A 522,251-nucleotide genomic window follows, 5' to 3' on the forward strand; every position below is an offset into this window, starting at 1 on the left:
GTGGGTGGATTGATTTCCTGCCTGTTGGGCCCTGTCCGGGGCCTCCCCCAGATAGGGCCACAGTGTAGCCGGACCCCCCTGTCTCAGTCCCAAGGTCTTACGTTGCTATATTATTGTGCTGGTGGAGTAGGGTCAGTTCTCCTTCTCCACTAAGTTCTCCTTCTCCACTATAAATCCTTGTGGATATGAAGAAGGCATTTTCTGAATTTTCCCAGTCTCCTCCCCTTTTGAACTTAGGAGGGCATGAGGTCCTGGCCCATATCTGCAAAGTACCTGGCTTGTGGGACCCGTTGCTGTCCCTGTCCAGAGTCCTCCTGGTTGTGTTGCAGATCGAGACAATGCCTGATGATTTCAGCTGCTACTGTGCTGACACCTCCCCCTCCCCCGTTTTGTCCCTCTCCTTGTCCATCTGGTCATGCTTCCGACCTGGACTAAGTTTAAATAGACTCTAGACCAGGGGTGGTCAATATTTTTCACTGGGGGGCCACATTGAAAATGCCAGAGAGCATCATGGGCCAGATTACTTTTTTAACCAACATGCCTAAAAAACACACAACATAGTTAACTCTGTTAACTTGCATATTATATTTATGCATATTTATTTTCCATGCAACACCGTTTTCATAATTAAACTTAATTTACTTTAACAATGTTTTTAGTTTTTTTTTGTTAACAACAAAACAACATATGAATTTAGCTAATAGGCTAGTTGATTAGAGCAAAAATCACTTCACACCAGGGTTGGGGTCATTTCCTTTTCAATTCCTGACAATTTGGAAGGTAAACCAAATTCATATCCTGTTTTTTTAGGACCTTACACCTGCCTTTCATGCAGATATACAGTTTTGCACAAAAGTTTGCATACCCTTGGAGAATTGTTAATATACAGCTCTGGAAAAATTAAGAGACCACTGCACCTTTTTCTTTCCTTTCCAAAAAAGTGAGGAACAGAAGCGTTCAATTTACATTTATCTCTTAATTTTAACACTTCTGTTCCTCACTCAAAACCTTCCTTTTCCACTTTTTTGTGAGCAGGAAAAACACAGGTCTTTTATTTCTAATGGGATTCACAATCAACTGTAGGTCATTATAGAATGGAACAATCAAAAAACAAAACATGGCAACAAAGAAAAAAATGACCCCAGTTCAAAAGTCTGCATACCCTTAGTTCTTAATACTGTGTATTGCCCCCTTTAGCGTGCAGTCTTTTGTAATAGTTGAGGCCCCAAATTCTTGTAGGTGGTAGCTGCCCATTCATCTTGGCAAAAATGCCTCCAGGTCATGCAAAATCTTTGGTCGTCTTGCATGAACCGCACATTTGAGATCTCCCCAGAGTGTCTCAATGATATTAAGGTCAGGAGACTGTGATGGCCACTCCAGAACATTTACCTTTTTCTGCTGTAACCACTGGAGGGTCAACTTTGTCATTGTCATGCTGAAAAGTCTAAGACCGTCTGCCAGTATTTTCTGATAACCTGCTGCATTCATCTTGCCATCAATTTTCACAAGATTCCTTTAGAGCTCACCCCCCCCCAAAACATCAGTGAGCCACCACCATGCTTCACAGTGGGGATGGTACTCTGTTCACTATAGGCCTCCAAACATAACGCTTATGGTTGCGACCATAAAGCTCTATAAAGCTCTTTTTCCAGAGCAGCCTGTATTTCTCCTGAGGTTACCTGTGGATTTTTCTTTGTATCCCAAACAATTCTTCTGGCAGTGTTGGCTGAAATCTTTCTTGGCCTACCTGACCTTGGCTTGGTATCAAAAGATCCCAGAATTTTCCACTTCTTAATAAGTGATTGAACAGGCATTTGCAAGGCTTTGGATATTGTTTTATTTCCTTTTCCATCTTTATAAAGTTCCATTACCTTGTTATGCAGGTCTTTATGGCTCAGTATCTACCCTTCTCAGTGCATCCATGTGAGAGCTACCAAACTCATTGACTATTTATACACAGACACCAATTTAAAAAGCCACAGGTGTGGGAAATTCACCTTTAATTCCCATTTTCACCTGTGTGTGTCACCTTGTGTGTTTGTAACAAGGCCAAACATTCAAGGGTATATAAACTTTTGATCAGGACCATTTGGTGATTTCTGTTATCATTAGGATTTAAAAAGGAGCCAAACAACTATGTGATAATAAATGGCTTCATAGGATCACTATCCTTAAATAAGACAGTTTTTTTTGCATGATCAGTCATATTTTCAAAATCAATGCCAACATTTCACAATTTCTGCCAGGGTATGCAAACCTATGAGCAGAACTGTAACTACAGGAACTGCACCTTATTACCTGCTAAAGAAGACATCCTTTCTTTCATTACTGCTCGACCAGCTTTTACAGCTGCTCAGAAGCTCACGACCAAATAAAACTGAACTAATGTTCTGTTGGGGCCTGGACGGTGCGATCAGCAAGCACAGTTGGAGTATTCACTAAACCCACAATAGAGTATTCCTGTTATCATCCATGTAGAAACATTCTAGACCCACAATAGAGTATTCCTGTTATCATCCATGTAGAAACAATCTAGACCCAGATTAGAATATTCCAGTTATTATCAATGTAGAAACACTCTAGACCCACATTAGAGTATCCATGTAGAAATACACTAGACCCACATTAGAGTATCCATGTAGAAACACTCTAGACCCACATTAGAGTATCCATGTAGAAATACACTAGACCCACATTAGAGTATCCATGTAGAAACACTCTAGACCCACATTAGAGTATCCATGTAGAAATACACTAGACCCACATTAGAGTATCCATGTAGAAACACTCTAGACCCACATTAGAGTATCCATGTAGAAATACACTAGACCCACATTAGAGTATCCATGTAGAAATACACTAGACCCACATTAGAGTATCCATGTAGAAATACACTAGACCCACATTAGAGTATTCCTGTTATTATCCATGTAGAAATACACCAGACCCACATTAGAGTATCCATGTAGAAATACACTAAACCCACATTTGAGTATTCCTGTTATTATCCATGTAGAAACATTCTAGACCCACAATAGAGTATTCCTGTTATTATCCATGTAGAAACAATGTAGACCCACATTATAGTATTCCAGTTATTATTAATGTTGAAACACTCTAGACCCACATTAAAGTATTCCTTTTATTATCAATGATTAAACACTCTAAACCCACATTACAGTATTTATTTTATTATTCATGTTGAGACACTAGATGCAAATTAGAGTATTCCCATTTCTATCCATGTAGAGACACTAGATCCAGATTGAAGTATTCCTTTTTCTATCCACATAGAGACATTAGATTGAGATAAGACTATTCTATATTCCTGCTTAAAGAGCAGCTCTGCCTCAAGGTCAGCAATACATTTTATTGTGTTTAGCTACTGCAGGTCCATCTCCATTCATTAGCCCCACAGTGGACAGAAAATCAGTTTTTTTCACAGTTGCCCTCGATTGTGAAATGCACTTCTTTTCAATGTCAGGACTGCTGAATCTCTGCCCTTCTTAAAGGCACAGCAAAATCCTGAATTGTTCAGAAAAAAGATAGGGTATACACGACGACATATTTAATAAACTATCTGGATAACTGTATATGGCTTTAAATGTTGTCTGATTACAATGTTCTGTTTTGGATTGTTTATTATTATATACCGCATATTAAGGTATCACACCTTGGGTGTGAGAAAAGGACTTAAAAATGTCAAATAAGAATTCTTATTACTGTTTTGTTTAGACAAAGAGGTCAGGTAACTCAATCCAGTTGAGTCAGGTTAGGTTAAGGGATTGGGTTAGGTTTACAGAATTTGAAATTCCATGGAGCAGACTTAACAGCGGGCATTTGAATAGGATTTCTTCACCCGTTTTCCATTTTGAATGGAAAACCATCTGGGCCCGGCGGCAGATACATAATCTACACAATGGGAATAAGGAAAATAAATGGTTTGTGCTGTCTTGTTCTGGTTCTGCTGTTTCGGTCATTACCACACCCGTCTGATTTGGGGTCTACAGAAACATTAAAGGTCATTGGTCTTCAGAGGGCAGGACCAGATACACCAGACACAGATGGAAAGGTTACATTCCATGGAGCTTTTTACTGTCTTGCTGGACAACTTCACCTAGACTACAATAGTTAATAACCGTCCTCTCTGGTATGTAGTATATATACACTCACCTAAAGGATTATTAAGAACACCTGTTCAATTTCTCATTAATGCAATTATCTAATCAACCAATCACATGGCAGTTGCTTCAATGCATTTAGGGGTGTGGTCCTGATCAAGACAATCTCCTGAACTCCAAACTGAATGTCAGAATGAGAAAGAAAGGTGATTTAAGCAATTTTGAGCGTGGCATGGTTGTTGGTGCCAGACGGGCGGTCTGAGTATTTCACAATCTGCTCAGTTACTGGGATTTTCACGCACAACCTTTTCTAGGGTTTACAAAGAATGGTGTGAAAAGGGAAAAACCTCCAGTATGTGGCAGTCCTGTGGGCGAAAATGCCTTGTTGATGCTAGAGGTCAGAGGAGAATGGGCCGACTGATTCAAGCTGATAGAAGAGCAACTTTGACTGAAATAGCCACTCGTTACAACTGAGGTATGCAGCAAAGCATTTGTGAAGCCACAACACGCACAACCTTGAGGCGGATGGGCTACAACAGCAGAAGACCCCACCGGGTACCACTCATCTCCACTACAAATAGGAAAAAGAGGCTACAATTTGCACGAGCTCACCAAAATTGGACAGTTGAAGACTGGAAGAATGTTGCCTGGTCTGATGGGTCTCGATTTCTGTTGAGACATTCAGATGGTAGAGTCAGAATTTGGCGTGAACAGAATGAGAACAAATCTCCATCAACTGCAAGATGCTATCCTATCAATATGGGCCAACATTTCTAAAGAATGCTTTCAGCACCTTGTTGAATCAATGCCACGTAGAATTAAGGCATTTGTGAAGGCGAAAGGGGGTCAAACACAGTATTAGTATGGTGTTCCTAATAATCCTTTAGGTGAGTGTATATACATATATATGAATAATTCAGAACAGCGAAGATTCACCAGTGTGTTTCTTAATTTGTTTTTGCATTTCAAATGCCTGTGTGCTTTGCACCTGTGCCACAGTGAAGTTCAAACAGATTTACAGTCCTATAGTAAATACTGCCGTGTTTTTCCTAGAAAGGTTGCAAACAAATACATAAACTACCAGAGCCCGATTTATATCCCAGTGACATTGAATATGGCTTTCCCTGTACATCTCAAGGGGAATTACTGGAGACCTCAGCAAGGAATCTGCCGTGTATTTATCTTCCATCTCCCATCTCTCAGCCTGTGGGAGGCATTGTTCTTATTCTCCACAGCTGGGCTCAGCACAGCTTCAGGCCCCATCACATCAATTATGCACCACAATATTGAGCCTTTAGATTAAACTGAATGGGGAGATATGTATACACGGAAAGAAAAACCGCAAGCACGCAAACCAGCTCCGGCAATAATGAGCTAGAGGGAGGCGATGGGGAAAAAAATATATTGGCATACGTTTAGTTTTTATTTTATTTTAGATTGATTGGAGCAATTAAGTGTGCACAAACAAGGGGAAGGGCTGGGAATCTATTGCTCTTGGGAGAATGACGGGGAGAGAGAGAGAAAGAATGGACCCACCTGTGGAGTTGGCTCAAACCCAGTGGTGCCTCCTGCGTCCAGTGGGCATGTCCTGGCTGGTCATTATCCGCAGCCATCAGAACCAGTCTCAGTCTCTCACTGGGCCAGAGTGGCTACTGTGGATTCCCGAAAAGGCCACACCTATTCATCTACACACGTGCATGTTTGAAACTGGAGTTATGCTGTACCCAGAGACGTTTGAACAGTGAAAGTTGTTGAAATGGTAAACAGAAATTAAGTTGTAAGCGGGTGACAAGAATCCAAAAGCAAATTTTGCCGAATGTGAATGACTTCAAAGAGACCGTTTTTTTATTGAAGAATAGCAAGTCATCACCTAGTTGACCTGCTGAGGTCTCTTAATCATTTTATACTGGCTTGCTTTCTCTCAGGTATGCTTCAGACGATGATTTAAAGGGAACTGTAGAAACTGGCATGTCTACAGACCTCCAGGGCCCAAGTCCGAAAATCCCCTGTTTATAGCAAATCAATCATTGAGTTCTCCATTTAAAAAAATGAAATACAATGAGATTAACATTTACGAAGCAGGGCTTCATTTGTACCGTAGCTCAGGACCCTGGAAAATGTTCCATCTGAATCGTTGCGCGAAACTGGTTTCATGGCAACTTTTGAGAATATGGAGTAATTCTGGGAGAGCTTAGGCAGAAGTTTTGAAAGGCCAACAGGGAATATACTGGCAGAGCGCACAAGGTGAGGTAATGCCTGGTGGGAAAGTACTTTAAATGCTAATTTCGTGTGTGCTGTACCCCCAACCCAAAAGTATCAGACCCACGCTTTCCTCCAACCCTGCTAACTACTTATAAACCAATCTCTTCCCCCATATTTAGCCAAACAGTGTCTCCCATCACTCGGCTCCCTATAGGGTGACCACGGACAAGATGGCTGTCAAAACAGCTAATAGAAATTGTCCTCTGTCGTAAAACAGTAGGGAAAGGGTTGAGAAATGAATTTGGCTTGAATGTGTTTGCCTTTTAGGCAACAACGAGTGGATGAGCGGTCATGCGTGCTTTGACAAGGTGAAGAAGAAAAAAAAAGACAGGCTAAAAGAGTGTTACAAAAACTCCACACACAGCTAATAGTGGAGATTTGTTGACAGGTACATCATGTATTTAGTCAGGTCCGAGCATTTTCATTCCACTGGCACTTCGGTGTTTTTGCCCTAACAAGGGTATTATCCAAAGGTACGGTTCAATGCTTTCCGTCACAAGTGCCTTTTCCTGATAGTAAAATCTCCCGCCTCCCTCGCCCACCTGCCAGTTTGTGCCCATCCTGTTGTTTATTTTACCAGAACCCCTCCTGTGTTGCTCTGATAGGTAATTGCTTTGGCATGTGAAACGTGAATAATTGCCAATTTTCCCCTGCTCCTGCCCACCACTAACGGATTCTCACTGCCTCCTGCGCTCTACACCGTACTATTAATTGGATCTTCTGTTTTCAATTACCTTAATTGGTTGCACTTGTACATTTTACAGTGAGGAGAAAGAGGTGCATTTCCATGTCCTATTTCTCGGGAAAGTAGCAACGATTGTAATGCCACGAGAATTTCTATCACAGAGTCCTCTATTCAAAGTTGAAGGGCTTTTGAACTGCTTAAAATGGAAGCCGATGCGGCTTCCATCCATCCTCAGCACAATGGAGAACAGCCCAATTAAAGGCTGATGGCTCCTTAAGCGGTCACTCCAATGAATCCAAGATGGTGGTCTGTTTGATTCCCACAGAGAAATCAAAATGTGAGCAACTTTCAAACGCAGACCTCCTGAGCCCCCTCATTCCTGCCCCCCCCCCCCCCCCTTGTCACCATCCCCAGCTCCTGCTGTAAGTCAAAAGAGGAAGAGAAAAGGTCTGGCATTGCCTCGGGGCTCACTGTGCTGTAGCCAAGTTTTGCAGTTCCCAGTTTCCAGTCAGTTGATAAGGCAGAGAAACTTGCAACGAAGACGCGTGTCCCATGCATGCCCCTCTTCTGGAGTCTACCTGTGAATCCCCGATGAGCGGATCAGTAGCCTGCCACCTGTCCCCGGCAGCCCAGCCTAGTGTCTCCCCATCAATACTCCTCCAGGTAACAGCATCACTGTCAACAAGAGCGGTGGTAACAACACGGACAGAAAGAAATATACACTCTCTCCACTCTCAGTCTCATACCGTGAGGTCTTAATGTGAAGGCTTGATAGATGGTTTTGATTTGGAGCAGAAAATAGTTTGCCCATTTAAGGGAAGAAAATGTATACAGCCCAAAGCAGGCCGAATGATTTCATATACGTTCAGACCCTACTGCAAGACAGGCCTCCACTCTTAACATCAAGCCTTGGGGCTCTGACAGACATGGCTTCAGTTTTTTTTTTCCTGGTCAGGGAGCTGGAGCCATTTCTCATAGCCGCAGACACTATCATCCTGTTCTTAAACACAGGCCAAACCAACACGGATGGCGTGGACCACAGCTAATTCTGGAAACAGATGTTTTGACCTGGTTTCTGAAGCATTGGCATTTTTGTATTACAATTTTTCTAAAAGTAAATGTTTTATTTTGGTGTACTGATCATGGAATTTGTCTGCACCTTGATGGAAATATGTTGACCATCCCCACACTGAATCTTAATGATCTTTTTGTAGGCTTTTTCTTAATGTAAATGCCAGTGATATTTCGTCAAAGGCAATAAAAGCAGCAACAACATAAAAGGAGCAGCAGCCACTATACTGTAGACAGCTAACCTCTGTAGATAGCTAACCTACGTAGACTGCTAACGTCTACAGATAGGAATCTAGCTATGAAAGCTAAAGAAATTGCAAACGAATGGCAAACAGGTTAGCAACAATACACATAGCATGATGCCATCAACATGACACCTGAAAAAACGAATTGTTTCAACTCTGTCTTCTATTATATTGGGTTCGGAGGAGTTAGTATGCAAAAAATACAAACATTGTAAAAATAAAGAGGAAAACTCTAAGACTGACCAGAAGGGCTTTACAAGATGTCTTGCGGTTTCCTGAATGCTCCAGGTCTATATTCTTACAAGACATGGTTTATTTCATACAATGAAAACAAATTAAAAAAGATACCTCACTACATCCATATCCCAGCTAATAACATGGTTTGAATATTGTTTCCAGTTACTAATTTTCCAACCAAATGTTATGTGTATGTTTTATGTTACCATTATTTAAAGATGCAGTCTGGAACCTTTGCAAATAACTTTTGTATTTTTTTTACAAATTGGAAAATACGAATGAACACTATATAAAAGGAAAATTAATATTATTGTCAAATTACTCTATATAAAACAAAACAAAAATACTGATTTTATGCTCAGTAGATGCACTGAATTATACCAGTCATTGGAGGCGGTGAACTAAAAGGAATGATGGCCAAGGTTTGGCCATTGTGAGATACTGTATCTCCGAGAGCCCAGGTTTTTATTGGAGAACCTCTAAATGCTATAGCAATAGTCCAGGATGGGCAGGATGGTCATATGTTCTACTTCATAATGAAAGAGATGCCTCCTGCTTTTAAAACATTTAAAACATTTTCTGGAGGCTTTCAGCTAATCTTGGTTAACCCAAAATGGTCAGATGTTTGACTAGGTTTAGAAAATAACCCAGAAGGAGGTGGTCCTGTTTTGTTTTGGCAAAATACTAACAAACAAGTGCTGCCACATTGTGGTAGGTGCTTGAATGGATTTATGGGAAGCATTCAGTTTGTTCAGAAACAATATTGCTGTTTCCAATCAGGCCGTCTGTGCTCAATGTTACCGTCTGGTAGCAATTTTTAATTCCTTCCTACCTCACCAAACAGGCCCTGCTGCCACCCAGATGCCCACTGCCAAAGCTGGCTGATGTCATTTCCTGAAAGCTGTTTTTCTTCCCTTTTTCTGTAAAGCCCAAAAGTAGAAGCAGTCCATTAGTTTTTCTGTCTTCCACAACATCAAATCTCTTTCTGAATACATGAAATATGTATCAGAACTCTGAGAAACTGGCCCCTCCTTTTCTGTTTTCAATCTGACACTAACCAAAGTAACAGAGAGAATCCTTCTGCTTTGTTCTGATCCTGTTTCTCAAATGTCTTTATTTTGTCTGTTGTGTTTTGGACGGCTGTCGTTACACAACAGGGAAGGTAGATGCTGAACTTGACATTTCAAAGCAGCACGTAGCCAACCCAGGTAGCTCTTTCAGTTGAAATGGAGAGTGCCTAATTAGAGTGGATGTCAATTACATGGTCGGTTTTTTTCCACCATCACCATTAACCCATGAACCTTAAACCACAGAGTCTAATAACATCAATAAAGAACAGAGCATCGAACAACGTCCAAACAAAGCTTCAGGGCAAGCAGGCCAGAGGGCTGGGAACATTAACTAGTGATAGGCATATAGAGACCAGATATTGCTTTCAAGTTTCAGAACTGCAACCAAATTGTCTCAAACAGCTTCCTTTACTCATCAACTCCCTTTCATAAACACTACACAACAGACAATATCTTATCTCAGTGGGGCAGTTTTCTTTGCAGCAGGCTGTCGTAAAGATGCACAGACAACATTTAGACATGAAAAGAGCACAAATAACAAAAATTTATGAGGAACTTGGAGTTGATGAGGACTGGAATGGAGACATTTTAGACCATTGGGACAAAGCATTGAGTTGAGTATAGAGAACCTTAGGATCTCAGCTGGGTTGGTGTGCAATCCCAAACGTCACCCTGTTCTCTAATGCACATGTTTTTTTTTTTACCAGTGCCCATTTAAAGATAGTGTACTACATAGGGGATATTGGGCCATTTGGGATGCACCTCCTATCTCGGCCTGAGCTCATCTCTGCTCCGTCTGACTCAGCAGACCTCATCGCTTTCCTGCCTAGACCTGCCTTTTTAGTTGAGCCTGACAGGACTAAGACCCACCAGGGCAGACAATCATTTCTTTGCTGGGATACTCTGACAACAATTAGGAGATTAATCCAATATTTAAGAGTGTTAGAAGAGGGATGAACTCATGTGAAATGGAGGTGCTTAGTGAAAGAGGAAATTATTAACGGCAGATAGTGGGTGAATATAATACGTACGCATACATGAGGATTCTCAGATGGGTTATTTCCACTCACACTCAGGACTCAGCACTCTGCGCATGCGTATGCACACACACACACACACACATTTGCCTATCATCCATTAAATGATAACACTAAACAATTATCTTATCATTATTCCTACAGTGCCTGTTCTATCCCCTGATTTGCATAATTAAGTGGAGTGCAGATTAAATGAGTAACCTAATAGCCACTCGTTCATTTTCATCTAATTATATTGTACATGCTTGCGTAGCTGCATACATGGTTCATCAAAACATTGTGTCCTCAAGAGGAACGTTGAGTTTAAGTAAAACCTTACAGTTCATTATTTAAACTGTTCGTTGTTAGCTCTACAACAGCAGCGCTCCATAAATTAGCGGCCTTCCTAATTAACTTAATGTATCTTTACCACACGCTAATTGCTAACCGGGTTGTTTCATTAACTTGTCTGTCTAAACAGAGTTGGTGTCCTCGCGCTACCACAGTGTCAACAGGAGATATCAGCAAAAGTTGGACCATGCTAAATATTCTCTTCCATTTAAAGGCCCAGTGTACTCTTAAACAACATTTCTGATTGTCTTATGACAGAAAAACTGGGGTCAAAATGACCAATTACATTTTGACACATGCCGTTGCAGCATAGGGTTTGAATCTGGCCCTCAACTACACTCTTTTCTCTCTCTTCACCGTTGTCTCTCCACTCTCCAATTAATATACCCACAAAAAAAAGAAATACAACTTCCCCTGAACTTCAAGCAGGCAGCGGAGAAGGTAAATCTTAATGCAACTACTGCTAATGTAACTTAAAAGGTTCACAAATGTTTCTCACAAAATAGAAAAGACATAGATCTTTTTAGTCAAGTTTAATGTACTGTAGAATTTTTTGTGAATAGCGCAAAGAAATTCACCTTCTTCAACTGTTATTCCATGCCAGTCATTTACAGATGAAACAATAAAATGCAACATCTGAGGTAATACTGAACCTGGCCATTTCCTAAAACCACATGCAGGACTGCAAATGGTTCTAGACCTTGAGTTTAGTATCATTCATACCATACGATTCATTCACAGCAGTAGTTTTGTTGACTATATAAATTGTACACTGACAAGACGAAGAATACGTTTGCGATTTCTCATGGTTATGAAAGTTTCAAAGACTGTATTTGTTTCATGTTTCATGATAATTCAGGGTGTGAAAGTTGACCTGTTGCAATGTTGTTGCCAGAAAGCACTCAAGACTAAGTTTACAACTTCCAAGTGTAAAAATATTTATTACAGCCGGTGAAAGAAGGATCTGAGGATTACACACCAAGAAAACCATGAAACTCCTGATGAACTGGAGTGTTAGCAGAGACTGAATGGAAACACTCAGGAAGCAAAATGTCCATAAAGAGGTAATGCAGACACAGCTGGAGTGCCGATATGCACTGGTGCTACCAATAATAAACCCTATGTCTGATTCTCACCTTCCTCATGATCATTCCTCAAGTCTCTGCTCTCTGTCATCCCAAAATAATAAGTCTTTCATATTTTCTTCTTTCTTTATCATTCTCTCTCTGTCTCTCTCTCTCCCTGTTGCTGTTGTCTCCATGTTGTTAAGACAATTCAATTCTTTGGCCAATCTCAGAATTAGATGGGCATATTGAGAGTTTTGGGAGGGCAGATAACCGGGTTCATAATGGCCATTTGGCAGCCACCTGGCCTCTAATGGTGACATATTGAGAAATTACGAGCCCAAAATCGTCCAAGTAATGAACTTTCCAAGCCATGACAAACATGCAGTTGGTGTGGTAAACTGGGGAGTGTGATATTAATTGTTTTATGTGAATGCTTATGTGAGTGTCCCATCCTTGTCTTACTTAGTCACACTAAACAATACCTTAAAATCATTTATTGTCATGCTTTATATACAACTCCAGTGACATTTACATTTTAAGAACTTAGCGGACGCTCTTATCTACAGCAGTTTGCCTACATTATCAACTTCATACATTTAGTGGCTAAAGTACTTTGAGTATGTTTTTACAGGAGGTGGAGGGGATGAAATAACGAGCCAATTTGATACGCTGGGGGTGATGATGATATCAGATCAGAAATGTAGGGATCATTAGTGACTACAGAGTCAGGAGACCCCGTGTAACTACCCATCCAAAAGACGACACCCTACATGGTGCAATGTCCCCTCACTGCCCTGGGCCCTCGGGATTTGATCGTTACACTGGAGGGAATAGTGCCCCCTACTGACACACCAACACCACTTCCAGCACCATCTGGTCTCCCGCAGCCACAATCCCCATCTAATAAAAATGGGTTTCCCCCGTTCAAAAAAGAATAACTGTAAATTATGTGTCACAAGCAATTGTACGGGGAACTCTGCTCAAAACACATTAGAGGGTAATGTGGTCTGATCTATCGACCTACCATTGAATCACTGATATGAAATGCTCTGGGTGCTGTTGGGGTGCCGAAAAGCAGCGTGCCAGAGGTACAGGGACATGTTTTACAGTGAAGTCTAGAGTGTCGTACCACCGCTCAATGGATCTCTGGTTTATATTATCAAGGAGAGCAGCTCAGCTCCATCCACTCCGTCTATTACAGAACCACTGTGTTCATCATCATTATTGTTTTTCTCCCAGGTGGCAATGGAAACATTGAATCTTGTTCCTGGCTCATGTTACAGGGATGAAAAGCCATTGGTTTACAATAATGGCCCTGCTTTTCCGCCCCTAAGAGCTTTCTCAGTCCATTTAATCTATCAGGGTCATTCTTAAATTGTGGGGGTAGCTGTCTGTTAAATTTGGCTTTAAAATGACCGAATATGGCAAATATTATTTTAAATTTATTAAAATTATGTAAGAAAACCTATATAAGCCCTCTATATGGCAAAACATATATTTGTATGCATTGTATAAACTACTGTGGGTGGTAATGTCTAGACTGACATGTTTTGTCAGTTTTAGATTTATCTACAGAATCTATTATTTTGGATGACTGACAGTGAACAAAATTATTAAATCTATTGTTTAAATGTAAAGAAACTATGATTATCTAATTGTTTATTTTTGTTAGCATAATAATTCTGGAATGGTTTCATTACCTCATATTCTTTTGTATTTGTGTACAAAACTTAAAATGTCTCATTGATGTAAATTGGTTTCACTTCTCCTACCAGTGCCACAATGTGATCATGACTGTAAAACATTTAGTCCATATTAGTTCATTTACAAAATCGAAAAATTTACGGAAATCAAAGTAAGATAATTATGCACGCCCATGGAAATCAAATGCCCGTCCAACACGTTTGTTCAAGCTCTGGACCTGACTCCCCCAGCATTTTTCATTTGGTCTGCGTCTGATTAATGTTCTTCTTTGTGATCCGAACAACTCAAACTTAGATTAGTCTGTCCATAACACTTTTTTCCACTCTTCCTTTGTCCAGTTGCCATGTTCATTTGCCCATCTTAATCTTTTCTTTTTATTGGCCAGTTTAAAAAAAATGCTTTTTCTTTGCAACTTTGTCTAGAAGGCTAGCATCCCGGAGTCGCCTCTTCACTGTTGCCATTGAGACTGGTGTTTTGTGGGTCCTATTAATGAAGCTGCCAGTTGAGGACCTGTGAGGCATCTGTTTCTCAAACTAGACACTAATGTATTTGTCCTCTTGCTCAGTTCTGCACGAGGCCTCCCTCTCTTCCTTCTGTTCTGGTTAGAGACAGTTAGAGACTGTTCTGTGAAGGGAGTAGATGTAAGAGATCTTCAGTTTCTTGGCAATTTCTTGCATGGAATAGCCTTCATTTCTCAGAAGAATAGACTGATGAGTTTCACAAGAAAGTTATTTGTTTCTGGAAATTTTGAGCCTGTATTCCACAATTGCTGATGCTCCAGATACTCAACTAGTCTAATGAAGGCCAGTTTTATTGCTTCTTTAATCAGCACAACAGTTTTCAGCTGTGCTACCATAATTGCAAAAGGGTTTTGTAATGATCAACTTGCCTTTTTAAATCATAAATGTGTATTAGCAAACACAATGTGCCTTTGAACACAGGAGTGATGGTCGCTGAAAATGGGCCCCTGTATGGTAGATATTCCATTAAATATCAACTGTTTCCAGAAACAGTAATAATTTCCAGCATTAAAAATGTCTACACTGTATTTCTGATCAACTTGATGTTATTTTAATCGACAAAAATTGTGCTTTTCTTTCAATAACATGGACATTTCTAAGTGACCCCAAACTTTTGAACGGTAGTTTAAATAAAAATACAAGTAATTTCCTCAAATGCCATGCCCCAGTGCCACTGTCATTCTAGAGCGACCCATCAGCCTGTTGCGCTTGCTACGGTAATTCACTGAGCTGAGAAGGACAGAGTTGCCTTCCGTTTGGGCTCTATCTTTTGTTGTTTTTTCTTGCCTGCTACCGGGTTTGCAGCATTTTGCTTGTTTGTTTGTCTGTCTGTCTATTCAATTCCGGCAAATGAACCGTACAGTCACCCATTTAAACTATTCAGCAGACCAAACCCCTGCGACATGTGTGAAAGACCCTCGTGGGTGTCCTGGTGATATCTTGGTCGCGATTGCGGCGGAAGGAGACGTTTTTCTTCAGCCAGCAAACCGTTTCGAACACGGGAGAATAAGTTAGTTTTTTTTTTGCAGCGCTTCTTGTTAATCAAGACCAGAAAAGGAGGATGGGGTGAATCAGACTTCACCAGTCATTATAATTCAGGGCAGTCGATGTCAATTTAGAAAAAAACAAATTGAGGCATAGTAGGCAGGGCAATTTTCCGTTCAACTCTCAATGAACCTCTACTTTTTAACGTGCCTCGATCGCCCGTAGCAGTTACTATATCAGATAGAGCTGTAGAAAAAAAGTGGGGAGCTTCACTACTGGATTAAAGGAAATACTTTAATCTGGAAAACTATACCAAAAACACTACATAATAATCGCATTTGGTGCCGTCCTTGCGATTACCCACTAGACTACAACGTTATAGGGGGAGTGGGGCGCAGTGATCCGAACGCGTTAAAGAAAACAAACACAGAAAGGGTTGAAGTATGAGTGGGCTGAAGGCTGAAGGCTGAAGACGCCACTCTAGTCAGCCACTCGTTCATTACTTAGGCAGTGTAGCCTCCAGCTAGCTGTTGCCCGTCTGCTAACGGCACACGAGTGTGCTGCTCTCAGGCCTGTGATTTAGAGGCCTAATCTAATGGTGTCACTATTGTGGCGGTGGGTCGGGCCCCCGTGCCTATGGGGGGGGGGGGGGGGGGGGGTAATGCAATATGGGAAAGCCTCTGGAATCAGCCAGTAATTAGATTGGCCTGTTCATGATGCACACAGACACCACACACTGACTCATTCCCTGGAACAGGCTGGGTTAACTCTTCCCTGGTCACCAAGCTGTGTACAAGTATTTGTTTAGTGGCTTTGGGGATACAGGTTTTGTGGGGGTTACACAATGTTTGAAGCATATTGCCAATATACCACGGGGCACAACACGCTCTATGCATCGTGGAGTGCCTGGATACAATATTGGCCATATCACAAACCTACAAGATAAGTTATCGCGATTATAAACTCGTTACCAACGCAGTTAGAATATTAAAAAGTGATGTGATTGTATAGCCATTGTATACAGTCTCATAACACGGCTTTCATCTAATCTGCATTCAGGATTCAATCCACCCGGTTGATAATGAATCAAAAGATGTTTCTGGCAAATTGGTTTTAAGATTTTCAGTGATTACTTACTAATGTAAATACGATTCGACAACAAATCGTTGTCAATCAAGCCTTTTGAAATATGCCTAAATAATATTTGGATAAATGCTGAGTTGTATATTGGACATTATTCTCTTTGATAGTATGGATTGAAAAAAAACTGCCAAATGAAACATGTGTGATCCATTCCTTAATGTCAGATTTGGTATATAATCTGAAACTTTCTCAAAGGAAAATAATAAAGCTTTCTTGACATTGGATAATTAAAAAAATATAATAATATTTGGATTTCTGTGAGATAATCATTTATATAACTTCCATCTAAAGAGCATTTGGCCGTGAAAGGTATATTAGTGTCGATTGTAATTCCATTGATGCTCAGCAGGGGGAGCACCATGTCAAAAGACATGGATGAACAGACGACGGGATCCATCAGGTAAACTAAGTCTATGCAGTAGAATAGAGTGATTCTTCTCCATCTGCAAGCTGTTGACATCAGTGAAAGCCAATGCTGTGTGTATCGAAAGATGTTTTATGAATTGACGAAATAACTACAGCCCATCTTTAAGCTGCCATAAATGCTTTAAGTAGCTTAAATGAACGCTAAATGAAAGTTCCAACAGATGGAGTTGATTAGTACGACTTGCCTTTTCTGACCCATGCGAGGGGTAAAAGCCATAAGGACACTGTGAGACTGTTCTCCAACTCACAGTCCAGGACACTGTCTAACAGAAGCACTGTAATTATTGACTCAACTGTGATTTGCAGTTAATCCAGTGGGCCAATGACTCGGTCTCAGACAGAGTGACATTTGTGCGTGCTTGCAAGGACATGTAATATAAAGATTGAAGGGCTTTAGACTGTGCGATGTGATACTAAAATTTTAAAAGTCTGTGTTTTAGTTTTCAGCGACCATGCGCCTCCCATTGAACATTCAGTAGTTTCTGCAACTTAATTCATTTTTATGTTTCACACATAGTTCCGCTTATGAAATGAGGTCAGGGGGATGAAAGCAGGAAAATATCATTGATATAAAGACGACATTTTCGCTCATAACATGAGCGTGGTCGATCTCTGGTGAAAAGGTTTCCCCAATGTTTGCGGTGCCAGCATGCATGTGAGATTTATTCCAGGGCTTTTGGCCTCGACTTGATGACCTTAACACACAGCAACAGGGAGAGAGCTTGGCCTGCATTGTGTTGGAATGTTCAAACGCAGAGGCATGGACTGTGTCACTGACACTCACTAGAACCAAAAGCGGCTTGGTCACACACACACACACACAGGCAGCTTCAGAATAGCACCATAGGGGAGCCATCACCGCGAAACAAGCAGGTCTCCTCTAATGATGGACTCTTTACATATCAGAGACATGTCAAAGCGTCGCCGTGAGACAGAGTCCAGGTGTCTTGATGGTATCACAGCTCCATCTTTCATCAGAGAACTTTTCCGGCATTAGACAGCAATGCCACCGGGCATGGAGCCCTGCAAGCAAACTCTCACTAACTTTGACAAGTCTTGTGTTCCTTACACAACCAAGCCCTTTGTAACTCGCTTTGGTTGTAGCAGTGCGATATATGCATGCGTATCTGTCTCTTTCCACGTGTCTTTGTCTCACCACCTTTCAGTTGAAACTGTACACTGTATCATCAGATCCTCTGCTGTCCAATTCAACAATGACTTTGTTGCAGGCTTTATTAAAAAGGTATGTTCCCTTGTCTCCCTCCTGTATAGGTTTACACTCACAGCGGTTGCTGGCGTGTGCACGGAGAAGAAAAAACAGATGTGGCCTCTTGTCTCGTTCTCCTACCCACAACTCTCTTCAGGGCAGTGTGCCGTACATTTCCAACCAACTGCTGTGGGAAGGGCAGCCCCCCCCCCCCCCCCCATACGTCTTAATAGTGTATGTCAATTGGTTACATCAACATGCTACACTCAATGTGTTTGGAAGAACCGGGCCATAATGATGTGGTGCTGTAGTGTCATCGAGGGCTCGAAGCTTTACACAAAGTGAGACTTTAAGTTGTGTAAATGCATATGGTCACTAAGATAAGACGGACAAAGACAGCAAATGCCAGTGATCATTCAGGCAGGCTAAGAACCGTCTGGGATTGATTTACCGGAGAAGGCCACAGAGACCTCTACTGGCTAGGAGGAGAGGAGATTTAATGTTAATGTGATCAACAGTGTCCTACAGTATTTTGACACATGAACCATGACATATTTGGTTAAAAACCCTTGGCAGGACCCCGTGGTTCCGTTAAACCGGTCTACCTCTACCTGCATGCTCTCAACAGATGGCATTATGGGAACCGTGGTTCTCAACTAGCCCACTGCTCGTGCGGCTTGTAGTTTTCCCGAACAGGCCCGGGGCAAATGCAGGGTGAAGGTCTCCGACAATAATTTACCCAGCCGCTAGCCTCTGAGTGTCGTGTAACCCCTGAATGGATGTAATTAGTGCGGTAAAGCCTTCAGGGCTGGGGAGAAATACGACCTCTAGACCAGATGCTGGCCCGCCTCTGCTTCTGTTGTCCTCTACCTATGGCCCACTGCCGCACTCCGTTGTTCGGTCTCTCCCTTCGTCAAACCATACGGCCTGAGTCAATGTGCATCCTTTCCATTATTAATTTATCCTGAGGACAAATGCAGTGGTTTGTCGAGGCTTGGGAAAACAACTCCCGTCCAAGTCAAATGTTTTCCAGTGAGGCTGATGTGCAATTTATGTGTATATCTATCTATCTATAAAAAATCGATCTAGTGATGTCTTCTGGCACCTTGCTGTAAATAGATGACATTTCTGTTTGCAGGGTTATTTATTCATGCTAGTTTAAGGCGAGTTAATAGAGGTCTCCTAGTGCCCATCAGAACCAAGTGTACATGTTCATAAATGTATCAGGCAACACTTCGATACAGCATTTATGAAGTAATTACTGCCTGCCCTGACTTGCACGGTGAAGATTTTCATTACACAGTAATTCAATTAATTCAATGACCTATTAGCTAGAACTGGCCCATACTCCAAAACTCAGGCATAAGGAGTAGTGGTAGTGCCAGAAGTTGTCTTCCAGTCCACAGGCACACAGATGACAGTATATATCTGCAGTGGTTTGCTCAGAGGATCTTCCTCAGAGCTCTTTAGATACCACAGGATTTCTGTGACCATGGTAATGTACTTTTTGCTGCTGTGACAACACCCTGACACTTTCCCCTGGCTCACTGTAGCAAAAACGAGCGGCCCAAACCAGAAACATTTCACACAGCCTTCGGTCACGAGTGGTCGAAGAGCCCAGCGGCCTATGAATTTATGGATGGAGCCTACTGAAACTTTAATACTTGTGTGCCATTAATCTATGTGCCATTTTTAAAAGTAGGAATTAAAGTTTAATTTGTATTTTTCCTCCCCTCCTCCCTCGTCTCCCCCTTGTTAGCCCTGTTCACCAGCCGCCTACCCATTCTGTTAAATATTCATCAGTGCTGAATCATACACGCTGGGCCAAACGCTTGCGTTCCCTTTTACCCGTCTGCATGAGAGAACCCACCGCACTGACTATGGGAGGAACCGAGGCACCGATAGAAGAAAGACGGAGAGAGACACTGGAGTCATAAGAATCACAAACAGCGACAAGTGAAACACCTCTAATCCATTGCAGAGCACAGCGGTGACATGTATGCCCATATATAGGTGCACACGCACACGCACACACACACACACACACACTTAAACAGACATGGGTGAGCTTAAGTCATTCTGCTAATGACGCACTGACATTTCCACGAGTGGATGACTAATTAACATAACATTTTTCTTTAGCCTCAGAGATTATGAAAAATGTATACAAATATTAGAACGTGACATAACAATGTACACGTTTCATGATTATGTATAATTATAGCAGTTAAACTGCATACAAGGATACACCACTGTTATTAAACTCTTAAGGGACATAAAAGTTTTGGGGCTCCAAATCTGGCCCCTGTCTCCCAGCCCCGCCCCGCCGTGTTGAGCCGTGAATGGGAGAGTGCGGCTTTTAGCCAGCGGGAGCGAGCCATGTGCTGAAGGAGAGAGAGGGGGCGCAGAAGAGAAAACCACGGTGACTCAAAAAAGTGGAAAAATAATGTCAGCTGCATTTGTCTGTATACCACACAAAGGGACGAGGGAAGAGCGACAATAGACATGAAGCGAAATTGGCCTTTCCTCAACAGCAACCGACAACAACGCAGGAATATCAGAGGCAACTTTGCAATTGACGCGGTGTCCCCGTGCAGCCACTTCTGGCTTTGGTAGAGGGGGTGCAAGGAAGGACGCGGTAAGCACGTATCAAGAAAGCAACTTATCCTATATTGATAACTTTTGCCTGAGAAAGAAACCGAGGACAGTAACCACTGACGACATAAAATAATGGATTTGGTTCTAGTCTCGGAGTGTGACTACCGATGAGGAGAGCAGGACATTTCTTCTAAGCCAATGGTGTTTCACGGGCTTGGATTTCTATTGCGCTGCTGCAACATTCAGTTATTTTGAGTTTGTTCGGAGGAAAGGTTTTATTGAAACATTGGGTCTCGCAACACTGACATAAACGTTGCGTGGAATGGACATCGTTATGCGCGCAAATGTTTGGAGTAAAAAGCATCTCGATTTGGAAAGACCATAAGTTGAAGGACGTATAGCTGGATGGGTGGTTGCAAGTTCTATTTACGACCACAAAAGTTTTAGAAAGTATGACATGCTGGAAATGAATGGATTTAAAGCGCATACAACTGTATACTTGGCATCACCGAATATTCTACAATATATAATGAATGTCGCGCAATGTGTTCAAATAAGGCATTTGTCAATTAGTTATTAAAGGATATGGATTTTAATAGTTATTGGAAGAGCTTGCCGTGCAAAAGGGGAGCAACGAGCTGAGTCTCATTGAATAAACAAAATTGATGAACCTTCACCGAACACATTCATCTAATTTAACATAGACACTACTCTATCTGCTTGGACTTATTCACTTATGTTCTCCCGTACGGGAATGCATAGGTTGTACATCTTCAACTGACGACGAAAAATCGATTTAAGAGTACCAGAAATTTGAACGTGAACTGGAACCCACCTCGTGAAAGTTGAAGAGCATCATGCAGATGTGAACATCACTAACACGTTCACCTACATCACCATCAGTAAAAGTTATAGATAACTAAACGACAAATTATACAGGCTTTGTCCGTACTGGACAAGAACTATTTCGCTTTTCAAATGGAGTTGACACTTATGGCTGTTGCCCTCCTATCTTGGGTCGCGGTATGGGCGGACGATAGCAAGATTATATCAGACAGATATGCAGTCTACTGGAACAGCACGAATCCCAGGTAAGAAATTAAAGTGAACAACTTTGAGTGAAGCTAACTTATGTTTTTGGATGGATTATTTGTGAACCCCAATTCAGAACATCTGGACAAATGTAAACTAAGCTCAAAAAAGATCCACAAATAGCCCAGCATATTTATAACCCATAACATCACCGCAATATTGACGTTTCGCGCATAATGTCAATTATTTTAGTAGGTTATGTGGGACGTTCTTCTAAACCTGTGGGCCTAATAATTGTTTTTGCTATTTATCACAGGTCCTAAATGTAACGTATTCCGTGAATTGTCAAAAGTAGAACCATTTGAGGCAGAATTTCACTAATAGCCAAGTCTTTCAGGTTTGTCATTCAAAAAGGTGTCACGTTCTATTCAAATTGTATGTAGTTTTGCATTTGAAAGTATAATACTTCCGGACAGGCCTAGTCAATAGGCATATGTTATTTTGCCCTCCATTTATAAGCATACTCCACTAAGATACGTATCTATTCAAAACTATGTTACAAACCCTATTACATGCGCACAACTTTACCTCCAATGTAGTAAAACATTTTTCTATTTACAACAAGCCATGTTTTTGTCTCAGACTATTCCATACCTATTAGAATATCACAAACTTGTTTCATTTTCCTCCCCAGTTCACTCCAATGCACTATTGATGTTTAAATATTTTGGTCTGGAGCTATAGGAATGATTTTGAACATGAACAATTTCTGTCCAGTTAGTTAATTACAGAGAGAAGGCAAAGATCAATAATAGCATGAAGACATTAAGTAGGACATTCCATGAGTATTGAACTTGAGAAAATGTTTGTGCTGGGCCTTGCAATTTTCTAAGCATTGGAACTAGGCCAGAAGACCTCGAAAAGATGTAATCACACTTAATTACTTGTAAAGTTTAAAGAGCAATTTGCTGTAAAAAACACAAGCTATTCTGATAAGTTCACACTTTCTTGTATTTGGACTATGTTTACAGTCTCAGCTAATTTCGCAAATCTTCTCAGAAACCAGTAGACTTTGTTCAGGCCAAAGTACAGAGATGAAAAAAGAAATACAAGTGAAATATGCCAAATTACTTGGTGAATTCATTACTTCTCATCTTTTTTGTAATGATTAGGAAAAGTAAAACTGAATGGAATATTCTGCAGCACAAACAATGACTGCTTCAAGAGCTCCTTATTTGTTGGAGAAAAACCACAGTTTCTTGGCTAGGCAAAAAGGCCATAATGACTGTTTGAAGTCCAAGTGGAGCTTATTGGATGACACTGAATTTGCTACCTTGTCACATGACAGTGGTCTGTCTTACATACACAAAATGAGCACAGTAATTAAAGAACTGAATCTTCTATGGTATCTGTGTATAAATAAGTTTAAAGTTACAACTACGTCGATAGCCTAGTGGCTTTGGTACTAGGCAGAATAGGACTTGGATCTTGAGTAAGTGGCATATGATAATTTAATATTTATTCATGTTAAATGCTGTTGGAAATAGAAATCTGCCCTTACCTACACCATGCTGTAACCAGAATTAGCCTAAATATTGAAATAAACATTTGTGATTATTAAGTACATTTTTATGTAGTATTGATGTTATAAGCTTTCTTCAATTTGTTTTGGAAAATGTTGTTCTGTTGTTTGAAAACAAATATTGTCATTGTTCAAAATAAGCTGTTTACGCACAACTGAATCTCTTACTTCAACCTTGCATCTTTCCATTGGTTATAACAGTTCATATGTACTGTCGTTTGTTATTATAACAGTTCATACACAATATCCTATGGCTGTTGGTCTTAGGTGTTTTTGCCACAACTAGTGGTGTGGGATGTTAGTGAGTCGAGAAAATCTGGTGCATATTAAGGATTGAGCGGAAAAGGCATGTGGGGCTTTCGAGTTTGCGAGTGGGGGTACAGAAACGCTGGTTTACCGCTCGACATCTTCAAACACAAAACACTGAAATGGCAGTATCATCACTTCCACAGATACACCAAAGGATCATATATTCAATCCAAATAGCATAACAAACCATGTGTGTACAGGCTGGGGTATCACGGCTGTATTACTTTCAGTTTATTTCATATTGACCTCGGGGAAAGTTATTTATTATATCTTAACTGGGCTATACAAAATTATTACAGGCATTCACCAGTTTCTTTCAACTCTAGTTTCACATTGCAGTCCATTTCAGAAGGTGTAATTAAGTTATTTCTCAACCCCCAAACATTTTAAAGTACTTTTTAGTATCGGGGAAACTGATATATGGTTCATAGTTGGTGTATTTTAAAGATTGGAGCAGCATTTGTTTTTCTTAAACATAATTCTTAATCCGTAGTTTTGCGAAACTCTAGATTTTGAGAAGTGCTAAATTAAAATATCTCTACATGGTGTAGATGAAATGAAATGGTGTGAAACTGTTGGGTTTACATAAATAATTCATATTGTCCCCGTGGTCACTGTTTTTGTATGTTCTCTCATACCTGGGATTTGGCATAATTCGGTTTCTCAGTAATTTGTGAGTGAATTGAATAGCTGTTAGCTGTGCCACACGGAAAGCTATTTGACTGATTTATTCTAAGAAATTGTATGATTTCATACTATGGCCCTCCATTCTAATTTAACGCCATGCTTTGCTATTTCATGATATCTGCTTTCCTCATAACGACGCCTCCCTTCTGACCTAGTTGTGCTGAGGTTATTTGGTAGCACTGAGGGGGAATGCTAACAGTAGCTGGTCTGGGAAGACACTCCAAATTATATTATACTCAATGATTGCATTCTTTTTTGTAACCTTTGAAGTCAATGACCAGGGGAACAGGTTTTAAATCATGAAAATATGCTTCAGGGGGATGACCTTGGAGTTAGTGTTTAGTGAAAAAATGTCTGTGCCATGGTCGCTTCCTCTAGGTGGCGTTGCATAGTTTTTGCTCTGCGTAGCAATGTAGTCCGCCATTTTCTCATTAGTTGTAGGACGACCTTCATTTTTGGTGTGTTGAGAGCCGAGACAAAGGAACAACATGGACGATGATTTAAAGCTAGTTACCAATAGCAATTTAAATGTGTGAAATGATTTTATAGCAGATTTTGCTGTCTTTATCAGTGATAGACAGAAAACAATCAAAACAAATCAAAATGGAATCAAAATAAAGGAGCTTTAAACTTATTTTTTTTAATGTACTGTTTTATGTTTATAAATGTTCAGTGATATGGCACGTTATGTTGTACAATACCCCTGAACATTTTCTCTTACTATGTACAGAAATAATACTGATATTTGAATGTAATGTCGCATTTGCAACCATAGATATGTAATTTCCGCTTACTGTTTTAAGCACTCTAGTGACTTAAAATATAATTAAATGGTTTAAACACAATGAAGAGCATTGTTTCTCTAATGGGTGTGGTACTGCACTGTTTTTCTGCACACTGGGACTAGCAAACCAACATAAATCTCTTGCCAGCTTAGCTACCCAGCCGATCAACGTTACATTTTCAATTTAACCTGGACAGCACTTTATGGGTCGCTTGGTCTGTTTGTTTAAAACTCCCCCATATGTGCCCACAATTTCATAATTGGGACAGTTGTTGTGGAACAACTTACATTTTCCCTCTGTACTCTGTAACTGAGAGACCCTCATGGAATTCGGGACATAGTAAAAGTGTACATGTAATCGCCAACTTGATAAAAAAAGTTTTTATTTTCTGGACTGGGAAATTGGCATTTTCAAGGACAGAGCACAAGGCTTAGTATATTTGTTACTTGAGGTATTCGATTAAATTAAAAGATTGTCTGCTGTGTTCACTTGTACGAAACACAGCCTTCCTTTTAGCCAACCTAATGTGAAGCCATGTGGGCCGTCGTCTGAGTTATATAAGGTGGAAGGTCTCTACTCGTAACTATCCCAATAAAGGTTCCTTGTTTTCATTGTCATGAACAAGTTTGGGTCTGAATTTGGAATACTTAATGGTAAGGATTTTAGGAGCAAACTAGTAAAATAATCTATATATTCTTTATATAAAATATATATAATGTAAATATGTACATATGAATGTAGATAAATATATGTATATATAAATGTATAAAATGTAGCGTTGAGGTTTATTACTTCTTTCTCTAGAAAATAAGACCCATCCTTATATAAAAATACAAAAAATGTTTACTTCCAAAACTGCAAATTAGACAAGAATGGAGTAATTATTTCAACACTAAATCGGCCATTAATGGCTTGACACATTGTAACATTAAAGGCTGCTAATATCTCATTAAAGATTAAAGTTTTAATATCTACAAAAGCAATTGATATAAAAGAGAAGTTTACTGATCAGTAATCTAAGTTCAAAGCTTCATTAAATAAAATGACCCGGAGAGTGTATGAGCCTGGTTCCTTTGGGAGGACATCCATTATTTTCCAATGTTAATCAAGGTGATGCTAAATGTCTGATATGGAAGAGTCTGCTATTTTACGGACCTTGTCCACATGTTCAACGCTGACCAAAAACCTTAGCGTTCTTAAGTTCTCTTTTTTAAATTTATTTTCTTGAGGATTTTTTTATGCTTTGTTGGGCAGTGGGGGAATATAGAGGAGAGGGTTTTGGCTGAAAGCGCAGTGGGATGGATTTTGAACCCATGCTTCAGTGGTACGTGTGCCTAACCATTATTGTTTATTTTACTTATCGACACAATCTGTTGCAAAAAACATAAATATTTTGTAAGTGTATTGTTTTCGACATTTCAAAAGTCGTATTTTCTTCCCGAAATGCATTTGATGTGTCAGCAATAACACCTTTTCCATTCTAGAAAAGAGTGTGTTGTGTTTTCTGCTGTTCCATTACTTTTAAGAGACAAGGGTGGGTGAAAAAATTTAGAGTTTCAGATGACTTTGGCGTCCTATTTGTTTAATCTGTCTGTCAACAGCATCTTGTGAACCTCCCTCCCTTTGTCCCCAGCTTTTGAATAGGACTGTACTGGTCACAGTTGTGGCGGACAGTAAACTATGTGGCGGGTTTGTTGGTTCCGCCTGGCCTACGGCAGCCCATCTTGCTGTCGGCATCTCAAATATTGATGAACGACGAGTAATGGCTGCCATTTCACTTATTCATCACGGTTGCTTTTATTTGGAATCAAAAGGTAAATGCCCATTTGTAAGACCTTTTACCATTGTTTGTTTCTGGTATATGGTTTTCTAGTTTTTCCAAACAGTGCTTATCTCTACTTTACCATGGCTTATGCACAGCTCATGCATTTTAATGCCTGACCCACATTCTCTTTGCACATAGGCAGCCTGTCTACCCAGAGAGCTGGAAACTTTGAACTTTGCTAGGTGTTCTGAAACTGTCTCCAGTATCAAAATGTAAAAAAAGGATGGTAACAGCAAAAGCCCTAGTGTTACTGTTATTTATTTTGTGAATAAAACGCCCTTACCATATACTGCAACAGTTACGCATCAACTGTGCTAACTGGTGATGCATTTCTCTGCCTATCTTAGCCAATGGTAGGCCTATGGATCTTTGGCTTTTCACATCTTTGTTGCCATAACAAATCAGTTGTTGGTTTCTTTCATTTAACAGATTTAGGGTATATTGGAACGGTGTTACCTTTCAAAAGCCACTTGGGCTGAAAGAGTACAGTCGATCTGGTGTTCTTCTCTGTTCTCCTGTCCTTGCTTGAGTTCTGGGCCAGCTCTGATGTATTTTGGATTGTCATAGCGTACTGCAATCCTGCCTTTATACGCTCTCCTCACCTCTGTACGAATGCCGTTAATGGGATTTACGTGTGATGTTTATTGATGTATTTCTGTTCCTATATTACTTTACTGCCAAACACAATAAAACCAAACAGCAGTTAATTGCTCAAACATCCTAATGGTTTCTAGCTTGTAAAAACATTGCCCAACAAATTGATAAGTGTAATGGGTTTTCAAAGTTGGACGGCCGCTCGTAAAAGTAACCATGGCGTTTTCCTAATTGATCCACGGTATATGCTCATTGATACACATTTAGCACTGCATAAACCTCTGTCTTTCTCTTCATTACCTCTTTATCAGCCTCTGATTTGGTGTTTACTCTCAGCCATGCATTCATTAAATTGCTGTACTGAGTTTCTCGTTCAGAACTGTAAAAGCCATTTTACATTTTTGAAGTAAACTTCCTTCTTCTGGCAATTTATGGGGTGTTACAAAGTGGTGGATTACATGTGGTGGTTGGAGCACTGTTTTCAAAGTAGGAAACCGCTTTTGTGTCCTTGGTGCCCTGCACACTCTATTTAATCACAGAAAACGTTACCTTAATGGCAAACTTTCATGGTTGAATGTGTAGGGCAACGCCGCTCTGTAATAACAAAGGGCAGAAGAGCATATTGAAAGGCAGACGGTCATGGAGACAGGAAGACTTCCGCAGTACCTGAATTTGCCTGAAAGACCTTTACGACTTCCCTCAAAAAGCTTTTTCCTTAACCATCCATTTCTCGGACCGGACAAAGAGAATAGCTTGGTAATGTTTCTGGACAGGATGTTGATATATCCATAGGGCCATATAGTATACAAGCAAATAATGAAACACTCCATCAGTGAAGTCTTTGGAATTACTTCCAACTGCTGTGTGGCTGTAGCTGGAAATGTGCAATGCAGATTGAAGGCCTCCCTGGCCTTCCCTTTAACACATATTTGCAAGGTTGGATCCTTGAGGCTTTTGCTATGTTATCTTTGCACACTTGGACATTATTTGATATGGGGTTGATTACACTAAAGTGACACAATGAAAACAAATTAAAATTACTTTCCAATCGAAAAAATTTGCACTTGCTGAGTGTGGAAGATTTTAAAGAGGTTTAACCTGTCTCAGAGAAAAGATCTGTTTATGTTCTGGTATGTTAATTGTATTTCTGTGGGAAAAGTATGCAGGAATGTATTGGCACAGATGTGTGCTTTGAATGTAAGTGTTCGTTCTTGGTTGGTGCAGAGATTATAACACTGTAATCATGGTTATGTGACTACGATATCCCTCACTGATTTAACAAAATATCCTGCATATAATTGTCCAACCTTGTGTGTCTGCAAGTTTATTTTAAACCTGACCCAAATGAAGGCCAGAAAGTAATAGAATTTGGATTGACCTACAGCCAACTACTTACTGTTGGATTATTTTTTTAGCTTTACAGTAGATGTTCCAATAGTTTGTACCACTTTGTACCACTACAATAAAAAAAATAGAAGAAGTGATATGTCACTTTTGAAATATCTTTCAAGAGAATATTCTTAGCTTTGGATGATATTGTTGTATAATAAAATGTTCTGACATTGTATTTTTATTTTTACGGCTTAGAATAATTATACAAATGGCATTTCTATTTTGGTCTTCATTGAATAAATGCTTTATTGGTGGGTGAAATATTAAGGATTATTTAACAAATGATTGCACACATAAATGTATTCCTATGTCATTTTTTATATTTTGTCCGCTATTGTGATATTGATTAGGGTTTTATAGAATTGAAAAAATCTATTTGTAATTTGTATTTAAATGTAGCCAAATAAGATTATTTAAAAATGTTTTTATTTTTTGATTAAGAACGAATATTTATCGGCATTTTATATTGTAAATCGTACATTTCGGACATTAGGCACAATTATATTCCCAAATACACAGCCAACAGAAAACAACCTGCACAACCAGGACAACTCATTGTTAGAAATAATTGCTAACCCAAATTATTTCTTAAAATTCAGGCATTAGGCAATGTAATTCACTAATTCAGTTCTTTTAGTTGATTTCGAAGGAGTTGTTCTGGATAATATTGTGTATAGTTATTTTTGTCCTCTTCAAGCATGTAATCTAAGCTTTTTTTAATTATTTTATCATAATTTATTTTCCAATTTATTTTTTATTAATTTATTTTTTATTAACACTTTGTTTCATTTGAGGAAATTGAAAACCTCACCATTGAGGGCAATGTAAGGCACTGTACTACTCTCATTCCCTGTATGTCATTTTGATCAGGTTTCATACACTTTTATAGTAGAGTTATGTACATTTTGCTATAATAATAATTACAAGAAATCTAGCTTTAGTAGTGGGAAAATGAATGTACACAAATAAAAAAAATCATACATATTCTACAAACATACCACAACCATACTTTAGTCAAACTTTGGCCAATATTTGTTTTTGTTCACATTTTCTGACTTGCTTTGACAGTTATTTGACTGTCAGGTGCGGTGTGACCTAATAGTTCTGCTGGCTGTCGACGGCCATTTTGCCTCGTTGGCGCTCACCTGTTTCTTCTCAGCATGGTCCGACCGTGAGACGGGGTGAACGAACGATGGCTTTGGCACACATGGTTCTGCCTTCAAGTGAGAGGGCGGGGATTTGCTATACCACAGTGCACAGTAAGCTTTGACCTTCAAACAACTGGAGATTTGGAGAGAGAGAGAATGGGGAGAGAGAGAAAAATAAAAGCTTGTGAAAATGTGTAGCAATGCTCCCAATTCATCTGGGAGCTTTCTTTCTTGAATAGCACACATGTCAAGCCTGTCGTTTACGTTGACAGAAAAAGTCCTTTTGTCCGGGGTCTTGGGGTTAGGTGTGTGCGTGGGTGGGTGGGGAGTGTGGTGAGGGCGGAACAGACAGAACCAACTCAACTGTCCAGCACAAAGCCTGTTTAGGTGTACTGTGCATTGTTGTTGATGTTGAACGTAGTCGTTGATGCGGTGTAGTCTGACTACCTCTGATCGCCTGAGTAGTATAGATGATGTACAGAGGGTGATAATAATTACCTGTAATTCCGTTTGACAATAACTTTTTTTTAACGACAAGCACAAATTCATTCCACAAAGCCCTTTTTACAAGCGGCAGTTGTCACAAAGTTTTCTGACCGACTAAAATCTGGCTCTCGTAAACGCGCCCCGGGTTTTGTCCTGGCCGCAGTGCTCCGAGTGTGCCCTGCTGTCCTGCAAAGGGCAGTGCAATTTGGTCTTTGGCAGGTTGGGTGTCTGCAACCCTAATTGTTGTCCTTAGCCCCAGAGGCCCTCTCCTCCAAGCGTGATGGTTCCGGCTACATGTTTGTTGATCCAGCAGTGAAAAAAAACAAAAAAGAACAACTTGACGGGATTGGCTTTGAAAGATGCCCTGCTCTTCAACTTGACCCAAGCCTGAAAGTTGCAGCAATAAGACCAAGTCATGGTCATGAATTTTACGCCTGAAAATTGGTGGGGGGGGGGGGGGGGGGGGGGGGTGAAATTTTTTACATTTGGAAACATTTGAGAAAACTTGTATTTTTTTTTGCTTGAAGTTGGTGATTATTATCTTTATTAAAGAACTGGTCATATTAAAATTTTCGCCAACATGATATTATGGATACCACAATGCTGAAACTGCATGTTTGTATTTACCAAGATACACCTTCTGTCATTTACAGTAGAGAAAGAATTCTGTGACCTACTATGAAGGACTAGCCTGCCCCACTGTCTTATTAACTTTGGGACATTATGTTCCCACATCACTGATCATGATTGGACATCATTTCTAAATAAATCCTGTATCACATTCTTAAATGTTTCCCCCTTGATCTTAACCAAATATCATATTAAATATGCTACAAATTATAATGTATGTATTCTTTCAATTGGGCTAGTAAAGCTTTGTGAATATGTCTATACTGTGAGAATGCTTGTGACCAGAGATTTGAAAAACTGGATAAATGAGAGTGGAGAGCTTGAAGCTGCACAAAAGGATAGTTTTTCGCCCAGCTTGGCATTGTGGCCTTTTACAATGCTATTGGAATAGCGTGGTGCTCCGTCTGTGATCTGACGTCAGCTATGGCACATAGGCCTTTGATATCAACCCGAGGTGATTTGATTTCAACAACCGCACGTACTGTACTGGCGCTCTTTGTTGTGCTCTTTCTAACCTTCCGGTGGCAGTGGTAGAAATGGGCCGGCGTGGATCCTTTAATATCTTCAGCACAAAGGCAATCACGTATCGCTTTGGAAAAACTTGACATTTTCCAAGTTTCCTCTGACACTGTAGTCCTGAATTACACACATCGAATAATGGAGGTGACCTGACTGAAGATTGTTAGGAGGCACAGAGAGAGAGAGAAATGTGAGAGAGAGAGAGGGAGGGAGGGAGAAGGAGGGGTGGGGGGGAGAAAAGAAGGAGTGAGAAAAGGGATGAAGAGGAAGAAAGAAGACTGTTTGAAGACGGGGACAGTGGCAGGAACAGGATAAGGAACATGACTAGTGTGACAATGGGAACCGAGAGAGGGCCTCAACAGCGCATGCTCCCAAATCTCTCCATGACTAGGGGCAAGGAGCTCCGAAAGTGGGTTAAAAAGAGCGGCAAGGGAATTGATGCAGTTTTAGGGTTTAGGCATGCTTGTCTGGAATTCGGTTTATCAATTTAGGAGTGTTCAAGCTTAGAAATGAAACATTCCTTTAGAAATGTGCACAAATAACAGGCACAGTGATGAGTTACATGGACAATATTAGAACACTAATATACTGGAGCAATGGCGCTTGTGACTGCGTATGACCATGCTTGTCTTTCATTGTTTCTGCTTGATTGAATCTCTCTGCACAATGAAATCCCAGTTTCAGCACGACACGTGGCACTGGCGTTCTGTGTCAAGCTCATCTTGTCGGAGCATGGCACCTCAATGACAACAGTGTTCTAGGTGCATTGCTGTTGGGGGGGGGGTGGGGGGGGGTGGGGGGGTGGGGGTCGGTATGAAATGAAATCCACTCACTCCTGTAGGACGTTCTGGATAAGTATGTGTGCTAATTTACTTAAATGTACATTTAAAATTGTACTGTCCGCTGATAAACTCTCAGAACCAGTTTGGCCCACAGTGAAAACACTTCACAGTAACATCTTCGACAACATCTATACGCGCCTGGACCCTCATACTCATACCCAGAACTCTGCCACAGTCTCTGCCCCCTGGGTCGGTTGCGGTGGGGAGACACGAATACCTGACAATACCTGGGTGAGATAATAAGTGGTGTGTGAGACGTGTCCGGCGGTAATCCGGGTGTCGGCGGGGCCTCTTCCGCGCGCTTGGACCTCACTCTCGTGTGATGATCGGGGTGAAGTCTCACCTCAGGGCGGTGGCGGAGCCAGCTGAACATCAGGATATGAGGAGATTACTGGGCCTGTGGAGTGAAGTTTAAACAGGATTAGCCATTCCAGCTCAGGTGCTACGCTAATAGGATTAGGGGAGTCTCTTTTCTTGTTCATCCCACCACTAAGCCGAATTACGGGCCCCCGAAAACAAAGGTGTGTTTTTTTTTTTTGGATGGCGCAAGGACACACAGGGGATGGACAGCGCTGTCGAGGGAGGCCATCCCAGAGCCCTCACACGTGTTCTGCTAAGAGTGACCCCCGTATTGAATGTCCGCCAGCACATCCAGGGACTCTGTAGCCGGAGGTCGTCCTTTAATTAGCCTGCGCTTTTCCTCAGAGGACAGAAGCTGCCCCGCTGGAGCAAAGGTGCTGAGGGGGGATTCCATGATGGCTGGAAGGGTTTGCTCTGCATGGCTGAATTAATACTGACGATTAATGCCTCCTTTTCAGTCATTTAACAGGAAAGACGGGCCGCAGAGTTAATGCCGTTGGCCTGAAAGCTTAGAGGTTCACATTCTTTTTACATTCGGACCAAGATATCCAGTGATTATGGTGTGTTTTATTGTATTGTGTTTTGCTGTCACGTTGTGTTTAACCAGGCGAGTGAATTAAGGTTTCATTGTTATTTGCAACGTGGGCCTGGTCAGACATTCCCAATCCTGGATCTGTCTTTTAATCCAGGTCAATAATCCAGGTCAATAATATGGTAAATAATGCCCCCATAGAACTTAGTTGAGATGGTCACCATGACTTCAAGTGGGCTCTATCCATTCAAACAGAACAATTACAATCACTGCTATCAGTCCAATTCCAACAGGGTGATCCCGTATCAATTCCCCCATCACTTTAGATATAATCTCGCTACGGGGCGGTTACTATGATGGGCTGTGAAAAGAGGGGCCGATATCTCCTTTGTGCCAGTTTTGTGGGGGCCCACAGGAGAAACTGAAAGGGATCTCCATCTAATCCTGGGGTTTAGCCTTCAAAAGCCACTTTCCTCTAGAAGGCTTTGAGGTTCTTCACACAATTCTTTGCTCTGTAGCCCTTTCTAATAGGAGGGGTTAAAGTTTGCAGAAATGGGGAGGGCTTGTTCGTTTAGGACGGGAAGAGAGACACTTGGCCGGCGTAGCTGAGTATCTTCTGGAAGATCCTGAGGGGAAGCCCTTGGAGGATAGCGTGTGAAACGGCTGTGTGAGTTTGCGGAGGCATGCTGTTCACCAGATAGATAGAGCTCCTGGACTCTCCGTGATTGGAGGGAAATCCGTGTTCCAAAACCAGGCATACATCTGTCCCTCGAAGCCTGGCGTGCCGGCTTCTCTCTTCGCCTGGCCTTAGTCAGGATCCAGAATGCTGTGCTCATTCAAAGCACATCCGCTCAATGGGAAACCATTTGGCCTGTTTTTCAGTGCCCTTTGCCTTTGTCTCGCTGGCAGGCTTTGTGGTCTGTTTTTTGTAGACATTGATATCAATGTAGAATGCTGAGTTGCCCAAAACCACCTTCGCCACCACATAATGAGCATATTTTATGGCTCTCTGACGAAAATTGCTACACGAGAAAAACGGTACACAAGTAGTTCTGTCTCTTGACTGTTTTGGCGTTTTCCACCCTAAAAGCAGTAAAGAGTTGTCTTGGCTTCGTTCCCAGGGAGGGCCGTGACGACAAGCCTAAACACTCTGAAATACTACCTTGACCACCTTTCCAGAGTGATAGTCCATGTGTTTTAGCTTTGGGCTTCTTAGACAAGCTTTATCACTCCCTGCTTCTTAGCTTAAGGGGTTAAGGTTCCCTGTCAGTCCAGCATTCAACATAAAGCAGAAACCCCATCTGATAGCAATCTGGATGGGACACAAAATGAATTCTCTAGGGTTCAGATTATTGTTGTGTTGACTGGTTTAGAAAGTGCATTGATAAGCAGTGTGCAGTGAAATACTTTAATTTTATTATAATATTTGTCATTGGACAATCATGCAACTGAAAGCAGGGTATATAATTTATTGTTGAATACAGGCCACAATTGTGCCTATGTTCACTTCACAAACCACAGTTCAATCGGCATATGGTCAATGGCCTATTTTATTGTAAGACTGACATGTGTGGCATAGTTTTTCATTTATTGTCATCGCCAATAACTTTGCTTTGAATGTGATCTAACTACAGACTGCAGTTACAACTTGGCCCTAGTTATTTTTCCTGTGCACTGATCTGATGCAGTATATCTTAGCATTGTTATATTGATTATGATATTATTTTTCGATTTTTTTTATTTGACCAACAAACACCTATATTTGCTTCAGTGATAGACATTTAATAATTATTATAAATATTTGAATACCGAGTGCTTCACTGGAGTTAAGTGCGGGCACCTCAAAGGTTTTCCTTCTTGAATTCCTTTACCGCGGAGCTCCTGTACCGAAATATAAACAGCACTGACACCCAGCAGGAATGCCAGCACCTATTACACTAAAGCACTGCACTATTCATTTATTAATAATGCATAAACTACTGCCTTTAAATAATGTATTAATGCCCTATTAATTACATTTTTTTTAGAAAGTGAGAAAGTGTTACTGAATGTTTCCCAGCCGGAAGTGAGCAATCTGTATTGAAAGGGGCAAAACAGCTGGGCGACTTCCTCCACCTCAACCAGTTGACGGGTCGCCCTTTAAGGAGGTTGTGGCTGTCTTCACGATCTCCCCAGATACTTCATTATGACAGAGATCACGTGGCGTCCTTTCTTCCTGGTGTCAGCCAGATGCTCAGGGTTCACTGAGGATGCCAGCGACCAAGAGGGCACTTCTTCAATACCTCCAGAGTTGGCCTCATTAACTCTTGATGCAGCTGGAAGCGCCACGAGCTGCGCCAAACTCCAACCCCCGTTGCCCAGAATCTCCCTCCCATTATCCAGATAGGGTTTTATGGCCAGCGGGTAGTGCACACATTACCGTGACAACTACTTTTTCACCGAGCGCAACTTACATTGACTTTGTTGTATCGTCTCGCTCTGAACTAATCTGTTTGTTTTGCAATGCTGTTTGTCTTTGGCTGCCCTCTTTCCATTCAAAATGGATTTATAAAATGGAGTAATTCGGCCAGATATACAAACAAGCAGCAAATAGCCATGGTCCATTGAAAACTGTAGGGACAGGAAATGTTGAAGGTAATGCGTTGGAATTAGATGAATCTTAAATCTATCCAGGATGTGATTTGAAACATATATGTAGTCCCTTCAGATTACACGTGTATGTCTTGCAGGCCTGTTTAGGTCTGCACATTTTGTCCTTCAGGGCCTATTTGTATCTGTCTAAATACTCTGTAAATCGTAAATCACTATTAAATCCCGCAGATGCTTATTAAGTCTGTCAATCAGATAAATGTTTGACCTCATATTTCTCATGTCACAATAAAAAAATCTGTTCTTAGTCTCTAGAAGCGGAAATGGTTGCTTAAAGCTCCTTGGCTGCCTTCCAGGTGGTGAATCCTGTGTTATGAACTCAGAGAGTCGATGCACTGACCTTTGTCTCTATGTGGGAATCCAGGCAACTCTTTTCATTTGTCTCTATGTAATTTGTCCCAAATTATTTAAATTCTCTAGCAATCAGGGTACTGTGAACAAACATTCGCCCTCATTCACTCCTACACACACTTTAGACAGAATTATGTTGTTTTCTATTTGTGCCATATATAATTAAGTAAAAGCAAAGCATTAAGGTCAATTTCATTATATATATATATTTTTTTACTAATGACTCATTCTTTATGGCTCAGTTTCAGATTGGTAAGTTTGATTTCCTTGGGGGTGGCAGGATGAAAAAGTATCACATCGCTTTGGATTCAAGCATTTTCCCAATCTAAATGACCGCATGAGATACCTTGCAAGTTGATATTTGCGGCCCATCATACTATACATATTATGTGTACTGTATATTTCACTATTGGTGAAACAAGTAGAAATGTGTTATTGTTTTTTGTACTGGAGCCTCTGCTTTCATCTCTTTTTAGCGAGATATTCTATGAATTGCGCGTTTCCATTTTTGTTTTTTCTCGTATCCATCTCGGTCCACAGCCGTCCCTGAACAACCTCTGATTAATGTGTCCCTGTATTCCAGACAGTCATTCAAACCACCTTGTTGCCATGACATTGTGGCAGTTACTCCGGCAACAGGAGTGAAATCCTGTTACAGCGAATCAACTGACACGTTACAGTTCTGCTACTGTAACAGCTACTGCTACTTCCTCGACGCGGACCTCGATGGTCACGTTGCCACCGACCAATCCGGGCGCGTGTTTTTTTTTTCTCTCCCAAAAGAGTCTTACAACTCTTTTTCCCCCGAAAGACAGTTTGCAGTCTGCATAACTGCTCGCCCAAGCGTAGTCCAAATAACCTGTGTTTTGGAATTGCCACTTTGTGTAGGCCGTATGCATTGGAAGTGCCTGGGAGAGAGGGAATTTCATGGGTCATTACAGCTGCTCATAACCACACCCAGTGAAAAAGACTTTGCAAGATGTGGCCTTCGCAAGACCCCATGACATGCCGTCTGAGGGCTTGGGCCAGTTGGAGCCCTTCAGGGGGGCAAAGTGCCCGTTTTAAAAACAAACTGCCTACGTGGCGATATGTGGGACGCTTATGGAGGAACTGGAACGCCTCAGCAGTACTTGTTAAGGGGTGTGGGGGTAAATCATGGGGTTTGAATATTGAGTGTGTGTGTGTGTGTGTGTGTGTGTGGGACAGTGAGAGTAAACCACTATCAGTGTGGTTAATGATCTGTGGGGGAATTCAAAGCCCCTCTCCTCAATGCTCTTTCTCCCCCCTGTATGAAAGATCTGAGATCCAGGATGAATAAGCATAAGCGGGGTGGATCAGCAGGAAGATGGGGCCTAAAGCTCCTGACGACTGGGTCTCTCCATCCACCTCGGGTAGACCCCTCCCTCCCAGGGCCGCGTCATCCGCCGAAGGGCCTGTCTGAATCACGATGTGACCCCCCAAGGGAGGTTGAGACCTTGTCCCAGGTTTTCCCCCTACGATGGGGGGCCGGAGAGGGGAACAGACAGAGAGAGGGAGAAAGCAGAGGTTTTCAGAGATATTCCGATTACTGTTTTAATCTGTTGGTGGAACAGGGCAATTAGGGCATCCTGAGAAGCAGCGGGCCAGTGAACCCTTTATTGCAGAGGCTGTTTCGCACACACTGGGATTAAACCGGCCGAGACGGACTCTGCTGGAAGGGTCTTTTCTGCCACATTAGCTTTAACAAAAAGGATTACTGTAGGAAAACCCGTCTACTTCTTTGCTCCACACACGCATGCACGCACACCCGACCCAATCTTCTCCTCCGTCCCCTTGCCAGCTTTTGGCGGTCGCAATCAACTGGAGTTCCCCATCGTCAGTGAACGGGCCGGGTCAGCCTGTATGGAAAAGCCCCCGGCTCTGGCCCAGACACATCACCCCTGTCATCAGGGTGAGGGGTACTTTGGGCCATGGTGCTGTGTGTGTGTTTGTGTGTGGTGGGACGGTTAAGCTGGCTTTGTTCAAAAGCCGAGCCTTTTTCCCAAGGAAACTGAGGCCTGAGGCTTGTCAGTTCAACCCAGGTCGCTTGGGCAGTCAGCTTGAGAAGACCATAGTGAGTTACTGTACGTCGTGAACTTGGAGATGTGTGTGTGTGTTCGCACGCGGCGTGTGTGCGGGGGTGTGTGTGTGTGTGTGCGCGCGTGTGTGTGTGTGGTGGGGTACCGATAAGAGACTCTGCGTGTGAGCTCTCTAGAGAAGCTCCACAGATGTGTACCCCGCTACATAACCATACTGTGTGAGCCACCATTTGAAATGAGAGTGGTTATAAATGGGTGAAAAACATCAGTAGTCATGTTTATGTCGCACTACAAGGCAAACGATGAAGGATAGGACAAACAGAACGATGGTGATAATTGTGTGATAATTGTGGGTATGTCCTGTTGGTATTCTAGGTCTATGTAATTTATGACATAGATTACACGGTAATTCTTTGACTACATACCCGGATGAATAATCTGTGAGCATGTCTGCATGGCCCTGTGGCGGAAAGAAAAGTAATCTACTTTCACCCCTGGTTTTATCCAGAATTGCAAAAATGTAATACATATAAAAACACTTTGACCAAGTAAAACAGCGTGAGGTTCATTGTTGCGCTACGCCGCGTGTCGTGTCTGACTGAGAGGGCAGGTTATTAGAGGTCTTTGTAAAGTCAGTCCTCTCATAGGCTTGTTGGATCGGCCCTCCGGAGTGTGGGGGGGGGCAGGGCAGCGGGGGCACAGAGCAGAGGCCCTGGCAGGACATAATCCCACCCCCCCCCCAGTCCCCCGCTCTCCTCCGCCGCGCCTGCTGATAGGGTCCGGGGCGAGTCTGTGTGTGCGTGTGTGTTTGGGGAGACGGGGTACTAAAATGTACCCCCCCCCCCCCCCTCGGCACACAACGAGTCATAGGGCTGGCTAGAGGCGATGGGATTACCCCCCAACCGGGTCTGCGTCCTAGCCCAAGGTCAGTGCCCTTCTGGGGTAACAGCCCAGCTGGCCGGCTCCTGGGTCGGCCCGCTCTCACTGGGCCGTTTCCCTCGCTTGGGCGAGCACAGCCCCAACAACAGTCTGCTTGGCTTAGGAGTGAGGAGGCCAGGCTTCAGTCACAGCTTCCCCTAGCCAATCGGACTGTCATTACTTGTCAGTGTCATCTGTCAATGGAACTGACTGCGCTGCATGTATGTGTGGATGGAGGGATGTCTTGGGCTAACCCGGGCCCGGCTTTTGACCGTTGCGTGCACTCGGATAACAGAAGAGGCATGTTTTCCTGATTGGGTTATTAAGATGAAGTCGAGTAGCTGGGAAACCGGTGACCTCTCCTGCAGATCCCGTTTCAAATTCAGACTAAAGTAAGAGATTTTCCCCTCGTAATGAAAAACAAACAAAATAATATATTTTTTTTTATTGCCGTTCCAGGGCCCTGGTTATTTGATCTGCATCTTTTAGATTATATTGAGCACTCTATAGAGTAATGTGCTTAAGAAAAGGACAATTTTTTTTATGTTTTGCACCATTTATTATTGATGACCTGAAATTACTGTTTGTAGGCTTTTCATAAATCATTGAAAACATAAGAATAACAGTATTTCATATCAGGCCGTATCCATGGGGAGCGAGGCTATGTGTCGGTATGTGCTGTTCTCCGGACAGTGACTGGAAGGAAGGAGCGAATGAGACCCCTGTAGTATTTTCCACGTAGATCCTAAAAGGCTCGTTAGGTCATCAGAATGAGCTTAAAGTGTAATATTTCCTTTGTGCTGCCCCCTTTCTTCGACCTGCCCACATTAAGTCGGTTATGGCCCGGCGCCTCGACGGCGTTTGAGTGATTGATGAGTATCGATCGCTGCAAACACACGTGCATCGTACAGTATATTATCCCAACACTAGCACATTCATCACACTCTGCTGAGGGGTGGTTGGGGAAGGAAAAAAGCGTAACGCGATATCAACTCCTTGAGCGCCACCAGCCAACCTCCACCGTGGCTTGCAGGCAGGACTGGCCAGAAGTCGGTGGGGAGTCGGCCTATGTGCAGACCCCCACCGTCTCGGTAACCCGAAGCTGGGACCAAATTCCTCGACACGCATTACCCAGGTAGGAGCGGTGACTCTCAGCCGGCTCTGTGGCCCGCCGCCGCCGTTCCCCCGGCTCTGTCCGGCTATCGGCTGCACCCGCGGGGAGTCTTTATTAGGAACATTTTCACCGAATGAAACCTTAACAGATTGCTTATTGATCGCCACTGGAGCCGAGCGGCGAGGAAGGGGAGGACTGGGGCCTCTTGCCGCGCCCCTCGGCCGCAAGATACGGGCCGCCTCGCGCCACATTCCATCTCTCACAGCCGTGCAATATCCCCAGCCTGATACCCCTTTAGCCCATGTCGCCCGGCGCAGCCACCGAAGTGGCACTCTCATATATCACCAGCCCTGCTGGGGGGTTTTCTCCACGGAACAGTGTGTGTGTGTGTGTGTGTGCGGTGTTTTGGCTTTCCGACATCCTAGCCATGTTATCTAGGTTCTCGTCTGCTGGCTGAGTGCCGGTGGTTCCCAGTGGATGGCTCCTCGTGCACATATGGTTGAAGGGACGTTTTGGAGGCATCCTAGAAAGTTGTTTGCTTCTTCATCCTGGTAGTTTGGCACATGTGAAACACTGGACGTTAACTTTTACCAGATGTCAGTTCAGAGTCAGTCATTTGCTCATCGCTAGCATTTCCACGCAAAATATTGTGGATAGGGACTGTTACAGGGGCTCATTCTGGAAAGCATTGACCAACTTAACTCTGCAGTCCTACAGTTCGATAGAAAGAAAAATAACCATTCCATTTTGGCAGCAGTTTAGCCTCTGGCATTCAGTTGCCTTCATTAAATGCATGTTTGGTTCTGTATACACTGTGTTAACATTCTCAACCGTGGTTCCCTCAAAATAACCATTGATATCATCTGTTTCTGGTTCATTTTACCCTCAGTTTCTCACTATATAGATCCAGCATTTTTCAAGGATCAGATACATGCAACCTCTGACTCGTGATGTGTTTCAAGCACTGCACTTGAAGATTATTTACTTTGATAACATCATTTACTTGAGTCGTATATTGAGGCAATTTTCAATTTATTCAGCTTGACAGGGTACAATAACTCATAGAGGAGCTGTTGGGTTGTTGGAGTGTTTACTATTCAGGCTTGGTTTTTTCTTTTTTTTTTTCGCAGTTAATTGGGCTGTTGTAGTTCTGTTTCTGTCTTACATTTGGTGACAGTGGAGACATTTCTCTGTCTCTCTTTGTATGTCTCTTTCTTTCTTTCTGTCTCTGTTTGTCTGTCTGTATGTCTCTCTCTGTCTTCCTCTGTGTCTCTGCAGATGTACCTTGTTAATAAGATTCCTCTCTTGTGGAACGGTTAATTCATTACCCTCTTCCTAAGGGATGGGAGATTTATTTACCTCCTGGAGAAATCCATCGTTTATTGATGCTTTGATACGTGATGGATTGTTTCATTTCCCCTCCGTGTTATTGATAAGAGACCAGTGCTGGGTGTTTATTTCACAAAGAGATACAATTTGCATCTGCAGCCTAACCCTTTCATCTTCCTACAATAACAGTTTTCAGAGGTTCTTCCAAATATCGAATGAACTGGGACAGTTTTTTTTCGCATTCAGTTTGTGCATGAGTGAATGTGGGGCAGTGTGTAAAATCCCCCAAATATCCAGAAAACAGTTATTGAAAATAGAAATGCACCTCCTCCTTTTACCTAAGAGCTTGAAGGACAAACACAAACACAATTGAGCAAAATTCGCACTACCCTCCCGTGCAGTGCCACTGACAGGGTTAGAACCCTTGGTTGCAATGATGCAGCTTCACTGTGAGGTTGTGTGTTAGACTTCTGAGCCCTTTTATTGTCATCTAAACATACAGTATCTCACAGAAGTGAGTACACCCCTCACATTTATGCAAATATTTGATTATATCTTTAGATGTGACAACACGGAAGAAATTACACTTTGCTACAATGTAAAGTAGTGAGTGTACAGCTTGTATAACAGTGTACATTTGCTGTCCCCTCAAAATAACACAACACACAGCCATTAATGTCTAAACCGCTGGCAACAAAAGTACACCCCTAAGTGAAAATGTCCAAATTGGGCGCAATTAGCCATTTTCCCTCCCCGGTGTGACTGGTTAGTGTTACAAGTCTCAGGTGTGAATGGGGAGCAGGTGTGTTAAATTTGGTGTCATCGCTCTCACACTTCCTCATACTGGTTACTGGAAGTTCAATATGGCACCTCATGGCAAAGAACTGTCTGAGGATCTGAAAAAATTAATTGTTGCTCTACATAAAGATGGCTAAGGCAATAAGAAGATTGCCAAGACCCTGAAACTGAGCTGCAGCACGTTGGCCAAGACCATACAGCGGTTTAATAGGACAGGTTCCTCTCAGAACAGGCCTCGCCTGGGTCGACCAAAGAAGTTGAGTGCACGTGCTTAGCGTCATATCTAGAGGTATGGTGTTGGGAGTGTCAAGGGCTGGGGCTGCATGAGTGCTGCCGGCACTGGGGAGCTACATTTCATTGAGGGAACCATAAATGCCAACATGTACATGATCCCCTCCCTTCGGAGTATTCCAACATGATAACAACCCCAAATACACCTCCAAGTCAACCACTGCCTTGCTAAAGAAGTTGAGGGTAAAGGTGATGGACTGGCCAAGCATGTCTCCAGACCTAAACCCTATTAAGAATCTGTGAGGCATCCTCCAATGGAAGGTGGAGGAGCGCAAGGTCTCTAGCATCCACCAGCCCTGTGATGTCGTCATTGAGGAGTGGAAGAGGACTCTAGGGACAGCCTGTGAAGCTCTGGTGAACTCCATTCCAAAGAGTGTTAAGGCAGTGCTGGGAAATAATGGTGGCCACACAAAATATCGACACTTTGGGCCCAATTTTGACATTTTCACTTAGGGGTGTACTCACTTTTGTTGCCAGCAGTGTAGACAATAATGGCTGTGTTGTGTTATTTTGAGGGGACAGCAAATTTACACTGTTCTACAAGCTGTAAACTCACTACTTTACATTTTAGCAAAGTGTCATTTCTTCCATGTTGTCACATAAAAAGATATAATCAAATATTTACCAAAATGTGAGGGTGTACTCACTTCTGTGAGATACTATGTGTCCGGTGTGATTAATTTTTTAAGGAAAATGCACGGGTTCCTTATGTACAGCATCGATTGCATTTTCACAGAGAAAAGTTTAACCCATCTTTTGTTATGTAAAGGCTTTTCGGAAGTCGAGGCTTTACACAGTAAGGAGACTTCTCACGCCAGAAAAGTATTAACTAAACTGATTTGCACAATGACAGACGATTCCCACAAAATCAAAAAATAAAATGACTCCACGTGGAACAGGAGGATTGTATATTTCCGACAGTCGACAAAAAAATAATAATCACTCCTGTAGTAATCAGCGACGTGGTCAAATCCTGCATCCTCTTTCTCGAAAATAATTTCACACAAAGGAAATTGTCTCCACTCTCCACGGAGTAACAATGTATTTTACCTTGGCTCTCGTCCTTACTCACTTCCTCCCGTCTTGTCGTTTCCCTCAGTGTGTGGAGCTCAGGATTGTAGTAAAGGCAGTGCAATAACTGGAGAGTTAATGGGATTATGCAAATGGGAGCGCTCTTAAAGGGCCCATTTGAAGTGGTTAATGGAGATTATGGAAATGGTCCGCTGGCTGGGGTGCTCGCATTGGAAATGAAAGGCAATGGAAGAGGGCTATGAGGACAAAAATAAATAAATAAGTAAATAACAAAAAAATATTGATTTGACAGACCATCTTGACTGCTGTGGGGACCGCAGAGTTAGAGGGGATGGGGCCGCGATCCTGGCAGGTGAGAAGGTGTGCTCCAGAGGGGGTTGTGTGAGGCATATGGGGGGGGACGGTTCTCTGGATTGGGGCATTGGGGGAGTTTACTGTGTTCATGTGCAGCTCTCTGCCCATCTTCTAGCGCCTTAGCTTTTCCCTCATGTTCGGGAAGTGATTAACATCACGTCGTGTTGGGTTGTTTTTGGAAATAAACTATTTTCAGCTGTTTGAGTTTGATGTATTATTGCCCTTGGAAACAGTAGTGAGTTCAGACAGGACCTACCGGACGAACTAGTGGAAAGTTGAATCACCAAAATGTGACATGTACATGCGTTTGATAACCTTCCCTTGGGCCAAACCTAAACTGCAATGTGGTCAGTATAGGAATCTGTCCAGCAGTTTTTGTAAATATTTAGATATGGGCTTGACAGTGGTGCTGGTGGGAATTTAGACATTCAGTCACAAGCCTGTTTTTAAAAGTTGCCATTTCCATGTTATACCCCTTAGACCACTCTGTGCTGCGGCAAGTTTAATCAGGAAAAACTCTGACCACCTAATAAAAACAATTCAATGATACTACCATGTCCAACAATGTTAGATGGTGGATAGTGATCCCTTGAAGTTAAGTTGTACAGAACTTTCAAACTTGAAATAACATCCGACTGTTCTTGGGCTCTGATTGCCAAAGCAAGCAAGCCGTCTAATGAGGTTTACATTTGGAAAAGTTGACATTGCAGATCCAGCGTTGGCCCGACCTAGTTTGCCACAAACATCGTGCCCTAGGTTCAGTACCAGACGGAGAGTTCATTATGGATGGGAGCCCAGTCTTACCTTTATAGGCTGGTTGATTGCCTATTGGACTGAGCGAGCACAAACCATTAAACAAACTGCTCAGTAAAAAAAAAAAAAACGGCTCATTTAATTACAGAGACTAAACAGTTTTACAGCAGCTGGCAGGACAACCTGGCAGAGGTAGAAAGACAAGATCTTTGGACAAACACAAGCTGGCAGACACCGTTTCTGATGAGGGGGACCCCTTTTGGTTGAAATTCTCTGACTACTATTTCAATGTTTCCAGTGATCTTTCAACTGATCCCAGGTAGGGATCAGGGCAAGGGAAGTATAGGAACCTGGTTGTGGTAAAACTCTACACCTTGATGAAATGTGAAGGCCCTGGGTATGTTGACCTGCTAATCCAGAGGTCATTTATGGGAGTACTTAAACCTCTCACCTCACAGGGAACTGAACTCTTAAACAGAAGACTCGCTGGGCCTAAAAGAAATACAGGAATTTGACTGTGTCACTTCAGAAAATACGACTGTCAAGTGGGGACATTTTCTAACTGTACTTTGCCGTTTTATTTGCACCCCTCCCCCCCCATGTAATTATAAATAAGTACAATTTCATTAATTACATATTCATGTAATTGATAGTTCAACGCATTTTACCTTTGACAGAGTCAGTGGCGATGGCGAGGGACAGTAACTGCCATAAGAGCCGTAGGTGGTATTTGAACTACTGTAGGGGAGCGGGTGTCGTAGACCACTGGATCACCCTCAGCCCAAAACATTTTGACAGCGTCTTTAACACGTTTTTCATACGTGTTTCTCCTGTCTAGATCTGCCTGGTCCCCGGAAGTCCGTCCTAGGTTAACGCCGGGCCGGACCGGGGCGGCCCCGTGGCCATTCTAGGCGCCCAGACACAGTGCACTTCCTTAACTGCGGACATAAATACGGAACAAGGTGTCTGGCACATCGGCGGCGGACACTTAAACCTTAATGACGGATGATCGTACCCGTCCTTCATGTCTGTGATGTAAGCCATAATACCAGAGGGGAGGGAGTGTAAACATTCCGTGACCTTGCTTTACGGCCGCCCACTTGCCCTTTTCCCCGAAGAGCCACCTGGGCTAAGCAGAAAAGTATTTTTATGTTAGGTGCTAACCCAAGGTCAGGGCTCCGGCGGGGGAGGAGATTGGTGAGGGGAGAGGAGCTACATGAGATGCAACACTGCCGAATCCTCGGCGGGGCCAAAGATGGAGATGTGATGAGCGCCAAACGTGGCTGCACAACGGTCCCGCTTGTAACTGTATGGCAAAAAAATGGAACGTGTAAGCTCAGAATCATTTGTTTAATAACCCCCCTGTGATTTGTTTGAATTACAGTGGCATCGTTCTTCCAGAGGTGTTTCATTAGACCGCACTCCCCCGCGCAGATCTGTAACAGTGCTATAAAACAGTAGATAAACTCATTATAAACTATTATCCATGTTGACCATGATGTCGGTTGAAGCAGATTAATTATTCAAATGGATGGATTATTAAAACGTGTGCTGGTGCAGTACTGCGATGATGGAGCTTGTGTGCTGTCATGCAGTCAATGGGCAGGTTTTACACATCTAGCAGTGGCAAGTGTTAACCAGTTAGCTGTGGGTGAGTGGTTTTAAGGTTCCAAATCTGAACAATTTTATATGGAGTCAGCATTTACCTGAACATTTTGATTGTAATTTGAAAAGAATCATGAAAAAGTGTTATTGCTTTTGGCTGTTGCTGCTAATGTCCGAAGTGACTTTTTGTAGCAGGTTAGAAGAATTTTACTTAGCAGTTAAGGACATTTTAATAGCAGCTTATTAGAATTATGTTTAGGCAAATGGTTAGGGTTGCAGGAGCTGAAATAGTTTTTACATCAGTCGGACATCAAAGCGAAATGCTTTTGAACGTCCTGCTTTGATTGGTTTGTATGGAATAAGTAATGATGTACTGTTGTGCTTTGTATCATAGTTCAACGAAGGTCTGTCAAGAAATTAATTACAGTGTCTCTGCAACCCAGGACCATAATGAGTAAAGGAAATGTATTGCTCCGGCCTCATCTGAATGGAAAGATTCAGTCACTTTGGGGGTGTCTTAGACTAGGTTCAGTTACTTGCCAATATGCTGAAGTTTTTAGTTGTTGAATTAGGAGCAGAGCCTGGAGTTGGTCTACTGGCAACCAGAATTCCAGACATGTGATTGGTTATGAGCCGTTCTGAACAGCTAGTAATAATTTATGATGAGGGAGCTGAAGCACCAGGAGGCTGCATCAGGCTTTGGATCAGTCTGCATTTTAAAATATATATATATATGTGTGTGTGTGAGTGTTGGCTGTAGCGGCCCCTATCCACCCATTCTCATTCCAACCCTTGTGCCTAAATGAACACTAATCTGTTTGTAGAGTGTCAACTGGTCGGCCAGAAGAATAGGGCTGCTTAAGACTCAGAGTAGAGCTGTTTTGAAAATTTAGAACAGCCACAGACACCTTGTTCTGTCAGCCTCACTTTAAAGTAAATGCAGACACACAGATACACACTCAAGCAAACACACACACACACACACACACTGGAGAGTTGAAGAGAGGTGAATAAAATTGGCATGGTGGATTTTCCAACAGCAACTCTCCAAATAAAATCCACTTTTCTCGCCTCAAGTCTTCAGTTAAACCGTGCGGAGGACCTGAAAGACAGAAGTGAGAGCTGCTACACTTCTGTGTGTTTTTCAACAGCTGAAGCTCTGAAAGATTGACAGCGCAGATTTTTTCTTCTTCTTTCTGAATAACGAAGCATCCGTCAATGGTAACTGCCTCTTCTGTCAATCTTGTTGGTGAAAATGGTGATGTTGGTATTTAAATAAATAAAACACTCTGAACCCCCCTCCCATAGATTCACACAGTTACGTCCCCCTGGTCCAGCCAATAGAAACAGTCAGTGGGTCTGTCAGAGCTTTTCTGTCTCTTTTCTCTTGAGGCAAGAGATTTACTAGTTCTTCCTTAGTGGGTAGCGAGAAAGAAGGTCCCAATCTGAATCCCCTCCTAAGTCCAAAGGCTGCCTAGGTTTGAATGGAAAGGAGGATGAATGTGGAGCTGGGCATTGAGGTTTAGTGTCTCTGTGTGTTTGCCATCTGCCATATTTCTGAGTTATTAGATATAATATATATATATATATATATATATATATATTTATGTTATTTGAAGTATTCGTTTCTATTATGTGTTAAAACAAGTTTATTATCAAAGGGTTAACAGTTACTTATTAACTTTAAACAGTTAATACTGTTCTGTTTTTCTCTGCATGTTTATTGATCTTTGGCTGAGAGTCTGAAAGGATTCCAAGGCATTTGGCATCAGAAACCTGCTTCATTTGCTGTCTTTTCATCGCAGTGTTGATTGAGTTTCACATAGCCCGTTTCCAAGAGGAGCAGGAGATCACAGGGATCTTCTTGATATTCAATGTCAAGCATCAGTTATCACGACATTCTATAACTGAAACCATACTTTGTGTCAACAGATCGTTGAATTAATGTTTTCCCTGCCACATGAACTGCAGCATACATCTTAGCTGTCAGCATACATCTTAATACTAGCCCCATTACTCAGGAAGATCGTGTCTACAAAAACTGGCAAGAAGAGGATCTAGAAACAGTCCCCTTGGTTGGTGAGGTGGCATTGCCCCATTGGTTGGGCAGATGTTTACCGTTGTCCCAAGCGGTGGGACTCATGGATGGTGTGTCACGCGTGGTCTTCTCTTCTGAATACGCGTTTCAGCGTCAGGTGAGGCGTGTCGATCTTGTTCGCGGACATTGGATATGGCTGCGTCTTCCAGGACTGCGTGCGATTATTTTAAACCCCAACGAAACCGCCGACCGCCCGATCGCTCTTTGAGTCGTAAAGTAAATGGGTTGTCTGAATTCCAAAGGTTGAACTCGGGGAGACAGTTTGGCGTCTCTGTTTTCTACAGTTCTTCAAGATGGTGGCTTTATTTTTTCAACATCTCCTTGCGCCCAGAGTCCCCCGTGCGTTTGAGCCTATGACCCGGGCCTTCCTGGAGAGACGGGCTTCATGAGAAAAGCAGGCTAACCAATGTCAAACAGATGAACTTTTCCCTCAGATTGATGTGGGCCTCTTCGGTTCATCCGGCCCTCCCCCATGTACCCCCCCCCCCCCAACCTGTTGAGATACAGGTTGAAAAGCGTTTCACTTAGAAAACACATCTCTCCCTCCACCCCTTCAACCCAACAACCCCTCCTCTCTGTCTCCATGTTAACAAGTGCTCCCAGGTGGGTGTTGCCATGGCGATTTCCCCCTGACTGCCGTGGCGATGAGCTTAGGGCGGAACGGGGAGCAGGTTTTCTGAAGACAGCTGAAGCCCATTCCATACCCTCTGGTTTTCTCCCCTTTTCACTCTCTCACTCTTTTTCTCTCTCTCTCTCTCTCTCTCTCTCTTGCTCTCTCCATCTTTCCCTCTCTCTCTCTCGCTCTCCTTAGTTTTATACAAGGCCTAGTTCACCAGCTTATAGCTACAGAACACGTTGATTTGTTTCCGAGTGGCTTGAAATTCTGAAATCTGTGCCCTGCTGATAAATGGGCCTTGACTTCATGTGGCGCCTACCAGAAGCTCTCTCCTCCAGGCATTCTGTGGTCTGTTGTTTCAGTGGGATCAGTGACACTCAGTCTCACAGAACACACTTTTATTGGAACGATAAACACGTGACTTTTTTCATCATAGTACAACTGTATTGAATTTTCTTTCTCTCTCTCTCTCTCTCTCTCTCTCTCTTTTATTTATTTTTTTTACTGAATTTCTATCTTATTGTTTCTATAAAATGGCTAACACATATACATTTGAAGCCACAGTCAGCAATTATGTAGATTTTCTACCTTATCAAGGAGAATGGGTTATAGGATTTTCCCCTCACTCAAACAACTACATTGCTGTCCTCAACTGTGTAATTTGCTGCAGATAACTAGTGAGGCCGATAAAAAACAACTCTGAATATTATTCTGTACCGCGTGTGTGCATTTCAGTCTGTGCTCAGCAGACAGTGGCTCAGCGGTATCAAAGTCATCCCCCCTGCGTTCTGGTACCCTGTGGTTAGATAATCGGCTAACACCAATCTACTGTGAAAGTGGGTCTTCCTGCGCTCTCTGAACCTAAGCTATAGTCTCTCTTTCTCCATACCCCCCCCCCCCCCTCCTCCCGCCCCCCCTCGGACAACTGTGTCCAGAGATAGAGGAAGACTGATGGAGGAAGAGGGAGAGGGACCGGAAAAACAGGGACAGTGACAAAGAGAGGGACGGAGAGACTGGGACGGAGTGACAGACAAAGACAGTGTGAAAGATAGAGAGAGAAGCAGAGAGACAGGGACAGAGAGACAGACAGACAGGGACAGAGAGACAGAGTGACTGGGACAGTGAGAAAGACAGACAGGAATAGAAAGACAGTGACCAGGGCCACTGAAACGAAAGTGGTGCTGGAAAGAACGAAGACGATTCTATTCTCTCTATTGTCCAATCAATGGTCACCGTTCCATCACGACCTCAAACAGACGATGACAGAGGGACTACTGGGGTTTCTACTGTAATAGTGTCACCCATTAACATCCTCTCAGTTCGGTGAAGGAGCGAGCCAAAGGCATGGAGCACACAGGCCACCAGAGTACAGATCGTTCCCTCAGATTTGATATTGATTAGACTGAGTTCATATGGATCAGAGCATTATGATTGTGGTTGGTGGTGTGCACAGAGCAATAAACTCACTCTCGCAAAATAAAGACCAGGAACTAGATCTGTAGGTTTATACTCTGAAGACCTGTCCATCACTGAGTTTAAATAGCTTCTCTCATTGTGTAGATATAGCATGTACGGCTCACCATGCAGAATAATGTTACATGCCATAAATGTGTCACAGAGAATTCACGCTGAAACACGTTTGGCATGTTTTGCTTTTAGAGCTGTCAGTTCCTCCTGTGGTGAAGCAGAGGAGAGGACACAACCTCATGCTGCTGCTTGTAAAGTGCTTTTTGGTGCCTTTTTGCTGGATGGTATCATGGGTTTCTTATTGGTGGTTGGTGGATGGTATCATGGGTTTCTTATTGGTGGTTGGTGGATGGTATCATGGGTTTCTTATTGGTGGTTGGTGGATGGTATCATGGGTTTCTTATTGGTGGTTGGTTGATGGTATCATGGGTTTCTTATTGGTGGTTGGTTGATGGTATCATGGGTTTCTTATTGGTGGTTGGTGGATGGTATCATGGGTTTCTTATTGGTGGTTGGTTGATGGTATCATGGGTTTCTTATTGGTGGTTGGTTGATGGTATCATGGGTTTCTTATTGGTGGTTGGTTGATGGTATCATGGGTTTCTTATTGGTGGTTGGTGGATGGTATCATGGGTTTCTTATTGGTGGTTGGTGGATGGTATCATGGGTTTCTTATTGGTGGTTGGTGGATGGTATCATGGGTTTCTTATTGGTGGTTGGTGGATGTTATCATGGGTTTCTTATTGGTGGTTGGTGGATGGTACCATGGGTTTCCAATCCCTACAATTCCTATCTTTCCCCCTTTGGTCATCCATCCATCACCCCTCCATCATCCTTTCATTGCACCACTGTCATCCCTTCGTTGCCTTTCTGGCATACCTCCATCACCCTGCAATCATTTCTCCATCATCCCTCTGTCATCCCTCCATTGCCCCTCTGTCATCCCACCATTGAACTTCCATCATCCCACAGCCATCCCTCCATCATCCCTCCGTCATGTCACGCTCTCAGGGCCTGAGGGGAGAAGCGGAGGGGTGGTGTCTGAGTTGGTAGGCCTGCTGGCCCAGGGAAATGGCTTTTTATTCAATGCATAGATAAGCAGGCCCCCTGTTTGTCCCTCCCCGTCTACCCTTCTATGTTAGCATACTCTGCCCTTCCCCACTCAACAATTCACACAGCTACAAGAAGATACACACACACACACACACACACACACACACACACACACACACACACACACACACACACACACACACACACACACACACACACACACTCCCGAACATACACGCGCACACACACACTGGAGTGAGTGTTGTCCTTGTCTATTATTATTATTTGTCCACCTAATGGATGGCTTTTTGGTGGCTGCCCACCCAGGATCCTTTGAGCTAAATCTGTATTTCCAGTAGTTCTCTGTTGAAAGGCTCTTTTCCTGTGGTGCCCATTACACACCAAACAGAGCACTTCAATCTAACTCTCGATGCATCTTCGAGTCACACAATTCATTTTTATCCTTCTTTTTTTTTTTAAAGGGGATGGTTAGAAATCTTACTCCCCCACACCCTCCTAAATTTCACATCTCACTGTTTCATGTTTGTTTTCTGTCCTGACTTTGATGAAAAAGCATACTCTGTTTCTTTTAGGGATTTACGGTTCTTTTTAAAAATGCATATCATTTCTTTAGGCTTTAATAGAATTTTGCCTATTGTGTCTAGGTGCCATTTCTTACACTCTATTTTAAATGAGTTCCCTTTGAATGTGAGGTAGAGTCTCAAGTATACTAATTGAAAAATCTGGGCTTACCATATGCCAAATTTAATTATGTAGCCTATCATCAGCCTCCAAACGGTTCAGTCTGGTAAGAAGCACGGAAATGATACTGAAGGATCCAGGTGCATGATAATGAAGATGTTTTTTTTTCATTTTTTCTGTAGCTGTATTATGGGCTTTTAACTCTGCTCTTCACATTCACTGAGCTGTGTACGCTTCCACGTAGACATGCTCATAATTACAGTGGGTTGGTAATTATATTTGTCCTATTTCACACCCGTACAAGGTGTATTATGTGCATGTGTAAATTGATCATTTTTTGCATATCCCACTCTCCTTGGGACACAGCCAGGGGATCGATCAGCCATGGAGAAATATGAGTCCCTTGCTCAATGGTAGAGTGACTCAGAGATCTTACATTAAAAATTCTGTCAAAGGAGGCCTCATGCTGTACCAGGCTTTAAGGTACTCAAAGCTCTGCGTTCTGTAGAATGACATCATTGTGAACTGTGATGAAAGATATGCAAGCTCACTAGTTAGTCAGAACAAACAAGTGAACAAGGCACGGATTGTGGACACGGTTTGGTAAATATGGAGGACCGCAAGCCCAGATTACCAACATCCGAAATTCCTAAATTCCATGCCTGGTTTCAGGTAGTGTTCCAATGGCCTGCCTGGTTTCAGGTAGTGTTCCAATGGCCTGCCTGGTTTCAGGTAGTGTTCCAATGGCCTGCCTGGTTTCAGGTAGTGTTCCAATGGCCTGCCTGGTTTCAGGTAGTGTTCCAATGCCCTGCCTGGTTTCAGGTAGTGTTCCAATGCCCTGCCTGGTTTCAGGTAGTGTTCTAATGTCCTGCCTGGTTTCAGGTAGTGTTCTAATGTCCTGCCTGGTTTCAGGTAGTGTTCCAATGTCCTGCCTGGTTTCAGGTAGTGTTCCAATGTCCTGCTTATGGACATCAACCGCAGCAGAATTGTAAAAAACATTTGTTTCGCAACTCACCCTTAACTCCTCCTTCCCAAAGCCTCCGGCCACCTTCTTCTCTCCCGCTGTCTTTTGCTCCCCCTCACACTGTCCCTCTCTTTCCCTCACCCCTTTCTCTCTCTCTCTCTCTCTCTCGCCCCACCTCCAAGCTGTCCCTCCCCACCTTCTCCCAGTGTTTACGTGGTATAATGTGAGGCTCTCAGGCTGCATGCTTTAATTTGGAGAGACAGGGCTCCATGAATAATGCACGTCCTCCTTGGCCGGCTTGCTTTCTGCATTCGCTACCGGGGTTAGTGGCGGTCCGAAGAGTGGGGGGTTTGGAAGCCAGGCTACAAAGGCTAAAGCTAACCAAAAAAAGCCTGGGTGGAGGGAGCAAGGCTGTTTAGCATCGTAGAATAACACCTCTGCAAAGTCTCTGTATCCCTCTGTCTTTTTTTCTCACTCTCTCTTTCTCTCCCCTGCCTTTCTCCTTCTCCTCTTCTTTCTTGCTCGCTGACTCGCTTTCTCTCACTTTCTCTCTTTCTCTCGCCCTCTTTCTTGCTGGCTTTCACATTCTACAGTAAATATTCTATAAATCACTGCTTGCTTTTCTGTCGTTTTATCCTTCCTGTAGCTTCTGTCTACTTCCCATTTCTCTCCTACTCCTTTCTTTGTTAGCAGACAAATTTGCCTCAGATGATCCTGAGCATGGATTTATGCGTCCGCCATACCTGTGTGGTCTATTTCTGAGTCAATTTGGCTGATGTTGTACATAACCTCTACGCTCCAGAATGCTGATAGACTCTCTGCGCCTTTACGCGTACTCAGCTGTGACACCAAGTCTTCCAGTTTTTTGAAATGTTGTGTTCTGGCTGTTGTGGAACCTAAGTACTGTACGGCAGCATCTGTTCATGTGCAACTTCAAGCGTTGTTTATAAACCAAGCAGATCCCAAAACATCCACAGCATTCACAAAACCATTGATAAGGTGTACAAACTGTCTGCCGTTTGTCATTGCTTTCACATTTGTTAAGGTTAGGAAATGAATCATTCACGTATATATACTGCATTTATTTTGCTCCTGGATTATCTATCAATGGCATTTCCTTTTTCATGACAAACTACATTCCTCACTTGAACATTGATAAGGTATTCATAGTATAAATAGCAATCACTCATTGATAAGGTATTCATAGTATAAATAGCAATCACTCACTGATAAGGTATTCATAGTATAAATAGCAATCACTCAGTGATAAGGTATTCATAGTATAAATAGCAATCACTCATTGATAAGGTATTCATAGTATAAATAGCAATCACTCATTGATAAGGTATTCATAGTATAAATAGCAATCACTCATTGATAAGGTATTCATAGTATAAATAGCAATCACTCATTGATAAGGTATTCATAGTATAAATAGCAATCACTCATTGATAAGGTATTTATAGTATAAATAGCAATCACTTCAGATTAGTAGCATGAACATTTTATGTTTTCAATTAATACATTATTTTTAAATGTGGGAGTAATTATTTATGAATTGTTGTCACATTTTATTGGTCTTGTAAATTTCGGATTGTGGTTTTTGTAAATTGTTGATTTTGTATTTCCGATATATATATATATATTTTTTTTTAAATATTATCAACCTTTTACAGAGGAAAAAATTTGTAAACACAATAAATTGTGACCTGGATTCCACGGGATTTGTTGAGAAAATGGTTGCTTGTACATGTGAGCTTAGTTTTTCCAAAAACTATTTTGTGCTTTGAGGTAATCGTAATCAACACATAGAATCTCATACCATCACTCACAAGCCAAAGCAGATCGATACTATATGTTTTTAGCATTTGGGTTTTTACTAGGATCCACTTTAGCAACTGCCTAAAGCAGCAGGTACTACTGGGGTCTGAATACAACATGAAACATTACATAATACAAACCTAAATATACAGGTCAGTTACAAAGACATCACAGCCTACACATGCAGTATATCTTTGTTCATTTTTTCTGCTTTTAATTGCTTAAAAGCAGAAAGTGGGAAACAGAGGAGAGTTTGCAGACATATTAGTAGGCCATTATCAAAGCTGTGCTGTGTTATCTTGGGCCACCCTAGGCCACATTCAATAGAAAAATAAATATAAAATATCCATACAGCTAGTATGTAGTTATTGAATATGTTTTTCACACAACAGATCAACTCATAACTCATGACCAATGTTCACTCAATTGTAGGTCGTTTTCAGACTTAATGTATTGTTTTGCGAAGGCGATATGGAACGTTTCATTTCCAGAGACGTGTGAATATAGTAGTTCATATGATAAAAGGAAAACGAGCAAACCCAGAACGCAGTGCACTCTTGGGGAGCTCCTCCATTTCAAAGTAGAGCAGACGTTTCATTGATGTTTGAATGCAACTTTGAGTCCACACCGCAATGTTTTTTTTATTGTTTAAAGGCTGATTCTTTAAACAAGTACATAGTATGAGTGAGTGGGACTTTGTCGATTTGGCTGCATTTTCCCCATTAGATATAAGGTCATTATTTCTCTGTATTACCAGATAACATTCAAATAGAAACCACACTGGTCTGGGTGGAGAAAAGGAGAGGCAGTGATTTGCTGTCTAAAAATAGAGAGAGATTGTTGAGTTCACCTAGCATGAGAGCCGAGCTGAAACCCCTGTAGACTTGGTAGAGTCGAGGAGTATATCCTTCAGGATAGAAACTCTTCTCCCCGCAGAATGAATAATACAAAAGTCAGTGACGCTGTGTCATTAAAGAACATAGCCTAAGCTCCCATCTGTGTAGTTGGAGCATGACTAGTCTAAGCACGGTGTTAGCTAACAGTGCATGTACATGGGCCTGGTGGATGTACATGGGCCTGGTGGATGTACATGGGCCCGGTGGATGTATATTGGGCATAGTGGATGTTCATGGGCCCGTTGGATGTGCATGGGCCTAGTGGATTTTCATGGGCCCGTTGGATGTACATGGGCCCCCCGGATGTATATTGGGTGCTGTAGATGTACATAGGACCGGTGGATGGACATGGGCCCAGTGGATGTATATTGGGCCTGATGGATGTCCATGGGCCCTGAGGATGTACATGGGCCCGGCGGACGTACATGGGCTTAGACCACTAGATCACCCTCAGTTTTTCACTGTGAAGCACTAATAATGAGTGCAGTGTGCTAGCGTCAGAGCTAAAACGTTCCCACGACACGCATCGTCGTCATCATCAACACTGTGTCCATGAATGCTGTGACCTTAAGGTCAAAGTCAGCTCTGGTGATGATCTTTGGGCCTTGTGACTACAGTAGCGGTCTGACCCAGTAAAGCCTAGCTTCTAGCCCAGTTCACCCCCCAGCCCCCTGCCAGTGATTAGCTGTGCGTTAGCTCCCTCCCTGGAGGAGCAGTCAAAGCCTGGCTCTAATTGTGCCCAATTGCTAGCCATGTCCTCTGGTAAAATAGAAAGAAACGTTGTTTTGGAGTAAAGACCCCAGTTCCTGCAATTACAATTACAGGCGGCTCTGGGACGACAGTGCCAAGGAAAGAGAGAAAAAAAGGCCTTATGTGATTTTACTTCTTGTTTTTTTTCTTCTTCCGTGTTTTAGAAATGACTCACAGCGATGACTTCAAGGGTACCGCAAATAGAGTCCTCCGTCGAATCGACCCCCCCATCCCGCGTTCATTTCCTGATCCCACCACAGCTGGGTGTGTTAGCTTGTGGCGTGGCAGGACTACGTGTGTCTAGGGCAGAGCTTGGCGTTGAGGTGTGTGTGTGTGTGTGTGTCTCGGTTCCCGGGTTCCTGGTGGTCAGGTGGCGGCCTCACGGAGCCAGTGTGGTGGCAGTAATTGCCGTCATCAGGGCCCAGTCACACACAACCTCAGAGGCGCAGCTCCCACCTCCGTGTCCCTCAACTCTATACATTAGACAGTGTGAACCGGGGAGGAGCAGGCAGGCCAGCCGCACACACTGTACTCATTAGTTGTCCTTCCGACACTACCTCCCTCCCCCTCATCTCCTAGGGAATCCTCCCTCACGAGGTTGCGCTTACTGCTACGTTAATTAGCTCCATATTAATCAGCCCCCCCCCCCCCCCCCACACCCTCTCCCTTGATTAAACTGAGTGTTTAAGTAATGGTTTTGATGACCGCTTGATTACCACTGGGTCAGCACACTCACCTGGTACATGTGTCTAATTTGTGTTTTCCTGTGGTGCGGTTTACGCCCTACATGTGTTCCCCTGACAAACACGTCCGCGCTGTGTGCCTGCATCCCCGCCGTCAGGGCTCGCGCTGCGTGTGGCGTGAAGGCCCGCGTACGGGCAACTGCGTTTACCTCTGTCGTCGGCCTGTTTTCATCGCTTGTCTTAGTCGTTGACACGCATCCCGTCTCAGCACAGCGACTCAATAAAGCGCAATGTCGAGGAGAGGGGGCCAGTCGCTTGTTGATTACTGGGCCGTGGACTTTGTGCTTAACAGGTTTCTTGTGTTTCCTTGAATCGATAGCTACAGCATTAAGAAAACTTTTTCAAGGGGCGGTGGAGGACCAAGCCACTTCGCATCGGTTTTTGAGGGTTATGAACCCGGAGCTCGTCGAATCCAAGCGCTCGGGTTCAGGCGGGTCCGTGTCTGAGCCAGGAGGTCACGGCAGCGATTCAGGGTTGTTATTTATGGAAGCGTCCATTGATTCCACCGCCGTTGTCTTCGAGGGGTTTGTGCCTGGCTGAATGGCTCGGCTGTAGGCACGCGGTAAGCACCGGAGGCCTCGCCTAACAAGATGTCAACGGACAAACCCAGTCTGTCAGGGCCCCGGCCATGTTTTTTCACCCTGGGTTTTTAAAGGCTTTCCGCGGCTCTAACAAAACAAAATCAATCGTCTGCCATCGTCACACCCATCAGCGCTGAAAAGAGGTATCGACAGCCCGGCTCCTAGCCGAAGGAAAGTGCTCAAGTCAGCGTGTTGAGAAGTACCAAAATGTGTTATTGAGGGTGTGTGTGTGTGTGTGTGTGTGGTGGGGGGGGTGGGGGGTAGACCAGGAGTTATTTATTTCCAGTAGTTGAGTGCCTGTGGGGTTTCTTTTGGTGCAAATGGGATAACAAGAGGCTTTCTGAGGGAAAAAAACGTCCTGATGAATGTCCTGGCTAGGTTGGACATTAGTGAGCCTTCCGTTGGCACATCAGGTAAGGCCATATGCTCTGTTTACATCACTGGAGACTCATCTCAACATGCTTTATGTAGATTGAGGTGCCACAGTGCTCAACTTACTCTCCGCTCGCCCACCCGTTCAGGCAGGTTTACAGGAGCAAAATACAAAAAAGTGGTACGGTGTGATATGTCAAACCCATGTACACTGAGAAGAGAAGCCAGAAAAGCACTCTAATCCTATTGAAAAGCTCAAATGTGACGTTGATGCGTGAGGTCTATAGGATTACAAGGCTTTAAGAAGCTCCCGTAATCCCTTAAAAGTGAATTCACTAATGACATTAGGACCCTTGCCTTGCAATGGGAAGTGAGTGAAAGAAAGATTGACCAGAGCACAGACCAGCACCTGCACTGGCCGTGGTAGGTGTATTGCGGTGTCTGAGCGGAATACGGAGGCACTTCTATATGCAGTAGGTATGGGCGCTGTGTGGGAGGGAAGGTGGAGAACTCATGAAAAAAAGGAAAAGTATATTGATTTCAGAATCTCAATTACCGTGCTGTGCCATTCCTGCCCCCTCTCTCTCTGTGCCCTTGATAGCACATCCTCCTAAGGGCTCTTCATTACCAAAAGAACACGTTTTTTGGGGGGGGGGGGTCCTATTAATTCAGAAAGCACGTGTTTCAGGCATTGGTACATTGACACAGGGACCCCCCCCCCTCAGCTTATTGCTTTCCCTCCTCAGGCCCGCAGCGCTAACTTGCATGATTTATACGAAAGAGTCTCCGGCAAACAGTCTTCCCTTCGGCCCTGTCGGCCATGACAGTGGGGGACTGGATGTGGGCCGTAATGAACTCGGGGCGATTAGAGACCTCAAACTGTCTCTAACTAGACATCCGCAGCAAGTTTGGGGGTTTGGAGTGCAACTTCCTGGTGCCCTGTCTGTTCTTAGTCTCCTCTTTATTTATCCTTCGTCTCGGACTTTCCTTGGCATTGTTTAGCTCCGCGGCTAAATGCTAACGATAACGCCATGACAAAAGAAAGATACTCTCCCTGTCCTGCTTAAGAAACCTCCTGGTGCCATACTCTCTTCAAGACAAACTAGTAAGTCGTCCGTATACATGGCACTGGTACCTGTTTGTCGTCTACAACCAGGTTCCTTCTCAGCGACCCAGGCATGCTAAGGTTGTTATGCCAACACTGAACCCGAGTAGTGGTTGTTGGATTCTGTGTGGGTTCCGTGGATGTCTCTTTAGATTAAGTCAGGCTGCTGATGTTTTTTTTCCTCAGGAAGCAAATGGCAAGAAAAATGGCCTTCTTTAACCCCCCAGACGATTTTCCAGGCCTGCTAAAGTGCTCTAATAAAAGGGGGCCCCTTTGTCTTGCATACATCTCGCCACACTCTTTATGGCTCCTAGCAGATATGGATGACTTGTTGCAAGGGGCCTTGTTCTGACCACACTTCCCAGCTCTATTTCACCTCATTCCAAAAGACATATACTGTGTTTCGCACTATTTTGCACGGCTATTAACTTGTGGTACTCTCATTGTGTGTTCACAAAGTGTGTGTGCAGATTTTATTTTTTCTTCATATATTCGTTTTGTATTTTTGGACGACAATAGCGGAGGAGACACAGTGTGCGGATGAGGCTGGTGTGCCATTTAACATCATGCTGACGCACTCGAAAAACGGTACAAACGAGACTCTCACATGTGTCCCTCGGTACTTGTTCAGCCTCTCTCATGTTTCCCTCCACTCAATCTCATCAAAGACCAGATCCTGCTCCCATTTCTTATGGACTCCCACAGCCTCTTTACACTGGACACATTATTTTCCCTGGCAACTGACTTTATCATCTGGGGTTGATAGTATCTTAATAAATCATCCCGTGAGGAAAAGTCAGGTCATCTGATAGGGTCTGACACACGCCCTAGTCTTTTGTAACATATTCTCAACCCCCCACCCCCTCCGTGGCACAGTATTACAGGCCATGACATCAGACCAGACTTGAGGCCATCCTCAGTTCCCATTGGTTTGGTTTGGATGCAACAATGTGGCTGTAATAATGACTTCTTCTAATAGAAATGTGTTCAAAACTCGAAATGACCACCTATAAATTCACCGATTGGGTTCACTTCCCCCCTTAATGTTTTTTGATACACTTAAAATATGCTGTTTTGCGGGATGTAATTAATATATACATGTTATGTATTTTTTGTATTTGTAGAATCGTAGTTGGGTAGATTAATCTATGCTTTTGAAAAGCACAGGGATTTCTCTGATCTAGAAAATGTCATAAAACTTCCCCACTGAGAGTGACAAGTGTGTAAGCTGTTTTGACTCTTGATTATAATGACTATGGAGAGAGAAAAAAAGCCCTTCCATCTGACACTTTTTAATCCCTCGCTTGATGGAGCTCAATGCTTTAGCAGGCCAAATGGAGCAGAGCTAGCTAGCTAGAGGTCTGCGTTAAACAAATTACGCCCCGGCCCTCTTTCAGGCTGCTGATTCACTGGGATCTGTCGGAGAAAAGCAGCCTAATGAGGTTCTCTAATCAACAAGGCCCCTTGACGACGAAGAGAACCCTGTGATGAGCCTGAATGGCGGCAAATCCACCAGCATTTCGTCTTCCTGTCTCTTGCTCACCTGCTCCCACTGTTGCTCTTCTCACAGGAGGCCCGGGCCTTCCAGAAAAGGCAGGATGCACATTTCCACTCAAGGAAATGTAACAGGCTGCGCTGAAGAGTTCATTTGCAAGTATCGACAAGTGTAGGAAGTCGGGATTGGCTTTGTCTTCAGCTATTGTAGGTGGGAGGCGGGAGGTTTTGCGTTTTAAATTTGTTTCATTTAATGCTGATGCAAGTATCAAAGCATTGTTTCAGATCCATCCTCGCTGTCTGTCCGGAAAGGTCTGTTACTGTCTGAGACCCCAAATAAACTGACCTAGAGAGAAGACCTTGAGGAGGTACACAGGGGCAATATGAAATATTAATGTCTGAGAACTTTTTTGCGTGTGCGTTGATGCTCGCGTAAGGACAATCAAACTCCTCATCCCTGTTCCCTGATAAAGCCAGACGTGAATCTGAAATGCAAATTATTTCGAGCCTTTGTGTTTCACTGTGAAGGGTAAATTGTTCTGGGCCAAAGACAAAGCGGGAATCTCTAAATTGGAAAGCTAATAAAGTACAGCACTGAGTGCTCCCAGAAAAGTGCTGACAGTGCTTATGGTGGTTGATATCATATTTAATAAAACACTGCCATCTCCATTGATTTCGATGCCTCAAGTGATTAATTGTTTGAAAGCTTCCAGTGATTGATATAGTTTTTTCCTGTTTTGATGAAGCAATATTGCAACTTTAGCTACCAATGGGATAGTGGCTTCCCACAAAAACGCAATCCTTTGTGAATTGTCGACCGGCATATTCGGCCAAGATTTCTACCCTGTCATGACTAAGACAGTTTCTTTTTGCTTCTCAATGAAGGAGGGTTTCCCTTGGAGCAGTGAGTATTGAAGTGAGAGAACGTGGATGAATCTTTCAGGCATCCGGTCACTCAGTGAGCCGACTCCTGGGCCAGAGAACATGGTCCTGAGAGCGACATCTTGTTACACGGATGGGGATTGAGACAACGGATCACCAGCATCAGCACGTATCTATCAAGGGGTTGTAAATTAAGTGCAAGCATGAAATCACACCTCGCCGAGGTTCACCATCCAGCACCATCCCCCACCCCAGAAAACGCTTAATAGGACGTAGTATTTGAAGGTTCACCTGGTATAACAAAAAAAAAAAAAGGAAAAGGGAGATTACGAGCATTCTCTAGCCACTGCAAGACAAACAGTGGTATTGCCAATTTTTTTTTATGTTGGTTGTAAATTACCAAGTGGTAAATGGGAGGTCTTTCTCCAGTGGGCATGTGGGAGGACCCAGAATTCATTGCAGTGAGCTGCACTGCTGGGGTGGCTTCTTCAGGGTCCCATTGAGGGGACTTTAGGGCATGTTGCTGGCAATGAGGTGGGGGTGGGAGGGGTGTTGGTGGTCAACCCTTCACACGGCCAACTGCCACTCAGGAGCTGGCCAAGGTTGCCCAGAGCGACCGGACAAAGCCGGCAGTGATGAGGTCATTGGAGGTTGAAGGGAGAGCAGCAAGGCCTTAGCAGGGTTTTCTCTCCCCGTTGTATATGAAAGGCTGAATGGGGGGGGGGGTGGCAGTGGGGTTGGGTCAGGATTATGGGGAGCTCGTCCTTTGGAAACCTTTTCATTTTTTCCCCCCAATCTGATTAGCCTTTGAGTTGTGTTCAGAAAGAAAAGACGAAAAGAGAGAGAGGGGATGAGGGGCATACACCCTAGCCTGTCTGCTTTTGTACACAGCCTCAATATATCACGGCAAATTAAGCTTTTACATCGTAGAGACGGGATGCTGCGATGAGAATATCCATGTTTCGGGTTACACACAACTTAGCTTCTCAGAAGACAGTAAGAACGAGTGAGAGGGAGAAAGAAATAGTGGAGGGGAGGAGAAAAGAACGAGGTAAGATAGAGTGATACGGTGAGCCTGGACACACAACGCGTTGATTGGTCTGAGTCTCTCCCTTTCACTCTCCCTCCCTCCCTCTCGCTCTCTCTCTCTCTCTCGGTCTCTCCCTGCCAGCTCGTCCTCTCACTATCAAGGTCTGGTTAGGAGCAGATTAGCAGCTCTTCTAGCTGAACCTCAGCTGCAGCGAAAACATGCCACCGTCGCTCTCTTCTCCACTTTGGGCAAACTGAGCAGCGGGCCTGGCCTATGTGAATTCATGATATGGTCATTTGGCCTCCGGTTTGCCCCCACTGTGGAAGACTGTGTCTGGGAGTCTCTGGGTCCTTTTGTTCCTCTGCTGTTCCCCGACAGCCTGCGGTGGGGAATTCATTACAGTCACATGATGCTGATACTGCTGATGCCCGTGCAATGAAATAAAGAAACGTGGTTGCTAGCAAGAGTGAAAAGAAAGGACGTGTGAAATTTTGCACGCATGACAGATAAAAGATGCTCGACAGCTGTGACTCAAGTCCATTGCGGATTGATATTTTACAGGAGTATGTGTGAAAGGCGGGGTTCCTAAGTGATTTCACATAGCCGGGTTACATGAGATGACACTCGAAACTGGTACAGATCTCTGCTATTTCTTGTAATAATATCTCATCTGCAATGCACAGACTGGGGGAAGCTCTCTCTCTCTCTCTCTCTCTCTCTCTCTTTCTCTCTCCGGATACTTCGTTCTAACGTCGTACAATTTGGGTCTGAGACCAAAACATTGACTTATGCGATTGTACAGGTGTGGTCAGTCCTGTACCCTGCTGGCTTTCACATCTGTGTTTGATAGGCAGCCTTGACATAGCGTCCTCGTCAGACGTCATGTCATAACGATTTATTTATTGTTATTAACCAGTACGTCTTGGCCAACAAGTTGTAACGCTAATTTAATTACCCTGATTTATTGAGAATGCTGTTCAGGCAATGCGTCCTATGATAGCTGGTGGAAAAGAGCCAGCCCGTGTGCTGTTTTATAGATTCTGCCCTAATCCACATGGAAAATGGGCTCAATTTGGGCTGAACCAGACATTTATATAGCTCCAGCCCGCCAGTCATTCCTAGACTGGGAAGCACCGACAAATCATCTGCGTTCAATAGCTTCACCGCTCCGCACCCAAAGTGTGGAATACAGCACTCTCACATCAGGCACATTTGCAAGTCATTTTTTGAACTGTCGAAAAATCCGATCTGCTTGGAAGATTTCTTGCCAGATGTATGATCTGATGCTGTGAGGTGTTTTTCGTAGCCTGTTTTATTTTTTTACTGGTTGGCCCTGAGTTGTTGGCTGATTTTTGTGGAATGTGAAACCCTGCTGGTTTCTTAGCTGCTAAGTGGTATAAACGTTCCAAGTATGCCTGGTAAACATCCCCCCATAACTCAGTCCTTTTGTCATCGTCTACCTAGAACCCACATTCCTGTCTCTTTGCTCCTCTTTGGTTTCTCAATGAACAGAAAAAACAAACTCAAGTTTAGTTTTTTTCCTGCTCCTTCATTTTCAGCGTGCAGCCTCTCCTGCTCGGAGAGTCGCACTTGAAGCGCTCAGCCTTCTCCCAGAGAACAATGTGGACCGTCAGAACCAGAGAGGTTCTGTCTGGGGAGATCCTTCTTTGTTCTCACTGGAGACGAGCTCTGTGACCAATTAGTGTTTTATTGGCCAGAAGCAAGACTGAGTGGCTCTCTCTACCACTGTCGTGCGTGGCCTTTTAAGGATTTTCGCGACATACAGCATTCCACCCTATCACTCACTGAACCTACTGTCTACAGGGAAAATACAGGATTTATCCAGAAAACACATGAGACGAACAGACAACAGCCTTTGTTTTAGGACACATTCAGGAAACAACTTCAAAAAACCTATGCCTGGATTTATTACTTCCTAGTTGACAATTATTGTAAATGAATGATAGCTCTCAAGTCAAACAGATACTGTTTTCAACCACAAAAAATGTAATTCATTTAATTAACTTCCAAACCATTTTGCTGTTCATTAGCATAAACATAGAGTCAGTTTAGGGAAGAATAATGTAAATGTATCCTCCTGATCCCTGTCACTCTAACGCAAACACTTTGTTAGCTCTTTGCTCAGCTAATTGGAGAGATGCTATTGGATCCACTGCAGCTCTTTGAACAAGTTCCCTGTGTAGCCACTTAAGATGGTCCCCCAATCTTCATGATTGACATGTCCTTATGTCCGGGAGAACAGCAAGGCCTCTTAGAAACACTTACACTCGTCCAATTATCGATCAGTTCTAAGTAAACAGATGGAGTGATTGAGGAGGAATAGAGAGAGTGATGGAGGGGCAAGACAAAGGAACTGGCAGGTACTTGATGGTTCAGATCGCCTGCTGTATAAAACACAGTGGGGAAAAGGCCAAGCTGAGGGTTTTTTGGTGGTTGTCTCACCTGGCGGTCTTAAGATAATTCTGCTGACTGTAAGTTGCTCTGAATTAGTGCAACTGCTAAATGAAAAATTTTTAGATTTATATGTAGAATAATTGGAGGTTCAAGTAGTGATTGCCTGCTAATAAATATAACATTTTAAATGTTAAAATGTGTTTTCCAGAAGTAACCTTTTCTGAGGTAATTGCCTTGAAATGTCAACTTGTGTTATGTCAGCCTGGTATTAATTCTTCTTCTTTTCTCTTTCTCCCCGCCCCATCCTCTGTATTTGTGAAAAGGTGAGTGAATTTTCTAATTATTCAATTTCTATCAAATTTGTCCAACAGTTCTTTAACTTGGATTTGTTATTTTTGATAAATGAAAAAAACATTAAGAAATGCCATCCTACATCACATTGAATCCCTATCTGGGATAAACTTCTTGGCACAATTCTTCCATGTTCAGAAAGGAATGAGTTGTTCATTTGTCGACAAAAGACCCAACTGGGCCCTAGATTAAGACAGATGCCTTGTATGTGGTAGAACTTGAGTGGCTTCCGCTCCATGGCTTTACCCCTTGGCAGCCCTGGAACGTCCGTGTGTGGAGGGCCCGACATGGGTATAACATTGGACAGCAGCTACTGTAGTGTGGCAGTGGAGAGAGGACTGGACTTAAAGTGGTTTAGGCTGGCTTTGATACAGTTGAGAAGAGGGCCGGACCATTGTCTCCCCCCACAAAATCCGGTCAGACCGCAAACAGTATCGTTTACTTAAACAGACTCTGCTGCACATTTAGACCCATTACTATTTGACTTGTTTCTTAAAAGGAAGAGCTCTGGAATTCCACGGGTGCATAGTAACCTCCCTTCTAACCCATGTGATTGGAATTTTGATTTTGCAGTGTGGATAGGCATGTTTATGCATTGGTTTGAATGTGTGTTGTGTGTCTCTATTGGTTTGTTGTTTTCCCACCATCCAACAGTTTGGATAAATGGCCTGACATCTACAATATCAGTTTTTTATTATTCCTTGTGTGTGTGTGTGTGTGTGTGTGTGTGTGTACATAGAAAACAAATAATACTTTTGTGTATAGTGGTAAGCTCAAAGGCAGAATCCAGCCATGTTCACAAATGGGTTTGATTTCCTATAGTAACGAGAAATATTAGAAAAAAACACTTCCCAATTTGTGGAGAGATTATAATTTCTTTTTCAAATCTTCTAAAGAAAATGAAGATAAATTACCTAGCTGTAGTGTTTTTTCCCCTCTTTGACTTGGAATATCCCTATTAAAAAGAAGTAAAAGAAAAAACAATTGAACAATGTTTTGTTTGATAAATATAGTGGCCTAAAATAATTTCCATCTAAATGCTCCGTGCTTAGAATAGTCCAGGGAAAATACACAATTAATCTTTATTGGAGGCAACTAGTGTCAGAATTAATTGGACTTCAATAAAGTCCCCTATCAGGAACGCCTGAATATAAAAAACCTGTGATAACATAATCGAATGAGGGTCAGGTGTAGAATTGCTTATGGCTGCCTTGGTTTCAGCCTGCATTCCTTATTCACTGTGTCATTTGTTAGGTAATTGCCATTTCCCAATGGCATGACAACTAGCCCTTATATTAATGCAACCCTGATAAAAGCCTGCTCTCCAAAGTAATACCCAGTGATTCAATTAATGTTGATTTAGTCAAAATGTCTGACTGGGAATTGTTGCTCACTACCTCATAAATCTTATTCTGCTGTCAAATTCGAAGCAGCTTTGTTGTCTTACGTGCGCATGGATCACCTCTCCAGCGATACTGAGAGCCTCCAAAAATTTATAAATTGCTATGATAACATGCTGATGGCACTTAGCTCTTCAATGGGGCACTACCACTACTTAAATGATGTTAGAGAAATCCATCCCAGGGAGTTACTAACATGATGCGCTGCCATTTTAGTGTAATGCTTTAGGACGTGGAAGAGCTCAGGTTAGCGGTTTGCACGTCACCCCCCAGGTCTATTGAACGATGAATAGGGGAGAAGTACTCGATCTATCAAAGCAGAGGGGGGGGCACCTGACCGACGTTGTGGAACTTGTTGGGGGGGGGGGGGTTAATGCGTATTGAGTTCGGCACTGGGAAATGGTGAAGAGTCAACAGGTGGTCCACTTTACCAAAGAGCCGCCACCTTTAAACAAGCCCCGTTGCCTCTCAACAGGTAATTACCCTGGTCGGGTTACTCTACAGTCTGGGCGTAGTCCTCTGTTACTGATCACTGAAGCCCCCAGTCTTCATTTTGACATGCGACGAAGGCTCTGGAGATGACCCAGATAAAGCCCTTCTTCAGATTGATCGGTGTTGACCTTTTGACCGCCTCCACGACCCCGCCATGTCAACTCCGGCACCAGCTTCAGCTCTGTGCATCTGTGTCTCGTCAAGGATCAGTCGTCAACTCCACCCCGATTGTCTGGTGGGGAGCGGAAATGCAATCTGAGGGGGGTCATCTCTGGAAGGACCCGGGGTCCAGTTGCCAAGGAGCCTGGCTACTCATCTGGAACGCGCCTCCCCCTTCATTCTCCCATCTCCGGAGAACCTCCCAATTATTACCGGGCCATTGTTAACACCTATCATTAAGGACGTCCAGCTGTTTGGGAATATTCTCCCATTTCACCTTCCCCCTTCCATCTCTCTGTCCTCTTTCCTACCGTACAACCCCTTAGAGGCCCCCCCCCCTCCCCGCCTTCATCTGGCTAACTGTGGAATCACAGGGGCGCCGTGGGACCCATTAAATTAGGGCTGGTTGCAAATGCACTTGTGAGCAAGCGTCTTGGCGACCACTGAGCCGAGGGCGAGTGGATACCTGAGCCTCTACTTCTGGGGCCAGGCCTCGTGTGAATGGGTCATTACAGGCCCTGAGAGCTCCGCTAATATTGTTTTTGCTGCTCCAAGTCATTATGGCTGAGAGCTTTCACATGGATTGATTGGTGAACGGAGAATAAAAACCCCGCAGATGGACAGGCATGGTCACAAAACCAATGTGTGTGAACTCTGTGAACTGGATTTCATTTGTCACAGGGGCACGCTGACTTTTGGTGTTCAGTTGGTTTTAGAGGGGTATGTAATCATCTTTTTTTTTTGTAGCAATCATTCATTTTGAAATAATTCAATTAGGTAGATGGTTGAAAATCTGATTTTCAAGTAGACCAAGCACATAAAAGAATAGATAACATTGAGGCCATAGATGCAGTATATGGTTTAAGCTAGACAGCAAAGTGCCAGAACCCCCTAAACTTTAAATCATACCACAGCTCAATTCACATCGTTAAAACCAAGTTTTTGCCTGTTTTGATGCACATTACAGACCCCTTCTGCCCAGTCAGTTTGCAAGTCTTTATTGATACGTTTTCTTCACGGTCGCGCAGTACAGTGCATTAGCAAAGAACGGGTCATTTGGTCCATAAAGGCTTAGGCAAAGACACGTCTGAGGGCAGAAGAGCAGGTTGTTAACAAGACACACTGGAGCTAAGCTTCCTGAACGGGGAGGGATTGTAGCGGAGCAGTCAACTAGCTCACTGCCTCGAGAAGAGGCTGGAGAGTTTGCGGCGGCAGTGGCTAAAGTCCAATATAGGAGCATCTTCTACTGAGAGGGAGACAGAGGCTGCAGTTAATCTCCCCAATCTCTTTGCTTGTGCCACTGTCTATCGGAAGGATTTGCATGAAATATTAATGAATCATTGGATTAACGTGACTCCCTGTGGGCCGAGGCATGTAATCCTGGTCGTGTTGAGGCACTGATAAGGGCTCTGTCCCCCGCATGCTGTGGCCACAAGACCGGCAAAGAGAGAGCCGTGTGCAGGGCAGGCTGGGACCACGGGAGAAGACCCTCCTCCTCGCCCCTCGACCGTGTGGTCTGGATTGGTCTCACCTGAACCGGGCTGGTTATAGTTGAATGGACTGTCTTACGGTATGTTGTTACAGTAACTTGACTTGAGTAGGTTGAGTCAGTGATGAGTGAAATTGACAAGCTCTCTTTGCTGTGATTATTTGCCATGATAGCCTCCATGAGTGTCCTTGGCTGAATATCAAAACTATAAAAATGTTATTCTCTGTTAATGGTTTCATTTTCCTGAGAATAAAAGGATGTTGACTTTCAAATCAGGAGTTAGTTGTAAATTGGATCTTTTCAAACAACAGAAGACGTCCCAGTTGTCAAATCCGTTCCTTCAATATTTTCCTTTAAAGTCATGTCTGACAACGACATTTGACTGAATCTTTTTCCACGGGCAGAAATGACTGTTTCTTTTGGTATTCTTCTTTCTCAGCTTGCCTGTCTGTAATATCGTTGTCAGTTATTTTTCATTTGCGCATGGTGTGAAGCCCAGAAAAGGGCACTGAGACCCGGTCCGACTCCCCGGGGCCTGGGCACCATCATTCTCCTACACTATGCAAATAGTCTTTGGGAAAATCCTTGGCTTGCTCACAGGGAAGTTGTATTGTTGTCCAGCCTCTTTGATTTGCCTTCCATATCCAACATTGACAGGCCGCCACCTCAGGGGTTACGTGAACAAAGCGAGGGTGTGACCAAGCGGAACAAATCCCGACGCCTGCAGCTCCAAGTTTTTTGTGTGCCTTTTTTTTGCTCCTAAATCATTGTTGTTAAAGTCTGTTTGGAGGGCACCGACCACTACACACATGCTTCCACAACGTGTCAAAATAAATAGTACACTGAAGAAAACTGCTCCTTTTGGGGACTGGTGAGGTGCAATGTAGTAGAGTCAAGACCCATTCCTGTTGGCATGAGCTGCCAAAATGGTGAGGATATAGAATCAATTGGAGAGGTGATGTTGTACATTGCAAAACCTTTTTTACAATAGAATGTTTTGAATTATGTGACTTTACTTTGATAATACTTCGGCACCTTGAAGTGTTTGTAGGTACTTTTAGTAATGCATGGTTTAGTCTGAGGTCGCAGGAACACAGACTGCACGGTAACAGACAAAGTGAAAACAATGCAACTTGAGCAGGTTTCATCAGCGCCGTTTAAACACTTCCATACCGCAAGCTTAAAATGCAATAAAGTTCCCAGCATGTGTTCAACTGTGTATTTCACCGTGAGACTTGAATTACCATCTTTAAAATCCCGACCAGGTTGAATATCTTTCGAACATTGTGTGTGTGTGTGTGTATTGGGGGGGGGGGGGGGAGGATTTGGGCTCTGTGTGAAGTTTCTCTATAATCATTGTGTTGCTGGACAGGGATAGGAACAGGTCACGTCCGACTGGCCCATGTGACTCAAGACGTTGCTGGGATCAGCCAAGGTGAAGGCAACCAGCAGGCACCCGAGCCCAGACCTAAAGTACCTAACACTCCAGAAAGCCCTGAAAAGTGAACCCGCTTGGAATTTCCACAGCGTGTATTTAAGTCTGATAAGATCTCCCCAGACAGGAAAGCGCAGGCAATATTACTGTTTTGAATAAATAGAGATAGCATTTGATTCAGCGTGGAGTCAGCTAAGGAAACGTGGGAAAACATAAGCTAGTGATGTGAAATCGTTAGCATGTACGTGAGTCGAGGGAGGACAATATCATATCATTCCATGACATTGTTCACATAAAACAATGTTTTCTCTGACCTGGGAAAAAGGCTAGTCTACATGCAGGAGAAAGTATGGGAATTTACATGATCGACCCTGGCTGAGCCAAGATCCATTCTTGCATATCAACACCCTGAATGGCTGACAGAGAAAGATATGTCCACCACATGCTTTCAAACGGAGGACCATCAGTAAAATGATCCTGCCTTAATAATAGATTATTGACTATAGTCACGGAAATGCAGGTGAAATCTAGGCACCTCCTGAGACAAAACAGTGTGTCATACATGTTGACTTTCGTTTGTTTCTTACCTGTCTTCTGGTTATCATTTGAAAACTAAAGAAAATCTCACAGAAGAAAGTATAAAAAGCTTTTAGTGATGTTCGAAAGCTCACAGCTGCTTTCCTTTCCGAGTGTGGATTTGCCAAAATAAGAACCACCCTTTCACAGTTTGCATACTTTGTATGTCATACACTGTAGAGGTGTTACAAGCATCGGGTTTCATTCTCTGAAGTGCTACAAATCAATGCCATTGACCCATGACTTTTACTACCCACCAGGCTGAAAGCATAGACGTCCTTTGAGCAGGTACTACTTTCTGAGCACTCACCTGAGACTTGGCGAGAAACCTCACACTTTTGTGTAGCGTTCATTGTCTAAGCTTAGGGTTTTATTACTTTTACTTTGATCGGGTCTATATTGTTTTCCAGGGAGGGCTACAGTTACTGCGTTCAAGAAAACAAAACCAAGATGTTCTTATGGGCGATTAGACTAAACTTGGCACGGCTCAGACCTTATTATCTTGAAGGTTCCTCTCCAGCTCTTGTGCTTGACTTGAAAGGCTTTTCTCCATTAATTGATTAGATGGCTGGAACTTTTGAGGGCTCCAGTTCCCGAACTCTTCCAAGTATGACGGGTGGTGAAAGTGTCTGGCCCACAGGTTGTGTATTTGACTTCATACACCCAGACCAGCTGAGACGGAAGAGAGAGCGGAGGGGCCATGTGGAACCTTTTTAAGTAATTAAATGTCATGACCAATAATAGAAGCCGGCTTCAACTGCCCCCCCCCCCCCCCCCCCCCCCCACACCCACTTTTTTACGGCCAAGTACTTCAGACTTTTTTACTTCTACTGAAACACTTGTCTTCGTCACACGCATGTATCGGCTTGGAGGCCAGGAATCCGCGTCTGTCCGGACGACTCTGGACGAAATGGAGCTGATGTTAATGTACCCTTTTCATACGAGGATTGATTCTCTCTTGACTCCTTTGAAATTACATATGCCGCTTTGGTGTGAAATGTTGAGGCGGGGGGTGAGCCAGCAAAGCACTGAGGACCTTTTACTCCCTACGCCATCAGTTCATAGTCCCGGCCTTTACAAGGGTGGGATGGTTGGATCTTAGAGGGGTTTATGGCCGGTCCCCTCTTTTCAAGCCCCCCTGGCCTATTCACCACCGAAGATGAAAAATAGGACAGAGTGTGAAGTGGATCGTTCCACTTGTTGGCCGGTCATTTATATCCGCAAACATGCTGGGGATACGGTGGGGGGAAGGCAGGTCGGTGAATAGAACTAGCAAGCAAACCCTGGCAATGGCCCTTAAGTTGCTTCAGGCGGAGGGTGGGGTGTGTGTCTGGGGTGGGGGGGTGTTCAGTGACTGGTTGGCTGTGTGTCCTCTCCCCACCAACGTCCCCACCCCGCTCCACACTGGGAGCCTGAAAGGCATTTGTCCTCCAGATAAACCCGGCAGCCCTCCTCTCCTTCCCTCTGACCCTCCATCAGTGGCAAAGGGAGCCCTAACCAGTTGCACTCTGGGCTGCTGGGCTCCCCAATCGATTGGTCACAGGCGCGCCATGGGTTAAACAGCACTGCCAGGCTCTTTCTGTGCCCGGCCCCCATGGCAGATGTCTGGGAATCAGGCACTCGAGCAGAAATGAGACACAGGGAGTAGTCACGGGCAATTTATCAAAGGGTGTTGTCCACAAAGCCTGGATATTTATCTGCATAGCACTGAGGTAACGGAAGGGCAAAGGGTCATAGTGTGATAAAGATGGTTGAAGACGACTTTGACACCTGCCTGTAACTGTGGGACACAAAAGACAACAGGACGTGTTTTGCAGGTATCACACTTTCTGACGGCGAGTTAGTAAGATGTTCTCCCAGGGTCTAACTGGCTGTGATACACTATTATGTCAGTCAACTAAATGTTCAATTGCTGCCATAGAAACATAATTGCTGTGCCAGGCTCTTAACTTAACAGAGTGCCCAAAGGCAGGCTCTAGGAATTTCGAGCTCTAGGGGTTTCCGTCTCTTGTGGTTTCAAGCTCTTGGAGTTTTAGCCTCTAGGAGTTACAAACTCTAGGAGTTTGAGTCAATTGGAGTTTCAGGCTCTAGGAGTTTCAGGCTCTAGGAGTGTGTTATAGATTGGAGGTGGTAAAGCACCCAACAAATGAGGCAAGATGAAGTCAAGGAGGACCTACAAGACCTGGATAGTGACCTTGTAAATGTCGTCCATTTCCCTGTGATAAACCACTGACCGGCTCGGCTCACAGCCTCAAGTTGTGTACACAGGCTTCATGTTCCACACTCATCACGAGAGAGAGGGGAGAACATGAGCACAGATTTGTTCTGCTTATGTTTTCATGGCCACTCTGACAATGGGCATCAAGCTGTCAAGGTTTCATGCAGTTTTCAGACAGTTTTGCAGCTGTTCCCGCAAGTGAAACTCAGGGGAGAAAAAATAAGATTAATGAGAAGAAATTACGTGTATATAATTCCACCGTGCTCGCAGACATAGGCACCTTTTCATGGGACGGTTAATTATGACCTGATTAGATCTGACAAGGGAGAGTGTAAATCAGTCCGTATGCTCACACGTTGGGGCCATACAACGGTGGCTTTGACTGAAATCAGTAATTGGGAAAACCTGGCTGCGGTTAACATGTTGAAACCGAAACACCCCCCTGTGTCCTGCTCCACCTCCCACCCTAACTTCAGCTCACAGACCAGACACCCTGACACTCCCCCTGTACACTCCCCCATTACACTCCCCCATTGCACTCCCCCATTTCTTCGAATCTCCCAAAATCGAGGTTGTCCATGTAATTTCCGTCTAGTTAGCGTCCGGTTTCACAGGAACGGGGCTTACGAAACCTGAAATGGTGTCTTGACGAGGTACAGCTGAGAGGTTGTTGGGATATGAATTACGCACGCACACGCGCACGCACACACACACACACACACACACAAACCTGGTCCTATGTTAGCCACCACAGCTAGAGAAACACGACACATTTGTCAACCACTGAAGCATTTACAGTGTATTCGCCACGTTAACGAAATTCCTACAGTTCCAAAATAATTTATGATTATGAATGTAACCCTGGAATGGAATTGAATAGCTTCTGTGCAGCGTTTGACACGCAGCATCCGTCAGGCTGAAGGAGGACCAAAGCAACCCAAGCTGTTGCTAACCCCGGCCGGCTGCTGTAAAGGAGCGATGACAGCGCATTCATTTCTGGATTTCTCTGGCCTCTGGAGCGGTTGCCATGACACCTGTTTGGGCATCTACAGGGAACCGAGACCTCCCGTTTCACCCCTCCCACCAATGGGGGACCTCCTTCCCTTCCCCAGCAGGTGAGAGTTCATCATTAGCTGGGGGAGTCATTAATTGTCAGGCACGACAAAAGGGCAGGCCCCGGCCCCTCTCAGGACCCCTGTAGCAACCATGGAGGTCCGGACCTTGTAAATCACCAGCACGGCCAGGGTCAACCCTGCCACGCATTTTTCCCTGTTAGCCTACCCAAGCGTGATTCATGCTACGTAGAGTCTCTCAGCAGGCCTTAATGTGTTATAAATTCTCCCCCGGCTCTCAGTCTGTGTGGCTGTGAGTCCACCATGGTCTGATGATGGGATTATTTCGGACGTGAAACGCTGTGTTCTGCTGCAGCCCTGGAAGAGTGGCTTGTCCCCGGAAATGGGGTGGGGGGCTGAAGTATGGGGTGTACAGGGGCAAGCAAACCATACAAGCCTGTGTGTTAATGAAGCCTGAGCCTTTTTCCCCAGCTGCTCAGTAAGGGTGTCCTGAGTTTGGGAAACTGGTCTGACGACAGCAGTGCAGTATCTGTCATCCTGGGCTCAGTCTAGCTGGTCCCTCTCTCAGCTTCTCGTTATCTCTGTGTCACTCTCATACCTGTTCTGCCTCTGGTCTCTGGACACACAGACAGTCTCTCTCTCTCTCAGACACACAGACAGTCTCTCTCTCTCTCTCAGACACACAGACAGTCTCTCTCTCTCTCTCTCTCTCTCTCTCAGATACACAGACAGTCTCTCTCTCTCTCAGACACACAGACAGTCTCTCTCTCTCCCCCAGACAGACAGACAGTCTCTCTGTCTCAGACACACAGACAGTCTCTCTCTCTCTCTCTCTCTCTCTCTCAGACACACAGACAGTCTCTCTCTCTCTCTCTCTCTCTCTCAGACACACAGACAGTCTCTCTCTCTCTCAGACAGACAGACAGTCTCTCTCTCCCAGACAGACAGTGGGTTATGCAGCGGAGGGCAGGGCAGATGGCAGCAGGCAGTGTGTCACAAGGCACTCCAGGAGCCGCTGTTGACAAGAGCCCAGGGAGCGAGGAGCTCTCCACAGGCAGATGGGGCTTTCTCGCTGTGTGTGTGTTTGTGTGTGTGAGAGAGAGAGAGAGAGAGAGAGAGAGAGCAAGACATAGAGTGACACCAGTCTGGGCTTCTATAGGGAGAGAGGGGATTTTTGTGGGGAGAAAAAGGCCCCTCTTGCCAGGTCTCGACAGGCCTCTACTGATCTGGAATGAAAGAGAGGAAATATGTTGGAGCCCTGACAGAAGGCTGGGCAGATACCACACAGCCCCAAACTACCGCACCACCCACACACACACCACACACACACACACACACACCACACAAAACCAAACTACTGCACCACCCACATACACACCACACACACACGCACACACACACACACACACACACCACACAACACCAAACTACTGCACCACACACACACACACACACACATACATACACATACACACACACACCACACAACACCTAACTACTGCACCACACACACACACACACACACACGCCACACAGCACCAAACTACTGCACCACACACACCACACCCACACCACTCACACAACACACCACAGAGCACCAAATTAATACACCACCTACACAGACACATACACCCACAGCAATAAACTATTGCACCACCCACACAAACACACACACACACACACACACACGCACACCACACTACTCCATTATTGCACCACCCACTGGCTCATTAACTAACCTCATTGCCTTTACACAGTAACCCCACACACAGACCGACAGACACACACGCACAAAACACAGAACACACACTGACACAAATACACAGAACATGTGTCGTTGCTATGAGAGCAAGACATTCATCTCCAAACAATTCCTACACATAATGTAATACACATTCCATTTGCCATACATTCCTTCCCCCTGGTGAGTGTCATCTGAATATGCAGTTACACTCCATCGTCCAGTGTTAGCAGATGGCTGCTTACATCACAGAGAGGCATCGGAGGGTCTTCTATAAAGGGCCAAAGCTAATTAAACAACAACAGTACCTAACTAGAAAGACGTCAGCCTCCTTGGACGCTGCCTGTTTGCAGCTCATCTCGTCAGTCCTTGGGAGTGAATAATGTGCTTCGATATCATCAGTCAGGAAATTACACTGTGTCGTTTACTGGATTGGGTGTATGTGTTTTCAACTGTAAACGTGAATGACCTTTGAATGTGACGTGGATACAAACAGTTGTCAAACAAATCAAATGAAAAGCAAACTTCCCGCTCACAGTGCCTATAGTCCACTTCAACTTATATCAGTTATTACTCCTTAATAGGAAGACAACCCCAAGATTGTGCCTGTTACCCAGACTGCAAAACCAAAATAGTGATTGGCCTGACTTGGATGTCAACTGCAACTACATAGAAATTGAGATGTGGGTTATTATGTCTCGTGCATCAGACGGTATTATTTCCCCATTTAACCCTATAACACATTAACCACTGTATTTATAAAAAGTTGAGGGATGCTTGCAGTTGCATTATGCAGATATTCCTCAAAGTTGTACATTTGTTGTATTTACGGGGTCTCCTCTTTTTTTCAGGGGATCTACAGTAATAGTCCCTTGGGTACCCTGTAATTCACAATCTTTATCCCCTTTGAGTTGGTGTGCGTGTGTGTGTGTCTGTCTGTGTGCATGGGTGTTCTTCTATTGGTGTTTATGTGTTTGTTTTGTGTGAATTGTTCTTCTATGTGCAGGTATAGTGTGTGTTATGTAAGTGTGTGTAAGAGAGAGAGAGATAGCTTCCTCTGCTGTGTGATGTGCTGAAGGAGGTTGTATTGATGTGGTTTTTGGGGAGCCCTGGGGAACCCATTGTGTTGGGGCTCCCCTCACGTTCCTGCCTCCACTTTCATATTCTTCTCTCCTTATTCTCCTCTCCTCATCTCGCCCAGGATCCCAGAAAACCAAGAGAAAACTGCACAAACAGAATTCAACCCTGTCATCTGAGCAGCACGTGCGCACATGTGTGTGTGTGTGTCTGTGTGTGTGTGTGTGTGTGTGTGTCTGTCTATACTGTATGTACATTGTAGACTTGAGTGTGTGTACATGCATTCCTCAGGGCATAGCCACCTGTTTCTTTAGCGCCTGCCTTTAGGTGATTTAGTAGCCTGTCCAGTAACTGCTGTGTGGAGGAGAGTAGTGGCAGCCATACTCGGACTAATTCACAACCCACAGAGCTAATCTGAGGGATGGACAGGACAGCCCAAACTGTTCATCAGGCAGAGAGAACCAGGGCCTTGGAGGGATTTTTAAAATCCATTCTGCGCTTAAGAAATGTCCTACATTTTCATTAAGCGTAATGATTAATGAGTGGGTTTGTCAATGTTTTGGCATCATTTGTTGGAGGCGATTATGATTGTTGGGATCCCGTTGTAAAATCTGTCTTTAGAGCGACCTGCCACCCTGGAACGTTCTGGTTGTTTCTGTCGGAGCCATAGTTTAGTCGAACCGTGCCTGACCCGGTGTGACTTGCATATCAACGGCCTGTTCTAGCGGCTGAATGTGCAGTTCGGTCCGAAGACGTAGTTTGTCGAGACAAATTCATTTATTCTACTTCCTGCCATCTGGGGATGTGTTGTTACCCAACGACACATTTCCTCAAAACATTCTAAGGACAGCGGACATGTTGACAACATTCGTAACAAAATGACCAATTCTTCCTTGTCTTATTTAATGCTGCAGTTTGTTAATCGCCAGCCCATCTATTTTAATTAAATGCCTTGCCGTAATTCCAAATCCCAAAAACTCTTTCTTATTCTGATTGTGAAATGAAAGAAAAAGAACTGTCTAAAATAAAAAATGTTGGCCAACTTTAAACTGATTTTGGAAGCACTTAGAGTTTTTAAGTTATGTGTTCATTTACTACAACTGGTACCTGTTTGCCTCTCAGTTTGGTGCTGTTTCTTTTTGCCTTACAGACCGGTCTTGTTTTTGTGATGGTTTCTCCTGGGTGTAGCTGGGGCGCCCTACAATTCCCTCGAAACATTTGCTTCCTGTTTGTGTGAAACACACAGATTGCTTTATCAATCTGGGCCTGGAAGTGCGCTGGCTCCTGGTTGCGCGGCAACAATACTGCACAGACTATGTAGCGGTCTGGAGCAGTCTGGCGTGCAAATATCCCTGTTTCAGATATGCAGCATTTAATGAAGATAAGCGCCCAGAAGGTTTTTGAGCCAGTGTTGGAAGGCTGGCACTGGTTCTGTTACTTCTGGCACTGTGTGAGGAAATGTGTGTCATAAACACAGCTTACAGCAGCACAGTACAGGTTTCCAAGGGTCAAATTGAAGAATAAAGTTCACAGGTTTTTTTTTTATTAGCTGCTCTTGTCAAAACTGTCAAAGTGAAACGAAATGATGAGACATTTGATCTATTCCTTTGATAAACAGTTCCCTCACTAGATGCACATTTCATTTGATACATTACAGCTATGCCGACTTTTTGAGATGGGTAATTGTTGTTTTGGATAATTTCTGATAGTGCACAAGTTGTTCCACTCCATAGAAGAGTAGCTAATCACTGTTTTTACATTTAATGAATTGTTACTTCAAAATAGTTATTGCAATGAAAATGAGGTTACTGTAACAGTAGGCCGTGAAGACTGAGTCAAAACAACTTGTGCTGTTGTGTCAAAACTGATCTACCGCACATACTGTAGAAGAAGTATTCAATAAGAACATCTGAGAAGCCATCTTAGGTGAGTGTAAACATCATCACAAGATACAGATTCTACATATCATTATGATCCTCTTGTTGTTGCAGGAAATGCAAGCTAGTGTTTTCTAGGTTGAGAAGACTTCTGAAGTTCTGAAGTTTTACTTTTAAATTTGATTTAGCCTAAACAAATATATGATTAACCCTTTAAAACATTCTGTTATAATCAACATTCACAATTCACATTTCCCGTTGTGTGAAACTGGTTCCAGTGTTGATATGATACCCATGTAGTGGGATACATTGTAGCCCTTTATACAAATATATGATATTATACGTCTTATATACACGTGTAGCAAGTATAACTGCATGTGAAAACTGTCTTACGTGATTAGATGTGCTCAAGAGAGGTGTGTCTAAAAGCAGGACACGCGTGTTTGTCGAGCGTATTTCACCCATCAGTATTAATGGCGTAGTCGGCCGGGCAAACATGCTCCATTTACACAGTTCCCTATGCCGTGAGCTGCAATTGGATCACAGAGAATTTACCCAACGTGATGTTGCACTCGCTATTGATTTTGATGGGGATGCGTGTTATTTTCATCAGCATCTCATAAGCTATGCAGATTGATTCGATTTGGTTTATTTACCCGCACCCCCTGCCCTCCCTCCCGCACCCCCTGCCCTCCCTCCCCCAGACCCACGGGCCTCCAACCACGAGGAACTAGAGACAACACTAATTATCCTAATGGAGCCCTTTCTGTTATTGTAACTTTGGAAAGCTGCTCTGACGCTAGACCTTCATCCACAGCATGTGTGTTGGCTGGAAGATGTATGGGGGGGTGGGGGGGCAGGAGGAGTTTGCAGAGGCAGTGGGGGGGCGAGGGGGGTTGGTTGTTGGTGACTGGGGACTCAACGATTGCAGCATTTCTGAAACATGTTTCTGTTGACGAGGCTCATGGGAGTGTGAGGCTGGGTGGCGAGCTTGTGTGTGTGTGTGTGTGTGTGTGTGTAGCCCGGGTTGACTGCATGTGGGGTCTTACAGAATGTCTAGTTCTATGACGGTGGTGTGTGTTTACAGAGCGCAGAAGGGTGGCTATAGAATGCGTTTTTTTCAAGGTGAAAACTGGATGAAGGGAGAGTCAGAAAGAGAGAAAGAGAGAAAGCGAGGGAGAGATGAACTGATCTGATCTGAGCCAAGGTGAGTCAGCTGAGACGGTGTTGTGCTTCAGGGCCCACCCCTGGGTTGCAGCTCGTCTCCTGCAGTGTGGAAAGGGGACTTGAGGGGATGGAGACAGGTACCCTGTGTAACGGTAATTGGCCACGGGTGACTAGTTGTGTCACCTCAGATGGGGGCTTGGGAGCTGGAGTGGAGAAGAATTAAAGTAGAACACACTGTGACACACTGAAATAAAGGGGCCTCTACGTCTGAAATACAAAAAGGACATTTCACGCTTGACCTTCTTTTTGCTTCATGCTTTTCCACCTGCGAACAACTTATTGTTGCATGAGCATCTGTCATGGCCCTTCAAGGCGGCATATCAATGGAACATGAAACAGAAATGGGCATCTACGCTATTTCTTTTTCTCCATAACACCTCAGACCTGATTCCCAAATACAGTTTTTGGCACAGACAAGAGTCGCAGAGTTGTATTTAATTAGATGCAAATTGAAATATTTCAGAGAGTACCGGATATAAACTAACGTTCATCGTCACATATTGCAGGGTGTGTGCGCGGCTGCCAGAATAGGGGCTAAGCTTGTGTGTTTGTGGTGCTCAGTTGTTATCACTTTCTAGCCTTCTCTCTTGGCCTTGGCCTGCCTCCAGTTGAAGAGGTCTAAGGCCCTGTGTCTTTTCTTCTTTCTTCTATTGGTTAACACACCGCTCCCCACTGCTTCACTGGTGTTCACTTTCAAAGTTCCATTTGGCTTTTAACACTGAGGCTCTTTAGATATGCTTAAGAATGGCACCAGCTCCAGGAATATTAAAGACTTCTTCTTCTTTTGAAGCCCCCCTTTTCAAGGAAAAACAGGCGCCTCCGACATTCCGCAGGGAAGCTTGAATGAAATATGAATACAAAAAGAGGCATGTTTGCTATTAGGACATTGAATTGAAAATGACTGTCCCACTCCCTTACACTTCACGAGTGTCCTCATATCTAGCACTGACACGCCACCCTTCCCAATGTAGGCCATTGAACCTGAGGGCCAGACCGCAGTATAGCAGCTACATCCTGTCAACGCTGCCGTCAGAGGCTCCTGCGTTCATGCGTTTGGGTCCAAGGCTTTGGTGCCTGTTTGGGCCCTGCGACACTGTGTCAGAGTGCCAAGCTATCTGAGAAAATAAATATTACGGAAAAGGGAAGTTTAGATTTCCTTTCTTTTAGGGAAATTTTCTTTTTTTTCCCTTTTCCTAGTGTTGAGAAATAATTATGCTGGAATTGGGGACTATGTTCATTTGCATATTTCTTAAAAAGGCACATGAGATGCATTCTTTAATGCTGACGTGTTTAATCAAAATCTGGTTGTTTATCTTGCAGGTGAAGATACAAGCTGCTGTAGTGATGAGAAAGGCCTGTTTTTTTTACCTTGTCCATTTGAAATATTTTCATGCTGTACTTTGACATTGGGATAAACATTGACTGAAATGAGACCTGCCTAAGCCAGTCTTGTAAAGCATTGCTGTTTGAGTGTAGTTCCTGGAAAGGTGGTGCGCTGGCCTGTGTAGTTCCTGGAAAGATGGTGCACTGGCCTGTGTAGTTCCTGGAGTGGTGGTGCGCTGGCTTGTGTAGTTCCTGGAAAGGTGGTGCGCTGGCCTGTGTAGTTCCTGGAGATATGGTGCGCTGGCCTGTGTAGTTCCTGGAAAGTTGGTGCGCTGGCCTGTGTAGTTCCTGGAAAGGTGGTGCGCTGGCCTGTGTAGTTCCTGGAAAGGTGGTGCGCTGGCCTGTGTAGTTCCTGGAGATATGGTGCGCTGGCCTGTGTAGTTCCTGGAAAGGTGGTGCGCTGGCCTGTGTAGTTCCTGGAGATATGGTGCACTTTTAGACACCTGCGTTCGCACACACTACCCCATCCCCCTCACACACAGGCACACACACGATTGACAGACACCCCCTTTCCCCCGATCCCATACCCATCCTCTCTAGGCCCCTCCGATCTCATCTCCCCCTCCTCAGTGATCGATCCAGACATGGAGTGCGCTGGGCTGTCAATCAAATGCTCCCGCTAGGTTCTACCTGTCACCCGTTGCTCTCCACCAATAATGCCCGCCTACCAACCGGCCCGCTTGAGTATGCCACAGCAGGCATGGTGGTTTCCAGGAAGCCTCTTATATGACATTTGCGCGCACACACACACAAACACACACACACACATTGCTGTCTGGTAAACATACGGTTTATCAACTTAGTAAAAGGTTTTTTCTCAAATGTATAAGCACACCACATTCAGTGACTGGATAATATTCCTGCATAATTATAAATTAATCATATCAAAGTAAAACATGTTATTTAAAAAGGCTCATATTCAAGATCTTAGTGATCGCTGCAGAGAAACTATGATTCGCTCCGTTGCGTTACGTAAAAATAACTTGCTTTCAACTTCTTTTTTTAGACGAAGGGGCACTTCAATAATAGATTACTCCCAGTCAGAACATAGAATGGGGTCCAGGAAATGTTTCTTATTGGATATTTTTACATTTCAGCCTCCGAAGAGAAATGAATGTATCAAGTGCATGGATTTAGTCAATAATTCAACTCTCAAAGAGAAAGGGAAGGGAAAAAATTCCAACCGATTTGGCAAACAGAGGTAGAGGGAAGTAACGAAAGAGAAAGAAAGGGAAGTGTCGGAGCTGAGAAAAGGAGTGTCTGATTGCTCCCTCCCTTTAACTGGGATAATTAGGTGTCAACAGTGTAAACATGTATGACAGACAGAGATGGGTTCTGACAGCTGCTGAGGGGTATGATGGGAGGGGTGGCCATGCTCTGAAAGTCAGTTGTGACAGCTCTCCATTTCGCTTCCCTCACCTCTCCCCACCCCCCCGCTCCTGTCACCCCCACCCTCCGTCCCGGGCCATCAAACCAGCTCCCCCAATGGCGGGACACGGACTCCTGAGCTGTTCGCTCAGGCCTCTCCGGCAGCTCAGCCGGTGAGCAGTGTGGCAGGACTGTCAGGTATCGGGCAGCTCTCCATCCATACCTGGCCCTCCTCCTCTCTGTCTGTCTCTCCCCGAGTCCCCATGACACTGACAGCTACACCTGCTCGCTCTGATAGCGAGAGCCACTTTGGGCCTGTCACCCCCACTGCTCCTCCTGGATGGGTGTGCCACTCTTGGCTACCCACGACCACGGGGGCTCCACGGCCTCTCGGCCCGCTCCCAGCATTGTCTCCCTCCCTGCCCCGTCAATCCGTCTCGACTGGCGGGACCTGTCTGCCACTCAGAGGCCTGGCTCTGTGCCCTCCCCCTGGGGTGGCCAACCAACCAACCAACCAACCAACCGACCAACCGCCTCTCTCCCGCCCCTCCCGCCCCCCCCACTCCCCCTGGGGTGGCCAACCAACCAACCACCTCCCTCCATCCCGCTCCCCCCTCCCCCTGCTATGCCCAGGGCCTGTCAGTAGTCAGTCTCCGGGTCACCTCCAGTCAGTACAACCTCACTCCTCCGTCTCTCCACCTCTTTCTCCTTTTGCACATGAGCGCCCACCGTCCCCCATGCGGCCGCCACATGGGACCAGCATGCACTGCGTAGCTCAGGGCCCCCGGCTGTCTGCGGTGCCGCGGCGGAGCCGAGCTGAACAGAGAGCCCGGCTGACTGTTGACTTCCCTCCATCCTCGCTCACCTCCAGCTCCATCTATTGTTCACCGCTGCGCAAACTTCTGAGAGACCCCGTCTTCGGTTTCAGCCAAATGGTGTGTTCACAGCCTGTTCTGATTGACAGATGTGTATATTTTAACAGTTGGCTTCCCCCAACCCCCCCCCCCACCCCAACTTGTCAGTCTTTTCCTCCCCCTGCTATTGATTCCCTGGCTGGGTCAGGGCCACTCCTGGGCAGCAGGGGAGGTCCAGCAGGGTTAGTGGAGGTCTTACTGATTGATGCATGGTTGCTCCTCGGGGAGAGAGTGGGGGTTCAAGGCCCCAGGGAAGCCCCCCACCACCCCTGTCTTGTTTATGTTTAGTGCGGGGGCCAAGTCAGACCAGGAAATATGATCCCGCTAACAGACAGAGTAAACCTGTGGTGCTCTGCTAATGTGAAACACAAACTCAGCGCTCGTGTCATGAAGACTTCAAACTGAATTGTGCCCCGTTTTCACTCTGTGGGGCTTCGCACCAAGGAGTACCGACCGTATTGTCTGCAAGCGTCCCAGGCCAACGTGCCTCAGCCCCTTTGGAGTACCGACCGTATTGTCTGCAGGCGTCCCCGGCCAACATGCCTCAGCCCCTTTGGGTGGTTGGCTTTCAATAAATTCCAGTTTTTACACTCAAACATTGCAGTCAACAATAGGACTCAACAATATATCGATGGCCTAAGGACTGTTCCTGAAGGTCATGCTCATGTTAAAGGCCTCCCCAATTTATAAATGAATTAATCCCAGCCAGGAAGATGAATTTATTCAACATCAAGCCCTTTTTTGTTTTCTGGAAGGCCAATGGAAAAAAGCAGACACAATAGAGAGGGACTAAACCTCCCCTTACCGTGGAGTTTAACCTACACAACACAACGTGACACTTTTCCTGAGCGCCACCCGGCCCGGCGACTGAGCGTACTTTGATATGGAGATGAGTGGGGTGTTTCTTCCTTCTTTGACAGCGTGAGTCGGGTGTTTACATAACACAGAGAGAGCGGCAGAGGCCCGCGAGAGAGACGGCGTGCCTGCGATGCCAGGAGAGGGCCGATAGATCTCCTCGTCTGATCCTCGCTTAGCCACCGGCACTGAGAAGGAGAGTGGATGGAGCCGCAACCAGCCCAGGAATACATTACGCACACTGCCAGGCCCCGTTCAAAAGAACCCCATAGCAAATGGGAAGGGAGAGGGTAGGAGGCAGAGAGTTGGGGGGGCGGGGGGGGGGGGGCAGAAGTGGCATGGAGGGTGGGGGGGGGCTGATGCGTTTAGAGAGAAAGAGCAAGCATACGGAAATTGAGGTTGTGGAAAGAGAAATAGAGTATGAAGTGGTAGAAGGACTGAGGGAGGGGTAGAAAGATTCCCACTGATTAACCCCCCAGGCAAGAAGATGACGCAAGCGCTGTCAACGCAGTGCGTCTGAAACACGTTCAGGTTAAAGGGCGGCGGCACTGAAAAGCCAACTTGTCATCCTGAAGACGGCCCGTGTCTGATCGATATGAGCCGGGAACATTTATTACAGTGTCAGAACTTGCGAATGGGTGTAAATAGGATAATTGTGGTCTTTAAGTCAGTGTCCTATAAAACAGAGTCTTGTGAGCCTTGTGAACACGTGTGTCCTGGCGTATGAGCGTTGGGGTTGGATTTTGAAAATGTCAGTTCGGCCCCCCCCCCCCCCCCGGTGTTGAACAGCTGCACGGGGATTAATATCTGTTCTATAGCACCAACCGCGCGACACCTGCCTAGCAGCTCGGACTTGTTTAGGTAAGACGTAATTATATGGAACAATAATAGATTGCCTTTGGGTTTCACATGTGAGGTTTAATATGCTCTATTAGGAGGTGTGGTATAATATCAGTCAATACGGACATTCTGGGTTACCTGATGTGGGCCCAATCACCGTTTTGTAGGATTTATTACAAACTGCATGTTTGGCCATTGATCACGCTGGGCCTCTTCTGCTCTCATGTGCGATCTCTGATAAAACAGAGATTCTGAGTCGTCCGAGGGCAGCCATGTGATTTCAGCGCTACGAGGATCTCAACGGAAACAATGTGTAACTACCAGAGCAGCTCAATGAAACCGAGAAATCCCACACTGTGATAATGGACACCGGCGCTCAATACTCCCACTTCCACCCACAGCAGAAATGGGAAAACAGGATGAATCTGATTTTTCGTGACAGCCTTAGATTGCAAATTTGTATTTAGAAAATCCCTGACAGGCTTCCTGAAGAATGAAAGGAGAAAACAAATGGAGGGGGAGAGGGGCTTCCATTCAGGCTGGTGTGTCAGGTTACTGAAATGAGAGGTGAAGGGAGCCTCAGTCATCCTCAACAGCCTGATTCTCCGGTGTTCCTGTGACAGCTCTACCTAATGAAAAGACAGGAATAAAACAGCCACCTGTAAACACTGCTTAACTCACAATCAATTTCAATTCAGTCTCAAAGAAAATAGGGAAATCATTCACTCTCATTAGACAAACAATTCCTACTAGCAAAACAATGCTTTAATTTTCAACATTGACAATTTTTGTGTTTTTCTCTCTGATGTACTTGTTGCCGGGTAGCGCTAGGAAACATTCTTGCATTTCACCCTTGAAGCACGACGGGAACTTAGCCATGGAACATTTAATGATGGCTAAATTCCCTGTCAGGTTGCAGTAATGTGATTTGAAGAGGATGTTGTAATTCCGGGCTTCCGAGTCGGTTGAGGAGGCGACTGGACATATCCCAGTCTGCCGTGCCAGCGCCGGCCGGGGAGTTAATTGAAGTGATAAACTGCCTGCCATCTGCCACGCTATAGCTTTTCCCTCAGCGAAGCTCTCTGTTCGCCGGCCGCATTGATCCACGCTAATTCCGAGGGAGATATTAGTGCCGTGCTCGCCGGGCGGCGTTAACTGAGGAAAAGGTTACTGTGATATGGCTTCATCCCCATCGCGCTTCTCCCCAGCGCTGATGTCTTTCGGCCAGGGGAAAATTATCTTTTGCATCGCCCCAAGTGCAGTCCGTACCGCGGGTAGGTTTTAGTGCTGGTAGGTTTTAGTGCTGGTAGGTTTTAGTCCTGGTAGGTTTTAGTGCTTGTAGGTTTTAGTGCTTGTAGGTTTTAGTGCTGGTAGGTTTTAGTGCTGCTAGGTTTTAGTGCTGCTAGGTTTTAGTGCTGGTAGGTTTTAGTGCTGGTAGGTTTTAGTGCAGGTAGGTTTTAGTGCAGGTAGGTTTTAGTGCTGGTAGGTTTTAGTGCAGGTAGGTTTTAGTGCTGGTAGGTTTTAGTGCTGATAGGTTTTAGTGCTGGTAGGTTTTAGTGCTGGTAGGTTTTAGTGCTGTGTCACTGGCTTTGAAGCAACCACAAACAAGCCACCCCTGAATTCTGAACTGCTGTGATTGGGGTATTGAACAGAGGGAGATAGGACAGCATGGCTGTGGACAACCTTGATAATGTTGTGGACTCTTACAGGAACTGGGGATGGTTCTCATGTGAATTGCTGCTCCCCAAAGCTGCTTGATAGATGGTCTGCTGTGTATTGCTGGCTCAGCCTTGGCACCCCTAGCTCTGGCTGTACCTTACGCCATTGACTTCCCAGTCCCGAGTGCTCCTCTCCTCTGCCATGTCCCATCCAGACGCCAAGAGGCCCTTTGTCTAAATGAATGCCGGCGGTAGCTGCTGACGGATTGTGGCGGGCCCAGACGGATGAGTCCCTGTCAAGCCTCCTCCCAGTCGTTAGTAATGCGGAGCACATGTAAACGGAGCCAGAGAACTCATCCAGAAAAGCGGCTTGTTTGCTCTTGATCACTGATGTGGCACCCGGTTAAATCTTTGCCATTTACGTCGGCAATAAACACACAGGAATCCTGGGATGAATTACGGGAAGCAGGGAGAAATTAGGATAGGGAGGGAGGCGTTGCTGTAGCCCAGGCTGGAGCTGTGAAGTGGTTCGGAGAACCCCGGTTACCGTCTCCCCCTTTCCCGCCCCTAAGGGCCATTTCTCATTCTTTGTCTCGGCCACAGGTTTTTTGGGCGGTCTTTGGCCGCAGAGCTCTTCTCTAAATCTCATGTTTCTGCTGTGGCAAAAAGAAGCCCCAGGTTTGTTGCTGCCCAGGCCTGCCCACTTCAGCATGACTCTCCTTGGGCCTGAGCTCTGAATACACATGACACCGGTCGGTACCTTGCAGAGAACGTGACCGGACAAAATCCCGTTCTGGGAACAGTTGTTGCCCACCGTTCCACTCCTGTATGCATCTCCCAACCAATTCCCCATTTCTCCATGACCCAAATTCGCCCTGTACATTTTCATAATTTAAACAAAACACATACATTTTTCACTATGCATGCTGACCATTTGTTTTTTAGACATTGAATTATAACTATATATGATTTAAATGAAGCCTATGGCTTATTTTGATTAACAAAATGAAAAGGTGACCCTATAATCACAATTTATTTCAAATAAAGGCTACAGTAAATGTCATAGTCTTTTCCTTTTAAATAAAATGCACACACATTAATTGGTTAGGCTACATTATTAGCTTATTATTCAAAGTTTATACATACCCTGCATATTGTGGATGAGGTCTGCTAGTGGACCTCACTGACAACTTTGTTGCTGCTGACATACACTATAAATACAAATTAATGCATTATTAGCCAAATAATAGGCTACCTTAAATTAGCACCAATATAAGACAAGAAACATAACCTGAACCTGAGTATTAACCAGCTTTTGGTCCTCCTGTTCTGTAAGTCGTCTCCATTACACCAGTGTGTTTCATGAGTTTCTTTATGAGTGTATTTAGTAAACTCAATGGCAGCTTAGTCAAGGAGCTGAGCAGCCCACACGTTTCCTAGAAATGCATGTGGGGCTGAGCCTACTCTGACCATGTGAAGTGAGTGATCCTGGAGCAGTTGTGGAGTGTTCCTGGAGCGGTCCTGGAACAGTCCTGGAGTGGTACTGAGTGACAGCCTTCTGACCCGCTCAGATATCACGCCATGCTCCAGTCAAATTGGACCGTCTCCACTCCTCACTGCGCTCAGCCCACACTCTCTGGTACCTCGCACCAAATAGTTTTAAAATTGTGTTTGATCCTTTGATGTACTTTCTAGAAAGTGAATTAAAATAATCGTCTGTTTTACATTGTTGTTGCTTTCAACTGTATAACGCTATGCATCTGAACCAGTCCAATACTTTGACTGTATTCAATCTGTTGCGATTTTCTTATCAAGTCTCACCAGGACATTGTTAGCGGGAAAACAATGAGTAAAAACGGGACAACTGTATTGTATGTACCCGCGCTGTTCAGCTTGCATATCCAAAGTCTCCCAGTGTTCAAAGCATTCCTGTGCTTTGAGACAGCCGATTTTTACATTACAGGCGCTACCAGGTGCTGCCTACAGAGAGAGCGGCAGTCCTTTGTTTGTCTTCACCAGACGTCCAAGAGGACTGTGAGAGTCTATGGGGGACTTTGGGAGTCTGTTGGGGACTATGGAGGTCTTTAGGGGACTGTGGGGGTCTGTTCAGGTCTGTAGGGGACTGTGGGAGTCTGTGGGGGACTGTAGGGGACTATGGGGGAATGTGGGGGTCTGTAGGGGACTGTGGGGGTCTGTAAGAAACTGTGGGGAGCTGTGGGAGGTCTTTAGGGGACTGTGGGGGTCTGTTCAGGTCTTTAGTGGACTGTGGGGGTCTGTAGGGGACTCTGGGGTTCTGTAGGGGACTGTGGGGGTCTGTTAGGGACTGTGGGGGACTGTGGGGGTCTGTAGGGGACTATAAGGGACATTTGGGAGTCTGTAGGGGACTGTGGGGATCTGTAGGGGACTGTGGGGGGCTGTGGAGGACTGTGGGGGGTTGTGGGGGACTGTGGGCACCAAATGGTGAGACGATTAAGGACCTGACATAATGTTGTAGCTGGGGATCCTGGCCCCCTAGGCCCTTGGGATCTTAATGAAAGGAGGGGATGGATGACACCCTGGGCTTATTGATGGCCCAGTGGGGAGTCTGGAGTGGTGCCTTATGGGATTTGGAGTCTGGAGATGTGATCATTTCTAGAACCCAGTCAGGTAATTGAGGCTCCAGCTGCTCGAAGAGGGTGGTCATTAGCCTTGGTGGAGGTGAGGGGGGGTCAGGCACGGCCCCTGGTAAGAAGGTCCGGGAAAGCCTCTTCATTCAGTCCAACCTCCAGCCTTGTCAGAGCTGCTGGCTCGTTAGAGCAGCCACCGAGACCAATCAATAGACCCATTAACCAAGTGCAGCAAATGAATGGATTTAACTGGGCGTGATTGGTCAGCGCTGGTTCACTTACAGAAACTAAAAACTCTGGCCTACCTCTTTCTCTCTCCATCTCGATTTTTCTCACTCCGCCTGTTTCACTGTATCGGATTCACGCTTATGCTTATCTCTTTGCCATCGTTTTAAAGGAACAGTGTACGGCCATAATTCTTGTTGGCCTCTCCTGCCGTTGCAGAAACGGGAGAAAAACATGGCACGCATTTTTACAGCTCCCTCAGCCACGGTCTCAGTACAACGCTCCCAGCTCCCTCCAACACACCATGTCAGAGTGGCCATGCAGCTCCACACCTGCGGCCTGCTGGCTGACTAGCGCTCTCCCTTTTCTCCCCTGTTAATTAGCTTATTTCACATTAACATGAGCGAGGGGAGGAGGTGGGCGCTAAAGGAAGGGGTGGCGGGCAGAACTCCTCTTTCTTAAAGCGCAGCACTTGCAAACCTCATTAACGCACTTCAAAAGGAAGTATGAAAAATTCATCAGCGAGCAACAGTTTGGGTAAATTAAATAATTTAGTTGCCATGCTCTCCCCCAAGATTCGATTAAGAGCCATATAGCTGAATGAGAGGGGAGAATCACCCGCTTCTACCCCGCCGCCCCCCCTCCGACTCCTCGTATACATATTGTATTTTCCCTCCCGAGCGTGTTTGCGTTGCTGCTTCCTACACGTGTCGGGGGGGAATTTGGTCACACGTGTGACGGCGTGGCAGCCGAGCGCATGTGTCCTCCCCCAACGTTACATAGGAGGTACGGGGGGGGGGGGGGGGGGGGTGGCAGTGCAGGACCTTTTAGGGGTCCACACACATCACGAGCGATGCTCTTACGGACACTTGTGGACCCTCGCCGGTCCCTCTGCCATTGTTCAGGGCCATTAGCAGCACTGACCTCTGGATAAAATAGGTTGCTAACCTGACAGGCCTAATACGCGTACTCACAACTTAGATTTGATAATAATTTTTTTTAAAGCCTCAGCGAATATTATAAAAATTCCTGTTGGAACCGAGAACATCCTCCACCTTTCCAGATTGATATGCAGCTGTTATTCACCCTCATATCAGATAAATAATATTTATTACATCGTGTTTTTGTCGTGGAGATAAAAGCACAAGGCTGGCACGTTGGCTAGAGCATTTTCTAGCATTTCACAATGGCACGTATTCCCTATTTATTACTACTCGCCGAAATACCTTTCTGAGTGGATTGTTGTTCGTTGGTTTACAGTTTGAACAGTTGCTGAGATTATATGTGGTTATCAAAGGCCGCTTTGATCCGTAGACTGTATCTCCAGATCGGATTGCACCCAAACACAGAATCCTTGGCTTTGCAAGGGAATGATATTTCACATATTACACCAGGCAGATCAGCATGTCATCCCTTCATGCACCCATTTTTTTTTTGTCACAACACTGCATTAAGTTCTGGATCTAACCGTGCTGTGAGCTCTGCTTCTACTTTTACTCCACTTCCACTCCATGTCCGAAAGGATCGATTGAACAATGCTGAAGAGTAAGAGAGGGTGCTCAGCCAAAGAGCTTGGTCAACGAAGCTTCGGCTTCAACTGGATTGATTGACAGCTCTCTTAGAATAGACCCCGCAGCACAAGGAGTCTGTTTAGCCCCCTCAGTGACTGATGTTCATTGATGAGTGGAGGCCAGAGTGGAGGCCAGAGTGGAGGCCAGAGTAGAGGCCAGAGTAGAGGCCAGAGTGGAGGCCAGAGTAGAGGCCAGAGTGGAGGCCAGAGTGGAAGAGCATGGTGACCCCTTTACACACTATGTCATTGGTGCCCTGCCTGATCCCTTACATTGTTGCCTGACTTTTAACAAATGAGGCACGGGTGGCGTTGGTGGTAGACTGCACGTTGGGGTGATGTTTGGGGCGGGTCGGTGGGCGCTCGTGGGGTGGTGGAAATGTGTTCCAAAGGGTGCGGTGTGTTGCAGTCGTTGTCGTGACAACAGCGAGTCCTAGAATTCTGTCTCTCTTTTCGCTCTCCTCTCGTGCTCTTCTGTCTCTCTTTTCGCTCTCCTCTCGTGCTCTTCTGTCTCTCTTTTCACTCTCCTCTCGTGCTCTTCTACCTTTCTTTTCACTCTCCTCTCGTGCTCTTCTGTCTCTCTTTTCACTCTTCTCTCGTGCTCTTCTGCCTCCCTTTTAACTATCCTCTCGTGCTCTTCTGTCTCTCTTTTCACTCTCCTCTCGTGCTCTTCTACCTTTCTTTTCACTCTCCTCTCGTGCTCTTCTGCCTCTCTTCACTCTTCTCTCGTGCTCTTCTGCCTCCCTTTTAACTATCCTCTCGTGCTCTTCTTTCTCTCTTTTCACTCTCCTCTCGTGCTCTTCTGCCTCTCTTTTCACTCTCCTGTCATGCTCTTCTTTCTCTCTTTTCGCTCTCCTCTCGTGCTCTTCTGCCTCTCTTTTCACTCTCCTGTCGTGCTCTTCTGCCTCTCTTTTCAATCTCCTGTCATGCTCTTCTTTCTCTCTTTTCGCTCTCCTCTCGTGCTCTTCTGCCTCTCTTTTCACTCTCCTGTCGAGTTCTTCTGCCTCTGTGACAAAAATGGCAAGGGTGTCAGATTCCAAGAAAGGGCCCGCGGGTGACACATTCTCCTCCTCCTTTAACGGAAACAGATTGAAAGAGAAACTTCTCTTCTTCCAACACATGCCCAAAAGGAGAAACCTCCACCAGATACTCGAGCCAGATGTAAATGTGCTATTCGAGCTGCGATACATAGTGGGCGCATTGAGGAGCTGTCATTTGAAAGATAGTAGGGACAAATTTTCGTAAGTGATACCTACACGTTTTACCCACTAGACAATCACAATTGTGTTACTGCATCGCTATCGTCATCGCTACTGTGTCAGTCTTTCTGTTACTACCATGACAATGTGCCATAGCGAAAAACGACAATACCTAGAATCACAACTGATATTTGCACATCCTCATAATGACGTCTTATTTTTCTTCATCTTGTAATCTTCTGCTCTCTCTCTCCTCGTCGACGATTTACTGTCTAACCTGTTGTATTTCCTGCTTCTCCTGGTGTTGACATTTTAGAGAAAAGTTCTGCTGAGCTTCTAATGCAACGCTTGCTGCCACTGGTTCCAGTACAGGTTTCTGTCCGCTCTCTGTAATGTCAACAGGAAAATTGATGGAAGCACGGAAGCCATTTTATTTGTGAACTGCTCCTCATTCAGCAAAATCGTTTCTATTGTTATCGACATACTACAGATGCTGCCGCCATACTGATGGTCAAATCGTGGCCTAATGACTTAAGTCTTAAAATGAACACTCCAAACAATGTTATGATGAAATGTGCAACCTATGAATAAGGGGAAAGAGGGAAGAGATGGGAGAGAAAGAGGCTGACTGCCGTAGCTTCTGAAATATTTAACCCAGACTAATTGGGGAGCATTTCCCATTTCAGGATTCCTCAACCTCAGGGAGAGAAAACCAGACCAGATCAAAGGCTCCTGAGCTTTTCCCTCAGGAGATTGATATGAGAACAAGCGAGGAAAAGAGAGGGAAGGGAGGGTACAGAGCAGGAGAGAGAAAGATAGAGAGTGAGAGAGAGATAGAGGAGTAGAGATAGATACAGAGGGAGGGGGAGAGAGCTGTAGAGAGAGGGAGAGAGGAGGGAGAGACTACAGTAGAGCAAATGGGGGTGGAATGGAAAGATGAGGGGATGATGACAATAATTCTTGAGAGAAAGACAGAGGTGGTGGAGAACGTGTCATGATGCTGTGCCTGTGTGTGTGTGTGTGTGTGTGTGTGTGGGGGTGTGGGTGTGATTGAGAGGGGTGGGGTGGCGGAGAGAGGAGAGAGGAGGGGAACAGAGATGAAAGGAGAGGATGTAACCTATAAGGAGATGGCAGGTTTCTGGGAATCGTGGAGGGGAACTGCTTGATGAGCAAGCACATGTGGCAGCGTGGGGGTGTGTGTGCATCAAGTTTCAATCAAGTTTATTTTACGAAGCCCTCTTTACATCAGCAGTTGTCACAGTGTGCTCGCACAGATACCCAGCCTGGAACCACAAAGAGTAAGTGGTATGTTGAAGCACAGTGGCTTGGAAAAACACCCTGAAAATCCCCATCTCTCATCTTTCCTCCTCAGTCTGCTGTGGTCACACACACAGCTGATTGACCTTTCCCCCACAGTCCAGTGCAAGGGGTCAAAGGTTACATTCGAGTGTTAAGTATGGAAGGTTTTCTCAAACCAGCTGTTCTGTGCTGGAGACATAGAATTACTTGCCATGGTTTGAGGTTCTAACTAAACCAGGTTCTCTTCATTCTATCTGGCTAGAATGTTCTTCTGCAATCCCTGAAAAGGGCCTCTACTGTATCTGGTCGGACGATAGACCCCCCCCCCCCCCCCCCCCCCCCACATAACATTCAGTCTTCTTTGCCATAGTTACCCAGCTCTCCCATTCTCTCCCCCTCTTTTTAATTTCTCCTCCCATGTCTCCCCTGCTATCCCTCTTCATTTCTCTTTGCTTTCTCCTTTGCTCCCTCCCTCTCTATTCAGTGAGTGACAGCTCCAGCTCATTTCATAATCTTGCCCCCCCCGTCCCCTTCTCTACAGCTCCAGTCCAGTCAATTAAAAATCAATACAATGCTCTGATCTGTAATCTCCCTCCTGTGGTCCTTTGATCCATGCATCATTAGAAGCAGGCTGGATCTACCTTTGCCTCCAGACGACACACACAGACACACAGACATAGATGCATATCCACACTGAATACACACACACATATATCCACACTGAATATACACACGCACATATCCACACTGAATACACACACACACACACACACACACATATCCACACTGAATACACGCACACACATATCCACACTGAATACACACACACACATATCCACACTGAATACACACACACACATTTCCACACTGAATACACACACACATATCCACACTAAATACACACACACACATATCCACTGTGAGTACACCTACACACATATCCACACTGAACACACACACACATATCCACACTGAATACACACACAACCCACCTTTCCATCTCTCGTACACTGCTATGCATCATCATTCTAAACAGAGGTCCATTCATTAATTCATCTAATCTCATCTTCAGAGAAATGATCATGCGAAGACGATTCAGAAACACTTTACCTGTCTATCAACCAGTTTCTATTAACCACTTGTATAATGAATTTTGACGTTCTGAATGTGTTCATTTGCCTATATTGCTACAAACTTTTAGTTATGAAGCAAGTATTACGTGTTATCATGACAGTGTTAGAAGGAACTTTAAATGCATTATAAACCTTTTTTAAGGTTTGAACATTTTTAATATCACATATTTTTGACTTAGCAACGTACATGTCGGTTAAGTGATGGCAGTTTTAGCCAGTTAGGACTGGAATTTTAGCCCCTAAAACAATTTTCCCTAGATCCTAGTCCCTAACCTAAATTTTAAACCTAAACTTAATCCCAAGTCGAAAAGAAAATAATTTTTGGGAGGATCGGCAGAAGAGTCTCATTTTCCCAAAATGTTGTCTCTTAAATAGTGCAAAACACTATTCGATCCTCACTGATAGTAATTCAAGTAAACACAAACACCGACACAAACGCACACTGTTGAACTTGATTCAGGTCTTATCCACTGCATGGCTTTGACCCCTCACTGTTTCTATCAGCACTCAGCAATATATAGGATGATATGACTTAAAAGGCCCGGGTGGAAGCAGGTGTCTGTGTGTGTCTGTGTGTGTCTGTGTGTGTCTGTGTGTGTCTGTGTGTGTCTGTGTGTGTCTGTGTGTGTCTGTGTGTGTCTGTGTGTGTGTATCTGTCTAAATATCGGCCCCTAATGTTACGCCTGAACAGGCTCGGTTATGAGTGCAAAGTTGCGGTGCTGATATTCTGGAGTCAGGGCCGTGGTCACAGGCTGACCGCACGTGTCTCTTCCAATGGCAGTTTTAAGTCAAAGGCTAAGCAGTAGGCCAGGTGCTGCTCCGTGTCTTTTTAATCTTTTTAATTTGATTTGTGGGCCCCCCCTGGGCCTTTAACTCAAAATAGTACAAGGACAAAATATCAAATGTTGAAAATTAGGCATTTTATTGTTTCTTGAAAAATATTTGCTCACTTTGAATTTGATGCCAGCATTATGTTTCAAAAATCCTGGGACAGTGGCAACAAAACAGAAACACTTGGGCTCAGAAACTATTTCCCGAAAACCACTGTCTGTGAACACAGTACATCACTGCATCCACAAATGCAAGCTAAAACTCTACCAAACAAAGAAAAAACCATCTATAAACAAGATCCAGAACCACCTCCACCTTCTCTGAGCTCATTTAAGATGGACTGAGGCGACGTGGAAAACTGACCTGTGATCTGACAAATCAATATTGGAAATAATTTTTGGGAATCATAGACATCGCGTCCTCTGGGCTAATCCGCTTTTAATCAGCACACAGTTCAAAAGCCAGCAATCGTGATGGTACTGGAGTGAATTAGTGCACATGGCATGGGTGACTTGCATATCTGTGAAGACACCATTAATGCTGAGCAATATATACAGGTTTTGGAGCAACATATGCTGCCGTCCAGATTACGTCTTTTTTCTGGGAAGGCCTTGCTTATTTCAGCTATGCCAAATCACATTCTGCACATATTACAACAGTATGGCTCTGTAGTAAAAGAGTCCAGGTGCTAAACTGGCCTGCCTGCAGTCCAGACCTGTCACCCATTGAAAACATTTGGCACATTATGAAATTAAAAATACATCCCAGAACTGTTGAGCAGCTGAAATCCTACATGAAGCGAGAATGGGAAAACTAAGCAATCGGGCTCCTCAGTTCCCAAACGCTTACAGCGTATTGTTAAAAGAAATGCTAATGCAACACAGTGGTGAACATGCCACTGTCCCAACTTTTTTTTAAATGTGTTGCTGGCATAGAATTCAAAATGGCCTGCATTTTTCCAGATTCAACATTTGATATGTTGCCTTAGTACTATTTTACGTTGAATATAGGGTTTAAATGATTTGCATTCTGTTTTTCTTTCCATTTTACACAGCATCCCAACTTTTTTGGAAACAGAGTTGTAGTATTTAAAAGGAGTGTGTGTGTGTGTGTGTGTTTCTGGCGTCCTTTGGCTCTTAATGTCTGTCTGTGAGCACTTTGAGCTCAGCGGAACGTGTTGCAAAGTGTGCTGTGCAACCCAGAGGACAAGGCTTCGCCGTCCAGGTGTGTCCAGCCCTGATCAGAACTGATTCCATCTGACAGGTGATGGAAAGAATGACAACCAGGAGAGGAGATGTGTCTAGAATCCCAGACTACAATGGGGGGCCTTGTTTAATCTTTCCTTTTTTGCAGGGACGGTGCCTGAAATGAGGCTAGTGGCTCTCTGCCCCATTTCCCTGGACGAGGTGCCTATTTCCAGATCTATTCTGGGGTCAGGGTTCAGCCGAGAGGGGAAAGAGGAACAAGCGGCCTTGTTTTAGAAATGAGCATGACTTCCTGTCTGTGGTGGCGTGTTGCTCGTCCTTCTAAGCTGGTGCGTGCGTGTGTGTGTAGTGTGTGTTATGGAGAGTGTGTTCGAGAGAGTGAGAGAATGCGTGTTTGTGTGTGTGTGTGTTACAAGAGGGAAGCATCGCCCCAGCAGCCAGAAACAGCACTCTGATTGGATGCCTCTCAATACTCCACCAGTTATTACAGCGCTGACTGGTTTACAGCACCAGAGCAGCCAACGTTTTATCTCCAGGCATATTTTGGTGGTGGAGCGCCACAGAGCTTGCCTGTTTCCTCAAATCATGTGGAACAGCGAGAGGAAGGAGGAGGAGCCGGAGAGGAGATCATTGACGTTAGCAGGTGTAGTCTGGTATAATATTCAGTCAAATCCTGACACACACAATGGCTTAGGAGCTTTGTGATTACCTACATTACCTCCATTACACCGTGATTACCCACATTACACCACGGAGAGTATTTCCGTTTGGATCAGTGAGCAGCACTTGAACACCGTATATCGGATTAAGACACTGTTACATTTTATTTGGTTAGTATATTTATTACAAATATATGTGTGCAGTTCGGTCTAAAATCCTCCTCGTTTGCAGAATACGTTTTCTGTCTCCTTCTCCCCCGTCCTCCTCCGTCCTCCTCTGTTATTTGTGTCTGCTCTGATTGGTCTGTCTCCGCAGGGCAGATTGAGAGATATGTTCTCTTGGAATGGCACTGTGTCCAGAAGGCACCCGGGCCGGCGTGCGAAGGAGGCACTCTGCGCCATGGCCAATTTACCAGCCAGTTGGCCTAATGGGCTACTGGGAGAATGGGGGTAGACAGGGGTATGCGGGTGAACGGCCGGCTTCTAGGAAGCTTCGTTAAGCATTAAATGCAGAGAAAAGTCATGTAGATCTAATCTGAAATGAAGCCCCTCTTTTGCTTCCAGAGATTTCGAATTAATTGGATAGGTGTAAGCAGCAGAGGAGAGCGGTCCCCTTGTACTTCCACAAGGTCATCAGGATTAGAGGTGGATTCCAGGCTTGTCCCTGAAGTCGAAACACTTAGTGCCTTTTCACTAGTGCACATCCACGCTCACTCACTGCCGTTCCCCTGGCGGCGGGTTGCTGTTTGTCTTGCGATCATTACTCCATTTATCTCAATTTGCCACCGCCTTGCCAGATGCACTGGCTCCAGCGGTGGCTACTTAAGGCCACATCAATATTCCTCTGCTGGGGGTCTGAAGGTGAACGCTGGGTGCCTGCGAGTGTACTGCCTCACCTCACGGGTCGGCCTCTGTGGAAGGAAGGATAAGCTCCAGATAAACCTATTGATTCTCTGCGTTGGTAGCCGGGCGTAACACATCAACGTACTGTTTCGTAACACACTGCATGAAGGGTTTGTTATAAACCATTTATAATGCAATTGTGTGTTTATATGTTTATTCGTGTATGTATATGTATTTATATAACTTTGCCCGTGATTGCGGCCCGTTGTTTTGTGAATAATTTGACTGGCTACTCAAATTGAATCTGGTCTAATTAATCGAATCTAATGAAAACGCGACAACCCCTAAAGTATTTATAAAGCAAGAACAGCAAAAACACTAACTAATGGTTAGTGTATGGTTTCTAAATGTTGGAGTAGTAATCGATAAGTGCTTCACACACACTTTATTAATGCAACATAAGTGTTGTATTAGGTACCCATTCAATCTAGTGTTACTGTCCAACAGGGTGGTCCCTACTGACCTGTTGGTTCTCCATCCAGTTCCACTTGTGATGAACCTCATTTAGTTTTTCAGCTAATTAATCATTAGAATCAGGTGTGCAATATTAGGGCTGGAGAGAACCTACAGTGTGATAGATCTCCAGCAACAAGGTTGGGCAGCCCTGCCGTACTTCACAAAACCTTTGTAAATGCAGAAATGAGAAGCCAGGGAAAATAGTGCGGTCTGCGTAAAGCTATGCCGCAAAGAAAGAGGTGCCAGGTTTCCAAACCAGACAGTCAATTTCAATAAAAAAGGTACTAGAAAGGCACACTGGATACTACGAAGTGGTACAGTCTTCAGAAAGCCGTGAAAACAAAAGAACGGATATCTTCGGACGTTCTGCTGAAGAGTTGGAGGTTTTCCCCCGGTAGCAGGTTGGGAGAGTGATTTGCCACGGAGGTTTGAGAGACAATGTGGCAGTGTCTGTTTTAATGAGCTGTGTGGCATAGGCAGGCTGCTCGGGCAGGGAGTCTGGGTAATGAGCGCTGGCCCTGGCACCTGGGCCACCAAGTGACGGCCTGTCTCTGGTGGGTTCCTGTGCCTGCCTGGGCGCTCCACTTCCATGGAGAATGCTGCCAAACCACTGGCTTTGGAGCCCATCTGAGCAGCCTCCAATCTGACCGCCCTGCCGCCCTCTCCCTTTCCTCTCCTCAGGAGACAGGTTCTGTCAGGTGGCGGTGACGCCGAAAAATGTAACAATCCCAAAAGACTACCAGGGAGAGAAGAAAGCAAGCGCTGCTAAGCGGTTGCTGCCCGTTTGATTGCGGCGACGTTCAGTGCCGTCATCTGAGGAGATTTAACTTGGGGTTCTCCGCTGGTCCCCCCCCTTGCACCGTGCTTTATGTTTCCTGGGGGCGGGGCTTGTCCTGCTCCTCCCAGCCGGGCCAAACCTGCCCCACGTGGCGTCATTTGCTCTGTGATAGATTGAGCTGTCCACAGCAGGCCGGCTAGTCGAGCGCCACTCAGACAGAGTGGGCTTGTTCCAGCAGCTGTCTTGATTCAGCATGAAGAGACACTTCATTAGATCCAATCAGCTGGGCAGAAGGAGGGAGGGAGGGAGGGAAGCGTGGAAGTTGACAGAGACACAGTACCTCTACATGTCACCAGCCTGAACAATGCTAATTTAGCTTTTTGCTAATTTTGCTCGAAAATATAGATTTATTTTCCTTATGTCTTCGTGACAGTCCACAGAAAACGTTTCTCCTTGGACTCTCATTTGTCCGCGAATCTCTCTTTTTTTTTTTGTAATTAGCATTGTTGACACCAGTCCAAATGTGACATTTGGGAGACAACAGCGAGCAGCTTGCTTGTCTGAGCTCAGAACGCCTGTCTCCCAGCCATGAGAACTCTGACAGATGGAGTGTTTGGACGCTGTCAGGACAATTAGTGCCCATTTCATCTAGCTGCCGATATTAACTGTAATCCAGTCATAACCTTTATGGCCACCGGGTATTGGGAAGCAAATGTTGACCATGGGTGTTGTTGGACATTACACACACACACACACACACACACACCACCCTTTGCTGCTATGGAATTGAAGTGATATTGGAGGGGAGGGACCAGTAATTATGAGGAGGCATGGCTGGTGCTGAGGAGTGAGCGAGTGGCACGAGGGAATACACGCGACCCTCCTCTCTCCTCCGCCCGCCCTCCATCTTCTCGGTTGTAGATTGGAGGTCAGGGAGCTGTAGCTGGTCCCCGAGCCGGGCATGAATGGCCTCTTTGAGAGGCTTGTTCTGGGCCGGCGAGAGGAGTCTTAGCCGTTGTCATTAACTTGTAGCCGAGGCAGCTGGGGGGGCTGGAGGCCGGCGGGGGCTGGGGCAGTGGGGGCGTGGTCTCCTGGGTTTCTTCAGTGGCTGTTAATAAGAGCTCAGCAGGGAAATGGAGCGCCCCATCGTCCCTGACCTCTGAGCCTGGAGTGCTGCGCCACTGTGCCCTTGTCCTCCTCCGTGATTAACACAGTGGCTAGAGTGCCACGCACACACACACACACACACAAACCAAGACGCGCGCACACACACGCCAAGACAAATATTCTGTTTTTTTGTGGAGCTTGTTTGAATACATCAGATGGACAGTAGCCCACAACATCAATATCTGGATTATTTGGAAATAGAACACATCATCGGTCATTATCGTTCCTCCTGTGTTGATGGGATTACCTGTCTTATCGCAGCAGCTTATATGTAGATCAACACAGCAGTCATATCTGCCTATTAGTCCTAGTTTGAACAACAGCCATTTACAACATGTGAGGATACTTGCACAAATAGACTCATGCACACACACACACACACACACACACACACACACACACCAAACAGACACACACACACACACACACCAAACAGACACACACACACACTGACTCATTCGCTCCATCCCTCCAGCCGTTCAGTGTGGACGTGAATCGATTGGCCAGTCCCAGCTGTCTGTGAGTGGCCCAGACTGTGCCGGGTTTTGGGGGTGGTGACCTGACATTGATCCACTCTCCAGCACCCGTCTGGTTCACTGATGGATTCCATCTCCATCTCCGGCCCCTCCAAGGCCTGTGTGTGTGTCTGGTCGGACTAGATACAGTAGCTGAAGTCAGTGCTGCAGGACAGTTGTGTAAGGCATGTGTAAAAACCATATCAACGAAGTGACTCTGTTAATCTCCGAGCACAATCCTGAAGGTCCTCTTACACACATAGATGGGGATTTATGTAAGCTAGTAAATGTATACAACAAAAAACCTGGGCGCAGTTTGAAGTTTTTTTTACCTTGCCATATTGGGGATTTGATCCAAGAAACCTTTTGGTTACCGGTCAGATGTTCTAATCACTGGGCCACCTGGAGCCCCTGAATGTTGATTCAGTATATTACCGAAGTCAGTCACTGCAACTATATCTAGCACGTGTCAAAGCTCCGTTTGGCAAGATGTTTACTGTAGGTCACCGTGGTATCCAGAGAGATAAAGAAACCATGAGTGGGGGGGGGGGATACAGTGTCTTTCAGCCCTAATTCATAATACCAAATAGGAATAGAAGCAATTTGGTGACTGCCAGTACATCCCACCCCTATTGTTTTGCTGGACAGGTAGTTTGACTGCAGTTTGCCTTGCCCTGCCTCTTTTTCCCTCGCTCTTTTTCTCTTCACCCCCTCTATCGGTTTTTCTTCTTCACGTGTTCTGTCAGAGCTGCTGTTTTAGCCCTCTCCCTCTCCGCCCCTGTCTAAAGCAGGAGTTACTCTTTGATCCCGGCTAACCTTTGATTCTCCCTGGCCTCTCAGCACCATGTTGGGAAAGCAAAACACGTTCTCCGGGACGCCGTCCGTCCAGAGGGACTTGACAGGCCTGGTGTGGCCCCCGGAGTTCGGACCAATCAGATTCCGAGAGGTTGTCAGTTTACATCCTCACAATTGAACATTTCTCTGCTTTCATCTTTTTCCCGATGTCAAAATAGTCAAAATCATAATTGCAGGCACAGTGACCATCTATGGGTTTCCCATTAAGCCAGTGAAATACAGGTGTGATGTGATAAAGTCCCTGGCTGTGAATAAGGCATTGTTTTAGCAGAGCCCCCTTTGTTATTCCCCGCAGACTAAAGTGGGACTGGAGTGAGATGTTTACATAATCATTTTTCAGAGAGATTCCTGCATGGAGCGTGGTAAAAAAAAAAAAAGGCTATCGCTTCTATCCCCTAACATATTTCTCTCCGCGTGCTGTTTTCTTTCTCCTTTGCTGGTGTTGCTTGTATCCCTCCTCCCCCTTTCGTCGGTCAGGCCAGCTCGTTCCTCTTTGATCCAAGCACACCTCTCAGACTCACCGGCTGCCCAACCCGGCTTAAAGAGAGCACAAACACAAACATTGTGAGGAGGGGCCCTGTCCCAATTAAAAATGCATCACCTATTACCCTGACCAATAGCAGGGACAGGCTGACATGGGGAATCTGAATAGGCCCGAAAGAAAGACACACTAATGTCCAGTCACGGAAACCAGAGTCCTGTGAAAGCCCACACAATAGTGTGTATTTTCTTTGAGAGCTCTGTCCTCCTGTCACTGTGCAGAGAGAGACTTCCAGAAGAGATACTCGACAAGAGGTGTGTGTGTGTGTTAAAGTGTGATAGTGTTTCTCTGTGTATGTGCACACTCGCTTGTGTGTCTGTGGATGATGGTGAAGGTCTTTCTGCTCGCCTGTGTTACAGAGAGCCTGGGAAAGCAGGCATTGTAAGGCAGCGGCTTGGGTTACCTGGTGGCCCTATCTGTCAGCCCTGGGGGCCGGGCCGCCCTGGCAGGCACTGTCTACTGCCCCTGTGGGCGACTCACAGACCCACCAAGACCCGGCACTCCGACGGCCACAATAGGATCCGGTTTCCTGGCCCCCACCGGCTGATGCAGTCCGCAGATAACTTTGTCTTCTTGCTTGTATCTTTTATCTCCCATCTGGGAGGCCTGCCTGGGAGCAGCGTGGTGACAACACTGAGGCCATTGTGCCGGGTCTTGTCGTGACACGGCTCCGGTTTCAGGCCGGTCAGTCAGACACCGGGAGCCCCCACCGACCGCGGGTGTGAATCACCGCCAGTGGGCAAACGCGGTGGCGTAACATGATGGTATTGTGCAATGGAGCAGAGGAGAACAGGGCCTCATGGGTAACGCGGCGTGGTGTCAGGTTAGGGGCGGAGGTCAGCAGAGGGCCTGATGATAGGAAGCCTCCTACGCTGGAAGATCTTTGGTGATAGGACCAGTCGATGCGCAGCGCCGCGGCGGGTGACAGTTTAATCTGGATGTCATGTGACTGAGCTTCTCTCGAGCCCCTTCCCAGAGAACTGTTGTACACCCACAGAAACATGAACGCCACGCTTCCTTTACACCCGGCTGCCATCATGTGGCATGGCACGTTAGATAGGAGACGCTAGAGATTTCTGGGTCACTGTCAATACTCTACTAGCACGGTATATCGTCAAAACAAGAATGTTTTTGGGACGGCAAAGAGATGCTTTTCACTGCATTTGATAGCAACAGTATCCCAATTTCCTTCAGGAAAATACTGGCATGCAAAGTATTTCAATTGGTAGGACCGAATGTCCACAGCCTTTGCACTGTACTGAATACAGAACAAAATAACTAGGCATCAACCTATTTACCATCAATCATGTATTGATAGGGTATGAATGGCAATTCATCAAAATGCTATAGTCATAGTGGAAAGTAGAACACCATTTTTTTAACCCACATGGCAAATTGACAAATGACACAGACACATCCCCACTTAGAGGAAATATATATTTAATCAATACCTTGGAGGTGTCGACTGGAAATTGAACCGTAAATCATTGTAAAGCTACCTGTTTGTTCTCTGTCGGTAGTATGTGAGTAAAAAAATGGGTAAGAAACGTGTCCCAGAGCTTTAATCGCCACATTTGGCGGTTCAGAGTGCCTTTTTAGACAACATCCATCCTTGTCCATCATGACAACATCCATCATGTATAATTGTTCTCCCTCACAGGAAGTCAACAAAACCTTGATTTTGTTTTAACATTTTCATAAGGTTCTGGTTGCGGTGGTGCAATGTAGTCTACTGGAGGAATGTATAATTCAGACTAGGTGTTTGTTATTTTATTGAGGTAAGCTAGTGGTGTGTACCGTATTTTGGACCACTGTTTGGTTTTCAGTGTCTCCCTGGTATATGTTTGAGAGTAAATTTTCCCTTATAAGTTAGACTACTTTTATCTGTGAATGCATGTTATAGGGGCATGTAAAAGAATGTTGTCAAATGAAATTGCAGATATTATCAGTCATGACGTTGGTGCTTTGTCTGAAAGGAGGCTCAGGAAAAAGTGGATCCTGAGAAAACGGACCTTCCGTCCCGTTCGAGTGGTGGTCATAAAACATTTGACTAATGACGTGAGCGTCAGCATTGAACCCAGAGAGGCTGCCCTGCAAGCTGAGAGGACTGGGAGCTCCTGGGCTGTTAGCGTCACCCAATCCCTCACCACTGGACTATGCTAGTTCGCTAACCCTATTAGCCTGCACTTTGCTAATGGCGTTAAAAAATACAGCGAGGGCTTACCGAGGGGAAGGTGGGGGCATGATACACTTAACTCCAGAGTGGATGGCATCGTTATCATTTTAATTTAGCTTTGATCCCTCCATTGCCTTTCCCCCTGCCTGACAAAGAGCCTGCAAGAAACTTGATCTGAACAAATAGGAAAACAGCGCTCGTTTGTTTCCCATTCTACACTGTCCATTTTCTTTTAGCTGTGTGCAGACTTTGTGAGTGCTTGCATTTCTGTGTACGTGTTAATTGTATGTCTCTAGTTGGGTTGTCGCCTGAACCAGGTAGGCTTTGCCTTTTATGATCCGTCAGTTGGCGTGACGTCTCTGGCTGATAAGCAAGACAACTTTGTCGATAGAGAGATCCGCTTGACATCAATCTCACCACAGACAGACCCCCTGGAGGACAGGACACCTATGTTTACCTCCTCCTCTCTTTCCATGATAATCAACTTCGTCTGGTAAACTGCCAGGAAATCCCCCTTTTTGTCAGACATAAAAGTGAATGCATGCACATGTTAGATTTAGTGGGGGGTTGATTTGGTTCTGAACCCCCTGTTTGTTTTTTTGTTCTCCATCGTAACGTCACACACTAGAATGTCTTCAGAAGATTGGGAAAATGTTTGGACAATATACAAGGAAAAGAATCTTGGCTTGAATTATTATTAATCAAGACTGCTCTGTCAGTCAAAGTGTGATCTGGGATTGGGATCTAAAGAAATAACCGCCACTTTGCTCAAAACAAGAACTACAGCTGATAGCCAAAACTAATTATGCTAATTGCGGAGCCTGGTTCTTGAACTTAGAGCTATATTTAATGTATGGTATGTTTTAGTACCTTCGCGAATGACATTGATGAATAATATTAGCTAGCATGTTTGGTTAGAAACATCTTGACATGAATACAACACAATAGATACCATCTTGGCCCTATCCAGGTCTAGAAAATGTCAAATATCTGGTTTGCTGTCAAGTTTTTTTTGCTAGCTTAAAGCCTCATAAATCATAACAACACTGGATCTAGTGAAGTCCTTCAATGGGCCGTGCACCAACAGCTGTGATGCTTCATATTTACTTAAGCTTTTGACAGACACCTCATGTTTTTTTCCTAAACAAATGACTCAGAGTGGTCTTGATTACTCTGTGTTTTTTCTTTGTCTTAATAATCTACATCGGAAATGTATACAGTACAAAGTCTCTTGGTTGGTTTACAGCTCCGGAAAAAATTAAGAGACCACTACACATTTTTCTATCCTTTACAAGAAAGTCGAAAAGGAAGGTTTTGAGTAAGGAACAGAAGCGTTCAATTTGCAGTGGTCTCTTAATTTGAACCCTTCTGTTCCTCACTCAAAACCTTCCTTTCCAACTTTTTTGGAAAGGAAAAGGTTCAGTGGCTGCCTATTTTTTTCCGGAGCTGTATGTACGGTAGAATTAAGTCGTTCTAAAATGTAAAACTAGTTTGTGTGTGGAAAGTTGTCCTTTGTGGTTTCTGTGTCCAAACTTCAGAGCACGGATTGGCAGGGATTTAGCTGCAGGCCATTTTCTTCTTGATGAAATGTTCTTTTGGGCCGGAATGTAATTGTTAAGCATTTATCCTGTTCAAATTCACGTAAGACATCCAAACAGATATTGTATTTCACTGGAACTAAATCATCAAATAAAATAATTTTAAACCTTAATTATGTTTGTACACATTTACACATCTTGTTTTTTATTTATTGGTATATTGTTTAATAAGTCCCAATTTAATTAATGAAATAAAAAAATAATTAATCAATTTAGCCTTCAGGCTTCCAGCTGAAAATCCTAGCTATAAAGTATGTATTTTAAAAAAATAAAATAAAAACTGTTAAACCTGACTAGTAAACACCTAAAATATTGTGATCAGCTACTCTTGTGATCAGTTGGTACAGTGATAGAGTCTTAAGCTCTATAACCTTTGACTTCAAGGTTATTGAAACCCCAGCACCTAAACTCATAAACTCAGGAATATCCCATGTCTGGGAAATATCCAATGTCTGGGGCACCTTATAAGAAGTTTTGCTACTTAATCCCTCTTGTCATCTTAAATAGATGACTGATTCCAGGAGATCCGTAAATTGCATAACCACAAAGGAAGGAGCAAACATATGGGCAGAATGCAGTGGACTGAACAGCTATACCATATAAAAATAATATAATAATACCATATAACCATGATATAATACCATTTAACCATAATATAATAATACCATATAACCATGATATAATACCATTAACCATAATATAATAATACCATATAACCATGATATAATACCATTTAACCATAATATAATAATACCATATAACCATGATATAATACCATTTAACCATAATATAATAATACCATATAACCATGATATAATACCATTTAACCATAATATAATAATACCATATAACCATGATAATATTACCATAAACCAGTAATATACTATAATAATACCATATAACCATAATAGAATAATACCGTTTAAGTATAATATATTAATGCCTTATAACCATAGTTTAATAATAGCATATAGCCATAATATAATTCCATTTAATTATATTATAATTATGCCATATAACCATAATATAATAATAAAATGTTACTGTAATATTATAATGCCAAATAACTAACAATATAGTAAGGCCATATAACATGAAATAAATGGCAGACTTGAACATACAAACACACTGTCGCGGTACAACTACTCTGTGAAAACACTGAGAATACAAACGCACCGTCCCGGTACAACAGCTGTGAGAATACAAACGCACCGTCCCGGTACAACCACTCTGAGAATACACCGAGAATACAAACGCACCGTCCTGGTACAACCACTCTGTGAAAACACAGAGAATACAAACGCACCGTCCCGGTACTACAGCTCTGAGAATACACCGATAATACAAACGCACCGTCCCGGTACAACCACTCTGTGAAAACACAGAGAATACAAACGCACCGTCCCGGTACAACAGCTGTGAGAATACAAACACACTGTCCCGGTACAACAGCTGTGAGAATACACTGAGAAAACAAACGCACCGTCCCGGTACAACCACTCTGTGAAAACACAGAGAATACAAACGCACCGTCCCGGTACAACAGCTGTGAGAATACAAACACACTGTCCCGGTACAACAGCTGTGAGAATACACTGAGAAAACAAACGCACCGTCCCGGTACAACCACTCTGTGAAAACACTGAGAATACAAACGCACCGTCCCGGTACAACCACTCTGTGAAAACACTGAGAATACAAACGCACCGTCCCGGTACAACCACTCTGTGAAAACACTGAGAATACAAACGCACCGTCCCGGTACAACAGCTCTGAGAATACACCAAGAATACAAACGCCCTGTCCCGGTACAACCACTCTGTGAAAACACTGAGAATACAAACGCACCGTCCCGGTACAACAGCTGTGAGAATACAAACGCACCGCCTCGGTACAACAGCTGTGAGAATACAAGCACACTATCCCGGTACAACAGCTGTGAGAATACAAACGCACCGTCCCGGTACAACAGCTGTGAGAATACAAATGCACAGCTCTGAGTGTATCCATTCTATTGATTTACTGATTTGTGTAAACAATCAATAACCATTGTTGAGTGTGAGAGTGTGAGTTGTGTTGTGTCAGTTTTATTCTCAGATTAAAATATTTCCATCAAAACCCATCAAAAGTCCATCGTGATTGCGTTATAGGTGTATTTTTTTTTAGGAGTGTTACAAATATTCTATGTTGTTTCATGTATATTGGTTATTGACTAAGTTTGAATATTTTTTTTTTAACTAGCCAGTTTATGTCAACACTGTTTGAACCTTTTCTGAATCTGGTGTTTATGTTTTTTCTTTGGTATTTTCCTCACAATGTTCTTAAGGCCGGCAATTATTTTGGTTGCAGGTTGTGATTTAGGAATCACACTTTGTCAAACCCTTATCATCTGACCTTCAAGGTGGCAATAGTTTGTAAACTTCAATATAATATCCAGGCTTTACAGAAATACTGGTTGGAAGATCCCTGGAGATGGAAGGGAATCAGCAGTGAATGTGAAATTCTTTTAACCAGGATATCTGTGAATTTTGGGAAAAATCATGTAATTTTGCAAACCTTTTCGAAGTTCCTAATGTGGCCAATCAATAATTTCAGGTGACTATGTTAGAGTAAAGTTAGTCTTAAGTGATGTAATTGTTTGAAACACTATATGCCTAAAATAAGTAACATCAGTGGTGGAAACCAGCTATTAAATAAATTGAGGAAATCGGTTCCCAAAAATGTAACAGAGTCAGCACTCAGGAATTTGTTAATTTAAACACTGTCATCGTTAATTCACCATGACATGATTTTCTGTGAGGTTTTTGGGGGTACTTTTAGTCATTTGATGACAATGAAAGTACCAAACTGATCATGTTTACCTTTTTTTAATCTATATTCAATCATTATCAAATGTTCTTAGTCAAGCTTCGCAACCCTATTTGTTATGCTCTAAATTAATTTCACAGGTAATGTATAATTATCTTCAAAATTCTGTTTCTCAGTTGCGGCTTAAAGTTAACATGTGGTCCGTGCAGCTTCAAGTGCAGTCGTCCTGTTGAAGTACTAAACACGGTAATACAGGAGCTTAACCGGCTGTGTTCCAAAAACCAACACTTCCCCTTTCCCGTAGCATTGAAAGACGTAAACCCCACTTTGTGAGCGAACACAAACCTCCCAGTTGAAACCACCATTGTCTTGGTTGAGCAGCGGTGGGGTGAGTTAGTTTCCCTAACAAGCCACAACAGTAGAACCGGTGGACAGAGCGGGTGGCGGCGGTGAATTAGCGGGAGTGTAATTTATCACGCCTCTGCCAATACCCATCCCCTTTGATCTGCACCCCATCTGCGAGGGATGCGCCCAGCGTTTGGGAAGAGCGCTCACTTTCTTTTTCCAATTATTCCCAAGCGGAGGGGGTATTGATGGAACTCTGTGGGCTAAAGAAGAGCAGGCCTCTGTGGTCTTGAAAGGCATGGATTGCATTTGCCATTTAACTGCTACTTAGCCCTAAATCACCTGTGTTTGGCCTGAAGTGATTCACTGGCAGGTGGGAGATGCGGCTTCTTTCTGTGTGTGTGTGTGTGTGTGTGGGGTTGTCAGCCGTCTCTCTCCTAAGGTGTGTGTGTGCTCAAGCATCTCCAATTAGTCTTCATTCCCCCTCCCTCCCTCCCTCGCTCTTCCAACCCCCCTCCCCCCTCCCCCGGTACAGACCACTCCAGGCTTTTCGATTTGCACAAACTGTCACAGATGCGCTCTTGTTTTTCAGTGTTCAGTGTTGTCGTCGCTGTTTCGGGCAGGGTTTGGGGGATGGAGGGGTGGCGGGTTTTTGTGGAGAAGATAAATAGTTTGCCATCGGATGAAGTGTAATTATTCCTCCCTTGTCTGGGGTGTGAAATAAAATAAGAGGGAACCTGGTTTACTCTCAGCAGATGCCAGCAGGTACGCAGAAGGAGTGTTGTCTCATTTAGTGGCCAAGACTCATTGCTTTCACAGTTATCATGGCAGTGGAGGCGGGAGCTCACCGCGCAAGCAGCGCCAGGGGAAAACAGGAAGAAAGGATTGGAGGAAGGACGAGTAAAGGAGCACTAAGATATCTCCCCTGGTGGCAGTGTGTTGTGTTTTAGGTTTCTGTGATAATTAGGTGTTCTCGCGTTCTCCCGCTTCGGTGTGGCTTTCACTTGACGCTCGTGATGCGATTTCATGAGCGCCCTTTTGAACATGCGCCATAACCTGCTGTAAGACGTCATGGCGACTAATGACGGCCGCGCTAATGGCAAACCGTCGTAACACTGTTGTGAGGAACATTAGTTGACAACGTTTAAATATTTGCTATTTCATGTGTTATTAGAGCTGCAGTATGTTGTAGTGAGCTGTCATAGCATGTTATGATTTACCACAGCTTATTATGACGGCCCCTTTTTTATGCCAGTAATTGGTGTAGCTAGTTGGCTAGCTGTTTGGCTAGCTGCATCACAGTCATTTAGGCCTCTGAGCCTCGGGTACCTCCTCTCTGCACTTTATTAGTGATTTTATATTAGTGTTATGCTAGGAGTTTAACCACATCCAATGCCATTTACCAATATGTTACAGGCCCTGTACCTTCTTGCTACATTAGAGTCACAAGCTCCCCATCATCCATCATCATTGATTCCTCAAGTGTCTTATTGTTGACTCCCGATAAATCTGATTGGAATTGTTTTTCACACATCTACAGTATTTCTACTGTATGGAGTTTCTCTCCTGAAATGAGGTTTCACCGTGTGAGTCGGCACTCTTTTAGAACCGACAGAGACATGGAAATGCAATTAGCGCACGAGGCAGTGAGAGAGAGAGAGGGAGAGAGAGAGAGAGAGAGAGAGGGGAGCTGAGAATAGTGCTCCTTCCTCTCCCAGGCCTTATGCAGCAGAGCATCGTGGGTAAACAAGGACACCATGTTAAGAGAGGGCGGATTGAAACACTGTCTCATGGTTAATTCAAGACATGCTGAAGGTGCAGCACAGTGCACATAATTATAGCCCCCACGCACACACATTATAAACAAACACAACCCAAGCACACACACACGCACACACATTACAAACAAACACAACCCAAACACACACACACAGAGGTACACAGAGACGTTATAATCACGCGGCCCAAACACACACACACACACACAACCATAGAGGTACACAGACATGTTATGAACACACAGCCCAAACACACACACTCATACACAGACCAAATACACACACAGAGAGACACACACAGCCTAAACACAAACACCCTGCCCAATCACACACACACACACACAGTACAAACACACACACATATATATATATGTATATATATATATATATATATATATATATATATATATATATATATATATATGCACACACTCTATACACATACACACACCATCTGTATACACTGTACACATTTGTACATATCCCTGCTGGTCCAGCTATAATCTAACAACAGGGAGGGACACATACAGAGATGTAGAGAGAGAGAGAGAAAGATGTAGAGAGAAAGATGTAGAGAGGTTTGTGGAGGTATTTCCATCTTTCCATACACCTCCGCCCCAGTGTCCTCCCCTCCCTGAAAATCATTCCACTCTTGTTTGTTTGTTTTTGTTTTGCCGCGGTGCTTTTCCTCCACGTTGGCCGAACATCAACTGGAGGTTAAGTTTGTGTAAACGCCTCGATAGGAAAATTGCTCCACGCCGAGTTGAAATAACAGGCAGAAATTACAGAGAGATGCCGGGCAAAAATGGAGTGGGCTTGGGGTGGGGGGGGGTTGTGGGGCGGGGGGGGGGGGGGTGGCTGTCTGTGCGTCTGCCCGACACAAAGAACAATAAACATGTTCCACATGCCGGGAGGCGGGCTCCACATGCAGGCCGGAGGACTAACACTTGGAAATGGCTTCCAGACAGAGGACTCGGCCGGCGCACAAAGGACCATTCTCGGCCACCACCCCCAGTGCCCGCCGCTGCACCAGCTCCTGTCCCAAACTCTTTCCCCGCCCACAGCCCCCGTCATCACCTTCCCGCTGACCCCACCTCCAACCACCAAGCTAATTTAGTTGGAAAAACAGGGAGACCACAGCTACGTGACTTGTCTTAGGACACCCTCGACCAGAATCGCTAATGCAAAAGTGCTTGTGTTGGACGGAAAACGAGTGAGCCTGCTGTAGCTAGATCCTGGGTTGGATATAGTTGCTGTGGCGACAGTACTGCCAGATCATATGGAAAGCGCCTCAGAAGTTCAATTAGCTCTAATTATTATTAATAATATCATAGCCGCGCACCAGGGCTCCAACGTAATGATATGACGTGAGGATGAAAAATGGTATTTCAAACAGTTGTGTCAAGTTATTAAGTCCATTTGTTTGTATAAAGTAAACTTGCCTAGGTCATTGGTTAATTGCAGAGTACATTTCTCTGTTTGCTTTAACTTTGTGTCAACAGTGGAGGGGAGACCGACGGAGGTAAAAAAAAAAAAAAAAGAAAAATAAGATAACACCGGTCTTGGCAACTTCCAGACAATGTATCCCCACATTTGCCAACAGCTACACGACAACGGTTGACTTTTTCTGGGTCCTGAAATTCTAGAACAATTGCCACAAAGCAATTCATGGGAGGTTTGAATGTATGAATGGCTATCAGGCTCCACCAGATCTCGTCCAAGATTTGTGTCGCCATTATAGGGCCACGAAATGTGGCTGTGTGGTGATAGTCTGGATACTTCTGCAAAGAACCCCCCCCCCCCCCATTAATGCCCCCGCCCCGCCCCCCCACCCATGTTCCACTCTGAACCTGACTGTGATTTATTCGGCCCGGCCGGTGGTTTGTCTTGTAAATTGTGTTCCGCAGACAAACAAGCAGCTGGAGTTCTCTGTCAGAGGGTCGAGCGGGTGGCGTGAAGAGCACGTTTTCTCTTTTCTTTTTTGCCATCTGGGTTAACTGTTCTGTGGGGGAGGGAGTGATGGATAAGGGAAAGAATGCTGGGAGGCTGAAGGTCGGTTCTGTACCTTACCCTCTCTTTTTTCATTCTTCACACCTTTCATCCCATTGGTCCAGATGGACAGGAAGTTATGTTACGATTGGTCACATTTTATCTTTCACGATTGACGATGCTGTCACCTGTAAAGGATTCTTTCACAAAGTCATGTTGTGGTTTTTAATGGCACTGTAGTGGCTGATAATGTCTTCTGAGGCATTTTGAAAGTCACAATGGCCATCTTTTATGTATTCTGTGCATTATATCCCTTTAACATGAAACAATCACTGTCAAACAATTAATGTATGGAGCCCCAATTTGCATACCACTGGAAGTAATTTTTAAAGAGATGTGATTGAACTATTATCCCTTTAAGGTGTAAAAGGAGTTATATAATTCATTGTACAGAAGAAAGCATTCTAACTCTTCTACATCCCCCTGAAGACTTAAGAACTCAGAATAGTTTTCTAAATGACCCATGCTTTGGGTGTGTATCGTTAGTTTTGACATATTCCCTTTGCAGACACCTTCTTCCTGCTGCCTGGCCTTCAAAAGCAGACAGTGTAGCAATCATGTTACCCATGAAGTCATAGAGCGGCCCATTTTAACCAGACTGTGCAGTACGGCCTGACGAGACAGTAAATCAAATTGGTCTTCAAAAAAACAATGCAAGAAACCCAGGCCACTTTTAAAGACCAGTCCTCCTAAATCACCCAGTTATAAACACTTTATAATACAATTATAAACATTAGTGCTGATAAATTACACTCATGTGGGGGTTTGTTGGTGGTCAGTTGAACCGGGAGCACTGTTAAACTCTCTGGGAGTCCAGGAACTCACCCAATCTTTTTTCTTTTTCTAAGATATATTGATCAATCACCAACACGTGTTTCTGGTCTTAGAGAAATGGTCTGGGCAGTTAAGAAAATGGCCGCCATGATCGGGGATTGCTTCTCTGAGGGATGTTAGAATGTGGTGAGGACTTGTTGGGGTGTAGAAGGGAAGGGCAGGGCACTAGTCCTGGTTTACCACCCCCCCCCCCCCCCCCCACACCTTCTGACAGGAGTTAACAGTAACCAGGATGTGAAATTTGCTGCTGGTGATGCCAGTAGATCGGGGGAGGGGCTTTGGCAGAACCACTAATCACCACATGTAGGTGACAGTTTAGAGAGAGGCCAGCAGAGACAGGCCGAGTGATTGATTGCATGAGCGCAGATAGCTTGCATGCATTACCTCTCCCTTACACGCAACCCCCCCCCCCGGCCTCCTCCCTATTGATATTTGGGACCAGCCCAACGAGGCTGTCACTAACAACGCGTCACAGAGCTCAGTCATGAACGGCGTGCTGCAGCACCGCTACATAAAAACCTCCCTCCATCTGCGTCCGCACTAACGAGGCCGGTGCTGCTGGAATGACGGGAAGCGGGCTGAAGAATGCTTGGCCGTTATTGATTTATCCAGACATAATGCACTACTTGAATCCCTGAGGCTAAATGGAAGCTCGCAAACGGGAAAGAAAATATGCAGAGGCAATAGAGGCATCCATTTAAGGCCCCCAAACGTGTTTCATGGAAAGAGAATTACAGACCAGAGGTTTGATATCAGCAGCGTGGCCATGGGAGGACTTTTGTAGTCCCTTGATGGTTACCGCGTATTTACCCAGCCTCCTCCTGATAGAACGAGGGGAGTAATACGGAAGAGGGACACGTGCGCTTCTCCGATATCCCCCTTAAAAAAGTAAGGCCATGAAATTCGAGGGGGCAAAGAAGGGGAGTGTGACGGTAAGGAGGAGCCCCACACTGTGCCCCTGTTTCAAACATCAGGTCTGAGGCGGCTGACACACACTTACATAAGCTCTGAAAGGCCAGATGTGAAGTTATTCCTCTCGCTGCTCTCGCATCTGAAACGTGGGGGCCGCGGCGACTTATTCCTTATTAAGATCCCCTCTTTGCGTTGCGGAGAGGGGGAGAAGGAGCAGAGAAGGGGGAGTAGAGGGAAAAGACAGGAGGAGTAGGGGGAGAGGAGAGAAGGAGCAGGGATATGAAAGGAAAAGACAGGCGGGGACGACGGGTGAGAAGAGGAGCCAAGAAGTTTGGGTAGTAGAGGGGTGCTGTGGCGGGGCAGGACGGGGTGGGGGGGGGGGGGGGGGCATGCTCCTAAAACGTGGAGTCCCGGTTGTTGGGTGCAACAGGGTACGATGGCCGGAGAAGAAAGGGGCACACCGGGGGGGGGTTGATCTCTGTTCTGGTGCGATAAGCGCCCGGGGGCAGCAGAGGACGGGTGGTAGGGGGAGCGGGGGGGGGGGGGGGGGGGGGGGCAGGCTAGGTGGCAGAAAGGGGTAGCTGCGTTGGGGGGCCGGGGGGGGGGGCACACATTCACACAGCAGCTGGCCTTGGACCCTTCTGAAACTAATTCCACCCCCCCCAGATTAGCTGTCATCTGATGCCATGCCTGCCTCCAACCCCTCACCCTACCCCTCTGCGCCCTCACTTCGCTGTGAGCCAATGAGCTACTGGCGCTCTTCCACCAACACGGCTGGTGTTTGTGCGGTGGTTTATCGCAACAAGGCACAAAATGGCCTCCCTACCCCGACACCCCGGCCACTGTAAAAGGATTATGGGATCTCACTCGTGGAGAGTCTTGTTCATGGTGCAACTGATAAGCACAAGAATGAGTTGAGGGAGACGTGAGGCGTCCAAGAGGGACTATTTGGTGGTGACTCATTTGGGGGTCGATGTGTGACACACCTCCTCTTGAATTGGCTTTAGAGTTTGTTGTAACTAATTGGAAAACACTGTAGTACAGTTCACTCACCAACACCAGACTTTTAAACACACTTAACTGTTAGATGGTAATTGTTTAGACGGGCAACAAAATGCTGATATTTTTACAACATAATTATTATTTTGATGAAATAGCTCTAAAATAAAAGGCTTTTAAGATCCGATGTGATTTTTAAAAGACTAACCAGTAAAGAAAAAAATTTGAATTGTGAATTGTGCTGGATAAAAGCTACCTGTGTGAAAAGAAAAATGTTTGGGATCATCTCAGAGATTAGAATATGGGATTCTGTTAATTATCTATTGGGATGTGGAACAGACGGTTGGATCCAGTCCCGACATCAGGTCTAGGAACCAGTGTGTCAACAGTTACGACGAGTAGCAAAGCGTTTTGGATCTTCTAAGCCAGAACGCACTATGCAACACTTTCACATTATGCTAGCGAGTGGAAAAGATAAAACCTGGGTCCACTGCAGGGAAGAAGTCGTCACAGTAACAGTGGCATCTGAATGGTTGACAGAAGATCCCTGTACTGTGTGAATGTTTGGAATGGGTTTGAGCCAGTCCAAGGACCAATACAATCCTCTTCTGGGCCCTGATTCGAGCTGTTAGATTCTGTCCACTGTTGATCTGATTCATTAACAATGTCATAACACCCGGAAAGTCAGGGGCGAACTTTGTTATTAAAATGAGTCCTAGATGTTGATCTTCTTTAGGTCTTATATGTTCTCCTGATAGCCAAAAGATAACACAGTCTTTTGTGCCATAACATATAGGAGCTGGTCAGTAATCATATGGCCAACCATTGGTCCAATCATATACTTTTATAGTGTGACATGATGTGACAGGATGTGTAGACAGAATGTATAGACAGAATGTATAGACAGAATGTATAGACAGGATGTGTATACAGGATGTATGAACAGGATGTATGGACAGGATGTATAGACAGGATGTATGGACAGGATGTATGGACAGGATGTATGGACAGGATGTATAGACAGGATGTGTAGACAGGATGTATGGACAGGATGTGTAGACAGGATGTATATACAGGATGTATGGACAGGATGTGTGGACAGGATGTATGGACAGGATGTGTGGACAGTATATATAGAAGGATGTGTGGACAGGATGTATGGACAGGATGTATGGACAGGACGTGTGGACAGGATGTATGGACAGGATGTGTGGACAGGATGTATAGAAGGATGTGTGGACAGGATGTGTGGACAGGATTTGTGGACAGGATGTGTAGACAGGATGTATAAACAGGATGAATGGACAGGATGTATGGACGTGATGTATGGACAGGATGTGTAGACAGGATGTATGGACAGGATGTATGGACAGGATGTATGGACAGGATGTGTAGACAGGATGTGTGGACAGGATGTATGGACAGGATGTGTGGACAGGATGTGTGGACAGGATGTGTGGACAGGATGTGTGGACAGGATGTATGGACAGGATGTGTGGACAGGATTTGTGGACAGGATGTATGGACAGGATGTGTAGACAGGATGTATGGACAGGATGTGTGGACAGGATGTATGGACAGGATGTGTAGACAGGATGTATGGGGCCCATCAGTAATGGGCATCACATGTCCTACCTAGTGTCCTTTGATCAGCTATCAATCAGCGCTTCCATGCCTTAAGTGTTAAGCTTTTCATGCCCATGATCTCACAGAGCCGCTGCGTTTCCTCTGACCCCGTGTGAGGGAGTTAACGGCCGTGGCGGTGATGGAGGTGCGGCTCCCTGTAAACTCACATGCAGGGCCACTCTCTGGGATTCACCAGCTCAGGGTCAGATCTGTGCAGGTGTTCAATTTGTATTGAAATCGCCCCCTGAGCTGCAAACTCATTTGTCCAGAGCTGGGCGAGAGCCAGGGCTCTGTGAAAGAGCTTAATGAAGCTGCTCTCACTCTTCAAACCCCTGTCAATCTCCAGCCACTACTCCTCCTTCTCCTTCCCATCCTCCTCACCCAGCTCCTTAGAGACTTCGCACAAATGCCGCGAGGTGTCCACTAGATTCTGCAGCTGCAAAGTCAGATTCCATGGCCACGGAGTTGGATCACGTCCTTAGATTGGAGCTCCTTGGTATTAGCGGAACCATATGATTATGGTCAGGGTTAAAATTACATGTCAACTGGACACATGGTGGAGAATGCCTGGGATTATGGCTGTCGATCTATAAGCTAGTGACCACCGTGTTATGGGTCTGTGTTTAGTTTTTTTTTTAGGCTATTTTGTGGGCAACTGTGCATTCAGGGTCATTCAGCTGGGTCCATCTGAGGCCAGGAAATGGCCTCATCGGCAGGAAATTTAAAGGCGCTATGTCCCACCTCAACCCGCCAGCGACTGCTTCACCGCTTAAGTCCGTATGACGTGTTTAGTGTTCTGTTTACGTGACCCTCAGTGTTAACGGCCTCCGTGTCGCGTGCAGGTTTCACTACGGGGAGTACACAGTGGAGGTGGCCATCAACGACTACCTGGATATTTACTGCCCCCACTACGAGGACCCGCTGCCCCAGGACCGCATGGAGCGCTACATCCTCTTCATGGTCAACTACGATGGCTACACCACCTGCGACCACCGGATGAAGGGCTTCAAGCGCTGGGAGTGCAACCGGCCCCAGAGCCCCAACGGCCCCCTCAAGTTCTCTGAGAAGTTCCAGCTCTTCACTCCCTTCTCGCTGGGCTTCGAGTTTCGGCCGGGCCACGAGTACTACTATATTTGTGAGTGGAAAAGCGCACGCACACACACACACGCACACTAACACATGTCTCTTAAGTTGAGCTTCCATTTGCAAATGTTTGTTCTTTGCCTGTAGTAACTTATTTGGCTGATCATCAAGAGCTTGCCAATTTGTTGTTTAGTCGGTTGAGGCGTGATAGCGTTAGCAGGTTGCGTTAGCAGGAAATGTGCTCCTCGGCACCTGGATAATGAAATGCTTCTTACCTGATTGGTGACATGGCCCAGGAGCACTGATCTAATTGGTTATTAGCTAAATGCTGCATTCATGTCAGGGCCACCAAACTGTCCTTCCTGGTGATGTAGGAGTCATTAGCCAATATATGTACATCTCAGTTAGACCAAATAGGCAGACACTGTTTGATTCACAACAAAAATGCTTGCGCCCACAAGTATGGGCCAAGGCGCCCCAAGACAAAATATAGTAGAAATGATATACTAACCCCCCACTGACCACATTAAACAGATCACAGCCGTGACCTGTGGAAAATATTCAGTGCTGTGAACGTGTCGCTCTTCAGTCAGTGTCGCTCTTCAGTCAGCTGACTTTCCAGTCCCAATGGAAAGTCAGCTGGATCCTATCTGTTTGTTGTTTTAAGGGGGATTGTATCCCATTTGCTGGAAAGCAGAGGAGGAGTGGGATGCAGCCATAACATCACTTGTGGTCTAATTAATAGCCTTTCCTTTGTGGTTCCCTTTGGCTGCCATGTTTGGTCTTGTGCTAGTGCCAGGGCTAGGCACCCGGACCGTAGAGCAGAGCACAGACTGGACGGTATCAACACCCACCCTGGTGCTCAGGGAGATAACCGTTGAGGCCAGGTAGTTATTGCAAGTAATTCAGTATCTGTGTGTAGCAGCTGATGCCAAATGTTTCCTTGCGCTAATTGATTTGACTAAATGCACAGTAGTTACAAGGCCGGGCCAATGTAATTTAGCATATGCGCTGTTACCAATCACAACCTTCAGTGGTCAAACCAGAGGGGAACCCGGGCAAACCGTTTATCTCCGGCATCTGTTTGACTTCTTCATCCGTATGGTTTTTTTTTTGGCGGCCCTGCCGCCCTTCAGCGTGGCACCCTGGCACGCGTCGTCCCAATGTCAATTTGTCAAATGGCAAGCGAGCCATTAGCCGGGTCCTTACCTTCACAGGGTGAGATCAGTGCAGGACCAGTTACCGGCGCTCTCACGCGGAACGCTTCAGATTATGCTGATTGGTGAAATCATATTTAGCGAAGGGAACCTGATTGGGGTAATTGTGTCCTTCTGGCACCGGACCGCGGTCATTAGGATGTTTTCAGGGTGGTGGGGGGGGGGTGTGCAGCGCTGAAAGGCATTAGCAATGCGGCCCGTTGGATACGGCCACTGTGGCATGCCCTTCAGACAGCCCCGACACTTTGGGAAATGGACGCCCCGCGTTTCTGAGGTCGAGGCGCACACGCTGTGCCCCTTCCTGCGCGGCGGGCTTGTCCCCCTCTGCGGTCCATCTCTGGTGCGGCCCGTCCGTGCGCATGACAGGACAGGGGTGGGTTTGCCAGGGTGCGTCTATCCCTGTCCTGCTAATGGACCTCTGAAAGGGGTCCTTTGGCCTGGTGAGACGGCATCCTGCTGTGTGCAGGCAGCAGAAGGGCTCCGGGCGCCGTGCTGGACGCATTAATGAACCCATTTCAGTTTTTTTATTATTCCTTTTTTCATCTTCCTTCACACTGTTTACAGCCCCCGTCTGTCCTTTCCGAAAAAGAGGAAAAACTTTAGGGCAACTGGAGAAAAGGGTAAACGGAATGAGGTTACCTTCAGTAATGCTCGTTATCTGGTCTGTGATGGGCCTTTGTGTTGCCCTCTCTGTGTGGGCCTTTGTGTGGCTAGAGGGACCCCAGTTACCCCAGAGGAGACCACACCTCCCTGTGACACTAAGGAAATTGAACCCCTAAAAAAGGCAGGACCAAGGCAAACGTTACATCTATGAAGCACATGAAAGGAGATCAGGCGTGATCAGTTTATAGCACAGCGGTATGTATATTCAGCGGCTCATCTTTTTTAGCTGTTCACTGCCATCTGTTGTTGGTAATGTCTAACTTCTTCACAAAGGCCAGATATTATTCTTAGTAATGCTATACAGTACTCATTTTCAACTCGCTCTAGAACGTGATGCAACCCAACCTTTACACACTTTGTCATATTTTACTTTGTAATTTCATTTGATATTGTCAATATTTTTTTCATATTTTTACAGACACTTATATTTCGTATATTACCATTTCTTAAGAACAGTGGTTTGGCTTGTGGGACTATGTGTACTGAATGTATTCTGGAATGACTGCAGTCCTGTGCAGAAGTCTTAGGTACCTGAAAGTCTAACTAAAGTCATTTATTTGGATAATAAGTGTTTATGTGTAAAAAAAAATTATAATATATATTATATTCATGTATTTGTATATTATATATATTTAGTTTTTAATTAGAAAACTACCCAAATAAATAAATGGCCATAGTTCGACTTTCAGGTGCCTAAGACTCTTGCACCAGACTGTATACTTCCATCGCAGGGGGACATGTTGTGACAGTATTTCGACAGCATCCCTGTAGACCCGGCCAGGGCTTTGAACTAACTTGTATTACAAGCAGATTTTTTTTCGTGGAGGGGTGTAAACAGGTATCGGTGCTCAATGAGAAATGTTTGAGCAATCAAAGCCAAAACCCTTTGTTTGTCTAGGCCCAATGTTGCACCCCTAAAAATGAAAATCCCCCGTTTTCCTGCTGAGCACCCCTGTCCCCCCAGCTAAATGGGTATGGAGGCTGTCTCCCCAACATATGGTATATATTTCAATGCTTATTATCCTCTGAGTGATGGAAAGGTATTTAGGTTGAGGCGAAAGAACGTTTAAATGCACCCCCCCCCCAACCAGTGGGGTGTCCCTTGCCTTATTATACTCGGCAGGATGTTGTCACTCCTGGAGAGGAGGACTGGAGGGGGGACAGAGGACTGGGGGGGGGACAGGGGACTGGGGGGGGGCAGGGGACTGGAGGGGGGCAGAGGACTGGGGGGGACAGAGGACTGGGGGGGGACAGAGGAATGGGGGGGCAGGGACTTGGAGGGGGACACAGGACTGGAGGGGGCATAGAGGACTGGGGGGGACAGAGGACTGGGGGGGACAGGGGACTGGAGGGGGACAGAGGACTGAGGGGGGACAGAGGACTGGGGGGGGCAGGGGACTGAGGGGGTGCAGAGGACTGGGGGGAGCAGGGGACTGGAGGGGGACAGAGGACTGGGGGGAGCAGGGGACTGGAGGGGGACAGAGGACTGGGGGGCGGGGGCAGAGGACTGGGGGTGGACAGAGGACTGGCTACAAAAAAAAGAAAAGAGTTCAAAGTTAGCATTCAGTGTGCTGCGATTCTCCCGTCCTGAGCTGTTTTTAATGCACTCCGCCCCACAGCTCCGGCATTGTGCGGCCCTTTGTCCCTGGCAGCAGTCGGGCTGGGAAGCAGTTTGCCCCTCTATTCAGCACCCCCTTTCCCCCCCATCCCTTAGAAAATGGTTTGGCTACTACCAATATTGTAGCTGTCAAGGCCCCTGGGGTTTTAGGGCAAAGGGGATCCTTGAGATGTCGGGGTACGGGGAGTTAGCGGGGTGACCGGGGGCTTAGCTTGGTTATCTGTAAACAAAGGGGCACATCCATCACCCCTGACCCCCCCACACACACGCACACACACACACACACACACCAACCCCCAAATCCTGACAGAGAGTCAGTATTGGCATTCACAGAGCCATATCAGACCCTATTCCTCTGAATTTCTCTACACATACAAACAACACAAACACACCGCTTGTGCACTCAAATGCAAAACCAAATATATCCACAAACACACTCCCACCTTACCCCAACTACACACACACACACCGTACCTCAACCAGACACACACACACACACACCCACGTTACCTCAACCAGACACACACACACACACACACACCCACGTTACCTCAACCAAACACACACACACACCTTACCCCAACCAAACACACACACACACCTTACCCCAACCAGACACACACACACACACACACCTTACCCAAACCAGACACACAAACACACACTTTACCCCAATCAGACACACACACACACGTTACCCCAACCTGACACACACACACACACTTTACCCCAACCAGACACACACACACGTTACCCCAACCAGACACACAAACACACACTTTACCCCAATCAGACACACACACACACCTTACCCCAACCAGACACACACACACATCTTACTCCATCCAGACACACATATTCACACACACTTTTCCCCAACCAGACACACATACACACACCTTACCCGAACCAGACACACACACACACCTTACCCCAACAAGACAAACACACACACCTTACCCCAACCAGACACACACACACCTTACCCAAACCACACACACATACACACACCTTACCCCAACAAGACAAACACACACACATTACCCCAACCAGACACACACACACACACACCTTACCCAAACCAGACACACACACACACACATAAAAAGTCTCAAGTTGGTCTCACATGGTTAGAACATGGAGTGTAAGAGAGAGTAATACATGACAGATCCCTTTTTTCAGTTGGTGTCATGTCATTCTCTGTGGACAAAACATTTTCCTATGTTCTCTATTCTGGGCATAGACTACAGAGCCATTTTTGTAAGACCAGTTACCAAAAATGGTATTGCAAAACAGTGGTTACTTGGGTGTCTGATAGCAAAAAAAAAATGAATTTGGGGGTTTCTGAGTTAAAAGAAGACAATTTGTCACAGAGAATTTTGGAAAGTATTTCATTCCATTCTGGAAAGAACGACTAGACTTTTGACTGAAAAATGCTTTTCCAAGGTTAGGAATGCAGAACTATGCCAGAGTCTCTCTCTCTATATTGCTTGCTGTTGTTTTCTCCCAGTGATGCTATTAGCATATCAGAGGTTGCATCAAGTTGCTTGTTGTTTCTCCGCGCTGAGCCATATGGCGTGTGAGTATGCTGAGATACTTGGACCATGAGGTAGTGGAGTTTTGTTCTTAACACCCAGTCACCCAGTCACAGTAACAGCCTGAAAAGTGATTATCAAGTGAAGTTAACATTTCAGCACATGCAGCACCTGGTCGTCACGGTGATCCAAGCCTCAGCTCTTGGGGAAATGTCAGAGGATCAGGGTCACACAAGGAAACAGAGGTCAAAAACCAAAACTTGACTTCTGGCCCCGAAATTCTTCAACCAAAGATGGCCGCTGTTGTGTTGCCCAGGCTATCGCACACAAAATTGCACCATGCCTCTAAACTGGATTGCTTTTGAATGTGTGGATACATTTTTGCGGGGAGACTGAAAGGGTAGTTACATGACCTCCTTATCACATCGATGGAGTCTGGATCCAATGGGTGTGGGGGATATTTGAATTCTAACACTCTAATGGAGCATACTTACCATCTTACCCAGGCAGCATATAATTTGAGCTATTTTCTTTGAGATTTGACAAGAAAACTGCAGCTAAATATGTTATTCATTAACAAACACATGCTTGTGTGTGTGTGTGTGTCTCTCTCTCTCTCTCTCTCTCTTTCTCTTGTTCCAGCGTCTCCACACCCTAACCTTGTTGGGAAACCCTGCTTGAAGTTGAAAGTCTATGTCAAGCCCACAAGTGAGTATTTTCCTCCCTTTCCAGTCTTTAGGGAATGTCAGAGTAAAATTGCTTACACTTCATTTTGGATACACTGGCCTTTGTTCATAATAAAAACCTATTTCTTCTTTTTAACTTTGCCAATAACTTTGCCATGTTAAGAATGGGTGTAGTCAGCAGAAGAGACACTATGAAGAATTTTATAAAGTTACACTGCCCTCCGTCACACCCAGTGCATATTATATTTCTGTAGAGACATCCATATGTATTAATATCTATAAATAAATGTAAATGTGTTAACTTACTATGCAGATGCTTCAAAGTTTCACAAACCACAGTGCAGTTTTTCATTCAATTTTCACAAGACGCGCCCCAGTATTTTGAGAGTGCTCATCCGTTAAATGTATGAACTCTGGTACTAGTTTTTCACAGGAACACTTCACAGATCTCTCATTGTGGATCCATACCGATCCATGGAAGGCAGGACCGAGCTGGAGGAGAACCCGCGGGTCAGAACCTGCTAGGCCCTCTGCTTGTTGATTGATGAGGCCAGGCCTCTGTTCCATCTCTGTCTTTACTCAGCACACTATCATCCACACCAACGCTGCACTGCTTAGAATCCCAGGCCTTTTGAGCTAAACCACTAGGACTCTGGATCACAACACACACACGCGCGTGCGCGCGCACACATGCAGCAGCGGCTGCCTTCAGGACACAGTCTGGTGGAAATAATTCATCTGACAAGGGCCAGATAACAATCCAAACGATGACCTGCAACTGGTCATCGTTCATCAAAGCCGGGTGCCGTGGTGTCCCGCGGGAATCTGTCGCTGCCGGTTTAGCGTGTCACAGGCTGCAGACCCGGGTACAGGAAGTAAACACAGGGTTTGAAAGTTGACTTAACCTCGGACCAGCTTTGGTGCGAGGTGACATTCTCCACTGCTCTTTAAAATGACAACTTGATGTATTGGAGCTCCTTAGGCTGCACTGTAGCGTTATACACGTACAATGTGCTTACGTTACAAAACCATACGGGTCACTGTGGAGGGAACGGGCGCCCTCGGCCTGTGTATATCATCCTGTTGTACTCTAGACATGCTTTTTTCTGTGCGTTTCTTTTTTGGAGTTGTAAAAAAAAAAAAAAAAAGCTTTTTTTACTGTTAAAGGTATCACGGCGAGAGCAGACATGGCCAGTTAAAGTCTGAAGAAAGAGTTTCCCGCCCTCAGATGTGCGTTCTGTTCCGACTCAGAAGGCATTCATTCAGTTCAAGCTATTTGTACAAAGCCTTTGGAGAAAAGGAAAGGAATTAAACCCCCTTCACAGTTCACACTACTGTGTCAATATTTGGAACAGTGTCACTTGCCAAGTAATATCCCTGAGCTCGGGTTTGGGGATTTTCATTTCAAAGTTTAACCCGACTTGTCGCGTCACTCCATTATCTCTGTGTAATTGCGAATAAACATGTTAGAGATTATCAATTTCACCGGGCAATTATATGTCAATTGAAAGTCATACATTTTGTCTATTATACAACCATTGTTGGTTTCCTTCTGTGTCGTGGCTTATTAAGATTGAAACGTTTTTGTTCTCTTTTTCTCTCTGAGCGGTATGGTGCATTTGCATCATTGAGACGTATTGTTTTAGTATGTAATTAAAAAGTAAACGGTGTAGTATCACAGTAAATATGAATTTCACATTAGCTCAACTTGATGATAGACTGTTCGTCACCCTCAAAGATCTATCAGAAAGTGTACTGATTCAGTTTTCCTTCCTAACTTTAACTGACTCTGACGACTGAGCTAAATGAATTGAAAGACATCTTTTCAACGTATTTTTCAGTGTCCTTTGTTCAGTGGGGAGCCACATCTTGTTAAATCAGTGAAAGTAACAATGGCATATTAGGATTACGCTAGCATATCGAAAGTTACCTTCAACACCTTGGCTCCTGTGCAGCCACTAAGAGTAGATCTCTATCAGGACTTCGAACAGCCCTCTAATTTTGGAATACTGGACTAAACAATAGTAGACTCTTTCCATTCTGCCAAAAGACACGGGGGTTAACCCTCATCTCCCAAATAAGATTAGGATTTTACCTTCGCAGGACAGAAGAAAATAAACAGCCACATACAAGAAACTTAGAGACAGGACTTATGGTAATGGTTTGGGCAGAGCCTGGCGTGAGGCCAAACCAGGTTGTTTTGTATAATAAAGGTTTTTAACAGACAGGTCCCCACATTCTCCACCATACTGCAATTGTAAATATGCACATATATATTTCACAGTCTTCAACCCACACAGGATCTGTCTATGGAAATGCAATTCCCAACTTCTAAGCTAATCCACACCGGAATCCACACGTAAATCTTGATTTAACCATGGAATCCAATAAATGCTTCTTTCCTCTAGCTATTCAAATAGAGAAAGAGTGATACGTATTAGTACAGACAAGTTTTTGTATTACGACAGGGATAGAGTTTGTGTGTGTGTGTGTGCAAACCTCCGTCATTGCACCAAATGGCTTTTGGAGGACTGAAGGCCAAGTGAAATTACTCCTAGTCAATAGTTATGTGGCCTTTTGATGGGGATTTGATGGTGATTGTCATTTCCATGGCAATTTCTTGATGAAAACTCAATTTAAGGAAGAATTTCACTGTTTTATAACTTGATATTAGATTTTTCTTTACACTGAAAGTGATAGAAACTATAATCCAAGATTAACTGTAATCCATGATTCATAACAGACTTTAACTATCTTGAGCCATTTCTATCAACCATGCGACCTTACAGACATATTACTGGCTAACTTCAGCTATTTCAGCTTTCAAAAACAATGTACAAGTAAAGTATCATATGAAAAGGGTGCGGAAGGACACAATGAGATGCCCTAATAATCGTTCATGAGCACTGCTTTCACAACTACTGCCAAAACTCCGGGGTGCGCCTTTAAATAAGCTCTCTGGTTTTGGAGTACCTGAGTAAATATTTAAGAGTAGGTTGTTCCATCCAGCCAAAAGAGGGAAACAGATTTTAGTGCTTTATTCTCTGATAAAAATAAACAGCCACATCCCAGAGAGGAATTATGGCGGTGGTTTGGGAAGAGGCTGGCAAGAGCCAATGCCAGGATGTTTTGTATAATAAAGGATTTTAATAGCAAGGGTCCTCGCGCTCTACACCTAAAATGTGAGAGCATGTTTAAATTTTTTTTATTTTTTGAAATAATACCAAAATCAGCTGAAATCAACTTCATATTTGGTTGTAAGTTACACACAGGTGATTTGGCCATCAGACATTAAATATAACATCCTCACATGAATAAATATCCGTGGACCTTTGGCTAACGGTGCAAGTTGAGGAACCATTAAATATTAAGTGTAAAATAATATAATCTCTCCTTTAATTTGATGGTAAACGTCCTGTTATGAATAATGAACTGAACATATAGGAAGTTAAACAAATAGTGATCAGCCACTGGTTGGCATATGGTTGCATAATGGTTTTAATTTCATTAACAGCATTTCAGAGGTAAGGGAGAGTTTTGAAGCTGAGCTTCACTGGGTGCGGTTGATGTGCTGTGATCTTTTTGTTTGTTCATTGTGATCAATGTATACATCAACAAAAGAGTATTTAACATTATCAACTTGATGTCAGGCGCTTCCTAAACCTGAAACGAGGAATTAGGCCAATGAGAAACTGTAATCAGGGAACAGCCATTAGAAACTTCAACTTATTTCAAAACGATCCAATCAAAAATCCAATCAATGCAAGCAATCAATATTTTAGGACACACTCAGCCTCCCGCCTCAACTCACCTCGAGTCAAACACCAAGACTCAAGTCACTTGTCATACCTTAGGTGTTCCGAAAGGTAATCCATGCACCAGTTTAGTCCCCGCCCACCACTTGATCGGCTGTCACTCTGCCGACGTGACTCGTGCATTCAAGGCGATTCTCCTGACGTGGACCTGTCAGGAACATGAAGTGCTCCTCACTCTGCTCTTGTCAACAGTCAAAGTGAGAGGTGTAAACAACACGGCACTTGTGTGCATGACTATTGACAGAACATATCTGGGTCACGAGAAGAACATAACCAAAGGGCATCGATGTATGCTTTGACCGTGTTTGCCTTTCCCAGTGACTTAAACACAGCCCAGATACACCCAGATACACATAGATTTGCATTGCATTAGATTTCTACCTGTTGGAACAATAACCCCTCTTTCTCTCCCACTCATTCTCTCCTCTCTCTCCCCTCTCCCACTCTGCTCTTCTCTCCCCTCTCCCACTCTGCTCTTCTCTCCCCTCTCTCATTTGTCATTCTACACTCAATTCTTAATTTTGCACTTTGTCGCTCTCCCTCTCTCCTCTCCCTCTCTCCTCTCCCTCTCCTCTCCCTCTCTCCTCTCCCACTCCCCTCTCCCTCTCTCTCCTCTCCCTCTCTCCCTCTCCCCTCTCCCTCTCTCTCCTCTCCCTCTCTCCCTCTCTCTCCTCTCCCTCTCTCCCTCTCTCTCCTCTCCCTCTCTCTCTTTCCCAGATGACTCTGTGTATGAGTCCCCGGAGCCCTTCCTGACAGATGACAGCACCGGTGGCTGTTGCCTGACCGTCCCCTGCTTCTCCCTAATATCGGCCATGTTGCTCGCGCTGCTCCTGTCCTCCTCATAGCACCCCGGGCCCAACGGTCTCACCCGCCTGGAACAGCCCCTCTGCCCCCCCAAGCCCGACCCCACTTCCAGTCTGCTGCCTCGGCCCTCCTTGTAATGGAGAAAGAGAGACACCTCCCCCATCCCCTGTGCCACTTGCCCATCCTCTCTTCATACCAGTCAGCCCCACCCACCGTCCCTAGACAGACGCCATCTGGACACTGTAAAGTCATGCTGCCCCGCCTTCCTCCAACCAGAACTCTGCGTCCTCATGACCGCTGGCCTTTGACCCCCACCACACAACTCATGTCCAGGGGGCGGTTGAGGAGAATGGCCCCGCGGGGCCAGGAAGGAGGCCCTTAAAGACCTAAAGAAAACGGCCTCCCAGCTGCTTAGGATCGCTGGGATGCACGAGAAGTGGGGAGGGGAGGTTTGAACGGAACTGGGGACGGACTTCCCTCCCACACACCTGGGTGGCCATTGGTCGACGTGACCGTTGCCATTGACAGCGACGTCTCTTCTCCACTTAGGAACCCTCTCATGTCATCTTCATCTTTGAGTTTCATCTTTGGGTTTCTATTTTAGTACCTGTGCTTTGATTGCGCTACCCTGTATCCCATCTATACATGGTCATTCCGTGTCAGTGTGGTGTTCCCCAGTGCCCCTGCAGTGATAGATCATAGACGATCCTTCTCTATATCTCTCTTTTTCTCTTTCTATCTTTCTCGCACTCTTTGTCTACATGTCTCTGTGTCACCCTGTCTTCATCTATTTTATTTCTCTTTGTCTTGCTTTCTCTTTCTTCTTGTGTCTCTGTCCAGTCTATAACATCCTGGCAATTTCTAGCAGTAGCAATTCAGAGTAGACAAGGATCTTTTCTGTAAATCTGCCAAAGACGCTTGTTTAACTTTTATACCGGGGAACAGGGGGTGGGACGGTGGTGTCGTAGCTTTCCACCACGGTTGTAAGCGGACACAGAGCTCTTTGTAGACCCTCCGAATCATGCCACGGGGGTCCCATCACGGACAGTGCAGTGTAGATTTTTTTTTACAGAGGATCTTTTTGTCATATGAAGAAAAAAAAGAATGTTACGTAAAAACAAACAAATGAACCGTTTCAAATTGCCTTTTTCCACTGGTGCTGAATTCAGAACGAGCCTCCACGTCTCAAGCTGTGGTGCTGAGTAGAATCCTAGATCCTGTGGTGGCGAAGTGTTTTGTGAATTTCAGGTTTTTGCTTTTCATTTCCTTATCCCTCCCGCCTCTCATCGTCCCCCTTCCCCTCTCCAGCATTCTCCGTCTCTCTCATGCTCCGAATGTTAGTTTTTCACCGCGTGACGTTTTTGCCGTTTGACACACGCCCATTGCTAAGTCTGCTCCCTTTTTTGCCTGAGTGCCAGTACTACAGTTATGGACCACTGGGTTATTCTGACGACTGTAGGCCCGGCATTACAAGGGGAATGGACGACGTGTGCTTGCCATCCACTGTGCAACGATAAGGAACCCAGGCCTACATGTGCACTGAAAGGGGACAGCAATGGAGAGAGATGGGCTCCAAAACACTGCAGTGGGATTTCGGAAACTCAGTAGTACTTCTGCTTCACAAAATAGACTTTTCCATTTTGCGAAAAAACAAGTGGGGGACCGAAGTGTATGAGAATAATGTTGTGGTTTTGTGATAGAACACTGCTCTCTACAGTCCTGACCAAGGTTTGATAGAGAGCTGGCCTAGAACATCTGAAGGAACACAGAAATAAACAACATTTAAAAAAAACAGTTAGCTAAATACAACTTTTATATTTTACTTTATTCCATGTTATTTTTTACTTTACTTTTCAAAAAAGCAGCAGAAATTATTCATATGTGATATGAAATTATAATGTAGACCCTTGAATTACTAGAATGATGATGGTACCAGTCTCTGCAGTCAAACAAGTCTAGAGAAGTCAGACGTTTGCTATTGTTGTTGTTGTTTTCCTGCTTGTATCACAATGCATTCTGGTACTTGTAGTCCTGTAATACTTCTTTTTAAAGGTGAAGAACATGGTGTGGTTTTCAAATCAATTCCTTTTTAGTTTTAAAGTGGATAAAAACATGTTTATGAATTCATATGAAATGTTTTGGCAAAGGAAAGCTACGGGGAAAAAAGGAAAAACACAAATAAAGCTTTTTGTCTATAGCCGAAATATCTCTGGTTTACAGTGTGATTTACATGTGTCTATATTGTCGGCTACAATACAGAGTGATTACATCATCCAAGTATTCATAACTGCTGTTTCAATCAAACATGAGCTCTGCCATTGTTTACAGTGTCTTTACCTAAAGTAAATTGCAATCTGATGTTGATAAGCCGTTTTTGTAGTAAAAAAAAAAATGTCTGCATATATTCATTGAAAAAGATTTGCTGTTTTTTTGGTACATTTTGTTAATGGACGCTTGTCAAATTACATGAAACAGCTCATGCATTTAAGAAATGGAACTTGATAGAGAGCTGGGTTGGTTGAATGTGGCCAAATCTTAGGATCAACCCCGAACATTTTGCCAAATGTCATCAAAATGGATTTGCCACTTCTGACAATTCTCTTCCCTGTGATGCATGATAATGGAAAACATTTTTCAGGCTTAAACCTATTTTAATCAAAGAATGGACTTTCCGACCTGTGCCGATTGACATTTAGTGAGTGTTCATAGGGAAGATGATTTAAGAAATGTATCAATCAGTGTTTGATAATTTCGCAACAAATAAAGCTACCGCTGAAAGTGGCCTCTGATTTTGGCTTCAAAACCTGAGCTTTTCACTCAATTCTGTCCATGTCACTTCATCACTGTTTCCCAAAGAGCTGCTCTGACTGTTCTAAGATTGACTCCTCTATCAATAACATGCTACATCTCGTGAAGTCAACTGTCCTGGAAGAATTAGCTAATTTTCCACCTAATACAACTTCCTTCAGATTATATAAATTCTCCATATTCCCTTAAATTATAACAACCATGTGCTACAATATGCTGAAAGTAAAGAGTGTAGATCATGAAAATTTAGCAGAGACTATACCTCATGCCTTGCAACAGTCTCTTCGACAGGACCCATTTCTATTTTTTTAAGAGGGGATGGTTGGGGGGGGGGGGACTGTAATAGTGGTCGTTAGAAAAGATGGAGGAGTCGTGTTCTGGAAATGGGGTTTGATAGCAGTGAATGCTGCAGGTATCTCATGCCGAGGCAGAAAGTGGTAACCCAGGGAGACTAATAAAGGGGAGAGGGGATAATTGAGGGTCCATTGAGATGGAGGCTATCTGCCATTTCTCTTATTTTCTATATTTACCTCCACACATCACCTATCCTCTGTCGGAGATGAAACTAGGTGTCTGGCTGCTATTTGTTTCCTGAACCCTCCAACCAGCTAATGGTGTTGCTAGAAAACTGACCTAACCGGGGCATTGCATTCTACTCACTACTTCCAATTCACCATATCTGCGTTAGCCATCTCAAATGAACCTCGGCATCGCCCCTTCTGCAAATACGTCCAACCAGATGTAGATGTTGTGAATCGGACGGGGTTCCGTGAGAATTCCATTTTAATGGCCATAACATGAATCCTGGTTTTCTTTTTCTTTTCCCACACGGAGGCACACATGTATGGCTCATGCAAAAGTTACAAGCACAAAGTTCATGTTTGTATTAAAGCCCAGTGGGACTGTGGCTCTCAGATGTACCTGTAACTCCTGCAATCAGTAATCAGAGTTGGAGGATATTAACCTAGTTTTTAAGGGCTAATGGAGCAAACTCAAATAATGGAGAAAACCCTCTGCTCTCCCTGGTTGTTGCGGTAATGGAAATGGGCTACAACAACTGTTTCACCCCAGGCCTCATCTGTTTATCATTACAACATTTCCTTCTCATGTTCTCGGCATGTGTGTCCAGCACAGGTACATTGCTAGTTCTACTAAACTGGTTTGTTTGTTGCTTTGCTAACCATTAAAATAATACGAATTGGCACCCTCTAAAGATACCAAAGAGTCTCCCCCCCATTGCCAATTACCAGATGAAGTAGCTTCCTAACTTTATAGCAGCGGGACTCTGAAGTTCATTGGGGAACACTTAATAGGAAAGACAGGCTAATTAGTTATACTTTGCTCCTGGGCTCTTCCTCTTACCTTGTTCTCATCTATCAGCGCTCATCTTAGTTTTTTTTTCTTGGTTCAAGTGTTTCTCCTATGCCCATCTTATAAGAGGGGGGCCCTTGTGAGATGTTGCCACAAAGCACTGCTTGACCTTTTCACAATCAAATGACAGCTGAGGCCCTATCAAGCCCCCAGTGAGCGATTTCAACAGCCCTGCTTTGCCAAGAGATTGCACCCCAGGCATCGCCTAACAAGATAACGCACGACTGGAATCATAGCGCACTCAGAGCCAAATCGTGCCTTGCAATCTTAAGCTGCGAAAACACCAAGCCCCAGAGTTCTCCTCGACGACAGGTCGTGCTTCAGTCGGAGTGAATACTGGGCTGGCCACACACCAACAAGCAGGTGAGGTGACAAAGTTATTTTCATTCAGTTCCTGTTACAAAGTAGCAATTCCCTATATACCAAAAGATATACATTTAAAAATAAAGAAAATGCATTTCAAAATGCAGAGATATTTCCCAGATATCCTACAAGGCATAAAAAATATATGCCCTATATGTTCTGTATACATGCGTTTCAGTTTCTCTGTCCACAGTTGAAGTACATTTCAAATCCAGTTCAGACATTTCTTGTGATCCAGGTCATCTCCCTGTAACATCACATTCAAGTCATTTAGCAGGGGCTCCTATCACAGCCTACATAAGCGGCATGCTCTACTGACCAAGCTCCACATGACCAATGGAATCATCTGGCTAGCAATTTGGTCTGGTTTCCTTCTTCTGCAGTCCTCCTCACATCTACGACTTGGAAAGTCCTAATTCAAAGGATTTTGTGTCAGTGTGCAACTGACATGGGGGGCATGACATGGCAATAATGACACAATGCTCACACAACGCTCAAAATGCTGGCATGAAACGCAGCACTGTATGTACTGCATGGTGCTTTCGAAAGATCTGTTGACCATGTTTAACACGCTGGTGTAGTAAAAGATTGACGACAGGCATGTTTTTTCCTTTGAAGATTCCCAGTCTTTCTCTAAACAAGCCCTCAAACACAACCCTCACTGCGCAGTCCTGTGTACTCGTACCTTTCTTTAACTTCAGGACACGTACCCCATCGGTAAGCAGTAACAATACATTCTGTTTGCAATGTTAATTTCCTTCGTTTAACACATATTTTAGCATAATTAACGGCAGGGAGACAAGCTGCTTCTAATTGATTCTGCATTCGGCCAGCTGATTCTCATTCACTGGAACCTTTTCCCACTCACTCTCTTTTTCTCTCTCTCTCTCTGAAACAGAAGACGGTGAAGGGCTGCCTTTCTTCATTAATGAGCACCATCTGTGTTGAGGCTGAGAGAGGGAGAGCGAAAGGGGAGGAAAAGAGGGGCGGAGGGAAAATGGAACAATGTTTTGTAGGTAAAGCCAAAGAGGAGCAAAAGTATGCTGCAAAAAAATAAAGATTGAAGACCATCATAAAATGTTTCAGACTAGATGCCGTTAAGGACTGTGCATTCTGACTAGTGCCAGCGGTAAAGTCACATCTTCCCCTTCACTATAGGAGAACATTCCCTTGTCCTGACTATCTTTTCCCCCCATAGAATCCCCCGTTTATTTCAGTATCTTTTATGCAAACTGAACCAGTTCATAAGTGCAAGCAGATGTCTCTTCTCCGCGCGGTGAATGAGGGTGCTTCAGGCACGGAAACTCGATCCTTGGCATAGAGCGCAAACAGTGCAAAACTGTCATGTTTTTTCCTTCGTTTCCATCCGAAATGCAGGCAACAGGACAGAGCTGGATCCAGACATACTGTACTCAGCACGAGACTGATACCGCAAATTTACAATAGTCAATATACAGTGCAGTACCGTCAGTTTTTCCCCCCGACCCTCTGCACAGTTTGTAGTTTCCTGAACAGGTGGTCCTTACGGCACTTGAGTCATCAGCATTATTCACACAGAGAGTCAGTGTTTCAGGAGAATGGTAATTTTATCACTGTTAATGAAACAAGAGCAGCTCATTAATCTGTAGGAGGTAAATCAATGTCATGCTGCGCCTCAGGTTAGAGAAAATTACATTGGATGAGTCAGGGCACAGAGGGGTTAATGCACAATGAACGCAGGTTGGATGTCATTTATTAAATAATGTGTTAATTCGGTGCTCTCCATCACAGGCCCACTGTATTTGTTAAACACATTCTACCAGGCATACATTCTCAGGGTATATGAGTGTTTTTTTTATTACTGTTGCCTGAGGCCCGAAACTCAAGTAAAGGTTTTGATTGAACAGCTTCCTCAAGTTTATCGTCCTTTCCTTGTTTGCCGAGTTCTGAGAGGTAATTTACATGAATTAGCGTAATAAGATATAGATTTGATCTTCGGTGTGCCACTTTGTCCGTGTTATAAGGCATGCGGGGTCATGAAGCATGGTGGGAGACGAGAGGTGCAACAGTTCGTGTAGAAAATGAACAGCAGTGGTCTGTTTTCATACAAGGATCAGATTAGATTTAACAAGAGCTAACTGTGAAACGGATAAAACAGGCTTGGACAAACCCTGGCCGGGATCAACAGTCACCATCAAATTGAAAAGGAGTGGAGATCTCATTGAAGATGGTAAAAGACGAGGAAGCCGTCTCATTTACATTTAAATAGATGCACACAGTTGAGACGCAGGGCGGGTAAAATAAATATTTGCATTTGTGGTCGATTTGATTAAAATACCTTGGTGAAGCAGAAGAGGGCCCACCTTTTTTCTTTTGACACAAGCATTTGAACGGCAAATCACGACTTGGAGTGTGTTTTTACGGTCTAGTGTTCCGAAAGCATGTTCAGCTGTTAGATATAAACCCACTGTTTCAGGCAATTACTCATAATGTAAATTAAATTGAAGTCAAGCTTAATCTATCCTGTGATATATGTCAGCAGGATTTGGTTGTGTGTACATAACTAACCTCCCTGCATATAGAATAGATTCACTTATTTTGATTGTTATATGGTTTTGGGGCATCTCTGAGCAATGTTCTAATGACTCCTGGTGTAATTAACTGGTTTTATCTCTCACCATCGCCATTCACGTTGGGCAGAAATGAAGCCGGAATGATACATTGGGTCATATAATGGGCCAGATGAACAGGCATAGCGCAAGATACCCATTAAACCAGATAATTACGTATGTGTAGTCATTAAAACATCGCTCAGGGATGCACAAAAACAATGAAACATTTAAAACAGGGGAACCTTTCCTTACATTAGCATTGTTAATTGCAAAGCTGTGGGTGACCCCTGAAAGCAATACAAACAAAGACCAAATCAAATAGTGAAAATACACGTGTTATTTTGGTAAATAAAAGAAAATTGCTTAGCAGTAGTCCTACTATTTGAATTAATTTAGAACTTGGGTAAAGTACTACAACTAATGCAACTTTTGCAGTGTTGATACTTGATAATTATTTTAATATTGTTCCACCTTCTAGTAAAGTTCGACTTGATGGAAGTAAGAAAGGCGACCATCCATGACTGACATGTCTGCTGTAAAACGACTTACGTTTCAATGTCAAGGCAGCCATTTGCAGTGAGAAAAGCTGTAGCTATTTATTAACAGAACTTTCCTTAGATTTCACGTTACAACTGTTCTTTCATGATTTTGAAATGGGCAAGCTGCTTGTGTTATCGGATGCCGAAGTCACAGGACATAAAATGTATTTTTTATTTTTTTCGCCTCAAAGCCAGCCTCCAGAGTGGTTGCAGTAATTGCCCAAGGTCATGGATAATGACATGTTAATGTGGGGCACACATACCCATTTGGTGGATGGATTTCCTTTTATTCAAATCGGAAATGCCCACTAGATAATGAGATGGTTGCCATAGCATATTGATGTACTCTAATTAGGTAATTATGTCCAATCTTGGTTCAGGCTTTCGGTACTTTCAGAATACATAGTAATTGAAATAAATGACTACCAATTCGTACAGGTTATGTATAAAGTAACATGTTTATGCCTTAGAAAAGCCGTTGTTAGGTAGCTGTAGTTTCCTACTTGGCTTAACACCTTTGTTGTGGTATCTGTGTGCAATTCTATATATAATCTTGTGTATATCAGCAATAGTACCTCAGTGAAACACCCTTATTTTCAAACGTTAAACGCTTCCTACATGGCCTCTAAACAAGGACGCATAATTGTCCTTATCCCCTCTATTTAAGACTCTTGCTCCTATTTTAAAATCCCTGGTTCACGGACAAATTGACTGAGCTGATCTAGCAAAAGCGCCCATGCTGGCATATGCATGTAGCCTCCAAAAAGCCCTGATTGGCAAACTAGGAATCAGGGCACTCAGTCAATTCAGAAAACGGAACCTTTTACAAAAATCTGTTTCTTTACAAAAACCTCATTCAAACCTGTGACATCTATTCCCGCAGAACACTGCTGCTCCTGAACCATGGAGTGTTTCCCCCCCTATTTCTCCTTTCATCAACTGGTCTTGATGGTCAGGACTCTTTTGGCCCCTATTACAGCAGCCCATATTGCCAGCCTGCTCAACATCTCGTTACTACATTTTGAAATTCCCCTAGGCTGGAAAACTGTGGCCGTCATCCCTTTGTTCAAAGGTGGCGACAAACTCGACCAAAACTGTGACAGGCAGATCTATACCCCGCCCTACATTTCGAATGTATCTGAAAGACTAGTTAACAAAAACATAACCCACCATTTTTAGGTCCCACTGAACTGCTGTAAATTCAGGCTTCAGAACAGACCGTGGGTCTACTTCAGCAATACTCGTATAACTGCCATAGACAGCAAGCAGTACTGTGCAGATGTTTTTATTAAACCGGCCAAAGCCTTTGATTCCGTTTACCTCATCCTAATCAACAGACTTGGCAGCCTCGGTTTCTCAGAGAACTGCCTTGCCTGGTTCGAAAACTGCTTTTCCGATCATGTACAGGGCTTGCTGTCTAGATCACTGTTTGTTTCAGTGGATGTCCCTCAGGGTTCGATTCTCGATCTGACCCTATTCTCTGTATGTTGGTCCTGCAGCCCGCGACGTGTTGACCTTCATGCAGATGACACTGCGTCTCATGTACACCAGCCGTATGTAACATGCAACACACTTTCCGTGCCGTTTGTTTCCTCGCACATCTCTGGATATCTGGCTAGGCCACTCACTCGCTTTCCAGACCCCTGTTAACCACATCCGGTCTAAAATCAAATGTAGATTTTTGTTTCGCAACGAAGCCTCCTTCACACAAGCTGCAAAAGATACTGTTGTAAAAAAAATGACAATTTTACCAGTCCTGGACTTTGGCAGTGTAATTTACAGGGTAGCAACCTCAGTACAATATATGTAGTTTATCAGAACGCCATCCGCTTTGTCATTAGCACGCCATAAAATACCATCCACTGGGATCTTTATTCTCTGGTGAACTGGCCCTAGCTGCTTACACAATGGCAGATTCTCTGTTACCTCAGCACGCTCCTGAATGTCTGCCTACCCAATAGAAATTTGGACTCGAGCAGATACTTTATGCCAGTCATTCCTATAGTCAATACTTCCTTTTAGGCAGACATTCAGTTCTCTGCAACAAACTGCAAAAGCTTGACACTCTCATCACTCCTTACTTCTTTTTACAAACAATTGTCTGAGCAGCTATTTGATCACTGTACCTGCTAAGCACCTTATTCCAATCACGAATGTACTTTATCTCTCTGTATATATTCAGACCCCTTTCATTTTCTACATATTCTGTATTTTTATAGACTTAATTTATAATTGATTTAATGTAATTTTTTTTGCCATCAATCTACACACAACACCTCATCATAACAATTAATTGAACATAAAAAAACTGAAATATCTCACATATATCGGTATTCAGACCCCTATATTCACTACTTTGTTGAAGCGCATTTTGCAGTGATAACTGCTCCTGGTCTTCTCTGGTATGTCTCTACCAGCACTGCACATCTGGATTTGGGCAGTTTCTCTTGTTCCTCCTTGTAGATCCTCTCAAGCTCTGTCATTTCCGGGCTTTTAGCTGGGCCACGCAAAGGGCATTAGCAGACTTGTCCCAAAACCACTAGAGCATTGTCTTGGCTGTGTGAGGTCCTATGTGCCCTGGATCAGGATTCTTCAAATACCTCTCTGGCTCTCTTCATCCTTTCCTTAGCAATCTACTAGTCCCTGCCGATACGAAGCGTCCCCATATCCCCGTGATGCTCCAACTACAATGCTTCGCTGTAGGGATGGTGTTAGCCTGGTGATGAGCGGTACTTTGTTCACGCCAGACAAAGCAATTGGCATTCAGGCCTAATAGTTTTTCGGGTGGCATGTCATATGCCTTTTACTGTAGTGGCTTCTATCTAGCCACTCTACCATAAAGGCCTGATTGACGGAGTGCTGCAGAAATGGTTGTCTTTCTGGCCCTGGTCTTCCAACTCTGCAGAGAAACACTGAAGCTCGGTCAAAATGTCCATGGGATTCTTGGTCACCTCCCTGATTAAGGCCCTTCTTGTCCAGTTTCTTAGTTTGGGTTCTGAGTCTTAGTGATTCCAAAGTTGTCATTATTGAATGATTATGCCCATTGTGCTCCCGCTGTGCAACTTTCAATGCTTAAGCATAACCTTCCCCAGGTATATGCCTCCGCAAAATCCTGTCACAGAGAGTTATTTGGACTTCATGGTTTGATTTTTGCTTAGGACTCCAGTCAAGTTCTAGAGAAATCTCGAGGATGATCAAAGGACACAGGATGCATATGAGCACAATTTGCCTCAAATTGAGTGTCATGTCAAAAGGCCTGAATACTTACACAGGATATTTTCCTTTTTGATTAATTGGCACACATTAAGAACCTTGTTTTGGCTTTGTCATTATGGGGTATTGAATGTAGACTGATGGCAAAAAAAAAGTACATTTGATCAATTATAAATGAGAAAGTTTCTCCACAAAATATTGAGGAGAAAGTTAAGGGGTCTGAATACTTTCCTGCTTTCCCTTTAAGTATCACCAACATATGGTGTAATTTATTAGGGTAATTTATTCATTGGACTGTTTTGATTTTTCTCTCATTGTATAAAGTTTCTTTCTAGTACTCTGTGTAACATATTAGGTAGATGTGTCTGAAATCCCCCCAGCTGTAACGGACATGAACTCCCCCACCCGCTAGTTTACTTACTCAGACCTAGACTCTAAACATCTACAGCCGGGAAAGACAACTAGATTCAGCAACGGCCCAGATGTTCTGAAAGGGCAGGGCAGAATGGTTTTACTTGCTTTACATATGTTAGGAACACACACACACACACACACACACACACACACACACACTGCTTGATTATTATTACTAAAAAGGGCTCTTGATTGGACTTCACTTAAAATAACTTGGAATCGTTGGCGTTAACTGAACGCACACACAGCATTCCAGTCCATTATAGTATTCTCAGTACAATCCACACAAAAAGTCCTACAAATAAAGTTGGGAGCTCACTTTTCCAGCAACATTCTCTCCCTGGCCTGAGTGTGTGGACTCAGTGTCTGGATGTGCTCCTACAAGCACTTTGATTGTTTGGCGATAGCAAGGTTTGTGATGAGTAACTATTTACGTAGACTTAGCAACTAACAGAACCTAGGAAGGAAGTTTGAGAGGGACAGAGCAGGCCAGCCTTCTGTTCAGCTTAATGTATTTTAGGTTTTGGTGCAAAAAATTTATTTAAAGACTATTTATCAATCACCAATCAGGTAAATCAAAACAGACATTATGGCTTTGAACCAAACTGATAGATCTACGTTTAAATCACGTTTCCAGTTGCATGTCTTTTATTTTCCATTTGGGACAAATCACAATGTTGTTAAAGAGTTTGATAAGGAAAGACTCAGACAGTGTTGGGTTCTGCCTCTAAATCCTCTACTGCCCTCCTGGGGTTCAGCCTCTAAATCCTCTACTGCCCTCCTGGGGTTCTGCCTCTAAATCCTCAACTGCCCTCCTGGGGTTCTGACTCTAAATCCTCTACTGCCCTCCTGGGGTTCAGCCTCTAAATCCTCTACTGCCCTCCTGGGGTTCAGCCTCTAAATCCTCTACTGCCTTCCTGGGGTTCTGCCTCTAAAGGCTCTACTGCCCTCCTGGGGTTCAGGCTCTAAATCCTCTACTGCCCTCCTGGGGTTCTGCCTCTAAATCCTCTACTGCCCTCCTGGGGTTCAGGCAGTAGCTCATGTTATGGCTGTTCACATTGGGGTTTGGGGGATTGAAATGTGGAAAGAGACTTGCAGGTCGTTGACTGGTCACGGCGGTGGATAATTCTTAGTGACTAGGCCACACTCGGGTAAAAATAGGATCTGACATCTCTGTGATATGTTTAGGGTTTGCTGTAGTTAGCCTAGGCAGACAGTGTGCACCCCTCTATGCTCCTCAATGTTGTGTCACGGGTAACCAGATAAAGTATTAAGTAAACCCAGATAAAATATTCATCAATATCTGTAATAGTGTTTTAAGCCAGATGTGGAGTTAGCCAAGCCACCGCTATGAACAGGAAAACTCCCAGAGGGGTTTGTTGCCTTTTTACAACTCGTTAAATCATTTGGGCCTTCAAATGAAATCACTGATATCTGCAGCGGGAGTGAAAAATGGAGAGACCCCTGAACCCTTCGCCCTGGTCGCTCGTTGCACACTAACATACTTTGTCACAGACTGCTTTGGCATGGCGGCGTCTTTGTGAGGGCGATGTTTGAGTTTGAAGGAGCAGACAGACTCTGTCAGCTGTATAAGTTAGGGCACTAAATGGCATGTGGTATATGTTTGGAAGACTCTAATTGATCACACATAACGATGATGTACTGATGTCCACTCTTTGCCGTCTGATTCCCCTCAGCAACACAACAGGTCTGTGACTTACAGCTCCCGGAGCTGCCTGCTGCTTTGCTAAGGTTTTGTGGCCATCATTTTCAACAGCTGGCAGAAATGGAAATGAACCATTAGCCAGGCCCACATACACGCTCTGCTGTTAAAATCCCTCCATAAAAACTGGAGTCACTTCAGGGCTCCAGGTATCCGGTTGTTGTTGTGCTTGTGTGGCGAGTGAAACCGCTCAACAGAGATTTTGATCTCTCCCAAACTGCGATGTGATAAACAACACGGGGAGGGGGGAGGAACTTGAAGGAATAAATTCACTACCCCGATCAGCACGCAACCCGATATACAATGACCCGTTTCCCCTCCCGCTATACATACTTTCCCTCCAGAAACAATCGGCCCAATGAGGAGGAAATGGAATTAATAATTCATAGGCGACTGGAGAGAGACTGGCTCTTGGAATCAAGTGTTTTGACATTTGTCTCCAGTAATCCTGAGTACCTGGTGATTGAGTGTTTGAAGTGGTGATGAAAACGCCACAGCCGAGAGGAGAGTGGCCTGAGGGTGCTGTGTGGGAATGCCATGTGCTTTACATGATGATGACAACTCCACCCCCCCCTTCTTCTTCCTTGCACTGAATGGAGACCAACTGAATCTCCAGTCACCTCTGGAGAGCAAAGGGGAGCCTGCTATAGCCATTAGTAGTCTGATCTAAACCAGAGGGAGATGTCCTGCCACATATACCTATTTACACATATGCACAAATGCACGCCTACCCGCACATGTACGCCTATTCCTTCACACACACACACTCACTCAAATGCACAAACACACATAGGAATCTCCATCCTTGTAGGGACACAAGTGTATTCCCATTGAAAATGCTCTTTCCCCTAAGCTCAAAACATAACCCTCAGGTTTTCCCTGACATCTTTAAACCCACAAACGGTAAGTCTGAACCTAACCACATGCCCCTAAAGTTCATTCTGATTCACATTCTAACCCTAACCACATCCCCCTAAAGTTCATTCTGATTCACATTCTAACCCTAACCATATGTCCCTAAAGTTAATTCTGACTCAGATTCTAACCCTTACCTCAACTGTAACTTTTACCCTAAACCCAAGTTCAAATAAAATTATAATTTTTCCTTATGTGGACCTGTAAAAGCTGCCCACAGTCTCAAAACACTTGAAGTTAAAATAAATGTATTTTAGCGATGTGAAGTAGATATTTAGCATTTAGATGTCAACCATGTTCTGATTAAGAGAAAATTTGCATGACCCTTGCAAAAAGTGCATTAGGTATCAAGGTTAGGGTTAAGGTTAGGTATTCAGGCTAGGTATTAACTGGGATTGGTTACAGGAAGGAGTGGAAATGTTGTTTAACAGAAACACAATATAAACATGGATTGTGACTCACCAACTGGAGTCAGTGACATAACCGGCCAACAACAAACCTCATTCATCCACTCGGCTGTCTTCCCCCTGCACACACACACACACGCGCGCACGCACAAACTTCAGTCATCTACAAACACACAGACACATTCAACCCTAAACCCAACCCTAACTCCTAAACCTAACCCCTAACACATAGACTTCCCTCTAACTCTGACCACATTCTGAATTCTAACCACAATCCTAAACCATTTTAGTTCCAGGCAAAATCGTCTGTGGTTTGTTGGTCGTGTGGTGACGTTTTGTCATCTTGGCTCTCGCACGGTACTTTGGGTCCTCGCAAGAATGATCACGAAAACAAACGCACAAGCATACCTGTACACGCACACACACACACACCTATCCAATGCTTTACCAGACATGCACAACCCTTGCAAAGGACAACAGTGAAAACCCCATTTGAGTAATTTAAGTTCATTGTGTTGGCTAACTGATGAAAGCTTTCGAGATAAAAGCCTCCCCTCTTTTCCTCTCTCGGCGGCTCTGGCTGATAAGGCCAATGAACAGATAGTGAACAGATGTGATTACGGGCCAATAGCTGACCTTTGTGAAAGACAAACAGTGATACAGGCAGAGATTGGAATGGGTGGGCAGGTCTGCACAGGATAGGAAGCAGGAAGGGCTATTGGACTAGGAGGCCATTGTATTTATTTAATAGGAGTTGTAGGGTGAGAGGATTAGCCAATCAGAGGACAAAGATATGTGGAGTAAACACTCTGGGAAACGTTCTAGAGCAGTAGTTGTATGTCCTCTTGTGCTTAATGGTGTCACCTTGAGGAATGTACTCGGCTCCTTGTTTTAATTATTTAATTTAAGCATGTTGTATGTAAATGTAAAGTATGTCTGACTCTAATTCAAATAGTTTCTTAGCGTTTGGTCTTGTGTTTACCCCTAGTTCTAACATGCTTCTTTTGTCATGATCTTGTCTGGTTCATGTCTATTTATACTTATGAGATTGGATCACAATTAGATCACTGTATCAGTTAATCATTGACACCAACCTAAACAAATATAGAAACAGAATGCAAAGATCTAGAACAAATGTTCTATTTGTTTTATTTCTGTACATTTAATGCAACTGGATAAGCAAAATCCAGGTAGATGACTTCTGAAAATGTTTTACCTTGACTGAAGATTTCAGTCCTTCCCACTGGGTTTGTCCCTCGCAAGCTGATTCACGATCAGATCTGAACCATCAAATAACCGTTGTCCTTTCGCCGTCATCTTCTGGCACGTCGGCTGAATAGGGCTCCATGGAAGGTATGACTAGTTGTCCTCCCTTAATAAAATCGGTAACAAAGGTAACAAGTTTGGTCTGTTTGTTCATTCTTGTGTATCACATGCGATTTCTGTGTCTTACATTTGAGAGATGGCATTTTCAAAATGAAGTCAATTGGCACACACAGAGACCTCAAAAGTCCATGAACACACATAATTGCATGTAGAAATTTTGCTGGTCTCGCCAAGCTGCTGCGTAGCTTAGCGGTCAGAGCAGCTGTTTTGTATCCAACAGGTTGTGAGTTTACAGTCAGGTCAAGACCAAGTGGTTTGTTTCTTAAAATGTGCCTACTCATTCAAAACAACACTGCATACCTCAAAAGGATATAAATGCATTTCCCCAATGAGTCTGATTGAAATTAAATGGTTATTAGGCTACTATGGGGAATTATACCTTACGATCAAATGCAGTGATGTTTTCAGTTAAATTTGTATCTGTAATCCAGCATGCTTTGAAAAAACTTGGGTGAATGACGTGTATATGTATCTGGAAAATCTGCCCGGTAGTTGACTCTGTGACAACTGTCAGCTCTGGGCAAAAATTTGCTAAATTGCCGTCCAAGTGTACAAAACTGGTAGAGACTCATTCAAATAATTCAAATAAACTCCGTATAACTACATTTTGGAGCACGTGAACACTAAGTCTGCAAGCTCTTATCGCTAATATGAAACGGCGAACATGGGGGGGGACAACATGTTTACTGATGCCTTGTTCTGTGATCCCTCGTCTGCTTCACGCCGCCCAAGTATCCCCAGCCCCTGCCGGTTTCAGGTGGAGACCCCGCGCAGGGTAGTAATGAATCACAGATGTGCAGGGCGATTGCCCAACCAAGGGCAAGTCACAACTATAAAGGCGAGCCAATTAATCTTAAGACCTGTCTTCCCTCATTACAATTCCGTCTCTACAGGGACGGATGAAAAGACCAATTACACTTTGAAGTTGTGATTAAACACTGACGAGGGACTTTGGGGGGTGCCTTTTTTTTTTTTTTTTAGTTGGTTTTCCCTCTTCATTCCTTATTTCTTGTCTCTCACTGAAATGTAAATAGTTGTAATTTAACATCAGCTCCTTGAAGTATGTGCATGTTTCTCCGAGCCTGAGGGGTCAGCGTCTTATGTCTTTAACCCAGTTTAGCCTTTTCACCCGAGTTTCCCTTACATGTTGAAGGTTGTTAATTTGAACGCTTCACATGACGTTGTTCCAGGTTCAGACATCGTACACTAACTGCTTGGGATTTGGTGAATTACAAACTGCAGTGACCCTCAAGTATTCACCCCCTTGGAGTTTTCCACTTCCTGATATAAAATGAAGTGAAATCAAAATGTATTGAATGAAGAGGTTTTGCCACTAATCAACACAAAAAATTCCATAATGTTAAAGTAAAAAAGAAAATCAGATGTTTTTTTTCCAAGGATAACACCATACATTGTCATGAGAACACCATCCATACCGTAAAGCAGTGGTTCCCAACTCCGGTCCTCGAGTACCCCCAACAGCACACATTTTTGTTGTAACCCTGGACAAGCACACCCAATTCAACTCAATGAGAGCCTGATAATTATTTGACAAGTTGAATCAGCTGTGCTTGGCTTGGGCTACAATGAAAATGTGTACTGTTGGGGTACTTGAGGACTGTAGTTGGGAACCACTGCCGTAAAGAATAGTGGTGGCAGTGTCATGCTATGGGGATGCTTCCCTTTCTCAGGACCTGGAAAGGGTCAGAAGGTAGAGGGTAACATGGATGCAGCAAAGTTAGTATTTATAAACCCTGGAAAACCCACTGAAGTCTGAGACCTTGGACTTGGGAGATACATTTTAAAGACATACAGCCAAAGCCACATTGGAGTGACTTCAAAAAAAGCTAAATGTCCTTGAGTGTCCCAGTCAAAGCTCCAGGACCTCAATCCAATTGAGAGTTCAGCAGTGGTCCCCATCCAACTTGACAGAGCTTGAGCAATTCAGCAAAGAACGTGCAAAAATTGCTGTCCAACTTTAAAAAGTCGGTAGAGACTTATTCAAATAATTGGAATAAGTCATGGCTGTAACTGCTGCCAAAGGTATCTCTAGCAAATATTTACTAACGAGCGTGAATATTATTTTTAGTGTTTTTATTTGTAATTAATTTAGAAAACAATTTATAAATAAACACTTATTATAGTATTTTCTTGTTCATCAGTGGCAAAAGTCCTTATGAAAACCATTTTAGGACTCGGCTTTACATTGGTCAGAGAAACCAACCCACAGCTATTGACCCTACAACCTGTGCATTGACTCCAGGGCATGGAAGAGTGCAAAAAAAGAGAATTGCAGACCCCTTCCACGCTAGAAAGTGGAGGGCAGGTCAGAAAGTGGAGGGCAGGTTGGCAGTAAAGGTCAATCATGACCCACAACTCCAGACACCTGGAGTATAACATTTGTTAGCATAAAATTGCAAAGAGTTTGGGGACCTCATCATCTAGGGTACATAATATCATTCAAAGATTCAGAGGTTCTGGAGAAATCTCTATGCAAGGGACATACAGAGATTACTGTCTGTGGTCTTTACTAACATCTATTGTCATTTGAAATAGTTTTCCACTGAAGGTGGAAAACTGCCCCTCTTTCAAACTGCAGGCCTGATGATTAAAGTTAACAGGAAGTCATGGGGCCCAGGGATTGGCACATCCCAAAATAGAAAAGGTGTCATTACCTCGTTATTGCATTGGTCAGGACGGAAGGATTCAGGCTGTATGGTAGGTAGCTAGGACCTTGCTAGACGTGTTCAGTGGAGCCCCTACTCTGAAATGGGTCTTAATTTCTCTTTCTGCTTAGTCTGTTGTGTGTCTGTACTCACTGTTTCACGTGTCTGTACTCACTGTGTCGTGTGTCTGTACTCACTGTGTGTCGTCTGTCCGTACTCACTGTGTGTCGTATGTACAGTTCAAAGGTATTGATGATAATACAACTACAGTATATAAAATGTATGCAGAGTAGCGGAAGTGAAGGCTTCATTTTAATCTACAAAATAATGAACGACGAACCTACAAGACAGATGTGATCAACATCAGCCCACATACCAACCACGCGTCAAGGACAAAACCCCACTAAAAGACTTCCTTAATTCAATGTGCTCCGGAGCAAAGCGTGAAGTCACATAATACCAAACGCACAGCGGTTTCAATTCCAACAGAAATGGGAGAAAATGCCACAGATCGATGGATAGATAGAAAGATAGATAGATCAGAAAGTCTTGCAAGGCATTGTCTAACCCACTTCTGAGGTGGCACGCCTCCGAAGACAAGGTCGTTTAACCTTGACGTTTAACTCTAAATATCCAATTTGTGTCCGCCGGCGAGCGCATCAGTGGGGTGTCATAATCCCGTCTAGCGGGAAGATAAATGGAGTGCCGGGGTTGTTGTTCGCCCTGCCAAAAGATTCAGGGGTAAAGGATTGAAATTAAATTCAAATGGCTGTTTGGCTTTGAAGATCTAAATCAGCTGCCCCTCTTTCAAACAGCAGGCCTGATGATTAAAGTTAACAGGATGTCATGGGGCTCGGGGATTGGCACGCCCCAAAATAGGAAAGGTGTTGTTACCTCGTTGTTGCATTGGTCAGGACGGAAGGATTCAGGCTGTATGGCGGGTAGCTAGGACCTTTGAGACGTGTACAGTGGAGCCCCTACTCTGAAAGGGGTGGCGTGTGCACACGACATGACACCTGACTCCAGAATCAGTGTTTCTTGGGTCCCATTAACCACCCCTGTCATGGCTGAACCTGCCGAATGTGTCACTACCGCGGTGAAGACAATCATTGCCACCCTAGCTGCACAAATTACTGGGAAATAGGAAAAGCCAGACTCCCCAAATATGCCATTCTTTAGCACTCTTCGCACTTGAGTGCGTTTCGCCTCGCCATTTCACCCATTTCCCAAATATTGCACACCTCAGGGCCCACCCACAAGCAGACCTTGTGTTTTTTTATTTGTTTAGGATTTCGCAGTCTTATAGAGTCTGTCTTTCACCCAGGAACTTGTAGGAAGTGGGCTTTTTAGAAAACGTTGCACAACTCAAGTGTACAACTACATTTTTGGTCAGTTGACTTGATATTTCCTGAATTAATATGTTAAAGACAAGATTAATAGCACAGTTTTAAGAACTATTGGTTTCTGAGACCAATCCCCAAGTCTTTGAAGACAAGAAACTAATATCCGTGGGTGTGGCTTACACAAAACAAGCACACACTGAAACTGAAGATGTAGGCAAAGGGAGGGAGAGCTAGCCACGCACAGGACCGTAGACACAATCTCACACACATTCACAGAGAGTATAGGCAAATTCTATCATTATTTTCATTTGTTTTTTTCTTCTCTTTCACCGATGTAAAAACTTGACTCTGCTTAAAATCCTATCTTTACTAATCCTAAACCTTACCCTGACCGTGGACTCAATAACCTAACCTTTATGCCTTAACTTAACTTACGCCTAAACATAACCTGCAATGCCTAACCCTAAACCCAAAACCTAACCCTACCCCCAGTAACCATTATTTTAAAGTTATAGCAGTAACAGTGTTACAGCAGCATGGTGCCAGTGAATGGAAAAATGTTGTTCATGTGTTTGTGAGAGAACATAAAACCTAGCGCCTAGCAGAAAGGTAAACAAGATATTTACTGATTTACTGTTTTACATATTCAATGAACATGTACTGAACAAACATTTGTTTTGTAATTGATATTCTGTGTCTGATATTGTTTGTGCAGTCTGATATAAATATTAATTAATCTCCCGCCACACTAGTGTGCTGTTCGCTCAATACTATTTTGTTAGAAATGTTAATAAATAATGATCTGTTTGATATATAAATCATGGTATTGCACATTGTGGAAGATATTCAAAATTAAACAAACATTATGATATTTATTAAGTTGATACAAACTGTCTTCAATTCGTGGATTTAAATCATCTGTTTAGCATGAAATTATTGTAAGCTTTGTTTTGAGTACTTATTTGCTGATTGCCTAAGACTTTTGAGAGATTATGTTTGTGTTAATGTCAAACATTTTAATATTGGACATATGAAATTGTAATCTTTTTTGACATTGTAAGATCTTTTTTTTCTTCTTTCCATTAGCTCTTACTTTGTGATTATGAAATGGTGCTGCATTAAACTTTTCATGAACCATCAGCCATAGTTCAGCTGGCGATACTACTGTACACTACCCCATATTGAACATATTAACCAATTCCAGACAACAATTTTTTATAGTCTGATTTTGGCAAAACGTTATCTTTCTTCAACTAAATTATTGCTAGCTGAATTTGCAAAAACCCTACATTTTGAGGGAGTTTTATATTTGCTTAGTGTTTGTTTAAGAGGAAAGAGAAGGGAATAGAGAGAAATAGAATGTAGAAAGAATAAAGGGGAGAGGGAGAGGGAGAGAGAGAGAGAGGACCTGGCCTCCATATTACATGGCTGTAGTGGAAAACCTCTAATCGAAACCCAGCATGAATCTTTTAGAGGCAGTACTGATACAAAAAAGTAGTGTCAGAAAAATATGTATGATCAAAGCAGGATGCAAATCCAAAAATGAATATTTAAGAACAGATTAATATTTATATTGGCACATTGCTTGCTGAAGGTTTCTTCTCTTTATTGGGGCCATTCCATTAGTCTGTGTGGTTAGGATAAAGGCCGAATATACTTTAATCTTTGCCAAACTTCAGCAGAGAGGTGAAAAACTGAGAAGGGAAATCTAGACTAGAAGGAATGTATAGGTTGGGTTGCCACCATATCTTCTGGATATCTTTTATTTAAAATAAAAAGACTGCATGCAATTCAAAGCATGGTCAATTTGGCAGCATTTAGGCTTGGAATAAATAATAAACAATAGTTTGTCTGCCATTCAACTGATGTGACAGGTGCCAGTGCATTACTGTATGTTAGTAGTGCCTTTTCTCCTGTGCTTCATCACAAACATAAAATGAAAAAACACAAACCTAGAAACACAGAAAAACAAGCCTAGAATGACAAAAAACTAAACTAGAAACAAAACACAAACCTAGAATGACAAAACACAAACCTAGAAACAAAAAAACAAGCCTAGAATGACAAAAAACAAAACTAGAAACAAAACACAAACCTAGAATGACAAAACACAAACATAGAAACAAAACACAAACCTAGAATGACAAAACACAAACCTAAAAACAAAACACATATCAGGAAATAGAAAACACTAACAATAGAATCAAAACAGACACTTAAAAACACAAAATACAAACATAGAAAATCACAATACAAACCTAGAAACAGTAAGGAAGGTATTTTTCCACCAATTAATGGAAAATTACAAATAATCCTTATGACCTGATAGTATTGTGTGCTGCTGTCTGTGTGTAAGTGCATCTTGGGCCTGTGAATGTATTCCTTCAAATACTTTGCAATGATTACAATCTCAAAGGCTCAGAATCTCCAAGGATCAGAATCTCTGTTGAATGACTTCATGTGTTTCTAAGCAAAACGTTAGGCCTGAATTTAATCTAAAAGCAAGTTATTGAAATTGCAGCGTTTAAAGGCAATTTCCAGTTGGACTAACATATGTAGTATTTGTTGGGAATGGTAATCTCTGCCAAAATTGCCTTAAATCCACAATGCCTATAACCTTCTTTAATGTTGAATCATGGCCTTTTGTCTTTTGGTGAAGTCAGTGTTCAGTTTATTTCCCTCAAAACAAACAAGTAAGTAAACACATTATTTGAAAGAGAAGCATTATAATAAATCACATTTTGAAACCACATAGTGGCTGTATTTTTACCTGTTTTCAGATAAATGGTCAGAAAATATCACAAATTTTGTTGGTCATTATAGAATCAGTTGGAAAGTTAGAAGGAAAAACTTAGATGGAAAGTTATAGGATCAGTTATATCAGTCTGGTTTCTGTAATTAGAAAAAACTCAACCTTTAACTTTCCATCTATTTAACCAGTTGTTTTACTACGTTTAATCTTTCCAAGAAAAAATGACAAAAAAAACACAAATGTGGAACTTATATAAAAATTATAAAATAATGATATTCTTATTTTATTTTTGGTCAAACATTCGACAATAATTTTTTTTTTAGTTCACCAGAAATGAAGTAAACAGTGTATCATTTTAACAATAAGAAAACAACAGCACTGACAGTCATTACAGGTTTGTGAAGAGAGGGAGGGTGCAGTTTTTCCAACAGAATTCGGTGCACGTTTCGTTGCATTTCACCTTTCTAAATCTACCATCTACTGTTCTAGTGGCATTCTGAGCATCCATATGGAATCCTGAATCAATGTTCCTACTCACTATCTACTTCTGAGTAACAAAAGAAATCTAAACAAACTGCAATCTCTGATTTAAGGTCAGATTTGATTAACAAATAGCTGTCCCTCTCCATAAGATCGGAGCTCTTATTTGCTGGCCAGTGCCAATGTCCTTATCCCTTTTGGATTGGGGTAATCCAATCAGATAACCTTAGAAAAACTGACCCCGAAATCATAAAGTCTGTCATGAGCCTAAACTGAGGCTTGGATTTATTCAAACCTCTTACGGCAGTGTCTTTATTACAAAATGTCTCCTGTGCCGGAACCCTTCTCCATCTGAACAGTGAAAGCATGCATGAGAGCAAGGCAGCCGTGGACGCAATTGTAGATTTATGCAGAGTACCAAATTCCAGTCTATTAGTTAAATTGAGCATTGGTGAAAGAGCTAATGCATAAACACTGCAATGGAGTTGTTTTATTTCTAGGCCATGCGGAATTGCTTTTTCGAAGGCGTATTCATTTCAAGGTAAAAGCATCCTTACAGTAAATGCAATAAGGCACTGTGGGTGAACAGCAAACTGAACCACGGTTTAGCACTTGCCAGACAGGCTCAACTAAAACACCCATAATTCCTCCCTAATTTTTCTTTTGGATAGTCAAAACAGGCACCGAACCAATGTTCAGCCGCAACTTTATCCTGCCGTATTGCGGGGAGACTACCTTTCAAATGGGGATGGCGTTGCATTCCCCATGCACCCCACGCCACACCAGTCTGCCACTACAGACACAACCTTGAACTCCAGTCAGAATGTTTCCACACTCTGTCCCTCGGGCCACCCCTTTGCTTTTGCTGTGTCCCATCTCTCCCACCACAAGGCCACACGCTGCATTCCTCTCGCTCCCCCGTAGCTCTCCGCCCGTCGCCACGACAACCCCAGGGGGATTTTGTTTGGTTGCCGCCACCCCCTTCGGCTCCTGCCAACTGTTCTGCCGTTTACTTCCATCTCTTTTTAGCACGTTGCTTCCCAACTTTCTTCCCGTCTTTTTCTCTTCCTTCCTCTTCTTCAGTCAGCTTCTTCCACGTCTCAGGGTTTAGTGCTTTGAAATGCATTCCCAGTAAGGGATGTGCAATATAAACAAAGTTTTATGAAGTTTGATTTCGTCTCTACCCTTTTCTCTCCCTTTTTCTCACTACATCCCTCTCTCTCTCTCTCTCTCTCTCTCTCCTGCCTCCACCAGACTGACTGGCTTAAGGTAGTATTTCTTTATTTTTATTAGGTCCCCGACTTGGGCTGCACTTTGATCACCCCACACGGCGTAAAGCGTTCCTGCAGTGTCCAGGTGCTGAGTGAAGCCATTTCCTCAGGGCCCTAATGCGGAGAGAGGTCCCGTGGCCCCCCGTTCCACGCCACACAGTCTGCCTTTGTTGAGGCTGGACACCAACCCACCTCAGCGTTCTGGGTCCCACTTGAGCTCAACGCGCGCCAAGCCCAGCGAGACTGATGTGTGATTGGAATGTCTGGCTGAGACGTACGCCGTACTGTTACACATTCTGGACAGCATGCTGGTAGTTCTGCTTTTTCACAGGAAAGCGACTTCTACACTGTGATAGATGGAGGCCTGGCTGTCACCACATTTGTGTAATTGGGCTCCATGACAGAGGGATGAGCTGAGGCAATGGGCTTCACATTCATAAAGGTTAGGATTTTTATCTGGATTCAATGTCTGCTGCTATAAACGGCTTAGATTTATGGTCCTTGCCTTGGCACACGTAAACCATTCATACTGCATGTGAGGAAAATAACGTGTTTGGATTCCCATAGTAACTGCTTGATGAATTCTACTGTTTTCCTTAGCATCGATTTTCTCTATGGCGAATATAAGGAGGTTACGTAAACATTAGTGGATTTATTATTTCCTGCAATGATTTGGCGTCAGCCGGCATGGCGCAACAGTTAAGATGCTGAGGAGAGTGCAGGAGTCTGGTGTAGCGTTCTGAGACCACTCCGGACCTGTCTCCCTCGTGTCTCCTTCCCACTGTCCTATCAAGAGAACAAATCAAAGCCCCCCCCCCCCCCCCCCCCACACACACACACAAAAACTGATGCCGGAGGGAGAACAGTCACGTGTGTGAAGCAGAGGTCCTGGGCGTGTTTGGGAGGAAGGAGTACTTAACGGGCAGTGTGACGTCCCTGAGACGTGTGCACGTACGCGCAGGTTAAAGCCACAAGCCCACAAGCCTGTGGAATCCATACGGTGCCGACTTGTGGTCACCTCCCGAGCACAAATCTTCGACCCCATTTGACCCAAATATTTCAATTAATACCGCGGAGCATGTTGGTTTCGCTCACTCTCCATTAACACCTCGTCAGGAGAACACACCAGCTGCTGCAGTGAGGAATACCACGCAGCACAGTTCTCAGGGAACACGTCACATGCAATTATCCTAAAGCACATTTGTGATTTAGAAGTGAAGCCTGCACTTTTGCAATATCCCAAGAGAGGGACACATTTTCTGTTTTTTTTGTCTTGTTTTAAATCATAGAGTTACAGGCGAAGCTCAGGAAAGGGGAGCGAGGCGATGAGACGAGGCCATGGCGAGACCAGCTAGCGCCCTACACCCGGCGAAGACTGACCCCGGCAGCCTGCTGATTCCATTAGCTTAGCGACGAGGGCTAGCAAAGAAGGAGAGAGACCCTGGTCTGTTATTACTGCAGCCTGCACCACTGGGGAGCAGACGTTACATGTATTTTACTGTTCCACTGTGGCCTTTAGTTACTGGTTTCTTTTTCAGGGGGGGATAGGTTCTCTCTGGATGTTATCTTTTGATCCCGCTTCTTCTCAATTTTTTCTTTTTTTTCCCGTGTCTTATTTTTCTTCCAGCTGCAAAAGTGTTTATATTACTGCACATGGAGGCCCTTCCCGTGGGTGTTGTAATAGCACTGGATTACAAAGGGAGGAAGAGAGGGTATTAAATAGCCATGGAGAAATAAAATGAGGAGAAAAAACACAACGCTAAAGATAGATGATCATATAGAGTGGGAAAGGTGTTAAGTTTTCCTCTGGGTGTGCCTAATAAAGTTATCCTGGAATATTGGGTTCTTTATCAACCCGTTTTTGCAATTATAATTTTGTTAGCGTATTTTTTTTGTATGGGGCGAGTTAGTAGTATTGTTTCTATACAGTAGGTGTGCAAAACCATACTAAGTTAAGTAGTAAGTAAGTTAATCAGCAGTATATGGAATGGTCTGGGTGTACCCTAAATTAAATAGAGTTGTAGCTAGCTAATGCTTTAATAGATTTCTGATTTGCCAGCTCTAATTCCAGAGTAAAATGAGTTCTGAGACTGAATTTTGTGTTGTTTTTCTGGTGCTTTAAGTTATTCAATGTACGCCTTGGCTACAAGTATAAGACCACATAATTACTTGGATATAAGTTTTAAAAGTGAGATTTTCATTGGCAGTTTAAGGTAAAAGAGTGCCTTCTTGACCTGCGGAATGATTTCCATCCTCCCAAATACAAACCAATTTATTAATGATGGGACTCACCCGTGTTGTAGTTCAACACTGATTCAATCTGTCTGGAATTACATAGGAAGCCCCTCTGGTATGGTAAGAGATTAAGCACTAGGGGTTCAGCATATTCACTTCCAAAAACCACTGCGCACAAGGCTATAAAATCCATAGACAGTTTATTTCAAATCATCTCCTATATGAAATGATTTACTAAACTGGAATTTTCAACATGGAATATTTTTTTTTTTACACAATGTACATTTAAACACACATTCACATCTTTTTTTATTGTATTATTTCCCTTACATTTTTTGAGTTTATGGAAATTCCTGCTAACAAATCATCTCATTTGGACGCATTCCTCTGTGATTTTTTAATATAAAAACTCTGCATGCCGCTGGTGAATTATCTACCTCCGTAGGTGCCCTGCAAATATGACTGGAGCGGGTTGTGCGAGTGAATAACAGATTGTCTCACCCTTGGTGAATATAAGAACCCCAGGCAGGGAAGACATTCCATTAAAGCAGATAGTGAAATGTGTAGGTTCTCTTTGGCTTAGACGTCCTACATTTCTCCTTATCCACCTCCTCCTCCTTTCCTCCTCTTCGTCTTGAATGTTGTTTGCGCTTTGACTGACAGGTGTCATGGCCCTGGTGCTTGAGGTTTCTTCCTGCCATCAATCATCCGTCTGCCTTGCCCCAGGTCCGCGACCTTGTCTCCCAGACCTCCTGTATACATTTACGCTTTCAAAACAAGGAAAGGCCCCTATTAGACTAGCCTTTTATTAGTTTAGCAAATAGGTTTCTTCATTAGTTAAGTAAATGTTTCTGGATAATTTGTGAGACAATGATAAGGGGCTGTTTTGAGCCAGGTGGTATTTCAAAAAAATATTTTAAGATAAGTCTATCTTAAATCTAGATGTATTTGAAGGGAATGTTAAGAAGATTGCTGACTTACTCTTTGGCTGTACTCTCTGCCTGACCTTTTGGATCTTAACTAGTCTTATTGGACCTACATTTTAGATAACAATTACCTCAGAAATATTGTATTCTGAGCTCATATTTAAAAAAAAATCTTATTAGAGCAAAGTACTTCATAGATCATTTAGCCATTTGATATTGAGTTGTAGGACCTAACATTCCCACAGAAATAATGGGAACTTAGTTGAGATTACAGTGCCAGGTGTCAAGTGTCTTTAGTAATATTGGGCATTAATACGGATTCTGTTTCCCAAAAGTGTGAAAAATAGAGGTACTCTTTTATGTTGATGTGTACGACTGTTCGATATTTAAAGAGGTCTTTGTGACTTCTGTCTCTTCTTGTACTTGTACCTCATCAAAAATACTGCAAAATACCGTATTCCGGCAGTGAAATTGTTGATTGGCTTACATTGGCACTCACAAATCGTGCTGCCAGCACAAACACATAGGGAACTATAGGTAAAAGAATGAGATGTCACCCACAAGACAGCAGCCTAAACAGAGTTTGTGTTATTGCCGCTGCACATTCTATTATGGAATACATTTAGGACTACAGGCGGAATTAGTGAGAGATTAACTATAAAAATCTTTAAAAAACAGAAAGGGTCAGACACCAATGTGATGGGACCGGTATGGGAGGCGCAGAGTGGCACAGTGGAGGCTCGATGATTGTGGAGCAGTAGAGCTGGGAATCATTTAAAAGCCACTGCCTTTCCTCCAATGGCCTGGCTGCTTACTTGGAATGCTGAGGAGAGAAAAAGAGAAGCCTAAAGCCAAGCACAACATCAATATTCAGCTCGGATCCCTGTAGGCATGCCAGAAAGCTGGATACCTGTGGTGCAACGGTAACTACCTGTTGAGTGCTATAGTATCCCTAGAGGGACGTGTGTGTGTTCGAGACTGGTCCCTGGTTGCCACTATTTCTTTCCACCTATCCAAAAGAATCCAAACTTTAATGTATCGACACTGGCAGTAGACCAAGCTGTCTCTTTACTGCAAAAGAGGGCATGATCAGTTACGTGTTTACATGAAGGCTAGACATACATTTAAGTTAACCATTTATGATCGTCTAATTCATGTTGAGATTGGAAACACTCATCAGGGCAAACCCGGGGAATTCAAATAACTCAGTGGCAGTAACATTAGCAAGACCCACCCTTTTGGTTTGTTAGAGAGCAGGGGCAGCACTTTTGACTGGAGATTGAAGTTACAGATAACAATGTCAGGCCCACTACTCAACCTCTCTACAATGTCAGGCCCACTACTCAACCTCTCAACAATGTCAGGCCCACTACTCAACCTCTCTACAATGTCTGGCCCACTACTCAACCTCTCTACAATGTCTGGCCCACTACTCAACCTCTCTACAATGTCTGGCCCACTACTCAACCTCTCTACAATGTCAGGCCCACTACTCAACCTCTCTACAATGTCTGACCCACTACTCAACCTCTCTACAATGTCCGGCCCACTACTCAACCTCTCTACAATGTCTGGCCCACTACTCAACCTCTCTACAATGTCAAGCCCACTACTCAACCTCTCTACAATGTCTGGCCCACTACTCAACCTTCCTCCTCAATGTCAACCCACTACACAACCTCTAAAATGTCAGGCCCACTACTCAACCTCTAAAATGTCAGGCCCACTACTCAACCTCTATAAAATGTCAGGCCTACTACTCAACCTCTCTCCATAATGATTACATCCAAAGACCCTGGATTGTGAGTAGAGATTTCCCACTAACTGCTGATGCAGAATTATTTTGTATCCTTTATTACTATTATTGGGTGTAATCTGATCTTAGATCTGTTGCTTGAGGCGACTTCTTCCTCCAGATCCATATATTGCCTACGGGTTAGCGATAGGGAGTTATCTCCTGCGGCCATTGATCCTATAGAGAGGAGGCAGTGGGCTGTGTCATTATGGGAATGCAATGGGCCGCCTCTCCTCATCTCCGCTCCTTTTCATGTCTTCACACCCAGTGAGTGTTCAATCGACTATATTTTTCTGCTGCATTGCTCCTTCTAAAAGAGGAGAGGGCTCTGATGGAGGGAGGAGGGAATGGGAGAAAGGGTTTGTGGGGAAGGCTCCTGACTTTGCTCTCTCTTTCTCTCTGTCTCCATTTTCTCTTTGTCTTCCTAGTAGCTCAATTTCACTTCATCTCTCTGCATCTCCATATTCTGCTCTAGGTCTTCTTGAAAGTCCAATAACTCTATTGATACACTAAGCAATATGGTAAATATAAATATGTATGTTGTTAAAAAGGTAAACAGCAACCCATCCATCCAGTAATACCATAATTATCCAATGCTTTATTCATGTACAGTAAACAATGTTGTACAGTATTCATGTGCGTGCAGCTGTAGTTTGTATTCACATACTTAGCGAATGTGTTGTCATGACTGTCCAATTATTTGACCGACAAAACTGCTTTTGTCCTTAACAAAAAGGTTAATTTACAAAGTGTAAATGAAACGCTCCTTACAAGCACACTTAGCAAAGCCCAAGTACACATAAGGGGTGTGTGTGTGCGTGTGTGTGTTTGCGTGCGTGCTCACTTGACTTTTCTCTCGTCCCAGGGAGTCAGTGGCCAACAAACTCTGATCATCTATAATTCTTGTCAACCTGGTGCCTGTGGCGCTGTGTATTGTAAAGAATAACTCACTCCCTGCCCAGGTGTCAACTGTCAGCCGCCGCGGCCGCGGTGAACAATTACAAGCCGGTGGTCTTCACCATGTTCTGGCCCCCTGTGTCCGTACGCCTTTCCTCCCCATTAACCTGTCAATTAGAACTCACCTGGGAGGAGGAGAGGGGAGAGGAGGGGAGAGGAGGGGGCGGGGGGCGGGGGGCGGGGGGCGGGGGGCGGTCTTTTGGGGCATCGTGTGGAGTGACTGGCAGTGTACTCTGGGTAAGTCTCTCAGTGGAGACCCCCTCCTGGTGCCTCCTGTCTCTCTCCCATCTGGACACTGTCCTTGTCCTCTATCACTCTCCCATCTGGACACTGTCCTTGTCCTCTATCACTCTCCCATCTAGACACTGTCCTTGTCCTCTATCTCTCTCTCCCATCTGGACACTGTCCTTGTCCTCTATCTCTCTCCCATCTGGACACTGTCCTTGTCCTCTATCTCTCTCCCATCTAGACACTGTCCTTGTCCTCTATCTCTCTCCCATCTGGACACTGTCCTTGTCCTCTATCTCTCTCCCATCTGGACACTGTCCTTGTCCTCTATCACTCTCCCATCTGGACACTGTCCTTGTCCTCTATCTCTCTCCCATCTGGACACTGTCCTTTCACTCTCCTCTTACTCCTCTTCCTTTGCACTGTTCTAAAAAGCTTGGACACAGCATGTTGTTCTCCGGAGGGAGAACACTCAGATGTGGGGAGAGGGAGTGGAGGAGGGTTGGAGGAGGAGTGGAGGAGGGTTGGAGGAGGAGTGGAGGAGGGTTGGAGGAGAAGTGGAGGAGTGTTGGAGGAGAAGTGGAGGAGTGTTGGAGGAGAAGTGGAGGAGTGTTGGAGGAGAAGTGGAGGAGTGTTGGAGGAGGAGTGGAGGAGTGTTGGAGGAGGAGTGGAGGAGTGTTGGAGGAGAAGTGGAGGAGTGTTGGAAGGGAGAGATGCGGAGGTGATTGTCGGTTGGGTCGTTTGCACTCATTGATAATCCGGTCTCATTGGCAGGCCAGCGGTCCAACAGTACAAGGCTCCTGCGTGTTTCCCTGCATCACTAATCCCTCAGCATGGCTGGCTGAACTCCTGTCATGTCCCCCTCCCTCACCGCGACGGTAATGCATGTTAGAAAGGCCTTCCACACACACGGACACAAACATACAGGCACACACATTGACACACTCAGTCATGCGCACACACACACACACACGCACACACATATATCCATGCATGACCACACACCCATTCATACAGACATCAATATCTCCGCACACGCTTGAAGGCACAAACACTTCCCATTAAACGCAGTTGTTTTAGGGGGAAAAAATTATGTAAAAAGTTTTTGATGAAGAAAACAATGAATGAAATTTCGATACAACCTGAATTAAATAGCCTCAGTAGTTGTTCACTGTACTTGATTGTGCACACACACAGGTCAATACATTTTCAATTGCAGAGGCAAAAGTACATCCCCACGAAAAACACACACGTCTCCCGGACACACACGTCTCCTTATCCCTGACACACACACTGTAGAAGAGGTGTGATCACGGCTCTGCCCTGGATGTTCACTGAACTAAAGGAACGGGGTCCGTGGCTCTGGTGGGCCCCAGCAAATCTGGAGGTACAGTATCTGCTGCATTATTAATGTAATGTAGACCATGCATTATGCAGGATGGCTGGGCTGGGGAGGCCTAGGGCAACATTCATCCGGGCAGGGGGAGAGGCATGGGAGGCAGGCCGGCAGGAAGGGACAGGAGCAGGGAGGCAGGGAGGCCGGCAGGTGGGGGAGGAGCAGGGAAGCGGGTCGGTAAGTGGGGAGAGGAGCAGGGGAGGCAGTCTGACGGTAGGAGGCAGAGAGGCTGACAGCCAGAGGGAGGAGGCAGTTAGGAGGTTCATGCGGGTAAGTAACACTGTGAACGGGGCAGGAGCCTCACTTTACCTGGCAGGGGAGGAGGAAAATTGAGGACTGGCCATCAGTGATGTGTGTGTGTGTGTGGTCATCGGTGATGTGTGTGTGTGTGTGTGTGTGTGTGTGTGTGAATGTGTGGTCATCAGTGATGTGTGTGTGTGTGTGTGGTCATCGGTGATGTGTGTGTGTGTGTGTGTGTGGATGTGTGGTCATCGGTGATGTGTGTGTGTGTGTGTGTGTGTGTGTGTGTGGGTGTGTGGTCATCAGTGATGTGTGTGTGTGTGTGTGTGTGGTCATCGGTGATGTGTGTGTGTGTATGTGTGTGTGTGTGGGTGTGGTCACCTGTGATGTGTGTGTGTGTGTGTGTGTGTGCGTGTGGTCATCGGTGATGTGTGTGTGTGTGTGTGCGTGTGGTCATCGGTGATGTGTGTGTGTGTGTGTGTGGTCATCGGTGATGTGTGTGTGTGTGTGGTCATCTGTGATGTGTGTGTGTGTGGTCATCTGTGATGTGTGTGTGTGTGTGTGTGTGGGTGTGTGTGTTCATCAGTGATGTGTGTGTGTGTTTGTGTGTAGTCATCGGTGTGTTTTTGTGTGGTCATTGGTGATGTGTGTGTATGGTCATCGGTGGTGTGTGTGTTTGTGGTCATCGGTGTGTGTGTGTGTGTGGTCATCTGTGGTGTGTGTGTGTGTGGTCATCTGTGGTGTGTGTGTGTGTGTGGTCATTGGTGGTGTGTGTGTTTGTGGTCATCGGTGTGTGTGTTTGTGTGGTCATCTGTGGTGTGTGTGTGTGTGTGGTCATCGGTGGTCTGTGTGTGTGTGTGGTCATCGGTGTGTGTGTGTGTGGTCATCGGTGTGTGTGTGTGTGGTCATCAGTGATGTGTGAGTGTGTGTGTGGTCATCAGTGATGTGGGTCTGTGTGTGTGTGTTGTCATCAGTGATGGGTGTGTGTGTGTGTGGTCATCGGTGATGTGTGTGTGTGTGTGTGTGTGGTCATCGGTGTGTGTGTGTGTGTGGTCATCGGTGATGTGTGTGTGTGTGTGGTCATCGGTGATGTGACTGTGTGTGTGTGTGGTCATCAGTGATGTGTGTGTGTGTGGTAATCGGTGATGTGTGTGTATGTGTGTGTGGTCATCGTTGATGTGTGTGTGTGTGGTAATCGGTGATGTGTGTGTATGTGTGTGTGGTCATCGGTGATGTGTGTGTGGGCGTGTGGTCATCGGTGTGTGTGTTCATGTTTGCCTGTTTGCTGTGGCTGCTTTGCAGACAGTGTTAACTACAGCGTTATTGTCAACTGTTATGGGTGGTCATATTTTTAACGCATGACCTGTCTTGAATCAAGGCTACGGTACTTTTTCTGGCAGGGAAAATAGATCCCAGAAGAAAACAATTGCAAATGTTTTTATTTTGCCTTCTCTGGTAACAATTGATTCATTTAATGGACACATGCAGACAAATTACATACTATAAATTACATGTCAGCACCTCTTACATAACAATTGTGAAATAATTCCGACTCTTGGTAACTACTCATTTCTCATTTTGGGCTTCTGGCAAGGTTTCATTATTTGAGCAAATAACCTTTTTATGATTTTTCCATTTTTAATAATGTAGAAGCGAGTCCTCTGGAGGCCATAGTCGTCTGCCACGTATGTCAACATAATCATCTCAAAACGAGGATGCTGAGATCGAGGTCACCAGTGATAGTAAGACGAAACGAAATCATACACACACACACGCACACACACAGGCAGACACATTATTTCCACTTGAAAACAACTGTCTCTGAACTTTGGGTGACCCAATCTCTCTGAGCATATAGAAATCCAACTAAACAGAGCTGTGTCCCCCATGCAGCCCCTCTTCTTCTGCCAATTCTCAGCCCCCCACTCTGGCCTTGAATCACAGTTTCCATGTTGCTTAGGAAAGGCAACTGCAAGGTTGCGTGTCTGAACCCATTTTAGAGATAATTAATTACCCTAATTCTGTTCTTTGAATGTATAACTGTTTCCCTCTCCTATTTTAAAAGCAGGCCAACTGTCTTTATAAGGGGCATAGAATGTCACGTGAACATCTACCCTGAAACAAAATGTCACGTGAACATCTACCCTGAAACAAAATGTCACGTGAACATCTACCCTGAAACAAAATGTCACGTGAACATCTACCCTGAAACAAAATGTCACGTGAACATCTACCCTGAAACAAAATGTCACGTGAACATCTACCCTGAAACAAAATGTCACGTGAACATCTACCCTGAAACAAAATGTCACGTGAACATCTACCCTGAAACAAAATGTCACGTGAACATCTACCCTGAAACAAAATGTCACGTGAACATCTACCCTGAAACAAAATGTCACGTGAACATCTACCCTGAAACAAAATGTCACGTGAACATCCACCCTGAAACAAAATGTCACGTGAACATCTACCCTGAAACAAAATGTCACGTGAACATCTACCCTGAAACAAAATGTCACGTGAACATCTACCCTGAAACAAAATGTCACGTGAACATCTACCCTGAAACAAAATGTCACGTGAACATCTACCCTGAAACAAAATGTCACGTGAACATCTACCCTGAAACAAAATGTCACGTGAACATCTACCCTGAAACAAAATGTCACGTGAACATCTACCCTGAAACAAAATGTCACGTGAACATCTACCCGCAAAAAAAAGTAAAGTATGAAAAAAAAGGGGAAAGAGAGAAATACTTTTTTCCAGTCTGCCCTTAACTCTTCATAGTTAATGCTTGTGTGAAATTGTGAATCCATGCCATTACACGTCTTTGGAATCCATGACAGCGCCTCATGAGAAAACATGGTCAGAGACACTTGTATCCTGGTAATATGCTCACCGCCCCAACACCCTCCCAAAAACAAAGAGAGAGAACAGAGAGCAGAATGCTGCCCTTGTGTCAAGGGAAAGGGGGCACAAGCAAAAAAGATGAAGAAAAATGATTCCAATTCTCCAGCCTTGTCTCCACACAGTCTCCCAGAGGCCTCCAGAACAATTACCTCATCCAACCACACGGCCATATTGCATGGCAGGACAGTGACGGTACACAGCGGCATCGAGCCCCACTCCCATTCGGGGACAAATGTAATAAAAAAGATTATGTCTACAGGGGAAAACAGGCCTGTGCGGTCGATATATCTCGAAGAATGCCCTGTTTCGGTTGACAGAACACATTACAACGAAATACAATTTGGGCCTCGGGAGGCCTTGTGAGAGGATGTGTCCCCCCCCCCCCGTCCCCCCCAAGACAGTCTCTTTCAGAAGCATGAAGAGGGACCAGCCAGGCCTGTGGAGGTGCTAAACCGCTCCAATCCTCCACTGGAGAAGGTTCTGAGAAGGCAAGTACCCTTTTACCAGCCACACGCACACACACACACGCACGCACGCACAACCTTGCAAGCATGTAGATACGCACAAACACCGACATTGTCGTCCACACATTAGCCCTTCTCTGTACTTGTGTAAGGCTGTTGGTGGGCTACACATCGCTGTCACATCTGCTGATAACATGTGTATCCATGTGTCAGGGAAAAGAGCCCGTTGCTGAAATAAATATCTATCATGTTATGACTCCTAGGCGTACCGGCAGCAGATAGAAAAACACTGGATTCTCCAAGGAGAGGTAACAAAATATGCTGTTTGAATCGCCCCCCTTTAATCGGGTTTGCTGTTGTTTTAGCCAGGCTCATAGCCGGGCCGTATTACAATGAGCAGCAAGTTGAACGAGTTACACAAACAAAAGCATAACTTCATGAAGGCCTTCTGGTGCCATGGAGGTCTTTTTTTTTTTTCATGGAGAAAATACATGGTTGGGTGGTGGCAACAGGAGGACAAGGGGATGGACAGGTCTCTGCAGTGTGGGAGCAGAGCTCTCCTCCACGGCTCCACGGTTACTGTTCGAGCCACCAGTTCCTCTCTCTCTCCCTCTCACTCCGCGTTATTTCCTACCGTGCTCTGACCCAGGCCTCTGTAACATGTGAAAGCCACACGAGGAAGCCTGCAAAAAATCAAGGAGGGGAAAGGGAGAAAGACAAAGAGAGAGGTAGAGCGAGTGCGAAAGGGACTCTGAGAGGAAAAGAGAGGGGTGGGTGTGGGCTGGTGTTCATCGAGAGGTAAGGTAAACGCCTGTGTAAGGTAAAGGCCTTGTGTCCCTCGGCAGAGGTGATGGTGTCTTGCCCCCCCCCCTCAGAAGTCCTCTGCTCAGATGTTGTGGAGCAATCCAGGGAAGTAGTGTTCTGCAGTACTGTCAATATATTCGGAGAAAACAAGTGACTTTGCAGATGTGATGCAATAATGTTGCAGTTGCCCCAAATACATAAGTAGCTCGGCCCGATAGCAATTACCCTGCTTTTGGCTGCATAATGACTGTCATAAACACTTTCCCTTTGCTCCAGAAGAGCTTGCATGCTGTGGAGCTACTGGTACACACGCGCGGGCGCGGGCGCGCACACACACACACACACACATACAGACCCTCGTCGTCAATGCTTTCCACGGACCTCCCACAACCATGTTGCTCGCTTTTGTCTTCCATCAAGTCTTTTGTTGCGTCCACTGAAGGACCACTCCTCTGCCTTATGATTTCTCCCTCAGAGTTGAAGTGAATAAGGCCTCTTCAAAGACCCCATGAGGAAATGCATCTTTGCCAATAGAAACTGAACCAAAAACCAACTAAGTCAAACCATTCCATCTGGAGCTGGTACAAATCCCTGCAGTTATCACTGTTGCCAAACACAATTTTGTCCTCTTCAGGCTCCTCCTCTTTAACATGGGTTATGATACTACTTTGGAAATCACAATGGAAATCATTAGACATGACTGAACAGGGAGACAACTCTCTACATGGGTGGTGTAGCGGTGGAGTGTACATTACCTGGTCATAGGGTGTGTAAGGAAACAGATTCGAAAGATCACTCTTAAATTACACAAACTAAGAACCTTTCCTACATGTCTTTTTTCTTAATGCGAAAAGTTTTACTTAATTTTACAGGATAATGTACTGTATGTAAAAAAATTTAAAGGAGCAGTTCTGTTGATCTTCTCTTTTTATATTTCGCAGATTGGCGTCAACTGATTTTAGTTTGTCACAGAAAATTGGTGGTATTTTCTACCTCATATTGCCTATTCTCTACGCTAACAAAAGACTGTCAAATATTTTTTTCACATTACTTCAAAAGCATCCCACTGTGCCTGAATTCAATTCATTATCTACAAAGTTGGCTGCGCTTTGGAGGCTTCACTTCAATTTCATCAATCCCACAATGCCTTGAGGGGGCAACGACAATATAGTCATATTATTCTGTGTACTGGAAACAATGCAGACCTGTCCTTCCTCTTTGAATAATCAAGCTACATTGGAAATGAGTTTGTCTATTGTAAAACCTTCCCTTTGCCTTTTGTGCATCTGGAATAATCAATACCATTGTTAGTGTATTAGGGATGTGGCCTGTTTGCCAATGGGATCCAGGCGCAAAAAGCATACAAAGGATGGAGACATTTTAAAAGGCACCCTAAGAACTCCACTAAATGTGCCGATCAATACAAAGCTGGAAAATCCTGGAGGGGGGAAAAGTGCCAGAGGACTGAGGGAAGAGGAAGGGGGACGTGACCTTACTGTTTCATGGAGGGGGGGGCTCCACTTGATACATCATTTACCCTGGAGCACCCGATGCAAAGTAGGGGGGTGATTATATGATGTTTCCCCCCCCATCGCACTACAAAGAGATGGTCGGAAAGAAGTTCAGAGCCCTGCTTAATGTGGACAAAAAAACATGCTGGGATTTTACTGCTGCCATGGCATCAGGGAGGCCCTGTGCTGTGAACAGGATTAGTTTGGAACAAGTTAGAACTACCATTCTCACCATCTGCAAAATGTAGAAAGTTTGGAATTATTTTCAAATTTTGACCAGGGTACAGTATGACAAAAACCTGCCTCCTGCTATTATGCGAGAATCCCATCCCTTGTTGATCCTGGGTAATATCTCTCTAAGGTACTTTTCTGGGGTACTTTCCATCCAACATCAGGCCAATCAATGTCATTTTCACTCTGCAAATGGTCTCCTAACCCAGCAGGGACTGCATTTTCACAAGCTTTCTTTTTCCTGTCAGCTTAATTTGTTCAAACGAGCTCAAACCAAAAGCCTTGGTGGTGATCTCGGAGCACACTTTCCTCGCTTTACTGTCATTCTGTCTGCCACTCAGTGTGCTAGACAAGACTGCACTTACAGGAAATAAATAATGAATAGACAGCAGACTGAAACTGACTGTAAGGAGGACAGTTTGCCAAGATGGTGAGAAATGTCTCGCAGGACCTGTCCATTATGTCTGGTCAAGTGTCTGTTTGTCTGTCTGTATGGAAGGAAAGGTCAGACGATTGGAAACAAGCAGGTAAAAAGCATGTGCTGATTTATTAGCGCCCACCACTGAAAAACAAAATGTCTGAAAAGGCAATGACTCGGAAATAGAGGTTAATATGATGTAGAAAAATAAAAGGATGAGTTATATTGAAATTGACACATCTGTCACCTTATTGCATAAACATTGCAACAATAAACATGTAGACTCCCACAGTGTATGCACCACTCCCATGGGCTAATCAGTGCAAGCATGTAAATCCTTGATCTCTATGACAAAACCACTGAGTCTGGGATTGGCAGATTCTTAGCTGCAATCTAGGAAGGTGAATATATAAGCCTAAAGTAATAGAAGTTTAACAAAGCAAAAACTAAGGATTTAATTTGAGAATTATTCTTCAATAAAACCTTTGTCATTTATTTTCGAAATCTGTGACAAAATTCCAAATAAAAAATCTTTAACCAAATTCAAAACGGGTGGACAAGTCATCCTCAAACTTCCCGTACCTGCTGTGGAGTTGTTACAACAAGGCAAGGCCATAATCGTGAACTTTTCACAGGGTGCGTTGTTAGCAAGTTTCTTGTTAAATTGTGACCAAAACATGGCAGCTCAAGTTGGTCTTCTGTTATGAGGCCAGTAGTTCATAGGCGAACGAGGGCCGCAGGACGTGGTACCGCGGAACCTTGCATTACCGCCAACAGAGCTGGGAAACGGGCGAAAGGACGCTGTGCAGTGCAGACCCAGCGAGTCCGCTGGCTAACTACTTCCTTCAACACAATGTAAGTCTATGTGGTAACAGTGAAGTGTGAGAAGGCAACTTGAAAGTGACTGGTTTGCTTTCTTCCTACCATTAAAAGAAAGCCAAACTTTCCTTGTAGCTAACCAAACTTGATGCTATCACAGAGGACCATACAGTAGCTATTAAAACAACACTAATCACATTATGGGCAAGGCAAAAGCGTGCTGAACCACAGCCTACCAATTCATTCTCCTACTCTCTTAAAAAATAGATGTGAAGATGAACATGTTTATCCCACACCTGCTAGGCTTTTCATGCTGAACTAGACAGGGTTTTTGTGTGCAACACTGTAGACCAGTGATGTTAAAATCTGGACCCAGAAGCCAGTTCCACTCCATTTTTTCATTGCAACCCACTAATCAGAGTCTTATTTAGACCTGGGACACCAGGTGGGTGACATTAATGATGAGGTAGAACAGAAGGCTAAGTTCCTGATTAGTGAGTTGCAATTGTGGAAAATGTATTTTTCTAATGAACATTTATGCATGGATTAGTCCTTTAGAGTTCCTGTTATTCTGTTTACCTAATGTACTACGAATGACAGTCGCTATCCCTCCTCTGTATCCACAGTAATGAATGGAATGCCGGCTGAGCAAGGCTCTTAGCCGGCATCTATGTGTGGAGGACTAGGCCTTGGGCCTACCAGGAACCACTAGAAGAAGTCTCCCTTTTGGGGGAAGGTCTTAATCGCAGCGGGGGGCTCTTGCTCCTTGTATTGCACAGGTGAGCAGGGCTCTGTTCCCTATTGGGAGGGCGGAGTTCACAGAACAGCCAATAACAAGCCCCAGCTGTCGTGTGTGAGCTTTCATCAAGTTGTCTGGGCAACCAGCTTTCCATGATTGCCTAGTTCTCCTGGATCAATGTCTATGTGCATCCTTGCATTTTCTATGTTACGTTATGCAAGAACCAGTGATGTTATCTGTACAGTTGGGAAGGAATCTAAGTTTCACCCCTTGGCAATGTAACATCAGAAAAAACTGTTATGACTACTCCGTGTCGGTCTCTGTACTTGTGCTCGGTCATGATACTTGTTCCCGTATATACGATTAAATCTGAAATAATCAACTGTTATTCAAACGACTGAGGAGTTTTTTACTTGATTAATTGCGAACGCTCTTCCCATCTTCCACACAGAGGACAAACTGAATGGAACGAGCTTCAAGGGCCAGTTTTGAATAGCACTGCTATAGTCTTCCGACCAAAGTTTGGCGATTGCTGTGCTGAAAGCAAGAAGCATGCACTTTCAGCGCTCGTCGAACTAGAGTGAGATTCAGATGACCTCTCTCCCAGTCATGGGAGAGGCCTGAACCTGCAACTCTAAATGTTTTCCCTTGTAGCGTTATAGCATAGTTATAGTATAGTTATAAATATAATTATGTTATTAGCTAACATTATATATTATATATAACTATGCCACTCTTAGCAGTGTCCCCTAGCATAAACCCCTTTCACTGTGTTGTCAGTGGAGGGTGTGAGTTTCAACTAGCATACCTTGTGTCTGCAGGTCAGACTGAACGTGTGTGGCAGTATAACGCTTTCTATACCATTTAAACAATACTTCACTGTAATCTTCCATCACGTCCTCTCTTGTGTCCATGCTAAGGGAGCTTGGCTACAGTGACAAGGGGCTGAAAACCTCATGATAACATCACACACGGTGGAAACAGGAACGTCAAGGTCTCTGGAGATGGACGTGTAGCCTTGAGACTGTCCATGCTTGACTATAATCTTGTCTGACCTTCGCTGGTTTTCCTATCTCCATGCTCATTGCAATACACACCGTCTCACAACTCAGGAGAATATGGCCTTTTCTCTATCCAATCTGGTTGAATGAGGGATTTTCAGAGATATGTGCAGGTGTGGAATTTGAGTGGTATTTGAGTGCTGTATATACATATAAACCAACACCCAGACATATTTTATTTTGGAATTTACAAATCTGGGACTACTAGGGGCAGAGGTATGGTGTTTCATTCTTTTAGGTTGGGAAGTGTTTTAAATACACAAATCCCAATGATATGTAATAAATATACTGTAATATGCTAATTAGTATTATCTTGGCTGTAGTTTAAATGATGTAACCTACCTAGCCAAGCTACAGTTAATGTTAGCCTTTTCACTAGCTAATATAAACAAACATGTTTAATTGTTCCTGTCAGGGAAAAGAGTATAGTTTTAATGTTTAAGAAATCCTGTGGTATCGTCATGTATAAATGCTAACCTTTATGTGTATGATTTGGTAACAGATGATTGTGGATGTTGATGTCATGGGTTAGCATTGCCATAGTAATGGTATCAAAACAAAATGTGCCAGTTCATCAAGCGATTTGATAACTGCTTAATTATTATTTTGCTATTCATTATTATTTTTGAAATCACTTCTGTGATATGTTTTATTAGATTTTCTTAAGTTAATGTGAATTATGTAAGATACTTGTGAGCTACAAGAGGAGCAGGTGGAGAATGCTTCAGGAGCATTTCAAACATTTATTTTCTTTTAGAAGAAGAAGAAGAATAAAAGCTCCAATATAAATGTATGTACACCTGAGTACACCAGAATGAATTTTTTGGTGCAACACAGGCATCTGCACAAGATTATAGTTGACTTTCATTGCAAAACAAAGACGACTCACCTGCTTGAAATCAAATAATTTCTCTCTACTTCTAGATGGTGCTAAAAATATTGTCTGGCCATTTTAGAATGTTTTTGTTGAATAAGTAAAAATGTTGTAAATTATAAAAATATTTTGGTTTTGTTGAACTGCCATCCAAATAATTAAATATGCGAATTCCCAAAGTTTTTTTATTTTTGTTTTGGATGTTTCTTTGGAAGAATTCGTGTAGAATTTGAACAAGTGCAAGAGTGCCAATACATGTGCCTGTAACTACTGCTAGCTACACACAACCGCATACCACTTTTCGGTTTCCGTTATATCTGTAGCCCACTTTTGTTAACTTTGCCAAAATTATGTTCTTCAGGTACCCTTTATAACATTCACACCATCAATAAAAACATAACATCTATCTATTGTAAACACTATAAGTACCATCAGCAAGTAACAGAATCAGTAAGATTTCGGACTGGCAAATATGGGTAAGAATTTTCGAGAAGGCAGTAGATTAGTAATCTGTCAGAAAAACACATGAAATTGTATTTTTTGTGGTTGAAACCTAGAAATTGTTTTATGTTCTGTGAGACAAACATTTCCTATTGTAATAAACAATATCGATTTGCTCTCATTTGACTTGCTCTCAACTCTGGAGAATACCCAGAGTTGTGTTATTCTGAGAACATTCAAACATCGCCAGCTTCTGCACCACCCCTTCATACAAAGTCAGGCGCCCACACAAAGTCAGTGTATTTTGCATATTTGAGACATATCAGACACGTTGGTGAACATATTACATACACAGCGCGCACCGCAGTATTGCAACTGTTTCCGTACCAGGGCTGGGGGAAAAAATGTCAGGGGAAGTGTCATTAGTGCTGTAATCTGTGGAGAGGTGGTGACCTCTGCCACTCCTCAGAGGCTGGTTCCCCTGGGCAGGACGTTCATTATCCCAGACAACAGGCAGTGTCCCGTAGTCCCTGGTCCTGCAAGGCTGATTATGTTGTCTTCACCTGTACATGACGCCCCTGGGACCCAAACAAAGGACTGAGAGTATGTCTGATATAATCCACCGGCCTTTTCCCCAATCCAGTTATTTTATTCCTTTGTCCTCCATCCTGTACTTGGCTCCTTTTGAGAAAGGTCAACCTGTTTTTTGAGGAGAGGCGGTGAGGAGAAGGAACAAAAGATGGAACGAAGTGCATTTTTTGACGCTCTCCACTCGTGTGTCATTAGGCAAAATATGTTTACATTAGTGAAATTCACTAATAATTGTCTGCATTGAACAAATTCAAAACAAATTAATGGAAGACCTTTTTTAGCTTGTTAGACCTGTTTAAAAAAATATATAATCTGCAAACATCACTATCAGTGGGGAGAAAAAGTATTTGTTACACTGCCGATTTTGCAGGTTTTCCTACTTACAAAGCATGTAGAGGTCTGTAATTTTTATCATAGGTATACTTCAACTGTGAGAAAATCCAGAAAATCACATTGTATGATTTTTAAATAATTAATTTGCATTTTATTGTATGACATAAGTATTTGATCACCTACCAACCAGTAAGAATTCCGGCTTTCACAGACCTGTTATTTTTTCTTTAAGAAGCACTCCTGTTCTCCACTCATTACCTGTATTAACTGCACCTGTTTGAACTTGTTACCTGTATAAAAGACACCTGTCCACACACTCAATGAAACAGACTCCAACCTTTCCACAATGGCCAAGACCAGAGAGCTGTGTAAGGACATCAGGGATAAAATTGTAGACCTGCACAAGGCTGGGATGGGCTACAGGACAATAGGCAAGCAGCTTGGTGAGAAGGCAACAACTGTTGGCGCAATTATTAGAAAATGGAAGAAGTTCAAGATGACGGTCAATCTCCCTCGGTCTGGGGCTCCATGCAAGATCTCACCTCGTGGGGCATCAATGATCATGAGGAAGGTGATGGATCAGCCCAGAACTACATGGCAGGACCTGGTCAATGACCTGAAGAGAGCTGGGACCACAGTCTCAAAGAAAACCATTAGTAACACACTACGCCGTCATGGATTAAAATCCTGCAGCGCACGCAAGGTCCCTCTGCTCAAGTCAACGCATGTCCAGGCCCGTCTGAAGTTTGTCAATGACCATCTGGATGATCCCGTGGAGGAATGGGAGAAGTTGTGGTCTGATGAAACAAAAATAGAGCTTTTTGGTCTAAACTCCACTCGCCGTGTTTGGAGGAAGAAGGATGAGTACAACCCCAAGAACACCATCCCAACCGTGAAGCATGGAGGTGGAAACATCATTCTTTGGGGATGCTTTTCTGCAAAGGGGACAGGACGACTGCATCGTATTGAGGGGAGGATGGATGGGGCCATGTATCGCGAGATCTTGGCCAACAACCTCCTTCCCTCAGTAAAAGCATTGAAGATGGGTCGTGGCTGGGTCTTCCAGCATGACAATGACCCGAAACACACAGCCAGGGCAACTAAGGAGTGGCTCCGTAAAAAGCATCTCAAGGTCCTGGAGTGGCCTAGTCAGTCTCCAGACTTGAACCCAATAGAAAATCTTTGGAGGGGGCTGAAATTCCGTATTGCCCAGCGACAGCCCTGAAACCTGAAGGATTTGGAGAAGGTCTGTATAGAGGAGTGGGCCAAAATCCCTGATGCAATGTGTGCAAACCTGGTCAAGAACTACAGGAAACGTATATGATCTCTGTAATTGCAAACAAAGGTTTCTGTACCAAATATTAAGTTCTGCTTTTCTGATGTATCAAATACTTATGTCATGCAATACAATGCTAATTAATTACTTAAAAATCATACAATATGAATTTCTGGATTTTTGTTTTAGATTCCGTCCCTCACAGTTGAAGAGTACCTATGATAAAAATGTCAGACTTCTACATGCTTTGTAAGTGGGAAAACCTGCAAAGTGTATCAAATACTTGTTCTCCCCACTGTATGTTCATTTGAAGAAGGCAGACATGTTAATGCAGCCATGGTACACTGCCAGTGTTCTGCACACTAACAAAATGACTCATATGAATATCTATCTGATTTACTTTAATACATTACTTTTAATGTTATTGTTATGTTAGTATATTTGTACAAGCCTTAAGTATGGCACATTCTTGAACCATTCCCCATGAGAGTTGAGTTACAGAATCTTTGAAATATGATAGTTGTAAGAAACTAAAACATCTGCAGCTCTCCACTCTTTCTGGATTTTTAAGGAGTCCATGCCAAATACAAATGAAATACAGTTTGTACATAGAAGCATTGCGACTCCATCTGTTACCTGCAAAGCAAGACAACGAAGTTTGGAGTGATTCTCATAAAGAGAAATCCATAACATAGTAGAATCTACTATGGTGTTCAAGTCCCTGGCCTTAGGTGGTTAGCACCTGTTGAATAGCTGGCACCATGACGGAAAGAAGTGTTGTTAATCGGGCTTTGGTCTGTGGGACTACTGGTGTTCTGTAAACACGATATCATCACTCAGTGCTTTACGACTAATGATCCCAGCACATTTGTGTTGCATTTGCCGATAGACATGAAAAATGTATGGATGCTAGATATCAAATAGAAAAGCTGATGAACGACTTCCAGGTGACTACCTATGCATTAATAGTGCCTTTGGAAATAATTCAGACCCCTTTACATTCTCCACATTTAGTTAGATTATGGATTTTATTTATAATTGATTAGATGTTTTTGCCATCAATCTAAAAGATAACACCCCCGTAATGACAGTACATTTTATTGAAAATGAATGAACTGAAATCTCAGGTACATAATTGTTCAGACCCTTTGCCATGACACTCCAAATTGAGCTCAGATGCTTCCTGTGTCCTTTGATCTTCCTTTAGATGTCTCTAAAACCTGACTGGAGTCTAGCTATGCAAATTAAATTGATTGGACATGATTTAGAAAAGATCACCCCTGTCTATATATGGTCCCACACTTCACATCACAATTCATGGCCTTGGTCAGGGCCGTTACCAAGTAACCTATAGCCACTCTAACAGAGCTTCAGAGTTTTCCTGCAGAGATCGGAGAACCTGCCAGAAAGATATGCATCTATGTAGCACTCCATCAATCAGACCTTCAGGGTAGAGTGGTTAGACGGACGTCACTCCTGACCTGAGTAAAAGGCATATGACACAGCGCCTGGAGTTTGCCAAATGGCACTTAAAGGACCCTGAGAGCATGGAAAAAAGACTTTCTGGTCTGATGAGAACAAAATCGATCTATTAGGTCTGAATGCCAATCATCATGCAATCGGGATGCTTCTCAGGGGAAGGGACTGGGAGACTGGTCTGAGTTGAGGGGAGAAGGAACAGAGGAAAATACAAGGAGGCTGCTGAAGTTAACCTTATCCAGAGTCCACAGGACCTCAGACTGGGGCAACGATTCATCTTTCAGCATGACAATGACCTGAGCCACACAGACAATCAGGTTTTAGAGAGAGCTGAAGGATTATCACAGTATCACAGTAAGGACACAGAATGCATCTGAGCTCCATTTGGACTGTCATGACAAAGGGTACATGAGATATTTTTGTTTTTCATATTCAATTAAATTGGACAAATTTTTGCTTGGTCATAATGGCAATTTTTTTTAAACCAGTTATTAATTATTTCTGTAAACAAAACATATTGTGGAGAAAGTATAGGCGCCTGAATGCTTTTCCAGAAGTATTGAATTCCAGTCCAGTGTCACATGTGGTTGTGTGTTCAGCTCCAGACAACATCATTGGAAACTTGATTACATTACCAGAATAATAAGGGGAACGAGCTGCTTGTCCGGCTTGACCCAAGATGATGGACTGCTTCAAACGGTCTTGCATGACTTCAGTTATCCCATATTCAAGTAAGCCTAAGCAGTTTCCATGCCAGCAAGAGGGCAAGGCGGTCACATAAATAAGATACATGAAGGAAAGGAGATCCGATGATGGCAAAAGAAAATATCTGTCATCCTCCGCGACATATCGGATGGAAACTGGCTCTAGGGAAGAGGGGAGGAAAGTAAGGATCCAGGAAAGAAAAGAAAAAAGAAAGGACAAAGAGAGGAGAGCATTCAGTGTGTGCGTGTGTGTGTGTGTGTGTGTGTGTGTGTGTGCATACACTGTACTGTCTGGGTTCCCAAGGTCTAGCGTGCTGAAGCGTTAAGTCCCGGCCTGTGTGTGTTTGGCTTGCTGCGACAGCTCTCACTGCCGTGCCAGGACATTATTAATATTCCGGATCGGCATTGATAGCCCGTCTTTATTAGGTCCTAATGAAGATAAAAATGTGTTGTGTGATTTTTATGCGGAAACTATATAAATGCAAATGCACCGAGCGACTGTTCTCCCCAGCTCGCTCTCTCTTCCTAAACAGCGGGAAAGGCGGCTTTCGTCAGGGCTTCCTGTCGCTAGGAGATTTGTAAACAATTTAGGACCAAAATTGATTTTTTCCCCTCTTCTTCCTTTTCCTAATGGTTTAACTGTATTACACTAGACAGCCACAGTTTAGTGGGACGCTCCAGACAGGAAGTGGATGTTTGTAATATCAACGTTTATCTTCAGATACTATTTAGATAATACACATACCTGTACACTTTTAGGAAAACAGATTTATTTGGCTGTTGTAATAGTAAAGGATCCAAGGCTAATATTCCTGTCATATTTGTATTTGGCAAAATGTCCAATGTTTTTAGAAGGGCAGTAGTCCTCGAATACAGAATTACCACAAATGGTAGATTCAAATGTATCTTATAGATTCTGGGCACTGTGCCATTACAGATGACTGCACACAGCACACCTCGTTTAGATCTTCTTGGAATTATGAGAGTTTCTTGCTCTGGATACCGTGATGTTTGATAATTGCCTAGTGTGGGTACCCCAATCAGCATTGGATGTCAAAACAGTTAATGTAATGAAATCCTATAATTACATCACAGTTGGGTTGTAGATTGGCTGTGATCCAGAATAGTCAATGTCGCGGGGTACATAACCCCAGTGGTTTGAAAAGGGTAATTTGTAAATGTTTTAATGGTTTCTGTGCACGGGATATTATAAGTTCAGTGCAGAACATTCCAGATTTCTATTGGATGCCTTTAAGCCTACAGGATGGCTGGTTCCCTTTACATATGTTGTGTGTCATGTGAGCCATTCATGTGAGAGAGAAATTAAAGCATTTCAAGTCTTCTCATAGGCTGTATGTGAGGTGGTACTGGCATACTAGGCCTTAAATTATATTAGGAATCTCTCTAATACTGTGGCCTATGACCACACAGCAGTCCAAGTGGCTTCCTCTGAAGCATGTACTGCTGCAGCACAGGTTCAAATCCCAGCCAGGGCTCTTTCAGCTACAAAACACTCTTTTACCTATTTCTTGTCCAATAAAGCATGAAATGCCTAAATAAACAAATATTTCCAGAAGAATAGACAGGTGAATGGAGTTATGCCATTTGGAAACAAATTCAGTTAAAGGTGTGTATCATGTTTCTAGGGAAGTGAGATTAGTTTGACACATAATTGGCCTGAAGGAGAGGGAATGTCTTTTGCACGCCAAAAAACATACTCTACTACATCAAGGTATGTATTGAAGGGCAAGTGAGATCTGAAAAATAAATGTAGTCATGTTTTGAATCCTTGTTATTCTGATGGCTGCTACATGGCTTTTAGTGTTACCCCTGTTTCATCAAGCCACTGGATGTCTTTACGTGTTGTTCTTGTCCACAGATATATTGTGTCAAGGTGTCAAAATCTTTCCATAATCTAAAAGACTATAACTCTGGAGTGGCTGAGCTTCCTGCTCTGACCCATGTCCCTGACCTAACTAACTTTACACAACACAGTGGCTTCTGATGTAAAACTGAGGTTGGTTTCATGCTTTTGTCTGTGGTCTGTGGCTTTGGCAATCATTATGTAAAACACATAGCTGCTCTTTTTAGATATGGCTATTGTTAACAGCACTGCACGTTTTTTACAATATAGGAGCCTATTTGTGATTGTCTGATGGATATTGATATTCTGAACTGATATTTACAGTAAAATGTATTACTATTTATGGATACTTTGCTGTTTTTCTTGCTACTGTCTGAACATTTAGTACAACAAACTGTGACATCCTTCATAGAATTACCAGATTCTTTGGAATATTCAGAAAGCATGAATTCACATTTCTACTGGTAAATGTTAATGTTTGTGTTTTTGCTAAGTAACGCCAAAGGGAGCCTACCAGCTACTCATCAACATAACAGCAGTGCTCACAGTACAATTGCCTATAATCGCTAGGCAAACGGGGAAAGGACATGAATTTGCTTGTCAATTGGAAGTTTTGAATGGAAAAGTAATTTCTACTGGTTAATGTATGGTAATGATATTGTTTGTTGGCACAGTAAATAAGTGGGATAGATGCAAACGTGCTTTTTACCCTAGAGATCTGTTGTAGTTACATATAAGTGCATTCCTGTCACCAAGGAAACAAAACATGAAACAGAAATTTTCTGCGTTGGTTTGTAATTTCTACCACACAGAACACCACAAGGGCAAGATCAATGTAGGTGTTTCAACAAGAACTATTGTTTTAAAGTGTATATTTTGTCTTCTAAAAATTACAATATTCTCTGACCGCCATTTCATTACATATGGCAGTGTCTATGTACGTTGGTTATGAATTCCTTCTGGCATTTTATGAACAGGCCAAAAAAAATCGAATTAGCTTGTCCTAGATAGTGTTGAGATCTTGTGTTTTCATGACACAAATGCGTCACGACTTCCATTAGTAATTAGTACATGATGTAGTTGTACAATGGTGAAATGCCCCTTTAAGACAGACTAGTTCAATCCGGTAGCTGAACACCGATGTGGCACACCGACCGACTCCATCAGCGCAGGCTGGTATTCTCAATTCACTCCAAATGGGGCCTGCACTCCTATTATCCAGCAGGTCTCAGGTGTGAGTGTGTTTAATTTCGTTTATCACACTGGCTCTATTTATTCTGCTCCCGTAACTGGAAAATTGATTTCCTCGCTTTGCGTTGGTCATTATTCACCAGCCAACAGACCTAAATGCATGGAAATAAAACATGAAACACTTGTGGTTCTTTAATTAGCCTTCGCTACACTCGCCTTTGCACACAAACTGGCAGAAAAGAAAAAAAAAAACAGTGGGGGGGGTCTTCATGAGTCAGTTGATCGAACCCTATATATAATTCATAAAGCCTTTAACAAAGCATGCTGTATGGCTTTCTGACTTTCAGGGTCATTGTCGCTGCATGTTCAAACAAACCCAGTTCGCCCTGTAATTTTTCACCCCTCAGAACTTTGAACATAGTTGCAGCGGATTCTTTGATCTTTCATGGGAGCTCCGAACTTACGTACAAGGCAATCTATGAGCTTCCCTATAACACTGTAGTTCATACCTATTTAGGATGTACATTTTTACTCATTCAAAAGATTCTATAAATTTTTTACAAAATGTTACTGGCTGTCCCATCATGTGTTAGGAAGCCTCTGTGCCCTGCTTGGTCTACCACACCACTTCATCTAACACAACAGGATTACTGGCGTTTGAAATGCTGTGATAGTTCACAACAAACAAAATATGAACAGATGATGCTTCAGTTCCTTGTTCAGTCCACCTGCAGTGTTATGTGGAGGACCGATATGCCCAGTGGCTGACACCCTGGACCAACTGGTGAATGCTGGGTTTCATTACCTGTTTAGTTTCAGGGCAGTCAATGTAAAGTCAACAATTAACCAGAATATAGCTGGAATAGTGGATCATTTAGTTTATGCAGCACAGATGTGCGTCTTTCTACAGTAGCTCAAACCCACATGGTAAATACTTTATTTAAGCCCACAAATCAAATGTACACATATTTATAAGGCCTCCATGTGCGACTGTAGATGTACAGAAAGCATCTCCTTCTCCAGAAGGCAAGGCTAACACGGAGCAGTACGTTACGTTGGTTGGTCTGTCGTTCAAAGGCCACCTACTGTCAGCCTGTGAACACGGCCCAAACTGCTAAACGGCAGCATCTCAAGCTTGTGCTGATAACCTAGGCTGTTACCAGGAAAGCCCTGCTCCATAGAGTGGTAAAACAACCCTCTTACAGAATGAGCAGCTCCTTGTGACCTCTTCCCCACAGTACAGGACGCCGGGGGGAGAACACATAAACATTAAACCAACATCCCCCATATACAAGAATGCTTGTTAATGTGTTTCGCTGGTTAGGCTACTGGTTACTCAATGGCTACCGGAGTTGGACATTCGCAAAAGTGGGTCACGCTTTGTTGAGTACCAGAGAGTCAGAGTGTAAAGGTGAGAATGTCCTTGTCAATTCTGTTACTCAAACACATGGAATTGGAGACATTCCTTTGTTTCTCCAGCTTAAGGCCTCTGCTTGAGTTTTGTCCGCTGCACAACAGTGACCAGCCAGTCAGGTCACTGATGTTGACTAAAGGGAAATACGGTATTTAACCGTTTGAACCAAATATTTCAGAATTCTTAGATTTTTTTTTCATTTAGGAATAAAGCTGGAAAAAGTCTGATTTCATGTGTTTTCAATTCAGGCTGTAAGGCAACAAAAGGTGAACATTTTGAAAGTGGTTGGTGTTACTCTATACCTGTACCCTATACCTATAACTGTATAAACGGTTTATATTATGTACTGTTTGCATATACCGTATATTTACATGCATATAAGTTGTGGTCATGAACACACCCCTCTCCAGTACCAGTGTCGGGCAATGCTCCAGAGAGAACCACCTGGCCCGGGGCTGCCAAATGGTAACCTTGAAATCAGTACTGGATTCAATACCCAGAGGATCCAGTATAAAAATGTATGCAGCTCATTACTGAAAGTCACTCTCCTTAAGAGCATCAGTTAAAAGTATTAAATGTAGTTCAATCATAGAGTCCACCCTCATTGCCCATCGGCCCGCTGCAGGGACAAGATGTGACACATTTAGCCTTTCTCCAGAAAGGCTCATCAGCTGCTCCCCCTGCCCTTCGTTTAGGTCCTGAATGATTGCAGAGGAAGAAATCATTCAGGCAAGATCATTGCTGACCCCTCCCAACCTGTTCCCCCGCTAATCCCAAAACTAAAATGTTTGTGACCAGCGTTCACCAACACAAGTCAAGTAAAGAACTGTCATCATCACGGTGGGTCAGTCTACAAGCGGAGGAAATCTTTTCAACGTTCGGGACATCCAACCAACCTTTGTTCAAACTTAGCCACGGTCTCAGCACAACAACAGTTTTATAGTCAGTTTCCTTCAGAACCTTTCATGGAATATGCATCATGCACTAGGGCCTTCTCTCTCACCATCCTTTTTCAAAACAAGAATTTTCTGGTCCAAAATGGGGAAGGATTGGTTTGTGAGTAGATTTTGTTTTGTCACATTTGTCATTTTTTGCTGGTTTAATTAAATAACTTCTTCTGTCCAAGCTAAACGTTCTCATCTGCTAGCATCCATACATGTGAGTTCTTTAGATTCCCATTGGTTATGGAAAGCCCTAAATGGGAAGCCATAACTGATGGAAAGCCATAACAGATCAGTAACACTGGATGTTTTTGTCTTTGGAGTGGGTCAGTCCCTCTTATTATGTTTGGTATTTTCAATTTCTTCTGTTAATCAGGATTTTGAGTAATGATAGGAGGGGTAGCAGTGATAGAGAAGCAGTGAGACTCAAGACCCATACTCCCACTAGTGTGTACTAGAGGAAGTGGCTTAAACCGCTTCACCACCCCAAGCCACCTACTTAAAGTTTCTGAGGACATAAATAAACAATTCTTGGAACTTTTATTTGTAGATTGCAGGGTGGTTCCAAGAAGGAACTTTAAGTAGGTGGCTTGAAGAAGGAACATTCTAAGTTATTTGGATTGAATATTTCATTGATACTTTAAGTAACACTAAACACTTTGTTGAACTCTAAGCACAGATGAAAATAAATATCCTAAGGCATAAATCATATTTTTACGCTTCCTGGATGATGACGCCATGACAATTTTTGGGGGGGGGGCGATGCAAAGCTGTTCATTTTAGTTTATTCAAGTAGACGTTTTTTCAAAGGAGGTAAGCAATCATTTAAAAGATCGAGAGAGTTTTGTTGATGCTGACAATTAGCTGTTTGTAATCAAATAACATTCTTTAAATGTTGCCAAAATATTTCTGTGACAGAATGTATTTAAAATACCATAGCACATTTCTCTGAAAGTTACTAAGGATTACAGTGGAAAGGTTTCCTAACATTCTTGGAAATATCAGTGAACATGTAGAAACTTTTTCTTAACATTCTTCTAACTATTTAACAACATTCTTAATGTAAATCACTTTTAGATTGATCCTTGAAATATTTTATTAAACATAAACCTGATTACTTAATGTAACCATGAAATTGAAATAATAATATTACGTTTTTATTTTCTTCAAGTTCCTTACATGAGCTGAGAATGTTTCAAAGTCAATCAACAGTCCTGCACCATTCACCGAATGTAATACAAAACATCTACAGTATAGGACAAGCTTTCACCAAGCTCTGGGAAACATGGTTCTCAGAAAGTTATGCGCTAGCTGGCTGTCTGCTTGGTTTATGCAAGCTGGGCAGGCCCCGGATATTCAGGAAATCTTAACACTTGTTCTTGCCTCCTTACAGATTAAATCGGCTATTCCTCAGTGTAGAACCTACTGTAGCAATGTGACCTAAAATACAACCAGTCACAAATGCTTAATGCAAAGCTTACTTCAAAAGTCTCATCTACTTTGTCCAACTGACCCACTCCACTAAAAATTCTAGCATCCAAACCGTGCACGAGTCAATTCAATGACTGGAAAGAGGCGTTTTTCTCTGGTACCTGTTTTATTACTGACACTTCTAGTTGGACCAACCCTCCACCAGTGAACTACAAATAAAAAATATACTCAAGAACTACAAATATACTCTAGAATACAATATGTAGAAGTAAGTCATGCCAGCCACACACAGTAGAAGTATGACAACAATCATATTGTGGTCAAAACCGGTGAACATTGAAGGAAGTTGAAAATTGAGGTATCAGCCAAATAAAATGGTTGGCAGGTGTCAGGTAATCGAATGATATCAACCTACAAACGAGCAAAACCCTTTTCTCCACAACCCAATGGCATTCACTGTAATATGTCAATTCAGCCAGCAGAGGGCTACAACCTCCAAGTTCAAGGTTTAAATGTATCCCTCTACTGGCCAATGAAAACAATGGGTGTGTGGAAGAAAAACGTCTTGCTCTTTGACTGGCTGGTGAGGAATTGTTATAGGAAATAATCACTGCCATGTGGTAATGTGTAGCATAGTGCAAATGTGCACCAGGTTATCTAATGAGTGGCTACAATGTAGCATTCTATCACAGGTCACTTTTGTCCAGCATTTTCATTGGCTGACCCCAGCATATTCATGCAATGCTTACAAGTGTTTGAATTAGTTGTGAAGGTATTATGCATTCCTTCTGTAGATTTGTAATATCCTCTGACACATTCATATATATTATATATATATATATATATATATATATATATATATATATATATATATATATATATATATATATATATATGAAATACAGTTCACCTAATTATCTGCGTAACACATTTTAGAGGGCAATAATGTCATCTTTACGAAGTGCATTGTGGTCTTGAATTAGCTGTGATATTATTCTAATCTCTCTCTTGCCAGTTATGTCTACTTTTTCATGTGTCAGATCTCTCTTGCCAGGTATGGAAATAAAATATCCCTGGCATTTAAAAACAGAACCACATCATGCTAATTGGAATAAAGAATCTGCCATTTTAAGACCCTTTAAAATGTGTCCTTGAAAGCTAGCCAATGAGAAAATTCTTACTGTCTCTCCCCCCCCCCCCCCCCCCCCCCACACACACACACACACAAACACACAGGCAGGAACCGGAAGTATCATGCAAAAATCAGAGACAATGGCCTTGACACTGTGGTTTGGGCCCAGAGCGCCCCATGTTAGCGGACTGGTTGAGTACTTAATAGGCCGGGCCCCTCATTTCCAATGGAAAAAGAGGGGGAAAATCTAAGATGAGCCATGTTATGTCAAATTAGCAGGCACAATTTCAAGGGTTTGAAAAATGCCGTCATTTGATTCACTGAATCCCAACCAGATGGATAATTGCACCAGATAGTTCCAGTAAGCCTGTGACAGTGAAATCCGGAATGCGCCTCCATAATACACAGAAGTCAATTAGAGGTATCAATATTTTTCAGGCTGGCTTTGCGAAGCAGTGAAATCCTGTTAAGTATAACATATTGGTAAGTGAGGGATGGAGAGTGTGGTGAGGAGATAATGGAGAACATGCCCAGCCCTCCTGCTACTTATGGAACACTTTTAAGGCTTGCCATTCGCTACTAAATCGAAATCTGCCGTCAAACTGTAGGGGAATGAGATTTTCCCAAACATTTTTTTCTGGCAGGAACACGTGTTTTTTGAGGTTCATTGGGATCTTGTGGATGTCTGAATGCTTTGGATTAAGACAGTCTTATGTGTTTAAGTTAATTACCTAATTGTTTAAGATCATGATAGACATAACAAATAAAAGAGGATTGTGGATATTTTCCATGTTTTCATTTGATGCTGTGATGAAGAGGTGTTTTGATGTACAGATCGGAGAGATTAAAATGGTCCATGTTTGTGAATTTTGTTTTTGCAGGAGCCTCAATCAGTGGAATAGCTTGTCCATCAGCTAATGAGTCAGTTGCTGATAAAATATATCATGAATTAATTTGATGTCTTCTTGGTACCACTCTTGGTACCAGTCTACAAACCACACAATACGTTTTCTGAAGCCAAACCATTAAACGTTCGCTTAGTATTTGCTGACATCTAGTGGACATGGTTTATTATTTCCTCCTGGTTCAAATTTAGCATGAGTGAAATTCAGGTGTAATTTTCAAGCTTAATGGAATTTAAGGTTTGTAGATTTCAGATGTAAAGCTACCGTCTAGGATAGCTTTTTTCTGCATCTCATCACTCATTGTGAATACCAAATGTACCCCTTTAAAGGTGTGGACAAACAAAACAGTATGAATATTTATAAAAATCTTTTTGAGGACATAAAGCTATCAGGACTTTTTCTTAAAATTCTCATCACCTTCTGTCACACTTCTCTTTACCATTATCTTCTTGCTCCCACTCTCAGTCCTTCTCTCAGCCTCTCTCTCCCACTTAACATAGATATCCCACTTTATTTGATCTTTCTTTCCTTTCTTACTCATTTCAAACTTTTTTAACTTCCTTCTACATTCTTTTAACTTAGCCCAGCTAAATGTTCATTTGAATGGAAAATCAGATTCTTTGTGTCACAATACCACTTGTCATGAGACATCCGTGCCCCACTTATCCACCATTATTTTGCCTGGTCCAATCAGTGGATCCGGCAGGCAGCGAGTGGATCCGCCCCCCTGTCACTCCAAACAGATGATAACACACAGAAGGAAGGTTTTAGGGAGACTCTATATCTGCACTTGTCTCCAAACCATACAATTTTGTTACTCTCTTTCTTTTCATTTATTTAATAATATATATATTTTTTTCAAAATGCTTAGTTTTGTTTTCATTATCGTTCAGATATAAATGTATGCTATGTCATTGCAATCCTCTTGTCTATACATGCATTTTTAATCATCCTCAATGTTTACTGTGCAGCCTGTTCCACGAAGGGCCCCAAGGGCCCGAACAGGTTTTATTAAAAGGTCTTGAGGACCTTCTCCCAGTGTTTCAAGTAAAAAATATTTAATTTATCCTGCACACTGAAATTCTTATGACATGGCCCCCAACAACTATGTAGAGAGAATTAAGATGAAAAATATATAAGCAAAAATATAGCCAAACAAAAAAAATATATATAAATAACACTATAAACTAGCAGCAATCTGGGTAGTATTATTGAACATTGTAGATATGGCAAGTATGGCGGTAATATGCATAACAATGTAAACTAGCAGCAATTTTAAAAATAGTAGGATGGGGTATATGAACAATATGGTAGAATTATTGAATATTATAGATGCATATGAGTATAATATGCTTATGCAAATTCCTGGGTGTCCACATTTCCGAGGACCTCTCCTGGACCCTCAACATCTTAACCCTCAAAAAGGTGCAGCAGCGCCTGTGCTTTTTGAGGAGGCTGAAGAAGGCCCGCCTATCTTCCCAGAAGGCCCGCCTATCTTCCCAGAAGGCCCGCCTATCTTCCCAGAAGGCCCGCCTATCTTCCCAGAAGGCCCGCCTATCTTCCCTGAAGGCCTGCCTATCTTCCCAGAAGGCCCGCCTATCTTCCCAGAAGGCCTGCCTATCTTCCCAGAAGGCCCACCTATCTTCCCAGAAGGCCCACCTATCTTCCCAGAAGGCCCGCCTATCTTCCCAGAAGGCCCGCCTATCTTCCCAGAAGGCCTGGCTATCTTCCCAGAAGGCCCACCTATCTTCCCAGAAGGCCCGCCTATCTTCCCAGAAGGCCCGCCTATCTTCCCTTGTGATCTTCTACCGTTGCACAATCGAGAGCATTCTAATGAACTGTGCCACAGTGTGGTTTGGCGGATGCTCCGTGGCCGACCGGAAGGCCCTACAACGGGTGATGAAAACTAACCAGCACATCCCAGCCATCGTAGACCTCCAGCACATCACTGGTGCCCAGCTCCCAGCCACTGTAGACCTCCAGCGCAAACAGTGTCTGCGCAGGGCACGCTGCATCATCAGAGACCCTTCACATCCATGCCACAAACTGTTTGCCCTTGTACCATCTGGCAGGTGGTACAGGTTTCTTCACTCCTGCACCAGCAGGCTCAGGAACAGTTTCTTTCCAGTGACTGTAACCCTGCTGAACTCTGTAAAGACCCATCACTAACTATACCCCAGTTCAGTTGCACAGACTACCTTACACCTTCAACTTGCTTGATTGCACAGTCAGAATTGTCATTTGTACTTGCATTTGCCTCAACTATTCATTTCCCACTTGTACATACATTTACTTTATACTTCATCATTCATTATACATCTACACATTACACATGTAACATACACTATACTTAATACTTTAATAATTTCCTGTCCTCTTCTAATTTGCACTTCAGTTTAGATGCTAACTGCATTTCAATGTACTGTACTTGTACTGTTCAATAACAATAAAGTTGAATCTAATCTTAAAAAAAAACAATGATACATGCAAAGGAATATTCTAATGCTCATTGAAGTACCTGAAAGGACATCAGAGCATCTGGAATGTTCCTGTGTAATCAGTATGAAAACTTCTGCTAGCTGGTTGGTGTGCCCCCTGGATTGCCACCTGGCCCTGGTGATTTCCGAGGGTTCACTTTTTAAAGAGCCCTCCTCACATCAGCCGTGGTTAGGGACAGAGTGCAGTCGTCCAAGTCCTCAACAACCCTCATTGAAGGAATTGTGTTGGTCGCCTCAAACCGTGAATAGAAGGTGTTGAGCTCATCAGGGAGCGAGGCGGCAGGACGAGCTTCACTGCTATTCCTCCCTTTGTAGTCTGTGATGTGTCGCAGTCCACACCACATGTGTCTGGGGTCAGAGCTGTGGTAATTAGACTACAACCTATCCCTGTAGACTCTTTTCCCATTTCTGATAGCCTTCCGTAGGTCATATCTGGATCTCTTCAAAGCCTCCAGGTCCCCAGAGGACTGTGCTCTGAGCTTAGCACGGACCTGACCATTAGCCCAGGGCTTTTGGTTGACGAATGTCCTGACATTGACCCACAGGATGACATCATCAATGGTCTTGGAGATGTTTGCTGTGACATGTATTCATCACATATATTCATCACATATATTCATCACACACATTCATCACATATATTCATCAATGTCTCCATATATTCATCAATGATTTGTAAAAAACTCTGTCTCACCCTTTAGTGTTTTATGGTCAGGATGGTGTGTTAGTCTCACCCTTTAGTGTTTTATGGTTCAGGATGATGTGTCAGTCTCACCCTTTAGTGTTTTATGTTCGGGGTGGTGTGTCAGTCTCACCCTTTAGTGTTTTATGTTCAGGGTGGTGTGTCAGTCTCACCCTTTAGTGTTTTATGTTCAGGGTGGTGTGTCAGTCTCACCCTTTAGTGTTTCATGTTCGGGGTGGTGTGTCAGTCTCACCCTTTAGTGTTTTATGTTGGGGACGGTGTATCTATCCACTGACACTCCCTGCCAGGTCCAAGGCTGGTCTCTTCTTCTCCGGCCTTGACAGAGTGTGAGCTCCCTGAACCACACTGTTGTGGTCTCTGTGAACAGTTAACCTTGGAGTCCCCAGGAACAATCAGTGAACAGAGTTAGCCATCCCGTCTTCGTTGCCAAACTGTCGTGGAAATCACTAAATGGGAAAGACACAGAGACTGTAGATTATTTTCACAAGATAAGCTTTATTCAAGATTTATAAACCTGGAGCAGTTAACAACACTCTCAGCAGAGTCAGGTCAAGACCTCTCTGTTGAAGTTTGAGCTCAGGCCTCTATACATTCAGTTCAGTCCACTGTGTCCCCCTCCCATACATGTTGTTGCAAACCTCGGCAACAACATAAGATGTCTACAGCCCTTGAGAAGTTAGCCAAAGCTATATCAATCTGCTGTAGGCACATCCTGTACAAGTGAGCAGAGCCGAAACATACCATGGCCTTACTAAATTACTGGATTATACTTAGAATAAACAATATAATTTCATTGTACTGTGGAATGACAACATTTCTACCACAGTTTCTGCCACAGTCATGTAGCAAACATTGCCATTTAACGTAAATGTTTATGACAACTGTGCTGACAATGTCTTCTGTACTCTGCATCTGTATTATATAAAATACACTTTTTTTCTTTGTGAAGAATTGAGAGAAACCTGTTGATGGTTGCAGACTACAGACGGTTTCTGAGGCCCAGCAACTAGCCGTGGGGGAAAATAGTCAAAAACAACCTATTTCTTACATGTTTAGAGAAATCTTGTCAACAAGAATAATTCAAGACTAAAGCAAGGAATAATTCAAGACAAAGACAAAAGCAAGGTTTTCAAGATGAAGAGACAGTCAGAAAATGTATTCTGAGATGTAAGAGAAAATCTCTGGCCCAGGTCAGATACAAGCTAAAGCTATATAAAAACACTTTTCCTGCTTCTCTTCTTGGGCTACATTTCAAGTTATGTTGAATTACAGTGCCCCCCCCCCCCCCCGCTATGATGTGAACAATTGTAGTATTTGTGTATTTTCTGTACATAATTTAGAGTTGCAAAGTGTGAAGTTAATCGTGGAAATTCTGGAACAAATTAAGGATATTGAGCCGTTAACTATAATTTCCACTTCTATTAATACTGTATGTCATACACTCACCTAAAGGATTATTAGGAACACCTGTTCAATTTCTCATTAATGCAATTATCTAATCAATCAATCACATGGCAGTTGCTTCAATGCATTTAGGGGTGTGGCCCTGGTCAAGACAATCTCCTGAACTCCAAACTGAATGTCAGAATGGGAAAGAAAGGTGATTTAAGCAATTTTGAGCGTGGCATGGTTGTTGGTGCCAGACGGGCCGGTCTGAGTATTTCACAATCTGCTCAGTTACTGGGATTTTCACGCACAACAATTTCTAGGGTTTACAAAGAATGGTGTGAAAAGGGAAAAACATCCAGTATGCGGCAGTCCTGTGGGCAAAAATGCCTTGTTGATGCTAGAGGTCAGAGGAGAATGGGCCGACTGATTCAAGCTGATAGAAGAGCAACTTTGACTGAAATAGCCACTCGTTACAACCGAGGTATGCAGCAAAGCATTTGTGAAGCCACAACACGCACAACCTTGAGGCGGATGGGCTACAACAGCAGAAGACCCCACCGGGTACCACTCATCTCCACTACAAATAGGAAAAAGAGGCTACAATTTGCACGAGCTCACCAAAATTGGACAGTTGAAGACTGGAAGAATGTTGCCTGGTCTGATGAGTCTCGATTTCTGTTGAGACATTCAGATGGTAGAGTCAGAATTTGGTGTAAACAGAATGAGAACATGAATCCATCATGCCTTGTTACCACTGTGCAGTGTAATGGTGGTGTAATGGTGTGGGGGATGTTTTCTTGGCACACTTTAGGCCCCTTAGTGCCTATTGGGCATTGTTTAAATGCCACGGCCTGAATATTGTTTCTGACCATGTCCATCCCTTTATGACCACCATGTACCTATCCTCTGATGGCTACTTCCAGCAGGATAATGCACCATGTGTCATGGTGCGGTGAGCAGCAGCGCCACCGTGCCATAGTTTCTCAGTTTCCATATCTCACGAACACATCCCGGACTGTCACATGTTTCCAATCTTCCACACCAGGTCCCAATCTAGCTAATTTGTATGTATATGTATGTTTCCCCTCTGCTCCCCACATGGTGGCTCATTGTGCTTGTCATGTTTGGATGTTGTGTGTGTTGCCGTTTATTGTAAGTACTTGTACCATTTCTTATAGTCGTTTTTGCTGCTTTAGTCAGCCCTTTGCTTTTGTGTGTTTTGTGCTCCGTGTTTGTTTATTTCTTATAAATTAAAGACTCAACACCGACTACACCTGCCTGCACCTGGTTCCTTGCTCTTGCAACACTGCACTACACCACCTGTTGTGACACCATGTCACAAAGCTCGAATCATTTCATATTGGTTTCTTGAACATGACAATGAGTTTACTGTACTGAAATGGCCCCCACAATCACCAGATCTCAACCCAATAGAGCATCTTTGGGATGTGGTGGAACGGGAGCTTCGTGCCCTGGATGTGTATCCCACAAATTTCCATCAACTGCAAGATGCTATCCTACCAATATGGCCCAACATTTCTAAAGAATTCTTTCAGCACCTTGTTGAATCAATGCCACGTAGAATGAAGGCAGTTGTGAAGGCGAAAGGGGGTCAAACACAGTATTAGTATGGTGTTCTTAATAATTCTTTAGGTGAGTGTATATTATATGTTATATGTGGTGATTTATCAAAACATAATGCAATCATATCAATTTAATCATTGTAACAACTAATGAATCCCAGAACAAATGATACAAGACAACAGTTTCAAAAGGACCGTTTAAAGTGCTATAGTGTTACAGTATATTAGTGTTTTCACATTAAACCCCTTACTGTGCCCTACCATCACAATTGACAAATATCCAAGTTAGATCATTCAAGACATCTACAATCATTGATGCAAAAAAACATACAAATTTTATTGCTTTTGTAAACAGAGGCTTCTTATTCCCTGGACTTTCTGTCCCTGAAGGACACATAGATTACCCCAGAAAATCTGTTGAATTCATGATGTCAATAGCACATTTCCATCCAGACGCTTTTATTATCTGTCATTCAGCAGGTGCTCATGGAGACTTCCTCAAAAAGCTAGACACCTTGATAAGCTCATTTCCTGAGAATGGCTCAATACAAATCATTTATTTCCACTTCTTTCCCCTTTAGTCTTTTATTAAACATGCCCCATGAGAATCCAACCAACAACCTCGCCGTTCCAAGTGTCTAGCCCTTACCAAGACTGGCCCTGGGGCTTTTCAGAATAGGGCTTTTGGATCCAATTCCCAAAAATGAAAATGTCTGTTGTTTTGCAAGCTGAAATTGGCTGGAATTGTGTTAAGAAACGTGAGAGTCAACGTTTTCATACCGCATGCTTTGTTTCAGTTGCGCACGGTTGTACTGTATGTTGCCCCCCCCCATTCCCTCCTCAGCCTGGTCTGATCCCTGAGTGTCTTGTAATCCTCAAATCGCACCTGGGCAACACGCTTGACCTCATCCTTTCCTAAATTTTTTGTCAACAAATGGCAACTGAAAGCCCCCTCCAGGTCATTTAACACTATTTTTTTTCTCCGTTCTCCTTCTCTCGTTCCCTCTCTACCAACCCTATCGACTCAGCTCCAAGCCGGATGGTTATGTAATGTTGCAATCTTCATAAACGTTCCCCTACGCGTCGCTCCCATCTCTCTCATCAGATAAATCCTCCTGCATTTCTTCTTCTGGGTTGTCCTTCTCAACCCCATTCTCCTCCACTTACTATGGCTCTCACTGTCCCCGTTCCTCCTGGCCGGGCTGAGCCCTCCAATCCTGCTCTGTGGCTAATGACTCACTGGTTGCTCACAGAAAAGGGCTTCTGGCATCTGAGCAGAAATGGAGGAAAACAAAATGTGCAGATCGTTATCTTTTCATCAGCTTGCAAAGAGACATTATTCCACTAAAAATGGTGCATTCCTCCTTTCCCCTATCAACACATCTCTGAGTATAAGCTGTGTACCTCCTAAGACTTTACACTGACCAGAGTAACTCCCAAATCTCCCAAAATGTTCTGTTCTCCTCCTATACAATCAATGTCCACTGAACCATTGGATTCTCCTATTTGCCCCCTTAGGTCTTTGCACCACAGGCTCTTACTACAATTGTCCCAGGGCTTGGTTCTAGGCCCTCTCCCCTTCAATCTATACACCAGATTCTGTGGACACTTCATAAACTCATGTGGTTTTCCCTATTATTGCTATGTAGATGCGTTTCACCTCCTTGTCCATTCTGACACCCTGGTGGTGAATGCATTCTGTTTAGATGTCGGCCCATCAACTCAAGCTCAACCACGACAAGATGGAACTGCTCTTTCTCAGCGGCATGGCCTACCTGGAATGACGCGTGATATGCTGAGTCAATCTGTAAATTCTGAAAAATCGGTCCTCTAAATATGCTCATTGCTAAATGCGAGTTGTGCCAAATGTGAATGCAAATGGCCATGTCTGTGTGCACATTTACAAACAGTCTTGAAGATAGATAAGTATTGATCAATCTAAGCTGGATAGTTGAAGATTGAGACATGCTTTCACCAAGAATATCTCACCAAGCCGAGGCCAACCTACAAGCAGTTAGCTGTTACATGCTCATTGAGGTAAAGCATTCCCTAACCATACATACACAATTGAGTCCATAGGGATCAGACCTTTACATAGAGTCACTATAGAGCTCCCCTGCATAGTGCTTTGCCAATTGTGACAACTGGTCGCCGTTGCCATTTAGGTTTGTGAAAAATATTTAAAAGGTTGCATTGAAATGACTGATCTAGCACTACATTTTGCAGAATCTATGAACAAGGTTGCTTTACACAATATTTTTTAGATATAAAGAAATATAAAAATATAAAAAGATATAAATGAAATATCTCATGTACATGATTTCAGTCCCTTTGTCAATAGACTCAGTTGTATCCTACAATCAAAAACTCAGTCACTGATTGTCCTTGAGATGTCTTTAGTACAAGGGGGGGAAGTCCACTGTGGCAAAAGAGTTGAGATATCAACCTGGGCAAGGTTAAAAAGAAATTGCTAAAGCATTCCCAGAAGCACAGCTAGCACAGTGGGCTCCATCACTGTGTCAAGGAAGAAGTTTGAAACTAACCTACAGTGGCATCCGTGCACTCAAACCTGGTTCAGAGTGCACAAGACCCTCAGAACTGTTGCAAAGATTAATCTTTCAGCACAATTACAACACGAAGAACAATACAGCTCTAGAGTGGCTTTAGGACAAGTCTTTGATTATTCTTGAAGGCCCAGTTACAGCCTGAACTAGATCCCGATTAAACATCTGTGGCGATACCTGAATATTGCATCTCACTGACACTCCCCATCCAATTTGACAGAGCTTGAAAGGATCTACATGGAAGAATGAGTGAAACTGCCCAAATCTAGCTTTGCAAACATATCCAAGAAGACATGACACTGTGATCACTGCCAGAGGTGCTTCTACAAAGTTCTGAATAAAAGGTTTACACACGTACATGAATATTTAAATTTTTTATTTAAATAAATTGGTTCACATTTCTAAAACCTGTATTTTTACCTTTCATAATGGGGTATTTTGTGTAATTGATGCAAAAAAAAACAATTCATGAATTATTAATTAAGTCTATGAAACAACAACATCGGGAAGAAAGCGAAGGGGTCAGCAAACATTCCAAAGGCACCATAGGTCAGAACATTCATATGAACAAAAATACAATTTGGCACCATTCTCAGGACTATGAGTGTTACTAACCAATTGTATGTCAGAGCCAACACACGTGGAGAAAAACATGATTGAATTGTCACGTGACGGCATGGCAGGCTGAGATCTAACGCCCTCTACCAAACCTCATTTAGAGCAGGAACAGTTTTCTTGTCATTCCTCTCACCTGAGTTCTTCATCATTGTCACTTTTTAAGTTCCTTCTTGCCTCTTGTGTCTTGTTGGTCATTGATTTGGATTCCGTTCCTGCCTCCTACCTACAATGTTAAATGAATGATTCGCATGCCATAGATATCAAGAACTTACATTTACACTGATGAACACAAGAGCGACGGCGTACTACATAGCATTTGTTATTTAGTCACATAAAATATTGAAATTACCAAAGTGGGATACTGCATTATTTGTGTGGGTCTTGTTTACACATTGACTAGATGTTACTAGATGTAAAAGTTTGCTCCCTGGTAAACATAAACAATTCTAAACTAAAGTTTCCTGGTTACTGAGCCTGAACATGCACCAAAAAGAGGTGAGTTGTTTTGACAATTCTTCAAATTAGTGGTGTATTATATAGGCTAGTTCCCTCGTTTAAATTAAGGTTGTATAGCAGATTCGATGCCATATTGTGGACCAGTGATTCGGAGTTCAGATACATCCACGGGTTTGATTGACTGTTTAACTTCCAATTGTAGCACAGATTGTGTTGCTGTGAATGCAAGGGATTGGAAGAAGTGTTTGTAGGGCGTGGATGTCGCTGACTGAGATTACAGTCCTCCTACACACTCACACACATACGCACACACACGCACACACATTTCCTCCCCCTTCCCATCCACCTCAAACCGAGGATGAAAGGAGGACCACATTAAAATAGCGAGTTTGGTACAAAGCATTACGTCCAGTTGTGAAAAATGCTTTAGCCGCGAGTCGAAAATATATCTGCGAATATTGTGGGAAACAACAAACACACATTGATGGAGTATGATTTATTTTGCACCATCTCCGACCATGGAATGTTCTTTCTCACGGAACTTGGACGCTTTGACTAATATCTTGGACTACTGAAATGTTTCGTTGCATGCTATAGGCTAATGTTTTAATGAGTGATCTGTGGAAGGTGAGATTGCTCCGCAGAAGATCAAAGCATAGACTACTAGGTTTAAGGTTTCGGGCACTCACGCGTCGAGGCCCCATGGAAGATGCGACAAATTCGGATGATGCTATAGTGAACTTAGGGTTTAAGGATAGTTATGCAGCATACGCGGATGATATGTTGTCTGTATATTGAAATAATAGAACAATAATGTATTATATTTCTTACGTGACATATTACATAGTGACAAAGCTTTAGATACAATGCAGACTACATGTTATTCATATCCGCGCTGACAAAACGCTTCCGCGTTGCAACAAAAACATCTGGATTATATTAGATTTTTGACTCAACATAACCGTGAGAGTTGTTAACGGAAGACTGCTAATCCCTACATGGTCTGTTGTGATTTGGCGTGGTGCAGATCAACAACATAATGCTTTATCTTCGTACGTAATCTGAGCGTTACGTTGTGATAAAAATAAAAAAACGACAAGTAGTTGTTACTCGGGTTTACGCTCCACTGGAAACCTGTGTTGTGTGATTGGTCAACATCAACATGCCCACCTCTCGTTCGGGCTCCAGCCCGGTGGAATACTGGGTGGATGGCTCGCGCCGAGATGTCTCTTTGGACGAGTTCTACACCATGGGGCCTGAACTGGGAAGGTAGAGTACTGTACTTTAAAGTGTTTGTCATTATAACCGGCCCAGTGCCATCGATACGTAAACACCATTCAGCAGTGTCACTTGGTTGGTTCTGGTCAAGTCACTTGTAGAAACATCTTGTGAGTGGAAGTTTATCCATTGAGATTCAGTTTGTCGTATTAAATAATGGAGTTAACCGAAGGTTTCATTTTGAAATAACCTGTTTAATTGTGCACCCCACTGTGTCTATGGCAGTAATCGATCATGCTCAATAGCGTTTCCTGCACATTTTGCACCATTTCTGTGCAATTGAATTGCATGCTTCAGTACCTTGGACAGTTCCTCATGCCCTGAATTGTGTAAGACTGACTTCTCTCATATCCTCTTACCTCATAAGAAACCTTCTGACATTTTGCCAAGAAACATTGTGTCAAAACATTATATTCCCTCTGACAGACTAGTAAACAGCCCCCCCCCGTTTGCTATGGAAATGAGCCGTCACGGTAAACGGGGTCAGCCCATGGCTTAACACTGGGAAACAGTGAAACGTGAGTGGATTAGGGCAATATGGAGAGAAAATGTGTTATGGACCACTTTTTAAGGCTTTATATAGAATCACCCACTAGCGCAGACCCCTCCCTTTCATCTATTGCTTGCACCTCTGGCACAAGTACGCCCATACATCACAATCAGTTTTACAATGTCAACTTGTCAATATTTGTCACTTGGACTGGGAGTCAGTGGACTGGTCAGGTCTGAGGGTCTGGGGGACAGATGGAGTGACCGTTGGGGCTACTCCGTGCATTCAGGCCTTTGATGAGGTAATTTACCCGGGAGGCGTAAACAACAGTACTCCACCGTGCCAGAGAGACAGCTGGTTTCCGTAATTCCTGATTCACACTGAAGGGCCGAACTGATTGCAGAACTGAATTAGGCTGGGCTGGTTACACGTCCACCAAAGCCACTGGATGTTATGGAGCTGGGCTGGTAAGGACCGTGTGGAGGGGAAAACGTGTCTGGGATGGTTCTGTACTGTCAGTCAGGCATTGTATTGTTATTGGACGTGGCTTTTTAACAGGAGATTGCCTCCGACTGCTGCTCCAATGCTCCCAAGTCTTCTGTATTTCACCTTATCACCAGATCTGTTAACAACAGTCCCTTTTCTCATCTGTGTGTGGAATGGATAGGCACTATTTTGTCACCAAATTCTATGTGAGAATCACATTCTCACTTTCATAATCCCATGATATGGTTGATATGACAAGTAGGCCATTGTTTGCTATTATTAGCCCGAACAACACCAACAGCATATATTGATGATTCTAACGTTTACTGAATAAATCATAATCTGTAATCCACATTTGATGATGTAGCTGTAGTCGGAAGGTCATCAACAGGCAATTCAACCACAGGTACCTGCTAAAGGCAGAAACACACACACAACCCCCTCCCAGCTTCCCCTGGCTTCCCCACAAGGCCGGGTATGGTCATTAGGGGCCTACTTTACGAGGAAAGGTGTCCTGGTTGCCAAGGAGACCCTACCGCTAGGGGAGTGGAGTAGAAAGGGCTGGGGGAGGAGGAGGCCTGGATTGTATTAGCTGGAGACTCAGGGACTCATCTCCTAAGCAGGCCAGGGCACAAGCAGTGGCCCCATAATGAGGGACACCACTAAGGGGAGGTCCCAGGTAAGATGGCTGGTGGCGGTTCTCAGTCTTCACTGAACCATGATGTCATTACTCATACCTCATTCTTTATTACACTACAGTATGTAATAATTACTCATACCTCATTCTTTATTACACTATGTATTCATTACTCATACTTCATCATTTTTTTACAGTATGTATTAATTTATCATACCTCATTCTTTATTACACTATGTATTCATTACTCATACTTCATTCTTTTTTACAGTATATATTCATTACCCATACCTCATTCTTTATTACAGTATGTATTCATTACTCATTCTTTTTTACACTATGTAATCATTACTCATACCCCATTCTTTATTACACTATGTACTCATTACTCATACTTCATTCTGTATTACAGTATGTAGTCATTACTATTACTTCACTCTTTATTACACTATGTATTCATTAATCATACCTCATACATTATAATTGTATGTGGTCATTACTCATACCTCACTCTTTATTATAGAATGTAGTTATTATTACTATTTCACTCTTTATTAACCTCTGTATTCATAACTCAGACCACACTCATTATTACACCATGTGGTCATCATTATCTCAATCTTCATTACATTTCATTTTTAATCTTATGTCACTCATTACACTGTGTAGTCATCACTCTAAATTCAAACTTTGTTACACTATTTAGTCATCATTATCTCACTCTTTATAACACCATTATATGTTTTTTCATCTTACCCTTCAGTCTTTGGAATAGATTCAAAGCCCCTGACGGCACAAGACGCCGTTGCCAGTCCAGGACCATGGAAAAACTCAAAAAATCTAAAGTTGTTAATGGTTTACTGATTATATATTATATGATTGGTGAATAGCACATATAACAAAATAATGTACACACAATTTGTTGACGTGTGACAATTAACAGCATCATCGTCATGCTGAACTTGAGCCAGAATGTCAACTCGTTGCATTAATTGAGAGACCAAGAAGAACCTGTGAACCCAGATGTTTATGTGCATTGGTCTGTTTCCTAGGGGGGCCACATCAGTGGTGTTTCGTACTGAGGAGAAACAGACACAGAAGCCCTATGCTGCTAAGGTCCTCAAGAAGACTGTAAGTCCTTCCTTCTGACATTTTATTGCCTTGTTTACACTCAGTGGTCAGTTTACCAGGCGCACCCACCTGCTACCGGGTCAGGCCCCTTTGCCTCCATAAGTGCCTAAATTATTTTTGGTCGTGGATTTGTACAAGGTGATGAAAATGTTCCGCAGGGATGTGGGTTCCCAGTGGCTCGGGGCCAAGCGGTGGCTATAGATTGGATGGCGATGCGTTTATACAGCCAATCCATCTCATCCCAGAGATGTTGAGTTGAGGTCTGGGGACCACTTAGGCCAGAGGTCTGGAACCGGTTCCACGGAGGGCCGAGTGTCTGCAGGTTCTCTCTCTCAACTTGTACTTAATTGACTAATTAGGTCATTAATTGGTTCGTTTCTACCCCCACCTGGTTGTTTAGGTCTGAACTGGGAACCAATTTAAAGGAAAACCCAAAAACCTGCAGACACAAGGCCCTCCGTGGAACCGGTTTGAGACCTCTGACTTAGGCCAATAAACAGAACCGGGCCAATGTTGCTTAGGTCACTATTTATGCCCATTCTAACATTTGATCGAACCGCTACTGAATGTTTCGATGTCTGTCTGCTTTGTACACCACACCATGAGCACGGGACTCACTGTCTATAGAGTCAGTCCAGGAACTGGGTGAAGTACCTAATAAACTGGCCAAAGACTTAACACAATCTCTAGCTAGGGAACTAATTCTCACATTTTCCATTTCAGATTGATAAGAAGATTGTGCGGACGGAAATTGGAGTTCTGCTGCGACTTTCCCACCCAAATATTGTAAGAGATCTGTTCAAGAAACTACGGTTAAAGATCATCTAACAACCTTTTCCATAACAATAGGACATCAGTAACATCAGTCTTGCATTATTGTTTTGCCCAACATTTCGCTGTTTTCTCAATCTTAACTTGCCCTCTAATTGGTTGGTTTGGCACTCAGATCCGCCTGAAGGAGATCTTTGAGACAGAGACGGACATAGCCCTTATCTTGGAGCTGGTGACCGGAGGGGAACTCTTTGACAGGTGCTTACACCAAAACATACCACCGTCATGACCCGTCTTAACCCGCTATCCCTGTTGAGATTGATTTCCCTTCGGTTGGGCCAGAGGTAGAATCGGTGGGCTTAATCCCCCAGTTCCATTTCCCCGCTTTGTCATTAGCACCAAAGTATTACACAGGCTTTTCTAAGATGCGGAGTATAACTGGAACGGAACATAAAGAATGTACGGGCCCACAACGGCAACATTAGTAATTTAGTAATCGGAACGCTTGTTAGAGGTCAGGCCCCACCATATTTGTGGAACTCGTCATGAATGTTACTCAGCATCATATTCACTGTTTCTCCGGGGTTGTTCTATTTTGATAGGTAAAATTGCACCGACCCAATCAAGTGATAGCTTTCCCCTTCTGTCACCTTACAGCTTAACTAAAGGTTGACAGCAAGAGATACCTGTTATTGTCTTTCTCGTCTGACCTACGTTAGGTTAAGGAGTGAACCTTTTCACCATGGAACTCTAGCTTCCTGCCTGTTTGACAGTTGTCTTCTTTCACCTGTTTTAAGGATTGTGGAGAGAGGGTACTACAGTGAGAGAGATGCTGCCCATGTCATCAAGCAGATCCTGGAGGCTGTGGCGGTATGAAATGTGTTTGAATGCCTTTATTTAAGAAGCCTTGTGCCTTATTGAACCAAATGTATTGGAAATTGGAATTCATTCTGAGGTGCACAACACAATTCTGTGTAAGGGGGTAGAGAGGGAAGCTGCTTCTGCTGCTGGCTCTGTCTTTAGGGATGGAAAATGCATCTTTGTCAAAATAGAGCTGAGTGAGAATGAGTGTATTTGGCAAAGATTTTTCAGTCGAGACAGGTCTCTTATCCCTGCTTAGGAAAGGAAATACATATACTGTAAAGCTTTCAAGATACACATTTCAGGTTTGCTCTTATTTCTGTGCCACTATTGCTTGTTACTCGAGAATTCTGAAAGTTCACACAAGCATGTCAGAGTTCATATTCTTGGTGGGCAGTCACATTCGTTCCCCTGCAACTTCTGCACCTAACTGTTGGGGAGTGTCACGTGGTGTTTCAGTCAGAATGAACCAAAAATGGGGATTTGATTATTTAACACTGGGAAATGCCAGTAAACAATGTGATAAAGTTTAGGACTAGGCCATGGGTCAATAATTGTAAATCAGAAGATTGGAGTGAGATAATTTATTCTGAAATACAAATGTACTGTAATGCCAGTATAAAGGCAGCTAGCAGCCCGTCTGGTTAGTCACACCATCTTTCTCTGGCTGGTTGATGTGGGTCAGATGTGTCGTCAGCTGAAGGAATTGCAGATGTGTGCGTGAGTGTACGTGCGTGTCTGAGCGACTACGTGTGTATATGTGCGCACACGGCATGTGTGTCTGTTGAGCCACAAGTGTGAAATAATCCTCTCAGAGAGCCATCACAACCCCCCCCACCCCTTAATCTTCTAACCAAGAGACAGCAGGCGGTAGGAATGGGGGCTGCCTGTTACGTAACAGCACCAGCGACTACGTGCCTCCGTGACTACGAATCCAGTCGATGTTGTGCGGCCTGTATGGTTGTCGGTTTCTAAATCACGCTTAACACTGGTGGCCGTGTGCTGGTGTCCATTTAATCCTTGTCAGTTTGCGCCGAGGCCAGTCTGGAGTGAGTGTCGGCTGGTGCACCACGGGTTAATTGGGGTGTGAGCGGCTCAAAGGAGGGGCCGCGCAGTGTGTGAGTGGCGGGCTTTCTTTGTGGGTCGGCCAAATGGCGACAGCACACAGGCGTTCTTCCTGAACTTTCTACTCCTCTTCTCGGTCGGCCTCATCTGAGATCCTTTCATGGTCGTCCTGTGGACATGCCTGGCGTGTCTACTGTCGGTGTGCACTGCACTTCTGACTTCACACGTCAAACCGGCCACTCCGTATAATCTCTACACAAACATGCTCTCTTGTAGTCGTACCGTTTCTTTGCTTCATAGTGTGTGGAGTTCTCTGAAATTACCTGTATTTCTCTGTTTGCCATTTAGCCTCTTTATGTAGGCCCTTCTATGGGCATATGAAGCATAACCAACTGGCGGTGACTCATAAACACCTACGCCAGAGCATTTGAATGACATAAAGCAGCAGTAGATGTCGAGCATTGCCATTGTTCTAAGACATCTATAAATCCATTTACATTTTATACATCTTTTTGTGTTGATGAAAGGGGATTGTTTAATCACATTTTCCCTTACATATTTTGCATAGAATTTGGAAAGGTCATCCTTTCATGATTTATGTGTGAAAGAAGTCATCCCGCTCATCTTCATGTGTGTGTTGTATCTAGGCAGTGTTTTTTGGGGGGGGATTTTGTTAAACAACATCCATCTAGAGCACACCACACAAACTTAATAACACAACTCAACACCACTATGATTCATAGGTGTGCCAGCCCAGCTAGCCATATCAGCTAGCACAACAAGGCCCTGAGCCAGCGCTAATGGCAGCTGATTGTCTGATTTATGACCCCTCTCAGGCAGACAGAGGCGGAGCGTTTCAGGGTAGAACGGTTGAAAAGGTTCTCTGTGGGGGAGGGGAAGGGCATCAATAGCCAGCTTGGTAGGGGACTGAATAGAGTTTTCCATTAGAACTACAGTAATAGCAGTCAGGCCAGGCACTTAGCGCCAATGCTAGCTAGCTAATGGCAGACCCTGGGCTTAACCACAAGCTTTCTCTGAGACGTCGCTGGCTAATTTGCCGGAATGAGTCCCGGCGTTCTCGACTGTGAAGGGAAGTGTAATGACACGACATTGTGGGCCTGCGTGGGCATCATTAGCCACCCTTGTACGCCTCAGCAGGGAGTCGCTGTGGAAACCGGGCAAATATTTTGACTGGGTCATTATAGGTCCCCGCCTAGGGCCTCTCTGGTGTAGATTTATGTTGAGTACAGAGGTTCTGCCCTTAGCACAATAATGAGGCAGATAATGACAGAGACTTTGAAGACCCAGTCTAGTCAAAACGCCTGTTTCAACCAACCACATTGTGGCATAGATAGCAGAGTACAGAGATTTTTTTACCATTTTATGCTATAATGAGCTCCAAGTGTTCTGTAACCAGTAACCATGCATTGAGATCATGAATGGGCTGATCAGGCAAAAACATACGGCCAGGTTACTTCCAAGCACATGTTGCCATATAGGCCTGTTCCATCACGACTACATTAGTCCACCAAAAACCCAGAGCACCACAAGTAGCAAACGTTGACATTACCAAACCTTTACGAACCTTGAATAAATCACCAAATTGCCAGAAATGAAGCAAATCAGAATCAACACTCCAGGGACCAAAATCTTAATAACTGGAAAAAAGAAGTCCGGTAGAGTTTCAAGATTGACAACTGCGACACCACTTCTTTTATACCTCCATGTCGTTTCTGGACCGATATTTCATTTTTCCCGTTGTGCTTCTACGCTAATACGGGTTACATCACAGTAGTCTCTGGTAATCAGTCTGAATTCTCCTGACTCTTTGATGAGGACGGTAAGAGCAGTTGAAGAGCCTCTGAGCCGCAGTGGTCGGCCCCATCAGGTGACTGTCTGTTTTAGATCACGGGCTGCTCATTTACAATTCAATGAATCCTGCCAAGTGCTGCCCTGATTGGGCTGAATCCCTCAGGTCTCATAGTGATTCTCTCCCTAATCTACAATCGCCGCCTCCGTTTGGCATCCTCTCAAAGAGTCAGGGCCCAAACAGATCTGACATCCAGTCCACACGTGCCGTCGACTTCAACTTAAAGGGATTGGTTCTTGCGGTAAATGCTTGCCTTTAGTAAGTGCTCCTCTTAAGAGTTAAGTCTGCTTCCAGCTGTGCATGCTGTTAAATGTATAGCCTTTTAATAATCACCACAATAAAAGCCAGAGTTTCAGGAGCTTTTAAATCCTTAAAACCTTTTTTTTTTTTTTTGGTGTTCGACACCCATTGGCTGTGGTAGCACATTCAGATGCTAGGTATCATTCGGGCTAAAGCAGTACATTCCACATTGATAGGTTGTCCCATCTTACTTGTGATGGATGGGTGAGAAGGCAAGCATTTGACCTAAACTATATTGTATCATGACTCATTCGAAGAGAGGTCATGTTGTATCCTTAAGTATCCAGTATTGATTCAAAGTTCTGTTCGATAATTAAAAAAATATTTATTTACAGTCAATCCAGAGCTTCCTTGGTTAAACAGTAAGCATTGTTGCTGAGCTGAGCTGTACTGCGTGGGACCAGGGAAGGTGATCCTACATACTGCATTAACTTACCAAAAAGCTTTGCGTAGAAACAACAAGATTTTCGAAGATCCACAAAAACTGAAAGCTTAACTCCAATGAGATAATATGGCATATCAAAATGTGTCAAAATGACTAGATTTTAACTGAGGTTGCGTTTGACAGTGCAGTTCTTTCCTTTCAAAACAATTTGAGATATTTTCTTGAATTCTTCTGTCACAGTATTTGCATGAAAATGGGGTGGTGCATCGAGACCTGAAACCAGAAAACCTTCTCTACGCAGACCTCTCCTTGGATGCGCCACTGAAGATCGGTAAATATGTTTTTTAATCTAGTTATTGTCATAGTACAGATGAGAAAAGATGTGTCTTGGCATTAAACAATAATAGTCTCATCTAACTGAAATGACATCTTTTGGGGAGATAAAGAGGAGATGTTTTTGGTGTAACTGAGTTGGAATTTCACAGGGGTGACCTTCGGGGACCATGACAGTTTCAACAGGCCAAAAGATCTCCACACCCAAAACTCTAGTTTTCAAGATGAATTAATCAATTGCTAAAATCTGGGACACCTCTGGGATCTGGGAATTTTGTATAGCTTGCAATGACATTGCTTACATCTATAACTTGTATTATTCAATTATGCTTCATTATTCACAAGTAATGGTCTGGCAACAATCAGTTATGGATCCGCGTCAGGCACTACATGTAACAAGTTATTCATCAGAAAAGGTCAAAATGAAGTGGCCGATTTTACGGTCATATCAATTCTCCTCTTCACCGTCTTAATATGCAGTAATGACGCAAAACCCACTGTCTGATCTTCACAGCCGACTTTGGCCTGTCGAAGATAATAGATGAGCAAGTGACCATGAAGACGGTGTGTGGCACGCCTGGATACTGCGGTGAGTACCCCGACCCAAGTCGCATCGTTTCTAGGATCAGGCTACTCTGGTGGTGGCCCTCTGTGGTGTGTTTATTGACCGGTGCTTCCCAATGAACCCACATGAAAAACGAATTACAGGCCCATGCTGGTGAACGGAAACAAAGACTAGTGTGACTTTAAAGGGCCGATCTCGGGAATGATTAGGAACAATAGATATGCAGTGGATTTACTGGTGATAAACCATTGTTTTGACTTTAACCAAAGGCATGGTACTCCACCCCATCGAAAGTGAATGCTGTGTCATACCGTTTTTAGATAGCACAATTTGCGGGTTTATGAAAATAATTGTTTGTTTAATTGTCAGGGGGAGGTTCAGGTGTCTTAACGGTGCTCATGGACAGCTGCATTGGGTCAAATCTGGTTCTTATTCAGCTAAAACACCCCCCCCTCCGGCCCCTCAATTGTTACCATCTAATAAAGCCATAAAATGTCGGAGAACATTCGTAAAGAAATGAAATAAAACAGTATTAGGCTGAGAGATTGACATAAGGTGAGTGGAGTCTTCACAGACACTGGAGCTGTACTTCTGAATGAGGAAGTGAGTCAAAAAGAATTTTGTGGGAACTTGACAGCTGGCTCTCTTTCTCTCCTCCTCACTTCTGTGCAGCTCCGGAGATCCTCCGAGGCAATGCCTACGGTCCTGAAGTGGACATGTGGTCTGTGGGAGTAATCCTGTACATCTTGTGAGTACGCAGAAAACCCAACACTTTCAAATCTGTCCATAGATCTACATGTACTCACCAGTGGTTGCTGATAAAAAGCCCTCTGTTTGCAGCAAGTGTAATTTGATTTCAGATCTCCACTTTCTTATTTAACGTGTCCTTCGGATTGAATTAGTCTTTCAGGAGCTCTGATTTGAAAAGGTCCAGGATCTGTCTGGAAGGGGTGAGAGTGCCCAGCAAACGTTATAAAGGAAACGGTGTCTCTCCTCAGGCTGTGTGGGTTTGAACCGTTCTTCGATCCGAGGGGGGATCAGTACATGTACAGCCGCATCCTTAACTGCGACTATGAGTTTGTCTCCCCCTGGTGGGATGAGGTCTCTCTCAACGCTAAGGACTTGGTGAGTGCATACGTTTAGATGTTAAACTTCGTTAGCTGGCAGGTTGTAACGGGCTAACTTGATGCTCCGCTAGCTTTCACAGCTTAAACTAGGCACAGTTTAGTGTATCATTGGAGGCTGTTCGACCATTTAACTGTAAGTTGTTCTGAATAAGAGTGTCTGCTCAACGATTAAACTATGTGGCAATCTTTCCTCAACCAACTTCCAAGGTGGCTGGTTGTTGTTTGAATTTCGAAAACGCTTCATTAGTACAGTTAATGTAATTTAGAAGAAGCGCCATTTACAGTAAATGTCATTTAGAAAAAGCTCCATTATTACAGTAAAAGTATTGTAGAAAATCATCCATTATTACTGTAAATTGAAACGAGTCTTCAGACAATGCCTGTCCCAATCTGGTACATTTTCAAACTTCTGTCATTGGTTAAGACAGATGGGTGTCCACCCCAAATATGCTGCATGTTGAATAATACTCATTTGTTCAGATCAGTCTGTTCAGATTGAAGAGATGTTCAGATCAGTCTGTTCAGATTAAAGAGATGTTCAGATCAGTCTGTTCAGATTAAAGAGATGTTCAGATCAGTCTGTTCAGATTAAAGAGATGTTCAGATCAGTCTGTTCAGATCAAAGAGATGTTCAGATCAGTCTGTTCAGGTTAAAGAGATGTTCAGATCAGTCTGTTCAGATTAAAGAGATGTTCAGATCAGTCTGTTCAGATCAAAGAGATGTTCAGATCAGTCTGTTCAGATTAAAGAGATGTTTTGAACTGATGTTGTTGTACACCTGGTGGAGTGTTTATTGGAGTTATTATTGCATTTTCTTTGTAGTTGAAGTAGATATGGATATACCAAATTGGTTGTGATATATTTTTTAAGAAATGTTTTAGCATGTTTTTCAGGGACTTTCAGGGACTATTACATGAGATGCTCAGTCTGATCAGTTCTTTACACAGTAGATTGTGTACATACACAGCCCTAACTGGCCAATAGGATGGTCTGGAACCCACACCCTGTACTCCAGAACAATAACCATGGGTCTGTTATAATCAGATCACATTTCGACATTATGGCTTGGGCAAAAATTTGGATTTTTAGTAGTTTAGGCTCAAATTCTAGGCATAATTTTTTTCAAACAGCCCTTTACAGAGTCCTCCTAGCGTAGTATCATACTGAACACCTCCAGCCGTTCCTCTTCATGCCCATTTTACTTGCTCTGGGCTTGATTAGTTTAACCTTGTAATGTATCCAAAATCCCACTCATGTCCTGTACAATCCTCATCAGAACTGCGTCAAATAATATTTCCATTCATGTCAGTGTTCTTGATCTAGCTTGGAGTTGGCACTGTTGGGGCTGTTCCATTCTGGCTGGTGTACAGGGTGAACGTTGCCATGTTCCTCCCCAGGTCAGGAAGCTGATAGTGCAGGATCCTCACAAACGTCTGACAGTGAAGGAGGCCCTGGAACATCCCTGGGTACTGGGCAAGGCCGCCCGTTTCTCCCACATGGACACCACTCAGAGGAAGCTACAGGAGTTCAACGCCAGGCGCAAGCTCAAGGTGAGCGAGTGCTTGTAGCTATGGATAATGTTATCAACTGCCAACTAAATAGCTTCTAATCATCTAATGACCTCTGTATTGATTACTTGATGAGTGCCGATGATGTGATACATTCTGTACCTCTTTAATAGCGTTCCCTGTATACAGGACTCGTTTCAAATACTACTTCAGCCAGACCCTCAACTCTGAGCCAAAAATGGAGTAATGCTGTCCAGTGGGGGGTTTTCTTGAGGTCAATTTCCTCCGTGTGCTGGGGAGATGTGTAATATGAAGTATCTGGGTTTGTTTTTTTCTTTTCATCCATAACCCTATAAGTCTGAGTTACCCGGAGTGGCAGAAAGTTCCATGTATATTCATGGCTATTCAAGCTGCGTGACTGAGTGGTCTCAAATATAATGCTTTTAGTTGGTCGGGAATATTTAGGACCAGCTTAATGCTAGTCAAATTCAATCAATCCAAATCATTTTATAAAGCCCTTTTTACATTAGAAGTTGTCACAAAATGCTTCTACAGATACCCAGCCTGGAAACCCCATAGAGCCGGCATGGAAGTGCTGCACATCTATTCGTTCATTCTACATACATACGTACAGGCTAGGTTGGAAGGTCAGTGGAAGGTCATTGATAGAAAAGGATCACCATGAGCATCCAAGTCAACTGCTCTTCGGTTGCTCTTTGCGCCCCCACTAAACCGTTTTTGCAGTAGAAAGGCTTCCATTAAAAAAGACCATCTGTGTTGTATCACATCAGTTACTGGTAATCCACGAGAAACGCCACAGGAGGTAAATCCATAACAACAAGGTTTTGTTTTCCGCTGAAGGTTATGGCGAATGCTATCAGAGGTCTGCTGAAGTCTAACAGTACCGAACCTACTATCTTCTCATTATCAGTGTCTTTCAGCCACTTGTTTGTGTCAGAGCTTGCTGAGTGCCCTTCCCCACAGGCATGCAGAAAGTCTGTTGTTGATTGTATATCTGCGAAATAACACTGTTTTTATTCAGTTTGCTGAGCACTAATAGCAGGCTGATTTGTCAGCTGTTTGGATCATATAAAGGGTCACTTGCCGTTTCTGGGTAAAGGATTGTCTTAAAGGCTTCTCTCCAGGTCCTGGGCAGAGACTTTACTTTAGGGCTAACATTAAAAATGTGGCAAATAGGACCAGCAATATCTTTTGCTGCCAACCCCAGTAATTAACCATCCAGGTTTTCAGTTGGAGGTCGTCTTCATTATAGAGGGCTAGCGAACATTTTCCACATCGGTTGTACAAAAGAGCAACCATACAGGGATTGTATATCATTATTTGTTCAGTCACGTGCGAATATGACAGCTCAGCATTGTCGGCATGTCATGCTTCCGTTTGCTAATCTTGTCAACAAAAACTAATGAAAGTGGTGGCGAATATGAACGTTTTTCTTTTTTATGAATGGGCCATCTGCCTCAATGAAGCAGGGAGCTGAGTGAGCATTTTTGCGCAAAATGCAATCTAAGCTACTCCAAAGCTTTTAATATCATTCTTTACATCACTGTTCTTTGTTTTCTAACAGTTATTTTCAGTTACATGGTTTTTGCTCAGTACTTCAGTATCTGTGCTGCCAAACCTAATTGCTCTTCCCTTATAGTAATTCCTTGCGAACATCTTTGTAAATGGACCTGCGTGAAGTTGGCCCACACCCAATGCAAAACTTCTTCGGCAAAATAGGCTCAATCGTTTGTGCTCCGTTTGTGCCGTTAAAATTTTTTGTTTGTGCTGCTATCATTTTATAGATATTAAAGAATATTTTATAGGTCATTCTGAGGTAACTCAGCCCCCCCCCCAATATCCTCCAAAATCAACGAAAATAGTCTTGTTTGTCTTGTTTTAAAATTTTCGTTTGTGCTGCTTTGGTATAAAATGACAGCAGCACAAATGAAAATGTTAACGGCACAAACCAGCACAAACGATTGAGCATATTTTGCCAAGGTTTTGCGTTGGTTGGGGGGCCAACTTCACCCAGGTTATAAATGGTCCTTTTTACATACAACAGACCAACACTTTTTACCCATATACCGCGCATTGGAAACATCTCAGATTGTTTTGTATGATCGCTAATATTCATTTTTGTACCCGGCCCGTGGAACCCTGGTTTCACTTGATATGACTAACACTGTTGTAATGACTGTGTCTATGGGGTGGATAATGATATAAACCATATTTACCCAGAATTTGGCAAGATGTGATCAATACAAAAGGATTGTATTACTTTTATACTGTATGCAAATCCCCAGGTAGGTTTGACGCTTGACAGCTTTAAAACAGCCATTAAACATTTATATCCCATAAAAATGTACTTTCATTCATATACATTCACTTTAATACGTTATTCAAGTGTGCATCAGAGATGGAGAGAATATGTATTATCTGGTGTAATTTGCCAATTTCAAGTACCTTATTTAAAAAAAAAAAAGCCAAATAGGTTAACATGTTTTTTTTTTTGGCCAACTACAGCATGGGGTCAGATCAGCAGGAGTCTTTAATATAGACACGCTAGTTTCAATGTGTAGCTAAACCTATTTTAAAATTCTGCACAGTTGTATATAGCTGAGCAGACCCTCGTTGTTCATGTTATAGACCAATAGGTACAGGGTAATCTAACATTGCTATTGATGTCAGGTTGCATCCAGTTAACGTCGAGGGTTAAGATAATAGTCAGTCTTTCAAAGTGGTAAAGTTACCTTGCATTTATTCGCTTGAGAAGAGCCAGAAACGTCTTATCACTGAATGCTTCATAGCTGAGAGTCAGTATTGCATGCTAGCAGACATGCCCCTCTTTCATTAGACTTTAGGGAGCTTAGCCCAATAAATTCCATGTAAGGGATTAGCTATGTTCATGAAGTGGCAGGTGGTGATAGCGGCAACAAACTGACCAGGACCACCTTTCAGAGCTCCTACTGAAACAAAGATTCACATTCACCACAGCTTCCTTTTGAGAGAGGTTCAGGTTTAAAGATAGTTTTTAAATGGACGGTGTTGGTCAAAAGTCTACATTTTCATTGTGTAAAATGTGTCTGAGCAGCTGTGGCTGTGACTCCATGCTTTCCCATGATGCATGACTGAAGGGGACAAGTGGGTAATAATGTGTTGTATACAGTGTCAAAAGGTACACATCCTACAGGAAATAGAGGAGATTGAAGGAGAGTGATCAACAGAAGGCTACCATTGCTGCACTGCAATTACACACTTCCTAACTAGAGGGAAAAAGGCTCATGGACTAAACTAAAATACATTTGTGTAGTACCCTCATCACTAAGGACCATGTCAGGAAGGTTTTATGACTTTCATTTTATTACCCTGCAAACCAAGACAAAAGAAATAGCCATGTTGTCAGGATGTCCACAGGACTGTGAACGTTCTAAGAACATCTTAAAAACATCCTCAGTGGCATCCCTGGGACCAACTAAGAACAAGGCAACAGTAAACAAGTCAATCCTCCGTGAAAGATGCAGCACCACCACCCCCATGTTTCTCTGACTGCTGACTAACAGCGGTGTAACGTTTCTCTGACTGATGACTAACAGCGGTGTAACGTTTCTCTGACTGTTGACTAACAGCGGTGTAACGTTTCTGACTGCTGACTAGCAGCGTTGTAACGTTTCTCTGACTGCTGACTAACAGCAGTGTAACGTTTTTGACTGCTGACTAACAGCGGTGTAACGTTTCTCTGACTGCTGACTAACAGCGGTGTAACGTTTCTCTGACTGCTGACTAACAGCGGTGTAACGTTTCTCTGACTGCAGGCTATCATGAAGGCTGTGGTGGCCACCAGCCGCATGCACGAGGGTTCCCGGCGACGAACCGACAGCTGCGACATGCCCGGCTCGGAAAAAACCACCTCCAGGCAGGGCAGCATGCAGCAGGATCCTCCCCAGGAGCTGGAGCCCCAGGAGGGTCAGGCCACCCTGGGAATGGACCCCGCCCAGACCCAGGGTGAAGAGGACCCCTGCCCCCCACCCCTGCCACCACGTTGCCCCCGACCCACACCCACCACCCCTCCTCTACTGGCCGGGGCTCCTACCCCCATCTGCCTGCTCACCAGGCCTCCTCTAAGGGGTGTTGACGGGCTGAGACAGATGTCAGTCATCCCCCAGACAGCTGTGGTACGGCCCAGGGTGCCTCAGAAGAGCTGCTCGTCGGTGGACCCTGCTGACTCCAGGCGGGACCCCTCCTCCCCTGTCCGGAGTACCCCGCCAAGCCCCAAGAGCATCAGTAATGGATTCCCCATAGGGGTGGAGTCCGGCAACAAGACGGCCCAGTGTCAGTGAGTGATTGGCAGGTGCTAAGAAGAGGAGTGTGATGACACTCCCCCAGGGGTTCCTACTGTTGTGCTTAGATGGCTGAATCCATTTCTGCCGTAGTAAGTCCGGCTAAGATGAGTTGTAAAGACAGACAAGACAACATGGAATAGAATGTCTAAGCGGGTGAGTGGATCTCATGTCTGTTTCGATCCAGGACAAAAGAACTAACTACACATTCCGCGATAGTCCTCGTTCCCTCTGCTTAACAAGTTTGGAGACCAATTTGCTAATTAACTTTTAACTTAAGGTCTCTACTTTGTTGCCGTCTTGCTTTGACTTCTCTACCTTTCCATTGCTTTTCAAGGCCTCTATGAATGGAACATCATTTTTCTTCAAAGGCCATTTTGAAAAGACAACTTGATTTCATACTTTGTATTTGCTGCACCTTTATACTATTCAATGGTGGGATCTACTGACTTCATATGCAAATAGATGACTACATAGACAGTACATAATCCTCTCCTTCTTGCATAGCATTCAGGTAGCAATGATAGTGGACTTGTGAGCTTATGAATATAGTACAATTATTGTATATATTTTTTGCAATAATTATAATACTAATGCTTGCACTGTATATATGGTTTGCTTAATCTATATAACTCAAAAGCATTCACGTTGCTAATTGTTTACTATCATAAGTCAAAAATGCACTTTTCGTCCTTTGTAATTCATATAGCTGACCAGATAAGCTTTTGAGGCTCAAACTAATTTCCCCTAAAACAGTGATTTACATAGTAATAGGTTGTAAAACCTTATTCTGGGGTAGTTACCCGTCAGATGAAGGAATACATCATATTCCTCTTATCTACACATTCTCTACCTCTCTTTGCACAGGGGCTTCCAACCCGGTAATCAACCCAGCTAACTCTTTTTAACTATAGCATGAGGTGAGGTACAGTATTCTGTGAAGCGGAGTCTTTCTGCAACATTAGAATGATATTGTCAGTGCCAGGTGAAAACCTTTGGGGCGAGCCCTCACTTACATTGGCTAAGGGCTTTTCTTGACAGAACAATAATAATAAAAAAATTCAATGAAAGTGTCTCACATTAAAATGGAGCCAGTTTCAATCTCAAGGGATGACATTCACCTGCTACCATGTATTTTCACTCTGTCATTGCCAAACAACACGCCATGCATTATTCTGACATGATTACATGTATAAACCATTAATTTACACATACTCAATTATGTAAAAAAAAATATATTGATATTTTTGCTTAGAATTACTATAATGCTTTATTTTGGGGGTGGGGGGTGTGTAATTACCGGTTGTGTTTGTATTGAAGTTTCTGTGTTACCAGATGTTCATTCTTAAAATGAATTGTTGCCCGTTTTTTGCTCTATTCTTTTTTTTGAAGATGACATATTTTGGGGAACATTTGATTGTTTTAACATTAGTTGTAAGAGGGAGAGGGTGTTGCGAGTGTACAGCTCTATTCATTTGATGTATAATCATATCACAATAATAAAATGAATCAAATTGTCATGTATGCTACAGAAAAATTTAACACAGCTTCAGATGGTAGTTGCTGTGTGATGACAAAAGGAATAAAACGTTTCTTTTAAGTCCAACATTGGTCTGGGAGTGTTGTATCAGTGCTAAAACCCAAAACTGATCATTTGAGAATATTGTGGTCATATCTGATTTCATGAATGAAATAAAAGAACAACCACAGAACTGTAAATTGGTGGACAGAGAACAGAATTTTATTGATGTACATCAGACGATTACTGTACAGAAAATACAATTAGCGTTCGAGGCTGTCACTGAAAATAATATAGGCATTATGGATGGACAACTCTGTTGGAAAACAGACCAGAACAGGAGTGTTGAAACATAAAATAACGTACGATATTGTGAATCCAAAGTAATTTTTTGCATTGTTGTAGTTCGATTATAATTTGGCCGATGTATTCTCAACACCCAAAAAATAGGAATAAAAAAGAAAGTAGGTTTGTTCTCTGAATAATTTGTGAGTACAAATAAACAATTAAAATAGTGTTTAAAATATTGACGTTTGGTTAGTGCACATACTGCAGAAATACACAGAGGCTTGGACCTCATATACCTGACATGACACTGGCAGAACAACTTTGACATGACATAGTGCCGCGGCTCGACAGGTAGCCCAATTCTTATTCTTATCCTTGTTTTTATTTATTAGCCATGCCTAATAAATCCACGCACTGATCCTGTGACTACCGTTGTGGTTTATTAATGCTGATACCAGCAGCTGAAGTGTGCAGGCCTTCACCTAAGCCTGTCTCTCTCTCGCCAAGCACCTGCAACCAACACGGATGAGTCAGCGCCTTTCAAACAACAACAACAACAACAACAACAACTAAGAGGCAGAATGCATCAATCAGAACAGTTTTTCAGAGCACTTGACATAAAGGTTAGGGAAAGGAAGCCAGGTAAGACAAATGGGACCTGTTCCGGGCCCACGGCTATGACCGTGTCATCTCGCGTCCTCCTTAAAAAACATGTATGTCATCATGGCACGATCCTTTGAAAGTATAACACGGCATATTCAAATGGTTTTCCTCTGGATCTGCTATCCATCTGGGTTTTAAAAACAGTCACTGCTTAGTAAAAAAAAAAAAGAAGGCAGCCATGTGAAGAAACCATTTAAATTAGTACTAGTCAGGGTAGCTCACCTTAACCCTGACTGACACACACACAGGCACGCACATACACACATACATATACACAAACACACGGCCCTGATGGTTCTCGGCTCGTGTTTTGCAGCAATCTTCCTGGCCTCTGGTCCAGAGAAACGTCCCTATCAAACACATGACTGAGGAAACGGAGTTTAGTGACCATGCATTACTATTGGGAACGTTCCCATTCCAGGGTGAACATTATAGCCAGTGTTTCAGAAAGCCCTTCCTGCCTATGTTAAAACAGCATGGCCATTGCCAAACGCCTGGCTAGTTAATATTTTTACAATGTATGCTAAATAATTGGCTGAAATAGTTATTTCGGAATGTTCAAATGTTGCTAACGTCATAACGACCATGTTACCCAATCATAAAAATGACCAGAAGTACGATATCCTATTAGATCATCTAACTGGTTGGCCACATCTTTCATTATGAAATAGGAAGCCATGTCTGCTATATACTCTACTGCCCCAGTTCAGAGATAATGGTTAGGTGAGTGTCAGGCTTTGTAAAGAAATAATAACAATACTAACAATAATAATAATAATAATGTGTTAGGCTGAGTTTCTACAGGAAAGTAGCATCAAATGACTGCAGCCAACAGCAGAGATAAGGAGTTTTTCCGTAAACGGTACCATAACTTTAGAATAACTTCACCTCCTGTCTTTCAGAAAAATTTAGGATTGGAATGAATTGAAGTGAAAAAAGACGACAAATTCAACAGATTGTAAATAGTCTTAAGGAGTGTTTTTTGAATGACCCCTGCTGACCTCCAGTTTGAATTTGACCTGCTAGGTTCAGTTGAATCCATACATTAGTAAGTAAACCATGTAATGGTAATGGGATTTACACATACTTATGTCCTTGTGTTTTCAGCCTGGTTTGCTTAATCATACTGAATACTGCCCTTACTTTAGAATGCAGAGCCCGATGTCTGGTTCAAATTAACCAGCCTATTGCGTAAAAAAACTAAAATGAAAGAGGGGCTTTAACTCGGCCAACATTAGAACTAGACCCAGACTTTACACACTGTGCTTAATTAGATTAATTAAAATCTAGAAAGATGACATTCAAATTCCAAACGGTAAAAAAATTAACAGAGCACTCGTTTTAGAACTGTACAATATATATATATATAAAAAAGAAATCAATAATTAGTTAGGCATACATATCTATAGGTCAACATAGTTTACGGTATATCACTATAAAGAAAAACAAGATTTTGTTCTTAGACTTAGTAATGCAGTATCCCCTTTCTGAAAGCTGTGAATATTAAGCTCATAACGCTTGTAGTAGTTAATTTTTTTTTTAAGCACGGAACACAGAATGTGTTTCCAGGCCGTTTACTAGTAGCCGCTGAATGATCCTTACAAGGGTCATGAACGCAATAGCATTTAGATTGGTTTCAAGTTGTCAGCATATCAGATCACATCCATAAGACGGACTCTCTCACCCAGCAGTAGCAACACAGAACCACTAGGTAGCGATGTTGTGTTACATTTCGTATAAAACACGGCGATGACCCTCTCATTTGAGAGAGAGAACACTCTCTCAGAATAGCTTCAAGCCCCGCCCCCAGGCCAACAGTGTAAATTAATTCCCACCAAAACTTCCACTCAGTCACCAGCCTATGAATGTCCTTCTTATCAAAGCTCTCCAGCGGTACAGAGGGGCGGTTGGCTAGTCCAGTGGTAGGGTGGACAGGCTTAGGGAGGGAAATATGTGCAGAGGGCCGATCGTGCTTCTCTCTCCTCCTCACTTTGCCCATGGAAAGGGAATACTGCATAGTCTCAGGTGTTACCCAGCCAATGATGAGCTCTCATCACACCGAAGCAGACTTTCCTTCACACCTCCTCTCCAGCTGGGCTGGTCTGTGTGTGTGTGTGGGGGGGGGGCTTACGGGGGGCCATCTTTGGGGGACGATGGGGGCTGGGATTGGGAGGTGCTGCCGCCGGAGTTCTTCAAGGAGCCCAGGGTCTTGCTGAACCAGGAGTTTTTGGCTGCTTGGATCTCGTTCATCAGGACGCCCCTTTGGTGCTCCAACTCCTGAGGTTGAATGGCACACAGGAACACATTGTTAGACAGACGACCATGTCGGTCCCTACAGCAGGTATGAACAGTCGGTCAGTCACCATGAGGATTAACATCTACATACAGTGGGGAGAACAAGTATTTGATACACTGCTGATTTTGCAGGTTTTCCCACTTACAAAGCATGTAGAGGTCTGTCATTCTTATCATAGGTACTCTTCAACTGTGAGTGACGGAATCTAAAACTAAAATCCAGACAATCACATTGTACGATTAAGTAATTAATTTGCGTTTTATTGCATGACATAAGTATTTGATACATCAGAAAAGCAGAACTTAATATTTGGTACAGAAACCTTTGCTTTGCAATTACAGAGATCATATGTTTTCTGTAGTTCTTGACCAGGTTTGCACACACTGCAGCAGGGATTTTGGCCCACATCTCCATACAGACCTTCTCCAGATCCTTCAGGTTTCAGGGCTGTCGCTGGGCAATACAGACTTTCAGCTCCCTCCAAAGATTTTCTATTGGGTTCAGGTCTGGAGACTGGCTAGGCCACTCAAGGACCTTGAGATGCTTCTTACGGAGCCACTCCTTTGTTGCCCTGGCTGTGTGTTTCGGGTCGTTGTCATGCTGGAAGACCCAGCCACAACCCATCTTCAATGCTCTTACTGAGGGAAGGAGGTTGTGGGCCAAGATCTCGCGATGCATGGCCCCATCCATCCCTCAATACGGTGCAGTCGTCCTGTCCCCTTTGCAGAAAAGCATCACCAAAGAATGATGTTTCGACCTCCATGCTTCACGGTTGGGATGGTGTTCTTGGGGTTGTACTCATCCTTCTTCTTCCTCCAAACACAGCGTGTGGAGTTTAGACCAAAAAGCTCTATTTTTGTCTCATCAGACCACATGACCTTCTCCCATTCCTCCTCTGGATCATCCAGATGGTCACTGACAAACTTCAGATGGGCCTGGACATGCGCTGGCTTGAGCAGGGGGACCTTGCGTGCGCTGCAGGATTTTAATCCATGACGGCATAGTGTGTTACTAATGGTTTTCTTTGAGACTGTGGTCCCAGCTCTCTTCAGGTCATTGACCAGATCCTGCCATGTAGTTCTGGGCTGATCCCTCACCTTCCTCATGATCACTGATGCCCCACGAGGTGAGATCTTGCATGGAGCCCCAGATCGAGGGAGATTGACCCTCATCCTACAATTTTATCCCTGATGTCCTTTCACAGCTCTCTGGTCTTGGCCATTGTGGAGAGGTTAGAGTCTGTTTGATTGAGTGTGTGGACAGGTGTCTTTTAAACAGGTAACGAGTTCAAACAGGTGCAGTTAATACAGGTAATGAGTGGAGAACAGGAGGGCTTCTTAAAGAAAAACTAACAGGTCTGTGAAAGCCGGAATTCTTACTGGTTGGTAGGTGATCACATACTTATGTCATGCAATAAAATGCTAATTAGTTATTTAAAAATCATACATGAGATGAGATGATGTGATTTTCTGGATTTTGGTTTTAGATTCCGTCACTCACAGTTGAAGTGTACCTATGATAAAAATTACAGACCTCTACATGCTTTGTAAGTAGGAAAACCTGCAAAATTGTTCTCCCCACTGTACAGAAGGCATTTAGCATGTTTATCATACACTCATAGCAGAGAGTGCCTGCATTTTCCTACTGGCCCCTGAGGGAATCAAACTCATAATCCTCCTGTTCTTAGCGGCATGCTCTTACCGACTGACTACACTGTCATAGTACCATAGTTCCCCATGCTACCGCCACCACTGTCCCCATGCTACCGCCGCCACCACCAGCGTCCCCATGCTACCGCCACCACCACCACCGTCCCCATGCTACCGCCGCCGCCGCCACCACCACCGTCCCCATGCTACCGCCACCACCACCGTCCCCATGCTACCGCCGCCACCACCACCGTCCCCATGCTACCGCCGCCACTGCAACCACCACCACCGTCCCCATGCTACCGCCGCCGCCACCACCGTCCCCATGCTACCGCCGCCGCCGCCACCGTCCCCATGCTACCGCTGACACTGCCACCACCACCACCACCGTCCCCATGCTACCGCCGCCGCCACCATCGTCCCCATGCTACCGCCACCACCACCACCGTCCCCATGCTACCGCCGCCGCCACCATCGTCCCCATGCTACCGCCGCCGCCACCATCGTCCCCATGCTACCGCCGCCACCACCATCGTATCTGACCTGGATCTTGCACTTGGCCTCTACCAGTTGTAGTTTGGTCTGAGCCAACTCCAGTTCCAGTTCTCTGAGTTGGATCTTGAAGGAGTCCTTCTCTTCATCCAGCTCACTGTCCCTGTTATCTCTGCTGAGTGCAGGCATCTGGAGAGATCCCTCTATACAGAACACCTCCCGGCAGCGCTCACACGCCATCACCTTACTCTGCATGACGGCGGGAGAGATGTGACACATATACCAGGTTAACACAGTAAACCAAGTGCGCACACACACACACACACACACACACACACTTTTCCATCAGCCTATAACACTGTTGGCTTCTTTGACTAATAAATGGCGGCAGGACACAAGTTCCCCCTTCTACTACGGTGCTGTCCTACCTTGATGATGTCCAGCTCCTCCTTGGTGGCTGCTTGCTGCTTCTCCAGCCTGGTGCTGAGCTGAGAACAGATCTGGAGACAGACACATATCACAACACACTCTTTGGAAAGGTTCAGTGACGGTTTGGACCGACGCCTCGGGATGTATGGGCGCGGCACCCTCGGCATCCCTGACGAGATTACGGAATTCACTGGCAGCTTTGTGTGTCTGTCCGTCGGCGAGACGTGCATCACTTTGACCGACGGGCATGCGTCGCTGATCAAAACACCTTCGGCGGCTATACAATCAATCAATCAAATTTATTTATTAAGCCCTTTTTACAACAGCAGTTGTCACAAAGTGCTTTACAGAGACACCCGGCCTTAAACCCCAAGGAGCAAACAACAGTAGTGTTGAATTTCAGTGGCTAGGAAAAACTCCCTAAGGCAGAATTTTAGGAAGAAACCTAGAGAGGACCCAGGCTCAGAGGGGTGACCAGTCCTCTTCTGGCTGTGCCGGGTGAGATATTAAGAGTCCAATTGGAATAATAAATACATTTTTCTGGGCTAAATCCAGAGTCTATTTGAATTTAGACTAGTTCAGAAGTATGACCAGGTGGACAAGGACAGGGACAGCAACGGGCCCCCCAAACCAGGTAATCCGCAAGACTGACCTCAATTAGCTTGGACTTTTAAAAAATCTATAAGGAAGTTCATACTTAATGGGAAAATCTTGGGCCATTATGAGTCAATGGATTGCATGGGCCTGTGGAGCTCAGTTGGCAGAGAACGGCACGTGACAGAGTTGGGGGTTTGATTTCCACTCGTGAAAATAGATTTTTTAACTCTGAGGTTTTACGGTTTAGTTTTATGGTTGTTTCGTAGAGGTCTAAAAGGTAATAGGTATGGGGCAGAACCATACAACTCAGGCTCCTACCTGCTTATATTCAGCGATGATGGCAGTAGTCTTCTTGATTTCTGACTCAGCTTTTTCCAGCTCCCTTCTGAACACCTCTTTGATCTGGACAGACAAGGCAAGATGCCACCACATGTTAGAACGGTGAAACACTGGCTCTGTGGATTACAACCTCAACACCGCCCCAAACAATGTGAACGGTTACCTGTGCCGTCTCCTCCGCCTGCCTCCTCTTCTCCTCCTCGGTCTCCACAAGGCGCTGTTTGGTGCAGAGCAGCTCCTTGTTCAGGACGTCGGCCTTGTCTTCAGCTTGGTCCAGGTCGGTCCTCAGGGCAATCTTACTGGTCACCAGCTCATGGGCCAGGTCATCGTTCTCCTGCTCCAGACGCATGCTGGCCTCCTGCAGACGACGGTTCTCTCTCTGGAAAACGCACACACACACACACACACACACACACACACACACACACACACACACACACACACACACACACACACACACACACACACACACACACACACACACACACACACACACACACACACACACACACACACACACACACACACACACACACACACACACACACACACACACACACACACACACACACACACACACACACACACACACACACACACACACACACACGATCAGTAACACTGCCGAAGCACAGTATGTGGAGGAACAGCAGCACACAAAAGTAGCCACAGATCACTTGCTGCACACATGCAAGCACAGCAAGCACACACACATTTACACAGTAAGCAGTTATTGTTTTACCCTTCACTTGAAGTGCTGGCCTCTCTCGATGCAGAATAACAAGCAAATCTTTTTGGCCATGTTGTACTGCGTTCTACACTGCTCAAAAAATTTTAGGGAACACTTAAATCACACCGCCTCGATGAACGAAATATATTTAAGATCAAAATATTTACTGTACATTGTGCAATTTGTTGAGAACAAAATGACGAAACAACAGTCAGTGGAAACCAACATCAACCGATTGAGGGCTGGATTCAAACTCACACCAAAAATCTAAGCAAAGTATACAAATTACAAAGTAAAGTTAACAAATGACAGGCTGTTTCAACTTGTTTGAATTTCATCAGGGCAACTCATAATGTGACTCAGTAGTGTGTAGGGCCCCCATGTGCCTGTATGCACTCCTGATCATGTCTGGGCATGCTCCTGATGAGACGGCGGATGGTGTCCTGGGGACTCTCCTCCCAGACCTGGATCAGGGTATCAGTGAGCTCCTGGACAGTCTGTGGCGCTACTTGGTGGTGTCGGATGCACCAATACATAACGTCCCAGAGGTTCTCAATTGGATTCAGGTCTGAAGAACGTTAGGGACAGTCAGTGCATCAATGCCTTCCACATCTAGAAACTGCCTCCACAGTCTGGCCACATGAGGCCGGGCATTGTCCTGCACCAGCAGAAGTTCTGAGAATGAGTCTGAGAATTTGCCTAACAGCAGCCACGGTACCGTTGGCTAGCACGTGGAGATCAGTGCGACCCTCCAAGGAGACGGCTCCCCAGACCATGACTGACCCACCGCCAAACCGGTCATGCCGATGATGTTGCAGGCAGCATAACGTTCACCACGGCGTCTTCAGACCCTTTCACGTCTGTCAGTGTGAACCTGCTCCCATCTGTGAAGAGAATCTGCCAACTCTGGCGTTCTCCAGCAAATGCCAATCGAGCTGCACAGTGCTGGGCTGTGAGCACAGGTCCCGCTAGAGGACGTCGGGCCCTCATGCCTCCCTCATGGAGTCCGTTTCTGAGAGTTTGGTCAGAATCATGTACACCAGTAGGTCATTTTGTAGGGCTCTGGCAGTGCTCCTCCTGTTCCTCCTCACACGAAGGAGATACCGGTCCTGCTGCTGGGTTGATGCCCTTCTATGGCCCTGTCTAGTTCTCCTCGTGTAATGGCTTGTCTCCTGGTATCTCCTCCATGGTGTTGAGACTGTACTGGGAGACACAGCAAACCTTCTTGCAACGGCTCAAATGGATGTCATCCTGGAGGGCATGGACTGCCAGTGCAACCTGAATGGGCTGCAGGTACCGCCGCATGCTACTAGTAGTGACAAGGACACTAGCAAAACACTAAACTAGAGAAGAATCAGTCAGGAAGGATAAGGAGAGACAACAATAGTCTGTGGTCACCACCTGCAAAATCATTCCCTTTTTGGGGGTTGTCTTGCAGTTGCCTCTCCAGTGCACCTGTTGCCACTTTCATTTGCACCAAAACAGCTGTCATTGATTCACAATAGTTTGGGCTTCCTAACTGGACAGATTGGTATCCCTGAAGTTTAATTGACTTGGTGTTATACTGTGATTATTATGTGTTCCCTTATTTATTTTGAGCAGTGTATAAAGGTTCCACATGTGGGATTGGCTCCCCATGTGGAAGACAGGGGAATGACAGTAACAATAAGGTTGTATCTTCCCATTCCAATGTTTAGAAGAACAACAACCATCTGCATACTTTATACATTGAGTCTCTACCAATCTGTGTTACAGAGGTGTGCCAGTGAGTGGTCCAAGATGAGATGGCAGATATTTATGAAATGTATAACAATCCCGAACGTAACACCTTTAAATTTATGACACAATTCACTGGATGCTTTACAGTCAGAATCAAACGGTTTTTAACAAGGACTAGTAACTATAATATGCAAACTGGAACTGAGAAAGACTAATAATGTTGTCCCAATAACCCAGTAACCCAAACCAGTTATTCCAAGAACCAATCTGGCAATTAAGGGTTGATTTCAAACACAGCTTACACATGCTTCAAGTCATTGCTGCACATAAATGTCTTATGACCCAGACGCTCTGATCCAATTGTCTGAGAGGGGTCTCACATGACCATGGTGGGGCTGTTCTGCTTGTCAACCAGACCCAGCTGGGTCACCTGACCCAGCGCCATTCAGTCCTCCGTTCTCTGCCACTGGCGCGGACACACACACACACACACACACACACACACACACACACACAATGCAGTTTGTGTGTGTGACTGGTGTCACATGTTGAGGGTGAGTACATTAACAATTTCACACATCAGTGCCAGACAAGAACGCTGCTCTGTTTACCCCAGAGGTTCCACACACTGCTACGGCCCAGGACCTTATTTAGATTCTTCCTTTAAAATAAAATAATATAATCAACAACCAGTGTTTACTTATCAATTGAAAGGAAGAATTATTTTAAGGCCGCATGATTTGAAATGTATTCGGAAGCGAAGGGAGAGCAAGGAAGATCCTCAGGCAATAAAAAGAGAATTATCACTGATCGTGTTTGTTTTCCTCTGGTCGGATTTATTGCTTGGTCCTGTCCACGGTGTTTTACATATTTCCTTAAAAATACTAAATTAAAAAAGCTGTGTTGGTGTAATTACTACCGCCTTTATCAACTACCCGAGATGTAACCCCAGTTTTAGGAAACAAGCGTTTGGGAAACGGGGGTTTACATACAGAAAACCAGACGGGCAGAAAGCGCAGACAAAAGACAGCTCAGCTACATAAACACAATCTAAGACTGGAGTTTAGACAGGCTTACCTTCTCTCTGACTGTGGTCTGTCAAGAGTCACAACAATGGAGCAGGGAACAAATACTACAGCAACACACACAAAAACACAAAATCCAGCAAGAGAACTGCACTGCCTCCCTTCTCACTTTACTTTCTGTATTCAGTCGCTCTTTCTATGACCTAGACTTTCAGAGAAAGCAGCGCTTTAAATGTGGCAGAGGAGTTGAGTGCTGCCTTGTTAATGTCCAAAAGAGGAAGTCTTTTTGTTTATTTATTTCCCTTGAATGTGGAACATCCAGCTGTAGGGGACCCCTGGGGGGGGTGGGGGCTCTGCGTATCAGTGCTACTTCGTTAACACTAGAACCGCCAATTGGCGTTTGAGTTTTCAATTAAAAACTGCCATTTTGAAAGCTACACCCTCCTCCTTCCATGACTTTCCTAAATAGGCGTATATTACATTGTTCAGTTGTCAGAATTCTAAACTGACAAACAGAAAACTATTTAGAGACTATTCACCTGGTTTTTTTTTTTACCCTGTTTTCCGACTTAATGCGCCAACAGCCCATGCTACTTAGGGTTGGTATCCAAATGGTTTCCAGGCGCTAATCACCCCTCACTGAATGCATGACGTCAATGGATGAATGTGCGATACTCCCAGATGAATGATAACTTAGTCTATTATTGAAACATAATACAAATTATATAGGCTACTTATCACATGGGTTGCTGTTTTTCAATAGGAGATTAATCTTATTGTGTAGGCTAATTCATCAAATGTAAATCACCATTATTTTAGGAGGGAAAGAGAAACTCAAATCGCACATCCTATCTACTCTCTTAAAATGTTCTCTGCTTATTTTACTGAAGCCAAATATATTAGGCTAAATAATTATACACAAAACGAAATTCCAACGATATCTCCTCTTTTTCTACCAACTCCTCTCGGTTTTTCGATAAGTTCTTCATGTCATAGAAAAATCTTATAAGCCAATAATTTGTGTGACTAGAGCTATGCATTGGCGTTGAAATCAAACCGATAGCCCCACTACAACCAGTGGGAGAAACCTGCAAAGACGCGCCGTTCACAGCCTATTCATTTCGGACCTCGTCCGAAATTAATAGACCTTCAATACAAACACATTCTTGTATTTTTCAAATTCATTAACCATTTATAAAAATAAAAAAAAATCTGTATTTCATTTTTTGTTGTTGAATATTCTATATAGTTGATGACGACCCAGTAGATGAACTGATGATCTGGCTGGATGGTGATGCTGCGGTGGACAATGTCCATACTAATAGGGGACGATTCGTATGCTAATGACGCCAAACGGCTTTCGGCTCTGGCAGTTGTAGGGGGTAAAAAAGGTCTGGTGGTTCTAGTGTTAAGGGAGAGGAAAACATTTTAAGACCTACAACTTGTTTTTTACACAGCACAGAAGACTTAAAAAGCCTCCTTTCTCCAAGGTTGTCTCTGTTCTGATAAGGCTATAGGATCTCTTCAGGAAGGGAAGGAAGGAAACGAAAAGGGAGTTAGGTGAGAGAGAGTAGAGGGAGGGGGAGAAAACTAGCTTTCAACATGTTTTCTGTATGAGAAATGGGGGGACTGATTTTAAGTGACTCAGGCTCTTTCTGTTTTAGAAAGCAATCCAAAAAGTATCTTCATAAAATCCACTTTATTGTCTTTTGTGTTAGTTAAGGAACAACAGAAATTTGGTGCTTGAGACATAAATTAAAAACCAGAGTAGCAGGAATGTAAACAAATGTAAGTCTTAAGCACAAAAAATATAATGAAATGTATTGTAAAAAAAAAATAAAAAAGGAATATAAAAACAGTGTCAAAAAAGTATATATAAAAAAAAAAAAAGAAAAGAAAATAAGACACTTACGAACCGGGTCCTAAACTAGCCGTAGATGAACCGAGTTCTAAACTAGCTGCTCTTTGAAATGTTTGTCAGTAATAATAATAATAATGTATTTCACGAAAGTGAGTACACCCCTCACATTTTTGCTAATATTTTATTATATCTTTTCATGTGACAACATAGAGTACACCACTAAATGAAAATGTCAGTGGCATGGCTGTCATCCCAGAAGGAAGCCTCTTCTAAAGATGATGCACAAGAAAGCCCACAAACAGTTTGCTGAAGACTAGAAGACTAAGGACATGGATTACTGGAGCCATGTCATGTAGTCTGATGAGACCAAAATAAACATATTTGGTTCAGATGGTATCAACCGTGTGTGGCGGCAACCAGGTGAGGAGTACAAAGACAAGTGTGTCTTGCCTACAGTCAAGCATGGTGGTGGGAGTGTCATGGTCTGGGGCTGCATGAGTGCTGCCGGCACTGGGGAGCTACAGTTCATTGAGGCAACCATGAATGCCAACATGTACTGTGACATAGTGAAGCAGAACATGATCCCCTCCCTTCGGAGACTGGGCCGCAGGGCAGTATTCCAACATGATAACGACCCCAAACACACCTCCAAGACGATCACTGCCTTGCTAAAGAAGCTGAGTGTAATGGTGATGGACTGGCCAAGCATGTCTCCAGACCTAAACCCTATTGAGCATCTGTGGGGCATCCTCAAATGGAAGGTGGAGGACTGCCAGGTCTCTAACATCTACCAGCTCTGTTAAGTCATCATGGAGTAGTGGAAGAGGACTCCAGTGGCAACCTGTGAAGCTCTGGTGAACTCAGTGCCCAAGAGGGTTAAGGCAATGCTGGAAAATAATGGTGGCCACACAAAATATTGACACTTTGGGCACAATTTGGACATTTTCACTTAGGGGCGTACTCACTTTTGTTGCCAGCGGTTTAGACATTAATGGCTGTGTGTTGTGTTATTTTGAGGGGACAGCAAATTTACACTGTTATACAAGCTGTACACTCACTACTTTACATTGTAGCAAAGTGTAATTTCTTCAGTGTTGTCACATGAAAATATATAATCAAATATTTGCAAAAAATGGAGGGGTGTACTCACTTTTGTGAGATACTGTATGTAGTGGCTGTGGAACACAGCTTTTGCAAATGTCCTACAAAATAATCAGTACAATTTACTGGACTAAACCACTCATATGGAAGAACATCACAACATGTGTCACGAAACAAAGTGTTGAATATGAGGTAAAACATTTCTAACCAATCCAAGTCCCTTGGATAAAGAACTCCAAATTTGCCAAGAACAGTGTGAGGACATGTGAAGGAATGGTGGGAACCACACGTGAAAGGGAGGTTCAAAGCACACGTGAAGGGGAGGTTCAAAGCACACGTGAAGGGGCGGTTCAAAGCACACGTGAAGGGGCGGTTCAAAGCACACGTGAAGGGGCGGTTCAAAGCACACGTGAAGGGGCGGTTCAAAGCACACGTGAAGGGGCGGTTCAAAGCACACGTGAAGGGGCGGTTCAAAGCACACGTGAAGGGGAGGTTCAAAGCACACGTGAAGGGGAGGTTCAAAGCACACGTGAAGGGGAGGTTCAAAGCACACGTGAAGGGGAGGTTCAAAGCACACGTGAAGAACATGTCTGAGGCACACAAAGAAAGGTCTGAGGCACACGTGAAGAAAAGGAAAGCCAATGTTGTGACATTAACCCATGAACACAGTGAAGGTAATCAAGCGTAAGGGCATAGCATATGCAAAGTAAATTTGCATGGTCAAAAATGACATCCAATAATTTTCACAAAACCAATGCCTAGACAACTTCAGTGTCAGTTTTCCATCTCATTAAGCAGTAAAACTGAAACAATCTTACATAGGATAAAGTACACCAAAGTCTGTTCCATTCGCACATTACAATTTCACTCAACACCCTCAGGGGTCACGGTCCCTCAGATGGCAGGGTTTTTCCATTTAGGAAAAAAAGATAAACGCGCAGCTAAAATGCTTTATATTTTAATTTCTGTTCAGCTTCATTCATACTGAGAATGTTTCAACTGCAATTGTGCACCAGGCAAATCAAATCTCTGAATTCAGAAACCTGATCCATAAGCAAAGCACAGAACAATGTCCTGACTGATGGGTACTGTTTTCTGAGTCTAGTTGTTCTCCAGTGCTGTAGCAAATTAAAAATTAATTAGCCAATTGAAATCCAAGGTTTACTTTAATCAAAACATTAGGAAATCCAGCTCATGACAAAATTAAAATAGAGAACAAGAGACTTTGTCTTTGGAAGAAATAGATGCTCTTCCATTGTGCAGCAATGTAGCTTGCTAGCATGTCTGCAAGCCAAACAGCAATGCACTTCTTTTGTCTTCTACTGTAAATGTAGCTACTGTAGTAACAAAAGCTACACGCCTCTTGTCACTCTACTGGGGAAAAAAACCCTACTGCCTAAAAACACTTCTGTTGTGTATGCAGATCTGAAAACACTGACTTCTGAGACATAACGTGACCCCTGTAGAACGGAAAGCTCTGGAGTGTATCTTATCCACGAGTCCAACCACTGAACGCGTACAATCCTCCAATCATTCAATTATCTCTCTAAAAGGCGTCCTTCATCCCCCCACTGAGTTAGACTGTGCCCGGAGCCATGATCAGCGCTGCGTTCTACACAGAAACTGGAGGGAAAGAGCGGGAGAAAGAGGGTGGGACTGGGGTCTTCAGGGAAGGATATCAGTGTTTCCCCATGAAGATGCTTCACAGCTGGTACAGCAAAGACTTCTGAGATGTCCTATGTTTTACAGTCAATTCACCTTGAGGAGTCCCTTGCAAGTAACAGTGGCTATGAAAAACACATAGGAATTAAATACAAAGGAGTCCCCTAACCACTGATACTGGGTCAGATATGTTTTATGTCATCCATCTAACAGACATAGACTTAGACATAGGCACAACTTAGACAGGGGTGGGATATCTAACCCTGGATCAGTGGACAAGACTTAAGCACAATCTGTTTACCTGGTAGCGGTCAATAGGGTCTTCCTGCTGTAACTGGCTCTCTCTCAGGCTCTGGTATTCCTTCTCAAACTTCTTGAGCTTCTTGTTGGGCACCTGGGAGGAGGGAAAAGGGAGGGGAAATGTTGGTATATCTGGCAGTCTGAAGTGTCATGTCAGCTTTCAATTTCAACCACTAGATGGTGATGGTGTCCCAAAATGCTAAATAATTGCGCATGGGCTCTGGCCCCTGTTCAAATACTCCTTCCTGCTGTATGTAATCTCAGATCTGGATGGGTTTAGTTAAGTAGAACATGTTTTTTGTGTACTATCACCGATGCTATTTTGGCTGTTCAGGGACTAATTTAAGAAACAAGAAGGCAAGGATGTATTTTAAGCAATTCATTTATAGTAAAAATAACTGCCATGTTTTTTTTAAACCATGTCCTTATTTTGTAAGTCTTCTCCTAAATATGTCAATTTCAGTATAAGTAAAAATACAGATTTCACAAACAGAATGTGTTTTAGGCAGCTTTAAGATCTTCCAACCGATTCAGTCTATATGTTTTGTATTAGAACTAAAGGTTATTGTCCTGTATCCCTTAAGAAATACAACAAGCTGAGTACAACAACCAAATAAACACCAACATAAATACAGCAATAATCTGCTTAATTTGGTAATTTTGGTTCAAACATGTGGACCCAGATGAAACAATCTTATTTCATCTGCAGTATAAAATAGCACAAAATGGCTGCCCTTTGTGTCCCGGGAGCTGTCACATGATGTCACATCCTCCTGTCACATCCTCCACCTCAAAACAAAAAAGTGTACATGTTCTCACATGCTGGTTTACATATTAGCATGTTAGCCTGTCTTTTCCAGCACAACAAACAAACACAACCCGGGAGGAAAATAAAACAAGACAAAAACGGAAAGCCATAAATGGTAATGCACCCAGAGCATCGTAAACCTGCTTCAAAGTAAGCACTTGAACATATTGTTAGAGCTTTCCCTGTCAGCGTGGTCCGTGTCTGAAGACAAGGCTTCTGTCTACTGTGTTACAAGGACTAGAGTAGCTCAGCCTTCAACGTTGCCATGGCAGCTGCTGCCAGGATACATTTTGCAGGTTTGTCGGAAGTGCAACAAGGCGAGGGGCTTTGTCAACAGATATGGCCACCAGAAGAGAGAAAGGGGGCACAGCTCACCGGGTAACAGGGGTAAGGTGAGAGTTTTGTGAAGATGATAAGTAGCCCAAACAGGGGGGGCGGGGGGGACAGACAAAGAACGGCAAAGAAATGGAGAAATAGAAAGACAGATATTGAGAAGGGTAGATACAGGCAAACCTTTCGCCCTGCAGAGGAAAGGCTGTGCTATCACTGTACGACAGCAGAACCTGAAACGGGACTGCACTGCCGGACAAAAATAAAGATGTAAAGCAATTACATGGACAGGAATTTCCTGAAATTTGAGGCTGTTAACTCAAAGGCTCAAGACCTCATTGAGAGAAATGCTGCCCATCCTTTTGGGGGAAGACAGACATCGCCACAAAAGGAGACAGACACACATGGAGAGAGACAGACACACATGGAGAGAGACAGACACACATGGAGAGAGACAGACACACATGGAGAGAGACAGACACACATGGAGAGAGACAGACACACATGGAGAGAGACAGACACACATGGAGAGAGACAGACACACATGGGGAGAGACAGACACACATGGGGAGAGACAGACACACATGGAGAGAGACAGACACACATGGAGAGAGACAGACACACATGGAGAGAGACAGACACACATGGAGAGAGACAGACACACATGGAGAGAGACAGACACACATGGAGAGAGACAGACACACATGGAGAGAGACAGACACACATGGGGAGAGACAGACACACATGGAGAGAGACAGACACACATGGAGAGAGACAGACACACATGGAGAGAGACAGACACACATGGAGAGAGACAGACACACATGGAGAGAGACAGACACACATGGAGAGAGACAGACACACATGGAGAGAGACAGACACACATGGAGAGAGACAGACACACATGGAGAGAGACAGACCGCGGTGGTTGTCGTGGGTTTAACCTAGTTACTAAGGCTGGAGTTAAGAGTCCCTCAAGGGCTCTCAGTGACGCAGTAAGAGCCAACCGAATGAGAAACCACTGGTTATATCCCCCAAGACGTCAACGCTTCACGTCAGCATGGCAGGACGCCATCACCTCCTGTAGTGGATTGGTTACCATGACACCAAACTGCTAATTCCGCTGACAGCATATTGTTTTCTTTCTTCTCTGCCCTACCTAGCCATGCATGCTGTAGACCTGACCTTTGCCCTTTGGGACCCAGGAGAAGAATAACTCCCTTAGGTTTTTAATTACACCCCGACACACAAGGCAACTCTATTACAATCAGTTCATTGTTGCCTTCCTGTGTTGTTAGTGGGTTTATACCCTAGCAGAGTGTTAGGGACCAGTGTGTTCAAATATGGACTAACATACTGGCCCTAATTTAATATAACGACCCATTAGCTGACGGTTCTGTGTTGCATTCGTCAGGGTCAGGAAATGTTTAGGCTAGTTCCTGTGAGTGCAGTGGGTAAGACACCAGTATTGTTTATTGCCACACTGTCCTTGGTAGAGCACACTGAACAGGAACTCCCCCCCCCTCCCCCCCCGCCGCCAGCACTTCTGTTTCTGACCACGGAACACAAAAGCGTCCATTTGGGGTTTCAGGTGTTATACCCAGAAAGAGAGAGGTGGGAGAGAGCTGAGAGGCGTGAGAGAGATGACAGTTGGAAGAGGAAAGAGATCTGAGAGACAGCAGACAAATCATTGCATGGCCCAACTGTCTCTTGAGGGGAGTGTTTGAAGGTGTGAAGTGACTTGCAAAAATCACTCAAACAACCTAGACTAACAGCTTTCAAACACTCCTACACATTTGCCACGGTATTTACAGATCACATGAAAATCAATATGGAAGCACTTCCCCAACAGAAAAGACATGGTTTCCCCACCACCTCCACACACTCACTTTAACAGTCATCCCTCTCTTTCTCTGTCTTACTCATATCTCATCACAGACAACCTTGGATGGCAGAGAAGCAACCCCTTTTGTATCAACCAAATAAGTAAACATGAGAAACTATATACCCATTGCAAAAATTTTGTTAACACGCTACAAACATACCACAGAAAATACCTTCCCAAATGTAAAGTAATTGTTGAAAGAGGTGAAGTCAAATGTACGAGGAAGCAGATGATATGTAGAAATGTGTCTAATTCAACCTAAGGAAACACTATTACCTATGTATACCTGGGTCCTGGTCCACACTAATGCACTACCAAGGGAATAGGGGGCCATTTGGCAAACCAGACTCAACTGACTTCGGCAGGCTCAGCCACCCAGTGAAAGACTAACCCTATGAACTGCATTGTTCTAACACAGCCGCTCCTTACCAGGACAGAGCTTTGCCCCGATAGGTAAACATCAGTGAGATTACAGTACAATGTTATGCAGGACACTCCTGCTACCCGACAGTCACCCACAGTGTCCAGGTGTCAGGACACACCGTCACACTCACACATTCTTTGCTTGCTTCAGCTCTACGTCGCTGGACCGGGTAAGAAGCAGTTCACCCTAAAGCCCACTTCCTGCGTTGCATCCTGAGCATGTGACAAATAAAACGGTGGTGGTCAACCATCTGACCCCAGGCCATGTGACCTGAGGAGTAGCCATTAACCTGACCCCAGGTCATGTGACCCGAGGGGTAGCAATTAAATACACCCCAGGTCATGTGACATAAGGAGTGACCATTAAACTGATCCCAGGACATGTGACCTGAGTATTAGCCATCAAACTGACCCCAGGCTATGCGACCTGCACATGCAGTGTGTGAGAGAAGCCCAGTGTTCTCTACCAGACCTGACGGGCTGTGGGACTGGAGCCTCCAGTTCAGATGCATAATGTCTCCCTTGCCTGGCTGGAAGAGTTTGAATATTGAAATGACTGCACTTCTCTACAGATTCAAAATGTCGACTTCAGGAAAAAGTGTGTTGTGTTCTGACTTTGAGGACCAATCTTAAATACACAGCACATACACAGACAGATATACAAGACAGCTTGGGGGGGGGGGGATTTTATCCTTTCCACTCAAAGTTTTGAGTGAGGAACAGAAGATTTCAATTCGCAGTGGTCTCTTATTTTAACCCTTCTGTTCCTCACTCAAAACCTTCCTTTTTGACTTTTTTGGAAAGGAAAGAAAAAGGTGCCGTGGTCAATTTTTTTCCCCAGAGCTGTAAATACACACACAAAAACACATTGCCACGCACGCGCACGCACGCACGCACACAACGCTGATACATGCTGGGTGAAGGACTCTAAAGTGAACAACTAATTGAAACAAACTGACAGTTGTAACTTCGTTAGCATCCTGACTTAGATCTGACCGCAGAGACGGAAAACACTACAAAGAGAACCCACCAAGCCACTCAAACAGAGCTACGACGTCAACACAAACTTCAGTGCACCAACGCACAAATCAACACACGCTGGCGCACAATAAAGTCCACACCAACGTCTACAAGCCAGAAGACAGAAAGGGTTTTCCGCTCAGGGAGTAGACCAGCACCATTCCCTGCCGAGGGTCTCAGGCGGTGAGAGGAGAACCTAGCCGAAACAACAAGGAGGACCGAGGAGGTACTTACAGCCACCACAGGTTTAGGAGGCTTGGAATGGGCTACCAGGTCAGCCAGGAAGTCCTCCTCACAGATCTGGTTGATGACATGCGCGTTGTACGCCACACTGATCGAGATCTCTTCCATCATCCTGACACGGAGCAGGAGGACCCACAGGTGGGTCAAGAGCGGAGCGGAGAGGAGGAGAGATAAGGAGAGGTTCGGAGGAAACCTCTCCGTCAGAGAGCACAAGGAGCGACCGGCCTCTCACTTTCCCTCAGGTTTGCCAGCCACGCCCCCTAAGAGAGGGAGGGATGGAGTGAGGGAAAGAGGGAGGGAGCCCGACAGAACAACACACCTGTTTGTCTCCGATGCGGAGGACCCTCTATTGTCTTGAGAGAAGTATAGTGTGTCTTTCGTTCCCCTGGCTTTCTCCAAACTACCAGGCTGCCGTTTCTTCAGCTTCTTTTTCTTCTATTACATGCCCGTCCGTTTGGATGAGATAAGGTTGTGTTAAACTGCCCTGCGTCGCGGCTACGCACACGCGCCAAGCGTGGGTCTCGCGTGTGAGGAAGTGTTGCAAGTGACTCGCCACCACAGTTTGTGCACATCAGAAAAAACAAAGTAAGAAAACATCAGACACAGACTGTCTCCCGGCAGTTGTAATCCAAAACTAGGTTCAGGCTACAGGAAAGCTGAAGCAGAGCTGTTGGTAGCGTTGCCTATAGCCAGACTCTTCAGGACGGTTTACACTAGCTCCGGGCTCCTGGGACTCTTCCTTGCCATCTAGCGGGAGATCTGCCTGGTGAGGAGAGGCACAGTATACAACATCATCCTGCCTTCGTTCACTTCTTTTCTTCCTTTTTCTCAAGGGAGTAGCATCTAAGAAACCCCCAACAACCACTCCCTCTATCTGTGGCTCCCTTGCGCTCTTCCTCTCTCCCTCCCCCTATCGCTTTTCTCTCTCTCTCTCTGTCTCCCTCTCTCTCAACTTGTAACTGGTGAAACTGCTGAGCCTAAAACTTCTCCCAGAGGGATTTTAAATGCAGGCAGAAGAAATTCGATTAATCCATCAAATCAAGCCCCTTCAGTGGCCATCTTGAGCTGGTTTTAAATAGACTCCAAAGTTTCAAGGTCTTGATATGTCTTCGTTTTGACGTCTCAATGTTTCCTCAACTTCGTCCTTTGGTTGTTTAAGGGCTCTTTCCCATCATCCAGGGGGGTGGGGTTGGTGCTCGTTCAAAGCTTAGTTTTTGCTCCCCATCTAGCAGGTGCCAGTAAATTCTTGTACTCCACAAAGCTGCTTAGGAGTCAAGTTGATCCGCTTTACACACCAACAAAAAAAAATGTAAGGATGAAATAAATTCTGCTGTCTAGCTAGTTTCCCTTTATTGGCTCTCATGAACATATTCATGAGGTATATGATGCACAGATTCCATTTGCCGTGAAGTTTCCGTGACGGGGCACAGTTAAAACACGCGCAACCACACACATACGCCTGCAGAATACTCTTTGAGGTCCACAAAAGATGAAGACATGAAAACAGGATTTTTCTTTTTTATATATATATATATTTTTTTTCCCCTGAACTAGGTGCAAAAATAGAGTGTCTAATTCTGGCGAACAGGCGCACCTCTGTCGAAACACCTCAGGCACAGTGTCACTTCAGAGGGAAGTTAAAAGGACACTTGAAATCCCAAGATGAGAGTTCTGCTGTTGAGGCCAGTTCCCACCTGACAGGGACAGTACCCACACACTTTCCTCTCTCTCTCGCCGGACAGGCATTGATCAGGCCGTCGTCAAATGGAGTCCTGTGTGGTGGCGTCCACACAGGAGGTCAGTGGGGACAGCACGATATGGTCCTCAGTGTGTGTGTGTGTGTGTGTGTGTGTGTGGCTGCTAACAGTGGCTGCCAGCAGGGCCAAGGCAGTACGGACGTCCCAGTGGCTCTCCAGTCTAGGCAGTCCCCCACAAAGCACTGCTCAGACCCGTCAGAAGTTCAAGATGCCGTTGTTACAAAGTCTACCTCCCAGGGGACTAGATGGACGCCGCGATCACTACAAGAACATCCCTCAGCCAGCAGTCAGTGTGACCTCTGCCCCCTCTGTCACACTGGTCACCACCACGCGCTGCCCATTCAGACGCCCAGTACACGTCGGTTTGATCAGCCGTCTCCAGCAGCGCTGCAGTGTGTGTCTTCACCGCGGGGTGACTGAAATCTCAGGCAGTCTGGCCCTGTTCTGGTGAAACGGGAACACAATCCTCAAGGGTGTGGGGCACGTGTCCAGGCATGACAGCCACAAACGGAGGATTAGCCAAACACAGTCTCGCTCTCGCTCTTCCCAGTTGATCCAGAGTCCGAAACCCAGCCGGATGAAACATTACTGAGATTCCCAGGCCCCTTAGAAAACAAACAGATGAGGAATGTTCCTCTGTTTCCATCTGCTACTCCTGCTGACTCACTGTGCGGCAGGCAGCCAGTCCATGAATGCACCTGTTCGGCTAACCTTGTCCGCTAGCCAGAACAGCCAGACACGCCCATCCCTCCAGCTCTCTTTCAGTTACTCTCTCATCGCTTCCTCCTCCCCTCATGGTCCTAGAACCCGCCTTTCCCTCCACCTGACAGTGGTTACCATTGTGTGTGTGTGTGTGTGTGTGTGTGTTTGTAAGTTGGACACATTGCGTATTACATCATATCAGTATCAAGTGAGACAGTAATATTACTCAAACATTCAGTAGAAAGCAGGAACTTCGGCAGATCATTTTCCACCAGAAGCTTTTAGAGATAAGCCTGTATGACCCAATAATTGTAGAATATTATATGCAGAGTGGCTACACTCAGGAAGTCCTGTTGTTACAAACACACAGTGGGGGGGGAGGGGGGGTACATCACCAGACAGTCAACAACACCAATGGCAACGCATCGACAACAGAATAGACCCTCTGCCTGGTTGAGCCTGGTTGACCAGCCTTCATGGGGACAATCGGCAATGATGCACTACTTTCACTACCTTGAAAGAATCCCACCCCCCACCACAGAGTCTGCAGAAAAAGACTATGGGTTAACCCAGGTACTGACTGTCTGTCGGCACCTTAAAAGTGTGTGTGTCAGGATCTGTGTATGTCTGTGTGTGTGCGTGCGTAGGTGTGTGTGCGCATCAGTAGGTGTGTGTGTGTGTGTTTGTCACGGTGTGTGTTTGGCAGTATGTGTGTCTGTGTGTATTTCTGTCAGTATGTTTGTATTTGTATGTGTGTCGGTATATACAGTATCTAACAAAAAAGTGAGCACACCCCTCACATTTATGTAAATCTGTGAGTATATACCTTATAACATTAACGAGTCACATGACACCAGGGAGGGAAAATGGCTAATTGGGCCCAATTTGGACATTTTCACTTAGGGGTGTACTCACTTTTGTTGCCAACTGTTTAGACATTAATGGCTGTATGTTGTGTTATTTTGAGGGGACAGCAAATGTACACTGTTATATAAGCTGTACACTCACTACTTAAAATTGTAGCAAAGTGTCTTTTCTTCAGTGTTGTCACATGAACAGATATAATCAAATATTTACAAAAATGTGAGGGGTGTACTCACTTTTGTGAGATACTGTGTGTGTGTGTGTGTGTGTGTGTGTCTTAAGTCATGAGTTTGTGATCCTCCTCTGCCATCTGTGTTCAGACTATCAGCCTCGGCCCACTGGTTCCTTCTGACCTCAGCACATTCTCCAAATACCAAAAAGATCATTCATTTCACCATGTGGGAGGAGGTAAGAGACACATCGATTGCCACACACAGACAAGCTAGCCTGATATCCAGGCTACAAGTCTGTTGCCAGCATATTCCACTCAACAGCAATGACATGCTATACAGGAGATGTGTACAAATCAATCAAAGGAAGTAAGTTAACAAGGGAACATTACTGCCACCTGTTTGTCTCAGATGGCAAACCTGGCAGAGAAAACATCTAGACAATTCCACAACTCGGGAAATTAAAATCCGATTTCACCCAGTCGGAAGCAGACGGCTCCAAACAGTGGTGAGTTTTGGACGAAAGGTTGGTGCAGCGTGTGAAACTGTGGAGAACAAAAGGTTCCTACTTTGATGTTGCAGGCCTGTTCCATGAGCCTGCGAGCGTTCTCTGCAGCCCGGTAACGTTTGGGAAGCTGGACCCGGAAGAACTTCAGCGCTCCCTCAAAGTCAGCCTGGAGCAAGTCCTCCTTGGATGTCTGCCGGGAAAAGACAAAGAAAGAGAAACTCAGTGTATAGAAGTGTATATGGGGCAACCATTCAGCACTGCAAGAAATTGTCCTTTGAACTAGATTTGTAACATTAAGCAATAATTCAGCCATTTGTCTTTTGCATATTCTAACTGAAAATTTATAATTATACTTATTTCAGCCCAAAATTCTGCCAAGTAACTTATCTTATTTCATATCCCCTTAATCACCGAAACAGAAGTAAATCTGGTGTAATTCAGCCAGCTGTATTTTTTCCCTGTATTATAAAGACTACACTTTTTTTGGGGGTGGTTAAAAAGGTAAAGGCTTGAAAAGAGATGCTTTTACCTTTTTTAAGTTTAGTTATGTTACAATGATCAGTTATTACAGAGTAAGAATGGTCCTACCTTATAACCTCCCTCCTCAGAATGAGTTTTTATGACGGCAGACAGAGTTGCACAACTGTGGAAACTTAAACTACCTAGTCTTCCCAAAATCTATGTTGAAAGAATCAAGAGGGCTTTAATAATAAGTGTAGTAATTCCTACACAGTATTTGGTTTAAGGATGTAAATACCCTCCAATTAAGCCTCTTAGTCATTGTTTCATTTCAAATCCAAAGTGCTGGAGTAAAAAACAACCAATCCTCTGTCCCTTTCCAAATACTTCTGGACTGCACTACAAGTGCATTGTAAACATTTCAATTCTCCACAGAACGCAGGTTGAACTTCATGTTGTAATATTCCTATTTCTGCATTTGAGTAATTCAGCAGATACATGTTTCCGGAACTTGCTCAAAGGAATAGATTTTGACATTGTCAGATCAGGGATTTGAGCCAGCGACCTTTCAGTGACCTACTCTTCCCTCCAACCACGGTGCTGCTGTCCAAGCGTTAGACATGTCCTCCACCTGTTCTGGAGATTAATCTCCATGTTGCAACTCGTAACAAACCAGTGTCTCATTGATTTCATCAACAACATGCTGTCTTTTGGTTGGCTTGGAAAATCTGTTGCATTAAGCATGGATAATTCAACTTCGACAAACCACATCTGCTAGTACCACATGTCAACCGAGACCAGAACAGTGTATTAACCGTTACACCGACACCCAACAGCACACAACGCATTGTTACAACCATGATCTTAACTCATTACATCTCAACTAATCAATGGTTTACCATAAAGCTGTTATACCATGTAAGCATTTCAACAGAACCGTCCCGTCACAGTGTATGTTGTTGATCCCCCAGAAACGTGACCTGCACGGGGTACAGTTTACATCCACGGTGCCCCCCTGCCCGCCCCCCTGTCTACCCAGCTCCAGTCTCACCGCCAGCAGCCTGGGGACGAAGAGGCGGTGGCCCATTCCCAGCAGACCCATCACCCTACACACAGGGTCCGGCTCCCCGGACTTCTCCTCGGCCGTACCCCCATCCTCCGCCCCCCAGCTGCCCCTCCGCACGGCCGCCGGCAGCTGGGGGGGCAGGGTATGGACCGGGGGCGGCGGCGGCGGTGTAGTGGGGGAGAGGGAGGGAGAGCACGGGGGAGAGGGGGTGTCCCGGTCCCGGGTCAGGGCGGGGAGGGAGCAGGGTGACTCCAGGGTGCTGTCACAGGTCCCAGCCACCTCGGGGTTGGTTGTTCACGCTTAGGGTCCGGTGATAATGGATCTCACTTGGCCGTTTAGCAGCGGTGACAATAGATGGGAGCTTCCCTCAACAGACTGTTGTCCCCCATTGACATTGTGTGTGGCTGCTAACAGTGGCTGCCAGCAGGGCCAAGGCAGTACGGATGTCCCAGTGGCTCTCCAGTCTAGGCAGTCCCTCACAAAGCACTGCTCAGACCCGTCAGGTGTTCAAGAGGCTGTTGTTACAAAGTGAACTACACAACAAAAAAAAAGTCTGTAAATTGATTTGCAAAAGTGAAGGGGCCCCAGCGGAGTTTGAGCACCACGGAGAATTGGTTTGTTGAGTTCATGGAGTCCATTCAAAAAGCAACACTGTCAAAGGGGGTACACAGCCCCAGACCAGATGACACTATAGCAGCTACATCTCCACTGACCAGTGCATCCAGCATCTTGTAGATACAATGAACGGTCACTGCAGTTTAGCCACAGAAATACCGTGCGGTCACGCTTCTGGAGAAGTACTCATCCTGTTTCACGCCTTTTTTCCCCCTCTCCAAAATTCCAAACGGAGCATGCCGTTGCCTAGCAACAAAACAGTGGCACGTGGCTAGGTGGTTCAAGCAGACGACAGGTGGAGTCTTCCACGTTTTATTCTCTATCCTTCTTCAAAGGGAAACAGAATCCCTTGTTTCACATCCACGCCACTCGGCCCAAAGCTTAGCAAAAATTACAAATCACAGACTGCAATGATGCTTCCATTCTAACAGACCCTGAGCAAATTATGCAGATTTACAGGCCACAACAGATGAATAAAACATTTTGAGAGTCCCTTAGTGTTCATTTGAACAGTTCTCTCTCGGTCATAATACTCTTTGGATGCTACAGGGAGGAAGAGATGGTCAAGTTCCTGCTTATTATCCCTGGGGCCTGAGGCAGAAGCTGCTTCCGTCCAGAACTGTGACGTCTAGCCACTGTGTCTTCTTTCGGTTGAACGGTCCATATGAGGCGGTGACTCAGAGCCAACAGAGAGAACTGACATGGCGGTGGAGATCACATTAGATCAGAGGAGGATGGCTCTGCCACTGATGCATTAGCAGAACGCTGCAAAAAACGCTGCACGCACAAGCCTGAGAGCATCTCTCCTCTTCCAGAAAGGAGCCCTAAAACAGCCAAAGCCCTCGGTCCACAAGAGCTTAGTCCAGTCAGCAAGAGGCAACACACATTCAAACAGGACTCGTTCACCTGAGAGCTTCAGCACACTTCCACACGAGACACAGCCAGAGTAGAAATTCCTTCCAGTAAAAGTGAAGCTTTACTTCCAGAAAGGGGTTTTCTGTGTCCAGCGTTATTGCTTCAAAACCACAGCCACACAGAGAAACCTGTAGCCATGGTTAGGGTCACCGCTAGGCGAGGCAGATGGAGAAAGAAACCACATTGATGCACTCTCTTCCTCTCCCTCTTATAGCACTCGCCAGCTGAAAGGCCTGGGAACAGCTAAACCTGCTGCTCATGTTGCTCAGATACTGGAGGTCTGATTTGGGGCTGGGCGGGAGCAAGGCTGAGCATGCGCACACAGAAAGAGAGAGAGAAAAAAAAGAGAGCACGTGACCAAGGCAGAGAGGTGTTAGAAGATGCGACGGGTGGGGGGGGGGTTGGAGTGGGCTGTGAGAGTGGTCTGCGGGTTGATGCGTTTATGTTAAACTGAGCTGGAAACCTCCTTTTATCTGTACCGCTGCTAATTGCTAACTGCTAACGGAGGCTACTGCCATTCTCTACAAATGGTCTACCAGAGACAGGCAGGCAGGGGAGGGCCGAGGGAAATGGAAGGGGAGAGGTACAGAGGAAGAGGGAAAAGCAGGGAGGGGGAAGCTGGAGCCTCCGGGGAGAATGCCGTCATGTCTGACCAATAGGAGAGAGGCAGTGCAACCCCTTCACCCCCCCCCCCCCCAACTCCCACAAACCCCCACTCCACTTCCACATGCACGTCTGTGTCGGTCCTCTGCCATCACTATATCCTCTGTGTAATATAACATCTATATAACGTGCAAAAACACACAGATTTCCTGGCATGCATGAAAGCACTGCTCACTGGTATCTAGAGGCTTTTCAAAATCTAACAATAGACAGCGACAGCTGTATTGTTAACAAGTTTAGACCCAGTACAGTGTACCAGGACAGTCATGACCATACAAATTACAGTGTACCAGGACACTCATCACCATACAAAGTACAGTGTACCAGGACACTCATCACCATGCAAAGTACAGTGTACCAGGACACTCATCACCATGCAAAGTACAGTGTACCAGGAGAGTCATGACCATGCAAAGTACAATGTACGAGGAGAGTCATGACCATGCAAAGTACAGTGTACCAGGAGAGTCATGACCATACCAAGTACAGTGTACCAGGAGAGTCATGACCATACCAAGTACAGTGTACCAGGAGAGTCATGACCATACCAAGTACAGTGTACCAGGAGAGTCATGACCATACCAAGTACAGTGTACCAGGAGAGTCATGACCATGCAAAGTACAATGTACCAGCAGAGTCATTACCATGCAAAGTACAATGTACCAGCAGAGTCATTACCATGCAAAGTACAATGAACCAGCAGTCCTTTTAAGATAAGCATCTGTCATTAAGTCCTTTTAAAGATACCCAGCCTGAAACCCCAAAGAGCACGCAAAAACTGAGTTGATGCATAGTGGCAAGGGGGAAAAAAAACTAGTATGTCAGGACTAGGAAGAAACCTAGAGAGGAACCAGACACTGTGGGGTGGCCAGTCCTCTTTCGGCTGTGCTGGGTGAATATAAGTGAAGATAACAGTGTTTACAAATTGAGACTGCACTTGAAGGTGGTAAATTATGTTTTTGACTTTGACACAATTGATCACGCCCTACTTTTGGAAATTGGAAACCCATATTTGTCACGTTGTTTCCTGGTTTAGATCCTATCTCTCAGAAATATATCAGTTTGTATGGATGGACTGGACACCCCCTCACAAAAAGGTACTCTGACTCTCGGTGAAAAAATGCTCAACTTTCACTTCTACGCAGACGACACAGCTGTATGAGGAGGATCCATTTTCGGAACATTAAATAAATGTTCAGAACAAACGATAAATGTTAACCTTTTATTTTTAAAAACGGTGCCGAGCTTTCTCCTACAGAATAAAGCTCCATTACTGACCAAAGACACTGTCCCTGTCCACAGCCCGGCTGGCCATCCTGGTATACATGGTTACACAGACACAGCCTGCCTGTATTTACGGACCTGCTGCTAATCACTTGAACATGCATGTGGCCCAAAGAAATCATGTACTCTTATAATCTTCACCCGGCACAGCCAGAAGAGGACTTGGCCACCACTCAGAGTCTAGCTCCTCCCAAGGTTTTGAACATTCTAGAGGGGTTTTCCTGGCCACTGTGCATTAACTTCTGTTGTTTCTTACTCTTTGGAGTTTCTTGGGTATGTGTATGAACACTTTGTGACAAGTGCTGAGGTAAAAAGGGCTATATCAAAATAAACCTGATTGATTGCTATAGGCATTTGTCAGCAATTGTACTCTGAAACACCAAAAGCAATATTTTGATGAATCCTTTCCTTCATTATTATATTAACGTGCCTATTTCTATCCCAACACCTGGGGGAGGGAAATAAAACAAATAAATTGCTACCATCGCAACGGGACCTGATCCTCCTCAATATCATCAATTGTAGTTGTATTATCATTTGTTAAATGAAATAAAAGAATCGATTAGGGCGTAAGTGGAATGCTATGAGAACTCTTTGTTTCTTCTTACTGGCATTTCAGTTAACGGTTCCTTTAGTTTCTTTTTTTTGGGAAGTGTCCCATTAACTACAGAAGCCTCAGAGGTGTGTAGACAACGTTACATATCAGTTCCCATTTTTGATGCTCAGGCTGGTAAAAGGCCTTTGGACAGTAATGACCTATACATATCTATGCTCAGAGTACACATTCATTTCTTTGTCTTTTAGTAAAGAGAATATCTTCAGGTTGCAACCTCTTAAGCAACTCCTGTCATTTCGGGTTATCCATTTGTTAAAAACCCAAATCAACACGTTTTCTCTATGTTCCTTTCTCTTTGATGAGTGAATGAATGCACATTTTGGATGTGCATTAAAATGATGGTGTTTGTAGTCCAGATACCATCATGTCCAACCGGCTAATGCAAATGTTTGCTTCAAACCCAGATGGAAATTACACAGAAATGTTAACCTGTATTATCACCAAACTCAGCCAGGGTATTATAATATAGTCAGCCTGCCCTAATGCCAGCGGTGTAAGAAGCACAAAGTACTTGGCCCTGTTTACCAATTTAGGTTCACCAATATAACACCTAAAAGACCAGGCAAAGGGGGTTCACAACTAATCAATCAAAAATATTTTTGGAAATAAGCACACTCGCTGTTATTCATGGAATGAATTACAGACCTGGAACAAAGACAAGTACTTTGGCTTTTTACTTCTTACACCTCCTCTTAACGCTGACCGCAGGTAACTCCGGACGGCCTCTTAAACACCTCGTGGTATTCATTAGGCCACTCGGTGGGGAATGTCTTAAAACATTCTGAGGCCTAGGGCAGCCGGTCCTACGTCTCTCCCTCCACGGCGCCTCTGAAACATGACTTAGAATTAGTCAGCCCACTCTCCCCTACCTCCACAAATCCACTCGTTTGCTCGTTGCCTGATGACCACAACAACCTAAACGCTCTCCGAAGTCTGTTCAACACCACGGGGGTGGTACTGTCTTACGACCAGCAGAGGGAGACACAGGCAAACCTTTCCTCGGTCTGACGACACGTTACCCCACGGAGCATTACATCATCCTGTCACCCAGCAGTTACTCGGCATTCCTCAACACTGCAGTATGTCCACTGTGAGTGAGGGGACTATGAACAGACAAATACATGTACATGCTGTATTGTGTTTTCGGCGATATAACTCATTTCATATCAAAATAACAATATTGTCACGATCCAAAATTGTTGGTTAACCACGTGGCTTTTTGGTGTAAAGTTAAATGTTTGTGTCTGAATATGTTTGTTATAGACCATTACATTAATAACGAAAATATACACCAATATGTATGTATTTTTGTCATATCGCTCAGCGGCGCTCTAACAAGCTATGCACTACGCGTCAATCTTGGAGGTCTAAAACCTCAATCCATATAACTGTTAACTGTTACCAAAAAGGTTCGGGATTCTAGTTCAGCACTCCTACTGGGCGAATACACGCCCGAGTCTGGCAGAGGCCTCTGTGTTCAGTATGCTTCTCTAAAACCAGAACAGGATTTACCTGAAAATGAAAAGAATGGATTGGAAATCCTGCAGATCAACCAAAGTGAAGAAGGAAACCGTACCTTCAGGAGAGCCAGGGACACATTGAAGATGATGTTCAGCCCCTGGGGGAGACAAGAAGATCTCTGTCACAGGACATAGGGCTTGTTTTGCTTTACACACACACACACAATCACAGGGTAAAACAGCACATGAGAGAAAGAGGCTGCTTGATCCTCCATCTTAGCACCATGTGGAGATCGCCTTGCCCGTAACACAGTGTCATTTAAGGCATGGATCAAGTGTTTCATCTAACCAACTGTCATATCACCTGTTATTAATGGTCATATCAACCACTATGAACTGCCATATCAACTGCTATTAACTGCCATATCAACTGCTATTAACTGCCATATCAACTGCTATTAACTGCTATATCAACTGCTATTAACTGCCATATCAACTGCTACAGTATCAAATATCCTGTAGCTCTGTTAGCACGTGCCAAAAATATATATATCATTAGTGAGGTAGTTCTTAATATTGATTACAATATTGATGTCTAAACTGCATTGGAATTTGGCACAATTGTACTCAGCCTTTTTTAACACAAAGCTATTTCGATGCATATTGTTAGAGGTAATTGTTGATATGGCCCAGCCCGACGCCAGAGTCGTGGGTTTGATTTCCACAGGGGACTAGTCCTTCGGCGGACGACTACTTAGGAAACATTGTGGGAACATCACAGGAACCCCACACTAACGTTGATTCAACACCTGACCCTGAGGATACAAACACACCTGGATCGACATTAACAAGTGACATAACGGCTTTGAGGACAGAGTGAGACGGACAGAGGTCGAGCAGTGTGGGCCATGCTGTAGAGATGGAGGAAGAGAGGAAGAGAGGGATGGAGGAAGAGAGGGATGGAGGAAGAGAGGGATGGAGGAAGAGAGGGATGGAGGAAGAGAGGGATGGAGGAAGAGAGGGATGGAGGAAGAGAGGAAGAGAGGGATGGAGGAAGAGAGGAAGAGAGGGATGGAGGAAGAGAGGAAGAGAGGGGTGGAGGAAGAGAGGAAGAGAGAGATGGAGGAAGAGAGGAAGAGAGGGATGGAGGAAGAGATGAAGAGTGAGATGGAGGAAGAGATGAAGAGTGAGATGGAGGAAGAGATGAAGAGTGAGATGGAGGAAGAGAGGCAGATGGGGAGAGAGACAGGTGAGGCGGCATCATGGACACAGGGTGACAGTAACATGGACCAATGAGGAACAGGTAAGAAAAGATCAGTGAGAGAAAAGATAAACAGGAAAAGTCAATAAGAAAGTAGGGGAGCAGGGTGAGAGAGGGAGAACGATGCACCAAGAGAGACTGAACGGCAGAGACTGGGAGGATGATGAAGAGAGTACAAGAGCCAAGGAGAGTGAGAGAGAGTGGATGCTGAAGTCAGCGCCGCATGGGAACACCCGTCTCCTCCATCGCTCCGACAGCCCGTTCACATGGCAACACTGGGCTAAAAATATCCCCCCAGCTCTATAAATAACCAGAGAAAAGGGCCCCTCCTCTCCCACTCCCCCTCTATCTTTCAAAGGGCTCTAGATGGCGCTGGGGTGTCAAGGACTCAGAAAGAGGGGAAGAGCGTGTGAGGGCGTGTGCGCGCGCGTGCGCACGCATGGAGCGCCTATTAACAAACTTTCTCATGCACCGTGTCAAACTGCAGATGGAGTCAAACCGAGTCATCGTGTGTGAGGTGGTTTTGACGTACTGTAGCAATGCAGAGAAACACAGCGAGGTTCGCGAGGTGTGCCCCCCCCCCCTCCCCTCCCCTCCCCCCACAACGAATGGGAAGACAACACAGGAGCAGAACAGACCAAAGAGAAGGAATGGGCTAAATCAATTTCATAGAGAAAAAGGAGAGAAGTCACAGAAACACAAGAGAGGCCAACAGTAGAAAAGCCACGAATAACAGACCCCGCTTTCCAGATATACTGTACATAAGAGTTACCACATGTTTATCAATAGGATGTAAATAAATGGTACAGATATACAGGACCATCCATAACTATTGGCATCCCAGGTCAATATGAACAAAAAAATTGTTTGTGGTTTTACACCCAATAAATCGTGACGCTAACCTTTGAGTGAAAACTGTTCAAAGAAGAAAAACGTGATCATTTATTCTGAAACAATGCATGGCACAATAACTGGTTATATCTAGGGTTCAGGAATGTTCTGTGTAAGATCAGGATACTAAGGTACACATGCCTGTAGCTAGACAAGCACAGGTATAGATTTACACAGGTATATATACACATTTGCAGGTATAGTTATGCACATCTAAAGTTATATACATTCACACACATATATATATACACACACACACACACACACACACACACACACACACACACACACACACACACAAACATAAGAGAAACAAGAGGCCAGAGGCATTGAAAAGAAAAGTGAAGAGCAGATTCTCATCACTCGGCTCATTGGCTGAGAAACACCAAGGAAACTTTTAATTGTTCTGCCCTGGGGCCAAAAGACAGAGCAAGAGAGGGATGAACGGAAAGGGGTAGAAGATGAAAACAGAATAATAAGATAAAGAAGACAGACGAAGACGACAAAGACCAAGAAGAGAATCAGGGCTTTATATTTGATCCTGGTCCATAGGGGTCAAAGGGCGTGCACTGTGGAGATTAGGGTGTTATGGGGGGGGGGGGGGGGGGGGGGGTGGCACTCTCTTCCACCAGAAGTACCAAGTGTACCTCAGGAGTAGGAAAAGAAGACAACTTGTGTCTGAGAATGCCTGAAGGGCCTTGGTGGACTTGATGGGGACGTCACGTCAGAACGGTGTGCCGGGACGTCACGTCAGAACGGTGTGCTGGGACGTCACGTCAGAACGGTGTGCCGGGACGTCACGTCAGAACGGTGTGCCGGGACGTCACGTCAGAACGGTGTGCCGGGACGTCACGTCAGAACGGTGTGCCGGGACGTCACGTCAGAACGGTGTGTCCGTACTTGTTAGGGTCACATGGCTTGGACTTGAGCTCCTGCAGAGGTCTAGAGTACGCGAGCAGTGAAGAGGTTTCCCTTTGTGTTAGCCCAATGTCATGTGGAACACCTTCAGCGTTTGTGGTGAGGGTTAAGCGCTGCCCTTAGACCGGGGGGGGGGGGGGCCATACTGAATATTTTTCACTGGGGGGCCATACTGAAAATGCTAGAGAGCATCGTGGGCCATATTACTTTTTTAACCAACATGCCTAAAAAACACACAACATAGTTAACTCTGTTAATTAGCATATTATATTTATGCATATTTATTTCCATGCAACACCGTTTTCATAATTGAACTTAATTTACTTAAAAAAAAATTTTTTTTATTATATTCTGTTAACAATTGTCATTATGGCAGGCAAAGGACTAAATATCCCTTTTTAGGGTTATTAATTTCCTGTTAATAGTTTTTTAAATACCCTTCTTTCGTTATCAACTTTTCTAGGGCTCATTTCCAGAGATCGCTAGCCATCAATTGCGTATAGTACAAATGATAACTTCCGCACGTGGATTGGGGTGCAGGTCTCTAAGTATTATAGCAACGCAAATACCTTGTTTCAACTTAAAGGCATTTTAAACAGTATGATATTGCTGTACTAATTACTGGGAGTGCCATGGGACTTTTAATTTGAAAATGAATAAATATGCAACAGTAAATAAAGTAACGTAATCTGCGGACCTTTTATTATTTGAACAGTTGGATGTATCGCAGGCCAGATAGAATTACTCAACGGGCCGGATCCAGCCCTGGGGCATTATCTTGCCCAGGTCGGCCTTAGAGGCAGTACTTCACTTGGGCCAGAACGTCGTTCCAGTACTTCTAATTCCAGGCAATTCCTGGTCCTTTTTTAGGCAAAACACAAATCTGGGATAGGCTACTTTAATGGAACAAGCCTCATAAACACAGACATTTTGATGACATAATCTAATGTGTGATTTGTCAGTTCCCACACTTATTTAATCCCAAGTCAAGCACTGATTAGAGGGTTTAGTTTAGTGGGCACTAATATCAGGTTATGGACCGTGTTGGGGTTAAACGTAGGACAAAGATGAAGTGGATCAGTAGGTATTTTACTTTGGATCCCAATAATGGCAGCCAAAGCAATTCCACTGCAGTATCTCTAAGGTCCAAACAAACTTTAAAACAAAAACAAAATATGTACCATACATATGCACAAAAGAAAATCACACTCTCTTCAATTTAAAGCACAGGTTTTGAAAGGGGTTTCAAATTCCAGAGACTGATATATCCATTGCGAAATGTTGATTTTGTGGTCTATTAAGGCCTAATCATTTCTGTTCGGATTTCAATGTGTGATTGGTGTTGGAAAATGCATTTGCGGCCAAGTACACCCCCTGGAAAGTTCCATCAAATTCAGCCAAAGAGCAGACTGAAAGAAGCTCAAAGTTCATTTAAGAACCCCAGGGTAACATCAAGGAATGTACAGGCTTCTCTTGCCACAATCAATTTCGAAGTGCATGAGTGAACTGTCAGAAATAGACTGCCCAATCTTGGCCTACATGGGAGGACAGACAGAAAGCAAAGTTACAGACCAAAACTACTGGAACAATGTGCTCTGGACATATAAGTCAAAGGTGGAGTTGTTTGGCCAGAATGCAAGACACCATGTTTGGTGAAAACAAAACGAAGCCTTTGAACTGAAGATGATTAGGGGATGCTTGTCTGCCTCAGGGTCTGGCCAACCTGCCATCAATGAATCAATCATAAATTCCATACTGTAACAGATAATTCTTGAGGAGAATGTGAGGCCATTTGTCAAAAAGCTGAAGCTGAACCAAATATGGATCTTGCATTAGGACAATTATCCAAAACACACAAGCAAAGCTACAACAGAATGGCTTAAAAAGGGAAAAGATTATGGTTATGGACTGGATGAGTCAAAGCCATGGTCTTAATCCTATCAAAATGCAGTGGGTGGAGTTGAAGCGGGACATCTATGCAAGAAAGCCCTAGAACATGACACAGTTGAAACATTCTGGAAAGAGCAGGGCAAAAAAAAACTTAAGATAATGGTAGAAGGCATTTCAGCTGATTGGAAAGTAAAATGTTACAGTACCATTTGTTAAATTAGGTTATAGTACCCTTATAAGTCAACAGTGTTGAAGTGTAAAGAAAATTAAAATAAATAAATAACACAATTGAGGGTGTGTACTTTTTCTAACTTAAGTTGTTTCTCTTTTAGGAATTTTGACATGTGTTTCACCCTCATGTTAAGACCCCAGCGTAGCAGGAAGCCATGAAAGGCAATACAATACAATACAATACAATACATATCCTTACGATAGCAATCTAACACATTTAATTAACTTCAATTTACAGTATATGAATCCTTAAGTGCAATAATAGTAACACCCATCTTAGAGAAAAAAATATATATATTTGTATAAAATAAAACAGTGATTTATTTTTATTTTTAAACATAATAGCACACATTATCGGTGTTGCTTAATTGATATAGAGTACATTTCTGCTCATCTTTACGGTGACAATCCTTTGGCAGTAGCTGTATTAATATTTCCCCTAACACAACCACGCAGGCCAGTGAAAATCGCACTCTATTTACATTTCAGGATTATAGTAAAGCTCGGTTGCATGACGACTGCAGTTCTCCAGTCTATCATTTTGGCACCCGACCATACTGTAACTTGCCAGTACCCCAGACGTGTTAAAACTAGAATCCATCAGACGGTTTGATCAATTGTGATGTAAAAAAAGCAGAGCAGCGCATTTAACAGGGACATACCTCTTCCCATCTCAGTGACCATTGAATCCATACATTTTGACTGAGTCACCTCTCAATTCAGGGTGACACCTAGCAGTTTAGTCTCCTCAACGTGATCAGTCTCCACATTATGTAACACTAGATATAGACTAGTTTTAGGTTTGAGTGAGCAATTTGTCCACAATACAACACTAAACATTTCTGATATACTGATATTTAGCACCAGCCTATTGTTATTTATCCATGCTAAAACTGACGTTTTTAAGGTTTCAGGGATGTCCTTTACTGTTTCAGCTGATGTATATAATGCTGAATCCTTACCATTATATAATGCTGTATCATTACCATTATATAATGCTATACCATTACCATTATATAATGCTGTATCTGCACTGTCTTCTTATCAATTTCTTTCAGCGAATCAGTAACCATATTTAATTGCCAAGCACATTGAGTGCCCGGTCCCATAACCATGCTAATAATCAGCTGCTGTACCAAATTCCTGGAAGTTGAAAATATATTGAACATTAATTATTTTCTTACACAATTCTTTCCTTCAGTTTGACAAGAACAGGTTGGTTGGCTGTTTGAACAAGGGCAGGGTATGTTGCTATTTTTGTAGTGGAATAACTTAAGCTACCCTCTAGGTTCAGGGCAAACACTTTACTGTAGGCTACGATTGAAGATATGGAAAATGGGAGCAACAAAACAGTCCACCACAGACCTTAGCGATTAACCATCCAGGTTATTTGGGCTGACTGATAGTTGCAATACTGATTTCCTCACTTAATTTAAAATAGCTAATTTTGTCATTAATTGTTGTAAAAATGTATTGTGAGGATTCTGCCAATTCTCACTCATAACTGCAAGTCAAACTCTCCAGGCTTAGTGTAGATGAGGTTTTTAGAGGTGATGATGTTACAGTAACTAAACTCTCTGTCTTAACCATTAACAGCCAGCATCTCTGACACATCAATATCACTTGGAGGTCACTTAACTAAAACAGTGTTGGTATTAAGGGGTCTTAACACCAGTGTTGAGGTTAGGAGTGAGATTAAGAGGAGTCTTAACACCAGTGTCAGGGATAAGAGCAGTATTAAGCGGGGTGTTAACCCCAGTGTTGGGGCAGCATTCGGGCATGTTCATTTACCTCATACAGCAGCAGGTCAGTGATGTGGAAAACCATGCAGAGCGGGAACTTGGCAGTGAAGAGTGTGAGGAACCATTGGGATGCATACATGTGGGCTTCTAGGTTCAGATCCTGGAAGTGGGACCACAGGTCTGGGAGCTGCTCCTAGAGACAGGAAGTAAGAGGAAAGGCAAGGGTCATTTCAACATCACCATCACATCCAGAAGTAGATCACATACATCACCATCACATCCAGAACTATATCACAAACACACACACAAATACCCATAATACAAGGTGACAAATCAAAGAAAACAACAACAAAGTGTCTCAGTAAGGTGTTGGACCACGAACCGCCAGAACAGCTTCAGTACACCATGGCATAGATTCTAGAAGTCTCTGGAACTCAACCAGAGGGATGGAACACCATTCTTCTAAATGAAATTCCTTCATTTGGTGTTTTGATGATGGTGGTTGACAGCATTGTCCAACACGATGGTCCAAAATCTACCATAGGTGTTCAACTGGGTTGAGAGCTGGTGAGCGTGAAGGCCACAGCATAATGTGCCCTGTGCATGGGGGCATTGTCATCCTCGAAGAGACCCAATAATTTACTCTCATTCAAAGTCAATTAAATCCATTGCTCTTGCCACCTTGATCCAAAATCCAGGTCAAATGGGCCTGCTCAGCATTTTTAAACACACCAGAGTGTGTGATATGCTAATGATATGTTAATTGCTTAATTGTGTCATGCAGTACACTTGTATGGAAGAATCTGCATTCGTTATGTTCCTCCACTCATTTATTCATGTTTTTCCCTTAATTTGTCACCCGTCTGAACATAGTGCATTCGGAGAGTATTCAGATCCCTTTACTTTATTCACATTTTGTTAATGTTACAGCCTCATTTTAAACTTTTTTACCACAACCAATCAACATTATACCACATAATGACAAAGCAAAAACAGGTTTTTAGAAATCCTTTTAAATATTTTTGGAATTTCTTATACATGAAAAATATACATGAGTATAAAGGTTTAACAGTACACTGACCGTGATGTGAGAGTCTGTGCACAAACACAATGCTCACTGGACAATATGTGGATTTACATAGTCCGAACGCCCGCAACAATGACATTGTCTTTGTTTTATTCATGGAGGTGGCGTGTGTACTGTGCAGGCGGAGGGAAGATAATGTATTAAACCACATTAGTTGAAAACTCATTTAAATAATATAAATATCTTTCAATCTAAAAAGTTCTTACATAAAATGTATTTGAAACGAAAAAATTCAAGAGGAGTAGGTTTTATTTTGACTTGCACTGATACGGTAGCTTACTCAGAATTGTATTCTCTTGTAGTCTATAAATTAATTATATAAACTTACCAAGTACAAAAAGGGCATTATAATAGTAGACTAAAAAATTGTTTGTAAATAAATTCAAATGTAAATAATTCGGGACATTTGCTTCCCTTAGGCTACTTTCCAACCATTGTCCTCACTGTCATACAGCTTTGCGCTTAATAATAAATGAGAGACAAGTAAACAATGGTGGAAAAGAAAACCGCTTCCTCGTCTGATATGCAGTTCTTCAGTTCCAGGCCAAATGTACTGTAAGAAGGTGAGCCAGTAGACCTAAAATAAGTCAGGTGCAGAAAATGCAAGATGTCTTTTCAAGAGTTAGATAGGCATAATTATTTTATTTTATATATATATATATATATATACTTAAGCATTATAAAGAATGCATAAAAAGCGTATTCAATTATACACTCCTTTATTATACCTTTATTATAAATGCATCTTTTTCTTGGATATGTAGTTGTTTGAGACACAAACCGCCATGACTCACAGGTGTAGGAGGTGGGATCGTATGTATCTAAGGCTTTATTATCAAAGCCTATGGTCAGGTTTAGGTTTCCTTTAGCAAGCAGTGTAACCTGCCAGTGCAAAAGGTCAATCTTGATTAGAAATTCTCATTATTACACAAAAAAAATACTGTCTACAATGGAATTCTATTGGGTCAATACAGTACATTCATTCATTCGTTGCTTCATTTTCAAAGGGCAGAGTGAAAAGAAAACTCATGCCCAATTAGACATTTTTAGCTCTCCACTCTCACTTCTTTCTACAATCTTCATTGTTCTCTTGTATTCGATTATTTTGGTCTAAATATCACAGTGTATGTTTCTGAACATGACGGATGTGGTCTATGGTAAATGTGAAATAAGGGTTCAGACCATGTTGCCTGGCTCGCTGCACCGTGTTGCACCCTTGTGCGGTGGTGGAACTGGGCAACGTGAATCAAGTTCAACTATAGTACAACGAAGCGTAGATAGACGCTTGTGTCATCGCATCACCCAGCCTCACGCTTCCTCACTCTCTCAATCACACACACACACACACACACACACACACACACGTTTGTACAGCTACCCTCATGGGGACCAGAAAATAGAAATGGCATGCTCCCTTGCCCTAATCTTAACCCTAAACCTAACCCTAACCTCAATAAAGTAACATTTATGCCTAGCCTAATCTTAACCAACAACATCCGGACCTTAAAGAACCCCAATTCTAACTATAAAATAAAAGTCTGACCCTAAACCGGAAATAGACTTCGGTCCCCATGAGTTCAGTAAGACCTAATCCACCCAACCACCCACACCCACGCCCACACTCTAATGATGACAGTTCTTATTTTACACTTTTTAGGTTATGAAGAGGGCTTTGTTGATGTGGGTGGGCTAACCTGAAGCAGCCGTTCCAGCTGGTAGAACTTGCAGTGCAGGTCCTCAAAGTTGTTCTTGTAGAGCTCTCTCAGGCCGTACTCGTACATGATCTTCACCAGCACGCAGAAGGCCTGCTCCTCTGGCATCTGAACGATGGGATGGGGGAACAAACGGGGGACGTTAAGACGGAACAGACAAACGCTGGGATGTGTGAGGAGGAGGCCTGAGAGGCAGGAGGTTGTTTCATTGCATCCTTTGACTCAGAAGCATCAAGGTAAAACATGAACCGGGGGATGTACAGTCAGTAGCTGAGAACATTCTATGTTGATGTCGCAACAAACAAAGACTGCTGCAATTATGACCATGATACGCCCTGAGAAATCTATTATGACTCGGGTATTCCTCAGAGTTCATTTGTCCGCGGAGGTTTTCCCCAAACCCTCTTTGTCTCGCTGGGAAAGAGCTGGAAGACACTTGAGAGAGCGTGGCTGAAAGAGGAGGGATGAGGGGCCAGGAGTGAGGGAAGTGGTGTGAGCAAACAAAAGGTTGGAATATCAATGTGAAAGGCCACAGTTGTGTGTCCCGACTCAGCAGTAAAACAATGCAGAGTATCAAGGTGTGCGTCTCCTAGCTAATGACAGAGACTTTCTGCAAGCTGCAACGTGTGTTTGACGGAGACAGGCAGGTATTTAATCAGGGGACAGTGTGTCCTGGGCGGAACACACTGCCGCGGACAGGAACAGCCATTAATATCCCTGACACCTCCCCGTCTCCTGGATGTCAAAGCCCTTCTCATCCACTACTTGTTTCTCCTCTCTCGGCAGACTTTTCCTCTCTCGCGCCACACCTCCCATCCCTCATCCTCGCTCTCAGACCTTGCCCCACTTTCCATCTTGTTTTCCTGCATTCCCAAGGACACCTCTACCTCCGCATTTAGCTCTTTTCTGTATTATTCTTTCGCTCCCTCTCTCCACCTCTATTTGTGCTCTATCATTCCCCTTCTCCTTTTCAGCTCTATGGTTATACATGCATACACACACAAGGTATATAAGGTACATAAACCAGGAGGGAGTGTCTTTGCACTCTCACCAATCACAGCTCACTAGGGCTCGATGTCAGGATTTACACATCCTCTGGAAGACCTCTCCAAAATGTCATGTCTATGGCCTAGACTTCAGTTGAATCATGTAACCATTGTCTTCTGTAGCATTTTTTGGAGAGGTCTACCATCATAATGAATCTCTGTGGCTCCACGGTTGATGTGTAAATATCACACAGACATTGTGCCGACACTGTATAATTGTTTCGTCTCCACTTACATGCAGGAGCAGAACAGCAGCCAGGAAGGACTGTCCCTGACAGTAGCCAATCTCCTCGTCATAGACTGAATAGGCCTGGAACACAGAATGTGGGGGGAACATGTTAGGAAGCTCATATCACGCGATGAACATGAGACGGTATAGTGCCTGTGTTCCTCTGAACTCAGCCACGGAGGCCTACTGTGCCTGATTAAAACACAGCTGGTGAGCAAGTGCTGCAGCGTTTTAATCGGACTCACGTAATCCTGTACATTATACGGTCTCCACTGTCCAGTGAGCCAGCGTGTCAGTGATTCGGGTGCGAAAGCCTTTTTACAGGGCCAGTGTGCTCAGGTGGTCGCTTGTGGATTCAAGTCCTACCGTTTTAGACCTACTTGCATTGGTCTGTGGCGAGTGTTTTAAGGGGCCACACGATACAGTACAACCAGCTCAGTCGGGCTGGCATTGCTCGTCAGTTGGGAGAGGAGCATTTGCACTCCAACAGGCACAGAAAGCAAATTTTCAGAGGGGATTGTTTGGCCCTCCTGGCTGAAAGCTTTTCAGGACCGTCTTTGTCTGGGCGCCGTTAATCTAGCCGTATCAATCAGGAAATGGAGAGCTTCGCAAAGCCCCCGTTTTCAAAAGGGTAGATTTAACAACAGGTTGGGATGGGGGAGGGGAGAGGAGAGGGCTCCATCTTCTGCACGGGTCTCCATAAAGGCCAGCATGCAGTGAGCAGGCTGGAGGGGAAAAATAAACGACAGTCTGTGGAATCCCTGGGCCTGCAGTTCCCTTCGCCGACACATGGATGACATCTTCTACGAGGTGGTACATGTGCTGCCTGGTGTCTTGCTGCTCCATTTGACCTCACTGGTACCCACTGGCATACGGGCCTGCCGGTCAAAACGGTGACACCCCCCCCCCCCCCCCCCAGCGGTCAGTTCATTAGGTACAGCAAACAGCGAGTGGTGTGGCCGAGGCTTGCCAGGTAAAGCAGGTAAACAGGCGAGGATGGATTTGGTTCAGATGAACGCTTGAATGAGTGAACTGAGCTACTTTAAGCGTCCTTTGATTTTCGGCGCCAGGCGCAACCGTTTCAGTATCTCAAACGGCTGTATCACAACAGTGTCCGGGGTTTATTGGAAAAGGCAAAAATTGCTTGCTGAAAAGAAGAGATCCAAGCTAACAGGCAGGCCACAAACAGTAAAGGCGCAGCAGAACAGCATTTCAAAATACCTATATGGCCAGCCCTTGTCACAAACGGGCTAATGAAACAGGTGAATACATCAGGCCCCACTGCTAAGGTGAGGAGTGGGAAGTCATGGCCAGGTCCAAAAAGCCCTCGTTCAGTTGACTTTAGGTGCCCGCGCGGTCCCAAGGACCCAACAGAATTGAGCGTCCAATCAACAGATAGTGTGTGACGCCATCAAATCAGCTAGGACCAACATCCACATTGAACAGCTCCTTGTAGAATCCATGATCTGAAGAATCCCAGCTGTTCCTGGAGAGAAAGGGGCCTGACCAGGAACTAGACAAGCGTACCTAATAAGTTGGTCACCAAGTGTGTACGATAAGCACTGACGCAAGCTGTTAAATTCCTAACTGGCATTGTCATATGTACCATTGTAGAGTTTCATAACACATTTAACTAAAAGCTTCTGAGTAAAACATTCATTAATGCCAATAAAGAAAATGGTAACTCCTTACACAGAGAACCTGAATATGGACTGGAAATAGCAGATTGGGACAGAACAGAATGGCTGAACAGTAATGTGCTATGCATGACATCAGAGCTCAGGCTAGGATATATATGGGTTTGACAGACAGCCATTCTGTTGTTGAGCAAAACAAACAAGAAAGTGAACCCATCCATCCTGCAAATTAGACAACCTTTGCATGTAAAATGTTTTTGCCTGAGTGAAAAATTGAGGATTATAAAACAAAACTATTGTATTGATGCCACACAAGCAAGCAATACACTGATGAGTCCATATATTACCCCTTAACATTTCTATTTCACAATACTCCTGTCACACACATGATCATTATGTTTTATATACACTTAATTAGCAGACACTGGGAGCCCTAAACACAATGAGTAGTCTACTGTCAAGAAATTCTTCATAATTGCAATGGAAACACACTTGAACGTACTATATTCTACACTCTGTAGAACACTTAAATGATAATCTGTGTCTCGGAATTGCTTTGAGAACCCCTAACACTAGTCTTTTTTGTAAAAAATTTAGCTAATAATGTTGGAAACAGAACAAATAATCAACATATTCCCACCTAACCCAGATCGCTATTCAAGAACAGACCATTATTAAAGAGCAAAGACAACGTCAGTCTTCGCTGTTCTTGTTTGATGGTTAGGATAAAGAGTTGTGTTCCAAATATAAGAACGAAGAAGTGTGCTTTCTCAAGTTCCTCAACATACACAGCTAGGAGAGAAAAAAAAATCACCTGAATCTAAGACTCGAAATGCCACATGAAAAAAAACAAGGTTATTTCAACCTTTATATTTATAAAAGCTAGCTGTGAGCCATATTTCGACTCAACAAAACTATACATCCAAGCAGAATGGGGACATCTATTTTGGAGGAAAAACTAGATTTTCACTATTGTGGGTAAAAGTCTATAAGTAAAATTGCTGTCCGGCGTCACTAGCATTAAACAACAGTCCTCACCTGTGGTAAATTTTCCACATCATCTCAAAACTGTTTCCTTTCAACCACTTAAATGTAGCCCTATCCGTCCCACTTAAATGTAGCCCTATCCGTCCCACTTAAATGTAGCCCTATCCGTCCCACTTAAATGTAGCCCTATCCGTCCCACTTAAATGTAGCCCTATCCGTCCCACTTAAATGTAGCCCTATCCGTCCCACTTAAATGTAGCCCTATCCGTCCCACTTAAATGTAGCCCTATCCGTCCCACTTAAATGTAGCCCTATCCGTCCCACTTAAATGTAGCCCTATCCGTTCCACTTAAATGTAGCCCTATGGAGTACCGACCAGTGGAACGGGTTAAACACATGTATACCGGTTTCCCAGCTAACCGGTTAGGCCTTTTGCCGGTGTAATTGAAAAGCTGTCTGGAGGCTGAGACACGTTTGATGTAGCGCAGCCATCCAGCCCACTCGGCCACGTTGTGACAGATGTACAGGCCTTTATGGGTGAAGGTCCAGGACAGACCAAACCCCTATTAGTCTGTGGGAGCCATTTCATTTGCATAGGGACAGATTAACTGACAGACTCTAGCGTGCGGTGATGATGGTTTGAAAAACAACCACCACGTGGGGGAGATTTGGACCTCATTTTCAACTGCACGGTCGACATGATGCCATCTGAAGATGAATCCACGGCCTGTTAGTCGTTCTGGATAATAAGAGTGTCTGCTGAATTACTAAAATGCAACGTAATCCTAATAAATCAAAACATTTCACAGTGCTAGATTTATGTTGTTGTTGTACACACACATATACACGCTCACAAACACACACACCTACAAGCAGACATAATATACACTAGCCCTAACCTAATTAATCCACAAGGACACCACAGTTATTTCAAATGAATCTGGACGAAACAGCATTATGTAAGAATGAAATGGGAGACAAAAGTACACGCTTCTCTTTTCAGGAAATGGCTGACCCCATCAACAGGCAATCTACATTAATTTGCATACAAATAAGACTGTGCCACCCAACTGACCTACTTAGTGATGTAGAAAATATTAGGGCTTTCTGACCGTCAACCCTCGTTTCACTCCGTAGCTTCTCCACAGTGTCCATCAGTGTTCACTGAAAAGCTACATTTAACAGAAAATGTGTAGCTAGCTTGTTTCCAAACCCTAAAAGCAAGTGACAGATACCTCATCAGGATGTCGATACGTTACTATGACAACTCTGTGTACGCAGCCTTTCGTTTCCTTGCTTATCTGTTTCGTTTGTCTCCATCTCAAGGCCCTTTTACACTACCGACACGCGAACACGCACGCGAACACACACACACAGTCTTACTGTGCATAATCATTTCCATAGTGTTTTCATATCCATTGTTACTATCAGCTTAAGCCGGGAGAGGTATTTATCAAGGGATCTGTTGTGCAGCAGCCTGACCAGTCCTTTCCATTCATTCTCACCTTACAGATCTTGTAGAGGGAGTCCTGACCAGTCCTTTCCATTCATTCTCACCTTACAGATCTTGTAGAGGGAGTCCTGACCATCGCCGTCACTGTCTTTGAAGTAGTCATGAGCGGGGAACGTTCGATGGATGTCCCGGGTGATCACTCCATCCTGGGCAGACTCCTGGAAGAAAACAGAAGGGCTGGAGAAGGCATTTATGGTATATACGGGCAGCATAGGACCTCACAATGGCCCTCATTTATCAAAAGTGTGTACACCAAATTTCCAACGTACACCTGGCGTACACCCAAAACCACAGTGACGTTGAGATTTATCAATATGGACGTTGGCGTACGGCACTCTCAAATCCTACGCCAGCTCAGGAGGTGGTGTACGCACGTTTTGAGTTAGTGCGGAAATGCGCAGAAAAAAAATTCCTAACGCACTGACAAACTAAAAGATATGATATATTATGACCCACTGTAAAAAAAGAAAAAAACATAATTACAAACTTCAGTGTTTATTTTTGTGCAAAATGGACTTCAATGTTTACTTTGACTTTACCAAAGCATTTGATTTATATGTATTCTTTCAGATGCGAGCCTGTGCGCTTTAAATGACGTTTCAGGGTTAGGCCCGGCAGTTGCGCACAGACTGGGTTCAGTAATAAAAGGCTTTTAATGACCAAAATATTAATCAGACTGACAAAATAATAAAAATTACATTCTTCTTTTAAATAATAATAATAATAATAATATTAACGACATTCTTCTAAATAACGATAAACGTCATTAATAATAAATTTCATAAAATAATAAGACGAATATTACGCCAAATCTTACGCCAACATATACGCCCGTTTCTACGCAAGAATGATAAATGAGGGCCAATATGTCATCACTATACTTGGACGCTGATACTGTGTGTTTAGGGTCTTACTGCTTTTTCTTTTTTCTGAATTTTATGTTCCAAACATTGCTCACTGGTATTCAGTCTTATTTTTAAGTACTTTTATTATTTTACAAATTGCAACTTGATGTGAAAGTACCAATATTGCTAAAAATAATATAATCAAACGTAACTATCGAATTGCCTTCCCCTTCATTAGATAGGAGTAGGTATTGGCTGGGATGTCCCGATAAGATATTATCCAGATACGTGGATTACAATATGATAATGTGAATGATATTGTGATGTGTATGATAATATGAGAACTTTTTGTGATTTACTCAGACTCGCAATTCAAAATTGCGATAGTGAGATTCATCTTTCTCACTGATAATCACGCAAAAAACCCATTAAATGATTCAACGTTTTTCTTTAAATCTCTTGTTTGCGCAGATGAACAGTGTTCATTTTAAGACATCTAAGGGTAGCTACTTGAGTTATTCGGAATACTTTGTGGGGTGCAGTTTTGATGCGGTTAATGAACAAGTAACTAAAATTTTCACTAAAGTACCCCAAAAAACACAAAACAAATGAGTATGCTGTGATTTAGCACATCCCTTCTCTATTTCCCGAAAATCTTTCGACCTGAGTCGGGTCAGAATATCACAGGTATGATATTTTCGGTCGTCCCTGTAAATAGGTTACCATGGTAACGTAGGCAACAACAATGGTGTCTGTGGGATATTTTCTTTCTTGCCACTCCAACCTCTAATCTGACCGTACTGCATTAATGTGATGTCTTCACTAACCGTTGAAGTTCAGACTCAAACTAATATTGAAAGACACCAAGCATATGAACTATGGAAATACCCCACAAACACTCACTTTTGGATATTTTCGAGTACAAAAATCCACCTGCCAATGCCAAAATCTACCACAGTTGGGGGGTGGATGGTTTTCATTTTAAGCCCTGTTAATAAAAATAAAATAAAAAATGTCTCAGTTACAATTTTTTTCCACACAACTGTCCTAGTAGTGACCTTCTCATTTCCACAGCACCATCCTTACTAGTGATGTGTAGTTAACGTGTTGATACCCAACTGTTTCAATGTTGTTGTCGGGAAATTACCTAGTTATTTCCATTCTGCAGAATAAAACACTACCAAATCATTAATATAAACCTTGCATGACAACTTTTTCCATTTTCCAAATAGCAACAATGAACACAAGGAAACAAATTTCAACGACATCTAACCTGTTGAAATCAATGAACGAGAGAGATATTTCTCCCCCAGAAGTAGAGAGTGATATTTACTACAGTGGGGAGAACAAGTATTTGATACAGTGCTGATTTTGCAGGTTTTCCCACTTACAAAGCATGCAGAAGTCTGTAATTTTTATCATAGGTACTCTTCAATGGAATAAACAGAATCTAAAACAAAAATCCAGTTAATCACACTGTATGATTTTTAAGTAATTAATTTGCACTTAATTTCATGACATCAGAAAAGCAGAACTAAATATTTGGTACAGAAACCTTTGTTTGCAATTACAGAGATCATATATGTTTCCTGTAAATCTTGACCAGGTTTGCACACACTGCAGCAGGGATTTTGGCCCACTCCTCCATACAGACCTTCTCCAGATCCTTCAGATATCGGAGCTGTCTCTGGGCAATACGGACTTTCAGCTCCCTCCAAAGAATTTCTATTGGGTTCAGGTCTGGAGACTGGCTAGGCCACACCAGGACCTTGAGATGCTTCTTACTGAGCCACTCCTTTGTTGCCCTGGCTGTGTGTTTCGGGTCGTTGGAAGACCCAGCCACGACCCATCTTCAATGCTCTTACTGAGGGAAGGAGGTTGTGGGCCAAGATCTCGCGATACATGGCCCCATCCATCCTCCCCTCAATACGGTGCAGTCGTCCTGTACCCTTTGCAGAAAAGCATCCCCAAAGAATGATGTTTCCACCTCCATGCTTCAAGGTTGGGATGGTGTTCTTGGGGTTGTACTCATCCTTCTTCTTCCTCCAAACATGGCGAGTGGAGTTTAGACCAAAAAGCTCTATTTTTGTCTCATCAGACCACATGACCTTCTCCCATTCCTCCTCTGGATCATCAATGGTCATTGGCAAACTTCAGACGGGCCTGGACATGCGCTGGCTTGAGCAGGGAGACCTTGTGTGCGCTGCAGGATTTTAATCCATGATGGCGTAGTGTATTACTAATGGTTTTCTTTGAGACTGTGGTCCCAGCTCTCTTCAGGTCATTGACCAGGTCCTGCCGTGTAGTTCTGGGCAGATCACTCACCTTGCTCATGATCATTGATGCACCACGAGATGAGATCTTGCATGGAGCCCCAGACCGAGGGAGATTGACCCTCATCCTGAACTTCTTCCATTTTCTAATAATTGCGCCAACAGTTGTTGCTTCTCACCAAGCTGCTTGCCTATTGTCCTGTAGCCCATCCCAGCCTTGTGCAGGTCTACAATTTTATCCCTGATGTCCTTACACAGCTCTCTGGTCTTGGCCATTGTGGAGAGGTTGGAGTCTGTTTGATTGAGTGTGTGGACAGGTGTCTTTTATACAGGTAACGAGTTCAAACAGGTGCAGTTAACAGGTAATGAGTGGAGAACAGGAGGGCTTCTTAAAGAAAAACTAACAGGTCTGTGAGAGACGGAATTCTTACTGGTTGGTAGGTGATCAAACACTTCTGTCATGCAATAAAATGCAAATTAATTATTTAATTTGTGTATCAAATACTTGTTCTCCCCACTGTACATTTCAGAGCATATTCGGGTTAGACACCTGGTGCTGTCCCGTTTCCCTCAGCAGCAACACACCCCCCTCGTCCACCCGTCTGCCCACCCATCCGCCTGCCTGCCCGTCCGCCTTTTCTAATCTGCAGCACACCACCTCCTCTAGGATGACTGGCGGCCTGGCATTCTCACACAACCCACTGTGAGCAGCAGATAAAACTGGCCCAAGCACCATGACGGCTGTGTGTGTGTGTGTGTGTGTGTGTGTGTGTGTGTGTGTGTGTGAGTGAGTGAGTGAGTGAGTGAGTGAGTGAGTGAGTGTGTGTGTGTGTGAGTGTGAGAGAGAGAGAGAGTGGGAGACAGAGAGACACAGTGCTAGAGAATAAAAAGGCGAAAATACACTGTCATTCTTATTTGCCCTCTCACCCACTTGTGTACGACAGAGGAGAGACAAACGTGCAGGCCAGCCTTTGTGAGTTAGAGAGGCGCACAAGTCAAAACAAATGCGGCAGAGTAAATGACACTGTTGTGTGTAATGGAGTTAAAGCGAAGTGGAAGGCCACTGCTGACCGCATGTTCTTTCCTCGACTCAACTGCTTGCTTGCCTGTGCTCGTTTGATCTCTCTTTCACTTCCACTCCCTTACCAGTATGCCCATATTCAATCAAAGCTGATCTTTCAGGATGGAAAAAAATTACTTTTGGACATTTATTTAATGATGATTTCCTCCAGTGGAACACCCAATATTACAGACAAATCATCGGCATGCTTCCCAGGCGACTCCTATTGCTTTCCATTGTGCACCAGGGCTTGTGGAGACGTGCACTACAGGGAATAAAGTGCCATTTGGAACTAACAGCCAATCACAGCAGAGTTGGTTCAAATAAGTCCCCGGTCTGAGATTTGGCTGATTTTTTGCCTCTAAAAGCAGACAGACTGCAGGCCAAGGTTTAAACAGTAGTCATCAGCAGAGCCTCAGTCAGCCATACGCCACCCTGCCCAGGGTCAGACTGGACAGAGAAGCTGGAGTAACACCACAGGACTGGCCACGGGCCATCATTGTGCTTGTGAATAAGACTCCCAGCCGGGGAATAACTTACTGTACCCAACACACACCATTATGCTGACGACCCTTAACAACAGGTTGACAGTAGGACTACAGGACTCTAGCAAAAACTAGAAGACATCACAACAGTGTTGCTCCAAAGTCACACTGGAATAACAAATAGGTGCAGCAGGAGTGTCCAGCTTATGACCGGATTGAGACGCACTGCTGTGATATGGCTTTTGTTTTTCCTCGTTGTGACCCAGCTAATGCTACAGCTAATTGGATGTGCTTAGCGGGTAGCATCCTATACATCTTGCCAATACCCTAAGAACTGCTCAGAGAGATTCATTTGAATAGGCAGGCAACAGAAAGACGGGCGGAATAGACAGTGGCTGTTGCCAACCTGGCACGCCACAAACAGCAGAGTTTTAACAAGGTGTGAAACGAGTAGAGGGAGGGATGACACACAGGTCATTACGGGTCGGAAACTAACGCTTTTAGATTTCTACATTACAGCGAAAGACATGGATATCTGGAATGTGGCTTCGCCTTTGTTGAGCAAGAACATAACATTAGATTATAACGATATCACAGACACTAGCACACGCACACATTTGCTATTTTGCCCGCTCTCTCACCCCCCCCCCCAACTTCATTTATGTAGCCCAATAATTAAACAAAGAGCAGTACCATGGTAACATCAATCTGGGTCCGCAGGAGACTTGTTGACGGGGCCAGTTGTAAAGACTGGGATTAAATTAATGGCGCATGTCACTACTAATTAAAGGGGTTATTAGTCAACTAATGGCAGCGAGTAAGGCCTGGCCTCCACTCAACACTGCCCTCCACTCCACAGACGATGCACGGTGTGTCAGCCCTGTGCCACTAGCTTGTCATCGCGCTGCACTCCAACAAAGCAACAAAGATGAAAGGGAGAGGAGACACAAAGTCTGAGGATGGATTTGTGTGTGTTTATGTGCACATGTGCATATTTGGTATGTGTACACAGTGTAGCGGGTGTGTGCGCGCTCGCGCTCGCTCGAGTGCTCACGTGTGTGCTCTACATTTCAGAAGAGAGGGCTGTTTTTCTTAAGCTGCTTATTGCAGGACTTTATTTCCATCAGCTGATTCAGGCGCCTGGAGCTGGTTTCGGTCCAAGTGATCCAGGGGGTTACTGAATGGGGGAAGCAGGTGGTGGTACCGCTCCAGGCCTGGGCCTCAGGCCAGAGAGACTGGGGAATTGTGTCCCACACGCAGGTTAAAGTAAGGTCAGCCCTGGTGAAAGGTGATGCTGATTCTAACAGTGCGCGAGCAATATGTTATAAGAGAGATAAAGGCCGGAAATGAAGCTTAACTCAAACGTGATTAGGCTGCGTTAAATAAATACGAGTCAAACGCAGCCCTGAGGAGCGCTGGCTCGGGTGTCTGGGAAGAACAGTAATCCGAGCTACGACCCGAACACAGTCACAAGTTAATTATGCAATAACAACGTTCCCCCAGTTATCCTCTCTTTTCGTGTGTACTGAAATGGATCTCATCTGCGGTGCAGCATCGTAAAAGCCCTGGTTCCTGAGAAATAGGCTTCATAAATATGCTGTTGGGGTGAAGTGGAGGGGGTGGGGTCACAAACAACTGCGAAGGGAGAAATAGAAGGAGAAAAGGAGTAGGAGAAGGGGTTGGGGGGCCACATGCAACGCTGTCTATTTCGGCGGAACAGGATGACTAGAGCGGATGTCCCCATTTAAGTCAATGACGGCATCATTTCCTGGGTCTGAGGTTCCAAGACCACTCTATTCATTCCTATTTCTATAGTCTTTTTCCTCTCAATGTGTCACTCATTTCACTGGCCCAGTTGCTGAGGCCAGTTCCATGTTAGACCACATTTTGGTGTTTACTATACGGGTCGCAGGCCATTTTCCTGGCCTGCCTGAGACCCGGTCAACAAGCTGCAGCTGCCTTTTGTCAGATTTCCCCCGGTTAGGAGGGAGTGATGAAACGATGACCTTCGGCCCGTTGGAAGGTTCCAAACTGGCCGGTCGGGGATCAGAGATTTGTATTGCCTCGCTCTCTTCTAGTCACGGTCTGTGTTGCCCATTTCCATTCTCTGGAAAACAGTTACGGTTGTTGCTAAACTAGATTGTAATCCAGCATAGGCATGTAATGAGTATTACTTTACAGAAAACAAGTGTAAATCAGTGCAGACGGGGATGAGTATTACTTTACAGAAAACATGATTTAATCAGTGGAGAAGGGGATGAGTATTGCGTTACAGAAAACCTGATTAAATCAGTGGAGAAGGGGATGAGTATTGCGTTACAGAAAACTTGATTAAATCAGTGGAGAAGGGGATGAGTATTGCGTTACAGAAAACCTGATTAAATCAGTGAAGGGGATGAGTATTACGTTACAGAAAACTTGATTAAATCAGTGGAGAAGGGGATGAGTATTGCGTTACAGGAAACCTGATTAAATCAGTGGAGAAGGGGATGAGTATTACTTTACAGCAAACATGATAACATCTGACTGCGTGGGACCATGTACAGTCAAGCCTGTGTGCAAATAGAGCTGTCAGAACCGTGGTTAAGTAGACGCTCAAACAAGGTTTACGTAATAAGGGCTCTGGACCCCCTGCCGGGAGGCGGCGAAGCCTCCCCGAACCTCTGAGCTGGTGCTGCGGGACACATGCTGTCGGGAGGCTCAGACAGGAGGGTAAGCAGTCAGAGCCCATTAAGCCTGACGTGACAGCCATCCCAATCAGTGTGGCAACACATCCCGGCTGACAAGCGCTGCTAGCCTCCTGGCAGCATCCTGCCATTCAGAGAGGGACCCCGGCAAGCGACGGGTAAGCCAAACAGATAGCGGCGTTGCACTTATGAGATGCGTCCTCTAACTCTGGGCTGACGTGGATGCAGTGAGACGCAGTGAGAGGTCCACAGGGCGCCTGCTGGGAATGCATGCGTCCCGGCTGCCAGACCATGCACCACTTTTAATGCTGGTCAGACAGAACGCTGACGGGAGCAGTAAGGTAGAGCGCTGCGCGCCCAAACAATTTAACACACCAAGTTTGTTTTCGAAAACTTTCCAGAAAGTTCTCAGTAGTGTCTTGCATTCTAATGGCATAGAAACAGAAACATTGCCAGACATCTCCTGGAGCCTGATTGAAGGGTATGGCTGAAGCAGACACAGTATGGCGTCCCACCTCCCCTGGGTGAAGGATCAGCCCAGACACCAGAAGCCCACTCTGCTGCAATGCGACCCAGGACACTGGGAATGCCAACGCGCTCACTGCAAACCCAGAAGGAGAGAGTGCAAGGGGGGTGTGGATGTTGGAGAGCATCGGCTCAGATTGTACAGGCAACATGGCGAGGCAGAAAGCACGTGTGTCAGGGACAGAACCTGGGCATGTCTGTCAGGGAAGGGTCTCCCGGATCAGGCTCTGAGAGGACGGGTTCAAATGGAGACAACCGCATCATCCTGCATCATACAGTCCACAGAGCAACCAAACAAAAGGTGGGTGGGAGGAACGTGGGTGAGGAGAGGAGGAAATAAAGAAAGTACGGAGGAATGAACATGGGAGGGAGAAGAGGAAGGAAGGAGACAGGGAGGGGAGAATCTGGGTTCCTGGTGCCTCTTATGCATTTCAGAGTAGAGGCAGATTAATCTTGTTCATGCATTATGCATACGCAGAGCGGCGTGTGATGGCGCTGACGGCCTGTTATTAAGTGTGGCGCGCGGAGAAAACACATGGCATATCAACAGGCCTCTCGCACGCACGCACGCACGCACGCACAGTCATCTACAGCACTGAGAGTGTGACTTTGCATTGGCCCTTGGCATGGCTGGATGTGGGCTGAGAAGAGGTCATGTTTGCCCCCAGTCAGAACCAACCAGAGGGTAACAGGTAGCATCCCCCGTCAATCTCCCAGACCTCCAACATGCCTCGAATGTCATCCCATGCCACTGTAATATATCGCCCTGATATTCAGACGAAGGCAGTCCGTTAATTAAAAATCCAATCGTTCGGCAACCCTCAACCTTTTGTCTTGGCTAGGAATTCTTCGGGACGGGGTGGGGGGGGGGAAACAACAGCTGGCCACGGTGACAGACAGGAAACAAATCTCTCTCCGTGTTCTCATTGGGCTTCTAATGGCAACAACTGGCGGTACATTCTAATTTCTACGGGACCGTGGGCCCATTAAGGGGGGAGTCTGGCGTGCCTCTCCCCTGTGGGGCAGGATAGGAGTAAGGCCGCCCCGGCAGTACAGGGCACTGGATAAAGTGCCTGCCTCCAGGCACCTGACATTTCGATAGTGGTGTTCATGTGAAGGACATGGCTGGCGTCTGTTCCCCATGAGGGCTCGGGGTGATCTTTCCCCTGGCAAGAACACAGTCTGAGGGCAGGCTAACGGAACGAGGCGGCTAGCACCTCTGGTGAGCTGGAGCTAAACGCACAAGGAAAGATGGGTCAACTGGTGTGTGTGTGTGTCTGTGTGTGTGTGTGTGTGTGAGAATGTGTCCCCACACAAGCAGTTTCACTCTCCTGATGGGGACTTGAAATCACCACAAGCAGAGGCAGAGATTCAGTGTGTGAAATGGCAGCGTGGCACCCATCAGGCCTGAGACGTTTTAAGGGTTATGACGGTACCACATTTCTGGTCCTCAGTTTGAATGCAATTCAGTTTGTTTGTGCGTGTGAATAAATCAGCGCTGAATGTGCTGCTTAACTAGCTCGCTATTTTTAGCAAGCAACGGATTTCAGTTCCTCATAGTATATTCGGTTTCTGACCCTGTTTAATTAAACATGTCAGCTTTTTTTGAATGCATTGAAACCCAGGATAGAAAGCTGATCCAAACGTCAAGCTGAGACCGTATCATGGTCTTTATGCTGGAGCGGAGACCGTATCATGGTCTTTATGCTGGAGCGGAGACCGTATCATGGTCTTTATGCTGGAGCGGAGACCGTATCATGGTCTTTATGCTGGAGCGGAGACCGTATCATGGTCTTTATGCTGGAGCGGAGACCGTATCATGGTCTTTATGCTGGAGCGGAGACCGTATCATGGTCTTTATGCTGGAGCGGAGACCGTATCATGGTCTTTATGCTGGAGCGGAGACCGTATCATGGTCTTTATGCTGGAGCGGAGACCGTATCATGGTCTTTATGCTGGAGCGGAGACCGTATCATGGTCTTTATGCTGGAGCGGAGACCGTATGATGGTCTTTATGCTGGAGCGGAGACCGTATGATGGTCTTTATGCTGGAGCAGAGACCGTATCATGGTCTTTATGCTGGAGCGGAGACCGTATCATGGTCTTTATGCTGGAGCGGAGACCGTATCATGGTCTTTATGCTGGAACTGAGACCGTATGATGGTCTTTATGCTGGAGCGGAGACTGTATCTTGGTCTTTATGATAACACTGAGAGCAGCAGTTTGGCATCATCAGTTTCTCTAATAATTCAATCAGTGTTTTTCCTCAGTACAGGACATGGAATAAACCATTCCTTGTCCAAAGGGCAGCTGTTGACACACTACTGATCATCTTGATTCAAACAGCCATCAGTACAGCCCATACAGTAGCAGTGTCTCCAAGGAATAGCCCCAGGCTTCTTCAGTAGATCCAGACACATCAAACCCCTCATCAAATGTGAGCCATTTAACTCCATTCGCTACACTTCAGATTGCTCTGGGTTCTACTTATAGAGCACAGTAGTTCGACATCCATCAAATCAATGTATACATGAATGACTAACAACAGAGCTACATCCGAGTGGCACAAATAACCACGTTAATTACTCCCTATTTTTACACTTCAAATAAACTCTCAGAAAACCTCTCCCCGTTTCAGAGTGCGGCTCCGCGTTGCCATGGCCACACTACTTCAGTGAAGTCTTGGGATGCGGACGGGCCACATGGAAGACTGAATCCTGAGACCTGTCAGTACTCCCTGTGTCACACCCACACAGCCCTCACACACCATGTTACACAAACACCAGAATCGCCATCATTCGCTAACTACACCTACACATGCTCAGAGCTCTACAGGGGGCACCGGTGCCGCTAGCAAGATACAACTTAGAGGCAGCAAAAAAATTAAAAATAAACGAAACACAAAGTTGATACTTATATTCAAGGAGTGGCGAGCATTTATGATAACGGGATATTAGCAGCGATTAATGTACATTGAGTGTACACAGCATACCGCACCACATCTTCACAGCAGACTGACCGTTCCGGTATGTGCAATGCTACCGTACGTAAATGCAGGGACAGAGCACTGTTGAGTACAGAGTAGTGCAGCTATTTAGGTGGTCACGGTCTCTATGGGACAGATGGCCAGTTGATGACGGCCACAGCATGGGGGGGGGGGTTTGGTCATGACTTGGGTTTGCGTACAACAAAATGTCCACTTTTGGAAACAGTACCCCGTGAAAGAACGTCTTTCACTGCCACTCGCTTGCTTGACTCGGACTACCGTTTTTAATCTGACATCTTCACTAGCAGTTCCAATAAACTCAAACTGACTCTGAAAACCCACCACGCACGTGAACAAAAGTATGTCGATACCTGTGTATCTCGGACATGAGTGTCTAGGGTAAAAGGTTCAGTGGTTCTCGAAACTTTTCGACCCTTTTTCCAAATTAAATAAATCACAACTGGCATTTACTTATACTCAACTTGAGCCACAAAAGGAAGATATTTGCGTCCCAGAAAGCAAGTGAAACACTTGTATACGGCCCTGTGAGGCCACCCACCAGCAGGGCTGAAAAAAAATAAACATTCAACATTCAAAACTAAGATAGAAACACATTTACCACCAACTTTCAATAGTCACATTTCATATTTGTTTTTGCAATCTATAGGAAGTAATGTGGGTTACAAATGAGGGCACAACAATTAATAATCATAAAGCTCTTCAGGTGACAGAGCAGCCTGTGGGAGTAGCAGCCTGTGGGATTCGCAGTCCAAGGGAGTCACAGTCCAGGAAATCCCTGCTGACAATGCCTCCCCACTCCAAGGGCAATGCTGGGCAATTTGCGCCTTAAACTTCATATTACAACCTACAGTGCCTGAAAGTATTAGACTTCTTCACATTTTGTTGGGTTGTACACATACATATATATGGATAGGCAGACGATCAAAAACGCAGTGGCCATTCTAACAGAGCATCAGAGTATCTCAGCAGATATGAGACACAGCCAGAAAGAAAAAACACAATGCAGCACTCAAACATTCAGGCAGAAAGGATGAACAGAGCAAAAAAAAGAGAGGTCCTTGAAGAAAAAACAGATCTGGAGGGCACAGAACTGCACAGGGTGGCTTTGGGAAAAAACTGACTGAGTAGCCCAACTTAAGGCCAGACGTGAACCACATTGAACATCTGTGTGAAGACCTGAACGTCATATTTCACAGATGCTCCCCATCCAATCTGACAGAGCTTGAGAGGAAGTATGCAAGTGCCCAAATCCAGGTGTACAAAGCTGGCAGAGGCATATCCAAGAGTAGAACGTGGACAAATACTCCAGTCTGTATGGTGCTCATTCCTTCAGCTCACCACACAGCTTTGTCATATGATGCAAACAGTAACTGACTTGCATGTAAATTGTGAAAAATACACCAGACAAACCTGGTGGAGGTGCTGCTTTGGGTTAGGAAGTGAAAAAAAGTCCATGAATGTTAGGTATAATTGCACGAAGACTAGCACACAACAACACTCATCCCGTTTTTCAGATAAGTGCGCCAAAACTAGGTCTACCACAAATCAGATTGCTACCAGGAAAGCTATTCTCAAGAACTTCCCACGTGCATTTTAAAATGTCTTTTATTATTCAGCTATTTGTCTTTCATAATAAATACTCTTGGAAAGAATTGAAAATACACAAAGGAGCTCTTTTGTAACACCACACTGCCCACCACAGTCTAGGTTAGAGCTCTACATGTGCTGTTAGATGACCAGTGGCTAGGAAGCCCCATGGGCCATGCAAAGGTCCTGACAAGTAATTCCAGAGATTTTGTCATTTTCACGTTTCCATAGAGTAGAATGCTTGTGAACGACGAAGTAATTAAGGTATTTGAATACAGACTCTAGCAAAGTTGAGTGTGACAGTTCACACGCACATTCTTGTTAGCTTGTTCCCAATAATAGTAACTAACGAGGGCAATGATGATCATAAATGTGTAACATGACTAGCTTATGCATTACTTTTGGCTAGCCAGGTCAATATGACTGTGTAATCGGGAGAGACGGGGAACGGACACCGAGGACGTGTTAAGCGCCCAAGGGGATGTTTTATTAAAGGAAAAATAAGAGTGAGGGAGTAACGAACAAAAGGAAACAAACCGCCGTGAGGGGAGGTGGTGCTGTCTCCGTGGTGACCTCCTGTGGAGGTTTGGGTGGTGTGGCAGACTTGTCAACCTCGCCAAGCTTTCGCCGACTGGTCTTTCTCCGTCCTTGGTGAGGCTAGGTTATCTTTAAGGGTGTAAACTACATGTAGCCTATACATTTTGCCCAAACTGTTTGTTTAGCCAATCTGAGGCGCTGTTTGCACTTGAGTTTGTCTCTCTTCACACTTTCGCTATCAAACAGGTCTATTGAATACGGATGGGCACAGGTCTGTTATTTTTATTTTTTTTGTACAGTACTTTCAAGAACATATCTTCATTATTCTATGTATATTGAGCAGATGGGAAAGAGATGGGTTAAACCCTCTACTTGCCAGTACCTTTAACTCCCAAATCAACTGAAAATTGTTGTAACAGGACAGGGCCGCATAAACAAACAGACATGGCCAACTGACGAAGATAGAAAAGGTGGGTATATAAAAACACACTGATTCACATAAAATAAGACATTTACCTGGGCCCCCCACAAAAAGGATGAGAAAACTACAAAAATTAAGAAATAAGTATTTTTAAAAAACTTAAGTAACAGGCTTTTATGGAAACATTTAAAAATACTCCCAATAGAAGTAGTTGATTCGAGTGGCATCAGCTGAGGACTCTTGATGCGAGGATGTGCAGCATTGATTTAATGTGCGTGAAAGAACACACTTACATGCATTTGCTCACACGCCCAACTACACACGAATGCATAATGAGATGGAAGCTCAGAAGACGTGTTATACTTAGATGATGGTGTAGTAAAGCGTGTTGAGAAAAAACAATGTGTGGAAACTCACATGGACTTGGCCAGCTCCACATCATCTCTGCACAAGCATCAGGCAGTGAAACCTAGCAGCCAAGTTTAACAGATGAAGATCTCCCTCCCTCGCACTCACTCACTTATTCACAAACACACACACACACACACACACACACACACACACACACACACAGTGCCTGCTGTCACATTATTATTGACGCAATTAAACACACTCACACAGACACAAATGCAGGCGCACACACCCACAATCTGCACAGCCAGTGCCTGCGATCATTGTAATATTGACGTAATCACTCACACACATGCACGCACATGCGCGCGCAGACACACACACACACACACACACACACACACACACAATTTCCCTCTCTCCCTCCACCCCCTGAGGAGGCTGCTACCACACTCCTCCAAAGCGGCCACTTGTAGGCTGATTAAACGATGCTGCAGCTCAAAGCAGACTCCTTAGGGAGGTGGCCACTTAAACTTCACTTTCTCTCCCTCTCCATCTCCCTCTCCATCCCCTCACTACCTCCATTCCTTCCCGCGGGCCTTCATAACCTGTTTATTCAGCCTCTTAATTACGTTAGCTGGTTATTCCATGACTTGTGGCTATTTCAGGCCCTGGGACACATGATCCCTTTGGATGGGCTTTTCACAGGAAAACAATGGCCAGAGTGGGATATCGCGGGCCAGGACTAGACAGGGAGAGCCTCATGGGGCAATAGGAACACACGGCTAAAAACAGTCACACACTTTTCTCACAAACATAAAAATCCAGGATGTGGAAAAAGATGGTGAAACCCTTGATTTGGGTTTAATAGGTGGATGTACACTAATGTTGTGTAGAGTACATCTTTCCCCGACACATATGAAAGAGAACATGTAGCATTATCCATATTAAAGAAGATCGTAATTCCAGCCCTCTAGTGTGTACAAGGCGAATAGCAGAAATGCGTTTACTACTCTAGATAGTCCCAGCAGCTGATTAGAGAACAGCTAGCTAGTTTAGCAATCTAGCTTACATTATACAACCTATTTTTATAGGATACCCTGCCCATGGTATAACTATAACAGGGTGAACACAAAACTAAAGTTGTATGTGTGTCCTAGGCTAGTGGCGCGAGACAGAGATAGATGCGTTGATGACCCTTTCTTGGTTCCCATGACAATGCAAAGGGAATAGTTTCCATCTTTTCTGAACTAATCGGACAGAGGCTTTTACAGACATTCTCAAAAGGCCTAATCAACACAATGACATGGCAACGAAACAACAACTTCACAGTGTACCTTATCCTTTCTAAGTCAGCAGACAAATACAAACATCATACTACGCAATACTTCTAAAGCATCTCTTTATGTCATTTTATTTTCTTACTAGTCTTGACCAGGGCCGTCCAACCCTGTTCCTGGAGACGTACTGTCTTGCAGGTTCTCTCTTCAACCCCATTTGTGACTAACCCGGTTAAGCTTTTCGTCCAGGTAATTATTAGAAACAGGTGTGCTAAATTAGAGTTGGAGAGAAACTCTACATGACAGTAGATCGCCAGCAACAGGGTTGGGCAGCCCTGGTCTAGAAAATACTGCGGTATGATTTGTGTTTTTATTTTTCTACTTCTACAAACACTTCCTCCATACATTCAGGCCTTCCGTCATCTCATCTTTCCCCACGTCCCCCTCTTGCCAGCTGAAAAGGTCTCAATGGTGGCTCTAGTAGTCTCATAGCTGACAAATAGCCCAGCGAGAGGCTTGGTAGACCTTGATAATAAACACCCACCTTCACCTCAACGACACCGCAGTATTTATAAACACAAACGAGAGGCAGGGTAGTCACCTCAACAGCCCCATTGTATTTCTAACCACAGTGTACTCATTCTTACAAGAATGGGGGAAAAGAGAGATGTACAGATAAGTGACTGAAACAAAGCTTATTCTCCTTTATGAGTCAATCGATTAGTTAAACACCAATACTATACAACACAAGGCAGTGGATACAAATGCAGCGTGGTTACAAACGCTGAACAAACCGTGTCGACATTCCCCCCCCCCCTCTATCAGAAGAGACCGTCTACTTACAAATACACGTGTTCATTACTATGACAACCTGTGTCGACATTCCCCCCCCCCTCTATCAGAAGAGACAGTCTACTTACAAATACACGTATTCATTACTATGACAACCTGTGTCGACATTCCCACCCCTCTATCAGAAGAGACCGTCTACTTACAAATACACGTGTTCATTACTATGACAACCTGTGTCGACATTCCCCCCCCTCTATCAGAAGAGACCGTCTACTTACAAATACACGTGTTCATTACTATGACAACCTGTGTCGACATTCCCCCCCCCTCTATCAGAAGAGACCGTCTACTTACAAATACACGTGTTCATTACTATGACAACCTGTGTCGACATTCCCCCCCCTCTATCAGAAGAGACAGTCTACTGACAAACACACAGTACTTACAATGACTATGCACTGCATGTGCTCAGTGTTCCAATCTGAAACTCCATTCCTGACATGAACATGTTGCTGAGTTGGATATTCATTAGACTAATGCCGAAAACATCTTTCGTTTTTCAGCCAACAATCCCCTTTAGTGCTACCAATGTGTCCGTCTCCTTCTGCTAATGGCTCTATCTCCATTTGCCAATATCCCGCAAATTTTGGGTGGGACACACCCCGTGGAGGTGTAGAACTGGGTGCGTGTAGGCAGGGTACAGGAGCCAAGCGGCTGAGACTGATCCTGAAGAAGGTATCCATACAGACACACCGCCAGTGGGAGAGGCGCACACATGCACGCACGCACGCACAACAATCAAGTATTCTCATCAGGCAAAAAATATAATGTCCCAGGCTTATCAAAAAAGCAATTCTGAATACTAGACAGATATGAGCATTACAGCCATATCTGTGACATTGCCCTTGGCGTCTTTCCTTATCAAAAGCATAGTGCCCAAAGCCTTATTGCCCAAATAATAACATTGGCCTAAATGGGTTTTCATCAGGGAGGTAACTATACACTAACAAAGCCGGCATTGTGCTTCGGGGGAGGAGAGATTCTCTAAGTGCTTTTTCTATTGTGAGCTTGCATTGCATAAGAGCCCACGGAAAAATACATAAGACGGAATTAGAAATAGTCTCCAACATCTGAAGAGCGGAGAGTTCCCTATGCTAAACTCACCAATATACATTCAACAGCCCACCACTTTTAGAGTATGACCTTACAGGCTGGTGGAAGTTGTTGATGCTGTGGTTGTTTTTACTGCAGGAGTTATGTAGTAGTCCGCGAAGAAGATAAATCCTAACCAACATTTACAGAGGACAATCCCTTCTTTGACCGTTGTCTCCATTTCCTTACTCCTCCAAAATGAGCAGTCAACCTGGCTCCATTTCATTTAGTTGACGGTGACTCAAGCTGTTTCATCAAAGCCTTCGGAGACATTCCTTTGGCGGAGTCCTCAGAAGAAAAACGGAGAAACAGACATCTTTGATCCAGCCGGTATCTCCCCCTGACAACCCGATGTGGGATGTCAACCCAAGGGTTTGTGCCTGCCATGTAAGGTGATGATGGGGGGGTGAAACGTTTTAAAAACAGGTGAAACGTCTCGCAGCTGGGTCCCCCACTAACCCACCCCCGGCTACTATACTGCACCCCCCCCCCCCCCCCCATCCCCCCCACCCCCGGCTACTATACTGCACCCCCCCCCCCCCCCATCCCCCCCACCCCCGGCTACTATACTGCACCCCCCCACCCCCCCACCCCCGCTGACATAACCCTCGCGGGCATCCAGATGGCGCTAGCTGGCAGGGCGGCCGTTCAACCAGCCTGACAGCAGCGAGTGGGCAGCTGCCATTTTGCGTTAGCATCAAAAGACCAGAGGCCAATCGTCTGCCGGCGTCAGTTGTGTTCTGCGGCACCAGGGAGGGCGCACACAGTGTACACAGAACCGGAGGTAAACCAGAACCCCACTATTTGGACCTCTCCCCCCCACCGATCCGCTCAGACCAACTCTGGTAGGAGGATCCCTCATCACATTAAGAGAACGGCCAGGGGTCGGCTACGATGCTACAGCCGTGACCCTGACGGGAGTCGCTACGTCGTCCCTATGCTCCCTCACATCTCACCGCGAGATCCCCCGGCGGGTGGATCACTCGTTTGGTTCAGTATGCCATGACGGAGCCTTCCAATGGGGACTGGGGCTCATTTGGTAGGCATAACGGAGGCCCACTGTCTTCAACGAGGGGAGCTCATCTTTGATTAGGGAGCACCTCAGCCTGGCACAATCCCTCAAAATGGGCGCAGGTGTTCATCCTTGTCGCGCACCAGAACGGTCTGATGGGAAGGTGAGCAGCAGATCCACGGCAACCACAACGATTAATATTAAAGGGGATTTATAATACAGTCGCCATGCAGAGGATTTGGCCATGAATATTCAGCAGCCTGGACTGTAAGCTCCTCCTGGTTCAGAATTCATGCATATGGATGAAAGGCTGGCAGCAAGAACAAATGTTTAACGCTGTAAGCCGGGGATGAGACAAAGGGCAAAGAAAGTTTTTTCAGGGAAATTCTGGTATATGACGATGCGTTAATTTAATACGACAAACCTCGGCTGTTCAACGCCACGGTTATGACGGATTCCAGGTTGGTTTTTAATATGGCGGAAGTAAGGGACGAGGGGAGGGGAAGTCAATGAGAACACAAAAGAACCAAAACGGCAACAGGTTCTGCCAAATCAGGCCTCTAGGACCACAGATGCTGTGGAAAACACATAGCAGTTGACACTATGACCTCATGGTCGGTGATGTAACGGCAGGAAGCAAGAGGCGCGGGCTTACAAAAGGTGTAATCTGTGCCACAACCAAGGCTTAAAAACACCTTCCACGGATAAAAAAACAAAACAATGAACCTTTCCGACAGTTAAGCTCAATTCAGTCCGACAGGACAGATCCTTGCTAAGTAAAAGGGTGTGTATGTGTGTGGGTACAGGGTTTTCCTGAAGGCTGTGTGTGATGGCTATATCAGCCACTAGGCAACAGCTACCCACTAAGCGCTACCGCTGTGAGAGCTAGGAGACGGCAAGCAACAGAGAACAATGACGGGGTTCAAGAGACCAAGTACCTCAGAGACAGCAGACCACTTCTGAGACACAGAGCGAGCGAGCGACACAGAGAGACACAGAGCGAGCGAGCGACACAGAGAGACACAGAGCGAGCGAGCGACACAGAGAGACACAGAGCGAGCGAGCGACACAGAGACACAGAGCGAGCGAGCAACACAGAGACACAGAGCAAGGTGAGCAAGCGAGAGAGACAGAGCAAGCGAGAGAGACAGAGCAAGCGAGAGAGACAGAGCAAGCGAGAGAGACAGAGCAAGCGAGAGAGACAGAGCAAGCGAGAGAGACAGAGGGGGAAGCTGAATGCTTTCAGTAAGAAATAGACAGAAGTCTGGTAGCACATCAAAATGTCTGCCATAGCCCCCTGTATACCCAAAACCAGTCTGAGAAGGAACTGATTTGAAAGGGGAAAAGATCAAAGAGTTACCCAGTGTAGCTATTTAATACCATTTCCCTAAACCATCTGAATTTGTGCAACACACGGCTAATCGAAACGTCCAGTGACAGGGACACAGTAAGCATGAGACATTGGACTAAGATTTAATAGTGGAATGTATGGATTTCAACTAGTAAATCACTCCAGGCCCAAGCTTCCCTGTTGGCAGCAGTGGCAAAGCCATTATGAAGGAGCTGTGAAATAGTAAGCGCCAGTGACACAGTTTGCAATATCTACAATGTTGGGAAAGGGCAAAGTAGCTCCATAGCCTTACCCCTGCCTTTCCTATTAAAAGGTTCATTACAAACGGCCTCCTGAGGGTACAACGCCCTATAGAGGCGGAGCACAATACACATCACGTAAAATCTGTATGAAGCACAATAAAAGGAGAACAAAAGTCGTTTGAAATTATCTTATTAACATTTCTGCAGAAGGCAACCAAACCTTCGCTTAATTACCAACTAAGAGGAATACAGAATTTCACAGCAGCCCCAGCTTTTCACAGCTTATTTGGAGTCCCACTTAAAATGTCTCATTAGCACAGACTTGGTTAAAAGCTGTATCAAGGACAACGGACAGGACTACATTCCCTTCAAAAGTGACGCCAGAATGCGGACGTCCCAAATAGTTACCTCAATAGGCACACACTCTTAAGTTGCACTGTTTGGCATTTGCTAAATTACTCAAATGTAAAAATACAGAGAAGAAATAGTTGTAAGGGCGAATTGGTTCATAGTTTATTCATGAGCGCCAAAAGTCCAAAGACCTCCATGATCAGACAAGCATTTGATGTGCTCATTAGATGAAGGGAAAAAGGTCACGTTGTTTTCCCTCTCCAACTGCACATATCTCATTTCCCCTCCGAGGCTGCAGGCAGTAACCTTTGGAAATTCATCCCCAGAGAGCCTGCCTGTGTGTGCCATGAAAAGACAATGAACATAAGTTTGGAACCTCTAACCCTGGCAATTTGACTGGTAAACCTAGGTACTCTTGCAATGCCTGCCTGATATTGTGATGCAATCATTTCCATGGTAATGTAAAGTGTGTTTGCTTAAGTTAAGCTAACAGAAGAGGCTAGATGCGATGGAAAGTTTGCATTTGGCTCGATCAGAGCGGATTGATTCACACCCTGGGATACTTTAACATTTAATTGTGTTACAAAATGTGACAAATGGATTTCAGTGATTTAATGCACTCAACTTGAGTCAATACATGTTAGTGACAAATTGGGCTCTATTAAAATGTAAGGCTCTATTAGGTATTCATGGCAAGACCGCAATAAAGTGCTGCCATCAAATTTAAAACAGATTAATGCTAAAACTGAAACTTGTCAGGAACATTTACTATACTCTTGGAAAGTAACTCCAGTGACGATATAGACTTGTTTACAAACCCGTTCCAAAAAAGTTGGGACGCTGTGTAAAATGGAAATAAAAACAGAATGCAATGATCTGCAAATCATTTGAACCCTATATTCAATAGAAAATAGAAAGACAACATATCAAATGTTGAAACTGAAAAATGTTGTTCATTGAAAAATGAATGGCCATTTTGAATATGATGCCAAAAATACAACTGGGATAGGGGCGTGTGTTGTGTTGTCTATGAACTATTTTCAATTAAATAATGGCATTAAACGATTTGCGCATCACTGCATTCTGTTTCATTTGCATTTTACACAGCATCCCAACTTTTGTGGAAACAGAGGGGTAATGCAGTAATTTGTAGCATAACGTAACTTGACCATGATTCAGTTCTTCTGGGCTTATAGTTGAATCCACGTTAAAACACAATGTTTGGCTGATCGACCTCACAGACATACTGGGGGACAAAGGAAGGTCACTTAAATATGACGTAAATCCTTGTTTTTGTTTAAATCCACGTAACATATGACATTAGCTTAGCCAAATTTTACTTCTGAACTAACTTCAACGGGTGAATATTTATGCAACAACATTGTTGTGTTTTTATTATATTGGTGTAGCTTAATCATAAACAATACAAAAATATCTCCAATAGCATTCTCTAATGCAACAAAAAGGTTATCTGGAGGCTGAATACTGTAGATAGTATACTAAATGCGCTTAGGTAGTATTTCACTGTATTAAAAGTTATTTTGTTTATGCATCCATCCCAGAAACAGTCCAAGCGAGTCAACCTTTCCATCATTACCTGCCTCCTAATCACTTTAGAAAAGTATAATGCAACCCTGTTTCCAAAGAAGTGGGGACGCCGCATAAAATGGAAATAAAACAATGCAATGAAAATTGTACAAAGACAACATATCAAATGTTGAAACTGAGGAAAAAAAAAAAAATGTGTTTCTTGAAAAGTATATGCCAATTTGAAATTTGATACCAACAACACATTTCATAAAAGTTGGGGCTGAGCCAACAAATGACTTGAGAAGTTGTGTAATGCTAAAAAACTTCACCTGGTGGAATATCACACAACTAATTAGGTCAATTGGCAACAGGTCAGTAACATGATTGGGTATTAAAAGATCTTTCCAGAGAAGATGGGTCTGTCAGAAGTGAGAATGGGGATGGGTTCACCACTCTGAAAGACTGCACGGCAATTAGTGCAACAATTTAAGAATAACGTTTCACACCATAAAATTGCAGAGTTTGAGGATCTCATAATCTATGGTAAGAGATGCAACACAGTTGTAGTGTATACATGCCGCTATCCCAAACTTTCTGAAACATGTTGCTGGCATCAAATTCAAAATGGGCATGTATTTTTACAAAAATAATAACATTTCTCAGATTCAACATTGGATGTTTACTTTGTACTATTTAAAATTAAACATAGGGATAAATGATTTGCACATCATTGCATTCTGTTTTATTTGCATTTTACGCAGCGACAACGTTTTTGGAAACTCTGCCAGTACAACGTTGCTAGAGATGTCAAGAACTCAAGGCAGTGTGCACAAAGGCAGCATTTTAATTTACATTTTAGATCAGTTTTATTGGATTGGCAGCAACAGCAAAACCAAAGCATTTGACAAAATCTCAGAAATAAAAAAATAGATACTGTGTAATTTCTCGACTTGTTCTAATCAAAAACATCTTACACTCCGTATACAGCAGTCTATTTGAATTTAAACGTCATCACAGGTCGAGATTTTGTCATAATATAATTTTTTTTTGTCTGAACACTTATGTACAGCAGGTTAAAACAGATACACACTATACACACTTCTATTAAACAAATAGCATATCCTTTTTGAATTTTTTTAAAATAAATAAATAAATATACTTTGTACTGCATTAATCAAATCTTTAAGATACAACACTAACAAATGCACTTGAAGTCAGTTGTTTTTGACAGCTTTGAATATCTATTCAGAAAGAAATTCAAAGCCAGTTCGGTCATTATAAACACGAGGGAATGGGAACATTTAGTGGCACATGGGATAATTTAAAGAACCTAGGTTACCAGCGAAGCAGTGGCCCAGTGGTAACATACCTAGCTTCATGTGGTTCCACGCCAGAGACCAACGCTCAGTAACAGTCTGGACCAATCACCACCACTGATCCTCTAAATCTGCCTACCTACCGGATTCTCAATACCATTAAATGTATTTTAAAAAAATGTAATGAGCAAGGACAGAGAACATCCACTCGCCGTTAAAAAGAATACACCGTAACCTGGAACTAGTGCACATGAAACCATCAGTACAGGATTCACTGTAAAGCAGTATCTAGATAGAATTTACTCAGCTTGTCAACAATAAAGATTTAGCACGTACCATGTGTTTCTTATACGTTCTTGACCAAAATAAGTATGATTGCTGTCCATGATGGAGACTTGCTTTAGTGAGTAGCCAGAAATACCTGTGAGTAGGTCTAGAGAAACACAGAGTCCACAAAATCAATGTAATTGGGGTAGACTTGGCTTGAATGTAGATTTGTTAAAAGGCGAATATTTGATAGAATTGTGATGTAGTCCTATTGGTTAAAATAATAAAAATGCCTTTCACAAAACCCATGACGGAGAAGCTTTCAGCTTGTAGACATCAATGAACCATTCTGTCAGAATCCTATGATTAGATCTGCCCCCTACAATCCTAATGAAGTTCACCACACTTTGAAATGCGGATGACCTCATTATAAGCTTAAAAAAGGTATGGACAGAAGATGGTACTGTACTAGTGTTTTGGCAAATGCAAGCTAAAATGGATCTTAGGACAAGTCACATTCCAAAATGCAATGCCAATGGCTGCATAAAAACAAAAAGTGCATTGTGTCCTTGCAACCCCATGTAGAAGAAAATATTATAAATTGAGACAAATGTGATATCTTCCTCCCCCCAAAAATATATCTTTCGGCACATTTATGTAACCTGTAATGCAAAGAGGGGAATGACTAAACATGTAAAGCAGCATCCAAACAACATAAACAGTCTAGACAGAGGGTTCAGTTGGCTGTTTTGCTTGTTGTTCACATGGTCAAACAGTCACTGGATGCAGGAACACAACTAAACTATGAATGGCCTCCACCACAAGTATACAGAGGTAACCCATGTCATAAGAGTTTTGGGAATCACCAAAGATGTGTGCTTCTACGGACTTCTGAACATTAACAATAAAAAAGGAATGTACAAGAAAACGAGGAATGACTAAAGATGGGCCGTATCAAACAGGAAAGTATAGATATCCAAAGGCAGCATTGCATTCACTGCACATGCCCACGGCATTGTGTAAAATAACAGTCTGCACTTAGCTTAGGAAATCTGAGAGGACAGCCATCCATAATGACGCTGATCTTTAAGTAGAGAGGAGCAGATTTCTCTGAACACTGATAAGCAGCCAAAGATAGAGAGCTTTCATATAGATATAGAGAGAGCTATAGAGAGATAGCAAGAGAGCGATAGATATCTATATCTATATCTAGATAGATAGATAGCTAGCTATATATCTATAGATAGAGAGCTGAATATATAGATAGATATATAGATAGTGAGAGAGCTATAGAGAGAGAGCTATAGAGAGAGCGAGAATTCAGTAGAGGTCAAAACCAATCACCCCTAATCTACCTCCTAAACAGCTACTGTACATGAGGCATTAACAGAAAGATACAAAATAAAATGTTCAAAATATAGAAATATCTAATAAAACTAAACCAGCGGGGTGTTTTTTTCCCCAAAGACATTGTGTAACTCGGGCAAACGGAGTGCCCCGTTTCTTTGAGAAAGTCATAGAAGGTTCAGTGTCGTGTCTGCTTCCAAATCTTCTGCAAACTCCACAACAGATGTAGTTTGTCCTAACAGGTGAAGGTCACCTGCCATCCGCATGGTAGCGGGCCATCATGTATAATGAGTGAGTGGTCAGCCATATGCACGCACATTCCCTGTGAACTCCACGCGCGCCGATGCGGTCTATTCCCATACAGCTTTTGTGCAGTATTAATATTGACACCCAAATTCCATACAGTCCAGTCAACATCATGGGGAAATCAGATAGAGTTAAAATCTCAAGGTCACCCTTAATAAGATGCTTCTCTAGTTGAAAGAAGCCAACTTTGTCGTAGCACTGATGAAAAACATATTTGCTCAACATCAAAGTCTGAGATAACCATAGGTCAAAAACAAATCTACAAGATGGTGTACAGTTGGTTACCAGCTAAATCCCACTACACATGATATAGACATTAGTTTTTAGTTACCCCCTCACAGAAATCTAATGCTTGCTTATAAATCACAGCTGAGCACTACTGCAGCAAAGTCATTGGTATTCTTCAAACAAACGGTCCGAGCCTAAACCCTCTCTCTTTGGGAACAGCCCTGTCAATTGAATGTTCAGCAACTTTCGCAAAGAGCTGACAAGAGCCTCACAATGCCTCAGATGGAACAGGACTTTGGCCTTTTCCGGGGTTTGGGTTCTCCGAAGTCCCTGTCATCGGCGGCACAGTGGCTGAATGAGCAGAGGGTCTGCGAGAGGCGGCGCATGCCGAGACGGAACACGCTATTGGATAGGCTATAAATGACACAGTTGCAGAAACTGTTGCTGATGGCCAGCCAGGTGGTCACGAAGGACAGGGCAGGGCTGACCAGCACATGGAAACTCTCCAGCAGGAAATAGATGATGTAGGGCAGCCAGAGCATGTAGAAGACGCTGGTGATGCGGAAGAGCACCATGGCGTAGCACCTGTCCGGACCGTGACCCCCAGGGTGCCCCCCGCCGCCGCTGCCGCCGCCGCCCGCCTCCCCAACCTCCATCTCCTGGCTGGGGAAGCGCGCCCGCCTCTCACTTATCTCCCGGTTGTGCTGCTGGCAGATGCGGAAGATGTGAAAGTAAGTGAAGCAGACCACCAGGGCGGCGGGCGCGTACAACAGGCACACCACGAAGCCCGTGAAGACGGCCGATGTGGGCCACGAATGGGCGCACCACTCGAAGATGTCCCCGTGGTAGCCCGGCTTGCCCCAGCCAAAGAATGAGGGCAGGAACACCAGGCAGGAGTAGACCCAGATGAGGGCGATGCAGCCGCGGAGTCGGCAGGGCGTCACCAGCTGGTTGTAGGACAGAGGCTTGGTGATGGCCAAGTAGCGGTCCACGCTGATGCAGGCCAGGCAGGCCATGGAGACGCTCTTGAGCACCGAGATGACGTAGCTGAAGACCTGGCAGGTGACGGGCTCCTGCACGCCGGCCGGGTAGTGCAGGAGGGACAGGGTGGGCACCAGGCAGCTGAGGCCTACCAGCAGGTCGGCGTAGGCCATGGTCTGGATGAAGTAGCTGGTGGTGTAGTGGTGCAGTAGTGGCGCGCAGTGGAACACAAAGATGACCGTCAGGTTCCCGGCAATGATGAGAACCGTGAGCAGCACGATGACCGCCGTCTCCAAGACACAAGCCTCCAGGCCCTCGTTCTGGCCCCAGCCCAGCGGGCACGAGTGGTTGGGGTCCGGGCCCACAAGGCTGCCGTTGGCGGTGGGCACCGGGTCCGTCGGCAGCGCAGAATGGTTCATTGTGGGTCCGGTTTGGTTGGCGCTGCCAGCGACGCAGAGGCGGCCTCTAACTGAAGACCGGTCGGGGCCCTCCCGCAGCCAAAAGAGCTCTCCTCTCTTTCGATCCTTCACGTCGCCTCTCACATAGCTAGTTCTCAATCACATGAACACAGACTGACAGAAATCAATACAGGCCACAGGACAGCGTGACTGCCGGCGCGGCTTTCCTTTTCCGATCAGTCATGCTTAGAGTGTTGGAAGAAGAAGAAAAGAATTCCCCTCAACGAATAGAAACAAGTATTCCAATGCTTAGATAGGGATCTATCCCAGCGGCAGAGATCCCCACTGCTATACCTGACCACATCTCCTGACTCTACTAAGGGACGCCACTGGGGGGTCGAGCGCAGGGGTTGTTGTCCAGACGAGGGCAAAAAATGAACAGAGCTAAGAAGCCAGGAGTAGTGAGTAGGCACGGCGCTTAAGCACAGAACCTACCGCAAGAAGACCGGGGTCATGTGACAACTATTTTGAGACTGTGAATAAGACAAACATTTTATTAAATAATTTACAGCAAAAAAGCCATTCTGACTTTTGAAGAGCTTGTTTAAGATCACAGAGAAAGAACCGCTGGTAAAATCCCAAAGTCACACGAGTAATGACAATACATCCTCATTAGCCAGTGTTAGGCTGCCCTCTAAAGTAAAAAAAAATGTATTAAAAAGAATATAATAAAATGCTGTAACTGCAGGGTAGCAGCAGTCAGTTCTCATTCTTGTAGTTTGCATCCTTTTATTTTGGAGTAATACCATGTCCTGTGGTCTGTGTCTGGACCCACCGTATGCGCTGCTATTGTCCAAATCAAAACACAGACACGCGCTAGAAAAACACAGGGCTCTCGGTGGGTGTTAATGTCATGGCTCTCGTTCCACAGAGCGCTGGGGAATTATGTTTACAATGCTCCGCAGTCAGACAGAGGCCAGGCGAGGTGCAGCAAAACCCCGATCCTGTTAGTTGTGTGCCTGTGTGTGTGTGTGTGTGTGCACGCGCACACACACACACAGCAACAAATCAGGCTTTAGTCTCTGGAGTCCAAATCCACACACTTTCCTGAAACTTTTGTCTTCAAGGTTGTAAAGAAGGTTGATCACGTTAAGACAGTCGGAGTCGACGGGAGTCATCCACTCGACCACATGAAGGGATACTGGAGTCTCTAGAGGCCATCTGAGTGTCTGTGTGTTCTTCAGATTGTTTCTCCTCCCTGTTCAGGACCCAGGCTGGGATGGGTGTCAGATCAATCTGCATTCCTCCTGTTTATCCTACCAACACTCTGAAACCACCAGGGGTAAAAGAGATTCACATCAACACTGCCTCAAAAGTGCCTGTTTCCGTGATTGATATAATTACGTATACAATCCTGGGTCCTTTTAAATGCCCTTTTTGTTCAGGGGAGGCATTGCTGTCTGGCCTTTTGATTATTTCGTCCACTCAGTGTCTGCTCTCTGTAACAAAAACCCAAGCATAACAAAAGAGAATCCACTCCACCAGATCAGAGAAAGAGTATCCCAGTTCAAGTCCTGGTTTCAACACTGCCCTCTGTGCGCATCTCCTCTTATTTCCGTTGCCCAAATCAAAAATAAGTCAACACAATAATGCGGTTTCATTCAGCAGTCCTCGAGTGAAGTACAAAGGAAAAACCAAACGCGACAACCCGAAAAAATAAACAGGAACCTTTAGGAGAGGTGAGGAGAGGACCTGTCCCTCTCCACTGGTGCAGTGGGGAGGAGATGCTGTGACTGGCTTCCACTTCCCTCTGTCTGCCCGTTCCTCTCTCACACTCTCTACCCCCACACTCTCTCTCTCACTCCCTCCCTCCCTTTCCAGTTCCCTCTGAACCACGCTCTACCCCTCCCTCACATACACCCGCTCTCAATGGCTCACTCCACCCCCTCCCTCCTATTTAGGCTGCACCTGAGGTCCTCTTTCAAACCAGCCACAATAGTCAGTCCCTCTATGCCGTAATGTTTCTCCTCCCCATTTTCTCAACCTTTCTTTTTTCCCCCAGAGAGCTAAATTTGGACATGTTTCCTATTCCATAATTACTAGGCTAATCTCTTAGTCCATTTTCTATTAACTAGACCCCTCCCCCCCTTTTGTTTTCCCTGTCCCCAGACCGTAGCTCAAGCCCAGTCCAATGCTCAATGGCCAAGCCCTGCCATGTCTGCCCCTTAGTTACAGTTGCCAGGCATTTCAGTAAGTAAGGATCATCCTTCGCGGACAGGAAAGTGTCGCAAGCAGTGGTTTGGGGAAGGCAGGAGGGCAGTGTCGGAGGTATATGATCCGTATTAGGCCCAACTAACCTCTACAATACAGAAACACCAGGATACACAACCAAGCTAAGCTTTAAAAAGCAACTGCCACTGGCTCAAAAACACTGAGGTTCCCAAGCCGCCACCCCTTGGACAACCAGTGGAAAACAAATTTTTGGAGAGAGAAAGGCAGAGGGAAAAGTAAGGGCGGTAAAAAGAATACCAGTAATTCCCGTTGCCTGTCCCGCCTTCTGATCACAGCCACCAAGGCACTGTATTGGACAGAGCAGGACCAGACTGCTGTCACAGCCACCAAGGCACTGCATTGGACAGAGCAGGACCAGACAGCTGTCACAGCCACCAAGGCACTGCATTGGACAGAGCAGGACCAGACTGCTGTCACAGCCACCAAGGCACTGCATTGGACAGAGCAGGACCAGACTGCTGTCACAGCCACCAAGGCACTGTATTGGACAGAGCAGGACCAGACTGCTGTCACAGCCACCAAGGCACTGTATTGGACAGAGCAGGACCAGACTGCTGTCACAGCCACCAAGGCACTGTATTGGACAGAGCAGGACCAGACTGCTGTCACAGCCACCAAGGCACTGCATTGGACAGAGCAGGACCAGACTGCTGTCACAGCCACCAAGGCACTGCATTGGACAGAGCAGGACCAGACTGCTGTCACAGCCACCAAGGCACTGTATTGGACAGAGCAGGACCAGACAGCTGTCACAGCCACCAAGGCACTGTATTGGACAGAGCAGGACCAGACTGCTGTCACAGCCACCAAGGCACTGTATTGGACAGAGCAGGACCAGACTGCTGTCACAGCCACCAAGGCACTGTATTGGACAGAGCAGGACCAGACTGCTGTCACAGCCACCAAGGCACTGTATTGGACAGAGCAGGTCCAGACTGCTGTCACAGCTGGGTAAAGCAGGTCCAGTAACTACACCAACACTCAGAGAGTACAGAGGAAACAAGTGCATCAGATTTGTATTTACTTTTTTATCCAGTAACAGTATCTTCCCTTTTTCCTTGATGTTCATGTTCTTCAAAACCGTCCCTTTAACCTAAGCATTACTAAAATAACATGTAGTGACCAGTGTCATTGTCTTCATAATATCAGCTCAATGGCCATTTGTTTTAGAAAAGAGCAGGCACGCCAACAAGAAGGGCAAAAGCGAGAATCAGCGGCAGCCGTGCCAAACACAGCTACAGAACTTGAACCCATTGTTTATCTACTCATAGTTGTAAAATAAATACCAGTTTAAGTTTTCATGGCATAAATACACTTTAGAATGGTATTTTGTATAATTAAGCATTTTCAGGCATTTATTTTTCAATGTTGTATTTCCTTGCAAAAATGCTTACTCACACAAGAACTTAAAGGCTAACTTCATTTAAATTAACCCTAGTAACAAGGAACTGAGATACAGAGATCTGATCAATTCATGTACAATAAGTGATGCACTAGGAAAATAAAATTTGCTTGGGCACAGAGGAGAAGGGTCGAAGGTCGACCTAGCACAGATGCTTCACAATAGGACTCATGAGAACAGGAAATTTGATGGTGAAAAAATGCTTTCCACAGAGGAAAAGCACAAGTAAAAGTTAAATATCAAAAGGAAGCAGTGATAACAGAAATGCATGGTACTCCGATCATTTAACTCTCAGTAGAATGTGTGGTGAAAATACACATTAAATGTAGTTCTATTTTATCCACTAAAATAACAGAATACTGTCCACATTCCATTCTAGCTACACAGATAAAAATTCACCTACCTAATCGAGAAGTGTTGAAGGAAAAAGTTATTTCTGATAAGCTCCTAGCCCCTTATTGTATTCTTTATAGTATATGCATTGAGTGAGGGAAAACTCACTGGAATCCCAGTTGTGCATTTGGCTCTTGACTGAGCTTCAGCCTGTCCCGGGGAAACCCAGAGAGCTGTTGGGATATGGCCCACACACTGATAACCGGAGGTGTTGGTGATCTGGCGTGTTTCTGCCTAATCCAAACTGTCATTTCTGTGTCAGCAGCATCACAGAGCACGGCCCGGCTAAATGTTGAGCACATCCCAAAACATTGATATTATGAATTATGAGTTAGCATATCAAAAACACAAACATCCACACTGTATTCCAGATAAACAACCCAAAACACTGATATTAAAGAGCTAGTAAATCAAAAACACAAACATCCACACTTAATAACATAATCCATTTAATTGTGTTATTTGGTCTCAAAGAGCAAAACGAACTCATAAATGAATCAAATCTGTATCTTTTCATGTTATTAATTGTGTTGGGAGTGTAAAGACAAATCATGGTGCGCACAGTTGAATGGAAACTACTGGTCTGGGTAAAAAGGAGTTCAGTAAATCAAGGTGCCAGGTTGCATTAAACTACATGCAGTGGCATATGGGGGCAGCTCACAAACCAAACATACAGGTAGGACTACAATAATGACATGACTGAAACCTGGAACACTTCCAAACATATAGGCAGGACTAAAATAATGACAAAAAAAAAATGGCTGAAACCCAAAACACTACCAAACACAACCAAACATTTAGGTAGGACTAAAATAATGACAGAAAAGGCTGAAACCCAGAAGCCAACTTTGTGTTTTAACAGAAAAGTCCACTAATTAATGTAGTCGAGCAAACAAACGACTAGTAGCTTTAACATGCGTTCCTTTAGTGATCGCCATCTCCTTCCTTCTATAGAGGCATACACTCTGAAATAATTTGTTTTGTGCACGGGAAGAACAAGAATTGTTTATGCTTGCAGGCCAGAACGAATGTCGTTTTGTTTGTGCTTTTCGTACAGCTCGTCTGCATAGACACAGAGCGTACTGGGGGCGCCGTCTACTACGACAGTGCTTTGTGTTTCTCAAATTGGATGCAGAAAATAGCACAAAGAGCTAAATACCCTTAACAACACTGTACCCTGACAAATGATTCGTAACAAAACGTTTTGAATTTAGATTATTTATTTTTTGGCATGGCGGGAAACATTTTGCCATGGCGGGGCGCCACAGTAAACTGAATGTGACGGACTCACTGATCCAAATAATACTTCGTCCACAAAAGGTCAAAGGTCCAGTCACCTCACCCACAAACACAAGTGCTGTAAGAGAGTGCAAGAGTGAAAACGAAATGTTTTTGTTGCACATTCCACTCCAACCAACGCGACGCCCACCCTATGAATCGCTACATGACAGTGTGGTGCCATTTCTGCTGTAGCCGGTATCTGATGGTTCACAGTCATAACAACACATCGCCCTGCACCCTCCGAGCACACTCATCGTTTCTCTGACGTTGTCGGCGAACCCGTCTGTACAACCCGCTAGTCCAGAATAATATCTCATCACCATAGTAACAACAAAATAATACATCAGCTCAAAGAGGCAGCGGAGCCAAGACGGTATCAAAACATGAGACGGTTCTAAATCAACAGAATATGGGCACGGAAGAGCCTCACAAGAAGAACTCAGTCAACCCAAGCATGTTTCCATGGCAGCTCGTCCCGTGTACATTTGTAAAGCATTGTCTGTTGGTTAGCACGCGTGGGCGTCTGATTAATTACTCGCCCAACTCTCCACACTGCTGACGCCACCTTTGATTGCAGACGCTCACTAAATGCCACTGCAAAGCTAGCTGGAGTGTGGGCCAAATACGATGGGCACATACAAACGCATCCGAAGCAGCTTGAGAAAGATCTCTTATCGAAGATTTAATTATATGCTCCATGAAGACGGAAACTGAGTTTATTACAGGCCTGAGTGGAAGAGACAGCATTAGAGGAATCCAGGTGAGAATTAAAAGTAGCACAGCCTCTGAAGGGACGTTTTGGGGATCGAGACAGACAGACACTTCCTGTCATTGATAGTGTTAGTAATCAAAGAATGTGCATTTTTGGAGTCATGAAATCTCTCTCAATCATTATTAAGGGAGAAAACAAAATGTACAGATCTTAGAAGACACTGACATCGAATCTCATAGGGATTTTGATAAACAAAATTTGTACCGCCATCCAACTTTTCTCACTGGCTTTGATTGATCCAGAAGGAGGAAGTCTAATGTGAATTGGCAGCACTACAGTTTAAGTGCCCTTTGGAGGAGGCTCCAAATAGCATTGAATATTTTTTAAGCCACGGGTGACCAGCACACATCTTTGGCAGATCACACAGAGGAAAGTAAAAGGTGGTGAAAATGTCAGGTTTATGCTTCCATCCAGCAAAGCACCGCAATCTGAGAAACAAGTTATGAGCAACTTAGAACTTTATCTCACAGCCAACACCTAGAAAGAGTGTGTGCCTTTAGGCTACGTGTGTGTGTGTGTGTGTGTCCGCCCAGATGTTGAGTAAAATAAAAAAAGGGGGTAAAAGTTTGAGTTGAAGTACCAGGGAACACACATAAAAAACAATCCTGTGCAAAGGAAATGCCTGTTTTAAATGACATTCCTTTATGACTGACAAAGTTAGGAAAATGAATTCTAGCAGAGATCAGAATTATGCATGTCTCCTTACAGCAAACAGAGTACCAGTCAACAGAGGCGTCACCATCAGAAGGCAAAGAGAAATGTGCCGTCATCAATATCATCATCATCATGTAAAGACAGGCTAGTTAAAAGCAAGGCCATTATAACACTGTGCAACACCAAGTTCCCCTGTCCCTCCCCTCCAACGACCCCGCCCCCTGGGCTATTAATAGCACCGGCCAGTCTAGCGTTATCATTTCGTCCAATAGGGAACAGGGCCCACACAAAGAATTATAATGAATGAGCGAGCGCTCACCAGGCGATTCTCCATGTCACATAACCTGCCTTACGTAAGCTAGCGTTGCGGTACATTTAGCGGCTCATCTGGACCGCTGCTATTTCCTGCCTCGGTGAGAGGGCAGCTGGGGCAGGTGGAGCACGTGCGAGAGGGAGAACTTCGACACTGGGTTAAAGACGGGTGGCGCAGAAACATTCACACGACAAGGCAAGAGAAGGCAACAGCCCGCTATAAACACACGTGAAAAGAGAAGCCTGCTTGGTTTTATTTTCTACCCTTCTTCCTGTTTGGTGCCACATGCATGAACGCTAACCTTTTGTTCATGGCTCCATTTTCTCCCGACCTCCCTGTTTTCCCGCCATCGCTCTCCCTCCCTCTCCAATCCCTCCCTTTCAGGCAATTGATTACGGTGTTGTATTTCAAATCCATTCTCCTCCAGGGAGGAATGAGTATTGTATTATATATAAAAGTGAGGGGCTGTTCTCTAGTAAACATCCTGACATGTCCTAAAATAAATAAATATTTTTTTTTTTAACACAATACATTATACTTGGAATTAGATCGGAGGTATTATGTTCATGGCTGCTTCCCAAAAACAGATTTTTCGTTCTGATCTAACAGTCATTGGATAAGGGGTTACTGGATATGAATGGGGCTGTGGGTTAGCCTAGGTTGAGAATGAAGTATTGGTTGATGGAGGTTAGCGGTTAGGCCAGACAAGAGAGGATTCTGCACATTAGTCGTGGCGTTTTAGAGCCAGGAGGTCAGTGGGGTTGATAGGAATAACCGAGCCTCCTTCTGATACATCTCCACAACCACGGGGCCACAAACTGAAATGTGACCAGTAAAGTGAATTAAGTCATATAGTGAATGGATAAGAAGGTAGACACCACAATCAGCTAGCACGTCTTAAGTAAAGCATACCCCGCTACACAGTGGCTAGTGAAAGTCTATGGATCCCTTGTAAAGTATTGACATCTAAAAGCTTTCAAGTAACATGTAAAAAGGGATTTATTTAGATGTTTTCTTGCTACACATTGTGATAACAAATAAAACTATATTGCAGGGTTAGGTTTTCAGATTACAGAGCAGTTTCAGCCCTGATTTACATTTCTTTGAAAATCCAAACATGTTTATCAAAGAGCTTTCACCACAGAGACTGTGTTCAGTTGTGACCAAGCAAACAGTAGTGTCGTTTTACTGTGGGAAAATTCCTGCCATCACCCATACTTGGCATGGGAACCAGCATACCTCCAAGAGCAACACAGACAATTAGCTTCAACACCAACCCTGCTCTCTCAGGGATCAGACTGACCACATTCAATCTACACTGAAATGGCCGGGCCAATTCAACCTACACTGAAATGGCCGGGCCAATTCAACCTACACTCAAATTATCACACAAGTAAATTTTTTGATGTCAAAATGCGCCCAAAGATTATGTATTTTGTGTTAAACTGAAGGCCATTTTTTTAATGGCAGGCATTTTAAGGAGCTAGGAAATGAGGGACAGGGGACACCTACTGTAGAAATGATCCCGTGATGACAGTGGTCGGGTCTTTACAGGGACAGGGGACGCCTACTGTAGAAATGATCCAGTTGTGACAGTGGTCAGGTCTTTACAGGGACAGGGGACGCCTACTGTAGAAATGATCCAGTGATGACAGTGGTCGGGTCTTTACAGGGACAGGGGACGTCTACTGTAGAAATGATCCAGTGGTGACAGTGGTCGGGTCTTTACAGGGACAGGGGACGCCTACTGTAGAAATGATCCAGTGGTGACAGTGGTCGGGTCTTTACAGGGACAGGGGACGTCTACTGTAGAAATGATCCAGTGGTGACAGTGGTCGGGTCTTTACAGGGACAGGGGACGCCTACTGTAGAAATGATCCAGTGATGACAGTGGTCGGGTCTTTACAGGGACAGGGGACGTCTACTGTAGAAATGATCCAGTGGTGACAGTGGTCGGGTCTTTACAGGGACAGGGGACGCCTACTGTAGAAATGATCCAGTGGTGACAGTGGTCGGGTCTTTACAGGGACAGGGGACGCCTACTGTAGAAATGATCCAGTGGTGACAGTGGTCGGGTCTTTACAGGGACAGGGGACGCCTACTGAAGAAATGATCCAGTGGTGACAGTGGTCGGGTCTTTACAGGGACAGGGGACGCCTACTGTAGAAATGATCCAGTTGTGACAGTGGTCAGGTCTTTACAGGGACAGGGGACGCCTACTGTAGAAATGATCCAGTGATGACAGTGGTCGGGTCTTTACAGGGACAGGGGACGTCTACTGTAGAAATGATCCAGTGGTGACAGTGGTCGGGTCTTTATAGGGACAGGGGACGCCTACTGTAGAAATGATCCAGTGATGACAGTGGTCGGGTCTTTATAGGGACAGGGGACGCCTACTGTAGAAATGATCCAGTGGTGACAGTGGTCGGGTCTTTATAGGGACAGGGGACGCCTACTGTAGAAATGATCCAGTGGTGACAGTGGTCGGGTCTTTACAGGGACAGGGGACGCCTACTGTAGTAGCTTTAAGTGAGATTCTCTGCAGATGCATCTGAATCAATATCACACATTCACATGACACCAAGTTGAAGAGTGAGACATTGTTTTTCACACCAACATCTGCCGGGACTGTCTCAATCTCTGCACTCGAAATTACAATTTACAAGATGAAACACAACCTTTTCGAGGGCAGCTTCACAACACCTACACTAGTCAACACAGAGGCAGTAAAGTGGACATAAACATACACATTTAAATAAATGATTGTGTGTGTGTGTGTGTGTGTTTCGCCAGTTACCTTGGTAATGAGGACGCGGTATTTGTCCAGCAGGGCCTGGTCACTCTGGCAGTCGGAGAGAAGCTGCCACACCTCAGCTCTCAGGGCCTCAGGGACCCCAGGCTTCACCAGCCCTGACAGGCCCTTAGGTCGGACAGACAGGTTCCCGTGCCTGAGGCAAAACAGTGGTGGATTTAGGGCAACCTTATTAGATAATGTCCCTTATTAGATAATATCACTGCAAGCCTATGAAAGAAGTCGGTGTGGCAATGAACGCTACATTATTCAATTTCTGTCAACGCGTTAAAAACGTGGTCACTTCAAGTAAATGCGTCGGACGTGATTTGAGTAGTTAAATGGTCATCCAGACCTTTTATTGTAGGGACACTTTTTTAATTTAGTGGGTAACAATGACAAAGCCTGTGAAAAAGACACATGGAGGATAACTACAGCATAGGATGAGAACCTCACAGTTGTCGTACACCACAAAACAGATTCATTCCAGATAAACCCAAATTTAAAACATTATCTGAGACACCGTAAAGGTCCAGTTTTGTACTAGATACAGTAACGGTCATGCCATTGTCTCAGGTCAGAACAGGAAGTTCAACTAATTTTTATTGTGGTCGTGAGGTCATTTTATTATATGCATTTTTTGGTGCAAACGAAACGCCCTGGGGCTTGGTTCCACAGGCCTTCTCGGGTCCTTGCCCCAGCTACACTACGCAGAGGTAACAAAAATACGAACAGGTCAAATGTTTGTCCCATGTTTCAAGACCGGACATCTGCTGAGACCAGACACCCAGACAGCTAATGAACTTGTGATTTTGCACAACAGAAGAATTAGTGCTAAAACTGTCAGGAGTCTCAGGGAAGCCTGTCTAGGTTACTTGTCAGCAGAACCAAAGATGAGCTACCAAAATGAGCAACAGAACTAACACAATCGCATTTTATCAATGTCAAATAGATGTATATCTGTATTTCCAGTTATGTGAAAACCATAGATTAAGCCAAATTAGATTATCACAATTTACCCATTTCCTTAAATGGAAATGACCCGGTGGTGCTAAACTCGGTCACAGAGATCTACTGTCCTGTACATTCTCTCGCCCAACACCAGTAGCGTATAAACTGATTTGGCTTTTAATCCACCAAATTATTAGAATCTGGGGAGTTAAAAATACAGGGCAATAGCTCTCCAGGGACAACGTTGGCCAGTCTTGCCTTACATGAACTGTAACACACTAAAGTCTTTCAAAGGGTGGAACGTTGCATTTCTATTTCTGCTCAGGGTTTATTAATATTGTAATAAGTACCATACAGAATATAAATCATCATGTGATAATTCCAACAATTCATCAGTGTCCATCTGGCCCATAATTAGAGCCACCACACTCCCTGTGATTCTTACCATCTGTTCAGGATTCCACCCCAGGACTCCAGAATCTTCTCAGGACAGTCCTTAGACACATCGCCGGTCCCACTGGAGATCTCACTATCGCTATCTGCAAGACAAGTCTACAGTTAGCCTACAATGGAAGCCTGCTGCGAGTAATTTCTACAGTAGACTAATTTGCTGCCAATTTGTATTTTGCAAGAAGCATGGCGATAATTGAAAGGATATTTTTAGTTATTGATAAGGAGCCAGGGAAGTTGTAAACACAGTGAGGACAGTTCTGCAACCACAATAAAACACTTCAAGTTCTTATGAAGTACAGTGAAAAGGGAAGTACTTCCCCATGAAAGTCATTTTTTCAACATATTACGACAGATGGAAATTCAATCTAAACCACACTCATTGATAAAGGTAACCCAATTTCATAGTTCACAAAAATTACACTTTGAAACTATTTATGCAATTAAAATCAACAGAAAAGCAATAATATGGTACAGAAACATTGTAGTATACCTATACCATAAAGATTTACAATAAGGTGCACCAAACAGGCGCAAATGTGAAGAAATTAACCTGGTATAAAGAACTACCTTGTATAAAGATAATATACTTGGTCTGGTTTGGTTTTAACCATATGAGCGTGTGGTAACATCATGCCAAACCTATTTGAGGCCCCAAGATTATTGATGCCCATGATTCTGGGAGGAGTTACGTTGCCATTTCCAAGTTGAAGTACATTATTTACAAATGGGGAACATTCCAGACCACTAGCAATCTACACAGGACAGGTGGCCCCACTAAATTCAGCGCAAAGCTGACCTAAAGATGCTCAGAAGCCTCCGCTTTCAAAAAAGCATGCCAAGACAACTGATGTTTGCCAGACAACACCAGGGTAACCAAAACTACTCCAACAATGTGCTCTGGTCAGAGAAGTTAAAAAGTGAGCAATTCAGCCGTAAACCCAGACGCAATTTTTGGCAACCGCAAAAACGGCCTTTGAACAGAAGAACATCATACTAAATGTACAAAATGGAGGTAGCAGTATTATGGTTTGGGGCTGCTTTGCTTAAACAAGGGTGCCAATACTTTAAGGTGACTGCAGACAGACTTCCATTTAAGTGTTTCATGGTAAAAAGTGCTGGAAATTATGTGAACCCTACAGGGATGGTTATTATTTGTATGAAGTATTAAAATTTACTCCTTATCTAAGGTAATCTCAATTGGATTAAGGTCAGGACTTTGACTTTGCCAATCCTTTTGGTAGTAGGCAGTGATGGGTTTTTGCCAAACATTACAGTTTTCATTGTGACCAAAAAAGTAGACTTGAGACTCATCTATCCAGAAAATGGACTTCCAAAACCCATTCAGGTTTGTCCAGGTGGTTTCTGACAAATTTAAGGTTATTTTTTGACTGCAGAGTTCTGCAAATCTCCGGGTGTTGTGTTTGGGTTGGCATTTGGCATTTATTTTGATACATTTTGGAAGGGCGTCCCACATCTAGGTTGAGTTGCTGTCATGTAGAATGCTCTCCCTGTCTATATGATCTGCCTCACAGGGGACTGATCGAGTACAAATCGTTTATGTACAGCCTTCCCCAGACTGACACCCTTACTACTTGCTTGATATGCTGATTTGGTCTGAGAACTCCTTGCCTCTCAGCATGGTGTGTTTTACATTCACCTGTATGGGTAACACCAAACTGACCAGGTTTCTTGAGTTCTGTCAAGAAACTCATTGGTAACTGTAAAACTCTTATTATAAGTGTATTATTTGTACTGGAGTGTGGAATTTGGGTCCCATTTGTATAATGTTGTTGTTAGCAAGATACTTCAACCAACTGCAGGTTAGGAGCAAAAATAAAAACATAAAAAAAAAACAAAAGAAAACTGCACTACAGCACCATTGATTTGACTTGTTTTTTTGATGCACCCTCCCACAATGATTACTGTAGAAAATATAAACCTGACACAAGATCATTGTTTAGGTACATCAACCATCCTTTCACTTAGCCAGAGCTGCAGTCTGCTGGGAACTGAGCAGCCTACTGCACCCCTCTCATGGTGGAGAGGCTGGTGGAAGTGATGGGCTGTGATTCCCACTCAAATCTGAGATGAGAGAAGTATCCCTGTACCCATTTAACAAACACCCACACACCCTCACAGCTACCTCACACAGAGTGGCTTTCTAGCCAACAATCAAGTGGTGGTGGGGGGGACACCACAGCCACTAACCGCTAGAACTATATGGTGCTCCAAGTTATCAGCAAGCATTCGGAAATGGCATGCTTTAAAATGGCAGATGATGTCAGACAGATGGTGCTTTTGGGTCATCACGAAACTTGGTCCAGTGTGACAGGGGCCAAGATTAATATATTAGCAAAACAACAAACCGAAACACACAGTCAAGACATGTTGCACTGGCTTCAGGACAAGTCTGTGAATGTCCTTGAGTGTCCCAGGGAAAGTCAGGACTTGATGCCGATTTAACAACTCTGGGGAGACCAGAAGATTGCAGTTCACTGGCGCTTCCCATCCAATCTGACAGAGCTTGAGAGGACCTAAAAGGAAGAATGGGTGGAACTGCCCAAATCCAGAGTGCAAAGCCGGCAGAAGCATGACTAAGAAGACTCAAAAGCTGCGATCGTGGCCAAAAGCACTTCTACAAATAACAGAATGACAGGTCTGAAAAATTAGATGCATGATATTTCAGTAAAAAAAAAATAATAATAATAAAAAATAAAAAAAAATTGCCATATATGTTCATTATGGGGCATTGCGTGTAGTTGTATGGCAAAATGTGGAGGGACTGAACGGGTCTCAATAATTTCCCAAAGGAGCTGTATTTCTGAACAATTCCCAAAATTATAACCAAAGATTTTTATGCCCACGGATCTTCTTTTGCACAATGTCATATTATTTTATAACCTGCGAGCCAAATAGAGCCTACATCCCACAGACTCGATGCAGAGCCTCTCTCCCCCTCCAAATCTCTCCGACAACCATAACAGATCCTACATCTATAGGACTCCGCCAGAGATTGTACCCATCGCTGTATCTCAAGTGGATAAGAACAAGGAACAGCGAAAATATAAAATCAGACTGGGCCGACAGAAAATGTACAGGAGAGATATTCCAGGTCACATTGCTGGGCACTGCAAATTACGAGAACACAAGAAAAGGCATGTGCACGTGCGAGCGGGGAGAATAGCGCAGGCTGGCAGGCAGACAGGCAGACAGCACCATCCTCACACAGTAGGATAGCATTCAGTCCCATCTACAATGGCGACTGACCTCCAGCAAGAACGCCCTGAATGGCTTTCTTTTCACTCCACCCCCACTGACAGCCGGAACGCAGCGGAGCCTTTAGAAATGCCTGAAAATGTACTGTGAATGGCTTCTTTTTTTATTTTACACCGCTCCGGCCTTGGAGAGTGGCTCTCTACCTCCTCGGAGGAGGGGGAAAACACGGTTCAAAACACAGGTGTTGGCGGACCTCTTGCACCAAGGCTTTGAGAGGCAACTATTATTCTTTGTGGAGTTGGAATGGATTGATAGCACTTCAGAAGATGATAGTTAGTCACTGGAATGTAGGAAGAAAAACCCAGAACAACGTGGATAAAGTTTAAGTATGCAATATGTACTGTAGTCATTAGAAGAATGCACGGTCATGTACTTGTAATTGTAAGTGTCCGTGGATAACAGGGCCAGATTAAAAAAAAAATACATAAAACTCCGAATAGCATTCCACTCTTTTGCTCTCAAGGATTCATCAGGTTAAAGGCATCCCCTGTTGACTTGAGACTGTGAATCGGGTAAAAAGCTGTGCATTGCTGTTTACATTGCTGGATCATTGGAATGTGAGATCGGGGCAACTTCTGGGCCCAAATGGTTTTTATTCCTTCTATTTTGCCTCCGTTATTTACAGTTAACCAGGTAGTCTAACACAGACGTGTAAAATATCTAGTGAAATGGTTTTGATGTGTGTATACAGTAATCACATTTCTCATCAAAAACATTTGTAATAAGAGTTTTGTTAGTTAATTTTTTAGTCCTACCATGCATGTGCATCACACTCTAAATTTCAAACTAAAAACCTTACTTAAAAAACTGAAGGAGTAATCATAAAAGTAAGAGTGATCTCCTTTCACTAAAATAACCAGAGACAGGCAGAGAGACAGAAAGGCAGACAGGAAGGCTGGAATGAAGGAAGAACGGTGTTGAGTAAAGCCAGCGGGGACAGAGGGAAGCTGTGTAGTGTTGAGTAAAGCCCCCTGGACAGAAGGAAGATGTGTAGTGTTGGGTAAAGCCCCCTGGACAGAGGGAAGATGTGCAGTGTTGAGTAAAGCCCCCTGGACAGAGGGAAGATGTGTAGTGTTGGGTAAAACCCCCTGGACAGAGGGAAGATGTGTAGTGTTGGGTAAAACCCCCTGGACAGAAGGGGGGTGAGTACCAGGTGGTCCTATGCCACAGCAGCAGTGCCAGTGAGCCAAACCCCCCCCCCTTACCAGGTTGGACTGCACTCTATTGAAACCACTGAGCTCTCCAGAACCCATTCAAAGCCTGGGATTCTCAGTCTCAGCTCCAGTACTGCCTCAGCCCGCTGTCTGACGTGCACACAGACACGCGCACGGACATGCGCGCACACACGCACGCAGAGACACGCACGCAGAGACACGCACGCAGAGACACGCACGCAGAGACACGCACGCAGAGACACGCACGCAGAGACACGCACGCAGAGACACGCACCTTGTGCCTGCCAAGGCCTCTCCCACACAGCGGCTCACACACAAAAACTAAATTAAACATCACAGTTGATTCATGGCCGCCAAATACGGGGGGGGGGGGGGGGGGTTCAGGAAAATGCAAAGTGAGCCAACGCGTTGATAACGTTCAATTCAGGTGCAATATCTGGACAGTGATCTCATTTGAGGTGTTCCCACCACTGAGAAACAATTGCACAAAATATATAAATAAATAAAATGTTCTTCTCCAACAAACTATTTGTGCCGAAGCAATCTCTCTTTTTTTTTTTTCACACACACTTTGACTGCAATCTAAGTAAGCTCCAAGAAGAGTCATTGCTCTTTTAAATTGAACATAGCAAGTATTTGGGGGGGGATTATGAGGGAACGGAACGCATTTTTCAATCAAGCAATATTTAATAAAATGTAATGAAATACTGTTGTCCATGTAACGGAGGTGGATGGAAGCTATCATGATGTCCTTGGAAGGGTTAGGAGTCACAGGGGTGGGGTCAGGAGTCACAGGGGTGGGGTCAGGAGTCACAGGGGTGGGGTCAGGAGTCACAGGGGAGGGGTCAGGAGTCACAGGGGTGGGGTCAACATTTCAACACAACAGAGCAGGGGGGATGGTTATGGAAGACTACACCGACCGGCAGAGACATGGGGGACATGGTGAGGGAACAGAGACAGACAGGGCAAGGGGGAGGGGCTTAGGATAGACACAAAGCCTGAGAAGGGGGCGGGGGGTGCGAGACAAAGAGACGGGTATTGGAGGAGAGGGAGAGTTCCATACCTTCATCGGGCTCCTCCTCCTCAGCTGGGGAGGCCAGTGTCCCACATCCCCCATTACTCCTCTCAGTCTCCCTCTGCAGACTCAGCACCTCCAGCATGGCGTCACCCTGGCCATCTTTTTCAGCACCCTACACACACAGCGAGAGAGAGAGGAGAAAGCGAGAAAGTCACAGACGGCGCCGACATAAGAGACAACGCTAAAATATTTCACAATGAGACTGCAAGTGTAGTGGTCGATAATGAATTACTGCAACAGAACTGACAGGCAGTCCAACGGGCTGGGGGAAAAAAATCTACACGTTTGTTTTGTTTGGAGTGGGAGCGGTTTCAAAGTCTCTGTGGACTCCCTTCACAGGTTCGGAGTCCATCTCTTTGAACAAACAGCGTCTAAAGTTAGCATCACCTTTGCCACTGCCAGAGGGGAGTGCCGGGAAAATAAAATTACACGTTACAGGAGGAAATTAAACTGAGCGGCTGTGAAGAGCGCCAAAGATCCCACCGGCTGTCTTCTGGCTAGAGTGTCTGGTAATAGGGTTCACAGGGAGCCGGTCGCAATCAGAGCAATGAGATACTGGGCTCACTCACCTATGCAAGTCACTCTTAAAGGTTGGCTTCGTCACGTAGCACATTGGGGATTTGTATCGCTGTCCGTTTGATAATGAGCAATACTGAGGTTGTTCTGTCTTCAGTGCTTGACATGAGAGAGTTAGATCCATGCTAACAATTTAGTGTCAGGACTGAGGTGCTGTCTGATTAACATTGCATTATAATATTTTCCAATTTCATTGTAGGTTACAAACCTCATTAAACGGAGTTGTTACCTCTATTTCGCATATATTTATCTTTAAATGTTCTCAGATCCACATCCCAAATCATATTAAATAAAGGGAACCTGAGTGAATAAATAACACAACATGTGCATACAAATTGTTGTTATTTAATTGACAAAGATATGCAACACCCAACATAACAGGACCTATGTTATTCAAAAAGTCAACTCAAGTTTCACTTGGGAGCACCTGTCAAGACTTGAAGAATATTCACCTTTATGGAACTTGGCAGAAAATAATGGTTATGGCTGGTTAAATACAAATACTGCATTACAGAGTAAGTTACATTCAAAATACAGCAGCAAGCATACATAACAAGACTTGAAGATAAATAATACCTTTTGCAATGGCCTGTGTCCAGTCCTAAACCCAAATGAGATGTTGTGGCAGTACCAACACAGAGTCATCAGAGAACATCAGAGAAAAAACTGCTTTGCATGAAAGAGTGGGCTAAAATTCCTGCACATTGATGAGAAAGACTAATCAACAACTTGAGAAAGAACTTGATTTCAGTCATTTCAGCCAAATGTGGAACATTATATGCAGGCTGGGATGTTCCAAAGGGTGGCGTCGGGAGTTGCATTACTTTGTACTGTTAAAAAAATAAAAGAATGTTTACCAATGTTGAGTCGTTCATTTACTTTGGTTCCCTTTAATTTTAGATTTGAGATAGAAGTACTAAAAAATGTAATGACAAATATGAAAAATTATAGAATATAAGAGGATGAAATGATTTTATGGCACATTTACAGTCATAGTAACTAAGCATTATCTATGCTCAAATGTACTCTGTATATTCCCTGACAGTAGTGCATAAACATTCATTCAAAACAGCATCTGCAGAGTCTAAATTTGTTCATGCTAAAAGTGACCTTTATTTTACCCGACAGCAACGATAGAGAATATCTGACACAATCGGTTTTCTTGAAAAACATTTTGTTTTAGGATAATTTTATTTACCCAAACTCTTCCTCTACACGAGAACATTACGAATCACCAAGGTATTGGAAGTAGAGATGAGCAATGTTTGTAATGATACCACTTAACCCTGGAGTGGAACCCTTACATCATATTGGACCACACGGTTTCTAGTTCATCGTAAACCAGGCGTGACGTGCGAGAAGCAGGAACCAAAATCAACACGTTCTTTTATTACTCAACAACTTTAACAGGCCAGCCAAACAGATGAAATCATACTAAAATTAAAAAAACACGCCTAGCGGCCGGGATTAGAATCTCGTGAAAAACACTACAATGGTTATCTTTTAATTAGCGTTTAAACTACAGCACTGGCATTCTTTCCTGCCATTGATGAGATGACTATAGAGCAAGGCAATCAGGCAGGGGTTTAATTACTACAGCGCAATAATGAGAGGCAGCCTCGTATTAGGCCTCCCAATGACACAAAGGACACATCCTGAAAGGCATCCTTCTTCCCTGAAGGGTGCTACGTTTGACCACTGCCCAAAGAGCCTCGGGTCACATGTAGTGCACCACACAGGCCATAGGGCGCCATTTGGAAGACAAGCACAGTCAAAGCCTCTGTTAGCTGCCTCACAGGCTTCCCAGAGCAGAGTGGAGAGGACATTTGCCTTTCAATCAGGGAGGCAGTGGGGCTTATTTTTCTGACAGAGGGACTTGTTTTGGCATTCTGAACAGCTGCAGAGTAACGGGAAAGGACTGGATGGGGACGCACGTGTATACTGGGGTGTTAATTTAATGCGCTGTCACTCTCATGCATTTTAATTGGAAGAGTTCAGAGCAGAGGCACGGGTCAAGTGGATTGGGCGTGGTTGTGTGTGTGTGTGTGTGTGTGTGTGTGTGTACCCACTAATCTCATTCCCAGACACCTCCGTCTAAGTTGGCAGCTCTGGTAGAGCACTTTGTCTAAACTGGCCTTCATTGGAATGCAGGGTGCCGGGAGAATCTCCCTGGCCTGGTTGACGTTATCTACCAAGAACCCCATCTCCCTTGCAAGTCTTGGCTGCCTCTAGTGTGTTCGGCAGCAGCTCAGGGGTGAACTACCAGGATGCTGCACGGACTCGGGAAAGAAAAGGCAGTTACTGCTCCGTCTAAACTAATTAATTTAGTTGTAGTGCGGAGGTGCCCGTGGAAGTAGAGTCCCCGAAGGGGGCACCGATTCTTAGAGAAAAAAATATATATACTAAAGAAACAACTGGAGTTGTTCCTCCAGCACCAAATAGAAGTTTGTGTTCACATAAAAACACGCCAAAACCGACATGGACATGACATGAATTCTCACTAATTAAAGTCCCAAACCAGTCACTGTGTAGATTTTCTTAATCAACACTCTGTGTTTATAACCTAGCTTATAAAATATTTTCCCAAACTCAGATGGCCACTTTATTGTGCTGGGCTGTGTGGTTGGCTCACCTACACCGCTTAAGATGAAAGCACAAACTGTATGTAGCCACCGATAACAGCATCATTTACAGTATTATTTTGACCTCAGTGTGACAATCCCATTGTAACGCAGAGGTCAAAATAACACAGAAAGTGAAGCTCTTATCAAGGGGAATCCTTTTTCCTTCTTCATGCGTCTACACAGAGTCAAATGAAGTAGTACACAGAAGACAACAATATGACACACTAATCTCTCAGAGTTTGTAAGACAAGTACAGTATTTTTTTTCTCAGAAAAAAAATACAAGCAATTGAGGACCTTCGCTTGTCCAAGAATGCCTGTTTCAGTTAGATTGCAACACCTTGGATATGGTTTAAAATAGGTTTTCCCAACTGCTGATGGGTTGTGGAGACTTTGTGAACAGGCCACTGGGCCATGACATAAAAATAAAAAATACCCAACTTGCTGGCAAAGCCAAGTCTATGAGCTCCTTATAATGAAACAGAAATATAATCAAAGTGAGAAAAGCTACAACCAATGTTTTATGTTACTGAGCAAAAGTTAAGCGGAAACTATAATATTGTGAGAATTCTGAGCCACATCTGTGATGCATTTACAGTGAACAACGAAACTGTATATAGTTTTATATACAGTTTCAGACAATAGCCAAAAGGTTATTGGAGCACAATGTCAGACAATAAGTACCCTATAAAAAATAAATCATGATTTTGTACTTGTACTGGTTTGTTATATAGTGTCCCAGCACTAAAACGCATTAGAACTTCATTATATACACAGAGAACCAAACAAAATGGGTTACCTTCTGTATATTGACTAATTTATAGTATATAATCATGCCTTGATTATATACTATCCCCTGTATAGACTTATTTACAGGAAATAATCAAGTCTTTAAAATACATCGATGCCTTTAAATTGGAACAGCCTTTTAGGTGCTTTACAGGCATTAGCAAACAATAATAATATTTATAAAATACCTCAAATACACTCACCTAAATGATTATTAGGAACACCATACTAATACTGTGTTTGACTCCCTTTCGCCTTCAGAACTGCCTTAATTCTACGTGGTATTGATTCAACAAGGTGCTGAAAGCATTCTTTAGAAATCTTGGCCCATATTGATAGGATAGAATCTTGCAGTTGATGGAGATTTGTGGGATGCACATCCAGGGCACGAAGCACCCGTTCCACCACATCCCAAAGATGCTCTATTGGGTTGAGATCTGGTGACTGTGGGGGCCATTTAAGTACAGTGAACTCATTGTCATGTTCAAGAAACCCATTTGAAATGATTAGAGCTTTGTGACATGGTGCATTATCCTGCTGAAAGTAGCCATCAGAGGATGGGTACATGGTGGTCATAAAGGGATGGACATGGTCAGAAACAATGCTCAGGTAGGCCGTGGCATTTAAACAATGCCCAATTGGCACTAAGGGGCCTAAAGTGTGCCAAGAAAACATCCCCCACACCATTACACCACCACCACCAGCCTGCACAGTTGTAACAAGGCATGATGGATCCATGTTCTCATTCTGTTTACGCCAAATTCTGACTCTACCATCTGAATGTCTCAACAGAAATTGAGACTCATCAGACCAGGCAACATTCTTCCAGTCTTCAATTGTCCAATTTTGGTGAGCTTGTGCAAATTGTGTCCTCTTTTTCCTATTTGTAGTGGAGATGAGTGGTTCCCGGTGGGGTGTTGTAGCCCATCCGCCTCAAGGTTGTGCGTGTTGTGGCTCAGTTGGCCCATTCTCCTCTGACCTCTAGCATCAACAAGGCATTTTCGCCCATAGGACTGCCGCATACTGGATGTTTTTCCCTTTTCACACCATTCTTTGTAAACCCTAGAAATGGTTGTGTGTGAAAATCCCAGTAACTGAGCAGATTGTGAAATACTCAGACCGGCCCGTCTGGCACCAACAACCATGCCATGCTCAAAATTGCTTAAATCACCTTTCTTTCCCATTCTGACATTCAGTTTGGAGTTCGGGAGATTGTCTTGACCAGGACCACACCCCTAAATGCATTGAAGCAACTGCCATGTGATTGGTTTATTAGATAATTGCATTAATGAGAAATTGAACAGGTGTTCCTAATAATCCTTTAGGTGAGTGTATAGCAATATATAAATACCAATTGTATGAGGTTTTAAATATAGACTATTTGCCTAAACTTTACTTTACAGAGAATGGCATTACTGGCAGAATAAATGGTGGTTCAATAATAATATAAAATGCTAAGTAGTCAAAGACATTGCATGCTACCCCCAACAATAAGGATAGCGCACTATTCATTTGAATTGCTACAGTAAGGGAACAATCTAGAAGGTTCAATCACTTTACCATCTTGTTTCTTTATAATGAACTTAATGTTATCTACAGTTACAGGCACACTTGTGTTAAATAAATTGGTTGACATCAATGATATGGGTGCAACAGTCAGACAGGCAAGTTCCTGCAAATGCACTGCAACCAGGTTAATTGCCAGCGAAATTCGATGACCCGATGAAACTGAGGGTCTATCTACTTTTCCTTAGTCAATTTTCACTCTGGCTACATTCTTGAATACTATAGGATCAATTGAGGGAATGAGCCTACCTGTTCATAACCATTTAATTAGCACTGGTTTGTACCCAAATGGAAAACTCCTGTCTTACAAACAAATTTTTAGTAAAACATTCAGGTGAATTTTGTGACCTCAACAAATACCTTTAAGCTATACTGAGCTTTTGCTCCCGCCCATCAGTGACCGAGATGGCCCTTGTAGTTCTGATTACCTGCAGGGATATCGCCCATAGCCCATGATGAACGGGATGGACTATCATATACAGGTACCTGTTTGAGTTTGAGGTAGAAGGTCTCGCTGAAGGCCTTGCGGCTGAAATACCAGAAGCGCTCGTTGGCTGGGTAGACGCGCACTAGGGTCTCTAGTAGGAAGCGCACCGGCTCCACAACTTCCGTCACCACCAAGTCCACAGCCACGGTCATGTACACCTGCTTGTCTGAAGAGAGACCCAGCACAAAGATGGGACAAGGTCACACACTGGAGGGGTGGGGTCATGGAACAGCTGCTCCATCTACCAAATATCAGTACATTAATATGGTATTAACATGTATATGCCAATAACGTTTTAAATGTATTGCGTTTCTCCATTCACTGTTAGCAATGGGCCATCCTGTTTTTCTGGTTGAAAGCCAACCACCATATCCTGAATGCATAGCAGTGATTTCATAGCAATTTTCAATCATCAAAGCACCCATTGCTTGGTAATTTCAACAACAACAAAAAAAATAGGTCACCAAAAATCTGTAAAAACTATTACTGCCATTTTGAAAATCACACCTTCGATAGTTTGAACATAATTTGAAAAAGATGTAGAGCTCCCATCAGGCTGTAGTTTTGACCAAGCCAGAGAGAATGAATCAACCTCACGGTGCAGCAGAAAAAACAACTCTATTAAACAAGGACAACCATATCACCCCACTGCTATTGTTGCTGCCAGACGTGGTGGTTCCAGCTTCTCAAAAACAACTGACTTTCTAGTATTCTCACACACTATAGTCTCTCGAGTTTACAGAGAACTGTGCAATAAACAAAAAACATCCACCGAGCAGCAATTCAGAGGGCGAAATCACCTAATTAATGAGGGGTCAGAGGAGAACGTCCAGACAAGTTCAAACTGACAGAAAGACGAAAATCTGTGAATGAGCAACGCATCTAACCCTAAAGAAGATTAATGCAAAATGGGGGTTCGACCAGTTACTAAACAGGTGTACCTAATAAAGGAGACCGTGACTATGTATAACTGGATTATATTTTACTTGTTTTGTCACAGTCTAGGAACTAGCATAACCATGCAAATTCACACAAGAAATAGCTAGCGATTAGTTAGATTAGTCGAAGATAATGAGCTGGACAGCCTGTGTTTCAAAACAGTTTGTCCATTAGCAAGAAGCCTCCATGGGACATTGCTAGTAGCCTAATCTTTTACTTTATGTAATATTGTAAATCCCAGGACAGGACGATATAAAGGAATGGAAACCTCCCAACATTCATTTGCACAATTGAAGCATATACATACACACAGTAGTATAAAAATATCAGAAAGGATTGGATTCTACCTCTGACATGATCATTCTAGAGAAAAGAGCACACAGACTCTCAAACATCAACATTGCCAGAGAAAGAGACTAGAGGATGGCAGATTAGTGCTGGACAACTAACCAGGGGTCACAGGTTCAAATGTGAGGAGAAAAATCTGTCAGTGTCCTTAAGAGTATGTTAAATCTGCAAATTGACTGAATTTTTTTTTTAAAATTAAATCCATTATCGCATTTATAATTGAGTTTATATGCACCAAAAGAACAACATACAGGCGTATTTTTCAATATCTATGAATTACTGATATTCTAAAAGACTGCATTCCAAGTCACAGCATGAAGCACAGTGACTGCCCTAGCACCATGCAGTTTCATCTAATAGAAAAAGTGAAGTCTAAGGTAACAGATCTCGCCATAACCCATTTGTAGGGTGAGAATATTTTTTTTGCATGAAAATAAAAAAGAACAGATAATAATCGTTGAGCTGTGAAACAGTGGGGGAAAAAAATTACCCATTTCACAGTGAGAAGGTTTTATTATTGTAATTAACAAAAGTCTACAACATGGCCTTGTAAAGAATAATCTAAAAATAGATTCCAATTACGATAAAGTCAAGCATAAAATGTTGGTTTAGATAGATGTTTTAGGAAACAGAATCCCTTCAAGCTTCAGATTCCACAGAACTACTTTTTCGGTGTGCCAAATCGCTGACAACAAAGAAGGATTTATTCAGTTGAGACCACTAGGGCCATTGTTTTTAAAAGTCTGGTCTCTGCCAGTTCTGCCATTAAGTAAGCAGTTTGGTTTAAAGGAATGGTTCTACACTACATAGTGTTGAATCAAAGCCTTGTGTCTACAGTTAGAGGCTATTTCACACTATTGAAGTGAAGTTGAAAGAAACATTTAGAAATGTTCTGGCAACGCTTTATTGTTCCAGCACAAAAAAAGTTAAAGAAAATACACAATATGGCAACATGAGTTGTCCAAGAGGTTGATAATATTAAGTAACTAAAAGACAGTTAGAAATACAGTATAGCATTTTTGGAATTGAAATGGACATCAATAAATGTAAAGTGACCAGTGTTCCTAATGTACATGGAACAGCAGCTCTAAAACACTGTTGAAGGCAGATTAGTTAAACAGTCTAACAGTCAGGGGGTATAAAGCAGATTAGTTAGTGTCTAAAGGTCCAGGGGTCGAAGCACTGTTTTACAGCCTAACAGGGGGAAGATGCAGTTAGTTTAACGGTCTAACAGTCAGCGGGGTAGATGCAGTTAGTTTAACGGTCTAACAGTCAGCGGGGTAGATGCAGTTAGTTTAACGGTCTAACAGTCAGCGGGGTGGATGCAGTTAGTTTAACGGTCTAACAGTCAGCGGGGTAGATGCAGTTAGTTTAACGGTCTAACAGTCAGCTGGTGACCATCTAGACATTTTTTTCCAGTCTCTTGGTGAAGATTATGTTGCCTACCAGCACCTGTCTGTCAGTCAGAAGGTCAAAATCTACAGTTGCGCAGGGCACCGTTCAGATGAAAGGTTGAGGCCACCATGGTATTGAAAGCCATGAGGTCTATAAACAGCATTTGGTTTTCCTCTCCCAACCACACTGGAGAAGGAAATGGAGAAGTTCAACATGACCGTGAACACTACTGCTCATTGATCTGCGGATGCTCAGAGGACACAACTATATATGCTGTCTGGGACAGCAGCTTGGCAAATGTTAACCTGCTTGAAATTCCTACTTGCGGTGTCCAAAGAGAACATGTTCACACTCACTGTCCACACTGGCAGAACGCCCCTTTGATGTAGGGTCGGCGTTTTCCTCCAAGCCGGTATAGACGTGTTCAGCTCGTCTTGGGAACGGGACGTCTGCGACCGCGACGTCGCAGGTATTCCCCATTACAATCCGCTATTGTCTCAAGGACCTGCCGCATTCTCCTCACGTCTGACCCACTGAGTCGTGACTCATTTGTCCTTATGCTGACCTTTTGTCTCTTTGATTGCTTTGTGAAGGTCACGGCTGGCCTGTTTGCACCCAGCCGTGTCTGCGCCCTTATCGTTTTAAATGCGACGGTATAAGGTTCCAACGGTGAATGAACGCTGCGATCTTTCCCAAGGTTCTTATTTGGATGTTTTATTAGCCACTGTACCAGGGTTCGCGCCCTCTGTACATTCATGGATAAGCCTGATGCCAGATTCCAGGAAGTCACTGATAATCTCCCCAGAGATCTTCCTAAACATATCCCAGTCCGCATGGTAACTTATATCATGTTATCCAATGTCTACACGCATGTTCGGCTGCTAGTTGCCATCACTACGTAGTTCCATTTCTGCCTGTGTGGAAACATTCATATGAATGGTCTGCTTTCTTTGCGGAGGAAGTGTGGCTTTGTAGTTTAAACTACCTAACTCCCCTGGGCTGGTCCGCTTTGCCAAGCTGCTGTATAGGTTCAAGTCAAACTCTCCTGACTTCTGAATCAGCAACTTGGCAGCGCTGCTAATTTGTTGAGAATAATCTGTTCAGTGAGGCAAGGTCCTGTGCCACACACAGGTGTCTAACTGCGCATAACACTAAGGTCCAACATACAGCAAAGTCTCCAAACCAACGATGTTTCCAGATAGCCCATTTGGTTGCATGTGACAAAAAGGAGAAAAATGTAATACCACATAGCATGTTGCCTCCCCTCTAAGGAAAGAGACTGAATCAAATGTTAGAGGGAGTGACTTTACGACAGCAGATACAGGATAAAACCCAGTGGTTAGTGTATTTGAGCATTGGTTAGAGCAAAACCAGAGCCAACCAGGCAAAAACCTGTGGTTGTGTCCTTAAGCAAAGCATTTAATCCATGGCTACTCCTGAAGTAGCGTTTAGATAAGAGGATCTGCTAAATAGCAGACGAAGAATGTGACAGTTTAAACAAGTCTTTGCACACTTTAGCAGTAAAAAAATGCATTGTTCCACTTGATAATGATATGAACACACCTCATTTTATACACATATATGTTGGTTCAGTGGAACAGATCATTTTAAGTTACCTATATAGGTCAAGCCTGCAACCACCTGGACAGGACCATTAGCTACATTTTGCCAGAAAAGAAAAGCTCAGCATCAGTAGGCAACCACATGGCCTTTTTCTGTGTCTGACCCTGATAACCACTGAGGCTGAACACTGCTAGTGGCCAAAACATATTCAAACAACAATAAGTGTTATTCTATTAGACTTCATACAGCAGGGGAAAACAACTAACGGCCTAAAAAGTAGGAGGTTAGTGCCATCCACTTGCCATTACCATAATTGAAGTTCCATAAGTTGCCGTATTATTTAGCATTTATGCTACGTTGACAACAGTAAGATCAACACTTTAATAGCACTGGAATTTCCATTTATTCTGTTATTCTGCTAAAGACTTCTGTGCAAAGTAATACATTGGAATTGATGAAAGAGAGCCATAAAAATCATAATTTGCCTGGAGAAACTTTTAAAATTACAATGACACGCTCCAGTACGACAGGCTAGCAACACGGCATGCTGCAGTACGACAGGCTAGCGACATGGCATGCTGCAGTACGACAGGCTAGCGACACAGCATGCTGCAGTACGACAGGCTAGCGACACGGCATGCTGCAGCACGACAGGCTAGCGACACGGCATGCTGCAGCACGACAGGCTAGCGACACGGCATGCTGCAGCACGACAGGCTAGCGACACGGCATGCTGCAGCACGACAGGCTAGCGACACGGCATGCTGCAGCACGACAGGCTAGCGACACGGCATGCTGCAGCACGACAGGCTAGCGACACGGCATGCTGCAGTACGACAGGCTAGCGACATGGCATGCTGCAGCACGACAGGCTAGCGACACGGCATGCTGCAGCACGACAGGCTAGCGACACGGCATGCTGCAGCACGACAGGCTAGCGACACGGCATGCTGCAGCACGACAGGCTAGCGACACGGCATGCTGCAGCACGACAGGCTAGCGACACGGCATGCTGCAGCACGACAGGCTAGCGACACGGCATGCTGCAGCACGACAGGCTAGCGACACGGCATGCTGCAGTACGACAGGCTAGCGACACGGCATGCTGCAGTACGACAGGCTAGCGACACGGCATGCTGCAGCACGACAGGCTAGCGACACGGCATGCTGCAGCACGACAGGCTAGCGACACGGCATGCTGCAGTACGACAGGCTAGCGACACGGCATGCTGCAGTACGACAGGCTAGCGACACGGCATGCTGCAGTACGACAGGCTAGCGACACGGCATGCTGCAGTACGACAGGCTAGTGACTTGGCATGCTGCAGTACGACAGGCTAGTGACATGGCTCAGGGTTTGGCCTCACCTTTAGGTGTGTCTTCATTCAACACCTGGAAGGCAGCCATATTGGGGTTCCATGTGCCCGTGATCACATACGACTTTCCGTCAGAGCTCTTTCCCATGGACTCCTTCACATGGGCAGAATAGAAACATACTGAGGAACTACACTCAATCATGACCAATGGGTTTGCATAGAGCTAAGGAATCATAATCAAACACCAAATAACACATTTTCAGTACAACTTGTTTATTTACTATTTAATTCCAGTTAAAATCCTACAAATTACACCCTTAACGGTGCATTGAAGCCAAATTCACAGAAAGAATTGCAGGTGTCATGATGGTTCATACAGAGGAAATACAAAACGGACAGCAGTTTCTGTCATGAAATGACAGAATGAAACCATCAGCTCACCATGTCTAGGAGATGCATGTCACTGTTCCGAACCTTCTGACCTGGGCTCAGCAACATTCCAAAACATCTGTAGAGGAGCACAGGTCAATAGATGATGAAAACAGTGCAAGTCATCTATTATCATGTCATATTGCAAAAGGTTTGGGCATCATTTAGTTTCATTAGAGGTCTTTGCTTAGAGTCCCTGGATGTAATATATAACTTTACAACTCCGGAAAAAATTAAGAGACCACTGCAACTTTTTTCCCCATTCCTTTCCAAAAAAGCTGAAAAGGAAAGTTTTGAGAGAGGAAGAGAAGGCTTAAATTTTCAGTGGTCTCTTAATTTTAACCCTTCTTTTCCTCACTCAAAACTCACCTTTTCCACTTTTTTGGAAAGGAAAGAAAAAGGTGCAGTGGTCTCTTTATTTTTTACAGAGCTGTATATTACTATTTTAGCAAAATGTCTACTATGTTTTTCCACACTTTTGTGTCAAATAAAGGATAAAAACACCCCCCAAAAAATCATGATGCGACACAATGTGGTCAAATGTGTTGAATTGCAGGAGATTTGGTTAAACATTGAGCATTTCTGTCAGACCCACAGCAGACTTCAAATGTGCTTTAAAACTTTCTCTGCCCCATGGCAAAACGTGTAGAATTATTAGAAATTCGCTTCACAAATATAATATTTCACAGTCCCAATATCAGCCAGACAAACTTCACCACCACCTAACACCATTGTCTACACCGGCCGAGACCTCTTTTCTTCAGACCGAGTACGAGTACTTATACCATGTACTCAAAGCTGCACTAAGTAGGATTTTGTCTGTAAAAAAAGGTTTTGTCCCCTAGAGACATGTTGTGGACAGGGTTCTGGTCTTTTCACTTGACAAAAGAAAAAATCAGTTATTGTCACCTATTGAAGTTATTGTATTAATGTCATTCACGAATGAAAGAAAAACAAACGTTGTTGTGCCATGAAATGAAATAGCTTTATCAGTGTAAAGTTCGTCTTCAGTCTCGCTAGCAATTGCTCAATTCTTATGACTATTCCAAGTAGTAAGACACTAGTAGGCCTATTACAGGCTAATAAGCTATTAAAACGGTCAGTGTCAAAAGCCATACAATTCATTGATGCTATTTGTGGTGGAAGTAAACTTCATAAGAAATGTTAGTCAGTTTAACACAAGCTTCTTACCTTGAGTTGTCGCTTAGACGATGGATACCTTTATATGAATCATCAAATATTTTACTTTCATTCTTTTATGCCCGCGGGCTGTCTCTGGACATTTTCGCTTTTCCAGTGTTGGAGTTACCTGTTGTTGTGGTTCTGCAAAGTTAGCTGTTGTTGTGGTTCTGCGCTGCTAGCATTATACCCATTGAACTCTGCGCTGTGTTGTACCTAATGATGTTTGACCAAATTGCTTGGGTTAAATTAGTGTTTGTCCTTTCCTCTCCTCAATTTAGCAGAGCTTGCGCTCTACTTGTGTCATTGCTGACATCTCCGTCGTCCTGGTCGACCAGAGTTCTATATTCTATACTTATGCAGCCAGAGGCGACAACCATCGAGTTTCACTTTATGTTCTCATGACGTGGCATCGGCATATTTCTAGGAGTACGGGTACATGAGCCCAGTATCGCCCCAATAACCCAATACTGTTATGGGTATCAGTGCATCCCTAGCCATGCCTGTGTGACTACATGTGTAAGTACATTTTTTTCTCTCCCCACTACTGAATAAATAGCATATATTTTGCAACTGTCGCACACAGTGTCCAGTCCAGTCAGGGTGTTATTCTAGTCCAGTCTTCGGGGTGGTAACACAGTCACCAAAATCAGAATCCTGTAGACTCCCACTGCATGCGGGTGTGGGTGAATTTATAAAGGTCTATTTATACACACTAGGAATCCAAATTTAACTATGGCACGGAACAGTGTGCTTCTTATGACCAGTGCGCCATCAAGTGGTTGCTGTGAAAATACCCAATATCAATCTGAGGAGTCTGTATGACTTGTTTGATCAAATATCAACTTATTACATGGCCTTTCCATCAACGTGAAGTTACATTTTGTGTAGGTAAGATACCTGGGTTGAAGTAGGCAGAACGATACAGTCACAGATAAAAGACGATTTAAGTGTAAAAGGATGTTTGATGCTGGAAACAATTATATACAAGTTGTGTTGCCTTCCACAGAACACAGTAAAGACAGGAAGGAAGGAAGGCTGTGTGAGAAACCTGGGCTAGTAAAATTAGTTAAACCGCTGTGCTGCTTAAAACCTCTTACCCAATCAAGCAAAAAAATAAAAAATCACAACTTTAGCCCTGGCTTAGATAGGGAACAGGAAAAAACATGTCTTTCTAGTTCCTCCAGTGTTCACGTATGTACACACTTCTGTTGGCGCAATGCTTTTTCTTCCAGGCAATGACTGTACATAAAACAATTAAAAAGAAATTGCATAGCAGCGACTGTCTGCAAAACACAAAGTCAATTGTAGCAAATCTACGCTGTACTGCACTGACTTGAGCTTTTCCCCATGGTTGTCTGGTTGCATTCATTTACAAATCCATAGTCTGTGTTCTGGCCCTGGGTGTCAGACCCCCCTCACAGCAGCAGATCCTCACCTCTCAATGCCAAGCTCCTTGTTGCTCATCTGCTGGACCGTGACCACAACCTTCTTGTGCACGCCCTGTCGCAGCTTGAAGTAGAACTTATCTCGGTCCTTAGGAACCGGGCTGAGGGGAGACGGACAAACGGATGAGTCGTTGGCTTGAGGGTGGCCCTTCTGAACGCGCGCGAGAGTGGTCACACGCTCACCTGTAGTTGCCCTTGCCGTCGTCCTCACGCACCTCCAGGGCGACGGCAAAGCTGAACAGGTCACTGTCAGGGGACTGGGGCAGGGCGGAGTCCCTCACATCAGGGGCTTGCTTGGAGGAGCGTCGGAACGCTGTGGAGAAACTGTAGAGGATCCTGCTCACCTGTACATGGAGAGTGGAGGGGGGGGGGGGGTATAAAACTGAACCTCTCTAGCCATCGGTTGAAACGGAAGCTCTACATTCACACTAATCTAAGAGCGCCCGACCTTGGTACTCTACCAGGGCTTCTAAAAAAAAAAAAAGTGATGCTTGAACCTTGATTCATTTAACTAAAATCCAGGGTACGTTAACCATATCGATGTAAATTGTTCCCTGTACATGAGTAACCAGACAACACACAGAAATGAAGGAAATACAATAGAATGTAATGCCTTCAGAAGAGACTCACAGCTTCCTTGATATGGCAAGAGAAGACGTGAATCTGGAAGTCCTCCGAGCTGCGATAGCTCTCTGTGAAGGAGAAGCAATCACTCTCGATGGAGCCCTCACGCCCCCGTGCGCAGAACAGCACCTTGTAGATGGGAAAAGAGGCAATTTCTGTGCCCGATGCTTGGTCCACGATTCTAAGGCAGGAGAGACCGGGGACAGGACATTAGCCAGGCAAACTCTCTTTAAAAAAGGTGCCTTACAACTGTACCTATACATTTTAGATTTAGGATTGTGCTTTGTCTACTGTCATTGCAGGAACATAAAACTGGTTGACATTTTGCGACTGATGATGAAGGACCAGAATGCAACAGACATTTTTCTTTGGGGTTATAAGAAAGTTCTTCTTACGGCGTTCTGGTACACAAGCGCAGCGTTGCTTTGGGGTGGTACAGCGCCGGTGTGTGTGATTCACATTCTATGCCATTTATATATTTTAGCGGCACACACACAAATCCAGGTGGTACTGCCCACCCAGCACACACTGGCCACTAAAAGTCCTCTGCGGTAACCGGCCATGTCATTTCCCACACATTATATTGGAGGTTTTCCGACAAATGAAGTGACAAAGGGATTTCATAAGCATTTCATAATTTCCTCTTTTCGGTAAAACAAAATGGTAAGGTGCAGAGATACAGATAGTCTTTTACAACACTAGAAGTTTGCAACAGGATGATCAGATTGGGAGAGAGCCTCTATACACACACAACCAATTAAAGTCTATACTAAAAACGCACGCAGACGCACGCACACGCACACACACCTGACACAGCCCCCTGGTATGTTGGGCACATGAAGGGTGACCGGGATGGGAATGGCGCTCTCTGCCCGCAGGGTAGTCATGGCTCTCAGGGCCTCCGGCTCACTGCGGGGGGCCTTCACCCACGTACAGCCCAGGTAGGACAGCTTGCTGAACTGCACACTGTCCTCCTCCTGGACTGGTGTGCTTCCTGCAGAAGGACACAGGGACGCCTCTGTGGGTCGGACAGGAAATGGGTCAACGGTCACGCTTAGTCACATTTCAAATGTTAGGGCAGAAGGGCAACGCTGTGGAAGGAAGAAGTCGCCTAATCCGGCGTAAATCCTCAGTACAATGGAAACTGAACTAAAACAACCGACTAAATGACTGTAATTTGATGCTTTTGCTGATTTTAGCAGCCATTAGAGGGGGCAAACCACAATGATAAAGTTAGCCCGTACTAGCATGGCTAAATTTGACCAGTTGCAAATGAGGAAGCCACTTGCATCGCAAGGAAACTAGGGTCATGCTTAACCTGTACTGTACGCTCTCAAAAACAGGATGTGAAACAATGAGCAGCCAAGGCACCTGGATGTCTACAGCTACTTGCTAAGCCATGGTCAAACCAGTTTGTCTCAAATATCCACAATAGATGTTGAACTGAAGATCATTCTTTTGAAAATACATTTATATAAAGTCTCCTGATTAAGACTTCATCTAAAAGTACAGTAAAAAAAATTTGATAAATGTAACATTTAAAGTGTAACAGTCCTGGGGATGTTAAAGATTGATTGGCGATAAGAATTTGATCCACAGCCTTTTATTTAACCGATGTTCGTAATTTCAGGTTAGTATTAAGCATTAGCCAATTTAACTAGTTGGGCAGGGAACCCTGTGAATAATCTACAGCAGTATAATCCAATAAAAGATTAAACCAGTCAAAATAGGTGCGGCTTGTGATCATATTGATATATGAAATAAATAAAAAATAAAAAATCATAGAAATGTTCAAATGTGTTGAATAAAAAAAAAGAATTTGTCGCTCAACATTGTCCAAATTTGTTCAGGCATGTTGACTGCAGGAACACTCACCAGCATGTAAAAGTAATTATTTAAATCACAGTCTTTAGCATTTCCTGTATTTCAGCACACAACAGACCTGAATTGTGGTCAAGTCTTAATAAATTTAACCCAGATACCAAAAAAAAGAGAACAACCATTTTAATTTGGTGTGCGATAGTACCATCTGCTGTGAGTTCCGTGGGTTCCAGCACCAGGCCCTGGGGTCGTGTGTGTGGAAGGGGGGACGTGGAGATCACCGGGCCCTGAGTCTCAGTTCTTTCCTCTCCTGCAGCTCCACTCTGCTCCACCTTCATCACCTCATCATCCAGCACCTCCTCCATGGCTCTCTCCAGCTGTTCTTTACCATTGTGGGACATCTGAAGAAAGGATGAAGTGGTCACATTTGACGTGTGTGTGTGTGTGTGTGCGTGCGTGTGCGTGTGTGTAACCGAGTGTCGCGGCAGTTGCCCACCTTGAGTCTGGGCTTGCCCTCAGAGGGGGACCCTCCGGCGGACGGCTGCACAAGTTCAAACTCCTCGCTGGTGACGGTGGCCACTGACTCGGTGGAGCCGCTCACTTTTCTGAGAGAGGCGTTGTCCTCCATGGTTAGTCAGGCGCCCCAGAGGCCAGGCCCGCGGTCCCCCTGCCTCGCAGCACAGTGCGGTTCTGGCTTCTGCTCAGCACCCCGGGGCCACAGGCCTGGACAGGAAAACGCATTGCAAGTCAGCACATCTGGAGGTCCTCCTGTAGGCCTGAAGACTACACTGTCTACAGCAGGCTGTCGGGGAAGAACTGACCCTTTGTAATGTCCCATCGATTTGCAGAGTCATCAAAGGCCCGTAGCTGCATGTTCCAATTAGCGGAACGGAAAAAACCCCTTTTCAAAGTGTAGCGGAGGGCATCCAGTCTAAGCTGACAGAAAACCCAAGCCTGATATTACACAGAGTCTTAAAGCCCTGTGCTATCTGAAATGGATATCATGATCGCAGTCAAATTATGCTTAGGCCCAGTGTTTGCTGAGCAGCTTTAAACTCAATGGAGTAAACCTCTCGATTAGTTTCACAAAGAAAGCCTTTGTTTGGAAGATTTTAAAGGATGAATGTCTATTTTATCCACTGTCAAATTATTTAAGAATGCATGACAACAAATGAAAGAGAAGTAAAAATATAAAAAATAGCTTGGGGTAATAGCTGGGTCTCATAACTTGACAAGACCAAATTAAAAGGGTCTTGGGTAGCCGGGGTTTAAGCAGAGTGTCAGTGGTATTGACACAGATAATCTTTTTAAATACACTTATTTTCCAAGGAAGTTACACCAAAAAAATTCTTATTTAAAGCAACAACCTGGGGGCAGTTAGGGTTAACAGCCTTGCTCAGGGAGAGGACTACAGGATTTTTCAACTTGGAGATTAAAACGGTGACCTTTTGTTTACTGTCCAAAAGCTCATGACCACAAGCTTATCCGGATGCCCTATTGCTTTTATCTGCAAGATACTCTGACAGGACACACAATTATGGAGTAAAAATCGATTTCAAGTCATAGAATGATTTGCTTTTAATTCATTACAAAACCCAGACAGGGTCCACAGTGCCTCGGACTGTATTCCAACCCCTGACCAATTCCATCATATTACGGAGATACAAACGGTGCACTGAAATGTTATTCTGTTTAATATTTTATTTGAAATCTATAACGTTCAAAATATATTGGTTTTATATTTGAAAATATGTGTAAGAATAAACAAATAGAAGTACATTGCTTGAAATGTATCAACCCCCACATTAATATTTGACAGAGAATGATTTTGCTGTGATACCTCTTTTGCGGTAAGCATGTGCCAACTCTGCAGTGTCAGAGGTTTTGGCCAATTCTTCTTCCCAGATTTGCACCAGCTTGTTCAGGTTTGTTGGATGCTTGCAGACTGCAATTTTCAAATAGTACCACACATTCTGAAAGGAACTGAATCACTGTAGGACAATCACTATTTTTGTTTTTATGCCATTGCAAAGTTGCTTACGTCTCGTGCTTAGGATTTTGGTCCATACAGGTTTTCTTGCAGTATGTCCTTGTATTTTGCCCCATACATTCTTTAATTTAAAAAAGACATGCAGTCCCTGCTGATGTAATTCATCCCAAGCGAACACTGCCAACCCACTTTACAGCAGTGGCGGTGGGTCTTCAGGGGCATCGGCAATGCTTTAAGGTAACGATAATGCCACCAAGGCAACTGTCAAGGAGTAATTCTTCCAGAACTGAGCTACTGCAAAAATAGCCTGGGTGTTTTTACAAGTGGCCTACATGAGAGAGTGGCAAAAAACAAAGCCATTGTTGAAACAACCTTACATCAAATCTCAGCCAAAGTTGGCCAGAAGTCATGTTGGAGACTCTGAAACCAAGTGGAAGACGATTCTATGGTCTGATCAGACCAAATTAGAACTTTATAGCCACAATGCTAAGAGCAAACTTTGGCAGAAGCCTAACACTGCACATCATCCTTAGAACATCATTCCTAATGGTAAGCACTGTTGGTGGCAGCATCATGCTATGGGGATGCTTCTCTGCATCAGGGCCTGGGACACTTAATTTACATGGTGGACTTTTTGTGTTGTGGCAAAAACTCCTAATTGAATTAATTATGTCGTAACACAATAAAAGGTGGAAAAGGTGGTTGAATACTTTTGAGAGCCACTGTAGACTACAACAATGCAGGAAGTGGGTTGTTGTTAAATGTAAAACATTTGAATGCATATTTGCTGTGTAATGAGCCTGATAGTTTGTTTCCCCTTTGCATGTTTCTTCATTACAGGTTCTCTTTTTGGTTATTCATTTTCATGCGGTGCACTTTGCCTCAGCTACTTAAATTGACGTGTAATACACAGCATATCAGGCTGTCTTTACTATAATGTCTGTGTTGCTGAACTATGGCTCAACAGGCTGGTAATTATACGGACCATACAGACAGCTAATTGCAGTCAAATACAGTCCACCCAGATAACTAAAGAAATTAAGATTTAAATAAATAGGATTCAAATGAAATAAATAATGTGGCTAAAATATGTGATTGTGAATTAAACAATTTACGGCTACAAATGTAACTAGCAATACAACAAATAAAAACATGAAGTAGGCTGACCTAAGGCAAGGGTCCTTGGCCCCACTGAGGAATGCACACATGCAGACACAGACATGCATACAGACCAATGCAAATACTGACAGAAAAGCCACTGTCTCCCATTGAGGCTTGAGAGAGTCATGTGCTTCCATCACACTCATTCAATTACATCCATTAGCCTGCAGATGAGGGAAAATAATGAATGATCCCAGTGATACCCAATTAAAGAACTGGGACTGTATGCAAAAACATCTCACAATGCTCAACTATATACAGTCAGTAAAAAAACGATTATAGGACTATATCCCTGTCGGACGCAAAGCACAGTCCCCACAGAAATGTCCAATTTCTGACACCCTACGTACACTGAATGAAACAAAGTTTGGCCTACATTTTGCACTGGACGATTTGGCAAACATTAGACGCATATATAATCTTTCAAAGCCTCTTACACTTTAAGACAGGACTGTAGGTATTTGATAGGTCTGGACTGAAAAAAGCCCTAGATGGTACACTACTTTCTACACAGGTTTGGTTCAGATTCAAACATTTGCTATTTTCTTTCTGACTCATCAGTTTGTGGTTATTAATAATAACAAAGAAATTCAAACCTTGCACATGCTACTGTGATTTGGTATGACATTAAAGCCTGGACTAGGCTCCACCAAAAGAAATGTGAAAGCAATGAGCACAACGTGGAGGTCATGTAACGGGCCAAACTGGATCTGTGCGCAGATGTTTCTCTTCACACACTGCCTTATTACAGGTAAAACTGGCTATTTGTACTGCCCAAATAGAACAAAAGCTCTTAACCCTACCCTTTCAGCCTATAACTAAGCAACACGTTACACCCATTAGGGTAAAAGTGGATCATCAGGTAGGACACTAAACAAATACAGTGCCAACACTACAAAGTGTGCTACAGTAGGCTAATAGAGCAGAGTTGGTGCTAACGCATGGACAAACAATACAAAGATTCAGAGGAAAACATTTTATGAACTTAATATCACATAAAAAGCTAACCAAGCGTAATACAATTCAGAAGAATATGCATGCAATAATCTTCCATTGACAATAATTAAAGGGGCACTGTAGACTCCTCTCTCTAAACAATACCACGACTTGTCTCCAGAGTCTTCCCCTTGCCCAATGAGACCAGGGTACTGCTGTAACTAGTCCAGGGTGGTTTAGGGTGGGAAGGACAGCACTGCGGGAGTCTAAAGTGAGTAAAAGGAGATCACAAGTAAATGTAACCTTTTTTGCTTGTTTTTATGCTAGTAGTAAAGACAAATATTGTCCCTTTAAATTGACCAGTATAGGCAAAGTCAGTCAGGCAAGTCTGAGTCATATTAGGTGGGGCAAAACTTTTACTTTTCCTTAATAAGGCCTCCTTTTCCAGTTGTGAGATAATGAATGAGTGAATCTCTGCCTACAGCCCGACAACCAGGGAGGGCTGACATAATCCTAAATTCCTACTGAGATCGAGGTTAGCTGCACGGCTACAGCAATTGGTGACAGCAACTTCACTGCCTCTGGGAAATAAGTCAAATACATTTGAATCTTTTGCCTTATACGTTGCCTGTTAGAATACCAATTTACCTCTTTTTTATAGTGTATCTGCATAGCAAATCTGGCAAAAAGTCTATTTCATCTAAATAAAACTATTGTAGTTTAAACAGGTGACATTTTCAATTGTCACATGTCAAACGTCACTTTCCCGACAGTTATTTGTTACCGAGATGAATAGAAATTCTGTAATTTCAAATGAATTGTTGTCACTACAGGTGCTGTAGCCTAGTCTAAATAGGCTTTATGAATTTGGGCCCTGCAAGCAACTGTTCTCCAAGCACTGCTGGAAACACTCCATCTCCAATAAACAGTGAACATGACAAGTAGGCTCATGCGTTATTAAACAGCCCTACACCACAGTATTGTTTGGTTCTACATTTACATTAGCCTAGATCACGTTGAGACCTCAATATTAAAATGTGTGTGTGTGTGTGTGTGTGTATGTATATATAAAAAAAGACTTACACACACATTACCAAAAAAATTATAATAAACACTTGAGGTTCTGCAAAACTGAAGGTGTGATGCCACAGTACAGTGTGCATGAGCACTTCTCCCCTTCGAACTAGCCGGACAATAGAGCCAGAGATCAGTAATCTAGTAATGGATACTGCTAGTGAATTCCAGGGAAACTATAAGCTCAATCCAATAAAACCTGCATTACAGTATTTATGCAGTAGCTCTTTTTCCTGTACTGGGGCAACTCACATGTATGCTTTTTAGATGTACAAGTGCGTCAGCAGAGCAGACATATTGCAAATAAAGAAACAGCATGAACACAAAGGTTTTAAATGAACAACATTGCAACACTATAAGGAATGTCGGTGAACCAGATTCAACAGAGCACAGCAGAGACTGTAGTTTTATAATTTAGGGAGTTGAGAAAAATGTCACAATTTAGCCAATGTCTAGTTAGTTGCAATTTGTCATCAACATAAACATATGAATATGACAAACTGACACTTTTTTTAAATGACTTGAAAACAATGGTTTTAATTTGATGAACCACACATGGGCAGTTCAGCTCAAACCAACAGTTAAACTCAATTAACTATTTTGTGCATGGGCTTAGCTAAGGTTGCCACAACATCACTTACAAATCAGGCATTTCTACTAGAGAAGCACTTTTCGGTGCTTCTTAAGACTCAAACATGTTTGGCAGATTTAAATGAATCCCTGTCAAAGGACAGATGTGGCAACAATTTTTTCAGGAAACAAAAGCTGTCAACATTATTACATGTAGTGCAATCAGCGGATGCTCTTAACCAAAGCAACTTAAAGGTGTCTCCCCAAGGGAATCAAAACCACAACATTTGCACTGCATGCTCTTATTATGTGAGCTACATTGGGAACCCACATAGTGTGATTGTTTCAAACTAGACCTGACAGTCCATGGCAAATTTTACACTTACACATGAGCCTGTCAGTTTCAACTGAATGACTCAACTGTCACATGGACGATTACAGTCCAACTCTGAGTTGAAGCAGTTGAAAGGCCAATTGCTGGTAAACTAGCCAACTAAATCAATATAATCTGCTGCTCTTGGATCCAGTGTGTTTAGATTACGAAAATGGTTGTACCTTTGAGAAAATATCCTGCTTTCCTTTCAATCCTCGTTAACCTATAGCCTATTTCACAGAGTACTTGACTCGAGTTGAATGTAACCCAAACAGACTGCACCCCTAGTTAAGTGCTACCACTCTGGTTACTTTCACTCCAGCTAAAATGTACTAGGGTTCAAACATAACCAGCCAGCTAGCTAGCTAGCTAGCTAGCCAACGGTACAACACGAAAAGCACACATTCAAAGTTAGCTAGCAAGCTGACGTTAACTTGAGTACAATGGATTTTAGGACAAACTGTAAGTCACACAGGAAGAACGGCAGCTAGCTAGCTTTGTTACAGTTGATAGGTACTTCAGTTGACATGGTGTACAGTACTGTATTTCATGACAGACTGGTTAGCTGGCAAGCTAACGTTAGCGTTCGAGGTTTTCGTTGAAATGGCGAAATTGCGACAATAGTTGAACAACAACAACAACAATGTAAAACCAGAGCTGTCACAACATAACTATTGGTGAAAGTACACATACTGGTCAACAACAGGAAGTGCCTACTGGCTGTCTGTAAGCAACACTAATGCTAGATTTGCGAAAGCTAGAAGTAGCTAGCTGCTAACAAACCATAACACTTCATCCATCGCATCGCACCAGATTCAGGAGGTGCAAGCTCTCGCAAGAAATTAAATTAGAACAAAGTCGTATAATAACCGTCATAAGATGCAATAAGTTATATATATTAGAATTTTCTGTCACATAAAACTATCTAAGCTAAATATCTTCAGAAGGTAAATAACTTACTTGTTTAGAGTGATCGCCTCCGGAGCAGTGGCTGTCAAGTTCTAGCTGCACGACACAAAATCCTGTGCCACAGGGTTGCCAGGTTCACCAAAAAGGCAGCTCACACCCCGCCCATAAGTCCTTAAAACGAGTTTATGCGTTACAAAACGGTTAAAAAATTGGCCTAAAATGTTTGTCATATTTTTATAATGACTCATCAAAGGTGGCATTACAAATCCCACTGATTTCGGTTCTGGTATGATGACCAGATAAAACCCCAGATTTGATAGTCTGTATTTTCTGCAAACGAAGGGATTTGTAACTTTTCACTCCGATGAACTGTAGGCTAGAGCGATTATGGTGTTACCCAGACTGTCTCAAACAGTTTTTGTCAGGAACGGCAAAGCATGGCCTTATTCCCCTGGGAACTGCTTGCCTGGGAAAAATATTGGCATGGCGTTATTTCTGTATATCACTACCCCAACATGGTGAATTGTTTGAACATCATGCTATGGTATAAAGCAATTCCATTTTCTATTTTAAGACACATTACATAAAATATGTGATTAAATAAAAAGTGTATTTGGCCTTTAGAATACTCCCATATAAATAAATAAATAATTACATTCAAAGCTTAATTATAAAGTCATTTTTACATCTGCAGTTATCACAAAGTCTTTATACAAACACCCAGCCTTCAATCCTAATAGCAAGCAACAAGATATTGATGCACAGTGTCTAGGATCAGCATCCTATAGGGTCAGAAACTAAGATGTATAATACACTAATTTCAATAAAACACAAAAATGAACTGACATGCATCAAAACGGCATTGGACAGTTATAAGGGGGAGATTAAGTAATCATTGAGTATTGAAAAGAAGGCATGTATGATTTTTTATTGTGATTTTACAACAGTCCCTGTTAACGTGTCTACCAGAGGCTTCAAGCGTCATAGAGGGAAACGGAGAGTCCTGACTGTCATTAGGTATAGGGGTCATAGTAACTGATAGCTCAAGCTGTTAAAAAGCTACAGTAAAATTTGGTAAAAAAATTTAAAGCACTTTGTATGCGCCAACCGCTTAATAGTGGACACTGCTGTATGTGTGTAACTTCGGTTCTATGAAGGAAGCATGAATGCTCTCAATGGGACTTTTTAATATAAAGGTATTTGCCACAGATTGGCAGGCATTCCTCTGTGGACCGGCGCCAGCCCCTGGCCCAAGGTTTAAGAACCCCTAGCTGACTGTAGGCTCTGTTCCAATAAATACAAAGTTTCATCCTTCCCACTATAGTAGTAAATTGAGTTCAAGCAGCCATTTTTAAGATATTTACTGTTCTAGCAAAAATGACCAAATGACATGTAGGAAATGTTTAAGGGAATGTTTCAGTTTTCTACAAAATTGCTCCAAGCGCCTGATATATTACCCATTATAACTTCCTTAATCCTTGCTGGTCTGTCTAGTTTGCATTGTAGTCTCCTCATAATCGTTTTACACACTAGCAGAACTGCCCCTCCCATAACCCACTCATTTTCCATGCGGACTAGTATTATTCTGTTCTTGTTCGGTAAAGGAAGGAGAGGAGGAGACTTTGTATAAATCTCGGGTCATTGTTTAAAATATGTGGAGACCAGACATCCCCACAAAGACTGTAACCTGACAATTATGTTCCCACACATTTTTTTAACACTGGTCACCACACAGTTCCCAACCTAGGAGCACTGATGATTCCTTAGGGTGCCCTGGGCTTATCTGAAAAATAAATTACAAACCCGATTCCAAAAAAGTCATGTCATGCCAAATATTGGCTCATTTTGGATTTCATGAGAGCTACACATTCCAAAAAAGTTGGGACAGGTAGCAATAAGAGGCCGGAAAAGTTAAATATACAGATAAGGAACAGCTGGAGGACCAATTTGCAACTTATTATGTCAATTGGCAACATGATTGGGTATAAAAAGAGCCTCTCAGAGTGGCAGTGTCTCTCAGAAGTCAAGATGGGCAGAAGATCACCAATTCCCCCAATGCTGCGGCAAAAAATTGTAGAGCAATATCAGAAAGGAGTTTCTCAGAGAAAAATTGCAAGGAGTTTGAAGTTATCATCATCTACAGTGCATAATATCATCCAAAGATTCAGAGAATCTGGAACAATCTCTGTGCGTAAGGGTCAAGGCCGGAAAACCATACTGGATGCCTGTGATCTTCGGGCCCTCAGACGGCACTGCATCACATACAGGAATGATACTGTAATGGAAATCACAACATGGGCTCAGGAATACTTCCAGAAAACATTGTCGGTGAACACAATCAACCATGCCATTCGCCGTTGCCGGCTAAAACTCTATAGGTCAAAAAAGAAGCCTTATCTAAACAGGATCCAGAAGCGCAGGCATTTTCTCTGGGCCAAGGATCATTTCAAATGGACTATGGCAAAGTGGAAAAGTGTTCTGTGGTCAGATGAATACAAATTTGAAGTTCATTTTGGAAAACTGGGACGCCATGTCATCCGGGCTAAAGAGTACAAGGACAACCCAAGTTGTTATCAGCGCTCATTACAGAAGCCTGCATCTCTGATGGTATGGGGTTGCATGAGTGTGCGTGGCATGGGCAGCCTACACATCTGGAAAGGCACCATCAATGCTGACAGTTACATCCAAGTTCTAGAACAACATATGCTCCCATCCAGACGTCGTCTCTTTCATGGAAGACCTTGCATTTTCCAACATGACAATGCCAGACCACATACTGCATCAATTACAATGTCATGGCTGCATAGAAGAAGGATCCGGGTACTGAAATGGCCAGACTGCAGTCCAGATCTTTCACCCATAGAAAACATCTCATAAAGAGGAAGGTGCGACAAAGAAGACCTAAGACAGTTGAGCAACTAGAAGCCTGTATTGGACAAGAAAGGGACAACATTCCTATTCATAAACTTGAGCAACTTGTCTCCTCAGTCCCCAGATGTTTGCAGTCTGCTATAAAAAGAAGAGGGGATGCCACACAGTGGTAAACTTGGCCTTGTCCCAACTTTTTTGGGATGTGTTGATGCCATGAAATTTTAAATCAACTTATTTTTCCCTTAAGGTGATACATTTTCTCAGTTTGAACATTTGATATGTCATCTATGTTGTATTCTGAATAAAATATTGAAATTTGAAACTTCCACATCATTGCATTCTGTTTTTATTCACAATTGTACCACTGTATTCACACACTTAAAAATAATGTAAATACTGTATACATATAGTATTACGCCCTGTTAAATTTTACACATGAAATGTATCAAATGTAAAATAGGGGCTCTGTGGGAAAACCAGTAGAAGATTTAGGCATTAAAAGTTAGGATTAGTATAACAGTTAAGGCACTGAGGTTATGGTTAGTTTAAGTTTAAGTTTAGGGCAAGGTTTTGGTTTGGGGGTGAGAAAAATAGGGAATTGTAAACAATTGTGTGTGTGTCAAACATGTCTATATTGTTTCATTCTGTTCTGTCTTCGACTGACTATACAGAAAGTTCGTTTAATGCATTAAGCTGCCTAGCTTTTTTTAGACTCCACCACTCACAATTCTACAACTGCACAAACAGCCCCCTAACGCTACCACTCTCAACAGTCTTCATGCATGTGTGTCACATTTTAAAACATCCTCGCTGCAACAACAACAATTAACAATACTATTATTATGTTCCCCTTAGTGAAAATATTATTTGCAGTTTAGGGTTTAGGTTAGGGATAAACTTTGGGTTACTTTTAGGTGTTGGCGTAAATGTTAGGTTATGGAAGTCAAAGTTAGGGTATGAGTTAGGGTTAGGTTTGAGGAATAAGGAACATGGATTTCTGGGTCAGGGTTTTGTCTGCGGGTTGGAAAATAAAAAAATGTGTGTGTGTGTTGTGTGTGTGTGTGTGTGTTTGAAATAAAGACAACAAAGACATATTAAGCAGTTATAAATATTTAATTTTCAAAAAGCTAACACTGTGAAATATTTTATGTTTGTTTCTCTTTTCCTATTTCATCCTATTTGTTTTAACATTTTCAAAAATGTTTTTTATTTATTTGATGAATAACCAAAATCAACAGAAACTACGAATGAAAATGTACTCCTATGGGTCATGTCATTGCGTAGATTTTCTCAACTGAAATGCATTTTCAACACGGAGTGATAACTAGTATAATGAAAACAATGCCCTGACAAAAAACTTTTATAAAAGCTAATGCTTCCACCTACCTCTTACAGTATGTTTTAATATATACTCCTTTATGTTATGTTGGACAAAACATACAGTACAAGTAGAATACTTGGCATACTTGGGACATTCAACGAAGTGTTTGGGGGTTTTGCCATTTTAATATTTTAATCTAATTTTTACATAATTTTCAGACTAAAACATACAAAAACACCAGGGTAAAAATAATATCATTTTGGCAAGCAATGTTGTCTAGTATTAGTCTCAAATTAGAGCCATATAACAAGATGGGTAGGCTAACAATTATGTATTTTGTTACCAATTACATAAATATTGTATTTAAAGGTCTTCACATGTTAAAAGAAACACTAAAATGTATAAAGACATATACACTTCATAGAATCAACCATCGTGGGGGACCAGAAGAATGAGGACAACATATGGCACAGACTACATCTAAATCGTACCAGACTTAGGCTACACAACCCAATTTAAAATGTATTGTTGCCAAATCCTTGAAGTCATCAGCTACTCAATCAAAAAGACAAATAAGTTGATAGAAATGCTTTCAAAGCATTTGGTGACATACACATTTCAAAATTCTTCTATTACTATTAATAAATGAGAAATACAATATGTTAATTTCAACCGGACTGCAGCTTGTGTGTGTTCCTAAGTACAAATGACAAATAATCACAAACTGCTATTTTACTTCACTCGTTTACAAAACGCCCTGTCCTGACTTTAAAACTGTCTTTAAACTGTATTATAGTCATTATATTAAACTTTTAAATTACATTGTCTCAAAAGTATCCATGGTAACCATAGTACAATCGTTTATCATTAAGGGAAAACATGAGACAGTCATTTTTTTTATAGTTCTAGTTACATTTTGACAAACATTTTTGCAATAAACACACAAAATGGACAGCTGCATTGAAAGGCCTGTCTCTCCAACCATGTTGTCTTTCAGTTCGTAGAACTTGCATAGAGAAAGCTCTGAAGTAATTAGTGTCGCTTCACTGTTTTTGCTACATTTTTTTATGGGGACTTGATTGTTCATCTTGCTTTCCCTTCTAGTTCAGAATCCAACAAAAAGCATACAATATATCATTTTTATTTTTCTCTTTTGGCAGATTCTGGAAATAAGTAGGTGCAGGTGAAACCATAATATATCCCTCAGTAGCCCTCAAAGAGTGAAGATTGGAATCCCAAGCCCTACCTCAGTAGATCTTGTTCTGTCCCCTCAGTCAATTGAAAACTGATGGGTTCCATTCACATCTGTATTACAAGAGCAGAACAACAATAAACATGACACCTTGATAAAAAAAAAATAATACTGTTTGAGTCCACAGGAACTCAGCTGGAAGCTAGTTGACACAGTGTATGGACAGACAGAACCGGAAAGTGTAAGACCAGGCGAAGGGGTCAACACTCCATGTTGTCTCTCAATGCACCTTTTTCATCACCTTCCTTCTAATGGTCAGCAGGTAGAGAAAGAGGGTGGTTTCCAGAGGCCACCCAGACAAATTAGTGTAACTTCAAGTCTCTATAATCCAGAGCGCCAATGAACAAATATTCTGTGCACAGTAAATGGCCTATGTGGGATTTCAACCCAAACCTCAGAAGTTACAAAAACACTGGACTTCTACGGCACCAGGATCCCATCGGAGGTGGTTCATACCTCTGTACTTATAGCGCGAGTGTTGGTATAGAAGTCCGGTTCTGGACTGCTGCGATGCTGGCCAGAGCTCAGCAGGGAGCTGTGCAGGGAGGGCAGGGGGAGGGATAGCGCTGGGTTCTCGTAGTGCGCGGGCATGTAGGTGATACGCTCACCACCGTTGCGCATCTCATCGGTGGTGCGGATGTAGAAGGGCGTTTCGTAGGGCGAGCAGGTGGGGCAGTATTTGCGGGGCGGCCCCGTAGTGTGGGAGGCGGGGGGCTCCGGGGAGAGGGAGAGGGGGGTGACTGCCGCCCCGTCCACCCCAGGGGCACTGCACGCGTTGCAGGCAAAGTGGGGCTGCGTGACGGGGCCAGTGTCCCCTTCTGACCCATTCTTCTTACAGCAGTAATACTGATGGAGAGAGACATTGGGGAGACAGAGAGAGAGGGAGGTTGTGACAAGTAGTGTGATTAGTGAACAGAGACTGTAGGGTGCCTATGTAGAGCTCTTTTGCACATGCAAACACCCACACACACACACCCATACACTTTGAATAAAGCCACATTGACGACATTATTTATTAATGTCTAAGTTAAAACTATAAAATACATAATTGAAAAAAATGAACAAGGAGTTCAGACAGTTTTAGAATGTAAGAAAAATTTTAAATCTTGTGTCAGACCAACTCACACAACCCTAAAGCTTATCTAGATTTTGAATAATGTGGAGATTGAAGAGTATGAGGAAAGTAAACTGTTAGGTATCACCCTACACCCCTGCAACCTAATGTGGTAAATCCATATAGATTCAGTTGTAGGATTGGGAGAGGTACTGTATGTCCATGATAAAACATTGCTGAGTTTTCTTGACATCATAATAGTTTTCTTCCACCTGGACTACTTCCCAGTTATATCTGCAGCAAAGACTGACGTCTCCTGGCTTAGTGTATGGTGTAGTCTGCGACATTGTTTTTTTTAATAAGTGTAAAGGTACCAAACTGTCTGTTCAAACCATTAACATGCAGCTCTGACACTCATCAATACCAGACATGAAATGGCACCAGAGGTGTCTTCACAAAGGAGAACGGAGGCTGGAGCACAGTTCTACGTAGGACAATGACAACATGGAACTCTTAGCCAACCCCGATGACTAAGAATAGCAATGACATCACATTTAAAAAAAGACAGAACAACGCCTAGTAGCAGACAGGCACAGAGACACAGGCACGGATGTGTTGGTATTGTGTGGTTTTGCAGTTGAATATATGCTTAATGATATTTAACTCTGTCTTTTATTTATTTTATAATTTTTTACATTGGGGCCAAGTAAAACTTAAATGTGTAAATGTACATTTGATTTGATTGTGATGTGGTTTGTTTGTGCCCCAGGATGTTTAGCCATTGCTTCTGCTTTTGCTAACAGAGATACTAAAGAAGTACTGAAATACACACTCTCTTATGCACACAGACACACACACACACAAACAGACACACCCACACAGGCACACACACGTATATTTAATCTAAATGGGTCACCAAAGTTGATTGCCCTTAAAAAAAATCCTACTTTTAATAATCCTAACCATAAACCTTATCCTAACATGAATCCTAACCTTACCCTCATGTTAACCTAACCATAACCTCAGTAACATAACATTTACGCCTAATCTATTCGCAAATTTGGGGACCCTGTATCCATTAAATAGTTAAGTCAGAAACACATGTTCCTACCTGGAGTCTACAGTAACAGAGCACTGCTATGATACACAAGAGTATCACCGTGGCAAGAATTCCTCCGGTTATGACAACAGTTCCAGCTGTCATCCGACCAGCTCTCCATCAAACTCTGAAGGCACAAGAAGTAACATCATTATCATCACAAATGGCTACTGGGCTAACAGAGACCTGAATCTTGTTCAGTAGGACCCAAAACGCTTTGCATTGGAAAGACTCAAAAGTGTGTTTTCTGTTAGTGTTTAGACAATTTGTTTGAACATTTCTGTTAGGCAATTTCTATGGAGTTAGATGTGTCTCAATATTTGTAAATATATCTAGAAAATCTGTGCGTATATTCATCACAACTCACAAATAAAAAATAAAAAAATGTAAATAAGAACATCTATAAATATGTAAACATGTTTCACAAATATAAATAAAATGTGTGAATATGTAAAAACATATTTCACAAATAAAACACACATCTGTAAAACATTTACAACTGTTGCTTAACATTTACAAGTGTTGACTTACATTTACAAATCTTACGTTTATTTACGGATCTGAATTTTATATTTACACATTTTTGAGACGCATTTTCTTTGGTCGACAAGCTGGTGTGCGTGGTTTCAGTCAGAGGGCTAGCTTGGTGGGATTTATGGAATATCCGGACTGGATCCTGGTAGATTGGAGTCTATAGGTAGCTAGGACAAGTTTTTCCTGAAATGTGAGTATAACGTTTATTTGTATAACAATATTTGACTGCATCACCAATGGGTAATACAACACCGAGCGTGTTTTCGACTTCAGGCAACTAACTTAAGCACAGTTAGTTATGTCAGCCTACATCTGGTTGGCTAACTAGCCAGCTAGTAGGCTACTGACTGTAGCTTAACTAAGTAATGAAGGAATCTACAGTTGGGTTGCACCCGTCCCGTATGTATCGTCCCGTATTGAAAAATAAAATGCACTGTCCCTTACAGAATCAATACTTTAAGCTTGGATTGACACGAAAAATAATAAAACCTAAAGAGTTTCATGAAACATAGCTGAGAAGTATTTATTCAGAATGACAGGCGAGTTGTCTGTCACTGAACGTCATCGTTGCCCTGGTTACGGAGACTCAGACGCACGGTAACATCAGCAGTGCGGTTCTCCCAGATGAAGTTCACAGTTCTGTAAGCAGAAGATACGACCCTCCGCACGCACGAGCTGTGAGTGTATGTGTGAAAGAAATTTGACCAATATCCCACTAGTTGGAAAGTCAATTCACTTTTATTTATATAGTACATTTAAAACGTTGAACCAAAGTGCTTTACAGGTATACGTGCACGCGCTAGAACAAACGTTTTAGACGGGCTTTTGATTGCCATGGACGGAAACATTTGTCCTACTTATCTACATAGAATAGTAGCTAAAGCACGACGGACGGAAAGCAAATAATATTTGAATGCATGGCTTGCTGAGGCTATATACTAAGAAAATACACAGCTGTCAATCAAATTTGAAAGCTTTAGTAACTGCAGTAGTTACACATTCTTTGTAGCTTAGTGATTACATCACTTAAATCACATCTTCGATCGCATTTGCAGATGAAGGCAAGAGAGCTAGCCAACATTCCCAACAGCAGATGAAGGCAAGAGAGCTAGCCTACATTCCCAACCGTAATTAGTGAAGTACAGTATGAAGCATCCTACCCAATGCCCCTGTGCCACCGGGTCTGTATACATGATTAAAGGAATAATACATAAAAGGCAACAATACATATTATAATACAATAGTACATATAATACATAGAGGGCAAGAATAAATGGTAAACACTTAAGACAACTCAAATCAAAGTAAAGCAATAAGAAGTTAAGAGAAATCAAATAAAACCCATAACAGATTAAAACACAGTAAGAGGACGTTAAAAATAAGTAGAGTGGACTTGACAAAAACCAAGGGACAACGTCAGACTGAACTAAAAGCAAGAGAAAGAAATGTGTTCCTTTAAATGTGATTTAAAATTGTCAATGTTGGAACGGGACTTCATGTGGGATGGGAGACTATTCCAGAGCATGGGAGCAGCAACAGACAAATCTAAGCTACATCGTCCTTCCTGGAGGGTGGATTCTTGCTTCTTCCAAATCTTCCAAATAGTTTATTTTGAAAGACCAAAAATCTTGCCCATGTATATGATCTGATGTTTTAATCCTTAATATAATTGATGCAACTGTTCTTTACTATTATTTACTCTATTTCCATTATATTCATGTTCACAGTAGCAGAGGACTTTGAAAATGATGCATAAAATACCAAATTGGTGCATAGAAATTCACCAGAATGCAGGGAATGAAGCATCTGACACTCTCATTGGGGAGGACCCCCAGACCCCGCTTCATTTGTGTCCCCTGGGTGCATTTGGTTCATTCAGTATGAGTCTTGCACATCTAGCTAGTGTTAGTGGTTATACAATTGTGCTCATAAGTTTGTATACTCTGGCAGAAATTGTGCAATTTTGGCAATGATTTTCAAAATATGACTGATCATGCAAAAAAAATGTGGATAGTGATAATATGAAGCCATTCATTTTCACATAGTTGTTTGGCTCCTTTTTAAATCATAATGATAACAGATCACCCAAATGGCCCTGATCAAAAGTTGACATACCCTTGACTGTTTGGCCTTGTTACAGACACAAAACCTGACACACACAGGTAAGAATGGCAATTAAAGGGTAATTTCCCACACCTGTGGCTTTTTAAATTGCCATTAGTGTTGAAAAAGGAGTGGCCATCACACTCTCCTGATCTTAATATCATAGAGCCACTCTGGGGAAATCCCAAACGTGCGGTTCATGCAAGACAACCTAAGACTTTGCATGACCTGGAGGCATTTTACCAAGACGAATGGGCAGCTATACCGCCTGCAAGAATTTGGGGCCTCATAGACAACTATTACAAAAGACTGCAGGCTATCATTGATGCTAAAGGGGGCAATACACAGTATTAAGAACTAAGGGTATGCAGACTTTTAAAAAGGGGTCATTTTTTCTTTTTCGTTTTGTTTTATGATTGTGCCATTCTGTTATAACCTACAGTTTATTTTCCTGCTCACTCATGTTTTCTTTAAAAAATGTATTTATATTACCAATTCTCCAAGGGTATGCAAACTATGGAACTTTAATTGCTCACTGACAGTAGTGAATGGAGGATTACATCAGGCATTCATTATATTTATTGTAACAAGGATACTGCAGTATGTAATTACTAATTTGCATTAATGGGGATTTAATAAATACAGAGTATTTTGTACAATCATACTGACAACATGATGTCAAACAAAGACATGGTTCATAACAAAAAAATATAATAATAATAATAATAAAAGCAATATTAATAACAATACAGTATATTTTATATTATGGTCTCCTCTCTGAGAAATAATCCTTAGTTCCTGATGACTTGGAGACAGATTATTTATTATTGTTCAATGACGGGCCATAATTTGGTAGTGGTTGCAAAGAGGATGGTCGTTAAAACATGTTGCTGAAAAAAGCAGGACAGAGAAGCAGGGTAATGTCACATGATTGATGGATCTTTTTTGTGCAATTAAGCAACAGTATCAAATCAATGGTAAGAACACTGAGATTCAGGTAGTGTAGAAGTCAATAGAGATCACTACAGTATAGTTGATGCATTTAGTAACTACACTTTGTGTATTAGGGAATGTCATTCTAAAAATACTGCAAATGAACTGAAGAGTGTTCACCTATTTCCTTGAGGTTTGGTGTGAGGGACATTGAAGGACATTGTGAGGGGACATTGACACAAGCTACAGTAGGAGGGAAACAAAGAGAAATACAAACACATTATATTAAGGGTTACACTTGATAAAAATATCCAATATTTCAGTTTGTTTTAAACTTAAAGCATCTTGGGAACCCTTCTCAAATATCCTGTGTGAGCCAGAAGTGCACTGAGTGTTGTGCAGTAGATATAATTCTATCTCTGATTGGATGTGTGATGAAAGGTTGACAAGTGGCAAACAATACTTGCCAAAAATCAAAAGTACATACACTTCTAACAAACTAAAGATGTAGGTGGACCATGATGTTGGTGTACTATCACTCTGTACTTACACACATTCTAAGGACTAACCCATGCATACAATTTTCCTTTTATAACCACTAACGTTAGCACGATGTGCAATACTCATACTGAATGAACTGAATGCAGCTCTGCAAGTCAACAACATACCCTTATCTAGTCAGTTGCGTCGTCGGTTAGATACCTTACTTTAGTTAAACTGCAGTAGCCTACTGGCTAACTAGCCAACCAGATGTAGGCTGACATAACTAACTGTGCTTAAGTTAGTTGCCTGAAGTCGAAAACACACTCAGCGTTGTATTAACCATTGGTGATGCAGTCAAATATTGTTATACAAATAATCATTATAATCACATTTCAGGAAAAACTTGTCCTAGCTACCTATAGACTCCAATCTACTAGGATCCAGTCCGGATATTCCATAAATCCCACCAAGCTAGCCCTCTGACTGAAACCACACACCAGAACTTGTCCACCAAAGAAAATGTGTCTCAAAAATGTGTAAATATAAAATTCAGATCCGTAAATAAACGTAAGATTTGTAAATGTAAGTCAACACTTGTAAATGTTAAGCAACAGTTGTAAATGTTTTACAGATTTGTGTTTTATTTGTGAAATATGTTTTTACATATTCACACATTTTATTTATATTTGTGAAACATGTTTACATATTTATAGATGTTCTTATTTACAAAATATTTTTTCACATTTACTAATCATATTTTATTTGTGAGTTGTGATGAATATACGCAAAGATTTTCTTCAAATATTTACGAATATTGAGACACATCTAACTCCATACATTTCTGTTAGCGCTTCCTTGTTTCACTCCTGTTTTGGTTTTCTGCTAACAGACATGACCCAGAAGTGTTGAATAACTTAAAATATGAATACATTCTTCTTATCTAGGAAATTCAATGGAACTCATGTTCAGTAAAGTGTGTTTTAATACCTGCAAGAGAGAAGACTTTGCGGTATAGTGAGCACTGTAGTGTGATATGCCTGCTACTAAATTATAATGCATGTTTGCAACAGTGGAGCGGTTCATCTCAAATGTTTTTCTTCAGATTTTATTAACCCAATAAAACCTGAATTAGTGTTCCCTTTGTAAAGTACTAACATCAGAAGAGTGTTCGAAGAACAGGAGAGGAAAACCCAGGTCAGCAGGTCAAAGTTGGTAGGAGATCCCGATGGACAGATGCTCAGCCTTGAGACCAAATTCTAATTCAAGATCTGTTTAACAACACAAAAAAAAAAAACATCTGTAAGCCGTTGGTTTCTCATGTGGAATTTTCATTTAACAATGTGAATATTTTGTTCACATGGAATTGATCACCGGTCTTGGTGTAAATGAAGAGAAAATAGATAGATAGATATTATATGTATCATATACAGTGTAAAGTAACATGAGGTATATTAGGCCTTACACCATAGTTATTATAAATTAGTTAACAACGCAATTAAAACAGTAAGAAGCAATTATCGTCATACCTGTGGAATTGCAGCCCAAAGCACCCTGATTGACTTTAAGTACAGCACATAAACAATTGGAAACATTGAATGTATCATAGCTGAAAGTACGCATCATTACGTGTCTTGAAATACTGAACACTTTTGTGCCACAAGATGGAGCTACAGAATAAAAATCTGTTAAGGGGAAAAACCTATCAGCATGCAGGTCATATCCTCTCAAAATATACAGTATGAGTAGTTCACGTCCAGGATGAACACATGTAATAAAACTCTTTAAAAGTGCAAGTGAACCTAAATCTGATTTAGGCCTGGATTCAATCCGAAAGCCAGTTTTACGCTTTCAGACTATTACAGGCAATGCTCACTGAGATCACCATTCCAAGCAAATGCTGTAGATGTTGGCTCCATCAGAAATTGCCAACAAAAGCTGCAATACCTACAACCTCCTTTTTGGCCTTAGACACTGTTCTCAGTGTAAGATATATCCAGACTGGAATTATCTATTAAATTCAGCCACTTCATGTTCCAATGATGAGCTTGCCTCTCACTCTAGCGGCACCATATGCAGTTATTATTCATCCACCACTATACTGTATGCTAGGCTTCATCAACCACTATATTGTACGCTAGGCTTCATCCACCACTATATTGTACGCTAGGCTTCATCCACCACTAAAATGTATGCTGGGCTTCATCCAGCACTATACTGTACGCTAGGCTTCATCCACCACTATACTGTACACTAGGCTTCGTCAAGCCACAAAACAGATTACAAGTACATCATTATGTTGTGGTATACAAGCATTTCAAAGACTGGATAAGCTGTTAAAAGGATACATCAAGAACTACAGCTATTGCAGAGAGATTTCTATTATAAAATAAAAGAGGATGGTAGACACACACACACACACACACACATGCACACAAATGCCTCTGTGCATACAATCGTACTACAGGATTAGGGTTGTGTCCATTTCATTTCCATAATTGGCCCAAATAAGTACAATGGAACCCATAGCCAGTAGTGGCTGACAGCTGAGCATCGGTGAACATTATGTCTCAGCAGCAATGCAGTATCTGTTCACAATACCTCGGACTAGCTCACAGTACTGCTGTATAATTACAGAGTGGGCCTTCAAAGGTGATTTAGTGGTCTGTCTCTCTCCTCTCATGGGTGTGTTTCACTGCACTTACTTTTAATTAGAAGGATTACAGCTGAGATGTGCCTCAGGATCTGTTATATTGAACCTTTATTTTAACACACTGAAACTAAAGTCTCTTTTATAGATGCAGATCAACCAATTCATTCAACGGCTGATTAATTGTTTGTAAACTGACAGAAGAACATGTACCAAATGTAGTGTTTTGGTAGGTAAAGGCTAATCATACAGATGAGTTATACAACTGACCAACTATGAACTGACACAGTCTGACTGACACACTGGAAATGTATACAGTCTGTCTGCCACTTCGAATTGACACACAGCTGATCCACTGGAAACTGACACAGTCTGACTGACACACTGGAAATGTATACAGTCTGGCTGGCACTTCGAATTGACACACAGCTGATCCACTGGAAACTGACACAGTCTGACTGACACACTGGAAATGTATACAGTCTGTCAGGCACTTCGAATTGACACACAGCTGACCCACTGGAAACTGACACAGTCTGACTGACACACTGGAAATGTATACAGTCTGTCTGGCACTGGAAATGTATACAGTCTGTCTGGCACTTTGAATTGACACACAGCTGATCCACTGGAAACTGACACAGTCTGACTGACACTGGAAATGTATACAGTCTGTCTGGCACTTTGAATTGACACACAGCTGACCCAATGGAAACTGACACAGTCTGACTGACATTTCCAAATACAGAAACAGGCAGGCATTTAGACATACTATAATCTGCCAAAGGCATTATAAATACAAAGACAAAACAAAGAAAAGATATTAAGTGTAGAAAATGTCAGATAGCACTGCATCACATTAGCTGCCGTTGCGATGACAGTTATTGTTCCTGGGGGTCTGGTCACAAAGTAAAAACAATACATATAAGATACATTCTGTATATTATTTATTTTTATAGCATCATATAAAACATTGCATTATACATATCTAAACAAATGCTTTATATCTGGAGTACTTTGTATTTATGGCTCTGTTTAGTACTGTGCATCTCCCAGGTTCTGTACCGGACTTCTGCAACGCTGTGGCCAATCTGTGTGTAAGCTGTTTAACAGAGAGCACCTCACACATGGACCAATAGAGATGCAGTCAATCCTCCTCTACTTTGAGCTACAATAGGACCACCTGACACAGGTTTTTAGAAATTGTCCCTCGGTGCACATCTGAGTGCAATGATCACGACACAACTGGTTTCTAGTCCAGCTTTGGTAGATCTAGAACCAGTCTGGAGGTCTGAGGTGTTAAGAAAGCTGATTTCATTATCGCTTACAGACCACTTTCCACCTTAGCAACCACTGAGTCCTTTCGTTCTAACTATGGCATCTGGCCATCTATGGTTACACTCAGCAAAGGAAAAAAGGGCCTGCGACCGCAGTGTTTTATCAGAGTGATCAGTCTAAGTAACTAAAGCGTTTGCGTTACCTAACATGCTAGTTAAAAAATAAGTGTTATAGAACATATGAAAGCAGAATGGTTCGGCTACAAGAGTCTTTTACAGGCTTGGAGAGATCAGATTTTGACTTCTCAAATTTGTCTTACAAAATCGCCTTTTACTCCACCATCATTTGGTTGTCAACATTATAAGAGGAGCTTTTAAAAGCTAGGTTTGGCCATTCATCTTTAAATTATAAAGACTTTAATTTCCAAAAATGCACATAGTTATAGGAAAGCCCACTTCCAAATTGGAAGTTATGATATATTTTCTTTCTCAATGTATTTAGCCGATATGCATGATGTTTAGTCCACATAGACACACAAGCTGTACATATTTAAGGTCAATGGAAGGTTAAAAACAGAAAAGATAATGGCCCAAGTCAGTTGCCTTGCAGTAAACGTCACTCAGTCATATTTGCATTAGAAATAATTACATGATAACAAGAAATCCCTCTGTCTTGTAAAAAGACAGACAACCCTCATTCCATTACATGGCAGAAGATGTAACTCCATATAACATAAAACTTTCATTACAGCCATAGCGGTACGGTCTATTTCATATTCATCAGCACCACAATTAATCAAAACAGGTGGTCTAGGATGGTTCAATAGCGTAAGACTCTGCTTCTTCGTTTCTGGTCCTTGTTCAGTATTTCCACAGGGATTTGGTAAATGTAATGTTGCTGTGACTGTTCAGTCAGTTTCTTAATTGGTCCATGCTTATCAGTAAATGCAACAAGCTATTTTAATGAATGCTTCAGTTGTCTGGCTGACTGCATAGAAAAGTGACAGACTAATAGTCTTCTGCAGAAGTTAGCATATAGTTCTTTAGTACAGGGCAGGCTGATGGTTATTGGACGGGACCACAACTAGGACCAAAAAGAGATTTGATAAAATACCCAAACTATTGTACCATGATCACATTGACACGCAATCATATAACACACAGTGTCATTCTCACACACAGTGTCAGACACTCACACACACTCTCACACACCGTGTCACACATTCACACACAATCCGCTACACCCCTGCTCACTGAATCCGTAAGGCGCACATTCAATGCCTGACACGCTACCGGTCATTATACGAGACGTCCCGCTGGGTTGTGTGCATGCGCGTGTGTGTACAGCTGGCGCTGACAGGGGAAGAGCGGACCCAGTCAGCCAGACAATTGGGTTTGAGCAGCAGGGTAGATTCGATTAAGGAACCGAATCCTAATGAGTTGTAATCAGACGGTAGCAGGTGAACGGCGGGGCCACAGCACGCTTCCTGGGCTCCGTGGGGCGCCGCCACTTCCTTTCAGACGCATGGACAAGGAGTGCCTAATTATGTCAGTTTTTGTCCATCTTCTCCTCAAATACTTTGAGGCTGTGCGTAAATGAGATTGCTCACCCAGCGAAGTAACGCTGTTATTGTTTTTCGACATAAAATAATAATAATACATTTTCTTTTTAGGCGCCTTTCTAAGTACGCATGGTGACCAAATAAAACAAAATTTCTAGATGTTCTGTACGTCTTCCCACATCGTTCAAGCAATCAACCTCAACCATTGAGTTGCTTCCATTCAGATATTTGATACTGTGTTTACTTTTGCAATTATAAGCTTTTAACATGTGCTTAAGTTAACATAAAAAAGGTTTTTTAGCATTACACAACTTTTCCAGTCTTTTGTTGACCCTGTCCCATCTTTTTTTAAACGTGTTGCTGACATCTTATTCAGGGGCATGTATTTTTCCAAAAACAATAGTATTTCTCAGCTTCAAAATTTGATATGTTGTCTTTGCACTGTTTTGAATTAAATACAGGGATACATGATTTGTACATAATTGCATTCTGTTTTTCCTTTGCATTTTACGCAGCATCCCAACATGTTTGGGGTTGTACAGTACATGTAGTCAAAGCAGCTGTCTTTTCCTGGTGTTCATAATTGACACACATTTTACCCCCCACCAGCTGCAGAATCTTTCTGATCAACATGCACTGCAAAACCATTCAGGCTCTGGATGCAGAAGACATCAGCATCAAATAGTCATTCAATTGCTTTAAGATCGAATCCATTTCAACTCTACTTTGTAATGATGAAATGTAAAGTACTCCAAGTGGGTGAATACTTCTGGAAGGGATAATACCTTTATAGGGGCCACTGTGACCTAGATCACCTGGGTTATTGTGACACCACTGCAAATGATGTGCATGAAGGTGGCAGGTGTGGGCTGTCATTCTGAGACCACTAAATCATTCATCATTAGTATGCAAAAATATTTTTCACGTTATGTCATCATTAGCATCTTTTCAAAATTTGCAGAGGTAATCCAGGCTGGTCGTATTTGAGACATGCGCTTTTTCTCTCTCCCTTTCTCTCTCTCTTTCTCTCTCTCACTCATGCACAAACTCACACACACACACACGCACACGCACACAGAAAACAGAGATAGAGCAAGGGGCTAGATGAGCCGTTTAAACACACACCACTGCTGGGCCCAGATTAGTGAAACAATACCAAGGCCGGTCGCAGCCTTCAATCCCCTTACGCTGTCTGAAGAGGCTGAACCCTGATAAGACTGCAGCACACAAACAGGCTTCTGCACCAAGTCACACTCTCCCAGTCAGTCTCCCTTCACTAGATGGCCCAATTCAAAGGCCTTTATTGGTACACTTCCAGATGTCCTCAAACAGGCAGAGTTACATGACATTTAAACATGGTCATGTAGTTTTTTTTTTTAGCAATCACCTAAGAAGGGTGCAGAAGCCTGGTTCTTTGGAGATTGTGTGTAGGTTTTCGCTGTAGCCCAGCACTAACCCATCTTCAATGTCTGACGTGTGCCTTCTGTCCACAGTGTTGGGGTTGGGATATAATGGTCTATTTAAAATGGAGCCATCCAGGAACTGCGCTGGCAATAGTTTCACTCTCCCTCCATGTGGGAAAATTATGGAAAGAATAGTGGACGTTTTGAATTCTATAGTTTTCCTGGAGGTCTCTGTGTGAGAGTATGGGTGTGTACAGTATGTCTGTGTGTGTGTGTGTGTGCTTGCGTGCTTTGCTGACAAGGTTCGAAAATACCAATCGCCTGTCTCACGCTTGAACAGCCGTGGGTATCGTGCAGACTTGTAATTCTTGTGTTGAGGAGTCTCAGCCATGCTCACAGACTGACAGTGTGTAGCCTTCAGATAGCAGATCTAAAACCAAGGTGAAGCAACTAGCCAGGTCTTGCTTTGAGTCAGCGTTGCCGGGCGACCAGGTGATGCGCAGAGGTGTGGGGAATATTCACCACTGTCGGAACCCTGGACTGAAATTGAAAATGTTTGTGTTTCCATGCGTGCGTTTGTTTGTTTTGCGTTTCAGTAGCTCTGTCCCTGCCATCAAACCTCTGTATCACTGCTTCGGTCACCAATATGAATCTGCCTGTTGATGCGCTAATGCACACACATTTCTGTTGCCATGACACTGGGGAGATGTTTCCTCGACCCTGACCAAGCATAGCAGCCCTTCCTAAACACAAACACACACACTTATCTAATCTAGTGCCTTGTCATCTTGTTAACTTCCTTCTCCATCTTTCCACCCACTCCCACTCCATCTTTCATCCTATGATTCCATGTATCCTAAGCATGTGTCCTGTGTTGTCTCCTTGCTTCCTGTGTTGTCTCCTTGCTTCCTGTGTTGTCTCCTTGCTTCCTGCGTTGTCTCCTTGTTTCCTGTGTTGTCTCCCTGTTTCCTGTGTTATCACCTTGTTTCCTGTGTTGTCTCCTTGCTTCCTGTGTTTTTGTCTCCTTGTTTCCTGAGTTGTCTCCTTTTTTCCTGTGTTGTCTCCTTGTTTCCAGTGTTGTTGTCTCCTTGTTTCCTGTGTTGTCTCCTTGTTTCCTGTATTGTTGTCTCCTTGATCTCCCCTCCATATTAAACATTTTAAGTCAATTAACAGTTGCTCTTCCTGAGCAGCTTACAGTACAGTGATTCTCCTGGCTACCTAACGGAATCAAACCCAACATCCAAGCGTCATGCTCTACCAACTTAGCTACATGTTTAATTTCCACCATCTCTCACATGATGATGTCACATGGTTTAAACTGCTTACACCACAGAGTTCCTAAGAATTCGTTATATTTCTAATTCTATGGTTAACACTTAAAGCAATTACCTTCATAAAGAGCCATGGAGACCATCTGCAGTTTAATAAACTGTCTTTTCTGAAGCCAACTATCCACTCCAGTTGATCCGGTTCATTTTATGTAATTGTTAATCTCATAGAGGTCTTGGTGCAGAGAGAGGACGACAAAGACAGGGACAGGAGAGGAGAAAAGAAGGGGGAGAGATGGAGGGGACATTCAAATGGATAACACATTGAAGGTTATGTCTGCTTCCCAAATGATTCTTTATACCGTGTGTAGTGTGCATTCTTGACCAGTGCCTAGAAGGTCAAGGGTAGTGCACTTCATCAAGAAAAAACTGTGATTTGGGATGCTGTCTTAAGACCACAGTCCAGTGCAGGCTGTGATGCAGACACATCTCTGCCATTCAGCATCTCAGGTTTTCATCTAAACATCATGTTGGATGGTGGGTGTGTTTCACCCCAATAAGATGATAACAGCACTCTAAAAGACTCTATAAATGCAATCCACATTAATTATGTGCAAACTGGTTTTAAAGCACAACCTCCAGATCAGACTGACGAATAAGAAATTTGACTGCGATTGTCTGTGGACATTAACACGTCACAGTTCTGTGGAAATTGATGCACGCATTCACACTATCACAAATACACCCTGTGTCTCGCATACCCCGGGCTCCAGTCACAGACAGACTCAGCTACAGGCTCATACTTTCTGTCCCACAAGGATGTCATCAGCAGCCCCACGTTCTGTAGAGTCTCAATGCCCACCTGACATCTACATCACTAAGAATACATCAGGTTCAACTGTCTAGGTTCAAATACAACAGGTTTAAATACATCAGGTTCAAATACACCAGGTTCAAATACTCCAGGTTCAAATATACCAGGTACAAATACACCAGGTTCAAATACATCAGGTTCACATACTCCATATTCAAATACACCAGGTTCAAATACATCAGGTTCAACTACACCAAGTTCAACTGTCCAGGTTCAAATACACCAGGTTCAAATACACCAGGTTCAACTACACCAGGTTCAACTACACCAAGTACAACTGTCCAGGTTAAACTGTCCGAGTTCAAATACATCAGGTTCAACTGTCAAGGTTCAAATACTCAAGCAGGTTCAAACAGACCAGGTTCAATAACCAAGGTTCAAATACACCAGGTTCAACTGTCAAAATGTGCTTGTGCATCAGGAGTTTTTATCTTGTTTTGCCAGTAAATGACAGTCATTTAATTAGTCCAGTCAGCCCAAATGAAAATGATTGGTAATTATCCATCTAGTTGAGTTTGTAGTAACAAGGCTACATGCCCTGGGGATGTTGGAGGTGGCTTGATGTGCTGAACATGGTCTCATTTGTCTCTCTTAGTCCTGTTGCTGAGCTTCACAGGGAATGAAACTGTCCAGGCGGCAGGATTCTTTGGGCGCGTTTTACGTGCACCGTCTGCCTGCCCTTTGCATGCTGTAGGATCTGACTGTGACCAGCGGGGGATGGGGTCAGCAATGACCTCGCCAACTTGCGTTCCTGCCCTGGAGTCACCCCAGATGTCGACAGAGGGCAGTCAATTGGTGACCCTTTCTGCAAGACTGCGCAATGTGCATTGCAGTTCACCTCTGCAGTGAAAAGACACACGCCACGGACAAGGTGAGAATGGGCTCTGCGATTGATGTGTAAAGCCGGATCAGGTTTGACTGGGCTTTCTTTTCAGCTGCCACAACTGGTATATCAGCTGGTGTGGCTTTTTGGTGGTCACCGTGAGGTAGTCCTCCCATCTGAGAAGGAGATGGTTGGACCCTAAAATCTGAGCCCTCAATGGGGAGAGGTGAGCTGTGTTTCCTGCAGTCAGCTAACACCTCCTCACCTTTGTCTGTATAAAGTTTCAGATAATTTTGACTGGACCAGTCCACCAGCTGGTTAACGTCCCTGGTATATGGACTAACCAGAGTGGTGTCATCTGCAAACCTGAGTAGCTTGAGACATACATAATTGGAGCTACAGTGGTTGGTGTAGAGCAAAACCTTGTCCCCAGGCTATTGATCCTGGAACAATAATTATTCTAAGTTGACCTTTACAAAGGGACCTTATCATTCTGTGGCAGAAAGAAGTGTTTGTAATCTTTTGATTGGACCTAGTCAACATACCACACAGTATGGTTTCAAATTAAGTGTTATTTCCGATTAGTTTGAACAAGTAAACAAACACTTTGATCACATCCAGTAAAAAAAGATGCTACCAGCTAATAGTCTACAACATACAGTCATTTTTATGAAGCAACAACAGCCTTGTTAAGAAGTCAGTTCAGTTTCCACAAAGCTCAGCTGTCACACAACAATGTTACAAGGTAGCATTAGGTGCTTGGGTGAACATGACATGAGGGGGAGATGAATGTGATTACAGTGTTCCACCAGACTTTCCATGAATTTGGGAGGAAATGTATGGGAACAAGTTTAGGTGAGGAATGCTTATCTATCTTAACCAAGAAGAACTTCCTCTTGGAAGAGGATACATCCACTGGCCAACAACTATGATTGAGCTTGCAGGGCCCTGACTTGAGTTAAACATGGCAAAGTAACCTGGTCAGACAACCTGGTCAGACATGGTCAGACATGGTCACCACCACACACGACGCCCCTGGGCATTATCGGCAATAACGCAGCTGTACTGTGAAGAGGAATCTTCAGAAGCCACTAAACAATTACCACTGAATACTACCACTGAATACTACCACCGAATGCTACCACTAAATGATGCCACCGAATACAAACACTGTGAATACTACCACTGAATACTACTGTAACAGCATGATGAAGCTTACTTAAAATGCTAAGTACGTGAACAGCAGAAACAAACAACTAACGATTATGACGACCCCTCTTGCTGGGAGATAGAAATGTAGAGGTGATTACTGCAGCGGGAGCATCCTGAGGCTGTGTCCCTGTGGTGTATCTCCGTGACTGAGCTCTCCTCACAGACCAAGCAGGCACAGTGGATGACATTACCCCCACGCAGAAGTTAGCAGGGGGGGGGGGCTGGAACACAGCAGATAGTCAGAACTATTTTGGATGTCTCTGTGAATGCCAAGTATGCCCATTGGAGAAGAAAACCGCAGTGTAATGATTAGTGGATAGTAAAGCAGCAAACGATTCACACAGTCTTACTAACCGGATCTTTGTGAATTGGCATATATCCTCCATCTACGGGAACACCCAGAGTTATTTATCATAGGTCTTTTCTAATTGTCTGTCTCCCCACCTTGAGCACTAATTCCAAAAACATACCTGCCAATATTAACATGAAGACTGTAACATAAAATGTACCTCATCCTTGGTGGCAGTAAAAAACAAACAGAGAAACCAGAGCCGTTGAGCGTCTCTACCATGCTCTGGCCATCACCGTGCCATCAGCATGCTGTGACAATGGAAGGAGGTTAGGGCGTGGCATCCATCCCCTTGGAGAGACATGTGTCTGACACGCCACAGAATGGAGCCCTGCCTTCTGTCAGGCCTCCAGCAAGAAGGACGTCTGGGAGCTGATACGCAGTTGCACTCTGGCTTTCTCCCTCTCACACACGCACACACTTATGCCGCTTTTCATTTGCTCCATTTCTTTTCCGCTCCCTCTTCTCTGTGGCTACAGTAACGCATCTTTGACTGTCAGTCAAACCTAAACTCTTTCAGCTCATTTTATTTATATTTCCCACGGGACATTTGTGGTTTGGTATTCAGCATAAAAATGTACACCAAGATCTTGCACAGCAAAGTAAATCTGATTGACATAGGTTATGCCCTTCCCTTCCAGCTAACCACCATTACATGGGCAAACTGGGACAAGATATTGCCCCTGGCATTTCAAACAAAACAGACCATTTGTTTCCCTAACACGCCCCTTGACGGCATTTTCGTTTTGCATAAAAAGCGAACAAAATGGAAGATGATCACTTCAGTAACCATTCAAATTGAATTCTCTGCTTTCTATTCCAACATTCATATCAAAGCTGTACTTCTGCAGTGCAGAATGAACAGGGCACCGGGGACTGGATTCAATCAAACCCACGTTGCAGTATTTACACCATGGTTCTTCTTCCCAAGGTTGAATGAACTCACAGACTGGTTTTCAACCGCCTCCCGAGGAACCCCAGTCATTCCATATAGTAGATGCATTTATAGCCTGCATCACCTGAATCAACTTCAATCAGCTCATTATCAAACCCTTGTCTACTTGATTGAGGTGAGGTAGTTCAGGGCTACAACCAAAAGGACGCCTGGGGGTGTCCCACGAGGAGATCTTAGGAACACTGGTCTTGGTAACCATCTAATAAAGCTTCTACCAGTATTACGCCCCTCTCAGGTGGTCATTTCAATTTGAATAACTTTTCAGAACAATGTGTAGGCTTGGGCACAGCGTAAAGGAATACACTGAAAAACGTCAGGTTTCAACTTAACCCAGACATTGTCTTGTTACAGGCACTAGTGTTCCAACGTTGCCTCAAACAGCTGACCGGAGCCTGTTACGAACGAACAGTTTCATCTGTCAGTGCCAAGCTGAAATCCACTTCCCCATGTGACATCCCGCTAAATCTTTGAGTGGGCACAGGGAACACACGATAACATGGGAGCCTCCAAGCCTTGCCACTGTATGGAACGCCCAGTGTTGGAATCGCACATTCAAAAACACAACCCAAATGGATTCATGGTCACAGAGTTAATGTAATTTATGTAATTCGGTTATCAGGAGCTACACTAGGCTTTCCTCCTTGCATGTTCCCTCTGACTGCTTTGTGCCACAACATATTTAAATGAATGGAGCAAAGAGGGGGATGAGCCTGCGACTCCATTAACAAGGGGTTGACTCTATTGCATGTGGATGAGCCGACACACACTGTATATCACGATGTCAATACGTCTACCTCATTCGTACTGTATATCATGATGTCAATACGCCTACCTCATTTGTACTGTATATGATGATGTCAATATGTCTACCTCATTCGTACTGTATATCATGATGTCAATACGTCCACCTCATTCATACTGTATATCATGAAGTCAATACATCTACCTCATTCGTACTGTATATCATGATGTCAATACGTCCACCTCATTCGTACTGTATATCATGATGTCAATAGGTCTACCTCATTCATACTGTATATCATGATGTCAATACGTCAACCTCATTCGTACTGTATATCATGATGTCAATACGTCCACCTCATTCATACTGTATATCATGAAGTCAATACATCTACCTCATTCGTACTGTATATCATGATGTCAATACATCTACCTCATTCGTACTGTATATCATGATGTCAATACGTCCACCTCATTCATACTGTATATCATGAAGTCAATACGTCAACCTCATTCGTACTGTATATCATGATGTCAATACGTCCACCTCATTCGTACTGTATATCATGATGTCAATAGGTCTACCTCATTCATACTGTATATCATGATGTCAATATGTCAACCTCATTCGTACTGTATATCATGATGTCAATAGGTCTACCTCATTCGTACTGTATTTCATGATGTCAATAGGTCGCCCTCATTCGTACTGTATATCATGATGTTGTGGAATCTGAGCATTAACAATTACAATATGAATGTACGTTTCATTGGAAGTAAATGTGCCTAGATAATGAGAACAACTGAAACATCTCTGTTTAGATTATCTCTCTGTAGGTTGCACTCTACTAACCCCAGGAATGTTACATTGAGCATCTGGCATGGGGGTTGACTTCTAGAAACATGATCTGTGCTAGGTAGAAAGTGTATATGTTAGCTTGTAACCAACATTACAATGAGAAGAGAATGGAACGTTCACCGAATGACATCTGTGCTGCAATTTTGAGCGAACTTCTCCCTCGATTTGATACCAGTTCTACATTATTTGACCACTATACGAAACCGCCAATTTCTAACAATGTCAATACGTCCACCTCATTCGTACTGTATATCATGATGTCAATACGTCCACCTCATTCGTATTGTATATCATGATGTAAATACGTCTACCTCATTCGTACTGTATATCATGATGTCAATACGTCTACCTCATTCGTACTGTATATCATGATGTAAATACATCTACCTCATTCGTACTGTATATCATGATGTAAATACGTCTACCTCATTCGTACTGTATATCATGATGTAAATAACCCTACCTGACTTACACTGTATATCATATATCATTAAAGATATTCTTTAAGAATCTATTCATTAATAGCAATAATTTATAGGTCTATAGCAATAATTTATAGGTCGGAAATGGTATTAAGCAATTCCACTTTTAACAAGATCTACTTAGTTTAAAGGACATCCAAAAACCTATTTTATATTGATTGCGCTGAACAGGATTATGGGCACGTAGCCACAAAGCTATAGAGCATTGGACAGACATTTACATGGCTACTGGCCAACATCTATTATTTCAGTTTAACAACTAGATTTTCTCGTGGCCAATTAGGTGCAGAATGGGAAGAACTATGTCACTCCACCCTGGATTAGAGCAGTGGCTCAATGAAGCACTATATTCGTGTAATTGAGATGCAGAGTTGATGGTCAAAATATCACAGAGTTCCTCAGGGTGTGTGGAGAGAGAGCATCCGTCTCCATCGCCTTCCCATTTCAAACTCCAGCTGAGTCAGAGCGTGCAGACGAGTCAGTGCGGAGAGATTTATAACATCTACAGAATATGCTTCCATGTAAAATGATTCTGTACTGTTCCAGATCCAGATTAGTTGGGTTGTAATGTTGATTCCACACTGCTGTGTGCTAGCCTAGTGCTGAGCTCTGCTTGTTGCTCCCATATACAGATTTTTGGTCATATGTATCTGTTCCAGCTCGGTTCACTGCTGCTTCGCTCAGCTCTTTAATGTTCAGCTCTTTACAGGCTCTGGCTTGGATTCAATAAATCAAGGAAAAAAGACTGCAGAGGGGGTTCCGTCAGAATGTTTAGGTTTACAGTATATGCTAGTGGCCTAATACCAAATGTCACACTTGACAGCACACACCTTTAGAGACAAAAAAAAAGAAGTACAAGCAATATGGTAATAGTCCACACAGATTTTCTTGCAAGGCAGATCTATTACTACACTGCATAGACCTGTTAAATCCCCAGGTGGGCATAGGTCTTGTCTAGGGGTCTAATAGAGATTGGACTGGTCTGTTCTGGTTAGCTCCACATGTGTAAACACACATTATTCACAACCTCTTGTATGAATAGCTTCAATTGGCACCCAGAATACTATGTTTTACTCTATTGTTATTAACGATTCTAATAGTTCTGACGGGAAAGGTCCCAATTTCAGCTGATGATTATAAACATCAAAACAATTGTTTTCCTATCTGGGCTCTGCATAGTATTCTGGGTTCAGGCTTGGTCCATATTGGGCCTGGTCTGTTAAGTCAGTGCAGACAGCTTCAGATGTCAGGCCCAGTCCAGGCAGCCGAGCCCTTAGCAAAAGCCAGAGAACAGCCTCGTTGACATCTCACTCCAAAGAGACCCAAGGAAGAGGACTGCTCTGAAAACATGACTCAATGAGGCTCCATGAGATGGACATGCTCACAGCAGACATCCTGGCAGGCAGAAATGTTCTACACACAAAGCACAACATGGTTGCCAAACCAGAAACACATGCATGTGTAATCAGGATGAGTATCTTAAATTAACTTAAAAGGTTCACCATTAATTAGGGCGTGATTTCATCTGGAGCACTTTCAGTTTCATGTCCTCACCCGAACTACATTTAAATGCAGCGTTCCTGCCGTGTATAGGCTGAGTCAGAAATTAGATGTACTATCTCCTTCAAAGCCAAGGTCATCTAAAGAGTAGCCGCGGCCATGCAGCAGCATGGCAGGATCAGAGGTGCAACGGTGTTATCGGGAGGATGGGCACGAGGCACAGCCTACGTCCCATGAACACGAGAGTGTAGTGACCAGGTTAATATTAGCATATTAGAACCTTAGCAAGGTTACCTTACCAACAGCTAGTATATTAGGGCACAACCAGCCTGAACCTACGGTAAAGAATGGATCGTTCTGTGGACAGCATGAAATAGAGCTTGAATAGGATTTTGTTAATCAGTTGTCATTAAATCAGGAATCACACATAGGAAGCTATTCTCTACCCAAACATCGGTTTGCTTCCAGATGATGTGTCATGAGCTGCTCACAATTATCAGGCAAGGGTTGTCTTACTGTAGAAAAGGAAAAAACAGCATCTGTGTCACCAGGCAGAAATGGTAGTTATGCTAGTGTTAGCTCCCAGGCCCAGCCCCTGCAGCTGGACAACATTCTCATGAACTGCCCCGACCTGGAATCAATTGGGACACTTCACTATCACTCAACACGTTCACTAAAATAGTAATGAGCTCTAAACCCACCAGCTGTCACCTAATTCCAACTGAACTTATCAAGGAGCTCCTTCCTGTGCTTGGTCCACCTATGTTGAACATGAAACATCCTTCCCTATTTTCTGGATGTGTACATGATTCACTAAAAGTGGCAGAAATAAAACCTCATTTAAATTTTTTTTTTAAGAATTGTCGGCCAATATCGAACCTCTCGTTTCCCAGCTACTCAATTCCTTCCTGAAGACAAATAATATTTACAAAATGCTCCAGTCTGATTTCAGACACTGACCCTGCCCTCATCAGACAAAGGTTCTGCATCTGTTGGATCACTTCTTGACCTTGGTTTGGCCTTCGACAACACCCCTCGCTCCCTTCTTTTGGAGAGATTGGAAGCCCATATAGGACTACACGGAAACATTCTTGCAATGTTTAAATCCTGTACATCAGAAAGATAGCCATTTTTTGTGGGTGGATGGCCTGTCCTCGTACAAATAAAACGTACGTTTAGGTATTCCTCAAGGCTTGATTTTGGGACCACTATTGTTTTCACTATATTTGCTTGACTATATTTCAAGAGTGGCCTTTTTCAGTCTTGGGAACTTCTATCAAAAATGTTTGCAGAAGAATAAATCCATGCTGTTGTTACTTCAAGATAAGACTAAGCAAAGACAATTCACTTAAATGAGTGCCCAACACAGCTGCTAGAATCTTAACTAGAATTAAACAAATTGGTCACATTACCCCAGGATTAGCTTTGTTACACTGGCTGCCTGTTAAGTCTAGGCCTGATATTAAGGTTTTACTGTTAACCTACAAAGCATTGCATGGACTTGAGCCTACTTACCTGTCTGAATTGGTTCCAGCCATACATACGCTAAGATCACAAGATGCAGGCCTTCTCCATCCACCTAGAATTTCTAAACAGCTGGAGGCAGTGCTTTCTCCCACAGAGTTCCGCTACTATGGAAAGATCTGCTGATAAAGGTGAGAGACACACTGTCTCAACCTTTAAGTGTCTACTAAAGCCTCCTCTCTTCCCCAAGGTCTGTAATTATGTGCAGTCTGACCCAGGGGTGTGAACAGAAAGGCACTGGATTTGGTCTGACGCCTGGCAAAGTGGGAGGAGTTACTTCCTGCCTGGTTGATCCTGCCTGGTATTACCTTAGTAGATCATCCCCATCGTCATCTATCTTGTTATGAAGCGGACTCGTATTCTGTTGGAAGACTCTGGACACAGCCCACATGCATGTATTGCCCTGCTTAACATCCGAACATGCCAAAACATTGACGTGGCCAAGCAATGTATGTACTCCCACTATCTGGCCACCCCTCATAGCCTAGTTCCCCTCTAGGTTTCTTGCTAAGTTTCAACCCTACTAGGTAGTTTTTCCTAGCCACAGTGCATAAACTCTGTTGTTGGATGCTCTTTGGGGTTTCAGGCTGGGTACCGGGAAAAGCACTATGACAACTGCAAATGGAAACAGGGCTTAATAAAATACATTTGATTGGTTCAAACATCCAGCGCAGCTGCGATGAGGAAAGCAGATGGTTGCAAGGTGGGTCTTAGCAACAAAACTGGAGAGTAGTCAATGAGTCCTCCTATCTAGACGAAACTGCTCAAAAGTGACATTTTAGCATTAAGGAACAACTCCCAGGTACAACAGGTTGAAGAACCAGACAGGCCATAGTCAGTGTGGTGCCAAGCCAGCCCCCAGCCCCCGCTCTGCTTCAAGCAGGCCTCCAACCGCGGCCAGACTGGCTTCTTTCACCTTGGCATGTCTTGAATGCCCTGCACTGATCCACCCACACTACATCACAGAACGGCGTGTTGCGTTCTCCAAACCCCGAACACTGACAGTCAAATGTAAAAAAAATACAAAAAAATATTGATCGTTAAATATTATGCTTTACAAATTATTGAAAAAGACGAAATCCTGTGTGTTCTACATGGGCCCCTTTCTCTTTGAGAGTTTGATTGATTGGACAGACCGTGCATAATCTTCTGTAATACTTGCTTATTATTCACCCCCAGATCCAAGCAGCCCTCCAGTGATGTATAATAAGGAATTGTTAATAGTCCAATTACTTCCAAACTGACAAAGACACTATGTGGTTTGATCTTGGGCTTTGGGTCTTGTGTACTCCTCCTCAGCATTCAAGGTCTCTCTCTTTCTGGCTCAATCCCAAATCAACCCCTAAGCAGCTGAGAGCTGAGAAAATTTGATTGGTATAAGTAACATGTTGGATCTTACCCCCAGCCTATCCGGGGGCAAGTTGGAGTTATTTCCGGATTGCCTACAATTGTCAAACCCTCTCGGCTCCCAAACAGTGCATATGGTGTAGGGCTTAGGAGTTATTTGGGGACTGGGGCTATATCTCCCCCTCTTAGATAATCACATTCATCTTTTGAAAGAGTCACCTTTAACATTGCACTTGGAAACACCCATATAACTTGTTTCAATAATTCAAATATATCATTCCAGCAAACAATTTTTTTCCACATCGCAGTGTAGTTTTATCTACATTTAGAAAAGCACTCACCTCTCCCTGTTCTGTGAGGAAATACATGGCAATGTCAGATGATGATATGGAAACATGACTAAAAGTAGAGGAGAAATGGTGCTTCATTTTCGGGTTTTAATAGCGAGCCCATACCTATCCAAAAGGGGACACTAACTTTTATTCTTTCCTTAGACAAAACTTAGTTTAAAAAAAATTGCATTTCTAACCAGAGCAACCAAGCCGAGAAAGTTCTCCCACTTGGTTTCTAAATATGACAAAGGTCACGCATAATATTAGTCGATAGTTCTGGACTAATAGAACTTCCTCCTCTTCTGAAGATTCTTTAACACAACAATCCTCTTTCTTCACTTGAAGTGCTGTATGTATTTTTAATTATCACAGAGATCTGAGAACATAACATGCTTAGGAGATTTCTCAATAGGAGGGATATTAAACTTTTATAACACGAGAAGCTTATGCAATGAACATGGAGGAGAGTAGTGGAGTACAAAGTAATATTTTCTACTGTGAAACATTAGGATCTAATTACTCAGAGCCTCAACATATTTCTCAATCAGAAGTTTCCACATGGTTAAATACTGAATGGTCAGGTTATTGTCCGAAATCTAAACACTGACCTAGAACCTACTGGAAAATCTCAGTTCCAAAATAGACGGTTTACATTTTCATAGATTCCTTACTTCAAACATAGGCTGTGAATCATCAGAAGCCTCTGTGCCTCCACTATGACACGTCCACTCTCTGGCGTGGCTGTGATATTTTGATCTCATATACGGCTGGCCGAGGAGGCCCATAGACAACATTACAGAGTCTCATGGGAAATCAGTCCATTGCAGCATTGCCTCAGCTGGTGGTGAAAGAATTAGGGAGAGATGGTAAGATCAGAGAGAGGCCAGGACAGACGACCTTATCCATCATATTGTTAATCAGTTGTCTTTTCCCCTGCTTTGTGAACATGGGTCAGTGGGCTCACCATCCTGCAGAACCATCAATTCATTTTGCTCTGTGTGTGTGTGTGTGTGTGTGTGTGTCTTTGAGAGAGAGAGAACAAAACTGGTTTCCTCTCAATGTGTTGGAAACAGCAGTGTCCTCAACAAACATAACCTTGTTTTTATTTTTAGCGGAAGAATAAGTCAGTTTTGTTTACACTTCGGTATGCATTAGTTAACATAAATACTCAGTTGGATTGTGAGGTACGGAGATTAAATGGAAGCCTAAAAAATGTAGTTCTGTTTATTCCCAACTACTTTCTACTATCAGACAATTCTATGCACCTCAGAACATCAGCCACTACTGAAACATATGAAAGTCGGATTTCACTTCAAACAACTGCAGAAAAAGACTAAAGAGAGCCACGTCGTTTAATCCAGCTGAAGTGACATCTTCTCGACATGCCGCATGGATAATTTTTCATACAGCGCTTACAGACATGTGAACGGAATCAAATCAACCGCAACCCCGTACATAAAAAAAGAGGTCCAACCTGAAAAAAACATGTATATTTACCTGAGCAAGTGTGCATGTTCTAATGCGTACCCCAGATTTTGCATCAACCGATAATTGAGCCCACGTCACAAAACATACTGTGAACTGACTGGATGTACTTACTTGTTCCGCGCTGTGGTTATTACATTGTTTTCTCAACTTCCAGTATTCCTCTTCAGTTTTATAACGCCAAAGGCCAGCCAAAATGATACTGCATTTTGAGAGGCGAAAACAGGAGTCCGTAAAAGGAAAGTGCAATTTAATACGCTACGAAATGATACGGAGTCAGACGTTATCCGAAGAGTAGCCTGTGCGGTGTCTCTGAACGCGTCGTAGTGACGGATAGGCTATGTTCGAGGTCAGAGTATAGGAAAAGCCATTATCATCCGTTGAGGAAGAGGTATCGTCACGACCAGCATGCCCACGAAAAGGGTATGGAACACATGCACCCCTTCAGTCTTGTGGTGTAAAGCTAGTCGGTGCGCATCAAATTATTGTTTGGACAGAATTATAGGACTTGCAATATTGTGTGCTTATTTTCACTTGCACAAACCTCTTGTCTTCTCGGCGCAAAACCCCCAGTAATCCAAAAGGTGGAAATGCAGACATTCAGTCCAACAAGTTGGTAGTGGATTAGTGAATCGGTTGTTTGGTTAGAGGGATTGAATGCGCAATGCTTCTTTGACCAGCAAGCCCATAGATTTGCAAGGAAAATAATACTCGTCATAAATTGACCGTAAAATTGTGAAGCGTCTTAACCCCTAGAGGCCTACGATGTTATGCTGAAATTACGTCCCTTGCACGGATGCTGCCCTCAACATATAACTACAGCAGGTCTTGATGCCTTATCCAGTAATGAAGTTGCAAGATAATTGCTTTGAAAATAAAGTAGCGCAAGTAGTGTTAATTAGGAAAAGACAGCATTCTTATTACTGATTTGCCGTCACCTGCTCAAATTACCTAAATCTACTGTCAAAATAAAGCCAACGCAACTACTGACAGAGCTATAAGCCCTCTTCATTTAAATCCGGAGTGGGTGTCGTAGTGACGAGACCGCGGGGCTGCTGTCCAAAGTCCTGGACAGCCCACCATTAAACAGTGCAATGGACGATACCCTTTCAGTACGCTACGAAATCATTGGAGCTGGGTATCGGTTTTATTTGCAATCATTGCATAATGCAATACAGAATGATTTGTAAACAACACTTACATGTAACTGTACATGCGCTGGTGTACAGCTACCTTTTAATCGAGTTAAGCCTAATGGCCAATCCTCAAACCAAGAGTAAAATCCCCAACACGCTCTCTGATGATGAAAACTATTTCTAATCTAATTTATTTTCCATTTCCATTATAATAACATTGCATAGTTCACTGCACATGTCCCTGGAGAGACGGGATTAGGTTGTGATTAGTTTGGGAATGGTTCCATCCAGGAGTTTAACACTTGCAGTCTTCTATGACCTTAACCAGAGGTATTCAACACTTAACCAGCAGGCTGCGGACCTCCTGGGGTATCTGTTCTACCTCATCATTATTTTCACCCAAGTGGTGTCCCAGGTCTCCCAAAGTTGAGTTTGAAGGACCTAAACCATAATCGATGACAAAATGTACTGTACATTGCCTATATTAAGAGATTGAATTAGGCTGTTAAAAAGCTTCATTTGGAGACACTACAGATGGTTTACTGAAGTTCAACAGAGTGGCCATCAATAATTTGAGTAGGCAAACCATCCAGGAATCTCTAAATTATGAAAACATTGTGGCATAATAATAAAAACAGTAATAAAAAAACATTTCGGTGTTCTACCTTTTACATGGCGAGTGATGAAAATGTGACAAATGTTTAACTAACCAAATACTAACAGAAATGTTTGCCAGCCTATCATGGTTGTAGTGTGGAGGGCATTCTACCAAAACATGTGACAGAGGAGTTCAGGTGCTTTTTGGACAGAGTGTATTGATCACGGTAGATGCTGAGAGCAAGTGTGAAACGAGATCTGTGATTAAAGTGCTGGGTCAGTCCGTTTTACACAGACGTTCCGAGAGCAGTGACCTTACAGCAAAACACCATCCGTGTCCCAAACAGCAGGCTATTCCCAATGTTACACCTCTATTTTGGGCCAAATCAAAAGTAGCACACTAAGTAGGTAATAGAGGGCCAGTTGGGATACAACCAGAGAGCCGACATCAGCTCCTCCGTCTAATGTTTATTAATGTTGGTGATTTTGCCCATGGACAATAATAAGGCCCAACCATAAACGCTAAGCATTCGTTTCAATCAACCTTGCATAGGGGCCATACATTACACTAATGACTATACTTTACACAAGCAGGCAGACAGCTGAAGTTCTACCCACCCTCTCCAGCAGTTGGTAATTCAAAGAAACATGAGGTTGAAACAGAACAGTGTGAAATCTCCATTTACAAAATGACCACTCTTCGCCTCGCTCATCTCCACACGAAATTTAAACAACTGCTTATTAGTCATGGAACCAGCTGAACTTTGCTGGTCTATGCTAACTCAATAATTAACAGTTAACAGACTGCAACCTATATTTAGCATTTTGACCCAGCGTCAACACATAGTATGTTATGTTCCCTTTCCATAGCCAATAAGTCCAATTCTAGAGACCAACAACAACCTGGGCTAGGGAGCCATCACGTATCCATGGTGACTAGTGGCTTCCTGGAAAAGGCAAGGTCTGTGACGGTCAGATCAGAGCTAATATCATTTCCTGGGCTGCAGGGTGTTCTTATGCGATGTCTATCTGGCCTGCTTACGCCCTCCCACCCCTCGAACCCCCTACAGGTCTGCGCTGGGCTTTCTGGGTCGGGGGAGGGGCAAAATGCTTCCTCCTGTCTATGGGCATCGATCAACGTCAAACACTTGATAAAGTAGAGAAGAAAGCTTCTTTTCTCTGGGTGAAAGGTTGCCACTTTGTCAGGGCTGGTTGAGAAAACCTCTCTTTTGGTGTGAGAAAGAGTGGGATAGAGAGAGTGGGACAGGCAGACAGACCGACAGATGGGGGCGCAGAGAGAAAAAGTTTCTCCATTCAACACAATGGAACAATATCTTCAAAACTATCTTCAAAACAGGTCTATCCTAAATACATTTTGGGGGTGTAACTGGCAATATGAATAATGCCGGTCTATATTCATCAGAATCTCTCCTGCACTGTATATATGGTGCGGAAAGCTGTTGTATATTCAACATGGATACTGTAAGAGGAACAAATGACCTTGGAGACGGGGGATGAGTGTGGGAGATGATTGATCATGACTAAGCATTGTGCCGGTTCCCTCTGTAAGGGTATCCATCCATCATGTGACCCCAATGCCTGTGTCCCCAACCGGCACACTATTCCCTATGTAGGCCACTCCTGCTGAAGCAAGTCCCTACATTTGAACAGAGCCCAGGGCACTAAACAGGATAGGCTGCCATGTGTGGGACGTAGTCTCTGCTACACACTTCGCCTGCTCAATAGCACCCACTAGTCTCCCCTGTTGGCACTGCAGTTCCACCATACAGTAAGGGCAAGCCAGAAGAGAGCTAGCCAGGCGCTGACCAGCTTAGCAGGACGGTATACCTGATAGAAAAGTGTCCCCATTGGCAACACTGAAGAAAATAATAATCAAATGCTTTAATATTACAGATTTGTTCCTGGTGCTGACAAGTTTTTCCTGGTGCTGACAAACTTCAATGTTGGCAGGGAACATTCATTGCCAGAGATACTACTAGTCTTCTTCCTATGGCATGGTAATACAAAAGTGTCCATTTTGAACCCCACCTTAGATTACCAGGATGTGTGAAACAGAATAACAAACTCATCAACCGGTGGGTCACATTTACTCTCAAGTTCCATCAACTAGATTCAGCGCGGCAGCTTAAAGTGCTACACCCTTCACAAACACCCAGTCTAGATGATGCTTCAGCATCTGCTGACAGTGTTGGGCTGTGAATCTGCATATCTATTTCATGTGGACGTGGCCCTCATAAATAACCTGTAATGGAACTGTCACTAGTGCCATCACATTAACTCTGCCTCAATGCCAACTAGAGCAGAAGACAGGAGCTGTGTCTGACTACTGTAAACTGTGTTTGTTGCCTTTAGCAACCGGTGCTCGACAACTACAGTAACCAGTGTCTGACGACCGCAGATTGGGGTATCCAGTGATCAAAACGGCAGAGGATCTCAGTCAGTAACCATGTGGTTAAACACGTTCTTCAGAAGGTTTTTAGGACAGAGATGTACAGACAGTATTTATGGAAAGTACATTTGAGAGACACACACACACACTCTCCTGAGTGGCCCTCAGCTGAGCCCTCCAAAGGGTTCTTACAAATCTCCACTACAGTGTAGACGACATCAGCGCTGTGGCCAAAACGTCATGTCGGCCAGCTTAGTGACCCCATAAACCTACAACCCCTGTTTAATCTACTGTGTTTAGGTCAGCTAATTTCCCCTCTTTCTCAGGCCGTTAAACCTTGAATAAAAAATTATTTCTGTCCACGGACACCGGTTTGCTGGGCTTTCAAAATGTCTTTAGATTTTCATAATTGGTACAGTAATGCCATGGTCCAGGATAATTTCTTGCCTCTTATATGAATAAAATGCAATCCAGTGCCAACATTTTCTGTTAAATAAAATGACTGGTCCATTCATTGATTTTTCTTTTGTTTTAGCCACTGTTTGATAAAATAATAAGAAACAAAGAGATGTTTGGAAAAGAAAACCACAAAAAGAAAAACTTTACCCGACCTAACCCAATAAAGCTGCTGACCTTCACAGATTCAACTGCATTACTCACTCCTCCTGATTTTTTCTTGGTTGAAAAACATAGAAAAGTTTTTCACAATTGCTAAAACACTAAAACAAGTTCTATGAACCATGTACATAAAACCATTCAGCCAAATCCCAGAAGGAAGACCATTCACAACAACCCATAAGCACCATTTATCTGTTTTCAAACAAACCCGTTCCATTCTCACATTTTGGCAAAACACTACATGCAACTCCCTCACAACTGTCATCATGCTGGCATGAGAAAACACTGCCATTCAATAAAAATTCTAACACTCACAGTTAGAGGTGTAAACACTAAGCATAATTAGTCATGCAGTCAGGATATTGGCATGAATATGAGGTACGCTTATCTGTGTTTTGGAACAATGGGTGACAACATGAGAAACTAATTAACAATGTTCTTGTACATGGTATGGCAATGAGGTATACTACAATAAAGCCTGTAGGTTGAGAAACTAAAACAGGTTTCTTACTGAAAAATTTACAATAAATGCACATTCCCTTGAGCTTGATTTAAAAATAAATGACAGCAAACAATAATTGTAAAAAAAAAAAAAAAAAAAGAAGCAGTACCAGAATATGACATCAAGTTTTAATTGTGTTTTGGCTGCTGTCAAAGGCTGCAGCCAAAACACATCCTTTTGTTTTGCCCTCGATCACAAAAAAATACCTGTCAGTGACGGCAGGTTTCCTCTTTACTTAGTATGGTGCCGGATCCCAGAAAAGACAGCCAACTCCACCACATCCCAGGGGCCACACTCTTCCATCGAGCCAGGCTGGAGTAACCTGCCTCCAGGGCCCCTTAAAAACCTGCATTAGCTCTTACAGCCATAAATCCTCCCAGACAGAAAGCACTGGACGTGCCTGCCTGCCCTGCCAGTCCGTTCACTAACGTTCAAGTTACTGGTGTAAAAAAAACAGCCTAGAATGAGAAAAAGCACAGCCAAAGAGGCATAATGAAAATGCCCTGTAAGCCGTTCCTGTTAGAGTAATGTCTGTGGGACTTGGTTAACTCTGGTGCAACGGTTAACCGAGCAGGTGTGTGCAACCAAAGATGCCCATGGGTAATCCTCATTCTGCTTCTGCCAATTTGTTCTTCAAGGGGCGGTTTCCCAGTACAGAGATTAAGCCCAGTCCAGGACTAAAATGTAATACCAATGTGGCCAGTTTTGTGGAAAACAGATTAAGCCTTGCCAGGAACTAAAAGGCAAAACCAGCTCATGGTGATTTCCCATTGAGCTTGATTTTGAATCCAGGACTAGTCTTTCAATCAGTAACTGGGAAAACATATAATATACAGACAAGACTTTCAAGGGGGGATGAAAATAACGAGTAGTCCTGTTCACAAAGACAGTTTCAAGTGATTCAGATCCATTTCCTTTCCCCAAACAAAAGCAAATTCCCAGCAACTTTCTATTTACATGCCCTGAAGTGCTTATCGGACAGATATCGAAGATATATTCTGTTATTTAACTAGCTCCTTTAAAAGCACATTTCACAAAAATGTTCAACACAGCTGGGAGACTACGGTATTTTTGCAGGCATTGTTGTTGACAACTGACAACTTTGCATAACTTCTGAGAAAAAGAACAAGCACCATCACCAACTCGTCTTAATTCCTCACACACACACACACACACAGACACGTTATAAGTATTAAAAAGAAACATTTTAGCAGATGACTGCTAAAAAAAAATCTGATTTTGGGAAGATTTTGAACCAGAAAGCGGTCCCCTCGGTATGTCCTTCATTGCCTACTTAACAGCCTGTACCTGGCCGCACTGAGCAGGAAAAGACCCCAATCAGTGATATTCTTAGTGTACTCCACACGATATACAAACGTTCCTCAACATTTACCAGGCCGATAGACAACAGCCAATAAGCACACGTCACCAGCGCATTTGACCAGATCACCCTTTTATAATAGGATTTTCATTCTCAGTGAACCAGTGTGCCTGGCTACCCCAAACACCTGACTTTGAAAAACATCTCTAAAATTGGAAAAACAAATGTTTTGATTAATCCCCGAAACGTATGGGTGGAACTGGAACCAGAACATTTGTGGGAACATTGTAAAAAAAAAAAAAAAAATAACTGGCTTTGATACTCTGATTAGAGAAGATCCAATAGCTAATGACCTTTGTGCAACATTTTCACATCACAAAAATGAAAAAAATATAAGGTTTCAGACTAAAGTATGTGGCAAACAAAGACCTCTGCATTGCCATTTCTCTGGATCCACAGTAGAGGAGAAATGGGGTCTAGCCATGACACTTCCATTACACCGGATAGAAGACAACATTTGGGGAACTTTGTTTTCTAAATTCCCTCAGAGGCCTCTAGAAGTGATAGTACTGACCGGGAGGAAATGTTTGAATGCAGCCGTGAAGAGGGGTTGAGTGGGTGGTGGTTACTAATGAGGCAGAGGGGTGGAGTAGGTGGTGGTTACTAATAAGGCAGTGGGGTTGAGTGGGTGGAGGTTACTAATAAGGCAGTGGGGTTGAGTGGGTGGTGGTTACTAATAAGGCAGTAGGGTTGAGGTTACTAATAAGGCAGTGGGGTTGAGTGGGTGGTGGTTACTAATAAGGCAGTAGGGTTGAGGTTACTAATAAGGCAGTGGGGTTGAGTGGGTGGTGGTTACTAATAAGGCAGTAGGGTTGAGGTTACTAATAAGGCAGTGGGGTTGAGTGGGTGGTGGTTACTAATAAGGCAGAGTAGTTCAGCCACAAGGAAACAAGTAATCAACTCGCCTCACTCATGGCATTATGCTGATGAGTGCTGGCAGCTGTCCACCGCTTTTCCATCATCATCATCATCATCATGCACCAGGACCATCTACCTCCTCTTCACCTCAACACACTGTGGGAGTCCTGTATCCTCTCATTAGGAGTGACAAGCCACAGAAACCACAGACAAAGCATGACTAAGAGGGAGGAGAGTGAGTACAGGGACGAATCAGTGGGCCTCTGTGCGGAGGTCAGATTCCATCAGACATGATGGACACAAAGGGACATGGGCGCGGGCGGCTTCGGCCAGAGGGTGGCCAAGGAGCTCAAGGTGGAGGTGATGGGGGGCGAAAGGCTGTTCTCTCCGCTCCTCACCCTTTTGTAGATCCATCCCTTCACACTTATAATGATGGCCTCGGGTCAACCATCACTTGGCACACATGAGAAAAGGTTTTGAAATGGCAAGCAATAAGGAATGCCCTTTTGTGACAGGTTTGTGGAGTTGTACACGGTTCTTCCATTCCAAAAGGTTCCCTCTTGTTTGTGCCGCATTTGACACCGACGTGCAGCCAGATGTGTTGAGACAAGATGCCAGATTTGTTACGCGTTTCCAACCACAGCGAATTTTCAATTTGACAACGGCCAGTGGGAACACAGTGAAACCTAAGGTACAAGATGACAATGGTAATATAGTCTTCTGTGGCATCCTCTGTAGTTAACCTCTACAGAGCCTGGTACAAGCACTACCAGGGGTTGTGGGTTTTATACTTACGGGGAGCCAATGTATGCCGTCACTACTGTAGCTTTGGATAGTCTGTGAATTGACTGAAATGTCAAAATGTGTGTGACAAGCAAATCGAAGATCTCTATGCATATACACATTTTTATTTACTCAAAAAAATAAAATTACAATCTCATTATTTATGTTCTGTTTAATTCCAAAATGTTTTTCACCCAAGAAAAACAAACTTGCTGAACATTTAAAGACAACTTGTAGAAAATAAAGGACAATTCTGTCATTACAAATATGGCAGATTTGGGGCTCTTTTAGAAAAATACATAAAAACCTGATGGACTAAAAGAAAAAGAAAAAAGGAGCTAAAACTCAAACTTAACAAGTGCTTTAATTATTTTTCTGTTCAGAGGAAATGTCACTCTGCATATACCCCTTGTAGTTAGGTAAAAAATGTCAAGCTGCACGACAATATCAAAGCAAGCAACAAAGAGGACATCATTTTGACAGCTGCCGATCAGGTATGTCCACATAGGCAGGACTGATGTATTAGGAAGGACAGTGACTGTCTGGGAAGTGTGTGTGTCTGTTGGCTCAGGCCCTTTTGTGCGGATGCCAGTTGAGGAGGTAGGAACCAGCACCAGTGGCCAGGCGGGCAGACGAGCCGAGGGCAAGGGGCGAGGAGACATGAAGCACATTCCCGGTCCCAAAAAGAGGGAACATAGACATACCTGGAAAACACGGGAAAGACGTGGATGCATTATTCTCAGTCAGATATGCATACTAGGCTAAGCACTAGCATCAAAAACCCATCTTAGGCCAGTGACCAGGGACAGATATCCTTGAGGATTCTTTTGACACAGTAACAGCACCACTACACAGGATTCTTACCAGTTTGTGATAAACTCTTGCCAAGTATGCATAAAGAAAATATGCATATTGTCCCATAAGGGATTTTTCCAATGAGCTAACTGGCTGCTAATAAAACACAGGGAATTTTAACATGGCCCATATGTTTTCAGGTACCAAGTATAATCTAAAGGTTAAATGTGTTTTCGACAGCACCAGTGCGCTCTAGCCAGCAGCTTGCAGAAACAAGCCAGGTAACATAATTAGGTTATTACTAGGTCAAACACAGCCAAGCATCAATGATCATGTCACCAGAATAGTTCAAGATAAATCACATGGCAGACATACCAGAACACGAAGACGCAACACCAAAGTTTGCAGGCAAAACTTTGTGAGTTCAGTTAAGGTAGTAAGGCAAACAACCAAGTCAGTAAAATGATTTTTCTTGCTAGCCATAATTGTGTATTGTACTCAAGCGCCTACATCAGTGATACAAGGCCCTAGTCGCTGTGTTGCCTACTGTCAGGTTTTCATACCCATTTACAAGGTAGACTCCGCAAAATGGCATAAATAATCCAAGTAAACAGCATAGCAGATCGATATCCACATATACTAAGGGGGTTAAAACTCAAAGCACAACCTGGCTTCAGTTTGGATCGGTCCTAACATTCACATAGCAGCTGGACATACCGTGGATGCCGCTGAATGCCGACAGTCTGAGCATGCTTGGTTTTATTTCACGGCCTGTTTGAGACTTGTGTTTACAGCCTAACTGAAACCACTGCTCTGTAACAGTGTATCAATAACAAGACTAATGCAATTTGGTAACGCAACTGGGCAAATGGCTATGTTAACAGGTCTAACCTAATCTATGTCAGTTTCCCGGCACAGGGTCGTTCACTAGTGGGGCTGCTGGACTGAAATCAATACGCACCGCATGCGTCGATGCAGCAGGCTAATTTAATTGCATTTCTTTAGCGTCATTAATGCCCCAGCATAACCCACATGCGCGCGCGCGGAACGGCCAGCGTGCGCGTGACGTGGACTGTACCGTATGCACTCGGAGTCTGCATCCGCCCCAGGGTATTCAGAGTGGAGGACGGAGGGGGCACGGTGGTCAACGCCCCCTCAGCACAGCGCGACTGCTTCAGCTCGGCGACACCCGGCGAACACATCTGGAGAAGGGAAGCGGTTAAGATGTTTATCCACGTATCCATTCAGCTTTAAAACGCTTTGTAAAAAAAACTTCTTTAAACAATGTCTTTCTGTCCAAAAAACGAATTTAAGATTTTGGTTAATGAGTTCACAAATGACAAAATAATCAGTGAAAGAGTAATTGTTCTTGTTTTCCTCCAATTAACAGAGAACGAAGCCTGAGGTTCCGCGGTGCGTCCCAGGAGGGTGTACCGGGGAAGACAATGTTTGGCTCCCCAAACAAATTGGTTCTAACTAGCAGCTTAGCAAGCACATGGCAGACAGCAGCACAAAGAAATGGATCTCAGAAGTCTCCGAACTCTAGTTGTCAAATTTAGTTCACGTAAGGCACCAAGAGTCCGGCGTCCTGCTGTCACCTTGGCGGTGTCACCGTGGTAACCCAGGTCGGCGTCACCGTGGTAACCCAGGTCGGCGTCGGACTGTACCACCCCTGGGTTGGGGGGTGGAGTGGGGCTGGGTGTCCAGCCCTGATCCCACTCACTACAGCACAGAGGGTCTTTACTCTGCAGAGCCACAAATGGGTTGGCCTTCAGTACCCCCTGGAAAAACACGCACACAATATTAGATTGCAGCCTCATCACAGCAGAAACAGGCCAATTATGGCCTAGGAAATGCCAGGGACCAATCAAAACAATATTACTAAAACACTCAGGTGACAGTACAATGTATTACAGCACCGTTTTAGAAGAGCCCTGAAACATGACACCACACCCCATCAACTTGCCCAAGTGGGAAGCTAACCCACAACGCAGGCGTTGTAAACACCCTGCTCTACCAACTGACCTGCTCTACTACCAAACCACCAGCTAAAACACTTTAACACACATGGTTACAAAAGCCAAAGAGTCTAGAGTACATACTTTATGTGAATCGGAAGAATGAAATAATATAACGTATTTAAAACAATAAGGCCCTAGTCATTTGTTTAGTGTAGAATGATTATGGTTGGGATATGTATTCTCAACTATACAGATATATAGTTGTCAGCATTCCTTTGGTCCAGCCAACTGTATTATTTCAACATTATCTGAGCTTAGCACATTCCACATTAGGCTACTTTCCAACAGTTCATCCTATAGGGCTCGACAAAACCTACTCATTGATTTTATTCATATTTAAAACACTGAATGTCAGAGTAGGAGCTACTCTCTACAACAGGGATAAAATCAAAATGCTAGTTCTGTGTCTTCACAGCTGGAGCAGAAGGATAATTACAGGATATACATATTTTTCCCCTTTTCACCTAAGCTAATGCTAGTGATATGATGTTTCTTTAAAAGTTTGTGGTTTTAGCAGACACTCCTACTCAGAGCAACTAACATTAGCAATTAGAGTTAAGTGCTTTGCTCAAGGGCCCAAAAGCTTTGTTTGTATGTTGTTTGCTTGGAGGTTAGAACCAGGACCAATGCTCCATAACATTACGGCAGCCTATATCAGACCGCTGTCCTTCCAACTAACCAGACATGTACCCTGGGTACAGTTTGTATCTGGTTGAAACATTAATAATAATTTATGGTACTATTTAAGTTAAACCAATGACTCCAATTCATCATAAAATCTTATTTTAAACGTATCCTTAGCCACAGTTCTAACCTTGCCTAAACCTAACACACAAATGCAAAACATTTTCCAATTGTTTTTACAATGAAGGCAATTAAATGGCTATTGAATGTTGTGTTGACCCCGGATTGTCATTAGGGCTCAAAGGTCAGACCTGGGAAGTTGAGTTAACCTCTATCAACTCCAATGCTGGGAGGTCAGGCAGCACATTCTTGTCTTTAGGAGTCTAAAAAAAAAAAAAAAAAAAAAAAAGGGAAAAAAATAAATTATTCTACAGGCACATCCTTCTTCATTCCTGTCCTTGACTGAATTCCTAATGTAACACGAAAGGATATGTATCAGCAAGGCCTCTATTAAATAGTATTTTCCAAAGACTGTATGCTTCATATTTCTTGCTTACACCACTTAATTGTTAACAAATCGAATGACTGTCGCCCAAATAGTCATTCAACACTAACTCTCACTGGGGTAGGAAGAGACCAGGCGTGGGAGAAAACAGGCGTGCTGTACCGTGTGTGTGTGTGTGTGTGTGTGAGAGAGAGAGAGACCGGCGTGCTGTACCGTGTGTGTGTGAGAGAGACCGGCTTGCTGTACCGCGTGTGTGTGTGTCTGTGTGTGAGAGACTGGCGTGCTGTACCGCGTGTGTGTGTCTGTGTGTGAGAGACCGGCGTGCTGTACCGTGTGTGTGGGAGAAGGGGTGGTGTGGCGCTGGGGAGAGGTGTGGGCAGCATCAGGTCCAGGCTCTAGTGCAGGGTCTTCGTCTTCTATTTCCCGTCCCTCGTCTAACAAACCTTCGCCCAGATAGAGGCTCACCGGGTTGAAGTGGCCGCACAACTGACGGGAGGAAGAGTGCTTTCGATCATACGACAGGACTGTTTTTTGTTGCGGCGTCTGTGTGTTTGAGCGTGGGGGGGGGGTGTGCGTGTGGCTGTAGTGACCGACCTCCGCGCTGATGGCAGGGGCACAGCTAAGGCCATGACCCTGGGCCTGCAGGGCGCTGTGGATGTACACATCCTCCTCTGTGTACGTGTCGCACAGGTAGAGTTGCAGGAAGTGGCCGTGATAGCTGTGCAGGGCTGCCACCAGGGTGCGCTCACAGCACAACTTCTGGAAAGAGGTGGTGGCGGCCTCACTCCAGCTGCCCTGGGGGAGGAGGCAAACACACAGGGGAGCGCAGTTCTTAGGCCAGGGGACGTATGCAAGGACAGTCTCAGAAGACCATCCAGTATTGGTTTGGAACATATCAACAACCTCAGCCTAAATCAACACTAACTCTGCAATTGTATCATTCATTTGTACGCATTTCAGTCCGAGAAGATTGCTTTAACACAAGTATAGACCATCTTACACCAAATGGCTTGATTCCAACCAGCGAAGAGGGGACCGCTTGTGCTGGGAGTTCAGAGTAGCACGACCTGAGTGGAAGAGACAGAAATTCACCGGAGTGCACAGAGCAAAACAACTCATGATGACACCAGGAAAACAAACGTTCACTTCCAATAACAGAGTGAAGAAGAGTATAGAAGAGATTGGTTCCATTCTCCTTCAAACACACTATAGCTTTATGGGCTGGTAGTAGAGTCGACTCAGCCTCATGTATTTGACCCCGTACTTAAGGGAGATGCAGTGCACTAGAGTCTCACGATGGAATAGCTGGCAAGTTAGTGACTCCTGTGGCGGGTCGTCAATAAATGTGGTCAGAGCCGAGGCCCTACTGTAGTTAACAATACTGAACACGGTGAGAGCCGGGGCCCTACTGTAGCTAACGATACTGAACACGGTGAGAGCCGGGGCCCTACTGTAGCTAACGATACTGAACAATGTCAGAGCCGGGGCCCTACTGTAGCTAACCATACTGAACAATGTCAGAGCCGGGGCCCTACTGTAGTTAACCATACTGAACGCGGTCATAGCTGGGCCCTACTGTAGTTAACCATACTGAACACGGTCAGAGCCGGGGCCCTACTGTAGTTAACTACACTGAATGCTGTCAGAGCCAGGGCCCTACTGTAGTTAACCATACTGAACGCGGTCAGAGCCAGGGCCCTACTGTAGTTAACCATACTGAACGCGGTCAGAGCCGGGGCCCTACCTTAGTTAACTATACTGAACACGGTCAGAGCCAGGGACCTACTTGAGGAACTTGAGGCTGCTAATCTGCACGGTGGTGATGTCTCCGAAATCCACATAGTAGACCTCCGCCTGGGTGCGGCTGAGGACCTGATGGACCACCACGCGGTAGAACCAGACGCCCTGGGGTGCCACGCAACACACCTGACCCAGACGCACATAGCGCTCGGGCAGCCGGTAGCGCTCAGACACCTCAGGAGTAGTGTAGCAGCTCCTGGACGGAGGGAGAGCAGGAAGAACAACACTTCATGGAGCTGGAGACAGGATGGCTGCAACCAAACGGTGGACACTTGCTGGATGCTCACCAGGCAGGTCCATTAAGAACCAATTCTTATTTACGTTAAATACAGTGCAGTGGTACTTCAGTCATCCACTACAGTGGTCTCATGTGGTTTAGGAGGTTAATTACTGGAGTAGAGCCAAAACAACACAGCTTTAAGAACATCAAACATGCCTTGTTCGACCAAAAACCCTGAAATCTAAGACAATAATGGATTTAAAAAAATACTATAAATAGAACATACGACGGTCCAACAGATCAGCAACTGCTTCTCCAGAAGGTAGACGTGGATGTGTCAGTCACTACCATCTGTAGAATTCTTTCCCAGCAAAACTAGACGCTACACACCAAGGAGCATGCTAATAGATAGCCTGCAGAGTCCTACAAAAGGTTTGGTGGACAGATGAGAGGATGAACATGGACAGGGATGACCGAGGACGAGGACAGGGATGACCGAGGACGAGGACAGGGATGACCGAGGACGAGGACAGGGATGACCGAGGACGAGGACAGGGATGACCGAGGACGAGGACAGGGATGACCGAGGACGAGGACAGGGATGACCGAGGACAGGGATGACCATGAACGAGGACAGGGATGACCAGGTCCACCTGGTTGTGCAGCTGATCTGGATTCTACATGTGCACCAGAGGCCAAGGTCAAGGCAGCTAGGGCAATCTATATAGTTTCTCACCACCATTTGCTTACAAGCGTGACAGCTGTATGACAGACTGTTGGCACAGCAGCCAATCAGGGTTTCTCCACGACAAGTGACCTAATCTAGCCGGTGTTCAGGACGTCCCCCTTGGTAAATTCCCGCCCTCCTCTCAGTGAAAAACGCAAGCCCTGCGTCTCCTCCTCCCCTTCCAGGTCAGCAGAGGGCCGACGTTTCTCCTCACCTCATCTCAATCATCATGTTCTCCAGGGCACGGGCCTCCTGGCTCTCGTCAAAGCGGATGTAGAAGAGCGAGGGCGACTCCACACGCTCCACCAGCACAGGCACCAGCTCCCGGGGGCTCCTCCGCGTGGGCGGCCTCAGCCTCTGGCCCCGGATGGCATCCGGGGGCACCAGCGCCCCACGCCGACATTGCACCGTCACCGAGCCGTACTGAGCCACCATCTAAGGAGGGGAGCAGACCCAGGCATTACGCTGGTTTACAGCCCACGCATACGGTCTTCCAGGCCTGCAGAGGGACACCTCCGGCCAGCTGACGGCAGAGGCTTCTCCTCAGGTTTTGGATCAAACCTGGTGGAAGGTCTTGGTGGTGATCTTCAGCTCCGGGTCTTCCTCCTTGTCGGGGTGGGAGTCGTCTTCCTCCTCTCTGCCCTCCCAGGACGACCCCCCACCACTGACATAGTAACCACGCTCACCATGGCCTTCGGGCTCTGGCAGAGAACCGCAGAAACATGCCAGGGCCAGTCAGTAATGATTATCAGCAGTGACAACACACCAATAATCTCAAATGTAATTATCACCACTATTAAACAGTCTAGTACAATTACTAATCAATTAGAATGTGACTTGCCTCCCCCAGGACAGTTTCAGGCATAGATATCCTATTAATTTGATAGTGTCAGAAAACATATTGTTTGAACAGCCTCTAACATAGCTTCATATGGAAACGGATCCTAAATGTTTTCTAGGAAAGCGTTGACTGTAATCGCCTCTGTATCATACAATAGCACAGTTCGCCAAGCTACCAATGACTTCTCAGTGAAAGGTAAAATAAACAACCACTCTTAAAAACATATAGTTTATTTAAAGTAGAAAAAAGGCCAAGATTTCATAGGTTTATATTAGCCTATCCATATAAACTAGTTTAGTTACATACCACATACACATTTTCGGTAGAACAACACTAAACTATATCTGGATGTTTCATTAGTCAGATATTTCATATAGGATGTGTTTGGGTGCTACTGACCAAATGTCTAAAGACTGCTGTAATAGCAAACACCCTTTCATATTATGGGATGAAGATTAATATAACCCAAAAATTGTTGAATCAAGGTGTAGCCTAAACTGGCTATCAATCAATGCTTTTGCAGCTTAGGGACAGAAAGCATAGTTTGGATCCCAGTTCATTTGGAATATACACATGAGGATGTAGCATACACTTCAGAGCCAATGTGGAGCGTGTTATTGACCATCCGAATTTGTCCACCTTCAAAAAGCATTCCCAAGTCTAACAGACACAATATGATCAAACATGCGTATCTTTAAAATCGTCTAACAGATTCAATTGAAAATAAGGCGTCAACAACAAAGACGACAGAACACAAACTGAACAGATCACGTGGGAGCGTGCTTTCATCCCATACTGAAGACCGCTATAGTAACCAGATTCCCGCCCACACTATCAATCAAGGTTCAGATATTTCTCCAGCTTCCCGACGGTAAAGTGCAGGGTGGGTGGTGGTGCAATCTGATTCTATACCCGCAGTTAGAGCCAGGAGGCCAGAGGGGAGTACCTGACGGGGAGCCTGCACGGTGCTCTGGGGCGTGCTGAATGTCCACGACCATCCAGTGGTTGTCCTCATGGCCTGCCACAGGCCGCAGGGACAGTGTGTCACTCAGTGCTCCCACCATCTCCGTAGCGCTCAGGAAGCCGTTCTGGACCACTGGCAGCTCCTCCCCAAACACCCTCTGGGGCCAACCAGGGGTCAAGGAGGAAAAGGTTGCAAAAGAGCGATAGGGAAATGAGTCTGCCATTGGAACAAGACTCTGTGACTAGGATTTATTAAGCAGTTATTATTTGCCCGTTTGCTGTTCTTTTAACAGTTATTTTACCAGGTTATTGGGCTAAGAACCCCTTCTCATTTACAGCAGAAACTTGGGAGCAATTTATAGTAACATTCTCTTTCGGAACTGAACAAAAGGGTTTTCCAACTTTTTAGCTCTGGGATTAGAACCAACAAGTTTACTGCCCCAAAGCCAGTACTATAGATATTATATACCTTCTGAACAATGGTTCTCAGGCTAAATGTGTGGAACCGAATCACTATAAATAAGTTAGGATAACCACTGAAAAAAAATGGCTTAAAAAAATACATTTAATAAAAAAATTAAGAAATCTGTCAATACCTTATATTCTGCAGGGAGATCGTGGATGGATATTCCCTCACTCTTTTGAGCTACAACCTGTAGGAAGGATTTTTGGAAATAAGACTCATTAAAGGGACTTCTGAAGAATGTGTTCGGCACTTGGTTTGGGGAGGAGACAGAGGATGTGTCCCAACTGGAACCATATTCCCCTAGTAGGGCCCTATTTTGGACCAAACCAATGGGAATAGGGCACCATTCAAGATGGAGCCCATATGAACTGACCTGGCGCAGCTTGGCTTTTAGCTCTGGACTGACCGTGCCCGCTTGCCCATTCTCCAGAATACGTTGCCTAAGCTCCTCCTCCAGCTGCATGGGCCAATCAACACAGGCAAAACATAAGGGGGAGGAGCAACAAGGCAACAGTTCCAACTCCTCACTGCAGTTACTCAAAAGCTCATTCCCTTCTTCTGCAATCACAACTTATCGCTTGCAGTCAAACACATATCAAGCAAACCCAAACTTCAGGTATTTGGTGGTTGAGCCACATCGGTAATGCTTTGTACCCAATCAAAACCAGATGAAAGAACTGTGTGTGCTTAAACACACATCTCCGGTAAAGGCAGCGTCACACCTTGATGACACACTTCTGAAAGTCCTGTCCATTCTGGGCGGGCTGAGGTGGTGTACATTCCATTGGCTGGGAGCCCTGGTCCCCCTTTGGGATGTCTGGGACTGCATGATCATGACTCGGCAGCACATGATTCTGAGGACTGGGTTTTACTACCTGGACTGGAAACATTGTTAGAGAGGGACAACCACTGAACAAAATTATAAACGCAACACTTTTGCCCCCATTTATCATGAGCTGAACTCAAAGATCTAAGACTTTCTCTATGTACACAAAATACCTATTTCTCTCAGATATTGTTCACAAATCTGTCTAAATCTGTGTTAGTGAGCACTTCTCCTTTGCCGAGATAATCCAACCACCTCACAGGTGAGGCATATCAAGATGCTGATTAGACAGCATGATTATTGCCCAGGTGTGCCTTAGGCAGGCCACAATAAAAGGCCACTCTAAAATGTGCAGTTTCACTGTATTGGTGGGGTCCGGGGGGATCATGCGGGGCTAGGAGAGCAGGGACCGGTCACGTGGGGCTAGAAGAGCAGATCTCCCTGATGACCCTGAACAAAATTAAGACTTGTTTTTTCCATTATCAGGTAATATCCTGCTTTTTAACACGCTGCTCAGGAGGTTGACTTACTTTGATTTTTAAAAGCGGCCTGGACTTACTATTTTGTTCGACCTAAAATCTAAATTTGCTAAATTAAATAAACCCATACTGTGTCCACCCACTGGAGCCAGCACTAAATAAATGTAATAACTATTTTCCAACCACATAGATTACACTGCAAGGCACCTTTCCTAACCCCTTGTTGAGTTGTCTCAGAGTGACAAAAACAATGTCACGATATTTGGGATAGGAAAAACATTAGGCAAAAATAAAGCAATAATTACTGAAGAAAAAAATACACCTCCCACAAACCTACCAGAGTTTGTCGTCGTCTTCGGTCTTATCACAGGAACTGTATTTACGGTCTGCTTTGGCGGAAAGACCGGCTTTACTGGTCCCATTCTCACCGGAGGCAGCACATCCGCCCTCTTCAAGCTCAGCAGAGAGCCTGTCCGGCTCTGTGAGACCATAATCATATCGGAGGCAACGGCCAGCATTTCTGCAATCGAGTAGAAGCCATAGTTGCTCACACGCAACGGAAAGCCAAAGCGGAGGGAGAAGGCGTTCTCCAGCTGCGACAGGCCCAGCGGACCCTGTGACAGCAGCTGGCGGAGCTGGGCCCGGAGATGGGCCGGCAGGGCCGGGGGAGCATGGCTGCGCCGCGCCAGGACAATGGGCCTCTGCTGCTGGAAGCGCGGGGAGAAGGAGCCCATGCTGGCCCTCCTGGCTGGGGACTTCTTGACGCTGCGCTGCCTGGCCACCAATTCCACGATCCCTCGGGTGGCGTCATCTGCCACCGCTTAGGGGAGAGAGAGAAGAGAAAGTGATAGGTCTGGGTACCAAGCTGGAATGGAACAGAAGAAGAAAAATCCTCTTGCCTCTAGTCTTACATTTCAAACCAACATGACATCACGCTGTGTCATGTGCAGAAAAACACCTCACTAATAAGGTGTTGAGCTTTGCCAAGAAACGAAATTAGCTGCAAGACAAGGCAGTTAATTAACACTGGGACTAGTGCTCAGGTAACAACATACCCTTCAACACCAAGCTGCCATCACTCAGATAGTCCACATACACCACGTCGGGCATCTCCCGGGTCATGTCCAGCACGCTGCGGAAGCCCAGGAGGCTCAGGGGCATGGGGCTGCCCAGCATGTCCTTGTAGTCCCGCCTTAGCTGATCTGGGGTCAAGCCTAGCTTGGCTGAGATGAGCAGGGAGCGCACATCCTTCTTCAGGCCGGAGAAGATCTGCTCCTGGCTCATTTTGTGAGACTGTCATGCAGAGAAAGATGAAGGAGCTACAGAACGCAATTCCTTCAATAAAAGAGTAGAGTAATTACAGTGTTCGAGTTGCTGCCTGGAACTTCTGCAATTTGCAACATAAATAGTTTTTCGTCCCATTTTGGGCTGGATGTGTAATGTTATTTATATGTCCATATTCCATCAGTACAATTACTATCATACATAGCCATTTCAAGTTTGAAAGCGAGCGGTTTCGACCACATGGGTGAACAATTTTTAGGGACACGTTTTTGTCTAGATAGTGTCACTTTTACAACCAGTCGGGCAAAATCGCGCATATCATCTTAAACTGCCAATTTATTTTTCAACGAACACCTTATTGTAAAAATGTTTTCATTTAGAAAGACTAATTTAAGTGGTTTCTTGCAACACTGGGCAAGTAACTTCGCTCGCTAGTGTACATCGACGGGTAAGACAACCTATTAAAAAAAACTAACAGTTATAAAAGGATAGCTATATTTACCTGGTTATGTATTTAGATTTAGCAGTCCTTTTGGCGTTTTCAAAAGTTTATTGTAAAAACATGTTTTCTCCCAAAGGTTAAAGACCAGTAACAGAATAGAATTAGCCACATTCAGGACTTAGCAGCAGGCGCACGTGCAAGTGGCCAGCAAATACAGACAAACGTGTCGTCATTAACCATAAAACAACGTTATCAAAAGTGATTATACAATTATTACAACGAATCGAATACAGTGATAACAATAATGATAGTCAAGGCAATCGAACTAAGAATAACAAATACACTTCAGGGAAGATAACTTTCTAAACTACATTAGCCTATTCACATTCATACACAGAGCAATTTAAAGAGCATTCATGATGTCAAGGACTCATCATTATAACATTAGCTGGGGCCTAGTTTGTTACTTGTGGTGTATCTAGAAGTAGTGCATTGTTGGGTTATAGTATTACAATACAGTAAAATATGAGTTGTTACACTCAGAAAAAATGCCATATATCTAATATTCCAGAGACAGACCAAACTGGATAAACGCACCGCCCAGGGAAGATGGGTAGACTACGTAGCCTACCTACAGGGCTGCCCTTCCGATATAGAAACTCAATCATTGTCGCTGGCTGGAGGGTGCGTTCTCCGATCATTTAGGCAGCAAATGCTCCTGGTTAAGCAGGTGTGACAAGAAGTGGAACGGTCGACTTGACGAGTTGATTTGAATCCTTAATATTCTACACTCCCAAAATGTATAGAAGTTGTTGACGATGTGAAGTCAACTGCAGATTGCCCAGTACAGTGACTTGAGATAAATTATAAGAGACGTAAACGACAAGCGTAAATAATGCAAACTTAATTTATTATAAATGTACATTTATTGTCTCTAGTATAGGCCTACGGCGCCGAATTTATTGGAATGAAACGTAGCCTACAGACTTGCGCTCTGCAATTATAGCCTACCATTATCAAAATAAACAGCTGTGAAGACGTTCCAAGGAGCATGTGGCGGTGTTCGATATGATAAAGGTTGTGCCGAATGGTTTTATGGGGATTATGACAAACTATTTTTGTCAATTTGTAGATCTGTAGTATTTTGTTAGGATCGTATTAGCCCCTGCCTATGCAGCATCTATACTGGGATTCAAACGAATACATAGAAAACAAGATGTACAAAGCTGGGACCTGGATTATGTTAGGAATTTCGCTGCCACCTTGGGACTAGTCAGAATGCAGAGACAATGGCCCTCATCCATGAAACGTGGGTGTGATCAAATTTCTTACAATGATCCTACGGTAATTTCACCGATAGAGCTGGTATTCATTAATATTAGCCTATCTTTGTCGTATCCTTACGTATACGTAAAAAAAAGATTTATTAATTCGCAACAAGACCATCTTTATCCCGAAAAACAACTAGCCTCAGGTCTAGCATCGACATATCGTAAATGGTCGTTATAATTTCGGTGGCCAGCATCTTGATTAGCTAACAGGTCTTTAATTGACTAGTGAGAGGATAAATTAACCAGTGGTTCTGGGTCGAGCAGTTACCCTAATTATGTCAGATCTTGCTCTTCAAAGGAATTCGGCTCTGGGTTGAGACGCGAAAGTGTTCCGTAACTGTGCTGACTCTGTCTCGGAGAGTGACGAATGTTTAATTAGACGTTTCAGGCTATAATTTATGCAGAAATCTGTCAATTGGTTGATGATCGCGGCACCCGCATAAATTATGGTTGTGACATACAGCCCCGGACAAAAATGAAGAGACCACTGCACCTTTTTTTTCCCTTTCCAAAAAAGGTGAAAAGGAACATTTTGAGTGAAGAACTGAAGCGTTCAATTTGCAGTGGTGTCTTAATTTTAACCCTTCTGTTCCTCACTCAAAACGTTCATTTTCGATTTTTTTGGAAAGGAAAGAAAAAGGTGCAGTGGGGTTTTTCCCTGAGCTGTATGTAAATAAGGACAGGTGCCGCGCCTAGGATAATTAGGAGCAACGATGCAATTTTACTAATAATATTACAAGTTCCTGGTCGGTCAGTCAAATCGGTAGGACACACTGGGGTGACGCTGAAAACCAGACTTTAGGACAGCACCATTCAGAAGCCCCGGTGAATATTTGTATGGTATGATCACTTTCGTCTACCAGTTGGTTTTCCTTGAAGTAATGTAGGCTTTTCCTTCTCCCTAAATTACTCATAATGCTAATGGAGAGCATTGACACCTTACGGGTTAATAAGACTCCATTAACGTTTCTGGTCTCCCTAAATTTGACAGTTATTATCTGCATATGTGGACAGGTTTCCTGTGAGAACCATGGCCCACATCTGAGATGAAGTTGTACATTAGTTCAACACAACTGTGTTATGGACATTGAAGCATCATGTTTACTTTGTACATCTATGTCATTTTGCTGATTCCACCTTTCATTTACAGTTTAATTGAATTCTGGGAGGATGTGACTTTCCTACATGAAAAACAGGGCAACACTGACATCAGCTTTTTGGAAAAGAGGAAAAACATCTTGTCAGCACATTCCATACATGTAACTCCCCCAGCAAACAGATGTACAAGGTTTCCCTATTTCCATAGAGGATCCAACCATGTTCACCTCACGTGACTTGCTGTGATTAAAAAAGTGGTGTCAGAATGTGTGGGAGTGGGTCTCTCTCTCTCTCTGATTGCGTCAGAAGGGATAACAGCAAAGGATAACAAGCATCTCCAACTAGCTGTGCTTGCCTTAGGCCTCCTCCCTGTCCTGTAATTTATTTCAAGGACAAGAGAGCCTCCCAAACAACCAACTGACATTTCAGTAGTTTGGGTTGGATGCTTCCCACCACAGAATTTCCAAGAAGGATGGAGAAATGTCCAGAGTCCTCTCACCACTCTTCAAAAGCTGCAAGGGTGGCCAAGAGGGAAAGATCCGGATCCCCGACTTCCAGGGGCCACCGTCACAGGAGCACCAAAACGGTAAGGCTACCAGAGGAACACAGGAGGAAAGAGAGACCAAGGAGGGATCTCCAGATGCCAGAGACTAAGGGAGAGGCGGATGAAGCGATAGATGGTCCAGTGAAGTCCACCTCAACTGTTGTGGATGTGGACAATGTGAGGCAGGAGGGAGAGGAGAACCATGAGTTCATGTCACTTCTTGAGAGCGAGTGGCAGGAAGATGGTAAGACGTTGTCCGAACGTAAATCCCTAAATCCTTAGTCTTAGTGTTTTAAGTGTAGCATGTGGAAAAAAAGCGTTAGTCTTTCCATTTAAATTATAATGAATATGATAGGCCAGCTGATCCTACAATAAATAGCATTTTTGGATTTTAAATTAATAAAAATCATCTAAATACAACCACGAAACTATTACAACATTTCTGTCACCAGGCATGAAAGAAAAGAGTCTTGGGGTGTTTGAGTGGCTCCTCTTGGTGTTGGCTCTAGCCCTTGTCATCCTATTCTGTCCTTTTTCCATCTGGTTCTGTGTGAAGGCGAGTATTTCCACCTCCCTTACTGCAGACAACAATGTGCTTTATAATATGTCAGATAAAAACAGTGACTGTTGTTTCAGGCAAAATGTTATCTTGACTCTTTTTCACACTGAGTCAGACAACACTTACCAAATGGTAGCTCACTAATGTTATGCTGACATGCAGTATACACTGATGAGCCAAAACATTATGGGCACCTGCCTAATATGCTGCTGGTCCTCCACGTGTGAGAACTGAGTGGTCGCTTAACATCTTATTTACCCAGACCTTGACGTGTGCCCTTGTTAGAAGATGATAAACGTTATTTGCGTCACCTGTGAGTGGTCATAATGGTTTTGCTCATCAGTGTAGACCAGAGGTCTGGAACCGGTTCCACGGAGGGCCGAGTGTCTGCAGGTTCTCTCTCTCACCTTGTACTTAACTGACTAATTAGGTCACTAATTGGTTCATTTGTACCTCCACCTGGTTGTTTAGGTCTGAACTGGGAACCAATTTAAAAGAAAACCCAAAAACCTGCAGACAGATGGCCCTCTGTGGAACCAGTTTGAGACCTCTGGTGTAGATTAATGTAAATGTCATTGTCCTTTTTATTCCTTAGCTACATAGGTTACGTGTTCGGCATGCCATCTATTGGAAAACTAATAAACTTGGAGTACGAATGTTATTTGTGATTGGTATTTTACTAACACCCTCAGTGTGAAGGCTTATTTCTGCATAACATTTAGATACAACAGTGTTTTGACTGACAGCCAGCCGCTGTGTTGATTGACAGGTGGTGCGGGAGCACGAGAGAGCCGTGATCTTCCGATTGGGTCACCTACTGCGAGGGAGACCCAGGGGACCAGGTAAGAAACTGTCATTACAGTAGACAGTAATATTTGATGACTTTTTTGGAGGGACGAACAGTGTGTTTTTATACTCATAGGTATATACTATACTGCATTTTCTCTCTCTACTGTATGTGCTGATGGTACCAAGGCCTACTCTTTTACTTCCCACTTCTTGATGTTTGCCATAAAGTGGACATCCGTCTGAAAATGCTTAAGGTGCCACCTCACACAGTACGTTAACTCCTCTGGCAGGCTACAGAGAAACGCAGTCTACAACAATTATTTACATACAATTTCCTCTGAACGGCAGTTTGTGACCAGTGCTGGTGTGTTTCCTCCTGTGCGCGTCTCCAGGTGGTAACCAAGGATCTGGTGAGCACCGAGGTGAGTGCGGTGTGCTACTACCGAATAGAGAATTTGGCTCGATGCTGCACGGCTTTGTCCATGGTGATCCCGGTGCTCCAGGCCCTTGTGCAGGAGGCCGACAGATACGTTTTAGCCCACCACAACTTTACCCACATCCTTCTGGACCGGAAGAGGATCTCCCAGGAGATACAGGTACGCCAACCACACTCCTTTATATGGCTTTAAGGTGAAATTGCCACTCAGTGCTGATCTTGGTACTGTTTGCCATGCCATGGACTGGTTTAGAGCTGGGGGAAAGGAAGATGGGCCTAGGTCTAAAAGTGATGTGATATGTTTAAAAAAATAAATAATCATATAAATGTATGGATGTAACTTGTCAAAGGGCTTGACCAGTAGGGTTATGTCTGCTTGACCCAATGAGGCACTAAACTTGAAATTCAATGACTTATTTTCCATGTATTTGACTGTTGTAGTAGTGGTTATGGCTCCTGATAAGCTGCTAGTATCGTTGACCTGCTGGAAGGCTACTATGATGTTCGCCTGTAGCGTGCCAACAGTCAGGGTCAACCAGTGATTAGAACGCCTTTCCAATGTTTAGTGACATAATTGAGTGAACAGTTATTTTTGATTAGTATTCCTATATGGTTTATTGACATTGCTGTCATAACGTTTGTCCCCGGTTTTAGGATATACTGGCCTTAGAGAATAGACTCTATAGTCTCATTCTGAACTCTTGCTTGATGGAGTCTCTGTGTAACTTGAATTAAACCTGAATCTTTTTTTGTATTTACATTATAAAGAAATGCTTGTCTTTTCACCTAGCAATTCTCTCTTATGCCTTTTATTTAAATCCACAGGTTTCTATTGATTCCATAGCTTGCCAGTGGGGGATCAAAGTGGAGAGAGCAGAGATGTAAGACAATCGACAATGACAGATTACATTCAGACATTTGTAACATTTAAAAAAAATGTTTGTTTAATTTCGCCTGGAAGAATAATGTTAATGGAACAGGTTCACGTTGGAGTTGGGACCTTCTGTGTTTAATGCTGCCTTCTCTGTGTTTCTCAACGTCTATTTCAGAGAGGACCTTTGTCTTCCCCTTGAGCTACAGCAGAGCCTTGCGGCAGAAGCTGAGGCTAAGAGACAAGCCCAAATCAAAGTATGTTATGTTTTGTAACATTTTGAAATGTTTGTTTGAGCGGGCACACACAAAATGTTAGAAGGAAGTATAAATAGCCTAAAGACCAACCACAAGCTGTTCTGCTACCCTCCTGCCACACCCGTAGGTGATTGCAGCAGAGGGAGAGAAGGCAGCTTGTGAGGCTCTGAAGGCTTCGCTGGACTCCCTCTCTGGCTCCCCTGCCGCCGTCCACCTCCGTCTCCTTCAGCTGCTACACACTTTCCGCACCGAGAGCCCAGCTATAGTCCTCACTCTCCCCTCTGACCTCCTAACCCTACCCTCTGACCTCAAACCTATAACCTTTCCCACCCCAGTGCCATTTGTGGCCACGACCAATTCCAGTTCAACCGGAGGAGAGACCAAAGGGGAAGAAAGGACCGACTCCCCCATGATGTAGCAGATTGAAACCAAGGGAAGCATCTTAATTCAGAATTGTGGCTGCCCTTGTCGGCAGAACTATTGGTTCGCTGGTCGATACCAGAGAACCAATAGGCTTTGGCCACTGCAGTTCTCCAATATCAATGAAAATAATGCACATTTTTTAAAAAGCATTTTTTTTATGTATTAATGTGAAAAGTACACCCCCTGGAAAGTTGTTTTTTTCTTTACATATTTGGACACAGATATTTGAGATACATTTCAACCACATCCCAAATTTTTTTTTAAATCACTCCAAAAACGTTTACTTTGAAAGTGGTGGAACTGGAATTGCCAAGGTTTACAGATTATTCCAAAAACCATTTATGTAATTATAATAAACAGAAATGCATGTGTGTATGGTAAGACATCATGCCAATCAAAAGACCTTTCCAAGTCCCAAAAAAGAAATATTATTATTGCCCATGTCTGTGAGGGGTTACAAGGCCATTTCCAAGTTATTTTAAGTACATAATCCCACTGTCTGATGGATCATCTACATATGGAGAAATACCTGACCACAGACAATCTACATAGGACAGGTCATCACACCAGATTCCCTAAGAGTTGACAGAAAGATGGTCATAGAAGTCTTTAAGAACTCCAGAGTCAGGGGCGGCCCAGAATGTTCTGCCGCGCTAGGCAAGACTAAATGAAATGCATCGAATTTGATTGTCTGACATCAGTTTCAGCATTTATTTAGTCTCCACCTAGAGTGGCTTTTAGCTACCAAGGATAGTGGGAGTGAACTACAGAAGTGTGAACGTGGTGAGGGAGGGAACTGCAGCAACACAAGGAGTTGGAGGCTGGGTTGCCGCCGACGGCTGCTGACCAAACGAGGCTTCATTAGCTTTAATTTAGCAGCAGGATATTATGCTGGCAGCACTCAGATTTTGTTGATCACAATAAAAGCCATAATTGAAATGTATAAGGCAATATAGTAAACAATCTAATCTGTAAAAAAGAACAGACAAGAACAACATTGGAAAGGACATTAAACAGAAAATGACAGACTAGTTAATCTAGTTTAGATTAACTATATTGCCTTACAGTGAGTATATTGTACTGTACAAGTATTTGATCCCCTGCTGATTTTGTATGTTTGCCCACTGACCAAGAAATTATCAGTCTATAATTTTAATGGTGGGTTCATTTGAACAGTGTGAGACGGAATAACAACAAAGAAATCCAGAACCCTTGTCAAAAATTGTATTTGTGTTTTAAAGAGTGAAATAAGTATTCGACCCCTGCAAAACATGACTTAGTACTTGGTGGCAAAACCCTTGTTGGCAATCACAGAAGTCAGACGTTTCTTGTAGTTGGCCCCCAGGTTTGCACACATCTCAGGAGGGATTTTCTCCCACTCCTCTTTGCAGATCTTCTCCAAGTCATTAAGGTTTCGAGGCTGACGTTTGGCAACTCCAACCTTTAGCTCCCTCCACAGATTTTCTATGAGATTAAGGTCTGGAGACTGGCTAGGCCATTGTCATGCTGGAATACCCATCCACGACCCATTTTTAATGCCCTGGCTGAGGGAAGGAGGTACTCACCCAAGTTTTGACGGTACATGGCCCCGTCTATCGTCCCTTTGATGCGGTGAAGTTGTCCTGTCCCCTTTGCAGAAAAACACCCCCAAAGCATAATGTTTCCACCTCCATGTTTGACGGTGGGGATGGTGTTCTTGGGGTCATAGGCTGCATTCCTCCTCCTCTAAACACGGCGAGTTGAGTTGATGCCAAAGAGCTCGATTTCGGTCTCATCTGACCATAACACTTTCATCCAGTTCTCTTCTGAATCATTCAGATGTTCATTGGCAAACTTCTGACAGGCTTGTACCTGTGCTTTCTTGAGCAGGGGGACTTTGCAGGCGCTGCATGATTTCAGTCCTTCACAACGTAGTGTGTTACCAATTGTTTTCTTGGTGACTATGGTCCCAGCTGACAAGATCCTTCCATGTAGTTCTGGGATAATTCTTCACCGTTCTCATGATCATTGCAACTCCACAAAGATATTGCATAGAGCCCCAGACCAAGGGAGACAGTTATTTTGTGTTTCTTCTATTTGCGAATAAACGCACCAACTGTTGTCACCTTCTTGCAAGCTGCTTGGCGATGGTCTTGTAGCCCATTCCAGCCTTGTGTAGGTCTACAATCTTGTCCCTGACATCCTTGGAAAGCTCTATGGTCTTGGCGATGGTGGAGAGTTTGGAATCTGATTGATTGCTTCTGTGGACAGGTCTTTTATACAGGCAACAAGATGAGATTAGGAGCACTCCCTTTGAGAGTGTGCTCCAAATTTCAGCTCGTTACCTGTATAAAAGACACCTGGGAGACAGAAATCTTTCTGAGTGAGAGGGGATGAAATACTTATTTCACTCATTAAAATGCAAATCAATTTATAAAATTTTTGAAATGTGTTTTTCTGGATTTTTGTTGTTGTTATTCTGTCTGTCGCTGTTCTAATAAACCTACCATTAAAATTATAGACCGATAATTTCTGTGTCAGTGGGAAAATGTACAAAATCGGCAGGGGATAAAATATTTTTTCCCCCCTCACTGTATATATTTCAATGATGGCTTTTATTTTGAAAAATTATATCTGAGTTAGCACCGCTAGCATAATATACTGCCGCTACAAGAACGGTAATGATGCCTTGAATGGTACCGGAGGGCGTCAGCCAATGGTCACGCTGGAGGGCGGCAGCCAATTAGGACGCAGAAGGGAGGCAGCCAATTGTCAAAATGCAGCCTCAAATTCAAGTGCCGTCATAGGTGGCTGCCTAATCTTGCCTAATGAGAGGGCCGGCTCTGCCCAGAGTAACATCAACAGAACTACTGTGTTGATGCAATCAGTGTTGAAGTGTATGAGTCAAGTGAAAGAAACTGCACAAACATCCTACATGGGAGGTCAGGAAGTAAGAAACCTCTGAAATGAAACACTGCCTTGGAACAGAAAAACCTTATACCAACTGTAAAGGATGGATGTGGTGGCATTATGGTTTGGGGATGGTTTGCTGCCTCAGGTCCAGGCCAACTTCCCATCACTGAGTCAAACAGAAATTCTATTTTTTACCCGGTAATTCATGAGGAGAATATGAGACCATCTGTCAAAAAGCTGAACCCAGCATGGATCTTGCAACAGGACAATTATCCAAAACACAAACAAATTAAGGCTACATTCAAATGGCTTACAAATAGGAAATGTAAGGTTATGGACTGGCTGAGTCAAAGCCCATATCTCAATCCCATCGAAAGGCTGTAGGGAACTTGAAGCGGACCATGGACCCATTTTTTATGTACTATGAAAATGCATTTCTGACTTTTTAATATCTTTTGATGAACAATATTTCAATATAATTTGTTTAATTAGGTAACTTTTCTGTTAAAAGAATAGTTGAAGTGAAGATGACATATACATACTTACAAATATGTGGGAAAAGTATACCGACCATCCAGGTGGAGTACTTTTTCACCTAAATGTACATGGCTCTGACTGATTGAAGTTTGTCAAATTGTGTGTTTGTTTCCTCTGTAAAGAACTATAAATCAGTATAAACTTAATATTTTATTGTATATATTTCTTTAATGAAAAATGGACAACACTGCAAAACTCCTAAATAAGACTATTACACATGGATAAATACAGCGAATAATAACAGAAATAATAGTGTATTGTAACAGTATTATTAAGAAGAACCACAAAGTACATTTTACACCATAACCTTCTTGTAAGGACATGATTGCTTAACAAATAGAGTTCTATATACATAAGCACTCTAAATAAGCAAATTATTAAATACTATTTTATATACACACCTACAATATTTAAAGATTTTACTCTGGATTTATTATTTTTTCAAATACAAAGTAACCAGGGTTTCTCACAAGTGCTGAAGCTACTGTTCAACGTTTCTTAGGCTTAGGTTGTTTCGGGCTAGTTTCAGGCTTCTGACTTACTGCTTTTGGTTCAGGAGTGGACACTGTGACCTTTGGCTTGGAAGCAGCAGCCAAAGACTTCTTGCTCACTGCAACACATTGTATGGATGAGTGTCCAAACCAACAGCATGGTCCAATCATAGATGTTTGTTATAGTGTTGCTCTATCACAGAGGTGAGGTACAGTGCTGACCTATCACAGAGGTGTGGTACAGCGTTGACCTATCACAGATGTTTGGTACAGTTTCTACCTATCACAGAGGTGTGGTAAAGCGTTGACCTATCACAGATGTTTGGTACAGTTTCTACCTATCACAGAGGTATGGTACAGTGATGACCTATCACATAGGTGTGTTACAGTGTTGATCTATCACCGATGTCTGGTACAATTAAGACCTATCACAGAGCTGTGGTCCAGCAGTGACCTGTCATATAATGTGAGTGTTACGGCGTTGACCCACCTTTGTGCTCCAGGCTGGGCCTGCCCTGTAGCTGTCTCTCCAGGTCCTGGATCTTCTCTAGAGCAGCCTGGAGAGCTTCCTCTGCCTTCAGGGCCCTTTCCTCTGCACTGTGGGCCCGGGCCTCCGCCTCACTGGTGCACAGACAAACACACTCAAATGGAGTATACAGGTGCACACAATACAATACAGCACGAGTGCAGTCGTTTGTGATAAACTGTCACCATAATTTGTGTTCACTTCCCAATGCATTACCCCAGACATAATTCCTAAATGGGAGCTGTTGAGCGGCAAATTAATCTTACAGTAACTCATTCTGCAGAAGCTCCACTGTGGCCAAAGCATCAAAGGCTCTCTGAGCGTTAACTGTGTGTGGACGGGCCACCATGTTTTCAGTCTGCCAGAGGGAAACAAAGAACATTTGAACTGTGGATCATAGTGCCTCTGGCTTGCTATATCAGTGTGTTCAAATGATACACTGGCCAGGCACCAGGGGCCATGTACATACCCCGGTCAGCTGAACAGTATCCTTCCCCAGGGTTTGCTCAGTGATGTTTCCATCATGGCCGATCAGCTTCATGACAGAGCTGGTGAGTGAGCTCTCCGTGGCCTCGTCTGTGTCCTCTGCCTCCCCCTACAGGTTAAAAACAGCTATTGCAGACGTGGCAAAAGTGCAGTCGATGGCATAATCTGGGATATGCCATCGGGACATAGGGAGTAAATACAATAATAGCCATACATTTAATTGATTAGAGAGTAGGAATCTTTGAACGCTTCTTGGGACCTGAAATAGGAGACAGACAGCTTTGTTCCACGGCCAGTTGAAATCAGTTACAGCAGTCGTTTCTAGTGAAGACTTGTATTAACTCACCATGTGAAATAATTGCATCCGACTGCCATGGTTCTCCTCTTCATCTAAACCCTCAGCTGGAACCACTGCCGGTAGCTCCATCTAATGACATCACCAAAACAAAAAGCCTAGAATAAATTTGACAACCCACTGGGTATAAACATGACTAATTTTATCCACAACAAATTCAAATTCAACAAAAAAAAAATAGTATTTCTTTCTTGGCATGATGTCAATTCTGATTGGATTTTGAAAGAACTCAAAGTGAATGAATTGTAGAATTTGGTTAATGAATTGGAGATTTTTGTGTGCAAAAGAACTAGAGGCTGAAATGATGTCAGTACCCAGACGGGTATTCTCCACATTAGGCGGCAGCATTGTAATGGTAATACTGCAATGCTCACTGGAGACCACGTTCTAAGCATTACATTGGGAAGGAGCGCCGTGGTGGAACAGGGAACCAGGTTCAGTGTGTCACGCAGCTCCACAGGACGGCCCTTCATGTCGGACAGCAGGATCTGACAGGACTCCCTCCACTCCCCGCACTCCCGCTGAGGAGTGTGTACGCACACACACCAGAAACACACACACACACAAACCAGAAACACACACACACACTCACTGGTGACTTTGTTAGCTCGCTCTACATAAGTGTTTCCCCACTCCTGGACACAGAGTACGGCTGGTTTTCCTTCTTACCAGGGACTGATTTAGACCTGGGAAACAAGGTCATAATAATTAACTACCAGGCAGAATAGAAAACTTGCAGTACTCTGGGTTCCCAGGCTTAGTAGAAAACCAATGCTCGACATAGAACTTCCTTGTAGGGGTTGAGTACCTGTAGTGTGCCAAGCTCATAAAGTTGGTTCTCTGTGTCGTCCTGAGCCACGCTTCTCTGAATCTCCTCCTCCACTATTGCCTGGCAAGAGCTGCCCAGAGAAAACAAAAGCTCAGTTAGTGTGAATCTTTGAGCAGTCTTCCCCATCCTTCACACAGGTAAAGAATGGCTCCGTGAAGTGATGTTACCATTAGCAGCACCTCATCGCACCACACCAATTTTTTGCTGCGGGAATTACAGGTGTCGATCGATACCAAAATGTGTATCTGTGCTGAATTTTTGTTGTTAAATATTTATTAGAGACACAGTGTTTTGTAATATCAATAATCAACCTTACTGGGATCTGAGGTCGTATCCGATCAGAAATATGGCCAAAGTTAGGTATAATTGGATCTAAATTGTGTTGAATATTGTGTTGGACTCTGGATATGACAGTCAACCACATAATATCTTGGATACCAGATCGGCTCAAGGATAATGTTAGGTTTTGTTTTTGCTTGTTTTCTTTCCCGCAGCCTGTCATTGCTTGCACCTGTGTCTTGTTTGTCCTTGTTTGCTCCCTATTTAGTCTGCCCTCTTCTGTTAGCCAATTGTCAGTCATTGCATAGTTTATCTGTCCCAGCCAGCAGTCTGTGGTTTCCCCTTCCTGACAGTTTTCTGTTTGTTCTCACCAAAGCCATCCGCAAACTCTACTAAAATTGCATAATAGGCTAATTTACCTAGTGATATACTTGGAGTAGTTGTCCAGTTTCTGGGAAAGGTTCTTGGCGTCCTCCTCTAGCAGGGATACCTCCTTGAAAGTGAAGTTGTTGGCCCCAAGGAGAGCGGCTTGCGCCTGGTTGTCAGAGTGGTCAGGCACCAGCTGAAGTAGCAGATCTACCATCCAGTGTGTGAGCGCTGTGTGGATGGAGTTGACCTGTAAACACAGGGCACAGATATTATCTAGATGTAGTATGTGTCCTTAAAAGCAGGGCACCATCAAGGTGGTATGGTGCTATTAGACTTAAACATACACATCCCAAAAGCAGAGAAAAGTAAGTGCTATCCAGCTAAAAGCTAGGCCAGTCTCCAGTACCTCCTCACACAGCCTGCGGTGCTCGCAGTCAAAAAAGTTGTCTTGTGTCAAGATGAACTCCCGGAGGGTGTTGAAGACATCGTTCATCTCGATCCTAGAATGGACAAAAATGTGTTTTGCTGGGTCAAAGGTGTTAAACGAAAGTTTGTTTGGCAAGTCAACAGTCATGACATCAGGTCAGAGTTAGTCCAATTAAATACATGTTTTCCCCACTTCTCTATGGCCCATAGTCTGCTCACATGTGGTGGAGGTTATTAAAAGAGGGAACATGGTGTTATCAAGGACACAGTATGAGCTTCCAAAGGTGGCCCAACTCACGGAAGATGCGGTTTGTGCTTGAGCCTTTCTGTCTCAGGCTGGGTGCTTTGGACGAGCCTCAGGGCCTCCTCCGCCAATGAGATCCAGCTACTCAGGGCCTTCTCCAGCTTCAGCCAGTCACAGTGGGGCAACACCTCGGTGCAGCCAATCAGGGCCTTCATTCGGGTGGCCCAGAGTTCCACGAAGCCAGCCAGACTCATCAGTTGCTTGTGGATTCCTAAACCATGGAGGACAGTTAGTAAGGGATGAAGGCAGGTGGAAAGCTGTGGTCTAGATCAGTGCTTTTCCAAGTCTGGGTCCCTAAAACTTGATCCACTTCATTCTTGATGATAATTATATTTTGAAAAATATTTTTTTGTTAATAATACTGCTACTGTATTAACAATAATAGGAATATTGTACACTTTGAGAAGTGCCTTATTAAAAAAGTGGGTCATCTGAACAAAACTTTTGAAAACCACTGGTCTTTACTATGGACTGACTAGTTGAATCAGGTATGTTTTAACTGGGACTAAAACAAAACACTGGACAACCAGTACTTTGCGCTAAAAAAATCTAAACCTGTTCTACAACGCAAGTGGAGCCCATTTTTAGCAACATGAAACCAAATAAACCAGCTAATAAACTAGAAATAGAATCTACAGTACTGGTATTTTCAGTCAAAATCAGTGTTCCATGGTGATGGGCAACATATTTTCTATTTCTATGCTCACCGCTCTCGCCGTTGATGCGTGTACCCAGCTGCTTGTGAAGCTCCGTCACAGCCAAGCCCATCTGCCTCATGGCCTCTTGGCCCTTAGGGGGGTCCCCGTCTGGGCCTGGGTGTCTCCTGAACAGTTGGAGGCCCACCTCCACCCAGGCCTCCTGCAGTTGCCCCAGGATGTTGAGGGTCTCCTGGTGGGTGAGGAGGTCCTCGCCCCCGTAGCGCTCACACTGGAGGGTCAGGGTCTGGAAGATGGGGTGTGTCACTGGTCAGTGAGATAAATTGAGCAGCGTTCTTCAATCCCGTTCCTGGGGTAGAAACCCACAGGGCGTGCAGGATTTTGTTCCAAACCCAGTACTAAGACACCTGATCACCCCTTGATGGCTGTGTAAGTGATTCATAAGATGTCACCAGGAAAAGTAAAAAAAAAAAAAGAAATCTTACATTTGACCATTGTTTCAAATCTGCATGAAGCTGTTCTTCTGAGACTTCTTCAGATTTCACATCCGGGCTCCTACAGTCCAAGAAATGACAGTAGCTTGGTCACATCAGGTTAAGAGTCAGTTTCCAGGAGTAGAGAGCCACTGGGCATTTCTACTCCACGTACCTGGTGCGGGCTCCAACCAAGCTGTGCCACTTGGCGATGCCAGCCTTTATGTCCTGTATCTCCACACACTGCTGGCGCTCCCTTTCTCTCAGACTCTGCATGAAAGATGTCAGCTGCTCCTTCCAACGCTCGGTCAGCTCCATGACACGATTCAGGTCTTCTTGGTCCTATGGGAAACAAAGTTACAATGTTATCATTGTGTTTAAACAAGATCCAACACAATTCATTCTGTTTGGTAGCATAGTGTATATGAATGTGATCCAGCGAACATGTAAAACTCTACAAAAACAGAATGCTGCATAAATATCTAAATGAATCAGTCGATTTTGTCAGAAAGTCTAATTACGGTCAGCAGATTGACAGTGTGCAGTACCTTAGACATCAGGAAGACTGTAAAATGTTCTGCAGTTTTGGTCCAGGTCTGCTCGCTGATGTGAAGCCTGTTAGCCAGCTGAATGTTGTTCAACTTTATCACCTGAGATGGAACAACAACCCAACTATTTGGTTATGCATACAGCAACAGGGTCTTGTTCATAAGTGTAATTCATCGCCAAACATTTAGAGATTTTTTTGGTACTGTAGCTTCTTTCTTTTTTATATATTATCCCGAATAACACAGGCTGAGGTTGGGCTCCAGTCTTCTGCTGCTGCCTGTTACTCTCCTCCCCTTCACTTAGATCTCAAGTGCTCATATTGTCCTTATTAAGATAGCATTCTATTGTATTTTAACATGTCAGGATGCAGATGACGCTACAACTGGATGGCTGACATAGACTCACAGACAAACCGACATTTCAATGGATAACCAGGCAGACAGGGGGGGGGGGCAGAGAGACAGGGGGATGGATGGATGACAGAGACAGAGCGAGGCATACAGAGGGAAATAGACAGACAGACAGATGAACAGACAGGGACAGACAGATGAACAGACAGGGACAGACAGATGAACAGACAGATGGACTGACAGAGACAGACAGACAGGGACAGACAGATGAACAGACAGGGACAGACAGATGAACAGACAGAGACAGACAGATGAACAGACAGGAACAGACAGATGGACAGACAGGGACAGACAGATGAACAGACAGATGGACTGACAGAGACAGACAGACAGAGACAGACAGACAGAGACAGACAGACAGAGACAGACAGGGACAGACAGATGGACTGACAGAGACAGACAGACAGAGACAGACAGATGAACAGACAGGGACAGACAGATGAACAGACAGAGACAGACAGATGGACAGACAGGGAGAGACAGATGAACAGACAGATGGACTGACAGAGACAGACAGAGACAGTTAGATGGACAGACAGACAGGGACAGACAGACTTTGAGGGCCAGGTTGTAGGTGACTCTGCTCCACAGGTCCCTCTCGTCCGTCAGCCTGGCCACCTGTCCTTCTAGTCTCCTCCTCTGCATCTCATACAGGTCATGGTACTCCCCCACCATACTGAGGACACAGGTACCTTGAGGTCAGTGGTCATTCATCGAAGTACTCATAAATTTCTTCCCACTCATCAGTCACATGTGTACATACGGTGCCTTGAATTATTGGCACCCTGCGTCAATATAAAACAGGCTGTAGAAAAATGTCAATGCTGTTTAATGTTCTTTTCGATCTTACACTCAAAAGATCATATCACTCTAACCTTTAACTCAGTGGAAACTGTTTATGCTTTGGATTGTTGTGATGTTTGAAAACCCCCAAAACGTCCCAGTTGTTGGCAGCCACAGACAGATGTTAGCCTAAAATCTCCTGGTACTTGATAGAGTCCATGTTGCCAATGTTTAACAAGGTTCCCAGGGTATTTGGAAGTAGAACAGCCCCACATCACAGATCCACCACCATAAAAGTGGGTATACGGTTCTTTTCTCCATGACCATGGCTCTTTTTATGCCAAACAAAGTCCCAATGACATTGCGCAAACACTAGGCCCTTATTTTTCTGGTTTGGTGACAGTAGAAGCTTCCTTCTGGCAATCCGTCTAAATATTTGTTGGGCATGGAGGTGGCGCCTAATTGCAGTTTTGGATACTCTGTGACATTATAGCCATTGGCTGATTTGTGAAGGTAAACAACCGTTTATCTCATTTGATTTTCGTGTTTTGTGGCTTTTCCCATATTGGTGGATGACTAAGGGAGTATAGTCTGTGTCACTTCACATTTATACACCAGTGAAACAGGATATCATCGATAACAACACAACTTCCTAAAACTTAGAGGAACTTAAAAAATGTCAATCTTAATCGGAAAACAGGTCAATTCAATTTTGTTCATAAGATTTTCTAAGGGTGCCAAAGATTGTGGGACGCAAGTTTTTTTTAATGAAATAGTTACCAATGACAACTTTTTTTTTAAAAAACACTCAATTAAAGGTTAGATTCATATGATTTTGTATGTGTAAGATCAAGTTGACATTTTCTAACAGACGTTTTTGTTCAGATTTACCTTGGGGTACCAATAATTCCGGAGGCCACTGTATCATGTACTGTACATAGTATTTGTGCAAAGTTTGCACAACTTCACTAGGGGATAGAAGGAGAGGTGATGGAAAACCATGTTGAAGACAACATGCACAGTTAAAAACATGAAAAACAGCAAACAGGGACTGTGCACTGCATGAGACAGCAGCAGGGAGTTGATGGCCAGTCATTCACTTACTCAGAGTTTTTCTGTGATTGCTCCATAGCCTTGGCCAGCTCCAACTGTGCCACCTCAGCCTCCTTGGACACAATCTCGTCATTCTCCCTCATCTTGCACAGCTCTCTGGAGGGCACACACTTATTAATCACAGAATTGATGTGTGTGTGTGTGTGTTGTGACAGTACGGCCTCAGGGTGGATTCTGGGACCCAGTAGCAGCCCCGCCCGGTGTGTGAGTAAAGGGGAATCAGGCATAACAGGGATGACCTGTGGCAGAACCGAGGCTGTTTGACAGGACATGACGGCCAAGGAAACGGCGGTGAGGAAAAGACAACAATGACTTGTTGCTTACTACTTCTGTTGTTTCACTTTCCCCTTTAAAGCCTGTTAGTTTCTTTTGGTATTTAGTTTTTTTTTTATCCCCTTTGGTTTTGCCTTTGGCCTTTTTTTGTATAATTAACAGGAAGATAACTTCACATAAAGAACATAAATATACTGACTTTGGTTTCCTGGCTTATTTTATTCCCCCATTCCACTGCAGAACTACTGTAAAATGACTATTCTGGTCCAAAATACACACACACACACACACACACACACACTGACGTGTTGAGCTGGGTAATGGAGCTCCTGAAGCAGACAATCTCCTCTGTGAGCCTGCGGTCTAGGGCTCTCTGGGCCAGTGTCTCTGTGTGGAGGCCCTTCAGCTGCCTGGGGATCCGATCCAGAAGGGCTGCGTACCTCTGTCTGGGGCCACAGAGACACATGCAGGGACACAGTTATATTGGGACTCTCCCCAAACATTGGAAGAACGCTACTGGGCCACCATGTGGACTGGCTGAATAGATTATACCAGAGTAAATGGTAAATGGGTTATATGGGTTACTCTGATTGGGAAAACTGATTGCTTCAACAATGAAACTAGTAGAAGTAGTTTAAAGCGTAATAAAGACCACTTTTTTATACATAAACATATTGTTGTATTTATCAACATTACATCAGCACAGGAGATCTGCAGAGTGGGTGAATTTTGGGCATATTGATGTTTTACTGAGTGATCAACTAGCAAAACTCCAGTGGCTTTGTTACAACTGGCCATGTGTGTTCAGCTACCCCACATATGCTCTAATCAACAGGCCAAGTGTGTTCAGCTACCCCACATATGCTCTAATCAACAGGCCAAGTGTGTTCAGCTACCCCACATATGCTCTAATCAACAGGCCAAGTGTGTTCAGCTACCCCACATATGCTCTAATCAACAGGCCACTCCCAGCAGACTGACCTGAGCTTAGCCAAGAGCTGTCCTCTTTCAGCACACTCCACGCTGACCTGTCTGATCAGCTCATGAAACACAATGTTGTAGATATTCTGCTCCACGCGCACCAGCTCCAGCAGGCCTTGCATCTAATAGTGACATAAATGGTAGTAACATGATATAACAGTAACAGATGTCTTGTTAATAACAGTAACCTAGCGGATGTAATATCATTGACATTAACATAAGTAATGTCAGTTACCAAACATAATAGATGTCAGAAACAACATGTAGTGCCGGTAACAGAACGCTGTAAAAGAAACACAGGGGTGTATACCTGATAGCAGGGAGTCCCAAACATCTCCTTTGGCCCCCCAGACACTTCATGCTTTTGTTTTAACCCTAAACTAGCACACCTAATTCAATTAGTAAATCACTCACCTCTCTTTGGTTCATTAAATCTGGCGTGCCATTTCAGGGTTAAAACAAATGTGACCTCCCAGGGGGGCCGCTGTGCCTGGGGGCACAATATGTAGGGAATAGGGGGCCCCCAGGACTGTCCCTGTGTCTCCAGTGGTTGATCCTACCTGTGAAAGTCCTGTCAGCTCCTGGTACTCCTGGTTAACACCTGCTCTGTCCAGCATGTCATCCATCGCCTTCATCAGCTGCACTGCCTCCAACCGCCCGCTGGGCCTCCTGTGACACACGCCCACACGTATATGGCACCCGCGGCTTAGCCGTTCAGAACACTGCATGTTCACGTTATCCTGCTCTCACTTACATGGATGGAAAGACTTTCAGCCTCCTTTCGTCATCCTCCAGCAATACTGTGAATGTGCTGAAATAGGAGAGAGGAGGAAAAGTCAGCTGATCGACTCAGCGCAAGGAAAATACTGTATAAAAAAACAGAACCCCCTTCACTCACTCATCGTAGCACTCCAGGCCTTGAACCCCTTTGTTTTTCACAATATGATATTCCTCTGGAATGAGGCTCTCCATAAGGCTGATGTCCTGGAGAGACAAAAACAAAAGGGCCTGTGAAACCAACAGTCACATTACACTGTCTGTTAATGACTGTGTCTGGTTATCACGGTGTCTGTTAATCACTGTGTCTGTAAATGACTGTGTCTGTTAATGAATGTGTCTGTTAATGAATGTGTATGTTAATGAATGTGTCTGTTAATCACCGTGTCTGTTAATGACTGTCTGTTAATCACAGTGTCTGTTAATGACTGTCTGTTAATCACCGTGTCTGTTAATCACTGTGTCTGTTAATGACCGTGTCTGTTAATGACTGTGTCTGGAAACCATCAAATTCATTGAATACGATCACACATTTAACGGTACGTTTACACGTGAGTCATTCAGGAGATGCTCTTATTGAGGAAACCTTACATTGGAGAGTGGATACACTTTCAAACATTTTTTGGACCCCTCCGTAGAAATGAAAGCCACAACCCTGGTGTTGCATGTGGCTTGCTCTACCAAATGAGCTACAGGAAACCATGGTATATGCAGTTGGGCCTGCTTGCCTTCTGAATGGCCTGTGGGTTGGTTTGTCCCCTTTTAGTCATGGGGGGCAGTAGAGTCCTCTCCCTCTGAGAGACCATTGCATCACAAAGAAAGGAGATGTCCCTGTATCAACACACAGTGGCAAACACAAACAAAACAGTTATAGATAGAAGACAAGAAAAGTATTTCTCTGTTTGTAGCTGGACAGACATGCCATGTCGTTAGTCATATCAACTAACATAAATCACTACCAGAACAGTAAATTATGTTTGTACTACACCTTCCCGCTCCAGTCAGCGACGTTGGTTGGTCAAGAAAATATTTGTATTTCTTGCGTCTCACTGGGTGATGCCAAATTGCGTCAATGCGTCGCATTCCATGGACCTAAAGAGGGTGGTTCAAAACAACCATAGATGTAAACATAAAACAATCTATGTACAATGTACTTCTATTGACACCCCATCTAACAAAATACAGGACAAGGCTTATTGGGACAATGTATCCAAAATGGTCCTAAATTCCCTGTGTCCCCCACGCTACAGGCCAAGCTTTAGTCAAATAACTGTCCATTTAGAAAAAATTGTGTAAAAAACCCTGGCAATTAACCCCTGCAAATAGGACCCTACCCTGAAGTCTTTGGGGGTCTTGGTTAGTTTTGGGGGTCCCAGCATATGTGGACAGATGGTAGAGGTAAGAGTGGCCAGGAGCTCATCTGGGATGAAATCATTGAACTGTGGTCCAGCCTGCATCTTCGATCCACCTGTTACTGGTACCTGTTGCTCATTTAGCTCAGTGAGTGCTGTAGTGGCTGAGGAGGAGACAAATAAAGAAACATTCAATATGTTCAGTAGCTCTGAACAGTCAACACCTATTCAACTAATTTAAAAAGTCAACGAGTTAAGTATGCTGCGATAGATGTTCTGCAAAAAAGGGAAATGTCTGAAATACAGTTTTATTTTTATTTTTTACATAGGCTAAGAGAACACTATCAGCCACACAACATAACATTAATTTGTGGCCTGAAATTTGACTCCACCATACTAGCTTACCTTCTTTGTCATTTTCAAGTGATTCGACAGAATGACTTGACTTTATCCTCCGCATCTCTGGTTTTGGTAAGACAGGAGGTGTTGGGTTTGATTTTATTGACGCTGACATCTTCAAGTTCTACATTTACAAAACGTATACAACTACTAGCGAAATCAAATAGCCCAGCTAATTAGCTACAGTACAGTACTGTACACTGTAGATCTCAAATTTGTAGGGAGTTGATACTAAAAGCTCGCCGTTTCAAAACACCTTTATTCTGCATTTCGTTGTTATATGCTCTCTACGTAAGAACATAGTAGCAAAGTGTCATTGTATAAAAGTAAAACGCCACTGATTAACCTCAGAGGCTAGATAGAAATATTTTATAACTCCTTGCGTTATTCCCTCTAGCGTGGAGTTGTTGCTATGGACGCTCTGGCAGGTGAGCCGGTCGGTGCCTGTGCTTAAAACAAGTCATAGCCATACTCCCGCGAGAGCTTGAAGCATTGGGTTTTCAGGGGTCTCAAACTCGCGTTCCGCGGGCCAATTGCGGCCCGTGGAACGATAGTTTGTGGCCCCCACCTTAATATGAAAGTTTAATGCTAGTGCCGTGAGTTTTATATGTATGGCATTCATGTTCAGGACAATTCATGTTCAGAAGAAGGTTAAAGAACTGTTAATACAGACATTTTAATCTGAATACAGCAGATATAGAAGACTGAAGAAACCACATATAGTCGCTGACTAGAGAAATCTAATTATTATAATTATTATTTTCATTATTATTATAATTATTTTCATAATTATAATTATTTTATTTATTTATTACTGATTGATTTTCTTATGAATTCTTAATTTGTTTATTTATTTTTTCATCTTATTTTGTGTTAAAAAATGAAAATAAAGAGATTTGAGATTATTGGAATTATTTTAACAAAGCTTTTCTTGTGGAAAACCTGATGCGGCCCAGCCTCACTCAAACTCTGCCTCCAGCGGCCCCCAGGTAAATTGAGTTTGAGACCCCTAAGAACATAGATAATAGAACAGCTATGGTTTAGAATCATAAGATTCCAAAAAGGTTTATCTGCAGACCGCAAGTTCCTGAGTTCCTGAATATTAAGATATTGAATATTAAGTTACTCCCACTGAATATTAAGTTATTGCCACTGATCTTTGCTATTGGTCAATTAAAACGGGGGTTCCTGAATATTAAGTTACGCCTACTGATGTTCACCATTGGTCAATTTGGGGACATCCTGGTTAGATTTTTTTAGTCTATGTTTGACACGGTTCGTCGTTAGGTGTCACGTATGGGTATGACCTCATTACGATGAGTGTACTATTGGAGGAAGAATAGTTAACTAACGTTGCAACTTTATCTCAGAGTCCTTGGGATTTCATTCAATATCTTGTGTCAAGATATAACACTAGGTTCAAGCGGTTCAAGCATAGATATAGTAAACAAAAGTGTATTTGCTTTGACTATTTTTTTCCAAGATAATTTGCAGAGACTGAAATTAAATGTAATTGTATTTTGTTTCAGGATAAAAATTGTTCGATAACATACAACTGGAATATATTTATTTGAAGACTGAGGTGCCACTAAAAATAGTTTTAAATGTTTTGGTTACAGTCAAGAATGAGACACTGGTGATTTAGAAAGCTACTAAATCCTAAGTAGATTTTCTATTGAAATCAAATGTTGTAAAAGTGTGCCAGGCATTTATAGAATACATAAGACATTTTTTGATGTGTATATGTAAATCAATAAGTTATTGATTTTCAAAGCTGTAAATGGCTATTGGTGAATGTCTGTTGAATGTGTGAATATAAAACCAATTTTACTTCTTTCATGTTAAGGTATCTTTACAATTACAGCAAATATGATTCCACCTATGATAAGGATGTTGTAAGAAGAAAAAAAACTATATTCATAGTGGCTTCATTTTCTACTTCGCTGGTTTGAATAATCAACCAGACTCATAGACACATTGTTCCGTATTAACTTCATATCTTCTACATATATAAAAGACCAATCAATGAAAATAAAAATATCTGAATTAGACTGTCGGTGCAAACGCAGCCAGTTTTACCTTTCCCAGAATTAGCTGCCTATTTTCATTGTTTTCATGCAACCAGTCTTTAGTTCAGAGAGTTATACAATAGTAGCTACGTTTTTGCATCATCAGCGACGTCGTCCTTAGGATGGAGGGTAATCCTTTATATATGTATATCCTCTAAAAAAAAAAAACATGTCATCGTGAAATAGTAAACATGCTGTACCATCTGAATACTTCTCATGAGCTATTGAAGATCTATCAGAATGTGTTTTTATTTTACTTTTGTTTTTTGTAGCAGTGAAATCCCACTGAAACCAAGATAACAATCCGGAGCGCTTCCCACTTCATAAAAATTATTGGTGCATAATAAACTGGCCACTGAGTGTATAATTGTACATGTAACATTTATTTTTTGGAATAACATTAGTTACAACCTTCAAATTTATTATGGTCCATATTCATTTTTTACTGAACATGCAGTTCAATAACAGCATCTTGAATGGAAAAATATGTAACTTTATTAATGTTAATAATTATGCTGTAAAATCTTTTTCTGTATATGTTGAATGTATTGCCCTATCAATACAATATGTTAGTTATATACAGTTGGAAACAAAATGAATGAAAAAGCTGCACACTAAACTCAAATGCATATTAAAAAAAAATTAATAAGACCAACATTTCGACAGACACGCTGTCTTCATCAGGGTATGTTATAAACAGTTGTCATCCGTAATTTATCATTATCATACATTACCATTACCTTACAAATTACTAACATTTTACAACACGTCAATATCTGGCAATGGAGATATTTTTTAATTAACTACTGTGTTCAGTATATACAGTCTGTGTTTAACAAATTGCTGTAAGTCATTTTTTATTTTTGTCACATAGCTTGCACAACCCATCAATGTACACAATGCTACAGTACTCAAAAAGTCACACCAATATTCACACCTAAATTCACAAAAGTCACACCGATTTTTACACCTAAATTCACAAAAATCACACATATTTTCCTGTATTCTGGAAATCCGGAGTACTCCAATTGTCTTGACAGTCCATCTTCATTGTAGCATATAACATTCCTGGTATCTTGCATGATATAATCATTTATCCCCTAATTTCTATCATCTCTTTGGATGTTTCTTCAACTACAAGAGACTCTAACCCAGATAGTCACTCAGATAAAACCCAGATAGTCATCTATTTCATTGTCATTGTAAGAGTAAACAAAAAATCACATAAAAATCAAACAGTCTGAATAAAGAAGTTAGTCCCATTATTGCTTTTGTAAATACAGAATATCTTTACCTGTATAACTGGACTTGTTGACTGTGATATGATCACAGTCATGTTATAAGTATCAGTGTCTTAATAAAATATGCTCATTATATATGCAATAATTGCACAGTTGTTCAGTCATTTATAATTAATTACCATTAAAAATAAGTAAGTTTTATAACATATACAAGATTTGGTCAATGGAGATATTTTTAATGAACTGCAGTGTTCAGTATATACAGTCTTGCTTGCAGCATAAAGAAAACATGTCATATTTGTTTAACTTGGCACACAGTACTTCCTTATTTTCTATTTTCAGAATGACTTACTACACATGACATTCATTTTCCAGAATTTCTGGTTTTCATTACAGCATTTACATTCCTGGTTTCTCTCAAAAAATTATGTAAACATCCATAATGATAGGAAAACAATTAAACAATCCACAGCCTCTAACAAATTTTACCCATGATTAAGAGTAAAACATCCATCTTCCTTGTTGTCTATGTATCAGTTTAAGTGTCTTGACGGAAGTGTCTTGATTAGACACAGTTATTCAGTTACGGTGTGTCAGCTCACCACTTCAAGGTATTTCTTGCCCTTAAGCTCACACAGGTCAGGTACAATCTTCTATGCAGAAAAAATGTGTTGTGACAAGTGGTTCCTTCATTTGAGTTGGTTTGTTCTCTGTATTCAATTTTCATGTCAGTTTTGTTTCCATCTGGTGTCTGGTTAACAATCACTACCCTAACATATTGTCTTCTTTTGCATGTGTTCTCTGCACATCTCCATGTGACCTTTTGGTAACTGTTCTAGGACTTCTTCCTGTGAAGTTACAGTTACAGACCACTGATTAGTCCATCCAGGTCCAACAGTTGTGCCATTCTCTAAGGTCAGTATTTTTGGATGAAACTATTTACAATTTGGTTGTCCCATGGAAGCATGGAAGTCAGGAAGCTAAGAGTTCAATAATTCATTAAAGTGTCACATTTATTAGATCGGTTCATCCTTACTTCCCCCAGTGTCCTAAATTATGGGGGGGTGTCTCATTGCCTATTGAATGTTTCAGCAGTTCACTGGTGAAACTGGTTCATTTTCATACCTGATATTGTATGCAAGTGGTCCATCTATGGCAAATCCTAAGAAGAAGGACACGTTTTCTGCACTGTAACCACTTCTTATTGCTCCTATATAGGCTGGACGCACTGGGATTTTAAGTTGGCCATACTTTGCATATAGTTCTGATTGCTCTACTGTTCCATTGACCCTATAGAGACGGTCAATAATTTCCTTCTCCTTAAATATGTTTCCACTCCGCCAAAGTTGGGCTAAGTCAGACCGTTGTAAGCCGGCAAAACACTCATCAAGTTTGGGTTTAGTTACAAGTCTTTGTAATCCTTTCTTTGGACCCAAATAGAAGTGAGTGATGGTGCTGCTCCTCCTGAACAAATAGGGCAGTCCCTTGCGGCATGCTTTTCGAAGTGAGTTCACATACGTCTTTATATCGGTGTCCTCTGTATTTGACCTTGGCCAAAGCAACAGCATTGCAAGGTAGTATGGTTCTGGGAACGGACTTTGAACCCCGATGTCTTGCAAGGTTTTCATGAGAATATCGCTGAGCTCCTCAAGCTTCTTTACGTGTTTAGATTTTGGATATAGTGTGTGGAGAATTATACTTGCCAAAATGAAATTGGTTTCTTCTTTTCTAATTTGGACAGAATTATTGTGCAAGAATGTGTAGGACTCTGTGATTTTGTTCATCTCCTCTGCCGTGTTGCCAATTTTTTCAAGAGTTCCTAGATGCAACTTAGCAAGGATCCCTGCGAAAGTGTCTGCATTACTTTCCTCAAGAAATTTCCTGTGGTTTTCAATATCCATGTTTAACTTGAGTTCAGGTTTGCTTGCTCGTTCTTTTGATATTTCCTCTGGTAAAGAGCAAACAAGTGATACGTACCTGGTGAAATGCTGTGAGATTTTCCTCTGATTCAGTGCTTCCTCCTTTTCTGTATTGTTTCCTTTTACGTATGTGAAATAACCATTGAAAAATTCAAAGACTTTCTTGACTTGAGGTTTCAAAGCAAGGAGAAATGTTGAATGTTCTTCAATAACTTCAACATATTTACTGTGGATGTCATTTTCTTCTTTAGGCACATGTGTGATGGGTATTGTTCCTTTTAGAAAGCTCTGCATGTACATCTTTTTAACTGGATCAGTAACTTCAAAAAATGGCAGTTTGCCTATCATTTCAAAGACAGTCAGTGTAGTTTCCATCTCTCCTATATAACCAGAGGTGTTACAGGGTGTTTTTGTGAGATTTTCATCAGTTTCATCTTCTGTTTCATTGTTCATGGCCAGGTTTTGAGCCTTCTGAAAAGCCTTGATGGCATTTTGTGCTATTTTGAGGTTAGTCTCAAAGTCGTCTGGCCTGGGTGGAGCCTTTTGTTTTTCAATATTATGTTTAAGATTACTTTTGTGAACCTGTCCAACTGTATCAGCTGTGTAGGAGTTTTCTGTTACTCTCTTGGCCTTTTCTGCCCATTGCAATGCCTGGGGAAAATCTTGCTCATAGAGGTAAAGATACCTTGAAAGAGCTTGAGGAATAGATGCCCTTTTAACAAACCGAGAAGAGGCTTTCACAAAGATATCTGTAATTGTTTGTCCTCCCTCTTGGCTGTGAATTATTTCTATCAATGGAGAGAAATATGTCAGTCCCACTTTTTTGCGCTGCCTTTCAACCAGCATGCGATGAATAGATTGCATGAGGGCATCTTTTACTGCACTGGTCTTAAACAATAAATCACAGTGCAGCATGTCCAAAGTAATTCCACTCCGCTTAATTTTGTAATTTCTGTCCAACTCTTCAAGACAAGCAGAGGCTATATCATGATGAAGGATTCGAATTCCTTTGTATCCTCCACGTTCTTCAATATTCACTTTTCGTAGCAAATTTGAGTATGGCTCCATTTTGTCAAGTACAAGTACTTGTTCCCAGAAAGTTTTTCTCAGACCTTTCAGACCTAAAAAATCCTCACAGAGAGACATAGAGATGTCTGATTCAGCATCATATGAATTCAACAATGCTAAGAATGCAAGGAGTTGAGCTTTCTTTGTTCTCATGTCAAAGTCCTTCAGAGTGTTGCCCACAACATCAGCTATGTATTTCTGGTCAAAGTTACTCTTCATAATCATGAAACTGTAGAAGTTTTCAGGTTTTTCATGATTTTCTTTAAGTTCCACTAGTTTTTCCTCAAAATCATCTTGCTCATTTTGTGTCAATTTTGCAGTGATGTACTGTTTGTTTGTTGGGCAGTGTTTGTACTGGTCCTCGGGATTATGGCAACGGACACAACTCATAATAAGGACTTTTGAGTTTGATGAATCTTCCACTGTTCTGCTTGTATTTTCTTCATCCATAGCTTGTCGGATGCAGTGTTGGAGAGTTTGTGTGCTCTCTTCCTTTGAGTCATCTACTAACAGTAGAACTGGTGTACATTTCTTGCTCCCAAGTCTCATTAGGTGTTTCACTTGAACAGCCACTACAGATTCTGGTAATGTATGGTCCTTCAACACAGCACATCTGAAATCTCTGCGTAAATCCCACATCACATGCATGGCTAATGTTGTGGCCCCGCAACCTGGGTGGTGAAACAAATTCAGCAAAGTACATGTGGATTTAGAATCTGGAGATTTAATTATAGTTTGTTTTAGATTGTCATATTTTTCCCTTCGAATGAAAGGCTTCGCTTTGGGTTTTTCACAAAAGTAAAAGTTCCACCAGATGACTTTACCACCTCTGTAGAATTCCTCTTCAACTTTGATTTTGAAGGCCTGAAACTCAGTGCTATGTTCATCATAGACTTTCTCACATTGATTCTGACTCAAAATATCTAGAGCTGTCATACGATCTTCATCCTTTTGTTGGAGAACAACAATACTGCAATCAGAAGATGGAAGGAGTCTTCCAGATAACTGATTGTGTGGTCCAAGTGCCATTATAGTACCATTGACTTCACTCAGCGTTAACTCAAATATTGATTGTCTGGTAATGTCAGACTCACATTTCTCCTTTATCATGTCTTTCCATTTTTCAAATGTGGTCCTAGATTCACAAATACTCACAATATCTTCAACATGTGAGTAGAATGCCAGGAAGGTATCAAAGACAGGATCTCTATTAGTTACAGGTGAGAGAAGAAGAAATATAACAAGAGCTCTTCCATTTGGAAGAACCTCAGGATTGCAAATGAATGAAACCATCTGCTCTATTTCTCTGCGTTTTTCTCTGAACCAGTCTTTGTATTCCAGCTGTCTTCCAGATTCATTGTCAAGGTCATGCCGCCCGTTGCAGAATACCCAGCTGGTCTGCTTATACAGGTTGAGATTTTTTATTACAACATCTTGGTCACCATGGAAATTGGCTGGGGCATGGAGATTTGCCACTCTTGATTTGCTGTATGATCTACATACACCTTCAACTGCAGAGTTAGGATCAAAGTCTAGTACACAGAACAAATTCAGTTTGCTCAAAAACTGGAGATATTCTAGCTGTTCAATAGAACTCTTGTTCATAACAACAACAAATCGATCATAATACTCCAAATTATTTCCTCCACAAGTTAACAAGTTCTTCAATTTATTCCCCTGATTGGTCTCTATCCACAAATCCTTTTTGGCATCCTTTCGTGTCATTGTTTGTAGACCTAAAGAAATAATTACTATTTATTTTGATCATCTTAAAAAACATTAATGGTGGACATATTTCTGAGAAACATAATGAGGTTTCAACCTAAACACACTGGATCAAATTAAGATCCAATTTCAATTTGTTTTGATCAAGATTATGAGATCAATTTGAATTATATTTAAATCATTCTTACCCATATCACTTCTGAGGCGGCTGGCCAGTGCATTTTCTTGGAGTCTACCTAGAATCTCAAGTGTGACATTTAATGCATCTTCCTTCCCATAGTGCTTTATCATCAAGTCTGCAATATCTGTACGGCACTTGTGGTCTTCCAAGTGACTTTGTGCAATTGGTTTATATGTCTTCACTTTTGAGTCTTTTAGACAAGATTTAAATCTTTTGAACTCTTTCTGCTGTAAGTCGTCAAGTGTGTTCTGGAGTAAGGTGAGTGAACTCGGCATGCTTAAGATCTGTTGAAATTAAAGGGGGTACATTTGTAATGATTCTTTTAGGCCTAAAAGGCAATTGCTAAGACTCCATTGACTCTGTGGAGAAAATTCCAAGAATTGTCCATACAAGTAACTTCACAAGATTGTCATATGTAGTGCCTTCGTAAAAATATTCAGACCCCTTCACTTTCTCTACATTTAGTTGTGTTATGTTATAGACTGAATTTTGGGGCCTAATAGTTTGATTTTGGTTGCATCAGTCTAGAGAATCTTTTTTGTCATGCTTTTAGAGTCCTTCTGTTGGCATGTCATATGCCTTTCACTCAGGAGTGGGTTCCATCTAGCCACTCTGCCATAAAGGCCTGATTGATGGTGAGTTCCAGAGATATTTGTCCTTCCGGCAGGTTCTACAATCTCTGCAGAGAAACTCTATTGCTTTATTACAGTGGCCACTGGGCTCTTGGTCACCTCCCCGACCAAGTTACCTGGCACTTCTTGCCGGGTAACTTAGTTTGGCCAGATGGTCAGCCCAAGGAAGAGTCTTGGTTCCAAACTCCTTCCCATTCACAATGATGGAACCAACTGTGCTCCGGGAAAATGTCATGCTTTAGCATTTTTTATTACTTTCCACAGATCAATGGGTCAAACCAATCCTATTTGTGAGGTTTCTAGAGAGCTCATTGGACTTAATCGCTTTGTTGTTGGTCAGACCTGCACTATGAAGTGTGGGACCTTATATGCCTTTCTTTTTAAAACATTTTATTGAACAGACGATGACAGGTACATTGTGACGATGATAGGTACAGTAGAGGTAATAACATGGCTAGTGTTCACATTTCAGCTTTTCCTCCTGTACCCCCCAAAACAGATTTGTTTTGAGAAATACATTGTTATAGAAACCAACTAATCAGGAACCCTCTGCAGTTTCAATCTGTCATCGGCCCAGGCAGTTTTTCCAACATCCTTCAAGACTGCAACCATTGTGCCAGTGCCGAAACAGTCTGCAATTACTTCCAACATGTTTCACTTACCCCCACAATCATGAAGTGCTTTGAAAGACTAGTTTGGGCCCACCTTAAGTACTGCCTCACCCCAACTCTGGATCCCTACCAGTTTGCCTACCGGTCGAACAAGTCTAAAGAGGATGCCATCTCCACAGCTTTACACTCTGCTCTGACCCACCTGGACAAAACCAACACCAATGTGAGAATGCTATTCATAGACTTCAGCTCATCATTCAACACAGTCATCCCCTCTAGGGCACAACATTGAGTGAACATTTGGGTGAGGGCACAGGGGGCAGCATAACATCTATCACACCCATCATTCACATTGGGATATATCTCAGCCTTGGAAAAGTGAACTCTACGTACAACATTAAATTTAATAAGACTCAGGCAAGCACATGCTGTAGCGCAGGGCTATTCAATTCCGGTCCAAAACATTTATGGCTTTATCCTCTACTATTAATATGGGACTGATTCAGACCTGTGATGCCAGGTGAAGGCAATCAACTAGCAGGTAGAACCAAAAACCAGAAGTGTTTCAGCCCTCCAGGACCAGATTTGAATAGCCCTGCTGCTGCCTTATCCCACCACACCTGAGTAAGCTCATCTCCCAACTGCCACCAACTGAAACTAAAACAGACTCCTTCATCATGGAAGCACACAGTCCTGGAAGCACACAACGCCCCATCGATTCCAAAGGGAGACAGCCGTGTCTATTAGGGTTGGGGGAATGCGTGATTCCTATCAATGGGGCCCAGGGTATCAGTGCCTTTCTAAATCACGTTCAATCAATTGAATTTGCCTCAGCTGGATTTCACTGAAGTTCTAGACATTTCAAGGATAATTTTAGGACAAGATGCATCTGAGCTCAATCTGTAGTGTCATGGCAACGGCTCTGAATACTTATGTACATGGGATATGTCGTTTTTTATTTAACATTCCTAAAACCAAGTTTTAAATTTTTAATTACGGAGCACTGTGTATAGACTGATGGTAAAAAAACATGAAGGGGTCTGAATATTTTCCAAAGTCACTGTAGGTTTCCTGAAGGTCATCAAGACTGATCATTATTTATTGTAGTAAGTATGATTATGGATGTACAATGAAATCTATTCCCGTAACATACAATGCATGACAAGTCACTTAGAATTTTATGTCACAGAGGAAAGGGAGAGAGTGGTTTTTATGTGATTACATGGGGCAGAGAAGCAATTTTAGTTATGTATATGTGTGACGTAATAAATGATGTAACAACTGAGGACGTCATCACGAAGTAGAATTTGTGTGCCTGGGTTTGTATGTTTAACAACAAATAATTATAAAATGCGAGATTCCATTCACAATCCCTACCTTGGACGGTAAAATGTTATCCCCCAGGGCCGATGGATGTTGTGTTGGTTCTTCAATTTTAGGTGGAACTGCTGTGCCAGTTAATTCCCATTTGTTTGGCTGACTTGTTTTTGATACAGTCTGAGGTGGACAGAGATGTTGTTTCAAAGGTGGTTGTCCTTGGTCAACCTTGATACTGGAAGCAGGATGTAAGACAGGCTCTGGTTGATTGTTCAGGTTTTTCAACAAGGTAATTATATTTACAGAAGCACCATGTTTTATCTTTAGATTTACAAGATCCTCCTTTTTAAAGAAAAATAGGCAATCGCCTGATACTTCTTCTTCCAAAAGTAGCTCTGCAGCTTTGTGGTTTGCATTTACTTGCTTTAACCACTGACGAACTTGTTCTTTTGTCCATTTATTGATGTATGTGGGAAACACTGATTTAGGCTGAGATCCACTCCTTAGGTTCTCTACCATGGATATAATTTTAACCGCAGGGCCATGTTTTATTTTCAGATCCAAAAGATCATCCTTTTGGAAATCTTCCAGGTATTCACCAGACACTTCCTCTTCAAGCAGCTTGTCTGCATATATTTGATTAATGTTAACCTGTGTCGTCAACCAGTTATGAACTTCCTCCTTTGTCCATTTTCTCATAGGAATTGCGGAATCCATTGAATCCCTTGTTGTTGGTCAAATATTACTGTAATAGAAAAGAGAAACAAATTGTGGAATTTTGCTTAATGTTGTTGAATTTCTGTTGCATTACTGGCTGCTAAACAACAGCAAAGTCACCAGCCCTGGGCTGTAGACCAGGATATTTTCTCAGACCCAAATGTCTTTCACAGAATGTTTCACACAGTGGAGATGGTTTCATTTAGCGCTGCGTGTTCTGAAAGTCCAACTTCCAACTTACCGTGTGGACTTTACTCACCATTATAACCTCTAGTGGATATAAAAATCTACACACCCTTGTTAAAATGCATAAATCATGTCAGAACTTTTAATGTGACCTATAATGTGAACAATTCAATTGAAAAACAAACTGACATTTTCGAGAGGGAAAATGAAAAATAAAAACCTTACAATAACCTGGTTGCATAAGTTTGCACACCCTCTAATAACTGGGGATGTGGCTGTGTTCAGAATTAACCAGTCCCATTCAAACTCATGTTAAATAGAAGTAATTACACATCTGCCATAATTTAAAGTGACTCTGATTAATCACAAATAAAGTTCAGCTGTTCTAGTAGAATTTTCCTGACATTTTCTTAGTTGCATCTCAGAGCAAAAGCCATGGAGGGAGGGATATCATTGTTGAAAGATATCAGTCAGGAGAAGGGTACAAAATAATTTCCAAAGCATTAAATATACCACGGAACACAGTGAAGACAGTCATCATCAAGTGGAGAAAAAATATGGCACAACAGAGACATTACCAAGAACTGGACATCCCTCCAAAATTGATGAAAAGATGAGAAGCTAACTGGTCAGGGAGGCTTCCAAGAGGCATACAGCAACATTAAAGGAACTGCAGGAATTTCTACCAAGTACTGGCTGTGTGCTACATTTGACAACAATCTCCCACATTTTTCATATGAATTGGCTATGGGTTAGGGTGACAAGATGGAAGCCTTTTCTTACAAACAAAACATCCAAGCCCAGCTGAAGTTTGCAAAAACAAACATCAAATCCCCCAAAAGCATGTGGGAAAATGTGTTATGGTCTGATGAAACCAAGGTTGAACTTTTTGGCCATAATTCCAAAAGGTATGTTTGGTCCTAAAACAACACTGCACATCACCCAAAGAACACCATACCCACAGTGAAGCATGGTGGTGGCAGCATCATGCTTTGGGGCTGTTTTTCTTCAGCTGGAACCAGGGCCTTAGTCAGGGTGGAGGGAATTATGAACAGTTCCAAATACCAGGCAATTTTGGCACAAAAACTTCAGGTGTCCGTTACAAAGCTGAAGATGAAGTTCAACTTTCAGCACGACAATGACCAAAAGCACACATCCAAATCCACAAATGCATGGCCTCACCAGAAGAAGATTAACATTTTGGATTGGCACAGCCAGAGCCCAGACCTGAATCCAATTGAACATCTGTGGGGTGATCTGAAGAGGGCTGTGCACAAGAGATGTCCTAACAATCTGACAGATTTGGAGCGGTCTGGCAAAAAGGGAAGTGTCTACGCATTGACTATGAATTTTCTTTCTGCCCAGTAATGTTGCTTTATTTTCCTTTGAATCCTAGCGCACTAAGTTCACCAGAAAAAAAAACATAATCAGCAACCAGCTTATACCTCAATGAAGAGCTTTGTGGTAATTTCACTAAACAATGCTGTCCGACATTCATTCTACTCACCACATGTTGCTGAGCCAGTTTACGTCACCCAGTGTGAGACTCCTGGTCATTTTCCGTATATGCTGCTACCCGGATTTGAACTCCTTGTTGCAATGATGCTGTTGTACTGTGATAATTCCTTAACAGAATTATTTAACACGAATATGATAAATCAAATTGCTTAATTGTATTTTTCTGCATCTGAATTGACTGATACCAAGTGACAGCTGAATTTAAACACACCAAATGATCAATGGATTCTCTAAACATACAATTTAAAATACATTTGCTGAGTGTGAACTTTAAATACAGAATACTTGTACAAATGGCCGAGGTGTGGTAAATGCTCAAAGAAAGGGCAGATCAGAAAGTGATTCTGTTTTTAGCCTGGGATTGGATAATAATTTTCATTAATGCAAAACACTTCCCAGATAGAATGTTCACTCTAGAGAATCAATGCTCAATGTCCTTGTATGTGTAACCGTGGTTAGTTAAACCCCAGGTTATTTCTAATTTGTTCTAAGAATTTAGCTGCATATTGTGTTTTTGTTCTAAATGTCTCCATATTTTAAAATTATAAATGTATTATTATTTTCCATGAGAAGAAAGCACCAAAAGTAGTTTATCCTAAGATTAAGTTAAATTATAACTTGTATATGTGTTACTGTACCTTTAATTTAACAGGCAGTTGTTAGGTGTTTTTTCCAGCGTGCAAAAACCGATAGTAGTGTTCATCTTATCTGGGTACCAATCTCTGCGCATTCCCCTCGACTGATGAGTGATCTGTGTAGATGAGAAAAGTAGGTCAGAAGTCAGAAAACTGACAAATAAGTTCAACACGGATGTAGGAGAGGCGATTGGTGGAGTGACAGCTAGCTCAATTTGCGGCATCGGCAGCTTGCAGTGGCATTTCCGGTGGCAGGTTGAGATGCCACGGCATCTTCCCCGTTAGCAGTGGCATTTCCGGTGGCAGGTTGAGTTAACAGCGGCATTTTTAGTGGCATTTATAGTGGCATGTTGAGTTCGCAGTGGCATTTTTAGTGGCATGTTGAGTTAGTAGTGGCATTTTTAGTGGCAGGTTGAGATGCCAACGATTTTTCCTGAGATGCCACGGCATCTTTCGCCGTTTATATGGTATTTCTGGTGGCAGCCTGAGATGCCACAAATTTACTAGACCGATTATGGGGTAGAACGGTGGCAAACAAGGGCTGTGTCCGAAATCACCCACTGCTCAACATATACAACCAAACCAGTAGCATGTCGTACTGTAGAGGAAAGAGCATATCCAACTGCAACTGCTGGTGTTTGTAGCATTTGCTAGTGAGATACCTTATAGTTTATAATTGTTAACATTTGCCAATATTACACTTGGTAGCATTTCCATGACCCTATTTCTTCATTTTTTTCAACGTTTCTTTGATTATTTATAATATTTTATTTGTATTACAGTCTGTTATGGCTGGTAAAAACTGAATCAACTTCTAAAAATACTTTTATATTATACTATTATAGGATCTGGAGAAAAACCTGCTAAGTGGGCATGTTCTGTCTAACAAAATGTATCTGTGGAAACACAAAGGATTTGATCCTCTCCTCAGAAAACATTACAGCAAACATGTGACTTTATTCAATGACATGAAGGTATGTAGACTGTTGTCTTTTGGTCTTATTTGTGGACACAACTCCTGGTCTTCAATCGCAATCACAATAGTATGTGACTGGAACATACATTGAAGTCACGGATCTTTACAGATATATTCCATATCACAATGAAAATGTTTAGCATATTAACTATTTGTATTTGAAAGACCAAATTTATAAGAACCTTATATAAGGACAACATGACGAAGAAAGCTATAGTAACCGAGCACATTAACTATTTTGATTTTGAAACTAATATCCTGTCATTTTTGGGAAGGAAACCTTTTTAGTCAGATGAAAGCTGGTTATACAGGGAAGGATTGACATTACTTTTCAGGCAGAGGAGGGGGAACGGGAGTAATGGATAATTAAAATGTTGCCTTGACTGTGCAACATTTTACAATTTTCTTTGTTAACCCTTCTTAATATCCCCTGTCAAATTTTTTTCATGCTTTTTACTTACTTAATACCACAGACAGACGAGGTTTATCCAGAGACTGGAAAAAATACTGATAGTACCTGGAACTGTAGTTGAGAAGCAGCTATTCATAACAGAGGTCATTTTGCCAGAGGTAAAATAATGAGGATATGTAATGTTTACAAATAATACAACTACATTTACAGGAAAACTAATTACTGAGTAAGTTATGCCATACAACAAGTGTCACTCGATTTTGGATAATTTGGAGAACATCATTTCCAGAATACATACCACAAACAAGAAAAATAGAATCATGGACTTTCTGCTAATAGTTGTTAAAATCCAAACTGAAGTACTTGAGTATGACTATTAATTTTAGTGAGTACATAAATGTACAGTATACAAGACGAAATACTTTAATGGGTTTGAAGCTGATAATTTCTGACATGCTTATTATTAAAAATAATTTTATTTTTTGTTACATGTGTCGTTACCAGGCAGAATCTGTGCTTCTAACCACCACACCTTCAAAGAAAAAGAAAGGGTAGGCTACAGGATGTTCTTTCCGATGTTGGTGTGCAATTCGATATGAAACATCACTTAATGCATTAGGCTTGCTGTGGCATATTAGCAGGTGATGTTTTACATAAATCACATTTACAGATGATTTCCTTTTTCCCCAGAGCTGCAAGAAATGAAACAGAGACCACCGCTGATGAAACCGAGACCACCGAAGAGGTAAAACCATTTGTCAACTCCTACCCAAAACCATTTCCCACAAAAATGTATTTAACTCAGGACAGTTATCTTGTCAAAATAGACATTCTGTAATATATTTAAGTGTGTATGTGTTGCAGTCAGAGAGACAAGTGTTGTCAGTTGCTTGACCATACAATACAGCATTGCTTACTGTGACAGGAAGCTTTTTTGTTTTGTTTGATGTGTATTGAAGATGCTCTGGATACAGATTAGTTGCATTAAAATGTATTCTGTTTTTTAATTACATGTACAAATAAGACAATTTTGAATATATACTGACATTTAGTTTGGAAGGTTTTAGATGGAACCCACAGTGTTAATAAATACAGCATTTGTTGGTAGAATTTATTTTAAGATTTCATTCAGGTACTGTAAATGCTCTATAAGTCTTAATTCTTCACTTGGGAAAAACATAAATTATCAATAACAGACTTTTTTTTTACTGCAGGAAAACCTTCTGATCCTACATAGCCTGGCTGCAGCTGACGGGTGCAATCAGGCAACATTCAGTGGAAGACTGAAACTCCCTGCTGTCCTTTCAATGGACAGAGAAGAAAGAAAAGAGGCCATCCAGGAGATGGACACCTGGGATGGGGAACTGGATCAGGATTCTCCAGCAGAACTCTTTACATTCGTTTTTGGAAAAAAAAAAAGACTACGACAACTTCAATGAACAATGTGTGGATTCAATTTTTTTAGACTGTTTACAAGATTTGAAAAACAGTGATTGTTTAAATATTTTTTGTGTGTTAAATTAAAGAGTTTGTTCCTAAATACAGCCTAGTAATTCATACCAAGACCTTTGCACATGGTTTTACATTAGAGTCCTGTGATGCACAGATACGTATAAATATCACCTAGTATAGTAAGCTATAAATGTTGAGGGTGTTTAGTGAATAATTTTGGATAGGTCAACTGTTATAAAATCTTGTTTAATTTACAATCAGAAAGGGACAGCTGCAACAGGGGGCAAGTGGCAATTGCCACAAACATTGGCAGGTGCTTTGCCAAGTGTAAGCCTATAGCCAAAATATTGTTCCAGTAATGTATAATCATTCTTTAAACTGCAGTCTTTTATTTGAGTGAGTAAAGTATTTTGTCATTGCATTTTAAATTAAAAAATAAACATAGGCTACCACCAATTTATTTCCTTAGCACTGCAACATAACAGACTGTAATACAAATAAGATATTATAAATAATCAAAGACAGGTTGAAAAAAATGAAGAAATAGGGTCATGGAAATGCTACCAAGTGTAATATTGGATAATGTTAACAATTATAAACTATAAGGTATCTCACTAGCAAATGCTACAAACACCAGCAGTTGCAGTCGGATATGCTCTTTCCTCTACAGTACGACATGCTACTGGTTTGGTTGTATATGTTGAGCAGTGGGTGATTTCGGACACAGCCCTTGTTTGCCACCGTTCTACCCCATAATCAGTCTAGTAAATTTGTGGCATCTCAGGCTGCCACCAGAAATACCATATAAACGGCGAAAGATGCCGTGGCATCTCAGGAAAAATCGTTGGCATCTAAACCTGCCACCGGCATCTCAACATGCCACTAAAAATGCCACTGTTAACACAACCTGCCACTATAAATGCCACTGCTAACGAGAAGATGCCGTGGCATCTCAACATGCCACTAAAAATGCCGCTGTTAACTCAACCTGCCACCGGAAATGCCACGGGGAAGATGCCGTGGTATCTCAACCTGCCACCGGAAATGCCACTGCGAGCTGCCGATGCCGCAAATTGAGCTAGCCCCTGCTGGGATTGGTGAGCTGCGACTTCAAGTAGGATTCCGTAGAACTGGTTAGAGTTATAAACAATTGATTTCCCGGCGAGTAGTGATCGCCATGCTACATTAGCATGCTAACTCGCTAGCAAAGTGTTACACGCTGTTTAAAAAGTAAAGATGAGCCTATACTCTCACTAAAACCAGTCGGGATAAGCTTTAATGTCTGAAGCCTGTGTTATGTGCTTTATGAATCTTGTGTTGTTATTCAAATTATTACTTTGTGTGAAATGCTTGATAACTGCTTGGTGCAGGCTAATTAGGTATTGAGCTAGTGTTAGGCCAGCAGAAATGTCATGCAGCTAAACTTATGAGTGTGTTTAATTCTTTGGGTGATGTAAAATTTAAGTAAATAGGTTACAGTATAAACTGTATATTAAGGAAACACTTTTTTGAAATGTTTATGTGAATTCATGTTATGTATACTGTGAGTTATGATGCTTATTAAGAATTAATGTAAAACGAAGTAAAATGGGCAATGTAGAGCAGTACATTTATTTAAGTATATCTAAAAGGACCTTATGTGGATTAGATTAATAATTATCTTGCCTGGCTGTCTAGGCTGTTTTTTTTTTAGAACCCTTCAATTGGGTCCTCAGTCCTTGGTTCCTCCACCATCTTCTGCTGTCATCCATCTGCATCTCCATCCTGGTTGCTACTCACCTTCGGAAAAGGGATCATCCACGTCCACATATCTTTACCATTGCAATACTCACCTTGGACATTCACTGTGGAAGAGGGTGGTGGGCTTTGAGCGCACTCATATTTTCCCTCACTCTTTTATTTTTTATTTCATTTTATTCATTTGAACTTTCGGGACAATCTCTTTTTTCATGCCTGAGATCTCAGAGGCTTTTTATTTTATTTTGGTCCAAAATATAAAGATCAACAAAGTTACTTAATAACTGTGGATTGTGAATCCAAATTTGAGTTGATGATATAGATACTGAAGTATTATAGTGCGGTATATACTTTAATTGTTGAGACACTGCGTTGTGAAGGATTTATGATTTACTGAGCTCAATATACTTCCCTTAAAATAGTTAGTCTGTTGTTGTGTGTATTATTTGGGGTAGATATCACAGTTTTAAATCAACAATAAGGGAGGTGAAGCTCAGCAGTCTCCTCATCGAATCTAGAATTAAAGTCAACCCTCATTTTCCTATTTGATATTTAGCACTAGTCTTCAGGTGACAGGTGCAGGTAGGGGTTACATATGTCTTACGATTTTCAAGGTGTTAACACCATTAAATATAATGTAAACCTACTAACACAAATGTACTGTATTTTATTTGTTTTTGTTAATTTACTGTGGGCCTATATGATTAAATAATTGTTCACTGTCTGTTATCTACTCATAATAATAGATCTGTGACGGTGCGATGATGGACAGCTCCGTCATCTCCTGCACTTCCCGGATTCCCGTTGCACATTAACTCATCCCGGACTCCTTCATTTGTCTTGTCTCCAATTGTCGCTCACACCAGGTCCCAATCAAGTGGTCCCAATGTATGTGGTGAGTGTTCCGTTTTGGTTTCTACTTTTGGTTTCCGTGCTCAGTGTTCATTTACATTAAACATACAACATCGACTGCCACTTTGCCTGCACCTTGTTCCTTTCCGCTCCACCACTACGCAACTCATGACAAGATCCATATTTCTACACCTTTACCTAGAATTCCTAGTCTCCAATAGTAGTTACAAAATAATGATATTATTTTGCTCGGTTTGTGAGAAATCAGTTTGCTCTTTTAAAGTACAATGGCAGCTCACACTATATAAACAAACCCAATTGGTTGATGCAGGCACTGTTATGCCATTTTTTGTAGCTTGGGCCAAACTAAAGACGCTTACAGAAGTGTTTTGCTTATACCAGTGTTCCAGTGTAACATTATTTATTGCAGTTCACATTATTCTGAAATTTGTCACAGATTTTGATCAGGTACTGAAGCAGTCGTAGTTCTCTGTCATGAACACACATTATTTCAGTCTTTCTGTCTCAGCCAAATGTCTTCTGCTTTGTAATTCTTGAGTTGATATTTAATGCGACAGTTTAATTTTATTCGGTCATTATAATGTTGATATACATTATTTTGTGTATTGCATTAAAGAAATCCATTACACCTTTGGATACTGTGGCGTTTTACTAATAGTGACTCATGTGCATCGAATGTGTTTGTAGTCAAGATTTGCCCAACAGAACTCAAGGATTGGTTCTTCTAAAAATCCCATACATATACTGTAGATGTTAATCGTAGATGGATGTGGGCTAACAGAATATATACAATGTTATCTAGTTTGTAGTAATGAATAACACCCATTTCAGCTATGTACAGCACTGCTATCCAATTGTATCCTGGTCTTTAGACTATTTCCGTATAACACAATGTCCAATGAGTCACATTATCTGACAAGCAGTGGATTGCTGTTCTTGTGTTTTGCCCAGTGAAAGGAATTGAAGCCACCAGTCAGCAATACTGGCACTCCAAATAGGAGCAGTCTTTATGGAAATAATGTATTTCACATGAATGTTTCAAGGACAGAATTAGGTGAATATTTGAAGCAGAGTAACCATAGCAATCATAAAAATTTTAAGGGAGAACGTTACTTACCTACACATACATTAAAGTATGGGTAGAAGCACACACGGCAGAGATTTCATACAAATTAATTTCCACAACTTAATATTAAACAGATGCAAACACAACAGAATATAGAACCCAAATGGCTGCAGGGTGGCTTCAATACCACGCCCCAATGAGTCACATCCGTTTTACAGAATTGACATCTAGTGTTTAGTGATCACCAGTTATTTACCTTATTTGGGCATAGGCGATCCTCATGACAATGGCATTCAAGCTGAGGACACTTCTAACAATAAAAATACCAACAGAATAAGGATCACCAGGTGGGGTGTGGACCTTAATATCCACACCTTTAGTGGTACACGCATTTCAGGCATAGTACTAGGCCGTATGAGTTAAGCATTTATCAAAACCAGTACGTGCACCAAAGTACAAGAGTCACATTACACAAATATGGATTACAATTAGAAGAGAGTTAATTTCAAAGAACACAAAGCTCTTGTTGGGGATAACTGACCCAAGTCATAAATATTTCAGCGCCCATCTCTGAATGGGTGTTAAACAGCATTGGTTATCAATAATTCATGCTGTCATATGGAAGAGAAGACAAAACAAAATATAGTACATTGACTTTTAATAAATATTTACATTACAGATGATAACGGGATATCCATTAAAACATGCCAGTTGTCCAGTGGTCTTCAAGGTAGGGCTCAAATGTTAAATCTACATCATACACAAACAGTTAGCTTTCCCTTTTTGGCCAACAGACTCAAGTTCAAAGAATACATTGGAAACTAATCTGAAATGGTGTGACATAGGCTGCAAACTCATTCCCCCTCAATAAACGGCCTGTTGACCAATCTGATGTGATTCGTCAAAACGCCAAATAAATGTAAAAAATATCAGACTCCTCGTCAGACCGTAATGACAAACACATGGACTTCATTTGTCCACAGACTGAATCTTAGTCTGAACATTGTTAAGCTGTTAAGACATGAGTTGATGCGTGTGTGATGTGAAGTCCACAGATGATGTATGAAAGATATGACATGATTGAATCCCTGTGGTGGTTCCACTCACTGCCTGCCCTCTGGGAGGCCTAACCCTGAGTCATTTACAGCTACCACTCAACCTAAAACAGTATTCGCCTTTTCTAATCATCCAATGACTGATGAGAACAAAAGGAAAATTTATGAGCTCTCGACCAACCATGGTTCTTTAACAGTGCCTGCCCCCTGAAATCTCTGAAATCATTGGATGAGGAGAAAGAGACGGGTGGGAGAGGAAGAGGGACAGAGACAAGCTTCCTTTCTGAAGTTGCCAATGCATTCTGTGGCCTGGCCCGATCAGTAGTCCTGAGCTACTGACCCCCCTCCCCAGTCTACTTCTGCTTTGTGGAACCAATTTATTTGAGTACTTTGTGGTAGGGGAAGAGAGTGAGGGAGGAAGTGAACTTGCGGATGTCATCGATGAGCGTGGCGTCAGCCAGCAAGGGCGAGGTAGGCAGGAAGGTCAGCTTGGACACTTCTCCATAGGAGGAGGTCATCGGGGCGTGGCCTTGGCCCTCTTCGCCCTCTGCAGGGGTGCTGTTCGGGTCACAGCTGCTCTGGGCCGCCGGCGTGTTCTCCTTCTCTCCAAAGCCTACCACCTGTATGGGTGTTTGTGTGTGAGATGAGTGTTACAGTGAGAGCGAGGATGTGTACGTGTGTGTGTGTGTGAGCGAGATTTACAGTATACTCTGGAGGCATTGCAAGCGGGATTAAACCAATTATTTTATAGTAAAAAGCAAAGGGAACAAGGTCTCCATCCATTCAATGGGGAATTGTCTGTGCTCCCTCCACCTTACAAGTACACACGCGCACGCACACACAGGTGGCAGACTCACGTGCACGCTGAGTTTCCTGCTGCCGGCGTCTCTGTGCTCCATGAACCAAGACACCAGCTCTGCTTTGGTGATGTGTTTCAGAGCCTCGACCTGCCGCCCAGAGGGACAGGTGGTGTCAATACACAAATTAACTTCCCTCATTATCTCCATGTCTTACCCAGGCTCCGCAGATGTCAGGGAGATGACCCCTAACACACACACACACACACACACACACACACACACACACACACACACACACACACACACACACACACACACACACACACACACACACGCAGCCGTTACCTCTCTGTTGAGGCGGTTGAAGACGTACTGCTGGGTGACCACCTCGAACCAGTTCCGGTCCACCTCCTCCCCCAGGTGTGTGTCCTCGCACTCTTTGAGCTTGATGAGAGCCGTCACCTGGGTCTTGAAGGCCTCGTCCGTCAGGTTGGTTATCTTTTCCCCAAAGTTCACCAGGAACTCCTCAATCTTGGTCTCCACGTAGTCCGTGCTGGGAGGCAGAGCGCAGGGCACCAAAGCGTGAGAATAGCTCATTTGCATGATTAAAAGACATCAATCTCCTGAAAAAGGCTCATGGTCTGTCAGTAGCATAAAGACTCTTCAGCAGCATATGGTACTGATGCCTTGTAATACTCTGCTTTGAAAGGAGATTTTTCTATATTTTCCCCACTTTAACATAGACAGTTGAAAACAGTGGGAGAGGCAGGCAGCTGGACAACAGCAGTAGGGGTGGACTACCAGGATTGACCCGCGATCACCCCAGGCGCTGTGATACAACGTCATCACATTGTGACACACTTCTACTACTCAACTACGGAACTATCCGACCCGAACAAGAAGCTACCATTGTTCTCTGCTGAACTGCCCCTGACGAAACGACACCGGTCAGTGACTCGAACAGACAGCTTCCTGCATGACTGATGAATATTCCACATCTTTCTACGGAGTCATTTCAACGACGCGTCCAGAGGCGGAGATACAGGAAGCCAGTGGCAGATGTGAGCTGGTGACTTACTTAAACTTTGTTGCCTGAGTTTCCACTGTGACGGAGAAGCCCAGGACCCCAGAAGTGTTTCTGCAGGTAGGGTACACGTGATACCTGATGGGTGAAAGGTCAAAGGTCAACACCAACACCATCTGCTCTTAGCTGGATATGGGGAATTGGGCAATGATGCTCAACAGGCCGGCCAAGACTCCCCTTTTGGCTGCGGGGGTTTGAAATGGGGCAAGAGTAAACAATATGGAATTACTAGATACAACAATTAACCTATTATAGCAGCACCAAGTGAAAAACAAGTAAACTGTGTTGCACACATATAAACATCTTTAAACATTGTCTAATTTATCATTAAGGCATCAATTCAGGCAATTTATCATAATATTTCTGACACCCAGCAATTTTCTTTTATTAGAATAAAACCGACCCTAGAGTCTCCTTGGTCCTGAGGAAGTCAAAGCAAGGTTCCTCCATGTGCATCTGGAGATACAGGAGCAAAGACAGCACTTGACTGATCCATTCAGAACATCACACAGTCAATCCCATAGTATTTCTTCAAGCAGCTTTGGCTTCAACACTCACCACTAGTAACTCCATCAGTGTATGTTCTCTGAGATTCTTCAGCCCTGACTGGAGGATAGGAACAGAGAGATCATATTCTGACATCAATGAAATCAATTAATTAAATTAGAGGCTGTGGAATGTTTTCTGAATGCGGCAGGAATGCTGGGTACCTGGTAATAGACAGTAACTTCAGAGTTGGCGTCTCCTTTGTTGAGGGACATGACTTTGCAGAGGTGATGCTTCTGGGGAAGCTCCACCACTCTGAACAGCACAGGGACCTCTGCAGAGAGACGCTTGAACTGCAGCTTGCTGTAGAGTGCAGAACATTATTTAATGTACATGCTAGTCATTTGGTCTTATACACAGTGACTCATCAGTGCATACAACTAAAGTAGATAAAAAATAAATAAGTATTATCTTTGGCAAAGACTATGTTGGTCAATAATCATTCATTAAGACATTGTTTTTCAAGAAAGTATATAATTGTTGTTTTTAATGCTTACAAAAAACAATGATATATATTTTTTTTAAAGAGTAAAGATATGTAGGCATAACACTTAAGGAAAATAAAAGTTTGAGGATACTTACTCAATAAAATACTGCAGAAATTCCATTGATTCCTGTCAGGCAATGAGTGATTACAGAATTAATATTAGCATGATTAGCATAACATAAGGTTAAACTAGCTTGGCTGACAACTGTTGGGATCTCTAAATATGGTTAAGCCAAACAGGATTTAAATAGGAATGAAACAGCAATACAGAGACTGTGTCCCCCACTCTGCAGTTTATTCTGTATTTTGTATTCACAAAGAGCCTCACAGTGCTGGTGAAGTTTCCCTGAACAAGCCCCTCAGCGTAAAGCTGGGCTTTAAGGCCGCTGACAAAGGTCATGAGGTCATCCACCGTGAGGCCCTTCATGATGGCCTGGTACTTCTGGATGACCGACCAGCGACAGTGTTCCAGGATCAGCAGACGCACATCTCTGAGGAAGAGAGGGAGAAACCAGATCGCCGTCATCTATTCAGCTCCCACCAAGACAATGGCTGCTGGAACTTGCAAAGAAAACAGCGAGCGTCGTTACAGGGCTCAGGGGTTACGGACTGCTATCCCACTCACTTGCCCAGCCTCTCTGGCTTGATGAGTATGTTGAAGTAGGTCTTTTTCAGCTGCTCAGAGAACATGGCGAAGACACCCGACTCCGCTTTGAAGTCAGCCAGGTGGTCAACTATCAGGTTCAACAGCAACTAACACAGAGACAGGAAGTAGGTGGGAAGAAGGTGAGCTTCAGGGCTGGCTGAAGCAGGGGCACATTCATTGTAGTGAAGGAGTGCTTTTATAGACCAGGGTTGCATGACTGGACAGAATGAGTGCAATGCAAGGGGCAGCATGCAGTGCGCGTGTAAACGTGTGTGTTAGCGTGTGGAAACGTGCGCTAGCGTGTGGAAACGTGCACCACTCACAGGCAGCTTGTGGTTGAAGCCCTTGACTCTGATGACAAGGCCGTGCTCCCCGGCGATCAGCTTGTACTCCAGCTGGGCCACGTCAGCCTCATATGCCGGCTCGGCCAGGTTGTGGGCCAGGATGTTGACAAACATGTCAAACAGAACCAGGCTAAAGGGGCACAGAGATGACCTTCAGAGGCCTCACCCAGGAGTCACGGGGAACAAGACAACGTAAGAATATCAAAGACTAACTTCTAGAGCCAATAGTATCAAATACTAACTTTTCTGGGGATTTCTGAATCTCTGGGGACAGGAGGTTGAAACGGACATACGCTGGAAGAAAATAAGAAAAGTACTGAATCATTAAAACAGGATATCATTTAAACATTCTTGTCTTATACATCAATAAGGATACAATCACGTGTCACCTAAATTGCTTAACACTACCTAAGTAGCCTAACCCAGTGGTTCTCAAAGCTCTCCTGGGGATCCCATCTCACAATTATATTGTAGCCCTGAACTAGCTCAACGAAGCAGTTAGTTGACTGGTTGACAAAGCTGTGCTAGCTCTGGAATACGTCTAACACGCGGAACATCTGTGGGTCCGGAGTTGAGCTTTAAGAACCAGTGGCCGAGGATAACATTGTTAACCTATTAAAACACTACACCTTTAGGTATCTTGAACTTATTATCCTTCTTGAACCAGAGACAGCCTCTCTCGCTGTTCACGATCCGGACTGGGATGTCTGTGTCTGGACAGTCAGATGGTTTCAAGGTGAAATCCGTAGCTAAGGAAACCAGACAAGGGATAGCAATATGAATATGGCAACAAAATAAAGAGCAAACAACAAATGTTGCAGAGTGGGTGTGACTGGGACGGTACTACTGACCAATGAACTTGTTCTCAGCAGGCAAGTGAAGGTCAGGGTTGAGGTCAAAGTCTCCAGCCCAGCGCTGTTTCCATTCCTCAGGGATATCTCCAGTGACAGAAGAACAGGACACTCAGGTTAGGGCCCAAATTGCAATCTACTCCCATTGCTTTTGACCAGGGCCCAGAGCACTCAGTCAGGCCAATACCCACATAAACATTACACACGTTATCTAATTATAACCTGATAAGTGGTCAACGGCTCTAGAATGTTCTAAATACTAAGAGAAATTGATAAGAATGATTGTGGACATGGTAAATAATAATTGCGTAGTAGATGGTACTGAAATGACAAATGCTCTGCACACTCGGCTCTTACCCTCGACCATGTAATTGGTGCCAAACCACTTCTCCTTAAGGGAACAGTTGCCTTCATGCTCCGGGGACAGCAGCAGCAGATTGGCCCGCTCTGGGGTGAGCATGGCCAGGGCCGAGGAGATCACCTGGAGACAGGCGCACGGGGGGGGAGACAGGCGCACGGGGGGGGAGACAGGCGCACGGGGGGGGAGACAGGCGCACGGGGGGGGAGACAGGCGCACGGGGGGGGAGACAGGCGCACGGGGGGGGAGACAGGCGCACGGGGGGGGAGACAGGCGCACGGGGGGGGAGACAGGCGCACGGGGGGGGGAGACAGGCGCACGGGGGGGGGAGACAGGCGCACGGGGGGGGGGAGACAGGCGCACGGGGGGGGAGACAGGCGCACGGGGGGGGAGACAGGCGCACGGGGGGGGAGACAGGCGCACAGGGGGGAGACAGGCGCACAGGGGGGAGACAGGCGCACAGGGGGGAGACAGGCGGTGAGGTCCCTGACAATTGCAGTAGAGGCGAACTATCGAGAGCACACTTATTGTTGTAGTTTTTCTGTTTTCAGGTATGATTAGAGATTATGCAATTTCTGCTTAGGGAGGGAGGGAGACAGTACCTCTGGGTTGTAGTCAAACATGAGCTGGTCTCCTGTCAGGAAGTCCTCTTTGGGGAACAACTGCATGTTCTCGCAGATGTTCTCCACGTACTCTATGGGGTCAGTCTGTGGCAGGATGGAAACTTAAGAGTCAGAGGTCATGGCAAGAGGGCCTTACTTACAACGCGCTTATGGCGTGTGTCATGTCTGAAGAAAGCATGTGATTATAGTGCAGGTTTGTGACGGTACCTGCTCCTGGTAGTGGAACTCATTGGCTTCGATCTTCTGAATTTCTTCATAGATCCTCTGCTGTGGACCCAGAGTCTGGAGCATCTTCATATACTGGAAGACCAGGTGGACCACCTGTACAGAAAAGCTATGACTGCCTTGTTCACACCGCACTCTGTGTTTGAGTATTAGCACATGAGTGACAGCGTGCGCGCACGAGCGTGCGTGTGTGTGTGTGTGTGTGTGTGTGTGTGTACAGTATGGAACAGTGTGTCCGTGACTGCAAGCTGACCTTATAGAAGTTCTGGAAGCCTTCGTCAGTAAGCGTGATGGAGATGGAGAAGATGGAGTAGGTGGTGTTCTGGTCAAAGCCCGTCTCACTGTTGCCTCCAAACAGAGCCAGGGCCCAGCACTTCTTCCTCAGCAGGGACAGGATGCTGCCAGTGCCTTCGTGGCCAATCAACCAGGAGATATAGTGCAAGGGCTTCACCCTGCGTGGAGACACCCAGACAGACCAGGACTTAGACTGTACAGCACTAAAGTCTGCCATTTGGATCTATGGACACACAAGGCCTTGATCTCAGCACCACGGGTCTTTCAACTGTCCAGAAGTAGCCTCCTAAAGTACTTCACCACCACGCCGACAGACGGAGAGTGTTTCCTGTGACACATAGATTTGTCTGACTTCCTGGTTGAGCGAGCGCTGTGATAAGGCGCGGCGTGGAACACGTTTTGTACGGATGCATGGCCCAGTCTTTGCTTCACCAAGGCCCGCTGGGAGTTGCAGCAGCGAGACGCCTTCTGAGAACAACTTGGAAACTTCATGAAAAACATTTTGAAAAGTCAATAAAAGCTCACCTGTACTGCTTGCCCTGAGGGGGCAACGCCCAGGTGATGGTCAGAGCATGTACCTTCCTCACAGGGATAACTGCAACGCAACGCAACACACACACACACACACACAATTGAGGAATTGCTACACTCAGTAGCTGGGCACAGGTGGAATCGATGACACATACAGTACACATTTTCATGTAAGGCATACTTCTATAGAGCTTGTTGAAGGCAGGTGTGTCGAACGGCTCCTGGAGGTCAGAAAAGTCAGGTCTTGGTTGACCACTGGAGAAACACACAAAAACATTTCATTTCTATTTGACAGTGTTTCTAGTGAGTGCATGTTTGTGTGCGTACATGTGACCATGTGTGTGTTTCGCTTAGTGTACTTACTTGTTGGGCACCTTGCTGAAGATCTCTCTAATCCATTCCTCCAGTGTGTTCAATGTCTCTGAGAGACACAAGAGCAATTTGAACCATGTTTATTTTAGGAACAGCTACAATCCTCGTCATTTCAGTCCAGTAATTACAGTCACCATTCATTTTAGTACGCTGATGACAATTCTCACTCATTTCAGTCAGCAGAATATAATTAATCTCACTTGAATCTCACTTAATCTCACTTTGCGTGAAAAGAGATACGTAATGTTTGGCTGGCTACATTAAAACTGCACAGTGAGGTTCATGTAGCTCCATTAAAACTGCACAGTTAGGTTCATGTAGCTCCATTAAAACTGCACAGTGAGGTTCATGTAGCTCCATTAAAACTGCACAGTTAGGTTCATGTAGCTCCATTAAAACTGCACAGTGAGGTTCATGTAGCTCCATTAAAACTGCACAGTTAGGTTCATGTAGCTCCATTAAAACTGCAGTTAGGTTCATGTAGCTCCATTAAAACTGCACAGTGAGGTTCATGTAGCTCCATTAAAACTGCACAGTGAGATTCATGTAGCTCCATTAAAACTGCACAGTGAGGTTAATGTAGCTCCATTAAAACTGCACAGTGAGGTTCATGTAGCTCCATTAAAACTGCACAGTGAGGTTCATGTAGCTCCATTAAAACTGCACAGTGAGGTTCATGTAGCTCCATTAAAACTGCACAGTGAGGTTCATGTAGCTCCATTAAAACTGCACAGTTAGGTTCATGTAGCTCCATTAAAACTGCACAGTTAGGTTCATGTAGCTCCATTAAAACTGCACAGTGAGGTTCATGTAGCTCCATTAAAACTGCACAGTGAGGTTCATGTAGCTCCATTAAAACTGTACAGTGAGGTTCATGTAGCTCCATTAAAACTGTACAGTGAGGGTCATGTAGCTATATTAAGGTTGCATAGTGAGGGTCATGTAGCTATATTAAGGTTGCATAGTGAGGGTCATGTAGCTATATTAAGGTTGCATAGTGAGGGTCATGTAGCTATATTAAGGTTGCATAGTGAGGGTCATGTAGCTATATTAAGGTTGCATAGTGAGGGTCATGTAGCTATATTAAGGTTGCATAGTGAGGGTCATGTAGCTATATTAAGGTTGCATAGTGAGGGTCATGTAGCTATATTAAGGTTGCATAGTGAGGGTCATGTAGCTACCTTTGGACTGCACAGTGAGGGTCATGTAATGGGCGGAGTAGTATCTTTTCCAGAAATCTCTGAGACGCTGATAGGTGTTGATATTCCTCTCTCTGGGCTCGTGCTTCAGGGTCTGAGCATTTCCTGGGGAGGGCAGGATAAGGACATATTCATTATTACAACTTAAATGTTTTAACAGTTAAGTTCATTTAACCGTTATTAGGAATGACTGACACTGTACATATTGTCATAGATTATCTATTCCACATACAGCTCCTTAGGAAAGTATTCAGACCTTCATCCTTTCCACATTTTGCTGTGTTATATACTTAATTAAAAATTTATTAAATACAAATAATGCCATTAATCTACACACAATACCGCACAATGACTAAGCCAAAACAACTTTTTTAATGTTGTACCAAATTACATTCAGAACTGAGGAAAAAACTCAGTTCTGAATGTAGTCTATAACACAACAAAATGTGCAGAAACTGAAGGGGTTTGAATACTTACCAACGGTCCATTGTGTTGCCATCCTAGGATCATGCACTACTCCTCAGGCAAAGTCAGAACTTATATTATTCAAATACAAAATACCATAAAATAAACATATTGTAATATAATATTTTTGATGTACAAAGATTACTAGACTTTGAATGTTTGTTAAGCAAAGAAAGCTGTTAAAATCCAGTGGTAATGGGGTGGCACATTCTATCACCACTGGACTAGTACTGTCCTTCATCACCACTGGATTAGTACTGTCCTTCATCACCACTGGACTAGTACTGTCCTTCAACACCACTGGACTAGTACTGTCCTTCAACACCACTGGACTAGTACTGTCCTTCAACACCACTGGACTAGTACTGTCCTTCAACACCACTGGACTAGTACTGTCCTTCAACACCACTGGACTAGTACTGTCCTTCATCACCACTGGACTAGTACTGTCCTTCATCACCACTGGACTAGTACTGTCCTTTTACAAAGTGACAAAGTACAGACTCTGAGACAACACAGGTGTTTATGTTCTTACCCCAGCAAAACTTCCCCATTGGATGCTTGGGCTTGGCCAGGCTTCCGAACAACATCTCCTTGCGGTGGGAGTCTGATGGCCGAGCCAGTTGGTATTCTGCACATCCAAGGGAGATAGGAGGCATGGGCAATCCATGAGAGGGAAGAGGTGAGAGAGAAAGAGAGACAGACCGAGAGCTGTGACTAAGGATGTAAAAAGGCTCTAGATATAGGGGACGGGGGTACTTATAGTTGTCTCTTTCTGCCTTGGGTCGCCCATTCATGTCAACCAGATTAGAGCATATGAAGGAGAAAGGGGAAGGAGGCCAATTTGACAACGGAGACTTGGCCCGTGATTTCTTTAATCTCCCTCCTACTAGATCTTCTCCCAGACTCACCGCTGTCCACTGCCTCCACCTCTCTGTCAATGGCATCTTCAATCATCAGGGGGCATATGAAGAACTGGGCCCATCTGAGGATCAGCAGAGAGTCACACAATGACAGATTAGTCTGACACAGCGGCGGATTATTGCTATTGTGAATATTAAGTTAGAATTAGACCTACTCTTGAGACAAAATGCCTCACCTGTCAAGTGCCTCGCGGAAGTACTTCCTCTGGACATCGAATTGGAAGATGGTCCGCTCACAGTCGGTGGAGGCGTTGTCACTGCCGCCGTGCTTCTTCAGGAAGGCATCAAAGCCGTTCTCAGCAGGGTACTTCTCACTGCCCATGAACACCACTGACAGGAGGAAAAACGAGAGAGTGGACGAAAGGAAGGAAGACAGACCAAACTGTCATTTAGTGGTAGTTTTCAAATTAAGTTTTAGATTGAAAATGTCCTCGTCTAACAGCACTCACTGTGCTCCAGGAAATGGGCCAGGCCTGGAAGGTCCTCCGGGTCACTGAAGCTCCCAACACCAATACAGAGAGCAGCTGCAGACTGGATGACAATGAAACATCAGAACACGCGCTCATAATTATGCAACGACCATGCAAGCACACACACCCTCACTCCCTCCGTACCAGAGCAAAGCATTAGCCAAGTCCTGTACCAGATGTGTTAGCCGAGTAATGTACCAGAAAGTAGTGTTAGCCAAGTACTGTACCAGAGAGGAGGGCTAGTCTAGTACAACAAGAAGGAAGTGTGTGTAGTACTGTACCAGAGAGGAGAGCTAGTCTAGTACAACAAGAGGGAAGCGTGTGTAGTACTGTACCAGAGAGGAGAACTAAGTCTAGTACAACAAGAGGGAAGCGTGTGAAGTACTGTACCAGAGAGGAGAGCTAGTCTAGTACTACAAGAGGGAAGCGTGTGAAGTACTGTACCAGAGAGGAGAGCTAGTCTAGTACTACAAGAGGGAAGTGTGTGTAGTACTGTACCAGAGAGGAGAGCTAGTCTAGTACTACAAGAGGGAAGTGTGTGTAGTACTGTACCAGAGAGGAGAGCTAGTCTAGTACTACAAGAGGGAAGCGTGTGTAGTACTGTACCAGAGAGGAGAGCTAGTCTAGTACTACAAGAGGGAAGTGTGTGTAGTACTGTACCAGAGAGGAGAGCTAGTCTAGTACTACAAGAGGGAAGCGTGTGTAGTACTGTACCAGAGAGGAGAGCTAGTCTAGTACTACAAGAGGGAAGCGTGTGTAGTACTGTACCAGAGAGAGCTAGTCTAGTACTACAAGAGGGAAGCGTTTGTGTAGAACTGTACCAGAGGGAAGTGTTTGTGTAGTAAACCAACCTGTTTTTCGGAGCTCCCCAACTTCTGTTTCCTTTCTTGCTCCTCATCCAGCTCCTCAAAGTCACTGTCGTGCTCTTCCTCACCATCCTCTTCCTCCTCCTCTGTGCCCTCCCCTGAATCCCCCTCTTCTTCATCTCCCTCGCCTGATGCTGCCTCTTCCTCATCCTCTCTGCAGGCGTCCTTGCCGTCTGCTCCGCTGAAGTCTGAGATGAGAAGAACCCTCAGGCCATTGTTCAGCTTGATATACCTGGCGGGGGGAAATTAAACATTTATAGGCAGTTCCAATTCATAACTGGATATCATCAGCACTCTGATAATATGCAGTTATGCAGCTATATCTGAAATCAGATATTTTGTTCCTTTCAAGTACCTGTACTTCTTGGGATCGCTGGGTGATTTGTTGATCTGAACGTCTTCCTGGTCTTCGTCAGCTCCTGCACCATCCCCTGCGGCCAGCTCTCTTGGCTCAGCTTGAGGCGGCGGAGGTTCACCATGGTCTGGGCCAGACACCATCCCAGGGCCTCCTGCTGCTGAACTATTCGCTTTATTCGTCTGTGGCATTTTTACAGGGGCAGCGGTTTTTGCACTGAAACGTCACAGAAAAGCCTTAGAATACAGAAACATTAAAGTGAGAAAATTAGCATCCTAAATCAATACTTATGTATCACCTTGCCTTCTGATAGGCTAGGGTGAAGTTTCACCACATTGCCTTCTTTCCACGTGATCTACAGGTAAAGGCAGGTGGGTCTACTAGAAAATGATAAGGGTACTACTGACCACTGGCAGGTGAGACGTTGTAAGTCACTGTTATCACGGGCAGGTGGGATGTTGATAAATGATAGTGGCCAGAGTAATTGGATTGTAGCTACTTCCACATAAACAATTATGTGGTGGGATATTACCCTAGTTACCTGTAATGGTAGCTGCTATTGCTAGCCGTAGTTAACACGCACGTCAAAGAGCACAGCAAGTTGTGTAGCAAGGCAAGCTAACTAGCTAGCTAGTTGTACTCTTACCGTTAGCTAAACTTTATAATAGTACTCTGACAAGATGAGAATGTTAGCTAATTAGCATAATATTCCAGTGACACGCATTGGCAAAATGATTATTATGAACAACTACGCATGGTCGGTTCATTATTAGCAAAATAACAAATTTCAAGTCACCAATGAAACCACAACGTTGCAGGAACCAAAGCGCTAACGTTAGCCAGCTAGCTAAATTAGCATCACATACGGCTTTCAGAGTAATCCTATCCGGCTATTGACAACCAGCATAAGCAGAGAACTTGCCATTCAATTGTCACATTTTTAGAACAAAAAAACTTATTACAAACGTACATAACACCGTGTAGTTAATTAACATTAGATATATTTCTTATAAAACATCTGTAATTTACTTACCTTTTTTCTATCCGATGAAAGTTATCTAGATAGGTATAACAACCTCGCTAGCGAACCCAACCGACAATTTTGTGCAAGACACGATATGATTGGCTGGGAACAATTAACAGAGCAACAACGTTGAAACTGATTGCTTCCAACCGATATTTTTGACAGAATCCATTAGTGGTTAGTTAGACTGGTGCAAAACATTTTGGGGAAGTAAAAAAAAAGAAAAAAGAACGCTACGCAGATGAGGTGTATGCAGCCGAATATTTTTTCAGAGATCCTCAAATACAGATTAGATTTTTTTCAACACGAATCTATACACATCCTTGATTGATCAGTAATATGTCCTACAACTCTACTCACCACAAATTCCCACAACACCAATTCATGATTATTTTCCAGGCGTGGTATGAGAGGATAAGTAAATAAAAACAAACAAGCAAAATGCACTTCAAACGTGCGCTTGACTGCACTTGGCTCTTTCTGTCTGAAACAGACTAAGCGTCTGTCACAGTAGTATTTGATTTATATGTCAATAGAATTCGAATTCCATTATTCTACCATGGAAATAGAATGTCATGTAAAACACGTTCTAGGTTAGTTGCTGCAATGACTCAAGGCCCTAATCTTGAATTGGACTGTAATTTGACAAGACAAATAATTCAATCCTAGAAATATTGGTGGAACTGGATTTTGACAAGGCCTACATATTATTCCGCTGAGTCAATGTATTAAAGTAGAAATTAATTTAATACGAACGAGAGTAGCTTTACGACAATATAACAAATATAACCTGAGCATTATAAGTATCAAAAATACCTTTACTCTGTAAATATGTTGCAAGAGCAAGGAGGCATGCAAGAGACAAGTAGCAGCAGTAGAGAATAAGCAAGATGGGCATTCTCTAGACTGGGTCTTTGTTATAACCAAAATTATGCCTTTGGGGAGGTTTTACGATTGAACAAGATTTTAACAACCAATAACATTCGGTTGACACATTGCAGTCCAAGCCTTTCCAGTATCTTTAAATCATCTATCAAGCCTGAGCACCTAATGCATTGCATTTGCTGTAGCACACAGAAACAGAGAGACAAATGTAAATAAAATAGTGGTAACAAATAATATTCAAATTATATAAGGCACATACATGTTATATGATATATACTGTATGTATGGTACGTAGGGGATATGAATAGATGTACTACAATATGAATAATTCTTTAATGCATAGTAAATAAATATATAATTAACATTTTTCAGTTTCTTCAATAGAATGTTTGCCTACTTAACACAAGCTTGTGGCCTGTCTTCAACTGCACTGTGCTGGCTTGGATGCTGTATGATCTATTCACATTGTAAATGGCTTGGTTTGGTCTGACCCCAAGGGTCAGGCACAGGTGCATCTACAGCTGGTGGCATGGGGGTTTGTCAGTGATTCTGGTGGTCATTACTTCATGATAAGCCCAAGTAGGTGCTACTCATGGATGAGATGAGCTTCCATCCACCTAAAGCTCTTTGAGCATATTCAAGTAAGAACATTAATTTGCAAAACGTATGATTTGTTACAAATGTGTTGAACATATGTTACAAAACTCCAAAACAAATGAAATGTTACTATTAACATGTGAAACCACTTGTTGCTTCATCTCACATGCTTAACTTAGTGTATTTTACATAAATATACTGACTTTCAGTAGATTTTGTGTATTTTTCCAATATTTTCTTACCAACTAGCAGCACCTTTATGCCAATTCTGGTAATGTGTATATGTTTTGAGCAAATAAAAGCAATTCTGATTGCTTTTATCAGAGGGTGGAGTGAGAGGTTTAAAACCCATAGGAACAACATAGCAAAACTCCAAAGAACGCTTGTGAAGCAAACTCCACAAACACTGTCAATGGGAGTAGGAGTATTGACATTATTTACTCAAATATTTTTCTGGGAAGCAGGTCTGCCCTAAAGGTAGAATGTGATTGGTTGGCTCATACAAAAGGGCAGGGCTTGCATCCTAAATCTAAAGTTGACATTTAAATTGGTTAGGGTAAGGGTTATGTTAGATAAGGGTTAAGGATAGGATTTTGTGTAAAACAGCAATTTGATTTTCAACATTTCGATGCTATATATTTATAATTTCATAAAATATATAGGCATATTTTCCACTCGTCAATACGCAACACAATCAACAAACAATGCATAACTGCATAGCAATGACTGACTTTGAACGCTCCAAAATTTGCCATCATATAGGCCTAAATCATCACACATTAATGCAAGTGAAAATACAAGTAGAGGTCAATTACTTCAGTGTGTGAGTTTGAAATTGGTTACAATGTAAATTTCTCCCCCTATCGTATAGCTTAATTTCAGGAAAAGATTATGGCCTTTTCTTGTGGAAGTGGAGAACTACTCATTTAATATGGTCTGCCCATGTAGCCTTTTTCATTTTGTTCTGTCTTTGCTCAGAAGAGGGCAGTAGGAGCCCAAGCTAAAGCTGTTAAACTGAAACCTTAAAGGACCCAAAACGCAACCAGAGTCTGTCAAAACTACATAGAAACTAAACTCAAACTCAACTATATCCCTGTCATGCTTTCCATCCACAGGGACAGTCAACAAAATGTCATCACCCAGTTCCAGTGTATTCCCGTACCATGAATCTCTTGGTCTTTGTCCCCAGATATTACATTGTCCATGATCTGTTTCTTCCAGTACAGTAGTCTAAGAACCGATCTGTTTAGATTGCAATAATAATGTGGGGGAAAAAAGATTGGTGAAAACTGAAATAAAAAAATAAATAAAACTAAACACATTTTTAAAACAGATATTATACCAGACTGGCATTACAAAGTAATATTTTATCATCATAATGTGGAAAAATCCTTAAATATTAGAAAACAGTGAAATCCACATTTCGAGTGCACTTTCCGACACCATATATGTATATACACACACAGCTCTGGAAAAAATTCAGTTGAAAAGGAAAGTTTTGAGTGAGGAACAGAAGCGTTCAATTTGCAGTGGTCTCTTAATTTCAACAGAAGGGTTAGAATTAACCAGGGCCATCAGTGAGCTCCTGGACAGTCTGTGGCACTACTTGGTGGTGACGTATGCACCAATACATAACGTCCCAGAGGTTCTCAATTGGATTCAGGTCTAGGGAACGTGAGGGCCAGTCAATGGCATCAATGCTTTGTCATTCAGGAACAGCCTACACACTCTGGCCATATGAGGCCAGGCATTGTCCTGCACCAGGAGGAACCCAGGGCCCACTGCACCAGCGTGTGGTCTGAAGATGGGTCTGAAAATGCACCTAACAGCAGTCAGGGTACCGTTGGCTAGCACATGGAGGTCTGTGTGACCCTCCAAGGATACGCCACCCCAGACCATCACTGACACACTGACAAACCAGTCATGCCGGATCGTGTTGCTGGCACCTTAACATTCACCACGGCGTCTCCAGACCCTGTCACATCTGTCACATCTGTCACATGTGATCAGTGTGAACCTGCTCCCATCTGTGAACGGGGCATCAATGGCAGATCTGGCAAATCTGATGGTCTCTGCCAAATGCCAATCAAGCTGCACAGTGCTGGTCTGTGAGCACAGGTCCCACTAGAAGATGTCGGGCCCTCATGCCACCCTCATAGAATCTGTATCTGACATTTTGGTCAGAAACATGCACACCAGTATCCAGCTGGAGTTCATTTTGTAGGGCTCTTGCAGTGCTTCTCCAGTTCCTTCTCACACAAAGGAGCAGATACTGGTCCTGCTGCTGGGTTGATGTCCTTCTACGGCTCTGTCCAGCTCTCCTTGTGTAACAGCCTGTCTCCTCCATGCTGTTGAGACTGTACTGGGAGACACAGCAAGCCTTCTTGCGATGGCACGTATGGATGTGCCACCCTGGGGGTGTATGTATATATAGGGTTAAATATAGTTATGTGTGTGTATATATGGGCACAGGGAGTATTTTGGTAGGTTCCGCTTTAGTCGGCGTGATCTATTTGAAGTTATAGATGAGCTCTCGCCACGGTTGGCAGGAAAGCAAACGCCACACCAAAAACATTCCAGGTAACTACCTCATGAAGCTGGTTGAGAGAATGCAAAGAGTGTGCAAAGCTGTCATCAAGGCATAGAGTGGCTACTTTGAAGAACATTGCTAGATCGAATCCTTGAGATAGTGAGGAGAAAATGTGTTGGTTCTGTCCCTGAGCAAGGCAGTTAACTAATTGCTTCCAGCTTGTTACTATAAATTAAAATGTGCTCTTAGTCACACTTACCTCCAAATGAACATATTAGGCTAATGATCTTGAGCATTTACCTCAACTCAGATAACATTTCACACCAAGCCTTTCAAAACAGACATTCTGTAGAGAAAAATACATCTGATGTTGTTTGATTTATTAGAATGAGTCCCCATTATTTCTGAAAGACATTAAAATAAATCTAACTGAAATTGTGAACTTTGTTGAACAATATAGCATTATTTATTTATTATAAGAGTTGGATGACTTTGGGACTTTAATGTAGGCCTAAATACAACTCGATGAATTAAGCAGTGTATTCAGTTGACCAAATGTTTTTTTACAACATTGCTGCAATGAAGGTATTAGAGGTGACCCAAAGTTATTCAGGGCTAAAGCCCAGTCCTAGAGACAAACAAGAAGAATGTGAAATAAATGGACATTTCTGAATTTACTGACATATTTAAAATTAGTAGCTTGTTTTTACCTAGGAACATCTTCACTTTTCTTGGCTTACAGACTTTTATAAAAGCCCATTCATTTTCATTTATATCAGTGAATTCAAGGAAAGATTTGGGTTTTTTAATATACTAAATTGCATCTATAATATACAAACATATACAACCTTTTGTAAATCACTTTGTGCTTTTCATTAGACAAGAAGTTTACTGTCACCAGTTTATGACTACATACATTGTCTATATTACTACCAATGATCAGCATATAAATTAATTCAGCAAACACCATTATAGATTATTCTATCATTTACATATTCACTTATAAAATAATTATATGAATACATTGTCAGCGTTATTGTAAATCTAACATTTCAATAAAAAATAAAAAATTAAATAGGCCTACACAGTGGGGAAGTTACACTAAAAACGTGCTACTTTGCGATACATAAAGTTTGAAGTATGTTTCACATTTTGTCATTAGACAATATTATTTGTTTTTAGCACAACATGTTTTCTATATTTTCTATAGTTTTTTTCTCATTTCACAAGTATTCTGAAGTTGGATTGACATAAAATGATTAAAAGACCACACGTCTGTCCATGAGATACATCGCACAAGTGAAGCCTCAATGACTGAACACACCGTAATGTCGTACACAATAGAAGATTACACATCTGTCCAAAATACAAGATACACAAATGCAACCTACCACTCAGTTATATCATGTACACAACAATAAAATGCTTGGTTCTCTAAACACACATCCATGAATTAACACTGTTAACATTGCAAGACAGCAACTACAAGATTATATTAGCTGAAGGAAAAAGAGTGGGCTTTCAATTCACATTTTTATTCCGTTAAGTACCACAGAACGTCGGAACACCCTGAAAATGGCATTGGCTTAGTTTTGGTGGTGCAGGACGTACAGGACATCTTGCTGTTTCTATCCCTGTGCTATTGTTATTAACCCTTCAAGAGACAGATACACTGTGTATTGTTCAATTATTGAAAAATCTAGGTGGCATATTAGGTTAGTTTGTCTTTTTGCTTTAGTGTTAAGACTGTAAAACAGCGGGATGGTTGAGCATTCTAGTCAAAACAATTCTGAACTTTAAGATTATGGCGCAATCACGGCTTACCTCCTCACCTGTGTAAATGGCTGTGGAGATCTGTTTCTTTGTGCAGTGGTCAAACCACATCTTAGAGTAGGGAGGCAGTGTTGTGCTTATCTGAATAACCTGCTAAAGGTTCCATGACCTCTAAACCAGCTGGAGGTCAAAGCTATGAGGGTGAAACAGAATGTTATAGTGGTAGTATTAGTGGCCAGTGCTAGAAAGGATCTGAGTACTGGCACCTCACTTTTTCTATTGATATTGCAGAGCTTCTGCACCTAAATACAGGGCACAGTCCCAGCACCAAATTGAGTACTGGCATGTTCTTAAGTCCAGGTCAAGCACTGGTAGCGGTTGCCTAGTGTAGTAGTAGTTAGAATAAATAGTGTTTATTGGTAGTGGGTCATCATGACTTGGATTGTATAAAGCAGGAATTCCCTAAACTGGGGAGGCACTGCAGGGGTTCACAGGCAGTGTTTTTTCTTAAAACATTTTCTATTCTTTTTTTACATTTTCATTTAACAGATGCTTTCATCCAGAGTGACTTAGGTACAAATACTGTATACAGTATTATTATATTTTTTAATATATTCATATATTACATTAACAGATTAAACTGAGTTTGTCAAGGGAGTAGTGAAATAGGTTCGCAGATTGTAAAACAGTACTAGATTATGATATTCTTCATCTATATGGTATGCATTGGCAACGCGGAGCCTGTGAGTTTCATAAGAATATTGGTATATAAACAGTACTCCGCCAATTCAATATTTGCATGCCCCCAAAATATTGTTTTGAATTAACTTGAATTCTAAAACTGTAAAGGGTTCTGTCTATTGCAACACAGAATTGCATAAAATTAGCTTTAAAACAGCAACATTTTAAACATTATTCCCACGACTTCGCACAGCCATGCACTACAGACTACATGGTTCTAACTTATTCAGGTTAACTACTGCAGTGTCCCTGACGAATTTGCTCATCAAAAAGGGTCCCTGACACCATGAAGTTCGGGAACCCCAGGTTTAGAGAGCAACCTTTGGAGAGAGGTTTGTGGAACAGTAGGAGAATAACAGCAGGGATAATTAAGTGTGGTATGGGAGAAGTTAGCGGCTCAAAAAAAAATAATCTAGTGCCTAATTCACACTGGAGGGGGAGCTCAAACCGCACTGTGCTGGCTCAGATATTTTCTTATCACACTGTCCTGTCCAGCACAGTTCCAGCAGCAACTAGGCCAGCTCGGTACGGCTCGGCATGGTTTGGCTTGGTTTGGCCCAATGAGTCAGGCACAAGTGCACTTCTGAGGTAGTTGGGGGGGCTTGTCGGTGAGTCTGGTGGTCTTGATGCCGGGGGCCATGGGAGGCTCCAGGTCCACTCTCTCTGACATCTTGACACAGATCATGTCGACCAGCCGCTCAAACACCTGACGGACATTAATGTTCTCCTTGGCGCTGGCCTCGTAGTACTCAAATCCTGCAAGGTCCGGAGCAATACAGCAAGGTAAGACATAGCTCTCAATAGTTGGTAGGACATGGCACGTGCAGCGTCATTATTGTGGGTTCAGTTACCACAGGGGGTAAGTAAGAAAGAGGGTGAAAATGTATTTCAAGATGACGGCATGTCACGTCTTGAGATATGTTGCTATTGGGCGAGGACAATAAAAGTCTGTTTTCTGCAATTCTACAAAACACGCTGCAATTTTTTTTAAAGCTTCCAAAAAATTTTAAATAAAAGAAATCTGCCAATGGATATACAAAATGTTGCCTGAAACAAAATATTTTAAATGAGGCACAACAACATTCTTTAAAATCAGGCACGACAAAATTCTTTAAAATCAGGCACGACAAAATTCTTAAAATATGACAAAAATACAGCTCCGGATGAAAAGTTGTAAAGGAAGGTTTTGAGTGAGGAACAGAAGCGTTCAATTTGCAGTGGTCTCTTAATTTTAACCCTTCTGTTCCTCACTCAAAACCTTCCTTTACAACTTTTCATTTTTCTCTTCATTTTTTCCGGAGCTGTATATTATATTGTCAACACAATATCAGCCATGCTAAGACTTGTTGATATGTTGCAATTAGACTGTAGCTTGTTCTCAGAATGTAATGTTTTGTTACCAGCTAATAAAATTAAACAGGGGACACAAATGTATGAGACAGACTGAAGAGTGCATTTATGTATAATCTATGTATATGTACTTAATATCAGTTTTAAATTTCAACACAAAGGGCAGTGTGTCCATTTCTCAGTGCTTTTGGCACCGGGGGTACTCGGAAGTGTGGTGTCCATCCCTAGTTCTTCCCTTGTTGGTTCTGAAGCTGGGAGGGCCATCAGAAGGATTAATCAAACGTGGGCCACAGGATAAAGGCCCTGGTTTTTCCCAGACCTCTGGGGGATCATCCTCCACACAGTTACAGCACCTTTTTTCATCATTCTGATGTTTGTTAATAAACATTCCTGTTATACATTTAAGTGATGTGTGGTTCCTGTTCTTTTTTTTCATGGCTTAAGAGCTGGGTTGTGAAAAACTCATAGAACCAAGTTCATTTGGACACATTCAATGCCACAGTTACCTCTCAGACCCAGGTCAAGGTAAAACAGTACATATTTGCGGAGCACACTTAAAAAGCTTCCTGCCATCAAATGAGCACTTGAATTGTTAAAAGAACAAAACAAAACAAAATCAGCTTGTTTGAATACTTTGATCGTTTTAGAGGGGCAACCACGGTTTTGCCCCGTCTGTTAGCTGGGACAATAAAACCACACCTACATTTCACAAGCCGTGAATATATTTGTCCCACCAGTCAACTCACCTAATTGGTCCGCCAGATGCCTCCCCTTCTCTGGGAGCACCACCCTTTCCTCGTCCATGTCACACTTGTTGCCCACCATGATGACCTGGGCATTATCCCACGAGTAGGTTTTTATCTGAGTAGCCCTGGAACACAAAAGTAACATACCCATCGGGAGCCTGGCTGGAGATGATTACACATTGGCAACAGCTCATGACTAATTGGTTCTCAGCCATGGAGAACTACTTTATTCACTGACCACCAAATGTAAGAGGCTGACTCACAGGAATGCAGCAGAAAACAGGTGGTCAAACGAGAAATAAGGGGAGAACCTTGAGTCATGAGGAGAAATGCATGGAAAAGACTTGACAGCAATGAAACCTGTAACCGTATACACGATGCCCCGGGCTTAAATGCTCACTCAGAAGTAGCTTGGATGCATATTTAAAATGCATGTAAAATACTGGCAATCTCGGCACATATACCCACATTCCCCCCAACTCATTGTCTTTTTCACCAGCGCGGAGCATTGAAAGGAGACAAAGGAAGCCATTTTAGAGACGTGAGCCTTGTGTCGGAGTCCGCGGCCCACTCACCAGTCCTGCACGGCATTGAAGGAGTCCTCATTGGTGATGTCGTACATGAGGATGAAGCCCATGGCTCCTCGGTAGTAAGCGGTGGTGATGGTGCGATACCTCTCCTGCCCCGCCGTGTCCTGGGGGGAGACATGGTCTTGTGCGTCATTCATACCGTTCATGTTCATGTTCATCAGAGACAGACATTCTTATTTAGGTGTCACGCTACAGTGACACAAAAACAAGACACTCATCACCACAACACGTGTGTGGGGAATTTGCCAATGCTACAGAATTAGCATTTCCTCTAGGCTTGTCAGTGATCATATCCATAAGGATCGCAGCAAACATAGTGGTGCCGCCAACAAAGATCTGTACTGATGGGCTGTGAAACCCAGGCAGGGACATTTCTGGGACCAACGTATGAGTCACACATCTCAGAGTAGGTCTGCAAATCTTGGATCAGCCATCTTCTTATCCATGTGATTTGTGCCATTGTAATCTAAAAGTCAAAACAGCCTTTTAATCAGCAGACGCCCTTTACCACTGGATAGAAAAAAACACTACTGACCTGTTGGCTCTTAGGTCAATGATTATGGAATTAAACTGATTGGCTAGATGGCAGCAGATTAACAAGGGACTGGAGATGCAGATTTAGCAAGGTCAAAACTCCTCACTTCATTTGAAGTAATTTAAGAATTGTATATATAGTTCTCTCTTTTCTAAGAATCAAATTTGCTTCAAGAACTGGCAAGGTCCCCATTATGGATTTTCAGCCATTATGGATTTAGCAGAAAACACATAATGCAGCAACTATTGACAAAGTTCACTCCAAGCAATATGCTTCAAGAACCACTCTAGTCATGGTCATCTCAATCAATCAATCAAACTGTGCTATAAATGTGCTACAATAAAATGCATTTAATTCTGCTTAACAAGACAATAAAATATGAAATTAATAAAGTAAAAAAGTAAAACATAATAAAAATAAAATAAAACATATACAAAACACTATACAAATGCATGGCTAAAAAGATACATTTTAATATCTTTCTTAAAAATGTCCATGGATTGGGAGGACCTCAGATCATCTGGCAAGCTGTTCCAGAGGACAGGACCATAATGGCTAAAAGCAGCTTCACAAAAATCATTTTTTCCTAACTGCCAGGACAACAAAAAGCCCAGTGCCAAAGGATCTAAGGCAATTTTAAATATATTCTAAAACTAATTGATAACCAAGGCGCAGATTTTAAAATGCTGTAGGTGTAATGTATGCTCTCCTTCTGGTCCTCGTTAACACTTGTGCTGCTGCTTTCTGAATCATTTGGAATTGGTTGATGTTTTTTGGTGGGAGAAGACCACGCATGAGAGCATTACAATAATCGAGTCAGCTGGTGATAAAAGCATACATCTGTCTGAAATCTTTCCAAATGAAAATCCCAAGGGTGACAGTTCTGACCGATTCAAGTTTGGTTCATATATTGATGTGAATTTACCACATAGTCTCACTAACCTAAATGTTCTAACACCAACATTTTGGCAAAACTTGGGTGAATGACGTTTTGTTAAGTAGAGCCAGTAAATACCAAATACCACCGATGGCTAAGGAAGGCAGAGAATCATTCATGTTACGGTTGCCGGGTTACAGAATGTAACTGTGAAAAAGAGCTGGCTGATGCTCACATTGATGAGACAAAGATGCTGATTGGAGTAAATAGCTCATGTTTATTTAAAATTCCATGACGTACATTTTCCCTCATTTTGAACGCAATCCTCTAAACCTAAACACAAGAGGCCACAGGTGACGGCAATCGGCTAATTACAGACTTGCAGGTAGTCAGCTCACAATTAAAGGGACATGTAACTCAACACCACCGCCCCTCCACCCAAAACATTTTTAAACGATAAAAAGATCAATACATTAGTGCAAAAGCTTTGAATAAGTAACATTTTATATACTTTCTAAATGTATTTACTACACAGAAGGATCCTACCCACTCCCCTCTGCCAAATCTCCCCTCTGCCAAAGGACTTCAAATAGGTAGGTTTCTGCTGAATCTGTTTTATGGAAATACACTAAATCCATATAATAACCTAAGGTTCATCCATGGCCATCCTATTGTCCAGAATAGCACCTCAGGGTTTCTGGAATAATGCCCCCAGGAGTTTCCAGCTGATCTTCTTCCGAGGTGTACCAATAGCATTGCCATCTGGCTCAATTAGCAACTTGGGCAACCAAACTACCACCCCACAAGGGCCGCTGGGCCCCCTCGCCCCCAACACCGGCATGTTCCCCCGGGCAACAAACCACTTGGTTTCCCTGCATCAGAACTCACAGCTCTCTCTCCAGAACTCCCGCCATGCTGTTTCACCTTAATCAGTCCAAGTCCATGACACCTCATCTTCCAACCTGGTCAGTCCGGACTACGCAACTTTGCCTTGCTGCTTTTTGCAAGGACCACACTGCACAGCTTCAGTAAAGAGAGAGGGAGGACCAGTCTCTGTGCCATTTGTTTTGTTTTCTTTGTGTTGATGCAGCCCTTAACACACAGGGCATAATCCATCTTTTGACAGATGGTGATCTTGGAATAAACAGGTTATTTATAAATATTAAAACCTAAATGAGATAGCAGTAGTCCCCTGACTGTGTACACAATCCTCCAACTAACTCAAGCACTTTAGAAGGCACAGCTCAAGATTAAACACAATCACTCTAATGTTCAAATAAACCAGCAATGCTTAAGGTGATATAATGAATGAACTGCAAAGCTATGATAAGGTAACATTTTATGACCTTATTTAAATGACCACACCAAAAAAAGGTGTCTCCTCAAAAAATTGTCTGTGTTGTCTCCCCGTCTAAATATAGAAATCTAATTTTGCACAAATCCTCATTTATTGCCGTTTGGCTGCCTCTGTGTCTGTCCATTCAGCAGATGTATGAGCAAAGACATGTAGAACATGGTGAAGCACATTGTCGGCATCTAATTAATCTATATTTTACATATATAAACATATGCTTGGTTGCTGCCTTTGACCAATCATATTGGTTTTTAAACTAACAGAAACACATTTAACCCTGAGTAGACAGTTTAACAAAGCATGCCACATCCCACTTTACTGTGACATTTGTCTGGATGTTTCAAGTATGTTCCATCATACTTGATTCCAAATATAATATTTTATCTTTCAAATATCATCTTTACTCTTTATTTATTTTTTTGGCGTGCCTGAAGTGGCAGATACGGAAAACTCGATTGGTCCATCAAACCATGCATTCTCAATCTTGCATGGATGAGGAATGACCCATTTTTCTTCTACAAAAAACATGGCTGATGAATCTTAGCAGTCACACTAAAAGCACTTTCATTTTGCTGTAGTGGAGCTTGATACCTGCACACACAGGGGTGGTTTTACTGTAGATTTGTAGCTAGGCTGTTGCTGCCAACATCAACAGCAACACAGCTGTTTTGAGTGTGAGTGTGCCGCCTTCTATTTTTACACCTCCAGCCCGACATTTAAGATTGAATCAATCAACGCTGATTACTGCTATCTGCTTATCCAAAACTGCAATCTAAACTGGCAGTGAAGCCTGCGCACCCCCACCCAGCCCCCACCCCCACCCGACTATCCTCTGTGCACCCTCTGTGGGTTCTACCCCATCACCCTAAGGGGTGACTTTAATTGCCTCAGAGGACCTCGCTGTTGGTGAGTAGTGTGAAGAGCTGCTGCCATGACGACCGTCATCGTCCAATGATGCAAGCTCACCAGAAGCTTTTATTTCCTATTTCTCTCCATAGGCCTTAAGGTTAACCACCGCTTGAGTCTCAATAATTATTAGAGACTTCAAAAAGACCAGCACAAATGTGTTTGATTCATCTGTGTGGGTCCTTGTTTGACTATACTTGTGATGCCCAAAAATCATGAAAAATATAGTAAAACAAGAAAAGGTGCCCACCAATGAAAAGGGCTAATTTCTGTGTGTGTGTGTTTGTGTGTGAGCGTAAATTACGTGTCGAGATGTTCACGACCATGATGGAGTGGTGGACTTTCATCATGTTTAGAAATGTTTCAAATAGAAGGTATTTATATTCTTAAAGGAATGTAACAGGCAGCTCAATTGTATGTATTGTTTTTTCTGGCTAATTGTCCTTTTAAACTAAACAATGTTTCACATCAGACATTGTCCAAAGCTTATCTGACTGGTCAAAAGATAATTCAGTGGAGGGAAACGGTATTAGGCTGCCTGTCCAAAGTAAGGGCTTTTACTAAAACTTCTCTCCTCAATGACCTGGAAACCCAAAGGTTATAGAGGTAGACGCTAGTAGACTGGTGCAGCATCTTCCACTCCCTGACAGCCAACTTTGACTATTTATACTTATATATGCTACCATGGAAGTGTTGTGAGATCTGCCACACACCCTTACAATCAGCTCTTCCTTTGTCAAATAAGAAAATCATACAAATATTTAAAACAATATTCCACTTATTGGTAATCAATCTACCCCAAACAACTTACAATTAAGGGAAAAGCAAATATTTGCCAATTTGTGCACACGGTCAAATCGAGATTTGGATTCCATGTTGAAACAAATCCATTCAAACTGGAGGCAGTTGCCACGATAAGTAATTAGGGATAACTGCCTTGCTCAGGGGCAGAATGACAGATTGTCACCTTGCCGGCTTGGGGTTTGAATCTAGTAACCTTTTGGTTACTCAGATGCTCAACCACTAGGCCATCTGCACCTACATTTCTCACTAGACAATGACATGAAGCTAGAGGTCTTACAATCTTCAGCCCATTTACATTAGCATCTAATGAAAGAGGACAAAATGTCATACTCCATTTTTTTAAAACCATCAATTTCTAAAAGCTTTTCAGACACTGAGCAGCAATCTGGTCAGCACTATGGCTTATTAAGAAAACGTTTTGCAGAAGGAATAAATGAACATTTGAACCAATTGGTTTTAAACTGAGGCACATGGTATCTGCGTGCTGTGAGAAGAATATGAAATGGGAGTCTGTCAGAATAGGCAGTGCCATGAATAGGACATATGTCTGATACAAGTTGGTTAGGCTCGTTAAGGTAATGCCAATAATCTTACTGCTCTGTTTCACAATGTTGTTTAGTCGGTTCTTTTCTTGCACTGAGGTTACCAAAACAGCAGATCAAATTAAAGGTTAAAATTGGCTGATTAAATGAGTGATAGAAGCCGGTCATCAGCATCTTGTCCACCCTGAGACTACAGAGTTTCCTTAGGAAGATGTGATTTCCCTTATCAAAAATGGCATTCACATAAGCTTAGAATTTAAATTTACAATCCAGTAGTACCCAGGTATTGGTATCAGTCAACAATCTCCACCGGGTCACCATTAATCAGAATCTGCATAGGTGTCAGGGAGTAGTTGGTGGAAGATGTGCTGATGAGGAAATCAGAGGATCAGTAGTTGGTGGAAGATGTGATGATGAGGTAATCAGAGGATCAGTAGTTGGTGGAAGATGTGATGATGAGGTAATCAGAGGATCAGTAGTTGGTGGAAGATGTGATGATGAGGTAATCAGAGGACCAGTAGTTGGTGGAAGATGTGTTGATGTGGTAATCAGAGGATCAGTCGTTGATGGAAGATGTGATGATGAGGTAATCAGAGGATCAGTAGTTGATGGAAGATGTGATGATGAGGTAATCAGAGGATCAGCTGTTGGTGGAAGATGTGATGATGAGGTAATCAGAGGATCAGTAGTTGGTGGAAGATGTGATGATGAGGTAATCAGAGGATCAGTAGTTGGTGGAAGATGTGATGATGAGGTAATCAGAGGATCAGTAGTTGGTGGAAGATGTGATGATGAGGTAATCAGAGGATCAGTAGTTGGTGGAAGATGTGATGATGAGGTAATCAGAGGATCAGTAGTTGGTGGAAGATGTGATGATGAGGTAATCAGAGGATCAGTAGTTGGTGGAAGATGTGATGATGAGGTAATCAGAGGATCAGTAGTTGGTGGAAGATGTGATGATGAGGTAATCAGAGGATCAGTAGTTGGTGGAAGATGTGATGATGAGGTAATCAGAGGATCAGTAGTTGGTGGAAGATGTGATGATGAGGTAATCAGAGGATCAGTAGTTGGTGGAAGATGTGATGATGAGGTAATCAGAGGATCAGTAGTTGGTGGAAGATGTGATGATGAGGTAATCAGAGGATCAGTAGTTGGTGGAAGATGTGATGATGAGGTAATCAGAGGATCAGTAGTTGGTGGAAGATGTGATGATGAGGTAATCAGAGGACCAGTAGTTGGTGGAAGATGTGATGATGTGGTAATCAGAGGATCAGTAGTTGGTGGAAGATGTGTTGATGAGGTAATCAGAGGATCAGTCGTTGATGGAAGATGTGATGATGAGGTAATCAGAGGATCAGCTGTTGGTGGAAGATGTGATGATGAGGTAATCAGAGGATCAGTAGTTGGTGTAAGATGTGATGATGAGGTAATCAGAGGATCAATAGCTGGAAGATGTGATGATGAGGTAATCAGAGGATCAATTTTAAATTTCAAATTGTGTTTCCAAAAAGTATTTGAACATACAAATTATATAAAATGTGATATGATCCCAGAGTTGCCTCTGTTTCTAAAACTAGTAAAAAGGCATCTTGGGGAGTAAATTATATATTTGTCCTCTTGCTCCGTTGTGCACTGGGGCCTCCCACTCCTCTTTCTGTTCTGGTTAGATACAGTTTGCATTGTTCTGTGAAGGGAGTGGTACCCAATGTTGTACAAGATCTTCAGTTTCTTGGTAATTTCTTGCATGGAATAGCCTTCATTTCTCAGAACAAGAATTGACTGATGGGTTTCAAAACAAAGTTCTTTGTTTCTGGCCGTGAGATACTCAACCAGTCTACAGCAGTCCAGTTTTATTGCTTCTTTAATCAGCAAAACAGTTTCAGCTGTGCTAACATAACTGCAAAAAGGCTTTCTAACAATCAATAAGCCTTTTAAAATGATAAACTTGGATTAGAAAACCCAACGTGCCATTGGAACACAAGACTGGTGGTTGCTGATAATGAGCCTCTGTAAGTCTATGTAGATATTCCATTAAAAATCTGCAGTTTCCAGGTACAATAGCCATTTACAACAATAACAATGTCTACACTGTATTTCTGATCAATTTGATGTTATTTTAATGGACAGACAATGCACTTTCCTTTCAAAAAAACAAGGACATTTCTAAGTGACCCCAAACTTTTGAAGTAGTAGTGTTTGTGTTCTTCGCCCATAAGAACATTACAAGTAATCAACAATTCTAAAGTAGCTGTTTTGGACAATGTGTTTGAAAATCCATAAAAACTCAGCAAAGCCTGGTACAGTAAATACTCAAAAACAAATGCATTTGAAACCAAGTCTGGTGTAAATGTAGTCGTTCAGGCATGAAAAGAGAATAGAATGGAATAGAAGGGTCAACTACAACTTACCCATATCTGAAGCTTGACCCGTTTATCGTTCCTGTAGACAGTCTTGACTTTAAAGTCGATGCCCACCGTGCTAACAAAAGAGTTGCTGAAAGAGTCGTCCGCATAGCGGAACAGAAAGCTAGTCTTGCCCACGCTGCTGTTGCCAATGATGAGGAGCTTGAACATGTAGTCAAAGTTCTGGTCCGAGCCATCCCTCTGCCCAAAGCGCTGGTCTGCCTTTGCCATCTGTGCCGTATTAAAACACTGTTAACGTGGGCAGACGGATGGGTGGATGAGTCACAGGAGGTTGGCGAGAAGTGGAGGATTGTTAAAGATACTATCATGTTCACTAGAGATTGAATGTCTTTAATAGGGTTATAATGCTGGATAGTGGAATGTCTGACAAGAGGATCTAATTCATTATCTACACACTTCAAACAATGGAGTGATTAGTGGAGACATCTAGACAGGCTTTCTCAGCAATGACATGACACTGCATGTAGGCCTATGACAGCTTAAGTGCAATAAAATTGCAAAAACATTGTTTTTTTTCTGTAACACACAACGGTGTTAACTGGAATTATTACTTGAATATATTATACAGTGACGTATTTAGTAGGCATGTGTTAGCACACTATGTACGTAGACAACATTTACAGTACAACTGTCGGGCATATAGAAAACAGGTTTGAACCGCAGGTGTGCTCCATTTTACTACCCCCTCCCCCCCCCTAAAAGGCTATTCAGGACTACAGCTATACAGCGTAAAGTGGAAGATTTATAAGATGGCATTTTCATTCAGAGAAACCGCAGACATCACATTTTCTGTACAGACTTGTGAAATATCAAATGAATGAATTGGTACCATCGTTATGCTTGAGGCACAGGTGTAGGATATGCAAATATCATTAGACACACGAGGGAATTTGTATTTGGTCATGTTATAATAGTCTGCCAGCTACTATCAGAAATTCAGTTAAGAATTAAATTCTAGCTGCCATTCTGAATTTAAACGAAAAGAATGCCACGGTAATATGACAAGACAAACAATTTCATTACCTCTTAATCTTCTGGGTGGTTCTCTTTTCTCGCCGTTGTGCTTTCGCTGGCTTGCCGACTGAACTGAATGTGCTGTAGGCTATGCACCTGACGAAGTCAACTCGTTGGCGTACGACTTCTTGATTATTAATATGAATAGAATTCTGTGTTAATGGTGAGATAGGATAACCTATCATATATGGCGGGCTCGAATTACCAGTTTTATAAAATCGTCAACGAAAAAATATGAACGAGTATCACACGTAGGGGAGAAGAGGGATGGTTGTACCTTTTTGCATTTTGGTCAATTACTCAAATGATTGTTTGAGCTATTTATTCTAAACCTGTGTGCTACACATTGGCATATTAATTATCAAATGTAATTAATTTAGCATACTACCCAGTTCAAATCAAATATTAGATACAACGGTCACAAATACAAAAGGAGTGAAATGCAACATTTTACCCCAGTGACAGAAACGTAACGGGAAAAAGACAATCATGGCGATCAAAAAATGGAAGAAAATCAAGTTCTTTATTGAGAACACAATGTTAATCTATAACAATTAGTGTGGCAATATATTTATTTTTTTATGCAATGAACTTACAATCTAAGCAACTTAATATTTGTGGTGTCAATGAGTGTGTGTGATCGGTTTCTGTGTGACAGCTGGACATGTTCATTACAAGTCCGTTGACAGTGGTACTATGATAGTCCTGGGATACATGATTGGTTGGCCTATAATTTGCATTCCCAGCACTGCATTTTCAGGGTTGTTACCACTTCCCCCGGACACTTGCAGACATCTGCTAGTGAGAATATTATCTACTCTGAATACACAGCCACAAACATCGGCAATCATTCTGCTAAGGGAGAACAATTTACACAGGCGACAATGTATTCCGTAAAGTAAAACTCGTTCAGAAAATTCCATTGTAAAACAGACATTTGCAGACAGTCAGTCCTTATAGGTTCAGAAGCCCATGTCTTTGAATGGCATTACAGAAACGTCCATGTCTTGAATATTAGCCTGCATGACTCATCCATGATATAGGCTACCAAGAAAAAATAAATAATTTTTTTGCCAGTTAACTGTGATGCATTTTAAATCCTTCCAATGCACTTAAACCTTTTGTTTACATTAAGCAACTAGTCTAGCCTCTATTCCAACAGAAAAGCATCTGTTTTCACAGCCTTACATACCGGGTTGTTATTTAGCTTATTATGAACGTGAAATATGTGATGTGAAATAACCTCATATACAACAGCTATCAGCCAATCAGCATTCAGAATTTGAACCACCCGGTTTAAAAAGAGACTGTACACCAACCTGTGGGTCGGCTTGCAGTTCAGAACAATTCTTTTTATATAATTTTGCATAACTACTACCCTGCATTGGAATTATTTGTGGGGTTTCGTGGATAAGAACAACATCCCGGTTGATCATTGATGGACAGCCTACAAAAAGTGGAAGCAGGTATGTGTGTGGAATTTATTTACTAGTGGGAGTGACCCTTTTAATGCATAAGTATACTGTATATAGAGTGGTAATGTTAAAGGGGCTTAAAGAAGCAGGCCCATAAATGTAATTACTGCAGGAGCCTGAAGTTAAGAATTTGATGGATTATCTCTAGATGCATTAATTAATTTTTGTTTTTGCGGGTAGCTATTTGTATGTCGAAACTAAATCTATATGGGTGGGTCATATGGTAGAAAAACCTGTCCTTCTGTCGATGGTCCTAAAAGCAGATGTAACCAACTCAGTCCCAGTTGCAGCTCCAAAAAAACCTGACCAGGATTGACTATGTACAGAATGTTGTTTTGCTTTGGAGCCTGGGTTCTGACAAGAAAAAGACTACCATCAAAGGTAAGGTTTGTACAAAAGAAAGATGGTCAGGGTGGGGTGAGGAAGAACATTTAAGGCATTCATAAGATTAAATAGCACTGATTAATTACATTATACGCGCAAGGATTTAGTATTAAGGGTGATGAATCTGCTCATCCAGGTCATAAGTCCCAAGTAAAGGAAATCATCCCTTATCCTTCGCAAATGCAAGAATGGGCTCCAAATAAATGACCATGTCCCCTGGAGATTCCAATCCCTTGTTGAGTTAGAACACAATTTCACAGTCCGACAATTCTTGATCTACTTCCCAGAGGTGAGAGCCGGGCTGACACCACTCTGTTCTAACTCAGCTATCACTGCCATGTGTTTGAAGTCAGCTGGTTTGTGGTTGAAGGTCTCCACCAATCGGAAGATTTCCTGCCGCTGGGTTCCATAGAAAAGCTGCACCTGATTGGCCAAACACTGAGCCAAATGCACAGTCTGCAAAATAAATGTTTTGTTTAAAACCTTCCCTGTACTGGGACCAAAACAAAAGTTAGGCTATTACGGGTTTTTACGATTTAATACACATTTACAAAAATAAGAGGGTCAAAACAATATGTACAGCACACTAATTACCATCACACTGCAGTTGTTATAATGGGTCAGTATGCCACTGCATATACACAAGCCCCACATTTGTAAAGGTTATGTTGAATGTGATGATTTGGCAGTTGGGCCCTTTTGCTGCTGCCCACTAACACAGCCTTTAAACAGTATCACAATGATGTGATGCAGTACTACATCAGGGGTGACCGCTCAGAAACAGCTTACCATGAACTTGGGGTCCATCTCGGCAGTCATGAGCACCACGCCCTTGTCCTCCTGCAGGTCCGAGTAGTGGTAGAGGATCAACTGACTGGGAGCGTGTTCCCCCATGGTCTGTGGAGCGGGTCACGTCAACACAAAGTCAACCTAAACTCACTGAGAAGATCGACCTAGGCCAGTACACAAATGGATTTGTATCCATATGAGAATCAATGGCATCGTTTTGGTGACCTTGAATGCAAAAGGGGAATTATACCTGGACATTGATGAGCGAGGTAAAATGGAGCTGGTGGCCTGACCACTGGCCCAGGAAGAACTCATAACCCTCCGCCTGAGGTAGAGCGTACAGGAACTACAGACACAATGTTACAATGTTAAACAGGGGCATAACTCATTGTTATAGAGGGAAGAAATACATTGTTATAGAGGGTCATAATATGTTTTTGTACAGGGAAGAGCTACTTATTACATCTCGGGCATTCAATTAAAAACATGGCAAATGTGAACTGTGACAGCCATAACATGTCTCAAAATAATTAAATGCGGGGATTCAATCATATCTCAATTGACTTGTCGGATTGATTCAATGGACATACATTATTCAGGTTGTGTTATGAGGGCATTGACTGGCCTAATGGACATTGGAAGCTTACGATTCTTTACTTCAACAATACTGCCGCCAAGTGGCCTTTTCGGGCATTTTACTCCTCATCTGATAAACCCATTTTTTATGGGCCTCACAAAGTGGAGGGGAAAAGATTTGCATGAATTTACACATCTAGCCATTGCAAACAGACTTCTCGCTTCTTTATGAAACATTTGAGCATACCACAGAACAGTTCCCGTGAGACGCTTACCACAGGGTTGGACTTGGCTCTGTTGAAAATCACTTCAAAACTGTGAGACTACAATAGAAGAAGGGTGCTTTTATTACAGGAGATTTTAAAAGGACAACACAACGTCAAACAATAAACGTTACACCAATGTAATTTTGCCAGCAGTACATGTTGCCGTGCTTGAGGCAACCTCATTTTGATGAGCCCAGCTTCAAGACATAGTTCAGCAATGGAACTGATGTTGAATTCACTTACTGGAATGACAGCACTTATAGTGTCCTTTGTTGAATAATACTGCCTCCATAGCTAAAAAAAAAAAAGAGAGCGTTAAAGAAAAACATTTATTTTATGAGTTCAAAATGAAAAGAATAAGCACTGACACAACATCGGGTACCTCTGAAATTTCCTCTCCTGACATATCCTGGATCAAGTCCAAGTTGAGAATAGATCCGAGGGTCTAGAAAACAAAGACATATCGAATGTGTTTACATAACGGTGGGAGATGGAGTTAGCACATGGGTTATGAACCAAGTCAGCTTCCTCTCTTCTCACCTTGTCTTTGGTGAATCTGCCAGAACCATCTGCTTGCTTTTCACGCTTCTCCAACTATGGAAATAGATTTGTTGACGCATATGAAATTGGTGTGATGCAAACACTGTTTATGCACATTGGCATGAAGATTGCAAAAGCAACAACTAGGCCTAGGTCCAACAGACTATGTTCAATATAACATCAGAACTCAGTAACATACCTCTTGCTCCATGACTTTGACAAACTCTGATTGTTTGGAGTGTCCGAGTGGTTCCTGTTTGACTTTATTCAGCTTCTCGAGCCGAGCATTGAACTCCTGAGGTTTGGCACTGTATACGAAAGGCACAATCAGAAAATTGACACTCAAGATAAACACCTTAGAGAATGACAATTGTTAATTTTGTGATCTCCAATTTAGCTCCAACTAGTAGTTTAAAGAACTGCTACTGTTTCATGCCTGGGTGTGTGACTTTTGTCTTATTATTAAAACTGTGTTCACTGGTTGAAAACTATTGCATTGAGGTCAAACAGTGCTACCCTTTTGATTAAGACAGTGTAGACTCATTGTTAGATACGGCTTAGAAAACCTATAGTACCTGAAACCAAGAATCATCGATCCTACTGTACACCTAGTCTCTTGAGGCCATACCTCAAGATTTTCATGCCTGATTAAAAGGTCTGGAGACATTTCAACAACAGTTTGAATGGAGCACAGACTTCTAGACCTGAGATTTAAATTTCAAGAAACCTCCCTCCATAAGCTTGTTGAAGGCACGGCTAAACACTGATACAAGAAAACATGGAGTAACATTTTAATTCTGCTTTGGTAGAAGTGCTGTTTTACCAAAATGCAGTCATTACTAAATACCCATTAAAACTCCTCTGGTTGAACACTGTACAGAAGAAAAGAGACATTTGGTAGTGTCTACATACTGTCAACAGCATGCATCCCACACCACGCGTGGCGTAAACTAACGGTCCTCCAAACAAAAATAAACTACTGTTACCCCAAAAGGCTGCCACCCTTGCAAAGTAAGGGAAACAGCTACTTCGAAGTCTTTACTGAAAGGCTAGCTGAGTAACTAGATAGCCGTTGAATACCGGCTATGACGTAGTTAAGCAAGCCTGGTTTATAGTTTATGTTGACTAAAATAGTCTAAGAGATTGTGGAAGGGTTATGGATTGTGGAGAAAAGGGAAATGCACTTTATGGACGTAAATACCCTCAAATTAAAGTCAATGTCTACACATACTTTTTTCATTCTATCATTTCAAATTCAGTGTCTGGAGTACAGAGCCAAAAGAAGAAGACTTGTGTCACTGCCAAAATACATAGGAAATGCAATGATTGTGGTAACACACTCCGATCCCATTGCACATGTTTATAGCAAGTCACTTCAATTCAGAAGACGAACATTAGCCAAGTAGGCAAGCACCTACTGCTATTGAAAATTATTGTTTTGTTGAGTTGGCAAGGTACCTAACGATGGCTAATATTTGCTGTCATTGACTTTGCGGTTACCTCCGTAGCTTCCTGATCTTCTCCTGATATTTATTATAATACGGATTTTCCTCCAGTTCCGGCTCTCTCACTTTCTTCACAGAAAATGCTCTAAACTGTGACGGCACCAGGCCTGGTATGAACGGTCGGATTCCAGTTGCCCTGACTGCTAGCATCCCACGGTACAAACAAGACATTTGCACCATGGCCGCAGCCATCTTTCCACCTTCTTCTTCGTGGTACATACATAAAGCTTCGTCAAGAAACAAAGTCAGCTGAACATTCGTTCCTAGAAACTGGGTGTAAAATTCCGTTATTAGCCATGAACAACTCACACATGTCCATGTAACATGAAATGGTCTTTATTATGGAAAAAAGGAAATACAAATCAAACATGTACAGAGCATCACGTTATAAGTTTATAAAGTAAACCTTTTCAAGCAATGGAACTTTTCATTCTGTTTCATTTCTCTTTAGCTGATATCTACGCTAATAATACACAGTACTTCATTGAACCGCTTTTAAAAACCATCTAACATTATAAAGGAATCAGCTTATGCTTAGTTACTGTAAACCTAGTTGAACATCTATAAATAATCTGTAACCAACTATCCTTCCATTTCGTTCCAAATGTCAACATTTCAAATGATTAGAAAAATACACTTGGTTATTTTTATTTTATTTATTATTTCACATTTTCAATGTTTATTTTCAATGTATTTTCTTCTAAATGGCCCAAAATAAAAAGAGTGTCTATGTTTGTGCTGGTGTTTGTGCTGGTGATGAGTGATAATCCCCAATACTCTCGTTTTCAGTTAATCTGCGCTAGCGCTGAACATATGTATCTGTGTTCTGGTGAGGTGTTGCAGAACATGGGCTTCCATGTTTTCTGGCTCTGGGCGAGCACACAGGTGTTATTGGAAGCAGCAATGTTAAGCTTCAGGTCTTGGGTTCTGTCCCTCTTGAGTCTGGAGAATGTAAGTGACCTGCCATTCATCCATGTCCAATGTCCTTGGACGCCTGACAGTCCTGTAAATGAGACATTAAGAAACCATCACATTCTGATTTCTGCTGGAATTTGCAGAGTATGTAGCAGTGTCCCTTACCAAGCCAAAATGGCTGTTTTCCAGCAAATTTCCATAACCAGCTCATGTCTTTTTGGGAGTGGACACTTGTTAGGTTGCTGTTTAACCTGAAGAAAAAATAACATTTTACAACAGAACACAAGTAAAAATGAGTGCCTTGGAAGAACCGTAATTATGTTGGATGTATTCCTAAAGGAGTAGAAACTGTCATAAAGGAGTAGAAAACTACTAGCTTGGACTTGTTTTCAGACCGGATGTTTAATGCATGTGTGCTTACAGCAAAGTGCAGCTTCTTTGAGCACTGCTCCAGCTAGCTACACCAGCACTCAACCTGTAGCAGTGGCTCCTGTAATGGCTCCAGTCCTCAGGGCAGGAAGTGCTCACCGACTTCCCAGCCTGGGATTAACAGGGATAGAAAAAGAGAATACATTAATGGATGGGTGTGTGGATGGATAGATGGGACAATAACACTTCAATGATTGTGGTTTACTTAGCAATAAAAAGTAAGATTTGGAAATCCACTAGTCAATTCGGAGTCAAAGTACTTTGCCCTCCTCACCTTGTGTTGGCGCCCAGCCCGGTGTTTGAATGAGGGTATGGGGGCATCCTCTTGGGTAGAATCCCCCACGCCGACCTGGCGGAGGAACTCACTATGGCCAGACCAGCTCCAGATGGGGGTCACCTCAAGGTTAGGGTGCACCTGAGGGAGAGGTTCGGGAATAGGCAGCCTCCTTTCCTCCCGTTTCAGTGGGGTGAGGGCGTGGAACTGGAGGGGACACATTAAAACGTGACGCAGTGTATAGTTGACTACTGATGAATGCACTAGTGATAGTGTGAAAAGCTCTGTGCCAAGCAGTTAGCCGGAACAGTTAGAAACAATGTTTCAACATTTGGTTGGAACCTGAAATATCTATGGAACTCAAACTAAATTTGCACTTAGTTTGGAATGCAGTTCTTATAAATAATTGTATCTAAGAGTCTTCTCATCCAAAACTGGGAGGCTAATGGTTTACAGAAAAGGTGTACCGTCCAAATTTTCTCTTCATTCTTCCTCTTGACCCCCGAGTGAAGGACCTAGGATCAAAGAGGAGATATTGCAAGAATGCCATAATACAGGCAGTATTCTTAAAACAAAATCAACCGGATAATATAACCCTGAACTGAAGTGCAGTAACACGCCTGAATTCTACTACTGTCTTCCACAAACATCCTCTATATATCAATAAAATCTGCATGGAAAATGCTAAACTCATCGTTACGTGGCCATCTGTTGTCATGTGCACCAACAGAGACATCAGTGGACCTCCAAGGCTCACCGTTCGGCCGTTGCCTCTGCTTCCCTGTGTTCTGAGTGGCCTGGTAGTCTGGCTGTGAGCCTGGTCCCGGGGCTCCGTCTTTCCGTCCCCGTAGTCTGGGTAGGGCCTCCTGTCGGGCACGTCCCCTCTGGGCGGATGAGGCCAGCTCTCCCTCAGCAGATCTGTCTGGATTTCTGTCACACTGTCCTCCTCTGGTTGAGGCGGCCGAGGCGCTTGCTTCTCACCTTCCTCCACCCTCAGGTCCTCTGGGTCACACCTTCCTTAATTAAAAAATCGGGCAATGTTTATTTGGGAAACACCTTCGAAAACGTAAGCATTAAGCAATAAGCATTTCTTTTGACAATGACAGCTGTGTTCAAAAGCAAGTCGTTTACACACGGATAACATGTAAATATAACCCTCTCAGGCTAATCTACTGCGTATTTATCATACCTCCTCTTGGATCTACTATCTCCACAATGGCTGAGTTCCTCTGACCCAACACAGTGTTCTTGGGGGCTTTCAGAAGCACAGTGAATATCTCATGGTTTTCTTCCAATCCGTCAGCTTTCAGGTAAATGTTCCAGGTTTTCACATTTACTCCTAGTTAGTCATGCAGGGAGGGAGGTAAGTTTATCAGTTGAGAACGTTGATATTTTGGATAAAAAAATTATTATACAGGCAAAGTACAACCTCGTTTCCCAAAAAGTTGGGACTCTGCATAACATTTTAATAAACCCTATTTTCATTAAAAAATATTTCAAAGGCAACATATCAAACGTTGAAACTGACACATTTTATTGTTTCTAGAAAAACATATGCCCACTTTGAATTTGATGCCAGCAACACATTTCAAAAAAGTTGGGTCAGAGGCAAAGAAAACTGGAAAAGTTGTATAATGCTAAAAAACTAAACCTGGTGGAATATCACACAACTCATTAGGTCAATTGGCAACAGGTCAGTAACATGATTGGGTACTGCATCACCTCTTCTTTTAACAATACTCAGTAAGCAATTGGGAACTGAATAGACCAATTGCTGTAGTTATGAAAGTAAAATATTTGAATGTGGACAATCATGTTCCTGGAGTGTTGCTGGGTATGCTCTGTGCAGTTTGTGTACCCACCCAGCATTGACATGCCTTATTCAACTCATTGGGATACTTGATTTAAGTCCACAATTCATTGGTTAGTTGAATCATTTGTGTTAGTGCTTTAGAGTAAATGTGTTCTGTAAGAGTGAAATTAACACTAAGTGCTGTAAAATAACCCCTAGTATTGGTGTTTATAACATAGTTACAAAACCCCAGTGTAGGTGTTTATAACATAGTTATGAAACCCCAGTGTAGGTGTTTATAACAATTATAAAACCCAAGTGTAGGTGTTTATAAAATAGTTATGGTTTTACACTTTGGAGAGTAAAACTGTTGTTAGCACACACGTTATAATCATAAACCCTGAATGCACTAGTCCAGGATGATGCAATATAGTTTTTCTAGTTGAAACTGTTTAGGTTTTCTCCCAGTTAGATGTTTTTACTGTCATGAATGTAGGTGTGGGTGAATACAAATTTCAACTGTTGGATAAGTTAACTCTGGATGGATTTCATTTGGAATTAAACATCACTTAGTCATGAAATCCCAACACCATTAAAACTATGTGATGAAAGTAAGACTGATGATATGTAATGTATTGCTATATAGATACATTTTTATTGATAAAAACTTAGTGAAAGCCACAGGCCTGTAAAGGGAAATAATTCAACAACCAATTTCAACTGCATTGATTTAGTACTTTTTGAGAGTTATATATAAACTGGAAAAGTATATTAAACGCTGAAGTATTGAATCCCCAGTTATTGCTGTCTGTGCTGAAATCAAATCCTTCACACTCTGTGGCTCTTCCAAAATCAGGGTTGGCCACCTAATGTAAGATCATCACAGACCTGGGTCGAACTGGATGAGGCTGGCAGTACTGTGGGTGAAATCTTTCCCCACCTTGGCGGTCCCCTCTTCTACCTGAAACAGAAGGAGGTTGACATTCTCTGACTTAAATAAAACTTAAATTCTATTTTAATTAGATTAGAATAAATCTGACATTAAAATGATCTACAAGTTACTTGAAAACATTCTTCTCCTCTCTCAAATAGAATGTCATATAATAAGTGAGCAGGGCCGTGGCTAGGAATCCTGTTGACCAGTGTAAAAAGGGACTGTCCTGAAAGCAGCGTGCTGTACCTGTATAGCGATGTAAGCAGGGTCCATGCTTTTCCCAATGCGCTTTATTTGCACTTGCAGCATCCCGGCATTCTCACACACCCTGTAACACGTAGCCGACAGCTCCACCCGAGACCAGGTCAGATCCAGCCTAAAAACAGACAATCCACACTAGTCAATATGGCTCAAACCTGGGTCATGTTAAAGAAGGCAGCGTTACTTCACTAAGTTACTGTATCATTTAGAGATAGAAAAGGTTGTATTATTCCCGTTTCGACATGACAGAGAAGCATGTGTGTTCTAAATAATTATCATGTCTGTCAAAGTGTGATTAATGTAAAATGATTATGGCCGTTAATTTGTTTGTTGCCTTTAACGCATTTTGAGCCACTGGAGCGCGGTACGGGTAACTTTTCCCGCACTTGATTGTGTCGGAAGTGGCCAGAGCGCTTCACAGCTAGCCAACTTTTTTCAAATATAGCGGTGGAGAGTATTCATGTTTTAAATCATGTTCACTCGCTACTTGTCTGTGAGTCCTGCCCAACAGCCTCTTATTACAGTTTGTTAGGACAGTGGATGCGTTGTCCCAAGTTGTCGGTAATTGGAATCCTAACGCCCCCATCCCATTCTCCTGCCACATACCCAGAGAACGAGAAGGCGCCTCCCTTCTGACCCTCTTCCTCAATTGGCTGTGTGAACGAATCCACCCTGCTATCACTTTGCTTCTAGCATGGCAATTTGCAACTATTGAATGTTTTGCTGGACCAAGCTAAGCCTTGATGTCCTCGGCAGTCGCGTTTCCATCAAAACATTCAAAACGGAATTGTCAACCATGTTTTTGTGGATACAGATCTCTCCTGATTAATGTTAGTAGAAACCAATAGATGCCGCCAGTTGTAGTAATTTGAGGGGGGAGAAATGTATGAGCCGTGGCACACTGGTCTAATGGACCAATATATTTAATTTCAAGTCAAGCACTGTCCATAATTAAAACATAGCACGTCTTGAAGATAATGCACCGTTTTTTAAATACTTTTTTTTTAAATTTAGGGGCAAATTCAAAGACAATATACAAGGGCAGAAGATCATGCAATTCATCGCAATTAATTATTTTAATAGTTTAAAAACACTAATAATTATACACCTGAACAATCAGTTTTGTTCCACCAATGAATAATTCTCTGTGGTTTTAGTGGGAAGCTTCTAAGCTGTGTGTATGGATCTGGGTCCACTCAGTGCCCAGAAAGTTGAAACCTACATTTCAGGCAGCATGGTGTTCCCCACAGGGTCGCTGACCCGGAACTCAAAGCTGTCTCCTGTCACCTCCAAGTCGGTGGGAATGACAAAGCGCACTGCCCGCAGCTCCAAGTCTTTCTGGGTGAAGCGACCTTTGATGTATGACCCTAGGCAAATACACAGAGAACAGAGGTCGTGTCACTACACTGCCCACATCTACCACACTGCCCACATCAACCACATCTACCACACTGCCACATCTACCACACTGCCCACATCAACCACATCTACCACACTGCCCACATCTACCACATTGCCCACATCAACCACATCTACCACACTGCCCACATCTACCACACTGCCCACATCTACCACACTGCCCACATCTACCACATCTACCACACTGCCCACATCTACCACAATGCCCACATCTACCACATCCACCACATTTACCACACCGCCCACATCTACCACACTGCCCACATCTACCACATCTACCACACTGCCCACATCAACCACATCTACCACACTGCCCACATCTACCACACTGCCCACAGCTACCACATCTACCACACTGCCCACATCTACCACAATGCCCACATCTACCACATCCACCACATTTACCACACCGCCCACATCTACCACACTGCCCACATCTACCACACTGCCCACATCTACCACACTGCCCACATCTACCACATCTACCACACTGCCCACATCAACCACATCTACCACACTGCCCACATCTACCACATCTACCACACTGCCGACATCTACCACACTGCCCACATCTACCACACTGCCCCCATCTACCACATCTACCACACTGCCCCCATCTACCACACTGCCCACATCTACAACATCTACCACACTGCCCACATCTACCACAATGCCCACATCTACCACATCCACCACATTTACCACACTGCCCACATCTACCACACTGCCCACATCAACCACATCTACCACACTGCCCACATCTACCACATCCACCACATTTACCACACTGCCCACATCTACCACAATGCCCACATCTACCACATCCACCACATTTACCACACTGCCCACATCTACCACACTGCCCACATCAACCACATTTACCACACTGCCCACATCTACCACATCCACCACATTTACCACACTGCCCACATCTACCACACTGCCCACATCAACCACATCTACCACACTGCCCACATCTACCACATCCACCACATTTACCACACTGCCCACATCTACCACAGAACACTTTACCGTTACCCAAATGTGTTACATTGTAACATCATCTGCAAATGTTGTTTCAAATTACTGTAGTGTAGTTTCTTTATATCATTTTCTACAATACTTTTCAATGGAAATTGAAGCAATGGTTCTCGCAGTGCCTTCATGAGAGGAGTACATGTTTACATGAACGGTACATGTTACTGGTTAATTAACCTGAACCACTCCAACCCCTCCCTCTCCCCCACAACAAACCCAGTGACATATGTTTATTCAGTGGTAATGGATGAAGGGCCACAGTAACTGCAGTTCACCCTCTGGCTATCAACGCATTTGATTCAGTTCAAAACCGAGGAGTTACCGGTGAGAGCATTCTCCAGGAAGCCAAAGTGAGGTGGGCGGGTGATGGTGAACTCCAGTTCCCCGGTGGGGCTGTCGGGGTCAGAGGCCTGGAGGTCACGTGATGTTATGTAGATGACCTGCTTGTCCCCTGATCCCCCAGGGAGGTTCTCCACTGTACTGGGTGTCCGCTTGGTCACCAGCCTGGGGGGGTTCCTGTCCACATGCTCCACCTATCGCGGACGCAGAGTGTTATGTTTTATTCGGGCCCACTCGTCCAAAAAAAAAATAAAACGTACATTTTTCACAGACACACTATCTTTAATGCAGTTTTCGTCTTTCTGCAGTAACAGGATGTAGGAATTCCACCTCGGCGTATTTCTGTTCCTCTCCTATGGAGTACAACACAGGTGTTTCAGTTTAAAACCACCTAGGGGCAAACATGGCCCTGTTCCGTACAGTGCAACTTTACAGGGTGTCCCGATGAACATGTATTAACGTGGTACAGTCATTTAGAGCGCCCTCTTCTGGTGATTAAAGGCGTGTGGACGCTCCAGGACCAGTTTGAGTGACCAGAGTAATGTGCTGTCACATGCACTTCTATTAAAACACCAGCAGAGGGGGCTCTGATAATGCCTTATGACCACAATGGTCATTAAGTATCTTAATCTCACAGCAGGTTCCCTTTATAGATTGACATTTGCGAACACGTTTTTGTATCATTATATTCTGGTACATAAATCTCAGGAAAATAACAATCAAGAAATTATACAATTATGACCTAATTTGGCTTTGTTATTGTCCCGTCCGCTGGTTTACAGAGAGCAATAGAGACAGCAACAATAGCTTGACGATGCAGGCAGGAGTAAGACAAGTGAGAGGTTTTTCTACAGCTTGCTGTCATGCACTGATTGTATCTGTGCTGTACCCTTGCACGGTCCGATGAAGATATTGTTTATGATGCTGTACCATAGACAACAGTCTTGGGGTGAGGGCAGAGGTTGAGTATTGAGAGGAGCAGCGAAGCATTATTCTGTTTACGACGGCATGACGTGGCACTAGCCAAGTCACAGAGAAAAGTAGTCCCACCAGACCGAATTGAACGCTTTCTGCCTTGTCTGGACTCACACACACACACACACACACATTCTCTCAGAGGCCCAGGGCGAGGTGGGCCGGCCAGCAGGTTATCCGCCTGGCTAAGTGTCCCAGAATATGTGAGCGCATGGTGGGTCACAGGAGAGGGCCGCCATGAGGCACCGTGTCCCAGCAGTAGCCTCATCCCATAGACCGGCAGTCTGACAGGTTAGCCTGCAATACTGCAGTTCGGAGAGAGCTGAGATTTGAGGGGGGCTTATTTGGGGCACTGTCAGAGATCTGTGCACCTTGTGCTAATGAAGCGCTGTGTGTCCCTCATTGTGTTGTGATCTTCATATGTGTTCACGCACCTCTGCAACTCGGTCAGGGTGTGCCCGCTGTTATCCATATTCTGCAGAGGGCGCAGCCACGATGATCAAAAGCTGAAAGGGGGCTGATGAATTTAAGCGGAGGATAATTATTTGCCTGAATCGCACTACAGAGCTTAAAATGGCACACACATGCCAGTGTTTAGTTGAAACGACTTTGCCATCATCACAATGTCATCAGACGTACTTTAGAAAGTTGTCTTTAGCTAGCAAAGTCAGTCCAAAACAGGTAGCGACGCTAACAGTTGTCAGAAGCTACCCATGCAAGACAGAGTGGAGTACAGAACCAGTAAATATCACCTGTATGGTGAAGACCAGCGGCTCCTCCTTCAGTTGTCCATACTCTAGGTAACCTCTGTTTGTACCGTCAGATGGCAGTACACTGAACCTGTCGATCTGGGCCAGGCTGCCCCGGTGGTGCTGGTAAGCCAGGTCCAAGCTGTTGATATCAGCCTGGGAAAAGCGAGTTACGGTCAATGGGTAGCCCTTCAGGAGCAGCTTGCCGTATTGCGGGGGCTGGATGATGCTATAGGTCAGGTTCCCCACAGCTGTGTCCGGGTCGGTGAGCTCCAGGTGGTCTTGTGTGATGATCTCCACAGTGCCCTCTGTCAGTTGGAGGCCGGTATTGCGGTTTAGGGAGGGTGGGATCCGGTCGCCATGTTCTATTGCGAATCTCAGGGAGCCGGTGCGGGAAGTGATGCCATTGGTGACTACGAAGCTGTGCAGAGAAAGTGTGTTAAAATGTGTTTGGTCAAACAATTAAGGTACCTATAAAATATATTTATATCTCACAACATGATCATAGAATATTTTCAGGCCACTGTGATTATCACAAAAATGGCCATACATTTCTGTCGGGATGTGTAGGACAAATAAACAAATTGAATAAAATTTACTTTGGCTCCCTGAGCGAGGCGAGAAGCATAATTGCTTGGCAGGGCATGCATCAGAGAACCCATATCCTGAACTTCAACTCTCCCAAGCACATTGGTAGTTGTTGTGATGAGACATGGCTGCAACTACCATAAAATTGGATACCTTGAAATTGGGATGAAATCGAGTAAATAAAAATGTATCCTAATAAAATTGCTGCTATTTTATCAAAATAACTGAAAAGCACAAAATACGTGTCATTGTTCCCCCAGATACAATATAATCATTATGTTGATTATTGGCAAGCTAGGTGAGTCTTGGTGTGTGTTCACAGACCTGCGCTCACATGCTACAGTGACAATGCACTGAAGCTGAAATGGGGACAGTGGAGTCTGTGTGTGTGTGTGTGTGCACATGTGTGTGTGTGTGTGCACGTGTGTGTGTGTCGACGTGTGGATGGACACATTTTAGCCCTTGTTCAACCCATTGCCAAGTCAATCTGCCACTCACACACACAGCCCTGCAGCTCTCCAGCTGACAACTGCTCCAGGCTCCACCAGCCACACACACACACACACACACACACAGGTCCCCCTATTTCACCCAAACTGGCGCAACATCTGCCACCTCCCATATTTGCAGGGTAATTGTGCTCAGGGATGACCGTCTGTCTATCCGCACTCCGAACAACTCCTCTCCGGCCGCCATGGCAACCGATGCCAGTCGCCATTATTATTCTCCTAATAATGCCCATTCATCATCCGTTGTCACGGCGTCCAGCAGCACGGGCGTGGAAAACACCTTCTGCTCTGGTTGTGGGCCAGGGCCCGGCTCTGACACACAGGTGTGTCCTCAGGTGCTACCCCATCTGAGGCCCCGGCCGCTGGCATCGCACCTCGCCACCGGCGGCCGCCACTCCGGCACGGCGTATGGTGAGACGGAGCTGGCCCGGTGCCGGAGCTCACGCTGGGTTATTCAGATAGGCTGGGGCTTAGCCGTGACCCAGCGACAGTAACCCTGGTGAAACAGGCGAACGCTTTACCAACAACCTGGATGGGTCTGGTAAAACAGGTGAACGCTTTCCCAACAACCAAGATGGGTCTGGTAAAACAGGTGAACGCTTTCCCAACAACCAAGATGGGTCTGGTAAAACAGGTGAACGCTTTCCCAACAACCAAGATGGGTCTGGTAAAACAGGTGAATGCTTTCCCAACAACCAAGATGGGTCTGGTAAAACAGGTGAATGCTTCGCCAACAACCCAGATGGGTCTGGTAAAACAGGTGAACGCTTTCCCAACAACCAAGATGGGTCTGGTAAAACAGGTGAATGCTTTCCCAACAACCAAGATGGGTCTGGTAAAACAGGTGAATGCTTCGCCAACAACCCAGATGGGTCTGGTAAAACAGGTGAACGCTTTCCCAACAACCAAGATGGGTCTGGTAAAACAGGTGAACGCTTTCCCAACAACCAAGATGGGTCTGGTAAAACAGGTGAATGCTTCGCCAACAACCCAGATGGTTCTGGTAAAACAGGTGAACGCTTTCCCAACAACCAAGATGGGTCTGGTAAAACAGGTGAACGCTTTCCCAACAACCAAGATGGGTCTGGTAAAACAGACAAATGCTTGAAGTCTCTGGGTGTCGTTGGTTTTGTGCTTGAGTGTCGTGAGGAGAGGATGGATAGCATAGCCGAATTCTCTGCGGGGTTAATCAGTTTGGTGACACCAGTACTACTGCCCTGTGCCGGTCGGCTATCACTTCCCTCTTTGGCATGGATTAAAGTGTGTATGTGTGTGTGTGCTTGTGTTCCACTGTGGTGGCAATGAGCGCGCCCTCTAAAGTGCTCCCCCTCTCCTCTTGTCCCTGGCTGGCTTGGCTGAGGAAGGGCTGCTGGCTCCCAGCTGACCCTGAGGTGAAACGCAGCCAGGACTGTGTGTGTGTGTGTGTGTGTGCCAGGCTTCTGGGTGACAAACCAGCGGCTTCAGACACACCAGGGACGGAGAGAAGAGGAGAGGACAGGTCAGTCATACGATGTCTCTCTCTTGCCAAATTGGCTGGAAAAGGTACATGAACATACTGCAGCGCAGATCGCTTTCATCTCATGATACATTCATTTTTTTTTTCATTTGCTTTGTTTGTTTTTCTTTTCATGTACCCCTTCCAAAATTCAGTGTGAAACATCTTGGGCATGCTTTCATGGTGATGAAAAAAACTCAACCATCTTTCATACAGTCAAAATCAACAGACCAATCAATGACACATAATTCCATGATTTAAAAATGTTAATGTTTCTTTCGGCTTATCAATCAAGCCCAGTTTAGTCAAAATCCAAAGGATTGACATTCAACCAAAAACAAAGAGCACTGATTTGGTTTTAAATGTTAAACAGAATTAGTCTGCTTATAAATTTAAAGAACAGTGGCGTTTTATAACAGACTTGTTTGTCTTTATAACAAACATCTTTGCAGCGAGACACGCAGTAATGCTGGGTAAATTACAGTCTACTCTGCTGATAAAATACACCCAGGCAATTTCACGTTACCACACTGCCATGTGAAAGTCTATGAAGTGTGTCTGACCTGAATGAGTCCTGTTCAGCTGTGTGACTGTTGTCGTGGGTGTAACACACTCTCTGTGCTGTCACATCCATCTGGGAGAAGGTGAGGAGCGGCGTTCCGGGACGCTGGACAGCGTGGATGTGTCCGTGTTTTGGGGGGATGGACACGGTGTAGATCAGCTCCTCTGGCCTGGCTGCTCCGTCTGTGGCCAGCAGGATATCTGTGGTCAGGATCAGCCTCTCTCCCTCCATCAGAGTAGCTGGTGAGGTAACCAGCGCAATGTCACCTGGACATATTACAGAGGTCATTAGGTCTTGCATTTGTAGATTTCTGTTGTTAAATGGGACATATGTAAGATTTTATTCTACTACAAGCATAAATAGAAGCATACTTGACCAGAAGATAGCTGTAGTTAATGTTTTAAGTTTGATGTATACGTTTCAAAAAGAAAAATCTGAGATATTCCCCATTGAAACATTCTCACCAGTCCATCTATCAGTTTGCATAGAGGTGTCACCTCTGCAAGCTAACTTTGGACAGTGGCGGTAAACCCCCTTATCTAAACCACTTTGGTCTAGCTATTACTATTACCGTCTCTTTCAGTGAGTGAAGGGAAGGAGACAAGTCGTGTTGTTGTTTCAGTCTTGTAAATGTTTGAGGTACACAGAGCACCTTTAAATGTATCAGATTTGTTTTGTTCTATCTTATAAAATGAATACATACAATTTTATAAACATTAAAATAAAGTATATTGGTGGCTAGGGATTGGCCTGGCCGTCATGAAAAATAGAATATAATTAAAAATGACCGACTAAGTCTATGCGATGAGAACTGTGTACTCTGACTCCACATCTGTTCCCTCTCAACATCCTTCAATAATTCACACCGCGAGGTGACTCTTCCTGTGACGCAGAGCGCCGGACCATTTCTCACCTGGGCTCCTCCAGGAGCAGAGGGCACGGAGCCAAAAGGGCCAAGCGCTTCCCTCCTCACGCCCCCTCTCACCCGCCTCAACATGCCATGCTCACCCAACTGACAAAGCTGGTCTGGCTGTAGGGAAAGCCACCTATTCAATTATACATACAGCCAAGATGCAGTGGTTGGAGGAAGTTTTGGGCCGGAGCGGACACCTGTTTTGGTGCGATGGTGGGAAACGTGGGGGTATGTAGGCTTTGGGACCATGGGTGGTGCTGTATAGCAGAGTCCTTTAGCTGCTGTAGATTTTTTTCAATGTTATTTAGGGGGTAACGGTGGGTAATTACTGTGGTATACATTCTAAAGGTCATTTAGACAGTCCCTCGTCTGTGTGTGTGTCTGTGTGGTGTGTGTGTGTGTGTCTATGTGGTGTGTCTGTGTGTGTATCTGGGTGGTGTGTCTGTGTGGTGTGTGTCTGTGTGTGTGTCTGTGTGTGTATCTCTGTGTGTGTGGTGTGTGTGTCTATGTGGTGTGTCTGTGTGTGTGTGTCTGTGTGTGTATGTCTCTCTGTTTGTGTGTCTGTGTGTGTGTTTCTGTGTGGTGTGTCTGTCTGTGTGTGTCTGTGTTGTGTGTCTGTGTGTGTGTGTATGTGTGTGTGTGTGTGTGTGTGTGTGGTGTGTCCTCACCCTTAATGATGGTGCGTACTGAGATGAAGAAGCTCTGAGGCGGAGACTCGTTGTCCAGGTCACTTAGGACGAAACGAATGCTGTCATGACCTTTGAACCCGGTTCCCGTGGTGTGGACGTACCATACACGGTTCAGCTCCACGTCCTCCTGGGTGAAGTTCTGACCAGCACCCAACACAGTCCAGCCAGCTTCTGTCTGTTCTCAGGAGGACAAAACGCCAGAAGACAGACACCCACGAACAGGCACACAGACACATTCATACATGGCCAATAGCATGGCAGATACATTTAGAAACATATGCTGCACTGGGAGACAACATGAAGAAATGTGGAGCGTCATTTCAAGAGCTGCCTGACTATGCACTAACCTTGAGCTGCAGCTTACCAAACCTGGGCACCGCGGTGAGGATGTAATGGAGCTCACTGGGAGGCGAGTCCAGGTCTTCTGCCTCCAAAACCACACTGGAGATAACCCTCCTGTCCATCCAGTCCACCTCCACACCAGCGTTCCTGACAGAATATAGATGGCCAACACAGACGGACAGAAAGGGGACACACTAGAGTCTGTTAAGAGAAGGAGAGAACGTGAGAGACACTGAGGGGCCCCATTCCACAGAAGAATAAAACACTGTGGGGCCTCAGCCCAGACATAAAACAAACACTGAGGGGCCCTAGCCCAGAGAAAGGACGGTAATTGACGGGCCCCAGAAAAAGAGAAAAACAAGAGGGCCACAGAGGCACTAACACACTACCCACCCAAGCCTAGCACGCTCAGATGAGTCCTTATCCCAAACATACGTCAAGCAGCTCCAGATCCCCTCCCTCCCCCTTTTGTCTGGCATGGAACAAAAGGCAGATGAGCAGGAGAGACCTGTCAGAGCCATCCACCAGGGCTCCGCAAACAGGGAGGTGGGAGTCTGCCAAAAAGCCACATTACTTCTGCCCATGTGGCCTTTATGAACCAAAGTCTGTGCCAACAAGCTGAATCAACGCACCCACTCAAGGCGCTGACTCAAAAACTCTCCTGATCAAAGGAGAAATGTAGGAGATTGCGGGGGAGGAGGACAGAGGAGGACCTAGCCAAGGTTGAAACTTCATTTCCAGTCAGTCATTTAAGTCGAGGCACCCCCCCCCCCCCCCCCCAAGCAACCCTAACCCATGAATTCCCATTCTTCCGTGTCCTTCCCATCCTTACCTCAGCAGCCAGGGTCTCTCATCGTTGACCGGCAGGACATGGACGTGCACGGCCTCCTGCACTGTGTGGCGGCCGTCTGTCAGCTGCACAGTGAAGGAATCCTTCAGGGTCTCCGAGTCATCATGCATGAACACGATCCTCATCCCTGCAGATGGGGGTCAACAGAGCCATGTCAGCCAGAGTGTGGACGAGTGGTGGGAGAGGGTGAACGGGAGGACAGTTTGGTGGGGTTTCGGTGGATTCTGGGGTGGGGTTTTTGTCGTGCTGTGTTTTATAAGTAGTGACATTGGCCGGTCACTACTTGTCAATGTCTTTATTTAGAAAATAAAATATGTGGTGGACAGAAGGATCTACTGACTGTGGGCATGTGTGCACAAACGCAAGTGCATGGCTGTGTAAGTGTGTGTGTGTGTGTGTTTGTGTGTGTTTGTGTGTGTCTGTGTGTGTCTGTTTGTGTCTGTGTGTGGCTAGGAGGTAATTGTGCAAGCAGCAGCACAGAAAGGGAGATGGAGAGACATGAAGGGACGGAGATTGTGACGGAGACAAAAAGAAAGCGAGGCGAGAGATGGAGGGAGACAGTGAGACAAAGAGGGAGAGAGGTGGTTGGAGGGAGATAGATGGGGGAGGGACAGATATTGAGGGAGACGGAGTGAGGGAGGGACAGAGATTGAGGAAGACAGAGTGAGGGAGGGACAGAGACTGAGGGAGACAGAGTGAGGGAGAGACAGAGACTGAGGGAGACAGAGTGAGAGAGGGACAGAGACTGAGGGAGACAGAGTGAGAGAGGGACAGAGACTGAGGGAGACAGAGTGAGAGAGGGACAGAGATTGAGGAAGTCAGAGTGAGGGAGGGACAGAGACTGAGGGAGACAGAGTGAGAGAGGGACAGAGATTGAGGAAGTCAGAGTGAGGGAGGGACAGAGTGGGGGATGGACAGTGATTGAGGGAGACAGAGTGAGGGAGGGAGAGAGATTGAGGAAGTCTGAGTGAGGGAGGGACAGAGTAGGGGAGGGACAGAGATTGAGGGAGACAGAGTGAGGGAGGGAGAGTGAGGGAGGGAGAGAGATTGAGGGAGGGAGAGTGGGGGAGGGACAGAGAGCAGTGAAGGCAGCAGCGGCACCCCGGGCATTCTGCAAACTCTGTCCCTAACATCTGTTCAGCAGGGGCCTGACCTCAACGACCACGACAACGCATTGCACAGCCCTCTGGAAGAAAGGGGGAGGGCAGGCTGGCCTTGTAATGCCAGTACCCCATGAATAACAACCTCCAACCCAGAAAGGGTAACAAACCACTCTAGTCCACATATGGCTCCAAACCAAAGGAAGACATGGTGATACATGAAAGCAACTGCTGCCCTACAATTACTTGTGCGCAGTTCTGCACACACACACACACAAATACAAGTGTGGCCTTGCAAACAATATGCAGAACGTAGGCATAGGTCACATGCTTAGAAGTTTAATAAGATATGAACACATCAACACACTTCACATTTTTGTATTCTGCAATCGACTTCCAGTACATCACCTTGTTTGAGCTCCTCCATTGTGAAGGAGTGTACAATCAAGCTCTGCTGAAGCAGCTTGGAGCCCATGTCCTTATAGCGACTCATCTCCCTCCCATAGATCCCATTCAGCAGAAGGCCGTGGGCCGGAGCTACCAGAACTGTGAAAGTCAGAATGTCTGCTGGGGCATCCAAATCCAACGCATTCAAAATGGTTGGACTCAGCTCCTTCACCCCCCCCTCTGTCACCTGGGGGAAGATAATGAGTCCAAAGAGAAGGAAAGAAAAATCAAGTAACCTCAAAATGTATTGCTGATTTGCAAAGGATAAAGGATTTAGGCGGTACAGTAAATTCTGTAGTTATTCGTTTCTTAGCTTAAACCATTCATTGCAAACTGTCTATTTTGTTTTACAGAGGGAAAATATACAAAAACTGCCTCTGTAATAGAATTGATCACACTTGTAAGCGACGTCATAGCAACTTTATCTAGAACACATGAAAATTGGATCCTTGTGTTTTCTATCTAACATCTTGCAATATGACATCTCTGATGTTAATAAATCTGGGCTTATACTGGAATGTCAGAAAATCTCTACCATAAACACAAAGGGAGCTATTTGATAAAATTGAAAGACAAGGCAACACTCTTCTCATTCGTTTACCCACAGTTCCCTGTGTGATTATGCTAACAGTACAATTTTTTTGACTGTGTGCAGCAGAATCTTGTGAGTCTGCCTACAGTATGCAAGTCAATCATCTATAGCACTGCCTGAATGCAGTCTTTTGCTGAGGTAGAGTGCTGAAAGAGACAGAAATCCAAATGCCTTTTCAAAACCCCAACAGACAACGCTGTCAAAATACATAGCGGGCTGCAGGAAAGCTCCCCTGCAGCAAACCTCTAAATATACGAGATCCTGCATCTGCGGGAAGAAAAGAAAGGAAGCAGGTATGGTTTGGGGAGTTGAAGAAAAGAAGGCGCGGTGGCCCGGTCGTTCACTGGGACATGCAGGGGACACATTCTGAACACAGCCTGGGAGTTCTAGGGGACTCACAGTGAAGTTGTTGAGCATCAGCGAGGGAGTCTCGTCGTTGGTGGGGTGGATGATGACGTAGAAGGGGACAGGGGCAGACGTGTGTACACCGTCACTCACACAAATGGTCAGCTGGTCCACGGTGGGCTCCAGCCCCTGGTGCTCCGCCTGGACATAGTTGATGTACCCCGCCCTCAGGTGGAGCAAGCTGAATGAGACTGGAAAGACATCACAGGAAACAGTGCTTTGTCCGTGTTATCTGAAGACAGCGGAGTATAAGTCAAGGATTGCTCTACTTCCCTTGACGTGCATGACGTCAAAGTATTCACAAAGGTGTCCGGTTTTGATCCATAGAGCTGAATACAGGCACTACTGGTCATTTTGAGCTGACTTTTTTTTTTTATGCAAACCTTTTAACGACAGAGCTGAACCATGACTCAAACGTTTCCTGTACTACTGACCCACTCTGAGACCGGCATTGCTCTTTTCGAAACCGGGCGAGGGCAGGGTGTTCTCCAGGAAGCCGTGTTGGGGCAGGTTCTCCAGGAGGAAGAAGAGCTCTTCGGGGGCTGTGTCAGGGTCCTCTGCCCCTAGCACCCCCCCGCACAGACAGGCGGATGAACCCTCATCCACCACAAACATGTCACCTGAGAAGGACACAGCCAGAAATGGTGGTGAAAGGCAGCGTAAAAAAACATGATCTGGATTCTTAATTAATGGAATGATTTCACATGGAATTTGCACATGAAAGGATTGAACGTGAATATTGTGCGATTGAGACAATTCCATGTTCTATGCGTGAGAAATGTAAGATAACAGACATAGTATTCTAAAGATTTTAGAAGCTTTAGAATGAGGCATCAAAGAGACCTGTACATTTGATTGATGAAATGTCCCATCCAGCTGTCCATTGATCCATCCATCACTTAGCATATGTCCCTCCTCTCCCGTCATCCCTCTAACCCTCCCGATGTCTCCCGTCATCCCTCTAACCCTCCTGATGTCTCCCGTCATCCCTCTAACCCTCCCGGTGTCTCCCGTCATCCCTCTAACCCTCCCGGTGTCTCCTGTCATCCCTCTAACCCTCCCGGTGTCTCCCGTCATCCCTCTAACCCTCCCGGTGTCTCCCGTCATCCCTCTAACCCTCCCGGTGTCTCCCGTCATCCCTCTAACCCTCCTGATGTCTCCCGTCATCCTTCTAACCCTCCCGGTGTCTCCCGTCATCCCTCTAACCCTCCCGGTGTCTCCCGTCATCCCTCTAACCCTCCCGGTGTCTCCCGTCATCCCTCTAACCCTCCCGGTGTCTCCCGTCATCCCTCTAACCCTCCCGGTGTCTCCCGTCATCCCTCTAACCCTCCTGATGTCTCCCGTCATCCTTCTAACCCTCCCGGTGTCTCCCGTCATCCCTCTAACCCTCCCGGTGTCTCCCGTCATCCCTCTAACCCTCCCGGTGTCTCCCGTCATCCCTCTAACCCTCCCGGTGTCTCCCGTCATCCCTCTAACCCTCCCGGTGTCTCCCGTCATCCCTCTAACCCTCCCGGTGTCTCCCATCATCCCTCTAACCCTCCCAATGTCTCCCGTCATCCCTCTAACCCTCCCGATGTCTCCCGTCATCCCTCTAACCCTCCCGGTGTCTCCCGTCATCCCTCTAACCCTCCCAGTGTCTCCCGTCATCCCTCTAACCCTCCCGGTGTCTCCCGTCATCCCTCTAACCCTCCCGGTGTCTCCCGTCATCCCTCTAACCCTCCCGGTGTCTCCCGTCATCCCTCTAACCCTCCCGGTGTCTCCCGTCATCCCTCTAACCCTCCCGGTGCCCCCCCCCCCCTCTCTCTCTCTCCGGGCTCTTGGCCAGCCCACTGCCACCTGGGTGCTGATAAAGCCATCACGCCCGTGCTCACTGGCATCTGTGCCCATTTACGGGACTGATAAATAATGAATGAAGAACGGGCGCTGGTGGGATGGAGGGTTTGGATCAGGATCCGAGCTGATGGAAGACATGGAAGGTGTGTGTGTGTGTGTGTTTAGTTAATGACCGACAGTCTGGGATATAGGTGATAAAAACCAACGTCTCCCGAAAACAAAAAAAGACGCAAAGCCGGATTCCTCTTGTTTCTCCCTGCTAATGCTCTTATGCTTGTCTTCTGTCTGTAGTCAATGCAAATTAATTAGAAAACTACACTTCTCTGACAAAACTATTCCAGATTAGGTGACAGCGGAGGACCATGCAGAAATATCCACCATTACGTCACGACTGAGATTAGCGAATTAGAAGATTGTGACGGAGATAGGGCACAGCGGGCTGGGACGGATGATCTTGGCACCGAGCTGGGTAGACGGGAGGCCCGACGTGTCGTCTTTGTGAGTGAGGGATGCTCCTTTCTGTCCTTTGTCTGCTGACGCCTCCATTGTCCGACGGGCCTCATGGGGAATACGTGTCTTCTTGGCTCATCACGCTGGCTAATGCTAGCTCCCCTCCCTGGCACAACACCACAGCGGGGTAATCCTGACCAGCTGTGTGGGTGCCCTCTGCACTACGACGCCCACAGAGGTCCACGACACAGCGCCCGGTGAGAGGAGATTTCCATGAAACACTCCGAAAGCTCCGCCCCCCGTTCTCTTTGTCACGCACAACACATTTCAGACACGGACCACGTAGTGTTTTCCTTTCAGACACTTTGCTACGGCAGGTAAATAATCCTGCCGCAGCAGGAAATCAAATGTTTATGTGGCTTAAAATGAAGAATAATGTTTTAGCCTTTTTAAACAATGAATATAGTACCGGTTAACATTTTCTGCTGTGCATGGAAATTCTAGGAACAACAGGAGGGCATTTATGCTAATGCTAACTGGTACTGTAATGGGAGGGAAATGCCAACTGGTACTGTAATGGGAGGGAAATGCCAACTGGTACTGTACTGCACACACACACACACACACCAACATACTCCCTCCACCCCTCTCTGCTCAACAGTCTCCATAGTCGTCTCATTCTCTCCCCATGGTCACTGGTCCCTATTGATAACTGCAGTTGCCTGTCACATGTCACATGCAAGGGGGTTTAGGCGTCAATCCCTCTTTTTGGCTCTGACTCTAGCGAAAGACGTTCCCTAGCCTTCCCAAGGAATGTGTGTGTGTGTTTCTGTGCCCCTCTAACACTCCCAATGCAGAGTGTGTGTGAGCGGCTGATTAGATGATTCCCGCAAGGACGACGCGTTCCACCACCTGTCACCTTGCTCCTTGTTTCAAAGCAGAGGCCAGGCTGCAAGATTACTTCCCAGGACTAAGCCAGTGTTTACCGGCATTAGGGGATTGTGATTATGATGGAGGAGTTTAGACGTTACATGTGGGCCAAGCTTTGCAACAATAGAACGGTGGTGATGGGGGGATCCAATAGTGCCTAGCTGTCCCGTGTTCAGCCTCGCGTAGAACCGCACGGAGCAGAAAGACTGCCTTTTCTTGCTCCTGGAACCCCTACTATTTATTTAAACCATAAAATAAACCATAACCATAAGGAGCGTTTCAGAGCACTTGTGTCTCCACATGCAGTTTATGGCTGTGTAAATATCTCTCCAATAGGTTTTTATATATATAGTGTTTGGCCAGTAAAGATATCTTTAAGGGGCGCTCTTTATTCCAGCACTTTGGATTTGAAACAATACAGTGATTATATGGTTGAAGTGCACAGCGCCTCAGTTTCTTTCACCAAAATCAGATTGGCCATTTACAAATTACAGCATGTTGTGGTCTAGGGAGAACCAGAGATCTGAGCCACTGCCTTTATGCGCATGAACTGCTGCAGCATGGCCTAAAACTCTACTCTGTCTTTATCCTCTTTCACCTTACTGTCCAACAAAGCATAAAACGCCTGCCACGATTCTTTCAGCAAAAATAACAAAAATATTTTTACACAGTCCCCGTTTTTTAGGGTGACATAAAAGCAAAGTGGAGGCGTACCCATGGTGACGACTGGGGGCTTGTTGTTGATGGGAAGAACTGTGACGTTGAGGTCGTAAACAGGAAGTGTTCCGTGAAGAGGGACGGGGGGCGGAATGGCGTCACCGTGGCAGCAGCCGTCCGTGCCCCCCGCTTCCCCGTCCGACACGATGAGGGTGACCGAGTCAGACGCGGGAAGGACTCCAATCTCGCCCCCTGTTGGTGAGGAAAAGGGGGAAGGTCGGCGGGCGCTTCAGTGTGTTCAGAGATCAGCCTGGTTGTGCACTGCAGAAAATATCTGTCTCATCAAGTATATTTAACTTGTTTTCAGGCAAAGAAAATAAATCTAACCATCCTAAAAATAAGGTACATTTTTCTCAACAAGCTAGAATATACCGCTTGTTTATAGAAAATATGCCTTGAATATCATGTACTTTTTCTTGTTCCATTCACTTATTTCAAGCAAATATCTCCTCAAAAACAGTTAAATTGTCTTGTTCCATTGGCAAATGGAACACTGTTTTGCAGTGTGGATCCATAAGGCAGGAGCAGGTCGAATGAAAAGGCTGATTGAACAGGTATAAATCAGTTAAAAATGTTGCCCATCTATATTCCAATAGCCCCAACGTTCCTGGTTTCTCTTGTACAGCAAACTCACCCTGTACTCATTGCCAATGCAGCACAGACAGCTCCGGGCACAGCCTGTACTTACCTGTGTGTGTGTAATAGATGAGCCCCAGCAGAACGTCCTGTTGGGAGAACTTGTCCACACTGACCCCGGCTCTGCGCAGCTCCCCCAGAGCAGGAGTGCGGGCCAGCATGTAGATCAGCCTGGCGTCGTCGCTGTCTGCGTCGGTGGCAGACAGGTACTCGGCGGTGACCTGCACCCGGCCCCCCTCCTCACAGGTCAGCCCCCCACGGAGCCCTGGGCCCAGCTGGGGGGGCTCATCATTCACGGGCAGGACCTGAGTGGAGGGACGGGGCGAGTTTGGCTAACACAGCGGACTGGCAGATTTGACAACGCTTACTTACTGATTGTACTGCGTTTCTAATGTCGCCGAGGCAAACAGGAGAAAAGCAAGTATAGCAATTCTATTTGCTGTCCTTCCTTGTTTCATTGTGTATACGCACTCACCTGTACTGGTAAAGTCACATGGGCAGAGTTGACGCCGTCCGTTACTGTTAGACCAACAGCATCCCGCACCGTCTCAGAGCCATCGTGGATGTACCTACAGGGAGACACACGTTATATTGAATCTGCACATCCCTTTGCGTGTCCACCCGAGGCCCGCTATCTGTTCCGCCCAACGCGCTCCAGAAAAGCTTCCAGGTAGAATTGTTTTGGGTTCGGAACCTCAAACAGACTACCCCATTCCATCATGCCAGGGGAGACGTGTCACCTGACCCGCAGCCCTCTCAGGTCCTGGAGGGTGAAGGAGTGCCCTCGGTGGAGCTCGTTCCCCTGCAGCTCCAGCCTCCCGTGGAAGGGTGTGGTCAGCACCACCGCCCTGAGTCCTCCCTCCGTGCTGTCCACGTCCCGCACCAACAGGTGCTCCTCCGTCACAAAGGACCCACCTCCCTCCTCCACCCTCAGCAGGTTGGTGAACGCCTGGGCATGTCCAGGGCAAGGAGACAGAGAGATGGAGATGTAGAGCCCATAGACATGAAGAACAGTGCTGATTGGTTTTGGATAGAATGCTGAGTCAAATAGATTTTCTAAACTCAAACGTTTCATTGTCTAGCCACGACTGGCTTTAATCTATTTGACTGGCTTTTTGGTTGTACATGTTGACATTTGTGTAACAGGGTGCTGTCGACGAGCGAATGAGCCGGTCCCTTCATGACCAGCGATCAACTTGTACGACTGATAACCCACAGACAGAGACAGACAGACAGAGACAGACAGACAGAGACAGATGACAGACAGGATGTTGAAACCCCACCTCAGGGGCCTGGTTGTCCACAGGGGTCACGGTGATGTTAAAGAGCAGGTCGGCGATGATGCCACCATGGTTGTCACTCACGGAGAAGACAAACTGGACGAACAGAGGGTCCGGCCCGATGTCCTCGATGGGGGGCATGTAGCCCACCTTCATGTGATTGACAGCGTGCTGAAGGACACGACATGGAGCCGTGAGGTCACGTAGGGTGGGGTCATTTCAAACAAGGCTGCTGAAAGCATTGGTGTGGTTCGGGGTCATAGGTCACAGTGATGCCACAAGGTAATAAGAGGCAGGGGCATTATGGGATATGAAAACAGCCAGAACAACAGTCTGTTGAGAGGTGTACCTGGGTGAACGACTTCAACACCGGAACCATGGGGTCCTTCTTCATTGAGTGGGTGCTGTCTGTGTAGAACAGCCTCCCTGCATCTGGTAGCCTGCATTCACAGCCACTCTTGTTAGACGTTGCTCATTGTTCCCACTCACTCAGGCACTGGGTCTTGTCTAACGCAGCCTTCGGTGGTGGGACCGACTGCACGTCACCATTATGTCTTAAGTATCTTAAGCATTAAACGATACACACTGACCTTACATTTTTGTAAGGTAAGACGGCGCCAAGAACACGGTTAAGACAGAGAAGTGCATGACATGTTGTGAACACTGTACCCTGGTTGTCTGGGGCTGAAGACGGGTGTGGAGACGGAGAAGGACAGGTCAGTGTCCGGGTGCTCTGGGTCTCTGAAGTGGATGTGGCTCTGCGTCAGGAAGGCCACATCCGTCTCCTTGACCGTGAGGGAGCGAACGCTACCAGCCACCTCCACTGGCAGGAGGTCCTTGACCGGGAACACTTGTACCACCACGGTCTACATTGTGGTTAGGAACCAAGGACAGATGAATGACGTATAGAACGCTTATGGAGTATGGAACATTTAGGGGCTACAGAACGTGCATGAAACATTTGTGGAATAAAGAAAATGTATGGAACATTTATAGAATATGGCAATGTCTATTTCATGTTAATGGATGTCTAAAGATTTTGTCAAATACAGTGCAAAAGGTCAAATGCACATTGTTTTTAATGAGGTACTGTTTATGGTTTTTACTATGTAATTCACTACCATCCCATCAAATTCCTACTTAAAAATGTCTACTCAAAATGTCCTTCAGATATTTCAAAAGCATCCTGCGCCTTTTAAATGTCAAGATTGGATCTTAGCAGACTCACGTGTTTGTGTGACAAGTTGGGGGGTTGATGGCTGTCTGATAGGATGAAGTCGAAGGAGTCCTGGAACAACTCGTCTCCAGAGTGTCTGTAATAGATCATCCCCATGAACAGGTCCCTCTGCAGAAAGCTCTTCACTGCTACACCTGTAGAAATTCGCAAACCAGTCACCAACAGAGATCCTAGAATTGTACTTACTCATAACAAGATTTTACCAAACGAGAGGTTGCCATGTGTAAGGGTAACCACGAACCTCCTGAAACCTCAAACACAAAGCCCATCTAGTTCACATACAGCTGCAAGCTAGCTAACCTTCTTTCCAATTCTGATCGACTAGTTACCCAGCATTTCTAGTAAAGGTTTCCCTATGGAATTTTCACAGTGCCCCCTGTATGTATGTCCACTTGCCTGACTGCTGTGGATGGGCCTTCTTGACAACCTCTCCAGCCCGGGGGGAGGTGAGAAGCCGGTACAGGATGTGGTCGTCACTGGAGTCCAGGTCAGAGGCCAGCAGCATGTACTCCTCCAGTAGCACCTCGCCGCCCTCCTGCACCTCCAACGCCACGTTGTTGATGAGGAACGGCGCCGTGTCGTCCTTTGGCAGGATGTTGATGGGGAACTTGTGGCGGACGCTGTGGGTTCCGTCCGTGATGCGGAACATGATGTGGTCGCGGGTGGTGTCACTGTCAGAGTGATGGTAGGTGACCACGCCCTCCTGGAGGTCCCGCGCCCGGAACATGAAGCCTTTACCACCTGGAGGAGACGCGACTGATGTGAGAAATTGGCTGTTGTGCCCTTGCGCAAGGCATTAAACCCAATTTGCTCCTGTTAATTGTTTTGGATAAGAACGTCTGTTAAATGCTTAAAATGAAATTGGGAATATATACGGTATATACAAGTGACAGTCTTTTGTAAACATTTCAGAGTGATCACTGAAAATACTTTATTTTGAGAATATAAAATGTAACGTATTATATATTATCAATCAGGTTGAATTTGCAAAAGGAGTAATTTTACCTTGGTTTAAGTAATTTCTTAACCCATAAAGATATTCATATAGTATTTATATACTCCATTTTGTCCTCAGATAGATATCTGCTATCTGGTTCTCATCATTATTTACCAAACCATTCATCTTTTGCTGAGAACTGATGTAATGTTGTGTTGATGCCACGTACTGAAAGTCGACCCTACTACCTCATGTTAATTCTAACCATACATCACGTCAGGATACTGGCTGTTGGGGTGCACAACATGTGTTATGTGGAGGTCCCTGGACGTCCCTGGACATCTCTGGACATACCTGGACATCTCTCCCTACGGCCAGAACAAACTTCATAGTTTGATTCATTATTGTTTCCCCACAAATAAACACTATTCTATTTTTTTTGGTCGCATACTGTCATTTGGAAACAACAAGTTTTGTTTTCGCCTAAAGGCACTACGGGCTGGCTCTGGCATTTCCCTGTCGCTGGATAGCAGAGTGGGAAGGATGACGTCCTTCCCAGGCTAGCGTGCTGCTGAGGCTGCCCAACGCGACGAAGGCCCGCTCCTGCTTGCCAGGGAGACAGAAGGGCAAGGTCACCAGACAGATTGAGTGATGAATGGTCGCGCACGAAACCTCATTAGCAGCGACTTCACTGCTGAGGAAACGGTGGAAACAGCCACAAGTCCAACAGAGAAACAACTTGGTAATTGGGCCCAAAGGTGGCAATGGGCAGCAGGCCCAAATGAAAACCCAGAAAACACAGGTTCCCAAGTTGGAGGACAGTCAGCGCTGAGAACGGAGGGACAGCCAGGCAGCTTTCCATTTGGCTGAAGGCGTTGGATCAACCGTGTGGTGACACTCCCCAGCGTCGACGTCAGAGGTCAAGGGTGAACAATTCCCCGTGCCTGCCAAGTCCTCCAGAGACGCTGTGCCACGGCGGGCCAGAACTCACACTGAACCGACTGGATTCATGCAAACAGGTTCTGATCAGGCGGAATGGAAGCCAAAACTTTTAGTCCAGTTTTCTCTATCCAAAGGGGGGGGTTCTGTGGGTGTGAAAATTACAAAGAAATCCAACATAACAAACACACAACAACAAACAATGTATAAATCTATTAAAGCCACTGGATGGATGAGAGTGGACGGGATCGTTGTTCTAGTAGGAGCAGCTGTTAGCAGCCTGTGGGAACTGAAGTTAGACCAAACAGGAAACTATGGATCTGAAACTAACCAGCTCATCCTCTTTATACAGGACTGACCTCTCTTCATAGCCCCCATTGATTACCATAGTGACAGACTGACAGTGTCCCTCGTGAGAGGAACCAGAACCAAAACCAGTCACCCCGTCCTAGATGTCACCAGTTTCACCTTCACAAAACCACACTAAGCCTTACACTTCTCCCTGTGACCAAACCACACTAAGCCTTACACTTCTCCCTGTGACCAAACCACACTAAGCCTTACACTTCTCCCTGTGACCAAACCACACTAAGCCTTACACTGCTCCCTGTGACCAAACCACGCCAAGCCTTACACTTCTCCCTGTGACCAAACCACACTAAGCCTTACACTTCTCCCTGTGACCAAACCACACTAAGCCTTACACTTCTCCCTTTGACCAAACCACACTAAGCCTTACACTTCTCCCTGTGACCAAACCACACTAAGCCTTACACTTCTCCCTGTGACCAAACCACACTAAGCCTTACACTTCTCCCTGTGACCAAACCACACTAAGCCTTACACTTCTCCCTGTGACCAAACCACACTAAGCCTTACACTTCTCCCTGTGACCAAACCACACTAAGCCTTACACTTCTCCCTGTGACCAAACCACACTAAGCCTTACACTTCTCCCTGTGACCAAACCACACTAAGCCTTACACTTCTCCCTGTGACCAAACCACACTAAGCCTTACACTTCTCCCTGTGACCAAACCACACTAAGCCTTACACTTCTCCCTGTGACCAAACCACACTAAGCCTTACACTTCTCCCTGTGACCAAACCACACTAAGCCTTACACTTCTCTCTGTGACCAAACCACACTAAGCCTTACACTTCTCCCTGTGTCCAAAGCAAAAGGATACACCCCAGGCCTTGTCCGTGCTCTTCAAAAACCTCTGAGCATAATCAACACCTACGGCACCTCTCTCTCCCTCTCTCCGGAGCAACACGAAAAAACAAGAACTAAAAAAATGAAACAGGACTGTGCTGGGGACAGCGCATCTGCTCTTTGTGCACAGTGGCATGAAATGACATAAGTCTCTCCAATCTGCTTGACTCAGGGCCTGTGCAGACAAAGGGCCGTCTCCCCGTGCGCTGGACTGGAAGGACAGACGCCAACTTGCCCAAGACAGCTTTGTGCACTAGGGCCCCTGGCAAAAGTGGCGACGGCCCATTTTACACCTGATTAGAAAACACATGCAGGCCACCTCACATATGCTTCCCGAACCGCGCAGCCATCCCCAGTGGATGACAAACACATGGAGGCAAAAGGGCGGAAAAGGGCAGGCGTTCCCAGGAATCTTTAGTGTGGCACTAAAGATACCAGCACAGAATTCCAAGGATTGACAGAAAAAAGCATGTATCTTATATCCTGAATGTCCTGCGACAGAAAAGTAGCAAATCAATTATTTTAATTTTTTGTGTTCTTTTCTCTTTTTAAAAAGTGATCAAACAATGCTATTCTTTACATTTCCATCTGCTAAGTTAAAGAACATTAAAATAAAAAATGTGTAAAGAATATACTATAAGAATGCCGATAAGATAGAATAGAGTATGAAGACGGCTCAAATGTTTATGTTTCTAACTGCAATGTTTAGAAGGTTGACCCTCTGCCCTTTCACCTCTGACACTGAGTCGTCCATGCAGAGGTCCATCTACAGCCACCAGGTAGACAGCATCAATGTTGTCACTGTCCACTACCTGGAAGTCCTCCCAGGTGATTGATCGAGACTGGCCCTCCAACAGATCCAGCCCTGCCATGAAAGATAATAGGTAAACATCCCGTAATGGCAGTGGGAATCCGTCAGGGGACTTATTCAGAAGTGCCCTAAGGATTAATATGAATATATATACATATTTGTTTATATACATTTATTTTAATATATATATTATGATAGATTTTGTATTAATATAATTTAGTATTCATTCATTTAGTTTTAATTTTAATGATCTTCCTATTGATTTTTCCAAGGTTGGTTTAGAAATACAGCTCTGGAAAAAAGTAAGAACAATTTTGAAAATTCTTATTGGATGTTATTTTCTTTTTGGTATTAACCTTTCTACAGCTCCAGAAAAAATTAAGAGACCATTGCACTTTTTTCTTTCCTTTCCAAGCAGTGGTCTCTTAATTTTTTCCGGAGCTGTAGAAAGGTTAATACCAAAAAGAAAATAACATCCAATAAGAATTTTCTGTTGGTCTTTTCAGTAGACTAAATCTAGCTAGGTCTTCAGGATTTAGTACACAGGCACTTGTCCATGTTACAGCACCCTCCATTCAACTCAATTAAAGCAGCATTTTGGAATGACAGCAGAATTAACCAATTACAGTTTGACTTGCAATGGGTTTTGGAGCGTTATGCCATCTAGAAACATTGGAAAAATGTCACTCATTGAAAGTGAATGGCCAAACTTTGTCTTGTTTCCTCAACCTTTTTGAGTTTTCAATTGTTATGTTTGGCAATTTGTCAACATCTGGCTTTTGGAAGAGGTTACGTTTGAAATTATCATCATCCGGTTGGTGTCCCGATTCTTTTATTGCAGCTTGCTTGCTGATAGTTTTCTATGAAAATGTGATCAGGCGGGACTGACGGTGTAGCATCCAAATTTGTGTTGAACGTAATAATTTAGTTTTGCAATGGGACGTAATAGCACAACACTTCAATCTGGAAATCATTTTGTATTGTTATGATCAGGGCTTACTGTCATATTAAATACAATGAATAGAATTTTTTTGTTTTGCTGTTTACTCACGGCTTGTTATATCTGTTTTATAACACGCCTTTCTCGAGGTGTATTTGGTCACCGTCAAGTCCTTTATGTACCGGTGAGTGTGTCATGTGTGTGCTGCCTCTAGTCACATTATTCTAAGCGGGTTGGCTTCTGTGGTCCTACAGCCAAAAGCACAGGCCAGAGTTTGTGTGAGTAGTTATACTGTCTGTACTCCCACTCATTACTGAGCGGTCCTCTCCCTGCCGGCGGTCAGTGTTCATTTCCCGCTCTGCCAAAAATAGCTCAATGCTCGCTCCATATTTGCTGCATACATTTAAAAACATATTTTTATATACATATATATTTTTTACGAACACTGCTACTTCTGTAATTATACAGGCTACAATTTGCTTTTGAAGTAAGTTATTTGAGAAGAAGCACACAACATTTCAACTGCATGTCGTAGGCAGGGTTGGTTAGGTTACTTTTTGAATGTATTCAGTTACAGTTACAAGTTACCTGTCCACATTTGTAATCAGTAACGTCACTTTTAGATTACTCAGAATCAGCAACGTAATCCGATTACTTTGAATTACTTTTAGATTACTTTCACATTAAGAGGCATTAGAAAACAAACAGGAATAGCCTATAACCAGTTCAACACCCTTTGCGGGATCAGTCAGTGTTAAGAGTTTACATAGCTGGACAAAAACGGAATGTGCATTTTAACTTATGGGTTTTGTACAGCGCCCTTGGAAAGGGTTTCAAAACCATTGCTTTCTACTTCAATATGATTGGGCTACATCTCTACATTACACGCTCAAGGTCTGTCAGATATTCCGTCGTTCCAATTATTCCAATAACCCTTGATCTTCCGGAATCTGTTTATCTGAGCATAACCCAAAATCGAAGGATGTGTTAACCTTTTCTGTTATTTGTTTTGTTCCTAATTGCTTCAAAACATTGCTTAAAAAAGGGTATTGATATTGTTGTATATAACAATTAATATATCCGTAGCTTTGCGCGGGTACATTCATCTACAGCGGTCTTATGTTTTTTCTCCACAACCACCAACATTTTTAAATTTTTGCAATCGTGAACACCCGCACACAAATACATTTATCAGCGCGAACGTAAAATGATTATTAGGGCCAACAGCAATTTATTTTCAAATCGAAATGATAAAAAATAACAGTGGTAATACACCTGCACCCAAGTGAATGTTGTCTGCAGCCAATGATAACCAATGGATGCAATATTCTGAGATGCAAAGCAACAGAATCACATTACCTACCTGTATGGATGGATTTAATTGAGGTGGTTGCGTCAAATGCATGTCATCATGTTACTACTATCTAACAAATAGTTTCCTAATCTTCAAAAACATTTCCTGTCTGAGTTTTCATTGCAGCTCTTCTCGGCTGTGTTGTTCGGTGCATTTGACTAATACACCTTGAAACTTGAACTATATAATATATAACACGATCGAAGCCTATCGTCTTATCAATGTTCTGAGAAAGATGCGTCGAGTAGATGACTAAATCACCTTTAAATGTGTCAGGTAATATAGATACAGACTGTATTTACCAATCAGTCACTAAACTGCTTATGCCCGTCCACCTTTGCGCGCATGATGATCACACACACAATTGTTATTTTTGTTGAAATAACTATGTTTTTAAAACATTAAATTAAAAAAAACAAGTATGCTGCGTGTCATTATTATTTCGCGCATCTATTATTTTTCTATTGAAGTAATCCAAAAGTAATCATACTTTTTTCAAAAGTATCTATAATCCGATTCCAATATTTATAGTTTGTAATTTAACGGATTACAGTTTTTTTTACTTGCAATCCGTTACTCCCCAACTCTGGTCGTAGGTTGTGCCGAACTATAGAAAGGCAACTGTTTAAACTGCTTTGCGCACTGTAAATGATGCGTGCACTTCTGCTCCTCTGCACTCAATATTCCGCCTGTTTTGATTCATTCATGACGTCATTGAAAACCACTGACTCTGTTTTAATGAGGAATTACCCATGTTCCAGGAGACTCTAGGTGCCTTGGTCTCTGATGCCCTGATGGACAAGTGAACCATAAGAGGTGTGCTGGCTGCATAGGATTCATCAATGGCCTGGAACTCTACCTACAGGAAACGGTATAGTTTTAGCGTTTGTTTAAACATAAAGGTTCCTCGCGTTCTACCATTACAACAAGACACTGAAAAGCGTTTTCTGTTAACAAGCAAAATATCTCTGGGGCTCACACCCCAGTACAATACCTCATAGTCCTTTCTAGCTGTATGACTGCTGTTGGGCGGCTGGTAGGCCATCTGCATGTCATGGAGATCCTGCCAGGTGAAGGAGCGGCAGGGCCGGGTGTGGTCGTCCAGATGGGTGATGTAGCCCTCGGCGGGGGGCTTGGTGATGTTGAACACCAGGCGCTCCTGGGGGGTCTCTCCATCCTTGGCGTCCAGTGTGGCCGTGGTCAGCGGAGTTAGGATGAACTGGTCCACCTCCAGGATGAAGGAGGCCATGAAGGCGGCCTGTGGCGGCTGGTTCTGCACGGCCCCGTGGATCAGCACCGGCAGCCAGACAGCTTCCGTCTGGGGGGGGGGGGGGGGGGGGGCACAGAGGAGGGTGGCAGTGGGAAATATCATCTAAATAATATAATGCTGAAGGTTAAATCAGGAGGACACGGGGAGGGTGGAGATTAAAGGCACGTGGAGCGTGGAGATTAAAGGCACGTGGAGGGTGGATGAACTTTACTAAAGGAAGTTGTAAAAGTTGTACGCGCGTTTCTACAGTGTCGAAGTGTTAACAGGAAAAGGGTCATTGTTACTGTACATTTGCTCAGTGTGTTACTCATTGACCAGGCAGTGGGACAACGTTTTGAACCCAGCGTTTGTACCTTCACGCCGACATGCTACCCACAGTTCAGAGGGGGCTTGACAACACCACCCGTAGCTGAGGTTGCAATGTGAGTGAGGACCCAGTACATACACCGTCCGGCCTCAGAGGCAGGTTATCGGCAGCACCAGCAGGGTCTTACTTCCAACAGTGCTCTGGAGGTCTGGTCCCGTAGCTCCACTCGGATAGGGATGTAGTCGATCTCCGGCGACGGCGGGCGTAGGTGTTGGTACTTCAGAGCCGAGCTGAGGAACTCTTGGCAGGTGGCTTTGAGGAAACTTACCATCTTTGTGTTGTGGAGGCAGGGCTTATTTCCTGGACACGGATCACCCGTTTCTCTGCCTAAAGTGAATAGGGGTTGGGAGATGGATGTGTCACTGACCTGAATGTGCAGAGACACTACTGAGCGGAATCAAAGACACCGGCTGCCTTATATCCATGCTACTGAATGACGAAACGCATGTTGCTGTGATTCCTTTACGCTGTACTGTACATTTTTACACCTCAGTCGTTTTAACAGACACTGTCTTTTTCTCAAGGGCAGAACAAGTAATTTTTAAAAAATTTTGCTGGCTAGAGGATTCAATCCAATATCCTTTCACAGTCCCTGGATACACATTTAGTGGTATGAGCTGACAGAACAGAACTTCCTACAACGAAGTAATCTGTGGGCCTTGAAAACTACATTGATTCTAGATGTGGAGTGTCTGGAGCAGATTGACATTGGAGTCTGTCCCTAAACCTGTCCAACCACCATGGCACTGAACACAGGGGAAGCTGGCAAGAGAAGGACAGCTCATACTAATTTCTGGATTGGAGTGAACAGACCATTCTTAAACAAATGAAAATGTGTGTGAAGCTTCTGACACCGTTCAGTTTATTTAATCCTAACCGCTACCTTGAGACCTGTCTCTTCTATTCAGATTACACCAGCCGCCGGCGACTGATCGGTAGCAGGCCAGTTTTACCTGTCCACAGCCCAGGGTCCTCCTCGGTCACCAGCTGCCCCAGGGAGGGGACGTTGGTCTCTGGGGTGAGTAGCCTCACGGTGCAGGCTACGTCCGGCCGACTACGGATGCTCAGGACAGAGCCGTCGATGGCGTTGGACAGACTGTAGAACTGGGGGACCACCAAGGGAGTGCTGCCCAGCCCTACCAGGCTGCGTTCATGTTCCACCACCGCCACCCTGAATACCACCGTCTCTACCAAGGTGCTGGAGTTGGTGAACCTGGAAAAACCGGGACCATAGACCTGGCATTAATGACCACTTTGAGGTCTGGAAAAAGCATGACACTTTATGATGTTAGAGTGCAATCTCCTTTTGTGATCATAAGATTGTGTTTTTCACGCAGCCTCCAACCAGAAGACCAGGTTGAACCAGGTTTTGTTAGTGCTAAATACATCGAAGGGCATGTTTTAGTGCATGAAATTGGCTACAATATTCCATTATATAATTTTTATATTATACTGCAACAAAAAATGTGTGCCTTTTGCCCTGAGTAGATTGTTTGTGGATTTATGTGGGGTTGGCTTGCAGAACTAGAGTTTGAATATGAATGTACCTGTAGACTCTCAACATGACCATGTCCTCCTCCAAAAGAGGACTACCATTGTGGATGTACTTCACCTCATCAGGCAGAAAGTTGCAGTCAAACACCTGAAACAACGTCAGCCATGACACTATTACCCATCCCATAACTAGACACATGACACTATTAGACATCCCATAACTAGACACATGACACTATTACCCATCCCATAACTAAACACATGACACTATTAAACATCCCATAACTAGACACATGACACCGTTAAACATCCCATAACTAGACACATGACACTATTACACATCCCATAACTAGACACATGACACTATTAAACATCCCATAACTAGACACATGACACCGTTAAACATCCCATAACTAGACACATGACACTATTAAACATCCCATAACTAGACACATGACACTATTAAACATCCCATAACTAGACACATGACACCGTTAAACATCCCATAACTAGACACATGACACTATTACACATTCCATAACTAGACACATGACACTATTACACATCCCATAACTAGACACATGACACTATTACACATCCCATAACTAGACACATGACACGGTTACACATCCCATAACTAGACACATGACACTATTACACATCCCATAACTAGACACATGACACTATTACACATCCCATAACTAGACACATGACACGGTTAGACATCCCATAACTAGACACATGACACTGTTAGACATCCCATAACTAGACACATGACACTATTACACATCCCATAACTAGACACATGACACTGTTAGACATCCCATAACTAGACACATGACACTATTACACATCCCATAACTAGACACATGACACGGTTACACATCCCATAACTAGACACATGACACTATTACACATCCCATAACTAGACACATGACACGGTTACACATCCCATAACTAGACACATGACACTATTACACATCACATAACTACAGAGGAAATTGATTGACTGTATAGCATGCAATCAGTAAATATAAGGAAGCATAAAAGTACTTTAACAGACTAGATCCTCTCACCTGAGGAGTAAGTCTTCCCACTCTCTGAGTCACTGGCTCGTTGAGTACCACCTCCACTTTACATTCTGATGCCTGATCCATGTTGAACTGCAGCTCCTTGTTCGTCACATACACAGACCTGCCCCGGCCTACCTGAACACCTGAGTTCAGCTGAACCAGACTCTGGGCATGGGCACGTTGTGCGACAGCCATCAGGTTCAACAACATCCATGAAAAAACCCGGACTGCCACCATTTTGGTTCAATGTCTGTGGGTCAGTTGCAAGTGTTGGGAGTTCAAAGCTATATCAGATCTGAGATAAAGTTTTACTGTGGGTGTTGATCAATAGGAGCCACAAAATGTACTTCACACGATCAGGCAAATTTTTTTGTCTTTAGATGTCTCCCCGATTCCTCGAGATGATCACTTCAGCAACTTCCTTGTTCCACTTCCAACTAAATGTCATGGAAAACCTGGAGGAAAAACAACAACGAAGCAAAAGCCCTTAAATTACCAACACTAAATCTGGTCCATATCAGGATTTCTTCTCCTTGTGACCCAGAAACCTAGTGCAGCCAGCTAACCAGCAAAAGGTCTACAGACAACTCGCTCCGGAAGAGCTTTCACCCACCATTTCACATCAAAACAAGCCCCCATTGCTGGAAACATGGGGTTAATCTGTGTGACCCCGGCAAGGTGCTGGGAAGGGCCTGGGGTGGGGGGTGGGGGGTGGGGGGGGGTGCATGAATGGGTTGGTTGATCAAAGGGAGCCGCAAACTGCAGCCTGTGTTTCAGGTCCCTTTGGGCCAGACGTGCATTCATTTGCTGGTGAGGTCAGTCAGCTTTCATCTGCCCGCCAGAGCGAGGTTGGACTGGACCTAAATATGACTAGAGATTCTACTTCAATGCTTTAGAGTCTTTATTTTGTCTATTTGTATGCTAGGTAACATACATTTTGTTGAGTCTATTTCTGTGCTACAGAGTATTTATTTTCTAGAACCTACTTCCATGTTCTAGAGTTTATTCTCCATGACTTGAACAGATCGCATAGTTTTGTCAGAGCCTACAGAGCATCGTATTTTAATAGGGCATAATAAATGGATATAAGAATGCTGTTTGGGTAGAACATGTCAGTCAACACCAGCTGTTTCTATCATTTGTGATGAGTCATTGCAGGTTTTTTTGGTCGATTGTTAGACAGGCTAACGATGCAAGCTACCTCAAAGCCCTCTAGTGAAGAAACTGAATTCTGCTGGTAGTGAGAGGGAATTAAAATTTGGTTCAGGCTCTTATATTTCTGCACTGTATTCACTCTAGTTTCATCACTTGATCGGTAAGCACACAAAAAAAAAACATACTTGTTATGATTTTCTCTTCTTATCAACATGCATTTGATATTAACTAGGTATTTACATAGTAACAAATGGTTGTCTTTAACCTCACTATAATCTCAGATGGGGCCCACTACTGACTGGGGTCCATGAACCACCACAGATGTAGTATGTGGTTCAGTTCTCTACACACAGCCAATACAAACCTCAGGTACCTCTAAAGTAAAATATGACACCTAACACAGGTTACCTTATTGTCGTCCATTGAAAGATCAGCATGAACAGAAACTGTGTATACCTGTGCTACAGCAGCCGTTGTTGTCTAAAGCAGGCATCATTAATTAAGAGTGGTGCACACCTTTCACCTTTGAACTGAAACGCTTCACAGAATGCTGTAATTAAGCCGGAGCCCAGTGACCTGTGTGTATGGGAATGTGTGCACACATTTGTATGTGTGTGCTTAGAGGAAAGAGAGTGTGCGCAAATGGGTCAGATTAAAGGAAGAGGTAGAATAAAAGAGAAAATCTTTTCCCTAAACTGTGGCTTTCTCTGCCTGCCTCGGTGGTAAGCTTCTTACCAGAGTGCAACAAAGTTCTGGTGTGTGTGTGTGCGTGTGTGTGTGTGTGTGCGTGTGTGTGCGGCCCGTACCTGCAGTTGGAGCTGTCCTGCATGTCTCCTCTCCTGCACCATCTGCACACCCTCAGAGATGAGGAATCCTGTCAACACACACACACACACCCCTCCTGAAACGACACTGTCACTGTAAAAACTCTGGCATCCCAGCCCGAAAAAAGACCACTGCCGGGACAAAACCCTGGAAAATAAAACCTGTGAGACTCTGAGAACAAAACTGAGTCTCCACGTCTGTTACAGGTTGTTTTCTGGGACAGACTGCCGGGAAGTTTAGAGAAACACAAAGACAGAGAGACAGAAAGAGAGAGAGAGTGTAAGGAAAGGGAAGAGGGAAAATAGCTTAACCTCAAAACACAGGAAATGTGCAAAGCCGTTGCAAGAATTTTACTTCTCTATCTCTCCCTCCCTCTCTCTCTCTCTCTCCCTCTTTCTCTCCTGCTTGCCTGCACTCACAAGTCCAGATGTTCTTATTCCCCATAGAAGATAAGCCTTAGACCCCACTGCATAGTCGATGGGGGCAGGGAGGCGGAGGGAGGCGGAGGGAGGCAGGGGAAGAGGAAAAGAGAGAAAGGGACAGTGAGTAAAGAGAGGGTAGGGAGATTAAGTGAAAAGGTGAAATTTGAAAAAGAGAACAAGAGAGAGAGAGAGAGAGAAAAATGAGGAATTTGTTAAAAAGAGGCCTTGATTGAGTTGGAAAAACTCTAGATCTCCTGAAAGTGGAATGAGCCAACAGCTTAGCAGTGGAGAAAAACATATCAGTAGCTTTGATGTTTTATAGCTTAACATGCACGCTAGAAGGAAGTAGTGCTCCACAGAAGAGTAGAAAGGACTTAAAAACACGAGAACAACACATACACACTTTACAGTTCACTCTTAGTCATTCTCACTTTTACGTGAGCACACACACACACACACAACAGTCTGACCTGTTGGACAAAGACATACCTCTTCCCCACTGGGCTGCCTTTCTCATTTGAGTGAGGGGAGCAGAGTTGACCTCTCCCCCCCCAGTCTGCTGCACTCCCCCCCATACACACTAGCTAGCACTTCTCTCTCTTACACACACACACACACACACACACACACCTCAGCCGAGCCCCGAGATCAACAGCACTAGAACTGAACCTAAATGGGTTCTGCAGGTGTTCTGAAGAAAAAACACCTTGGTAATGTCTAAACAGTAACTTAACCTATCACTTGGGGTGTCTTAATAAACAGTCGTGGCAGCTTATGGCAATCGCCTCGGCTATAAGCACTTGGTGATGACAGATAGTGTTACCTAACTCGTTGGCAAGAAGTGTACTGTCCGTGTTAGGGGGACTGTGCCAGTTCAATTATAGTACTTGCCAGTATATATGCCCCTGACGGCGGTGGTTCGAGTCTCTGCTCTGCCATTCACTTTCCCCACACTTTCCCTCTTCTCAGTCTTCCCATCAGAGTTTCTGTCCAGTGCCTTTTAGCAAAAGTTGGAATATGTCTTAATGAACGAGAAAAAGACAGTGATACCATTTGACTCCGCCTCAAATGGTATTTTCTCCTCCCAGTTTCTTTTAGTCCCATTACTAATTGCTACCATGTCTCATTGCAGCAATTTCCAACAGGCTCAGGAGAGTCAAAGATCAGGACCTGCATCCTTCAAGACACTCCCGTCAAGACATCCACACTGCTCGCTCTACCAGGAATATAACTGGGACCAACGCATTTGGCGGAAAACTCTCTTCCAGCTAATGACCATAATCACCTAGATGGTAGCCGACCCTCCTGAGGATGACTCTCGGTAATGATGAGACAAGGAATGCTTCGCCGATCCCCACATTCCTAAGCCCAAAGAAATTCATTGCCCAATTCAGTGACACCTTGACTTCAGGTTTTATGTCCCAATTTTGTGATGTTCAATTCATAGCATTGGCCTCATCAATACCACACCACACATATTTTAACAAGAGAGTCACAGTTCAAGAATTGTCAAACTTGCATTCTGGACCTGCATTCACTCGTTTGCTACGCCTACTCCTGTAAACCTGGGCATTGTTGGTTCTAACAGCTGTACAGAGAGGCAACAATCTACAGGCCAACCAGTCCATGTTCCTGTGGTCTTTGGTGGACTCTAACAAATACCATCAGCTGAAGAAGGAGCCAGTGAGTTTGTAACCCTAACCCTAACCCAAATATTTTTTGTGTACTTATATTTATCTTTATTTATTTATTTAAATTGATAATTAAATGTAAATATTTATTTAAATTGATACCATTATGCATGTAATGCCCATTAGTGTTCTCAAAATTGGGACACTTTTTCTTTCAGGACACTTTTCAGCACTTTTTGGTACTGTCCTAATATTTAAACAGTAATAAAATACTAATAAAACTGTACAAATTAAACAGGAAATATATGTGAAATATAAAACATATTTTTTTTAACCTAGATTATGTGAAGCTTTCTTAGACATATTTATTTTTTGCTTTGGGATGCATATCCCAAAATGTTTTTCCCGAGTGATAAAACACATGTTCTAAAGAAAATAGAGACTGCCTGACCTGGCCAACTTTAGCGGTAGTTTACAGATGACAACTCCATTTGTGAACTGCTTCAGAAATTTCACTTCTTGTGACCATAGAGTAATGGAGCTGACTGCTATGTGTAATTCAACTTAATAACTGCATTTGTTATCTGTTTTGTCCTAACCTGCTTAGTTTCTGATCATGCACAAAGGAACACACACACACACACACACAAATACTCCATATACACATATATTGGATGGGCAGTTCGTTGATACGCTGAGTCCAGATTCGGGGGCTGCTTGCAGGCTGGCTTGACAACACAGACCTGTCAGCTGTCGTTAAGTCGCCCCTCTGTCCGATCAGGGGTTTGTTGAGGCATGTTTAACAAGAGGTTGACACAAAACACGGCCACTTGGTCTGCGCCCTGAATCCCACTGCTGTTACTCCATCTGGTTCCCACAAGTGAAACCCTCTCAGATTAAAGTAGAAAAAACACTCCCAAAGGTATTTCATGTGGTTATTTAACACTCTCTTTGAGAGCGAAATAGTATGTAATGATACTATAATAAAAGAGTTCAACATTTGAATTGTTTGCTTTTGTCGTCATACCAACTAGATTCTTGGAAGAAGTAATGATTTCCTTTAGGGCACCTCTCAACTTATAGACATGATTTAAATTAAAACACTGATGTTAATTTTCCACAGAAAATACCCCTAGTCTGGTTCAATATGAGAAAGTTTGAAACGTAAGTTTGTAGCCTAGTTTGTTGTTAAATTTTCTGTTTACATTTGACATTGTCGCCAAGCGGGGGCACTGCCAGAGACAGAGCTAGTTTTGATTGCATTTGATTTAAGTGTCCAGTGACTGTTGATTCATTCTGACTGGTACCCTTTGCGTTGTAACTTTGGGATCGTGATGGCACAACATTGGCCCAGTGCCCACCTGCCCCTCCAGGGTCCTGTCACCACTCTTTTCCACTTGAGTTTCATTTTGCTTCGCTGTTGACCCATGATTAAATTCTGGAACACTCTTCATACACCGAAAAACTAAATAATGTTTGTTTTTTCCCCCCCATTTAGTTGGCTGTTAGTTTATAGGGGGCATGAAGTTAGTGTGCATTCTGTGCTCTGTCTCTTTACAAATCTTCATGGAACCGTACGTTGGCTTGGGTGTGGAATATGGAAATCGACGAGTGGCTTTCTGGCAATATGCATTGATAAAAAGAGACTTAAGGCCCTTTCTCTCTTGGCGAGAGATCCACTCTAACAGTTTCACTGGCTCTGATGCTGCATCTATCGCTGGCGCACAAAAAAAGACACTTGAGCTTTGTAATGAACAGGTATAAAACCGACACACTCTAATGACAAGGTAAAGACAATTGTTTTCCAATGCAATTCTGCTCCTCAGCCCTGAATAAGGTCTGCTGAAGTAAAAGTATGTGCAGTTCTTCAGAGACCCTCCTCCACTGGTGGGTGAAGTTGGCCAGGGATGAAGCATCGGAGATGGGCAGAGACTGAGATGCATGGGCGCAGGACCATGGGTGGCACTGGAAGAACCTGCTATATATGGGGGCCTTTCTTCTGTACCCATTTCCCTCCACTGTGGCACGATGAGGAAATCTCAACGTGTCCTTTTTGGGAGGTCCGCGACAGCGTTAACTTGTGTTTACTTCAATACACACACTTGACTGGTCAGGTTCTTTCACTTCTGTTAGAAGAGGTCAATTAAAGAATATTCCAAGGTAAGAACATTTGGATTGTTAAGAATGAGCCATAGAGTCAGGTCTGAACATTTGCATTTGTGGCCATTTCATTTGTTTGGAAAACAGCACATTTCTTGTATTTCAACCCATTTTGGCTTGGTTCAGAGGAGTGCATGTGTTGTTTGATAATGAAATTCTGCAAATTTTTAGTTTTCTCTACATTCATCCAGGATTCAGAAGGCTTTGATAGTTATAGCTGTGATTAATTAAAGATGCCTTCCGCAATTCTTGGCCACTGGTTGTAAAAGCAGTGCTGCCCGGCCAAATTACAAATCCAGCATAAAAAAATGGTTAATCATAATATACCGTGCTGCATCTTTAAGGATACTGTCAGTCTGGGAAAGCCTCTAAGACAGCATTTAATAGTGTCTTTCTTTTAGTTAGCCTCTTTAGACTGGCAGTTCAATTTAAAAATAAATAAATTTTGAGTCACCGCTATGGTCTTGACCTAAGGAACAGTGGATACTGCCTAGGTACATGCATTCATCATCTAGTCTCAAATGCTAACTGGCCCCCACCACTGATCCATTAAAGTTGCTGTTGCATTTCCTGGACAAAAAACACACTGTTCAAGGAATACTGGTTAGGCTGTGCACGAAAACGCAAACCAAAGTGCACGAAACACAAGTTGGAGATAAATTAAGGCTACAACATAATATTGACATATTTGTATATTCCAGTGAGCGCTAGAAGTAAAAGCTTCACACTACCCAGGCACTGCCAAGAAAAGGTCATCCCTCAAACTCAGCTCTCAAAACAGGACCCTCGTGAGAGAAGCCACAGAGAGGCCAAACATCTCTCGGAAAGGAGCTACAGCAGGAGATTCGGAGGCTGGGAGTGGAGCAACGATGCATCGGTATATCAACTAATAAACATGAAACTGCCCCGTGTTGGACGGTGGCGAGAAAAAACCACCATAGTACCATCTGAAAGCATGAGAGTGACCCAGCTACAGTATGATATGGAAAAGGTCCGAGCTCATCGACCAAAACTCAAGAGTGGTACCTGTGGCGTGGACCGAACACTGAAATTGACCTTAGCCAACGGTGGTAGGACAGAGGAAGGAGGATGAAGGATGAGGAGGAGTCGATCGTCTGATTATGCAAATGAGACATGCTTTGACGCAAAGAGCCCCGGACCGGTCACCAATGTTTTGTGACTCGTGAAAGGGCAATACTCCCTGGGAGAAATAAGGCAGCTGAACAGAGCGATGGACAGGGGTGGAGCAGGGAGAGGGGGGAGGGGGGGGGGAGCGGGGGGATCCGTGGGAGCGGAGGAAGAAGAGGACAAGAGAGGAAAGTCGGGTCTGAGCTCCTCAGGTCCTAATGAGCGGGACCCGCGTCTCCTCCAGCGCAGTACATTATCATATTTCCACGTAATTAGTTTGTTTTTCCACTTGAAATGAGTGAGCGGGTCGACGGTGCATTCAATGCCGCGGGGGGGGGGGGGGGGGCAGCCCCCTCCCCACGATGACCACTGCCCTGCCTCTGGCATGATCGCTGCTTTCCCCCGTTCTCCTTACAGTCCGCGCCTCGTATCAACTCATTATACGGTCACATCCTGGGCTGTGCTCTGAGTCCACTGGAGGAGATGAGAGGGGGATGAGAGAGGATGTACCCAGCTATGGATCTCATGAATAGTGAGAGGCTAATGGTGGAAGTGTTTTGGTAAGGCGAGAGGATCTGTGGCGTGGAGACATGAGCAGATGACTGGTGGCAATGTGGCTCTCTATCAGGACCCTGGGGAGCCCCGGGGTCCCCTCACTAGCTCCTGGGTAATGGGTCTCACGTCTGTGTATGATATTATTATTACTATAATTAACATTATGAATTAGTCATTTAGCAAACATTCTCATCCGGAGCGAATCGTGGATTGATTCGTACTTTGGAGCAATCTCTCATTCTGGTCCTGCACGGAAGTCGAACCCATAAAGAAATGCTGGCAAAACGCTCTACCAACTGCTATTCTGAGTCACACAGATGGCCGTCAACTATTCAGCCATTTTGCTGTGGACGGTTTCAATATGGGTTTTTGTTTGAAATTATTTTAAGTTAATGACTACAAATCTAAAGAGTGTGGGGTTTATATTGGGTTTGTAAACAATTTTTTTTTCTTTAAAGTTGTTTGAATTATTGTCTGGATTACCACCAAGAACATGTTAGCAAATATCTCATGTGCTTCTTCAGATGATCTTATGTCATGCACTCTTCCAAGAGAACATGGTTTCAGCAGTCCATCTGTCATAAGGACCACTGGTAAGAGCAATCGTTTCATGCCATTATTTGGCCAACGCTATTAGGAACCAATACTTAACTGGAACCAGTGTACACTCACTGTCAAGCCAAGGTCTTCAGCTTGTGACAACAACACAAATGACATCTCTTGCGCTCCGGTTGTCCTGGCGGGGGCCTTCTGAATGGTTGCCAATTTATTTACGGTCAGGGTTAGGCTGTTTTGAGGCTGCCCCTTGTCTCTGCTTCTTCCTATGCAGAGGCCCTTGTGTGACATGACTTTTCGGCAGGAAGGCAGGCAGGAGGACCGGCCGGGGGCTACAGCCAGGCTATGTTTGCGTGTCTCCTCTGGAGTTCAGTGAAGCAGCAGCGGCGGCAGAAGTAGTTTTGCATTAGCAGCACAGGCTGGAGTAGAGTTGGCCAGCCTCCTCGCTTCATGGTTCACCACATAGTGTCCGAAGGGGGAGACAGCTTCTATCTCGGATGTGTTTTGCAATATAGCATTTTAGATTTTCTTTCTGATGTGGATTTAAAAGGAGAGCTGTGCTGTAGTGAAGTCTACTGCAGACCGTCGCGGCCAGTGTCAGGCTCTCTATGACATGGATCAGGAGGTAACTTTGATTTGAGGACGCAAAATGAAAAAAAGGACGTTTGAATGAAGTTGAGACAAACATATGGTGCCATGAGGACGGTCATACATTCCGTCCTTTGGATCTTCATTTGGGTCTTGTTAAGTTTCGCAGTTCGTTTAGTGATTTGAAGTATCACACTGAAACACTGACATACCCACTAGAATGCACACACACGCACACACACACACGCACAAACAAGCACTACTCTTTTTTTTCTCTCACTCTACAACATTGTCCACACACACGCACACTCTCTACCTCAACACTGCACAATCACTCTCCCTCCCATCTACCCCCTCACAAACACACACACACAAACACACTCCCAACAACCCCTCATAAACTCACACACACACACACACACACAAACACACTCCCAACAACCCCTCATAAACTCACACACACACTCTCTCATCCCACCCCCCCCCACAAAACAACCTCTCTCCTCCTTTCAAGCCCTCAACACACACTGCCTCTGATCTTTTACCCCCCCCCCTCCCCCCACACCAAAAAAAACTCCCTTTGCCCAACTATCCCGGTGGTTTTCTTGTGGACCTGGGCAGCAGCTCCAGCCTAGTGGCAGCCGGCTGGGTCTGGCCTGGCCTCGGCAGTCTTGGCTGGCCAGTTCTCTCAGACGGGGGCCGCATGGCGGGGCTCCAGTGCCCTGGCCGGGGCCCAGTTGGTGCTTAATCACAGTGAGCGGTCAGCCTCCTTCGGCTTTCACAGCCAGCTGACATCACACACTGAGCGTCGGGGGAGTGGCGCGGGCCGGCTCCCCCCCCCCCCTCCCTCAGATCGCACCACATGCAGGTGTGTAATCTTGAGCCAGGGACAGCGGCGGCTGGTGGCCCCGGACCCAAATCCTGGGGAGGGGAGGAGAGCCTGAACGGGGGGCGAGGGGCTGTGGGTTGAGGGGCGAGGGGGGTGGTGGATTAGGGGAACCTGCCAAGACCATGAGCGCAGACTGTGTGTAAGAGCCAGGGTTGGGGCCTGCCAATGCTGGGTGACCGAATTGTTCTCCAGACGCGCCACATCTCTGTCACCAATGTCCCACTGTGTGTGTGTGTGTGGGTGTATGTGTCTGTATGCATGTGTATGTGTGTGTATGCGTGCGTATGTGTGTGTATGTGTGCGTGTGCATTTAATCATGCTGATGTTGTGCCGGAGACATAGTGAGAACCTGCCACAGTTTTCACCTGACAGCTCGATCGGCAGAAAAGGCTGTGAAGAAAGATACTTGTTGTTTATCAGCTTCTTCTGACAATCTAAATATACAAGAAATTCAACCTTTGATTTAGGTCAAACTGAGCCATACATGATCTTTTCAAATCCATCAGTCCTTGAACCGCCCTTGTGGATTCTGTTGTCTTTCCGTTGATAAGAATTTCCAGGTGTGTTGGTGTTTTAGAGAAGTATATGTATTTATTGATTACGAATGTGTTTTCTCTTTTAAGAATTTCCTCAAAATCAAAGGTTAGATTTCTGTCATGTTTTTCATAGGCTTTTTACTCGTATTAAGTAAGGGTAGCAATTATCATGCACGGCACTGTATTTATATAAATATATGTATATATGTACATCAGCCAAGTATTAACTAAAATATCTACAGCAACAAAGAGCAAAACACAATTTACATTTATTTGAATTAAACCAGAATGAAATTCACATACATAGGTCCACACAAGCCCCTCGTCTATGAATAAATACATAAATGTTTCAGATCGTGGCCCCAAAATGTCACGGAGACAGTAGAAAAAAGACGCAAGATGATTATTGGTCCATCAACGATGTGAGGGGCACAGAGGTCAGGAGAATAAGCGTGATGTCACAACGACCCCGATAGAAACACGTTTTATCAGACTTATTATGCAGACTGTACAGTCCCGCCCGTTACGTCCGACCGTTTCGCAATGCCGTTCACCAAGAAACATTAGGGAAGGAGGTCAACTTGAGAAAGCACTCGGTTAGAATCCAAAATGGCGGAGCCACTGTTCGTGTCACAAGTGGCAAGGGGCCATTGTGATGAAGAGCCGTGGCTTTGCATCACAGAGACACAGTCCACAGCGGTGCTTTGCTTTCCATACTATGCGGCCAAGTGGGAACCTGGTCAAACAGATTCTCATTGGGGCCCTGACTGGGAGATGTTACCACCCAGGATCATTCATCTACCGAACGGACAGCCACATAACTTACAAGCTCCAAAGCCGATAGGTGATGAAGGATGATGAAGGATGAGGAAGATATCGGAAACGACCCAAGAACCCTTTAACTACATTAAACCGGAAGGGATGAGGGAAAAAAAAGAAATGGAGAATAATTAAAGAACAAAAACTTTGATGTGTACATATGCAAATGAGCTTGGAAATGTCAAATTAGCATACATTTTAGTTGACCCCCGTTGCAGTTTCCCTCCCAGCGAAGGCTGGCTGCTTGATGACAGCTCGGCCATTGTCCAGACGCCCTGTTTTACATATCGCAGTGGCCTCCTATCACCGCGGGTTACCCGTGGCGCCCGTCAGCGCCTGTCGTCACGGAAACGGAGCCTGATGTGGAGTGACAGCTGAGACAGCCCCCGAATGACTGACTGACTGAGTGACTGACCTACCGGCCAAGCAGGGCCAGAGAGAAGGAGAGAGAGGGCGAGATGAGAGGGAGCGCAGGGGGTATGCTCAGGGCTTAGCTAAACTACAGAATACAAACATTTGATTTATGCTAATGTATTCATTAATTTAATCAATTAGTTGTTGACTGTTCCTCAACACAAATATTGCATGGGTGTGGCCTGGAGCTGGTTGTTGGTTTTGTGTGAGTCTTCTTTGTCATGTGTGTCTTTTCTGACTTTTGATGGGAGGTCACACCCAAGCACTGATGATAATGAGGGTTAAGAAAGCTACAAACACTCTCCAGTTTTTGATATTGTTGAGTTGACCAGGTAAATTGTCATGAAAATCAACCACTGCAAATAGAGCGCAGCTGGCTGGAACATACACAAAAAGAATATGAAAGTGTGCATTTTATTTTAATTTACATATACAATCAAATCATGTAAAGTGATGCAGAATCCAGATAAAACAATTGATGAATTAAGACGATATGTGAAAGAGGAAAAACAAGGGTTATTTGCTTGGCTTCTTCAGACCTTTCACTGAAGTATTGGTTTCCCTCTGCTGGTAAGGACGTAGAAGGCAATAACCTGCCAAGAACATTTCTTCAGCTTCAACAAATGTGAGCAAATATGAAAACCCTAAATAGCATTTATAGATTTATCCAGTACATATTGAGGATTGAAAGTAGTTTCTGATTTTTCCTGTCAATACTGAGGTGGTCAAATCTGGCAGATCCTTAACATAATTAACATTAATTCTTTGTCATTATCCTCTGAACCTCATTTAATTTAAGTGGAAATATTTGTTGTTATTGAAAATGTATGAGAAGATGTATTCGCAGAATTTGCAATTTAAATTTGACTAAATAATTCCACATACATTTTAACTGTCCAACTCAGAGGCGGATCATTTCTAATCACAATTATTTGATTTTTGCCCCACCTCATCATAAAGTTAATTTAGGTCACATCAGACCCGAGGGGACTGAATTTGAATCTCCAAAATAGTTTAATAATGTTAAACGTGTGCTTGAACAATTGCCATCAGACCCAATAATTTTACTAGCAGCTCATGTTTTTATTTAATGAGATACCAACAGGGTAGATTAGTTTCAAGAAGGATATTTTATATATGATGACATTTTAAGCTATTGTGTAATAAAGTATGCTCTCTCTCTCTCTCTCACACACACATACATACATACATATATATACATATATATTATATACATAGTTATATCCCCTCTGGTGTGTGAGTAATATGAATAAGCCTTTTTACATTATAATATTAACGATATAGCACATATATCCTGCTATGATGAAGTTTCTATTTTGAAATTAAACATGACAATGTGAACATTAAACATTATTTGTGATGACTGTAATACACTTCACCATAGTTCATGCTGTTTTTCTATTTTCAAAACCTAGGTTCTCAGGCCCAGGTTCTTTCCAGCGATCTAAGCTGCTACCTCAGTTGGAAATGTACTGCGGTGGCAAGGATTTGCACTCAACCCAATCTCGCCACGGCAACAAATAATTGAATTGGCCTACTACACTATGGTCCTGCAGAAGCTACGGCCCTACAGATTCATCACCCATGGGGCCGTGCCCTTTGACCCTCTCTAGTCTCTTTCTCCTCCTCGGTGCTGCTGCGACATTGGTGTAGGAAGTGAAGAGAGCGGAGCTAATTGTTCCTGACTGCTGCTGTGCTCACCTGAGGCTTGAGTCGCTGCTCGACATATTGAGCGTTTAGAGAGAATAACACATCTATTATACATACAAGAAACCGAACATGGAGATTGGGCACAGATGTTGCCAAAGACCCAGGTTAGCTTGTCAGTTGAATAGGCAGGTTAGCTTAAAGGACCAAACACCTTTATTTATTTATTTCCTAATTGCTCTATTTTTGGTGACAGCTGTAAAGATTGGGAAAGCAGACGAGTGCATGCATTTATACATGCGTGCGCACACACGCGCGCGCACGCACGCACACACACACACACCCACACACAGGTGCAAACATGATGCATGCATGAACACGAGCGCACAGGCATACACACCTGTATGCAAACATACTCCAATACTATACCAAATACATCGCACACCCATGTACACACACAGACGAGTTTCCTGGGTCTGGCAGGGAGTTGTAAGAAGATCTGTGGAGGGCCTGAGATGCAGTGAGCGTTAGCCGGAGCCTGGACGAGGGATTGGGGGCTGTGGAGTATCCAGAACTGTTGGCTGCAGTTGAAGACCTGGCTGTGAGCATGGGAGGACGGAGACCAGCTCTCAGCGCTCAAACACAGCCCATCTCAGCCAGACACACACACACACACACACACTGTGTGAAAGCTCCCTGACAACCACTCACCACTGCCAGCCTGCCTGGCCGCAATCACTCTGAAAGCCATTTTGTCATTTCTCTGTTCAAAAAAAATGGAACAGGAGGGGGATTTTAGGGGGGGCATATGCCTCTGTAACCCCCCCCTCCAGCAAATGTCCCCCCCACACGGTCGAGGAGCTAAGCTGACACAAGCTGGGCAGGTCTCCCTGTCATATGGCACTTCCAAACAAAGCACATGTTCTGTTGAAGGAGGAACAGTCACAACAATTCCACGGCCAAAGACGAGGATCTCGTCTTGAGTGGCGTTCAGAGCTCCCGTTGCCCGCCGCAGTGTCATCTGGTTTTGACGTGATGCGCAGAGGTCACCCGCCTCCCCTGTGCCACCATTCACACCAGAGCCCCTTGTAATGGGCGGCCCACTGGGATCGGCGGCGATGAAAGCCGGCTCTAGGTCTTCTGTCATCCACTGCATGTCAAAACCTTTTCATTATGGACATATCAATCGTCGAATCAAAGCACTGAGAAAGTGTTTTAGGCTGCGAAACTAATGTGTGTGCATATTCAATTCGGGTAATAAGGTTTGCGCCCTGGTGTCGACCTCCAGCCATCATAAGTGTTCGTTTTTTGTAATATGAAATATCGTCCCTTTTTAATGACTTGAGCCAAACATTCACACACCCACACTCCAAGGGCCATTAATCAGATCCATAAGTGGACGTGTTCAGCCCCTAATCTTAGTTTCTCTGTCCATCCATCTTTCTTTCTTTCCCTCTGTCCAGACGCTTCGCCATGCCTGCCTGGTGCACCAGATTGCCATGCCCCGTCTCTCTGCCACACATCAGTACCCAGCCGGCTGCCCGCCCCCCCCCCCCCCCCCCCGAGGATTGGCCAACACCTGCTGTTGTCAGACACTACCTCCTCCTTTCCAGCATCCCCCCCCCCCCCCGCACTGTCTGTGATCCAAACGGCCCCAGGGGGGAGGAGCCACGCAGGGAGAGGCCACCAGACCTCCCTCCTTTATAAAACATTTTTTTTAGCTCCACTGGCTCAAGGATCTTCCCCTATCTTGCCTGAAGCACCAGCGTTCCATCCATATGCTTGTGTCGCTTGTTTTTTCCACTTTTTTTTGTGGTGGAATTATGGGGGGCCTGACCTGTATGCATTTGGGTGAAAGAGGTGGAACCAACCAGAGAACAGAGAACGGGAGGAATAAACATGGCATGTGTTAAAGACTCAGCCATGTGTTGCCGTCAGTAAGCCCAACTTCTCATTGACTAATGGGACATATTATTTAGCAATAAGGCATCTATGAAGTGGGTGAACTTCATTAGTAAAAGCTTGTTGGTTGCTAGTTTTTTTGATATACTTTTTACCGAAACAGTACATAAATAACGACACATAAGAACTTTGTTAACCCATTGGGCCTATATGGACGATGGGAGAAAAAATAAATTGCTTGTCCAATTCCGGGATTCTTGGACAACAGAGAGAAATATCTTTGTAAATTAAAGCATGGATAAATTGCCCTGAGGAGGAAATTAAAATTGACAGTCATCATTATTGTCCCTTTAATAATTCATGATCTTATTGCTGCCACTGAATCAATTTCAGGACGTGAGGTATGCTGCAGCCAATATTACCCACTCAAGCTGATAGTATGTGTGTGTCCCAGAAAGAATAGATTGAATTTTGGCTTACGCTTTGTAGGCCCTGTTTAAAGCTGGTGTCCAATGAGAAGCTGTCAATCAAATGAAGCCCCCCCCCCCCGGGCTAGACTTGGACAGGGTGGTTCAAGTCTAGCCCAATAGGACAGGGTGGTCCAAGTCTAGCCCAGTAGGACAGGGTGGTCCAAGTCTAGCCCAGTAGGACAGGGTGGTTCAAGTCTAGCCCAGTAGGACAGGGTGGTTCAAGTCTAGCCCAATAGGACAGGGTGGTCCAAGTCTAGCCCAGTAGGACAGGGTGGTCCAAGTCTAGCCCAGTAGGACAGGGTGGTTCAAGTCTAGCCCAATAGGAAAGGGTGGTCCAAGTCTAGCCCAGTAGGACAGGGTGGTCCAAGTCTAGCCCAGTAGGACAGGGTGGTCCATATAAGATCAGTAGGACAGTAGGACAGGGTGGTCCAAATAAATTATTTCTCCTGTCCAAACACATATCACAATGAGGAGTTCTCAGTCTTCTTTAGTTCCATTCAGTGCTTAGATGTTTCTGTAGTGGACTCATATAGAAACATATTATATGGAAATATATGTATGTAACTTATATGTCTTATATGAGCATATATGTTATAAATGTATATTTGGTTTGATCAACACATATCTACATATTTGTATATATGTCAAAATATACAATAATTGGCCAATTTTATATATGTCAGACTGAAATATGTAATTAACATATATGATCATGTTTGTTTTAAAATATATGTTAAGTTGTTTAATGTACATATATGGCCGTGTATTAGTTTTCTGTATGGGGACACAACAGCCAATTGTAAAATACCCTACCGAGGAAATAAGACAGCTAGGCTCTGAAAGCGCTCAAAGCAGTTTTGTTGTCACTTAAAAAAAGTTGCATTATTATCACTGATATTTAAAAAACACTTTCTCCAATAAGACAATGCAATATGAAGACACATGCAAGCAACCAATATACTATGACTAGCTTGAGGAGCTAAATGGCTGAACTACTAATGCAGTAATGTTAAAGACCAGGCATCAGGCTCTGTGGCCATAAGGGCCCTTAGATGTCTGGTCTAAAGTAGTGCACTACGTAGAATATAGACTGCCATTTGGGATGCACACATGGAGTGTACTGTTGCTGAGTGCTGATCCATGCTAATGTGAGAGCCCGGACCCGAAGAACCCTATGGTAGAACCAGAGGGACAGCTCCAGACTAAAGCCGGGGCTAATAGAGCTAACTACTGCAGCTCCACTTGACAGCGCTCATTAATTATCTCGTTTAAACACTTATTACCCAGCATCTGTCTGTCTACTTGCTCACACACCCTCCCAGCTACAGGGGGGCACTGAGAACAAAAAGAGTTTCTTCTTTGGGAAAAGGCTGTCCCCATGTACGCCTTTATTGCACCGCAACACCACATTACATGGTTTGGAATACAAGTAAGCAATGGGGAGGCCGCAGGTTTTTCAGGAGATTATCTGAGGTGGAAAAGTCTTTAATTCTGTCAGTTGACATTCCTAAAACTTGTTTTCTGGATCCTGCAGTATTGAACACCCACATTGGAAGTTACCGTCACAGATGGCAGAGGCATGGAAACGAAACGGAATGTTTAGAGAGGACAAGCTCGGGCTAATGAGAGTAATTAAAAGCACTTACTAATGACTGTGTGTCCTCCAGTGACACGGTGGAGATCCCCAGCTCCATTAATGACTATTAATCTCTGGTAATCGGGCAATGTCGTAGCAGAGGCCGGGACACCCCCTGTGAATAGGCTACTGTCACAGCAGTTAGCTAGCAGCGCTAAAGCATGGGGACGGCCACACTGTAGTCCCCGCCGAGCAGGTGGTGCTATAGTCGAAGGCGGTGACGAATGAATCTCGGATGCATAACCCTGAGTCTGACAAAACACCAGGGCCACTATCAGCCGGCAAATGTGGAACGCAACGAATACAGTCACATCGCAAATAAAATGATTCTTCTTCAGTCTACACGTCAGAGTTTCTGACCAACATTATTTTATACCTGAACATTCCACAACATTGTGACCTGTGTCCATAAATGTAAACAAACATTTTCCTGGTTTTACTCCCGACTCTGTTTACACTGGAGCAGTAATTTCAAAACTGCCTGTCTGGGTATGGACGTGGATGGGCTGTTAACTGATGAGCTGCGAAGCACAGTCTGGAGGGCGGGCAGGGGCCATTTTGAATACAACCACTCGTGGCTCAGTTCCAGCTCTCATAAAAACAGCAGTGTCCTTACAGCATATCAACGAATAGCCATGGTCAATGGGTCAATCATTCTATGTGATGGACATACAGGAGCTGACTGGAATTCAATACATCTTAAGATTCCAATCACCAAGTGAAATTCAGCATGCACCTTTGATGTACGAAATGTGATGTTCTGTATTTCCTTGGTTTATTCCCTCTCGGGGTAAGGTATAATATAGAAAGTCTACACTGGCCAAATAATTGTCGAAACAAGCAAACAGACTTATAAATGTACAAGATCCAGACCAATTTAGCTTTTTTACATTTAATTCATTTAGCAGATGCTAATTTTCAGAGCAACTTAGAGTAGTAAGTGCATGGATTTCCATTGATGCCCGTTGTAGGAACCAAACCCACATCCCCTGGTGTTACAAGCTTCATCCTCTTACCAAATAAACTGCACTATGCTTCATAACATTTCTGCACACAAGAGGCACAGAGTTCAGCGTCTGTGACTCTTGTGTGTTTCTATCCTGCATGTCATGCACACCAAGAAAAACACATATCGCCCTGAGCCAACAGGGGCATGATATCAATGTCTCACATTAACATTTGGCACTCTGGTACTCTGAAAAAATGGGACAAACAGAAACCTGGCTGGCAACAGAGGATCTTAAGGATCAGATTTCAGGACTTGGGCCGGCATTGGCCGTCATTACACTCTGGCCCGGTCCAGCAGCCTGCAGCCAGCACCCTCTGCCCCTCCACTCAGACCTGGGGCCTCCAGGGAAAGGCAGCCAGGCTCTGAGGCAACTCTGCAGGCCTCCCGATCCGAGCCAAAGGTTTCTTTTGGGCCACTGACCCTGAATTGTACATTTTGTGGCCGACGACGAGCACAACCCAATTCACAGTGTACTCCAGCGTGGCCCTGTTGTGGGTCAAGGATTCCTCCATCTATACCGGACCGTCCCTGTATGGTTCCATGTTGGCCTGTTTATGTTGCTGACATTCACACCGAGGACCCTGAAGAATGACAAAATGACAATGACCTGAATCTCAGGGCCGGGCTGGATGAAATGAAGAGATACAATACGTCGATGTGGCGGGTTAAGCAGCCCAACAGGATCAGGCAGAGAGAGCGGAAAGACTTGCCAGAATGTGTGTTACAGACATTTGTCGGACCGGGACAATAGTGGCGCACACCAGGCCATATTAGAACTATTCCATCCCCTGGGTTTTGGATGGGAAACGGTTGCAGTATCAGGGCATGCAGCGGGTCCTGTAATTCGCTCTCGGGGGACGTCCCTCTCTCCGGCTCGGCAGGGCCAGTGTGTCTGCCAGACGGCTCTGCTTGTCTGTTAATCTCCACTCACTGGAAAGGGAAACGTATGGACCGCGCTGCCAACACACAAGGCAGGCTGCAGATGGCAACACTTCCATGAAACATCTTCTGTTTCTTATTTTTGGCCCAGCTCTCCCCCAACATCACAATGTTTTTGCTATTTTCACTGGGCGCTTCAATGCTGCGGCGATTCACTACACGGAGGACATTTGTTTTTATGGAAATACGTACTGTTTCTGTTTGTATATCTGTCTATTTGTGTGGATATTTTTGTCTGACTGTGCGTGTATGTGTCTATGTTTGTGTGGTAAAATCACCACTGTGAACTCATAAAACAATATGGGCGGAAATACAGAGTGGGGCTAAAAGGGGATGTTAGCCCAGGAGATAGCAGCCCTGATTGACAACCCGTACAAAAGCAGCTGAAACTTGCATACCTACAATGGGTGTGAGGCCGGAGAGTGGAGACAGACAATGCTAAAGCACAGTGATAAGAATAATTCACAAGTCTGAATGGAACAGAAGTATGTGGCTCTTAACAAGGCTATGCAACTTAATTCAGGTGTGTGCTCATTTTTTCTCAGAGCTGAGGGTTGAGTTGCCGGAAACATAATTATAACAATTGCTAAAAAATAATGTGTGCACTTTAATTATTTCAAAAATCCTGCAAAAAAAACATGGTTGTGGCATTTTTTTTTTAATTAACCCTTTATTCCAAGGGATGACTGAGAATGCGCTCTAATTTTCAGAGACGACTTTGGAGCCATTATGGCTGCTCAGCGACAGTACTGCAGATAATTTTTGCCTTGCTTGCTCTGGGATTTGATCAACCTTTTGTGTTCTGGTCGGATGCTCTAACCACTAGGCTTCCCTGCCACCCCTAGAATAAGAACATTTTACCATTGCAATACTTATATTATTTGTCCATTCATTACTAATCCTGAAGGGGGAAAAAAAACTATAATTAGAGTATCACAGCAACGCCTCAAATAATCTGTGATCATCAAAATTACAAGTCTTGTAGATAATCAAAACAACTGCACTGCACGGTACGGAACCTGTTTCTATTTGAGGGCATCTCCGGGTGGTGTTTATCTCCAGCCCACAGACGTTGGCCGCATATTGTCCCGCCTGTGCAGAGGGAAGTCCCCAGCTAAAATGGTTAGCGCACCGATGTGATTCACTGTGGCATAAGGCATGGGAGCGCTGAGCCTCACTGTAGGCTGATCAAATTAATTATGCTAAACAGCTGTAAAGGGAGAGCGGCGTAACAGCATTGTTCCCTTTTGATATCCCGCGCTGGAGGTCGTTCAGACGGACCGTGGCCTTGGGGCGTTTTCGAAAAAAGGAACCTGTGCCGGGTTGGCCCGTAGGTAGACAGCCAGTGATTGACGCAGACTAAAATAGATTACCGTGTGTCTTTTCGGTGTGGCTGTTCATTGTTACAGTGCTGGATCTCCGAAATATTTTTGACTTAATATTTCAAGCTCAACAAGAGAGGAACATCTGAGGTGCCACTGCCCAGCAATGGTGAGCGTCCACCTAGGTAAATCATCAACTAACCTAATGGGAGGAGAAAATTGGACATTTGTCAGTTTGCCCACAAGGTCTAAGCATGACTTGGCGTCTGTATTTAACCCACCTACTGATTGGAGAGCTGTGGGTGGCTGCAGAGATTGGAGCTTTGGACGATGTTTACTGCTCAGTCACCAAACAACAGATTATTTTCTCTTTGCCATGACAACTCTGGGTTTCAATCTAGGAAGCTTTTATTTGTTGGTCAGTTGATCGAATTGCTAGGCCAACTGCCACACACTTAAAGACGTAAAAGATTTTTGAGGTATCAGTGAGATGATGGCATCATCGCCACAGAGAAGACTGGGATGTTCACTGAAGAACAGTCAAACAAATTGGAACAGTCAAGGTCTTGTCTAGCCCACACACTCGGATATTGGTTTGTGTTCATTTATTAAATATTCATTAATCCACAAGGGCCTAAAATATAATATGCACTCTAATATTGCTGTACGTTATTCCAAGTCCACTATTACCTGTAATTTTTAATGATTTGTTTAATTTTGAGAGAGTGACAGTTAGAGAGAGGAAGAGAAGGAGAAAGAGAGAGAAAAAGACAGAGATAGAATCACCTTCAAGCCCTTCACACTGTCCTTTGTGTCCCTGTCCTACTGCTTTCCTCAAGTCTCCTGGTTTTCATTTTTCCCTTCTGAAAGCCCATTTTTCTTTTAGCACATATTCTCTCTGGCAAGGCCCAGAGCCAAAACCACATCACGTTGTGCTCCTATAGCGACGATTTTCAATTGATGTCTTCATTTATCAACTCTGCAGCATCGTCTAATTCTGGATGTCCCTGTTCTGAGGGAGGAATCATTCTGAAGTCAGGATTTATGGGTCACCGTGTTTTCGTGTTTAACTTTCAAAAACAAAGGATTGTCCGAACACAGAATAACCAATCCCATCCACATTGCTACGCAAATGCCCCTAACGTATCAAATAATTATTCCAACTGAAAATTAATATTACCACTCTGATATCAAAGGAAATTTCACTGTATTGTCACAGAGATAGACAGGCTAATTTAGCCTGCTAAACATAAGACATACCTCTAAATAAGTAGATGAAAGGCACCTGGTCAGACTAGCCATTGAAACATCCTTGATAGAGGATTTCAAAGGTTGGGGGAATAAATGTGAGCTTTCAGGTAGCTGACTCAGGGGAGAGGCAGGTATTTTGGGAAGTTCAGTTCCAGTCACTAATCTGCAGTCACAACAATGGAGCCATTATGCGAAGAAGAGGAAATTTAAGATGCAACTCTCAACCGAAAAAAAATATTATTGGCCTTCTTCATTAAAGAAGATATACAGTTTCCTTATTATTTCCATGACCAGTAGTAACCGTTTCGTTCCACAAACTGAGTGCCCTTTGCAACTTTTTATTATTGACATTATTTACTATTATTCTGTTTTATAAAAATATTATATTAAAGGAAGGGCCTGTCAACCTATAACCACAAAGGAAAATTCAATCAATAATTTTTGAATACATATTTGCCAAAGGGTTAGAATTTTGTATTTTTACACCTCTCTGACTTCTAGGAAGATTTTGAGCCATAATTGTGACACTTTTTACAATACTTATTTTACCGCATTGCCTTATTGGCAACTCCTGACAAGTTAGAGTCGAATACCGATACGTTTCCTCTGAAGTCCATATTGCCAAGACGTTCTGCTTGTTGTCACCATGCTCCGCTCCACCAGGAAGTACTTGCCAGCTCCTATGTAAGCTCTTGGAGGAGAACCGGTTAAACAAAAAGTAAGTAATTTATAGAAACAGAACTTTCACAGAGCATTCTGAGAACGTTGGGGGAAAGTTTTTATTAGATGAACCATAACCTTTTACTTACTTGGATAGCTTAGCTAACATGTTCTACAGCTACCATCATTGGCTGTTGCTAGTTATACAGCTTCAGAAATATTTTTGAAAATGTTCTTGAACTTTATAATATCAATCTTGTATTTGTAGCAGTTTAATTCATAGGGCTACTTTGAGTATTTAATGATGGAACGCGATGAAGTGTTTATGACTTTTTGTCTCATTTGCCCCTTTTATTTAGTAGTCAAAGAGTTAAAGGTGAGCAGGTTTACCATGAAGTACATGTTCATATGATTCAAGTTACAATTCTAAACTGGTTTCCTTGTCGTTGACATTTCTTTAGCGCCCTTATGGCTCAGGATTCCAACCAATAACCTTCCAACCACACATCTATACAATAATATTTGTTATTTTTCATAATTATTCAATCTTAACAGCTACTTTTTTAGGGTATGGCTTGGAATGTTGTCTAAATGTTGATTTTACACGGAGAGTGGGCTCACCGCCGGGCAGCTGGGCAGGGACAAGGTGTCGTGAGCCACCAGCGCGCTGTGGCATGAGTGAAGGTCAGAGGAGCAGAGCAGAGGCTTGCTGCTGGCTGACATAGGACATCGGGATGACAGCTTTGGCCACCACTCATCAGCCCTCTTTCTGATTCAGGACGATGTGCCAAGATGGACGTCAGCTCAGCGGGCCTGTCTCAGGGTAACAGCCCCTGCATGCCTGTCCACTTTAAATGGCACAATGGCACTATCTTGTTCTGGGGAGGATGTAGCGCTTTGGCATTTGGCACGCCTTGACGTCATTTGGCTGCCTTTCCAAGTGTCTGCAGGGCCCTCTGGAGAGAACGGGACTCCTGTTTGTGTTTGTCACTAATGCAAAAAGAAAGGGGGAAAATTCTAAAAGTTTTATGCTTCTGCCAACCTGACCATCAACTCACTTCCACCAAAATTGATGACTCCGGCCTGATGATCCATTAAGATGTAGCTAAAGGTTCCAAGGTATAAATAGCCTTCAAGGGCACGAGGCAATGTTTCCTGAGGAAAATAAAATCTGCGCAAGGTTGTGCATGCTAGCCTGTCATTAATCTGTAGTTGGGGAAGGGGCCAGGGGGAGAAGGTCATTCCGTTCTGTTTGCTCGCTACTTAATTTTAATGTGCTTGTGTTTTTTGCGAAACTTAAAAGAAAAACCTTTAGTAATTATTATGCTGTTATAATTATAATTTGTTGAAAATGTAAAATGGTTTTGTAAAACATACAATTAAGGCAAATATTGGGAATATTGCTGGAAATATTGAATGTCCGCAATTTCAATTGGAGTGTTTGTGCACAAATGCCACTGCTTTTCGTGCACACGTATCCTTTACCACCACGCTAATTATTGATCTTGTTGTCTGTGCACGCAAATACCCAAATGACATCCAGAGCGTTATGTAAAACAGCAGAGCTAAATCTTCGGACATCGGTAACCTCCAAACGCACGTGGCAGTAAGCGAGCACGCCACCCCTGGCTACGCGACCACCCATCTTGGCTCTGCCGGCAGCACAAGCAGATGGTGCTCGTGGCCTTTACCTCCCGCTCCTCCTATCCTCGGTGGCTGGTTGTAGACTCATGATTCAGTGTGTTCACAGTGTCTCTTCCCCCTCGCCCTGGTTCTCTCTCACACACATTGATAGGTGATCATACAAACTGAACTCCTTCATTCCGCCTCTGTCCCCCTACGCTGACAATTCCGAAGTTTAGTCATTTTGCGAGGACTTTTGAGTAGTCACTTGTGAAACACACAGGTACTACACACACAGCGCGCGCACACACACACACATATACCACACACACACAGCGCACACACAGAGGGAGGACCAGGTGGCTGGAATGTAAGGTGTCAGGTCTGAGGTTGTGTACAGGACACACTAGCTGAATTTATTAACCTTATTGCGATTTACTGCCTACACCCCCCCCCCAATCATGTGTTCTTGTGACCTCCATTATTCATTGTCTGATATTCTCCTGTCCTTGTCTTCAGTTGTATTTGATGGGAATCATTGGCTTGATTGATTTACACAGATCCATGTTTGTGAGAAATAGAAAAACCCTTATTTGGCTCATCTGACAGTTTTTACAGGGGATTTAAGTTGAAGTCATATTTTGTTGTTTAAATTGTTGTTTATTCAGATCTGCACTGTAAAGTTGCATGTGTACGTTAAGTTAGCATTCTGCCCATAGAGCGTTGTTACGTGTTAGCAGGCAGTGTTTAGTGTGTATTGATTACTGTAGATATGCAGTATAACTTTTAAGTGGAAGCTTGTACTCTAGATGTTGATTTAGGGGGTTCTGTATTCAATTCACTCCATGGAGATCTTTCAGAGAAAACAATGGATTCATTATGGACGTTTCTTTTTTTTTTTTTTTTACCCTGGCTTCCTCTGGGAAATTGACTGATTTTGTAGCTTGCTAAAGCTGTTGCCTGGATGTGGAAGTGAGGCTCTTGTCAGTGGTGTGTTTCTAATGGCTGAAGCACACTCACAGCAGGTCCCCATTACTGTCCACACTTAGTATCCACTCTCACAAGGGACTCCAGCCAAACACCAAGTCGCAAACACATCAGACCTGTCGCAATGAAGAGCTTGGTCCAGGCAGCTGCTTTTTCCACTCGCATTTATTTGCCAAGGTATTGGGAAAATTAGTGTGAGGAATCTTCACTGGAACTGCAATGCAGTTGTGAGGTCACTTCCTATGGCAGATGGCTCTGACAGAACCCTCCGGTCACTTCCTGCAGTTGAAGTTCAAAGACGTTGTTTATGGATTATACCCTCTATAATAAACTGTATATTTGACAGGTATATCAATGGGAAAATAAATATTATTCATTTTTCTGCATGTTTTCCTCTGCAGTTTTAACAATCTGGAACACAAAGGCATCTGACAACTATCAGAGAGGAAAATGCATGACAACAAACACTCTTGTTTGGAGTTGAGCTTCCGGAGTTTTGTCAAATGCTTCACTGGGTGCTTCTTATGTTCTGCAAGTGCCGATGTGGCAGTTGAAAACAGGGGGAAAAAGATGCCTAGGAAGAAATGTCCAAGACCGTTCAACTTAGCTATTAGAAGACATTTGTCGGGTCTTTATTTCAGACATGAGTAAATTGGTCTACTAATCCTCTCCCAGGAAGCAGCGAGGATCCACTCAGGGACTGCTCAGTTCCTCCTCCAGCTCCAGGTCGTCGTGTGGACACGTGTCGTACAGGACCCTGGCAGGTCCTTTGGCTTCAGTGAGCTTCAGTGAGCTTCAGTGAGCACGGTGCTGGGTGGCAGGACGCTAGCTCGCCTACGGGGGGTATAGCCATGTTTCACAGAGAGGAGAGGAAAGCAAAACAGATGTTGACAATCAGGGTTTTTTTTTTCACCAGCATTTTGAATTTTGGTTAGCAAGAGGAAGTAACCTAATGCACACATTAGGGTAAGTTATTGGATTTGGGGATACATTAGATAAAGATGCACTGGCCTTCTCCCTTTTGCGGTTCAGTTTGAAACTGCTTGAAAGCACTGTTGTTGACATGATAGAAAATGACTATGTCGGCTTAAATATTTAATTGAAATAACGGAATTCTTTTTTTTTTCTTTTTTTTCTTTGCGACCAATGGAATCTGTGTGTGTGTCATCTCAGCATTGCCCCTTGCTTCAAATATTAAATCACCAAATGACCAAATCTTTCCCACCTTAAATCACCAAATGACCAAATCTTTCCCACCTTAAATCACCAAATGAAGAAAGCCTGTTGTTCATCCCTTTAAAATAATCCTCACCAAAACGTATCTCCCAGGCATTAGTAATGCATTCAATTCGATATGTTGAAATGTCCTAATGCACTTCATGTGCATATACTCAACTCAGCATAAAAAGTGTGTAAAGGTACTAAAGGGAATAAATAATTATATTCATTGTCAGATGGGAAATTGTTTTTTACCTTGCTTTGGAGTAGCATGATTCACAGAAATATATTTTATGTTCAAACAATCTGGCATCTCCAATAGATTTTACTAATAATACATTTTAATTGCAGCATAATTTTGTTTAGTAAAGGGTTTTCATTGATACAATTTTTTTCATTCCAGAAAGAAATTTGTTGAATATCAGACAGCAAAATTCACTGTGTTGTGACATACTGATCAAAATAAGGAAGGTCCATCTTTGTATACTGTAATGGAACAGAGGATATGAATGACTGTTGAAACTTATCTGAAGTTTTAACTGAAATTACAGCAGAACCCATCAGGGAAACACTGTCCTCTACTGGCTGCTGAGTGAGTTGACTTGCGGCGTTATCTTGTGTGATTTTCATATCCTCAAATGTATGAAAGAATGGTTGTTGCTTTCCAATTTTTCATGGGAAATTGTTGTTATTGATACTAAAGAACATGTCTTGTTGATAAATATAAATTTTGGTATTTAAAAAAAATATCAAAAACAATATTGCATTATGTCATATTGTTCTGTAATTAAATACATGTGTTCATACATTTGAGTGCACATCCTAACATCAGGTATTAAAACATTTCACGTTTTCACATCAGTGACAAAGCGATATAAACTTGTATCAGTCCTGCATATTTTTTTTTATTGGCTGTTTGTCTATGTAATTGGGGTAAGAATGCATTTCTATTAATTCATGAATTAATCGTCGAATTTGACATTAGACTTTGTGATGCCGGTATGTGCAGTTGGTTGTACGCTAAGCTGGTAACCCAAGGTGCAGAGGGGTGTAATGATTAAGTGTGATCATGGCGTGTCGGTTGGGTTGGCTTGCTGACCGATACAGACCTGATGTGTACAGTAAACGTGTCCTTGCTGGGCGCGTGATAAGGCTTCCATCCTCACTCATCCTCTTGCTTTATCTCTCACACACACACTCGATCTGCCACATAAACCTCAGACAGTTCTGGCCTTTGCAAACCTTCTTCTTAACTAAATGTTCAACAGAATAACATGCACATTGACAGCAATGTCAAGGAAATGTAGGACAAATTGCTGTAATTGAGGTTATAGTTCTTTATTGACTTCGACTGATGCTGAAAAAATAAAGGAGATTTGTAACATAAAAAATTTAAATCGAAAATATTATGATTTGGGTAAGGTTGTCCATTCGAACTCATACGTTTAAGTAAATGGAATTTTGTGCATTCATATTTAATGGAATGCAAGATATTGCCTTGATTTATTGTTATGCCATCTTCATCATAATTATTATTAATAACTTACTTTTTAAAAGGAGTGGTGCAAGGAATCGAAATGTGTAATGTTCAAATCATAATCAGTGTTCTGATTTATCTCATCCATAATGAAGAAAGTCTGAAGGTTTTACAAACGAATTGGAAAACACATTGTGCTAAAGAGTAAAATACGCTCACTTGTTCCCGTAGATGAAATTAGGATTACCTCCAAACCTCTCAGCGCGGTCTTTGGTCTTTAGTATACCTGTGTGCTTCCCTCCCCAAAGCACTCTCCATATCTTTGGCCTAATCAAATTCCATAGCCACTGTGTTACAATGGGAGAACTGTTTGATGGGCGTTTTCAGTCTCCTCACTCCCCTGGTTCAGGTATTCCCCCTGATGGGGAACCTGA

General features: G+C 43.5%; 13 protein-coding genes across 35 annotated transcripts; 3 read left to right on the plus strand and 10 right to left on the minus strand.

The window, feature by feature from the left end:
- Positions 1-20,463: 20,463 nt before the first annotated feature.
- LOC105011408 (ephrin-A2) lies at positions 20,464-133,092 on the plus strand. 2 transcript variants are annotated; one of them, XM_010871401.3, is made up of 4 exons: positions 20,464-21,799; positions 119,711-120,003; positions 125,627-125,692; positions 130,203-133,092. In XM_010871401.3, the coding sequence occupies exons 1-4, from the start codon at positions 21,687-21,689 to the stop codon at positions 130,328-130,330; spliced, it is 600 nt and encodes a 199-aa protein (XP_010869703.1). In that variant the 5' UTR covers positions 20,464-21,686; the 3' UTR covers positions 130,331-133,092. The 2 variants fall into 2 exon arrangements, with proteins under 2 accessions (XP_010869703.1, XP_019904274.1); XM_020048715.2 differs by lacking the exon at positions 20,464-21,799 and adding an exon at positions 74,847-74,906.
- Positions 133,093-195,952: 62,860 nt separating this feature from the next.
- Positions 195,953-214,411, plus strand: si:ch73-60h1.1 (calcium/calmodulin-dependent protein kinase type IV). The gene is made up of 11 exons (XM_010871399.4): positions 195,953-196,927; positions 199,602-199,680; positions 200,404-200,466; positions 200,627-200,709; positions 201,249-201,321; positions 205,173-205,263; positions 205,780-205,854; positions 206,503-206,578; positions 206,829-206,955; positions 208,355-208,507; positions 212,281-214,411. The coding sequence occupies exons 1-11, from the start codon at positions 196,821-196,823 to the stop codon at positions 212,803-212,805; spliced, it is 1,452 nt and encodes a 483-aa protein (XP_010869701.1). The 5' UTR covers positions 195,953-196,820; the 3' UTR covers positions 212,806-214,411.
- Positions 214,412-214,520: 109 nt separating this feature from the next.
- Positions 214,521-327,844, minus strand: rabgap1l (RAB GTPase activating protein 1-like). 6 transcript variants are annotated; one of them, XM_029121563.2, is made up of 25 exons: positions 327,738-327,844; positions 321,170-321,396; positions 320,879-321,074; positions 319,660-319,846; positions 318,859-319,033; positions 318,412-318,572; positions 318,219-318,329; positions 315,614-315,680; positions 315,224-315,326; positions 309,611-309,777; positions 303,556-303,682; positions 298,034-298,127; positions 296,644-296,794; positions 260,453-260,566; positions 256,278-256,352; positions 254,979-255,104; positions 252,247-252,390; positions 245,381-245,422; positions 238,247-238,375; positions 229,477-229,569; positions 221,241-221,456; positions 221,057-221,140; positions 220,141-220,212; positions 219,764-219,961; positions 214,521-217,552 (listed from the first exon to the last, which is right to left on the minus strand). In XM_029121563.2, the coding sequence occupies exons 2-25, from the start codon at positions 321,299-321,301 to the stop codon at positions 217,403-217,405; spliced, it is 3,114 nt and encodes a 1,037-aa protein (XP_028977396.1). In that variant the 5' UTR covers positions 321,302-321,396; positions 327,738-327,844; the 3' UTR covers positions 214,521-217,402. The 6 variants fall into 6 exon arrangements, with proteins under 6 accessions (XP_028977396.1, XP_010869695.3, XP_028977399.1 ...); XM_010871393.5 differs by having other exon boundaries at positions 319,660-319,870; XM_029121565.2 differs by lacking the exons at positions 214,521-217,552; positions 219,764-219,961; positions 220,141-220,212; positions 221,057-221,140; positions 221,241-221,456 and adding an exon at positions 227,512-229,136 and having other exon boundaries at positions 319,660-319,870.
- On the minus strand, positions 284,731-288,619 carry gpr52 (G protein-coupled receptor 52). The gene has a single exon (XM_010871415.4). The coding sequence runs from the start codon at positions 286,758-286,760 to the stop codon at positions 285,639-285,641; it is 1,122 nt and encodes a 373-aa protein (XP_010869717.2). The 5' UTR covers positions 286,761-288,619; the 3' UTR covers positions 284,731-285,638.
- Positions 327,845-331,712: 3,868 nt separating the features above from the next.
- On the minus strand, positions 331,713-360,592 carry fam163a (family with sequence similarity 163 member A). Of its 4 annotated transcripts, none has more exons than XM_020048920.2 (4): positions 360,521-360,592; positions 340,492-340,604; positions 335,296-335,410; positions 331,713-333,976 (listed from the first exon to the last, which is right to left on the minus strand). In XM_020048920.2, the coding sequence occupies exons 3-4, from the start codon at positions 335,386-335,388 to the stop codon at positions 333,581-333,583; spliced, it is 489 nt and encodes a 162-aa protein (XP_019904479.1). In that variant the 5' UTR covers positions 335,389-335,410; positions 340,492-340,604; positions 360,521-360,592; the 3' UTR covers positions 331,713-333,580. The 4 variants fall into 4 exon arrangements, with proteins under 4 accessions (XP_019904479.1, XP_010869694.1, XP_019904481.1 ...); XM_010871392.3 differs by lacking the exon at positions 360,521-360,592 and adding an exon at positions 360,091-360,377; XM_020048922.2 differs by lacking the exons at positions 340,492-340,604; positions 360,521-360,592 and adding an exon at positions 360,091-360,377.
- A 7,832-nt stretch (positions 360,593-368,424) lies between these two features.
- tdrd5 (tudor domain containing 5) lies at positions 368,425-382,050 on the minus strand. Of its 8 annotated transcripts, none has more exons than XM_020048790.2 (17): positions 381,854-382,050; positions 379,584-379,821; positions 378,866-379,348; positions 377,946-378,103; positions 377,597-377,680; positions 377,354-377,410; positions 376,741-376,915; positions 375,515-375,654; positions 375,168-375,388; positions 373,993-374,202; positions 373,207-373,273; positions 372,801-373,001; positions 372,537-372,692; positions 372,013-372,084; positions 370,655-370,837; positions 370,135-370,258; positions 368,425-368,965 (listed from the first exon to the last, which is right to left on the minus strand). In XM_020048790.2, the coding sequence occupies exons 2-17, from the start codon at positions 379,810-379,812 to the stop codon at positions 368,829-368,831; spliced, it is 2,697 nt and encodes an 898-aa protein (XP_019904349.1). In that variant the 5' UTR covers positions 379,813-379,821; positions 381,854-382,050; the 3' UTR covers positions 368,425-368,828. The 8 variants fall into 8 exon arrangements, with proteins under 8 accessions (XP_019904349.1, XP_019904350.1, XP_010869693.1 ...); XM_020048791.2 differs by having other exon boundaries at positions 379,584-379,863; XM_010871391.3 differs by lacking the exon at positions 381,854-382,050 and adding an exon at positions 381,266-381,749.
- On the plus strand, positions 380,052-387,481 carry nphs2 (NPHS2 stomatin family member, podocin). 3 transcript variants are annotated; one of them, XM_020048796.1, is made up of 9 exons: positions 380,052-380,260; positions 382,736-383,471; positions 383,680-383,783; positions 384,556-384,628; positions 384,762-384,844; positions 384,968-385,171; positions 385,837-385,892; positions 386,061-386,139; positions 386,267-387,481. In XM_020048796.1, exons 2-9 carry the CDS (start codon positions 383,126-383,128, stop codon positions 386,555-386,557), a joined length of 1,236 nt encoding a protein of 411 aa, XP_019904355.1. In that variant the 5' UTR covers positions 380,052-380,260; positions 382,736-383,125; the 3' UTR covers positions 386,558-387,481. The 3 variants fall into 3 exon arrangements, with proteins under 3 accessions (XP_019904355.1, XP_019904356.1, XP_010869692.1); XM_020048797.1 differs by lacking the exon at positions 380,052-380,260 and adding an exon at positions 382,237-382,425 and having other exon boundaries at positions 383,142-383,471; XM_010871390.3 differs by lacking the exon at positions 380,052-380,260 and adding an exon at positions 382,238-382,425.
- Positions 387,482-390,216: 2,735 nt separating this feature from the next.
- axdnd1 (axonemal dynein light chain domain containing 1) lies at positions 390,217-402,206 on the minus strand. The gene is made up of 25 exons (XM_013135105.3): positions 401,829-402,206; positions 401,406-401,587; positions 401,060-401,163; positions 400,800-400,902; positions 400,193-400,278; positions 400,049-400,105; positions 399,855-399,963; positions 399,295-399,416; positions 398,619-398,759; positions 398,032-398,136; positions 396,700-396,820; positions 395,734-395,835; positions 395,361-395,527; positions 395,198-395,267; positions 394,764-394,998; positions 394,051-394,267; positions 393,733-393,826; positions 393,377-393,573; positions 392,658-392,748; positions 392,248-392,370; positions 391,841-391,921; positions 391,478-391,603; positions 391,275-391,366; positions 390,973-391,103; positions 390,217-390,601 (listed from the first exon to the last, which is right to left on the minus strand). Exons 1-25 carry the CDS (start codon positions 401,935-401,937, stop codon positions 390,480-390,482), a joined length of 3,087 nt encoding a protein of 1,028 aa, XP_012990559.3. The 5' UTR covers positions 401,938-402,206; the 3' UTR covers positions 390,217-390,479.
- Positions 402,207-404,253: 2,047 nt separating this feature from the next.
- LOC106024425 (sterile alpha motif domain-containing protein 9) lies at positions 404,254-422,693 on the minus strand. Its single transcript, XM_034293626.1, has 6 exons — positions 422,209-422,693; positions 415,645-415,757; positions 414,996-415,113; positions 412,646-413,330; positions 410,033-410,309; positions 404,254-409,855 (listed from the first exon to the last, which is right to left on the minus strand). The coding sequence occupies exons 4-6, from the start codon at positions 413,300-413,302 to the stop codon at positions 406,221-406,223; spliced, it is 4,569 nt and encodes a 1,522-aa protein (XP_034149517.1). The 5' UTR covers positions 413,303-413,330; positions 414,996-415,113; positions 415,645-415,757; positions 422,209-422,693; the 3' UTR covers positions 404,254-406,220.
- Positions 422,694-422,800: 107 nt separating this feature from the next.
- On the minus strand, positions 422,801-436,097 carry nrd1b (nardilysin b (N-arginine dibasic convertase)). Of its 3 annotated transcripts, none has more exons than XM_013135083.3 (29): positions 436,036-436,097; positions 434,652-434,867; positions 434,282-434,528; positions 433,410-433,491; positions 433,137-433,290; positions 432,949-433,022; positions 432,573-432,668; positions 431,555-431,677; positions 430,365-430,422; positions 430,183-430,256; positions 429,996-430,065; positions 429,430-429,628; positions 429,159-429,272; positions 428,931-429,035; positions 428,328-428,451; positions 427,971-428,057; positions 427,749-427,868; positions 427,362-427,413; positions 427,099-427,249; positions 426,755-426,882; positions 426,458-426,620; positions 426,225-426,256; positions 425,807-425,945; positions 425,655-425,702; positions 425,500-425,552; positions 425,091-425,174; positions 424,358-424,565; positions 424,070-424,159; positions 422,801-423,832 (listed from the first exon to the last, which is right to left on the minus strand). In XM_013135083.3, exons 1-29 carry the CDS (start codon positions 436,059-436,061, stop codon positions 423,590-423,592), a joined length of 3,360 nt encoding a protein of 1,119 aa, XP_012990537.2. In that variant the 5' UTR covers positions 436,062-436,097; the 3' UTR covers positions 422,801-423,589. The 3 variants fall into 3 exon arrangements, with proteins under 3 accessions (XP_012990537.2, XP_012990538.2, XP_012990539.2); XM_013135084.3 differs by lacking the exon at positions 436,036-436,097 and adding an exon at positions 435,685-435,793 and having other exon boundaries at positions 423,590-423,832; XM_013135085.3 differs by lacking the exon at positions 436,036-436,097 and adding an exon at positions 435,685-435,787 and having other exon boundaries at positions 423,590-423,832; positions 434,652-434,887.
- A 4,380-nt stretch (positions 436,098-440,477) lies between these two features.
- rab3b (RAB3B, member RAS oncogene family) lies at positions 440,478-453,618 on the minus strand. 2 transcript variants are annotated; one of them, XM_010871386.4, is made up of 5 exons: positions 453,352-453,618; positions 452,314-452,538; positions 444,873-444,991; positions 444,298-444,422; positions 440,478-442,957 (listed from the first exon to the last, which is right to left on the minus strand). In XM_010871386.4, exons 2-5 carry the CDS (start codon positions 452,536-452,538, stop codon positions 442,767-442,769), a joined length of 660 nt encoding a protein of 219 aa, XP_010869688.1. In that variant the 5' UTR covers positions 453,352-453,618; the 3' UTR covers positions 440,478-442,766. The 2 variants fall into 2 exon arrangements, with proteins under 2 accessions (XP_010869688.1, XP_010869689.1); XM_010871387.4 differs by having other exon boundaries at positions 452,314-452,556.
- A 233-nt stretch (positions 453,619-453,851) lies between these two features.
- On the minus strand, positions 453,852-459,126 carry atpaf1 (ATP synthase mitochondrial F1 complex assembly factor 1). The gene is made up of 9 exons (XM_010871385.3): positions 458,873-459,126; positions 457,572-457,680; positions 457,373-457,426; positions 457,215-457,277; positions 457,076-457,126; positions 456,842-456,889; positions 456,241-456,336; positions 455,991-456,098; positions 453,852-455,657 (listed from the first exon to the last, which is right to left on the minus strand). Exons 1-9 carry the CDS (start codon positions 459,094-459,096, stop codon positions 455,478-455,480), a joined length of 933 nt encoding a protein of 310 aa, XP_010869687.1. The 5' UTR covers positions 459,097-459,126; the 3' UTR covers positions 453,852-455,477.
- Positions 459,127-459,216: 90 nt separating this feature from the next.
- frem1b (Fras1 related extracellular matrix 1b) lies at positions 459,217-496,187 on the minus strand. 2 transcript variants are annotated; one of them, XM_010871384.5, is made up of 36 exons: positions 495,940-496,187; positions 493,982-494,433; positions 492,959-493,053; positions 492,365-492,624; positions 491,539-491,738; positions 490,769-491,092; positions 490,525-490,633; positions 487,403-487,534; positions 483,974-484,318; positions 483,569-483,711; positions 483,010-483,206; positions 482,690-482,780; positions 482,344-482,511; positions 481,801-482,009; positions 481,536-481,629; positions 481,113-481,365; positions 480,422-480,616; positions 476,929-477,114; positions 476,489-476,685; positions 475,459-475,684; positions 473,933-474,077; positions 473,106-473,247; positions 472,738-472,933; positions 471,158-471,422; positions 468,006-468,423; positions 466,262-466,472; positions 464,705-464,849; positions 463,468-463,597; positions 463,176-463,248; positions 461,685-461,834; positions 461,253-461,512; positions 460,963-461,010; positions 460,496-460,702; positions 460,214-460,332; positions 459,958-460,043; positions 459,217-459,880 (listed from the first exon to the last, which is right to left on the minus strand). In XM_010871384.5, the coding sequence occupies exons 2-36, from the start codon at positions 494,213-494,215 to the stop codon at positions 459,663-459,665; spliced, it is 6,471 nt and encodes a 2,156-aa protein (XP_010869686.5). In that variant the 5' UTR covers positions 494,216-494,433; positions 495,940-496,187; the 3' UTR covers positions 459,217-459,662. The 2 variants fall into 2 exon arrangements, with proteins under 2 accessions (XP_010869686.5, XP_034149520.1); XM_034293629.1 differs by lacking the exon at positions 495,940-496,187 and having other exon boundaries at positions 493,982-494,499.
- Positions 496,188-522,251: the final 26,064 nt, after the last annotated feature.

The sequence above is a fragment of the Esox lucius genome, chromosome 8 (genome assembly GCF_011004845.1).
Source record: "Esox lucius isolate fEsoLuc1 chromosome 8, fEsoLuc1.pri, whole genome shotgun sequence".
In the NCBI taxonomy this organism is placed as follows: domain Eukaryota; kingdom Metazoa; phylum Chordata; class Actinopteri; order Esociformes; family Esocidae; genus Esox; species Esox lucius.

Excerpts from the sequence above, each read along its gene's own strand:
- LOC105011408 (XM_010871401.3), top strand. The coding sequence starts at position 21,687 with ATGGAGTTGACACTTATGGCTGTTGCCCTCCTATCTTGGGTCGCGGTA. Across the intron at positions 21,800-119,710 it reads TGGAACAGCACGAATCCCAG|GTTTCACTACGGGGAGTACA; the intron begins GTAAGAAATTAA and ends TGTCGCGTGCAG. Across the intron at positions 125,693-130,202 it reads AGTCTATGTCAAGCCCACAA|ATGACTCTGTGTATGAGTCC; the intron begins GTGAGTATTTTC and ends TCTCTTTCCCAG.
- si:ch73-60h1.1 (XM_010871399.4), top strand. The coding sequence starts at position 196,821 with ATGCCCACCTCTCGTTCGGGCTCCAGCCCGGTGGAATACTGGGTGGAT. Across the intron at positions 205,855-206,502 it reads TGGCACGCCTGGATACTGCG|CTCCGGAGATCCTCCGAGGC; the intron begins GTGAGTACCCCG and ends ACTTCTGTGCAG. Across the intron at positions 208,508-212,280 it reads ACGCCAGGCGCAAGCTCAAG|GCTATCATGAAGGCTGTGGT; the intron begins GTGAGCGAGTGC and ends CTCTGACTGCAG.
- gpr52 (XM_010871415.4), bottom strand. The coding sequence starts at position 286,760 with ATGAACCATTCTGCGCTGCCGACGGACCCGGTGCCCACCGCCAACGGC.
- rabgap1l (XM_010871393.5), bottom strand. The coding sequence starts at position 321,301 with ATGGAGGACAACGCCTCTCTCAGAAAAGTGAGCGGCTCCACCGAGTCA. Across the intron at positions 303,683-309,610 it reads TCTACCTCAAACTCAAACAG|GGTGCTGAAAAAGATGGCCA; the intron begins GTACCTGTATAT and ends CTGTGTGTGTAG. Across the intron at positions 221,141-221,240 it reads AGGCGGAGGAGACGGCACAG|ATCAAAGAGGTGTTCAGAAG; the intron begins GTAACCGTTCAC and ends TTGTCTGTCCAG.
- fam163a (XM_020048920.2), bottom strand. The coding sequence starts at position 335,388 with ATGACAGCTGGAACTGTTGTCATAACCGGAGGAATTCTTGCCACGGTG. Across the intron at positions 333,977-335,295 it reads TCTGTTACTGTAGACTCCAG|TATTACTGCTGTAAGAAGAA; the intron begins GTAGGAACATGT and ends TCTCTCCATCAG.
- tdrd5 (XM_020048789.2), bottom strand. The coding sequence starts at position 380,955 with ATGATCGGAGAACGCACCCTCCAGCCAGCGACAATGATTGAGTTTCTA. Across the intron at positions 374,203-375,167 it reads AACATGATGATTGAGATGAG|GAGCTGCTACACTACTCCTG; the intron begins GTGAGGAGAAAC and ends CCCTCCGTCCAG. Across the intron at positions 370,838-372,012 it reads AGGTTAACTCAACTTCCCAG|GGGGTACTGAAGGCCAACCC; the intron begins GTCTGACCTTTG and ends GTGTTTTTCCAG.
- nphs2 (XM_020048796.1), top strand. The coding sequence starts at position 383,126 with ATGCTTCCCACCACAGAATTTCCAAGAAGGATGGAGAAATGTCCAGAG. Across the intron at positions 383,472-383,679 it reads GAGCGAGTGGCAGGAAGATG|GCATGAAAGAAAAGAGTCTT; the intron begins GTAAGACGTTGT and ends TTCTGTCACCAG. Across the intron at positions 385,172-385,836 it reads GGATCTCCCAGGAGATACAG|GTTTCTATTGATTCCATAGC; the intron begins GTACGCCAACCA and ends TTAAATCCACAG.
- axdnd1 (XM_013135105.3), bottom strand. The coding sequence starts at position 401,937 with ATGTCAGCGTCAATAAAATCAAACCCAACACCTCCTGTCTTACCAAAA. Across the intron at positions 400,106-400,192 it reads GGCCTGGAGTGCTACGATGA|CACATTCACAGTATTGCTGG; the intron begins GTGAGTGAAGGG and ends CTCCTATTTCAG. Across the intron at positions 396,821-398,031 it reads CAATCACAGAAAAACTCTGA|TATGGTGGGGGAGTACCATG; the intron begins GTAAGTGAATGA and ends CTGTGTCCTCAG.
- LOC106024425 (XM_034293626.1), bottom strand. The coding sequence starts at position 413,302 with ATGGATTCCGCAATTCCTATGAGAAAATGGACAAAGGAGGAAGTTCAT. Across the intron at positions 410,310-412,645 it reads ATAACATTTTACCGTCCAAG|ATCTTAAGCATGCCGAGTTC; the intron begins GTAGGGATTGTG and ends TAATTTCAACAG. Across the intron at positions 409,856-410,032 it reads CCGCCTCAGAAGTGATATGG|GTCTACAAACAATGACACGA; the intron begins GTAAGAATGATT and ends TTATTTCTTTAG.
- nrd1b (XM_013135083.3), bottom strand. The coding sequence starts at position 436,061 with ATGAATTGGTGTTGTGGGAATTTGTG. Across the intron at positions 427,869-427,970 it reads TGCTGAGAACAAGTTCATTG|CTACGGATTTCACCTTGAAA; the intron begins GTCAGTAGTACC and ends TGGTTTCCTTAG. Across the intron at positions 424,160-424,357 it reads TCAACCGCCTCAACAGAGAG|GTCGAGGCTCTGAAACACAT; the intron begins GTAACGGCTGCG and ends TCTGGGCGGCAG.
- rab3b (XM_010871386.4), bottom strand. The coding sequence starts at position 452,538 with ATGGCAAAGGCAGACCAGCGCTTTGGGCAGAGGGATGGCTCGGACCAG. Across the intron at positions 444,423-444,872 it reads TTCAATGCCGTGCAGGACTG|GGCTACTCAGATAAAAACCT; the intron begins GTGAGTGGGCCG and ends TTTGTGTTCCAG. Across the intron at positions 442,958-444,297 it reads GCATCTGGCGGACCAATTAG|GATTTGAGTACTACGAGGCC; the intron begins GTGAGTTGACTG and ends CGGACCTTGCAG.
- atpaf1 (XM_010871385.3), bottom strand. The coding sequence starts at position 459,096 with ATGTACCACGAAGAAGAAGGTGGAAAGATGGCTGCGGCCATGGTGCAA. Across the intron at positions 457,127-457,214 it reads CAGGAGAGGAAATTTCAGAG|CTATGGAGGCAGTATTATTC; the intron begins GTACCCGATGTT and ends TTTTTTTTTTAG. Across the intron at positions 456,890-457,075 it reads CTATAAGTGCTGTCATTCCA|TCTCACAGTTTTGAAGTGAT; the intron begins GTAAGTGAATTC and ends CTTCTATTGTAG.
- frem1b (XM_010871384.5), bottom strand. The coding sequence starts at position 494,215 with ATGGTGGCAGTCCGGGTTTTTTCATGGATGTTGTTGAACCTGATGGCT. Across the intron at positions 491,739-492,364 it reads GGACCCTGGGCTGTGGACAG|GCAGAGAAACGGGTGATCCG; the intron begins GTAAAACTGGCC and ends TATTCACTTTAG. Across the intron at positions 477,115-480,421 it reads GCCCCCAGTCGTCACCATGG|GTGACATGTTTGTGGTGGAT; the intron begins GTACGCCTCCAC and ends TGTCCTTCTCAG.